Here is a 503,316-nt window from a genome sequence, read left to right on the forward strand (position 1 = left end):
CATGAAATTTTACTGGGTACGTGACTATTCAATAGTCTCCACGGGCAGGGCCAGCAGCCAGTGCATTCAGCCTGTCACTCTGCCCTACTGCCTCTGTATTAGAGGCAGCAACATTGGGTGGCGGATGGAGCTGGTATGTGAGGGGAGCCAGTTTAAAAACCAGCTCCTCTCGCAGACCAGCTGCCTGCCGCCCTACGCTGCTGCCTCTGATACAGAGACAGCATCGTGGAGTGGCAGCAGCCCCTGTTTGTCGAGAGTTCTGAGCTCCCCAGACCGAGGCTGCTCCATGGCAGCAGCCCCTGTCCATGAGCAGTCTGAGCTCCCTGCAGACAGAGGCTGTTGCTCAGACCCTCCACAGACAGGGGCTGCTGCCATAAAGCATCTTCCCCTGCTCCTCCATGCTGGGGCAGGGAGGGTGGCACATGGCAGCATGAGACTGGTGCTGGGGGAACCAGATTTGAAGCCGGCTCCTGCCTGTTCCCCCTCTCCTCCCCCCCCCCCCACACAAGGGGAGCCTGCTTGAAAGCCTGCTCCCAGTGCCTATTAGTTCCAACCTAACCCCCTCACCCTCCATGCTGCTGCTTCTCTATCCTAGGCAGCAGCATGGAGGAGGGGTGAGCAAGCAGATCCAGTACTCATGGGGAGCCAGCTTTTAAGCCAGCTTCTCTGGGGCACCACCTCCTGCCTCTCTCCTTGTTGCCTCCTATACAGAGGCAGTTGAGGGGTGGGGGGAATGCTTATAGTCAACAAGATTAACCAAAAAGCCTAGGATTATTGGTTAAATGTGTAGTTGTCTACACAATTACATCCCTAATCACTACTGCTTGCAGGGGCACTCTAATGACCTCATAGCAACAGCAGATGCACACTGTGAACCAAGACAAGATTCTCTGGTCTGACACTGGACAGACCTTCATCCTGTCCATGACAGCAACAAACAATTGTCTTGATTATGGAATGGCTGTGTTCTACCAGTGCAGAAAGCTAACATCTATCTGAGGTCCAGATTATGCAATTTGTGCAACTCAACTGATGTGTGAGGTTTTAGAGAGAGGACTAGTAAGTAAATGTCCTGGGAAATGTACAACTGGGAAACAACCTTGGGCACAAAAGCTGGGTGCAATTGGACTTTGTCCTTGTAGAAGACCATATAAGGCAGCTCTGATATGAATGCTCTGAACTTGGACACCTGCTGGGCTGAAGTTTTGAAGTTATAGCAGCCAAGGTGAAAATCTTCCTGGAGAAAGAAGCAGAAGGGAGCAAGAAGCAAAGGATTTTAAAGGGGGCACGTAAGCCATGGCAACACAAGATTCCAGTCTCACAGGGGGACTAGATCCTGGGCATGCATGAACAGGAACTGTAAATCTTTCAGGAACCACTCCATCATGGAATGAGTAAAGATCGACTTCCCCTGAAGCAGAGGATGAAATGCTGAAATGATTGCTAGAGATACCTTGACCAAAGACAACAAAAAGCCTTCGAACTTAAATTGCAGCAAATAGTCCAAGATGTCATATAGTAAGCGCTCCTCAGAATGAATGTGCTCGTCTGAAGCCCAACATGCGAAGCACTTCCACTTTGCCACATAAATAACTTTAGTGGAGGGCTTCCTGCTGCCAGCAGAACCTGCTGGATTGCCGCAAATCTCCCCTACTCATCCATACGTAGCCACAGAGCATTATGCTGTCAGGTTCAGTGATGCCAGGTTCAGGTGCAGCAGATCTGGTTAGAGGGGTAATGGCAGCGGGTCAGCCAATGTCAGGCAAAGCAGCATGCCAAACCACTACTGGCAAAGTCACTCCAAAGCCATGAGAATGGACAATGCTTAGTCTTGCTTCATTTTTAACAGGACCCTGTGGATCAATGGCACTGGCAGAAAGGGTACATCGGTGCGTCTGACCATTGAATCAGGAAGGTGTCCGTAAGGGATACCTTCTCTCTGCTGTATAGATAACAGAACACACAGCACTTCTTGTTCTGTCGGGTTGCAAAAGAGGTCCACCTGGGGAGTCTCCCAATGTTGGAAGATAAGGCTGGCAATCTCCATATGCAGTGACAATTCCTGGCAACAAAAGGAGGACCTGCTGAAGTGATCTGCTAGGATGTTCTTGGCTCCAAATAGGTGGGTGGCCACCTGGTGGATAGCATGCCACATACAAAAGTTCCAGAGCCTAAGTACCTCCTGACACAGAGATGAAGACCTGGCATTCCCCTGCCTGTTGATGTAATATTGACTGGCTGCCTTTAGGTTGTGCTGTGGCCAGTAGTCTTGAGTGCGGAGTTTGTTCCCCTCCCACCCCCACCCCCCAACCCAGATCTGATGCTTCAGAGAGCAGGGTGAGCAACGGTAATGGGGACACACAGAGAATTTCCTGCAGCACTCACTTGAGGTCTAGGTACCAGTTAAAAGGCCAAGAGGATGTGATTGGGGTCCGTGATCACTGAGTCCAAGGAGTGCCTGCTAGAAACATCTGCAGTGGTTACAGGTGAAGCCAGGTATGCCTGACCACATACATGCATGCTTCCATAGGTCCCATAAGCCACAGGCAAGTGTATGCTTTGGTGATTTAATACCATTTTATTTGAGCAACGAGATATGTCATGACCTGACAGTGTATTTCTGGAAGGAAGGCCCAGGCATGCATGGAATTGAGAATTGCTCTGAAACTCTATACACTGGACTGGTGTTAACAAGGACTTTCCTAGGTTTGACAACAGGCCAGGTTGTTCTAGATGGAGTGCTCCAGGTTCAGGCTTTTCTGCACCTGTTCCACAGACTTGTCCTTGATGAGCCTATCATCAAGTTTTGGAAAGATGTAGATACTCCCCTCCCCAATGCTTGAAAGAAACTGCTATTGGTACTATCCATTTCATAAATACCTTGGGAGCTAAGGGCAATCCAAAGGGTAGCACCATGAACTGGAAGTGATGCCTGGCCAATATGAAACACAGGAAACATCTGTACCCTACAAACATGGAGACAAGGAAGGAAGTGTCCTTTAAATTGGGAATGGGCATACAGTCCCCCAGATTTAGGGAATGGATAATGGAGAGCATATGGAACTTCAGTATTTTGAGATACTTACTAATCCAGGTTTTAACAATTATCAGGAATAGAATCCTTTTCCTTTCATTTCCCAAGGTGACTCTTGAAGGAGGAGTTACTCATGAGAGGGATCCCTGAAGAGGGATGGGAGAAACAGGGGAAGAAAGAGGGGTTACCCACAAATTGCAGCATCTAGCCTCAAGCTACTATGTCCAGGACCCAATGGTCTGACATGGCCCACAACCAGGTCAACCTATGGGGGAGAGGTGGTTGAGGAATGTATGGGCAGGACCTGGTTGGATGACTGGGGCATTATTCTCAAGCATACCCTTAAAATGATTGTTTCCCACCTCCCCAGGTGCTTAGCAGGTCTGGGCTGAGCTGGTGAGAGGAGGAAGGACTCTGAGCTAGAATGTGTGAATGTACAAAGCTAGTCCTGTCTTTTGTTTAATTTGGCCATTTACATTGAATTTTTTCTCTTTCACTTTGCATCCCAGGGTGAGTCTCGATGGAAACTAGATATACAAAGTTTTCTGTGACAAAAACTAACACATAATGATGTCATCTTTGGTGTGTTTTCTATGCGATATTTGCATTTGTATATTTACATAAGAACAATGAAATTTGCATAAGAACAATGACAAGGGGTTTCTTGCAAGAAGTTAGTTATGCTTTTTGCAGTGTGAAAGATGCAGCACCAGATACTTATGATTTAATAATAGTTTAATACTATATATATAGTTAATATATATATATACACACTATAATTATATATAATATAATTTGAGGCAAAAACTGCATTCTCACCCCTTTTCAGACTTTGATCTCCTTTATCTTATCCTCATAACATTTCTTGTAAACATGAACCATATAAAATCAACAGAATAATTGTACTTTCTAAAAAATGTTATCATCCTTATTCTGTCCTATCTTGCCTTTCTGAATACTATCCTATGTTCAGCAAGTGCTTCTGCTCACCTAAATTGATTTTCTGTTACAACTATAGAAAACCAAAAAGCACACTAATCCTAATCTCTTTATAACCTTCCTTTTAATTTGATAAATCACACCTAGGAAAACTTGCTGAATTTATGGAAACTGGGGGCGAAAAATTACATGCTTAACTGTAACTGGTGTTCTTCAAGATGTGTTGTTCACATCCATGCCAATCGGGTGTGCGCACACTGCGTGCAGGAGCAACAGAAATTTTCCTCTAGCTGCTCCTGTTGGGTCAACCATTGAGCCTCCTCGAGAGGCACTGCTATCGCAGCCTTTTTATACCAATGCTGACCCAACCTCCCCTTCAGTTCCTTCTTGCCAGCTACTCTGACAGAGAAGAAAGGTGGGTATTGGAATGGATGTGAACAGCACATCTCAAAGAACACCAGTTACAGGAAAGCAGGTAACTGTCTTTTCTTCTTTGAGTGCATGTTTGCATCAATTCCATTCAGGTGACTCCCTTGTGATGGCTGAGGCCTCTCAAGTCCAATATGCACCTCAGACGTCCCTTGACCTTGGGGATTAGGAAATATCAGGAATAAAATGCTCTGGCTCTTACATGGTGAGGGACCTCTTGAACTGAACCTAGCATGAGGAGCGATTGCACCTCCTGAATTAAGAAGTTGCTCATGAGAGAGGTCCCAGAAGAGGGATGGGAAAGGGAGTTGGGAGGGAAGGGACGAGAAGAGAATATCCCACGCCAACTGTGCACAGAACCCATTGGTCCAATGTGATATGGGACCACGCATGGTAGAAGTGGGAAAGTCTGTTCAAAAAGAGAGAGTGAATCCTGAGACCGAAGTGATATGCCGTCCTAGATTGCATATTCAAAACCCCTGCTTAGGGTCTGCTGCGGACTTGGGAGGTGCTTTTGCCTTGGCCAGAGGAATGATTATAGGCCTATGCCTATAATTTCTGTTTTGGCAATGGAACTGCTCCTGTCTGGACTTGGGTGTGTATCTCTGCTGAGATGGCTGAGACTTAAGTGGCTACCTCTGAGGTGCTGGAGTTTGCCTACAGAGAGATTTCATGGTAGCTCTCGAGTCCTTCAATGAGTGTGGCATATAATCAGTTTGCTCTGAAAAGAGGCCTCTCCCTTCAAATGGGAGCTCCTAGAGGTTTTGCTGGATCTTTGGTAGCAGTCCAGATGCCAGTAGCCAAGAGGAACAGTGCATGGCTATCCCCATTGGGCGGGATTCTAGCTACCGACTCAGCCAAGTCCAGTGAGGCCTGTAGGGACATTCTGGTCCACTTCTACTCTCCTCAGTGAGAGCAGAATACTCCTGCCTAAAGTCCATAGGAAGGAGCTCCTTGAATTTTTCCATAGCAACCCAAGAGTTATATGCATATCTGTGTGGAGGATAGCCATTAATAGGCTATTCTCCATAAAAAGCCATCAGCTGCATATAATTTTCCTCCCAAAGAAGTCTATTCTGTAGGCCTTTTTGGCCTTCAATGCCGGTGCTTGTTGGTCCTGTCTCTCCATTTCATTCACTGCAGATACAGTGAGTGATGTGGGACGGGGATGGGAAAAAAGAAATTCATAACCCTTGGAAGAGGCGAAGTATCTCATTTCCATCCCCTTCACCATAGGAGGAAGTAAGGCTGGTGTTTGCCACAGCATATTGTTACTGGTCTGGATGGTCTTTATTAGAGAAAAAGTACCCTGAAGGGACTCTTTGGCACTAAAATATCCACCATAGAGTCCTCAGATTCCTGGCTCATATTATGGGCTACTTGCTGGAGGAGTTTTGGTATACCTTATAGTTGACTGATAGGAACCCTGCTGAGGAGGTGCCTGCCACTGCCCTCATCCAGAGATGAAAATGAGGATGCCTGCAGTGGTAGGAGGTCAGACTGAACTTTACTGTGCTCCTGCACTTCATCCATGTCTTTAGCCGGGGAAGGTACCTAGGCCTGCATGGGATCAGGTTCTGGAGGCACTCCGGTGTCCATAACCTCTTGCATGGATTTGGAGCAGTGTTCCCTCTAAGCTGTGCAGCAGCACAGCTTCATAGGTGATTGATCAGTCCCACCCAGTCAGAGGCTCAGGGCTCTGTGCATGGAGCTGACTGACTTTGGGGGGGGGGGAGGTGGTGCTGATTAATCACTCATCTGTGAAGATGTGCTGCCACACTACTTAGAGGAAACACTGGTCTGGAAACCACTGCTGATGAGGTTTTGGAGGCATGCATATCCCTTTGTAATCTAGAATGGTGGTGTATGGAGGCCACTGACCAAGATCACCTGGAAGCACCCTGGGCTTGGTGGTAGGCCCAGGGTGTCCAGAATGTCTATTGCCTGGAGGGGGCCACTCTGGCTGCCAGGGCACAGACGAGTCTCACCTGTGCCTGCTCATGCAGCTTCTGCTCAAATACATAGAAGCAACCTCTGATTTGAACTCTGAAGATGATGACCAAAGTGGAGCTGGGAGGCCTGTGCCAAGATGACGCTGGTGCTTGAGAGTGCTGCTGGCAAGACCTTAATGATGACTGGTGCTGACTACTGTGGGATCAAGACCAGTGACAGACATTCTGTGCCTTCTGATGCCGTAGACACGTCCCCATTCTCTGGTGCCAGGGAGAGACTTCAAGCCCTTGATGCCAGAGGGCAAGCATCTCAGAGATGAGGAGACCAATCTATTGTGGTGCAGGTCCATTGTTCGGGGACACATTAGCATGGCAGGCTTGCCCCTAGATTGAGGCATCCTGGGCAGTGCCAGTGGCTTCTCCCACACTGCGGGAGCTGTGGATTTGGAGGCTTCATAGGTGTCTGGGATAGAAGTGGAGTTTATTACCTCCAGGGGACTTTGGTTCCCCGGGAAAATGCTCTGTGCCAGACTCAATAGTGTCTCCACAGGTGCCGGAGTCAAAGACTTGTCTTGGTGAGCCTTATGCATCGACTATGTCATGCGTAGGCTGGTGCCTGCTGGAGCCAAGCTTTATGAGGCAAACATCCTCTACTTGCGTTATGGCAGTTATGCAGCACCAGGGAGTCAAGCAGTGCCTAGACAACGGCAATGCCTGAGGGCTGCAGTTCCAGGGGTCTTTAGCAGCCGTGTCTTTCTTCAGTGCCGTTTTGCGCACACTGCGGATCGAATGCATGCCCAGAGCTGGCTGGTAGGAAGGCATCAGTCTAACAGCAGCTTCCATTAGGAGCTGTTGCAGCCTATACTCACACTCTTTCCCAGTATGGGGCTTAAATCCCTGGCAAATCTTGCACTTTTCTGCACAGTGTTCTTCAAGGTACCTCAGGCAGCAGTCGCGTGGCTCACTGTTAGGCATATGCTTCTTGCAAACAGCACAGGATTTAAACCCCTGGGCTTTTGGCATGCCCTGGTGCCCAGGAACGGCGAAAGGTGGCAGCAAGCCCACCCACTGCTTCACACTGAAAATTAAAAGTCTATTGAAAGTAAAATGAAGTACTGAATAGGTAAGGACTGGAGGCTTGCTGATGCAAGACAGCACCAACACCATCATCGATGGTAAGAAGGAACTGAGGGGACAGTCAAATTGGCAATGGTATATAAGGGCTCCTAGAGCAATGCCACTCCAGGAAATCTCCACTGTTGACCTGACAAAAGCTGCTATGGGAAAAAGTTTCTTACGCTCGTGCACACAGCACGTGTCAACCTGATTGGAACAGATGTGAACAAGCACTCAAAGAACAAGTTAAGCCAACTCAATAGAAGGCAGGTAGATTAAAGATGGCATGCATATAGAAATAAGAACCACCGCAGGATGTACAGCAGACATTTGAGATGGTAATAAGGTATCATCTCTTCAAATTCCATTATCCTCTTGAAACGCAACTGGATCAGATGAAAAGGAAACAATACAAGACGACCCAATAAAAACTAGTGCCAAAGACAGTGTTTGTGAATATTACACTTATTACTGACAATGAAGTAATGTCATTAGAAGCTGATACACAACTGAGAACAGAAAATTGATAGCATCCAGGAAATACAGTGATCAGGGCTGGAACTGCCCCGCCCCCTCCTCCCGTTAATCGATTAAACATCACTTTGAGCCGGTTAACCAATTCAACTGTATTTTACATCCCAATTTAGGAGCTGCTCCAGGCATCACATTTGTGATGCTAAGCATCAATTACAACTGTGATAAGTATGATATAAATACTGCATGACAATCTTTACTCATATTAAAACATTTTCAAGTGTCTGCTTCACTTGGAACTCTAGCTGAGGGCACACAAAAATTAACATAAGAATGGCCAGTAGTCTGTCAGATGACAGATGGCCTATATAAAAGATCCGTAGTACTACACAGTTCTGAGGCTGCATGATTCCCTATAAAATATGAGTACTGTGGCAGAACTCCTATATTACATTTCAGTGTCTCCATCGTGCGCTCCCATGAAAGAATCCTTGTGGAGAAATCCCAGCTATCACAAGGGTTAAATTGGTTCCTTATTCCCAGTTCATAATTCAAAGACCACATATTTTAAAACAATTCCTCAATGTAAGATTAAGTATTTTATATCTGTCACCAAAATAAATAAATTAAAAAACAATGAATAATCTAGCACCCTAAAGACTAACAAAACATGTAGATGGTATCATGAGCTTTTGAGGGCAAAATCCACTTCCTCAGATGACATGATTGAATTTTAGATGAAATGACTGAATTTTAGAACGTGTTAGTAATTGATTAATTAAAAATAATTCAAATGAACTGAGTTTCGGCTGGCTGTAAGTAACAAACCACATCTAAAGTAATCACAATTAGCAGATCCAAATTACTGTTAGCCTGTTCTGAAATAGCAGAGACATTGTACTCTGGCCCCAAGTTTTTTTCTTTATGAATAATGGTAACTCGCCTCATCGATCCTTCCCCATTTTAAAGAGTGCAATCTTGTGCACACTTGAGAGCAGGGAAAGAGGAGAAAAACAGTTTTAGAGTATAGAGATGTGGATCCTGTGCTTGAGGGAACATGGTGAGTAACATATTTGGGCTGTCTGATTGTTCTCTATGAATGTCATGTGCTAGGCCATGGGCCCTTGATCATCGCAGATGAAACAGGATTGTTTGGGTCTCAATGTGCAATACCTATGCTGCATCTATGAGCAAGCTTCCCAGACCTAGCAAACACTCATGCTACTGGAGTAAGAGCAAACATGGGAAAAACAGCTGCATCAACATTGTTGTACTGAAACTCAAGGCTATCCACCTGAGCTCAGATCTGCTTTGCCCCCTGCCTTTATATAAAGTTAAAGCATACAATAAGAGGACTGGAAGCGACCCCAAGAGATCATCGTCAAATCCGCTGTACTCATGGCAGGACTAAGTATTTTCTTCTAGACCATTCCTGATATGTGTTTATCTAAAAAAAAAATTCCAATGATGGAGATTCCACAACCTCCCTAGACAATTTAGCCCCAACAGGAAGTTTTTTCTAATGATCTAAACCTCCCTTTTTGCAATTTGACCCCATTACTTCTTATCCTATCCTCAAAGGTTAAGAACAACATTTTTTTCTCCCTCCTCCTTGTAACAGCTTCTTAGGTACCTGAAAATGTTATATCAATTATCTTACCCTCATTTTCAGGTATCTAAAAGGGCGGCACAAGGAGGAGGGAGAAAAACTGTTCTCCTTAGCCTCTGAGGACAGGAAGCAATGGGCTTAAACTGCAGCAAGGGAAGTTTAGGTTGGACATTAGGAAAATCTTTCTAAGTCAGGGTGGTTAAACATTGGAATAAGTTGCCTAGGGAGGTTGTGGAATCTCCTCCTCTGGAGATATTTAAGAGCAGGTTAGATAGACATCTATCAGGGATGGTCTTGGTACTGGATCCTGCCATGAGAGCAGGGGACTGGACTCTGTGACCTCTCAAGGTCCCTTCCAGTTCTAGTGTTCTATGATTCTTCTCTTTTCTAGACTAAAACTCATTTTTGTGTCTTGATCATGTTTTCTAGACCTTTAATAATTTTTTTTGTTCTTCTCTGGACTTCTTCTAATTTGTCCACATCTTTCCTGAAATGTGGTGCCCAAAACCAGACACCAGTTGAGGCCTAATGAACACTGAGCAGAATTACTTTTGTGTCTTGCTTATGCTAATATATCCTAGAGTGAATTTCTTCCCCCATCAGCATTACACTGTTGATACATATTTAGCTTGTGATCCACTAGGACTTCCATATCCCTTTCTGCAGTACTCCTTCCTAGGCAGTCATTTCTCATTTTGTGTGTATGCAATTAATTGGTTCCTTCCAACATAGAGAATTTTAATCCTATCCTCCAAAACTCTTACAGCCCCTCACAGCTTGGTCTTGTCCACACACTTTTCAAGTGTACTCTCTATGCCCCATATGAAGATATTGAAAGGAAACAGACCTGGAACAGACTCCACTCATTATGCCCTTACAGTGAGACTGACTCATTGATAACTACTCTCTAGGGATGGTTTTCCAACTAATTTTGCACCCATCTCATAGTAACTCCATCTAGGCAGCATTCCCTAGTTTGTTCATTAGAAAGTCATGAGACCATATCAAAAGCTTTACTAAGTCAAGATATACATCTACCACTTCCCTCCTATCCAAAAGGCTTTGTTCTTTACAAGTCCATGCTGGCTATTAATTATCACCTTATTGTCTTCCTAAGGTTTTCAAATTGATTGTTTAGTTATTTGTTCCATTAATCTTTCTGGGTACAGCAATTAAGTTGACTGGTCTGCAATTCTCAGGTTGTCCTCCTTTCTCTTTTTATAGATTGACATTTTATTTGCTCTTTTCCAATCACCTGTAATCTCCCGTCTTTCATGACTTTTCAAAGATAATCCCTAATGACTCTCATCTCCTCAGTCAGCTTCTTGAGTATTCTAGAATGCATTTCACCAGCCCCTGGTGACTTAGACATCTAAGTTAAGTAATTTTTAACTTTTTCTTTTCCTATTTTAGTCTCTAACCCTATCTCATTTTTCATTGGCATTTGCTATGTTAGAATCACCACCAACATTTTGGTGAAAACAAACAAAAAAAAGTCATTAAGCATTTCTGTTATTCCCTTTCCCCACATTGAGAAACAGTCCTACCCTGTGCTAGGTCTTCCACTTGCTTCTAATGTAACTGTAGAACCCTTTGGCTACGTCTACACTGGCATGATTTTCCGGAAATGCTTTTTGTGGAAAAGTTTTCAGTTAAAAGCATTTTCGGAAAATCGCGTCTAGATTGGCAGGACACTTTTCCACAAAAGCACTTTTTGCAAAAAAGCGTCCGTGGCCAATCTAGACGCGCGTTTCCGCAAAAAAAGCCCCGATGGCTATTTTCACAATCGGGGCTTTTTTGCAGAAAAGAAATCTCTGTTGTCTACACTGGCCCTTTTGCACAAAAGTCTTTTGGAAAAAGACTTTTGCCCAAACGGGAGCAGCATAGTATTTCTGCAAAAGCACTGACAATCTTACATGAGATCATCAGTGCTTTTGTGGAAATTCAAGCGGCCAGTGTAGACAGCTGGCAAGTTTTTCCGCAAAAGCAAATGATTTTGCGGAAAAACTTGCCAGTCTAGACACAGCCTTTGTGTCTAGCTAGTTAGAGCTTGTTTAGTGCCTTGCCTTTTCTAATTTTGTCCTTTTGTTGTTTATATTAATTCTGTGTCATTGACCTAGTTTCCACTTTTTATGTGATTCTTTGAGCTTTTAGATCACTGAAGATCTGCTGGTTAAGCCCATTTGGTCACTTGCCATACTGCCTATCCTTCCTCATTAGTGGGATAGTTTGTTCTTGTGCTTATAATAATGTATCTTTGAAAATTTGCCAACTCTCTTGAACTGTTTTTTCCCCTCAGACTTGCTGCCCATGGGATCTTACCTACTAACAACTCCCTGAGTTTACTCAAGTCTGCCTTTTTAAAATCCATCGGTTTTATTTTGCTTCCCCTACCCCCAATTCCTTAGAGTCATACATTTAGGAACAAAGTGACGGCTGTACTTAGAGCCTGGGAGACTGTATCCTGGGAAGCAGTGACTCTGAAAAAAAAAATTAGGTAGCGTGGGGATCATAGTGGGTAATCCATGAACACAAGGTTCCAGTGTGACATTGTAGCCAATGAGCTAATGTGATCCTTATATACATAATTTGGAATGTCTAGTAGAAGGGATTTTCCTTCATTATTCGGCATTAGTGCAACAGCTTCTTGAATACTGTGCCCAGTTCTGATGTCCACAATTCAAGAAAGCTATTGGTAAACTGGAGAGGGTTCACAGAAGAGCCACAAGAATGACTGAAGAATTGAAAGACATGTCTAGAATGTCAATCTTTGTTTAACCAAGAGAAGGTTAAAGAGTGACTTGATTATACATTAAAAGTAACTATATGGGGAACAAAAATTTTGACAAAGGGATCTTCACTTTAACAGAGAAAGGTTTAACACTATTAAATGACTGAAAGCTTAAGTTATACAAATGCAGACTGGAGAGAAGACAAACTTTTAATAAGTGATTAATGGTAATTAACCATTAGAACAATTTACTGGGGCATGATGGACTCTCCATTCCTGACCATTTTTAAATCAACATTGGATGTTTTCTGCAAGATCTGCTCTAAAAATGATTTTGGGAAAGTTCTCTGGCCTGTGTTATGCAGGAGACCAGACTAAATCATCACAATGGTCCCTTCCTGTCTTGGAATCTATTAAGTCAGCCTGACATCAATCCTGGGCAAAACAGAAAAACAGATATGAAAGTCAGTCAATATGTGATTATAATGCATGCAAGTCAACACGGTTATCAAAAAGAAATCGTCATACAAACTCAGTTTTATTTTTGATGAGATTATGTATTTAGTTGATAAAGCTAAACTACATACATGTATATATTTGTATCACAAGCAAACTGATATTTACCCGTTTTTCCTGTTCTTAATCTGTCTAAAGACAAACTAGGGGTCCTACAGTCTGCGTAAGTTATAATTATCCATACATTTCTGTGAAAACATTACAAGTGGCTTTATAACAAATTGATGGAATGCTGAATATTACTTACATAGTGTACTTTTTTCTAAATTACAAAAATAGAAACAGGAGTATGATATTTGGAAACATTTAAACCAGAAATGAAACTTTGGCTCTTAGAGTGGCATATTCTCTAGCTTCATAACAGTTGCTGGTACATGTTCCTTGAGGAGACCACAAAGTAGTTGTGTCTCACGTAGCCAAGTCAAAACCAATTCTTTACTAAATGGAACTGGGGTTGTGGTTGTCAGTTTATTGCAGAGGAATTATGCTTTGTTTTGAAGAATGACATCTACGTAAGAACAGTCATCATTACAAGAACATGTCACTTGTGGGGGAGTCTATGTATTTTGTTACTTGCAGCCAAATATTTTTTTCGGAGTATTTATTATTCAAATTTATTTGAAAAGATAATGCATTAATTGCTATAAAATTCACTCAGTGAAATGTCTAACAAATTAATTTGATTAATTTAAAAATGTGGTCATTGACTAAGAAACTAAGACCCACAAATAAGAAATTGAGACTCAGACATCAACTGCATCCTCAGAGATCAACTGTTGTTCACATGGATCTGTATTTTACTATGTTTTTGAATCTGGAAAGTTCTATGTCAGCAGAGCCAAGAGCCACTGTGGGCCCAGGGGCAAGCTAGGGAGCACTTCAGGCAGAAGGGACAGGGCTGGGAGCAGCCAATCCTCAGAGGGGACCAGAGCGCAGTGCTGCCCCCCACCCCAGCACTGAAAACCACACTGTGTGCCCTGCATGGCACTATGGCTCTAACTGAGAAGGGCACAGATACTGGCCACCACCACGACTGCTGCAGTAGCAGCGTCAGCGTCGAGGAGTTCAGGCCCCTTTGTAACACCAGATCCTAGTGCAACTGCTCCCTTTGCCCCCTTCACTTGCCCCTCCCGTTGGCAGACCTGGTCTATGTGCACATTCAGACAAATGGTACCCCCTAGACACTGGAGAATAGGAATAGCTGCTGGTATCTCCAAGAGACCAGATCATCCTGTGTAGCAGTTTCCTACTTCCTTTCAGAGCAATTTGCTAAGCAAGACCATGGCCCTGGATGTTCTAACAATTGCCTTCAGCTAAAGAAGCTCTTAGACAGCTCCTGTGAAGGGAAGAGTATGCAGAGAAGGCAGACAGCTCGGAGATGAGGCACTCACTATGATCCACCTACCTGGAATACAACAGGCAAAGCAGAAAGGTGATGCTGTTGCCACCATCATCTCCCAGACCATGACCCTGGGACTCCTCATGGCAACATACAGGATGACCCACATCCTTTTGTAAAAATGGGCCAGAGGACTGTAGATGTTGAACACGGGGGGCCGGAAGAGAGGACAGAGGAGAAAAGAAAATGAGACAGTCACCCAGTCTAAAGGCAATGTGGGAGAGCAGCAGCTACCTGGCCTGAGGGGACGAAAGGGATGTGTGGAAGCAGTCACGTAGTGTGATTAGATCAGGGAAGACATGGGGAAGGCAGTGACAGGATGGAGCCAAAGGCAGCAGGATGAACTTTGTGGTCACAAGCACTGCCCCTAGCCTCGCTTGTCATGATGCCTCTCTGCAGCTATATAGCCAGTAACAGCTCTACCCTGCAAGCCACTGCTCTGTGCAGTTGTGGCCTTGCATCCATTTAGGCCCATTGCAGGGGTTGACCCTCCCTCTCCTGCCAGGGGGAGGCAACTCATCCTGTCTTTCCGCATCTCCTCAGCTGCAAGGTAAGGAGTCACTGCTCAGACTGTATCTGGGTTATGACTGGTCTCTCTGCTCCCCCCTCAGCTGGGATCTTGGCCAGCTGGCACACCCAGCCCAAACCTGACCTAGGCAGCACGGCATTCTGGTGTCCTGATCATGAGCTCAGCTGGTGCCATGAGGCACTGCCCCCATGCACACCCCTCCCCCCACATGAACTGGCACTCTGAGACATACTGCATGTGGTTGGTTCATCATGAAGGTCGAGGTAGCTGAGACTGGCAGGAAGGGATAGGGACCAGTGGTACAGTAAATGAATTTTATTTTAAAAAGTGAACATATTAACAGGCCTGCAGGTAGGACTACAGTACAGCTGGGCACAAGGTAGATACATTTTCCCGTGGACCCGGACAATGAAATCATCGTTTCAATGCTGACATTTAGTTAATTCTAGATACAGTTCTACCAAGATGAATTTTTTGAAAATATTTCTGGACAAAGCCAATATTGAAAATTAATTTTCCTTCAGTTTTGGGAAATGAGAAATGTCCCGAGCTACCACCAGTACTTACTATTGCCTGGAGCTGTCCGTAGAGGGGGAGATGAGCAGCATCTCCATATCAGGGCAAAATACATGCCCTGTTTGATTTCTTACTTTGTGGAATCTATGTGAAGTGAGGAGTCAGTTTCTATTCGCTTTCCTTTGGCTGATTTTGTGCTATTTTAGACTGATTTCTAGAAATCATTTCTTGATTTTTATTGAAAGGAAGACTAAATGGAACGTGCCTTTCCTTGTAAATCCAGTAACAGTTGTGATATTTCAAAAATACTAAAAATATCTACTTTCATGAAATATTAACTGTTTCACTACAAACCTAGTTTTTCACTAAATACACAATTCTCCTACTCCTGGAGCCTCCTGGGAAAAGCAGTGGGTTCTCCCTGTATATCTGTATTCTACAGTGTATAGAGAAATGTCTACAAGAAGGGGAGTGTGAATAACAGCTTTATCCCTTTTCTTTGTCCTGTATCACACTAGGGAGGATTAATGTATCTGTGTTTCTGGTTGGACTCCTGTTGATCATACTCATTCAGTAGCTTATCTATGTAGGCCTGCAGCAGGATACACCACCTCTAGCACATTCCTTATTTCTTGAAGACTAACTAGGCATGAGGAAAAAATGTCCACACTCTTATACCACTTCTAATCATAATATGGAGGAACACCACATGGTTTCCAGGCAATTCCAATTTGCAAAAGGCCACAGGAAAGGGTAACGGCACCTTTCATTAGAATAAGGAATTCTGCATGTAGCAGTGCAATCTTCCATCAGACCTTCAATATTGAGGCAGTGTAGAAAACAGTGGCTGAAGAATGTATGTAATACTGACCACACCAGCTCTTAGTGAGAGGCCTCTGCTCCTGCAGAGGCAGTCATGTGCAGTCCCTGTATGTACTGTGAGAAAAGGCTTACTTCACAGGGGAGGTTAGAATTAGCATCTCCTAAGACCTAGCCAATTTGGATTCATGAGCCTTCAGTGTGCCAACAGCATCTTTTACTGCATGGTAGATAATGTTCTTCACCTGTAAGTAACAGAAAAAAAAATCAATACAAAATTTTAAACCTGGCATAATGAGTAGCATCTCCATCCTAACAAGAAGTTTAAGACCAGGAGGGATCACTAATTCATCCAGTCTGACCTGTATATTACAGACCACCAATCTAATATAGTGTCCACACCCTACTGACTCCTACTGCTCAATAAACAGCTATTTATTAGACTTTGGGGCTCAATATATAATAGATGTAAAATGCTTACATGAAGATTATCATAAGTCACACCAAAATGGCCAACTTATTAAATAATACTATCACTGCTTCTTGAATTTCAAACAGTATGGTTAGATAAATGTCAAAATGAGACTCCATTAAAAGTGCAATATTAACTGCACTACGTTATTTATCCATTTTACAGCAACCATAATTATTGACTTATCTTTTTAGATTTAAGCTCCTCCTAGCAAGGCCAATAGAGATCAGGCAAAACATTAAGTCTTTCATATTAAACTCTTGCCAAAATGGGTTGTATGTGATGAACAAATTATTTATAGACTAAGATCAGAATGGACTATTAAATCATCTAGTCTGACCTGTATATCACAGACCTATCTAGCCCAGTATCTTGTCTTCAGACACTGGCCAATGCCAGGTGCCCCAGAAGGAATGAACAGAACAAGTAATCATTAAGTGATCGAACTCCTGTTGCCCATTCCCCGCCATGACAGAGACTAGAAGCATCAGCCCTGCCCATCAATGTTTCCTCTAATTTTGTTATGTGCACCAAGCCATGTGTGGATGTGCACCACAAGCAGAAACACATGCTGCCGGCTGTTGATGCTCTGCTAATCAGCTGGGTGGCACCAGAATATCTCCTGGGTGGCCACCCAAGTTCTCATCTTACAGGGAACCTGCTGCCTGTCCTGGCTAATAGCCATTGATGGACCGATCCTCTGAGAATGTGTCAATTTTTTTTTGTGAACCCTGTTAAAGTCTTAGCCTTCACAACATCCAGTCTTCATTCAAACACATGAACAGATGTAGATTCCCCTGCTGTCCTTGGTAGTTTATTCCAGTGGTTAAATCACCTTCACTTTTAAATTCAAATTAGAAATTAGACTCAGATTTTTGTCTGAGTTCAGCTTCTAGTCACTGTTCCTTGTTATGCATTTTTCCAATAGATTAAAGAGATTTTAGCACTCTGTTTCCCTCCTGTATATTTGATCAAGTCACCTCTCAGTCTTCTTTTTGATAAACAGATAGAGTGCATTCAGTCTCTCATATAAGTCATTTTCTCTAGCCCTCAAATAATGTTTGTGGTTCTATTGTGCACCCTAATTTTTCAATATCTTTTAAAAAATGCAGGTCAAAGAATAGGATGCAGTATTCCACTATGGTTCTGAGCAATGCTATATTCAGAGCAAAAAATCACCCCTTAGTCCTACTCAACAAATTCTTATAAATCCAAGGATTTCATTAGCCTTCTTTGCCACAGCATCACTTTAGGAGCTCACACGATAATATATTTGTTCTACCATCATGCCTAGATGTTCTAGTTGAGTTGCTTGTCCACCATGACTCCTAGCTCCTTTTCAGAGTCACTGCTTTATAGGATATAGTCTGCTGCCCACCAATTCAGTATGTGGTGCCTTCACTTGTTATTACTTGGTGCTTGGATGTATTAAAATACATTCTAACAGAATGGGCCCTCTTTACCAAGCGATAAAAATGTAAGACTAGCCATACTGGGAAGGACTAAAGGTCCATCTCACCCGGAATCCTGTCTCTTGACAGTGGCCAATGCCAAGTGCTTCAGAGGGAATCAACAGCAAAGGGAAACAAGTGATCCAATCATTCTGCATGACTACCCTGGTCACCATAATTTACTATCCTTCTAATCTACCTATCCTCCACAAGTGTTTTCCATCAGCAGGGATTTTGGGTTTAGTTCCAGATTGATGAGAAAGTGTTGAATAGCTTGGGACCTAGCTCATGGCACCCCAATAGAACACCTCCATTTGATGATAGACTTCCCACTGACAACTACTTTTTGAGATTTGTCAGATAGTTTCAAGGTTTTAATCCATTTAAGATGTGCTTTATTGATATTGTGTAGTGCTAGTTTTAGTAATTAGGACATGCAGTATTAAGTCTCACACAAAAGTAAGTCACAAAAGTAAGTATTTTACATCTACAGTTTCCTCCTTCATCCACCAAGCTTGTAATAATCAAAAAATGAAACTGGGTTTGTTTGATAAAACCTATTCCCATAAAACCATGTTGACTAGCATAATACTCTCATCCTTTAATTCTTTCTTAATTGATCATATTAGTTTCTCCATCATTTGTCAGGGACTAACATGACTCATCATCACTCTTCCGGTCTACCGAAATTTTTCTTGTATGCCAGAATTTATTAAAATTATCACTGGTATGCAACTAATCGATCTGAGCCAACTCATGGATGACTTTTCTGTGCAAGTCATTTAGGCCTACTAATGGTTTGAAAAGTATATCATCCTTGTATGACAAGATTTAATCATCCTACTTCTTTTCAAAAATTGAACAAATTTTTATTGAATATGTCTGACTTGTCTGTGTCATTAACAATTTACCATCTCCATCTAATACTCTTTCTATATAATTTCTAGAGTTTCTTGTGTTCCTAATATACTTAGACTCATTTCCTTACCAATTTTCTATCCTAATTTATACTGATTATTTCCTCTTCCTCCTCCTCCCCCCAATTTCTAATATATTGATTTTTATTTCTAATTCCAGGATTCACTTTACCAGTAAAATAGGTATATTATGCAACTCAATTTAAATCAATTTTAATACACATTTAAAAAATGCAAAGTAAATAAATATCAGTATAAGGATAGAAGAGCAACAAGGAACTACAATTTCATGCAGTGATTTCTTTATACAACTCTATACACTTTATCAGTACTTTTCAACCTGGGGGATGAGGGGGTTGTGATTTATTTTATAATTATAAATTACTTGTGATGAAACAAAGCTAAAAAACCCTTTTTGCAGCAATGCTTAGGAGATTTAAATAGATGGCGTGCCTTCTACCATTTCCCTTCATCAGAGTTTAATAATTTATGAGCCAAGCAATATGATCCATCGTGTAAAAAAGTGAGAGAGTTGTCCCTGGAAAGTAACTCAAGCTTAGTGCTAGTCCTTCACTTAGGAAGCTAAATCTCAGGGTGTAGGTTTTTGCCAAAAATATGGACTGTGTCTATAAAATTAAAAGCTCCAAGCTTGTGAAGTATTCATTTTCCTTAATTCATTGGCTATATACAAGTTCACAAGTGCTTCAAAACTTCCAAGGCATAGGATTTACCCAGAGATGGTTTCCCTAAAATGGACTCATAGTTACCTGCAGTTTATCCTCATGGTTTGTGTGAGTGTTAGATAGGTGCCTGAATTCCTGGGTCAGGCGGAAGCAGTGCTTTACATGTTCTGGAGATACAAAATCTTCTGCCACTTTAATACAACTGTACAGATTATGAACCTGAAAAAAGTAGTAGTATTAGATATTACACATACCACAGAGACTTAATGACCCAAGACAGAATAAATGCAAATGAATTCCATGTACGAGTTCTTGTACAAATATCTACCAGAAAGAGACTAAAACACTCCCATTTCCTGCATGATGATTCACAAAATTGTACCTTAAGTTAGAGTCTCAAAAACTCTATTGGATTTCCCATCTCTCCACAGTACAGTCTACCAGTTCACATACTACCTTCCTAAAAACATCAAGCTTATATAATGCAGTTTGGGAAACCCTGGTGTAGCATGTTAGCTATCACAGATTTAGATGTTCAAAATGATGGCGCTTCCATTAGTTCCTTTGGAGTCTCTTCAGTGGCCTCAGGAGACCTCCTGAGTGGCCTGGGACAGAGGAGTGGCAGGGCGTCCGCGGGCCAGATCAGCCCACTTGGTGGGCCAGATCTGGCCCATGGACGCCCTTTTGTCCACCTCTGTTCTTATCAATAATCTAGGAAAATACAACCTAGATGGGGCTAATGGAAGGTGAGTGCATAACTGGCTGGATAACAGTTCTCAGAGAGTAGTTATTAATGATTCACAGTCATGCTGGAAGGGCATGACAAATGAGGTTCCACAGGGGTCTGTTTTGGGACCAGTTCTGTTCAATATCTTCATCAACAATTATATATTGGCATAGACAGTGTGCTTATTAAGTTTGCAGATGATAGCAAGTTGGAAGGGGTTGCAAGTGCTTTAGAGGATAGGGTCATAATTCAAAAAGATATGGACAAACTGGAGAAATGGTCTGCGGTAAATCAGATGAAGTTTAATAAGGACAAATGCAAAGTACTCCACTTAAGAAGGAACAATCAGTTTCATGCTTACAGAATGGTAGGCAATTGTCTAGGAAGGAGCACTGCTGAAAGGGATCTAGGGGTCATAGTGGACCACAAGCTAAATATGAGTCCAACAGTGTGACACTGCAGCAAAAAAAGCTAACATGATTCTGGGATGCATCAACAGGAGTGTTGTGAGCAAGACACAAGAACTAATACTTCTGCTCTACTCTGCATTGATTAGGCCTCAGTTGGAGTAGTGTGTCCAGTTCTGGGCACCATGTTTCAAGAAAGATATGGAGAAATTGGAGAAGGTCCAGAGAAGAGCAATAAAAATGATTAAGTTCTACAAAAATTGACCTATGAGGGAAGACTGCAAAATTGGGTTTGTTTAGTTTAGAAAAGAGACGACAGAGGGGACATGATAGCAGTTTTCAAGTATCTTAAAGGGTGGTATAAAAGGAGGAGGAAGAAAAATTGTTCTCCTTGGTCTCTGATGATAGGACAAGCAGCAATGGGCTTAAACTGCAGCAAGGGAGGTTTAGGGTGGACATTAGGAAAAACTTCCTGTCAGAGTGGCTAAACACTGGAATAAATTGCCTAAGGAGGTTGTGGAATCTCCATCACTGGAGATATTTCAGAGCAGGTTGGATAGACACCTACCAGGGATGATCTCTATGGTGTCTGGTGTTGCCATGAGGGCAGGGAACTAGAGCTGATGACCTCTCGCAATGCCTTCCAGTTCTATTATTCTATGATTCTATGCTTTAGCACTCTTTAATAAGTCCTGTAGAACTGTACTATTACAACTGCAGAGTTCTTCTGGGAGCCAAATTATAAGTCCAAAGAACTAGTTTTATAGTGTTCCAAATTCACTTGCTGTAATCGTGATGGCCTGTAAAGCAGACATTTACCTGGTGAGGGGCACCTGCAGGAATAAACACAGCATCTCCAAGGAACTGCACTATTGCCCAGCCTTGTACTCCATACTCCTCATAAAGACGCTTACGTAGGGTCTGGTCCAGGTACCAACTTTGGTCATGAATTGGATCATGATCTGGTGGATTTTCTTGGCCTTGTTCTTCTCCAACCTAATACAAAGATACAAAAACATTTGTACAAAGATTTTGCAATTTGGTGGCAATACTTCTCAAAGTACTCTGCAACAACATACTGAGAACATACAGGTTCTTAAGCTACTTCAATATGAGACACTACCAGCTCAGACCATAAACACTTTTAAGGTCAAGGTATCTGTATTAGTAATAGAATAGAATATATGGATATATATACCTATCTCATAGAACTGGAAGGGACCTTGAGAGGTCAGTGAGTCCAGTCCTCTGCCCTCATGGCAGGACCAAGTACCATCCCTGACAGATTTGCCCCAGATCCCTAAATGGCTCCCTCAAGGATTGCACTCAAAACCCGGGGTTTAGCAAGCCAATGCTCAAACCACTGAGCTATCCTTCCCACCTCCCCCATCCATATCCACTCCTGAGGTGTTAGCCTATGGTGAACGTTTACGCTTCCTCTATGCTTGGGCATAAACTCATTCCCAGTTTTCTCAAATTGTGACATGGTGCCCATACAGATTTATAAACCATATCCAGGCAGCAGGACAGTAGTTTGTCAGTGAATATAGTACATGTCATTCTCAAACCACATTCACTGAAGAGAGAAACATCTGGGATTTCTGTAGGCGCATTTATATTTCTGCTCATGAGCATCAACTACAGCAGACTCAACTTAAATCTCAACACCTACACTGTGAAACTTTCCTGGACCCTATTAGCCCATATGCTCCTCCAACTGCTCTCTTACCTTTCGGAGAAGTTCCCGGATCTTCTCAGCATCCTTGGCAGCATAGATGTGCCACAGTGCTCCAGGCTTCTCTTTCCCTTCATGAATTCGCTGCTTTGTCACATCATCAGCATCTCCCTCATCAATTGTTTTCAGTACTTCTAAAAGGAGGGTCCACACAAAAGCTGAACAAGGTTGCATGAATTTACAGCTCCTAAATTTAACATGCAGAAGTTGGCATAACAAACTTTGATCATATGCCAGTCAATAGCTAACTGGAAGGAAGACAGATAACTTAGTCATAAGAAATCTCTAGTTTGAGACTAAAATATCCTTTGTGTCCTACCCCGCCCCCTCCGCACAAGATTTATATCACCACCATTATTTTCATAGTAATATCCTTGAAAAAGCATTAATGACTAGTGACTTCTGTCTCTGCCTCTGAATGTCTACTGAGACACAGCTCAAATAATCGAGGCAGTTGTTATAGCTGACAAAGCCTTTTGAATAATCCATGAAAGGCTTCCTTCCAAACCCCAAACGTCCAAAGACTATTATCTAAAACATTACCATCATCATGGGCTCCTTCCCCAATAGGGATGCCAACATACACCATGACATTAACAGCATCAGACACATCTAAGTGGAGATTTGTTGTACCAACTCGTCTGTCTTCTGCAGTTATTAACCCTATGAAGAAAAGAAGGGAGTAAAAAGACAAATATTGTAAAACAACCAAGATCCAATTCTTACAAAAACATTTTTGATTTGGAAGGGTAAGAATGCTTCCCACATGAAAAAAAAATCAAATTTATTAAAGCTAGTTAAAAGTTTAGTTCAAAAACATCATATTAGAAATTTAGTCTGTCCCTGTTTATAAGAGGGATAATTAACTCTTTAAAGATAAAAGTTTGAATTTGTGCCACGGAACTTTGCATATGTACAAGTCATTTGTCCCCACCTGTAGCTAGGAGATTTGCTTTCACAGTGCTCATAGCAAAAATTCTCTCCCACGCTGCTTTATTGGTACTTGCATTTCCATTCCCCTTTTCATCTCTTCTTTCCTTCTTTGTGCCCTAATCTTCCTCTTTGTAGTTTCCCCTTCTTTTTTCTTTATCCTCATTCAGGAAATCCCCCCCCCCCCCCCAAATATCCAAAAATATAAAAAAGAAAATTAAATTGAGCCAATGCAGATCATCATGGTGTTACTCTGCTTGTTTATCTTCTCCACACTACTGTGTCTTCTGTCTATTTAAACTGTAAACTCTTGAGAAAGGATTTTCTTAGGGCATCTTCAAGAACTGCTCAGCTGCACTACTGTAGCGCTTTGGTGAAGATGCTATTACGTCTATAGGACAGCTTTTCCTGGGGTAATTAATCCATGTCCATGACAGACAGTAGCTATGACAGCAGGAGAAGCTCTCCAGTTGACATAGTACTGTCTATACGGTGATTAGGCTGGTATAACCAGGCCCTATCAGAGAATGACAGAAGCCCAGACCACTTTGGCTTCATCTAGACTGGAAAAACTTGCCAGCTGTCTACACTGGCCGCTTGAATTTCCGCAAGAACACTGACGATCTCATGTAAGATTGTCAGTGTTCTTGCAGAAATGCTATGCTGCTCCCATTCGGGCAAAAGCCCTCTTGCGCAAATGCTTTTGCGCAAGAGGGCCAGTGTAGACAATGCGGTATTGTTTTGTGCAAAAAAGCCCCGATCGCGAAAATGGCGATCGGGACTTTCTTGTGCAAAACCGCGTCTAGATTGGCACGGACGCTTTACCGCAAAAAGTGCTTTTGTGGAAAAGCGTCAGTGCCAATCTAGACACTCTTTTCCGCAAATGCTTTTAATGGAAAAACTTTTCCGTTAGAAGCATTTGCGGAAAATCATGCCAGTCTAGACGTAGCCTTTGAGTTTAGAGTCCCCAGTCCAGCCCCAGATGTATCTAACTTCTCATCTATAGGGTCATATTAAAACCAAAAGAATATATGAAAATGAACACTTGAAACATTTATTTATTAACAATTAAGTCATTATACCAATAGCATGTATGTTAAAATGCAGTTTTAATTTTGAGTTTTATGGCTTTGTTGTGTTTATAATTGAAGAAACATTTAATTTACATGCAACATCACTGTTAATGTTAGGCACTGTGAGCCATTCAAATGCTCGTCCCATTGTAGAATGATGATAGTTCTTTACTTGTTTTAACACGTTGAATGCGCATTCACCCGAAGCCACAGATACAGGGAGACTGACAAAAATATGTAGTGTAATTGTGATATTAGGAAATACAGTTGACAGGCCAAGATCGAATATTTCTTGAAATAGTTCTTTTGGCTTGCAGTCTGATTTAAAGTTGGTGGAATATATACATTTCAGGAAGACAATCTAGTCACAGAGATCTCTTGAAATTTCATTGTTGTACCTTAGTTCAAACTGTTCAGCTGCTGAATATAGATCTTCATCACTTAGTTCTCTGAACTCCCAAGGGAAACCAAAAAAGGGTACAAATTTGTTGCAGTAACTCAAATAGACATGTAAGACCAGATTTGATGGAGTTAATAAACAAACAAAAAACATTGACTCAATAGTGCCTTTCTGCATCAGATTGAGATATTAAGCTGCAATTGGTGGAAAACTCAAGATGAAATGTCAATACCCTGTACTACTGATTTGGATTCAGAAAGGGATTGCATCCCACTGATCACAAATCCTTTGAATATCTTTAACAAATCATTCAGTGTTATCCCTCTCAACATCTAAAGTGGCACTGCATGCTTCAGTTATATGACTTAGTTTCGTGGTCATTTTTAGCAGTTTCATCCACATGGATGACATTAAAATGCATGCAAATTTGCATGTATACTTCTAAATTGACTTAAGCTCAGTGCAAGCCTGTACTGTGAGTATAAGAGAGTCAAGCTTATTTAAAGCCTCTCTCACAGAGTCCAAATGCTGTGCAACTGCTGTTTAATGCCATCAATTCATGGTAACCATGTCATTGTTGACATGCCATAAAGGGAAACAAGCAGATGATATGATGGCTTCCATGCATGATTCAGCACAATCAACGCTGACAAGATTTAGTGTGTGGTTGCCACTACTGGAGAAAATATAGTTTGGATTTTCCTCAAGGAGGACTGCTTGTACTCCATTGTACTTACCTGCCATATTGAATCCATTGTCATAGGTTTGGCCAATGCAGACTTGAAAAGTTTATCACAAAAAAGCCTTTAAAAGTGACATCTAAAACTGAATGAAGAGGTAGTATAGTAAGATGAAGGTCTAAAACATAAGCCAATGCAGCACAGGCCTGGTCTGAGGCCTAGCTAACAATGGACAAAAGATTGCTAATATAAAGCAAAGCTAAGCTGCGAACAAGAGGCAGGCCCCAGCTCACAGAACTTGGACAAACATGGCTGAGAGTGCAAAACCATAATTGGTAATAGACCCAGGTGCAGAACAATAATTGCTACTGGTCCTAAGTAGAAAGCACACGATATCACTAGCTCATTAAAAAAGACCTTGGTACCCACTCCTCACAGATACAGACTCGGGTTCAGGACAGCATGATGGAGAGAGATGATCTAATCAAACCATGAGGTACAGGGTGATGAGTGGTATCTAAGTAGCGTCAGAGGGAGGCAGTCTGACAACATCAGCAGTGAGGTGTGACTTCTTGTACCTGTATATAAGGTGGTGTCTTGGGGGGGGGGGAGTGGGGGGAGAACCGGGGAGGAGACAGCCTTTGAATAACCTAGGGGACAGTGGGACCTCCCACTGATTGAGTCATTCCATTGTGGCAAGTACATACGCATAGTGGTTCAGTAGAGTCTACTGACAACTCTTACTGTACTTTGCTCTACAACGGGCCTGGCACCTTCAATGCTTATCTGGCTTGTGGTCCTTGAGGGCTCTCTTGGGATCTGCTGTGGAGACTAAGTGCACAAGTCGACATGACACATCACTGAGCACGCACACAAGCAGCCTTCTGGTTATCATCATCAATGGAGCCAGAGACCTGTGAGGACACCTCAGCAGTAAATCCTGACTCCCTTCCCTGAAAAACTACAGGTAGCTTACAGCTGAGCCTGATATAGTTACTGTATACGAAGAAACATAAGAAAAAACAGGACTATGAAAATTTCCTATGCAGAGATAAATATCTAATTTAAAGACTAAACTCACCCTCAGACCGTACAAAATCACTTTACAGTAACAAAATTAATTAGGACTTTTCTAAACTATGCAAACAGCACTTCATAATATAGAATCACTAATCACAGAAACTACTCCAGTCACGCAGATGAAAACTCGGATGTATCAAAAAAATTGTCGAAGGCCTGAGGTCCCACGATGATTTAAATCAGTTTTTTGCAGGCGTATATATAGCTTCTTTTGTTGTCTCTGTTATAACTGCAAGGTATATAATAAATGGAAATGACTTGGTAGAAAAATGTCAAAATTTGAGGCCCCTTTGTTTCCTGAGGCCCGGGCCAAATGGCCGCCCTGTCCCCCTTCCTTTTCTTCCCCCCAGATAGGGCCTGGGTATAACTATGTTGCTCAGATTTATGGATTCTTCATACTCCCTAGCCATATAGTTATAACCAGGGCTCAACAAATATGCTTATCTACTCGCCCGTGGCGAGTAGATTTCAGCCGGGCGCCCTGTTCACCGGCTGTCTGCGCATGCGCAGTGCAGGTCTCCCGCATGCATGGTGCGGGGCTGGTGAATGGTTTTTACCGTGATCATCGAGCCCTGGTTATAACAATAGTATAGATCTTGCCTTACTCTGTACAGCAGCTAGTCTAGTGAGACATTAATGCTAGCTAAAGACAGGAGGCTAACAGACTAGGGTTGCCAGATGGTTTTAACAAAAATACCCGACACACTTGACATTACATCACAATCTACATTACATCTTATTTAGAAAATATCAGACATTTCTATTTTCTCAATTTGTTTCCCAAACAGAAAGCTCAAATACTAGTCTGTCCGGTTCAAAATTGAACACCTGGCAATCCTATAACAGACATCTTTTCTCAGTGGATTTTAAAACTGGAAGGGGCACATGAGCTTCTCCAGAAAATATTTCTAGTTATAATTAGACAAGTGCATTTAACTACAAAGACTCAATGAGCTGCAGCAATTTAAAGCAAATATAATGCTGCCTATGAAACAAGGCTTCGGAAAATATAACAAGATACATTCTTCTATCATACTATGTAAATTGTAATATGGAACTAGAATTCATAGTACTCAGAACTTGCCAAAGCCGAACTGTAGTCCTCCAGCAAAGAAGAAAATTTTCAGGCTTCCAGCCTCACCTACTGGTGCACCAGGCAATAGAACATTTCCCTGGGCTGACTTCTACAATCATCTAATATTGTGATTTTTAGAATCAGAAGAAAGAAACCATATTGTACATCAAATGTGACCAACACAATCAATTTTGAAAATAAATCTATAATAGGGAACATATTTTAAAGGCTGAACTATTTTATATTGAGCAGAAGTAAATCTGGAAGATCTAAATTAATTATTTTCTAATTAGGAAGACCAAGGCCAACATTTTCAAAACTGAGTGTCTGTAGTTAGGCACTAAATATTGATTTCAAAGCCTAAATAGAAGTGACTGATTTTCAAGGAATGCTGTGCATGCATCAATACCACTGATGTGAACAGGAACTACAATTGCTCAGCACCTTTTAAATTCAGGGCATTTTATTCAGCTGTCTTTTTACAGTTGAATTATTGTCAGGATATTCAAATCTGTGTGTCTAAAATCTTTAGATATGAAGGCCATGCCAACTCAGGACCAGAAAAAGAGGATTTTCTTTCCAGAAATAGGATTTATTTTTATGTTATGCATTAAAATTCAACGGTGATAGCCATGTATTTATAGAATTGAAATACATCTCAAGTTTTTTTCCTGCTTTAAACTGTAAAGAAAGCATATGTATGTTGTGGTACTGGAGCCATTTTGGTACCTGGATAGTAGAGAGTCAAGGAGGGTGAGGTACTATCTTTTATTGGATCAAGTTCTATTGGCAAAAGACACAAGCTTCTGAGCTAACACAGAACAACTGTCAAGTATATGTCTGAACATAAAGAATTTTAATAAGCATTTTCTGAATTCATGCTACCTTCATAGTGAGTTCATGGTGAATAATTAGTCGTTTGTTATTTTGCTGGGACCCACAATTAGGCTGAGGAAACAGGAAGTACTCATTTATTCATAGAATCATAGAATAATAGGACTGGAAGGGACCTCGAGAGGTCATTGAGTCCAGCCCCCCGCCCTCAAGGCAGGACCAAGCTCCGTCTACACCATCCCTGACAGATGTCTATCTTAAATATCTCCAGAGAGGGAGATTCCACCACCTCCCTTGGCAATTTATTCCAATATTTGACCACCCTGACAGTTAGGAATTTTTTCCTAATGTCCAATCTAAACCTCCCCTGCTGCACTTTAAGCCCATTACTCCTTGTCCTGTCCTCAGTAACCAAGAGGAACAAATTTTCTCCTTCCTCCTTGTGACACCCTTTTAGATATTTGAAAACCGCTATCATGTCCCCCCTTATTCTTGTTTTTTCCAAACTAAACAAGCCCAGTTCATGAAGCCTGGCTTCATAGGTCATGTTCTCTAAATCTTTAATCATTCTTGTCGCTCTTCTCTGTACCCTTTCCAATTTCTCCACATTTTTCTTGAAATGTGGCGCCCAGAACTGGACACAGTACTCCAGCTGAGGCCTAACTAGTGCAGAGTAGAGCGGCAGAATGACTTCACGAGTTTTGCTTACAACACACCTGTTGATACAACCTAGAATCATATTTGCTTTTTTTGCAACAGCATCACACTGTTGACTCATATTCAACTTATTGGGAAACTTCATTTGGATGTTTTTTCACTTTTTCATTTTTAAAAAATAAGACACTAAAAAAGTGTAATATGCTCTCTACTAACACCTTGGTATCCATATAGCGCAGAGCTGCAGCGGGGTTAGGTCCTAGATCCAGTGCGAGCCAGGACTGAGCAGGCTGCTGGCCAGTCTGTTAAAAAACGTACTGGCAGGATGGGGTGAGGTGGGGAAAGGAGAAAAATGCATATAGTCTAAAGCATTAACCTGTACGCTTTTGTTCATCAACTACTCTATTATCCCCACTACCAATCGTGTTAATTCCACTGTTTGAGTAACACCAAGCACCATAAACAATGATTGGAAATAACAGTGTATATGTTTCAGAAAACATCCAATCCTGATTAAAAGCCTTCAAATTATTGAGAAACTACTGTATCCCTAGGCCTAGTGTTCCTTTTGATGGTTAGTAACCCTGACTTAGGGATGTTAAAATGCGTTTATTCAAGTAAACATGTAACGGCTGAAAATTTCAGCAGTTATACTTGGTGGGGGCACTCCCACTAGTCTCCCTCCCCCTGTGCAGCAGTGGAGGATGGGGACAAAGATAGGATAGGCTCATTGGTTAATCATGTATATTGTTACATGGTCACATCCCTACTCTGACTATGAAAGAACCCAACACCTTCTTTATCTTACAAAGTTAAGCTTTTAGCAAAACCTTTGCAGTTTACTTTTGGAGTTATGCCTGTATTTTCCTTCTACATGTCTACTTTGTGAGGGTGGGGATATATGCTAGGTTTGAAGAACCAGCTTTAGTTTTGCAGGCAGATAAAATAATGCTTTTTTAAAAAGTGACTTTTTTATAAAAAAGTTCAAAATCTGATTGTATTTACAGGTTTCTAGTTATTTCCTCTCACTTTATAATACTAAATTGCTAAAGTGAAGGTTTTGTATTTGTTAGCAAGATTTCATATAGCAAAGTGTTGTTTTTTTTTACTCATCAGAAGTTTCACATGTATGCTAAAACAAACCCAGAGCCTCATTAGCATTCATACTGTGGTAACAGTAACATTCGTCCTGTGTAATAAGTCACCAGTCCCACATGGTATTCACTTGAGTTCTGAAGGATATACTTCTGATATACTGAACTTGCATAAGCAAAAAGAAAAGTTATTTCATTAAACTATATTTCTCCATCACTGTTTGTAGGTTGAAGTGGGACTTAGGCTTCTAAATCACATAGATGGCTTTAAAAAGTCCATCTTTTTCTGTCTAAATATAAGGAGTCTAATTTCATGCTAATTTTAAACACTTTGGATACTAACAAAGTTTTAAACAATTTATTTAATGTATTGAAGGCCTAAATAACTGTTCATTATTAACAGTGAAGATGTTGTTTTGGGGAGATGATTTTATACCATTAAGAAAAAAAGTTTGATAAATACACAGTTCTAGACTTTGATATTGGAAACACTTAATAAGCTTAATTTTAAGCATATCTGTATTTCTATTTAAATCAATGAGACTATTCCCTGTAAGTAGGGAGTTGCCCAATACTGAAGTTATCAGATCCTCCCAGTGCATTAAGCAGTCTTTGAATATAAAGCTATGTATTATTTTTGTGAATATTAATAGTAATTACTTTTGTAATGCTACATTTACGCACATTTTTAAAGAGCAAAAAATATATATGGCATCTTATGGAGAAAGAAAATAAATTAAAAGGCACAAGTGTCTTATTTGACCAACACTATGATATAAGCTAATGCATAGCAGGATACTTCAATGCAGGAGGAAGCTTCTGTCTGTTCCAGTTGTTCACTGGCAACAGATCAAAAGATAAAGACAATATGGTAAAGAATAGTCAAAAAGGGCCATCTCCAGACCTTTTCACACATACCATATGCGTTGTACATTTTGGGACCCAGATCAGGCCGTACAAAGTAACTTGGCAGTCTGGAGGCCAAATTCAGTCTACCATCCCTCTTGGTATACTCCGGGAGAGGGAGGTTCTCCATCAAATCCTCAAACCTAAAGGGGAACATCAGAGAGTATAGGTATAGGGCAAAAACACCAAAAGAACTATGTTTCTGAATAAGCAAGTTTATCACAGGATCCTACAGGCACTGCTGTTCAGATCATTTACCTCGTAGGCATCATGTCTCTGAAATCCTCCCCTGGTGGCCAGTCCTTTAGTTTCAGTACCATTGGTTGCCCATCATCTGACCTCAGACGCTCTGCAAGAGACAAATTTTACTCAGCATGTTACTTTTCTACTACCCTTGGTCTTATTTATTTAGGATTGTAAACTTTCAGGCAGAGGCTTGTATATTGCCCAGCATACATTGGACTTTGACCTCAGTTTAGGTTCTTAGGCACTACTAAAATACACAAACAAAAACAAAAAATAGGTTTTGACTAATCAAAAGGAGGGGGAGAAACACATACCCCCAAGCAGAGGCTGAGGGACCCCTCTAATCTGCTAACTCTCATCCTGCAGGGCTTTTCTGGGCCTGAAAGGTGGTGTTTTCTTAATCATTCAGCCTTATTCTCACTTCTGCTGAGTTCAAAGAGTTTTACTATTGACTTCAACAGTAGTAGATTTAAATCCACGTTAAGTGACTTTGAAAATCCCACCCTATATCACTTTTGCCAACTTGGACTGCTTTCATGCTGTCCAATGCAAAAAATAATGTGCTTCTTAGACAACCATATATCTGGCTGACACTCTTATTCAAAGATCGCAACCAATATGCTTAACACCAGTGGAATGCAAACCTCGCATATTCATAGAACAGGCCATTTTAGAATTCCCCAAGGATACTGAGTGAGATCTGTGATGTGAATGCATGACCATTGGCAGGCGAAAGATGTCTGAGAGCACATTTCTTCTGCCAACACTATTCCTTCTCTATAGTTTGCTGCCAACATATCGTAGTTCACCTAAAAATCATCTCTGGACCCAGATTATACTGAAAATTCCTTCCTGTTGCCAAACTTCCCACATCTGAAGGAGGTATTCTAGCAGAGATACACTGCCAACACTTGTCCTCCACCAATATGCCTTGACCACTACCTACAGAGCTCTGAAGTACCAGTCTTAAGAATGAAATGTGGAAGACCCAAAATTTTAGGAACTTATTACAAGGGAAAGCAAAAATGGAGCCAATGAGATTCTTCATCAGTGTGAAGGGTAAAACTAACTTCAACATATTTTTCCACAGAAGCAATTATAACTACACAGAAGAAAGTGATAAAGACAAATGCTTTGTGAGAGAAATTGAAAGATATCCCCCCGATCTCTAAGCAGGAAAAGTAGTGTACTGACGACCTGTGATACTGAACCACTTTGTTAGGTGCATCAGTACTGTGGGGAAAATCCAATAACTCCAATTGTGTCTAAAGGGGGGACTGTGCAAAAATCAAAACTCTCTAAAGAAAACTGCTGTAAGGGTTAAAAAGTTTTCCAGGCCTCTCTTCCTGTAACAGAGAGAATCAAATTAACTCTAATCAAAGACCCTTACAAATGACTCTCTCAAATTCATGGATACTCCTAGTCTGTCACAAATTATCATGTAAACTCTTATCTTTGTCACAGTTTGCCTTGTAGACTTCTCCACTCAAGTTCTCATGTGGCTTTGTGTACTGTAAAAACTTACTTCTAGCACTCCTGGGGTGAACAGAAGTCTCAGAGTACTTCTGCTGAGACTTTGATATGTTAAAGAAGAACAATCCACAACTGAACTGTCTAAGCATACTGTATAAAGATTCCCTGAATCTGTGTGTCAGGGCTGCTTCACTCTTGGAAGTGACAGCCTGCATGCATGCATCATAAAGTTTTCTCTTCTAGGTTTCTTTCCTGCCTCACTGATTTGACCTCCAGCCTCGGACCCTTCTGGGGGCTCTGTACCCCAGGGGAGCGAGATTTCCCCCTCAATTTGGTGTCAGAAGTGGGATGGCTTGGAACTCCAGTTGGAAAGGCTGATGACGGGGAATGGGAACGGACTACAGCGCGCATCTGGAGGGTAAGGGATGCATTTAAAATCCCCCAGTCCGCCTCCCTGTTCTCGTCACCAGCTGGACCGGCTGGCGGTAAGAGTCATCTTTTACTTAAAATTTTTTGTCAAGAGGCTTGAGGGAAACTTAAAACGAAAACACTGGGTATAGCCAAATAGGGGTTGGATTTTGTTGTTGTTGTTGTTGTTGCTGACTGACTGGTGGCGAGTCCAAGCACATGGTTTTGAGTGAGTGAAGTCCGGAGTGGGACCGCAGCCGCACCAGTGCTGTCAGTGTCACTGCACAGCTGCTGAAAGCAAGGGCGGTTTCCCCCGGCACATAAGGAGTGTGAGTGAAGCTGACAGTTTGTGTGGACTCCCACACTATCCTTGGAGAGGGTAGTGTTGCTGGACGCCTGTGCTATCCTTGGAGAGGGTAGTACTGTTGGGCTCCTGTGCTGTCCTTGGACAAGACAGTGCTAACATGGATAAGATTGCTCCCTCAAGTCTGTCTCCTACTGAGAGAAAAGGTTTCTCACAGCCTGGGACTCCTTTGTCTCAGATGATCAGTCAGCTAGGTATTGCCTGCAGGTTTAAAACAAAGGAGACTTAAGGAATTATTGAGTATTTGGAATGGCTATACTCAGGGGAATTCCCAGAATAAATGGCAACTAGAGCTTTGACTTACAAAAGCTTGCTTATCTTAGAGTTTTCCTCGAGGAAAAACATCCTAACCAGATGGAATATTGGTGCCTCTGGGAGGATGTGGCAGTAAAAAAAAAAAAAAAAAAATCAGAGCATTATGGCTAGCAAAAAAAAGATTCTATTGAAAAGCTGCAGCAAGAATTGGCTACTCTAAAGAAACAGCTTGATTCCCCAGATGTGCCATCTGCACCCCCACCCGCTTTGGACCCTTGTCAGCTGAACATTCTTTCCTGTTATCTCCCTTTTCTCTTGTAAACCTTATGGGACCTGACTTGTTGTGTAAATTGGGTGCAAACCTTCTCTGTAGAGAGGAAGGGATATTTGTTGACCTTCCCCCCTATCAGGCTCCAAATTTGATGGCATTACTACTCTCAGAGGAATCTGATGAGACCTCAGGACATACACCCCTCCTGGACCTCTCAGATGTCCCAGAGACATTGTGGGCAGCCCATGTGAATGAAGTGGGGTTGCTAGCCTCTGCAACACCAGTGCAAATAACATACAGACACAACAAGCCTTTCCCAAGGGTAGCCCTGTATCTATTGGGTAGGGAGGCACAAGAGGGCATTAAGCCTGTAATCTCTTCCCTCCTTAAACAAGGGATACTTGTTTATACAACTTCACCATGTAATACACCTATACTACCTGTGAAAAAGCAAATCTATAGATTTGTAGAAGACCTAAGAGTCATTAATAAGTTTGTAATCCCTAGATTTCCAGTAGTACCTAACCTGGTTTTCTGTAATAGATTTATGTTCTGCCTTCTTTTCTATTCCAGTGCATAAGAATTCCCAATTTCTCTTTGCCTTTTCCTTTCAGGGTCATCAATTAACCTGGACATGTTTTTGTAAAGTTATTGTAAAAGCCCTACTTTGTTTTCTCAGTTTTTAAAAAACTGACCTTAATTCTCTCTCTCTTCCCTGCAGTTCTGTGTTAGTTCAGTATGTTGATGATGTGCTAATTGCTAGTAAAACTAAGGAAAGATGTAAAACTGATACCTCATATGTGTTAAAGTGTCTTGCTAATAAGGGTCACAAGGCTTCCAAAGCCAAATTGCAGTTTGTAAAACAAAGAGTTCAGTACTTAAGGACATTTACTTTCAGGAGATGGCCGCCAGTTAACACCTGAGCGAATCTCACATGGTTTTTCCATTCCTCACCCTTTCACCAAAGTCAGGTACACAAATTTCTGGGTACTGCAAGATATTGCAGACAATGGATTCCTAACTTTTCTGAACTCACCAAACCCCTTACTATTCTATTCTTAATCTTAGCTCCTGACCCAGTGACCTGGTCCCCAGAATGTGAATCTGCTTTCCTTTCCCTTAAAACTCTTCTCTCACAGCCACCTGTTCTAGGCTTACCTAAATATAGCAAGCCTTTTACTCTGTTTTGTCATAAACAGGATGGAATTGCAGCTGGAGTTCTCTGTCAGCCCCTTGGGCCCACACCTCGTCCAGTAGCTTATTTTTCTGCAACACTGGACTCAGTAGCCCGTGGGTTCCCACTTTGTCTGAGGGCAGTTGCAGCTGCTGCTGAATTACTTTAAAAAGGCCCAACCTGTCACATTAGGCCACAGCATTATCTTACAGGTCCCTAATGCTGTCTCTGCTCTCTTACAGCGACACTGCACCCAGCACCTATCTGTTCAGAGACAAACCCTGTATGAGAATGTTATCCTCTCTTTCCCAAATGTGGTAATTCAAAGATGTAATGTACTTAGCCCAGCTACTTTTTCTCCTTTACCCTCTAATGGTAAAGCACATACCCATAACTGTGAAGAATTGCTTGAGCACTGTGTAAAACCTCCCCAAAAATTTGTCTGATCAACCGCTGGAAAATGCAAATCTTGTATTGTATACTGATGGCTCATGTAAAAGAAATTCAGTTGGTAAACTAAAGGCTGGATATGCAGTGGTCTCAGATAATAATGTTTTAGAGGTTCTTTTCTCTTCCAGGAATCAAAATCAGCTCAGGCTGCTGAGCTCATCGCTTTAATTCGTGCTTGCCTTTTAGCTTCCGGACAGTCTGCTGCCATTTATACTGACTCAAAGTATGCTTTCTCTGTCTGTCATGCCACAGGACAAATTTGGAAACAACAAGGTTTCCTTACCTCTTCTGGCTCTGCTCTCTCTCATGGTCCCCTTATCTCCCAACTCCTTGATGCTATTCAGCTACCCACATCCCTCTCTATTACCCATTGCCCGGCCCACACAGGTGCCACTGATCCTGTTTCTCTGGGTAATGGGAGTGCTGATGCAGCAGCCAGACATGCGGCAGCACATGGACCTCTGGCTCCCTTTCAGATTCTGGTCTCTCTTTCCCTCCCTGTTTCTTTGCAGGACCTGATAGAACTACAGGAAGCTGCTCAACCTGAAGAGAGAAACCTTTGGGAGAAAGCAGGCTGCTCCTTATCCCCAGCTGGGATAATGGGTGCACCTGATGGCTGCCCAGTCGCCCCAAAAATCTCTCACATGGCAGCTTGCTCAGGTGTCTCATCAAATGACACACATGAGCAAAAGGGGGGTGGCCTCACAAATCCCAAAACAATGGTACGCCCCAGGCGTGCACCTAGAAGCTCTCAAGAATATCTAATTCATGTTTGATTTGTAAGCAGTTTAATGTTGCAGGAGGCCCACAGGCTAGCAGCCACACAGAAAGAAGAAACCTAGACATAAAATGCAGTTAGGAGAGCTTGCACCTGCAGGTAAAGGAAGCCCTCCCAGTACCTACTGATGTACCGTGCCACAACATCCAACCAGGCGACTACGTGTTCGTGAAGGAACATCGCAGAAAGAATTCCCTGACAGCCCGGTGGGAAGGACCGTTCCAATTGCTGCTCATCACCCACACAGCAGTAAAGGTGAAGGAGTGCCGCTCGTGGATCCACGCAAGTCATGTACGCCGAACTGCAGATCCCACAGAGCTGATTGACCCCGTCACCCAGGACCCCTCCCCGGAGGAATCACCTGAGGACGAGGTTCAGCGGACCGAGGCGGCAAACTCTCAAACCAGACTGTTACCAAACCGGCCTCCACCAGGAGCTTCGAGGTACAACCTGAGAGGTAGGACTGTACCAGCAAAGACCTACAGGTGAGCCTGGCACCCTGTAGCTCTCACAAAGGGGAATCCATTCCAGTATTGAGTGAACTAAGAGACTACGAAATCTCGAAGAGTGCCTGCAGAGGCAAGCCAAACAATACTAACTGATTAAGTTTAGTTAAAAGACTGCTTTGCTAGTTGCTAGATAATTACTATATTATTATTATTATTATTATCCTTTCTACTTTAGAAATTTAAGATACTATACTAGGATGAGGATTGTTTTCCTTCTTTTAGTAGTCAGAATAGCCTTAGTATATAACTTTCCCCACCCTTTTTGGGAAGCCCTGCAAAAGGTTGTGTCCCTCACCAATACAAGTGACTGTTGGATATGTGAACAGCTTATAATAGGCTCTGAAGGCCTTTTACCATTACAGTTTATCCCAACTCCTGCCTCCCTGTGGACCAGACCCCTAAAATTCAGATTTACTGGTAGTCAGTACTCTACAGGAGAGCGGGAGTGGGTAAATGCCCAGAATGATAACACTGTGCCAAAAGTACATAGTCATGGGGGGGAACAGGCAGATTTGGCATAAAAATCTAATTGCCTCAGAGATTCCCCTTACTCAAGCATTACATCCATCAGGGAATGCTTCCCTTATGTTTCCCTTATGTTTTAAAAGCAATATTGGCACTGGTAAAGATCTGGGGGTGAATGGGCAGTGGATCATTTACCCAACTGATAAAGAAAACCTCCCTCTAAGATAAGAATTCATCCCAGCAAAAGAAAAATACCTAAGAATGTCTAGAATAACTTTGAGTAATACTCCAATAGGAGTATTAAAGGGGGGAATTGTGGGGAAAATCCAATAACTCCAATTGTGTCTAAAGGGGGGACTGTGCAAAAATCAAAACTCTCTAAAGAAAACTGCTGTAAGGGTTAAAAAGTTTTCCAGGCCTCTCTTCCTGTAACAGAGAGAATCAAATTAACTCTAATCAAAGACCCTTACAAATGACTCTCTCAAATTCATGGATACTCCTAGTCTGTCACAAATTATCATGTAAACTCTTATCTTTGTCACAGTTTGCCTTGTAGACTTCTCCACTCAAGTTCTCATGTGGCTTTGTGTACTGTAAAAACTTACTTCTAGCACTCCTGGGGTGAACAGAAGTCTCAGAGTACTTCTGCTGAGACTTTGATATGTTAAAGAAGAACAATCCACAACTGAACTGTCTAAGCATACTGTATAAAGATTCCCTGAATCTGTGTGTCAGGGCTGCTTCACTCTTGGAAGTGACAGCCTGCATGCATGCATCATAAAGTTTTCTCTTCTAGGTTTCTTTCCTGCCTCACTGATTTGACCTCCAGCCTCGGACCCTTCTGGGGGCTCTGTACCCCAGGGGAGCGAGATTTCCCCCTCAGTACGTGCTGTGGTAAGCCTGAATTCTGTGTCTGATAGCCCATCTGTTAGACATCTACTGGGCAGGGGAATGTGAGGGAGATGTAAGATAATGAAAATGTGGTACTCTGGCAAACCTGCACTTACTGGAAATGATTTCAAAGCCATCCCAGAAGTCACGCACTTTCACATCTGAAATTATGGCACAATTCCTGCAGTTCACCAGATCAACATCTTGGTCTCCAAATTCCAGGCTGAAGGCCTCTGGCTTCCAGAGCTCCGACTTCAACTTCCTATGAACTCCAGAAACCAGCACAGGCTGAGGAAAGAAAGGCACGTGCTCATTCCACAATTTGCCGAATTTATTACATATCCAGCCAAATCTCTCATTCTCAAGTACTAGGAAATTCTTGGCCACACCACAAAGGCAGGCAGACATGGGAAATCAGCTCTTGTTTACATATAAATCTAATTCTTCCTCTCAAGCAAAAAAGCTATTAAGAGTCTAAGCCAGCAAATCACATTTCAGTTTCAGACAATGTGCAGCTGTTGTTGGAGGTTAGTACAGTTCCACATCCTCCCCATCCCAAATGCATCTGAGAAAGCAATGTATATTCAATTAGTTAAGTCTATGCTTCTAACCTAATGGCATCTGCTGCTGCAATTAGGAACATTCCTCTCAGATAATCATATGGAATGTCATGAAATTTAGCTCTATTTTGTACCCTTCCTCATACTTTACACAAAATTGCACACAGCCACTGACTTGCAAGAACAGGAACAGAAGAGCTTAAAGCAGCTTACAGACTATAAGTCCAATACTACTTTCGAAATACCTGCACTAGGGTCTGAAATGAGTAAACCTGACTATTTATTTTCTCTTACCTGGCCTTGTTTCCAACACTCCCTGAAGATCTTCCAGTTGTTTTTGTTGCTGGGGTCATGAAGACACAAGAGCCTTCCATCACAGAGCCAGGAATGGGAGGTATGTGGATCCAACACATTTAATCCCATTACCATTTCCTTCACCTCTCTCTGTGTATCAGCTAAGTTACTTGGTCGTTTTGCAGCATCAGATGTCTTCTTATTCTCCACCACAGAAGCAATTATATGATCTAGGAAGTTGGGCAGGCTGGTTTTGCTCTTGGCCCCCTAGAAAACACAAATCCACAGGACAAGTTTATTCTTAGATAACTTATGTAAGAATAACATCTCTTTGGTGTAACAGCCTCTTGTCTTTCAGCCAAAGAAATTCTGTTAGCAGAAAAATCTGTGAACAAGTCAGCATAGCAGGAGTGCTATACACTGTCCCATATAGGTAAGGGTTGGAAAATTTGCTGACCCTAAGTTGTAAGCCTACCAATTAAGATGAGTAACACCTGTACTTCAAGTCAAACCTCAGCCCCATTTTATTATTTAAAGTTATGAAACATTCATTTTCTCCTGAACTTATTCACTAACAATTTTCATTTTTAAAACACACAAAGTATAAAACTTAGATTTCTTGCTTTTGTTGTTTCTTCTTCTCTGCACAGCTCAGCTAAGAAATCGAATGTGATACTAATATGCGCTATCCGGGAAAAAACAAGTAGGGGTAGGAAGTCAGCATTATTTCTGAATATAGCATTAGAGCAGTGTTTCTTAAACTTTTTAAGACTGAGGAACACCAAATAATTTTTTTTTAAATGAGGAACACCAAGGATATTTTTGGTTGAGGAAAAAAAAGTGTGTGTGGAAGGGGAGAGTTATTGAGAAAAAAAAGTTGCCTGCCCCTTTAAGGGCAGCCATTTTGAACTCTGTTCTCCACAGCACACCAGTGCGCCATGGAACACAGTTTAACAAACACTGCATTAGAGAGACCATTACTTGAATACTATTATCTAGTTCTGTTGTCCAACTTCAAAGAGGACTTTGAAAATTTGGATAAAGTTTCAAAATAGCACTCAGAAAATTATGTGAGGTCTGGAAAATTTAACATCCCTCCTGGAATGTGTTTACATTAGTGTCCTGTGCCTTGTATTTCTTAGGAATGATTGTGGATTTGCAATACCAACCCTATTCTTGCCAGACTCTGTGAACTTGTAAGCAATTGTGTTATGTAACCAGGCCTGATTTCTGCTAACTTTCCTTTATATCATCACGGACTGCTTAGTACATTAGTTCAGGCTTCATACCATGCCTCATAGCTCAGGCTACTACAATAAGCATAACTTCAGTACTAGGCAAACTGGGTAAAATATAGCAAATCAAGAATTATCAGTCATATAGCTAATATAGTACACAGAGTTCTTGTAAACAGAAATCATGCCTCACCAATCTAGTCTTATAGTGTATGTCAACTTTCAGAAAGTCTTTGATAAGGTTCCTAACCAAAGATTCTTAAGCCAAGTGAGCAGACATGGATAAGAGGAAAGGTCCTCTCAGAGACCAATAACTGGGTAAAAGACAGGAAACAAAGGGCAGGAATAAATGTTCAATTTTCATAACTGACAGAGGCAAATAGCAGGGTTTAAAAAGATCTATAATGGGACCTATACTGTTAAACATATTCACAAATGATGTGGAAAAGGAGGTGAACAGTGAGGTGGCAAAGATAGCAGATAATACTAAACTATCTAAGATAGTGAGGTCCAAAGTAGGGATGTAAAGGAGTAGTTGACGACTTGCATTCCCTGCCCCTTTGCTGCCTCTGTCAGAGGCAGCAAGAGGGAGGGGAGAAGAGGAGGAGCTGGTGCTGGGGGAAGCCAGCTTAAAAGACGGTTCCCCCCGGCACCATCTTTGTGGTACCACCTGTCCCCCCCCGCCACTGCTGCCTCTATCAGCGGGAGAGGGCAGGAGTTGCTGCCACAAAGCAGCCCCTGTGTGCAGTGACCCAGCTGCAAGCAGGGGCTGTTTTTGTGGCAGCAGTCCCTGTACGTGGGGGTCCCAAATTGGAGAGACGCAACAAGACTTGGTCCTGCACCCAGCGCGAGCTGGAACTGAGCCAGTCTGCCTAATGACTAATTGAGTAGTCGATAAAAATTCTATCAACTACTCGATTAGTTAAATACCTGCATTTTAACATCCCTAGTCTAAGGCTAATTACAAACAGTAACAAAGGGGTTTCATTAACCTGGGTGACTAGGCAAGAAAATGGCAGATGAAATCCAGTGTTCGTAGGTGTGAAGCAATGCATATTGGAATACAATCACAACCATGCATACAAAGTGGTGGGGTCTCACTCAAAAAGAAAATTTTTGATTCATTATGGATCTCTCTGAAAATTGATAGCGGCAGTCAAAAAAGCTAAAGTTAGGAACCACTGGGAAAGAGATAGATGATAAAACAGAAAATATTATAATCCTATTATATCAATCCATGGTTCATCAACATCCTGAATACTATATGCAGTTCTGGTCAAGTCATTTCAGAATATATTTGAATTGGAAAGGTCAAAAGGAGGACAACAAAAATGATATGGGGGTATGGAACAACTAATCTATGAGAAAAGATCATGAGAAATGGGAATGTTCATCTTAGAAAAGAGATGACTAACTGGTGATATTGACAGAGGCTCATAAAATCATGAGTAGTGTACAGTAGTCAATTAGGGAACTATTATTACCCTTTCACACAAAGAACCAAGTTCATTCAATGAAATTAATAGACATCAGGAATTAGGCAAATTAATTGATGAGAACCCATGCCCAAGTGTCCCTAAGCCTCTGACTACCAGAAGTTGGGAGTGGAGGATAGAGGATGGATCATTTGATAATTGCTGTGTTCTATTCATTCCTTTTGAAGCATCTGAGAACTAAATGCTGTCAGATGACAGAATATTGAGTTAGATGGACCACTGGTTTGACCCATTATGGCTATTCTTAAATTCTTATTTACTGTTGCAAAAAAAGTGGTAATTCTAGGATATACGATCAGGAGAGTTGCAAGCGAGACACAAGAAGCAATTCTTCCGTTCTACCCTGCACTGAGCCTCCACCAGATCGCTGTATCCAGCTCTGGATGACCAAACTTCAAGAAGGTATAGACAAACTGGAGAAAGTACAGGTGAGCAACAAAAACTACAAGGCTACATCTAACTGCCCAGTCACAAAAAAAGCACTGGTAAGGAGTAACAGCCAGCATGAATTTGTCAAAAAATAAAACATGTCAAGCAAAACTTATTTCCTTCTTTGACAGGTTTATTGTATGCAAGTACATATGTATTTTTCCCCAACTATTATATGTCCAGTTTTAATGGGAACAAGCCATAGAGGAGGACCATCTTTTAACAGTGCACTGAGATGACATGCTTAGGGAGGTGACTAGAGGGTGGGGAGAAAAATGGGTGTTTTGAAGCTTTGTAACAATCAGGCCTTCCAGAAGGGCTGGATTAGCAATGATGGGTATATTTGTATTAAAAGTGCTCAACCTGCAACAAACTGTAACCTTGTTAACTAGAATCCTGCTGACTGCACTCCAAGCCACTTGGACTCACTATCAATTCAATGGGAAAATTTTGAGGAAAGGCAGGTGCAAGTGCAACTGAAAGAGGCTGTAAAGTTCTAAATTTTAATAAAGGAAAGTCTAGTACAACCCTCTTCAATATCTTACATAAAGAAATGGGTATTTGATATTGGCCACTCTTATGCCATGCTGAACGTCATTTACTTTCACATAGCCAAAATGTTTCAAGTGTTTGAGTTCACAGAAGCAACAATAGATTTTTCTGGACATATTTGGCTCTGCTCTTGTGAATATTTCATGGACCAGCACTGGCTTGCTTTGAATGCTTGTCTTCAGGAGCAGATTGTTATGCCACTTATTGCTAAGTGACAGAGGGAATCTAGTTCAATTCTTGTATGGAAAAGGTGAAACTATTGTCCTATTCATATGGATATTGCATGTCACCACCACCACCAGGCACTTAACCGTAACTGTGCCCTATCTGTGCACCTGAATAGCAGCAGTGAAAATTGCCAATTCTCTGAAGTATATGAAGGAACAATAATGCACCTAGTCTCCTGGCAGAGTTACAAGGGAGAGTAGTTAAGGAAAAGGGGGCGAGTATGGGACATTGCTTCCTGAGCCTTGAAGCAATCATCTTTGCTTTGAAGCATCTGAGGATTATCTGCATAATCTTAGTCTGCATGTGTTCTTTAGTGTCATATTTTCAAAGACTTTTAAAAATCTATTCACAAATATTGGCCTTGTTTTTTATGGTAATGAACGTCTCTCTCTTTTAGCACATTTCATTCTTCTCTCCATCAAACAGTCTAAGTTATTGTGTTAAGATTCCATTTTTCATAACTGATGCAAAGCTATAAATATTAAACCAGCCTCTTTGTTTCTCATTAACTTTTGCTGTCAGCCACCACCTGAATTAGCAGTATTTGAGGACCTTCTACATAAAATGAATAGCAATAGCTAATTCTCTAGTAGATTTCACTTTTTCTCTTTGAGGGGTAAAAAGTCCAGTTAGGGTAGTGGTTTTGATTGTTTGCATTTTCTTCATTAACATGGTTGGTTGTGGGGGTTTTTGTAGGGGGGGGGTGAGTGAGTGAGAGAGAGAGAGAGAGAGAGATGTGTGTCATCCTTAGGACAGAAAGGTTTTTTAAAAGAGGAAAGTTGTGCATTGTTTCTTACGACAGTCAGACTCTAGATTTACCTTATTACCTCTCAAAGTTTGTCCCATAGCTTGATCCCCCTCAACAAACTCCAGATATAAAATGCACTTAAAGCAGGACCTCTGAAAAAAGTTTCTAAATCAGGTTTTTATGGGATCCTCCCTGATAGAATTTCCTCATGACTGCACCAGATGAAGCCCTATAAAACTAACTGTTTTAAATCTTACAGCTCTTTTGAAAAAATGCTTTTATTTCTACCAAGTGTCCTAGAAGAATTCTGTTGGAATGAAGATAAAACTGAAAGACCCTAAGGAATTCCCCTTATAACAATACCCTTTGCAGGAATAAAGGCAAGAAATACATTACTCACCGCAGTAGCTGCAGAAAAGACTGGAGGAAAAGGGATTCCCGCATCTAGTGGGACCTGGGGCAGTTTTCCTGGCCCAGAGTGTAGTAAATCTCTGAGACTGGAACCTTCAGTTTTGTTACTAGATGCAGCTGGGCCCAACAAGAGACTATTAAACAGTTTGGGAGTTAATGGAGAAATCTTTGTACTGGAGTTGAAGGAATCCAATCCAAAGGGCGAATGGGATTCTTTACTGAGCACTGATCTCAGGGATCCAGCTTCTGTAAGGAAGATAAATCACAACTGGTTAAGACAAACATCATTAAAGAGCCTCAAAAGGGAAAATTATATGAAGATAACTGTCCAAATATTATCCTCCAATATAACATGGCTATAATCCTGAGGCAAAGCACCATATACTTACCTGGATGTTAAGGCTCAAGAATGATATTGTATAATACTGGATGAGGCACTGAGACCTCTTTTGTAAACTTAAGCATTCTGTGTCATCTGTGCCTCACCAAAAGCCTTAATATATCATGGTGAGTTAAGAATGTGATGGTTCCAGTAGATTATTTGGATCTGAAGTATTTTATATACAAAGAGCTGTACTCTTGACTGAAATCAAACACTCACCAACTGACTCTTTTTCACAATGTTAAATACAGTAGAGAAAATATGGTCACTCACCTGCTCCTAACTGTAGTTCAAGATGTGCTTGTCATGTCCATTCCAAGTAAGTGTATGCATGTGTACATGCATGGTAACTGGAAGATTTTTCCCATAGCAGCTAGCTATAGGGTCAGTATGGGCTTCCCCTGAGTAACGCATTCATGGCGCCCAATAAAGAACCTAGCTGATCTGCCCCCTCCTCAGTTCCTTCTTGCCGCCTAATCCCACAAAGAGGAAGGAGGCTGGGTATTGGAATGGACTTGACCAACACATCTCTAAGAACAATTACATGAAAGTGAGTAACCGTTTTTTCATCTTCAAGTGTTTGTTCTTGTGCATTCCAATCAGGTGACTCAAGTCCAAGTTCAGTTGGTGGGGTTGGAATCTTACACAGATTGGTGCACTACCCATCCAAATGCTACATCATCCCTAGCCTGATGTATGGTTGCACAGTGTGGAGCAAAGGTGTGGACAGAAGAGCACCAGATCACTAGCAGGGTGGTGAAGTACTGGAATGGGTTTCTTAGGGAGGTGGTGGAATCTCCATCCCTAAAGGTTTTTAAGTCTTGGCTTGACAGAGCTCTGGCTGGGATGATTTAGTTGGAATTGGTCCTGCTCTGCACAAGAGCTCTTCCACAAGAAGGCAGTATAGACAGGCAACATGAATTTCTTGCGCAAAACAGTTCTTGCACAAAAAGCCTGCAGTGTAGACGTAGCCTATGATTCTCCTGAGTAGGTAGCTGAACCAGGAAAGCTATGGATAAGGCTTGCACGCTGGTGTAATGTGCTAGTGAGCATATAATATTCCCAGTATCGTGTGAGCTTGCCACATTCCCGGATACAGACAACTATGCTGAGTCAACACTGGTTGATCTTTCATTCTATCTGTCACTGCTAAGAATAACTGTTGACTTCCTCAACGCTTTTGTTCTCTCAATATAAAAAAGCCAGTGGCATGCAGGTGAACAATGGGAGTGAGGCATGTTGCGCTGATCAAACTGAAAATCTCTTCCACTTGCCAAGACAGGTGGCTCTCATGGAGGGTTTCCTGCTGCCAAGGAGGACTTGGCTAACCTGGCTGGAGCATGAAACATCCAATGGGTTCAACTATGGAGCAGCGACTTGAGGTTCAGGTGCTGTAGGCAACCATAGTCTCATGTGGGAAGGGTGGAGGTGGGATCGAAGTGGGAGTAGGTGGGGCCATGCTGGTACTATTAGAATGACCTGAGTTTGATCCTTCCAAATCTTGAGGCGTACCTTGTATACGAGAGGAATGGGTGCCAAGGCAGACAGGAGAGAACCTCCTCAGTGAAGGAGGAATGAGTCTGTGCTGGAGCCTGGACTTTGGTTTTGGAAGGAGCAGAACTGCTGGCACTTCTTACTGGATCACGTGGCGAATAGGTCCATCCATGGAAGACCTCACCTTTGGAAGACTGATTATGTGACATCCAGGCAAAGAGACCACTCATGCATATGAAAAGACTGGCAGAGGCATTTCACTAGCTTGTTCTGTAATCTTGAGAGGTACAAGGCTTGCAAGTATATCAAATGTTCTGCATAGAAGTCTTAGAATCTGAGGGCTTCCTGGCAGCATAGGGGAGAGAAGCATGTACTCCCACCCCAGTTCATTGATATAGAACATTGTCATCGTATTGTCCATCAACACTGATATACAACCTGTTATGTGGGTTGGAAAGTCTGGCATGCCAGGCATACTATCCTCAGCTTCCCTGACATATGTGGAGGACCAGATTAGCTAGGGACCAGAGACCTGGAGTTCTGAAGTTTCCTTGATGAATCCCCACCAATATTCCCTCTAATCTTCTCCATCCATGTGTGGAATACATTTGTGCGCACCCACAACATGTAGAAACAAAAATCTAGCTGTGGGGACTTTGCTAATCAACTGGTGGCATTTTAAAGTCTCCTGAACAGCTGCGCAAGCACCCAGCTTACAGAGAACACTGCTCTCCATCCTAAATCTGATGCATCCATCACTAAAATTTGAGGTGGTTGCAGTGCCACAAAGGGGACTCCTGAGCAAACTTCCTGCTGATTCGGCCACTACAGGAGAGAATCGGGGATTGTAGGAGGTAGCATTATAGGCCTGTCGAGTTTATCCCAGGCTGGGCAATATAACTAATGCCAACCATTACTGAAGGGGCCTGAGTCTAGCATACTGTACTATGTATGTACATGTCACCATGTGTCCCAGGAAGATCCATGCTGTGGTAAGGGAGAACTGTCTGAGATCCTGAATAATAATGGCTTGAGCATGAAAGCTCACTTCTGGGAGGTCTGCCTTCACTTGACTCAATTCCACTACATCCCCAATAAATTCTATTCTCTGGACAGGGAACCGAGGGAACTTTGCCTCGTTGAGGAGGAGCTCTGGGTTGTCGAAGGTAGCTCTGATAAATTTTATGTGAGATTCCATCTGAGCCCTGGATCAGTCCTTTAATGAGCCAGTTATTGAGGTACAGAAACACCTGTGTCTGCACAGGAACATGGCAATGACTGCCACATACTTTGTGAACACCCAAGGTGCTGTACAAAGGCTGAACCCTGCAAACTGAGAGTAGGTGTTGTTCACCACAAATCTGAGGAATTTCCTATGGAGCTACTACATCACAATATGGACGTACACGTCCTTCATGTCAAGAGCGGAATACCAGTCTTCTGGATTCAGGGAGGGAATTATGGAACCTAGGGAGACCATATGGAACTTGAGGTGCTTTACAAACTTGTTAAAAGTTCCCGCAGGTCCAGAATGGGCTGGAGGTCTCCTTTGGCTTTTGTTATTAGGAGATATCAGGAGTAGAAACCCTGACCCCTGTGCTCCTGAGGAACTTCCTCCACCGGCCCTATAGCAAGGAGCAACTGCACCTCCTGAATGAGGAGCTGTTTGTGAGAAGGGTGTCTGAAGAAGGAGGAGGAAGGAGGGGAGAAGGACGACGGCTGGAGGGTACAGAACTTGATGGAGTATGTCCTCCACTGTGCAAAATACTCATCAGGCAGAAGTAATCAATGACTGTGCACAGTCGAAAGAAGAGTCAGAACGAGAAGATATGGTGGGGTGGATCCAAAGGGGTGACCGAGACACAGGCCTTGACTGTGCTCTCAAATGGCCTGCTTATGGGGTTGGGCTGGCCAGGTAAGTGTGGGCATTTTCTGACACTTCTATTTCTGCTCCATGGTCCTTCCTGGAAATCCTGAGGATGATACGAGTCTGGTGGCAGACTGTGTGTAAAATATCTGTGCTGCACAGGGTATGGAGGCCCAATGATTTAAAGGTGCCTCTGGAGTCTTTCGGGCTGTGCAGCCTTTTATTGGTCTTTCCAAGAAGAGAGCTGTGTCCTCAGACAGGAGGTCCTGAACAATTTGCTGAACCTCATTTGGTAGGCCTGAGATCTAAAGCCAAGTGCCCCTGCAGCATGGCGATGCCAGTGGCCATGACACGTATGGCCGCTATCAGCAGTGTCCAATGCCACTTTCAATGATACCCAGGAGATGAGCCTCCTCTCCTCCACCAGTGCAAAAATTCATGGCAGAAGTTGTGCAGCAACAGCTCTGTGAAATTTACCAGCACACTGCATGTGTTTTATGAAGAACAGGCAGGGGAGAAAAGGAGGAGGAGTTGCACTATACGTAAGAGAGCACTATGATTGCTCAGAACTCCAGTACATAGAGGGAGAAAAACCTGTTGAGAGTCTATGGGTTAAGTTTAGAGGTGCAAACAACAGCAGCGATGTTGTAGTTGGTGTCTACTACAGGCCACCGAATCAGGTGGATGAGGTAGATGAGGCTTTCTTCGGACAACCGAGATAAGCTTCCAGATTGCAGACCCTGGTTCTCGTGAGGGACTTTAATCATCCAGGATTGTTGGGGATAACTTCTTGGTACAAGTGCTGAAGGATCCAACCAGGGGCCGTGCGCAGCTTGACCTGCTCACAAACAGGGAGGAACTAATAGGGGAAGTAGAGGTGGGTGACAACCTCGGAAGCAGTGATCATGAGATGGTAGATTTCAGATTCCTGACCAAAGGAAGAAAAGAGAGTAGTAAAATATACACCTTGGACTTCAGAAAAGTAGATTTTTGACTCCCTCAGAGACCTGATGAGCAGAATCCCCGTGGATGCTAACATGAAGGGGAAAGGAGTCCAGGACAACTGGCAGTATTTTAAAGAAGCCTTATTGAAGGCACAGAAAGAAACCATCCCAATGCGTAGCAAGAGAGGCAAACATGATAGGAGATGGGATTGCCTTACAGGGGAAATCCTTGGTGAACTTAAGCACAAAAAGGAAGCTTATAAAAAGTGGAAACTTGGACAAATGACCAGGGAGGGATTTAAATGTATAGCTCGAGAATGCCGGAGGGTTATCAGGAAGGCGAAAGCGCAAATGGAATTGCGACTGGTTAAGGATGTGAAGGATAACAAGAAAGGTTTCTACAGGCATGCTAACAAGAAGAAAGTGATCAGAGAGGGTGTGGGGCCCTACTGGATGAAGGAGGTAACCTAGTGACAGATGATGTGGGGAAAGCTGAAGTACTCAATGCTTTCTTTGCCTCTGTATTCACGGACAAGGTGGGCTCCCGGACTAATGCGCTAAGTGACACAAGATGGGATGAAGATGGACAGCCCTTGGTGGGTAATAACAGGTTAGGAACTATTTAGAAAAGCTAAACGTACACAAATCCATGGGTCCGGACTTAATGTACTGAGGGAGTTGGCAAATGTTATTGAGGAGCCTTTGGCCATTATCTCTGAAAAGTCGTGGAGATCAGGAGAGATCCCGGATGATTGGAAAAAGGCAAATGTAGTACCCATCTTCAAAAAAAGGGAAGAAGGATGATCTAGGGAACTATAGGCCGGTCAGTCTTACCTCGGTTCCTGGAAAGATCATGGAAGGGATCCTTAAGGAATCCATTTTGAGGCACTTGGACAAGAGGAAAGTGATCAAGAATAGTCAGCATGGATTCACAAAGGGCAAGTCGTGCCCGACCAATCTGATTAGCTTCTATGATGAGGGACTGGCTCTGTGGAAATGGGAAAGTCAGTGGATGTGACAGTCCTTGACTTTAGCAAGGCTTTTGATATGGTCTTCCACAATATTCTTGCCAGCAAGTTAAGGGAATGTGGATTGGATAAATGGACGGTAGGATGGATAGAAATCTGGCTAGAAGGCCGGGCCCAGCGGGTAGTGATCAACGGCTCGATGTCAGGATGGCGGTCGGTTTCTAGCAGAGTGCCCCAAGGTTCGGTTCTAGGACCGGTTTTGTTCAGTATCTTTATTAAATGACCTGGATGAGGGGATGGATTGCACCCTCAGACAGTTTGCAGATGACACTAAGCTAGGGTGAGAGGTAGATCCGCTGAAGGGCAGGGACAGGGTCTAGAGTGACCTAGACAAATTGGAGGATTGGGCCACAAGAAATCTGATGAGGTTCAACAAGGACAAGTGCAGAGTCCTGCACTTGGGACGGAAGAATCCCAAGCATTGTTACAGGCTGGGGACCAACCAGCTAAGTAGTAATTCTGCAGAAAAGCACCTGGGGGTTACAGTGGATGAGAAGTTGGATATGAGTCAACAGTGTGCCCTTGTAGCCAAGAAGGCTAATGGCATATTAGGGTGCATTAGGAGGAGCATTGCCAGCAGATCCAGAGATGTGATTATTCCCCTTTATTTGGCTTTGGTGAGGCCACATCTGGAGTAGTGTGTCCAGTTCTGGGCCCCCACTACAAAAAGGATGTGGACACATTGGAGAGGGTACAGCGGAGGGCCACCAAAATGATTAGGGGGCTGAAGCATATGACATATGAGGAAAGGCTGAGGGAGTTGGGTCTGTTTAGTCTGCAGAAGGGAAGATTTGATAGCAGCCTTCAACTTCCTGAAGGGAGGTTCCAAAGAGGACAGAGAAAGGCTGTTCTCAGTAGTGACAGATGGCAGAACAAGGAGCAATGGTCTCAAGTTGTGGTGGGAAAGGTACAGGTTGGATATTAGGAAAAACTATTTCACTAGGAGAGTGGTGAGGCACTGGAATGGGTGACCTAGGGAAGTAGTGGAGTCTCCATTCCTAGAGATTTTTAAGTCTCGGCTTGACAAAGCCCTGGCTGGGTTGATTTAGTTGGGATTGGTCCTGCCTAGAGCAGGGGGCTGGACTTGATGACGTTCTGAGGTCTCTTCCAGTTCTATGATTTTAGCAATATCTGCTGCTATTGGTCTGATAAGCAGATTTGTAACCTGGCAATGGAACAGACCTTCCTGACAGACATCTAAATGCTTTGCCTCACGATTTTTCACTACCTTCTATTACCAAGGGCTCAAGTGGTGATGCAGTGTTGTGGGTACATGGAGCTGGGCTCTTCTGCACCAGGATAACTGGCAGCATGGGAAATGTTGGTGCCAAAAAAAGCTCTAGGCACCAAATCAATGACATGCTAAGGCGGTTAGCAATATCAGAGCAGCCATCAGTGCCCAAGTCATTGCCGGCGATGGCACCATGGTCAGTGCAGGGTGAAAGTAGGGTTGTTGCCAACAGCACCACTGCTGAAGGTTGTGGCAGACTGGCATTGATCACGGATAATACCCTGGAACATGGACTTTGGCTGCAACCATGACTTGGTGAAAAGCTGAGAGAGTTCAAAACGGTGACTGTGTGGGGAGGACAAGGGAGCGGCCACTGAGCTGGCCACAATGCTGGATAACAATGAAAGTTCCAGATAGATGCAGCCCTTTTCCTCCTGCTGTGGCAACTCCAGTAGCAGTCAAGACTTAGACGGTAAGATCCGTGAAGGAAGACAATGGAGCAGCTGTATTTCGGAGTACAGAGTATTAATGCCTGGAACTCAGGAACAGTGTTTCCTCTATGCTGTCCAGTCAATCAGATCCATGCATGTAGTCCTGAGCCTCTGACTGGGCGGGCCAATTAATTATGTAGGATGCTGTGCTGCCCCATAGCTTGGAGCAAACACTGCTCAGGAATCTGCAGGCTCATCTGCCTGGTCCAGTGCAAGGGAGTTGTGCATTGGGGTGGGGAAACCAGCAGCCATAGCTGGTTTTCCCTGGAAGGAGCCAGTGTCCGGAGCTTTCCCCATCTGAGAGGGAAGAATGGCACCATGCTATGAAAAAGTTCTTGAGCTATGTCAAAAGCCTCCACTGTCAAGAGTAGAAGAGGCTCACATGTAGGTTCTGGTGAGCAGAGAGCAACAATGGACTTAATTGCCCTTCACCAAGGTTTCCTCTAAGGTGCACAGAGGCACAACTCCCTAATAAACCCCGCACAGAACTGCCATCTGGGGCCAATGGAGCATGTCTCTCCCGCAGCCATGTGCTCCTCCAGCCCCAGCAGTAGGGAGCTGCCAGAGCTGGGGGACAGGTGTGCTCCTCCGGACCCAACAGCAGGGCCAGTTCAGTAAACTGGCTTTAAAGGCTGCAGCAAGAGACTCGGAAACCCAAGAAATAAAGAACATAAGAACAGCCATACTGGGTCAGACCTCCGGTCCATCTAGCCTAGTATCCTGGACAATGGCCAATACAAGATGTCCCAGAGGAAGGGAACACAACAGGTAATCCTCACATAATCCCTCCTCTGTCACCAATTTCCAGACAAACAGAGGCTAGGGACACCATTCCTACCCATCCTGGCTAATAGCCAGGACTCCACAAATTATGGAAAACCCTACTCGCCAGACAAAAAAAGGGACTCGCCACCCTTCCCCCAAAAGTGTTTTTAAATAGCATAAATTCCTAATAAGAATAAGAACAGAAAATTACTAATAAGTTAATAAGTATCTTATAAACCTCTACCTTTTCCCTCTGCTGCCATGTCTCCTCCCCTTGCTCCATCAGCTCCCCTGGTGCCTGCTGCCCCCCAACCCCTCACCCTCCTCTGCTGTCCTGACTCCTGCCCTTCTCACTGCCCTCAGCCTTCCTGAGACCTGCCCCCCTCCACCAGCCCTTCTCTTCCCCCAAGCCCACTCCTCCAGTAGCCCCACTCTGATCATGTGAGCTACTCCTCCTAATCGCCTCTCCTAACACCTCCCTCTACACACCTGTCCTGCCTCTCTCCTCTGGTGCTGGTCCCTCCCCTGCAGGTGTCTGGCCTTCTTCTTCACCACAAGAATCCCCTGGCACCTGCACCCTCCTGGTGCCTCTCCCTTCCCTCATTGCCCCTGCCCCCTTTTTCCCTGATACTGTGGGAGAAAAATCAAATAACTCCAATTGCGTCTAAGGGGGGACTGTGGAGGAAATCAAAACTCTCTAAAAGAAAACTGCTGTAAGGGTTAAAACTTTTCCAGGCCTCTCTCCCTGTAACAGAGAGAAATCATCTTAAATCTAATCAAGACCCTTACAATGCCTCATATCTCAAGTTCATGGAGACTCCTAGTCTCTCACAAATTGTCATGTAAACTCTTATCTTTGTCAGTTTGCCTTGTAGACTCCTCACTCAAGTTCTCATGTGCCTTTGTACTGTAAAACTTACTTCTAGCACAGCTGGTGTGAACAGAAACCTCTCAGGGTATGTCTACACTGCCACCCTAGTTTGAACTACGGTGGCTAATGTAGGCATTCGAAGTTGCAAATGAAGCCCGGGATTTAAATATCCCGGGCTTCATTTGCATCTTGCCGGGAGCCGCCATTTTTAAATCCCCCTTAGTGCGGACTCCGTGCCTGCGGCTACACGCGGCATGGAGTAGGTAGTTCGAATTAGGCTCTCTAATTCGAACTACCGTTACTCTTCAACAACTAAACTGTCTGAACATACTGTATAAAGGATCCCTGAAACTGTCTCTCAGGGCTGCTGCTGCTCTCACTCTAGTAGCTGTCAGCCTGCATGCATGCATACATAAAATTTTCCTTGTAGATTTCTCTCCTGCCTCACTGCTTTGACCTTCAGCCTCGGACCCTTCTGGGGACTCTGTACCCCAGGGAAGCGAGATTTCCCCAACAATACTCACCCCCTCACCACCCTCTGCCCCCATTCCCCTCAGGCCCCTGTGCCCTCACACATGCCTTGCTCCATCCGCACCTTCCTCATGCTCATCCCTCCTTTCAAGCCTTCTCCCAGCACCTCCCCCTCCCTCCTCTAGTCCCCAGTGCCCTTATCCTCTCCTCTTCCAGCATCACCCTGTTTCCCCCCCTCCCACTGACACCTTCCCACCTGCACTTTTCCTCATTGTCTGCACTTGACCCCCTTGGATTTGTCTTTCCTGCACCCCTGTCCCTTGGTACCTTCCCCTTTCTTCTTCTCCTGACCTCCTCCCCTCCCCTCAGCACAGGCCCCTTCCCCATATTTTTCCTCTCCCCTCCCCTCCCCACAGCACAGCCCAGCCGCCCAGCTCCTTCCCCTCCCCCAGGGCCAGCTCTAGGTTTTTTGCTGCCCCAAGCAAAACATTTTTTTGGCCGCCCCCCCCTCCCCTTTTTTTGTTGTCTTTTACACGTTTGCATTTTGCAATGGGTTTTTTTTTGTTTCTTTTCATTTTTGTCCCGGCATTTTAGCCCTATAAATAGCAAATAGCATTTTCATTCATTTTTTTTCCATAAAGGCAAAGACGCTTCAAGTGAACTCCCCCTTTCACTCTGCTGGGTCACAGCAGCCTTTTCCCTGACCTGTCCAGCTCCTCCCTATGGACAAGCACCCCTCACTCCCAACCCACAGGGGGAGCACAGAGCCAGAGGGGTGCAGGGAAGAGGGAGAGCAGGGGGCTTGGGGTGCAAGGGCGGTGTAGGGAATGGGTAGCACGGAGACAAAGGAGCACGGGGTAGGCGCAATGAGCTGGGCGGCTGGCAGGGAGCGGTCTCTCGCCAGCGAGGGAGCTAGGGCTGGGGCCGGGGCCATGGCAGAACTGGAGCCGGTGGGGTGGGGCAGGGCCTGGCTATGCTACTCACCGCAGCCAGCTGAACTGCCATGGCCCTTTAAAATCGGCGGGGCCACGTCATGCCAGCATCCTGGTGTCTTACCCTCTGGCTCGTGCCCCGACTCCTCGTGTCGGAGCTGCACGCAGGCAGCCCGGTGGCAAGAATTGCCGCGCTTCCCCCTTCCCGGCGGCGCTCTGCTCCTCCACTGGCCGGTGGATTGAATAAGGCCACGCCACCTGTAGTGCTGGCTTCTGCCAGCCCGTCACAATGGCCCACCGGGCCAGTCCGTCCCTGCACTCGCCAGCTCGTAAAATCTACTCACCGTGGGCGAGTGTATTTGTCGAGCCTTGCTAATAGCCATTGATGGACACAACCTCAATTAATCTAACTAGCTCTTTTTTGAACCCTGTTAAAGACCTAGCCTCACCACATCCTCTGGCAAGGAGTTCCACAGGTTGATTGTGAGCTGAGTGAAGAAAAATTTCCTTTTGTGTTTGTTTTAAAACTGCTCCCTATTAATTTCATTTGGTGACCCCTAGTTCTTATATTGTGAGAATAAGTAAATAACTTTTCCTTTTTCACTTTTTCCATACCGGTAATGATTTTATAGACCTCTATTTTATTCCACCTTAGTCTCCTCTTTTCTAAACTGAAAAGTCCAAGTCTTTTTAATCTCTCTTCATATGGGACCAGTTCCAAAAGCCTAATTATTCTGTTGCCCTTTTCTGAACCTTTTCCAATGCCAATATATCTTTTTTGAGATAAGGTGACCACATCTATACACAGTATTCAAGATGTAGGCGTACCATGGTTTTATAGAGACACAATAAAATATTCTCTGTCTTATTCTGTACCCCTTTTTTAATGATCCTAACATTGTTTGCCCCCCCCCCTTTTTTTTTCTGCCGCTGCACACTGAGTGGATGTTTTCAGAAAACTATCCACAATGATTGCAAGATCTCTCTCTTGAGTAGCTGTAGCCAAATTAGTCCCCATCATATTGGATGTATAGTTGGGATTATTTTTACATTTATCAACATTGACTTTCATCTGCTATTTTGTTGCTTGGTCATGCAGTTTTGTGTGATGCTTTTGAAGCTCTTCACAATTTGCTCTTAACTTTCTTGAGCAGTTTGTTATCATCTGTAAATTTTGCCACCTCACTGTTTACTCCTTTCTCTATATCATTTCTAAATAAGTTGAATAGGATTGGTCCCAGGACAGACCCTTTGGGAGACCCCAATAGTTACCTCTCTCCACTGTGAAAACTTACCATTTATTCCTACCTTTTGTTTCCTGTTTTTAAACCAGTTATCAATCCATGAAAGGACCTTCCCTCTTATCCCATGACAACTTACTTTACTTAAGAGCCTTTTGTGAGGGACCCTGTCAAAGGCTTTCTGGAAATCTAAGTATACTATATAACCACTGGATCCCCCTTGTCCACTTTTATTGGCCCCCTCAAAGAACTCTAGTAGATTAGTATGGCATGATTTCCCTTTACAGAAACATAGTTGACTTTCCCCAAACAAATTATGTTCATCCATGTAGCTGACAATTTTGTTCTTTACTATAGTTTCAATTAATTTGCCTGGTCCTGGCATTAGATTTACCAATCTGTAATTGCCAGGATCACCTCTAGAGCCCTTTTTAAATATTGGCATCACATTAGCTATCTTCTGGTCATTAGGTACCGAAGCTGATTTAAAGGAGAGGTTACAAACCACAGTTAATAGTTCTGCAGTTTCACATTTGAGTTCTTTCAGGACTCTTGGGTGACTGCCATCTGGTCCCAGTAACTTGTTACTGTTAAGTTTATCCTGGACTCTGGATGCTGCCTGCATTCTGAGCTAGCCCTTCCTGGCAGGAGGGAGGAAAGATGACTCCATGTGCTGCCATTCCTTCCCCCAGGCTGGAGCCACATCACCATGAGCACTGAGAAGCTCGGTCCTTACAGCTCCCATTAGCCATGAATCGCAGCCAACTGGAGCTGAGGGCACTGTGTCTGCAGCTGAGTGCCAACCATGTAGAGCCACCTGCTCCCCACCACCAAATACAAGTTGCCTCAGATAAGCACACCATATCCCAATCCCTCCACCACCCTATGTCCCTCCTAGATGCCGAACTCAAACCCTGGGCCCCCTCCTACATCCTAACTCCTTCCCAGACTCCTCACCCACATGCCAAACTTCTGCACACCAAACTCCTTGTCCCCAGCTTAAAGCCCCCTCCTGTAACCCAAACATCTCTCTCATCGGCAACCCCACCCCCGAGCTGCAACTCCAGCAAGTGCCCTCATCCCTGACCTTGAGCCTTTCCCATACTTTGAACCCCTCAGCTCCACTCCGCCACAGATCATCCATGTGCAGAATGAATTTTATTAAGTGCACCAATGTGGAGGTGATGCATTACACATCTGCATATTGGTACACATAACAAAATTCATTCTGCAACATAGGCATAAAAAATTAGAGGGAACAGGCATAAGTGGACTCAATTGACATTGATGGAACTGAGCTACGGTGGTAGAACTCAGGTCTCACAGCTGCCTGGTCATTAGGTCTGGCTTCAGGGGATCTTCCCCTGTCTGGTCTCTTTCTACTGTGGCACCAGTGCCTACGAGCACTGTGCAAACGCACAAAGCCTGTGAAATGACAGGAATCATTACTTGGTGCCGGTGCATGCAAGGATGATGCCAGCACAGTACACATGAAGGAAGAAGCAGTTGAAGCCGGATTGGACCAAGACTGGAGTGTTGCCTCCATTCACAAGGCCTTGAGGTGTGATTTTTTTCAATCTTCAGGTTCAAAAGGTCTTGCAAATTGCACAGCTTTCTTTTTAATGATCCTCTCGTAAACACTTCAAACACGAATTGTGCGGCTCGCTTCTGGGAATACACTTACCACAGGTTTTACAGGCTCTGAAGCATTAAGACTTAGGCATGCATTAGTGCCAAAGGCATGTGGGAGAGAAAAAAACCCAAATGGAAACTTATTCTAACACTAGATAACTAACAACTACAAAAATAGAGAACCAAATAAAGTCGATCGACTGCTGCAGCACTTGCCAACAAGTGCTCAAGGGAGCACCAGCTAACCATCAATGGCAGTAAGAAGGAATGGAGGAGGGGGCAGGTCAGCTGGATTTTCTATTGGGCACCATAAAGGTGTCACTCCAGGAAGCACCCGGACCAATACAACAGCCAGCTGCTGGGGGAAAAAAAATCTCCTGGCTACTGTGATCATGCGCATGCACACACCTGATTGAAATGCACATGAACACACACACACACACACACACACAAAGAACAGCACCACTGTTCATTGGCCTATAGACCTAGGAAAACAATAACATTAAACTGAAAAATGAAAACAAGAGATTGCAATTATCAATAATCATGAACAAAATATAAAATTGTTATAATTCTCATATTTCTACCTTGGTGCAATATATATCAGGTAGTACAACGTGACTTACTGTAATGCTGCCTTTGTGAACAGGCCATACTATGGATAGTTATATGCTGTACAATATTACACCTCTTCCATTAACATACTTTTAGCCTCTAGATGCTTAAGAAATGCGCTCTTTATATTGCAAGCCAAATACCAAAATTAATTTTAGCACCAGTTTCCATAAAGTAACTAATTCCTATTTGAAATTAATGTTAATCAGACTTTACATCAGGAGATCATTTTTTATAGTCTCTCAAAAAAGATGCAGCATTTATAGCAGAAAGGGTACCAGATAAATACGCCTACCCCGCCAGTCCTCCCTCCCCATTCCCATATCCCCGTCAGCTCCTACACGTATGCTATTTTACAATCTCTTTCAGGAGGTTTATACATTGTTAATGCCTATTTAAAGAAAAAAGATCCAAAGAGGCAAATGCAGAGGAATGATCCTGGTCTTCCCTAACAACTAGGAACTCCCTCCAAGAATGGTAACCAAGCACCACTCCTTTGTTCTCAGACATTAAGGGGACATCTTTTGCTCACCTTTTGTTTCTTCTTTTGCTTTTTGTGTTGCTAAATCTGCAAGCCAATGCAAAGCTGATGAAGGGGATGTTTCTGGACATAGTGGCCTGCTAGATTTTGTTTCAATGGGGCTGGTGGTTGTCAATGTCTCTGTTTTTGCAGACTCCTCAGTTCTTCCATCTGTGGCCTCAGGTTTAGAATTAGTGTCCATTTCTAGCTGCCCCAACCCTGCTGTTCCTGCCTCAGCCCCACTGGAGAAGGTGCCCTCACTTCCAGAGGCTGATGCACTGGGATTTATACTGGGAAGCTAAAAAAACAAAAACAAACCAACAAATGCTTCAGTGAAATGCTGACTTTGGGGATCGAGTTACATTTTTGATGGACCAAGGAAAAATAACCAGACAATAATACAACCTGGTAATAATCTATCACTACGGGGGGCTGGGAGGTTGGAGAAAACTTAACATGTTCGGTCTTAAAAATATGTGGAGATTATGGATATTCTAGCTCCAGAGCCATGAAGATCCTTGAAATGGCTTGAGGAACTATAGGACTTGAATGTTAATGACCAATTAGACATTTACTTTTGTGAACGGATTTCTAAAAAAGAGTGAATTTTTAGAAGTACATATAATATAATGTACACATTTTTATTGCGCCCACTGCTCCAGCTCTCAGTATGCTATTTTATACTGAAACAAAATAGAGGACTATAACATTTTAAAGACTAAAAGATGGTTTATTAGATGAGCTTTCGCGGGCCAGACCCACTTCCTCAGATCAAAACCTTTTGATCTGAGGAAGTGGGTCTGGCCCGCGAAAGCTCATCATCTAATAAACCATCTTGTTAGTCTTTAAAGTGCTACATAGTCCTGTATTTTGTTTCAGCTAGACCAGACTAACACAGCTACATTTCTATCACTATTTTATACTGTTAGTCCGGGGCAGAGACTGTATGTATTCATCTCTATCATCTAACACAGCGGTGCTAGGCGAGAAAAACTGGAAGCCCCAATCCCAATAAATACTGAGGATGTTTTCAATGTTACGAAGATGGAGAAAAATGGTTGTTAACCTCTGAGGATAAGACAAGAAGCAAAGGACTCAAATTGCAGCAAGGAAGGTTTAGGACCATGGTCACCAACCAGTAGATCGCGATCTACCAGTAGATCTCAGGGGCTCTAAGAGTAGCTCTTGAGCCCTCTCTGAACTGTGCACCTACTCAGTACATTTACATTAGATTTCCTCATGTAATGTAGGCGGGGCTTCAAGGAACGGGCAGGGCAGTAGATCTTCACCTGTTCTGAGACTTAAAAAGTGATCTTGGGTGTAAAAAGGTTGGAGACCACTGGTTTAGGACATTAGGAAAAACTTCTTGTCCAGCTGCTTAAATTGCCTAGGGAGGTTGTGGATTCTCTATAACTAGAGATTTTTAATAACAGGTTTGAAAAAACATCTATCAGGAATGGTCTAAATAATACTCATTCCTGCCATGAGTGCTAGGAATTGGACTAGATGACCTCTCAAGGCCCCTTGCAGGTCCAGGATTCCAACCTTGCACAACTCATGGTTTTTTTTCTTATACACTGATCAGGACTTGTTGTGTGTTCAGATGGAGCTCTTTACAGCAAGACCTATTTATCATATGCCAGCAGGGCTCTAGTACCCAACTGGAGTTAAGTACTACACACGAACACATGAAGATATAATTTATGAGCACTCTTTTTTCATGCCTTTGTGTTTTTATTGTATGGAATAAGCATCTCAGGATAGGTGCCCATAGGCACATTTTATGAATCTGAATACATTATTTCATACTAACAATAAAATATAGATGCACATGAAATTCCAAACTAAGCAGACCCACACTTCATCTAATCCAGCACCCACTGATTTACACTATGGGATTATACTTTTACACTGTTCTCCATCCCATTAACATTCCTGCAGTTGAATACTGAGCTGAGGTATTCATTTCTTATATAGCATTTTTTATCAGCAGATCTCACGGCACTTTAAACGGCATTATCCCCATTTTACAGATTGGGAAACTGAACTTCATTTGTAATCACACTGCCAAATCACCTTGCTTGGGTTACATCTCCCTCAACTTCCTAACAATCTTCTCTGGCTTGACTTACCTAAAAAAACAAGCACATTTTGCTCTGTCTCCATTCAATCCCCTATCCAGATCATTAATAAAATGTATTAAACAGTGGATTTAGTACAGAGTCTTCTGATAACCTGATGTTAATCCTTTTATTTAATGAAAACTGAGAATTTAATTCTGCCCTTATTTATGACAATACTGTAGTTTATTACTCATTAATGATTATTTTACTTGTATCAAAAATCTTTTGAAAGTCTAAACAGTTACATCAGTCACTTCTCCTTTAATCCATGCCTGGTATTGACAGAGTTAGAGAATTCTAGTAGGCTAGATAAAGAGCTTTTCTTTACAGAAATAGTGCTGGTTAGTCTATTACATGAGACCTATAAAATACTATGCTATTCTATTTTTAACCATTGTTTCAAACAATAAATTTGCCAGGTATAGATATAATACTTAATGGTCTGCAAATCCCCTGGCAGTCCTGACATTTTCTTCAATATACATACAAAATATTTTCTACTCTCCAATCCTCTAAGACTGTAGCTGTTTTTAATGAGAGATTACACATTTTTGCTAGGTGGCCTGGTAACTTATTTTAATCTTCAGTTTGTTCCAGCATCTCTTCTTCTGACAGCTCAGTCTCTAAAAGTACCTCACTTTTATTGCCAGAAAGAGCAGGTTTGAAGCAAATAATCTCCAATATGCACTGCAGAGAAGACAGATGCAAAGGAATTGTTTCACTTCTCAGCAATATGATCATGACTTTTGGTACTTCTAATAACACTATCACATTTCCCAGGTGTAATTTATTCTCATGTTTACTGACCCTGGTGAAGTCAAATTTTGAAGGAAAAATTTAGCTCAAATAGACTCTCTAATGTGCCATTTAGCCATAATGGTTTATCACTTGGCTTAGTTTTATTTTTGTGCATCAGTACACATGCCTTTTGATACATATTGTTTTGTAAGAAACATCTATGACACTTCCGTGTTTTACTTCCTTTACTTAAGTTTTTTTAATTAACGTTCTCATTTTATTGAAATCTCAATTTTTTTAAATTTAGTGTCACTTTTTGATACCCTTCCTCCCTCAAAAATGTTGAGCCTACCTAACTATAGTGCGATCACTGTAGCTTAGCAGCTCAAGCTACTGTTCCTTTTTAAATTAGCTCATCTGTGTTTTTTAGGGTTAAGTAGAGAATATCATCATCTTGTGTGTTCTAGAGCTATCTATTCCAAGAAGTTGTCAATCGTTTAAAGTGTTAAGAAATTGTTGCTCAAAACTTTGAACCACTGTGTTATTTTTACTATTTGTGTGTGGAGGTTTGAAGTCCTTCATCATCGTAATTTTGCTAATGTTATCAAAGGAATGGCAAAATCCATGCAGAAGTCGTAAATCAGCATTGTATTTCAAAAAGCCATGAGAAATAAAGTAAATGCATTGCTAGCAAATTCCCCATTGTACTTTTCCTAAAAGGTTTTAGCAAAGATACCATAAGTATTCTACTATAGCTTTTACAGAAAAAAAAACTACACAGCACAGAAATCCTGCTAGCAAAGACTGGATACAATTTGCTTCTCATCTCAACAAGTTTCTATGTGCCAGGAACAGGGCTGATCTGATAATCCTGACTGACACAAGACATCTAGCAGAAACCACTGAGATTCTAAAGCCCATGCAATACAGGGGTCAGAATAAATCATTGAATGGCCTCTTTTGGCCTGAAAAATCTATGAATGTAATACTTGTGGTCCACCAAGGCCCAGCATAGGAATTCTATACAGGGATTCCCAGCTCACATACCTGTGACATCCCATTTGTGACAGCAGGTCTCAATACAGATTTGTTCTGCCGGTTAATACATGGACAGTTGGCTTTAATTCCCCATTTGCCTCGAGCAGCATGTACCATGTCTCCTATATTATAAAGAGCTAGAAAGAAAGTTTCAAGTTTTAGTGCCATACACCCACAAAAACTAGAAAGTGATGCCCTGACTGAATTCAGGACTAGTTTTTATTTCCTTAACCATAACAAGAATCCTAATTTTTAAGGCTTCATGATCAAGATACATGTGTTAATTGGAGAGTATTACAGAACCATGCTCACACAGCACTGGCTTTCAAAATCCAGTTAAATGCCATAATAACACTGAATACTTAGATTTTACAACAGAGGACAAGGGCACTAGCACCTTCCTCACAAGTTAAACTGCATTTGGTTAGTATCATTTGAAAAGAACTCTGAAAATTCAAACAGGAGTTATGTTCTTTGTATCTGCAAATCTAAGCAGCAGCATATTGAAAATGTTTTGTCACCTGTTTTTCTCCCTCCCTTCCTCCAAGAAAATGCTGTTTCCCCCCTCCCTGAATATTACCTCCTCCCTGATTTTTTAGAAATAGGGAGACAGCTAAAGAACACAACTATCACAAAGCCTTATTTCCTGCTTCCCAAAACAGGGAAGAGGGTATGTATCTAGATATCAGAAAGAAGCAGTTCAATATTACCTGTTCCAGGGATTATTTGTGTTGGCATAAGATTCTCCGGTTCATGGGACTGCCCCTTCGCACATTTCAACCATGAGAAAACCTCCTCGTCGCCAATCTCCTCTGTCTCTGAAATGGACAGAACCAGATCATTTACTCCTCGCAAAAGTCACTGAATCTTTGCAGTACAGCAGTATGTTTCTGTACGAATTTCTTCATTGCAACGACAAATGGTCTGGTAGCACTTTATAGACTAACAAAACATGGTATCATGAGCTTTTGTGGGCACAGCCCACTTCTTCAGATGACCGGAGTTCTGAGTTTAGGATGTGCACATCCTAAACTCAGAACTCCGGTCACATGAAGAAGTGGGCTGTGCCCACGAAAGCTCACACCACCATCTACATCAGTGTTTATTAAACTGTTGAAGACTAAGGAACACCAAACAATTTTTTTTAATGGGGAACACCAAGGATTTTTTGTTGAGGGAAAAAAAAAAGTTGGGGGGGAGGCGAAGAAAAAGGGTCGGGGGGAAGTTATTGAGGGGAAAAAAAGGGTCAGGGGAAAGTTATTTAAGGGCATCCATTTTGAATTCTGTGTGCCGCAGCACACAGTTTAAGAAACACTGACGTACATGTTCTGTTAGTCTATAACTTGCTACCAGACCATTTGTTGTTTTTTAAGTTTATCCTGTACAGACTAACTCAGCTACGCCCTGAAGTTTCATTGCAACAGTTAGCGTAGCTCAAGTTAGGCTGATTTACACTTAAAATGTAGACAGTCATAACTACATTATTCAGGGGGTACATTTTTCACATGCTGAGTGGCACAGTTGTGCTAACCTAATCCCTGGTGAAGTTGTGCTTACCATGACAAAATAATCATCCATCAACCTAGCTACCACAGTAATAGAAAAACCCTTCCATAACCAAAGGAAGTGTTTACATCACAGTGCTGTAAGCTTTGCTGCTGGCACTGAAAACATCAGTTACTCCACTTGAGCTAGCTTACCTTGCATATTTTGATTAAGCAACCACATTACAAAAAAGACAGTTACCTCTTTTGTAACTAGTGTTCTTTGAGATGTGTTGCGCATGTCCATTCAATACAGATGTATGCACCTGCCATATGCACTGGTTCCAGAAGTTTTTCCCTGAGCAGTACCCATAAGGATCAGGGTCCCCAATGCCCCCCAAAGCGACGCATGCATGTCACACTATACAGAACACTCTCCAGCCCCTCCTTCCTCAGCTCCTTCTTGGTGGAACTCCAACAGAGGGGAAGAAGGTGGGAGGTTGAATGAATATGAGCAAAATATCTTGACCAGTTACAGAACAGGTAACTATCTTTTCTTCGAGTGCTTACTCATGTCCATTCAACATAGGAGACTGTAAGCAGCGTCTGTAGAGGTGGATAGGAATTATGAAAATGCAGACTGCAGTACAGCCCTACCAAACGATTCCTGGCCTACTACAGAATGGCAAAATGAGAAGTGAAGGTATGCACCGAGGACCATGTTGCTGCTCGGCAAATGTTCTGGGTCGGGACAGGTGCAAGGTAAGTGCGTGAAGAAGCCTGAGCCATGGCAGAGTGGGCCCCTGCCAATTCGCAGCACATACAGATACAGGAAATGATCCGCTTTGAAAGTCTCTGGAAGGAATCAGGAAACCCCTCCCTCACTCCGCGTAGGCCACAAAGAACTGCGTGGACTTACGAAGAGCCTTGTCATTTCCAGGTAGAAGACCAGCACCTTCTGAACATCCAATTCGTAGAGGCACCTTTCCTCATTGGTCACATGAGGCTCGAGATAGAAGACTGGCAGAAAAATGCCCTGGCCCTCGTGGAAGGTAGAGACCACTTTAGGAAGGAAGGCTGAAGCTGAACCTTATTCTTGAAGGACCAGATATATGGTGAGGGCCCTTAGACCTGCATGGAGGGCACATCCCTTTTCGGGTGGCCCAAGAGTGGAACTGTTTCCATTTGTCCAAACAGGTTGCCCTAGTGGACGGCCTCCTACTCCCCGAAAATACTTCCTGCACCCATGCTATGCACAGCAGCTCCCCCGCAGTTAACCATGGAGCCTCCACGCCATCAAGTAACCGACCGCAGGTTGGGGTGGTGAAATCTGCCAAAGTCCTGCGTGATCAGGTCAGGGACTAGCGGGAGCACCATCAACTTGTTGCACCAGAGCCACAGAAGGGTGGAGAACCAGTGCATGCTGGCACGATAAGGATCAGCGACAACCTGAGCTCCTGCACCTGGAGGAGTACTTGGTGAATCAGCAGGAACAGGGGCAACGCATACAGCAGACCCCCAGGCCATGGTGTTAGGAAAGCATCACCTCAGGAACCCCTGCTCAGGCCCATGAGGGAGCAGTACTCTGGATACTTTCTGTTCTGACGCGTCACAAACAGCTCCAGATAGGGAAACCCCCACATGCGGAAGATATCTAGGGCCACATCCCCCCGAGGGCCCACTCGTGAGTGAAGAATGACCTGCTCAGGTGATTGGCCAGGATGTTCTGGGAACCAGGGAGGTAGGAGGCAACTGGGTGAATATCTACTCCAATGCAGAGATTCCCACATGTGAAGGGCTTCCTGATGCAGGTGTGAGGAGTGGGCCCCGCCCTGCCTGTTGACGTATGGCAACTGCCAATGTGTTGTCGGAGAGGATAAGGACCGAATTCCCCCTGAGCCGAGGGAGGAAGGCCAGACACGCGAGGAGAACTGCTCGCAGCTCCCTGACATTAATGTGCAGGGAAAGATCACCCCGAGTCCACACACCTTGTGTCAGCAGATCCCCGAGGTGGGCACCCCAACCGGTGTCTGGCGTGTTCGTCATCAACCGCAGGGTTGGTAGTGGCCTGGAGAACGGTACTCCGGAACAGACCCTCTCTTCCTGGGTCCACCAGTCCAGGGAGCGGAGGATGTCGGGGAGAACTTTCAACACTCTGTCCCATGCATGAAAGGAGGGGTTGTGGACCTGAGCCAACCACATCTGCAGTGGATGCATGCGGAGTCTGGCATGCTGTACCACGTAAGTGCATGCAGCCATTAGGCCCAAGAGGTGCATGCAAGTCTTGGCTGTTATCAGCAGGAACCTCTGCATGTCCCGAACCGCCGAGTCGATCACTATGAAGAGTGATCTGGGGAGGGAGGCCCTGGCCGTTGTTGAGTCCAGACTGGCACCCACGAACTCTATGATTGTGGAAGGTACCAGAGTCGACTTGGGCACATTCAGCAGCAGGCCCAGTTCCCGAAAGAGGTCTTGGGCCAGGGTGATGTGGGCCCACACCTGGTCAGTAGAGTGGCCCCACAGGAGCCAATCGTCTAGGTATGGGAACACCTGGAAGACCCATTTTCTGACCGCTATGACCGCCATGCACTTTGTGAAGACCCCAGGTGCCACAGACAGCCCAAAGGGGAGAGCCATAAACTGAAAGTGGTCCCTGCCCACTGTGAATCGGAGAAACCTTTGGTGGTGGAGCACGATGGAGATGTGAAAATATGCGTCTTTCAAATCAAGGGCAGCGTACCAGTCTCTGGGGGCTAACGATGGGATTATGGATCCCAGTCACCATATTGAATTTTTTCTTGACAATGAAGATGCTGAGACCCCGCAGATCCAGATTGGGGCAGAACCCAACCTTGGCCTTGGTGACCAGGAAATAACAGGAATAGAATCCCCTGCCCGCTACCGCCACCAAACAGTAACAGGAAACTTGGAAATGGCAGAGATGCTTAATGACTTCGTTTCGGTCTTCACCGAGAAGTCCAAAGGAATGCCTAACGTAGTGAATGCTAGTGGGAAGGGGGTAGGTTTAGAAGATAAAATAAAAACAGAACAAGTTAAAAATCACCTAGAAAAATTAGATGCCTGCAATTCACCAGGGCCTGATGAAATGCATCCTAGAATACCCAAGGAGCTGATAAAGGAGGTATCTGAGCCTCTAGCTATCATCTCTGGAAAATCATGGGAGACAGGAGAGATTCCAGAAGACTGGAAAAGGGCAAATATAGTGCCCATCTATAAAAAGGGAAACAAGAACAACCCAGGAAACTACAGACCAGTTAGTCTAACTTCTGTGCCAGGGAAGATAATGGAGCAAGTAATTAAGGAAATCATCTGCAAACACTTGGAAGGTAAGGTGATAGGGAACAGCCAGCATGGATTTGTAAAGAACAAATCATGTCAAACCAATCCGATTGCTTTCTTTGATAGGATAACGAATCTTGTGGATAAGGGAGAAGCAGTGGATGTGGTATACCTAGACTTTAGTAAGGTTTTTGATACGGTCTCGCATGATATTCTCATCAATAAACTAGGCAAATACAACTTAGATGGGGCTACTATAAGGTGAGTGTATAACTGGCTGGATAACAGTACTCAGAGAATAGTTATTAATGGTTCTCAATCCTGCTGGAAAGGTATAACAAGTGGGGTTCCGCAGGGGTCTGTTTTGGGACTGGCTCTGTTCAATATCTTCATCGACGATTTAAATATTGGCATAGAAAGTACGCTTATTAAGTTTGCAGACAATACCAAGCTGGGAGGGGTTGCGACTGCTTTGGAGGATAGGGTCATAATTCAAATGATCTGGACAAATTGAAGAAATGGTCTGAAGTAAACAGGATGAAGTTTAATCAAGACAAATGCAAAGTGCTCCACTTAAGAAGGAACAATCCGTTTCACACATACAGAATGGGAAGCGACTGTCTAGGAAAGAGTACGGCAGAAAGGGATCTAGGAGTTATAGTGGACCACAAGCTAAATATGAGTTAATGGTGGGATGCTGTTGCAAAAAAAGCAAACATGATTCTGGGATGCATTAACAGGTGTGTTGTGAGCAAGACACGAGAAGTCATTCTTCCACTCTACTGTGCGCAGGTTAGGCCTCAGTTGGAGTATTGTATCCAGTTCTGGGCACCGCATCTCAAGAAACTTGTGGAGAAATTGGAGAGGGTCCAGAGAAGAGCAACAAGAATGATTAAATGTCTAGAGAACATGACCTATGAAGGAAGGCTGAAATAATTGCATTGTTTAGTTTAGAAAAGAGAAGACTGAGGGGGGACATGATATCCATTTTCAGGTATCTAAAGGAGTGTCATGAGGAGGAGGGAGAAAGCTTGTTCATCTTGACCTCTGCAGATAGAACAAGAAGCAATGGGCTTAAACTGCAGCAAGGGAGGTTTAGGTTGGACGTTAGGAAAAAGTTCCTGTCAGGGTGATCAAACACTGGAATAAATTTCCCAGGGAGGTTGTCGAATCCCCATCTCTGGAGATATTTAAGAGTAGGTTAGATAAACGTCTATCAGGGATGGTCTAGTCAGTACTTGGTCCTGCAATGGGGGCAGGGGACTGGACTCGATGACTTCTTGAGGTCCCTTCTAGTCCTAGTATTCTATGGCTCTACCTCCAGGGGAACTGACTCTGCAGCCCCTAAGGAGAAGAGCTAGAGCACTTCTTCCTGCAAGAGAAGTTCGGGAGAGGGGTCCCTGAAGAGGGACAGGGTAGTGGGATTGGAGGAAGGGGAAGAGCAGAAGGGGATAGAATATCCTCTGCCCACCATTTCCAGGACTCTGCGGTCCAAGATGATGGATACCCAGGCCCGATGGAAGGGAAATAATTGGTTCTGAAAGGGAAGGGGTGAGACTGATACACTGACCTTAGGTGTACCTTCAAAACCCTTGACGGGGTCCTGCGGGTTTACTGGGGGGGCCCTGGTCCTGGTTAGGCCTGGGACAGCACCTTACATTTCTCCCATTGCCTTTTCTATTCTGGCATTGGAAGTCAGGCCTTACGCCCTGCTGAGGGTTTCTAGAGGCATTCCTCCCCAAAAAGGAGCACCTCTGGGTGGCTAGGGTATGGATTTCCAAGGACTTTAGGGTGGCCTGGCTGGCCTTGAGACTAAGCAGATGCTGGTCGGTCTGCTCAGAGAACAGGGAAGGACCCTCAAAGGGGAGGTCCTGCAAGGTATTCTGCATCTCATGTGGCACACCTGATCCTTGCAACCAAGAGCTATGGTGCATGACCACCCTGGTAGCCATGGCCCATGCTGCTACATTGGCCACATCAAGGGCAGTCTGGAGGGTGGCTCTAGATATTGCCCTGCCTTTTTCTGAGAGGGATCTGAACTCGGGTTGGGAGTCCCTGGAGAGCATCTCCGTAAATTTGTCAAGGGACGCCCAGGTGTTGTATGCATAACGAGCAAACACCGCCTACTGCTTTGCTATGCGGAACTGCTTCGCATCCCTCCTCTTAGGGGTGGTACCTGACTGCCCCTGCCTCTCCCTCTGATTTACAGCCTGGACGACCAAGGCCACCTCTCAGCTCTCTTCTCCATCAGCAGAGCCGAGGCCAGAGTCTGCCAGAGTGCGTTCAATGTCTTGGCCACTGTCTTATTGATGGGAAGAGCCACTCTGATTGGGGCATCCAACTGTTAGATGTCTACAGTCATGTCGGAGTCCTCTGATACCCTTTTGGCCTGGATCCCCAGACTCTGGGCCAGGTGCCTAAGGTGTGCCCTTGAATCCATGAAGGGCATGGAAGGCAGCGTGTCACCCAGAGCCTCATCAGGGGAAGACCCCTTTGGCCCCATGTCGGCAGGGCCCCCAACCTGTGAGGGGCCCTGGGAGGCCACCGAAGGTGTCCCTGTGACTGGTCTGCCCTCCTAACCATCGGACTCCGAGGATCTAGGGGACATCTGGCCCAGAGAAAGTGACTGCCCCAATGAAGGAGATCGGGTCAAGGGGGTTGCTGAGAGGGGTCCCCTGGACTGAGAAAAGACAGACTCCCTAGTGGGAGGCTACACCCTGAATTTGGTGGTAAGACCACAGGGTCCAGAAGGGCCATTGAGGGGCCCCCGGAACCTAAGGAGTCCAGGCCTGCTGCATCATTGGCACTGGGGCCAGTCATGTCCATTGCCACTGATGAGCAGAGGCACTACAGTGCCCCAACCTGGATCCCCTCAAGGACCAGATTGACTCCGCCTCTGAGTCAGTGGAGTGCTCCAACACCGACCAGGGCAGAGCAGAGGCAGACGCCGTCGGGGACCTTGCTGCTGCTGGAGCGTGCGGACCCATCGACTCCAGCTTCCCCTGGTGCTGGCGGGGAGGAGGAGGAGGAGGCAGCAGCAGCAGCATGGCCAGGCCCGCACCTGGGGCCTGGGACGTTCCAGCGGGCTCGGTAGTCAGTGATGCAGTCGCTGCCGACTGAACCCCGAAGGCGGTGCTGTGGCAGCATGTGAGAAACAATGCCTCTTGAGGTCTGGTGCTGGGGCGGCCAGTGCCCTATGCACAGATCGGTGCTGATCAGGCCCCCGATCCCATAGAGGCCATTGCCAGCAAAGAGGAAGGGGACTACTCAAGAAGATCCCTGGCCACCTCAAACACCTCTGGAGTCGAGGGCTCCGGGAAATCGCCCACCAGACTCAACGCCTGGTGGTGCCACGTGTCCCACAGGAGGGCGCACAGAGGGCACGCACCATGGGGGCAACCTGCCCCTGCTGGGTCTCCGCCTCTTCTGAGGCACTGGAGATTGAGAGTGGTGTGCGGTGTCAGGGAGGCGCGCGTGCGGGTTGAAGCCTTCCGCACTGAGGCTGGTGCGCTTTGCATCACCAGTGCCAATCGGAAAGCCTCCTCCATTAAAATTATCTTGAGGCGTGACTCACACTCCTGCGTTGTTTGCTGTTTAAATGCCTTGAAGATCTTGCAGGCCTCTGATAGGTGAACCTCTCCCAGGCACTTCAGGCAACTCCAGTGCAGGTCCCCACAAGGCATAGGCCGCTGACACCATTCTGAGGGTCTGAAGCCCTGGGGCCGGGCATGCCCTGCTGCTCACGGCCCCCACGCAGAGCAAGGGCCCTTAACAGGAACAACTGTACTTAACACTAAGAAAACAGCACTTAGCAACTAATCAGGAACTGATAAATCAAATTGATCAACTGGAATAGGAACAAAGAAACTTGAGGAGGAGTTAACTGCTGAAGAGTGCTTGCCAATTAAGAGCAAGAGCACGTTCCAATGACCATCACGGGCGGTAAGAAGGAACCGAGGGGGTGGAAAGCCAGCAGGGGTATATCTTGGCCAGTATACCGGTGCCACTCCAGGGGGCTCCCCTGCTGACCCAACAGGTGCTGCTAAAGGGAAAAATTTCAGACGATGCATGCATGCTGCACGCATGCTCCTACATGGAATGGACAAGAGCAAGCACTTGAAGAAGAAACACGGAAACAGCCGCCAGGTGGACTCTGTTGGTGGCTAAAGCAAGCCCATGCTGCTTGAAGTGGAGAAGATAGTCCAAGATTTCCTGAAGGGAAGCCATGGACAGGTTGACCTGTCATTGCTGCGTCCATGCTAAGAATCGAATTCATTTGGCAGCACAGGTAGACCACGCTGAAGGCTTTCAACTCTCAAGGAGAACACTCTGTCGCCCAAACACACCTGCTACTGGGGGTTCAACTATGAATGAATCACACCATCAAGTGGAGCAAGGTGAGGTTCAGGTGCAGCAGAGGCCCTGTGTCCAGGGACAGCAAGTCTGGTCTCAGTGGTAACCGCTTGGGTACGCTGGATACCAAGTTCATGAGTGCCCTGAATCAATGCTAGTGAGGCCAGGCCAGTGCGATGAGGATCACTGTTGCCATGTCCCTCTTGACTTTCTGCAGGACCTTGTGGATATGCGGAAATGGAGGAAAGGTGTAGAGAAGACCCTTCAACCACCAGAAAAGGAATGCATCCAGAAGGGAGCCCCGCTCGAGACCAGGAGTAAAACGGGCTGCATTTAGTTTTTTTCTCTGATCACTAAGAAGTCAACTTGGGGAGAACCCCAATCATGGAAGAAGGTAAACACCTCGGGAAGTGGGCCCCCCTTGCCTGTTTATGTAGTACATTGTGGTGGTGTTGTCAGTGAGAATGCAGAGCACTCTGCTTGTGAAGTGAGGGAGAAACATCCCACACATGTTTCTGATCACCCTGGGCTCTTTTATATTTATGTGGATCGATTTTGCCTGTATGGACCAGCTGAAGAGTGCTTGCCAATTTCTTCTTTATCAAAAGGCCAAGCCAATGGCATGTGTCCAGGAGAAGACTTGTCTCGTACAGGACCTTGAGCATTAATGGGCCTTTCACTAGCCAGTTGTCCAGTATATATCTGTACTCCCTGACTCTTCAGGTATGCTGCAACCAACATGCACTTGGTGAAAACTCTGGGGACTATAGACAGGCCAAAGGGCAGGACAACATATTGGTAGTAGTTCTTTCCCACTATGAACCTCACTAAACATTTGTGACCTTCGAAGATACAATATGGAAGTATGCATCCTTGAGGTTGAGGGCAGCATACAAGTCCCCAGGATCCAAATAAGGAATGATGGAGGCCAGGGAAACTATGCAGAACTTGAAGCAGACCAAAAATTTGTTGAGGTCCCGCAAGTCCAATATAGGCCATAGGCCCCCTTTCGGGCCCCCTTTCGCTTTGGGAATCAGAAAACTAGAGGGAGTGAAAGCACTTGTTCTCAAACTCTGGCAGTAGCCGCTCCACTGCTCATGCCTGAAGCAACTGGCATGAGCCCTGCTCCAGGAGGTGTTAATGAGAAGGGTTCCTGAAGGACAGGGTGGAGAGTGGAAGGGAAGAGTAGAGGAAAGCTGGAGGATGTAGCCATGTTGGACAGTGGGTAGGAACCAATAGTCCAATGCAATGGCTTTCCATGCCTGGAGGAAAGGGAGTCTGTAGGAGAACAGATGAGCAGGATCTTGGGAGTACAGTATGCCATGCTCAGGCACACCCTCAAAAGGAATGCTTGCCCTGAGGTTTCATCTGGCTAGTGGATTGTTGGCCAGATTGAGGATGGCGGCCTGGTCTTCACCTGGGGGGCTTTGGGCATGAATGTGCACCTTTCTGGCAAGGGTACTGGCTCCTTGGTTGGGAGGACTGGGGTTTGAACCTCATCCTCTCAGTCCCACGGAAATAGAGGCCTAGGGTTTTCAAGGACAAATGGGAGTCCTTAAGCCCATGCAACTTAGTTTCCGTCTGTTCTGTGAACAGGGCACTGGTGTAGAAGGGGAGGTCCTGGATGGAGTTCTGTGCCTTCAGAGGCAGACACAACAAGAGAAGCCAGGCAGCACACTTCATGGAGAAGGCGGAAGCCATAGAGCAAGCAGCTGATTCTGCAGCATCAGACACTGTCTGCAATGCTGCCAAAGTCACTGAAGACCCCTCTTCCACAAGGGCATTGAACAATTTGCGCAGCTCTTCAGACAGGGAGGCCTCAAACTTCATTGATGCCTGACAGGCATTGACCTCATAGCAGGCGAGCAAGGCCTGGTGTTTCGCCACCCACAATTGGAAGCTGGATGAAGAATAAAGTTTCCTGTCAAACAAGTCCAGGTGTTTTGAGTCTTTATTCTTGGGGGTAGAAGCCATCCACCCCTGGTGCTTCCTGTGATTGACCAACTCCACTACAAGGAAGTGTGTGTATTCAGGAAACTGTGGTCCCCCACAAAGTACTTCCGCTCAGCCCTCTTGGCTATGGGCAGGATGGAGGAGGGGATCTGCCAGTCTTAGTGATTTTTTCAACTGCCTCATGCAGGGGTAAGGCTACCCTGTCGGGTCCCACTTGCCTAAGGATCCCAATACTGAGTCCGAGGTCGCCTGCACCTCAGCCAGAAAGCCCTACCTGTTAGCCACCCACCTAAGAAGGTCCTGGTGGGCTCTCAAAGTCCTTTGGGGGCACCACCAGGGCAAAAGCCACTATTGTCTCATCTGGAAATGAAAAGGATGAAGCCAGATCTGGTTTGTCTTCTCAAGGACCAGGGGTTGGTCACTTGCCCCAACCACCTGCACACAGGGGCTGATGCCCCTGTGTCCCCTGGAGACACCGATGGGCTTGGAATGCTCCAACAACCAAGTGGACAAGCTGGGGCTGGACTAGGAAAAGCCTCAGGGAGCTCATGAGCACCACTGCACTTGCCACTGAGACAAGGGCCATGGCATGCCTTTGGAAGGCAGCAGCGAGGCCGAAGTTGACAGTGCCGAAGGTTGTGCCGAAGGAATGGAAGCTAAGTCTGAGGACACACTGCAGGAGCCAACGCTTCCCAACACCTAAGAACTGCAACCACTTTGGTACTGGCACTGCCACCGATGGCGACCTCAGTGACCGGGAGCACCCAGAGAGCCTATGAACTCTACAGAGCTCAGAAGATCTGCTCCTTGAGTCTGGGGATTGGTGCCAGAGAGAGGAGCCACAGAGCTAAGACAGGGACCAGGATGAGCCTCTGAGTCTGGAGTGACTCAGTACTAGCGAGTATCTATGGTTCAGCGAATGATGCCAGTGCCATGGGGAGGAGTTCCTTCACCAACATGGTGAGTAAGGAGACTCGCTGTCCCATCACTGCTGTTGGTGCCGGAGTGTGTATGCCTCCTCGGGTCTGCGCACTGACTCCGGCAATGAGGAAGACCGCACATCATTCCCCAGTCTCTCATGGACATACCTATGGGGACTTCGAAGCGTTCTCATCTCGGACGCCAGAGGACATCATGACTGGACCATGCCGGGTGATTGGGGGCCAAATAGCAGCTCTCTCCTAAGCTGAGGCCCTGTTGGTTTTGGGGCAGTGGTACCGGCCTGGTACGTATATCCTGTTCAGCCTGGAAGGCCTCTAGCATGGAGGAGAGAGAGACCTCCAGGACTGGGGAAGGCAATCTGGATGGAGGGATTAGAGCCTTCTGGACCTTCTCTGGTCTGTCAACCAACTGGTCACTCTTCTTCCCCTTGTCTTTATGAGAGGACTTATCTGTGCCTGGCTTCCTAGTACTTTTCACTGGGGCTGAATCATAGAATACTAGGACTGGAAGGGACCTCGAGAGGTCATCGAGTCCAGTCCCCTGCCCCCATGGCAGGACCAAATACTGTCTAGACCATCCCTGATAGACATTTATCTAACCTACTCTTAAATATCCCCAGAGATGGGGATTCCACAACCTCCCTGGGCAATTTATTCCAGTGTTTAACTACCCTGACGGTTAGGAACTTTTTCCTAATGTCAAACCTGTCCAGTTTAAGCCCACTGCTTCTTATTCTATCCTCAGAGGCCAAGAGGAACAAGTTTTCTCCCTCCTCCTTATGACACCCTTTTAGATTCCTGAAAATGGCTATCATGTCCCCCCTCAGTCTTCTCTTTTCTAAACTAAACAAACCCAATTATTTCAGCCTTCCTTCACAGGCCATGTTCTCTAGATCTTCAATCATTCTTGTTGCTCTTCTCTGGACCCTCTCTAATTTCTCCATTGAAGACAACAAACAGTGCCAATCTGTTAATACTGGCAGTGCACTGCGCACCAAAACTCTTTGGTCTTGCTGAGCAGATTCTACTAAGAGCGCTCGGAAATGAATGTGCCTTTCTTTAATGGTTCTGGGACATGGAATGACCTGCAAATTCGACACTTGTCCAAGATATGTCTTTCCCCTTGGCAAGGAAGGCAGTCAGCATGTGGATCGCAAGTGGCATGGGCCTGTGGCATGTGGCGTATGCTTTGAAGCCATGGCAGCAGGGCATGCCCCAAGCCCCAGGCAAAAGTCTTTAGGACACTAAGTCCAACAATTCAATTTTTAAGTTTTTCTATTACAGACTAACATGGCTACCCCCTGAAACTTTTCAACAATTCACAGGTACTTAGCTCATTTAATTACAACCATCCGAAAAACAATGGGAATGATAGCTACAGCTAAGACTGGGGCTCACAGTTCCAACTACCATCTCTGGTGGTAAGAAGCAACTGAGGAGGTAGGGGACCGGGAGCATCCTATGTAGCCGGCATGCATGCGCCGCTCCTGGGAGTGCTGGGGATCCCAGCCCCTATGGATACTGCTTAGGGAAAAACTTCCGGCACCGGTGTATGTGGCAGGCACACACACCTATGGTGAATGGACATGAGCAAGCACTCAAAGAACACAGGTTACAGAGAGTGGTTTGATGAGCAGTTGATGAATTGTTAATTCAAACTGTTCAATCCTCACAGCATTACCAGTTGTAGTGTGCTTCCTCTGCACTACAGGAACCAGCTAGCTCGAGTTTAGAACTAACCAGATTACATAGAGCTTTACATGTACAAAGCAGTCTGGTTGAGACCAAGATAAATTATGCCTTGAGCTAACAATGCAGCAAAGACTAGTTCTATGTCACTAATTCAGTTTAATCTCAGAACTGCAAAGAACAATGAATTAACCACCTCCTAATTTTGGTGAGTGGTAAGTTGGGTGAACTGGTAACTCAAGGATCTGCAGTGGAAGTCAATCAGTATAGAACTCACATCAACTTCCTGGCTCCCACACTGGCCACTTCAATCCATACAAAACCAAAACTGCTATATCATGTTGCTCATCTGTTGTTCTGACCACAGCACATCCCTTTAGACAGGCTCTAGCTTCTTATTCTAGTCTTTAAAGATTTCCATATTATATCCCTCCTTGTTGCTTATTGTTTGTCACTTCCCCATTCTTCAACTCAGGAGTGGGCAAGAGGGTGCCTCGGGCTGCATCCAGCCCACCAAGCCGACAGATCCGACCTGCGGCCACCTCGCCAGAACCCTTAAGCTGAGAACATCTCACACTTTAAAAAGCCAGCTGTTCTCCATTCTGGACAGCTGGGGAGGAAGAAGGGAGACTTCTCATGCTGTACGTGTACACACACACACCCACCCACCCACCCCCCGCCGCCACTGCCCAGCAAAATCTCTTCACTCCCAATGGCTAGTCTCTCAGTTTCTAGCCAATAGGAGCTGAGAATTTTTGCTGGGAGCAGGGCCAGTGTAGGAAGTCTTCTCCCTTCCTCCTTGTGCCCCACTCGCTCCCCACCATGCCCAGAGTGGAGCCACATTAAGCAGCCTGTAGAGACAGTCTGCCTCAGGTTTCTGCTGGTAAGCACCTCCCAGCCAAAGCCTGCCTCTGGGACCCCAGCTTCTCCCTTCCCCAACCCCCTGCCCCCTCCACATACTCAAGCCCTCTGCCCCCTCCTACACCCATACCTCCTCCCATATCTGGCACCCCATTCTCCTGCCCCAGATCACAATCCCCTCCTACCCTAGGTCACATCCCAAAATCCTGCATCCCAGTCCTCTGCCCTAGGTCACAACTGCCTCCTTCACCCAAACTCTCTCCCAGACCCCACACTGCTTCCTGCCCCCCAATCCCTTACACCAAGCTCCCTTCTGCACTCAACCTCCATTCCAGACCCCCCCCTCCACCTCTGTATTAATATAATGGAAGAGTGTGGACCTCAACCACTGTCCAAAGTCTTGGCATGGTCCCCCATCAAAAATTATTGCCTACTCCTGCTTTAAATCCATGATTGCCAGGCTTGCCCATCCACTTGTCTACTTTGCCCCTGCTATGCCTTACACACAGAATCTCTTCTCTGAACCGATATGCAAAGCAGCTACCCCTTCCATCTGCAAATCTCAAAACCTTTTTCTGCCGTGATACCTACCAAACGCCAGTGAGCTAACGATGACTGGGCTAAGAGGCAGACAGAGACAAGAAGTATATTTTAAAAGCCTCATTTTGAATCATTAAGTTGAACCCACCATGTTAGCCTATTTCACTGCATGGTTACCCCACTCCTCTATCTCCCATTTCACACTCCACTTATGGCATCTCATCTTCAATATAATTTTAAGACCTGATCCAACTGAAGCCTTTAGATACTATTCCAATATAATGATTTATAAACATACTAAAAGATCTAACTGATGTTGCTTAGGTCCTTAAATCAATTTTTGTTTTTCTTCATTTAAATCATTTCTCTGGGGTTTAAATCAGGCTTCCCCAGGGAGAGAAGACTACTCCAGCCCTCTGGCAGGTCCAGGCCCACCCCGACAGACCCTTTCACCTGCCTGGTGATTGTCTCTTTTTTGTACGGTTTTATGCATCTCTGTACAAATTTGAGGGGAGGAGAGCTAAATGATGATAAGAGGAAGCTGCATACCAAAATTGGTGATCCTAACTCTTACCAGTTAGAAGTTCTTTTTGTGTGTCCCCAAATGAGCATGGGTGGCTGGGTGTGTGCGCACGCGCTTCAGTGACTTTTGTGCTCTAGCCAAGTGTGCTGTCACAATTACTGGCAAAGGCACTTTTGCCAGCTCATAGCAATAGCAGATGCAGATCATGATCCAGGACCACTAGTTCTGAGCATACACTGGGTGATCTTTCATCCAATATGCCCCTGTAATAAACAGCATTGTTGACTTGCAAAATGGCTTTGGCCTCATTAGAGAGCCAGCACACTCTTGATGTTCAGGATGTGCAACCTACATTCCTCTTCAGATTAATAGGCTTCAGGAAAGACACAATAAGTGTGTGTCTTAGCAGAGATGCAACACAAACTACCTTGGACAGGAACACTAGGTGTGGCTGCAGCTGGAACATAGCCTTGAAGAATAACGTATAGGCGGTTCTGCTACCCAACAAGACCTGCTGAACACAGGCTAAGCATTCCCATTCCTTCACATTCAGCAGCTATGCTGTTAAGTGCAAGGCTGCCAGGTTTGGGTGCAAAAGACTGCTGTGGTTCTGGGACAGCAGGTCCAGCCACAGAAGTAGCTGTAGTGGAGCAGCCACCAGAAGATCCAGCAACATGCCAAAATCACTGCTGTCAAGGCTATGCACGGGCTATTCTTCCCCCTACCCTGTCTGATCTTCACGGGGACTCTGTGTAACAGAACACATGGCATTTCCTAATATGGCAGAATGCAAACAATCTCAGGAAGATCACACTGCCCCCCACTGGCATGGAACAACTATTGTGGTTCGATGGGACGGTCCTGCTGAGGTGATCTGCTAACACGTTCCTGTTTCCAGGCAGATGCACAGCTACTAGATGAATAGCATGCTGTACAAAGGAATCCCAAAGGAAGAGAGCTTTTTGGCAAAGGGCCAAAGACATGGCTCTGTCCTGCCTGTTGACGTAATACATCACGACAGCACTGTCTGTCAGGACCTTTGTGGGTGATGAATCTGAGGAACTGTCCCAGATTGAAGTGTCATTAGAGGAGGTTTTGGAACAAATAGAAAAACTTAATGTTAACAAATCTCCGGGACCGGATGGCATTCATCCAAGGGTTCTAAAAGAATTCAAATGGGAAATTGCTGAGCTATTATCTGTGGTTTGTAACCTATCCTTTAAATCGGCTTCCGTAACTAATGACTGGAAGGTAGCCAACGTGACACCAATATTTAAAAAGGGCTGTAGAGGCGATCCTGACAATTACAGACCGGTAAGTCTTAACTTCAGTACTGGGCAAATTAATCGAAACAATAGTAAAGAATAAAATTGTGAAGCATGTAGAAGAACATAATTTGTTGGACAAAAGTCAACATGGTTTCTGTAAAGGGAAATCCTGTCTTACTAAACTGTTAGAGTTCTTTGAAGGGGTTAACAAACATGCGGACAAGGGGGATCCAGTGGATATAGTATACTTGGATTTTCAGAAAGCCTTTGACAAGGTCCCTCACCAAAGGCTCTTGTGTAAATTACATGGCCATGGGATAAAAGGGAAGGTCCTTTCTTGGATTGAGAACTGGTTAAAAGACAGGAAACTAAGGGTAGGAATAAATGGTAAATTTTCAGATTGGAGAGGGGTAACTAGTGGTGTACCTCAAGGGTCAGTCCTGGGACCAATCCTGTTCAACTTATTCATAAATGATCTGGAGAAAGGGGTAAGCAGTGAGGTAGTAAAGTTTGCAGATGATACAAAACTGTTTAGGATAGTCAAGACAGAAGCAGACTGTGAGGGACTCCAAGATCATCTCACCAAACTGAGTTATTGGGCAACAAAATGGCAAATGAAATTTAATGTGGATAAGTGTAAAGTAATGCACATCGGGAAAAATAACCCCAACTATACGTACAGTATGATGGGGTATAATTTGGCTATGACAAATCAGGAAAGAGATCTTGGCGTTATCGTGGACAGTTCTCTGAAAACTTCCACACAGTGTGCAGCGGTGGTCAAAAAGGCAAATAGGATGCTAGGAATTATTAGGAAAGGGATAGAAAATAAGACCCAGAATATCTTACTGCCCCTGTATAAAACTATGGTACGCCCACATCTTGAATACTGTGTACAGATGTGGTCTCCTCACCTCAAAAAATATATTTTTGGCCTTGGACAGGGTTCAGAAAAGGGCAACTAAAATGATTAGGGGTTTGGAATGGGTCCCATATGAGGAGAGGTTAAAGAGACTGGGACTTGTCAGTTTAGAAAAGAGGAGACTGAGGGGGGATATGATAGAGGTCTATAAAATCATGAGTGGTGTGGAGAGGGCTGATAAAGAAAAGTTATGTATTAGTTCCCCAAATAGAAGAACTAGAGGACACCAAATGAAATTAATGGGGAGCAGGTTTAAAACTAATAAAAGAAAGTTCTTCTTCACACAGCGTGTAGTCAACCTGTGGAACTCCTTGCCAGAGGAGGCTGTGAAGGCTAGGACTAGAATAGAGTTTAAAGAGAAGCTAGATAATTTCAGGAGGTTAGGTCCATAAAAGGCTATTAGTCAGGGGATAAAATGGTGTCCTTGGCCTCTGTCTGTCAGAGGCTGGAGAGGGATGGCAGGAGACAAATCGCTTGATCATTGTCTTCGGTCCACCCTCTCTGGAGCACCTGGTGCTGGCCACTGTCGGTAGACAGGATACTGGGCTAGATGGACCTTTGGTCTTACCCAGTACGACCGTTCTTATGTTCTTATGACCTGCAACACCTTGCCCTTCAGGTGGGACAAGTCAGCCTGGCAGACCAGGCAAACCATTTTGACCTCCTTAACATTGATATGGAGAGAAAAACTGTCCCACAGCCAATGGCTTGTAGCACTGAGGTTGCCCAGCCCACGTCCAAAGGATTGGGGACCAGGATCAGAGCCACAAAGACAGCTCTCGCCAACATCAATCTGGGCACCAGCCACCATTTGGTGTTAACTGGCTCCTTGACCATCTGTTCATGCCTTTTGGGGATGTAGATAGATGCTAGCCACACTTGCAACGGCTCGAGATGGAGTCGGGCATGAGTGACTGCATATGTAACACGCAGCCATGTGGCCTACCAACTTCTGATAGGTGTGGGCAGTGGTGAACCGGTGGTTCTTAACTTGGAAGTTCAGGCCCAACATAGCCTGAAAAAGCACTTCCGGAAGGAAGGCTCTGGGCTCACATAGAATTGAGAATCACCCCAATGAATTCTATTTGTTGGGCTTGCCGTAAGGTAGATTTTTTCTCGTTTAATCAACAAGTCCAGGCTGTGGTAGATAGAATACACCTGATTAAGGCTCCTGTGCACTTGTTCCCAAGACCTGCACTTGCTGAGACAATCATCAAGATATGGGAAGACCTGGACCCCTCGATGCATCAGGTAAGCTGCTATTGGTACCACACATTCCTTAATGCCCCTGAGCCCCCTGAGAGACCAAAGGGCATGGCCTTTGGAAATGGTGGCCACCCACTATGAAATGGGGATTAAGAAGTAATGGAAGTCCAACCCTTTCTCCTTTCATGTCCCAAGGGACCTCCTCTACTGCTCCCAGGTGCAGGAGATTCAACTTCTTGAACAAGGAATTGCTCATGAGAAGGGTCCCTGAAGAGGGACAGGGAATAAAGGGGAGGGAGAAAGAGGCAGCTATGAATTCCAGGTTATAGCCCCAAGATACTACCTCTAGCATCCAGCCATTAGAGCAGACCCACAAACAGGCTGAACAGTAGGAAAGAACAATCATCTGGAGAGTTGGATGGGGCACACCTTCAAAATGAGGGCTTCAGGTCCCAGGGATACTTTGCCAGACCGTGCTGTGTGGGTGAGCAGGAGGAAGGACGGCAATGATTAAAGCTTGTGTGTCTATACCTTCTCCTTGCAGACCCTTGTTGAGGCTGCCACAGCATTGGCAGCAGTGGCCACAACTACTTCATCACCACAGACCTCCCAAGCAAAGGGTAGCCTGACTGTCCTTTAGGCCATGCAGCCTCTCATTAGTCTGCTTTGCAAAGACACTATTCCCATCTAATGGGAACCTTGAATTGAGGCCTGCAATTCCTGGGATAGACCAGGGGCGTGAACCCTCATGACGACCACCATCAATGCAGCCACCCTCGCTGCTAAGTCGGTAATCTCCCAGGCCATTTGGAGGGAGCACCTCGCTGCTGCTGTACTCTCATTCACCAGGGTGCCAAACTGCCAGCCCCAGTCCTGAGGCTAAGAACTGAACTTATGAAGGGAGTCCCATAAGATGAAGTTGTACCTACCCAAAAGAGCCAGGGGTACACGACCTGGAACTAAAATCTAGCCATGGAATAAATCTTCCTCCTGAAAATGTCCGGCCTCTTGGCCTCTATATTTGAGTGTCAATCTAGTGTGCCCATTTGGCCTTCTCGTTGGCTGCAGGAACAACCAGCAAGCCTGGAAATGGGTGGGCATATTAGCACTCAAAGCCCTTGGCCAGGGCAAAGTATTTTTTCCTCAGCCCTCTTGGAAGTGAGAGGGATGGACAACGGGGTTTGCCAAAGGGCCTTGGCTACTTCTAAGACCCCATTACGCTCTGACAATGCAACACTGGCAGGTGTAGCATATTGAACAGCGTTTAGCCACCTCCTCCTCCTCCATGGCCTCAGGTGCCCAATCACACTGGTGATGTTTTAGTGAGAGACTGACTTCTCTCTTCATGCTGGAAGAATCCCCTTGGGGAGGACCATGGCAGGACTGTTCATGCCTATGTCTGGCAGCTAACTGCTGTGCTGGTGTTTTGAATAGGAGGACTGGTGCGTAGGGTGGGGTGTGCAAGGGAAGAAGGAACCAATACCACACTGGAGACCATTCCCATTGAGAAGTGCTCAGGGATCTGCACCAAGGAAACAGTAGGTGGGGGAATGAACATTGCTGGTGATACAGTGACTGGCATGTGCCTCGACAATCTGCATCAAGAGGGCAGAAACCACGACAGGGTGCGTGTGTGACCTAAGACGACCTGCGTTGTGAAGCTGGAGATCTGTGGCACAGAGACTGAACACTGTCTCAACTCTGGGGATCAGAGGAGCTCACTTGCCCTTGTAGGAATCCTTTGCAGCATCCTGCAACACCACAGGCACTGTAGAGGTCTCTGCTCTCTGGGAAGGCATCAGTTCTTAGGTTCCCTGCTGTTCCCAGGAATCAGTAGTGGATCCCTTGTGGAACAGGGGAGACATGTCCAGGTGGTTCTGGTGTGGGTGGGCGGCCTGAACCGTATCCTTTACCTGATGTCCCACGGGCTTGCTTGTTCAGTGTTGGGCAGCCATCTTTCTTTCTGGGGCACTGGCAATGGAGAGAAGCACTACACACTGAGGCCTAAGTTCCAGGGATAGAATCTGGCTAGGAAAGCTCAGAAGCTAGGAAGAGAGCAGTCTTCATGAGACGGGCCCTTTCTGGATCCCAAGTTGCAAATTTTTAAAGATGTTGCACTTGTCCTTTACTTGTGATTTCAGGCACCTACTATCGGGGTCACTAACAGGTTGCAGTCAGAGCAGGGCTTAAAACCCAGAGACTGGGGCAAAGTATCCCTTGGGACTAACTTCAAACTATATTACCTAACAAGTACTTAAACACGGACTACCATAAACAATTTACAAGGCCCTAAGGCTCGAAGTCAGAGATGAAGCCACTACTCCTTGGATAGGCAAGAGAAGGGCACTCCAACTAGCCACCATAGGCAACAAGAAAGATCAGACAGGGTGCAGGGCCAGCAGCACTTAATATATGGAGGCTTAAGCATGGCACTCAAGAGGGCACCAGCTAACCTATGAATACCATCAAGGGAAAAATGAATAGCCATGCATGTGGATATGTGCACACCTAGAACAGAATGGATGTGACAAGTTCTCAAATTAAAACTAAGGATTAAGACAGCTTTGACTTCTAGGTAAGCCACAGAAATTAGCTATTTAAGTCTTAAGTATTCTGTCAGGTGCATCCATTCGAACCTTCCTAAAGTAGGACCCTTATTGTCCAGAGGAATTGAATATTAATCAAGTGCCCCTGAAAACATAGGAATGGCCAAAAAGACCTATGGTCCAACTAGTCCAGGATAGTGTCTCCTTGCAGTGGCCAGTACCCTAAGTACCAGATGCTTCAGGGGGAATGAACAGAACAGTGCAGTTAATTATACAGCAATCCAGCCTGTCATCCAGTCCCAGCTTTGCAGTCAGAAGGGTCTCTCATGCCCAACCCCTCTCTAATAACTGAAGCCAGTTCTCATACCTCTCTAAACTCCTCCAAAATGCTGCTCTCCCTTCCAAAGCCCTTGAAGTCACATGAACCCAGCTGAGACTCCTCTTATTTCTGGCTTCATAAGAAGGTCAAGAACAGACAGGAAGACACAACCTGTACCATCCAGGCACTCAGAAGAACAGGGAAGGACAAAGCAAAACAGAAAAGTTCTCCAATCTGCACCACCTCCCCTTTGTCAAATCCCTCCAGCCTCTCACACCAGTACTCCCTAACTCACCATTAAAACTCCAGACAGTTTGGGGGGGGAGGGAGGGAAGGGGGGAGGAGGAATGGAGGAAATCTGGAACTCACCACTACGTGGACGGTTCTTCCTCAGTCGATAACAGTCCAGACAGACTCCAAAACCACATTTGCGACAAACCCAATGGATATTGAAAAGGGTTGTCTCACATACATCACACATCTCCCTCACACCACGGACAGCTCGTTTCCAGGCTACTTTCTCTACAAAGAAAAAGGAGGAACAGTTCAAGAATGAACTCTTAGCTAATGTATTGTACAGCTCAGGGCATATCCCCACATGATATCTTCAAACATAGGACAGTCTTCACTAGCATATGTCTCTGCAAAAGCTATTTGGGAATACTAAAGACCATCTGTGGGCAACAAAAATGCCAAACGCAGTGCTTTAATTCCATTTCTGCCATGGCGATTTGAAAATATTTTAGAAGCGCCACAGATAAAAACATTCAGATCTCAACAAGATTTCCTGAGAGGGGAATGTGGGAGAGAAAAGTTTGACATCAGACATAACTGAAGAACAGATCTTGTGACACTTATTTGTACCACTGGAACAAAAAGGGAGGGAGAAGGGAAACAAGCTTTCAAGAGTTGTAAGCAGCATAGGGATATTTTGTGCAACACACAGAGTTTCAGTAAAAGGTATATGCAAACTTACAGAAATTACTGAAAAGCTAGAAAAGTTTATATAAATTATCTGTAAATAAAGTTTTAAAGCCTTCTATAATTGACAAACATGTGGTTTTATTAATTAATCATAGACATACCAGATTTCTGAGATTTTAGACTCACGTAAGTCTGTAGGGAAACAAATGGTTTCTTCTCGCTCTTCCCCTATAGCCATCCTTTGCACATAACCATGTGATGGTTTAAACCCACTATATCAACAGGAAACCTTACCATAGGAATGGAACTCCTTCTTGTGCTAGATCTAACATAGCTCAGTATGTCAGCCAAGCCAGGCCCTACTGAATGGGGGAAAGTAGCATACCCCTTCCCCCGACAATCCGGGTGCTCTTGTATGATGGAAGGGCTGGGTTTCACACAAAGGGACCACCCCACTAAAGACAGCAGTATAGGAGGATACAAGTCTTCTTACGAGAGAAGAGGCATGTAAAAGGATTGGGCAGCATACCAAAGGCAATGCTTGGGGCAGAGTTGGAAAGGTGGGAGAGGGGAGGAGAGTCATCAAGCATTTGTTTTAGGTTTGGGTTACTGTATTTCTTTTTTGGAGACTGGACACCAAGGGGAGAGGGTGTTCCAGTGGCTTTACCCACTGGTACTAACTCTTAGACAGCATACTTAATTACAAACATACTGTTTCCCTTTTCACAGAACGTATTGAAATTTCTTCTTTAACAGAAAGTCTTTCTGTTCATGGTTTCTGTCAAAAGATAAACCTAATATTGTAAGTCTGAATAAAATTTTGAACCATTTGAGTTAAGAAAAAAAGTATAACTTTCCTTATCACAAAGGAAAATGTGTTAATTCTGACAGGGTTGAATCAAAGTATCTTAACATTTGGAAGCTAAACCCCTGAACAGAACTTAATTAGGAAGCGTGCAATTTTGCTACACTTGAAATTAATTGGTTTTGATGAAGGCTTGACAAATGCGTTCTGAGCACATGCAGTTGAAAGTTTACAACTAGAGCTGTGTACTTTGGCAGACACACACTGACATGTCAGACCACCAAGCCCAGAGCCATTAGCTTCCCAAAAAACTGTAAAGCTCAGCTTTTTGGGGGGACATTTGAGGCAACAAGATAGGATGGGATGAGAGCTGGACTGTTTAGCGTGGTATAAAGGAGTGGATTTTGGTTGTACAGGCAATGGATTCAATATAAGTTCAATGTAATTAAGTCTCTCTTTACTAGTTCTTAAGCTAAGTTTTTCACTGCAGCAATTGAGAAAGTCACAATAAATAACATGTGTTCATGATTTGACTCCATCCCAAAGTAGAGTTTCCAATGTAATTAGTAGATTACATTCACCTCCATTTGATCGGGGTCTCAGTCAGTCAGTCAGTTACTGAAGAAAGATCATTTTTACATTTCCTTTTAATATCCAATTAACAGTTTCTGGCAATGTATTTGTTTTTTCACAGGATAAAAACCGCTCTGACTGAAGAGGGGGCCCCAGTCTTTAACACATGTTACAGGAAGAAACACAACCTCCTCTTTGGAAGAAGGAAAGAAGAAGTGTTACAATGGGGTTCTAAATGCATCTTTTAAGTCCCATTCCACTGCACTGCAAAGACACTACATAAAGGAGTAAAACCGACAGCTTACGGTGCGGCTCCACCATCATCATTGCCTCCTTCTCAGACATAACAAGTTGGCAGAACTGGTCCCCAACATTGGCCAGGATATATTTAGAGGTCTCCAGGTCAATACCCTCTGCAGGGGAAGACGACGGAATCCACAGGCTCATGGCATCAGGGTCACTCTGCTGGGGGTTTAAGAATCCCTCCACTCGCAGAATACCTTTTCGAGTAAATATAAGTCTGAAACAAAACAGGATAGGCTAATCAACAAGGAGCACAATGGTTCCTATCTTCCTTCTGCAGTCATCCACATTAGAACATGCACCCAGGTTAATTCCCACTAGAAGGTCCCAGGGCATCTGGTGCCAGGAAGGAGCACCAAGATCCATGTTCCTTCCTGCTCACGAACATCGAGGCCAGAGGAACCAGGAGTAAAAGCCAGCCCCTGGCTGCTGCAACAGCCTCAGGAATCAAAGGAACCATCAAGACTGCTGATGCCAGGGTTGCTTTCAGGTGTCACTGGAGGATCCCACACCAAACTCAATGTTTTGGACCAAAATGACAGTGCTGCCATGAAATTGGGGTGGGGAAGTGGCCTGAGGCTCTGCTGCTTTCCCATGCTTGTCCTTTCTTTGCACTGGCAAGTGGCCTCAGACTGAGTGCTGCTTTTTGTGTTTCTTTGGCACCAAATGAACAGTGCTGCAGGAGCACCTCACATCAAGGCTAAGTATTGAATCACGGTGGCCTGGCTGTGAGGTTGGTCTGGAAGTGAATTCCATGAGGATAGCCATCCATCTGACCTCTCATTTTTTTTTGTGTGAGAGGTCCAAAGTCCCAACAAATCTGGCACTTGTCCTTCTGAGTTTCTCCCAAGCACTTCAAGTACCTGGAGTGTGAGTCACTCACAGGCATAGATTTCCTATAAGAGGCATGTGGACTGCAGCCCTGAGACCAGGGCATGCCTGATCCCTGGAGCAAAAAGAGTCCTTTAAAAATAGGTATTATCCATTTACACTAGTACTAACTACAATATCTGCATACACTAAAGCTATATTCAAAACAAACTATGAATCAGAGTTCAAAAAACCACTGAAAAGAGGTCTTGCTGAAGAAAGAGGGTTATTCCAGCAACTATCACAGGAAGTAAGGAGGAACAGAAAGGGAGCACAGCTGGCAGCATGCCTTACACCAGCATGCCTGGCACCGCAGGGCATGAGAGCTAGCCTGACAGAAATTACAGAGGAAAAATCTCCGAGACTGGTACACGTGAGACATACATGAGCAAATATTCAAACAATGATTTACTGAGCAAATTCAGTCTCCTTGGACCTGGCAGGAAGCCATTAAGTTAGCTTTTGAGCTTTTGAATTAGCTGAAGCGGATAACAGCAAAGGCAGCTGTTCTTGCAGAACAACAGTAGCCAGGGAGTGGTCAAAAACTTCTTTAGGATACCCAAGCAAATTAAAAAAGTGCAAGAACTAAACACTTTAAACATTTCATATGAAACAAGGAAAGATGCAGCACCTCCGAAAATGGAAGAAGCGACAGGCCACAGTTGAGTCATCCTGTTCCTGCTCCTTAAATTTGCGGTATCTCTCCAGACGACACTCCCGGCACTTGTGCAGATGAGGGGCTACATTGATGCAAGATCCATCCTGGAGGAAAGGCTCTCCGGACTGCTTCAGCTTTCTCACCTTACTCATGTCTTTCAGCACAGATTGGCCAACTGTATAGAAGGGGGAGGAGGGGAATGAGAACCCATCAGTCAAACTACAACATAAAACAGATAACTCCAAGAAGCATATTTTCCAAAAATCCTCTCTGAAAAGTGCATTCCTTCCAGAGTATTTAACCCAGGGTTACCTCCTGCACATCGGACTGCTCCCTCTAGTTTTGATAGAAACTTTGCCTACCTTAGGTTTCAACAAACATGCACACCACCTTCAGTGAGGGGTGATTTTAGTAAGAAATATTGCAGAAGGTGAAAAACAATTTGGCTAAATAATTTTGTATAGGGATGTTGGAAATCATATATTTTAATAATCACGTAACCACAACAATTTTTAGCAGTTACACAATTATTTGATACCCCTGCGGCAGAGCCAGCAGCCAGCACTTCGGGCCCCCGACAGGGGCAACAGGTCACGCACGGGCTGGCTCCCGCCCGACACCTCTGAATTAGCAGCAGATGGCAGGCGGCTCCCCCTGCACACTCTCCATTTAAAACCTGGACCAGCTTCTGGGTCTGAGCCAGCCTGCCATTGAGTTTTAAATGCAGAGTATGTGGGGGAGGAGAGGATGTTACGGTTAACCAGGACAGTTAACTGATAAGCAAGTGCTTATTGGTTAAATGGTTATCCGGCTAGTCACTAACATCCCTAATGTTGTACATGCTCAAAATGCTTAAAAACTAGCAAAATGCTTCTACAGATATTCCAGCCCTTTGTCCTGCTCACACCCAATACCGCACAAAATCCACCAAATTGCTAAGACCTAGTCCTCTGCCTCAGACCACTGTATAGTCCCATATGCTGCAAATAAAAGTGTAAAACTGCTTTAATAGACAACTAAGAAAGGATATAACAGAGGTCTATAAAATCATGACGGGTGTGGAAAAAGTGAATAAGGAAAAGTTATTGTGGGAATAAGTAAATAAGAGAACTAGGGGGTCACCAAGTGAAATTAATAGGCAGCAGGCTTAAAACAAACAAAAAGAAGTTTTACTTCACTCAGCGCACAGTCAACCTGTGGAACTCCTTGATAGAGAATGTGGTGAAGACTAGTACTTAACAGATTTAAAAAAAGAGCTAGACGAGATTCAGGGAGGTTAGGTCCATCAATGGCTATTAGCCAGGATGGGTAGGAATGGTATCATTAGCCTCTGTTTCTCTGGAGATGGGTGATAGGGGAGGAATCACGTCAGGATTACCTGTTGTGATCCCTCCCCTTTGGGCATCTGGTATTGGCCACTGTCAGCAAACAGGATACCGGGCTAGATGGACCTTTGGTCTGACACAGTATGGCTGTTCTTATGTTAACTGTGCAATAACATAGCCATGAGCAAGTCTGTTAATGGTTACCTCTAATGCTAAAGCATACCCCGGTTAACTGTGCTCTAAGCTTTATAAGCTTGTCTATCTTTCCCTCATTGAAGAACCCACAGATTTCTTACATCAAAGATCACATCTCTAAAAATTTCAAGCTTTTTTCCCCCTAATATTTTGTGCCCATGGAAGTAATGCAAGGTTATATCAGGGTGAAAAAATCACAAGGTCTGCTGTATGGAAAATAGTGCAAAAAAAGAGTATCCCATCCGTTGGAGTGGTCATGTAATTCATCCCTGCCCTGAAAGCCTCACCTTTCAGGGGAGCTGTGCGAGGCCGGCCCTTTGGGGCTTGCTTCCCCTTCCCTTTTCCCAGCAGCAGTTCAGCATTCCTCTCTGCACTGGGGCCAAGCTTGCCGATCAGATGCTCTGGAATTCCCTTCAGACAAGCCTTGGCCTGCAGCTGCTCCTCAGAATCACTCAAGTCTGACAGGTCACTGTTGGTACTAGAATCCGAGTCCTGCCTGGATGTCATGCTCCGCTCGTCTAGAGAGAACCTTTTCACAGCTTCAAAGGGGGCTTTGTTCTCCTGTGAAAACTCCACCTGGGAAGAGAAAAAGCCAGGCGGATGCCTGCCAAACACAGTAGAAAAAGTTTTCAGTAGAGGATTGTCTTGCTGTCCAGGCACAACAGATGGCTTTTCTTCTGTTGGGCTGGAGGAGAGTGTGGGCATCTCAATAGGCTGTGTCAGGCTGACAGTGGGTGAGCTGGAACGGCCATTCCCCACAGTGGATGGACTCTGAACACCAGCAACAGCAGCAGAACTAGAAGCATTAGAAATCATCTTGGAGGAATCCGTGGTTATAAACAAGGTTTTCTTCTTAGCTAGAGAAGAGTCTGTTGAGGTGTGTGATTCTGGCCAACTAGAAGCTGCCTTGAGGCCCACAGCTGAAGGGGGTATAGATACGGTTTGAGATGAAGATGCAAAGCTGCTGAAAGGACTGAGTTCTGCTTTCTCAGCAAATGCCAGGAAAGGATTGGAGGGCTCCTCTCGGGAGAGTTTTGGGGGCTGCAAAAATAAGTTTTCGTGATTATCTGTGGGTCGAGTATTCAACAGGCTTCGTGAAAAGGCTGGAGTGAGGGTGGGCATAGATTCCAGTGGCAGCTTCCGGTCCACAGAGCTGCCAGATGGGGGTGCAGATTTAGCGTCTGCTGCAAGAAGAGATTTACTTTTACAGAGCACAGAGCCCAGGCTGTCCCCACACTGCTTGAATGAGTCCTCACTAGAGGGCTCTTCAGCCAAACTCTCTGAGATTACTGTAAAATAGTTGCTGGAGGGCAGATTCTGGGACATGCACTGAAAAAACAAGTTCTTTGACAGATCAGAGTCTTTCTGAGTCTCTTGCCCAGTGTTACAACCAAACGAAAACCCAACCGGCTTGTTTGCTGGAGACAATACTCCATTTGATTGGCTTCTTCCACTCCCAAATCCCAAAGGCTGGGATGCAGCTGGGAGAGATGCTCCAAATCCAGAAGAGGTCAGAAGTGAATTTTGGGAACTCTGAAACAAAATTGAAGAGAGTTAGTTAATGTAATGATTTTCTCTAAAAAGATGCTTGAGTAGCCAAATTAGCAGAACTTTGCCCATCACTGCTACTTACACAATCAAATCCTTCACTTGCTTCTCACCTACTTGCCATAGGAAGTTACAGCAGAAATCACTTGACCAATGCAACTCTCTCCAAACTTAAAACTTAGGAATGCCTACCAAAGTAATACAGACCAGGACTTCTCCCACCCCCAAAACAAGCATCTGTCACCAGCGAGTTCATGGCAACTACAAATTAAGTGTGGGCAGACCAATCATGTTTCATTATTGCCTTGTCACACTATGGAACACATAATTGATCTATGAATAGCCTACCTAACCTGGAATCTTTTCTCCAAGAACAGTCAATGCTACAAATTTCAGAGGAAAGCCTGAAATCACCATAATGTACATAGATGAAAAATATCTTTGTGATACAATATTGCACCTAGCCCTCAGATTGTCAGCCATTTATATACTTTAAAATTAAAAAAATGTAGTCTCCATAATTCTATCCTAGCTAATGTAAGCACATAATCTAGGATTGTCAAGAATCAATTTTTATCTTATATATTGCAATAGTAATTGTCTTAGATTACATATATGGAACAGGTATTTGTCATCCATTTACACTTATATTTAATCTTCAATATATTTGTATGTAGCATGGGAAAGCAAGTATTCAATTAGCCTTTGCTATGCTTTTCTTAGGTTTCTTTTTTCAGAGTTAACTATTCTTTTAATTAACTGTCTTCAGTTGCCTGGGAAACAGCATTTTCCTGGCAAGAACCACACTCAAAAACAGCAGAGTTACCCCTCCACCTATTAAATAATTCAGTTCATCTCCAACCAATGGAAGATTATTCCTTACAATAACACTGCCTAGTTTATTTTTTTTATTTTTTTTTTTATAAGTCCCAAGCACTGTTTCCACCATTTTCCTAGGGGAGGTTACGCTACAGTCTGATTCCTCCCTTTATTAGAAAGCTTTCTTGATCATTCAGCCTAGAGCAGTGGTCTGCAACCTTTTCAGCCACAAGATCACTTTCTGAATTCAAGTGCAATGTAACATCTACCTCAAACCCAAATACTCTTGCCCCGTCTCCTTTGTGCCTCTTCTCTGAGGCCCTGCCCCTGCTCACTCCATCCTCCCTCACTTTCACCAGGCAGGGGCAGAAAGTTGGGGCGCAGCCTCTGGTCTTGGGCTAAAGGATTTGGAGTGAGAGAGGGGATCTGACCTGAGCCTGGGGCAGGGAGTTGGGGTTCAGGGGGCTCAGGCTGGAGAAGCGGTACAGGAGGGAGTTCATGACTGGGGCAAGGGTTCAGAGCTCCAGCTGGACACTGCCTACCTCAGACGGCTCCTGGGTGGTGGCGCAGTGGGGCTAAGGCACCCCACTGCCCTGGCCCTGTACCACTCCCAAAGGCAGCCAGCAAACTCCCTCCATCCCAATCCCTGTTGTGCCCCCCCACCTTTGTTCCGTTGAGACAGAATACAGGGTGGGAGAAGGGGCACCACGACATTGGCGCCCCTCCTCTCCCTTCCCACTCTGTACCACAAGCAGGAGGCTCCGACGGGGGGGGGGGGGGGGGTGGTGCAGCTCCAAGGCAAAGGGCCAGAGGTACACAGCAGTATGGGGAGGGGCAGCTGTGCTGTGCTTGATAATAGATAATAACCAGTCAGGATCACCTGTCAGAGGCTCCAAGATCTACCAATAGATCCTGGTCTACTGGTTGGTGACCACTGGCCTAGAGTCTCTCCTTTTCACTTAATTATTCCTATTTATATATCCCCAAGTTAAATTCTTTACCTTTCACAGAACACAGGAGTTAGGGGTCACCCAATGAAATTAACAGGCAACAAATTTACAATAAACATAAGGAAGTACTTCTTTACACAATGCACACCTAACCTGTGGAACTCATTGCCTAGAGATGTTGTGCAAACCAAAAGTATCACTCAGTTTAAAAAAATAATCAATAAGCTCATGGAGGATAAGTCCATCAATGACAATAAGTCAAAGGGTGCAACTCCAGCACTGGCTCCTCCTTTCCTTTGCTGCCCCTCTCTGACACAGGCAACAAGGTGGGGCAGTGACTAGCTGAGTCACTAGTAGATTATCCAATAAGCATATGCTAGTCACTTACTTATTAATTTCAACAAGTCAACTAATTACAATATGAACTTAACACAAAGTAATGATGTTTCATTAATGGACTTTTCTATCAGCCTGTTCCAAAAGTCAAAAATTGTATTAATCAATTCTTTATCCTTCTTTGTAAGAATTTTAATAGGGTACAGAGGAACATCTTGACCTTAGAGAGCATGGGCTCACTTGTGTCTTGCATTTACAGCTTATATGAAGGCTTGGTAGAACTCAGTTTTTTATTTAATAATTTTGATGGAAAATATCAACTTTTATTTCAGTTGTTCCATTTTTAGCCACTTAAATTTTCATAGTTGAGCAAAATTAAGGGGGGGGGGGGTTCGATAATACCAGAGTCAGACAATAATTATTCAGTTACAGTATATGTTAAAATTCAACAAGTTAAAGCTTTATAGCGGTTTAAAACACAAATTGTCCACATCGTAAGTTAAAATACACAAAGTAAATATTCTTAACTCAAACTCTAATAAGTTCTCAAATTTTTTTCATACTTTGCTTATCTGTAATTTTCTATTACCACCAATGGGAATTTTTGTTTGTGTATATATAATGAAATCAATGCTTACTGGTATTTAACAATAAAATCCAGGCCCACTTATATAGATGTTTGGATCAATTAACACCTCAGTTATTATTTCAGGCTGACTGCAGATTAAGGATATTATTCCATCATTTAGCTCATATTTAGAAAGGTTTCTTCCTCACTATTTTAAATGATGTTTAGCTTCTAGAGCACAGTTCTGAGGCCAGTGTGCCTGGAGACAAAGATACAAAAAGACTTTGTGGTGGGACAGAAAAACTGTCCATGGAAGCATCTCTACCAGAAAGTGGCAGAGAGAGAAAGTAAGAGGCACTGAAACTCTACCTCCATGGGGACTGAATATACCACATCACGGAGGAGGAGGAGCTGGAGGAAGAGGAGAGACTGAGATGACCCAAAACTGTAAAGCTTTTAGTGTTCCTGTAAACACAGACTCAAGGGTGGGAATTTATTACAGTAACTACAGAAATTAAGTATTCCAAAGTACAATGATATAGTTCTACTTTAAATCCTCTAGGCTGCAGAAAACTCACCTCTCCCTGAGTTTGTGACCAGCCTGTTTTCTGTTTGTCTTGTCCAGTAACTGCCGACATGCCAGTGTCAGAGATCCTCACAGTTGTTGGTGTCAACGAAATTGTAGTAACAGCTGCTGGAGAAACCCCCATGCCTTGACCAACTGGATCCAGTGATTTTCCTGCCTCTTTACAACCAGTTCCAACCAGCAGTGCTTGACTAGCAGCTGAAGAAAAAGGAGTGAAGGGTACAGGTGTGTCACCACACACTGGCTCATCCTGGACCACCAGAGTTCGGCCATTCTCTTTGGTGTAAGTGGCAAAGCGAATATTGCGATTAATCTGAGGAACAAAAGGAGGCAGCTGCTTGGCCCTTGTATCCAGCCCTGTTTCACTCCCAGTGCCTCCTTTCCAAGAAGGCCTGCTTGCCTCACCTCCATCACTCCCATTACTATCCGCTTCACTCTTTTCTTTTAGCTTTTTTGTTGCAGGATCACAACCAGGGTCTGAAGCATTTTTCCTCCTCCGTCCATCCTTTCCGTCCATACATTCTCTCTTCTTTTTCCCTTTCGAAGATTTAGCTGCCTTTAGGCTTCCTCCCTAGAATAATTAAAATTACGTAATCACAACAGACAAAGGGTCATCCAGCTTGTTAGAAAAGAACCAGAAGGTCCATTATTTTCCCATCTCTTAAAAGGAAAACATTTGTTAGAACAACGGATTTGTTTCACTATGTTAAACTCAGAAAAAATTTTACACAGATCCCGCAATGCAAGTTTTTAATACATAATACTGCATGCATGCACACCTGCCTCTGTTTTTTTGCATTAGAACAAGGTCATCCATAGCAGTATCATTCACTTAATAACTGAGCTAGGTTGCCATATGGTGGTACTCTGGCACAGTGGACATTGGGAGACAGGCTAACAATCAGAGAAATAAAGGGGAAATTCCTGCTACTAGTTACTTGTCTTGAAGCAAAACTGAATTTTGAAACAATTATACACAGATTTATATCACTGGAACTTATCACTACCATTTTCCTTGTTTAAGGGCAAACTGCTAGTCCAACACAGTTGGTTATGCTAACAGTATCCTCCAAGAAGCATTTTACAAATCAATCAAACCAAAAAAATGGCCCCAAATTTCAGAAAAGACTGTAGTTAGGAGGGAAGGTAGCGGACAAAATTTTAGAGAGTCTGTTGTACAAGAACAAACCAGGACTCCGATCTAAGTAAGGAACTAGAGGAATCATTTTTGGAAACCAGAGGTAGTTATCACATGACAGCCTCCTTCACAATGCAGCCCCTTAAAATTAAGCAAGACTAACAAAGTTGCCATTATAAACTTTTTTCTCCAATAAGGGTAATTCCAAACTAATTCTAGATGGTGCTTTGTCCTGCCGTGAGGGCAGTGGACTGGACTTGACGACCTCCCAAGGTCCCTTCCAGTTCTAGGATTCCATCAATTTCTATGAATTACGCTCACAGCAAGCCTTGCTGACAGAAAATGGATTCTTAAGGGAAGCCAGGTGGATAATTTGACTATTTTATTATCCACAACAGGCTTATAGAAACTCCTCTTCCCCCGCTGTCTTCTCAAATGCTCTCAATAAACAGAACTTTCTTCAAGCTGTATCCTCCCAAGTAAAGGTAAATTAAGAAGTCAGACACTGGGAAAAATCACAAGGAGGAATGAGCAACAAAGGAGGACCCCTGATTCGGTTGGAGAAGACAGAGTGATCAACTGGTTATCTAAGGTGTTTGTACACAAATTGAAGAAGCCTGGGAAACAAACAGGAAGAATTAGAAGCCCTGGCCCAGTTGAAGAACTATGATCTGAATGGAGTAACGGAGACTTGGTGGGATGACTCACATGACTGGAGCACTGTCATGGAAGGGTATAAACTGTTCAGGAAGTACAGGCAGGGGAGAAAAGGAGGAAGAGTTGTATTGTATGTAAGAGAGCAGTATGATTGCTCAGAGCTCCAGTATTTAGAGGGAGAAACGACTGTTGAGAGTGTATAGGTTAAGTATAGAGGTGGAAGCAACAGGGGTGATGTTATGGTTGGTATCTGCTATAGACCACGGCATCAGATGGATGAAGCAGACGAGGCTTTCTTCGGACAACTGAGAGAAGCTTCCAGATCTCAGGCCCTGGTTCTCATGGGGGACTTTAATCACCCTGACATCTGTTGGGAAACCAATACAGCAATACACAGATAATCCAGGAAGTTTCTGGAGAATATTGGGGATAACGTCTTGGTACAAATGCTGAAGGAACCAACCAGGGGCCATGTGCAGCTTGACCTGCTGCTCACAAACAGTGAGGAACTAGTAGAGGTGGGTGACAACCTGGGAAGCAGTGATCATGAGATGGTAGATTTCAGGATTCTGACCAAAGGAAGAAAGGAGAGTAGCAATACACACACCCTGGACTTCAGAAAAAGCAGACTTTGACTCCCTCAGAGAACTGATGGGCAGGATTCCCTGGGATGCTTACATGAAGAGGAAAGTATCAGAGGGGTAGCCGTGTTAGTCTGAATCTGCAAAGGCGGCGAGGAGTCCTGTGGCACTAACTGAAGTGTTGGAGCATAAGCTTTCGTGGGCAAAGACCCACTTCGTCAGATGCATGTAGTGGAAATTTCCAGAGGCAGGTATAAATATGCAGGCCGGAATCAGGCTGGAGATGAGGAGGTGGATCCAATCAGGGAGGATGAGGCCCACTTCTAGTAGCTGATCTGGAGGTGTGAATTCCAGAAGCTGCTTTTGTAGTTAGCGAGCCATTCACAGTCTTTGTTTAATCCTGAGTTGATTGTGTCAGACTTGAAGATGAACTGTAGCTCAGCAGTTTCTCTTTGAAGTCTGGTCCTGAAGTTTTTTTGCTGCAGGATGGCTACCTTTAGATCTGCAATTGTGTGCCCAGGGAGATTGAAGTGTTCCCCTACAGGTTTTTGTATGTTGCCATTCCTAATACAGTAAACTTCCGATAATCCAGCACCTTTGGGACCCAGGGGGTGCTGGATTATCAGATTTGCCGGACTATCAGAAGGGGGGGCTATGAGGGGCCTACGGTGGGGGGGGGGGGGGGGGGGGGAGAATGCCGCCCCAGACACCTCATAGCCCCCCTTTCCAATAGTCCGGCTGTGCCTCAGGCGTCCCTGATTCAGCCGCTGCTGGTCAGTTTCAGCAGTGGCTGAATCGGGGACGCCTGCAGCAGAGCAGCTGGAGTGCTGCGGGGTTGGTCTGGTAGCGCCGACCCTTGGCGCAGCAAGACCAACCTGGCAGCACCCCAGCTGCTCTTGGGGACACCTGGGGCAGAGCAGCTGGGGGGCTTCTGGGTTGGTCCCGCAGCGCCGCTTCTCGGCGCTGTGGGACCAACCCGGCAGCCCCCCAGCTGCTCTGCCCCAGGTGTCCCCATGTCAGCCGCTGCTGATACTAATCAGCAGCTGACTCCAGGAAGCCCGAGGCAGAGCTGCTCTGCCCCGGGCTTCCTGGAGTCAGCCGCTGGTCAGTTTCAGCAGCGGCTCAATCAGGGCGCCTGGGGCAGAGCAGCTGGGGGGCTGCCGGGTTGGTCCCACAGAGCCGAGAAGTGGCGCTGTGGGACCAACCTGGCAGCTCCCCAGCTGCTCTGCCCCAGGCGTCCCCAAGTCAGCCGCTGCTGATACTGATCAGCGGCTGACTCCAGGAAGCCCAGGGCAGAGCTGCTCTGCCCCGGGCTTCCTGGACTCAGCCGCAGGTCAGTTTCAACAGCGGCTGAATCCAGATGCCTGGGGCAGAGCAGCTGGGGCGCTGCCGGGTTGGTCTGGTAGCACCAACCCTTGGCGCTGCAAAACCAACCCGGCAGCACCCCAGCTGCTCTGTCCTAGGTGTCCCCAAGTCAGCCGCTGCTGAAACTGATCAGGGGCTGATTCCAGGAAGCCCGGAGCAGAGCAGCTCTGCCTCGGGCTTCCTGGAGTCAGCCGCTGGTCAGTTTCAGCAGCGGCTGAATGAGGGACAGCTGGGGCGCTGCCGGGTTAGGCCCCGCAGACCCGAAGGGCAGCGCTATGGGACCAACCCGGCAGCACCCCAACTGCTCTGCCCTAGGCTTCCTGATTCAGCCGCTGGTCAGTTTTAGCAGTGGCTGAATCGGGGAACCTGAGGGCAGAGCAGCTCCAATGGTCCGGCTGCCCAGAGCACTTCCGGGTTCCTGATGGTGCCGGTCCATCAGGAGTACCGGACCATCAGATGCCGGACCATTGGAGTTTTACTGTATCTGATTTGAGTCCACTGATTCTTTTACGTAGGGAATCAATGGACACAAATCAGATATTAGGAATAGCAACATACAAAAACCTGTAGGGGAACACTTCAATCTCCCTGGGCACACAATTGCAGATCTAAAGGTAGCCATCCTGCAGCAAAAAAACTTCAGGACCAGACTTCAAAGAGAAACTGCTGAGCTACAGTTCATCTTCAAGTTTGACACAATCAACTCAGGATTAAATAAAGACTGTGAGTGGCTCGCTAACTACAAAAGCAGCTTCTGCTCTCTTGGAATTCACACCTCCAGGTCAGCTGCTAGAAGTGGGCCTCATCCTCCCTGATTGGATCCACCTCCTCATCTCCAGCCTGATTCGGGCCTGCATATTTATACCTGCCTCTGGAAATTTCCACTACATGCATCTGACGAAGTGGGTCTTTGCCCACGAAAGCTTATGCTCCAACACTTCAGTTAGTCTATAAGGTGCCACAGGACTCCTCGCCGCTTATGAACGGGAAAGGAGTCCAAGGACAGCTGACAGTATTTTAAAGAATCCTCATTAAAGGCACAGGAAGAAACCATCCCGATGCGCAGCAAGAAAAGCAAATACAGTAGGCAACCAGACTGGCATACCGAGGACATCCTTGGTGAGCTTAAAAACAAACAGGAAGCTTACAAGAAGTGGAAACTTGGACAGATGACTAGGGAGGAGTATAAATATATTGCTCGAGCATACATGGGAGTTATCAGAAAGGCGAAAGCGCAATTTGAATTGCAGCTAGCAAGGGATGTGAAGGATAATAAGAAAGATTTCTACAGGCATGTTAGCAATAAGAGGGTGATCAGAGCAGATGTGGGGCCCTTACTGGATGAGGAAGGTAACCTAGTGAGAGAAGATGTGAGAAAAGCTGAAGTACTCAATGCTTTTTTTGCCTCTGTCTTCACAGACAAGGTCAGCTCCCAGACAAATGCACTAGGCAACACAGTATGGGAAGGAGGTGGACAGCCCTTGTTACGGAAAGAACAAGTTAGGAACTATTTAGAAAAGCTAAACATACACAAATCCATGTGCCCAGATTTAATGCATCTGAGGGTACTGAAAGAGTTGGCAAATGTCATTGCGGAGCCTTTGGCCATTATCTCTGAAAACTCGTGGAGTTCAGGAGAGATCCCGGATGACTGGAAAAAGGTAAATGGAGTGACTATCTTTAAAAAAGGGAAGAAGGACAATCCAGGGAACTCCAGACCAGTCAGTCTTACTTCAGTCCCCAGAAAAATCATGGAGGGGATCCTTGAGGAATCCATTCTGAAGCACTTGGAAGAGGGGAAAGAGATCAGGAATACCCTTCGTGAATCCATGTTGACAAGTTGTGCCTGACCAATCTGATTAGCTTCTATGATGAGGTAACTGGCTCTGTGGATATGGGAAAGTCAGTGGATGTGATATACCTTGACTTTAACAAAGCTTTTGATACTGTCTCCCACAATATTCTTGCCAGCAAGTTAAGGGAATAAGAATTGGATAAATGGACTGTAAGGTGGACAGAAATCTGGCGAGACTGTTGGGCCCAACGGATAGTGATCAACGGATTGATGTCAGGTTGGCGGTCGGTTTCTAGTGGAGTGCCCCAAGGATCTGTTCTAGCACTGGTTTTGTTCAACATCTTTATTAATGACTTGGATGAGAGGATGGATTGCATCCTCAGCAAGTACGCAGATGACACTGAGGTAGGAGGAGAGGTAGATACGCTGGAGAGCAGGGATAGGGTCCAGAGTGACCTAGACAGATTAGAGGATTGGGCCAAAAGAAATCTGATGAGGTTCAACAAGGACAAGTGTAGAATCCTGCACTTGGGACAGAAGAATCCCAAGAATTGTTACAGGCTGGGGAATGAATGGCTAAGTAGCAGTTCTGCAGAAAATGACTTGGGGGTTACAGTGGATGAGAAGCTGGATATGAGTCAACAGTGTGTCCTTGTAGCCAAGAAAGCTAATGGCATATTAGGGTGCATTAGGAGGAGCATTGCCAGCAGATCCAGAGTAGTGATTACTCCCCTTTATTCGGCTCTGGTGAGGCCACATCTGGAGTAGTGTGACCAGTTCTGGATCCCCCTCTATAGAAAGAATGTGGACGCATTGGAGATGGTCCAGTGGAGGGCAACGAATGACCTATGAGGAGAGGCAGGGGGATTTGGGTTTGTTTAGTCTGCAGAAGAGAAGAGTGGGGGGATTTGAGAGCAGCCTGCAACTTCCTGAAGGAAGGTTCTAAAGAGGATGGAGAGAGGCTGTTCTCAGTAGTGATGGATGGCAGAGCAAGGAGCAATGGGCTCAAGTTACAGCGGGGGAGGTCTAGGTTGGATATTAGGAAAAACTATCTCCCTAGATGGGGGGGCGGAAGCAGTGGGATGGGTTCTCTAAGCAGGTGGTGGAATCTCCATCCCTAGAGGTTTTTAAGTCTTGGCTTGACAAAGCCCTGGCTGGGTTGATTTAGTTGGGATTGGTCCTGCCTTGGGCAGGGGGCTGGACTTGATGACCTCTTGAGGTCTCTTCCAACCCTATGATTCTAAGTCATCACAGGACACTTTCTAAGGCTCCTGATTACACACACAAAGACATGGCACAATACAGTACCTCATTTGGTTGAGCAGTGTTGTCCATCACTACATGAACCAGTCGGGGATCCACTGATTTTATCTCACCAGTCTGATTTTTATGAGATGGGCAGCAAAAAACAAAAAAGAAGAAAACACATTCAATTACCAGCTAAGAGACAGCAATGAACTTAAGGTAGTATGCAGCCTTTCTCTTTCCTCACTTGTCAACGTCTCTACTTTCACTATATCCTTTGAACTTTTTCACTACCCACTCAACTTCTCTAACCCTTAGACTTGATTCCTACTCTGGTCCCACGTTTCTGTCTCCAGTCATTTATCTGTCCTGTTGAGCACCTGCTGAGACACTTTGGGAAGGAAATAAATGCAAAGTGGCAGTTCTGTCTTTTCTCTCTTTCACTCTAATTTGTCAAGGACATGTGCAAGTTTCTGCCACCATTCTCTATGAGCTCCACCCTTCCCCATAAAAAAAGGAAGATTGGAAACTAATCAATAATTAGCAAAATCATCAATGTGATTAGATCAAATGTTTCTTGAGCCAAATTATCAGTTCCTTACTTAACAGTCACCTTGCTCTCCTACATAGAAACAATGAAGACTCTCTTAAGAAGGGACTCTCTGTCTCTTCAATAGAATTAATCCATCAGGAGATGTAATTAATTGGCTTCAAAAGGAGTGGTCAGAAGCTCCCGCAGCAAGCCCTACTCACTAAAATTCAAGCAAAAATTTTCTCTTCCTGTCCAGAACTAGCTCTGCCTACAAACAATCCATAAAGTCCAACCTGAATACAAGTCACATTGTGGAAGATTTTAAAACTCCTAACAGAGAATAGTCAGTGCTGTAGACAGTTACAATTCACCATGCTACCCCGCCCCCGCTCCACTTGGGTCTGCTGACTGAAAATTTGTGAAAATAAAAAAAAATGCTTCCTGGACTCCTGCTCAGCCAAGATTACGTATCAAAAAGGTTTCACACTGAGATTTTGCCCCTCTAGTATCTAGCCAGCCTCCTTCATGCTTCACTTGTTTTAGGCAATGTATATATACAAGAGTGACATATGAGAAATAACCCAAGAAAGAGAGCATTTGGAGGCCATAGTAAGATAATCATGAAAAAGTAACCTGCATATCTACCAATATCCCCTCTGCCTTCACATCCATCTCCTACAGTATTTTGTCCCTGCCAAGCATCTCTCCCCCTGCCTCCCCTGAATTGTGTGTGTCTATTTTGTAACACACCCTGTGGGATAAGGAAAGTGATCTGTCCGTAAAGTACCATGTGATTAAACAGCTTTAGGAGACATTAACCGACAGACAACAACATTTAAATTTTGTGAAGAATGGCACGTTCACCACGCGATGCAAGGAACTCATGTTTTAGCTGCACAAACAAAGTGCTTCAAGCCTTTACCTCAGTCACAGACACTTCCATAAGACGAGTGATGGGATCCTGATGGGTCACAACACCACAGAGCCAGCTATTTTCATCCTCTGGTTGGTATACCTTAACCCTTTGGCCTTGGACACTGTAGGGACCTGAAAGAGAGCCAGATCAACTGAATATATCTGCAGACAAATTATTTGCACAATGCAGTCAAGGGTGCACAACAGCGTTCTCTCTAATTCTTCCCACCCTAAGCAGAATGAATTTTGTAATGTGCACACATCACCTTGATACTGGTGCACATCAAATTCATGTGGCCAGAGTGGGGCCAAGCAGTCCTGAGTGTGGGAGGGGGCTCAGGCCTGGTGCAGAGGGTTGGGGGTGCAGAGTGTGGGGGCTGCAGCTGGTAGTACTGGCTCTGGGATGATGCTGGGGTTGAGGGGCTCAGGTATCAGAGGGCTGGGGTGCAGACGCAGGAGGGATCTGAGGTAGGGCCAAGGATGAGAGCCTCAGGGCTAGGACAAAGGGTTGAGATGCAGGGGTGTGAGGGCTCCAACTGGGGGTGCTATCTCTGGGGTGGGGCTGGGATGAGGGTTTTCTGGTGAAGGAGGGTGCTCCAGGACTGCTGCATGGAGAGAAGACTTCCCCAGTTCTCTCTCCTCACAGCAGCACCTGGGTTGGGAGGGAGAAGTACCTTCTCCAGCTGTGGCAGCTCCAGGGCAGGAGCTGCAGAATAGGTACCCCAGCCCTGGCTGGTTTCAGACAGGGCTAGGTTGGGGTTGGGGAGAAGGTCATATAGGAGAGGTGCCAGGTTCAGACTGTCCCTCTCCCAGCCACAACAGGCTGTAGGCCAGGCCCAAGCTAGGCCTTAGGTGGGTGCCTTGAGTGCCTGCACAGTGCTAACTAGGTGTCCACACAGCTTACAGGGAATTTAGGTGCACATACAGACAGTAATTCATGCAGAGTTATGTTTGAAAGCATTCCTTGTACGAGGCAACAGATTACCAAGTTTTATTATAGTGTTTGCTTATAGCAAATGCATCATCTAAACATAGGTCAGTTGGACAAATGTGATCAAAATAGAAATGTGAGGCTTCATGTTTGGGTCAATAACCGCTAGATCAAATGTGATCAATTTACAAGTAAAATTATGTTTTAAGAAGCTCTTAAAAACCCAGCCTTACAGACTCAACCTAGAACCAGAAACACGCGAACTCTGACTTCCTCCTAAATACTCATTTTTCCTCTGTCACCTACAAGTGAATTAATTATTAGAAAAAAAAATCCAGACAGACACACATCTTGAATAACTACGTGACTTTACGTTCAACTCCTTGTGGAATCCCACCTTGAGTTTCTGAGAAGAGGCGCCTCGCCCTGCACAGTAACGGGAGTTCTTTGAGATGCATCTCCTGTTGGTGACCCACTTCAGGTTCCCCATGTACCTTGAATTGGAGACTTTTGACAGCAGAGCCAATCTGACGCATCCTTGTGGCTCACACCTAAGCTATATAGTGCTGCTCGGGTGAACTGCCCTAAGTTCCTTCGCTACAAAGGGCCTGTACTGGAACCAATCCTATTCAACATTTTTATAAACAATCTGGAGAGAGGGGTGAACAGTGAGGTGGCAAAATATGCACATGATACCAAACTGCTCAAGGTAGTTAAGACCAAAGCAGACTGTGAAGAGCTTCAACAAGATCTCACAAAACTAAGTGACTGGGCAACAAAATGACAAATGAAATGTAACGTTGATCAATGCAGAGTAATGTACATTGGAAAACGATCAAAAAAGCAAACGGAATGTTAGGAATTATTAAGAAAGGGATAGAGAATGAGACAGAGAATATCTTGTTGCCTCTATTTAATCCATGGTACACCCACGTCATGAATACTGAGTGCAGATGTAGTCACCTCATCTCATAAAAGATATCTTGGAATTGGAAAAAGATCCAAAAAGGGCTACAAAAACAATGAGGGGTTTGGAACAGCAGTCATATGAGGAGAGATTAATAAAACGGGGACTTTTCAGCTTAGAAAAGAGAAGACTAAGGGGGGGGATAGGATAGAGGTCTATGAAGTCATGAGTGGGGTGGAGAAAGTGAATAAGGAAAAGTTATTTACTTGTTCCCATAACATAAGAACTAGGAGTCACCAAATGAAATTAATAGATACAAGTTGAACCTCCCTTAACTGGGACACTCTGGCAGATGTTCCAGCACCAGAGAGTTCTGTGGAGGGCTGGTGGCAATTGGGCTGGAGCCCAGTAGTCAGTAGCAGTGAAACCAGGAGCCCAGCATCAGGGCTGCCTCCTGGTGGTGACACTGCAGGTGGGGGAAGGAGGCCTGAACGCAGTGGGGCTACCCAGGGGCCTGGAGTCCAGCAGCAGTGCTGCTGCTCAGACGGTCACAACTGGAAGGTAGTAGAGTTGCCTAGTGGTGAGGCCGGGAGCCCAGCAGCCCCACTGCCACCCATTGGTGCAGCTGTGCAACAGGACTAGGAAGCAGCATGACTATCCCCATGGTGTTGGGAGCCTGACAGCAGGGCTGCCTGGTGGCAGGGCCATGAATCCAGGAGGGGGCTGCCCGGCAGCACAGCAAACAGCTTCAGCGGCCTCCTGCTGCCTGGCAGCGCAACTGGATCCCAAGAAGGGGGGTTGCTCTCCAACAAGAAGACCTTTTATAAATACATTAAAAGCAAGAGGAAGACCAAGGACAGGGTACGCCCACTGCTCAGTGAGGAGGGAGAAGCAGTAACAGGGAACTTGGAAATGGCGGAGCTGCTCAATGACTTCTTTGTTTCGGTCTTCACCGAGAAGTCTGGAGGTGTGCCTAACGTAGTGAATACAAGCAGAGAGAGGGTAAGTTTAGAAGATAGGATACACAAAGAACAAGTTAAAAATCACTTAGGAAAGTTAGATGTCAGCAAGTCACCAGGTCCTGATGAAATGCATCCCAGGATACTCAAGGAGCTGATAGAGGAGGTATCTGAGCCTTTAGCTATGATCTTTGAAAAATCATGGCAGACAGGGGAGATTCCAGAAGACTGGAAAAGGGCAAATATTGTGCCCATCTATAAAAAGGGGAATAAGAACGACCCAGGAAACTACAGACCGGTCAGTTTAACGTCTGTCCCAGGGAAGATAATGGAGCAGGTAATTAAGGAAATCATATGCAAACACTTGGAAGGTAATAAAGTGATAGGGAATAGCCAGCATGGGTTTGTGAAGAACAAGTCATGCCAAACTAATCTGATAGTTTTCTTTGATAGGATAACAAGTCTTGTGGATAAAGGAGAAGCGATGGACGTGGTATACCTAGACTTTAGTAAGGCATTTGATACGGTCTCGCATGATATTCTTATTGATAAACTAGGCAAATATAACTTAGATAGGGCCACGATAAGGTGGGTGCATAATTGGCTGGATAACCGTAGTCAGAGAGTTGTTGTTAATGGTGCTAAATCCTGCTGGAAAGGGATAACAAGTGGAGTTCCGCAAGGGTCTGTTTTGGGACCCGTACTGTTCAATATCTTCATCAATGATGGAGATATTGGGATAGAGAGTACGCTTATTAAGTTTGCAATGATACCAAACTGGGTGGGGTTGCGACTTCTTTGGAGGATACGGACATAATTCAAAATGACCTTACCAAGTTAGAGAAATGGTCAGAGGTAAACAGGATGAGGTTTAATAAAGAGAAATGCAAAGTGCTCCACTTAGGAAGGAACAATCAGTTCCATACATACAAGATGGGAAGCGACTGTCTAGGAAGGAGCATGGCGGAAAGGGATCTAGAGGTCATAGTGGACCACAAGTTGAATATGAGTCAACAGTGTGATGCTGTTGCAAAAAAAGCAAATATGATTCTAGGTTGTATCAACAGGTGTGTTGTAAGCAAAACTCGTGAAGTCATTCTGCCGCTCTACTCTGCACTAGTTAGGCCTCAGCTGGAGTACTGTGTCCAGTTCTGGGCGCCACATTTCAAGAAAGATGTGGAGAAATTGGAAAGGGTCCAGAGAAGAGCAACAAGAATGATTAAAGGTCTAGAGAACATGACCTATGAAGCCAGACTTCATGAACTGGGCATGTTTAGTTTGGAAAAAAGAAGATTAAGGGGGGACATGAGAGCGGTTTTCAAATATCTAAAAGGGTGTCACAAGGAGGAAGGAGAAAATTTGTTCTTCTTGGTTTCTGAGGACAGGACAAGGAGTAATGGGCTTAAAGTGCAGCAGGGGAGGTTTAGATTGGACATTAGGAAAAAATTCCTAACTGTCAGGGTGGTCAAATATTGGAATAAATTGCCAAGGGAGGTGGTGGAATCTCCCTCTCTGGAGATATTTAAGAACAGGTTAGACAGACATCTGTCAGGGATGGTGTAGACGGAGCTTGGTCCTGCCTTGAGGGCGGGGGGCTGGACTCGATGACCTCTTGAGGTCCCTTCCAGTCCTATTATTCTATGATTCTATGACAATGGGGCAGTGCTGCCATGGTGGGGCCGAGAGCTCTGAGCTAAGGGGCCGGCAGAAACTGGCTGAGAGACTGGCAGTGTAACCATGCCGGGGGGAGGGGGGGTGAGGGTGGAGGGAGAAGAGGTGGACAATGGCAGGGGAGTCCCAGAAATGACCTTCCTTGGTCCAGCAAAATCCCTCATCCAGGACCTGAGGTTCCAAGAGTGCTGGACCAGGGAGGTCCAACCTTTAGCAGGTTTAAAACAAACAAAAGGAAATATTTCTTCACACAATGCACGGTCAACTTCTGAAACTCCTTGCCAGAGAATGTTGTGGAGACCAGCAATTCAACAGGGTTCAACAAAGAACTTGATAAATTCATTGAGGATAGGTCCATCAATGGTTATTACCCAGGATGGGCAGAGACGGTGTCCCTATCCTCTGTTTGCCATAAGTTGGGAAAAGGCAACAGGGGATAGATCACTTGATGATTCCCTATTTTATTCATTCTCTTTGGAACATCTGTATTGGCCACTATCGGAAGACAGGATACTGGGCTAGATGGACCTTTGGTCTGATCCAGTATGGCTGTTCTTATGGCCTTGAGTAGAGAGGAAAGGGGGCATGTAGTGGAGCATCTATAGAGAGAACAGACACATAAATCCCTCAAAGAAGCCTAGTCACTTAAATGATGAGTAACCTCTCCTTCAAGAAGTGTCCCTATATGTGCTCCATTTCAGGTGACTACCCAGCAGCAGCTTCAGCAGGAGGAGAGGGGTTTTAGAGTAGAGTAGAGTTGAGTTCAATGCTGTAGATCAGGGTGGAGAACCTTTTTTGGGTCACAGGCTGCTGGCCACATAAAAATCAGCCGGGGGCCACACAAATGAGAAGCAAAGCAAAACAAAAACACAAAAAACCACACCTTACTGACGTGTTCATTTACTACTTTGAGAAACAGAGAATTAAGAGACGGATGTGAAAACAAAAGCTCATGACTCCTTACGAAAATGTTATGCTGATACAAGAGGGCCACTTGGCTTGCCAGAGACTGGTATATGGTGCAGGAAAGGGCACTGGGTCCTTTGGCCTAGTTCTTAAGTGGGCAGAGGGAACGCTTCATCATGGCAGCCTCAATTTGATTTCCTGTATCTTCCTGGCCCTGGATTTAAGTTTTAGGCAAAAGTTGCACTGCTGTGGGGACGTGTGTTTCCTCAAGGCAACAGACAGGGAATGCCTGTTGCTCAAAAGGACAACCTCCTAGCATGGCAGGCAACATTTGTACCCCACAGAACCAGATATACCCTCCCAGGAGAGAAGGGGGGAAAAAAAAATCTAACCCACTAATAACTAACTAAAATAAGACCAAGGGAAAAATAACACAAATGAGGCAAGCTCAAAGCAAACATTGCTGAAGCCCATCTCAGGCCAAGGTGGGAGAAGAAACAAAGCGTGGTTTGCCTGCGCATGACTACATAGCCATAGTGAAGTGATACATAACATATACAGCACATGCACAGACTAAATAGGCCTGGTTACCAAAAGTCTCTGATCTAAGGGCACTTGACATTGGCCACTGTCAGAAGACAAGCCACTAGGCTAGATGGATTTTTGGTACGACCCTGTATGGCCATTCTTGTATAAAGGTTTGCTGAGCACGTGTGCACCTAAAGGGGAATACCCATAAAGATACTACTCAAAGAAGAACCCTCACTTGTATGCTGTCTGAATGTAGACTGTAAACAAAGAAAACCAAGTTCTTGGAACTAACGTGCCTAGTTACCTGGACATGTATGCACAATTGTTCTACTGATGTAAGGAAATTTTCTACTGCATATGTCCAATGTGCTGTTTTTTCCCCAAATCTTGGAACACAGGAACTGCAAGATCAAATCAAATCACTGAGGTCTAACTATTCAGTATGCTGACACCAATAGTGACCATAGCCAAATGCTTCAGAAGAAAGGGCAAGAAATTCCACACTGACCAATTAATAGAGTAACCCAGCCCATATGAGAATTTTCTTCCTAACAGTCTGTTAAACCACACTAGTCCCCACCAAAAATTATGTCTGTACCAATTTAATGTGATGCCCCAGGAAGATTATCAGAAGCAGAGTTCAAACTCTGCAGCCTCTGCATTGAAAATGATGAGCCTCTACCGCCTAAGCTAAAACACCCAAGGTCTGTTAGCCAACAGCTAGCTGTAGGGACACACAAACCTCTGTATGGTCCAGCCATTGGAGCAGGTCAGAATGGCCTACTGAGTAAGGATAGGTCACATCTAGTTTAAAATCTCAGCCACTTAGTGCAGTCATACTTAAAAAGACCATTAGAATCTGAGACTGCAAATTAGGGTTTGGGGGGGCCTTAGAGATCTCAAAGATGGCTTAAAGGATTATGTTTTATTTTTTAGAAGAATTTACCTTCTGGCAAACTAAGCATTTACATTTTCAGCTCAATGGTTTGATATTTTGGGAAGTTGAAAACACAGGAGGTTGGATTACAAAGGGAGGCTGTTTTGCTACCTTAACTACAGTTATTGTGAATGAGTAACAACTACAGACAATTCCAGTTAAACAGTAATCTACCTTTCCAATTAACTGCAAGAAAGCAATTAAACTATTCTCACAAAGAATTTTGGACACATTAACTATGTAGAGTGGAATTTCCAAAACAAACAGTAATACCCATTATTTGGACTTCTCCCCATAACCCAAGCCTTCCCCCCCCCCCCCCCCCCCTCAGCTGCAAATGAGTTGGTCTTACCTCTGCTAAATATATCCTGAAGTTTCTGGTCACTAATTAATGCATTGACAGAGTCTCTCAGTGCAGAATGCTCCTGCAGAACTTGGCTCTGGCTCTCCGCTCCCATCTGCCAATGGACATGAAAAAGTTCTGAATGCAAGAGAGCCAACAGACAATACAGCAGTTATACCACTGATGGCCACAGCTCTCTGGCTTCTCTCTGGAGGCTCTGAGGGAGAAGAATCTTTCATCTCCACCAAAACTAGGAGTAAACAAGCTTTCTTAATATGTCAGAAACTAATCAAGATCAGTAGGCACTAGGGATGTGAATGTGTATCCGAGTACACGATTAACCAATGAGCCTGAGCTCATAAGTTAACCCTCATGGTTACATACAGCCCTCCCCCACTCACTGCCTCTGTATCAGAGGCAGCCGGGCAGTAGGGGGGCAGGAGCCAATGCCCAAGGGGAGCTGATTTTTAAGCCGACTTCAGAGGCAGCAGCATTAGAAGTAGTGGGTAGCAGGAGCTGGTGCTCATGTAGTGATCACTTAAAAGCCACCTGTCCCCCTGTCCAATACAGAGGCAGCAGTGGGAGGAGACAGAAAAGAGCCGGCTCTCCATGAGCACCAGCTCCCACCCCCCATCCACCCTGTCGCATGTAAAAGTGTAACCGCTGAAAATTTCAGCAGTTATACGTAAACGCAAAAAATGCATTTTAACATCCCTATTAGGCACAAGCAGATTTGGACATGCATAGCAATAATTCCCTCTGAAATCAGGAAAGCACTCAGCAACTAACTCCTAAAACAAAGGATGGGGAAGAACTGGGACCTTAAGACTTTCTGAATGGAGCTGGAGGTCAGGGCCTTTTCTTGTATGTTTTCGTGCGCTCTCTTTCAACTCAATACCCCGTAGGGCTGCCCCCACACATATCTTGAAAAAGAATCGACATGGAAAGCAACATGGTATGAAGTAGAATGTGTATTCTGCCTGAAATTGCCTCTTCAAGTACCTGAAACAGACATAATCCACTGGCATCCGACAGGAACCTCAGGTCTCGGTCCAGAAGAAACTCCACAGGAACCACAGTGCCTAACCCCAGCTTATCTACTAAAGGGGTGAAGGTCTGTGAAGAAGAAAACTTAAATGAAGGGTCTGGAAACAAGTCATGAACACACTCAGACACAAACACTACCCTTCTGAACGGGATTTGTATCTCAAATATAATCCAATTGTGCATAAAATATTTTATTAAAAACATTAACATTGTAAATCAGTAATTTTAAACAAATGCAGCACTAATCCGAAGAAAGTTAGCCCAAGTCAAATAATCCACTCTTTCCAGAGGCTGAATTTTAAGAAGAGGAGTCACTGCCAGCAATTTAATAAAAGCATTAAGCATATTTAATTTCCTCCAAATCATCTGGCAGTTAACTCTCCTTACAAGGAACTGGAATTACACTAGGACGCGGTGCTGAATTTCAATATTCCTAAGAGTCCCTGCAACCCACCTACAGCATCACTAAATGAAAGTGGCATTTTACACTTTAATATCACGTAGTAGGGATGTTCGATACTACATGATATTATTGCTTACACGACTATTCGATAGTCCCCACGGTTGGGGCTGGCAGCCAGTCCACTCCAGCCCTACCCCTGGTAGCCCCCTGCCTCCTGCCTCTCTATCAGAGGCAGCAGTGCAGAGTGGCAGGCGGGAGCTGATCTGCAAGGGGAAACAGTTTAAAAACCAGCTCCTGATACAGCGACAGAAGCAGAGGATGGTAGCAGCCCCTGCCCACAGGGAGCTTGGACACACAGACAGACACACCCATTTGAAAAACTGCATGGTGGATTTATCATTAGGGCTTGTAATTCATTTGTCTATAAGCTGATGCAACTGCCACCAGGAATTCTACCTTCAGTGATGATAGATTAATTGGACAATTTACCAGAGGTTCAAAGGGGGGCAAGAGGGAGTCCGTCAGCAAAGAAAGCACAGAACGTGTCCCACACTGAAGTGAGCTTTCCCACAGGAGGAAATGTGTGGACAAGCCCATTAAGAAATCTATGCACAGACCGGTGAGAGAAAATTGTAAATCCCTCTGCAGGAGAATGGAATGAGATAGCATTGTCAAAAGGACTTTGGATGAAGAAACAGATACTCCGTAGTACTTTAAAGATAATAGTAATCTAATATTGTTGGAATAGCACATTTACATGGAACATAACCTTTAGACTTTGTCCAAGAGAAACTTTTTTCCTTTATCGAGGCAGGGAGTGTACATAGTCCTAGAGAATAATTTTCTACTCTGAAAGAACACTTATCTATTCAGAGCATTCAGATATCACCCAGGCTGCGAAATGCTGTAAGGATTGAGTGTTAATCAAGGCTTGTCTACACTGGCATGTTTTGTGGCCAAAACCTGCCTTTTGTTTACAAAACAGTGAGAGTGTAAACATTTTGTTGGGGGGAGGACACCCGGTTTGGGTGACAAAAAACTTGGATCTCTTTTTGTCTTCCCCCACACACTTTATTACGGACAAAAAGGCAGTGGGGACTCTGTTTTATGGAGAGAACTGACTTCCATCAGTATTCCACAATGCCTGACCTGGTGGCTATGCTCAGTGTTCTGTGATTTTTTGCTGAGTATTTTGTGATCTTTCCTGCCCTCCAGACATACACCCCTCCTCTTTCAAAGCTCTGGGAAGTATCTGACAACTGAGTGAGCTGTTCTGTTTGGGGAACAAACAAAAAAAGCAAATCATTTGAATGCTTCTGTTCTGTTCTGTTCTGCCCTGCTAGAAACATAGCAGCAGGAAGACTGCTGCTGCAGAGGGAAGGCTGGAGAAACTGCTGTGTTTCTTTGACATTCCTCAGCACGGAGAACTAAGAGATATAATGGGGACACCCTGCAAGCTGCCCCAGTATACATCCGTTCCACACTAAAGTTGTTAACGCTTGTAGGAACTGATCCATTGTAAGTCCTCCCATTCCCCGCTCTTAAGTCATGCAAAAAAATAATAATAATTTGTGCAAATGGAAGTCAGCCGTGGGAAAAAAAAAGTCCCTGCGTTAAGTTGTTTCGCTAAAAGTCCAAGTTTTTTGGAACATATCTTTAATTTATAGCGAGGACGGCCTGCACTTATGATATTGCTCCTAGCACCTGAGAATCCCAAGAAGCGCAGCGATCAGCTTTGCCTTCTAACAATATTGCACTATGGGCTGCTTACACACATTGCTTTGCTCTACCTGTTGACAAGACAGCTAGCAATGTGGCCATGAAATGTTGACAATGGGAAGCACAAAAAACAGTTTGACCGATTTTCACTTTTACAAGTTCACAGCATTTTTGTTGCCAAACCTTCCCAGGGAAGATATAACTGCAGACAGTGACTCTGTGATAATATCTTCCTAATCTAGGAGAATGATAAATTGATGATCTGAGACCCAAAACCAGTGAAGCTGTGTAGAAGCCACCCACACAACTTGAGGTTTGGGGAGGTTTTTTGGCCTAATTTTCCATAACATTCTTAAAATTCAAGAAAATGGAAGGAAAAGGTATCAAAAGGTGTGAACAAAAGAATTGTGGGATCAGAAAATTGAAAGGGACCTCAAGAGGTCATTTAGTCCAGTCCTCTGCACTCCTGGTAGGGATAAGCATTATCCATTCTAGACCATCTAACCTGCTCTTAATCTCCAAGATAAGAGATTCCGCAACCTCCCTGGCAATTTATTCTATTGCTCAATCACCAAGACAGGAAGTTGTTTCTAATATCCAACTTAAACCTCTCCTGCTGAAATGTAAGCCCACTGCTTCTTGTTCTGTCTTCAGAGGTGAAATAATATTTTTTATTCCTCCTCTTTGTAACAACATTTGGGTTACATTTTCAAGTATCCCCCCCCCCTTCTCTTTTCCAGATTGAAAAATTGGGTTTGTTTAATCTTCCCTCATAGATTATGTTTCTAGACCTTTAATAATTTGTGTTGCTCTTCTCTGGACTTGTCCCCAATTTGTCCATGTCTTTCCTGAAATGTGGCATCCAAAACTGAACATAATATTTCAGTTGAGGCCTCATCAGCACAGAATAGAACAAAAGAATTACTTCTTGCATCTTGCTTACAATACTCAGAATGCATCCCAGAATTATGTTTGCTTTTTAGCTACACTGTGGGCTCCTATTTAGCTAGTGGTCCACTACGACTCCCAGATTCCTTTTCACATTACTCCTTCCTAGGTTGTCGTTTCCTATTGTGTATATGCACAACTGATTGTTCCTTACTAAGCGGAACACTCATTTGCGCACTTGTCATTTGTCCTTACTGAATTTTATCCTATTTACCTCAGACCATTTCTCCAATTTGTCTAGATCATTTTGAATTTTAATACTATCCTCCAAAGCAGTTGTAATCAATCTCAGCTTAGTATCATCTGCAAACTTTGTAACCGTACTCTCTATGCCATTATCTAAATTGTTGATCAAGACACTGAACAGAACCGGACCAGAACTGATCCCTCCAAAACCCCAATCAATGCCCCTGGTTTTGGGAATATGAAAAAATATTGAGCATTCATCCAGCCAAATAATAAAGATTGAGGGAGAAAGTGTGTCTTTTTTAAAAAAAGAGTGTAGAAACCCAATGACCTGACTGTGCATAGCCAGTCTTAAACAGAGATTCATCTGTCCTAGCACTGATTAGATTCTGATTACTAAAAGGCAAATCAAATAGTGACTTGCACTTCTTTTGTAAGCCGGACACTGAGAACCATGACCAGGGTGAATACAAATTTATGTTTTTTTAAATAAAAAAACCATTGTTAATATAAAATTGCTACTCATTTAAAAGTAACTGTTACAATTAAATCTCATCACAATCATGCTACACCTAGATTTACAATCTCATTAAAAAAAAAAGAGTGAATGGCTTTAATCTCTCCAGTTTAACTACCAGCTCTTGCTTCTTGAAAGTTCTGAGCTTTCACTTTCTTTTTCTCAGCAGACTGAAATCACATGTGCAAAGACAGACATAGGCTGGATAGGACTGCTGTTCTGTGCTTATGTAGTAGTGGAGCTGGGCCAAGCAAGGAAGAGGAGTTAGTTAAGACTAGTTTAGACAGAGAAACAATATATAGGAAAGGACAAGGGCAGCACAGAAAGGAAAAATGGAGTGGGCTAGAAAGAAAAAGCAAAGACATTCAGCGTAGACACAGCTTTCTATATGCCCCCCCAGTTTTACCACAGAAAAACTGTCATGGTTTCTGGGCGTAAGAGAGCCCCTATCTGGGAATATTTTGAAGAACTCCGTTCCCTGGGTAAAAAAGGAAAACATGTCAAGTGTAAGCCGTACATGATGATGCAGGGCCTAGCTGCAAGAATGAAATATCCTAAGAAAAACTGCTTATTAGAAAATAATAATGTGAATGTGTCTGAAGAACAATGTGGATCAACTGGTTAATAACTTAAATAATTCACTTTGCAATGCATCATTCTTCACGACTCTCTCTATGCCTCTTAGTATGTGTGATTTGAAAAATAAATTCCCAAGCTGTTTGCTATATGGCAGCGGTCACCAACCAGTAGATCAGGATCTACTGGTAGACAGGTGATCCTGACTAGTCTGGCTAGCAGGCTATCAAGTACCAGAACTTCAGCTGCCCTTCCGCCCACTGCCCTGCTGCTCCTGCCCAGAGCCTCAAAGCTGCCCCTGGGAGCTTTCTGCTTGTTGTGCAGGGTGGGGGAGACAGAGGCAGAGGGGTGCTGATGTCACTCTGTCCCCCTCCCCTGTACCCCATCTTCCCAGAGTGAGGAGGGCGGGGCTTCGGTGAAGGGGAGGGGGCAGGAGTATTTGGGTTTGAAGTAGATCCTGAACTGACAAATTCAAAAAGTCATCTTGTGCTTAAAAAGATTGGAGACCACTGCTATATTGGACGTTGCTAGACGAACAAGTTTATCTTAGCTAATCTTTATGGCTTGTTTAATAAATTAAGTAGCTTTAGAATCTATCACCCAAGTATACAGTACAGAAAGCTGCAGTAAAAGTAATCTAAAGTTGCCAGCTGACAATGGGTATCATTTTCTTATTTTATATTACATAATAAATGCCCCTTACACAACATAATGGTCACAATGCCATAAGTCTATGCCTTATTTTACTTCAGCATAACTCAGCTTTCCAAGAGGAAACCCATCCTATATTTGTTTTCTCAAAAAACAGAAGTGCCAGTGAGTACAATGGGGCTTAATTTTCAAGTAAGTATATGAGAAGCACAGTCAGTCTTTACTTTTTTGGGAACTTGGAAACTGATCTGCATTCTTTTAAAAAATGTTAATGAGTATCTGTACAACAGAGTGAGAAGAACAACAGTTCAAAATCATTTTTGAATTTTGTTCCTGGATTCCATTTAACCATAAGAGATTTACAGTGTCACAGAGCCATCCATTGATACTTTTAGCAGTAGTGCTACAACTTAAACATAGTTCAGACAACAAAAGTATCAGTAACAAGCAAAATATTACAATCCTCTAGTAATACTACCACCATTGATGGGTTTGTAGTAAGTTCCAGCGAAGTCCAACAAAACAGCTTAAATGAACTGAGCAATCTTTTCATCTATGTCACAAATTCTCCTCTTCACACTGTTACCAATAAACATTTCACTGAAATGTTGGAGTCTTTATAACCAAGCTACATACCACCTGGTAGAGCACACACTGGTGGAAGTTTGTCAGATCCAGTGTATAAGAAGGAACTTGAAAATGTGCAAGAAACAATGCGGGGGAAATTGCCAGTCCACGCCTTGATAGATGGCTAACGTGCAAATAGATCCTGTAATATGTGCCTGTGTGTTAACAAAAGATGGAGTTGCTCATCTTTCAGAAACAATAGATACACCAGGAAAGGCCCACACAACAGAATATTTAAAAAGTGACAGTGAAAGCTGTAATAAAAATGAACAAATTTCAACTATTACATACGCTGTTTTATCACAGACAATGCTGCAAACGTGGTAAAGACAAGAAGATGCTGAAATGAAGAAACAGAAGCATGCTCCATAACAAATGTCTGCAGTGCCCATTTAATCAATCTTTTAGCCAAAGACCTGAGTACATCTTCTCCAAGAATAAAAGAAAATGTTGAAGTTGCAAAATGCTTCTGTAAAACATATTGCTTCAACTTCATTGAAGAAAGCAGGAGGATACAAATTAATTCTGCCTCAAAATGTCTGATGGAATTCTGTGCTTGATTGTTTTGAACAATTTATTAAGAACTGATCTAGACTCATAAAAGTTTGTGAAGAAATCCATGATCAAATAGATGAAATTATCTCATTCAAAGTATCTAACATTGGATTGAAGAGGAACGTAGAGGATATGTTCCGTATACTTAAGCCTATATCCATAGCTTTAAACAAACTGTGGAGGCAGGAAAAGGGAACAAGGGAATTTGTGTGCAGCCATCTTGGTCTTGTTAACAAGAGAGCAAGAGTCAGGATAAGTCTGTGGCCTGACAACGGGAGATCTGTTATTAGACACTGCCTTTGCCTCTTGCCTCTATACGGAGATAAGGATAGAATGCGGACTCTGGCAGAGACCTTGAGATAAGGAGCATCTGGGTGGAACTAAATAACTGTTAGCCACTGGTGTTTGTAATGGGAAGGAGACTAATTGTTATTGTTATTATATCTAATAGACAGTATATAAACTGCTTCAGAATTGCTTGTATTTGAAGATCTGCCTCAGAAGGGGGGCAGCTCTCCTCCCCCTGTCCGAACCAGTTTTTCCCTTGCTGCAGCTCGTAATAAAACTGCCTCTGGTTACTTGTTGCTTAAACACAACGCAGAGTGAAGGCTTGTTTTCTTCCACAATTTGGTGCCGTGACTCGGATGGCAACGCCCGATTGAAGACAGCGACAGCGGCTGCAGACCATCCCCCTTCACTCCCAGGGCGCCAAATGAGAGGTAAGAGACTTTTTGAAATCTCTACTGGGGTGTGGAGGAGGACTGCCTGTAGGGTCGTCTGCTTCCTGTGGGCTCACGCCATCCGAACTTCTTGAATCTGCAACAAGGTCAGATGCAAAGTGGTTCCGGGGAGGTTGTTTTGTTACCCCCGAGTAGGCCTAAGTTTATACAGTGCTGGGAACTGCTGTGGTTTTGGTGGTGCTGCCCCGGGTACGGGAAGAAGGTTGTATTGCGTCCGGACATAAGGCACCTAGGTTTATGCAGTGCTGGGAACTGATGTGGTTCTGGGGGGAAACGTGTTGTTTGCCGCCCCTGGGGGAACAGTGTTGTTTGCCGCCCCTAATATGGACGAGGTCCATAAAAAGAGATGCATCTAAAAGTGGGAAAATTTGTGTGTGAAAAGCATGCTGAGTGTGAATGTAATGAGTGGAGCGTGAATGCCGCTGCCCAGGTCTCTGAGATGTAAGCTGATTCCAGCCGCACCAGGGCTCTCCCACGAGGGAGTTCTGAATGCAAGGGGGGGGTCAGCCGAACCTCGAGACTGAGCGGATATGTGAGGAAGTGACGACTCCCCTTATTTCATGAGCTGCTGATAAGATCTGACACTCTAGACCCAGCAGACCCCTTCTTTGGAGTGTGTAGATTTAGTTTCCTATAAGCCACTGAATGGTCAGGGAGTGGGTGCAGACTGCCTGTCTGTTCTGAAGAAGTGTGAAACCAACTGTCCCTCATAAGTAGCCTGTAACATTGTACATATGATTCTTTTCAGGTAAATAAAAGCTTTTTGCTTGCTGGAATACAGGCAGTCCCCGGGTTACGTACAAGATAGGGACTGTAGGTTTGTTCTTAAGTTGAATATGTATGTAAGTCAGAACTGGCGTCCAGATTCAGCCACTGCTGAAACTGACCGCCAGTTCCGACTTACATACAGAATCAACTTAAGAACCGCAAGCGTCCCCAAGTCAGCAGCTGCTGAAACTGATCAGCAGCTGCTGAAACTGATCAGCAGCTGCTGAAACTGATCAGCAGCTGCTGAAACTGATCAGCAGCTGCTGAAACTGATCAGCAGCTGCTGAAACTGATCAGCAGCTGCTGAAACTGATCAGCAGCTGCTGAAACTGATCAGCAGCTGCTGAAACTGATCAGCAGCTGCTGAAACTGATCAGCAGCTGCTGAAACTGATCAGCAGCTGCTGAAACTGATCAGCAGCTGCTGAAACTGATCAGCAGCTGCTGAAACTGATCAGCAGCTGCTGAAACTGATCAGCAGCTGCTGAAACTGATCAGCAGCTGCTGAAACTGATCAGCAGCTGCTGAAACTGATCAGCAGCTGCTGAAACTGATCAGCAGCTGCTGAAACTGATCAGCAGCTGCTGAAACTGATCAGCAGCTGCTGAAACTGATCAGCAGCTGCTGAAACTGATCAGCAGCTGCTGAAACTGATCAGCAGCTGCTGAAACTGATCAGCAGCTGCTGAAACTGATCAGCAGCTGCTGAAACTGATCAGCAGCTGCTGAAACTGATCAGCAGCTGCTGAAACTGATCAGCAGCTGCTGAAACTGATCAGCAGCTGCTGAAACTGATCAGCAGCTGCTGAAACTGATCAGCAGCTGATTCCAGGAAGCCCGGGGCAGAGCAATTCTGCCTCGGGCTTCCTGTAGTCAGCGCTGGTCAGTTTCAGCACCAGCTGACTTGGGGACGCCTGGGGCAAAGCAGCTGGGATGCTGCTGGGTTGCTCCAGTAGTGCCGCTCCTTGGCGCCCCCTCCTCCCCCCCCTCCCGTCCGAACCAGTTTTTCCCTTGCTGCAGCTCATAATAAAACTGCCTCTGGCTACTTGTTGCTTAAACACAATGCAGAGTGAAGGCTTGTTTTCTTCCACAAAACTTCAGATAAATCGTTGATGCATTGCTAATGCTGTCGAAAAATTGGAGGACACTTGAAGAGACATTGACAAAAGAAATACCTCACCAGAGAATTAAACTATAGGCAATAAAGAAGCAAGTGGATCAAATGCTAACTCCACCTAATTTTCTTCTGAGCATTTTTAACTCCAAAGACAACGGTAGATGTCTAACTTCTGAAAAAGATGCTACTGCCATGGCACAGGCATCTCAAAAACACCCTTCAGTTATGGCAGTCATAATAAATTTCAGGACAGGGGCAAAATTATATAATCAGTGCATATTTATTGATGATGTTTTGAACAAAGTCATTCCTCTGAATTGGTGAGAATCATTAACCAGGCACTTTGAAACAGAGTTCCTTTAGCTGCTAAGCCAACTTTTCACAGTGGTGGCTTCCTCTGCAGGCACAGAAAGAATATTTTATTGTTAGTTATTATTCACTCAAAGCTAAGAAATCTAATAGGAGTTGAAAATGCAGGAACACTCTTATTTCTGTTTCTGTCTATGAATCAAAATGACAGTGAGAATGGGGAAGAGGAAAACTAGTTGTAGAAGTTTTAAGGACACAGCCTCTGTTTCTCTGGAGTGAGTGACAGGGGAGGGATCACATGAGGATTACCTGTTGTGTTCCCTCCCTCTGGGGGCACCTGGCATTGGCCACTGTAGGCAGACAGAATACTGGGCTGGATGGACCGTTGGTCTGACCCAGTATGCTGTTCTTATGATACTATATCTTTAACAGACGAAAGTTCTCAGAATACTAGAAGTAATAACATTTGAAAATTTAAACAAAAAATATCAGGAGACAACTTCAAATGCAAAATGTGAAACATTTATGTACCATTTAAGTTTTTTAATAAAATATAAGTGCTAATGTGTTTGTGCATGTGAATGAGTTCTTATCATTCTTGATCATTCCTAATATACTGCTGATGCATCTAAAACTTGACAGAGATGAGCATTCATCATAATCATCGTCGTCGTCATCAACAACCATGGGCTCAACGCCTATTGGTGTCCGATGCCTCCTTCACTATTTCCTTCCACTGTCTGGTGCGAAGTGGCTTAGTTTCTGTAGACTACCTCCGCACCAATCTATTATATCATCTACCCATTCTCTGTGGGGTCTGCCTCTCCTATTTGGACCATCCATTTTGCCAAATACCAGGGTCTTAACTTTTTGCTCATCATTCATTCTGCAGATATGCCCGAATAGCTGTAACTTCCGTTGTATAATCTTCTGCAGTAGGTTCTCTTTTAGCTATATAATTCCTCGTGGGTGACCTTCTGCATTCATCGTATTCTCAGGATCTTTCTATAACAACTCCTCTCAAACACCAATATCCTTCTCTTCTAATCGTTCGTTATCATCCATGTCTCACATCCGTACAACATGCTGCTAAATACACACATTTTCAGGAAGCACAACTTCATTCCTAACCTAATCGCTTTACTTTTCCTGATCTTATCTACTGCCTTCAAACTGGCTCTTGCTTTCGCTATTCTAGTCACCATTTCCTTCTTACAAGATCATACATCATGTTGCTCCCCAAATATGTGAACTTCTCTACGTTCTCTAATTCGATCCCATTTACACTGATCTTCCTTCCTATTTCCTTATCTCCGCTAATAAATAAGGGAAGATTATTCACCTGTGCAGTAACTGAAGTTCGAGATGGTTGTCCCCATGGGTGCTCCACCTTAGCTGTGCCAGCACCGCTGCACCTCTGATCAGAGAGTTGTGATAGCAGTGCCCATGGCTGGCAGCACGCGTGGAGCCCGAGGGCAAGCGATCTGTGTCGGCTACTCCGCATAAGCAGCCGGCCGTCCTCAGTTCCTTCTCTGACCCAGATGCATGTAAGTCCAAAGTCGAGGGGAAGAAGGGTGGGTGGTGGAGCACCCACAGGGACAACCATCTCGAAGAACGCCAGTTATTGCACAAGTGAGCAACATTCCCTTCTTCTTCGAGGAGTGTCCCTGTGAGTGCTCCACCATTGGTGATTATGAAGCAGTGGTTGTGTTTGGAGGTGGGAGCTTCAGAGTGTGTGATTCTGTGACCAAGAGTATTGTTCGGCCAAATTTCATTTCGGAGTCTGCGAACATCTGGATGGCACAGTGTGGCATGAATATGTGCATAGATGTCCAGGTGGATAGATGTCCTTGCAGATATGTTCCATTGGAACGCCTCATAAAAATGCAGTTGTAGCCGCCATGGCTCTTGTGGAGTTAGCTCTTACGTTGGGAGGTGGCTCCTTTTGCGCTAATGTATATGCCAGGTCTATGCAGCTAGATACCCATTTAGATAGCCTTTGTTTTGATATGGGTAACCCCCGTGATCTCTCTGTAGATGAGATGAATAGTCACGGAGACTTGTGGAATGCCTTTGGGTGTCGTAAGTAAAAGGCAAGTGCCCTGCGGACATCCCAAGGTATGAAGCGCTGCCTCCTTGTGGACCTTGTGCAGTTTTGGGTAGAAGACAGGTAAGTATTTCAGTTCATTGCACTGAAAGGAGGTAAGTACTTTTGGGATGAATTTAGGATGTGTTCTCAAAGTATTCTGTCTTTATGGATTATTACATATGGTGGGTGCGACACGAGCACTCCCAATTCTCCTACTCGTCTGACAAGGAAGGCAACCTTCATCGACAGGTGTAGTAAACAAACAGCATATGGCTAGCAGCTCGAATGGCCTGCCCATGAGCATTCTTAGTACAAGGTTTAGATCCCATGCTGAAGTTGGGTCTTCAAGTGATGGAAACATGTTTTGTAGACATCATAGGAATCTTTTGACAGCTGGGTGAGTAAAGACCAAGTGTTATTGAAGTGGGGGAGGGGGGGCTGAGATGGAGGCGAGATGTCCTCTTATAGAGCTCAGGGAGAGGCCTGCATTGTGCGAGTCTAGTAGATAATGCAGTATCTGTGATATCTGCATTTGGGCTGGCTCACAGTTGTGGGTCGAGCACCAAGTTGTGAAACGCTTCCATTTCTGTGTGTATGTTTTCTTCTTTGTAGGTCTCCTGGGATTTGTGAGGATGTGTTGCACTGGTTCCAGAAGGGTCTGCTCCATGCTGTTTAGCCAGCTAATATACATAATTGGAGGTGCAGTGTGTGTACGTCAGGATGGCAAACCTGACCATTACGTGAGCAGAGCTTGGACTGGTGGGAAGCGATTCGGTGGTCGGATGCTCATCTGCAAGAGATATGGACACCACATTTGTCTGGGCCAGTTGGGTGCTATGAGGATTACTCTGGCCCAGCCCTGTTTGATTTTGAGTATCAGTGGAAACGGGGGCGGGGGGCGGAGGGGCGGGGAGGGAGATGCATTCCATGCATTCCATGTTATGGCAAAGGTATCTCCTAGGGAGTAGGGGCTCATGCCCGCTCTGGAGCAATAGTATAGGCAACGAGCATTGTTGTGTGGGGTGAATAGGCCCAGTGTTGGAAACCCCACTTCTTAAAGAGGCAAGTCAAAATTGATGGGTTTATTTCCCATTCGTGATTTTGTGGAAATTGCCTGATTAGGCTGCCCGCTAGTATATTGTCCTTGCTGGGGAGGTAATTTGCAACCAGGCGTATATTCCCTGGGATGCGCCATTCCCGTAAGTGGACTGCTTCTTGGCAGAGTTTGTATGACCTGGCCCCTCCCTGTTGGTTGATATAGTACATTGTAGTTACTTCATCTGTAAAAATCTGAACCGTTTTGTTCTAAATCATGGGGACAAAGTGTATACATGCATTTCATACTGCCGTGAGTTTGAGTAGGTTGAGCTCGAGTAGGATACGGGGTCCATTGAGCCTGTACCAAGCGATGACCCAGGTGTGCACCTCAGCCCATTAGTGAAATGTCTGTAGTAATCATTACTGATGATGAGGTACTTTGGAAGGGGACCCCTGCACATACTGTCGTGTAGAGTCCACCATGTGAGTCAGGTCTGTATCTTGGTTGGCATGGTAAGTTGTTTGTTTATGTGATGAGTGCATGGTTTATAAACTGTGTGAAGCCATGCCTATAGGGGTCTCATGTAGGTGGGTATGTGGTACCACGAATGTGGCCGCCGCCATGTGGCCTACTATGTGTAGGTAGTGTGAGGTCGTTAATATGAGGTCCTTCACTGCTGCAAACCTGTGCTCTGGTGAAGAGGCTATGGCCGTTGTGCAGTCTAAGTGTACCCCTATAAACTCTAATGTCTGAGTTGGGATCAGTGTGTACTTTGGTATGTTTATCTGGAGTCTGAGGTTGTCAAATAGATTTCTGATGCTTATGACAGCCTGTGCTGTCTCTTGATCTGTGGTGCCCGTTACTAGACAATCGTCAAGGCAAGGGAATACAGTGATACCCCTTTTCCATAAGTGGGTGGCAGTAACTACTGCCAGAACCATCGAGAACACTCATGGGGCTGTTGAGAGTCTGAAAGGTAGCACTCTGTACCGAAAGTATTTGTCCTTTATCTTGAAATAAAGAAAGCATGCTATGTGAAAATAGGCATCCTGGAGATCAAGGGTGGACAACCATGCTCCCTTTTCCAAGGCCGGAATAATCGCAGCAAGGGTCACCATCTTGAACCGTTGGGAGCGTACGAAGCGATTGAGCCTTTGAAGTTCCAATATAGGCCTCCACCCTCCTGATTTCTTGGTTGTTAGGAAATAATGAGAGTAGACCTCTCCCACTCCTGCGGTACCTCTTCTATGGAACCTAGCTTAGGGAGGTGTTCTGCCTCTTGTACAAGCACATGTTCATGAGAGGGGTCCCTAAAGAGAGACAAGCCAGAGGGGTTGGAGAGGATAACTAAAAACGGGATGCAGTCACCAGTTTTTATGATTTCCAACACCCACCTGTCGCTGGTGATGGTACACCAGGCTGGACAGAACGCAGCTATAGTCTGCTGCCAAATTTTGTGGAGGGTTTGAATTGCTGCTGTGGAAATGTTGGGGTTGTTTGGCCCTCAACCAAGACTTCAAAATGCTTGTCAAGATGTTGATGGCTACTGAGATGTCAACTGTTCAGAGGCTTGCCTGTGCCTGTTTTAGCATGGTCAACATCTACTGTCATAATGACATTGCCATTAATTAAAGGGTGTGGATCTGTACCTCTGTGTGAATTGTCTGCCCTGATTTCTCTTTGTAACTGGTGTGTGGATTCCAAGAATCTTTAATGTGGCTTGTGAGTCCTTTAAGGTGTGTAAGAAGGCATTTGTGGATTCAGCAAAGAGCTTGGTGTCCTCAAAGAGCAAGTCCTCGACCGTTGCTTGGACCTCTCTCAGGAATCTTGAGAGCTGAAGCCAAGATGCTCACCTCATCACTACTGCAGAAGCCAAGGAACTGGCTGCCATGTCAGCAGAATGCAGCGCGGCCTGTAAGGCTATTCTAGAAATTAGTACCCCTTCATTTAAATTTGACTTGAATTGATCCCTTTTGTAATCTGGGAAGGATTCAATGACGATGGCTAATAAAATAACTTTTGTGGTAACCATTGTTTAACTATCTACAGAATGTAATTTAAGATGAGGTAAAGAGGGTGACTACTGAGATGCGACCAAAGCCAGCAATGGTTGAGAAGGAACTGAGGATGGCTGGCTGCGCATGAGGAGTAGCTGCCTCAGATCTCTCACAGCGACACTCCACATGTGCAGCAGACTATGGCTGCTATCACAAATCTCCGATCAGAGGTACAGCAGCACTGGCGCACCTAAGGCGGAGCACCTGCAGGGAACCTCCTTGAAGTACCCTTCGCTCTCTCCCTCCACCCCCCTTGCTGCCTCTATCTGATTGAGGAAGCAAGGGGGGGGGAAGCAACTAATCAACTATCCTGTTGACTATCTGATAAGCATTTGCTTATCGGATAGTCAACTAGTCCTTCACATCCCTATTTACAAGTAGCTTTAAACTCATCTCTACTACTGAGAAGTAAAACTTGTCATTAAACTTCGACCATCTATTACATGGCAGTCATATTTAGTTAACATGACTTGATAATTTCCTATCCTGGCCTGTAAAGATACTAAAGGGTGTAATTACTTTCCAAAAAGATACAGTCTCTTCGATTCTCTATTCTTAGAGGTAGAGCTCCCAAACTGCCTTGATAGCTCATTGGCTGCAGCGACAACTAGCAACAATGGAGCCACAGGAGTATAAACATACTCAAATCGTTTAGATCACACCTGATGGCCACCCACAATCAACATGTTTTCTGGTAGCTGAAATGGAAGCTGGGGTAGTTCAGAAACTCATGACTAGATCCCATAAACTGTAGGAGAACTTGTCCCTGAAATTGGAGAATTGGAGCCACAAGGATCAATATGGATATGGCTGTGGACCACACGGAAAAGACTGGACAGTTTGGAAGGAACTAAGGAGCACAATGAAATGAGCATCCTCAAGTCTGTTACGAGGCTCTTCTCCGGATGCCTTGCTAGACTTATTTTCTTCCCATACAGGGAATCTCCTTTTTGAGGAAGGACGCCTGTCAGAATTTGCATAGGAGTCAAGAGTTTTGGCCTCTAATGTAGAAGAGAGTGGAGGATTTGGTGGGACTCAAATCCTTAACTGTATTGATGTGCTGATTCAAAGATATTTTCACTAGCATTATCCTTCCTTTTTATTCAGGAAGGGATCGGTCTGGCAACGAGACGAGGGAAACCTCCAGGAGTGGTGACAGAGGTTCAAAGCAATATCAAGGTCTGAGGAAGGTAAAATGCAGCATGGCATCCCTAGTCTAGGGACAATAGCATAGTGAATGTGGGCACTGACAACCATGGAACTGCTCAACAAATGCCCTGGATTGAGACATGAGCTGCTGCTTGAAGAGGCCTGCACCGCTGTTGAATGGGCTCTCAGTGAGTGGTGCTGATGGAACACCCCAAAGTGCAGAGGCACAAAGTGATCCAGTTTGAATTTCTCTGGGTGGAGACAAGTAGGCCCCTCATTAGCTCTGCCACAGAGATGAATAGTTGGGTAGATTTTCAGGATGGCTTAGTTTGGTCTACATAAAAGGCCAGGGCCATCCTCACATCTAATGTGTAAAAGGTGTCTTTCCTCATTCAGAGTATAGACAGACTACAAGTTTTTGTCGGAAAAAACAGAAACTTGTAGTCTAGACTGGGCCAAATGTCGGGAAAAACCCCTCTTTCAGAAGCCCCCTTCTTCCTCGTGAAATGAGGAATACAGGGGCTTCCGAAAAAGCGTGTTTGCACTTCCACAAAAAAAAAGTAGAAGAGCAAACATGTTCCCTGGACATGGCAGAGTTTTTTCAGGATACCTCTGCTATCCCACAACCTCCCTCGTCCCCCACAGTCTAGCTATACCCTCAATGTGTAGGGCTGACCCCACCGTGGAGAGTAAGACTTGGTATCAGGAATGTAATAGTGTAGTTTATTAACCAATTAGCAAAAGGAGCTTCAGGGGGTAGCCAAGTTAGTCTGTTACAGAATAAAAAACAAGTGGTCTGGTAGCACTTTATAGACTAACAAAACATGTACATGGTATCATGAGCTTTCGTGGGCACAGCCCACTTCTTCAGATGACCGGAGTTATGAGTAGGGGATATGAAAACTCTAATAAATAGGAGAAGGGAAAGGGGGGGAGGAGAGAATGATGCTCCGTCTCCTACCCCCCTTCCTGTATTTTCTTTAAGTATCTGGAGAATGGGTGCTAAACCTAAGCAGATAAAGATCAAAAGTTTATCAGTTAATGCTAAAGACTACATGCATTCTCTCCCACACCCCCCACCCCCTCCAACCCTTGCCAGTAATTTTTTTTAGCAGGCTGGCCCGCAGCTCAGCACAGTCCTGGCTTGCACTGGGTCTGAGCCAGAGGAAGCAGAAGCAGCAGTGCAGGGCGATAGGCAGCCAGTCTGGGGGAACTGGTTTTTAAACTGGCTCCCCTTGAGGACCAGCTCCCGCTCGGCACCTCACGCTGCTGCCTCTGATACAGAGGCAGCAGCACAGAGTGGCAGAAGGCTCCTCAGGAGTGGATGTGGAGCACACTGGCTGCCAGCCCCAACTAGAGGGACACAAAATAGTCAAATAACTACTAAGAATGAATGAGTTAATCAACTATTCAATTAAGTGATATTTAACTTAACCTAGCAGGTATGGCTGAACCATATGGACAAGATCCAGGAAGGCCATGCATGGCAGTTCTGAGGTCAACGCACAAGGCTCGGAGACCTGTCTGGCCGATGTTCTAACCACGAGGAAGGCTGCTTTCCAGAACAAGTGGGATGAGGAGCATGTGGTCAGAGGCTTCAAGGGCGACCCCATGAGCCTGGGTAGGATCAAGTTCAGATCCCACTGGGAAAACAGAGCTCTGATCTGAGAGAAGAGTAATTCCAGACCATGGAAAAATCTTCCTATCATGTTATAGGAGAAGACAGTGTGACCTTGGACAGGAGGAATGTAAGGTGGAAATAGCCAACAGATTCTCCTTGAGTGAGGAATGTACTAGACCCAGATTCTTTGGGTGGAATCCAGGACTGATTGGAACAGTGCATCAGATGGGAAGATGCCACAAACGACCACACAATTGTTCATTTTGCCAGGTAGGTCTGATGGGTCAGCAGTTGTCTGCTCTTGAGAAGGACCTGGCAGATGGTCTCTGAACAGGTCTGTTCTTCAGGGTTCAGCCATGCAGCATCCACACTGGGAGGTGAAAGAATACAAGGTTGGGGTGCAGGAGGTAAGCCATGGTCTGGGGACAGTAGGTCCAGGCAATCTGGCAATGGCCACAGGAGCGAGCACTACCAGGCTTAACACGATCCCAAGCCCATGTTGCCAGGGCCATGCAGGAGTGATCATAATGAGCCTTGTCCCATTTGATCTTCTGCATGACCTTGTTGATGAGTGGAACTGGGAGACATGTATAGCAGTTCTTCCACCCATGACAAGAGAAAGATGTCAGATAGGGAACGCATGCTCGCAGGCCCTGTCGGAGCAGAAATGGGGACATCAGTGGTTCTGCCTGGCTGCAAACAGATCATTTCTGGAATATCATGTGAGCAACCTCGAAGTGCAGCGTAAAACAGTTACCTACTTTTCATAACTGTTGTTTTTCAAGATGTGTTGCTCATGTCTATTCCATTTAGGTGGGTGCAGGCGGCATACACAAGTGTGGAAAAGTTTTTCCCCTCAGGCTGTCAAGGGAGCCCCCTGAAATACTTCTCCATGGTGGTACATATATATCCTCGTTGGTCCTCTGCCCTCTTAGTTCCTTCTTGCCAGAACACTAAGGGGAAGTGGGCGAGTTTTGGAATGGACATGAGCAACACATTTTAAAGAACAGTTATGAAAGGTAAGTGACAGTTTTTTCTTCAAATGATTGCTCATGCCCATTCCATTTAGATGAATTACAAGACGGATGATGGGAGGCTGGGGCTAGATAAGAGCTAGGAAAATATGGCCTGGGGGCCAGACCCAGCCCACAGACCATCCTGCCAGGACCCTCAGGTGCATAGCTGCCACGGTTTAAAGCTCAGTCCACGTGTCTCTCTGCTCTGCAGGAAGGGGGAAGCCTCCTGTGATCTCCCCACCCTCAGCCCAATCCTCAGCTCCTAGTGGCCAGAAAAAGCTGGCCAGTGGGAACTGACCGCAGCCAATCTCTCAGCTCCTATTGGCTGGAAACAACCAGCCAATAAGATCTGATAAATTGGCCTGGAGGATGGGAGCAGCGCAAGTCTCTTCCCCTCCCAAAGCTAAGAGCCATGTGGAGGGAACAAGCCTGCAGTTTAAAGTAATGTTGGACTACAGCAGGCAGGGAGCCCAGCCTACCTTGGGTGTGCTGCATGACTGCTGGCTTAGATAAGTGCCTCCCAGTCAAAACCTGCCTCTGAAACCCCAGCCCCTCCTACACCCCAACTCCCTCCCCCAGGTCACCGTTCAAACCCTTTGGCACCTCCTTGCCCTCGGTCACAACTCCCTCCCAGACCCTGTACCCCCTCCTAACACACCTCTCCCAGGCCAGAATCCTTTCTTGCATCCAAACACCCTCCTAGACACTGCACCCCATTCCCCTGCTCCAAGTCACCACCTATACCCTCTGTAGTCTGCACCCCTTTTTCCCTTCTTCACAGGTCACAGCTCCCTCCCAGACTTTGCACCCCTCCTAGTGCCCCTCTCCCAGGCCAGAATCCTCTCCTGCACCCATGTCCCCCCGACCCTACACCCTATCCTCTGACCCAGGTCACAGCCTCCTCCTTTGCCCAAACTTCCTCTCAGACTTCACACTGTCTCCTGCACCCCAGTCTCTTACCCCATGTGCCATTCTGTGGCCAACCTCTATCCTATATCGTGCACATCCTCCACAGAAAAGCACAGCCCTTACCCACTTTTCAAAATCTTGAAGTGCCCCCCGCAAACAATGACTGCCCACCTGGTCTAGATGAAAATGGACTGCAACACAGCTCTGCCAAAGGCTGCATCCTCCTACTCTGTTAGGAAACAGCATGATAATTTGTGTATGGATGGATGACCCTGCAAATATCATAGGTACTTATGCTACGAAAGCAGCTGAAAAGGCTTTGGCTCTGGTGGAATGGGCTCTAAGTACTGGGCTGACATCTTTGCGAGATCATAGCAAGCCTTAATACATGACATAATCCACATCGATATATGCTGGGCTGACACAGGCAGGCCCTTCATCCTTTCGGCCATGGAGATGAAGAGCTGGAGGGATCTGTGGAATGGCTTTGTTTGCTCTAAATAAAAGGCTAAAGAATGTCTCATCCAGGGAATGGAGTATAGGTTGTGTCACTGGTGTGCAGTTTAGGAAAGAAAGCTGTGAGGAAGATATCCTTCCTGACATGAAAGTGTGATTCTACCTTAGGTAGGAATGCTGGATGCGGGAGCAGTTTCAACTTGTCCTTAAAGACAACAGTGTAAAGGGGCTGCGAGGTTAGCACTCAGAGCTCCAACATCCATCTAACTGACGTAATGGCCACCAGGAAAGTTGCTTTCCAGGAAAGATGTAAAAGGGAGCAAGTTGCTCCCTCAAACAATGGGCCCATGAGTCGTGTGAGAACTAGGTTCAGGTCCCCGAGTGGGAGAGTATGGTGTACATGTGGGAACAGACTATCCAGGCCTTAAGGAAACAGTGTACAAGAGGGTTGGCAAAGACTGACTTCCCCATGCCCTTTGGTGGAAGGCAGAAACAGCTGCTAGATGAACTCTGACTAAAGATGTGGCCAGACCCTGTATACTCAGAGTTAATAGCTAGTCCAAAATTAGAGGAATCGGAGCCTGTAGTGAGGTCATTCCCTACTGCAGGGACCAAATGGAGAAGCGTTTCCATTTTGCCAAGTAAGTGGCCCTACTAAAGGGTTTTCTACTGCTCAGTAACACTTCTGGCACAGACTTTGAACATAGGCATTCCATGCCTGTCAGCCATTGAGCTTCCAAGCCGTTAGGTGGAGGGGCTCGTCAGATGAGGTCTGATGCCTCCAACACTAGTTCACTGGTGGAAGGATAACTCAGGAATAGGATCCCTTGAATATTAAAAAAGTTGCTCCACATCTGAGGTAACTAAACCAGTAATTATGAATGAGATTCAATTAGTGAGCTACAGAGGCTTTGCTATGTTCTGATTTCTTGTTCATGTAAGAAATCTAGTTATTTAAAAAAAACTTCACACGCACAAAAATTAACCTAGAAAGAGATTGACTAACAAGTCTAAAAGTAACTATCTATACTGAATGTGAATTGGTATGTCTCATAGACTCATAGACTTTAAGGTCAGAAGGGACCATTATGATCATCTAGTCTGACCCCCTGCACAGCGCAGGCCACAGAATCTCGCCCACCCCTCTTAGAATAATCCTCTCACCTATGTCTCAGATACTGAAGCCTTCAAATACTTTGAAGGCCCCAACATGCAGAGAGTCCTTCAGCTGTGATCTGTGCCCAATGTCAAATTATGCTAGTTAATAAGTATTAATAAGATTAAACACTGCACTCCTATCCCCCTCTCTTCCCAAAGTCTAGACATGGCATTATATCATAAAGCACTTCAACATCCAACTACCTCAGAAAGCACTAAAGGCCACAAGTTTGCCCCATTAACAGTTATACAGGATATTAGCGTCTCTTGTCTCAAAAGCTCCCCTGAGGAACATATGTCCCTGTGTAGACAGTGCTAGGTCAACAGAAGAATTCTTCCACCAACCTAGCTACTCTCGGTTGGGAAGGATTATTTACATCAACAGGAGAACCCCTCCATACAGTGTATGTAGTGTCTACTCTGAAGTGCTACAATTATGCAGTTGCAGCTTTGCCTCTGCAGCATTTTACGTGTAGACAAGATCTAAAGATTTTTTTTTTTTAATTAGACCATTGGAGGGCAGGAAAACAATGAAAACCCAGAAATTCTCAACTGGAGAGATCTTGTCCAAATCCCCTCTACTTTCCAGTTCCCACATTTTTTTCGGTCTGAAATTTCTAGTAGCCCTAAGGCAGGTTTCTACAAAGCTAGCCACAACCTCAGCTATGAAACAACTTCCCTACAGTTCTGGCCAAATACTCACCAACGCAGGCCACTGTGCAAGCGATGCCTGTGTTCCCTGCAGTAGACCTGGATCACTCCGAGGAGCCCATACCAGTGACCCTTCCAGCAGCAACACTATGACTTCTTCAGCATGAACTTTCACCCAAGCATGTTGCTTCCAGTTGCAGCCATCAAACTCCACAAAGATCTGCAAGAAATTCCAAAAACAGATTTAACATGGTTCTGACACTGTAGATGGGCAGAAATCCCACAATCCCACATAGACAAAGACTTCAAGTTTAATCAGGAAAATTATACCTCCCGCCCAGACCCTGCATCCCAGCAGCCCCTTCCGGCACAATCAATAGGGGTGTAATAATGTATCTGGTTAAATGATTAACCAATTAGGGATGTGAACAACTAGTTGAGTAGTCAACTATTGGCTAAGCAAATGCTTATCAGATAGTCAACACACAAGTTGACTAGTGGTTCCCACCGCCCACTTGCTGTCTCTATCAGAAAGAAGAGAGGGTGCTCCAAAGTGGTAGTGCTGGGTGGAGCCAGACCCCGGCCTCCATGTGGTGCTGCCACTTTGAAACATCACATGCAGCCTGGGGCCAGCTGGAGAGTCCCCAGGCTGCATATGGCATTTCAAAGTGATAGCACCGCATGGAGCCCAGGGCTGATCTGGACTCCACGGGGCGCTGCCATGTTGAAATGCTTTGCGGAGCCTGACGCCGGGCTCCGCGCAGCGTTTCAAAGCAATAGCACCGCACAGGGCCCGGGGTCAGCGGGGGAGTCCCCAGCTGACCCTGGGCTCCACTGGGCACTGCCACTTTGAAATGCCCACATCTCTGAAAGTTAACTGTTTAAACCAACACACTAACACTTCTCTACTAGGCACTATCTTTTCCAAGACCAAGAAGAGGCTACCATGTGGATGGGTGAGGTGGAAATAAGAGATTTTCAAAATTCTATCCAGACTAAATTCTCTCAATGAAAGGCGAATGAGATTCCAGTGGAATATCTAACTCACTGAAGATAAAAAGAGAACTGGACCCATTTTATATCAGCAGTACCATCAGTAGTGTATTGGGAAGCTGCAGTTAGCCAATGGAATGGGAGATAAGCTTCTCTCAAGGGTCAGAATCTCCCTGCTGAGGGTCAGTCCTAAAAACAGGGCAGACTGCAGGTCCAGAAGATTGCCTCTCCTCTGTAGGATGTTAGAGCCTAAGATGACATTTTCATTGCCCTGTACCTTCAGAGGCAGCAACTGGTAGTTGGTGGGGCTCTCTGGCTGTGGAAGCAAAATCTCTGACTGCGTGTGTATCACCAGTACTGACAGTTCAATCTTTTGGCTCTCTAGTTGCTACAGAGAGTGGTGGCGATGACACTTGGAGCAGTGCTGTAGCAGCCTTCCTCTTTTGGGTCTTTTGATCAGTCGTAAGACTTAGGAGTCCCAAGTCCTGAGTGCAAAGACTCACCCAATGTAGACAGGACGGGAGAGAGATCCCTTCTCTTAGAAGATCTAGGAGGAAGCTTACTTTTATGTTTATGAGTGCCAAGCAGTACCCACTCCTGAGTCAGGCACTGAGATCCTTCAAAGCCAGAGTTCTTGCACCTGATAAGTTTATACAGGAAAATAGGGATGCAAAGTCCCAAATAATCAGTTAACCAGTTAAACTTTAGGACAACTTAATCTTTAACTGGTTAACCTGCTAAGCAGGATCCTGGCCCTAGTACCAGGCAGCTGCCAGCTAGTCAGAGCAGGCCCTACTTGCAGTCTGCCATGTACAGGGGCTGTTTCGGCCGGCTGGCTGGCTGGAGCAGCCCATGCCTGCAGTGAGCCCCTGGGGCTGGAGTAGCTCCCTGCCCACAGTGGGCAGGAAGCTGCTCCAGCCCCTACCAATTAATCATTCATATCCCTAATGGAAAAGCAGAAGCATATATTGCAAGTAGTGGAGATATGAGCTTCTTCAAAGAAAGCAGTCATCCATGACCAAAAAGGAGCAGGGATAGGAGGCACAATTCTTAAGCCCAAGCACCTATGCATAAATCTAAATCCCACTAAGAGACCGAACAATTCTCCAGATCGGTGTTTCCCAAACTATGGGCCACGGCCCACTACTGGGCCGCAGGAAAAAAATACCGGGCCTCAGAGTGGTTACCAGGGTGTTCTGGGCTCCCAGAGTGCCTATGTGGCGCTGGGTCCCCCAAGCCCTCGGCCAGCCTGGGCAGAGTCTATAGCCGGATGTTCCGGCTCCCAGCAGAGGCGTAAGCTAGGGGAGGTCGGGGGGAGAAAGGGGGGAAAGCCGGCCACCGGAAGCAGCACTGGACGGGGGAATCGGGGTGGGCCAGGGAGAATTGGGGGGGGGGGGCAGCCATTGGAAGCAGAGCTGACCGGGGGGCAGGGAGATGGTCGGGGGAAATTGGGAGGAGGCGTAGGGGAGAAGCGGCTGCTGGAAGCAGAGCTTGCCCGGGGCATCGGGACTGGCTGGGAGAGATTGGGGGGCCGGGGGAAGCAGGGCTACCGGGGGGCACGAGGTCAGGGGCAGGGAGCTGGCCGGGGAAGATGGAGGGAAGCAGCTGCCGGAAGCAGGGCTAGCCATGGGCAGCGGGGCTGGCCAAAGGAGATTGGGAGGAGAAGCGAGGGAGAACTGGCTATCCGGGAGGGGGTTGGAGGAAGCGGGGCTGGCCAGAGGCACAGCGCGGTAGAGCCTGGGGGGGGGGGGGGCACTGACCCGGCCATATGGAGATCTCGGGGTGCTCCCCCCCCCCCCCCCGCACAAAAGAACAAGTGAGTCCGGCCCGGGGGTTCTATTGTTCCCCTCCCCCCCATACACACACCCTTGAGTAATTGTGAGCTGTCTGGCTGCTAGACACACTCATGCAGCCTGAGCACATTTAGCAGCCAGGCAGTTCGAAACTACAAACAGATACATCTAGTAATAATAAAACTTACCTAATGAGCAGATACCAGACATGTTATATGTCTGGTATTTTCTCAGTTTGTTTTTTATGTGTTTATATTTTTGGGCTGCAAAAAACAGTACTGAAAAAAAAAGGGTCCAACTAAAGTAAAAAGTTTGGGAAACCCTGGTCTAACCAGCTTTCTGTCTGTCTTACACTCCATTTATCCAATCCATATTCCTTAACTTGCTGGCAAGAATATTGTGGGTGACCATATCAAAAGCTTTGCTAAACCTGACACTGGGGGATTTGGAAGGACCAGAAACAACTTTTTTGAATATTCATCATTTGATTAATGAATATGCAAATATATGTTACTGGTCCTCCAAAAGTTCGTGAATGGATTTACTGGTCCCCATGTCAAAAAGTTTGGGAACCCCTGCTCTAGATCTCAGCCAGGAGTAGAGACAGTTTGACCATTTTTTCAAGGAGGAAGGACATAATAGAGAACAGAAGCATTCCTTAATGAATCCATCAGTAAGGATGGTGGCTGACAGAGTGAAGTACACATCTGCCTTCTCATACTTCTGTCTCCAGCTGCTGCTGTGGAGTATGCGCAGCCTCCTCTAGAAACCCCTCCAATGGGAGATACTGAGGCTAGTGGAGTCCACAAAACTGTAATCTTTATCCGACCCTGAAACTCCTCAGAGCAGTGTTTCCCAATTTTTTTGGCCAAGGAACCCTTTTCAGCTTAAAAGAATTTCAAGGAACCCCTAAGGTTGCCAGGGTAAAATTTGTCAACCAAAAAGAAGAAAAAAACCCCACCAGAACTGGTCAAGCAAAAAAAATAAAAATAAAAATAAAAAACTGCAAAATAGACACTGTCTCTTTAAGAGGGGGCAGGAGAGTGCCATATTCCCGCAGAACACCGACTGGGAAACACTGCTTCAGAGGACATGTACCTGCATTTCCTCAAGAAACACTGGCAGCCAGTATTCATCCCTTTCTGAGGGGAGGAAGGGGGCAGGGCCAGAAGTACTGTGGGTGGTGTTCATTATGCACAAGTTATTTTTACTAAACAGTTATGTTGAGCACAAAACACTAGATCAACATTTTCTAACAGAATTGCAGAAATAAAATTGCCAGTGATTTATATGTTGTCCCTATTTACTATTACTTAAATGTTTTCCTTTCACAGAGAATCTTCTAACTCTTAGGGTTAAAAAAGTGTAAAAGTGTTTCCCCTCTCTCCTGTGGTCACCTTCCTTTTTCAGACCCACACAGAAAACAGTAAAGCGCAGAACCGATGTCTTTCTCTATTAAAATATTTGACACGTAGGCCAAAAAACCCCATACTTATACATGCACACAGATCAAGCACATATGGGCAATCAGGCAGCACCTGCCAGTTCACTGTAATGAAACTACTGTCACTGAGAAAAGAAGAGAATGCTAAAGGCAGAAGTGGCATTGGATATTCTGTCAGAATATTGTGTGTAATATTACTTAATTAACTTTGGTTAACCTTATGGGTATTTTGACAGGGTGGACTAGGCCCTGAGGCACTCTGCTGAAGGCTTTGTGGTCCTGACACACCCTCCCCGGGGAAAGTAGAGAGGTCCTACAAGCTGCCTATAGCAGTGTTTCCCAACCAGTGGTACAAGTATCCTTAGGCATACTCGAGAGAAGTCTGGGGGGTACATCAACACAACTGAAATTTGGAGAAGACTAAATTTTTGGTTTTAAGTTTTACAATGCTTTATTATTTTTGTACAAAAAAATTGTGTGTGTGAAAACTGTAGTAGTGGGGGTACTTTTTTTTTTTTTTTTTTTTTTTTTTAAAGGAGTACTTTATAAAAAAAGGTTGAGAAACATTGGCCTACAACAGCAGTGTCAGACACACCCAGGCAAGACCCAGCAGCCTAGCATAAGAAGAGCTGCACAGCCAGAGGGAATGCATTTCCTTGCTAGAGCAGGAAGAGAGCAGATAGTGCTCCAGGCTAGCTGCTGGGACACCACCCAGGACAAGGCCCAGAGGTAAGGCTGAAAAATGTGCTGGACACATAAGGAAGTGGCCCAGGGAATTTTAGTAGCACCATACTTATTTAAAGGAATATTGCAGGCAGCTGCTGTTTACTGGATCCTGGACTGAGTGGAGAGATGGACCGAAGTTTACCCCCAATATCCCACTAGAGACTGGGGAAAGTGGCCTGGACCATCAGAAACCCCAGAAGAGGGAAATGGAGACCTGGAGCTAGAAAGGCCTTTAGATGGTGAAAACATTGCCTCCCTTCGGGCGCCACTCTAGTCCAGAGCGGGGACAAATAGACACATTACAGAGGGCAATGAGAAGGGATCTGCACAAACAGACTCGGCCAGAGGGATAAGTCACAGAAGAACCACCACAAAGACAGACAGTGCAGGTGCGCGCACTTGACCAGGGGGTACTCATGACAGGTGAGTGCACCCCTATTGTAGCCTGCTCATTTTTGACACTTCATTAATATTTATAAGCAATCATTAATATGTATGATTTGTTATGAATATGTAGTAGCTGTTAGGAATGTTAATATAGAAGTTTCTAGGAATGTTGCACACAGCACGCAAGTAGCTGTACATGTCACACTGTGCTGCTGCATGCAGCACACTGATCCAGGCTGTTACAACTTGTTTATCAAAGCAACCAATCAGGGACCCTTGTTTTCCTGTACAGGGTCCAATGATTTTAAAGATAAAGATCATGAATATTTATGAGAAGGGTGCTTGGAAGGCCTGGCTAGCAGTTGTCTGTGTTCCTTCGCACCACCCTTGTTCCTGCTTGTCTCCTGTCTGTTTATGTTAGTCTATAGTTAGTCAGGGTTAGCTAGATCTCGTCATCGAGTGTGTCCGTTAGGATTAGTGCGTCGGTTCACTGCACCAGCGGCTGGGTTCTTGTCCGTGACGGGAGCGTCGTGTTAGCTAGTCAGGTTTTGTGTCCAGGTATTAGGGATAGGTAGCTGTCTATCATTGGTTCCTGCTGAAGAGCAGAAGCCACCTGAAGATCAGCGCCAGGCAAGTCTCCACCGGTGATTCCTGCGCCGAGGAGCGGAAGGCCCCAGACGAGGATCATCACCACCTGCCTGCACCACACCCGTCCCCAGGGTCTCCGAGGGATCGCCTCTCTGTTCCTCGCTGAGGGCTCGGAAGGAGCCTAAGGCTTGAGGTCCAGAGCACCGCAGAGGGTCACCGCTGCGAGGGATCTCCTCCTTGTCTTTCACCAGAGGCTTTAAATTAGCCAAAGGTTTGAGAGACAGGAGCTTCTCACCAACTGTCAACTACTGGACTGTGTAATTATTGTATTTCGTGTAACCTAGTGTTTGTGGGGAACTTTTCTATCTTCTTTCCTTCTTGGGGTTGGGATAAAAAGTGTTTACCTGCTTTTCCTTGTGCTTTTAAAACTTTTACAATATATGGTTTGGCCCTTTTAAAGTGAGCAATGTTTTTATTTACTGTGGCATTCTTGGGTCAAACAAACACCTATGATAGATGAGGTTTAGTGGTATCTGCAACTTCCACTGAGGCTTAATTAATAATAATCAGATGCAAATTTAGGTACAAGCTTCCCTCAGTGCAACACTTTACAGGATTCATGTTTTTTCAAAGGAAACATTATTTTAAAAAGGGAAAGCTAAGGGGAAATTTGTACTCATCTGCAACTAAAGGTAGTAAGTACCCACGAGTCTCATAAGGTTTTTGTTTGTTCTGAAGGTGGAAATTCAAAGACAAATTATTTTCAATTACTAGGGCAGCTTTAACAGCCATTTCCAAGTTGAAGTCTGTGTGTGGGGAAAAAAACAAACTTATATTCTAAAATCTCTCCTCAAATATATAGGAATAGATACATTTATATTTATAATATTAAGGTGTCACTGTCAAATGTATTCAGTTTAAATACATGCTAAGTTTACAGGTCTACACTTTACTGCACAGAGCTATCTAGGTTATATATTTTTTATTTAAAAATATTCACCTCCTGATGTTCAAAGACCTACATAACCAGAATGACTATACAGTGAAACTGTCTACACACAAAGTACTATGCAAAAAGACAAAGTTAATAAATTGAAAAAGAGAAAAATAACTCTTCATACCCAGCTTCATTTACACCCAAGTTAAGGGAGTTCTCGGGGGAAGGGGGGAGCAATTGTTAAGTTATCAGTTCCCAAACACTGGTGCGTGTGCCACTTAGTCATGGGCCACTGAGCAGTGTTTGGTAGTGGTCGACAGAAGATAATTGATCATACAGTAACCACACTCCTTGTTTCTGCCTACTCAAGTATATTTAAAAAAACAAAATGATTGCAACCCCACTAAACCTAAGCTGTTAGGCATGGGCAGAAACTGATGGACAGAGTCAGATGTTTATCGGATTCTCTTTTTCAGTCAGAGCTGCAAAACACTCCCCACATTCCCATCACACACCAGAGCCTAGGGGGAGCCCAGGCTAGAAGATTTTGTGTGCTCCAGCTTCATCATGGGGCAGGAGCACCAGTGCGGACTACCCAATGTGGAAAGGAGCCCTGAGCCTTGGGGGCCGCATTCAGGCAAGCTGGCGTGCCACATCAACCCCAGGCCTGAGGTCCCCACCCCACCCTAAACACAGGAATCAAACAAAATCTTCTTTGCTCAGTTCCAAAACCTTTTTTCACTCAGCATGTATATCAAAAAGCATCTCAGGACTACATTCCCAGTGTTTGTTCTGAGTGCATCCTTGGCTTTTATTGCTCCCAGCTCTATGCTGGTTTGTGAGCTTTCCATCCCTCTTATATGTACCTCGACTCAAACAGCCGCCAGCAAAAACCTGCTTATCCACATATTTCCCCCATTTTGTGCCTGTTTCCGGGTGGACGTTTCTATTGTTCCAGCTTTCTGATCTCACCTAAAGAAGCTATTAAGCTTCTCTATCTCAGGCCTAATCTACACCTAAAATGTATGTCAGCCTAGCTCAGTGTTTTACAACCTGGGGGGGTCAACAGACTATGTCTAAGAGACATGTAATAGGTGTCATTAGGTAAAACAGTTTTCAACCTGGGGATCTGCAAACTATGTCTAACATTTCTGAAGTGGTCTGCCACTCTGTTTGAATGTTTTTAAGGGCTCTGAAAATTTTAAAAAAAGGTAAAAACCACTAATCTATCTACATCAGCAGTCTCCAACCTTTTTACACCCAAGATCACTTTTTAAAAGTCAGGGCAAGACAAGACCTACCCTATCCCTTCCCCAAGACCCCCACCCCTTCCAGGGTTAGTGGATTCTATGGGGCCCCCCTAGACTCAGAGGTAGGGCCAAAAAATGAGGGATCCAGTGTGCAGGACAGAGCTGCTAGTGAGTGGAATAGGGATGGGATGCAGAATCTGGGTAGGAAGTAGGCTACAGGAGCAAGCTGGGGGTAGGTGTCTGGCCAGGAGGGAGGATCAAGAGCAGGGTACTGGATGGTGTCTGGCTAGGGGACAAGGTGCTGGTGGGGGGGGTCTGGCCAGGGGAAAGGGGAAGAGCAGATCGGACAGTACCTCGGGGGTCTCCAGGGATGAGGATCACTCAGGCAGAATCTGCAGGCAGCACTGGAAGAAGCGTACGTGTGGCTCCTTTAAGAAATCCAGTCACTCCAGATCCTGCACCACCGTCCTCCCCGGAGAAGGAAGAGAAAGGGTGAGAGGTGCAAGCTCTGGGAGGGAATTTGAGTGCAGCAGGAGGAGAAGGGGATGCTGGCTCAGGGACGGAGCTCCAGGCTGGAGAGTGTTGGGATCAGGTGGAGGGTTGTGGTGCTGAGCAAGCAGCAGACTTGTGGATATGTGGGTGCAGGAGTTTGGGTTGGGGTATATGAGGGGCTCAGGGCATGGGGGTTCCCTCCCTCTCCACAACAGTGCACACACTTCCTGAGAAGCCAGATCTGGCATGGAACCTCAGGACTTCCCCCTCCTCCCCTCACCCCACGATGCAGGAAGCTGGAGTTAGCTCCATTTTTGTGAGGAGTGGGAGGCTATAGCGCCAGTGCAGGCTCCTCATTATGGATGGTGGGGAGCAAAGGGGGGCTGAGAACACTGCCTCATGATCAACTGACAATGCCCCCCCCCCGAAATCGACCAGCCAATCACGATCAAGTGATTGGTGACCACTGACCTACATCATTCAGGGCTGTGCAAAATTTTGCACCTTAAGCACCACAATTCAATCATCCCAACATCCAAAGGTAAACTTACCTAGGTTGATGGAAGGATTATTCTGACAATAGCTACTAGGGATGTAAAATCTCGTTTAACGGGTTAATTGATCAAAGGGATGAGGGCAGGGGGTCATTCCAGCCCAGCTAGTTGAAGTAATTCCCTACCCACTGTGGGGCTGGAGCAGCCCCTACTTGTGGTCCTCCCCACCGCGGACAGAAGCTGCTCCAGATACCGGAGCAGCCTCTGCCTGCAGGGTGCCTGGGGCCACTGCAAATAACCAGAGCAGCTCTATCCGCACCGGACCTCCTGCGGGGCTGAAGCAGCCCCCTGCCCGCAAGAGGTGGGGAACTACTCCAGCCCCTCATATCTACACAGGAAGAACGCACTTAGGAGTGAGCAACAATTTTTGATGGGGGCCACTAAGAATCCGGTCAGTGGTCAAGGACCTCAGTCTTTCATGATCTTATCGGAGGAGGTGCAAAGTCTGGATGGAGGTTACATGCAGAAGGGAGTTCGGGATAGGGGAATGAGGTATAGGAAGCAGTGTGAGCTCTGGAAAGGAGTTTGGATGAAGGAGGGAATTGTGACCTGGAGCAGGGGGCTGGGGTGCAGGGTCTGAGAGGGGATATGGGTGAAGAACTGGGGGGTACAGAGGTTTTTGGGTTGTGGGGCAGAATGTTGGTGGGTGGGAGGGACTGGAGTGCCAGAGGCAGGCTCTGGACAGAAGGCATTTACTTCCCTGCCTCCCTTACACCATAATGGCAGGCTGCAGGAGCCAGGTGCTACTTTGAGTGCTGCTGCAAGCAGGGAAACCAGCCAATAAGAGATGCGAGATTGTGCTGGAGGCAGGGTTAGCACACAATGCCTTGCTTCCTGCTGGTTCATGGCAATGCTCAGAGAAGCACATGGCCCCTGCCCTGGTTGCTCTGAGCACCATTCAGGGGCAAGGCGGAGCCTGCCTGAGGTTCCTGACTGGGCTGTGGGCTGCATTTTGCTCACCCTAGATCTGCACTATGCATTACAGAAGCACAGCTATAGCACCATAGATGTGCTGCTGTAATGGCTGCAATGTAAACATACCCTTAAATTAATGGCTCTCAACCCGCAAGCCAATGAACACATAACTGCAGCCCATGTGATGTGGGAAATGGTTATGTTCAATCAATAATATCCATCATGCCAACAGAGCTTAAAATGGTGACAACTCTAAACAATCCATCCCAAACAGAAAGAAATTAATTCAACAAATGATAAATGATATAATCAACTATTCATTGGAATTTTCTGCTTCTTGATTATTTCAGCCACCCCCTTATTACGTCCTTTGCATTCTTTTGTCAATATTGTCATCAATCCATAAGTACTAGCATCTATATCCAATATGAAAGATGTTTTGAAACAAGGGTAGGTTAGGACAGGAGCAATCACAAGAGGTTTTTTGAATTATGAAAAGGCTAAACTACATACCGTTGACAGTGTGGCACAGTGGGCCCTGCCAGGCTGGGGCAGCTCCCCATCCGGAAAAGGTGATGCTTACCATTTAACCGGTTACATCCCTATTGCTGACCACTGAAATTGTTTTCCCTTTTTCACAACCTATGCAACGATTGTGTAATATTGGCAAACAACTACTTCAACAGGAGCAGAGCCTACAAAATGTTGTGCATTTGAATGTGTCTGGAGAGTTGGAGCTAGGGATGTTAAATTTAATCACCTAATTGACTAGTCGATAGATTTTCCATCGACTAGTCGATAGATTTTCCAACCCTGGAAACTAGCCCCACTGCAGCTCTGCCTTTTAAATGTGTTAAGAGCCAGTAGGCTCTTAACACATTTAAAAAGCTGGAGCACAACAGGGGACCTGGCGCAATCTAGGCCAGATGATTCTTATCTCGTGCTAGGTCCCCCCTGCTGCAGACCAGCCTTAAATGTAAAATGGCTAGAATGTAGCGGGGAGACCCGGTGTGAGCCGGGAATCAGCTATCCCAGCTCACGCCAGGTCCCCCACACTGTACCGCTAATTTTTAAGTGTATTACGAGCCAGAAGGCCCTCCATATATTTAAAAAGCAGAGGCAGAGCGTCTGGGACGGGGTACAAGCCAGGAATCAGCTGATTCCCAGCTCGCGCCCTGTCCCCACTACTCCTGCCTTTCCTGCCCCATGTGGAGACAGTGCTGGGGGGAGGGGGGGAACTGACTTTTAAGCTGGCTCCCCTCAGCACCTGCTTCTGCTCATCCCCCTCCCCTTGCTGCCTCTAATAGAGGCAACAAGGGTGAGGGAAGAGCAACTAGTTGAGGGACTAGTTGACCATTGGATAAGCGCCGCTCAACGGGCTGCCGTGTGGGAGCAAGTGGCGCAAGCGACCGTTTGGGCTCCGCAGTCCCCCAAATGAGAGGCAGGAGGGGGAGGAGAAGAGAAAGAGAGCGACAGAGAGAGAGGCAGGAGGCGGAGGAGAGCTGAGAGAAAGAAGGGGGGGAGGCAGTAGGAGGAGAGAGGGAGAGAGAGGGAGAGAGAGACACGGAGCGAGAGACCACAGGCTCAGGAGAGAAGACCATGGAGGAAAGATCTGAAAATCCCACTTATGATGGGCTAATTGGCTAGTTCATTATAATTAACCATAACGAAATCCAAACCCATTCAACCACTATTATACCTGCTAGCAAGACTTCTTATTTGAATTCCAGGGGTCCTTCTTCCCACAGGTGCACATTCCTCACACAGCGTCTCCATTTGAGACCAATTAGGTGATTTGGTTTTGGATCCCCAATTCCCATGTCTTGTTAGCCTGTCTGATCTAGTAACTTCTGTTTGAGCCCATGTCCTCTATTCCCATAGATTTCATAGATCAGTTTACACGGTCAAAGCTCCATTACTGTTTAACCAATCAGCCCTAAGCAAAGATTGTGGGGTTGATCCCTGTATATCTACACTTTGCCCCTTCAAGTTAGTCTCTCTTGTGTCCCAAATTGGGAGAGTGACTTTCACTGGCCAGTCTTATGTTTTCTAACCATTCTTTTTTGTAGCCATTTCTCTCACTCTTACACATTATCTGCCTCCCTAAATCTTTGATCTATCACTAAAGGAATTTTTTTTGTTCGGTTTTGTTTGGTTTTTTACAAGCCAGATTTCATTTTTAAATGGTCAAAAATGATGCAAAGCAGATTAGAATCCCCCTTCCCATCATACGTTTGATAAAGAGCTAAACTTCCAGGCTCATGATGATCCGGTTTCATCTTCACTAGAAGCTACCACCTCTTTCTTCACTACTTCAAGAAAAGAAAAGAATTCTCTGGCAAATTCCACAGCCCCCAAAGTGTCTGATCTTAATCTGCAAATTCAGGTCCAATTCTACATCTGTAAATTCGTACACTGCCAATTTAATCTAGAAATTCTCACGGGTATCTGGATTTGCTAGAAAGACAAACCTCCAAATTCTCTACCAATTCAGGTGGAGTGTCTTAGTTAAGTCCAAAACAGTCTGAAAAGTTACCCCAGTTTTGTGAGATTTCTGTAACTGAGCAACAAAATGGCAGATAAAATTCAAAACTATTACAGTAGGCTTCCGATAATCCGGCACCTTTGGGATCTAGGTGGTGCCAGATTATTGTATATGCCAGAGTATCGGGAGGTACTCTGGCGTGGGGCTGTCATGGGTCTGCCGGACCCGCACTGGGTCCGCCGGACCCGCACTGGGTCCGGGGGCTGGGCAGGGAATGGAGCAGCGAGGGGCGAACCATCCGCCATTTTGCAGGAAGATGGGGGAAGCCCCATGCCGCCGCCAAGAGTTTCCAGGAGGGGAGGGGAGCAGGCTCCCCACCCCCCAAACTGCAGTAGTTATCCCCAAGCAGGGGGATGAGGGGTGGAGCTGCGGGACCAACCAGGCAGCACCCCAGCTGCTCTGCTTTGCAGCTTCCCCAAGTCTGCCGCTCATCAGTTTCAGCAGTGGCAGCGACAGACTTGGGGAAGTGGCGCAGAGCAGAGCAGTTGGGGTGCTACTGGGTTGGTCCCGCAGTGCTGCCCCTCACCACCCTGCTCGGTGCCCGGCAGCATCCCAGCTGCTCTGCTCTGGCTGCTTCCCCAAGTCCACTGCTGCTGCTGCTGCAACTGATGAGTGGCAGACTTGGGGAAGCTGTGGAGCAGAACAGCTGGGGTGCTGCCAGGTGCGGAGCAGGGAGGTGAGGGGTGGAGCTGCGGGACCAACCCGGCAGCACCCGAGCTGCTCTGCTCCGCAGCTTCCCCAAGTCGGCCGCTCGTCAGTTTCAGCAGCGGACTTGGGGAAGAGACACGGAGTAGAGCAGCTGGGGTGCTACCGGGCACCGAGCAGGGGGGTTAGGGGCGGTGCTGCGGGACCAACCCGGCAGCGCCCCAGCTGCTCTACTCTGCGCCGATTCCCCAAGTCTGCTGCTGCCGCTGCTGAAACTGATGAAGAGGGGACTTGGGGAAGCTGCGGAGCAGAGCAGCTGAGGTGCTGCCCAGTTGGTCCCGCAGCACCGCCCCTCACCCACCTGTTGGCGCCCGGCACCACCCCAGCTGCTCTGCTCCACAGCTTCCCCAAGTCCACTGTTGGTCAGTTTCGGCAGCAGCGGACTTGGGGAAGCGGCATGGAGCAGCTCCAATTGTCCAGCTGGCCAGAGCACTTGCAGGTTCCAGTTGGTGCCGGACTGTCGGGAGTGCCAGACCACTGGATGCCGGACAATTGGAGTTTTACTGTACAAAGTAATACACATTGGAAAACATAATCCCCAATTATACAGCCCAGCACTGTCTGTAGTTAGCAGTTATCAGTCAAGAAAGATCATGAAGTCGTCTGCTCCACCTTCAGCAGGAGTCAAAAAAGCTAACAGAATGTAAGCAACCATTAGGAAAAGCACAGATCATAAGACAAAAAAAATAATGACTCTTTATAAACCTATGGCACACCACATCTTGAATATTACATGCAGTTCTAGTCACCCAATGTCAAAAATAATAAAATTGGAAAAGTTACAGAGAAGGACAACAAAAATGATCATCAGCTTCCATATGAGAAGAGGTTAAAATGACTGGGACAGTTCAGCTTGGAAAAGAGATGACTAACGGGATCTATGATAGAGGTCTATAAAATGAAAGTGAAAAAGAAAGTATAGTTAACTCTTCCCATAACACAATTTCACTAGGTGATCCCTAGTTCTGATCAGGCAGCAGGTTTAAAAGAAAAGGAAGTACTACTTCACACAATGCACCCTCAGCAAGTTCGCAGATGACACTAAGCTAGGGAGAGAGGTAGATACACTGGAGAGCAGGGATAGGGTCCAGAGTGACCTGGACAGATTAGAGGATTGGGCCAAAAGAAATCTGATGAGGTTCAAAAAGGACAAATGTAGAATCCTGCACTTGGGACAGAAGAATCCCAAGAATTGTTACAGGCTGGGGACCGAATGGCTAAGTAGTAGTTCTGCAGAAAAGGACCTGGGGGTTACAGTGGATGAGAAACTGGAGAGGAGTCAACAGTGTGCCCTTGTAGCCGAGAAAGCTAATGGCATATTGGGGTGCATTAGGAGGAGCATTGCCAGCAGATCCAGAGAAGTGATTATTCCCCTTTATTCAGCACTGATGAGGCCACATCTGGAGTACTGTGACCAGTTCTGGGCCCCTTCCCCCCACCCCACTATATGAAGGATGTGGATGCATTGGAGAGGGTCTAGCGGAGGGTGACCAAAATGATTCAGGGGCTGGAGCGTATGACCTATGAGGAGAGGCTGAGGGAGTTGGGTCTGTTTACTCTGCAGAAGAGAAGAGTGAGGGGGGATTTGATAGCAGCCTTCAACTTCCTGAAGGGAGGTTCCAAAGAGGACGGAGAAAGGCTGTTCTCAGTAGTGACGGATGGCAGAAAGAGGAGCAACGGTCTCAAGTTACAGTAAGGGAGGTCTAGGTTGGATATTAGGAAAAACTATTTCACAAGGAGGGTGGCAAAGCACTGAAATGGGTTCCCTAGAGATGTGGTGGAATCTCCATCCCTAGAGGTTTTTAAGTCTCGGCTTGACAAAGCCCTGGCTGGGTTGATTTAGTTGGGATTGGTCCTGCCTTGGGCAGGGGGCTGGACTTGATGACCTCCTGAGATCTCTTCCAGCCCTATGATTCTATCTGTGGAACTCATTGTTGGGGATGTTGTGAGGGCCTTAACTATAATTGGGTTAAAGAATTACATAAATTCATGAAGGATAGGTCAGCAATGGCTCACAAACTCACTCTCAAATAATATTGCTCTGGGGTGAGCATAACCTTCTCCCTTCATTTAAAATGATTGCAAGAAATAATTAAGTTCCTTTATGCAACCAAAAAGCTGAAATAGCAAATCTGCACCAAAAACATAGGCAGGTGTAACTGCCCAAAACAAAAGCACATGTAGAGTGCATCTGTGGAGGGCTTTTGGTTGCTACTGTTTGAGCAGAGGTATGTCTGACAGGAAAAGTGAGAAAATACTGGACAGACAGAACAGGGGCAGAAAAAACCCAAGGAGACACTCAGAAAAAGCAGTGGTAACATGGCTTTGAGAAAAGTTTAGAGTTTTTATTATATGTGTTGACTGGAAAAGGGGCATGGAACTTTGAGTGAAGACATTCACTTGTTTTGATTTCTGTTTTGTTCAGGGAGACAGGACTTTGATGTAATCCTGCTTATTCACAAAAGAACACTTGACTTGAAAATCACTGCCAAATAATTTCTTTTGCTAAATGGAATAACCTGCAAGTAGTAACATTTTTGGCTAACTCTTTGTATCAAGAGGATTAACACCAGTGTCACAAATGGAATCCACTTTCAAGGAATAGTAATTGTGAGCCGGTCGTAGTCTTGTTCCAGGATGGAGCAATTGATGACACTTACAGAAAAAAGGAATTAAGATAAGACCTAAAATAGTAGCTAGATACAAGAGGAATTAAAGCAACAGCTGGAAGCCTTCCAGAGAGATGACCTGTAATCAGACAAATCTTTGTTCAAGCAGCAGTTCTACCTCTTCAAGCAAGTCAGATTATCTGTTCAAGAATTCCTCCTAAACAGTAAAAGCTAGAACCACCAAATTTAGTATATAACTTCCTCTTATAACTTAAAGCAAGGTCAGGATTTGGTTGTGCGAGGGGAGATGCCGAAGCGCCCCTTACCCCGAATGCATATAGGGATGCATGAAACCATTCAGCAGAGAGACAGAATTACCAAGCAAGTGACGGGGCTGGCCGGCCAGGGGATTGCCCCATCCTGAACTTCCCCAGCCCCAAGCCTCCTACCCCTCCTGGTGCCCTTTAGGGAGGGCATGGGAGCTGCAGCTCTCCCTCCACTCTCAAATTTGTACAGGAACATTGCTGACTGTTCCCTTTTGTGCACTTTCATCTGGATCCCTGACAGTTTGCCCCATTCCTCAATTCTGGTTAGGGAGTACAGACAAACCTGGACCTGCCCCAGTTGTGCACACTGAAGCTGCAGTGGCCATAAAAAGGCACTTTTCGCCTGGTCCCAAGATGCTGGTGTGAGAAGGGGATGGGGTTGTCCTCTCTCCCTGAGGAAACCTACATACTGAACCCCTCATCCCCCTTCCTACCCCAGAGCAATGACTTAAAGAAAATCAAAAATTGAGTTAAGGACCAATCAACTTCTGGTAAATCTTCTAGCATTAAATACTTGTTTAATGCTAATTGTTCAATTTCTGTAGTTGCCACCATGTTGTTTTCATGACCACTATAAATAATTGGTACATGTAATCCAGTCAAGCATTCTTATCAATGAAGATGTGAAGACCTCCAAGAGGTTGTCATTTTGCATTCCCCAACAATGAGTCATGGGTTGTGTCTACCACATTAACAGGGCTCGCCGAACTGCAGCAAGCCCCGCACGCCAGCCGCTGTCCAACAATCTGCGCATGCGAGGATCGCCTGAACCCAGCTCTTCCGGGTTGTAATCTACTCGCCCGTGTCAAGCCCTGCACATTAACATAATGGACTGCCTCTAAAAATCCACTGAAATTCTGCCTCAGCACAAATTCCATGTCCAGTATGAAATCAGTTCTGAAGGCTCCACTGCACTTGCAACAAATCAAACCCAGGTTGATGTTAAGCGCAAATTGAGACAATAGTTATTTTGTCACTTTCTCTGCACACTATGAAGCTGCCACATGTCCTCTAATGTAAATCCCTCACCCAGTAAACTTATTCATAACAGGCAATGTAAGGGCAGACAACATGAGTGCAGATAACCAAGTCGTTAACAGTAGATGTGGCACATCTCACAATTTTGTCACAAGCTTAGCTAAGCTTTCCTCTCAGCAAACATTAGACAGAACAGCATTGCAGATAAAGCAGTAACTATGGTAGAGGACAAGATTCAAAGGGGGTAACAATGTTAGTCTGTATCTGCAAAAACAATGAGGGGTCCCAAGGCATCTTAAAAACTAACATTTATTTGGACATAAGCTTTCATGGGTAAAAACCACTTGATGCATCTGAATGGTTTTTTACCCATAAAAGCTTATCGCAAATAAATATGTTATTCTTTAAGGTGCCACAAGATTACATTTTGCATAGTAGAGGAGTAGATTTAAGTGTTCCTGAAATAATGTGTGGTAGAATGAAGTTGTACACCTATTATATTTGTGGGAGACAAGCGAGTCCCTATTGGAGTACCAGAATATCAGAATGCCAAGGTTGAAGTATGTAACATTTGGGTGTTGATACCATATATCATCTCAGCCACTGATGAGGAAAATGTCCATAAAATGTGAGCCACACTCTGGAAAAGCATGCATTGGATTTTTTTTTTTTAGAGAATACCTGTAATGCTGATAGTCATTATGAATTGTAATGTGAGAGAGCTGGTATTCAATGTTGATTGGCTATTACATTTGAGTTCAACAACCACAACAGAGCCATGCATTGACTTGGGAGAAATTCTGTATGTATTGCTGTTGCTTACAGCCAGACCTTATTACATAATCTTGGCATTAGCCATTTCAATCCCCTGCCTTAAGTCTGTATTTGTTCAATTTCTCTAAATTAAACCTTTTGCTGAAGGGAGTATCAAATTCCTCTCTATGGTCAGTTCAGCAAAAATGCATTTGGAATTTGTAAGTCACACAGTTTGAGATGGAAACCATTAGAAAGTTGTCAGGCTTTGAGAGAAATGAGAAGTGCTCTTAGGCAAATCTCTGAAATACCTTGTCAGATTTCCCTCAAACTTCACAGAAAAAGTCCATCATTGAGAATGACCCTGCAAATAAGTTTTCAGGGAGAATGGTTACACTTTAGCAAGCAGAGGAAAACACTAGCTTTATAAGGGAAAGGGAGTTTAAACTGTAACTATGGGTGAGCCTGCACAGCTACATAATATTTGGTAGTTCTTTTGTCACCACATGCCCCAGGCAAAAGAAACCAAATTCTAAAACAAGGCTTGTTGGAACAGGGCTGTAGACAACCCCACTATTACAGTAACAGTCCCACTGTCCCTACCTGCAACAATTCCTATTGTGCTTTTACCTTGGGCTCTGATATAAATAAGTGGTAATAAGACAACAATCATGTAAGATTTGGCAATAGAGGAACAGGCTGCTACCAAGAGCTAAAATTTCACAAAAGTTCCTACTCCACAGACTGTTAGCAGGCAGAGAAGCACACTCCCCAATAAAATAAAAAACAAACAAGTGTTCCACAATGATACCACCAGGCGCTGCGTCGTGACAGTAATAACCAACCAGGGTGCTTCATGAAAATCTCCATCCATGTAATGAGTCTGAGATTCAGAAAGCTCAGTGGGAAAATCTTGCATCAAGATAATATTAAAACCAGGGGTGCCAGCATTAACTCAATACTATATACAAACCTGTACAAAATTAAGACTGGGATAAGCTGAGAGCAGCATCACTTAGAGGCCACATCTCCCTCACCAGGAAAAAAAAGACCTATAAGAATCTCAGCTTTGCAAAAACATTGAATAACGAGGACAGATACAGTAAGAAAACTACTCTTCCAGAAGTTGGCCAGAGGGAACAGCCATAAAACTCTCCCCCTCTTAAAAAGTATTCCCAGTGAAAACTGTTTTCCTACTTTTGGGAGATGTGCCTATACAACACAATAGGAATCATTCCTTAAAAGCTGGCTTATAATAAAGCAATTTGAAACTGTCAAAGAACCTGTTCGTTAACATATTGACCATAGTACAGGTTGCACCTCTATAAATGGGACTCTTTGGTCTGGCAACATCCGTGGTCCAGCAGGATCATGGATGTTCCAGGGTCAGAGTCCCTAAGCGCTGGGGGGAGGGGGAGGGGAGCCCCGCACGATGCGAGGGAGAGGAGCATGCAGCCCAGTTGGGTTGCGCAGGGGAGGGGATAGGAGCCAGTGCATGTGACCAAGCTGGACTGTCTCAGGAGCCGGGGAGCCCAACAGATGGCTCAGGTGGGCTTCAGGAATGGGGGGCAGGAAGGCCAGTGTACAGCCCAGCTGGGTTGGGGGATGAGGCAGGGAGGGCAGGAAGCCTAGCACGCCATGAACCTGGACTGCTGGCAGGGGGGTGGGCCAGCAGCCTGGTGTGGTGGCAGGGGAGGGGTGGGGACAACAGAGGGCTAGAAATGACCTTCCCAGTCCAGCAAAATCCCGCCTCTCGGATGCTGAACCAGGCAGGCCCAACCTGTACTCACATAGCACAGAACCTCACATACAGTGTCACATCTTCAGCATTTGTTTTATGTTTATTATGAAACGTAAATACTACACTCTTATTCTAGAAGCTCTATGACTATTCAATTGGGAAAAATCAGGTCATTCCACTTTATTTTTTTATCTTCCAAGTGTCCAAACACATGCCAAGAACCGCAAAACAAAATGCAATGCATCTACACCACAGAGCACACAATCGAAAAATTGACATAAGCTGATTGCACCAAAAGAGGGAGGAGGAATCAGTAAAATTGGACATATTACCAAATAAAACAGGATGATAAAGATCCAAGTTTCATTGCTTCTACGGCCTAAAGTGACTACTGTTATCTCTAGTCTGACCTCCTACATAACACATGCCACAGAACCTCTCCAAAATAACTAACAACAAATCTTGATTTAAATATTGTCAAACCATGACCCTTTGTGAATTGTTCCAATGGTTAATTAATCTCACCATTAAAAACGTACATCTTATTTCCAGTCTGAATTTGTGTAGCTTCAATTTCCAGCCATTGGTTCATGTTATACCTCTCTCAGCTAGACTGAAAAGCTTATTAATAAATAGTTCTTTGGTTAAGTACTTACAGACTGTAATTAAGTCACACCTTAATCTTCTCTTTGTTAATCTAATCTAAACAGAGTTCCTTGAGTCTGTCACTTTAAGACATTTTCTAATCTTCTGATCATTTCTGTGACTCTTTTCTAAACCCTCACCAAATGTATCAACATCCTTCTTGTATTGTGGATACCAGATTCTGACAGTGGTTTCACCAATACCAAATACAGAGGAAAAATAACTTATTTTCTCCTATTTAAGATTTCCCTATTTATGCATCCCAGGACCACATTAGCTGAAAATCAATTCCCAGTATAATGGTTTGGAAAAATGGGCTGAATATCCAGGACGATCCAAAATGTTTTTTCAATGACAGCACCCAAGAACAGAGCCTCCAAATGCAAGTATGGCCTACATTCTTTGGTCCTAGATGTATACTCACACTTTCTACAGATGAACATTCCCCAGACTGGGTTTTAAACTTCCAGGATCCATGCTAATAAACAAATCTTAACACTTTTCTGGCAAAAACAGCTATTGGGTTTAATAAGGTTTTATGCATACAGATCTGAATAGTGCAACACACAAAGATATTTAGGCACCTAAGTCCCAGTTTTGGCTCCAATGCAATCCACAAAACTCATATCAAACCTCATAGACACTTACACCAACTCAATGCTTAAAAGCCTTTGGGATTAAATTTTTTCCTTATTGACTAAGTTTCTGTCTCTGAGCAGGCACACTGCTGCCTTGTTTTAGGCATCTGGACAACTTTCTTCCCACCTAAGCCCCAAAGTGAATCATAAACCAAAGCAAGATAGTTTTTCAGCTGCATAACCTGCATGCAGGTCTGATTTATAAGCAACCTAACCAATCTATAAGCATGCCTAACAAATTGGGTCCCATTCAAAAGCTGTCCAGAGGAGATGACAGTAGTGGTAGAAGTTGCCCACCTTATAACTTTCAACTCAGTCATTAGAGCACTTACCCAGAACATGAGAAACATGGGTTCAACTCCCCCTCTCTACTATGCCAGACAGAAAGAAGTGAAACTCCTGTTCAAATCACTTCTTTCAATCTGGCAGAGGAGGGTGAATCGAACATGGGCCTCCTGCATTCCAGATATATATTCGAACCACTGAGGTAAATTAGACGGGCACCACCAGTTCGCTCTTTGTTATTGGAGAAAGACAAGTGCTTAATTCATGCCTGCAAGAAATACATTAAGGCTATGTCTACACTGGCGGCTTATTGCGCAAGATGAAAATGTCCACACGGCCATGTGCGAGCTGTGCTTTTGCGCAAGAGCGCCCATGGCAGTGTGGACGCTCTCTTGCGCAAGAAAGCTCTGATGGCCATTTTAGCCATAGGGCTTTCTTGCACAAGAAATCCCTGCTGAGCGTCCACACTGCCCTCTTGCGCAAGAGGGCTTACACCTGTTAAAAAGAGTATAGCTCTTGCGCAAGAGCAGGCGAGCAGTGTGTACACTCTGCGAATTATTGTGCAAGAACGGCCATACTTGCGCAAGAAGCCACGGGTGTAGACACAGCCTAAGTGACTAACCAACTTGACTCCATGTAGTAGGAATAGTTAGTTTCCTCACTGCTGCCTAGACTTCAGCACCTATCTCAACCAAAAATGTAGTACACACTCTCTCCTTAGCACATCTAAAAGGCTAGGATAGGCAGCTCCCTGCCTAGCATGCTAGTTTTTATGGATCATTTTCTTGGACACCTACTTCTTCCCATAAAGGCTACGTCTACACTGGCCCCTTTTCCGAAAGGGGCATGCTAATTTTCAACTTCAGAATAGGGAAATCCGCGGGGGATTTAAATATCCCCCGTGGGATTTAAATAAAGATGTCCGCCGCTTTTTTCCGGCTTGGGGAAAAGCCGGAAAAAAGCGTCTAGACTGGCCCGATCCTCCGGAATAAAGCCCTATTCCGGAGGATCTCTTATTCCTACTTTCTTCCCTCCTAAGCCCCAAAGTGAATCATAAACCAAAGCAAGATAGTTTTTCAGCTGCATAACCTGCATGCAGGTCTGATTTCAAAGTAGGAATAAGAGATCCTCCGGAATAGGGCTTTATTCCGGAGGATCGGGCCAGTCTAGACGCTTTTTTCCGGCTTTTCCCCAAGCCGGAAAAAAGCGGCGGACATCTTTATTTAAATCCCCCGCGGATTTCCCTATTCTGAAGTTGAAAATTAGCATACCCCTTTCGGAAAAGGGGCCAGTGTAGACGTAGACTCATAGACTCATAGACTTTAAGGTCAGAAGGGACCATTATGATCATCTAGTCTGACCCCCTGCACAGTGCAGGCCACAGAATCTCACCCACCCCTCTTAGAATAATCCTCTCACCTATGTCTCAGATATTGAAGCCTTCCAATACTTTGAAGGCCCCAACATGCAGAGAGTCCTTCAGCTGTGATCTGTGCCCAATGCTACAGAGGAAGGCGAAAAACCTCCAGGGCCTCTGCCAATCTACCCTGGAGGAAAATTCCTTCCTGACCCCAAATATGGCGATCAGCTAAACCCTGAGCATGTGGGCAAGACTCACCAGCCAGACACCCAGAAAGTTCCCTATAGCAACTCCTATCATCCCTCCATTGACCTATTTCCAACTGGAAATGAATGGTCAATTAGTTACCAAGATCATGTTATTTCATCCAACCATCCCCTTATCATAGAATCAGAACTGGAAGAGACCTCAGAAGGTCGTCAAGTCCAGCCCTCTGCTCTAGGCAGGACCAATCCCATCTAAATCAACCCGGCCAGGGCTTTGTCAAGCCGAGACTTAAACACCTCTAGGGATGGAGACTCCACTACTTCCCTAGGTAACCCATTCCAATGCTTCACTACCCTCCTAGTAAAATAGTTTTTCCTAATATCCAATCTGGACCTCTCCCACCACAACTTGAGACCATTGCTCCTTGTTCTGCCATCTGTCACTACTGAGAACAGCCTCTCTCCATCCTCTTTGGAACCTCCCTTCAGGAAGTTGAAGGCTGCTATCAAGTCCCCCCTCACTCTTCGCTTCTGCAGACTAAACAGACCCAAGTCCCTCAGCCTCTCCTCGTAGGTCATATGCTCCAGACCCCTAATCAATTTGGTAGCCAAATTGTGTAGAAAGATAAAGAGCCTAACTCATGTGTGTGGATTATTGTGATGTTCTTGTGATCTTTTTAGGCATCTCATTGCTTAGTACTGCAATGTCTAAGTCCACAGATCCAAACCTAGCAGACAATCTGAAACTGTCCATTTCAGAATTACATCTCACAAATATTGCAATTGAAAATTATTAGCCATGCTCCATGCTTGTTATTAGCCAGCATCCTTTCCCCAGTTGCCACTTTTTTACCCACATCAGATGACTACACCAATGGAATCACTCCCCTATTCAGCCACCCCATCCCATCCACTGTGGTCGGACTCCTCACACCTACAAAGTATACATGTACCGAGTGACTGGAGACCTTCAGGGCAAGTGTCTTATGACAATGTGGTATGCATGCACAATACACTATTTTCAAGTGTGCAGTTTGTATTTCAAAGTCAAGATGCTAAGTGACATTTAAGGCTACATGAGATCTTTGGAAAACATTAGCAGCAATTAAATTCCTCTCACCTCTACAGAGCATCATTGGAGAAACCCTGAAAGTAAGGCTGACTGAGAAACGAAACTTGCTGCTCTAACCCCGACAGAAATAGCCTGGGTTAAACCTGCCCAGGTATGTCTGCCCCAAGTGCTGCCGAACGGAGCTAGCGCCTGGCAACTGCAGCGAAAGTGAAACAAGCTGCAAGCGAACTAGGGAGGCCGAGACTCGCAACACCCCAGGCGGGCGCAAAATGCCCCTGGCGCGCGCGGAGCCCGGGAGGGGGGGCTGAGCCCCCGGCCCACGAGACGCCGCGACTGTTCCCGCCCCGCCCTCACCGCCAGGTCCTGGGGCACCGCTCCGCTCATGGCCCGCACGGTGCCGCTCCGCCAAGCCCGCGAGGGCAGGGCAGGCCCCGGCTCCGGCCCCGCCGCTTCGCCGTCGCTCGCGCTGGCCGCCAGGAGCAGCAGGAGCCGCTTCCCCACCGGGGAAGCCGCCGCGTCCGCCATCCCCGCCGGGCAGGAGCCTCGGGAGCCGCCCCAACGGTCGCCGCCGCCCCGAGACACCGAGCGAGCGGCCGCCCAGCAGTGGGCCTCTCCGTCCGAGCGCCGCCCGCCGCGATCCCGGCATGCACTGCGACGGCCCCCGCGCCCCCTTCCTCCTCCGCTCCCAGCATGCCCCGCACGAGCCCGACCCCTCCCGGCATGCACCTCGCCAGCCCCGGCGTGCCCTGCGCGCCTGCCGAGCGTTGCCCTGGTGCGGCCGGGGGCCTGCGCAGACTCAGCCGCCAGCGGGACCAGAGACACGGGCCGGCCGCGCTGAGGTGCGTCCGCGGGCGGGAGTCGCGCTGCCCGCCCCAGCCGTGTCCCTCCGGGGGCCGGGCGCCAGGCTGCCTCAGGCGGAGGGGAAGCAGCCGGCCGAGCCCAGGCTGTGAGCTCGGCCCCCCCCGGGCCCCCACCCGGCTCCGGGGCATCTGTGGGGGCTGGGGCTGGGCTGTAAGCTCAGCCCCCCCCGGCTCCGGGGCATCTGTGGGGGCTGGGGCTGGGCTGTGAGCTCGGCCCCCCCCGGCTCCGGGGCATCTGTGGGGGCTGGGGCTGGGCTGTGAGCTCAGCCCCCCCCGGCTCCGGGGCATCTGTGGGGGCTGGGGCTGTGAGCTCAGCCCCCCCCCGGGCCCCCACCCGGCTCCGGGGCATCTGTGGGGGCTGGGGCTGGGCTGTAAGCTCAGCCCCCCCCCGGCTCCGGGGCATCTGTGGGGGCTGGGGCTGGGCTGTGAGCTCAGCCCGCCCCGGGCCCCCCCGGCTCCGGGGCATCTGTGGGGGCTGGGGCTGGGCTGTAAGCTCAGCCCCCCCCCGGCTCCGGGGCATCTGTGGGGGCTGGGGCTGGGCTGTGAGCTCAGCCCGCCCCGGGCCCCCCCCGGCTCCGGGGCATCTGTGGGGGCTGGGGCTGGGCTGTGAGCTCAGCCTCCCCCCGGCTCCGGGGCATCTGTGGGGGCTGGAGCTGGGCTGTGAGCTCAGCCCCCCCCGGGCCCCCCCGGCTCCGGGGCATCTGTGGGGGCTGGGGCTGGGCTGTGAGCTCAGCCCCCCCACGGGCCCCCCCCGGCTCCGGGGCATCTGTGGGGGCTGGGGCTGTGAGCTCAGCCCCCCCCCGGAACCCCCCCGGCTCGGGGGCATCTGTGGGGGCTGGGGCTGTGAGCTCAGCCCCCCCGGGCCCCCCCCCCCGGCTCCGGGGCATCTGTGGGGGCTGGGCTCCAGGGCCCCTCCCAGTTCTATCTCCACAGGAGTGTCCGAGTCCAGACACCGTGCAGATGGGAATGTGGGACATCCAAGGCCAGCGGGAGATCAAGGAGACAAGGGGCATGTGGGGTCGGGGAGGATGCTGAAGTGATGGCAGTATGGGAGAAAAGGAGTTGGAGGGACACAGGAATGTCAAAGCTGGTGTGGGAGAGGAGAAGGGTAAAATATGGGAGGGGCTGGAGTCTTGGTAGGGCAAGAAGAGAACAAGGGTTGCCAACCATCAGAAAATTTACAGGCAGTCCATAAAAAATTAGCTGAAATTTTATATCTGTAAAAAAATTTAGGAGTCCATAAATTTCATAAAAGTGCCATACAATTTCAAAAAACAGCAATTATTCAATAGCAATGAAATGTCTTCTGTGCTGCTTCAGCCATTTTACTGCAGAGCAGTGGAAATTGGACATTTTAGTTTCTTTAGCTTAATGGTTGAGGTGACGTAACATGAATCATGTTATCCACTAGATGTTATCATCTACGTTATCCCACCAAGTTAGCGTCCGCACATTGGCAATTTATGTAATTTAATATTGTTTACCATTAAAGTTTACAATGTCAAAATCTATGAGAAGAATGGATTGTGCCAAAGAGAATAACGAGTCCAATGACTCGGGTGAATTATCGCCTGATGAAGAGCCAGTTATTAAGAAATCAAAAGGTAGAGCATGCGTGTTTTCATCCAAATGGCTAGGAAAGGGTGAGTTCAAAGACTGGATTTGCATAGACAGTGAAAGCAAGCACAGCACCAAATGCATTTGGTGTATAAAGCTGTTCAGGATAGCTTCTGGTGGAGTACGAGATGTTCGTAGCCATGCTGCAAGCAGTAGGCACCAAAGCATAATGTCTGCAAGATCTAGCCGTGGATTTACGAGTTTCATTGCTAAAGTTAATCCAACAGCGACTAATCACCAGAAGATGGTCACAGAATGTGAATTAAAAGTAGCAATCTTCTTAGCCAGACAAAACCTACTACTGAGTTTGATGGATGAAATCTCAGATAATGTTGCTGATTGGTTTCTTGATTCCAGAATTATATAGGTTTCACTTGCAGAAGAACTAAAGCATCCATGATGATTAAAAATGTTGTAGCAAAAAAGACCAAAGAGGAATTGTGTACCAACCTGAAATATTGCCAATAAACTCTCCACTCCTATGCTTGAAGGATTAATAACTGTCAGAAATTAAACTGGGACAATTACTTCAGCTATGGTTAACAGTGTCAGTGTTCGGATGTATGAACACGAAATGGAAAACTTCCAGGACCATGACTAACTAAATGAAAGTGAGTTAAATGGCATATTGTTCTTGTGATGTATGAATTATAACAATTACTTTTCACTTTTGGCCATTTACATCGTCTTAATATAGTATAAAAAGTATGTCCGTAAAAAATGTGTCCGTAAATTTTTCCTATTTTGTCCGTAAATGAAATTTCTGTGGGTTGGCAGCCCTGGAAGAGCATCAGCATAGTGTTCTAAGGGTGATGGGTCTGGAGGTGGGGGAGCCCCTTTACCCTCGCCCTGCACGAGCGTACCACACTTTGAAGTGCCGCGCGCTCCTCACAGGACGGAGGGGGAGGGCGGAGGAATCTTTGTGCATTCCTCCCGTCCCCAGGCCAATCAGGGCTTGGGGGAGCGCATGACCTCTCCTCCTGCCCTGAGAGGGGCGCATGGCACTTGAAAGGGCTGCGTGCTCCTGGCAGGGTGGGAGGAAGCTTCATGCGCTCTCCTGCCCCCAGACCATAATTGGCCTGGGGCAGGGGAGCGGCAAGGCCTGCACGGGCTGGATCAACCCAACTGGTGGACTGGATGTGGCCCATGGAGGCCCTTTTGCCCACCCCTGGATTAGAAGTGAATCAGTTGTTCCCCATCCCTTTCCCTGTACAGGTTGAACCTATCTAAAAATCTCAAATGAGAAGGCAAATTAATAACAATATTAAAACAGTCATATAATTTATTGGGGCCTGAATAATGATTTTTGAATATTGGGAGCTGGAAGTACTAGACACTTACTGATTATAAGGTATTGACAGTGTAGCATTGAACTGGGATGATTCTGGGATCTCACAGTAATTTATGTATTCATAAAGGCATTTACTTTGGAATTAAGGCACTGATGTCCTCTCATTATAAGCTTTTGTTTTCATTCAACCCTCTTGTAGAATACTGCAAAGCATAATCCCATCTCCTCTACTTTTCAATATACACGGGAGATTTCTATAGGAGAATGGGAGATGCTCAGACTCCTATGCCAATAGGCACATGGCATGCATCTTTTTTTCCTGTAAATGTCGTTAGCATCATCACACTGGCTAATGTAGTGCCTGGAAGAGATAAACAAAGTAATGAATTATCAGCCACTTCACTCCACAACAGAACAAGGAGCTAAGGATAGCAAGAGGGAAAACACTTTACAGCCTTGGTGTCCAACCAGTTCTGAAGCAGTAGCCACTGTCATGGCTACTGCTATAGCGAACTATCCACACTCAACCTGCCAAAAAGCCACGTGTCTAGTGACTAGCATGTTGGATACCAGTTCCCCACCCACCCCCCATGCATCATACAATTCTCTATTCATTCCACTCACATTCTATTTGATTCCGTAAACAACTCAAGGTCTTTGTGCAAAGGGAAAATACTGGACATTTTATTGCTTCTTTGGGATGTACAATATGGTCAAAAGGTTTATTATTCATTATTATTATTATTATTATTATTAAAACAGGAAAAAATACTTCAGTTTGTTTCTTCTGGATGTTTTGTCTGTCCTGGAAAACTCCAGACAACTGCAAAACTTACACTTACTATATTAGAGCTACCAAGAAAATCAAATATTAATTGCAAAAACTAATGAATATTACATGTGTTTCAAACACTTTTATTGTAACATATTTAACTTATTAAACTCAGCTAAAAATGTGTTCTTTGCTTAAAAATGTAAATCAACATTTACCATGTCAACCACTAAGGCTGAAAAAGTTCTCTCAGTGAATGTGAGAGTCATCCAAGGAATCCTCCAACAAAAAAAAGGGAAAAGGAGAGGAATTTTTTCCCCCATTTGAAACACCATTCATGACATCTTTATATATTATAAAGCTGCAAGAAATCATAAAGGCTACTTTGCAGATTATGTTTAAGGGCATAAATGGTCCACCTATACTGGTAAACACTCTTGGCTGCGTCTAGACTGGCATGATTTTGCAGAAATACTTTTAACGGAAAAGTTTTTCCGTTAAAAGTATTTCCGCAAAAGAGCGTCTAGATTGGCACAGATGCTTTTGTGCAAAAAGTGCTTTTGCGCAAAAGCATCCGTGCCCAGTATAGATGAGCTTTTGCGCAAGAAAGCTCTGATGGCCATTTTAGCCATCGAGCTTTCTTGCGCAAAAAATGAAGGTGCCTGTCTACAATGGCCCTCTTGAGCAAGTATTCTTGCGCAAGAGAGCTTATCCCTGAGCGGGAGCGTCAAATTATTTGTGCAAGAAGCACTGAATTCTTACATTAGAACGCCAGTGCTCTTGCTCAAATTCAAGTGGCCAGCGTAGACAGCTGGCAAGTTTTTGCGCAAAAGCAGCCACTTTTCGCAAAATCTTGCCAGTCTAGACGCACCCTCTTCTGTTCTCAGCACCAAAATAGCTTTATTCAAAGCGAAGCTGGTGGTACCCAAGCTGAAGTTTTTGGGAGAAAATTCACCAAAAGGGATCAGAACTAGCCCACACTTAAGTATTTTCAGAATGTCTCTCCTCAATAAAGCAAGTTGAAAAGAAACTGGGCATAATCCACTATAAAGAGTGGAAAAGAAAACAAAACAGCTGATGGAAGAGGTAGGAGTAGAAAACTGGGAAGCATAAACAGAAGTTACAAAGATGATTTGAGGTCTGGAAAATACTCTTTATTAAGGAAAGACATAAGGAGCTCAAGCAATCTCAAACAGAAGGGTAAGAGGCAACTTGGTCACAGGTGCAGTGAAAGCCCTCTGCAAGAAAGTACAAATTGCAGGATACTGATGAAGAAAACAGGGCTCCAACAGAAATTATGTTTAAAAACAAAGGTTCATCTATCTGGAGATATATGTTCAATACTATAGGCTCTTTAACAGAAAAGGCATAATGAAATCCACTGATTGAAACGTGAAGCTAGAAAATGTCAGCTGTAAAGAATTTGGTTTTTTTCTCTAGTACTGTATGTAAATATATTTTAGAGTACATCTGTTCGTCCTTTTGTTCAAGAACTCCTCCTAAACCGTAAGAGCTAGGACCACCAAATTTGATATGCAGCTTCTTCTTATCCTAACTTAAACTAAGGTCAGGGTTTGGTTGTGCCTGAAAAACAGGAAGTGCCTGGAATGGGACCATTTCCCACAACATGAAAAGGGAGGGGCAGAGAGAAGAAAGGGACATGTTACTGAGAGTGGCCATAGGGGCATCTGCAGCACCAAGAGTGTGGCCAGCAGAGTTGGGGCATTATCAGCTTGCCTGCCAGCACACTGGTAAGGAACCCCCAGACACCAAACCTGGAGCCTACCTCCAGAAAGCCTGCAAGCCACACAGGGCAACTGGAGGGGGGAAGCCCCAGAGCCTGCAAACCACAGGAGGAAGGGGGCTGCTAGAGGTGGGGAAGCCCCTTTAGCCTGCCACCTCCCCCCCCCACCGACAGCCTGCAGACTGAGGGAGAACGTAACTGGGGGCACCCTCTGACAGTGGAGTGCTACTCCGGCCTCCTGGGAGGAGCTGCTGCTAGAATACCACCACCCTTGCTACCACAGTTGGCCCCCTCACCCCCCCCCCCCGCTACTTCCCAGACCCCTGCCCTGAGTCCTGCACCTCCCATGTGCCTTGACTTCAGCACCCGCTGTCCTTGGCCCTCTTTTCTCTCTCCCCATGTCAGGAGGCCCCCCATACCTCCCAACTCTTTGCTCTAAGTCACCTACCCTCTGCCCCTCCTCACCCCAGAACTATCACTCCAATCTTCATTTTTTAAAAAGACAATTGAAATAACGCATGTACATTTTTCATTTATTTTTCCAAACAAAAGATATTCCTTCAGTTATAGACCTGAGCAATGCCAGGTACATCTACTAGTGTTAAATATGGAAGAAAAGCCTCCAGGCAACAGCATCAGATAGTTCATCTGCACAGTTCTTGGAAATAATCGTATGTATCTTAACATTAAAAACTGGTTGCCTGTATTTTGTTCAGGCACCTCATCAGAGATCTGTTTGTCTGTTCAAATGCTCATCTTCATTGAAGATGTAGTCCATGGAAAGTTTGAAAATTTAAAAATTAACCAATCTGACTGGACCATAATAAAGCATTTTTTTAAAATAAGGTAGATGTATTCTTTATTCTATCATACTTCAAAACTATCCTGCACTTTGCACTGTCTTACAGAAGGCTTTCACTGCTAATGAGTTTTTGGTAGCTCTCAATTGCATAAATGCTTTATTCCAGAGCTATTACATGGTACAAAATCCTTTGTGCAAAACTTTGGTCAAAGCCACAGTGCTCAAGTGCTTCTCTAAACTCAAGTTTTATCTGTAGTTTGGACCAAGAAGCATGTCGTCATGCTGGATTTTTTTTTCTGCGGGGGGAGAGGGGGAAGCTTTAACAGGCATAGCACTTCTTTAGCTCAACCTTTTATCAAAGCTAGGCTAAAGTATCCATTTCCATTACAGCAAGGACATTCTTGAACTTGCACAGACATAATTCATTATGGCTACGTCTAGACTGGCATGATTTTCCACAAACGCTTTTAACTGAAAAATTTTCCGTTAAAAACATTTGTAGAAAATAGCGTCTAGATTGGCAGAGACGCTTTTCCACAAAAGCACTTTTTGCGGAAAAGCGTCCATGCCAATCTAGACGCGCTTTTGCGCAAAAAAGCCCCGATCGCCATTTTAGCCATCGGGGCTTTTTTGCACAAAACAGTCCTCCCCTGTCTACACTGGCCCTCTTGCGCAAATGATTTGCGCAAGAGGGCTTTTGCCTGAACGGGAGCAGCATAGTATTTCCGCAAGAAGCACTGATATCAGACAGTAGGAAGTCAGTGGTCTTGCAGAAATTCAAGTGGCCAGTGTGGACAGCTGGCAAGTTTTTCCGCAAAAGCAGCTGATTTTGCGGAAAAACTTGCCAGTCTAGACACAGCCTACCAGTATGTTTTTTGCCCTCCTGCTACTCCATATCCTCATCAGAATGCAGATGTATTTTTGCACATGTTTAACTTTCTGTATTCTACTATTTTACTACGGGGTGTGCGCAATAATGCGTGAGGGAGCCCCCAACCCTGCACTTTCATCCCCAGCCAGTAGAGTAGAAGGTTTTATTGTTTCTCAGAGATACAGCGTAGCTTAGGAGCAATGTTAACACAGGAGCCAGGGCAGAGCCTTATTCCTCTTGGGGGGAAGGGGCTTCACCCCCTTCCTTGGTCCAAAACATCCTCACTTCCCCTAGCCCAGCGGAGACTAATCCAACTCCCTGGCCCTACCCCGCAGCCTGGAGACAGTCCCCGCCTATATTCTTTTCTCTCTGTGGAAACAGGGTTATCTGCTCAGGCTGGGACTTAATGTATGGCCAATACACAAGTGAAGTGAGTCATTGGGAATCACACAATACAGCCGGCAGGAACACTGGGTTACAAAAAGTAGACAGCACCCCCACTAGGTCACAGCCCATTATTAATGGGATTCAGACATATAGTACACTTAAATGCATTCATATTAATGAAAGGTGCCAGTGGAGCATAATCCAGTATTTAATCCCTTGAATTTAGAGACTATTAGCAATGCAAGCTTTTCTACCATGTAACCAAGGTCAGTTTTGAGGTACCACATCTTTAAGTCAGGAAAGTTTTAGGTCTGTTTCTTGGTTTTTCTACTGAGATTACTAGTTATCTATGTGTTGGAGAGCGCTTGTGACTGTTAGTTTATTCAAGAACTTCTAAATGGTAAGAGCTAGAACCATCAAATTTGGAATGCAGCTTCCTCTTTAACTTCAAGCAGTCAGGGTTTGGTTGTGCTAGGACAATGGGATATGCATTGAATGCCACTGTTTCTCATCAAATGCAAAGGGAGGGGTGTGATAGCAGGAAGTTATTCTCATGAATGACCATGGGAGCAGTAGCAAGCCCCTCAACCCGGGGGGGCAGCTGGTGGAGCCCCCCACCCCACACACATACCTTCCTTACCCTAAGCCTATCCTCCTCTAGCCACAACTCCCTGCCCTGAGGACCCAAGTAAGCCTTCGAGTAATACCAATAATGGGGAAAAAAATCAGCTATCCATCTTTCAGAGGATGCTAGGATTTGTTTCCTTTTCAAACTCACACACACTCATGCTGAATGAGATTAGTGGTCCAGCTAAGCCTATAGCCCATCTCTGACAGGCCATGTACCCAGAGCCTTCAAAATTGCAATGAAATCCTACAGCAAATTATGGCATAATCTTCCATTAATGGTGGTTTTATGCCCTGAAACACCAGGTTTATAGATCATACTTAAAAATAAAAATAAATATATATACATATATATATAAAAAAATATTTGCCTCACAAATGTCTTTCTTTCTTAATCATGCAAGGCTCTGGATTTCAGTTATACCTTGTGATAGTGAATTCCACAGGTTGATTTTGCTTTGTGGAAATAACTATTCACTTTTCCCCCTAGTATAATCTTGTTCTTGTACTATACGGAAGGGTAAATCAGATTGCCCGATTTACATAGTTCACCTTTAACCCACCTACAGAGTTAAATGACCCTGTATTCCATTGCCACATCTTCACACACACCCTTTCTTTAATCATGGAGAGTCTGGTACCAGCAACTAGCAGGTCCCTCCTTCCAATTCCAATCCCTCCCTCTCTTTATTTGAAATTCTCTCTTCCACAACATATCAAGGATACAAACCACTTTCCATAATAACTTTAATCTAGGGAATCACAGAGTTTGGGTCATTTGCTTGTGAAATAAGGTAAGAAGTGGGAGTGATGAAGCCACTGATTCATACTGATTTCCCAGCTTCCTCCACCACCAAACTGCAGCCACATAAGTTGGAGAACTTTATTAAAATATATCCAAGAAATAAACATTTCTAACAAGAGGCAAGAAAGAATTGAAGTGAGAAAGACATCCATAAAGGGAACATTGATGTAAAGGTTTGTTTACATGCTTTATTTTAAAATGTTTCACAGTTCAGTCATTCTCTACAAAAATATATTTCTGAAACTTTGAATCCTCTATAAAAAAGCTGGTCAGCAGCAGTGAACCCAACAAGCAAATGTACCTTGGGACAGAGCGAGCACCTCCTATAAGCAGATCAGTGTGACTAGGGCACTCCTGCCTCACCCTGGAATAGAAGGTTTTTGTTCTTTGGGATTAAGCTCCATACTCATTTTGAAGGAAGGCAATATTTAAAAAAAATCCTTCCATTGCTCCAGGCTGCATAAAACCTGGGACAGAGGATGGTGGATCAGTGTAACACAAGAGGATGCTATGAAAAGGAGAATGACATGGAGGGGAACATTACTGCTTTAGTACTGGTATCCATTTTTCTATGAGGAGTCTGATCACAACAGCCCCCTTCTTGATAATGGCTAGCTCCAGGCTAAATAATACTAAGCACAGGTACTCTGGGGTACCACTGGAATAGTTCACCAGCACCTGGAGAGCCCTTCTTTGGGATTAGGAGAGGATTCAGCTTCATTTTAAGAAAAAATAAAATCTTGCTTTTGTATCTTCATTATGGCAACTGTGACCAAATAGGAACTCGCTTTTATTTCCAAACATAGGTCCATGTGGTACTGGATATAATGGAATCAGTATCTTCAGGGCTAAGGCTTAAGTCTATCAGCATCCAGAACTGCAGCTAGCAGTCCTCACATTTCCAAATATGTATTCCTAATATACCAGTCTCCATGGTATCTAGGCACGAAATATAAGAATTAAGAGGCTCAGTATCATTCCAGGTGAAATCATCTTCCCCACTCCTCCCTTGGGGATGTTATATTGGATAGGTCTTCAGAGATAATTGTGAGTAAAATAAAAATGCTGGCTCTTAAGTGTCTTGCACTGCATTCTAAAAAAACCCAAGATTAACGAATCCTGTGTTTGGAAATCCCACCCATGGGAATGCCTTAACCTAAAAATAATGTGTCTTCCTGGATCTTTACATAAAAGGTAGTAGTTTCAGTAGCAAGTTGACAAAATTATAGTTGCTGATTGAGAAACCAGTCTAATACAGTAATTACATTTGCAATCAGCTTTCTGAATCCTTAAAGGAACCTTTCTTCTCACTAGACATGCATGCCTATTAGAAATCTACTCTCCCAAATTACAGCCTTGAGTTTTCAGATTTAAGAGTAGATTAGCAAATCATTGAAGGGAAAGAGAAAAATGCTACTTTCACTTCCAATTAGTATTTGTCTGAGCTACAGGCTTTGCTCAAAGATGACTCCTCGTGACACACGGCTCTTACTAACCCTAACTACTGTGCCCCAGTTCAGTCTTCTAAAATCTTGAGCAATCAAGGTATGTGCATTTTAAAACTGGATCAGCATCATCCAGAACACAGAACCTGACTGCCTGCATCAACCTTAACAGCCAGCCCAAATTCATCTTCAAAACCAGAACCCACTGAACTTCAAAACTGTTAAAGGGAAAGCCCAAAAGGGAAAACTGAAGAGTTCCACTCATTGTAAATACTCCTTCCTCCCTGGCCCATTTACCCTGAATTAAAAAGCTACTCCTTGAGATCAGCACAAGTGTACAAAATGAACCAGTATCTGCCAACAGAACTGGAGACTGATTTAAAACTAGAAAAGAAAGAGAAACCCTAAAAACTTACTTGAGAAGTTCTACAGCTTCAAGTCCCCAAACTAAACAATAATATAATTTGGTGGTTCCCCCTACTCCCCACCCAATTACCAGACTCCTTCCTTCAGAAACAAGGGACTGTTTCTCAGCAGAAAACTGAAAAATCCGACCCTTCCTTCATTAGTTATATGCACAGACTGTTCAGCTTCCACACACCCAGCAAGACTTCTGAAGGGCACCTACTTTGAAGTACCCAGCCAACAGGAATAACACATGAACTGCTGTAATCCAAAAGAGATGTCAGCTTTTAGATTATCTAGAAATATTTAAATGTGTAAACTCCAAGAAGGGAGCAGAATTATTTTGAGCAGGCCCAGGGGGATATAAATAGAAGCAATGGGATGAAATGGAAAAAAAAAAAAAAAAGGAATATTAGGAAAATAATTTTGTCATGGAGTCTAGTAAGCTGAAGAATCATCTCCCTCTGGACAGCAGCTTATGCCCCAAAGTGTGGGACACTTAACACTGGAGTAAGATAGAGACCAATCCTGCCCTGGCCTTGTGGGATAGGCTAATGGGGACCTATGTCTCTTCCTTCTCCAATTTCTAGGACCCTAGTATAACATTTCTCTTGTGGATAAATGCATTAAGCAGCATGTGAGGTACAGACATGTGCAGGAACAGCTTCACAATGCTTTAACGTCTGCAGCCTGCCACTGCAACTGTCATTCTTGCTCTTATGCTCATGCCCTGCATTAACATTACAAGAGCAAAACTTCACACTGTCCATTTGCAACAACCCTAGTGGTGCCTGTGCTCAGCGCCACCTGAGTCAGGATAAGCAAGGCAGTGCACAGCACTGCATGTGATCTTTTTCCTGCAATGCAAATCACCTGCCTAACTTCTCTTCAGCTTACTAGTCTTGCTTGAACACTCCCCATTACCTATGCTTCCTGAGACAGCAAGTCACTCCTGAAAATCTGCATGCAGTCTGGTACTGGAGACACTGGGACCTCTCCCTGTTCAGCCAGCTCCTGTTCTGCTGCATTCAAGCCCATGAGGGTGCCTTCCTGTGAAACATAACAGAGGCAGATTCATGGGACACTACATGTTAAACTAAATTTCAATGGGAAGGCAAGGTCACTGCTTCTGCCACAGATAAGGAAAAAGATCCACCAAGAGGTTAAAAACTAAATGTTATAAAATATCTGTTGAAAGGCAAGAACTAATTTTTGCCAGTAATGAAATGCATTCTCCTGCACTGTGTGAACAGGAAACAGTCTCAATGGGGTGTTAGAAAAGATCCTAGCAGGGAACTTGCTCCCGACTTTTTCTGCTGCCAGAGGAGAAAGGAGAGAGAAGATGCTATTGGTCAGCAGGGATTTCTCTGTCTGGGTCCTGTTTGCTTGCCTCTCCAGGGGAAGGGGTACGTGGTGCAGAGTGAGACACAGAGGGCATCCCGTGAGCTACAATCCCCTCCACAACCGCTGGCTCCGGCAGCCCAGGGGCTGCTACTCCCACTACTCCTGGAGGAAACCTGAAACCAACAGAAAACATGTGGAGATTACATGTCTGTCTAAGGAAGATCACTGCAAAGACAAAGGACAACAAAGCGATGCCCTCACCCACATGTTCTGAATTGGCTATCACAGCTCAGAGGAAATGCAAGTCACGATGCTGCACTGAGCAAAGGTCTCCAAACAAAACTGCTCTGAGCTAGGATCACAGTAAATGCCATCAGGACTGAATGGGCTCAGTTATGCATTGATCCAAAAGGCACCTATTCCCAGACAACTACCAGAGCAAAGATCACTTCAGGGTCACAGTCAACACACAGTACATTGAGATTTTGTCTCCGCTAGAAAGTACAGAATGCCCCACACCAATTCACACCCCTGTGAATTCTTCACATACACAAGATGCTGCAGTTCTCCAAGGGGAATGTACTTCTGGTTATACCTCCCTGGGCTGTGACAGGAAGATATTAGCAATTTCTAAGCAAATTTTTCCTTTCTTCCCATTATCCCTGACTGATTCCCTTATGCTATGAGCATTGTAAATGTTGGTAATATGTGCTTGTCATGTTATTGGATTTTAAAGATCATTGCTATACCCATGGGAGGGGGGGGTGTTTGCCCCAAAAGTCTTTACAAAGGGGGCCATGTGAGGTGTCAAATGAAAGCTTGTGTTCTACTGATTCTGTATATGCTATTCATGTACTTGTATAATATGTGTGTGTGGAGTTATAAATATGTACTCTAGGTTGATGCTGGAAAATTCTCTGAGGCAGAGCAATGTGCCAGGAATGCTCGTTCAATGGCTATGCTAATTAGCAAGGCTCCAGGGACAATAGATCTCTAGGTGCCAAGGACACACCCGAGGAATGAATCTGGATGTCTGCAACCAGCCAGAATAAGGATTGCTGGCTTGGGACACAAGGATAGGTCACTGGGCCATGTGACCTGCTCCAGCTTGGAAGAGACCAGGGATGGATATAAAATGCCATGTGGCAATCTCCATTTTCTCTTCAGTTCAGCTACTGATTACAGATGCAGCCTTGCGAGGAACAGCAAGCTGGAAAGAACCGTGGACCCATCCTGACATAGGATGTACACCAGAGACTTTTAAGAGAGCGGTTGTAACATCTCTGATAAGAGCCTGTATCGAGAACTGGGTGATTCGATGCATGTAATGTATTCTCCTTAACAACCGCACTCTCTTGCTTTTCTTTCCTTTAGTGATAAACCTTTAGGCTGTGTCTACACTGGCACGATCTTGCACAAAAACTTGCTGCCTGTCTACACTGGCCGCATGTTATTGCGCAAGTAAACTGACACTAATGTATGAAATCAGGGCTTCTTGCGCCAGAACTCTGACGCTCCCGCTCAGGAATAAGCCCTCTTGCGCAACTGTTCTTGCACAAGAGGCCAGTGTAGACAGGCAACATGAATTTCTTGCGCAAGAAACCCCTATGGTTAAAATGGCCATCAGAGCTTCCTTGCACAAGAGAGCATCTACATTGGCATGGATGCTCTTGAGCAAAAGCACATGCCAGTGTAGACGCTCTCTTCTGGAAGAGTTTTTGCAGAAGAACTCTTCTATGCACCAATGTAGACATAGCCTTAGATTTTAGATTCTAAAGAACTAAGAACGGCCATACTGGGTCAGACCAAAGCTCCATCTAGCCCAGTATCCTGTCTACCGACAGTGGCCAGCACCAGATGCCCCAGAGAGGGTGGACCGAAGACAATGATCAAGCGATTTGTCTCCTGCCATCCCTCTCCAGCCTCTGACAAACAGAGGCCAAGGACACCATTTTATCCGCTGGCTAACAGCCTTTTATGGACCTAACCTCCATGAAATTATCTAGCTTCTCTTTAAACTCTGTTATAGTCCTAGCCTTCACAGCCTCCTCTGGCAAGGAGTTCCACAGGTTGACTACACGCTGTGTGAAGAAGAAATTTCTTTTATTAGTTTTAAACCTGCTCCCCATTAATTTCATTTGGTGTCCTCTAGTTCTTCTGTTTAGGGAACTAATAAATAACTTTTCTTTATCGGCCCTCTCCACACCACTCATGATTTTATAGACCTCTATCATATCCCCCCTCAGTCTCCTCTTTTCTAAACTGAAAAGTCCCAGTCTCTTTAACCACTCCTCATATGGGACCCGTTCCAAATCCCTAATCATTTTAGTTGCCCTTTTCTGAACCCTTTCCAAGGCCAAAATATCTTTTTTGAGGTGAGGAGACCACATCTGTACACAGTATCTGGCCCAGCGTGATCTTGTGAGTAAGATCCAGAGTGTAAATTGACCTGGGACCTGTGGCTGGTTTCTTGGGACCGGAAGAACCCGTTGGGGGTAGGTGAGATTGGGTTCTATAACCCCTCACCTGTGTGTTAGGCCCGGGGCTGATTGCGGCACAGAGGGAGCTGGAGAGTCAGAGTGGTTTTGCTCGTGAGGCTTGAGGCTGGCCAGATGGGCAGCTGGAGCGCTCAGTGTGACTGGTTTGTGACCTATTTGGGAAGGTCTCCAGTCAGGAGCTGTACGGAGCCCCAAGTTTGAGCAATTCGCTCTGAGCAGACGCCCTCAGCAGTGCCCAGACCCGGCCCAGTCAGTCACAGTGCTCAGTTCCAAGAGGTGAGTCATTACCTCATTTCCCCGAGAAACTATCTGCCCAAGATCACACAAGTTTGGGGCCAAAAAATAAAACCCCAGAAACCTATTCTTAGTCTTCTGCCCAATCCACTGGACTGTGATGCCTCACATTTTCCCTCACCTCATGACTGCTCTGTAAGAATGCTGTATGCAGACAATAATTCCATGCTGAGATGCAGAACTTCTTCATTCCCAGGAGTCAGATCCCTTTTCATGGACTCAACAAGCTATCACATACAAACAGGTCCCTCTGTCACTTAACCTTTCAAAATCCTTGCAGGACTGATGCCCGGAAAGTGAATTACATGAGCCACAATTCCTGAACTCCCAGAGCTGGTACAAACCATCACTTTACTTTCAGAGGGCACCTTATTGCTTGTGGGCCAACTAAAGAACCAAAGCTGACAGATTTCTGAAGAAAACTCACCACCATTCATCTTGTAAGAGATATGCTGCCTGGGAAAAGCAATTTTCAGAGGCCTAAGAAAGGTCTCTACACAGGATGCTGGGGTCTTTATGTATTAGATAACCATGAGTAAATGACCTGCACATTAAACAAGAACTCAGAAGGCCTACTTCTCTCACCTGTAAGCCGCAGCTCCATTGAGTTCTGGATGGACAGCTGCAGGATCAATACTGGACCACTGAGCAGCTAACAGCAAATACTCCTTATTAACACAGTTCCTCAAAGTATCAGGTATGTGACCTGTGGTGACACCAAGGGCAGAGGATAGTAGGAGACAAACAGCAAGTGCAGATGCCCAAGGATTTGCACATGAAAGCAGTAAAGAAGGGACCCTAACAGCGCCTCCTACCTCAGTACCATAGGAGAGAGGTGGGGAGAGATCTAAATCAAGACCCTACACACAACGCACTAAGTCTCAAAGGAACTTATACTCAATGAATCAATCATCCCTCCCCATCCCCGGGACCTCAGTGGCTCCTTGTGTAGCACTGCCTGTCCCCACCTTTCACAGAAGATATTGGACACAAATGCTCCCAGCAGAAAATGGGAGCACAATGCAGTAAAGAATCTCTCTCCAGCATTAGTTATAGGTCCCTCATAAGTCAAAGACAATCCATGACTTGTATTCCAGCTCTAGAAATGAGTCAGCGAGCACCATCCCAGCAGACCTAGCTTTAACAAAACAGTCAGGAGTTACTGCGTCATAGCACTGACTCAGGAAATCAATTAATCACTCCCATCCCAGCAGCAGCTGCAGAGCACCAGGCAGACCTGACCTCTCCGGTTACCTGTGATAGCTCTGCGGATCTCTTTAGCTGCATCTTCCCTGGACTCAATGGAAGCCTGCTCACTGTACCAGGCTGTGTGAGGGGTGCAGATCACATTGGGAGCATCTTTGAGGGGCCCCTGAGCAAAGCTATGACGGAAAAACAAACATGTGGTTTCTGCTGGAAAGTGAAATTCCCTGTCTGTCCCCCCCAAGTGTAACAACCACCCAATTGAAACCAGTGCAGAAGAGCCCCAGGATGGTAGTAGGTATGTGGCTGCAGTGTTACCTGAAGGGTTCAGACTCATGCACATCCAGTGCTGTTCCTCTGATTCTCCCTTCCTTCAAGGCTTGTGCCAAGGCCTTCTCATCTACCAGCCCCCCACGGGCTGTGTTCACCAGAAAGCAGCCATGGCGCATCTGGAGGGGGGAAAAAAGAATGTTTGAGAATTCCTGCCTTCCTGTGCAGCCAGGATGCAGTCTGGAGGAGACTGCTCAAAAAAAAGAGCAGAAGCAAAGAAGCCAGGCTCTCCAAGAGCCAATTGGAGGGAAGAACACTTGTCAGTTGGGTCTGTGGATTTAATTCCTAACAAAGGAAGGAGGAAAAGAAGGTCATAGGTTTCCCACCCTAAAGACCACTACCTCTCTCAGCAAATTCCTTGAACAACTGATCAGTGCAAACAGAAGTCACAATTGCATAAAACTGGACTGTTTTTTTCAGGAGGTGCTCAATTCCCAGAAAGCATTGAAAGGCATCAGCAGAGTGGCAGAAAGAGTGTCTGAGACCAGCTTAGCACAGGGTACCATAGATTGGAATCAAGGGGCATTATGAGCACTGTACAAAGGCACTTACAGCACCTTGGACCAAATCATTCCTGGCTTTGCCAAGCATTATCAGTTACTCATTTTAAATGTAATTTGAAGCTAAATCACCTAAAATGTTCTTCATAAATGAAATTATTCAGAGTCAATCTTGTTCATTTCCTAAGAACAAATTTTGCACAGCACAGAGCCCAGACAGCAGGAACCACACAGAAGAGGTAGCAGAATTCACATATTATCAAGCCTCTGTGGAAGCAGCAGTTTTTATTCATTCACTTCTCAAGTGCTTTTAGGGAAAGACAAGCTTCTGGGTGCACCTGTTTGATAGTGAAGTCATTGATGAGGTGATGATTATGTTCATTCAAACTGCAGTGCAATGTGATACAATCACTGTGCATTAGCAAGTCCTGCAGTGTCCCTATTCGCTGTAACCCCAGGGATCGTTCCACGCCATCTGGCAGATACGGATCATAGAAAATCACGTTGAAGCCAAAGGGCTTGGCTCTCAGGGCCACAGCCTGCCCAACTCGACCTTCAAAACAGAAAACATATTAACGTCAAGCAAAATGCAACCCAAGCATAACATCCAACAGGAGTATGGATAAAAGGATCAGGGCTCGACAAATCCGTGTACGTACTCGCCCGTGGCGAGTAGATTTCAGCCGGTCACCCCGTTCACCGGCGGTACGCGCATGCACAGTGCAGGTCTGGCGCATGCGCGGTGCGGGGCTGGCGAGTGGATTTTGCCACGGTTTGTCGAGCCCTGGTCATTCCTAGGGCTCATGGGTTCTACAAGGAAATGACAGAGCAAATAGTGGTCATTTATATAGTTCTGTATTGCTCCCAGTGTAAGAATCAGCCCCCATCCATGCTACAGCAGCCAACTGTACTCAGCTCATTGGAGAAACAAAGAGCTCCCAATGCCAGGTCTGCCCCTTGATCCAAAGGCCCTACAGACAGACTGGGGAGCAGGGGCTGGTACACATGGTGACGTAGCCCTTCCAGTTGTAGTTGTCTGAAGCTTTCCATTTTTCTAATCAGTGGAATAGCAGAAAAGAAGAGATCTTACTATCATGACTACTGCCCAACTTCTGGGAGCAGCAGCATTGCAGCCTAGGGCACTGGTGATATAAGTTAGAAGTCTGATGTTTACAGAATCTAGCTAGTGTTGCACTTGTTAACAGCCACTGTAACTATCTATTTCTGAGCCAGCAAGTGACACCAACATTCTCAGTAGCTTTCAAGGCTCCCTGTTTAGTTTAACAGTCACCATTTCTTACCAAGGCCAATGATGCCCAAAGTTTCACCACGGATACGCACAGCACCTCCTGCCACCTCTCGAATTTGCTCCATGCTTGAGGCTCGGTTTCCTTCCCGCATAGCCTGATGAAGCCAAGTAACCCGGCGATACAGGTTCAAGATGTGACAGAGGGTAGAGTCAGCCGTCTCCTCCACAGAAGAGGAAGGAATGTTGCAAACTGCAATGCCTAGAAAGAGGAGATACAAATGAGATTCCCAGCCTAGCCTATAGCATTTCTGCTGCCAACTCTCCTCATACAACACGATGGCTAAAAGACAGCAATAGTCCTGGAGCATGAGATTAAGGTTGCACACTCTACCAACCCAAATATCCCTGTTTGAGACTTCACCTTTGTATTGGGGTGGAGAAGTTCCCCTCAGTCTTAAGGACAATCTCCTAAAATGCCTTGCTTCTAATTGTACTACCACCACAGAAATGTGGCAAAATCAGAGCAGAGATGTACAAAAAGCACAAGCAGCAGTGTCTAGAACAGGGGTGGGAAGCTGCTCCAGCCCCAACCAATTAACAGGAACAGGTAAGCTTTTACATCCCTAATTTGTATCCTTTCGCCACCGCCCACAAGCAGTTGGAGTATCAATCGCTACTCTCACTCAAACCCAAATTATCTGACATCCTTACTCCATCTATTCCCTGTCCCAGAACGTAGTTACATATCAATCTATTGGAAAGGCATATAGTGATTATTACTAAATATTTGAAATAAACTTGTCCAATAGCTCAGTTCTTTCCTTGTAAACTTAAAAAACAACAAATGGTCCGGTAGCACTTTATAGACTAACAAACCATATAGCTGGTATCATAAGCTTTTGTGCCCACGAAAAGAAGCTCCATCCTGAACAGTTCTCTCTAAAATTCTTTTATGTATGTTGACCAGCACAGGCCTGGTTTCTCAAGAACAAAGCAGAAAAAGAAGTATGTTGCTCAGGTCCTTAACTTAATTATTATTATTATTATTTTGGAAAATAAAATGAAAACATTCCTGCTTCATTTAAAGCATTGCTCTTGGGATGAAGGGGTTCAGGATGCAGGCTGCGGCTGGGAGAGAGGACTACCCCAGCCATCTTTCATTGAAGTAGCTTGGGATTAGGTGAGAAGCATCTCTCCTTAGCCGCTACAGCTCCAGGGGACACAGCAGAGGGAGAGGTGCATGTCCCCCAGCAGGGGCAAGCCAAAGTTCATCTGTCCCCTATGCTCCCCAGCCAGAGTGAGGAATGCAACAAACTGCACTTTCCCCTCGCTCCCTGATGGGGTGGGGGTGGAGGGAGATTCAGCCTCTCCCACCCTTCCTTGAATACAACTCGGGGGGTGGGAGGCTAGAGGCTGTGGTAGCACTAGACTGGGGGAGGGCATGCCACCAGCCCTTTCACCTACCTGGTGATTGTCTCTTTTCCGTATGGCTTTATGAAAAGCAACCCCATTTCAGGTACATCCCATTTTCCTGGCACAACCAAACCCTTACCATGCTTGAACTAGAGGTAAGAGGAAGCTGTATAACAAATGTGGTAGTTCTAGCACTTACTATTTAGGAGGAATTCTCGAACAGAGGCAGACTGTTGGATGCATGGATGGATGGACCAACTGTCTCAAATATAGATCAGATCTGTGACGGGCAACCCAAGCTAGTAACTGGGAGATGAGTGACCCTTCATCTCACTGGGCCACAACATTGAAACTTGGCATGTGCACTAACCGGATTCCAAGATTAAGATTAAATACATGGCACTTGATTCTTCCTCTTCATCACAAAAGAATCCATTATAAAGAGCAAATTAAATTGTTGACAAAAGTAACAATGAAGCAGAGGGAGTGCTTGGCTCTCATGATGATATGTGCAATCAGCACAAACATCGTATGTGCCCTTGCTTCAAATATGCATCACTTCTCATTTTGTCACAGGCATTCAACGCTCCTCTCTGCTGCAGTCACTGCCGCCACTCTACCCTCTCCCTCAAACCCCCACCCAGCCTCTTCTCTACCTCCTCCCCCAAGCCTGCCCCATCCCTTTTTCTACTCTCCATCACAGCATTTCCAGACCCCTGTGAATCAGCTGATTTGTGCCATGTCCCTGCTCTTCTCCTTCCCCAGAGCTTGAACACAGCAAATCAAATCAGCTGATTCGCAGCATTCAAGCTCTGGGAGCAAGGGGACGGGGTGTGAATCAGCTGATTCACAGAAGAAGAGGACTAGGTAAGTGCAGGGCCCCAGAGTGATAGAGAGATGGGGCAAGCGAGTAGTGTGTGGGAGTGAAGGGGTGCATGGGCCACACACAGAACCCCGATGGGTCGCACAGATGTATACATCGACTTTTCATTCCAAAACAGACATATTGTGGTCATCATACCTAATTCTGCAGCTGACTTGATGTCCACATTGTCGTAGCCACTGCCAATACGCACAATGACTCGGAGGGCTTTGAACTTCTCCAGATCCTGGCGGGATAAGGTGATGGTGTGGTACATCAGAGCTCCCACAGCCTCATTCAGCACCTACAGCCATGAACAGAAAGCATACCCATCTGAGAACCATTCCCTACTCCTGCACATCTAGAGTGGCACAGAGGTGGTCAGATCCATCCCCACAGTGGCTCATTTCATCTTCCTACCTTCTCATGGATTTCCTGAGTTGACTGAGCATCACAGAAAGCCACTGTAGCGACATCCTTCAAGATGGGCATTTCCACAGTACAATCCCTCCCATCCAGGAGTGCAACCAGTGGTCGGGCTGGCATTGGGCCATTCACAATAGGAGGCCGTATACCTAGAGACAAAGACAATAGTGAACAGCTGTGCAGAAGAGAAGTGAATTCTGGAGCTCATAATTAACATGAGCAAGGGAGTTTATACAAGACCATACTGATCCAGCAGGGTACAAGAGGCTACACTTCCACAGTAGAACACTAAAGAAGAAACTGGTCAATGAGAATGTGAAAGCAACAACAAGCTCAGAAGAAACATAGGAAAAAGAAGCCAGAGTAGAAATATCTAGGCCTCTGGTGTGTAGAAGACAGAGCAGAAAGTTTTGAGTGAGGACCCAGAATGAGAAACCTCATCAGAAACAAGGTTCAGAACATTTTTATTAAGTGTGCTGAATGTGAAAAATCACGTATGCACACAAGTGTAACAAGGGTCTCAATATCGTTACAGAATTCTCTTCCTAGAAACTTCCCTCAATTCATTTCATATATCATGTAACAGAAAGGGACTCCTAAAAAATGAGGTCAAGCAACAATGGGTTAACAGCAGGGCTTTTTCTTCACAATTCCTTATATCCCCAGCTGCTCACATTCTGCTTTCCCTTCTAGGCCCTGGATCAAATTTAGCACCTTTTTAGAGGGCTCCTAACAGGAACTTCCTGCCTCATATACTTATTAAGGATGTTAAGATGTGGTTATCTGGCTAATCATATAGTCAATATAATTAATTGATAAGGACTGCTTTGCAAAGAAGCAGTGAGGGTAGCTCCTGGAGCCGTCTCAAGCTGGGACTGAGTAGTCCTGGCTTGTGCCAGCTCTGAGAACCACCCGTGCTGCACCTCTACATTTTAAATGTAGTAAGAACTGCCAGCCGCCAGGCTCTTACTACATTTAAAATGAACAGACACTCCGTCCTGGACCAGCCCACACTGAGGCCAGCAGCCCCTGCTCATGCTGGCCAGGGCTGGCCGTGGGAAGGGGCTGCTGCCCAAGGGATCACCATAAACAGGGCTGCTTGGCGGCAGCAGCACCACCTGTCCTGCAGAGGGGAGGGGGAGAGGTTATTTAGATATTGTTTCATTATAGTCACAACAGCCACTTTCTCAGCTCTCAGTCTCACTGAAAAATCTCTACTGCATCTTCTAAATCCTTTCAAAAATCTCCATTCATGGCAATAAGAACAGAAAAACTGGGTGATGAAAAGTGATGGGGTTTAAAGAGGTGGTCCCAAATTCATTGTAATCCTAATACTCTGGCTCTAGGCTGTAGCCTGAGCAGAAGTGAGAGTGGAGCACCGAGTCATTCCAGCTGCCCCTGCCCGCAGGACCGGAGTTTCAGGTTCCCCCATCTCAAGCCAATGCCCGGGCCTCAGCGAGGGGCTTTTACCTTCGCAAATCCGGTCCAGCCTCTGTCGCTTCACTTTGTGTCTGTCCATGAGCCACGCCACGAGTGGCCCGCGCAGCCCCCGCGCAGGATGCTCGGCTCGGACCCTGAGCAGCGCTGCAAAGAGACGGGCCGTGACATGGCAGCTACCGCCGAGCCGAGCCCCGCCCCGCCCCGCCCCGCGGAACCCGCCGCCCCCAGCCCCTGCCGGCACCGAGCGCCCCGGGCCCCGCCCCCGCCGCAGCCAGGCCCGGGAGCCGGGGCGCCAAGCGGCTCCCTGCGCGGCCCCCCCGGCCGGGCGCGAAGCCCCCAGGCCGCACTCACCGCCGGGCCCAGGTCCTGACTCCCAGCAGGAAGCGGAAGGGCCGGGCCGGGCCCCAGGCTCCCTCGCTCGCTCGCTGGGCAGCGCCCCGTCCGGCCCGGAGCGGAACGCGCCGCGCAGCCATAGAGACGCAGCGCAGAGCGCCGCCACTTCCGCGCGCGAGCCCCGCCCTCCCTGGCAGCCCGCGGGGCGGGGCCTCGGCCGAGCGCGCTCCCGGGGCAGGAAGGGCCGGCGCCGGGCGCGCGCCCCAAGGAAGCAGGTCGGCAGCGGCACTTGCCGCGCCGGGCTCACGGGGACCCAGGCCAAGGCTGCTGCGTGCACCGGGGACTTGCCAGTTTGACATGCTGCGCTAGGGCCTTGGGGTGTTTCTCCAGTGGCACCGCATTTACAGCAAGACTGGAGACCTTCGGGTACTGCAGCTTAACCACACGTTCGGGGCTGAATTCAGTTTCTTGAGAGAAATTATTTGGTCTGTATTGTACAGGAGATATGTGTCATTATTTCCAGCTGGTAAAAAACCCACCAACCCCTCTCCAAGACACCCTGGCTCCCTCTTCTTACCCCACTCCTTCAATCCTACCTGGTTCATCTTGCATCCTCATCATGGCATTGCATGAGGCAATTCCTGCTAACAGGTCACAACACTGACTAGCTGCATGAAAGGCCATGTTGGCACCTAGCAGTTCTGGAGTGGAGGAAGCAGACTTCCAGGGGAAGGCAGGAACCAGACAGGTGGTAAGGAAAAGCATTGTTGCAAAAGTAACAGCTACAAAGTCTTCTCATTCTCCCATAACCTGCTGATTGGGGATTCCTGGGATAGGACCAGACGGAGAAAAGGGGAGCTACTGCCATCACAACCTTGCACATGCTGAAGAGAGATGCACCTGGGCCTTTGGTCAAACCTGAAACTGCAAGCTCCATGGTCTGGGATCAGGTGCTGCTCTTCCAAACTACTTTTTTCACTACTGCCCCAATGCTTGGTAGTCATCCATGCTTTCGAGCCAAGGGGTTTCCAGTACAAGCAATCATCAGCCCCTGAGGATGAGTAGCAGTGCCTTTTGGTGGGGGGCCCAAAAGCCTTCCCCAAGCTAAGCAGGTCTGTGGCCAGTGTTTGGGATGGGAGGCAGCTATCTTGACTGCAAGGAGACAGACTTACATGGGAGTGGTGGCAACTGAAACCTGTGCTGTCCAGAAGGTGAATCCTAGGAGTGGAGATCAGTTCCCACGAGGAAGCCCTCTCTGTAAAAGACACCACAAGAAAGAGATTTAACAGCATGGTCTTTGCCTCAACAGGTGTCTCATAGTCCAGGGTGAGGGACCAATGCCACAACACCCTGTCTAGCAACTTCTGACACCCTCCACAGAACCTTTAATTGGGGAATGTGCACTGCATACCCCTGCTAGAGAAGGGCTTGTCCATTTCCGACCACTGGGCTTTATAGTTTAACTGCCTTGATTCGGTGTGCATGGTGATTCCCACTTCCACATGAGGATGAGCACAGGCAGTCCTGACTGACTCAGTATCTGGTACCCACTGTTGTCATTACTTGAGAGGTTCTAGCTCTTTATTTCCAAACACTGGTTCCAATTTGTCGCCTATAAAGCCTTTTACGCAAGAGTTTTTGCGCAAAACCTCATTGCGCAAGAGCGCATCCAAACCTCAAAGCACATCGCAAAAGCGATGTGCTTTTGCGCAAGAGAGCATCCACGCTGCATGGGCACTCTTGTGCAAGAAAGCTCTGATGGCCATTCATAGAATGGCCATAAGAGCAACTGTACTTTTTCCCAAAGGGGTTTCTTGCACAGAAACCCTCTGAAGCGTCCACACTTGCCTTTTTGTGCAAGAACTCTTGCGCAAAAGGGAGTTATGCCTCGTAAAAGGAGGTATACTTACAGCAGAAAAAGCCCTCTTCTGCCATTTTACTCTTGATTTCCTTGTGCAAAAGTGCATATGAGGTGTGGACGCTCTATGGGTTTTTGTGCAAAAACCTTGCAGTGTAGACATAGCCAGGAAGTCTGGCCATGCTCTCTAGTGAGGGATGTAGATGAGTCACAAGGGTTGTACAGAGGCAACAAAAGGAGAGAGCATGTGGCAAAACCCCTCTTTCTGCAGCCATTTTCTTTCCTGACCAGTTCTCCAGCCATGATTAGCAGAAAGACCCTCCAGAACCAATATGCCTTGGCTCCTTCTGCAACCCATATGCCTGAGGGCAGGAATGAAAGTGTGTGAATCAGTGAATGAATGAAGTGGAAGCGTGAGAGAGAGAGTGTGAGTGTGTGTGTGAGAGAGAGAGAGAGAGAATGAATAATTTTTTGGGTAACGATCAAATGAAATTAATAGATGGTATGTTTAAAAGGACACCTTGCCCAAGAATTCTGTGGAGTCCAAGACTATAACTGGCTTTAAAAAAGCAAAATAAATATATGGAGGACAGGTCTATTAATGGCTATTAGCAAGGATGGGTGGGAATGGTGTCCCTAGCTTCTGTTCCATTCTGTTCATTCCTTTTAGGGCACCTAGAATCATAGACTCATAGAATCCTAGGGCTAGAAGAGATCTCAGGAGTCATCGAGTCTGGCCCCTTGTCCAAAGAAGGACCAACCCTGACTAAATCATCCCAACCAGGCAAGACTTAAAAACCCCTAGGGAAGGAGATTCCACCATGTCCCTAGATAACCCATTCCAGTGCTTCACCACCCTCCTAGGGAAATAGTTTTCCCTAATATCCAACCTAGATCTCCCCCGCTGTAACTTGAGACAATTGCTCCTTGTTCTACCATCCGTCACTACTGAGAACAGCCTCTCTCCATCCTCTTTGGAACCTCCCTTCAGGAAGTTGAAGGCTGCTATCAAATCCCCCCTCACTCTTCGCTTCTGCAGACTAAACAAATGCAGCTCCCTCAGCTTCTCCTCATAAGTCATGTGCTCCAGTCCTCTCATCATTTTGGTTGCCTCCCCTGGACCCTCTCCAATACATCCACATCCTTTCTATAGTGGGGGCCCCAGAACTGGATGCAATACCCCAGATGTGGCCTCACTAGAGCTGAATAAAGGGGGAAAATCACTTTAATAATAGAGGGGATTTAAATGTGGCCCAGGTATCCATAAGGCCATGCAGACGATGGTCAGTCTGCTCTGAAAACAGGGTGAGACCCTCAAAAGGAGGTTTTGGATGGTAGCCTGGGGCTCTGGAGGCACCGCAGACACCTGTAGCCACGAACCGTGGCATAACACAAGGCCCATGGCCATGGCGCAGGCTGCCACGTCTGCGGCATCCAGTGCCACCTGGAAGGCTGCCTGAGAGACTACCCTCCTCAGAGAGGGACTTAAACTTGGGGCAATAAGCTCAATGAACTTACAAAACATGGGCTGCAATGGGTAAGCACAACGACTCAGCAGTACCTGCTATTTCACTATGCGAAGCTGCAGACCCCACACAAGGCATAGGCATTCCTGCCCAGTAGTCCACCTTTTTGGCATCCCTACTTTTAGACATTGGACCCGGCTGCCCCTGCTAATTCCGTTGGTTAACCACCAGGACAACCAGGAACCCCAACGGGGGATGGAAGAAGAGGTGTGCCACAAGAGGGGAATGAGCAAAGTCCCATTGCTAGACCTTCTTGTCAGTCAGCGGGATGGAGACCGGAGTTTGCAAAAAGGTCTTCATGGTCTTTGTCACGGTCTTATTGAGGGGCAGAGCCACCCTAGTAGGGGCGTCAGTCTGCAAAGTGTCAATTGTCGGGTCCGAGTCATCCGACACCTTTTCAGCCTGGACCTCCAAACTCTGGGCCAGGTGACAGAAGAGGTCCTGGTGCAACCTCACATCCATGGAGGACATGTATGGAAGTGCTCTGCCAAAAGCCTCATCTGAGGAAGAGGAGGATAACCCCTTCAGGCCCACTTCCTCTGGGTCACAGTCCTGCAATGGGGCCTAGAAAGCTACCGAGGATGCCAATGTGGAAGGCTGAGTCACGCGTGGCCCTCTCTCCACCAAGGGCCAAGGTGAGGCTAGCCCTTGGGGCAAGGACTGAGCTGATGTAGGGAAACAGGTCATTGGGGTCACCAAAGGAGGAGCCCTTGGCCCAAAGTAAATGGACTCTGGTCTAGAGGGTCCCGTGCCCTGACTCTGATGGTAAGCCCAGGGGATACAGAAAGACCTCTGACCAGGGGCCTGCCACTGGGGTGGCCAGGACTGCTGCACTGGCTGTGCAAGAGTTGGCTGCAGAGGCCAGGGCTGTTGCTGTGTCCGCAATGACACACTCCAGTGCCGGGAACTGTGCCAGGAATAGGACCTGTGCAGTGACCTTGACCTGGAACCCCATGATGACATGGCAGACTCCGCCTCCAAATCAGCAGAGTATTTGGAGGTTGACCAGGGCAGTGCAGTAGCTGTCGCAGCCAGTGTCCTATGTTCAGGTGCATGCCGGACAATGGACTTGGCTTTCCTCAGTGCCAGGGAGGAGGCAGTGGCATAGCAGGCAGCAGTGCCAGACCACCCGACAGCTGAGTTGTAGTTGCAGAGGGACCCAACGCAGGGGCTGGTGCCACTTAAGTGTCTTGTGTCAGTGTTGATGCTGGTACCGGGGTCGAGGTGGGGTCCATCTCCAAGGACGGTGAGGGGCCAGTGCCACGGTCGAAGTCAACTGTACCGGAGTTGTGCAATGACTTCTGGTGTGTTGGGGTGTTGGTGGAGCAGTTGTACCTTTGCAGCAAGGCAGCCACGCCTGCCTTTTTCAGACGGTCAAACTGCACTGGTCCGCACACCATGCTCAACTCGTATGGTTGCCTCCTCATAGCTGCTTGGACATGGTGGCGGGTGAACTTAGGGTTCCTAGTCTTGGCCAATCAGCTGACCACCATACAAGTAGACAGCAGACAGCCAAAGATTCTTTGGCTGGTGAGGAGAACATCCTTCCCCATCCTTGCAGTGGCCAACAGCAGATCATCCTTGGGGAGATGGCAGATGACCTGAGACCCAGACAGGCTTTGGGCAGATGAGACACAACCCCCCAGTCATCTTAGACCTCCTTGCCATTGGTTCCAGGCTGTGCCTTGGTCAAGCATTGTGTAGTCACTGACGTGCAACAGCATCGCCACATAAAACACTCACGCACAGGCTCTCTCTTGGATAACCGCTTCTACTTCCTTCTCTTTTCATGACTAAAGTCATTCAGCAAGTGACAACGGAGGCAGGCTTGTGCGGCTGAAAGCCTCTATTCAAAACCTGGCACAGAGGTGGCAGCTGAAAGATGGTCACTGTGCACTTGGATGAGACAGAAGTGTGCCCCTGTAGCTGTGACTGAGCAGCCCTATTTAGGATCCGCTCTGCTTACCCCAAACGGGGAAGGGACTAGAAAAGATGCCCTAAAAATAGTCTGTGTCAACCCAACCTGCCTGGTAACTGCAGCCAGGGAGAGACATTTCAATTTGCAGGGAGAAGAAGAGAAAAACATTTTATACTTAGATTTAGAATCTGGAATGTCAGGACACTGATGGGCAGCGACAAGTCTGACTGGCCTGCACATGGAACAGCTCTCATTGCCCGAGAGTTGAGGAGGTTGTGACGGCGTGTTGGGGGTTCCCCGTCTCCTGCACCCCGAGATGGCACAAACAGACTGCACCGGCCAGTGGAATAGAGGAAGTTTATTGCCTCTCCAGGATACAGCATAGCACAGATGTAGTCTGGTCACAGAACTGGGCTAGGACGCCTCAGGCCCCCTTGAGTTGGGGGGAGACTGGGCCCCTAAACTCCAGCTCCTCTCCCTAGGCTGTCTCATCCATCCTCACAGACAGCCACCAACCAACTCACTAACTTCCAGCCCTGCCCCCCAGCCAAGGCAGCATTCCACCTTCCTTTGTTCCTCTCCATGGGGGGTGTCTGGCCACTGGTTTACATAGTGACTCATCCTGTTTTGCTGGGTCGTGGTACCCACGGCAGCCAGTGGGGGTTACCCCAGAGCCAGCAGCATAGAAACCAGCCAGGTACCCCCACTACGTCACAGTTCTCCCCCCTCCGAGAGCGAACTGAGCAGGGTCACTCCGCTCGTGACCTAGGGAAGTTCGGGTCCTCTGCGTGGGAACCCGCCCCGGGGACATGGGTGCTCCCCTTGACTCGGGCCGGCCGTGGCGAGGCCCCACATGAATTGGCTTCCCTCTGTCCACTCGCCGCCCCGCTCCAGGGCGACTGGCACAGGCCTGTCCTCGGGGGTCACACCCACCCTTCCACTGGCCTTGATCTCTGGCCAGGGTCTCTCGGGCTGGGGCCACTATGTCGGGCCGGGCCAGCGTCACCTCCGCCCCCGTGTCCCAGAAACCCGTCACCTTCCTGCCATCCACCTCCAGGGGTACGAGGCAGTCCCTCCGTAGGGGCCGCCCCGCCCCCACCCGGTGCACGGATAAATCTGTCTCCCGAGGGTCAGACCTCCCAGGGGAGGTGCACTGAGCATCCTTCCCCTCTCTCTGAGCTGAGGTTTGCCGGCCAGCCCCTGCCACTGGGGCAGCCTGCCCTTCCTCCCGCCCCAGCCAGTTAACCCTGGAACGTCCCAGGTCATGGGACCTGTTCTTGCGCCTGGTGCATTGAGCCCTCTTGTGGCCTCGTTGCCCACAGCGATGGCAAGTTAGGTTCTGTGGGCCCATTCGGGTCGGCTCTGCCCGGGCCCTGGCTGGTTTTCTGGGGTATCGACGACTGGTCCTGGCCCCTGGGGCTCGCCTCGGAGGTGTCTCTCTCCGTTGCTCCGCCGAGAACCGGTCTCTGCGCGATTCTCTTTCTCTCCGGGACTCCCGTTCACCCCCGGACCGGCTCTCCGTGAACTCATCCGCCAGTCTCCCGGCCTCCTGGGGGTTCTCTGGTCTCCGGTCCTTGAGCCACAGCCTCAGTTTGGGTGGGCACGCTTCATAGAGCTGCTCCATCATGACCAGCTTGAGCAGCTCCTCTGCGGTCTGGGCTCCGACTCCAGACACCCACTTGCGGCAGTATTGCGCCAGGCGGGAGGCCAGGTCCACATAGGTCTCCCGTGGCCCTTTCTGTACCCCCCGGAACTTCTTCCTGTACATCTCGGGGGTCAGCCCGAACTTGTGCAGCAGGGCCTCCTTGACTCGGTTGTAATCCCCTGGCTGTAGGTCCTCCAGCTGACTGAGCACTCCGGCCGCCTCCTGGTTCAGTGCGGGGACGAGCTCCTGCAGCCAGTCAGCTGGGGGGACCTGTTGCAGCCCACAGGCCCTCTCAAAGGAGCTGAGGAACCCGTCTATGTCGCCCACGTCCTTCAATTGGGCCACTGTGAGCCTCTCCAAGCGCCTGGCATCCCCGGGACTCTGGGGCCCATCCACTCTTGGCGCAGCCGGGGCCCCGCAGGTTCTCCGCTCTGCCATGGCCAGCTCATGCTGTCGCTGCCTCTCTCGGTCCTGGCGCTCCTTCTCTCGGTCCTGGCGTTCCTTCTCTCTGTCCTGTACTTCCAATTCCTTCATCCGCAGCTGGATCTCCAGCCGCCGCAGCTCCGCTGGGCTGGCCCCTGCCCTAGATGGGCTACGGCTTGCAGGCCTCCCGGGAGACGCTGTCTCATCTCTCCGGTGGGTTCCAGCGCTCCTCCCCCTCTCTGAGCCCGACACACTCTCAGGGGGGGTCTGGCTGCTTCCCCTGGGGACAAGATCCTGGCCCCGTGGCTGGTCATTCTCTTCCAGCTGGGTAATCAGCTGGGCCTTGGTTGCTTTCCGCACAGGCAAGCCCCTCTCTCTGCACAGCCCCACCAGCTCTGCCTTCAAGAGTCGGGCGTAGGCCATCTGCCCGCTGGGCCCCTCGGTGCAGACTCACCAGTCTAGTGCTGCAGCGCCCCACGATTCCCAGGAACCGCTTCGCTCTGTCTCCAGCACGCCTGGCTCCAGGGCTCTTGCTTCTACAGCGCCTTGTCGCTTGCCGCTGGGAGCTTCATCCACGGGGTGCAGTGCATCCCACCCCTGACACCAGTGTGACGGCGTGTTGGGGGTTCCCCGTCTCCTGCACCCCGAGATGGCACAAACAGACTGCACCGGCCAGTGGAATAGAGGAAGTTTATTGCCTCTCCAGGATACAGCATAGCACAGATGTAGTCTGGTCACAGAACTGGGCTAGGACGCCTCAGGCCCCCTTGAGTTGGGGGGAGACTGGGCCCCTAAACTCCAGCTCCTCTCCCTAGGCTGTCTCATCCATCCTCACAGACAGCCACCAACCAACTCACTAACTTCCAGCCCTGCCCCCCAGCCAAGGCAGCATTCCACCTTCCTTTGTTCCTCTCCATGGGGGGTGTCTGGCCACTGGTTTACATAGTGACTCATCCTGTTTTGCTGGGTCGTGGTACCCACGGCAGCCAGTGGGGGTTACCCCAGAGCCAGCAGCATAGAAACCAGCCAGGTACCCCCACTACGTCACAGAGGTTCAACATCGATATCGCTGCTTTGAGTGAGACTCAACTAGCCAATAAGAGTCAGATTAAAGAAATCCGTGGTGGCTATACCTTCATTTGGAGAAGTAAACGCGAAGACGAGCACCGCATGCTTAGTGTCGACTTTGCTATTAAGAATAGCCTAATGTGTAGCCTCAATGAACACCCTACTGGTGTCAGCGAACATCTAATGACGCTGCGCCTTAGGCTGGCTAACAACCAGTTCCCAACAGTAGTCAGCGCTCACACTGCCATCCTACAAGCCATGAAAGATACCAAAGAATTTTTCTATACACACCTCGATAGCATCCTCAGAGGTGTCCCTAGAGAGGACAAGCTGGTACCTCTCAGGGATTTCAATGCCAGAGTAGGTACTGACCTACTTGTGGAATACCTGTAGAATGGTGTCCTTGGGAGGGAAGGTGTAGGAAAAATGAACTCCAATGGTCACCTCCTTCTTACACTCTGTGCTGACCATGGTCTAGTTATAATGAACACTCTGTTCCAGCAGAAGAACTGTTTCAAGTCCTCCTGGCAACACCCACGATCAGGACACTGGCACCTGCTTGATTATGTCATTGTCCAGTCTCAGGACCATGCTGATGTCCACGTTACTCGACCCTGAAACAAGGCTTATCTTCCAACATTGCCTTAGCAACAAGTTACGTAGCCAAAATCCACCATAGGATTGTCTCCATGCATAGTCATTTCTGAAAACTGCTGTCCTGGAAACTTATGGTGAAACCCTTGGATACACCAAGCTAAGGAACCAGGATTGGTTTAAAACTAATGATAAGGAGATCCAGACCTAACTGATGTTAAATGCAGAGCGCTCAAAGCCTGAAATAGCAACTCTCCTCATCTCAGCAGAAGAAACACGATTATAAGCTTGCAAAGGCTGAAGTACAACAAAGAATTAAGAGTCCTTAAAAACAACTGGTGGAGAGACAAAGCAAAGGAAATACAGTCCTATACCAATTCTAACCATAGTCATGAGTTCTTCGATGCTGTTAGGGCAATGTATGGACCATCAAAACTGGGATCAGCAGATGGGACATTGCTTATTAAGACCAAAAACGGCATCAACAGCCTGTGGCTGGAACACTTCAGCCACCTGTTCAACCGTGATGCAACTGTTGACGACAGCATTTTCAACATGCTCACCAGCCTCTGTGTCCATGTCAATCTGGATCATAAACACTCCATCTGTGAGATCCAAGCGGTCACCCAAAAAAAAAAAAAAAAAAAAAACACAAAACACAGCAAGGCCACAGGCACTGATGGAATCCCTGCTTAAATAATCAAGCAGGGAGGACCATCTCTGCTGTTGTGCCTATACTGCCTCATTCTGATCATCTGGAGAGAGGAAACCATACCCAGTGAGCTCAGATACGCCATCATAGTGACCATCTTTAAGAAGAGTGACAAGATGGGCCGTGGAAACTACCGAGAGATCTCCTTGCTCTCAACCACAGATAAAAATCTCACCAAAGTCCTTCTGAACCATCTCCTTCCACTGGCTGAAGAAGTCCTTCCAGAGTCACAATGTGGCTTCCAACCATGACAAGGAACAACTGATAAGATATTTTCTGCCTGCCTAATACAAGAGAAGTGTTGGGAGCAACATCACCCTCTGTATATGGCATTCTTCGATTTGACAAAAGCATTTGACTCCATCAACCGCGAGGCCCTCTGGAAGATCCTGTGACACTTTGGCTGTCAATCAAAATGTGTATTATACATCTCTTACACAACTACATGCAGACTGTGATACACAATAATGGCAATGCAACTGAACCAATTGACATAAGGACTGGCGTCAAACAAGGGTGTGTGATACCAAAAAGATATTAAATGATGTAGGTGCTATGCTCCAGATTATTGGAGATGACCTCCCAGATGGAGTCAAAATAACCTCCAGGACAAATGGTAGCCTCTTCAATCTGGTCCGCTTCAGAGCCAAGACCAAGACCACAACATCATCAGTGGTAGAACTTCAGTACACTGACGATGCCCACGTCAGTGCCACCTCAAAAGATAGGCTCTAAGCAATTGTCATTTTCACCCTGGGCTACCGCAGGTTGGGACTGACTCTCAATCCATGAAAGACCAAGTGGTAGAGATGTAGCCGTGTTAGTCTGGGGTAGCTGAAGCAAAATGCAGGACAATGTAGCACTTTAAAGACTAACAAGATGGTTTATTAGGTGATGAGCTTTCGTGGGCCAGACCCACTTCCTCAGATCAAATAATGGAAGAAAACAGTCACAACCATATATACCAAAGGATACAATTAAAAAAAATGAACACACATGAAAAGGACAAATCACATTACAGAACAGAAGGGGGATGTGCGGGGGGGAAGGAAGGTGAATGCCAGTGAGTTAATGATATTAGAGGTGGGGAAGGGGAAATGTCTGTGAGTTAATAGTATTAGAGGTGATAATTGGGGAAGCTATCTTTGTAATGTGTAAGATAGTTGGGGTCTTTATTAAGTCCGGTGCGGAGGGTGTCGAATTTTAGCATGAATGCCAGTTCAGAGGATTCCCTTTCAAGTGCAGATTTGAATGTCTTCTGAAGTAGGATGCAGGTTAGCAGGTCATGAAAGACCAAGGTTTTCTTTCAGCCAACACTCACCATATCGTTATCCAAACCAACCATCACAGCAGACGACCAAGTGCTGGAGAACATCAACAGTTTCTCTCATCTCAGAAGTGATCTGTCTAGCAATGCTGACATCGACAATGAAATCTACCATCGAATCTCCAGTGCCAGTGCAGCTTATGGACATTTACGGAGGCGAGTCTTCGATGACTGTGACATCAAGATGTAGACCAAGATTGATGTCTACAGTGCTGTAGTCATCCCAATGGTGCTGTATGGAGCTGAATCCTGGACTCTCTATAGATGACATATTAAAGATCTGGAGAAATTCCACCAAAGGTGCCTGAGGAGAATTTGGGCATCAAGTGGCAGGACAGACAGACCAACGTTAATATCCTCGCAGAGGCTGATTCTTGCAGCAATAATCGTAATAATCACCCACAGGCAGCTACGATGGTCTGGTCACGTGGTCAGGATGCCTGACACACACTTGCCTAAACATATTTTCTATGCTCAGCTGAGGACTGGGATGAGGTCTCATGGTGGGCAGAAGCAGCACTAGAGGGATGTTCTTAAGAACACCTTAATAAATTGCGGCATTGACGCTGACACCTGGGAGAGGCCGATGAAGGATTGGGTAACCTGGAGGACCATCATCAAGAATGGTTCCCAACACTCTGAGATCAAACGACGTCTCCATGAAGAAGATTGTGTAAGGCAGTGGTCCCCAACCTTTTGGGGCTGCCAGGCACCCGGGGGCGGGGCCACTCACACGCCGGGCACCCAGGAGTGGGGCCGCACACGCGCCCTGGGGTAGGGCTGCGCCCGGGGGCGGGACCACCCATACGCCATGCGCCCGGGGCCAGCACTGCTCCTGTGCCGTGCGCCATGGGGCAGGACCACCCATACGCCGCGTGCCCAGTGCTGGCGCCACCCATGCACCGCTCTCCCGGGGCTGGTGCTGCTCCTGTGCCACATGCACAGGGGTAGAGCTGCCCATACGCCATGCGCCCGGGGCCAGCACTGCTCCTGTGCCATGCGCCATGGGGCGGGGCCACCCATACGCCACGCGCCCAGGGCCGGCATAGCCCTTGTGCTGTGCACCCGGGGGCGGGGCTGCCCATGCGCCATGCACCATGCACCCGAGGGCGGGGTCAGCCCCCAATCACTTGGTGTGCGCACAGAAATGACCTGGTGGGCACCATGGTGCCCGCGGGCACCGTGTTGGGGACCACTGGTGTAAGGAGTGTGCCCGGGCCCATATTGGTGCCGCTGGAGTTAGAGACCTCACGTGCAGCCACTGCCAGAAAGTGTTCCTTGCCAGAACTGGCCTCATTTCTCATCTATGTACTCATCAGTTATAGGCATCCAAAGGGAAATCTTAATTGATCTGAGGAATTCCCAGAGATGCAACAAACAGGTGCACTGGCAACACCGGGAACAGCCCCAAGATCAGAAAACCTGCTTGCCCACCCCAGGCTTCCTTGGAGTTATGAGAAAGAATACTGGTGCTCTTAGTCTCCTTGCTCATAGTGCACTGTATGAGCAACAAACAAGAATGAAACAATGCCAGACAGCCTGAAATAAGCTACAGATACTTATTTGAGCCACAGAATCACAGCCCTGTCAGGCCCACAGTACACTAGCTCATCACCATTCTATAAGGATCTGTTTCATCACCTTTTGGGGGCTCAGACAACAATGTTTTTTGTTTGCCCTGACTGATCTCTAGCTGCTTCTATCACCCTAACCAATGTCGGGTTCTTTCCTTCAGCCCCCACATCCCAGGTACATTCCATGAGCCCAGCCTCTACAGCTAGTCCTCATCTTCCAAATAATCAAGAGGACCAAGCAAGTTTTGAGTTAGCTTCTGGTTTCTGAACCAACAAAATGAATCATTCTCCCTTGCATGCAGTTCAAGTAGCATCTCCTTTACGCAACCCCGAAGCAGCTTTCATAAACAAACTCCCCATCCCCACTCCACGCTTAGGGGAAAGGGTGGAATCATCAATCTTATGGTGACTCAACAAACATTCTGCCTTTTCAGCAATGAAAATAAGTAATGCACAGGTTCCACAGTGCTATGGTTGTAACTACAGCATAGAGTTCCTGAGGTATGGTACCAGTTTTGTCACAGCTCCCTATATTATTGTGGGTAAGTCACATCATTTCTCTGTGCCTCAGACTACCCAAAAGATGCCTAAGAGAAACAATCTACTAACATTAGTAAAGCACATTTAGCTCCTGTGGTGGGTGGCATTAAAGAACATAAGAACGGCCATACTGGGTCAGACCAACGGTCCATCTAGCCCAGTATCCTGTCTGCCCACAGTGGCCAATACAGATACCCCAGGAGAAGGGAACACAGCAGGTAATCCTCACATGATCCCTCCCATCACCCGTTTCCAGACAAACAGAGGCCAGGGACACCGTTCGTAACAGCCATTGATGGACCTAACCTCCAAGAATCTATCTAGCTCTTTTTTGAACCCTGTTAAAGTCTCTGAAGAGGGTGAAGCATTATTTACACAATTTAATCTCATCATGGTGCAGACTCTACCATCTACATGGGCAAAGCCAGCAATGGACAGCAGTACCCACTTACTGCCAGATCACGTGGCACTCCTTGTAGCTTCACTTAGTGACCACTACCACAGAGCATACTAACTTGGTTATAAGACATCTGTCTGTGAGAACGGTCTCAGAGGAGGAAGTCCACAGCACCTGGCTTCCAGAGAGATTTCTCCCACATAACATGCAGCAGCAAGAAGGAATTGCTCCACTTAACCTAATGCAGGATACAACAGGAAGGACTTACCAACAATTGCCAAAGCAGAAAACAAAACGAAAGAGCCAATCTATGCCTGTGGGTCTTTATGCTGCTCCCTAGTGAAGGGGATCCCTTTACCACCGCATCAGCTGTCCAAAGACCCAGCACCTCTCATTCTCAGCCTATACTCTTTCAAGTCAACTTGCCCCCCAACATCCAGGATGATGCTGCACCAAGTCAAACCAACCCAGGGAAACAATGTGCTCGCCCTCCAGTCACTCTGAACATGCCAAGTGCCAGCTAGCTGATCCCACAGGTCACATGAGCAGGAGGAGGACAAAGGCTACAGATGGGGAGAGGTCTCCTGGCACAGCCTGAGAAAATCAGACACAAACAGTGAAGCAGAGCAAAGTCACCTAATGTCAGCACCCCATCCAGCTCAGCCATTCCCCCACAATGGCAGCACTAGGGCGGCAGAAGGTGCCAGCCTCAGGCCTCCTTCCCCATCGCACTGACCCTCTGAGCCTAGAGCAGCACTAGGGGTCACCAACCCAGTCTTGCCCTGCTTCCCCGGGGCAGACAGACACTTATGTCTGAAAGGGGCAGGAAACTGCTAGCTTGGAGGCGTGGTGGGCACAGAAGGCTGCCAGCTGGGGAAAACAGGGGACAGCCAGACACAGGGGGCTGCCAGTGAGGAGGGAAGAGGGACATAGGGGGCTGCCAATGGAGGAGAAGGGACGTGGGGACAGTGGTGGGGGGCTGCCGGGAGGGGGAGGAGAAGGGACAGGGAGACAAAGGGGGCTGCCAGCGGGGGAGAAGGACGACACAGGGAGCTAGCTGTAAGGTGGGGTCGGAGGCAGGGGGCTGCCAACGGGGGTGGGGAGAAAGGGGGACATGGGAGCTGCAAAGTGGGGGCATAGACAGGGGGATGCCAATGGGGGGGACAAAGGAGGGCACAGGGGGCTGTAAGGTGGGGTCAGAGCTGCCAGCAGGAGGCAGAGGGAGACACAGGGGTCTGCCAGCAGGGGAAAGGGGGGGCTGCGAGGGGGAGAAAGTGAGGGGCTGCCAGTGGGGGGGGGAGGAAAAAGGGGGGGGACTCAGAAGGCTGTGAGGTGGGGGCAGAGGCAGGGAAGGGGGACAGGGAGACAGGGGCTGCCAGCAGGGGGAGGGAGGGGAAGAGGGTTCATGGGCTGTGAGGTGGGGGCAGAGGCATGGGGCTGCCAGCAGGGCAGGAGACAGGGAAACACAGGGGGTTGCGAGGCAGTGTCGGAGGTGGGGGGCTGCCAATGGGGGAGAGGGGAAAGGGGGGCTTGAGGTGAGAGGCTACGAGTGGGGGGGGAGGCAAAAGGTGAAAAACACAGGGGGCTGCGAGGCAGGGGAGGACACAGGGAGATGCAAGGCAGAGCAGAGGACTGCCAATTGGGGGTAAAGGGGGGGACACAGGTGGACTGAGGCAGTGGCGGAGCGCTGACGTGGGGGGGGGGAGAACTGGGGGCTGTGAGGTGGGGCGCTGCCAGCGGGAGGGGCACAGGAGGAGCCAGTTGGGGGCAAGGGGAGGTATGGGGGGCTTGAGATGGGGCGCTGCCAGCGGAGGGGCATAGGGGGACTCAGCGGAGGGCAAGGGGGGGTAGAGGGGCTTGAGGCGGAGCGCTGCTAGCAGGAGGTAAGGGGGGGCACAGGGGGAGCCAGTGTGGAGTACGGGGGGCTTGAGGCGGGGCGCTGCCAGCGGGGGGGCACAGGGGGAACTAGTGGGGGGCAAGGGGGACACAGGGGGAGCCAGTGGGGGGGTAATGGGGGTACGGGGGGCTTGAAGCAGGCACTACCAGCGGGGGGGCATAGGGGGGCCAGTGGGAGGTACGGGGGGCTTGAGGCGCAGCGCTGCCAGCGGAGGGGTACGGGGGGGCCAGTGGGGGGGCAATGGAGGTACAGGGGGGCTTGAGGCATGGTGCTGCTAGTGGGGGGTACGGGGGGGCCAGTGGGGGGGTATGGGGGGCTTGAGACGCAGCGCTGCCAGCGGGGCGGTACGGGGGGGGACAGTGGGGGGGCAATGGAGGTACAGGGGGGCTTGATGCGTGGCGCTGCCAGCGGGGGGGCACGCGGGGGCCAGTGGGAGGTACGGGGGCTTGAGGCGGGGCGTAGCCAGCGGGGAGGCACGGGGGGGCCAGTGGGGGGTACAGGGGGCTTGAGACGCAGCGCTGCCAGCGGGGCGGCACGGGGGGGCCAGTGGGGGGGGGCAATGGAGGTACAGGGGGGCTTGAGGCGTGGCACTGCCAGCGGGGGGACACGGGGGGCCAGTGGGAGGTACGGGAGGTTTGAGGCGGGGCGCTTCCAGCGGGGGGGAGCACAGGGAGAGCCAGTGGGGGGGGCAATGGAAGTACAGGGGGGCTTCAGGCAGGATGCTGCCAGCGAGAGGGCACAGGGGGGCCAGTGGGGGGCACGGGGGGCTTGAGGCGGGGCGCTGCCAGCGGGGGGGCACGGGGGGGCCAGTGGGGGGCACGAGGCGGGGCGCTGCCAGCGGGGGGGCACGGGGGGCCAGTGGGGGGCACGAGGCGGGGCGCTGCCAGCGGGGGGGCATGGGGGGGCCAGTGGGGGGCACGGGGGGCTTGAGGCGGGGCGCTGCCAGCGGGGGGCACGAGGCGGGGCGCTGCCAGCGGGGGGCACGGGGGGGCCAGTGGGGGGCATGAGGCGGGGCGCTGCCAGCAGGGGGGCACGGGGGGGCCAGTGGGGGACACAAGGCGGGGTGCTGCCAGTGGGGGGGCATGGGGGGGCCAGTGGGGGGCACGGGGGGCTTGAGGCGGGGCGCTGCCAGCGGGGGGGCACGGGGGGGGCCAGTGGGGGGCTTGAGGCGGGGCGCTGCCAGCGGGGGAGCACGGGGGGGGCCAGTGGGGGGCTTGAGGCGGGGCGCTGCCAGCGGGGGGGCATGGGGGGGCCAGTGGGGGGCATGAGGCGGGGCGCTGCCAGCGGGGGGACACGGGGGGGCCAGTGGGGGGCACGAGGCGGGGCGCTGCCAGCGGGGGGACACGGGGGGGCCAGTGGGGGGCACGAGGCGGGGCGCTGCCAGCGGGAGGGCATGGGGGGGCCAGTGGGGGGCACGGGGGGCTTGAGGCGGGGCGCTGCCAGCAGGGGGGCACGGGGGGGCCAGTGGGGGGCACGAGGCGGGGCGCTGCCAGCGGGAGGGCATGGGGGGGCCAGTGGGGGGCACGGGGGGCACGAGGCGGGGCGCTGCCAGCAGGGGGGCACGGGGGGGCCAGTGGGGGGCATGAGGCGGGGCGCTGCCAGCGGGGGGGGCCCGGGGGGGCCAGTGGGGGACACAAGGCGGGGTGCTGCCAGCGGGGGGGCACGGGGGGGCATGAGGCGGGGCGCTGCCAGCGGGGGGACACGGGGGGGCCAGTGGGGGGCACGAGGCGGGGCGCTGCCAGCGGGAGGGCATGGGGGGGCCAGTGGGGGGCACGGGGGGCACGAGGCGGGGCGCTGCCAGCAGGGGGGCACGGGGGGGCCAGTGGGGGGCATGAGGCGGGGCGCTGCCAGCGGGGGGGCGCGGGGGGGCCCGCGGGCTGTCGGGGCCGCCCCGCCTGTTGCGCTGCGGGACCCAGGGGCCCGGCTCGGGACCCACCCGCCAGGCTGCTCCGCGCCGCGCCCGCCGCAATCACATCGGAGGTCCCGGTCAGCGCCCCCCCCCCCCCCCCCCCCGGGCTGTCCCGTCCAGCAAAGCATGGCGGGAAATGTAGTCCCGCCCTCGGGCACGCGCCGCGGGGGCCCCTGCCTGACTCACGATGGCTGTCACCGTAGCCATGGCAACGGGCTAGCCATGCATTCCCCATCCCCCGAGGGCTCTCGCGGCACGTGCTGCAGCGCCCCCTGCGGCCTCGTCCGCGCGCTGGCGCCTTTTGGTCCGACTGTAACAAGGACGCAACCCTGGGGCTGCTCCAGAGCAACGCCCGCCGCGTGCGCTGAGCGTGCAGACGCGCGCTTCGCCCAGGGACGCTGCTGCTCCTCCGGGTGCTGGTGTCAGGCTGGAGGGGGCCGGGACTTCGCCTCTTTCTGGTTAAAGATCTGCACCGGCAGCAGCCCTGCGGAGACACGAGCTCTCCCGCCAGGCATCATCTTCCCTTCTCCCCTCCCACAGCGCTGCCCCGACTGAGGGCACCCTTACCTGACTTGGAGTGCCCGCTGCAGGGGAAGGGTCCCTACTCCCCCTTATCTGAGTTCTCATCAATTGCCAAAGCCTCCCTGTGGTGAGCAGAGCCCTAGGGACAGAAAGAGAACCCAACCGGCACCTATTAGAGTCTTTTGGAACATTTTATTGACCCACACTTCCATCTCCCTCCCCCAACTCCCTCTGAACAGATCTCCCAGGGACAGACCAGCCACCTGAACGGAACCTTCAGGATAATCTCACGTCCTCCATAAGTTCAGGAGATCCTTGCAGCTGGGCTTATATGTAGTGGGATGACTGAGCTCTTTCCACTCTCCAAACACTGCCAATTCTGAGGCAGCAAACACTCTGGACTCTCTGGAGTCATAGCCACATCCAGCAGCAGTATGGACAAGCATGTGTGTTTCCTAGGAGGGGCAGCAAGTTGCAGTCAATCTGGGGCAGCCATGGGGAGGAGCAGCCAGCTGACAGGCCAACAAACTGAAAACATGACAAGACAGAAATTAATACAAAACAAACCTGATATGAGAAGCACAAGCCTGAAATCCAAAGCATGACAGTGTTCCACTAAAGATGCCCCCCCCCCCCCACACACACACACTTCACTCCTTCCCTAGGACAATGGCCAATAATACCTTCCTGCATCAGTGTCCAGAGGAAGGCACAAAACTTCCAGACTGTATGGCACACACAATACCCCTCCTGCCAAGCTAGTGAGATAATGCCAAATACTCTTGTGCTCCCAATGAACCAATACATACCATCCTCTACTGCTGCCCTAAGTCCCTCTCACCAGCAAAAAATAGGAGAAAGCAAGCCCACATACCTGTGTGCCCAGGGATTCTCTTGGCAGGTTTTCAAGAGACTTCAGAAGACTAGCCTGGTACTCCGAGAAGTCACTCACAGAATTTGCCTCCATCATTCCTGAGAGTCTCACCAGCCCCTGCCTTGCAGACAAACTGCAATTTAATTCACATGGACCCAGTCAGTGGAAAGGAGCAGGAAAGATAATTGGGTGCACTGGACATCACATGAACCAGCACTGTCATTCCACACCATGCTTCAAACCTAGGAGAGATCATCAGGCCCTGCATGCCCAGACTGGGAAGGGCAGGCAGGACTCCTCTCCAGTGAGCACTGGAAGAAGAGACAGGAGACACTGGACTTAGTCCTTGCTCTCTCCTCCAAGTCAGCAATTGGTGTCCCAGTCCCCTGATCTTTTCTCCCCAATGCCTACCATGCAGCTGGGGGAGATGGCAAAGCAGATACCCATACATCACAGGAAGCATTTTCAGAGCACTGGGGAAGTGATACTATGCTCACCACTGGGACATTTTGAGTATCAATCCCCCTTTTGTATGGCATAAGGCTCCTGACACCTAACTCTTAAGTGTCATACAGTACAAGACTTCACAGAACCCCCCAGGCATGGCTACATACCATTCACTCTACTTCTGCCTAAGGCAGCTCAGTGTAATGGTCACTGTATCCACAGGGATACTAGGAAGCTCCTGGAAGGACAACACATTTGTTTGGGTGGATCCACCACATTGTTAAGCTTCTGCCTCTTCCTCCCCCAGAAGAGGTTCTCCCCCGCAAGACTCTAGAGCCATGGGCAACTGGGAGACACTTTCCTTGGAAATCCTTCTCTGCATGGGAGAGGGTGCTGGGTGGGTGGGTCCCAGGCATGCAAGGCCCGTCTCCACAGCTTGACTTGCATGTCCCAGGAGCGGCGGCTGTACTTCTTGTACTTATTTGGAGTTCGGGGGTGAATCCCTGGCTGCCGAGCAGCCCTAGGAATGAAGCAAACATTAGCAGTGACAGGTGCTTCCATTAAACATTCCTCACCCCAGCAAAAAGACCACCCTAATCCAGCAGGAGCATGGCACGAATAGCCAGATGGCTCCATCACAAACAGCATGTAGGAAGCACACCTTAAAGGCTCCTGAATAGGCCACATTTCTGGGACTTTTGAAATGGGCAGGGAAAGGAAGTTGCCCCCAAGCAGGATTAAGAGGACGGACATCACTGTATATCAGTTTCAGATATCTCTTCCCTTGGTGGGGAAACCATGGCCACAGGCAGAATCATCAAGCTCATACAGGAAGGGGAGGTGAAAGCCAGGGACACCTCACTTGGGGACTACTTGTAGGAAGTTCTGGTAGCCAAGAGTGTTCTTCCCATAATCTATCTGCTTCTGTCTCCTCTGCAAGATGCTCTCATCTGTTTCAGTGTCACATCTGGTGAAGAGAATGAGTTAGCACTAGAGACACAGAAGGCAGCCTTGGACAAGCCACGTGGGCCAGTGTGTCCAACACACCTCAATCCTGAGCTGGCTCCTCTTGCAAGGCCTGGCCTTGTGCCAACTCCTACGCTGACCATATTAACTCCAGAGCAGGATTTTGACGACAAGGACCTGTCCCTAGGAAAAGAACATTTTTTGCACAATAAACTGGCTTGTTTCATAGCCAGGTGTGAGACACAGCATCCCACAGACTAGCCAACTGTCTGCTTGGTTCTGGGAAGCAGAACTAAAGCTGCATTGCCCAGTTATCATAAAGATCCAGATCACCTTTTGGGACAATTTATTCCTTTGGCACTCAGAAATGAAGCACTGAGATCTGTTAGGGAAACAGGTCTGAGAGGGAGACAAGTCTGCTCTGGGATTCATGATCAAGGCAGGCACTCATCCTCAAATTATGTGTGTTGTGGCGGCACTTGCAGTCCCCCACTCGGAATCAGAGCCCCATTGTGCTGCATGTTATTTGGGGACAGAGACATTGCCCCCGAGTTTACAAGGGGGAAGGAAGGGGGGAGTCAGACAGGAATGTGTACCTACAAAAAACAAACGAGCAGATGTATGCCTCTAAGAGAGAGTCAAATATCCCCAACTGTCAAAGAAGTTAGATCTTCATTTACTGTCAGATTTCTGCAGCGTAGCAAATATCAGTGGCTAATCTATGCACTCTTCCTATCAGGCCAAGAACATCCAAACAAATCAAGGAGTCCAATCCCATCCCCAAACACCCTTTGCCATCAGCAAAGATCCTGTCAGCCTCACCTGTAAACCAGAAAATGGTGCCTTAGGAAAATGCTTGAATTAAACACCTTTTTCCCTTCTTATTTTCTGTTTATCTTTTAGACTAAGCTCTTTAACGTAGGGAACTGTGTACGTTATTCATGGTCAAGAAGTGTCAATGCTCAGTAAGTAAGAGGAGATCTCAACTCCCAGTAAAAATATGACTGCTAAGCAAGGTAATCAAACCACATCTATGGCCCCATCTCTTACATAGGTCTATATTAGCCCTTAGGACTTCTGTGTGTCTAAGAAGGCCACTGGGAAATTAAAGCCAAGAGTTTATCACTCTGCAACAGCAGCAATCCTACTGAGATATTTTAGCCTGCTAAGATATACTTTTTCCTACCCTTTATTTATTTTTAATAATATGCTAGTAATACAAGGGGCCTACTGAGTTAAATTTTCTGTATGATTTAGCTTTAGCAGAAATATGGTAGTTGACAATAAGTTAAGATTTATTTCTTGTTATTTTCCCAAGATGTATGTTGTGTAAGGCTTTGTGGTTAGCTGGACAAGCATCTCGGGAACCATAACCCTAATCTTGATCAGAACAAGAAAGCAGAATCTGCCAACTCCCATCAACTGACTTTTCACCCTTCCACAAAAATAAAAGTACCAGATTTCCTGCACCTAACCTCAATGTTCCTGCTCTTTCTGGTTGTTCCGGGATTTGGTCCAAGAAAACGTCACTCCTCTCTCATGAATATTTATGGGCCACCTCCATATCTCTTCCAATCAGGTATAGGCACCCACAGAAGTCTTAGGGTACCAAGACCAATTTTGGGCAAGGAATTGAACATCCAGGACATTTTGGTGCCAAAAGGGTAATATAAGCCCAGGAATTAGGAAAGTCAAGGCTGCTGCAGCCGTCACTGACAGAGCCCACTCTGGTGTGTAACCTGTTTTCCCTTGAGGTCAGAAATCAAATACTTATCACTATTCTATCTTTTATTTTATTTCAGTCTTGCTTTTAGGTATCGCATACTCCACCTGCTCCAAAGCCTTTCAGGCAACGGGAGGCTGGTCCTTCCACATCCAGCCTTGGGGAAAATAGGATCTTGTGGGTATGAAATGCTGTTAGATAATCATAGGACTGGAAGAGACCTCAGGAGATCATCACGTCCAGCCCCTTGCCCAAAGCAGGACCAATCCCAACTAAATCAACCCAGCCAGGGCTTTGTCAAACCAAGACTTAAAAACCTCTAGGTTATGTCTAGACTACGCAAAAGTTCTGAAAGAGGAGATGCAAATTCCTGGGAATTTGTATATCTTCTTCCAATCTAAATGTTCAAAATAGGCGTGTCCAAAATAGTCAGGACATGTTTTTTTTCGGCAACCCCCCCTCTTTCGAAAAGCCACTCTTCCTCAAATAATGAGGCTTATGCGGCTTTTCAAAAAAAGGGCGGGGTTGCCGAAAAAACTGTGTCCCAATTACTTTCACTTTCAAAAGTTCTGATCTCACTTTCGAAAGCAGAAGATGATGTGCAAATTCCCACTGAATTTGCATATCCTCTTTCGGAACTTCAGCGGAATCTAGACGAGCCCCTACAGAAGGAGATTCCACCATCTCCCTCGGTAACCCATTCCACTACTTCACCACCCTCCTACTGAAATAGTTTTCCCTAATATACAACCTAGACCTCACCTGCTGTAACTTGAGACCATTGTTCCTTGCTCTGCCATCCGTCACCACTGAGAACAGCCTCTCTTCATCCTCTTTGGAACCTCCCTTCAGGAAGTTGAAGGCTGCTATCAAATCCCCCCTCACTCTTCGCTTCTGCAGACTAAATAAGCCCAGATCCTTCAGCCTCTCCTCATATGTCAAGTGCTCCAGCACCCTCATCATTTTGATTGCTCTCCGCTGGACCCACATCCTTTCTATAGTGGGGGGCCCAGAACCTAACAATACTCCAGCTGTAGCTGCACCAGAGCCAAATAAAGGGGAATAATCACTTCTCTGGATCTGCTGGCAATGCTCCTCCTAAAGTAACTTAATATTCCATTCACCTTCTTGGCTACAAGGGCACATTGTTGACTCATATCCAGCTTCTCATCCACTGTAATCCCCAGGTCCTTTTCTGCTGAACTGCTACTTAGCCAGTTGGTCCCCAGCCTGTAACAATGCTTCGGATTTTTCCATCCCAAGTGCAGGACTCTACACTTGTCCTTGTTGAACCTCATTAGATTTCTTTTGGCCCAATGCTCTAATCTATCAATGTCCCTCTCGACACTATCCCTGCCCTCCAACATATCTTCCTCTCCCCCTAGCTGTGTGTCATCCACAAACTTGCTGAAGGTGCAATCCATCCCCTCATCCAGGTCATGAATAAAAGATGCTGAACAAAATCGGCCCTAGAACCAATCCTTGGGGCACTCCACTAGAAACCAAACATCGAGCTGTTGATCACTACCTGTTGGGCCCAACAGTCTAGCCAGCTTTCTATCCATCTTACAGTCCATTTATCCAATCCATACTTCCTTAACTTAATAGCAAGAATATTGTGGGAGACCATGTCAAAAGCTTTGCTAAAGTCAAGGTACATAATATCCAGGGCTCAACAATTAACGTAATCTACTCGCCTGTGGCAAGTAGATTACAAATCAGCACAGCCGCGCAGCACAGTCAGCGCATGGGCAGCGTGCTGAACAGCGCAGCTGGCGAACGGGGCTCACCGTGGCTTGGTGAGCCCTGATCATATCCACTGACTTTCCCATATCCACAGAGCCATTTACTTCGTCATAGAAGCTAATCATGTTAGTCAGGCATGACTTGCTCTTGGTGAATCAATAACGACTATTCCTGATCACTTTCTCCTCTTCCAAGTACTTCAAAATGGATTCCTTGAGGATCCCATCCATGGTTTTTCCGGGGATGGAAGCAAGGCTCACTGGTCCATAGTTCCCTGGATTGTTCTTCTTCCCTTTAAAGATAGGCTCTACATTTGCTTTTTTTTGCAATCATCCAGGATCTCTCCCGATCAACGAGTTTTCAAAGATAACGGCCAAATGCTCTGCAATGACATTTGCCAACATCCCTCAGTAACCTCGGACGCATTAAATCCAGACCCATTGATTTGTTTATGTCCAGCTTTTCTAAATAGTTCTTAGCCTGTTCCTTCTCCACCAAGGGCTGCCCACCTCGTTCCCAAACTGCATTGCCTAGTGCAGTAGTCTGGGAGCTGACCTTGTCTGTGAAGACAGAGGAAAAGACAGCATTGAGTACTTCAGCTTTTCCCACATCATCGGTCACTAGGTTACCTCCCTCATCCAGTAAGGGCACCACACCCTCTCTGATTACCCTCTTACTTCTTGTTACCCTTCACATCCCTGTGAAGTGGGTCTTTGCCCACGAAAGCTTATGCTCCTACACTTCAGTTAGTCTATAAGGTGCCACAGGACTCCTCACCGCTTTTGCAGATTCAGACTAACACAGCTACCCCTCTGATACAGCTAGCAAGGGATGTGAAGTAATTCCAATTGTGCTTTTGCCTTCCTGATAACTAAAGAAATATATTTATACTCCTCCCTACTCATCTGTCCAAGTTTCCACTTCTTGTAAGCTTCCCTTCTTGCGTTTGGCTTACCGGGGAAATCCTTGGTGAGCTTAATCTGGTCGCCTACTATAGTTGCTTTTCTTACTGAGCATCAGGATGGTTTCTTCCTGTGCTAGCTCTCCTGGGCTCCTTTCCCCTTCATGTAAGCATCCCAGGGAATCCTGCCCATCAGTTCCCTGAGGGAGTCAAAGTCTGCTTTTCTGAAGTCCAGGGTGTGTATTTTGCTGCTCTCCTTTCTTCCTTTTGTCAGGATCCTGAAATCTACCATCTCATGATCACTGCTGCCAGGTTGCCACCCACATCTATTTCCTCTACTAGTTCCTCCCTGTTTTGTGAGCAGCAGGTCAAGCTGCACACGGCCCCTGATCAGTTCCCTCAGCACTTGTACCAAGATGTTATCCCCAACATTCTCCAAAAACTTCCTGGATTGTCTGTGTACTGCTGTATTGGTCTCTCAACAGATGTCAGGGTGATTCAAGTCCCCCATAAGAACCAGGGCCTGTGATCTGGAAGCTTCTCTTAGTTGTCTGAAGAAAGCCTCTTCTACCTCATCCACCTGATCCGATTGTCTATAGCAGACACCAACCGCAACATCACCCTGTTGCTTTCGCCTCTAAACTTAACCCATAAACTCTCCACAGGCTTTTCTCCCTCTATACATTAGAGCTCTGAGCAGTCATACTGCTCTCTTACATACAGTGCAACTCCTCCTCTTTTTCTCCCCTGCCTGTTATATGGAAGTATACCTCTCATATAGAACTGGAAGGGACCTTGACATCGAGTCCAGTCCCCTGCCTTCACAGCAGGACCGAGTACCATCAGGAAACACAGTTTATACCCTTCCATGACAGTGCTCTGGTCATGCAAGTCATCCTACCAAGTCTCCGTTATTCCAATCAAATCATAGTTCTTTGACTGGGCCAGGACTTCTAATTCTTCCTGTTTGTTTCCCAGGCTTCTTGCACTTGTGTGTACACTCCTTTATTGGTCCTTCCTCCTTGTGTTTTCTTCCAGTATCCAACTTCGCCACTTAACTCAGGGATGTGATCATTGTCCCCAATGAACCTAGTTTAAAATCCCTCCTCACTAGGTTTGCAAGCCTGCCCGCGAAGATCCTCTTTCCTCTCTTGGTCAGGTGGATCCCATCTCTTCCTAGGAATCCTCATGCCTAGAAGAGAGACCCATCGTCAAAGAAACCAAAGCCCTCTCTCCGACACCACCTGTGCAACCACACATTTACTTCCATGATTCGACCATCCCTACCTGGACCTTTTCCTTCCACAGGGAGGATGGACAAGAACACCACTTGTGCTTCAAATTCCTTGATCCTTCTTCCCAGTGCTACATAATCTGCAGTGACCCTCTCAGGGTCGTTCTTGGCCGTATCGTTTGTTCCTACATGGAGAAGCAGGAAGGGGTAGCAATCGGAAGGTTTGATCAGTTTTGAAAGACACTCAGTCACATCCTGAATTCAAGCTCCTGGAAAGCAGCACACTTTGAGATTCCAGATCTCAGCAGATGGATGACTCAGTCCCTCTTAGGAGGGAGTCCCCAACCACCACCACTTTTCTTCTTTTGGGGAGGGGGGTTGTGGACCCCCCCATCCCTAGGACTACACATCCCATTCCTTCCAGTAGATGGTGTTCCCTTCTGATTTCTTCCCTGAGAGGTCCCTGCCAAAGCATTCTCCACCGTAGTGCCTGTGCAGAGAGCCTGAAAGCAGTTACTTACCTCTACAGGAATGGGAGACACCTGAGTTGGCCTTCTTCTCCAGGAGATTACATGCTGCCAGTTCTCTTCCTTGTCCTGTACTACCCTGACTGGCTCTTCAGCCTGCTGTGCCTGCAGGGTTAAATGCTGCCTTCTATCGAGGAAATCTTCATCCTCTGACAGAACGTAGGGTTGATACTTGAGCCTCAAGTCCTCTAATTTTTTCTTCCAAAACGGCGACCAGCTTGCACTTAGTGCAGATGAAATCATTTCTGTCTTCTGGGAGGAAGACAAACATGGCACATGTGGTGCAGGTAGCAGCAGACCCATCACCATCTCACCGCCTTCTTTCTGAGAGATTTCTCACATGTTTTTAAATGCCCCTTTGAAGGGCAGAAGAGAAAAAAATTCAAGGAAAAGACCAAACACTATGGGTCTCTCCTCAGGGTGAACTCTCAGGCAAACTACCCTGTTGGCCACTCTGGTTGCCTTCTTATAAAGCTGATGGTAGGTCTGTCTCAAAGCCTTGCCTCTAATCCAATCAGACCTGAAGGCACTGGCCACTGTCAGCAGACAGGATACCGGGCTGGATGGACCTTTGGGCTGAGCCAGTACGACTGTTCTTATGTAATATCTGTATACATAGATAAGTTGTAGTTTGATCTGTGGAAGAAATTCAGTTAATCTATGTTCTTACTGCCATATTCTTTGTGGTTTCTGTAATCGTTATTCCTGTGGCAATAAAATTGATTTTCATTGCATTTCCTAATCTGAAGTGTGACTGTCAATCGTCTGCAAACCCTTATGAGGGGGAATCTTTTGGTTCTACCCACTTGTAACCTGGGATAGAGAAGATCGACTTAGAATCTCTGGTCAGATTGGCGAGCCTTACCCAACTAAATTCCACTATATCTCCTCCCCAGGCTACAATATGTACAACCACTTTCCTGAACAATGGGAATTCTGAGCAGGGAAGGAGCCTAGGAGAAGGGAAGTGTCTTATTCTGTGAGCCATGCACTTCATCCATCCTTCATCCCAGGGATTCTCAACATTGTTCTATTTGATGCCCCCCAACATGCTATTAAGAATTCTAGGGTCCAGCAGAGTTAGGGCGACTTCTCAGGGCAGGGACCTTGGGTGTAGGCATAGTTTGACTTCTATTTTGAGGGCATCAGGGCCAGCAGTGGTTGATCCAGCTCTGTACAGTGGGACAGTTGTGCAGGAACATTTTAAAAAGTGAGCGTGGTGAGCCCCTTACCACTGTCCAGCTGGCATGTGGGGCTGGGAGTGCTGTAGCACTCCCTATACCCCAACTTCCCATGCCTATGCAGTGGGGTCCACAGAAAGAAGCCACCTTCACCCCAATTCACCTCAGCAAGTCAGCCTGGCTGGGTTGGGGGGAGCACAAGCAGAAATAATTTAAATGTGGTGGGCACAGTGCAAAAAGTTTGAAAACAGCTTAGAGTGCAGAGAGGGAGCAGCTAGGGACTATGTGCTGACAGGGGGTATCTCAGGATGCAGGGAGGAGTGGTGGCTAGGAGATGTATACAGAGAGGAGCTGGCTTAAGGTGCAGGAAGAGGGTACTATGGGCTGTGTGCTGGAAGGTGTCCCCTGCAGTCCCTGTTCCCAGAAGGGCCTGCCAACCATGGAACTGCATCTCTCCACTTGGGTGGCTCTTACCTGCTGCCTTTGTGGGTGCAAAGGGGGCTGGAAACTAAGGAGCAGATTCAGTCTGGGGCACCAGCAGAAGACGAGGGACAACGGCTGCTTCCTGCTCTGTGGCACTGGCCAGAGCAGCCGCTATCCTGCATTGCCTGGCTCTAGCTTTCTGCATCCAACCTAGCGGGAGGGCAGCAGGGAAACAAGTGGGGAGATGTACTGGAGACAGGTTCTTACACTACTATTTCAGGATACAAGAGGGGACAATGTCCTCCATATCTCCAACTCTGTTCCAGAAATTGGCCAGAGCAGCCGCTATCCTGCATTGCCATTTTGCACAAGGGGCTTTTGCACTGCTCCTTCTTGCGCAAAAACCCCCTCTTGTGCAAGAGCCGTTCTGCCTGAAAATAAGCAGCAGAACAGCTCTTGCACAAGAGGTGGCTTTTGCGCAAGAAGGAGCAGTGTAGACTGCTCCTTCTTGCGCAAAAGCCCCTTGTGCAAAAATAGTGGCTCATTAAGTATGCAAATGAGGCATGCCTCATTTGCATATGTTCTTTCACAAGTCTGGCCAATGTAGACATACCCTTGCTGTTTTCCAGCACAAATTGCTCATTCTTATGCCCTTGATCTCACTATATTAAACATGCTTATGCTGGAAGCCATAGAAATAATCCTAAATCGAGACATCTGGCAGTTCCCTTGCCAATTCTGCCACAGCACATCTAGCCATACAATGAGGCTGCACAGGGAGCTGCCACAGCACAGCAACATCAGGCCCAACATGAGCCAGGGAGACCCCATTTGGAGGGTTGCAAGCAGCTCCCTTGTCTCTTTGCCCCGTTAATTACATGCATTTTATCTCTAAGGATACAGTCAAATGTCTGTTAACTGTAGACAGACAACACATTTCCACCCACCTGTTTTTATCACATACAGATGCTGTTCCAGAGGTAGGCTCTTCACATCCCAGAACAAGAGGTTCGTGAAATAGAGAACTGCATGTCAATTACAGAAGAAAAATCAATTCTCCACCTTAGACAGAGTTTGCAAACCTTCCCTACAAGGCAGTGAGCTCAGTGATCCTACTACTCCTCGGCCGGAAGAACACACTAACTTCTGAAAAGCCAGTGCTTAGGCCAGGGACAGACCTCTCTTCTGCAGGTTGAGCTAGCTAAAAACTGAGCTTCCAAGAACAATTCCAAACCAAGGGCAGCAGTCACTGCCTGTGAAGGCAGCCAAAGGGCTCTGCGTAACAGAGTCTCCAAATGCCTGGAGAGGATGATCAGCCAAGTGAGACACAGGCTAGAAGCGTTATGCACAAGAAGTCATGCTAACAAGGTGCCAAGCACGCCCTGCTCCTGCACTTCTGGTCCTGAATAAGCCCGGAGTGCCGCCAGCGGGCAGCAAGGCCAGCTCCATCACCTAGGCCCAGATGCTTTCCTTCCTCAGGGACACTGCAGCAAGGGCCCCAGCCATGCACCAGCCCCTAACTGGAAAGCCACTGGCCCAGAAGGCGGGAGCCCGGGTGCCCTCTGCTCCTTCCCGTCCCTGTGCACCAGGCGCAGACACACCCAGCGGCGGCTTCGCTCCGTGGCCGTGCCCGAGCCCCGCAAGCGCCCAGCTCCCAGGGACCGCGGGGGCGGGTCCCCCAGCTCGGTCAGGGCAGCGCCGGCCCCACGTGGACCGGGAACCCTCCCAACGGGGCGCTGACTGACAGGGGAACAGCGCGAGCGCGGCCCACGCGCCCCACCTGCAGGCCAGCGGCTCCCAACCGCCCAGCGCGTGAGACTCTGGCAGCATGAGAGGCAAGCGGTGGGGGTGTATGCAGCACTACGTCACAACCAAGCAAAACCTTCCCCATTCGATAGGCCGGCCTCGCCTCACTGATATCTACGGCCGCAACCCCAGCAACCACGTGCTCCCGGGGACGGTGATTGGCCTCACAGAGCCACAGATGGGCGGAACCCCTTCGAGCGTCCAATAGAAAACGTTCCGTCCGCTTCTCCCCGAATAGGTGCGCACCTCGCTCGAGTCACGCGGATTTACCCAATCAGAGAGCGGCGATTTTGTTTGGGAGGGGGGCATCCTTCAGTCGTTCTGATTGGTCACGATCGGCACCAATCTCTGTGATTGGCTGGGCTCAGGCGGCAGGTTTAAGTTCCGAGTATTCTATTTTCATTCAAGTCTGTGGGCTCGGGACCTGGAGCTAGAGGGGGTGAGGCCAAGACCTGAGAGCAGCGGGCGGGAGGCCCCGGGGATGGGCGCGGGACGCTGAGAGCAGCGGGCGGGAGGCCCCGGGGATGGGCCCGGGAGGCTGAGAGCAGCGGGCGGGAGGCCCCGGGGATGGGCCCGGGAGGCTGAGAGCAGCGGGCGGGAGGCCCCGGGGATGGGCACGGGAGGCCGAGAGCAGCGGGCGGGAGGCCCCGGGGATGGGCACGGGAGGCTGAGAGCAGCGGGCGGGAGGCCCCGGGGATGGGCCCGGGAGGCTGAGAGCAGCGGGCGGGAGGCCCCGGGGATGGGCACGGGAGCCCGAGAGCAGCGGGCGGGAGGCCCCGGGGATGGGCACGGGAGCCCGAGAGCAGCGGGCGGGAGGCCCCGGGGATGGGCACGGGAGGCCGAGAGCAGCGGGCGGGAGGCCCCGGGGATGGGCACGGGAGGCCGAGAGCGGCGGGCGGGAGGCCCCGGGGATGGGCCCGGGAGGCTGAGAGCAGCGGGCGGGAGGCCCCGGGGATGGGCCCGGGAGGCCGAGAGCAGCGGGCGGGAGGCCCCGGGATGGGCACGGGAGGCCGAGAGCAGCGGGCGGGAGGCCCCGGGGATGGGCACGGGAGGCTGAGAGCAGCGGGCGGGAGGCCCCGGGGATGGGCCCGGGAGGCCGAGAGCAGCGGGCGGGAGGCCCCGGGATGGGCACGGGAGGCCGAGAGCAGCGGGCGGGAGGCCCCGGGGATGGGCACGGGAGGCTGAGAGCAGCGGGCGGGAGGCCCCGGGGATGGGCCCGGGAGGCCGAGAGCAGCGGGCGGGAGGCCCCGGGATGGGCACGGGAGGCCGAGAGCAGCGGGCGGGAGGCCCCGGGGATGGGCACGGGACGCTGAGAGCAGCGGGCGGGAGGCCCCGGGGATGGGCACGGGAGGCTGCCGCGGGTGACTCGGTTCGCGTTGCTCCTAGGTGGCGGCTCCGCGGGCCGCAGCGCCATGGCCGGGAATATCTCCCCTGCGGGACCCGGCAGCCCCCGTTCCCGTCTGGGTTTCCGAGCCAGATGCAGGATGGTGCTGAACTTGCTGAGGGACACGGAGGTCTCTCTGCCCTTCACCCCGGAGCTGCCCCGCACCCCGGTCACGGACCTCGCTCGAGGCTTTAGGAACCTCAGCACCTTGGCAGGGTAAATCCCATCGTGGCCACCTCCTCCAGGAAGAGGCCCCCCTCGGGTACTGGCAGTAGGTGGGGAAAGTCTGCCTGGTAGTGGGATGAGGAATAGCCCCAGGCACAAGGCTCCGATAGCCACCCTGCCAGCCAACGCTGTAGTAGGAGGAGAGGGGCTGGGCCATTCACAAGCTTGGCTTGTTCTGGGCTGATTTCTTTGCACCCAGGCTGCCCAGCAGGCAGAGACCTAATAGTGCGTCTGTTCTCCCTTTAGCATAGCAGCCCTGGTGGTGCAGGTAGCATGGAAGATGAAGCTGGGATGAAAGTCAGTCTCCTTGCTCAGCGTGAACCAGGGTGCACGTCAACTGGTGCTGCTACAAGGGCTGGGGCAGCAGCTTGCTCTTGAGGGGTGGGGTGATTGAGACATTGAGGTCTGAATTTAGGACAGTGGTCTCTGCCCTTTTGAAGCACAAGATCACTTTTTGAAGTGCAGGGTTTAACTCAAACCCAAATATCCCCGCCCTGCCCCTTCTCCAAGGCCCTGCCCTTGACCCACCCCTTTGCCAAGGCCCTGCCCTCCTCACTCTGAGGATGGGGTACAGGGGAGGGGGACAGAGTGACATCAGCACCCCCTGCCTCTGACTCCCCCACCCTGCACAACAAGCAGGAGGCTCCCAGGGGGCAGCTCTGAGGGTCTGGGCAGGGAGAGGCAAGGCAGTGTGGGGAGGGGCAGCCAAACCAGTCAGGATCACCTGTCAGAGGCTCCTGTCTATAAGACTCTGTCCCTGCTTTTGCAAGGAATTCTGAGCGGGCTTTTCATTAAAAAAAAAAAAAATCAAAAGTCTTTTGGTGTAAATAGCATGGCCACTAGAGATGTTAAATGTCGGTTACCTGAATAGCCAATTAACCTCATGAATTCTTATCAGTTACTTGACTATTCTATAGTCCCTGGGGGTGAGGCAGGGGCTGGCAGCCAGCGTGCTCTGGCCCTGCTCCTCAGAGGCCCCTGCCACCACTGTATCAGAGGCAGGAGCGCGGGGTGCCAGGCAGGAGCTAGTCTGCAAAGGGAGCCAGTTCAAAAACCAGTTCCCCTCACAGACCTGCTGCCTGTCACCCCACACTGCTGCCTCTGATACAGAGGCAGCAGCACTGCGTGGCAGCAGCCCCTATCCAGGGGCTGAGCTCCCAGACCTGGCACAAGCCAGGACTGAGCTGGGCTGCCAGCCTGCTTGGCTCCTAATACATTTGAAATGCAGAGCCGCAGTGGGGTAGGTCCCAGACCTGACGCAAGCCAAGACTGAGCTGGGCTGCTGGCTGGCCTGCTAAAAGTACTGGCAAGGGGGGAATGCGTGTAGTCTATAGCATTAATTTATAAGCTTTTGCTTATTGGTTAATCGACTACACTATTACATCCCTAATGGCCGCTAAACTTCTCGGGGGGGCCTGAGGAGCCATCTCTGACTGAAAGGAGCCATCTTTTTATAAAAGTGCCCTTAAGAGCTCCCAAAGTGGCTGACAGAGCTAATGTTTTGATGGGGGTGGATAATCTTATGGTTCTGGTGGCTCTAAGCGGGGGCATGATGCAGAAGAGAGTTCTGACAGAGATCCTCCTTTTGAGTCCAGTCTTCCATCAATCAGCATGTGAACATCCTGGTAATTGTCACCAATATTTCCATCCTGATGCTTTGGGTTTTGATGTGTTGTTGCAGGAATACGCCAAAGTGCTGTCTAGATCTGTCTGATCTCAGTAGTGGTGAGGAGATGCCTGCCTTCAATTTCACCCATTCCCCAGACATGGCTGGTAAGAGCAGACTTGCTGGGACACAGTTCTGAGCCATAGCCCTAGTTTTATTGGCTGCTGTTATGCTGGTGGCAAGATCCTAAAGAGAATCTTTGGTTACAACTAGTACTGTCAGCCAGCTCAACTCCTTCCCATTCATAGTTATTATTTGTTTTGCATAGCAAGAATGCCTACCCAATTAAGGATCAGTGCCTCCTTTTGCTGTGTGCTGTTAAATAATAGAATTCTTAAGAACTCTCTCACTCTGGGATTATGAAAAGATGCAACAGGTGAATGAAACAGATAGATGGGCTGTGGGTAGACAAATATGAGTAAAACAAGCACTTTGTGCATAGTATAACTCGCTGCAAGTGCTTTGTGCATAGTATAACTTGCCTGACTAGCCATTTCCAGCAGTCAGTGCTTGTAATTGTTAATAATAGTGCCCAAGGCTCTCTGAATCCTCCACTCCAGCTGTACAGCTCTTCAGTGTGAAATTGTCTGAAACCAACTCAGCTTCCACAAGGACTAGGCTCATCCCCCTTGTCTGGTGGAAAGGAGTGTGCCATTCCTCTAGAGAAAAAGCTGAGTGTTGCAATTATTCTCTAAGGGTACATCTGTACAGTGTTGTGTAGCTCGAAATAAGCTACACAATTTGAGCCATGCAAATTGTATATCTTACTTCGAAATAGATGGTGCCAAATTTCAAAATAGACCCCTGTTCTGATAAATCCCTCAATCCTTGTGGAACAAGGTTTACTGGGACATCGGAATAGTGCACCTGTTTTGAATATATTTCAAAATAACGAGCTTGTTGCTAAGTGCCACTGTCTATATGTACCCTTAGAATGCTCCTGTGAACTGGTCCCTAAGAGTGTGCTTTCCAAAGTATGGAAAGCTGTGGCACATGGGATAATTTGTTTTTATAGTTTACAGAAATCTGGGGATGCTGTTGCAACACTCCAGCAATATTAATGAAACACACCCTGTTTCACTGCCTCAAAAGGGAAGGCTACAAATCTGGTTGCCTTTGGACAACTTAAATCAGCAGGAAATGCTTCTTCACTGGTTCTGTGACTCCCAGAATCTTCAAATCTAGAGCGGGAAAGATCGATTTTTCACCCATCCCTTGGGACTGTGCTGTATTGAGCCCTGCTGTATAAGTTCTAGGACTTTTTCCACTGTAGTTTGAAATGTCTCCAGTTACTTCCTGGAGACCATTCCACAGCCTGGGTCTCCTCACTAGGAGGCTCCCATTATCCGTTTCTGTCTAATCTCCTGTCTTGGGCAGGCACAGCATGTTGGCCTTTTCTTCATTTCTCCTGACTGCTCCTAGTTTATGCTCCATGCTCATGCCCACTGTGTGTTTTGCTGACTTACCTCTCTTGGATTGCAGGTCGGGTGGACTCCTCAGGATCTAAGGATGGGCTGTAAGTTCTGTACATCAGGGCTCTTCTGTGAATGCCCATCACCACAGTAGCTGCAGTTCCTGTTAACGAGCCAGATCAGATGCAGAATGATATACTCTGAAATGGCAGTACACATCTGGGTTGGACTGAGGAAGAGATCCCCACTCCTCTCGAGCGGGAATCTTTCCTGCCCTGCCCAGATAGTCTTATCTTTGTAAAATGTGAGTGGCTGATGGTTGGAAGATACTGTGCAGATAAGCAAGAAGTGTTAGTGCTTAGGTTCTAGATGGACTATGGCACGCCATGAAAACCTTTTCTTTCCTGCTGCGAAGTCTTTGCACTCCTTTGAATCCTATTTAATAATAACCACTGTTCATTTAAGGAGCGGCTCAGTGGACTCCTTCACCTCCTGTCAGCTCTTCAGATCTGGCTACAGTTGGTGGTAACCAAAACTAGTTTCTGTTTCATGGCTCTGGTTCTCATGTGAAATGAGCATCGTAGGTTTTGGAGGTTTTCACATCCCCAAAAAACACTGCTTTGTCAGTAGCCTCAGTAGAGAGACAAAGGACTAAATGAGCCACAGTAATTGAATTCCCATTTGATGTGAGCCTTCCAAAATGTGGTTGAGCATGCGAGGGGGTCAAGTGAAGTTCTGTGCTGCAGCTGTCCACCCAGTGCCTGTTCTGTGGCAAGGCAGCTTCAGTCTCCAGCGGGGTCAGGAGGATAACATTTATGGTTGTTTTGATTATGGATGTATCTATTTCTGCTGCATGTATGAAAAGAGCAGCAAGATAAAATCAAAAAGATTTCTGAGTAAATCTGAAGGCTTGTTGTAATTCGTAGGCATACAAACTTACTCTTAATTGTGAGCCCAGCTGTAATACATTATGAACATGTATATAATCACAATCTACAAAAACAAATGCTTGGGGGGGGGGAAGGAAGACAGAAGAACTGAGTTAGTCTAAAAAAAAAGGAACTGTGATATAACTCAAGGACTACACTAAAAGCATGTTTGGTAAACAAATAGATGATGTGGAAACAGAAATTTAATTAACCAAAATTCCTGTATTAGAAATTAGCCCTAATTAGTGGGCTAAATAATAACATTTATTACTGAAAACAATTTGACCTGCTTTCAAGAACATCTGTTATGACAGGTAATGTCTTAGAACTTTCATATCCTTTTTGCAGTTAGGGTCAAGTTGTAGGACCCGTTAGCTGCTATTTATGGATCCTTAAAGAGATTTGGGGAAGGAAATAGAAAAGGATAGAGGGAAGAAGAAACAAAAGCAAGCTGCCATCCCCACCATTTTCTGGGTCCCTGGGCCTCTGTTACCCTAACCATGAGCAATGCCATGACTAGACTGAGCCAGAGAGAGAGACAACATTACCACCCATAGCCAAGCCAAATGAATCCTCACCAACAAAGATGAAACAAGGTTGGATTTAAATTGGAGTTGCTGCTGCTGTCATTAACCTCAACTAATTTCTTTTCCCCAAGAGACAGCTCAGGACTTTAACACAAGTGGCAAAAACAGCAGCTCCAACTCAGAAACTTTTTTCTTTTACCCAAAAGGACAGTAATTATTAGGGATGTGAAAGGTTATCTGGCTACTCTAAATGGATAATGCTTACCAGTTCTGGTTAATTGGTTACTGGTGGGAGCTGAAGCAGCTTCCTGCCTGCCAAGGACAGAGGGCTGCTCCAGCTCTGCAGGGGGCCCACGACAGCCAGCCAGAGTAGCCTCCATCTGCAGGGAGCCACTGGCAGCCCAAGCCCCAGCCCGAGAGCTGACAGCCTGTCCCAGCATGGGGCTGGGAGCTGTTCCAGCTGGGCTAGAACAGTCCCCTGTCCGGGTCCCACTTCGATGGTTAACTGGTTAAACGTTAGATAAGGGCTGGGCAAGATGTGGCCCAGGGGCTGGACCCAGCCCGCCTAATAATTTGATCCAGCCTGTGGGCTGCATCTGGCTGCTTTCTATATATATATATATATCCTGCTGCCTGAATACCGATTTTCCAGGGGTGGCTCAGGCAGCAGGGCCCTGTTTAATGGTTCATAGCTCACAGTTGTGACACTACCTGGCAGGGGCCAGAACCACAAATCTTTTACATAGCTGCAGCAACCGCAGGAGGCTGCCAGGCAATGCGGTAGTGGTGGGGCTGGGAGTCACGAGCCCCTTAGTGTGTTTTTAAACTCAGTCTTCAGCCCCAAACAACTTTGGGGTCCCACCAAAGAACGTTCAGGCTGGAGCAGAGCAGCCCCAGGACACCCTAACAAGCTGTTTTTCTCCCTGCAGCAAGGCACAGAGGCAGCACATAAAATCTTTCCTGGTAAGTGATGACTCTTCATTGGGACCCAGCTTAGTTTGCTACTGAGAACGGCTGGGGCATCTGAGCAGACTGTGGCCTGGTGTTAAGGGGGTTGGGTACAGTAGGTCTCAGAGCTCCTGTTTACCATTGTCCTCCTCTGTGCATTGAAGCCCCAGGTATTGTGCAGCACGCCAAGTTCCCCAGGCGCCACGTGCCGAGAGGGCAATGAGATGGACAGCCCCTTGGAGAAGGAAAACGTGAGTACCTGCTGGACTTGGGGGAAGGGGTGCTGCACAGGCATTTGCTGGAAATGGTGGCAGATGGGCGCACATGTCAGTCCTGCAGCTCTGTAGCACAGAATCCTCCCCAAAACATTGACTATGCAAGGGGACAACATCCTCCAGGATCTCCAAATTGCGTTGCCCCCCGCTTCCTCCCAAAACCCCCCCAAAATCTACTCCTAACCAAGATCTAGTGCCTGTTTAATGCCAGGAGGAGGTTTGAAATTGTCTTTGGCTCTTGACCTTGGAGCTAGTAGAGGGGGCCAGCTCTCAGCTAGAGGCTCCTTCTCCTCATTTCGTTTCAGGAAGGCAGCTGGTTTAAGCACCCAGGTTGGCAAATGCCTAAGCCCCTGCTGTTTCGCAAGAGAGCAACAGGCTTTCTATTGACTTGCCTCCCGGCTCAGCTGGTAAGTTAATGCTTCAGGCTTCTCCGGATCCGACTGCATGATGGTGAGTGTGAGGTGGACAATGCCTAAGTGCCAGGGCTGGATGGAGATGAGTCCTCACTAAGATTTGGAGGAGGGGAACAAGTGAGTCGGAGCTCCCTTTTCCAGGGAAGGGAGCACTGTCTGTAGCCCTGCTCCTTGTGGAAAGCAGGAATCTGAGGTCCCAGGATTTGTGTATAGTTGGTTTGACAATACAGGCAGTCAGGAAGTTTGCTCTCTCTGGGGTTAGCTAACAGACTAGCCATAGTGGAACCTGGTTCTCCACCAGCAGGAGTTAGTGTCAGTGAGTGGCACTGGAGAATACAGCAGAGCAGGTCTGGGGCCTTCAGTGCAGCTTGTGTGGGTGAAGGCAAGGCACTGCTGCAGGACTCCATCTCTTCCCTGGCAGGATGTGGGGGGCATGCAGGAGTGTGATGTGAAAGATTTGGGCAGTCCAATTGTTTCCGTGGCAACGCATCCTCGCAGAATGGCAGAGAACTTGGGTGGCTTTGAAGAGCTCTTCCCCGATGAAGAAGAAGAGATGGAGGTGAGAGGAGCCACGCATGGTCCTCGTCTGTCTGCATGTACTGGCGGTCCCCGACTTACGAATGGGTTACATTCCAAACACCTGGTCGTAACTCGATTTAGTCATAAGTCGGAAATACCCTTAAACACGCTGCCCGTGCTGTTTGAAAAACTTGATGTACATGGTTCTCAACTCAAAAATATTATAATGGGGTTAATGGGAGGTTGGTCGTAAGAACGGATGGTTGTAAGTCGGGGAGTGGCTGTACTCCACTGTGTGCTTCACGGAGCCATTCTCAGCCTGGGGAAACAGGCACCGCAGACTCTGTCCTGCACTGGACTGCATGCTGCCAAGAGGCAGCCGGTGCATGGCAGAGTTCTGGCTGCGTCTAGGAACTTGGGCAGCTTTGATAGGCTGCATAAAGATCCTTGTGGGAGACGCTGCAGAGCTCACATCTCCCCTTGCACATCTGGAGGAGTGGAGTGATCTGGCATGTAGTGAGCAGCCCTTCTGGACACAAGCAGATCCCTTGCTTATGGCACATTGAGGCAACTGCTCTCTGGGGGCCCCAGAGGCCAGTGTGATTGGCCAGCATGGTTGGTCTCGGAACAGATGGATTTGTCACTTCTGCCCAGGCCCCACATCCTCCTGGGAACATTGCTGTCAAGTTGTGTGTCCTTTCTCCATCACCAGGCACAGCAGCATGTAGGCTGCAGGTTACTCTTGGTTCCTGGGTGCCTGACAGTGATTTGAGATGAGTTGTGCTGGTGGTTAATGCTCTTTCTCTGCCCCCCAGAATCCAGTGGCTGGGAACCTTTCCTCCAGCATGGCTGTCCTGCTTTCTGGACCCCTCCTCACACAGGACATCAACGTCAGTGAAGTGAGTGAGCTTACCTACTAATACGTCATTCATTCAGATCCAGCCAGGTGTCTGGGCAAAGCATGTATCTTGCAAGGCAAAAAGTGTTCTTGGACTGGGGGGGCCTGATGGGGCTGGCATTGCTACTATCCACTTATTGCCAGGCTAGTAGGAGCTGCTTTGCTTTCAGCTCCAATGGAGGTTTACAAAGATGAGTCTCTGTAATCCAGGCTTCTGAGCAGGGAGCATAAGTCTGAAGGAGTTGAGGTGATGCCTCCTGTGACTTGCCTTTCCTTCCCCTCTTGTCTGTCTCCAAGCAGGTCTCCATTAACAGAAGCCGCCTCTACCGCTCACCGTCCATGCCAGAGAAGTTGGACAGACCAGTGCTGAAGCGACTAGAGAGATGCCAGGATAATGAAACCCCAGTCAAGGTGAAACGGAGACACAGCCCTGCCTATGAGGAACTGGAGCGGGTATGGGAGCCAGACCAGGACTCCAGCTCAGCCTATTTGTCTCCTGATACCCCAGTCCTTCCCCAAATCTTATTGGCCAATTGTTTGTCACTTAGCAGCAGCTAAAATAAGGTTGATGTGTGTAGTGTCTGAATGCAGAAGAAGAAACCAGCTAAGGCAGCTTCTTCAGAATTTAATGCCAGAATTATCAGACTCACAGATGCACATGTTAGGAAAGAGTCAACATGGCTTTTGCAAAAAGAAATCATGCCTCACCAACCTACTAGAATTTGAGGAGTCAAAAGCATGTGGACAAAGATGATCCAGTGGATACAATATACTTAGATTTTCAAAAGTCTTTCATAAAGTCCTTCACCAAAGAGTAATGTAAAATAAGCTGTCATAGGAAGGCCCTCTCATGGATCAGTAAGTGGTTGAAAGATAAGAAACAAAGGGTAGGAATAAATGGTCAGTTTGGAGAGAGGAAACTTGAGGTGTCCCACAGATGTCCATACCGGGAACAATCCTATTCAACATATTCATAAATGATTTTGGAGAAAGGGGTAATCCATGAGGTGGCAAAATTTGAAGATGATATAAATTGTTCAAAATAGATAAGTCCAAAGCAGAATGCATAGAATTACAAAGGACTCTCTCAAAACTGGATAACAAAATGGCAAATGAAATTCACTGTTGATAAATGCATATTGGAAAACATAACCCCAAATATATATATATATATAATATAAAAAATGATGGAGTCTAAATGAGCTATTACAGTTCAAGACAGATCTTGGAGCCATTATGGCAAGTTTTCTGAAAACATCCACTCAGTGTTTGTGTCAAAAAAGTGAACAGAATTTTGGGAAAAGGGATAGAGAATATGACAAAAAATATCATTGCCTTAAATAAATCCATAGTACCACACGCATCTTAAATACTGTGTGCAGGTGTGGGAACTCCATATGAAGATATATTGGAATTAGAAAAGGTTTAGAAAATGGCAGCAAAATTAATTAAGGGTTTGGAACAGCTGCCATATGAGGAGATATTAATAAAACTGGGACTTTTCAGCTTAGAAAAGAGACAACTAAGGGGGGATATGATAGAGGTCTATAAAATCATGACCGGTATGGAGACAGAAAATAAGGAAATGCTGTTTACTCATAGTACAGTAACTAGGGGTCACCAAATGAAATGAATAGGCAGCAGGTTTAAAACAAAAGTGAATAGTTCGTCACTCAACACACAACTTGTGGAACTCCTTGCCAGAGGATGTTGTGAAGTCCAAGACTATAATGGGGTTCAAAGAAAGTCCTACATGAATTCATGGAAGACAGGCCCATCAATAGCTATTAGCCAGGATGGGCAGGAATTGTGTCCCTATCTTCTGTCTACCAGACGCTGGGATTGGGCAACGGGGCTGATCACTTGATTTTCTGTTCTGTTCATTCCTTCTGGGGCACCGGGCACTGGCCACTATGGGAAGATAGGGTACTGGGCCATTCTCAGGTTCTTTTGCCAGGGGCTTTGGAGGGATAGCTCAGCCTTTGCTTTGGAGAAACTGAGACACAGATGTTGCCCAGCCTACCTGGCACACATGGACAGAACCATGCAGTGATATAGCTGGTTAGAGACTGGTTGGCTTGCATATCGTTGATGGCTCTCTGGTTGGCTGCAGGGCACAGCTCTGAAGAAGACGGCTTCACTCTCAGACATGGAGATTGTCAAAGTTCTAGATCAGGACTGTGGCTTCCGACAGCTCATTGGGGACTTCTCTAAGGTCTGTGTCTGTTCCCGCCTCCTCTGCCTTGAGCAGTCTCCTGGCTCTCTGACGCGGTAGGCCTTGATGTGGGAGAAGGAGTCACCGAATGTTGATGTGCAGAGCTGGTTCTCTTCCTTGCTGCACAGCAATGAGATGAGAATCCTCAGCTGTGATTCCCCCTCCCCCCTGCCCCCGAGACACTCCTAGAGGGGAGGGGTTTGGCTTCTGGGTTAAACAATCTTTGATTCAAAATGAAATCTGATACCCGCAGGGAGATGGCAGGTATGTCGAGGATCAGAGAGGAATACCTCTCCGCAAACACGGGAACCCTATACTCAAAGGAACAGTTACAGATTTAATCAGAGGATGGAAAATGGGTGGAGGGAGCAGATGGGAGGCTGAAGGATACAGGGACAGTCACCATAAAGTGTGTGTGTGGGGGGGGGAGAATTATTCCGTGTTTGAGTATCTGGAAGTGCAGGGGCCTTGTAGCTATTATGATTCTGAGCTGGACTGGGAATGTCTCTTCAGGTGTACGCTCTGCCAACAGTGACAGGAAGGCAACAGGATCTGAGATACATCACCCCGGAGATTGTGAGCAATGCCTCCCCCCATCCACTGTGTTTGTAACTGTGTCCTTCCACACCGCAAGTGTGCCTATGCCCCAAGCTCGGTCTCCCCTGCCCTTCCAACATCCTTGTGTGGAATGTTAAGTAACAAGGAGTTACTTCTGCTTTACAACAGGTTGGTGAGGGCTCTTTGACCTGGCTGATGAAGCTGCTTCTAGTTTGCTATTTCTAAGATGTAGCTGGACACACCCCTTTCCAGCTACCAGCATTGCCTGACTGTTCCTGTGTATTTGGCACTGTGCAGCGTGCAGTATGCAGCACACAGTCTTTGCCTCTTGCTGTTTTGGCAACAACAGCAGTTCTGTCTCAAAGGGGATGCTGGGTAGCAGGGAACTGCCCATCCTTGTTGAATCCTTTAAACATACCTTGCATCTTTCACAGGTGGCTGCTCTGCTCTTTGGGCAATTCCAAAGCTTGATTGAGACATTCTACATCGTCGACTGTCGCTACCCCTATGAGTATCTGGGGGGGCACATCAAGGTGAGGGAACAGGGCAGGGTCTGAAGGAGGGGATGGAACTGGGCAGGGGCCCCAGGGGTCTGTAATGAGCCACCCCTGGCTGTTGACTTTCTCTCCCCCCTCCTTTCTGCACCGCAGGGGGCTCTGAACTTTCACAGGCAGGAAGATGTCTTTCAGTTCTTCCTGAAGAAGCCTCTCCTCCCAGCCGTGCCACAGAAACGCATCATCCTCGTTTTCCACTGTGAATTCTCCTCCGAAAGGGGCCCCAAGATGTGAGTGCAGGTGCTGTCTGGTGAGAGCTGGGGACAGGCAGCTGGATCAGGGGACAGGCACTCCAGCTGCTGCCTGGCTCACTGAGCTCCACGTGTTGCTGTTTGAAGGTGCCGCTATCTGAGGGAGGAAGATCGAGCCATGAATGAGTACCCTGCTCTGCACTATCCCGAGCTCTATGTCCTGAAGGGAGGCTACAAGGAGTTCTTCCCTGAGTACATGGTAATGGCAGGGTATCCAGTAGATGGGGGTGTAAGAAGCCTCAGACCTCCTGAGATGGGCTGACTTGCCTCAAGGCCACAAGTGTCAGCAGTAGGATTAGAAATGAGTGCCCGTTGCTGTGCTTGAGCCACTAGACTCTGCCCCACTGCCCACTAGTTGTTGTTGTTGGTTACCAGTGAGGTGAAACCAAAGAAACCATCCCATCCCACCAAAACCACAGCAGCCCCAGCTCCCGCCACAGGAATTGTTTACATGCGCTGACTCGTGTTCCCATGTGCTAGCTGGATAACATGTCTTCCCTTATCAGGAGCTGTGCGAACCCCAGGATTACTGCCCAATGCACCACCAGGATTACAAGGCAGAGTTGCTGAAATTCCGCACCAAGAGCAAGTTGTGGGCTGGAGACCGGAGGAGACGTGACCAAATTGCTCGCCTCATGAAGTTGTGACGGCAGAGACAGCAGCCTTGAGAGAGCACTGCTTAGAAGGGCTCTACCTTGCACAGTCAAAGTATCTTTTTGTTTGTAAGTGGGTCACTTGGTGTGGGTACGTGCAGCCACTTTCAGCCATTTCAGATGCTAACAATGCTACAGGGAAGCTAGTTTAAAAAGTCTTGATTCTTGAAGCTGCATCTCAGACCATGGCTGAGCATGAACTGGATGGACTCAGTTGTCTGTAAGGAAATGAGGGGTCTCCTTCACGTGGAAGGCACAGAGAGAGCCAGGTTTATGGCTGCCTCCGTGTTATATCCAGCCATTGCCAAGTGGGAGATATCACAGCCCAAGCTCTAACTCCTTTCTCCATCTCCTGCTTCCAGCAGCAGCCTCCATGTTTCTCTTCAGTTTGACTCTCGGTTTGCATTCAGTTCTCTCTCTAGTGACAGAATAAACTGTTTTAAATCCCAGCGTGCTTGATTTGAACAGCTCTCCCTGTCTCTCCAGCCTGGGGCCTCTCACCCATTTGTGCCACGGGGCTGTTAAGAAATGGCAGAAGCCTCCCAGTGACTAAACAGATGCTGAATCCTGGCCTCTGATTGGTTAACATTGTTCCAAACTTTAGTGTTGACCTTTTAGAGGCATAAGATAGAGACTTAAACATCACAGGACTTCGTAGCCAATCAGAAGACATTGCTGCTGCATCCTTATTAGCATCTCACAGTCCATTCAGGAATTGCAAAGCAGCAGCAAATCTTTTTGCCTCCTGATTGGCTCGCTAGGACTTTTATTAATTCCATTCTGTCCATTTAGAATGTGGGGAAAAGACAAGTTTGAAATTTCCCCCCCAAAGAGGGCACGTTATCCATACAAATGGGTAAGGAAAAACAGCCCCAGAGGAAGAATATGAATCTTGCTTCAAGGCACAAGGCCAACTGCCAAAGTTAGGAAGAAACTTCCTTGGGGCAGGTTGTTCTGAAATAGTCCATTCAGAGGCAGGTGTAAAACCTCTATAAGACTATGGGCCAGAGGAAGCTTGAGCATCCTTATGTCTGTTACACTGCATTGACGTTGAGAAAGTATATAGTAAAAGAGGCTGTCTTGTCCTTGTGGCAAACAATAACCCAAGCAAATAAATGCTGATACTAACTGAAACACAGTTATTCTCCATACAGTAGAGGAGTGTGTACTGTTTTACAACCTAGTAAAGGACAGTCCTGGCTCCAAAGAGCCTGCTGTGTAGCTTAGAAAAGGCATGATACAGAGAAGATGGCATTGGCCTGAGCGTACGGACAGGAGGGGGAGGGGAAGGTGTGGTGTTTTAGACACAGCTTGTGCTATTTTTTGTTAGAATTTTTAATTTACCAAATTGTAAGAAAATGTTACGATCTGTTTGCTATTTACATTATCAGTAGCTTCTACCTTGTTCCTGCTCCTCGGGCCCACAAATAGCAGGAAAGGTTGGGCGACTTCACATTTACTTCTATCTATCCCACCCGATCTGGGAGCAACAGGAAATCCATAGATTATCCCCAGGACAGAAGGAAAGCAAACTGCCTTTCTGTAATGAAAACCAAGGATCGGAATAAGCTCTGTAGTGTCCTGAGCACAGGTACACGTTTCTGTGTTTGGAAAAAAGAGATGTTTGCTCTAGGCTGTTTTACAAAGCTAGTTTCTTCAGATGTGGGTAAATTTGCTGCTAGGTGAAGCAATTCCACCAGAGGGCAGTACTGCAGCACAGTTAAGGTGAAGAGATAAAGATGTCCCTGCTGTTGGTGTATAGGTCTTCTGTGGCTGGACTCTAGGCATACCTGATAGCTGGGACGGGGGTATCAACACCAGCATAAATGTTCCATGCATAGTACAGAAGGGGGAATGCTGCGGATAGAGGCATTCCTACAGTTCTAGTGAGTTCTCTAGGAGCTGATCTTACACTTTTCCCTGGGGGCTGGATGCAAGGGACTCTTCCCTCCATGGTGTAATCAACTGGCCAGCCCAACAGCTTTATACTGTAGCTTTCATGCTCCCCAAGAAGAGCCAGTAGCAACTTCCAGTGATGTCTCACCCTCCTCCCCTTCCTGTGACTGTGTCCCTGGTTGATAGGCACTTGGGCCTGAGCTAGGGTTTGGCTTTTTTATTTTCCAAGTTTCAGCTCCCCTTCAGTAGTAAGCTGGCTCTGTGGGCTGAGGGCACAGTGTATAGGGCCGAGTGATAAGAGCCTTTGCAGCCCCTGCACACTGCTGCTTCTGCAGGAGCTCATAGCGAACATGTCTTGAAAGCGGACTCAGCATATTGCATCCAACTGAACCTTTTTTTAGTCCCCCTGCTGGCCCTCCAAGGTGTCCCTAGGCGAAGGTGTTTTTCCCTAGGCGAAGCATTCATCTGTGGATCCAGGCGCTGCAGGTGTCTCTTACAAGGAATGAGTTATCTGGAATGAGCTTCCATAAATCCCTTCACTAGCTTCCCCTCTCAGGGTCCCAGAGAATTGGGTCCAGTCTGAGTGTGAGCATCTACACGGTGATTTTTTGGGTGTCTTGAGTCCAAGTTTGCTGACTCAGCCCAGACATGCTTTTTTTTTTTCTTCCCAGATAGACATAACTTAAACATGCTGAGGGAACTCAGTACATGAAGTTAAACTAATGAGTGACAGGTTGGTTGAAATGTACTCTTCTGGGTGAAATGGGGGGATAAAGCAAAGGGATGAGAATTTCCAAAACCCCTGCTGCCAAGGACTGAACTTGGAGGATGCTGTCATTGTGTACAGAGCAGCTGTTGTGGTTTAAAGTCCTGTGTGGGAGAGGCCTGTATCTGTCACTCTTAGTAGAATTGCTGTAGCACCTGGTCCTGGAGATAAGGAGCAAAGCAAACAGAGCCCCAGTGCTGCTGCCTTACCACCTGCCTTAATTAGGAGAGCTCTGTATAGATACAAAATTTTAGTTTGCATCCGATCTGCAAAAATGATCTGTGGATACAAAGCAGATAGCCCTGAAAATCTTCAGCTTTAGATACAAAATTTGGATCTGTATCCATCCCCAATCTGCAAGAACGGCCAGAGGATATCCACAGATTTGCAGGGCTATATTTATTACAAACAAAAAGGGGAAATGTATAAGTCTGGCTGAACTAAAAATGCTGCTGTAGCCAGCAGGAAGCTGCATCCTGAGTCCTCTGCAGAGAGGAGAATGGATTAACCTGCAGCATCTGTTCCTGAGGTTTGTCAATGGCTCATGGCTGCAGATGAAAGATTCAGAGATTTCTAGGCCAGAAGGTCTCTTGTGATTATCTAATTGAATGTTCTGTATAGAACCGGCCACAGAATAGCCCCAAAATAATCACTAGAGCAGATTTTAGAAAATCGTGTGACCTTGATTTAAAAACACTCAGTGATGGAGAATCCACATTGACCCTTGGTATGTTGTTCCCATGGCTAACTACTCTTCCCTTTAAAAATGCATGCATTACTTCTAGTCTGTTTGCCTAGCTTCAACTTCCAGCCATGTTAGCTCTTTCTCTGCTGCATTGAAGAGCCTATTCTTAAATCAGTATTCTCCATGTAGATACTCTATGCACTAAGCGACCTTTTCCATGTAGCCCAGCATGAGAAGACATGCTTTGTGACTCTCTAATCATTCTTTTGTGGCTCTTCCCTGAACTCTCCAATTTATCAACATCTTTCTAGATTTGGGAAAACCAGCACTGGACACACTATTCCAGCAGAGGTTGCACCAGTGCCTAATACCAGAAATGAAATAACCTCTCTCCCAGATTCCTGCTTGCGCATCCCAGAATCACTGCAGCTCTTTTGGTCACAGGGGGAACCACATGTTCACTGCCAGAATTACTGCCAAATCAAGGGGGTGTGGAATAATTTAAAATGTTTTGTCATTTAATTTCTCTTAAATCAGCATCCCCCCTGTAGGAGCAGTAAGAGCTTGTTTTCTTCTGCCTATTATGTGCAATGGAGCACACCAGGCATCTGAACAGCTGCTGGCCCTGAGGCAGTGGAGCATCTGCTTGGGTCTCTTGTCATGAATATAGTCTCAGCACTGCACATTCATCTGAGTTTTACCACTGGCCCAGGAAGGGACAGGAGCTACGCTGTCATAGCACCACAGGGAAACCAGTGGCCCTGACGGTGAAGGACTTGTCAAACTCTAACCTGACAATGCAGGAACGTAGAGCTGTCAGCTCTTGGTGAATGACTGGGAGCTCCCCAAACAGGCTGCCCCAGAAGCCTGTAGTCACCCAGGCACTTACTTGCTAGAGACAGTAATCTGACTGAGGAGCAGTTTCCCTCCTTGCTTAGGCTGGACTCAAGTCTGGCAGGTGTGACAGACCCAGCCTTTGGGCCGCATGGGGCAGGGGTCAACATCCTGTTATTGACACTCCTGCCTTCAAATCAAACAGGCCAACTGGTGAGAGCCACTCTGTGTGCGCAGAGCAGGGGAATGAGCAGAAGGGAAAAATCTGCCAGTTGTGCAGACGAGAAAGGGAAATGGGCTTGTGGGCTGCTGATTTGGAGGGGAGGTCCCTGGCCCTTCTGTTGGAGGAGCAGACATGGCTTGTTAGGGTCAGTACCAATGTGAGGAAATGGTGGCATTGGCAGTTGGGTTCTTTGAAAATTGACACTAACTGATGCTGGGCTGTTTCCTTTAGGTTAATAATGTCCATGTTGTCCAGGTGCGTGTGTGTGGTTAGTGCATTGAGTCTGCCCTGTCTCTGTCAAGAGAGAGCTGCGGTGCAGTAAATATTAGCCTTGGCAGGAAAGTGTTTGCACAGCCTTCCTCAGGGCAAGGCTACGCTGCAGTGCTTCATTGGCACAGCTGGGCTGCTGCCGCACAGCTAGTGAAGGTGGCCCTGTGACAAGGTGTGTGTGCCCCCAGCAATACCGCTGCTCTACCTCAGCAACTTAGCTCCAATGTGACAGCACAAAACTTGTGTTGCTTGGGGGGCTTTTTCACACCCCTGAGTGACCCAAGTCAAGCAGCAGTATAGACTGGCCAGTTAGTTATCATTAATGTACCAGGTGCAGCTATGAGACCCTGTGCTTGCTGAAGGCCCCAGGCAATGCTGCACAGCGTGGCAAGTGCTGGGCTCCACTGCAGACAGGACTGCACATGATCAGAGCCTCTGAACGACAGCAGCTCCCCACTGGCCCGTGCTCCTCCAACACTGAGGACGTTACATAAAATCAGCTGCCATAAATTCAGCTGCAGGCTGTGCTGCAAAACAAGTGATCTGAAAATGAGGCTCCTTTGTTGTCAGCTCCAGCCCCACCTTTCTCTCTTCAGGGCCTGATTTACGGTGTGTGGGCCACAGCCTAATTTTAAAATACTTTTGTTTAAATAAATGGGAAATAGCTTTAAAAGCATTATCCATGGACAGGGCCACAGAAGGCCCTCAGGGAAGGCTCCTGGAAGTAGTAAACCCTAGCTGTTGAATTTCACAAGGTGTAATGAAAATAAGAAATAATTGTGCCTGAGCCAAATACTTCCCCCAAACAATGGACAAATCAAGCGTTTGATACATGTTGATGGGAGAATTCAAAGGCTGAAGTGAAAACCCAGCTAGGCAGGATAGATGTGACTGGGCATTAGGCTTCTTGAGTTTTATTCCCAATGCTATAATCAGAGCTTAACTTTTGAACCAGGGCCCAGTCATTTCTCTGTGCTCCAGTTTAACCGTTTGCTAAAAAGAAAATACTATTGACCTCACAGCAGTTTTCCGGGGCTATATATCTTACTCTGTCCACCTGTGAGTCCATTGATTCGAGAACTCCTCCTAAACAGTAAGAGCTAGGGCCACCTAATTTGTAGGCAGCTTCCTCTTATCATAACTTAAAGCAAGATATGGGTTTGGTCCTGCCAGGACAACACGGTGGAATTTGATTGTTTCTCCTAGAATGGAAAGGGAAGGGTCTGATAGGAAGGACAGTTATACTCTAGAATGACCACAGGGGGCAGCAAGTGGCCAGAGATGATACCTGGACAGCAATAATACCATTGGGCCAGCAGAGGGCAGGAGTGAAGAAAGGGTCAGCAATCTACTGTGTGTGTGTGTGTGTGTATATATATATATATATATATATATATATATAATCTCAGAGAGTTTGTGAGTCTGTCTGTTCTCAGGTCAGGGGACTTTCATCCCTCCCCCAGCTGTGCCTGCTGCAGCCATAGCTACCATGGACAGGTGCTTCTGACTTGGCCCCAAGGTGCTGGGGTGAGAGAAGGATAGGGTTGTCCTCTCACCAGGGGTAGCCTGCATAGTGAACCCCTCATCCCCAGCTCCACCCCAGAACAATGATTTAAATGAAGAAAAACAAAACTTGTTTGAGTTAAGGACCCGAGTAATGCCAGATAAATCTTCATGTTTAAAGCCTTACACACTGTTGCTTGGGTCTGTCAGGGCAGGGGCTGGGATCGGAGGTGCAGGAGGCTGAGCAGGGGATTGGGGAGGTGGGGGGCTTAGGAAAGGACATTGGGAATGTGGGGGGTGTCGGAGTCTGGGTTGGGGGTGCAGAGGGTCTAGGGGTGAAGTGGTTGCAGGAGTCAGGCTTGGGATGAGGAGAGACTCAGGATGGGATGGTGCAAAAATCGAGGCAGGGGGTGTGAGGGAACTCAAGGAAAAGGACAAGGGAGCTCAGAGGGTAGGCATGCCTACTAGCTTCTTCCCAAGGCAAGTCCAAGGTGGTAGGGCCTACACTGCCTGCCAGCTGTTCCCCAGGGCAGGCCAGGGTGGTGAGGGCTGTGCTGCTGGTCAGCAGCTGCTTCCTGGAGTTGCGGTGCTTTCTGCCCTCCCTGTGGTCATCCCAGGGTATAACTGTCCTCTGTCCTTGTTGCCCCCTGTGGTCATTGTGAGTATAACCATCCCTGCTATTACACTCTTCCCTTTTCATTTGATGAGAACTAACTGTATTCCACACACATTCCATTGTCATGGCACAACCAAACCCTGACCTTGGCTGTAAGTTATGATAGGAGGAAGCTACAGACCAAATTTGGTGATCCTAGCTCTTACCATTTAGGAGGAGTTCTTAAACAAACAGACTCACAGATGGATGCACAAACACTCTCAGATATAGGTAAGCTATTTTGAGGTTCTCTTGCCATGTGGTGTTAGGGGTGGTTCTATACAAAGGGACTGACCGAGTCTAACCTCCACCTGACCCCTTGCTAGCAGCTGGCTAAACGCCTTTGGGAAAGGATGGTGGATGTGCTGTTTATTGAGGGTGATGTAAAGAGCAAGACACCATTTTAGCAGAAGTCAGCACCTTTGGAAAGTACTATACAGGACTTTAGCAGATAGTATTTCCCATAAGGGATTTTTGCCTTCTGATTTGGGCTGCCAAAGGATGTGAATATCCAATCACAATTTTAAAAATGATCGAGACAACCTGACATAAGAAGGCCAGAGTGGGTCAGACCAAAGGTCCATCCAGCTCAGTATCCTGTCTGCCCACAGTGGCCAATACCAGCTGCCCCAGAGATGACCAAAGAGAGCAAGTAAGCGTCAGCAGGTGGTGGGTGGCTTAGCAGTGGTTGTGCAGCCGCCTGTGTGCAGGGGTCTCGGATGTAGTTCCCACCATTGATAAACACTTTGTTTTCTTTGGCTGGTGCATCTCATTAGCAAGAACCCAAACTGTACTACTCCTTAAGGGGCAGCTACAAAATACAAGCCTGAGGCCATGGTGAGATGCACACTGTGGCCCTGGCTCTTAGTTCAGACAGATTGAGAGGATGTGGCTGGGAGGAGTTAGAAGCAGGGGGGTTGGCTTTATTAGTCAAGGAAGTGGGAGTCCTACTCACATGGAACAGGATTTAGCAGAGGAGGCGAGCTGTTTGTGACTGTTCTGTGGGGGCAGGAGCAGGCATTTATATTAACCCTGACATTGCTTTGCAGCAGTTTTCCCTAGCTGTGTAGTGAGGGGGCCCATCACACAAGTGAGATTATGCAGAAGAGATACTCCCAGAGAGGGTATGTCTACACTACCCCGCTAGTTCGAACTAGCGGGGGTAATGTAGTCATCCACAGTTGCAAATGAAGCCTGGGATTTGAATTTCCCGGGCTTCATTTGCATGAAGCCGGCCGGCGCCATTTTTAAATGCCGGCTAGCTCGAACCCTGTGCCACGCGGCTACACGCGGCACGGAGTAGCTAGCTCGGATTAGGCTTCTAATCCTCCTCAACGAGTTTGGATTAGAAGCCTAATCCGAGCTAGCTAGTCCGTGCCGCGTGTAGCTGCGCGGCACGGGGTTCGAACTAGCCGGCATTTAAAAATGGCGCCGGCCGGCTTCATGCAAATGAAGCCCGGGAAATTCAAATCCCGGGCTTCATTTGCAACTGCGGATGACTACATTACCCCCGCTAGTTCGAATTAGCAGGGTAGTGTAGACATACCCAGAGGGAGTTACTGGAAAGTAGCCTCTGAGCTATTTTTGGACAGACAGCGATGGGTTTGTGGTTACAGTTTGTGCAGCTAGACGCTGGAACTGTGGGTTCAATTTCTGGCGCTCCGGCAGACTGTCTGTGTGACTTGAATGTCTTTTTCTACAATGGGGACAACAGCACTGCCTCAGAGGCGGTGGGGAGGTTACATGCCATAATAATTATAAGCAGTGGTGAAAGCCGGGGTGGTGCTCCTGCACAAAGCTGGCTGTCTGGGGCACTTAGCTGCAGAGGGAGGGCAGAGCACTCCCAGCCTGGCTCCTGGGGCTTCCTTCTGGCTGCCGCACTCAGCAGCTGGCAGTGAGGCAGGTTAAAGGGGCTGGCTGGGGGCACACCTAGCCTGGAGCCCCCTCACCTCCGCTGCCATTTCAGGGGTAAGGAGAGTTTCAGCCACACATTCTGGGCAGTCAGGAGCCTAAAGAATGCAGCAGGCTCTGCACTTTCCCTTGCTTCCTGAGAGTCAGAGGAAGCAGGAAGGAGAAGAAAAGCAACAAACAAGGACTGGTATGTGCTGCTGCAGCACCCCCTGAAATGACACCCTTACCCCCTTACCCTCTCCAGCCCCCTGCCCTGCATTAAAGATGTTAAGGACTAGTCAACTATCCGATAAGCAAACGCTTATCGAATAGTCAAGTCGACTAGTTGATTTCCCCCTCCCCCCCACTTGCTGCCTCTATGATATAGAGGCAGCAAGTGTGGGGGAGAAGGTACTTCAAAGCAGCAGCACTGCACGGAGCCCATACCTGGGCTCTGTGTGGTGCTGCTGCTTTGAAACGCTGTGCCAGCGTTTCAATGGGTCAGTGCTACATGGGCTGTTCCTGGGCTCCATGTGGTGCTGCCCATTTGAAATGCCACAGCACCATTTCAAAGGGGCAGCACAACACAGAGCCTGGGATCAACTGTGCGATGCTGCCCCTTTGAAACACCACCGCAGTGTTACAAAGCAGCAGCGTCGCATGGAGCCTGGGGTTAGCTGGGGCTCACTTCTGGCTCCCTGCGGCATTTCTGCAGAACCTGGAGTCAGCTGGGGAGTCCAGTTGACCCTGGGTTCTGGGGAATGCCATGCGGAGCCAGGGTCAGCTAGAGGGGCTCCCAGCTGACCCTGGGCTCCTCATGGCAATTCAAAGCAGCAGCGCAGCATGGATCCCGGGTTAACAGGGGACTGTGAGTCCCCTGCTGACCCTAGGCTACATGAGGGTTCTTCAGCTTTAAAATGCACAAGAGCCCCCACTGGTGACTCTTGTACATTTCAATGCTGGCACGCCGTGTGCAGCCCGGGGCCAGTGGGAAGTCCCACTGACTCCAGGCTCCATGTGGGTGCTTCTGCTTTGAAATGTACAAGAGCCCCCAGAGGCTCTTGTGCATTTCAAAGGATAAGCACCCACATGCAGCCCGGAGTCAGCGGGACTTCCCACTGGCCCCGGGCTTCACATGGAGTTCCACATTCCTCCTTTGAAATGTACAAGAACCCCAGTGGGGGCTCTTGTACATTTCAAAGGAGGAATGTGGAAGTGCCTGTCGACTAGTCAAGTAGTTGATGGAAATTCCGTTGACTTGTTTGACTAGTAAATTAGTCATTAGTTAACATCCTTACCCTGAATCCTGCACCCCACACTTCCAGCCCCCTACCCTGAGCCCCTCTTCATACCCACCACAACCTTGACTCCTGCTACCCCACACATCCCAAACCTTTTGCCATGATTCCCCACTCTCACCCCACATTTACATTTCTGACAGGTATCTCACCTTCCCTATCTGCCTGTCCTAAGGCCCCCCTGCTCCCCAGGGAGGGTGCACCATGACAGCATCTGTAAGAAACTTAAGTTACTTTCACTCCTGATCATAAGGCATTCAGAACCTACAATGATAAGGGCTGAACCCTGTCATGTAGGGTGCTGATAGGACAGTACGGAGATGTAATTCACCAATGCGGTTGGGAAAGGGTCGACTTAGAAAACAGAAATGTTTGTGTTTTTGAAATGTTGGTTCTATGAGATCCCAGAGCTATGCTGAATGCTACAAGCAGCTTGATTGCTTAAGCTTCAAATAAAATAAAAAAATCCTTGAAGGCTATTCACTCTCCTGACAGGTCCTGAACATGGGCAGTGGGTGAAGCTGTTGCTTAGGGAGTCAAGCTCCCCAGTCTGTTCCCCAACCCCATATCCCACTGCTCTGCCTACATCCCACCCCTTCCCCGCTGTCTCCCTCCCTTCGCTGCTCACCTATTCTAGCCAAATCCCTGAGCCCAAATGTAGCAAGTGACATCTGCAACATTTCTTTCTAAATAAAATGGAATGTTTTGTATTGCATGACCAATTGTGAAGGCTGGACATGCAGAAGGTACCTAATTAAAAGCATCAAATTTGGGAATAAAAAATGTCAGTCACAGATTGTTAGTCTTTAAAGTGCCACCAGACTCCTTATTGGTTTTTATATGCCCTGAAATTTGTCTGAGATTTATTTGCAAAAACTTTGTAGCAAGGGAAAGTCAGTTGTCCTAGGGAATACACATGAAATATTATGGAAAACATGATGTAGCTCTTTTCTGTTTTACATTTTAAATCAGTATTTCTAAGCTGACTTTATATTTTCAATATACTCTTAAAACTTCATAAACTAATCACTCCAGATTACTGTATATTTAAATTAACTGAAACAAAGACATTGATTTTAATTAATCAGTGAGTGTGGTTTTGTATGTTCATAACAAAGTTCATTGCTTTTAGAAAAAGGAAACACTAATTTATTTTGTGTGATTTTCATAACAAGTCATGTTTATGAAATGTCACTCTATGTTTATGTTAAAAATACATTTACAAAGATTTTAGGCATATAAAAGGATTTTATATCTTAGTAAGGTACTGATTTGGGGGGGAGTCCTCTTAAAACTAGTTCATCAAATAGTCAGAAGTAAAAGGGAAACTCCAAAGGAATATTGTCCTTTGAAGGGCTCTCTTTTACACGGAGGTAAAAGGAAAGTGGGGATGGATAGAAAGGACAGGAAGACTTTAGAAGCAAGCTTTTGTACTACAGTAATTAAAATTAAAATGTATTTTAGATAAGTGGTCTTTTGAAGAATTTATTTTAAAAACTGTCTGGTTGAAGAGCAAAACATTTAAGGCTAAAGCTGACTACTCAGATTGTGCATCTAAATATCTATTTAAGGATTTTTTAGAGATGTGATTTCATAATCTTCAGCAACAAACTAATGAAATATTTAAAGCAAAATTTAAACTAAGATCCTGTAGACATAGTAATGCACAACTGTTTTTGGCAGTAAATTCAGGGTTAGCACATGCCTGTTAAATGGTTTCATTACCACTTAATGGCTCTTTCACAGGTTCAATGCTATGCTAATAGATCTGGCAAGCTGGAAGGCTTTTCATTCTTAAGTTAACAGATCCACTTCTGAAGAGCTACAGCAGCTTGCTATGGGCTCCTTCAGAAACGTTCAGAATAGGGACAGGATGAGGGGAGAGGTTGAGTGCTAAGTCCCTGGGAAGGCATTGCCTCCCTTTGCCTGCTATACCTGCTGTTATGGCTCTGGAGTCACACAGCTGCTTCGCCTGCGGGAGCTGCTGACATTACAGTTATTTAGGAGGGGGCTGGGATTTACTGCCAAGGTGTCCTCACAGGTCTCTGGCTCCGTTGATGATGATAACCAGAAGGCTGCTTGTGTGCGTGCTCAGTGATGTGTCATGTCGACTTGTGCACTTAGTCTCCACAGCAGATCCCAAGAGAGCCCTCAAGGACCACAAGCCAGATAAGGATCGAAGGTGCCAGGCCAGGTTTATTGTTAAGTGAACCCCTACACATATGTATCCTGTAACAATGGAATGACTCAATCTGTGGGAAATGTCCATTGCCCCCTAAGCACCACTTTATATACAGGTACAAACAATTTACATGTCACTGCTGATGTATGAGGCTGTCACCCTCTGACATCAGGTTACTACCCTCTTCCGCTTCTTAGATACCATCCACCTCCCTGTTCTTCATGGTTTGATTAGATCATCTCTATCCATCATGCTGTCATTTTAGACCTTTTCCTCAATCTGGGTTGGTATCTGTGCGGAGTGGGTACTATCTTTTTTTAATGAGTTGGTGGTACCGTGCGCTTTCAACTTATGACCAGTACATATTACTGTTCTACACCTGGGCCTATTGCCAATTAGTGTTTTGCACTCTCAGTCCTGTTCATGCCAAGTTCTGTGAGCTGGGGCCTGCCTCTTGCTCATGGCTTAGCTTTGCTTTATGTTAGCCATGTTTTGTCTGTTGTTAGCTTGGCCCCAGACCAGGCCTGTGCTACATGGGCTTATGTTTTAGGCCTTTGTCTTACTACACTAGCCTGTGTGAAGCAGGAGCTCTGATCCTTCTGGATGTAAATTCTATTACTCTGATTACTACGTCACAGAAGGTGCTGTACTAATTTATTTGACAAATGGAGTAGAGTTATCGTTTATAAAAAATACTCCCCCATTGTAATATGAGACTTTGCATTTCTCTGCTTTTAAATCTTTGCTGAGAAGAAGAGAAAAGTGCAGTATTTGTCTAAACTGCTGGCTTTGACCTGAATTAGTGACATTCTATTGTTTTTAGGTTTTTACTATTACTTTTGATTTGTATTGCTGTAGTTGCCTATGGAACCTAGTCATGAACCAGGGCCCTGTTGTGCTAGGCTACATCTACACTGCAGGCTTCTTGCACAAGAAGCTTTATGCAGAAGAGATCTTCTGCAAAAACTTCTTGCACAAGAGCGTGTCCACACTGCAAAAGCGCATCGGAAAAGCGATGTGCTTTTGCACAAGAGAGCATCCAGACTGCACGGACACTCTCTCGCAAGAAAGCTCTGATTGCCATGAACAGAATGGCCACCAGAGCACTTGTGCTTCTTTCAATAGGCTGTTTTTGTGCAATAATTCTTGCGCAAAAAGAAGTTATTTTTCGTAGAAAGAGGAATACCTACACTGCAAAAACCCCTCTGTTCTGTCAATTCATTGTAAATTTTCTTGCACAAAAATGCATTTGAGGTGTGGACAAAACAGCTGGTTTTGTGCAGAATCTCTGCAGCGTAGACGTAGCCTCAGAACAAAAGGACGGTCCCTCCCCTAGAAGTTTATAATCTAAATATAATACAAGAAGCAACAGCTGGATATAGACAGATGGGGGAGTACAAATAAATAATGAGACAATATTGATGATAGATACTGGTCACAGCACACCAGTAGCCTACCTTTAGAATTTCAAGGCATTGTATAATTATTAAGCTAACGAATTAACCCCTCCAGCCTTGCCGTGAAGTAAGTATATTTTCTCCTACTTTATAGAAGAGGAGCCTAAGGCAAGGGGTTGAAGTAACCTGCCAATGTCCACATACCAACCCAGGAGTAGAACCAGGAGTAAAGCTCAGGGGTTCCTGGCTCCTAGCCCCTTACTCGGACAGTGAAACAGTTCTGATACAGAATCAAGACAGGCTGGAAGCTCTGAGGTACTGTAGTCACTGTGGATCCTAGAGTGGTGAGCTCATGCATGCCAGACTGGATTATTTTCACTAGCAGTGCTTGTGGGAGCCGTGCATTTGTCCTGAGCCTCCTTGTGCTCCTATACAAAGCCAGAAAGAGCAAGGCAGCCATGGCCCTCCCTCCGCCCCCACACAGCTCAAAGCCCATGCAGTTCCGGAGTCTGAAAGCAGGGATGGAAGATGGGTTGAAAGAGCCACACTGACAACATCTCACAGAACCATAGTTACTGTACAGGGCATCCCCACTATAAGTCACCCCAGTATACATCTGGTCCACATTAAAGTCATTGATGCTTGTAGGAACTGATATGTTATAAGTCTTCCCGTTCCCCACTCTTAAGTCATGAAAAAAAAATGTGTACAAATGAAAGTCAGCCATGGGGGGAAAAATCCCCACTTTAAGTTGTTTCACTGTTAAGTCCAAGTTTTTTTAGAACGTATCTTGGACTTATAGTGAGGATAGCCTGTAGTAAGTAGCTGTTTTCTTCTTGGAGTATGTGCCACTGTGCATCCTACTGGGTGACCAGCAAGCAGCCACCTCTTCCAGAGGGTGAGTCTGAGGAGGATCTGCCCTACTGTTCAGATAAAGAATGAAGCACTACGCCTCCAAACGTGGTGCCTGCCTCTGCAGCCAAGTCAAGTGTGTAACATTTAACAGATGGCAGTAGCTTACTCCTAAGGGTTTTTTTTAAGTACATCAGAAGCAGGAAGCCTGCTAAACAACCTGTGGGCCCCTTGGACAATCGAGTTGCTAAAGGAGCACTCAAAGACGATAAAGTCATAGCAGAGAAGCTAAATTAATTTTTTGCTTCAGTCTTCATGGCTGAGGACATGAGGGAGATTCCCAAACCTGAGCCATTCTTTTTAGGTGACAAATTGGGAAATGTCCCAGATTGAGGTGTCATTAGAGGAGGCTTTGGAACAAATTAATAAACTTAACAGTAACAAGTCACCAGGACCAGATGGCATTCATCCAAGAGTTCTGAAAGAACTCAAATGTAAAATTACGGAACTATTAACTGTGGTTTGCAACCTATCCTTTAAATCAATTTCTGTACCTAATGATTGGAAGATAACTAATGTGACGCCAATATTAAAAAGAGCTCTACAGGTGATCCTGGTATTACAGACCAGTAAGACTAATGTCAGTACCAGGCAAATTAGTTGAAACTATAGTAAAGAATAAAATTGTCAGACACATGGATGAACATAATTTGTTGGGGGAAAAGTCAACATGGTCTCTGTAAAGGGAAATCATGCCTTACTAATCTGCTAGAGTTGTTTGAAGGGGTCAACAAACGTGGACAAGAGGAATCCAGTGGATGTAGTATACTTGAAAGTAGGAATAAGGGATCTTCCGGAAAAGGGCTTATTTTCCGGAGAATCGCGTCTACACTGGCGCTTTTCTCCGGCAAAAACCCCGAGCCGGAAAAAAGCGGCAGCCATGTAAATGCAAATGCCGCGGGGGATATTTAAATCCCCCGCGGATTTGCAATTCCGAAGTGTTTCATTGGCATCCCTTTCCGGAAAAGGGATGCTAATGTAGACACAGCCCCTATGTATAAATGATCTGGAGAAAGGGGTAAATAGTGAGGTGGTAAAATTTGCAGATGATACTAAACTGTTCAAGTTAGTTAAGAACAAAGCAGACTGTGAAGAGAGTCAAAAAGATCTCACTAAACTAAGTGATTGGGCAACAAAATGGCAAATGAAATTTAATGTTGATAGATGTAAAGTAATGCATATTGGAAAAAAAATAATCCCAACTATACATGCAATATTATGGGGACTAATTTAGCTATAACTATTCAAGAAAGAGATCTTGAAGTCACTGTGAATAGTTCTCTGAAAACATCCACTCAGTGCGCAGCGCAGTCAATAAAGCAAACAATGTTAGGAGTCATTAAAAAAGGGATAGAGAATAAGAAAGAGAATATCTTATTGCCTCTATATAAAATCATGGTACATCCGCATCTTGAATACTGCCTACAGATGTGGTCGCCTCATCTCAACAAAGTCATATTGGCGTTGGAAAAGGTTCAGAGAAGGGCAACAAAAATGATTAGGGACTTTGAACGGATCCTATATGAAGCAAGATTAAAAAGACTTGGACTTTTCAGCTTAGAAAAGAGGAGACTAAGGGGGGATATGAGAGAGGTCTATAAAATTATGACTGGTGTGCAAAAAGTGAATAAGGAAAAGTTATTTACTTGTTCTCATAATATAAGATATAGGAGTTACCAAGTGAAATTAATAGGTAGCAGGTTTAAAACAAACAAAAGGAAGTTTTTCTTCGCTCAGCGCACAGTCAATCTGTGGAACTCCTTGCCAGAGGATGTGGTGAAGGCTAGAACTTTAACAAGGTTCAAAAAAGAGCTAGATAGATTCATGGCGGTTAGGTCCATCAATAGCTATTAGCCTGGATGGATAGGAATGGTGTCCTTGGCCTCTGTTTGTCTGGAAACAGATGACAGGAGATGGATCACATGATGTTTACCTGTTGTGTTCACTCCCTCTGGGGCATCTGGCATTGGCCACTGTCAGCAGACAGGATAGTGGACTGGATGGACCTTTGGTCTGACCCAGTATGGCCATTCTTATGTTAGAGCCACAGAGCTAGCTTACAAATCTCCATGGTTGGCACCTTTCTGAAGCATGCTGGCCACATCAGCTGTGCTCCAGTGGAGTGTACTCTCACATCCAGAGGGACAGCTGGGAACAGGTGGAGATTAACTGAAGAGTCTCTATGAGCAGACCATCTGCCGTATTGATACACCTGGTAGGTCTACAAAGAGAAAGGAGAGATACAGAAGGGGTGTAGTCCCGTCTAGGAAGTAAGGAAGAGCTCTGGAAACATTTCACATGTGAATGTTCTTTTCTTCTATAAAAGAGTGAGGTTTCTGAGGGAAACGTGCTGAGGTGATTGACTAATTCCTGGGGAATTCTGAGTATACTTTGATAATGCATGTGGAGTGGTCTCATCATCGTTTCATCCCTGTGAAATTATGTGTATGACACTTGCTGACTCTCTGGGCTGAGATAAGAAGACCATCTTGTTGGTAAGGTGATATGAAGAGCATTTGGACAGAGGTTTGAAAGAAGCCTCTGAGAGACAAAAGGATCACATGAAAGTCCCAGGTGGACAGGTGGTGACAAAGTGGCACACTGTATCCAGGCAAGAGAGAAGGCAAATGGGATGCTGCCTGCACACCGAGAGTAGGACTAACAGTCAAAATTGCTTTGACCAATATGGAGCTCTCATGAGAACAATAGCTTTCTCTCATCTGCTCTTGGATACATCTTAAGGAGATGAGGGATTGAAGAAAAGGCACAGAAGTGGAGACCTTCAGATCATTGAAGGAGAAAAACATCCAGTGAGATCCTGGGATCATTCCCCACATGCTGAGCAGAAGATTTCAGTGTTCTCTTCAATGAAGAAATCAGAATATCGGGTCTCAGTGGATTTCTGCAGTGACCACTTATGGGTGTTACTACACTTCTGCTTACAAAATCTGTTAAGGACATTGTTGACCTCTGAAAAATACAGGGCCAATGGATTCAGAGGGGTAGCTGAGTTAGTCTGTACAGGATAAACTTAAAAAACAACACATAGTATGGTAGCACTTGAAAGCCTAACAAAACAAGTAGATGGTATCATGAGCTTTCGTGGGCACAGCCCACTTCTTCAGATGACCAGCTAGCTGTAGAAGTGGGCTGCTCCCATGAAAGCTCATGATACCATCTACTTGTTTTGTTAGTCTTTAAAGTGCTACCAGACCATTTGTTGTTTTTTAAGGGACAATGGAGTCACTGCATGTTGGTGACACAATTCCCAGAACTCAGGGTATGTCTACACTACAGCACTAATTCGAACTAATTTAATTCAAATTAGTTAATTCGAACTAAGCTAATTCGAACTAGTGCATCTAGACCTAAAAACTAGTTTGAATTAGCATTTTGCTAATTCGAACTAGCATGTCCACATTGAGTGGACCCTGAACCGAGGTTAAGGCTGGCCGGAAGCAGTGCCGGCAGGGCATCAGATTAGGACTTAAAGCGTGGAGCTGCTGTCTCAGGCTAGCCGAGGGCTGTGCTTAAAGGGACCCGACTCCCACCCCAACCTCCACCCCGGACAGACAGTTCTCAGGGGTTCCCCGCTCGCTTGTCTAACTCGATGAGGGACAGCAAAGCAGTCCTGGCTTGGAGTGCCCTGAATGCCCACACTCGGCACATCACAGCACTCGGCCATCAGCCCGGCTGCACTTGCCGCAGGCTGCCATCCGGGGGGGGGTGTCAATCGGGGGGCTGCAGGAGAGCTTCCACCCCGAGGAGCCCACAGAGCCACCCCAGTCCTCCCCATCAGGGGCTTGTACCCCATTCCTCCCTCACCTCCTTCCACTTACTCCTCCCTAGCCCCCCTTCCTGATGTACAAAATAAAGGACACGTGTGTTCAAAAATAGAAACTCTCTTTATTGAACAAAACTCAGGGAGACTGGGAAAAAGAGGTGGGAGAGGGGAAGACAGAGAGTGGGAGAGAGGAGGAGGAAACCTGGGAGGAGGGAGCTGGAAGGGGGAAGCCAGGGGAAGAAGGAGGAGGGGAAGTATCAAACTATGGTACGCCATATCTTCAGTACTGTGTACAGATGTGGTCTCCTCACCCCAGAAAAGATATTTTGGCCTTGGAAAAGGTTCAGAAAAGGGCAACTAAAATCATCAGGGGTTTGGAACAGGTCCCATATGAAGAGAGGCTAAAGAGACTGGGACTTTTCAACTTAGAAAAGAGGAAACTGGGGGGGGGGGATATGATAGAGATCTATAAAAGCATGAGTGGTGTAGAGAGGGTGCATAAAGAAAAGTTCTTCATTAGTTCCCATAATAGAAGGACTAGAGGACACCAAGTGAAATTAATGGGTAGCAGGCTTCAAACTAATAAGCAAAAGTTCTTCTTCAGAAAGCAAATAGTCAACCTGTGGAACTCCTTGCTGCAGGAGGCTGTGAAGGCTAGAACTAGAACAGAGTTTAAAGAGAAGTTAGATAAAGTCATGGAGGTTGGGTCCATAGAGTGGTATTAGCCAGGGGGTAGAAATGGTGTCCCTGGCCTCTGTTTGTGGAAGGCTGGAGATGGATGGCACGAGACAAATGGCTTGGTCATTGTCTTCGGTCCATCCCCTCCGGGGTACCTAGTGTTGGCCGCTGTCGGCAGACAGGCTACTGGGCTAGATGGACCTTTGGTCTGACCCAGTATGGCCATTCTTACGTTTTTTATGTTCAGGGCTCAGGGTTGGGGTCTCACTCAACCACCTTGATTTTCATGCAAACCTGCTCCTGGGTGGCCAGGCTGGCAGCTATCCTGCCCTAGACGGCCACTTTCCTGTGCCTAGTGCGGAGGTCGTGGACGTTGGAGGCTTCCCCCCAAACCTCGATGAGGTCCACGATGTCTGCACTAGACCAGGCGGGCGCCCGCCTCTTGCGGCCCCGGGCAGGCTCCTGGGAGCCGCCAGCCTGGTCCCAGGAAGAGGCGGACGGCTGGGTGGCAGCAGGTGGCTGGCTCGTGCCGTGCCAAGTGCAGGGTCTGCTGGCTGGGTGTTGGCAGGCTTGCACCTGGCATGGGCACTGTAGTCAGACCGTGCCCCTTTAAGGGCTCCGGGGCCGGGAGGGGGCAGACGAGTTTCCCTGGTAGTGCCCAGAGTGGCCACCAGGGCAAGCTGGGCAGGGCTAGCCTCCCACTAGTTTGAATTAAGTGGCTACACAGCCCTTAATTCGAACTACTTAATTTGAACTAGGCGTTAGTCCTCGTAGAATGAGGTTTACCTAGTTCGAATTAAGCACTCCGCTAGTTCGAATTAATTTCGAACTAGCGGTTTGCCTGTGTAGCACCTATCAAAATTAATTCGAACTAACGGCTGTTAGTTCAAATTAACTTTGTAGTGTAGACATACCCTCAGTGGCTTCCAGACAGAGTGGAATTAGCAAGCTATAGCTGAAACAGGGAGAATATTAAATCTAGAACTCTTGGTCTCATTCTGGCTTTACCCTTTTCACCCAGTTGTCCAGGTGAAGTCCCATTTTTCTTATCTGTCCTACTGCCAAGCACTTGGTGAATACTGTCAATGCTGCGGGGAATCCAAAGAGCAGAAGAGCCCTATATTGGTAATAACTGGATGAAACGTGAATCTGATATGCTTCCTGTAGGTTGGATGGATGACTATATGGAAATAGGCATCCTGAAATTCAAGAGCCAAGAAAAGGAAGTTACTCACCCGATGCAATAATGACTATTCTTCGAGGTACATGTCCCTGTAGGTGCTTCACTATAGGTGACGGGTCATCTCTGGAGCCGCAGGATTGGAGATTTTTCATAGCAGTTAGCAGTCAGGCTGCACTCGTGCTGCTGGCAGTTTGACAGTTGAGCATGGCCCAACCCTCTCCCCTCAGTTCCTCATCTACTGCAGAGCAATTGGACTCCAAGTAGCAGGGAGGAAGGAAGGGTTGTAGAGCACCTACAGGGACACACACCTCGAAGAACAATGGTTACTACACCAGGGGAGTAACTTCCTCTTCTTCTTCGGGTGATGTCCGTATAGGTGGTCCACTGTAGGTGACCACAAAGCAATGCTTGCTATGGCTGGTGGGACTCAGAGTCACTGCTTCGTAGTGGCAGATAGACCAGCTGGAGCCACTGATGTGTCTGCCACTAGCTGAGGCATGATGGGGTAATGTTTTGAGAACATGTGGTCCAATAACCAGGTGGCTGCCTGATAAATGTCTTTGAGAGGCACACCATTAAGGAATGCCGTGGATGTTGCTGTAGTACGGGTGGAGTGTGCTCTTGGTGCCGTCTTTAGCAGTTTGTTGCCAAGGGCATGGCACTGGAGGATGCAACCCGCTATCAGTTTGGAAATGCGTTGTGTGCAAATTGGGCTGCCCCTGGAGTAGTTCACAATAGCGATGAACAGATGTGGGGACTTGCGAAATGTCTGAGTCCTGTTGATGTAAAAGGCCAAAGCCCTTCTGACATCCAGGGTGTGAAGCATGGTGTGTGCAGGAGATGCATGCGGCTTTGGAAAAAATGCAGGTAAGACTAAGGGCTCATTGATATGGAAGCAGGTGCTGACTTTAGGTAGAAAGGCGGGATGTGGTCTCAGCATCACTTTGTCTTTATCGAAGACTGTGCAGTGTGGGCCCACCGTTAGGGCTTCTCACTCTCAGGCTCTTCTTGCGGAAGTGATGGCCACTAGAAAAAGCACCTTCATTGTGAAGAGTAGCAGTGGGCATGTGGCCAAAGGTTCAAAGGGGGGGTCTCATAAGGGCCTCGAGAATCAAGTTCAGGTCCCATGAGGGTGTTGGTGGTCTGCAAGGTGAGTAGAGATTCTGAAAGCCTTTAAGTCACAGGATGTGCGAACACTGATGACCCTTCAGTGTGGTCGTGAAAGGTCGTAATGGCTGCCAAGTGCACTTTAATGGAAAACACTGATAGGCTGTCACTCTTCAAGCCATGTAAGTAGTCGAGGGTCATATGGAGGAGGAGATTGCATTGGTGAGGGAGTGGGTGGGTGGCTTGATGCACATGTACTGGAGGTATGGGAACCAGGTCTGTCTGGACTAGGATGAGGCCACTAGAAAGACTTGAGCTGTGTCTGAGCAGATCTTGTGAAGGATTCTGGGGATTAGTCGTACTGGAGGGAAGGCACAGTAAATCAGTTAGTCCCATGGGATCAGGAACGCATCTCCCCTGGATCCCTTTCCCCGTCCCACCCAGGAGCAAAAGCGAGGGCATTTGGTGTTGCTTGTGGTTGCAAAGAGATTGTGGTTGCTTGTCGTTGGATAACCCTACCTGCGAAAAATGGAATCTGACACCTGTGGATGGAGTTCCCACTCGTGATCCGTGGCAAAGTTGCATTTCAGAGTATCTGCCATGGTATTGTTGGCCCCTGGTAAGTATGCTACTTTTAGTGTGACACACCAGTTCCAAAGGCAGATCGCCTCCACATATTGGGATCGGGAATGAGCTCCACCCTGTCTGTTTATGTAAAACATAGTAGTAATGTTGTCCGTAAGAATACAGATGGTTCTGATGGTGATGGATAAGGTAAAGTGCCTGCGTGCATTCCTGATAGCTCTTAGCTCAAGAACATAAGAACGGCCGTACTGGTTTAGACCAAAGGTCCATCTAGCCCAGTATCCTGTCTGCCGACAGTGACCAGCACCAGATGCCCCAGAGAGGGCAGACCAAAGACAATGATCAAGCGATTTGTCTCCTGCCATCCCTCTCCAGCCTCTGACAAACAGAGGCCAGGGACACCAATTCTATCCCCTGGCTAATAGCCTTTTATGGACCTAACCTCCATGAAATTATCTAGCTTCTCTTTAAACTCTGTTATAGTCCTAGCCTTCACAGCCTCCTCTGGCAAGGAGTTCCACAGGTTGACTACACGCTGTGTGAAGAAGAACTTTCTTTTATTAGTTTTAAACCTGCTACCCATTAAGAAGATTGATGTGAAGTAGTGCTTTGTGTGGTAACCATTTGCCATGTGCTGTGTGGTGCTGTAGGTGTGCCCCATCTTACCAGTGAAGCATCGGTTGTGATCTGGACTTATGGCCCAGGTTGAAAGAAGGGCACCCCCGTGAGTAAATTGTAGGGGGATGTCCACCATTTGAGGAATTCTAGCACGTGCCTGAGCTCAACTACTGTTTTGTGCAGTGGGTGCCATGATGACATATAGACAGATGCCAGCCAATGCTGCAGGGCTTGGAAGTATAGTCACGCGTATTGGACCACATAGGTGGTGGCCGCCATATGGCCCATGAGTTGAAGGCCAGTGTACACTGTCATAGTGGGGCTGGTGAGAGGTGTAGTGACTATGTCGCGTCGCATATCAAATCTTTGCTGTGGCAGATATGCCCTGGCTGAGATGCAGTCAAGTCAGACCCCTATGAATTCCAAGTCTTGAACTGGATAGAGGGTTGACTTCTGCTTGTTTATTAGGAGACCTAAGAGGTTGACAAGCTGTTTGGTCTTTAGTATCATATCTGCGGTTTCCATTCTGGAGTGGCCCTTTATTAGATAGTTGTCTAGGTATGGGAAGATCACAACCCCTTGACACCGAATATAGGCTGTGAGCGCTCAGATAGCGACTATGGGCAGGATGTATTGCAATGTGAAAATGTGTCTTATAGGTCGAGGGCTGCAAACCAGTCCTCTCTGTCCAGTGCTGGGATGATTGAAGCCAGTGTGACCTTCTTGAATCGCTGCTTTCACAGGAACATGTTTAGTTTGCAGAGGTCTAGGATTGGTCTCCAGCTCCCTATGTGTTTCTCGTTTAGGAAATAAGTTGAGTAGAACTCCCTTCCCCAGTATGGTTCGGGGACTGCCTCTATAGCCCCTAGATGGAGAAGTCAATCAATTTCTTGCTTGAGGGTTATCTCATGAGAGGGGTCCCTGAAGAGAGACAGGGTAGGGGAGAGGGAGGTGAACAGAATTGAGTATCCCATACGGATGTTTTCTATGACCCACTGCTCTGATGTTATTGAGACCCAGTGATGAAGAAATGGGCATAGCTGTTGTTGAATAGATGTTTTTGGCTTTGTTGCACTAAATGATCGGGGAGGTCGGGCAGGCCCTTGACCAATGTTTCAAATTTTCTGCTTAGGAGCCTTACCATCAGAGAAGCATGGCTGTTGTTTGCGGTTCTTCTGGGTGCGCTGTCTGGAGCAATTGTACTCGTATGGTCTATATTGAGGACGGTTGAAATATGAGTCCCATATTTCTGTTGTAGGGGGTGTAACACCTCCGCTTGCATGGTGGTGTGTACATTCCCAGTGTACGCAATGTGGTGTGCAAATTCTTGCTGCTGTGTAGAATCTCATCGCTGTTGGTCACAAAAACTCTTGTGCTTGTCTAAGGGGAAATCCTCCATCTTAGTTTGGAGTTCCTTTGGGACCCCTGCAGCCATGATGTTCTCCTCATGACCACAACTGTAGAAGTTGCTCTTGCTGCAGTATCAGCAGCATCAGTTGCTGAGAGCAATGCAGTGTGGGCGATGGTGAGACCTTCATGGATGAATGTCCTGAGGATAGGCTTCTTGGGGTCTGGCAGGTGTTCCATAAGCTCAGCTAATTTGGAGTAGTTGTCAAAATCGTGACTGGATAGAAGGGCCGAGTAGTTTGCTTTTCTGAGCTGTAAGGTGGCAGAGGAGTACATTTTCTTGTCAAATTGGTCTAGCCTTTTGTGTTCTTTGTCCCCGTTATTTGATTTAAGGTGAGATGCTTTTGCCCATTGGCTTGCCACATCAACCACCAGTGAGTTCAGCCAGGAGTCAGAGAACAGGAAGTCCAACTGTTTAGGAGGAACAAAATATTTCCTTTGCACCTTCTTGCACATTGGCTGGGCTGATGCCAGTGTTTGCCAGATGTCCTCCTCAGATACCTCCATAATAGCCTCATCTATGGGAAACGCTATTCTGCCTTGGGATGACGGGCAAATATTCTTTAGAACATGGTGTTGTTTCTCCTTGACCTTGTAGCAGGGTCGGGCTTAGTCCATCACCCTCTTCTCCCCCCCCCCCCTGCCTTCTGTCTACTCCCAATTGTCCTTCCCCTCATGCCCCTCTTACGGTCCTGGCTGGGACATTTGTGTTATCGTCTCCTGGTCCTGGTCAGACGGCGTCAGTTGCCCTGGCCCTGCTTGGTCTCCTGGTCCTCCAGACGATTGGCTCCCTTGTGCTCCTCCCAGGGTCGGTCCTCCACTGGGGGCCCCGGCCGGTCAGCCGCACGCAGTGTCCGGTGCTCCCTTGCTCCCCGGGTCCGGCTGGCCACCTGCGGGGGTTGAAAGCACAGCCAGCTTCTGCCCTCCCCCCTCAGCTCCTCCCTTCCTCCTCCCCTTTGTACTTGCCGGCTGGCGTCACGTCCCTGCTCAGCGTCCGAGCCGGCCGGCTCCCTCTGGGTCCCAGGGTCTGTCCCCTGCGCACCCGGCCCTCCACTTGCCACGAATGTGAAGGCAGGTAGTACCAGTTTGGATGCCACTGAGGGTGTGCTGGATAGTGATGCCCTTGCTGGGACGTGGTGGGAGTTGGATGCTGCGAGGGGAACGTGCTCGTCTGTTTATAGTCGATCACCCTTATGCGCCCTGCCCATAGTGTGGCGATGAGTATGATGGCTACGGTGCTGCTCCCTTGATGGGAGGGAGGGGGTGTCTCTGTTCACTCACACGATTCCTGAAGTCCTTGCTCTTTGACAGCACTGGGCTGGCTGCGAGCTAATCGTAGCCTGCACAGGGGGAGGCACTGGAGAAGTCGTTGCACTGGGCGGTGGTGGTGGGGATTTCCAGGGCCGTTTTGTAGTTGGCTCAGCTTCGTTCGCCAGTGCTGCACGCATAGGTGCTTGCTTTGGCGCTGGGGCCTGCCTGTGCGGTTCCCCAGGTGTGGAGGAGGAGCGCACGGGTGCCGTATCCAGGCTGGGTGTCACAGTGGCGGCGTTTGAGGCAGACCTTGGCACCACAGAGAGGGAGATGCCTGCTACGTGTCTCCTGGTCATTCTAGGGGACGGGTTGTGTGGTAGCACTCTGGCTGGTGAGACCCTGGTATTTTGATGCATCTGAGGTGTCAGAGAGGCAGATCTGTGCTTCGGAAGGTCTGCCGTTTGATTTAGTGAAGGTTCCCCTGCAGGCTGTAACGCCTTCTGCAGAAGGGTCATGTGGAGCCTAAGCTCCCGAATCTCTCACCCTGGCTGACAAACTTCGGCAGTGCTCATATTTCTGTCAGGTGTGTGACTCCCCGACATCTAATACAGCAGCTGTGGCCATCAAAGGCCAGTATGGATTCGTTACTGTTGCGGCATGTCTTAATCCCTGCAAGACAGGCCTAGTGGAAGCTGTTGGTGCTGAGGGCTGAGGGCTGAGAGCTGGAGGGAGTGGAGGGAGTTTTTTTTTTTTGATTGAGGAGTGGAGCTGGCTGAGGGAGAGTGGAGCTGCTGCCGCTGAAGTGGTCAGTGCTGGGGAAACAGCTTTTTCCCTATGTTTGTTTGTTTTTTTCTTTGAAGTGGGAAGAATGTAACAAGATGATTTCTCACTGAACCAGGTCAAAAAGTGATCAGCAGAGTGAACATTTTCCTGAGAGGAGAGAAGTGCCTGAAGTGGCAGGAGAGCGGGCGATCGAAGAGGAACTGAGGGGAGCAGGTCTGCTCCATCCGTGACCGAGGGCAGTAGAAGAGGAACTGAGGGGAGCAGGTCTGCTCCATCCGTGACCGAGGGCGGTAGAAGAGGAACTGAGGGGAGCAGGTCTGCTCCATCCGTGACCGAGGGTGGTAGAAGAGGAACTGAGGGGAGCAGGTCTGCTCCATCCGTGACCGAGGGCGGTAGAAGAGGAACTGAGGGGAGTGGGTCAGCTCCATCCGTGACCGAGGGCGGTAGAAGAAGAACTGAGGGGAGCGGGTCTGCTCTATCCGTGACCGAGGGCGGTAGAAGAGGAACTGAGGGGAGCGGGTCAGCTCCGTCCGCGACCGAGGGCGGTAGAAGAGGAACTGAGGGGAGCAGGTCAGCTCCATCTGCGACCGAGGGCGGTAGAAGAAGAACTGAGGGGAGCGGGTCAGCTCCGTCCGCGACCGAGGGCGATAGAAGAGGAACTGAGGGGAGCGGGTCAGCTCCGTCCGCGACCGAGGGCGATAGAAGAGGTACTGAGGGGAGCGGGTCAGCTCCATCCGTGACCGAGGGCTGTAGAAGAGGAACTGGGGGGAGCAAGTCAGCTCCATCCGTGTCCGAGGGTGACAGAAGAGGAACTGAGGGGAGCGGGTCAGCTCCATCCGCGACCGAGGGTGGTAGAAGAGGAACTGAGGGGAGCGGGTCAGCTCCATCCGCGACTGAGGGTGGTAGAAGGGGAACTGAGGGGAGCGGGTCAGCTCCATCCGCGACCGAGGGTGGTAGAAGAGGAACTGAGGGGAGCGGGTCAGCTCCATCCGTGACCGAGGGCGGTAGAAGAAGAACTGAGGGGAGCGGGTCTGCTCTATCCGTGACCGAGGGCGGTAGAAGAGGAACTGAGGGGAGCGGGTCAGCTCCGTCCGCGACCGAGGGCGGTAGAAGAGGAACTGAGGGGAGCAGGTCAGCTCCATCTGCGACCGAGGGCGGTAGAAGAAGAACTGAGGGGAGCGGGTCAGCTCCGTCCGCGACCGAGGGCGAAAGAAGAGGAACTGAGGGGAGCGGGTCAGCTCCGTCCGCGACCGAGGGCGATAGAAGAGGTACTGAGGGGAGCGGGTCAGCTCCATCCGTGACCGAGGGCTGTAGAAGAGGAACTGGGGGGAGCAAGTCAGCTCCATCCGTGTCCGAGGGTGACAGAAGAGGAACTGAGGGGAGCGGGTCAGCTCCATCCGCGACCGAGGGTGGTAGAAGAGGAACTGAGGGGAGCGGGTCAGCTCCATCCGCGACTGAGGGTGGTAGAAGGGGAACTGAGGGGAGCGGGTCAGCTCCATCCGCGACCGAGGGTGGTAGAAGAGGAACTGAGGGGAGCGAGTCAGCTCCATCCGTGACCGAGGCCGATAGAAGAGGAACTGGGGGGAGCGAGTCAGCTCCATCCGTGACTGAGGGTTGTAGAAGACAAACTGATGGGGGTGGGTCAGCTCCATCGGCGACCGAGGGCGGTAGAAGAGGAACTGAGGGGAGCGGGTCAGGCTGCGCTCAACTGTCAAACTGTCAGCAGCACAAGATACCTGCTAACTGCTATGAAAAAGTCTCAGATTCTGCAGTTCTGGAGATGACCCCTCACCTACAGTGGAGCAACCACAGGGACATCACCTGAAGAAGAACCTTGAGCTTGAGCTTGAAGCAAAGGACAAATGGAAGCAAGCATTGCCATCCTGAATTGGAGGTTCTACATGTCTTTGCTGAGCCTCCTCAAGTGCAGAATAGGATAAAAACATTTTCTGTGTTCAGGAGCTTCAGGGGATAGCTGAGTTAGTCTGTTACAGAAAAAAACAACGAATGGTCTGGTAGCACTGTTAGTCTATAAAGTGCTACCAGACCATTTGTTGTTTTTGTGTGTGTTCAGAATGAGAAAACACCAGAATTAAAAGTGTATTAATTTAGATGGCATAAAGGATCCAAACACCCAAAGGTGTTAACATGACACTGAAACTATCCAACATATAACAGTTTTTAAAAATGTCCTGGGTTTGCAATATAGAAACTTCAAGTGCTAAGTACTATGGCAAATACAGCATTACAAATCTTAGTAACCTGGTATTAAAGGTACAAAGAAAAGGGAATACATTTAAAGCACTGGAAATGTGATGAACAGCTGGTCACCGAGTTACAAATGGTCGAGTTATGACTGTTCGCACTTACGACCAAAGCTCCCATGGAGCAGTCGTAAAGACGGTTCTCGAGTTACGAACGCGACCCGCGCTTACGAACAGTACGGTTACTATGTAACTCAATGGGGTCCAAGTTATGAACAGATCGAGTTACGGCCAAGTGTTTGGTCCGTAACTCGTTCATAACTTGGGGAGAGGCTGTATTAAATAAGTATTTTATTTTAACAACATCTCTTTTTCCTTAGCTTGAGAGACTTTTTTAGAAGGAAAAAAGCTTGTTTGACCATCATTAAGGGTGCATCTACACAGCACCCTAAACTCAAACTAAGATATGCAATTTGCACTACACAAATTGTATATCTTATTTTGATTGTATTTCAAAATAGCGTTTTTCAAAATTTGGCGTACCTACCCAGCACCAAATTTCAAAATAATGTGCTATTTCAAGGCATCCCTTAACTCCACAAGGGTTACAGGGATGCTGAAATAACACACCTGTTATTTCAAAAAATATTTTGAAATAACGGGTGCATTTAAAAGATGTGGGGTGGCTATTTCGGGATACCTCTGGTATCCCAAAATAGCCCCACTATCTAGACATACTCTACAATGGTTGAAACAAAATACAGGACTATGTAGCACTTTAAAGACTAACAAGATGGTTTATTAGATGATGAGCTTTCGTGGGCCAGATCCACTTCCTCAGATCAAATAGTGGAAGAAAATAGTCACAACCATATATACCAAAGGATAACTTAGAGAGTCTCATCTCAGGACAAACATCCACTCCGACTGACACCTTGCAAGACTTTTGTTCCACCAGACAAGAATCACTATTCTACAATGGTTAATTGTTATTTGTGGGAGAAAAGAAGTTAATTGAGAGAGGCTGGAGATACTATTCTTGCTATTGCTGATTTTGATCACATTTCCTACAAGTCAAACACACACACACACACAAGGGAAGATAAAATAATTGCAAAGACAGAAAATGCACCTTTTGTCTTTGATGCTGACTCACACTTGCAACTTCACTGCTGGAAAAAACACAGACCTAACGCATGGTCTTATCAGCCACTCCTGAGACCTGGCAAACTCCTGCGAGCCTCTGGCTGTTTAGGGCATTGCTTTTATCTGCCTCTTTCGGGTCACAGGCTTACAACATGTTTCAAAATGTATAGTCTTGGCTGACAAAGCCAGGCTTTTAATAAACAGAAGGCAAAAGGAGAGAATTAGAAAAGAGAAGAAATAAAGTGAGGAACGAAAAGGACACACTGGGTGGATACATGAATGTGTGTGAGACAAAAGTCACACATCCTAGGTAGTGTTTGGCAGGGTGGAGGGTGAGGTCATGTGGCTCCTACTTTCTCTGACCCAGTCTGCTGAGGACAGTTCTCAGGAATAGGATGAAGACTGTTCGGGGTTTCAGGGATCAGTAAGGTAGAAGCCATGCTGATAAAGCTTGCACCTTCCCCTTCTCCTGTCCTTTAGCTCCCCAGCATCGCAGGAGCCAGCCTTTCCCCAAAATGTCTATTTTTGAGAATCCAAAAAGGGAATTGATGGGTGGAGCAGCCTCATATTTTGTCCCTGAGTTGGGCCTATTTCCAACACACACACACTTTTAGTTTATTAATTTCCAGTTCCACTCTTCTTGTTTACCGGGCATAATCTTAACACGCTCCCTGAATTACATCAGTAGTTTAGCTATGATAATTGTCAGCAATGAGTAATTTTTGAAATGTAAACAAAGCATCAATATTTTTCCGTACCATCAGACTTAAAGTGCTCTTGGAAAGATATCAGTGTGTAGGGGAAACTGAGGCAGTCCATGGTATTTTGTTAAGACCTCCTATTCAATCTATCTATCCTAAATAGTGATAGAAATGTAGCCATGTTAGTCTGGTGTAGCTGAAACAAAATACAGGACTATGTAGCACTTTAAAGACTAACAAGATGGTACACCATCTTGTTAGTCTTTAAAGTGCTACATAGTCCTGTATTTTGTTTTATGTATCCTAAATTTGAAAGAGGCTTCGGAGCAACACAGCACAGGCCGTAGCATGACCCTGTCAACCACATTCCAAGGGGCCATAGTCAGATAAGGCACTGGCTGGTATCACAATAAACTTGTTTAAGTTAACGGAGTGTAAGTTGCACTTACTGTCTCCCTATGATAGGTGCTGACAAAAGTCACTGCAGCTTTCCTTTCAGATGGGTTGCACTTCTAGTGCACTTTGGACCTAGGCAATTTCCTGTCAGAGTGAGTGGAGAGCAACAATCCACTAGTAAATTACCCTAATCTATCCTTCTTCGAATAATTTCTACCAATAGGCCGGGAGCCTCATGTTTGGATGAGAAGTGAGCTCCCTGAGGGGGGATATGATAGAGGACAATACAATCATGACTGGAGTGGAGAAAATAAATTAAGAAAAATATTTACTTGTTCCCAAAACACAAGAACTGGGAGTCACCAAACGAAATTAATAGGTAGCAGGTTTAAAACAAACAAAAGGAAACTTTTCTTCAGGCAGCGCACAGTCAACCTGTGGAACTCCTTGCCAGAGGATGTTGTGAACACTAGGACTTTAACAGGGTTCAAAAAAGAACTAGATACATTCATGGAGGTTAGAGCCATCAAAGGCTATTAGTTAGGATGGGTAGGAATGGTGACCCTAGCCTCTGTACATCAGGGCTGGGAATGGGCAAAAAGGGATGGATCACTTGATGATTCCCTTTCTTTTCATTTTCAGTCCCTTGGGGCACCCAGCACTGGCTGGTGTCTAAAGACAGGCCCATTTGGTCAGTGTCCTGGGCTATGTTGGTCATAAGAACATAAGAATGGCCATACTGGGCCAGATCAAAGATCCATCTAGCCCAGTGTCCTGTCTGCCCACAGTGGCCAATACCAGATGCCCCAGAGGGAGGGATCACAACAGGTAATCCTCACATAATCCCTCCCTTGTCATCCACCTCCAGGAAAAAAAGAGGCTAGGGATGCCATTCCTACCCATCCTGGCTAACAGCCATTGATAGACCTAACCTCCATGAATATAGCTAGCTCTTTTTTTAACCTGGTTAAAGTTCTAGCCTTCACCACATCCTTTGGCAAGGAGTTCCATAGGTTGATTGTGCACTGAGTGAAGAAAAACTTCCTTTTGTTTGTCTTAAACCTACTACCTATTAATTTCATTTGGTGACCCCTAGTTCTTATATTGTGGGACTAAGTAAATAACTTTTCCTTCTTCTTCGAGTGGCCCCGTGGGTGCTCCACTCTAGGTGTCGGGTCCCGTCCCGGCGCTGCGGCTCGGAGACTTTTCATAGCCGTGCTCCACCGGCTCGCGCATGCGTGGTTCCCCAGGATAGCGTTCGCGCCTTTGATCAGCCGCGCGCGAGCCAGCAACCGTCAGTTCCTCTCAACCGCCTCAGGTCGCGGTCGGAGCTCCCTGATCTCTTTTTACCACCACTGGTCTACGATCACCACAGACAGATGGGTGCTAGAGGTAGTTCAATCCGGCCTCTCCATCCCCTTTCTCTCTATTCCCTCCACCACTCCTCCCTCCCCGTCCCTCTTCAGGGACCCTTCTCACGAGAAACTGTTGGAACAAGAAGTTCAACGTTTGCTCACCATCGGGGCGATAGAGAGAGTTCCCAAGCAGTTTTGGGGAAAAGGTTTTTACTCCCGATATTTCCTCATACCAGAGAAGTCGGGAGGATGGAGACCCATCCTGGACCTTCGAAAGCTAAACCAGCATCTTCGGAGGCAGCGTTTCAAGATGGTAACCTTATCAACCATTCTTCCATCATTGAACAAGAAGGATTGGTTTGCAGTCCTCGACTTGCAAGATGCTTATTTCCACGTAGAAATTCACGTGGCACACAGACGTTTCCTTCGTTTCCAATTGGGGAGCGAGCATTACCAGTACAGGGTCCTACCATTCAGCCTGGCATGTGCTCCCAGGGTTTTCACCAAGATGTTAGCAGTAGTCGCGGCCCACCTACGCAGACTAGGGATGACAATATTCCCCTACTTAGACGATTGCCTTCTCAGGGGTACGACCTATATGGAAACATGTCATATGGTTCGGACAGTATCCGACGAATTTGCTACTCTGGGTCTTCTCATAAACTTGAAGAAGTCAACACTAGTTCCATCCCAAAATCTCATGTTCATAGGTGCGCGCCTCGATTCAGCTATGGTGCGCGCATATTTACCAATGGAACGTTTTATAATAATCAAAGAATTGATACACACAGTGGTCCTCGCTCCGAAAATTCCCACACGCGTCTGTCTACAGCTGTTGGGGCATATGGCTGCTGCCACCGTCGTAGTGTGCAACGCAAGGTTACGTTTTCGTTGCCTCCAGCACTGGTTAGCCACGGTTTACATCCCGTCAAGGCACAGTGTCCACAGACCGGTAGTGGTACCACTGTATGTCCGGGAATCCCTGCAGTGGTGGACCAATCTTCTCACGGGTGTCCCATTTCATCGCCCTCAACCTACTACACAAATAACTACAAATGCCTCCCTCGTAGGCTGGGGAGCTCACATGGGCAATTCCACGGTCCAGGGATGTTGGTCACCACGAGAAATGCTACTGCACATCAATCTGCTCGAGTTGAGAGCGGTGCGGCATGCCTGCAAGCATTTTCGGTCACACATTCAAAATACAACTACCAGGATTTTAACGGACAACATGGCAACTATGTTTTATATAAACAAGCAAGGAGGTGCCCGATCCCGCTCTCTTTGCGCAGAGAGCATCCGTTTATGGAATTGGTGTATTGCCAACAACACTGTTCTAACAGCTTCCTACTTGCCGGGTGTTGACAATTTAGTAGCGGACTCTCTCAGCAGGCGTTTTCCACACGACCACGAGTGGGAGATTCGCACGGACGTACTCAATCGTATTTTCGCTCGATTGGGATTTCTAACGATAGATCTGTTTGTGACAGAACTCAATTTGAAATGTCCCAATTATTGTTCGAGGGCCGGGATAGGACAACACTCGCTGGGGGACGCCTTCCTTCTCCACTGGGGAACGGCACTACTGTACGCTTTCCCACCAACAGTATTAATTCCCAGGGTTCTCGAAAAGATCAATGTAGACAAAGCTCGGGTAATCCTTCTAGCGCCAGCATGGGCTCGTCAGCCTTGGTTTTCAATGCTCTACCAGATGTCAGTGAAAACGCCATATCCTCTACCTTCTCTTCCGAATCTGTTGACCCAGGACAACAGATCCATCAGTCATCCACGACCAGAGGTTCTACACCTCACTGTGTGGATGCTGGCTGGTTTACCAACTCTGAGCAATCCTGCTCTCAGCGAGTCAAGCAAGTGTTGATGCACAGTCGAAAACAATCTACACAAACTGCTTATACAGCTAAGTGGGCAAAGTTCCAAGCATGGTGTGCGGACAATAACATGGACTCGCGGTTTGCATCCTTACCTTGTATATTGGATTATCTTTTACAACTACAAGACAATGGCTTGGCAATTGCATCGCTACGGGTACACTTGGCAGCAATCAATGCATTCCACCATAGGGATGACGATATTTCCTTGTTCGCTCACCCTACTACAAAAAGGTTCCTGAAGGGACTTTCAAATCTCCACCCTCCCCGGAGGCCTCCTCCTCCCTCATGGAACTTGGATCTGGTCCTACAAACTTTGACTCGTCCCCCTTTTGAGCCTTTAGCGACGGTAACATTGCACTTACTTACGGTCAAGCTGGTATTTCTCCTAGCCCTCACTTCAGCTCGCAGAGTGAGTGAGATAGCAGCTTTTATGGCTTCACCGCCCTATACAGTTTTTTCAAAAGAATCGGTAATGTTGAGGACCTATCCAGCGTTTATTCCGAAGGTGTCTTCTGAATTCCACATAAACGAACCGGTAGTTTTACCATGCTTCTTCCCAAAACCCCATACCTCAATGCAAGCAGCACACTTACATACCTTGGATGTGAGAAGAGCGTCGGCGTTTTACATCGACAGAACACGGGGTTTTAGGAAAACAGACCGTTTGCTAGTGTCAGTGGCGAGTCACTCAAAAGGACAGCCTTTAACTTCTCAGCGTATTTCCAAGCTCATAGTGTTGTGTATATCTATGTGCCACTCGCTGCGAGGGAAGCCTCTCCCCTCTCGTCCCAGAGCTCATTCAACTAGGGCAGTTGCTGCTACTACGGCCTGTCTCAGTGGGGTGTCCTTTCGTGACGTTTGCAGAGCAGCAACATGGTCCTCGCACGCGACTTTTGTGAAGCACTACGCCATAGTCGATCAGTTTACTTCAGATTATTCTGTGGCTACAGCAGTACTGAATCGTGCTGGTAGTCTTGATTCCGGAGTGCTTTAATTCTGTTCTGTGTACTGCTCCGGAGTCACCTAGAGTGGAGCACCCACGGGGCCACTCGAAGAAGAAAAAGAAGTTACTCAGCCTGTGAAGTAACGATTGTTCTTCGAGATGTGCCCCATGGGTGCTCCACGACTCGCCCTTCCTCCCCGTTCCGGAAATTTCTTCTTAATGTTTCTTACAGATGAGCGGATGAGAGGAACTGACGGTTGCCGGCTCACGCGCGGCTGATCAAAGGCGCAAACGCTATCCTGGGGAACCACGCATGCGTGAGCCGGCAGAGCACGGCTATGAAAAGTCTCCGAGCCGCGGCGCCGGGACGGGACCCGACACCTAGAGTGGAGCACCCACGGGGCACATCTCGCAGAACAATCATTACTTCACAGGGTGAGTAACTTCTTTTTACTCTCTCTTTCCATAACAATCATGATTTTATAAACCTCTATCATATCCCCCCTTAGGGCTCATCTAAACTTTTCTGATGTTTTGAAAGAGGATATGCAAATTCCGTGGGAATTTTCATATCTTCTTCCGATCTCACTTTCAAAAATGGAGCTTTTGAAAGTGAAAGTAGTCGGGATGCATTTTTTTTTCTGACACCCCTCCCCCTTTTTTGAAAAGCTGCTTTTCCTCAAAAAATGATGTCTACACGGCTTTTTGAAAAGGGAGGGATTTGCCAAAAAACCCTCATTCCAACTACTTTCACTTTTGAAAGGTGAGATAGGAAGAAGATAAGCAAATTCCTGGGGAATTTGCATATCCTCTTTCAAAACTTCAGCGTAGTCTAGATGAGCCCTTAGTCTCCTCTTTCCTAAGATGAAAAGTCCAAGTCTCTATAATCTCGCTTTATATGGGACCCATTCCCAGGGCCAGCCTTAGGCCAATTCAACCGATTCCCCAGCGTGGGGCCCCACGCCTGAGGGGGCCTGCGCACAGGGAAACGACGCATGCGCAGTGTGCTGGGAGCATGATGCTTGCGCAGGGCCCCCGGGCACACGATGCATGCGCCGTGCCGCCTGGGACCCCACGCATGTGCGGCCCCCACGCTCTGTAGAGTGGGCCCTACCCGTTCAAAACCCCTCATCATTTTTGTTGCCCTTTTCTGAACCTTTTCCAATGCCGATATATCTTTTTTGACATGAGGGGACCACATCTGTAGGTAGTATTCAAGATGTGGGAGTACCATGTTTTAGATAGAAGCAATAAGATATTTTTCTGTCTTATTGTCTATCCCTTTTTTAAAGACTCCTAACATTTTGTTTGCTTTTTTGACTGCGCTGCGCACTGAGTGGATGTTTTCAGAAAACTATCCACAGTGACTCCAAGATCTCTCTCTTGAGTAGTTGTAGCGAAATTAGTCCCCATCATATTGCATGTATAGTTGGGATTATTTTTTCCAATGTGCATTACTTTACATTTACCAACATTAAATTTCATTTGCCATTATGTTGCCCAATCACTTAGTTTAGGGAGAACTTTTTGAAGCTCTTCACAGTCTGCTTTGGTCTTACCTATCTTGAGCAGTTTAGTATCATCTGCAAATTTTGCCATCTCACTGTTTACCCCTTTTTCTAGAGGAATCAGCAGGGTGTGGACCCATCGCCCACCACCTAGTTCCTCGCAAGTTACGTGAGTGGCGGGGCTGTTTTCTGTAGCCGCACTTTGCCGACCACGCCACAGGTTGGGCACACGTTCTGCAGACACGGGTAGAAAATCACGCGGAGCCCGAGCGCAGAACAAGGGCTGCGCACACGTGCGGTCACCCCCCGGCAGCTCCCAACCCGTGCCAGTGCGTGGGGAGGGGGCAGAGTCCGCCGGGGCTGGGGGAGGAGGCTGCCGCCAGCTGGGAAGCAGAAGGCCCGGAGCCGGCGGAGCGCAGCGGGAGGCTGCCCAGTCCGCGCTCAACATCGGGACAGCGCGGAGCCCGCAGCGGTGCCCAGCAGCAGCCGCCCCCAAGGGGAGCGTGAGGAGCGCTCGCAGGGACATGGGGACCCACGCGGAGCCGCGGGACCTTGGGCGCCTGGCCGGCTCCTGCACCGGGATCCCGCTGCTGCTCGGGCTGCTCCTCTGCAGAGCGGGTAAGTGCGAGGAGCTCTGGGCTGCCGGCGGGGAGCTCGGGGGCTCGGTGTCGCGCTCTGGACTGCCAGGGGCTGGGAGCCAAACCGCGGGCCTGTGCGGGGCGCTCCCAGCTCCGCTCGGCTCCCCGGAGACGAGTCCCCCCGGGCTCACGGTCCTGATTTGAACCCGGCGCGGGGCTGCTGATGGAGGCTGCCTGCTCCTGGAGCCCTGCTCATACGCGGCTGGTATCGATTACCCCCAGGAGCAGCCGGCTCCGCCGTGGCTGCGGGCGATCGGGAGCAGTATGATCCGGAGGGGCCCAAAGAGCCGTGAGGGCTGGACTCGGATTGTCCCAGCCGGCTCTCGGGGCAACGCCGATTTTCAGCAGGGAACCGCGGCCGCTCCTTTGTGTGGCCAAGGCGCAGCGCTCCCCAAGCTGCGGCGGCGCTTAGAGATCTGAGCTGAAGTTTGTTCCCGGGATGGTTCCCGGCATTGCTCTGTGCTGGAGCCGGGGCAGGAGGCTGGTTAGCTGGCGCCCGGGGAGGAGCTAGCATCTCTCAGGAAGGCCAGGGGACGGGACAGCAAAGCCCCAGCAAGCTACTGTATCAGGAGAGTGCTTCCCTTAGCCCTCAGCCCCGCTGTTGCTAAGGCGCCTTGTCCTGGTGGGGGCACCTAGCTAGCTGCACAATGTTTTATATAGAAGCGGCCAGACCACTGGTCAGATCAAAGGTCCATCTAGCCCAGCATCCTCCCCAGGGCCAGGTGCCCCAGAGCATGTTCCAGGTTTTGCCCCAGTTTAATGAGCTGCTGCAGCGACAGACTCACTTGGAGGCTGAGCAGCTGATAAATTTCCCCAAAGCAGAAGGCGTCAAGAGCTGCAAACAGCCCCGAAGTACATAAGAATATAAGAACGGCCGTACTGGGTCAGACCAAAGGTCCATCTAGCCCAGTATCCTGTCTGCCCACAGTGGCCAGGTGCCCCGGGGGGGTGGACCGAAGACAATGATCAGCGATTTGTCTACTGCCCTCCTTCTCCAGCCTCTGACGAACAGAGGCCAGGCTCAGAAGAGACTCATTCTTTGGAGCCCAGACAAATTCATTGGATTTCCTCAGGTCCAGTTATTACCTTAAGCGCCGGTTTTATGGAAGTTTGTGTTCCTGGAATCCAAACAACTCCCCAATTTGGGAGTTACCCAAAGTAGGAAGACCCCCCTTCCCCAGTTGAGCCCCATGTGCCAGGGCTGAGGGAAAGGGATCCCATAGCCAAAGCGAGAGGAAGAGGCAGCTCAGCAGAGACAACAGAAGGTGGCTGCAGCCTCTTTTCAGGAGTCCATGGGAGAGCACTGCTAGTGCCACATGCTCTCACACAATGGATTTAGCTGGTAGCCAACCCAGTGGCCAACTTGTGTTTTTCTCCCAGGTTTCTTGCACTGCTTGGGACTGTGAGTGTCCCCAGGAATCTGTCACTAAAGAACAATCACAATCAAAGGGCCTCACCTCAGGGTGGCAGGTGTGCACAGAGGCTGTTCACTGCTGCTCTCTTGCCTACTGTTGCAATTAATAGGCTTGCTAATGTCCCACGCCATCATGGCAAAGCCAGGATAATCCACTTTCTTCGGCCTTTGCATTGCTGAGATGGTTGAAAATATAGGAATTACAAAACCCATTTCATTCTACTGCTTTCACCCCCCCCCCCCCCAAAGTCCTGTCTGCAGTGGTAGCTCTAGGGATGATTTTGAAATGTCCTTTATTAGACCAACTTCAGCTGGTGAGAGAGCTGAGTAAGCTCAAAAGCTTGTCTCTCTGACCCATAGAAGTTGGTAAAATAAAAGATCTCAGCCACCTTGTCTCTTACATGCTGGGACCAAAACAGCAACTATAATTTGGAATTAAAGATGAATTGTTGTATTTTTGATGCTTACAATGCAGTTCCTTTGATTTCTGTCCCTCTTTGGCCCAACTCTCAGCTGTGTTTGTATTTCTTAACGGAGGAAAGCTTCAGGGGATAGCTGAGTTAGTCTGTACAGGATAAACTTAAAAAACAACAAATGGTCTGGTAGCACTTTATAGACTAACAAAATGCCTGTGTCTAGACTGGCCAGTTTTTCTGGAAAATTAGCCACTTTTCTGGAAAAACTTGCCAGCTGTCTACACTGGCCACTTGAATTTCCGCAAAAGCACTGACTTCCTACTGTAAGAAATCAGTGCTTTTTGCGGAAATACTGTGCTGCTCCCATTCGGGCAAAAGGGCTAGTGTAGACAGCTGAGATTTGTTTTGCGCAAAAAAGCCCCGATTGCGAAAATGGCGATCGGGGCTTTTTTGCGCAAAAGCGCGTCTAGATTGGCCACAGATGCTTTTCCCCAAAAAGTGCTTTTGCGGAAAAGCGTCCGTGCCAATCTACACGCTCTTTTCCGAAAATGCTTTTAACGGAAAACTTTTCCATTAAAAGCATTTCCGGAAAATCATGCCAGTCTAAACATAGCCAATATGTAGATGGTATCATCTACATGTTTTATTAGTCTATAAAGTGCTACGAGACCATTTGTTGTTTTTTAAGTTTATTAAAGAAGGGGTTTGCCTACCAAACAGTTGTTTTCTTTAACATAATCTTTGCGTAAAGACTGAATGGCGGCATTTGTGGCATCACAATACCAGTCTGTAATTTCAAAAACACATAGCAGGAGGGGGAATGAGGCCCTGAGAAGGAGAACAAAATGTTTGTCCTTTTGTCCTAACATTTGATTAATCATTGTTTTTGCCTCAGTTATATAAAAATCAAGGACTCCCAAAAGTGAAGGTCACTCACATCACTTCACCGGACATTTATACAAACCACAAGAATGCCCAGAGTTTAAAAATATATTAAAAAGAGAAGAAATATAAAAGCTCATACTGCAGAATTTAAACCAGTGTCTCGCTATTTGGCGATAGGAGACATAATACCCCATACCTCCCTAGTGTGAGGTTTCTTGTACCTTCCAGGAGTCATTACAGATAATGGAACCATTTGGTTGTTGGGAATGTGCGTTGTTTACAACAGTATCTGGATCTGATATTATGGTAATACCTAGAGAACCCAGAGTCAAAGCCCATTGTGTTAGGCATGGTACCTAGATATAGTGAGAGACAGTCATTGCACCAAAGAGCTTATAACATCACATTTCCTCTACATTACTGCCAGGCTAATGGCAAAGCACAATCATTTGTCACTATTGCCAAGAAACTACTAACACTGCATACCAGAATGATAGAGACTCCTGGGCAGCATTACTGGAAAAATTAGACGGCATGGGCAGAAGTCCAACACAGCGTCACATGTCATGCTGCACACAGACTCTGCTGCCTACAGCAAATAAACTTTTGAAGCCAGCAACAGTGGAAACTGGTGACAGAACAAATTAAGCAGCAGTGACAGGCTAAAGCACAATTGGAGTTGCAGCTGGCAAGGGATCTGAAGGGTAAGAAGGGTTTCTGCAGGTATGTTAGCAATAAGAGGAAGGTCAGGAAAAGTGTGAGACCCTTACTAAATGGGAAAGGCAACCTAATGATAGATGATGTGGGAAAAGCTGAACTACTCAATATTTTTTTTGCCTCTGTCTTCACTGACAAGATCAGCTCCCAGACTGCTTGGGCAGCACAGGCTGGGGAACAGGTGAGCAGCCTTCAGTGGAGGAAGAACAAGTTAAGAACTACATAGAAAAGCTGGGCATGCACAAGTCCATGGGACTAGACCTGATGCATCTGAGGTTACTGAGGCAGTTGGCTGATGTGATTGCAGAGCCATTGGCCATTATCTTTGAAAACTTGTGGGGGTTGGGAGTGGTCCCAGATGACTGGAAAAGGGCCATTGTAGTGCCCATCTTTAAAGAAGGAAAATCCAGGGAACTATAAGACCAGTCAGCCTCACCTCAATCCCCAGAAAAATCATGAATCAGGTCCTCAAGAAATCCATTCTGAAACACTTGGGCTATGTCTACACTCGCGGCTTCTTGCGCGAGTAATATGCAAATGAGGCTAAGTGTGGAATATCGCCAAGCCTCATTTGCATACTTAATGAGCCACCATTTTTTTCAGAAGAGGCTCTTGCGCAAGAAGGAGTGTCTACACTGCCCCTTCTTGCACAAGAAAAACCCTCTTGTGCAATGTCGTTCTTCCTGAAAAGTAATAGGTGTAATGGCATTGCACAAGAGGGTTTTTCTTGAGCAAGAAGGGGCAGTGTAGACGCTCCTTCTTGCGCAAGAGCCTCTTCTGAAATAAATGGTGGCTCATTAGGTATGCAAATGAGGCTCGGCAATATTCCACACTTAGCCTCATTTGCATATTACTCGCACAAGAAGCCGTGAGTGTAGACATAGCCTTGGAGTAGACGAAAATGAACAGGAACAGTCTTGTGGATACACTAAGGGCAAGTCCTGAATAGACTATAAAGTGAATAGAAAGCTGCCTAGAGTGTCAGGCTCAGCAGTAGCTTAAAGTCTAGGTGGCAGCTGGGATCGAGTGGAGTGCTCCAAAGGTCCATCCTGGGGCTGGTTTTGTTCAACATCTTCATTAATGATCTGGATGATGGGATGGATTGCCTCTTCAGCAAATTTACGGATGACACTTAGCCGGGGAGAGAGGTAGATACACTGAAGGGTAAGAATTAGGGATGTAAAATCCTGTTGAATTGTTTAACTGGTTAACCAATTAAAGGGGGGACAGGCAGGGGAGTGGGTCCTCCGCACAGGTATGGGCTGCATCGGCCAGGCTGAAGCAGCTCCTGCCTGTGGCAGGCAAGAGTGCCCAGCAAGCAGGGGCTGCTTCTGCCTAGCCAGAGTAGTTCCTATCCATAGGAGGCCTCCCACAGGGCTAGAGCAGCTCCTGTCCCCTGGCAGGTGAGGACTTGCTCCAGCTCTCACTGGTTAACCTTAACCATCAGCCTCACCAGTTAACCAGTTAAACGTTCACATCTCTAAAAGGGACGGGGTCCAGGGTGCCCTACACAAACTGGAGGGTTGGGCCAAAAGAAACCTGATGAGGTACAACAAGGACAAGTGCAGAGCCATGAAAGAATCCAAAACACTGCTACAGGCTGGGAACTGACTGGGATTACAGTGGACAAGAAGCTGGAGATGAATCAGTGTGCTTTTTCGAAAGATAGCGGCCACACTGAATGGACACTATCTCGCATTTAAGCTGTGATTACTATGGATGGAGTGGTCACCAGGGCACCTGTGCTTTTTCCTCTTTCCTCTCCTTTCGAAAGAACTCTCTCTTCTTTGTCCACACGTCTTTTTTTAAAAGAGCTCTTTCAGAAAAAGGCTTCTTCCTCACAGAAAGCAGTTTACCAATGTCAGAAAACCCCTTCTGTTCTTTCTATTGTTTTTCGAAAGACCATGATTGCAGTGTGGATGTAAGTGAAGTTTTTTCGGAGAAATGGCCGTTTTTCCGAAAAAACTCTGCAGTGTAGACATACCTTGGGCTGCATTAGTAGGAGAATTGCCAGCAGATTGAGGGAAGTGATCATTCCCCTCTATTCAGCACTGGTGAGGCCACAACTGGAGTATTGTGTCCAGTTTTGGGACCCCACTACAAAAAAGTTGTAGACAAATTAGAGAGAGTCCAATGGAGAGCAAAAAAAATGATTAGGGGGCTGGGGTACATGACTTATGAGGAGAGGTTGAGGGAACTGGATTTATGTGGTCTGCAGAAGAGAAGAGTGAGAAGGGATTTGATAGCAGCCTTCAATTACCTGAAGGGGGTGTTTCCAAAGATGATGGAGAGAAACTGTACTCAGTGGCCTTGACAGAACAAGGAGCAATAGTCTCAAGCTGCAATCTGGGAGGTCTAGGTTGGCGATCAGGAAAAACTATTTCCCCACAAGAATGGCGAAGCACTTGAATTGGTCATGTGGGGAGGTGATGACATCTCCATCCTTAGAGGTTTTTAAGGCCCAGCTTAAATCCCTGGCTGTGATAATTTAGTTGGAGTTGGTCCCATTTTGAACAGAGGATTGGATTCCTTCTGAGCACTCTCCCAATCCTAATCTAGGATTCTACAACAGCAAATAATATGAGAGGTGCCAAATACCTTCTTGAGTTCCAGACTGTACACCCAGAACACCTACAGATGGAGACAAGATGTAAGGCAAGCACAGGTATCCAAAGAGAAGCAACAAGCTTAAACATGGTGGAAATACAAGGACAACTCTCCTGCCACAACCATTGTATTCTAAGAGCAACCAAGAAACAATTGTCCTCAAGAGATGGCCCACATAGATCACATACAGGAACTGAATATATAGAAACTGACAATGATAGAGTAATGAGTTCACCCACTAGTAACCATGAGAAAGTGGCAAATACAATGCCAGTTAATCAACCTGCACACAAATCTCTGAAGAAAAACACTAACAGGTAGAGGGACTTCAAATAATAACCCTCCCAGTGGAAGATCCCTAAAGTTGACAAGTTTCAAAGACTCCTACATTGTTAATTCAATAATTTCAATTAACATCCATTATTAGGAAGAGAAATACGTTACAAGTGCTCTATACTAAAATGTATATACACCAATATATCTCTCTTTAATATTAAGGGTCCCATTGATTACTGTAAGAATATGTAGCATTGTTCATAAGTGTCACAGGTTCAATCTGTACTGCAAACAGATTTTTAAATGCAGCACTTAATATCTAGTTCCAGGCTGAATCAGTGGGGACAGCACAGACTCAGAGGGGGTGAGGACCCTTTACACACCAATCCCAGACACAAAGCACTCCTAAATACCACGCTGGGGCACTGACTCAGAGAGGAGAACTCATCACACTGAGTAATCTGTATAATCTGTATAACACCTTGCAAACCCCAAACCCAACTAAATCATCCCAGCCAAGACTTCAAGACGGGTCTTAAAAACCTTTAGGGGTGGAGATTCCCTTACCTCCCAAGGGAACTCATTCTACTGCTTTATCATTCTTGTGGCAAAATAGCTTTTCCTAATATCCAACCTAAATCTCCCTCACTGAAACTTGAGAGCTTTGCTCCTTGTTCTGCCATCCGTCACCACTGAGAACAGCCTGGCTCCCTCCTGGCTGTTTTCCTTGGGGATCTATGTAAGTACCAAACAGCCTTGATCCCGATCAGGTTTGGAAGACTGAAAGCCACCCATAGGAGGGTTTAAAAAAAAAAAAGATGGCAGATGACTTTTTAGATAGCCACTTGCTATCCCTTTGCACCAGTGTGGGTCCCTGTTTATGGCTACCCTTTCCTTTCTAAAGGGAGGGAGCGCTTGTTCTCCACTTGTCCTATAGCAATAGCAGAAGATTCCATCTCACGCAGATCAAATACTCATTCCCATGTCTGCCTTCAATGGATGGTTTTGCTGAGATATGACAGAAAACCTGCAGTAATGGTACTAAAACAATTGTTGTGTGGGTCTCTACATGAATGAAGCCCTACTATTGTTTTCCTACTTGAACAGGAGGCCTTCTTGCTCTGCCAAAGGACTGCATAGCAGCTGAGGAGGTTTGCCTGTCAGACCCTGTTTGCAGTGCCACCTATCAGGCCCTGGAAAACTGCTCCCTTGATAAGACATCTTTCCTCCCTCTGAAGCCTCACACCAGAGCAAGGTGCCTGGATGCAGAGCTAGACCTCAGAAGTAGCTCTTTACTGCACTGCAAGTGTCGCCGACGCATGAGGAGACAGAAGCACTGCCTGCACATCTACTGGACTGTTCACTCTGGCTTCACACAGGGTGAGATGGAATCGTTATGTTCTCTAGTAATTACACAACTCTTCTTACAGTTACCCACACCCCAGCAAGGCAGGAGAGGAGGTCAATGGGAAATACTAGCTCTGATCACACTAGCCCTAGATGTGGTTGCTGGAGAATCACATTAAACTTTCGTTGTAAAGCATCAGACACAACTCATCCCACTTCCTGGGAAAGAGACATCACTGGTGCTTTACAATGAATGTTTAAGAAATGAATGTAACAAATAAAGCTTGGACACAGATTTCATTTTTGGTTTAAAAATATGACATGAGGTGAGTTTATTTCCATTAACCAGTTCTGGAGCTGGAGACTTAGGTATAGAGATCCTGGCTAACCAAGAGGACCTCAGAGAGTCAGAGAAGGAGGAGAAGGGAGGTTAGGCTGCAACCTAAAGAACTAAAGAAAGCTGCTTCTGCCCCTGCCGTGAACACAGAATTAATTAAAAAGGGGAAAAACAGTGTTATCCTGAAAGCTGCTGTCTCTCTGCTTCACTGTCAAAAGTTTTGCCTAACCTCCTCTCTCCCCAGCTCCCTGCTATATTTTAAAGAAACTGTGTACATCTTCTCACGCATGCTGAGATGGGAAAAGAAACAAATGAAACCTAGATCTAATCCTGGCCACAGTGAAGCCAATGAATGACTCTCACGTCAAAGCTGCTTAGTAACACACTAGTATCTCTGATAAGTCTGGAGCCATGGCTGGCTCCTGCTGGCTCACCCTGGTTCTTGTGTAAAGTGCTGTGTTTCTGGATGAACTCCAGCTCTGTGGGTGCAGCCAGATACGTTTTGTGTGTGCATGAAAGTCTCTCTAAAAAGGGAAGCTGGTTCCAGTGTCTTTCCCCACCATCCCTGAATGTGTCCCTCCCCTTGCCTAGGTTATTTCAATTTGGAGTCTTCTCCTTATGAGGATCCAGCAAAAGAAGAACCCTGGAAGATTGACTACAACAAGCTGGAAGCTTTGGTTTCAGGTAGGGATCATGACAGGTGCACATTTCCCCCTTTTACTTCCTTTCTCAGGGGCTACCTACTGGATTGACGATTGTTGAGTGGAAAAATGTTTTGAGGCAACATCTTTAAAAGTGGTCAGTGGAACATTGGCTCCACAGAGCCTTTGATGGACAAAGGGGGCTTATGGTGTCAGCATGTCAGAAAGCATGGGGGGGGGGGTCTGTAGCTTCCCTTATAGACAGTGGGATCTATCTAAAAGGTAACAGGTTAGGAGAGATCAGAGGGACAGTCAGAGGAGTGGAATGCATCAAGAAAAACCTAGTCAGGAAAGAAGTCTAACAATTTCCATTATGTAAATAACCCAGATTTTATTAAACTATTAAGGTACAATAAATATTGGCTTTTTCTCCATTACTTTCATTTCCCTTTTGCCTGTTTAGTAAATCAAAGGTTGGACAATATCCACTTATTCCAAAAAACATTATTAGACCCCAAAAAAATCTTCCATATCTTTTGATATTTTTGCACATCAATTTCTCTATAAGACATCCCAACTATGAAAAAAGGAAATTATTTTAAAAAGCCCCTGCCACTGATTTATTGCCTCCTATGACCTGCCAGCACCCTGAAGGGTAGACCCATTGATGGCTGTTAGCCAGGATAGACAGAGATGGTGTCCCTAGCCTACGTTTGCCAGAAGTGGGAATGGGCAATGGGATGGATCACTTGATGATTCCCTGTTCTGTTAATTCCCTCTGGGGCACCTGGCATTGGCCACTGTTGGAAGACAGGGCATTGGGCTAGGTCGACCTTTGGCCTGACCCAGTATCACCGTTCTCATGTTCTTATGCATAGGGTTCCCTGAGTTGCCCTCTCATTTGCAATCTTAAACAAAAACCATTAGGAATATTTATGACCAGAGAGATAATTGTACAATGTAAGTTACTTATGAGGGTTCATAATTTTTTCTAGTCAATAGCCAGAAAGTGAGTGGTAGAAACCAGCATGTGCGCCATTCAGTTTAATTTTTTACATCAAACATCTCTTTCATTGCTCTCCTTAAAAGGAATGTATGTGTGCATGCACGCAAGAATATGGGATTATTTCATTGAGCTATTTTTTATTTGTTTAAATAATGGAATTAAATCAGTCTCATCACAGATACATCAATAACTTCTGGTCCAGGAGCTCAGACCCCCTCCAGACAGGGGCTCCAGTATCCCACAAAAACCCTGTAGTCTAGATGTAGCCTGAGAGGGGAGCTGTTTTTTAAATTGCATCTCTGACTCAGAGGCAACAGCGTGGAGTGGCAGGGGTGCCTGCCGGCCCTGCACCCAGGGGCTATAGAATAATTCAGTAACCGATAAGGATTCTCAAGGTTAATTGACTATTTAATTAATCAATATTTAACATCCCTAGTTGGGACAAGGCCCTAATCACACCAACACTGGGCAGAGTCAGCTGGCCACATGCCCCTCCATTTTCCCAAGAATCCCTGGTGAGTGATCACTGAATCACAGAGTAACAGAATGGAAGCTTCCCTTTGCCCAGCTCCCAGGGGCTGCCGGAGCCTGCAGCTCCTCTTGCTCCCACTTGAAATCTCTGAGATTTACTGTCCCTGGGTTTCTGTTGGCTTTTCAGGTTCTCATTTAGCAAGGAGCAGTGAAAATCCCTGCCTGAAAGCAACTCACGTCTGCAGTCTGAATAGCAAATGTGCCCGTCTGCGCACAGACTATGCCTCCAACTGCACGAAGGGGGCAGAGTCTGGAGGCACCTGTGACCAACGTAAATGCCGCCAAACACTACGACATTTCTTTAAGAAGGTCCCTGAGAGTTTCACCAAGAGGCTCCTGTTCTGTCCATGTCAAGATGAGTTCTGTGGAGAGCGCCGCCGGAAAACCATTGTCCCTGAGTGCTCCTTCCAGAACAGCATCAAACCCAACTGCCTCCTCCTCTTGGACTCCTGTCACAAAGACCCTATCTGCAGGTAGGTCTGGCACAAGGGGCATTAGCCCAGTGAAAAGAGCAATCTTGACTCTGATGCTCTTCTTCTTCCTACAGATCCCAACTGGCTGATTTCCAACAGAACTGTCAGCCTGCAGCCATGTCCCCAGATGGCTGTGCTCAGCACAACCATGCTGCATGCCTGCAAGCTTACATGGGGATGATTGGTAAGTGGGGACCAGAGGGAGACACAAGAAGGCTTGATAAAGAGCATGTTCTTGGACATGCATAGCGCTGGGGGGAGAGAGAAGAAAGCATGCCTGAAGGTGTACGGAGCTGAGAACCAGCAAGGATAGAGCCCTGCTCTTATCTGAGCTTGAGATCACGGTGTTGAAAACACGTGAGCCTGACCTATGTTGGTATTTGCCCTGACCCGGTACAGGCAGAAACTAAAGAGGAACTCAGCATTCACAACATATATGCCATCCACAAGGCTACAGACTACATATTCTCCAGTTCTCCCTCCAGTGACAAGACAGCAGCATCGCCCTCATGTCTCTAGACACCAAATCTATTTTGCTTCTTACAAAGGCGCCCTCTCTGCAGTGCGTGAGCCGCAGAGGCCTGCTCACCTGCATGATAGAACCACTCCCGTCACTCCAGCTAATGGGTATTTTACAGACTTTTATCCTTTTCCTATCCACATGAACCTCCATTCTCAGGGTCCTTGGTTACTGGCATCTTAAGCCCTGTATTCTCTCATGGTTTGGTTGTCTGAGCCCTGCTAAGCCACTATTAGTGACGTGTTCAGCAAAAGCCTTCTTGAGGGTACTGCTGAATTCAAGGGATTTCAGCTGTCCCCCATCACATATCCCCAGCGTGGCTTCCTGGGAAGCTGCAGTAGACATGAATCTGCAGTGAAGCTGTACAGGCCACGAGCGAGTGGGCTCCTGAGTTGCATTTCCACACTATCCCCATGTCCTTGTAAAGTCTCCACTGTGAGAACAAGGCAGCTGAACTGTATCTCACGGTCAGGCTGCAGCTGCATAGTGCGTGCCTGGGAACAGGCCATAGGCAGTCAGTTTGTTGGCAGAGGAAACTGGAAGTAATGGTGGAAGAGCCAATTACTGACACATGCCACTCTGCACTCGCTACCCACCTTTCCACTTCTGGCTTTCTTCCTTTAGGCAGTAATCAGTGTGCTTCAATGTTAGGGCCACTTGGGTGGGGTACACTGGCTCCCTGGCCCCTCTCCCACTCTTTGGCAATGTCCCTTCCCTCTCTGGGCAGAGTGACCCCAGGGCAGCAGGTTCCCTGCCTCTCCTGCACCCGAGTCCTCGAACACCTCACGTGCCCCAGACAGAATGCACCTCAGAGCAGAGTGCTCTCTGCCCCCAGCTCTGCAGGTGCCTCAGTGCCCTTAGGGCTAATAACAATCTGTGATACAATGGCAGTAAGACATGCAAATACCATTTAGTTCCAGTACACAGAAACGGCCCAAAGGATGGGCCTCCCTAGCCTTCAGCTTGTCTAGAGGACTCTAGAAACCCAGAGCAGAGATGAAGCATAAGTGTGAAGGCCATGGTGTGGTGCCCTGATTGGAGGCATAAACAAATCCTGATTCTCTTTTCTTGGGAACAGGTACAGCCATGACACCAAACTATGTTGGGAACTCCAGCACGGAGGTTTCGCTGTGGTGCACCTGTGAGAACAGTGGCAACCAGCGGGAGGAGTGTGACCAGATACACAGCATGTTCATCAGCAATCAATGTCTCAGTAAGTGCCACACAAGCAACATGGGTCACAGCATAATTCAGTTCAAACCTCTTCTTGCTTTCCAGGCCTGACACCACACAGTCCCTGCCTACAGCTCCAGCCCTGCTCTGCTTTGGCATTTCTCTACCCTCTCTACTCCACCACTAGTATCTAAAAGTGTGTCACAGGGAGGAGGGGAGGAAATTGTTCTCCCTGGCCTCTGAGGACAGGACAAGAAGCAATGGGCTTAAACTGCAGCAAGGGAGGTTTAGGTTGGACATTAGGAAAAACGTCCTACCTGTCAGGGTGGTCAAACACTGGAATAAATTGCCCAGGGACGTTGTGGAATCTCCTCCTCTGGAGATATTTAAGAGCAGGTTAGACAGACACCTGTCAGGGATGATATAGACTGTGCTTGGTCCTGCTGTGAGGGCAGGGGACTGGACTTGATGATCTGTCAAGGTCCCTTCCAGTTCTAGTGTTCTGTGATTCTAGTGCCAGACTAGAGACTCCCTTTCTCTGCTCCTACAGGCATCTCTGACCTTTCTTCCACATTACACCATTTGCCGAGATCTGACCAGAAAGTCATTGTTCTGGCCCCATTCAACCCCACTCAGAAACTCACTTTTGCAGTCCCACTCAGAAGAAGTGTGGAGGTAGGAGAGAAGAAACCAGTATCACACTGGTATCCGCAGCTTACTGAATAACTACACAATCATTCTCACCACCATCATCTTTCCTTCCTCATCTCCCCTTGCCTCAGATCCTCATTTGCTGGGTAGAGCCTGGAATTCCTGGTGTCTCTGTGAGACAATACAGTTCTGGGTGCGCAGAAAATAAACATTTTTTTGACCCACCACAGCCTGGATAGACCATGTCACGGGCCAGCAGCTCAGCAATAGCTCTCAAATCCTGTTGCCCGAGCCTGGGTAAATCCAGCTGTGTCCAGAGCCCCTATTCCCTTCGTCCACCTCTGCAATGGGTTTTGTTAAGATCATATATTTTGGGACTACGAAAGCTTTCAAAGGGCATCAACTAAAGAAATGAACATCCCTACAGGATGGTTTAATGTTTATGTCTTTTCTATTTACATAATAGTGTAGAGCAAAAATCTCACCCCCCAGCCCACAGACAGTGCCTACCTCAGATGCATGCTAACTCAGACACTCACTCTTCAGGTGACACAATGTAGAAGTGGAAATCCCCCATTTAGGCCAATCCACTGTATCCCGGTGGGGATGGTACAGCTAGACTGGTGGGGGGTTGCGGGATACCAGAGGTATCCCGAAAAAACTTCGCTACATCCAGGGAACGCGTTTGCTCTTCCGCTTTTTTTTTGCGGAAGAGGAAGTGCGCTCTTTCGGAAGCCCCTGTATTCCTTATTCTACAAAGAAGAAGGGGGCTTCTAAAAGAGGGTTTTTTCCTGACTTTTGGCCCAGTCTAGACAGGCCAAATGTCAGAAAAGCCTCTTCCAACAAAAGAATCGGAAAAAGGTATGCAAAATGCAGAGTGCATTTTATGTACCTTTTTCTGAACAAAAATTTGTAGTCTAGCTATGCCCTGAGATTGGTCCCTGTAGTCTGTTCTGTGGTGTTTTATCCAGCCGCACATTCGCTGTCCCCCTGTGATATGCCACTGCATACGTCATTTACACTACCCAAAGCAAAATCACCCTGACAGGCCCCAACACAGCCTATATTCCAAGCAAAGGAGGAAAGCACCTTAGACCAGTACTGGGTTGTGGACTGTCAGGCACTGGGTCTCTTTGCTGCAGGATGGTCAGGTGACCAGAGGGGAGGAGGGGAAGGGGGACTAAGACTTGTCCTGGCACCACAGACTGTGCTGTGCCCTAGAAGTGGCTGGAAGCAGGTCTAGCTCCTAGAGGGGCGGGGGAGTGCACAGGTCTCCATGCACTGCTCCTGCCCCAAGCACTAGCACAGCACTCCCATTGGCTGGGAACCCACTGCTGGCTGCTTCTCGGGTACAGCCTGGACAGGAGGACAGGAAACCTGCTATAGCCTCCCCACTGCATGGCTGTCTTGGAGCTGCTCAAGATAAGTTCCTCCTGCCCTAGCCCTGATCCCCCCAAAGCTGGAGCCCCCTCCTACATTCCAATGCTCCCATCCTCAGCCCCACCCCAGACCCTACACTCTAGTCAAATTATGTTGGGACACAGGCATCAACCATTTTTTTCAACTGGATCATGAGAAAAAAAGTTTGAAAACCACTGCCCGAGACATTTGTTTGACTTCTACCTGCAGAAAACTCAGTTCAGTCTCAGATGAATCTAAGCCAAGCAGTTCCGGAGGGGCAGGAAGAAATATCTTATACGCCCTCCCTGAGCTTCCAGGGGAACAGCACCAACATGTCTCCTGCTTCAAAAATGTTCCAGGTATGAATCTCTTTTCTACTTTTGTAAAGCTGCTAGTAAAGTGGCCTAGAGAAAGTGACTGACATCAGAGAAACTCAGGATCTTGAAACATAGAATCATAGACTCACAGAATACTAGAACTGGAAGGGACCTCGAGAGGTCAAGTTCAGTCCTCTGCACTTAACAGCAGGACCAAGCACCATCTAGATCAGGCATGTCCAAAGTCCGGCCCGCGGGCCAATTGCGGCCCGTGTTCCGGTTTAATACGGCCCCCCAGGTAATTTGGCAATATCTATCTTTTATGGCCCCCAACGAATCCATATGTATTGAGATGAATACATTGTAAAATCTCAGTTAATGTCAGTTGGTCTAAATCAGTTATAAATATATTTGGACACAACATGTATACTTGGTGTTATGTTCCTGTTCATATTTTTTGAACTTAAAAGTTGACAGACACCCTTTATTACCAATAATATGTAATGTACTTTACAATGTTCCTGACATATATTTCAGCTTCCTGGATTTTTTTTTTCATCTGGCCTTCAGATATGAAAGGCAGAGTGATTTAACACCTGTTTAGATTTGTCACCCATGTGATGAAATGAAAAGTATGCCGTTTGCAATAAACTTTGCATAAAATAGTTAATTTGCATTTAATTTTAATGGTTCAAAGAATGTCAGGCAAAATGGTCGGCCCTCACGCATGTTCACTTCATCAAATCTGGCCCTCTTTGAAAAAAGTTTGGACACCCCTGATCTAGATCATCCCCAATAGATGTTTATCTAACCTGCTCTTCAATCCACAACCTACCTAGACAATTTATTCCCAGGCTCTGGGAATCTTCAGGAGGGAGTTGGTACATATCAAAGCCTAGGAAACATACCCCCTTCTCACATCTGTTCCATCCATTTGCAGAGGGGTCAGAGTGTAGGGGTAAGAGACACTACAGCCAGGGGCTGAGTGAACATGGTCCTAGCTGAATTAATTTCTTCCTTTCCCTTCCCAGATCGTGGAGACAAAGATATGGCCAGACACCTCAGAACACAACAGCATGCCCATGACCTCCTCTGTGTATTCTGGAGCTGGGGTTTCCTGGCCCCCAATGGCCCTGCTGCTGCTGCTACTCCTGCTCAGCCCACCTTAACTTGACACAACTGGCATTTGTCTCCCGCATAATTCTCCTTACTCTGCACCCAGACGCTGTTCTACTATCTCACCCTTGGGACCTGCAGAGAAGAGGAACCAAACAGTCTCCCCCAGAACAGGAAGGCCTGCGTTCTTCTCCTAGGAGAGAGTCATTTCATTAGCACTGCAGGGGCTAACACTAGCCCCTCCCCGCATGCCTCCCACCGCAAGAGGAAAAGCAGCCAGCTGGGAGACTTGAGGGCACTAATGTGTTTGTGTTTGTGTGTGTGTGTGTGTGTGTATTTGTTTTTAAAACAAAGATAGTTACAATTCTGTGCAAACAGCACTTAACTTTTGAATGAAGGAGGAGAGGTGCCCACAGGTACCTGCAGCATAGCTCCAGCTGGCCGATTGGTGCTCTTCCTCTAGAGCAGGAAGAAGCAAACTGGTGCTCCAGCAGTAGACACCTAATTCTATGGTGTCCTAAGAGCAGAGCAGGGCAAATCCACGTGCAAACGCCTCTGTAAATACAGGCTTGGGATTCTGTTCAGGACCCTTTTAATCATTTTCAAATCCATTAATTTAAGCCTATAAAGAAAACCATCCTGAGCCTAAGCAAGGACGCTGGCCTCTGCTCTTGTTTCTTGTCTCTTTCAGCCAGCCATATGGTCCACTCTCCATGCTAGCAAGAGATTTAGTCTTGGAGTTCAGCGCCATTTCTTCACTCAGCCTCATTAAACCTTGTCCAGCATATTGGGACACAGCCTGGCGAGACCATGCTTTTCTAGGACTTCAAGGAGAATGCATGCAGGCCATTCAGTTGTAGCCACTCCAGCTCTCTAGGGATAACGTGTGCTGATCTGCAGAGCAGACCTCAGGTGGTCTACAGTGACCTTGCATCCCTTCACATACCCCTTTACTCCTTTCAGTCTCCCTCCTCTTTGTCAGGTTCAGTTTTATGACCTCTTGATCCTGGGTGTAAACAGTGTTGTGTAACTGCTATTCTGTTGTGCTGTGATTGCCTGTAAACAGGTGGTGTTAAAAGTGAATATTGACTTCTGAGTGCAGGTTAATAGTCCACAATCAATTGTAGGAAAGAGCTGCCTTATCAGGGAAGCTTATGTTTTCAGGAGAGCAGGCAGGCAGCTGGGAGCAGCTCCTCTGCACACAGGTGGTGTGTGGCTTTGGAAGATACAATGTAGCTGGGCAAATGTAGCTCCTGGAATGTCTGTGCAGTAGTCAGCTCTTTCTGCTGATCCCTGTGTTCCATTCCTTCCTGTCCCTCGGGAAGGATTCCTGAATACCACAGTATCCCTCATCTCTGTGGATGCACAAATTGCGTCTCACCCCTGCACCTCTGAGCTGCCTTCACGTTGAATCCTAATCTTCTCTATGCACTACTCACTGAGGCATCACTTTCTCCCTGCTGCTGCAAGAAGCAGGGACACCACCTTGCCCAGCAGAGGGGCTGCACCTAATTTCCACAGGTCACAGTCACTGCCACCATTAGCAGAGAGGGCTGATCTACAGATGACAAGATGTCCCCTTGCACTGGCATCTGGCTGCTTGGATTACGAGGGAGCATGGCCATTATGTGCTTCCTGCACCTCCATAATCAAGCTGAGGAAGACCATATTATAGGCCTTCCTGGGCTCCCTTTGCTGTGCACTAGTCAGACACTGATATGCAGGGGCTGGCAGTTCCCCAAACATCCTTATTACAATATAGCAGGAATTGCCATTTCCAGAGATAGGTGGTGGGAGGAGAAGAGGTTGCCTTCCCAGTGTCCCACAGGTGCATGGAGTCCAGAGGAAGGATGGGATGGCAAGCCCCTGTGCAATGTTCCCAGAGTACTCCTATCATTTTTCCAGCCACAACATGATGTGCTCCCTATGGTAGTCAGCCCCCTCTCTCCTCAGTATTGTGGGCAGGACCCTCAGCGATATGTAAGTACCTAAATCAGTGGGAGTTAGGTAATAAATCACCCTGCAGATCTAGCCAACTAATTCTCAGACTGTGGGCTAGGACCCCACAGATCCTGTTTTCATGGGTTTGTCAGGGCTGGTGTTAGTCTTGCATTGGTCTAGGCTTCAGCCCTAGGAGGTGGGGCTCATGTTACAGGTCTCTGCCTTTGGTTAAGCCCCGGGCTTTGGCTTTGCCTCCTGCCCACCAGGGCCGTGGGGCTCTGGTTTCAGCCTGTGGCGGTAGGGCTCAAGTTTCAGTACCACTCCTCGCATTGTGCAGTAATATTTGTTTGTTGTGAGAAGGGGGTCACAGTGCACTGAAGCCTGAAAAGACCGGATCTAGACCTACATGCTTTCCCCATTCAACCTCCCTCCTCTGCCCACAGACATTGTGCTCTCAAAGGCAGGTGATTTGTTTGATCTGGGGCACCTTAGAGCCAACCTAAGGTTGTGGAATCTCCATCACTGGAGATATTTAAGAGCAGATTAAATAGGCATCTATTAGGGATGGTCTAGATGGTGCTTGGTCCTGCCATGAGGGCAGGAGACTGACCTTGATAACCTCTTGAAGTCCCTTCCAGTTCTAGTGTTCTATAAACACAGTTGTAATTTTATTACATCCAATTTGTCACTGAGACTCCAGCCTTCCATCTCCAGTGTCTGACTCGCTGACTGAGACTGCAACTTCATGTCCTGAACATCGAAGGCCAATGCTGAGCTCACACTGAGACAGGTCCTTTGAAGTTAAATAAATCCTGCTTCAATCAGAAATATAGAGAAATCCCAACTGGAGTTTTTTGCTTCAATCTTCCCTCTCCTTGTATTTACTTTCATACACACCCCTGCCTCTCACACACTCTTCACCTGCTTGTAAGCACACAACCCTACTTCTCTACACACCTGTAGACTCACATCCACTCGTATACAGAGCTATTTGCATAACTGCTCCTGCCTACAATCCCATTCTTGCTTCCACAACTACATGCCTCTCCTCATAAGACACACACCTGTGCAGTGACACACAGGCAGCTGTTGCGTACTGCCACACACAGTGATGGAAACCATCCAAGTTTGGATCCCGAATAATTTTAAACTGTTATTTGAAGGAAGACTCCAAAGTAAGAAGAAAAGGGACTTATGTATTATTTGTATTCCAGTAACATCTGAGGACCCTATTGTGCTAGGGCTCAAAAGATTATCTGCTTTAGGTTTCCTAACATTGCGAACAATAGTGATGCTGAACTGCTCTGTTAACACCCATGAGAAATTTTTGCAGAATTTCCATCATGCAGACAAATTTTGAATGGAGCCTTAAAGACTGTCTTCCTCCTGCAAAGGAGACACATGCAATGCAGCTCCCTTTGTGATGCGAGGAATTGAGATTTATTTTCAGGGCTGTCGAGTAAATGTTTCTTACATAATGCATTTCATCAGCTACTCCGATTCACCCACTGCTTCACCACTTCAGAGAGACAGAATGTCCCAGGAGCTTCTTATTTCAGTAGAAGCTGCAGTGAGACACATGAGATTGACTCCTGATAGTTCTGATGTCAATGGCATAAACCCAGACCTCCTGATTACATACGGTCTTATTACAACTCAGGCTACGTCTACACTGCAGAGTTTTTGCACAAAAATGGTTGTTTTTTGTGCAAAAACTTGCAGAGAGTCCACACCTCAAGCGCGGTTTTGCACAAGAAAATGTACAGTGAATCAACAGAACAGAGGGTTTTTGCCATGTAGGTATTCCTCTTTCTACAAGAAATAACTCCTTTTTGCACAAGAGTTATTGTGCAAAAAGGTGTGTGTGGACGGGCAGCAGGGTTTTTGGTGTGTGGAAAAACACCCTATCGAAAGAAGCACAGGTGCCCTGGTAGCCGCAAAAAACTTCTTGTGTAAGAAGCCTGCAGTGTAGATGGAGCCTCAGTGACTCCTACTTAAATGAAAAAGTTGGTGCAACAGAGATCACTAACGATACTATAGTGTCTTAAATATAATTCCAAGAATAACAAATAATTTAATAGAAACTCTCCATTATGACAGTCTTAGCACAGGGTTCCATCAAAAGCAGAGAAAAGAGGAAGCTTTATGTTGTAATATAAATTCTATTACTTTTTTAAAATGTAAGATAAACCCAAAATATCTATAGTAAAGAATAAATGTTACCTTCCGACTCTGAAAGACTGTTGCTTTCTGTTGCATTCATTTCCTATGTCCTGCTCTGCTCAGGTGCCACGGGGATGATGGTGATAAAGGAACCTAAAAAACAGAACAGCATCAAGCAGGAGCTCCTTCCAGGGAGTCTCAGGGCAATGGCAACTCTCACTGAGCGCCACCACAGCATCAGTCATGGAGATGAAAGATTACCAGAGATTTCTAAAAGCTGTTTAAAAATTCCCTTAATGTAGATTAATTGAAAATGTATTTAAAGAGTTTACATGTCTCCTCAGATCCAGTATGCCACACAATCCCTCTGGGGGTTAGGTAAGTCATTGTTCCAATTTTAAAAGGTGAGGAAACAGAGACATTAACCATACAATGGGTTGGTGCCAGAGATGGTCTGCAATTTGGAAGTCCTAGACTATTAACCCTGTACTCAATCCACTTGATCACACAGGAGTAACAAAGCAAGCTATATGTGACTGAAATTTCTCTTTACACAACTGCCAGGATCAATATCATGCAGATAGGAAAAAGCAACTGATGCTAAACTTCAGTTCAGACAAAAAATCCTGATTTTTATGTTCCCCACACTTGAAACATGCTGACAGCAGCTATGTCTAGACTGCAGGTTTTTTCCAGAAGAGATCTTCTGAAAAAACTTCTGAAAGAGCATGTTCACGCTACCAATGCGCATAGAAAAAGTGATCTGCTTTTTCGAAAGATAGCATCCACACTGAATGGATGCTCTCTCGTACTTAAACTGTGATTACTATGGACGGAGTGGCCACCAGGGCAGGGCACCTGTGCTTTTTCCTCTTCTTCCGAAAGAACTCCCTCTTCCCCATCCACACACACCTTATTCCGAAAGAGGATTACCAATGAGGGAAAACCCCCTCTGTTCTTTCAATTTTCTTTCGAAAGACCACAATTCCAGTGTGGATGTAATTGAAGTTTTTTTGGAAAAACAGCTATTTTTCCAAAAAAAACCCTCTGTAGTGTAGACATACCCAGTGTCAGAATTTGAGACCGGTGGGATAACGCTACAGCTTTAAGATTCTGGGGAGAGATGAAGAGCCTCCCTCACAAGCACAACCTAAAAATAACAAGCATTACAAAGCTGCTGGACAGGACGGGATCTTTCAGAGTAATTGCTGCAGAGTCTGAGTATTCTGAGAATAGCCCTTTGAAGATGACTGCTCAAGGAACAGAGGCCAGGTTCCTCAAAGGTATTTAGGTGCCAAATTTCCAATGAAATCCCTGAAAATTAGGAACCTAAATACATTTGAAGCTCTGGGCCAAAGTGGTCACCCCATAGTTAGACTCTGAAGGGATCAGTCAACATTTCTGCAGAAGAATGAAGAGCTGCTATCCTGCTCTTACTTTCCATGCGGAAGCAGAGAGTGGTAAATATAATCAGTAGCTAATTATTTCTGCCTCTGGGACTCAGTGGTGGAACTTTTGTTCAATTGATAGACTCTGTTGAGTCTGAGCTTAGTTTTGTCTCTAATGGAATCTCTTCTTATAGGTTATTAGTTCTACTACTCCAGGAAGTGAGTTGCTGTTTGGGTTTTTTGCAAACCCCAGGGTTAGCAGAGGTCGCATTGTACAGTGCTTTGTCCCCAATGCTTGCAAGAAAATAGCCCCACATCCTTTCCATTTGCAGCTGATCACCTCCATTACCCATAGACTAGGAGGAGATGATCAGTAATTGTTAAGTGCTTGAATCAGACTAATAGCTTGCTGCTAATTCCCCCTGTAATGTGAGTCTGAATTCCTGGTAAACAAACTGACTGCTTTTCACACACAGGGATGGATGCCAAAAGACTAATATTAGAGCTCTGGAGCTAAGGCTTTTAGAGCAATTCTGTCCACTCAAAGATGTTTAATGACATTAAATTGTGTACTAAATAATTACAGGACAAAGGCCCTCTTGGAATCAATGAGTTATTGTCGGATTCAGATGAAAAAGAGGTCTCTTATCCTACTTTTAAACAGTTACACTAAAATTGTGTATCTCATAAATGCCAACTATAAGTAGGTCTCTACCTATGGACAGAAGAAACAGCACAAGAACAAGTCATTCATAAAGTCAGTGCAACAGATAATTCCTTTTGTGATTTTTTTGCCTAATCTTGTTTCCAATTGGTTTTAAAAACACCTTGTTTCTTGCAGGACACAAAACTCTTTGGCTCTTTCCTCCCAGCCAGATCACAAATGTTAAACAAACAGAGCTTACATAGTTAAATCCATTGAGAGGCTACTCCTCCAGGTCTGTCCAATGTTTCACCACATGCCCCAGGACCAAAGACTTTGTATTCCCAGTCACTGGAAGAGCTAAGAGATGTAGACACCAGGTTAGTCACAATGTTAAGTAGTTAACCAACATGGAACAGCTTCAACAGGAGAGATGCAGGGGGCCCATATTAGACTATCCACAAGCTTCTGGAAAGCATTTTGTAGCAGGGTTTGCTACTAAGCATGGGAGGAAGGCAACAAGATCCCAGTTACCTCCATCTAGAATAAAACAGAAATGTGAGATGCACAGAAAACATGATTTTTGGTTTGGAACAGCCTAAAATGAATCTGAAAGCAGGATAGTCAATGAGTTACTGGGTGAATACTGTGCATAGATGAAGAACTGGGAGATGTTCTATTGATTACTACTAATTAACTTTAATTCAATCAGTTAATTTAGCCTTCAAGTGAATATTACAATAGCTACAGCTCACCAGTATAAACACACAAGCCCCTGAAAGCACAAAGCACACACTTAGAGCAGAGGGGATTATTAAGTTTCTGTATGGCCCCTCACTCATTATATAACTTATGTACTTCCCACCTTCGTTTTTGTTCGGTTTTTATGTTCATTGCCCTTCTTGGGGACAAAAGAAATGGTAACTCGTACTGTAAAATCAGTATCAGTACAAGTGACACATTGGGTAATCTCTCTGCTGAGAGACCCAGCTGGGATGCTATACTGTAAAATGAATGAGCTAAATCACATCTACTTCCAGAAGTAAACCAGAAAGATTTCAGGGATACTCCAGTCCTCCACTCCCGCCACAGCTAAGAAAAATGGAAGCAGGTTTTCCATAAGGTCACTTTTCGATTGCTAAGCTGTTAGTTTCAGAGGGGGTAGCCGAGTTAGTCTGTACAGGATAAGCTTAAAAAACAACAAAAAGTCTGGTAGCACATTAAAAATTAACAAAACATGTAGAAAATATGCAAATGAGGTGAAGCGGTAAATATTGCTGCACCTCATTTGCATACTTAATTAGCTACCATTTTGCACAAGGGGCTTTTGCGCAAAAAGGAGCCGTCTAAAGAACGACTCTTGCGTAAGAGGGGTTTTTGTGCAAAAAGGAGCTGTGTAGACGGCTCCTTTTTGCGCAAAAGCCCCTCGCGCAAAAATGGCAGCTCATTAAGTACGCACATGAGGCACAGCGATATTCACCACTTTGCCTTGTTTGCATATTTTCTTGTGCAAGAGAGCGCAGTATAGACGTAGCCTAAAGGCTTAACTTAAAAAACAACCAATAGTCTGGTAGCACTTTAAAGACTAACAAAACATGTAGATGGTATCATGAGCTTTCGTGGGCACAGCCCACTTCTTCAGATGACATGGTTCTGCACATCCAACACTCGGGGCATTGCCTTACTTGCAAAAGAACAGTGGTCCAGATTCACAAAGATATTTAGGCACCTAAGTCCTAGTTTTAGGCACCCTTGCAATCCACAAACCCCTGCGTAGCTGGTAACTAATCTTGCTGGTGACTGAACTCCCTCCACACCCACATTCCTATTGTAAAAGTTCCTTAAATGCCTATGTTTCTGCTTCCAGGCTGATCCACCACTGCCTCACTCGAGCTGTCCAGACACCTAATCGCTCACCTAACTCCAGGGTGAACCATATCTCATACCTGGAGTTTGATTTGATACTGGTGCTCAGAGGCCACCCACCTATGGTAACCCCTTCAAATGTGAATGGAGAAGGACATAGTGCCTTTACCCATCTTATAACTTTTAGCCCAGGAGATCACTCACTGGGGAGGTCAGAGACCCAGGTTCACTTCCCTCTCCACCTGATGGGGGGAGAGGCTCTGAACATGGCTCTCTCACGTCTTTCAGCAGTGTGCTCTATTGAGCTAGAGGATATTCTGCCCTTTGTGCATCTGTTAGTCCTGGGAGTCCTTTTCATGTGCTTATTTAGTCACATTATAACTCCCTCAAGAAGTAGTTTAGTCCAGGGGAACTAGAGAGCAGGTCATTTTGTTTGCCACCCTCTTGGTCTTATGGGACTCACCCACCATCTGACTTTTCTCCCCAGCTACAGGGTCTAAATTCAACACTAAATATCTTCATTTTTTATTTGATGTTACTCTCGTTAGCTATGACCATTTCAGGCCACAGAAATTTATTTTGGGGTAAGAATTCTCTTAGCCATTTATTCAACATGACTGCGAACCAAGTTTGTTTTGCAGCCACCCAGACCAGCAGCCAGCAACCATCCCAGAACATGAGATTTTTAACAGAATCATTTGATTAACTGAAGTCAATTCTGATAAGTGCTAGCAGCTCTCAGGCTGATTGGGTCAGGGATCCCCAGGGCTCCATTATGTTTTCAGGGCAATAAAGCAGGAATTGCTCTGTTTCTTTGCACAAATGTGAGGTTAACAACTGATTTTTCCAGCCTAAATGTTCTTTGGCTTTAGATCTGAGCATCTTTGGAAAGGGTTTATTCCCAGTCAGAGGCTATTTGTCTGCTGTGCAAAGGCTTTATCACAGACAGCTGGACAGATCTCTCATGGGTCCCAAGCTTTTCTGCCTTTATTCTCAAACCAGTCTTGAGAAAAATCTACAGTTCTGTAATATACAATGTCTGGGTTACCTTGTATGTAGCATAGGCTCCTCCGTCTCTTTTCAGGCTCTACTTTCAACCTTAAGCTGTTCACACATTACACCCAGGGACATATTTTCAGTGTACAACAGACAGCTGCTGCTAAACACTGCGCTTCCCATTTTACAGAAAAGATACTGTGAAGGGGCAGGGCTACCCCGCACTGAACCACAGGGAGTTCCCCTAACCCAGTGGTCCCCACCCAGTAGATCGGGCTCTACCGGTAGATCTTGGAGCCTCCAACAGGTGATCCTGACTGGTTTGGCCAAGAGGCTCTCAAGTGCCAGCACTTCAGCTGCCCCTCCCCCTACTGCTGCGCATCTCCTGCCTTGGAGCTCTCCCTGCCTCCTGGGACCCTCCTGCTTGCTGGGCAGGGCAGGGGAGGGGACGGAAGGGGGCGCTGATGTCAAGGTGCCTCCTCCCCCTCTTATCCTATTGCCACAGAGCAGGGCGGGGGGGGGGGGCAACAGGACTTGGGATGGAGGTGGTTTTCTGGCTGCTTTTGGGAGTGGTGCAGGGGCAGGGCAGGGCTGAGCCTGCCTTAGCCCCACTGTACCACCAACAGGAGCCACCGAAGATAAGCAATGTCCAGCTGGAGCCCACATCCTGAATCCCTAGCCCCGTCATGAACCCCCTCCTGCACTGCGAGTTCCTGCCCTAGCTCCAAGGACTCCTGCGTCCAAACACCCTTCCAGAGCCTATACCCAGAACCCCCTCAGGATCCCCAACTGCCTGCCCCAAGCTCAGCTCAGAGCCCCTCTCGCACTCCAAAACCCTTAATCCAAGACCAGAACCTGCACCGCAACCCTCTGCCCCTGTCTGGTGAAAGTGAGGAAGGATCAGGGAGGATGGGGTGAGCAGGGGCGGGGCATCCGAGAAGAGGCACAAAGGAGGTGGGGTAAAGGTATTTGGGTTTGAGGTAGATCTTGGATTGCACTTAAATTCAAAAAGTGATCTCGTGCTTAAAAAGGTTGGAGACCACTGCCCTAGCCCAATTGGCTGAGCAGGACCTACCCCCACGGCCCTGCTGGGCATGCTCGAAAGCATAGGCATGCACAGCACATTTCATTAGGGTGTGCATCCAAAGAATTTTTTTAACATGTACTCTGACCCTCATTAGCCACACCCCTGACCCGTTAACCATGCCCCTGATCCCCATTAGCCGCACCCCTACCTCCCATTAGCCACGCCTCTGGAGATAACACTCTTGGGACAAGATGGACACATGACCAAAAGTAAAAGGTGTCATGTGACTCCCCTCTAAGGACTTTTCCCACCATCCTCCTACCAATAGGGATTAGTTTGGCCCTCACCAAATCCCCCTCATGCAACTATCCTGGAGTTGCATTAACCCAATGTGTGTGACATTAACTTGGGGGCAGAGAGACTGGGAGAAGCGTTCCCTCTAAGAGTTTCCTCCCATGAGCAAAATGAATTTTGTGTTGTGCACCAGTACTGAGTTCATGTGGCTTGTTTGGATGTGCCACTGTGGCACTGTGACGTAGTGGGGGTACTTGCTGGGCTGTGGTGACCCCTGCTGTCTGGAGCAAGACCCAGCAGGGAAAGCCTCACTAGGCCAAGGTAATGCCAAACTTGTTGAACCAGTGGCCGGACACCCCCCATGGAGAGGAACAAAGGAAGGTGGATGCTGCCCTGGCTGGGGGGCAGGGCTGCGAGAGGGTTAGTTAGTTCCTGGCTGGAAGGCAGGGAATAAGGAGCTGGGGAGGGGGCTGGGACTCCCCTATCTCAAGGGGGGCACTGAGGCCTCTTAGCCCCAGTTCCTGTGACCAGATTACATCTGTGCTGCGCTGTGCTGGAGGAGCAATAAACCACCCTCAATTCCACTGGCTGGTGGAGTCTGTTTGTGCCATTTCGGGGTGCAGGAGACGGGGAACCCCCAACGCGCCGTCACAGGCACCCAAGTTATTAATAAATATCGTATAACCCTCTACCTTTTCCCTCTGCTGCCCTGTCTCCTCCCCTTGCTCCATCAGCTCCCCTGGTGCCTGCTGCCCCCCAACCCCTCACCCTCCTCCGCTGTCCTGACTCCTGCCCTTCTCACTTGCCTCAGCCCTCCTGAGACCTGCCCCCCTCCACCAGCCCTTCTCTCCCCCCTGTGCCCACTCCTCCAGTAGCCCCACTCTGATCATGTGAGCTACCCCTCCTCATCCCCTCTCCTAACACCTCCCTCTACACACCTGCCCTCCCTCTCTCCTCTGGTGCTGGTCCCTTCCCTGGATGTGTCTGCCCTTTTGCTTCACCCCCAGAATTCCCTGGCACCTGCATCTTCCCTTACCCCTGCACCCTCCTAGTGCCTCCTCCTTCCCTCACTGCCCCTGCTACCTTTGCCCTCTTTTTCCCTGATGCCCACCCCCTCACCACCTTCTACCCCGTTCCCCTCATGCCCCTGTGCCCTCACACATGCCTTGCTCCATCCCCACCTTCCTCATGCCCACCCCTTCTTTCAAGCCTTCTCCCAGCACCTCCCTCTCCCCCCTCTAGCTCCGCATGCCCTTACCCTCTCCTCTCCCAGCATCACCCTGCCCCCCCGCCCCCTGACACCTCTCCTCCTGCCCTTTTCCTCATTGTCTGCACTTGGCAGGCACCTGGGAGCCCTGGGCATGCTCCCTGGAAGGGCCAGTGGGCTCCTGAGGGGCTAGAGGCTGGGCCACGGGGGCCAAGGAGTGTGTCCGTGTGAGCTGCGCGGTGAGGTGCAGCTCCCAGTGCTGGCTTCCTGCCGCAAGCCTTGTCCTGGGTGCCTGTGGCTTTAAGAGCTGCCAGGAGACAGGAACTATAGAGTTGTGATGAGTGTGGATGGAGTGGCCAGCAGGGCACTTGTGTTATTTCCTGGAGGCCTCTCTTTTTGACACAACTCCCTCTTCCGCGTCCACCCACGCCTTTTTACGAAAAAGCTTTTTTGGAAAAGGCGTTATTCCTCGAAGAAAGAGGTTTACCGCCATCAGAAAAAATCCTACAAAAGAACGCAATTGCAGTGTGGACACAAATAGGCTGTGTCTAGACTGGCAAGTTTTTCTGGAAAATCATCTGATTTTCCGGGAAAACTTGCCAGCTGTCTACACTGGCCGCTTGAATTTCCGGAAAAGCAATGACGATCTAATGTAAAATCATCAGTGCTTTTCCGGAAAAACTATGCTAGTCCAGTTCGGGCAAAAGTCTTTTGCGGAAAAGCATCCTGCCAATCTAGATGCGCTTTTCCGAAAATGCTTTTAACAGAAAACTTTTCCGTTAAAAGCATTTTTGGAAATTCATGCCAGTGTAGACGTAGTCATATTGTTTTTCCAGAATAACAGGCATTATTCCGGAAAAACGCTGCAGTGTAAACGTACCCTATATATATCCCTGTGACGTAGTGGGGGTACCTGGCTGGTTTCTATGCTGCTGGCTCTGGCGTAACCCCCACTGGCTGCCGTACCAGGACCCAGCAAAACAGGATGAGTCACTATGCAAACCAGTATGGCCAGACACCCCCCATGGAGAGGAACAAAGGAAGGTGGATGCTGCCCTGGCTGGGGGGCAGGGCTGGAAGAGAGTTGGTAAGTTGCTGTCTGAGAGCATGGAGAAGACAGCCTAGGGAAAGGGGCTGGAGTTTAGGGGCCCAGTCTCCCCCATCTCAAGGGGGCCTGAGGCATCCTAGCCCAGCTCTGTGACCAGACTACATCTGTGCTGTGCTGTATCCTGGAGAGGCAATAAACTTCCTCTATTCCACCGGCTGGTGCAGTCTGTTTGTGCCATTTCGGGGTGCAGGAGACGGGGGACCCCCAACCCGCCGTCACAATCCCCAAATCAGAAAAGAGAATAAAAGGACCAAATGACTGTTCCATGACTAAACAATAGAGTGATGGAGGCCATTAGAGGCAAAAAAGCATCTTTTAAAAAGTGGAAGTCAGATCCCAGTGAGGATTATAAGAGAGTATTTGCAAATTCTAGCAGGTTAAGTATGATAGGGCAGGCCAAAAAAGAATCTGAGAAGCAATTTGCTAAAGACACAGAAACTAACAGTAAGAATTTTTTAAAATACATCAGAAGCAGGAAGCTTGCCAAACTGGCAGTGGGACCATAAGATGACCGAAGTAGAAGGAGCACTCAGGGAAGATAAGGCCATTTCAGAGAAGCTAACTAAATTCTTTCCATCAATCTTCACTGCAGAGGATGTAGGGAAGAAACCTATATCAGAGCTATTTTGGGGGGGTAAGAATTCTGAAATAATGTCCCATACTGCTGTTCCTGTAGAGGATGTTTTAGAACAAACAATTACACAGTTACAAATCACCAGGACCACCAGGGGAATACCAAATCATCAGGTGGTCCAGCTGGTACCACCAGGACCAGATGGTATTTACAATCAGTGGTTACTGCAGTCTCCCAGACAAAAAATATTTAGAATACAAGTACAGAGTCTTTGTATTTTACAAAGGTCACACACACAGTAGACCAGGGGTTTTCAGACTCTGGGTCACAGCTTATAAGGGCAAGCTGCTAGTTGTCCAGGAGATGCTTTGTTTACCTGCGTCTCCAGAGGTACAGGCAATTGCAGCTCCCATTGGCTGTGGATTGCCTTTCCTGGCCAATGGAAGCTGTGGGAAGCGGTGTCCCAGCCCACACATTGGTATTCTAGCCAAGCCTTTAGAAAGGTACATGACGATATAAAGCCATGACCATAATTCCCACTAAGGTGCATGCCTACATGGCTGCACACAAAAAATTCTTCCCCCGCCCACCTCCTCTGGAGAGCCCCACAACAGCACTCACGTGGCAGGCAGTTGCTCTGGTGGGTGGGGCTGGCTGAGACAGTGTGGTGAGGGAGCAGCTGGGATAGGAGGACAGGACTTGCTACAGCCGTGTGGAGGGAGGGCTGGGGCCTGTTCTGGCAGCTGGGACTGGGACCTTCCGCGTGGCGGGGGAGGTGGGGTCTGTGCCGGCATCTGGGAACGGGACATGCTGCATGGCTGGGGGGGGGGGTCTGCTCCGGCAGCTGGGAACGCGTGTGTGTTAATAAATTGGGTGCCACAGTGGCACACATCCAAACCAGCACACATGACCTCAATATTGGTGCACAAGCCAAAACTCACTCCGCTTATGGTTGGAAAATCTTAGCAGGAACACTGGCCATGACACCAACTCTCAAACAGCAGATAGTCTCCCAGGAATAGTCGCCAGCTATCGGAGGCTGGAACATACCCTAGACTGCTCTAGCCTATTCCAAGACACACTTCCGTGAGTTAATCAAAGACTATCCTACCTCTCATTATATAGGGTTAATCTCTTTTGGGAGACTTTTAATTGTATAAATATTAACTAATCCTCACACATTCTTGTAGTACAGGGGTGGGCAATAATTTTTGGTGGAGGAGCACTCCAAAAATTTGGTGAGTGGTTGAGGGCACCATTCTTCCATTATAAAAATGGATGAGGTGCGGGGGTCTGGGATGGAAGTTGGGTGCAGAAAGGAGCTTGGGGTAAGGGACTAGAGTGTGAGATCTGGAAGGGAGCTTGGGTGAAGGAGAGGATTGTGACCTGGGGCAGTGGACTGGGATACGGGGGAAGGGGGGTACAGGGTCTGGGAGGGCAATGTGACTTAGGGTAGGGGTGCAGGGGTTTGGGTTGTGACCTGGGACAGGCGGTTGGGGAGCAAGGTCTGGGAGGCGTATGGGTGCAGGAGAGGATTCTGGCCTGGGGGAGGGATGGAGGAGGAGGGAGTGCAGGGTCTGGGAGGGGGTTGTAACCTGGGTCAAGAGTACAGGAGAGGGCACAGAGATTTGGGCTGTGACCAGGTATAGCAGATTGGGATGCAAAGTCCGGGAGGGGGTTGCAACCTGAGGAGAGGTGTAGGAGGGGGTGCAGTGTCTGGGAAGGTGTTGGGGGGCCGGAGCAGGGATGCAGAAGGTTTGGGTTACATGGGTTAGGGATGCAGGAGGGGGGCAGAGGTTTGGGTGAGGGAGGAGCTGGGTGCCAGAAGCCGGCTCTGGCTGGGAGATTTTATCTGGGTGGCTTCCAGCCAGCAGCCCAGCAAGTTCCTTAGCTAGGGTCCCTGCCTTCCACACCCCTGTATGTGCTCAGAGCAGCTTCAGGGGCCATGTTTGCTGCTGTGAACTGAAGGCTGTGAGCCCAGGGGTTGAGGGGAGGGGGCACTTCACTTGCTGCCTGTCCTGCAAACACGCAGCTGTTATTGGCCAGACACTGGCCAGTTGGACTACTGGGGGCTAGGACAGTGCGAGAAGCCTCTCACTCTCTCTCCTGCGCTGTCAGCATTCAGGGATGTACACATGGCTCCTAGTTGGCTTTTCTGAGTGCTGAGAGGGGGCAGGGCAGGCAGAGAGTCAGCTGAGGCTCTCCTAGGCCAGATCTGGTGGCTTTGTGGGCTGGATCTGACCCACTGATCATATTTGCCCACCCCTTCTGTAGTATCACATATCCTCCAAATAATGTTCCCATTTTATAGCTAGAGGACACTGAAACAGAAAAGTTAAGAGACTTGCTAAAGGCCACAGCATGAGTCTGTCTCAGAGTTGAGATAAGAGATAAGAAATTCCTGCTTCTTAGGACTATGCCTTCACCACTAGACCCTACCTGTCTAAGAAAGGGAGAGGACTTGGATAGGGTGACACAAGTGGATTAACTATGGGTATGTCTAGACTACATGCCTCTGCCGACAGAGGCATGTAAAATAGGCTACCCGACATAGTCAATGAAGCTGGGGATTTAAATATCCCCGGCTTCATTAAAATAAAAATGGCTGCTACACTGTGCCGGCTCAGCTGATTGTCCACACAGCACAGCAGTCAAGCGTGGATCAGTTGACAGGGGAAGCTTTTGTCGACCGCTCCCTTATGCCTCTGTTGTAAAGCAGGCTTTTTCTGTCCACAGCCTTCGCGTATAGCCCATCCTGCCACACAAGGCCCCTCAGAGAAAACCCAGACTGTGAGATACTCAGAGGAGTATGGGAAGCACAATGCAGTTGTTTGTAAATGGAATTTGACCTTACAGGCATCCTGAGACTCACAGGCCCCATAAAATAGGGAGATGAGCATGACTAGATAACGCCTAGCTGCATTTACAGATAAGCCTCATTTGACCGTAGCTTGACCGGTCTTAGGGGCAAGGGAAAAAGCAAACATAGGGTAATAAAACACAACTGTCTCACACTAACCATGCCCCGTCTGGTCCTGTCCACGAGGGGATCACGCATACATCACGAAAATTCCTATAGGGCAGTATTGTCATACTACCTCATCACTAGCCTATCAGGCCCTGCCAAATGCAGACCCTAGTATGGCATCAGACACCGAATTTTTGTATAAAAGACCCTCTCCCCCTTTGTTCGACGGAGGATCCATGTATTGAGGGCACGTGTCTTTTTTTTGCCCGGCTAAAGGATTGATCACCCTGAGGCTGCCTCCCCCCCCTTCGAGTCAAATCTAGGGGTGCACGAGTCCTGAGCATGCTCCGAGTTCTAGCGTGTCTCTGTGTTGTTATCGTTTCTGGATTTGTAAGTATTGCTTAAATGTATTGGTTATTGGTTTAATTAATAGTTAAATTGTGTTAATTTCACTGTGTAATTCTGTAAAGTGTATCTAAGTTCTGTTAGCCACACTGTATAAATTGTATAATTTTGGTTGTGTAGTAGTGTTGTATTTAGGCTAAGTATAAGTGTTAGAAATAGAAGCCCCGGAGTTGTTAAGTTGTAAAAGTAGATTTATGACTAACTCCACCAGCTGCCCTAAAATAACCATAGAGGGGCTGGCTTTGGACAAAGTTTTTATTATCATTATATTGGCTTTGTTTTTGTATTTTTCGTTAAGCAAATTAGGGATAGTGATTTGATATAAATGAATTGTAATCAGTTGGGTATAATTGTGCCCAAGCTTTTCTACCCTGTAAAAGCATTGGGCAATTGCTAGTTTAAAAAAAACATTTGCTAATAGTTAATTTTAATGAAAAATCATTCCACTTAATAAAAATAATTTGTTTCACCATCATCCAGTAGTTTTCACTGGGTAGTCGGCTTTCACCCTTGAGGCTCCCATCACATCACCGAACCAAAGTGTAACAGCCTCATGAAACGAGGTTTACAGGAGCAGTCGACAAAGGCTTCCCCTGTCAACCGATCCGCGTCTTGACTGCCACACTGTGCGGACAATCAGCTGAGCCAGCACAGCACGGTGGCCATTTTTATTTTAATGAAGCTGGGGATATTTAAATCCCCGCTTCATTGACTATGTCAGGTAGCCTATTTTACATGCCTCTGTAAATTCTGTAAGTGCATTAAAGGATCTGCCAAAGGAACTGGCAAAGTTCCATCACCTGGTATATTTTACATGTGACTGGACAATGCCCAGAGAGTATATTGCTGTAACAGTTCTGCCTGAGAAAAGATTGGCCTTGTCTATCTTCAACTTCTCCAACCCAGCCGCTCAAAAGATTGCAGAATAAACAAAGGCAAAAGACAAGAGGGTTTGAAAGTAAAATAATTAATGTGAGGAGGAGAAATAGGGAAGGAAGATGGGGAAAACTATGAAGGGCATATAATTGGGTATTTTTGTGTGTTTTACCTGTGAAAACCAGAGAAGCGAGTTTAGAATATGTAAAGCAAGAATTCAGCAGGGGTGGGTGGGAGTGAGGGATTTTAGCCAACTGGGACCATAACTCCTTAAAATGCATACTGTTAATTAACAACCTACTACAGCTGGGAACAGAACCCAGGAATCCTGACTTCCAGTCCTTGTCATTCATAACTGCGTAATATTTTCTCCCAATAAAAGCAGATATGAATTGACACACTAGCAGTAATGAGCAGACAGAATATCTCAGTACTGCAAATTCCTGATAACTGGGAAATAAAAGTCTTGTACTGCATTGGAAAATCTGCTTTTAACTGTAGCTAATAGTTTTGCCCAATTTTCAATTCTTAAAAATAAAAGATAAAACTAAAATCTGAGAACTGGAGGCTCAGGGCTCAGGAATGAACAGAGACTTTCGCCTCTAAATTACGCACTTATAGTTAGACCAAAATTGGTGGTGGCTAAAAATTGTTCCCATGCCTGCCTGGCTGCCTGTGATATGTGAAAGGAATCTCAACCTGATTCCTAATTGTGACGGCGCGTTGGGGGTTCCCCGTCTCCTGCACCCCGAAATGGCACAAACAGACTGCACCAGCCAGTGGAATTGAGGGTGGTTTATTGCTCCTCCAGCACAGCGCAGCACAGATGTAATCTGGTTACAGGAACTGGGGCTAAGAGGCCTCAGTGCCCCCCCTTGAGATAGGGGAGTCCCAGCCCCCTCCCTGGCTCCTTATTCCCTGCCTTCCAGACAGGAACTAACTAACCCCCTTCCAGCCCTGCCCCCCAGCCAGGGCAGCATCCACCTTCCTTTGTTCCTCTCCATGGGGGGTGTCTGGCCACTGGTTCAACAAGTTTGGCATTACCTTGGCCTAGTGAGGCTTTCCCTGCTGGGTCTTGCTCCAGACAGCAGGGGTCACCACATCCCAGCAAGTACCCCCACTACGTCACACTAATGGACAGATGTTCATATCATAAAAGACATTTCCCTACCAGCACTGATTGATCCTCTTGTTGGCAGTCTCAGCAATCAAATGACTCATGGAGAATGATCATAAAGAGGTGCAATCAGGTCAGGTCTGAAGCACGAGGCAGACTACCCAAGAACATGAGCTCCCATTCTGTAACTGTTACATGAAGAGAGGATGTAACCGGCAGGGAGACAAACTCACTAAAAATAAATAAAGAAAAGAAAAGCGAATTTCTAAGAAGACCCTCCAGGCAGGGAGCAAGCTGTTTTGGACAAAACTTCAACAGAAATGTAGGAGACATTTCACAACACTGAAAATGAGTGAAACAAGTGGCGAGAGCCTCTAGCAAGGGCCTCTTTTTCATCCTAATGCAGATGTCAGTTAATTAGAGGAAAAGGTTATATCATTAGTGGCCAAATCAATATAAAAAAGATTAAGAACCTTGGACAGCAAGCTCCCATGCTTCCCAGCCCAGCACCCGGGGCTGTATTTAGCTAAAACTCAATACACATTACGGGCTATCGCTGTAGACTTAAATTGGGACATCTTCTTGACATACTTTAACTGGACTCTCTCTAGCATTATCAGTGCTAAACAAGATGTCAGATTTAGACAGAATCTCTCTCAAAGGGGACTGATAGCCCAAAATCTGGAAAAAACACTTTAACTTCAGTTACAAACCTTGCTTCCTTTGTGATGCATATGAATAGTCTCATTCTCACAATATCACAAGGCTGAGTGATTGAGCAGTGTGCTTGGGTAGAGACGTCATATGCCCTCTCTGACTTGTTTCCCCCTCTTCCTCAATTCCCAGTTGTACCCCTGCTCCTCAGGCCTAATAGGCAATGCCCCATACAAACTCCAGTCCTGAGCTTTGTCCAAACCCAAAACCTGCATGTCTAGCTAAACTGCAAACCTTTTACCCTAGAAAGTCTCAGGGGGTAGCAGGTGTTAGTCTGTAACTTTAAAAACTATTTGCAGTCTTGTGGTAACTTAGGGCATGTCTACACTTGGAAATTATTTTGCAATAACTAAATTCAAATAATAACTCCTGAAATAACTATTTCAAAATAAGCTTATTCCATGGAAAGCAGGAATACAGATTACAAAATAATGGGCTTGGTAGTGTGGATGCTCCGCTTATTATTTCAAAATAAGGGGGGTGTAGTGAGCGAGGGCGACAGGTCACTGACCCCAAGGGGGAAGAATCCCTCTCTGAGCCCAGGTGGGCCAAGCTGGGTCCTGCCCCTTTAACTCCATGGAGGCCAACGGGTGGGGCAGGCAGGATAAAAGCCCAGCACAGGAGCTTAGTAAGGCCCTAGCTGCTGGAGGAAGCAGAGTTCTGCTCTGAACTCCCAAGCTAGGAGGCAGAGGCCCAGCCCAGCCCAGCCCGCTAGCCCTTGCTCTGAAGAGGAGACCTTCTACACCCTACCCAGGGGTTCAGACTACCATGACACTAGGTGGATGTGGAGGGGGAGTGAGGAAATGGCCCAGGGGAAGCCGATGTCTGGCAGACTGATCTCATAATATTCTATAGTGTGTCAGTGTATTGTGGGCTGGATCCCTACTGACCCCAGTGGCAGCCAGGGCTGCATGCTTGGGCCAGGATGCAGTGGAGTAGAGCGGGGCCGTGTCCCCCCTGCCACCCCATATACCAGGTGGCAGTCTCCCCCTCCCCAGAAGGGGCAGTGTAGACAGCTCCTTTTGGAGCAAGAGCTTCTTCTGCAAAAATGGCGGCTCAAAGTAATGCAAATGAGGCTCAACGATATTCCATGCTTAGCCTCATTTGCATATTTCTCGCGCAAAAAGCTGCGAGTGTAGACATAGCCCAAGTGTGCAGGAGGTGGTGGGAGAGTGAGCAAGGAGTTGAAGAAGGGGGGGCAGGAGTTTATTGGCCCATGGACCCCCTGGGGTACTGTAGGATACCCACACCCTCTATAGGTCTGCAGACCCCAGATTGAGAAACACTGGTTTAGTTTATTTATGAGAGCAACCTTAAATAACATTACATGAAGTTTGTTGATTTGACCTCTATATTTTTAAAAAGAAAATATTTCATGTTATTTAACTAATAAAGCACTTACACTTTTGTCCTTGGTGTAATTGCACTGCTATTGTTGTCTTTAGGAGATTCCACATTTTATCAGCCAGTGTCAATATATTAAAAATAATTCAACTATAGTAAAACACAACCGTTTTAATGGAACTTCTAATTGCCATATATATATATATTTTAACTGGGTAACAGACTGAGTAGGGACCTGTATATAGTTTCCCACATTTTTAATAAAAGGTACAACTGTCATAGCTGCCAATCTGAGAAAGGACTGCAAAATTGTTTCTTTTCAAAGGCTGTTTTTTAGTTTTCCTCAAAAGAGCTGTGAACACACAAAACAATGTTATATACCACAGTACAAGTCCCAAGGAGCACAGGAGCTAATTAACACAGCCTGCTTTTATTACAGCTCCTTCTATGACATTTCTTTGTCATAATGTTATCAAAACTTAGCAGCCATTACCAAGACAACCAGCAACAGTAACTCTCCCCAGGTATTCAAATGAACTGGATGGAATGAGTGATGGGTGGCTTACTATATCTGATGGCACAGTATTACTGCCAGGCAGAGCATGAGCTCTGCAAGGAAAACCATCAGGCTTTTCCTGTGTTCCAGTTTACCCAAATTTCCTAAAATACCAACATACAAATTTACACTGAAGATCATTACACACTCGTAGCAATTAGTGAGTAGAATTTGGTTCAACTTCAACCAAGTCATTTTTATTAAAAAGGTTTCCAAAAAGGGTGAGACGTGAGACATGAACTTTGTAAAATAGAAAATTCGGATTCAATTCTAGTGATGGTTTCACTGCTATGAGGATGGGCCTAAGGAAATAAAAGGAAGGATTTAGAGAAAATGTGGAAAATTAAACCCAAGAGATCGCCTACTAGTAAAATGCAGGCAGAAGAGATGGAAAGAAAGGAAAGTTCATAATAAGATCAGAGAAGGTAGAAATGAAGATTATGAAGGGCCATCTTTGGGATCTGGGAAAATATATTTTTCAAAAAGATCTCTAGAAATCAGAATATTCAGTTTCCATTTGAAAATAATTAGCTCAATTTAGAGAACAAGTCTCTCTAAATAAGCAGAAGATTCTCAACACAAGTATTAACACAAAAAAAATAATTAAACTGCAAAAGAAATTACAGCCTGGCTCAGGAATAAACTGACATTTACTCAGAACATAGAAGCTTTTTATTACTGTGTACACTGGAAGTTATTGCCCAATTAACCCCTAAATGCTCCCTTCTTTAAAGATGATGCGCCTGGAAAATGCAAGGCAAAGATCAGCTTCTCCACATACAATTCCTCTCGAATGCCAAGTGCACAGTAATCCTGCAGTCCAAACACACAAAAGCACAAGCCTCTACCCACTCTCCCTCTGGAGGAAAAAAACTTTAAAAAAAACAACAAAGGACCCAGCATCATCTAACAAAAAATGTAGATAGTATCATGAGCTTTCGCAGGCACAACCCAGTTTTCATCTGAAGAAGTGGGATGTACCCACAAAAGCTCATGATATTATCTACATTTTTTGTTTGTCTCTAAGGTGCTGCAGGACCATTCAATGTTTTTTCAGTAAAAGCATGTCTACATGTCAATTACATAGCTGAAGTTGAAATAGCTTAACTCGGCTTTTGGCATTGTCTACACAGCAGGAAGTCGAAGGAAGAGCGCTCTTTCTTTGACTTCCCTTACTCCTCGGCTGTGTCTAGACTGGCAAGTTTTTCCGGAAAATCATCTGCTTTTGCGGAAAAACTTGCCAGCTGTCTACACTGGCCACTTGAATTTCCGGAAAAGCACTGATGATCTCATGTAAAATCATCAGTGCTTTTCTGGAAAAACTATGCTGCTCCCGTTTGGGCAAAAGTCTCTTTCCGAAAGACTTTTGCGCAAAAGGGCCAGTGTGGACAGCATAGTACTGTTTTCCGCAAAAAAGCCCCGATCGTGAAAAAGGCGATCGGGGCTTTTTTGTGGAAACCGCTTCTAGATTGGCCACGGACGCTTTTCCGCAAAAAGTGCTTTTGCGGAAAAGCATCCTGCCAATCTAGACGCGCTTTTCCGAAAATGCTTTTAACAGAAAACTTTTCCGTTAAACGCATTTTCGGAAATTCATGCCAGTGTAGACGTAGCCCTCGTGAAATGAGGGTTACAGGAGACGGAGTAAGAAGTCCTCCAGCTCGACATTATTTCAAAATAAAGGCTTATAGCGTTGGCATGCACTCTGTTATTTCAGAATAACATCAGTTATTCTGAAATATAGCAGCTGTGTAGACTAACACAGCTACCCCTCTGAGATTTCTGGGGAAAGTATGTGACAAACTAAGCTGTGGAACCCTACTTACAATTTGACAGGTAGGGATAACCTTATTACATCTGCCCAGTGGCGTTACCAGCTATGATATCATGATAGTGCTCTGCTTCCCAGTGCTGGTGCTGTCATATACAGGGTTGTGGCATGCAGTAAGGGAAGGAACTAGTCCCTACACTTGGCTCTGCTGTTGTGAAACACCAAATGCATTCATGAAAACAAATTGACCGATAAATAAATAAAAATACATAAACAAACCTATAGATTCCATACGGCTCACCCAAAACTTTCTGCTTTTGCTACTCACACCATATTGGAACATAAGCCACCTAAATTAACATAAAATTAACTCAGAAATCTATTTTTCCAATACAACCAGAGTTTAGTCTGCTTTAACCAATGTTATAGATAGCCCTTTAATGCTGTATACTTGAGAAACATGAAGCAATTGTTTTTCCCTGCAGTAACTCTTACAAATCCATATAGTGCTTTTTGAAATAAGAGTTAAACACTGTATTTTGCATTACATTCTAGTTAATTAAATGTTTCTTGGATAAACCTTGTGTTTACATTCTTGTGACATGCTGACTGCTCCATTTATAAACTGGCTGGATTCAGTCCAATCATCTCTAGTTAATATATCTGCCACTCACAGAGAGCTCAGACTCTTGGGAGCTTTGCTAGTTGGGTCCTTATATTTGCTACAGTTATTAATCAGATGTCTAGATAATTGAATTATTTAGATTAAGTAAGTATCGGCACAGTCCTTTTGGCTCTTAGAACAGCCAACATGTTGATGGGGGTTAGAACACCAAAGTCAGTGAGAATGACTTCTTAACACTTGGATTCAGAGTCGTTACATACGTTACTAGGAGATACCCAAAGGCAAGAGTCACTATTGTATCCAAGGCTATGTCTAGACTGGCAGGTTAGATGCACTGCGCTGACAGAGCGCTGCAGGAAAACCACTGTTGACTGTCCACAGTGTGCTCCTTGTGCTAGTGGAGCGCATCCTTATTTGCAGCTCTTGCAACACCACAGAGCATTGCAGTAGCTATTCCACTGTGCAGCTGGCCTCAGGATGCTTTGGGAAGGGTTTGCAATGCTGCACAGGGCAGGCACACTTGGTGCAGGTTTCCCAGTCCCATTGCTCCCTGGTCATCCTACTACATTGACAGCTGCTTTTCAACTGAAATGGGGAGGAGAAGGGAGAGTGTGATGGGGGGGGGGGGGGAGACAAGCGGGAAACAACCTGACATGAGACAGGGGAGCGGGAAATCTGGACATCAATCTCCCCCCCCCCCCTTCCCGCCTCCTTCCTTGGATCTTTGCACAGTAATCTCTCACTCACAAATATAGATATCTTGCCTCTGTATTTAACAACATGAGCATTCCACCTGAATGGTTTGCTCTGTCCCCCAGAGCAGGTTGGCATGCAGGCTGTCCAAAACAGAGCTTTGAAAGGGCATATGTGCACGCCTGAAGGGCAGCCAGCTGAGTTCAAAACTATAAGCAGAGTGGCCATTGGACGGATTATGGGACATTTCCAAAAGCCAGTTATAATGCAACAAACAATTGAAGTGTCCACAATGGCACTGCAGTGCAATAGCCACTGCACAGAAAACTCAATGCTTCTCATCAAGAGGGCTTACCTAGGGCACAGCAACTATGGAAGTAGTGCTATTAAGGATACATCTACACAGCAGTGTTATTTTGAAATAACTGCCCGTGTGTAGACGCAGACTATGTTATTTCAACATAATGTTAAAATAATGTCGAGCTGGAGGACTTCTTACTCCAACTCCTGTAACCCTCATTGTACAAGAATTAAGGGAAGTCAGTGGAAGAGTGCTCTATTTCGAAATAAGTGCTGTGTAGACATGCCCAAATTTGAAATAAGCCATTTTGACAAGTTGCATAGCTTATTTCAAGTTTAGCACTGCTGTGTAGACATACCCCAGGAGCCTTGCCAGTGTGGACACCTCAGGAGTTACAGTGCTGGGAGCTGATTTACTGCGCTGTATCCTTCCAGCATAGACAAGGTTTAAGAAGAAGTGCATAAAAGCATCAAGTATATCACAAGCTGTTTTTCAGGGCAGTGACAATTTATAATGAACTATGAGGAAGTATTATCAGTAAGCCATGTTCCCATGGGGGCTATTCTGTATATTTTGTGATATTATTACACTTCCAGACTGTTGTTACCAGGGATTTCTATATTTTTGATGTGCCTTTCCTCCCACTCAGCACTTGTTTAGTTATTCTGGCTCATAGTGATTGTGAGAGAGTAAAATTATTTGTATTTCTCCCAAAAGTAGGACACAGCCCATTTTGGGATGTTTGAAGTCTCATGCATAATGCTGCATTACTGGAATGTTCTACATTGTCTCTTTCTTTTTAAGAGAAGAAGAAAAACATTGGCATATTTATTTGCATACTTGATTCAGCAAAGCCTCTAGCCTTTGGGACATCTAGCAAGATGAAAGGGAATCACTCAGGATCAAACAATCTAAATGAGTGCATTAATCATGTAAATAATTTCAGCTACAAACAGTTCACAGTGGATGCACTGGAGCTTTAAGGGATATAAGCCTCATGCTTCAGGACCTAACCCAGCTGCTAACTGTTGAGGATTGGTAGGAAACTTCCCTGGGGCAGTGTCACAGGGTAGCTGTCCCTTGACAGAGTCTAAATTCAGCACCCCTAGATCACAGCAGGTGAGCCCTATCCAGCCAATTACACAGGGCTGGGCTATACCTGGGTGAACTCAGGGACAGGAACTAAGAGAGCTGATGTCCTGGGGTGGGAAAGCCACTCTGAATTGGAACAATCTCCAGTGGTGGGCCCCTAGCACAGGACTGGAGCTCCAAAAAGGGAGCAAAGCAGAGCTGGCTGAAATTGGGAAGCAGTTAGGAGCAGAAATGACAGAGACCCCTGGAAGTGGTAGCCTTGAAGTTTGAGGCTAAAGAAGGAGTTAAAAGACTGTTTTTCTGTTTGTTTCCTTACCTCTCTAAGACAATCTATATTCTTGCAAAAGACTTGCCATGGCGGTGCATGCTTTGGAGCTAGAGAGAAGCATGGCCCAGTGATGGGCAGGTTAACCCATAACTGCTACTGTTGGGTTTCTTACACTTTCTTCCTAAGCATGGAGAAGACCATTGTGACACTGTATAAAAAGAAAGATGGTCATGTTTACCCTAAAATACAACCACTGATGCATCACTTGTTGCACAACTGTGAAAAATCTTATACAAAGCACATCTTGCAAGGTACCATTGGAAAAGTTATGATCTGTTGTATTTTATGATTGTGTATGAAGTTAGAAATATCAGATACATGTTTGTATCTTAGGGTATGTCTACACTACAGCGCTAATTCGAACTAACACGTCTAGAACTAAAAACTAGTTCGAATTAGCGTTTTGCTAATTCGAACTAGCATGTCCACATTAAGTGGACCCTGAACAGGGCTTAAGGATGGCCGGAAGCAGTGCCGGCAGGGCATCAGAGAAGGACTTAGAGCGTGGAGATGCTGTCTCAGGCTAGCCGAGGGCTGTGCTTAAAGGGTCCCGAACCCCACCATGGACAGACAGTTCTCAGGGGTGCCCCGCTTGAAAATCAGTCCTGGCTTGAAGTGCCCACACTGGGCACATCACACCACTCAGCCATCAGCCCGGCTGCACTTGCCGCAGGCTGCCATCTGGGGAGAGGGGGCAATTGGGGGGCTGCAGGAGAGCTTCTACCCCCAGAAGCCCACAGAGCCAGCCCAGTCCTCCCCATCGGGGGCTCGTGCCCCATTCCTCCCTCATCTTCTTCCACTTACCCTTCCCTAGCCCCTTTTCTTGATGTACAAAATAAAGGACAATTGTGTTCAAAAATGGAATCTGTCTTTATTGAACAAAACTGGGGGAGACTGGGAAAAGGAGGTGGGAGAGGGGAAGAGAGAGGCTGGGAGAGGGAAGGGCAACTACAATGATCAGGGGTTGGGAACAGGTCCCATATGAAGAGAGGCTAAAGAGACTGGGACTTTTCAGCTTAGAAAAGAGGAGACGGAGGGGGGACAGGATAGAGGTCTCTAAAAGCAGGAGTTGGGTGGAGAGGGTGCATATAGAAAAGTTCTTCATTAGTTCCCATAAAGAAGGACTAGAGGACACCAAAGGAAAGGAATGGGTAGCAGGCTTCAAACTAGTAACAGAAAGTTGTTCTTCACAAAGCAAAGAGTCAACCTGTGGAACTCCTTGCTGCAGGAGGCTGTGAAGGCTACAACTAGAACACAGTTTAAAGGGAAGTGAGATCAAGTCATGGAGGCTGGGTCCATGGAGTGGTATTAGCCAGGGGGTAGGAGTGGTGTCCCTGCCCAAGGTTTGTGGAAGGCTGGAGAGGGATGGCACGAGACAAATGGCTTGGTCACTGTCTCCAGTCCATCCCCTCCAGGGTCCCTAGGGTTGGCCACTGTCGGCAGACAGGCTACTGGGCTAGATGGACCTTTGGTCTGACCCAGGACCGCCATTGTAAGCTCAGGGCTCAGGGTCGGGGGTCTCAGTGGACCACCTTGATTTTCATGCACTCCTGCTCCTGGGTGGCCAGGCTGGCAGCTCTCCTGTCCTAGACGGCCACCTTCCTGTGCCTAGTGCGGAGATCGTGGACGAGGTCCACGATGTCCGCACTAGCCCAGGCGGGTGCCTGCCTCTTGCGGTCCCGGGCAAGCTCCCGAGAGCCGCCAGCCTGGTCCCGGGAAGAGGGGGAGGGCTGGGGGACATTGGGTGGCTGGCTCGATCCGTGCCAGATGCAGGGTCTGCTGGCTGGGTGCTGGCAGGCTTGCACCTGGCACGGGCACCGTAGCCAGCCCGTGCCCCTTTAAGGGGGCCGGGGCCGGGAGGGGGGCATACGAGTTTCCCTGGTGTTGGCCAGAGTGGCCACCAGGGAAACCTGGGAAGCCTTAGCCTCCCACTAGCTCGAATTAAGGGTCTACACAGCCCTTAATTCGAACTAGCTAGTTCGAACTAGGCTTAATCCTCGTAAAATGAGGTTTACCTAGTTCGAACTAAGCGCTCCGCTAGTTCGAATTAAATTCGAACTAGCGGAGCGCTAGTGTAGCGCCTATTAAAGTTAGTTCGAACTAACGTCCGTTAGTTCGAACTAACTCTGTAGTGTAGACATACCCTTAGACATGCTGTGTTCCTGGGTAATGCCCACAAGACAGATTTACATCAAGACCAACCAGCCAAGTTGATAGGGCATGGAGGACAACCAATTCTTCCAGTGGACCCTTTTCAAGAATGCCTCCAAGAGCATATGGACAACGGAGTCCTAGTGACTGAGCAGGACACAAAGAACATGTGATTCATTATTCCATGTTTGAGACAGTAACTTTCCATGCCCATGACCTGAGAGTATAGTTTGGAGGCTGACAACACCTTCTTGCCTCTCTCCTATTCTACACCTCTGGACTATGATTTCCAATAAAAGGAGAGAGATTTGAACAATAGACTGGGAGACGGATGAGCTAAAGAGCCTTCTTACAAACTGGTAGATTTGACATCTTTGCCACTATTCTGATCTACAAACTCTGAAATCAACTGTAATGTATACGATTCACTTTAACCGTTTATTAAATCTCTTCCTTTATTTATTTTAATAAATCTTTATTTTTTCCCTCTGCTAAAGAACTGGCTACCAGTTTGGTCTTGGGGTAAAATCTGAAGTGCATTTTGATTTTGGGTGACAGTCTGGTTCACTCCAACTGGAAGAACCTAATATACGTGATTTCTGATTTTAATGATAATTTATCACAGAGGTCTACTTTGTTTGGGTTAAGCAGGGGTGGCCAAAATATGGCCTGCGGGATGGATCCAGTCCACTAAGCTGCCGAATCTGGCCTGTGGGAGCCTCAGCCAGGCTCCACTGCCTGTCCCACTCCCCACATGCTGTTCAGAGCAGCTCTCTGAATGCTGCAAGCCTGAGAGAGGAAAAGGTTTTCAGTGCTGTCCCCGCCCAATCTCCTGCACCCCTCCTCTAGCTCAGACTCCTCTCCTGTACCCGTACTGCCTCCTGGACCTTGCATCCTCTCCTGCACCTTCCAATCTCTTGTCCCAAGTCATAACTCCCTTCTTCACTCAAACTTTCTCCCAGATCCCACACTCTCTTCTGCACCCCAATCTCTTACCCCAAGTTCCCTTCTGCACCCAAACTTCATCACAGACCCCTCATCTCCTCCATTAATATTATGGAAGAATGTGACCCTTAACCACTTACCAAATGGAAACATGCATTTGTTACTGGTTTAGTGAAGCCTCACAGTAGAATATGCCACCAGTCTGGGGTTTATGCCCTTACGGCAGGACCAAGCACTGTTTGTCCAACCTGCCTGAAATAGCTCCAGAGATGGAGATTCCACAACCTTCCTAGGCAATTTATTCCAGAGTTTAACCACCTGACAGTTAGGAAGTTTTTCCTAATGTCCAACCTAAACCTCCCTTGCTGCAGGTTAAGCCCATTGCTTCTTGTCCTATCATCAGAGGCCAAGAGAACAATTTTTCTCCTTCCTCCTTGTAACAACTTTTTAGATACCTGAAAAATGATTTTGTAACATTTATAACTTCATCTTTCTCAGACTGTTGAATACATTATCCTATTGTATGCAGAGTTTTTGCATCCATTTTGGTCCCAGAATATTAAGAGAGAAAAGGTAGGTGGGCACCAACTTCTTTCGGTGAGTGAGACAAGTTTTTGAGTTTATAGAGTTCTTCAGGTCTGGGACACTATCTCAGAGTGCCACTGTTAAATACAAGGTGGAAAAGATGAGTAACTCTGTCTAAGGTTGAAAGCTTGCTTATCTCACCAACAGAAGTTGGTCCAATAAAAGATATTACCTCAACTGCCTTGTGTCTCCTATACTCATTCTGCACAGTTCTATCCAGGAAATAAGCTTTACATTTGCTGCAACTGTACTGACAGCAAAAACCTTGTTTATTGATTAATTGCTACGTGATGGAATACATGTACATCATTTTATTTCTTATCTGAGTCAAAGTGGCCAGTAAAGCAGGACAGCCAATTTATCATCATCATGGCAAATCCCAAAGGGTTGTAACTTCCTTGCAGCTAGATCATCACTTAGAGCAATCTCTTGATAGGTCCTTAAGATGGCAGGCTAGATGGTCAGTCTATATTTGTCATTGGTGATCTTATCACACTATCAATACTTTCTTTGGTAAATATGCTTTGTAATTTGTTGGTCTTCCCTCCTTATAATATACTCTCAGTTAACAAGTGCTGATAGAAATAGTTGGCAGGTTTGACTACAAATATACTCAGTGCTGAACTTGCCCTGACATTTCATACAAGGCAGTTGATGAAGATGATACGATCAAAAACATTAATCCAGTGCTCTTCATCCTTCCTCCATGCCTGCATTGCACTGCCATACAAGAGCTGGTATAACCATGCTTCAGTAGATCCACAGCTTTGTTGTAAACTTATGTCCAGATGTCTCCACAGAGGCCGCTGAAGGGCTGAAAAGAATGAGTATTCAAACCCTCTGGTACTGTCTATGTGGTGTTTCCCATATATTTGTCATGTGCTCGATAGCCCATTTGAACAGGTTAACATTGACCCGGTTGTTATCTAAAGTGGGAGGGTGCTTGAAAAGATTGCTAGGGACATAATTTTGTCTGGATTAATAACCAGTTAACTAAAGCAGAAGAATGTAAATCCAGAGTCACTACGGATATGTCTACACTTGTAAATTATTTCAAAATAACTCCCAAAATAACTATTTTGAAATAGTGTCCACGCTACAGGGAAGCCTCAAAATTAGTCTGAGGCAGGCTCCCTAAATGTGGATGCACTACCTCGACTTACAGCACCAGGAAGCACTGGGGAATAATGAATTTGAATGACTCTGGGGAGCAATTATTTCAAAATAGCAGCACTTGAGCATCCACACTACCACTATTTTGAAATAAATAAGCATTATTCCTTGTGGAAAGGAGGAATTATTATTTTAAAATAACCAGACCATTATTTCTTCACAGGAATCATTTTGCCCAGTGAAATGATAGATTTCCAGAGAGTACTCATGGCAAATGTTTAAGGAAAGTCAAATACCAATGTTGCCAGTACACGTCCTCTGAAATAGATTACAAACTAGCTTCCCTTTTCAGACTATAACCAGTTGTAATCTAGATTGTCCTCAAAACAAAATGTACTGTATTGGGCAATAAACCTCAGAAGAGGTGAATGTAACTATGTATGGCTCATTACACTAATGGCCAATCAGCCATTATACAGAAGAAGAAGAGAACACTGACTTCAGCATCATGGAAACCATGGAATCTCTTAATAGTCTTGTACCATGATCTTGTTTCTGTTTTCTAATATAAATAGTCCCATTTTACGTTCTTCCTCAAACCTCTGCAGGGAACCAGTGCCATAGAGAGGCCCAACACAACAGGTTCTCTTGCTCAAGAGGGAAACTCACAGAAGGTTTCTATTTTCTTTCTCTTTCAGTTCTAATGAATGGCATTAATTTGACGTGTTTATTTTATTCCTGCTGAATTGCACAGAGAATATACACCAACATAGTTGAAGATCAGAAGAATACTAGAGATATACTGCTTTTGATTTTGGCAAGTTGTCTTCATTTGCCATTAAAAAGATCCCTTTGGAAATTCTTGTTACAAAACTTCATTTCTATTTTCCAAATAATGGTCTGATTTTCAGAGGTGCTGAGTACCCCAGCTCCCATTGTAGTTGACATGACTTGCAGGTGCTCGTTTCCTTAGAAAATCAAACCACAAAATTAGTGTTCATTCTGATACACAAGTCTGCCATAAAACCCACTAATAGCCTGCCAGTCACCATAAGATATGCTCCAGCTGCCTGAGATAATCATTTAAATTTTAAATGACTAGGGGAGAAGGATAGAGAAGAGAAATATAATTGCACGGGGTCTGGACACTCCAAATACTAATAATGACTACAAAGGAATTTAATAAAATTCTAGCTACTTTAGAAATCTGTATGGACTTGTCCAAGAACCAGCCACTGAAGCATAGTCACAGTGTTAGCAGTTGGGTGCTACTTGATCTCCATGTTTTACTGTGTAAGCAGGAGCTGAAAGAATGCTAGCTGGAAGTGGGGAGAGACTCTGAGTGTGTCCATGTAAATACAGTTTGTTTCTGCTTTGCTTAGATTTGTTAGATAGTCAGCAGACGTAGTGCTATTTTGCTCATTGAAATCAATTTAATTTGTGACCCAACGCCAGCTGTGTTTGTATTAAATGTAGGGATAGCAAAAATATGGTTACCAATGTTTGTAAGTTTGTGGAAATACAGGAAAGTAGGAGTGTGCTAAATTGTTCCATATGAGTTCACAGCAGAAAGAACTTTGCTAATGCAGAGGAAGGGGTGAGGGAAGCTTATTCTGGTCTGGAGTTTATAAAGAAGTGGTGAACCTAAGGCCCGGGGCTGGATGAAGTCCCCAGCTTGCCTGGATCTGGACCCCCGAGACTCGGTGCTGCCTTCCAGCATTGGGGAACTTGCGGTGGCTCTCCAGCCCCTGCCCTCCCCCCCCCACACTCCCTCAAGGAGCTGGAGCATACGATCTACTAGCCTGGGCCCTCACAGGCAGGCCCTCTCAAAGAAAGACAGAGGCCCGGGCCACTTTGAGTTTAGAGGCCCTAGCCCAGCTCCAGACTCTGGACATATCTAATGTCTCATCCACAGGATCATACTAAAACCAAAAGAATATGGGTATGTCTACACTACAGCGTTATTTCAAAATATCTTATTTTGAAATAGTTAATGTGAAATAAGTTATTTTGAAATAATGCATCTACACATAAAATGCATTTTGAAATAGCGTTTTGCTATTTCGAAATAGCACATCCACACTGATTGGACACTGAATCGCATTTAAGGCCAGCTGAAAACAGTTCCAGCAGGGCATCAGGTCAGTAGTTGCTTTGTGTGGCTGCTGTCTGAGGCTTGTGCTTAAAGGGACTCCCCTGGACAGCTGGTTCTCAGGTTTTCCTGCTTGCTTGCCTACCTCGCTGAGGGACAGCAAAGCATTTTTTTTCTCTGATTGCTTTGGTTGCCCCGACTCAGGACACCACAGCACTCAGGACCATGGAGCCAGAGCTGCCTCTGGGCACTCTGGTGCTCATTTTGGATGTCTTGCTGCAAGGCTGGCAGCAAGTGCTGGAGACTGCCTGGCAGCTTCTGCGGTAGCCCAACCCCTGGGGACCATGGAGGAGCAGAGGCCAGACACCGCCGCATCTGGCGCCTGGACACCAGCAGCAGTTGGTGGGACCACATCGTCCTGGAGCGCTGGGGAGACCAACAGTGGAACCAAACTTCAGGATGAAGAAGGACACCTTGCTTGAGCTCTGTGAGTGGCTCGCCCCTGCTCTGCAGTGACAGGACATGCACGAGGCCCACCATTCCCCTCCAGAAGCGTGTGGCCATCGCCCTCTGGAAGCTCTCCACGCCAGATAGCTACTGATCTGTGGGGAACCAGTTCAGAGTGGGGAAATCCACTGTCAGAGCAGTGCTCATGCAGGTATGGAGGTCTCTAGCCACTGTAGCTGGGGGGCAGTGCGAGGAGGGGATGGGCTGTCCTAGGGAAAAGAGGGAGAGGGTGTGCAAGTCCCCTCCATGGGAGGGTTTGCTCTGTCCCAGCCACACTACAGACTGCCTGCAGTGGACAGGATTGCAGGGGGTGTTGCTCCTGAGGAGGAGGCACGGGGCAATGGCAGGGAAGGAGCACTCTCGGCTACCCTGGCACCCCAGTGACTATTGGTGGTTTTGTGTGTCCCTCTGCAGGTGGTCAAGGCCATCAATAGAGTGCTGCTCAGCAGTCATCTGCCTCACTGATGTGGATGCGGTCATCGAGGGGTTTGATGCCCTGGGCTTCTCCAACTGCAGGGGGGCAATCGACGGGACACACATCCCCACCCGTGTCCCGGAACATCAGGCCTCCCTCTACATTAACTGGAAGGGATACTTCTTGGTCATCCCCTCCCTAACCTCCATGTCTGACCACTGGGGCCACTTCCTGGACAACAACATGGGCTGGGCTGGCAAAGCACACGACGCACGGGTGTACAACAACTCCTCCATGTGCCAGAGGCTGCACGTTGGGACCTTCTTCCCCAACTGCCACATTAGGGTCGGGGACATGGACATGCCTGTCTGCCTGGTAGGGGATGTGGCCTACCCACTCCAACCCTGGCTCATGAAGCCCTACATGGGACACCTCAACCCTTCCCACCAGGCCTTTAATGCCAGGCTCAGCAGGGCCCGGATTGTGGTGGAGGGGGCCTTTGGCCAGCTGAAGGCCCAATTTTGATGCCTCCTCACTCACCTCGACCTCTCCGAGAGAAATATTCCACACGTGGTGGCGGTGTGCTGTGTGCTGCACAATTTGTGTGAGCGGAAGGCTGGATGGCAGAGGCCGACCACTTGGCTGGCTTGTACGCGCAGCCCCACATGGCTGCCAGCCAGGAAGCCCATCGGGGGCTACCAGTATCCGGGAGGCCCTGCGGGAGAGCTTCCAGATGGAGGAGTGAAGTCTCCTTGGCATGCCCCACTGGGGCCTTGTGCCTTATTCCACCCTCACGTCCTTCCCCTTTCCCCTCCCTAACCCCTTTCCTGATGTCAAATAAAAACACGTGTTGCCAAAAAAAACCTCTCTTTATTGACCATAACTGGGGGAAGAGAGGGATGAGGGTGGGAGAGGGGAGGGGGAAACCTGGGAGTAGGGAGCTGGAAAGGGGAGGCAAGGGGAGGAAGGGGGAGGAGAAGCTCAGGGTTGGGGGTCTTGCCGGCTCACCTGTCTCCCAGCACTGCAGGTGCGGGGGCCTTGGTATCCCTGGGGGCGACAGGTATGGGGGGAGGCAGGGGAAGAGGAAGAAGCGGGAGGGGGAGCAGGAGTGGGAGGACGAGCGATAGCTGGAGCGGCAGCAGGGGCTGGAGCGGCAGCAAGCAGCAATCTCTGCACCATGGTCTGCAGGTGGTCGTGGTCATGCAGCTCCTGCAAGTTCTTGCGCTGTAGCTGGAGGTCTTCCTGCACCCTGTGCTCCTGGCTGTGGACCTACCTTTGTAGTAACCCCAGGTGCTGCCACTGCTATCCCTCCTGGTTCCAAGTGCGCCTGCTGGCCCGGGTGCGGGAGGATGTCCTGGGTGGGGTGGGGTGTCCTGCACTCACAGCTGGTGCAGCTGTGGAGAAACCAGACAGATGTTCCTTTATTCCTGGGGACACAGTGGGTGAAGCCCAGCCCCGCTCTGCAAGATGAGGACAGCAGGTCTCCACACCATCATGTCCTGCTATCCCCAGGAGTGTGAGCTAGCCCGGGATTGTACCCATGCCCCTGTGCTGTATATAGTGTGGGTGTGTGTGGAGGGGGGGGGGGGAGGATGTGCCCTGCCTCTGCGTAGAGGGGGTTTATGGAGGGAGGGCATTGTGCAGTGTCCCTCCTCGGGGTACGGAGCATGTCATGTGTGTGACGGGGTATGGTCACAGACGACACCTCGGGGTGCCCTCCAGGGTACTGCCACGGCCACTGCCACTCGCCTTCCTGTTCTCTGGGGCTCCTCACCGCCCAGTCCTGCTGGGCCAGCTCCGCTGGTCTCCCCCAGCCAAGGCCCCGAGCTGAGGTCCCTGCCCCCACTGAGAAGCCTCACAGACACTGAACCACTTCAGGTCCAAGGAGAGTGCAGTTTAGGGCCCAGCCTCCTGAGAGAGTACTCCCCAGATGGGATCAAACCCAAAAGACTTAGGTAAGCCCTCTTTATCAATGAAAGGGGGAATGTGCACACTGGTTGCCCCCCCCCCCCCCGGTAACAATCGCTTACACTGGGTTTGATAGAATATAAAAATGGTTTTATTAAGTGGAAGCAGTAGGATTTAAGTAGTAATAAGTCAAAGGAGGCAGTGCTAATATAGGTTACAAGTGAAAAGAAACAAAACAGCTTGTCTAATTCTACACTTAAATCTCAGTACAAACTTAATCAAACTCACCCTAAAACCTCTTTTCCAGCTGCCACTCTAAACCAGGGCTCTTCCTTACCCTGGGGTCTCAAGCTCCTTCTTTCACGTGCAGCCCAGCCAAAAGACCTAGACCTCTCCTTTCCTATTCCTTTTGTTAAGGAGTTGAGGCCCCTCCCTATCAACCACTGCTCAGACTTAAGGACAAAAGATTGTTTTACAGTGGTTCATCTAGAAGTTGCAGGTAACACCCTCCATGTCTCCCATTCATATATTTGAAACTCACCAAGTATTCCCCACTCCATGTGTCTAATTTTCCACACACAAATGATACATACAACAGAGTAAGAGAAACAGAACCAGCAGATCATTACATGAAGATCGATGGGTTACATGAAATAATTTGCTCAAACCACCTTTGAGTTATGTATATTCATGTCCATGAGTCCATTTCATAAAGCATGGGGGTGAGGGGTCCATCACAATGTGCCTTCATACATACATGTGTGTGGGTAATGGGCCAGGGCCACATGCCCCGGCTGGCACGGCACATACACAGGTTGCTGCGTGATCCATGCTCAGCAAGGCCCACATGCGCGATTCCTGGGCTCCCTCCCCCCCGCACCTCATAAGGGAACAGTGATGGCACTCACATGTCGAGGCCTCCCTGGCCTTGGAAGACAGCGGTGATAGTGCTGCTGGTATGCCTTGGGGGTCCAGGGTGAGTGCCACGCTCCTTCCAGGATCCTGTGACGCCTGGCCATCGTCCTCCTTCTCCTCCGTGCCCTGGTCAGGGCCCTCTGCCCCAGGGTCGATGATCACCTGGGGGGCACAGACTGTCCAGCCCCCCAGGATGCGGTCCAGGGCCTCAAAGTAGGGGAAGGGATCTGGGTCTGCCCCTGGTTGGGAGATGCCCCCTCTGACCCTGGCATAGGCCTGTCTCAGCTCCTTTATCTTCATGCGCACCTGCTCCTGGGTGTGCATGTGGCCTTTGGTGGCCAGGCTGTCAGCCATCCATCTGTAGACAGCTGCGTTCCTGTGTCTACTGCGGAGATCATGGACGTTGGAGGATTCCCCCCAAACCTCAATGAGCTCCATGAGCTCCTCACTGGACCAGGAAGGCGCCTGCCTTTTCTGGCACCTGACAGGCTCCTGGGAGCTGCCACACTGCTCCTGGGGAGCAGTGGAGGGCTGGCTGGCACTGGCTGGCTCGCTCATGCTGGCAACTGGGTATGGGGCAGCGCCTGCGGGCTCTGGGCTGGCAGACCTGGAGCTGGCACAGGCCCTGTGGCCAAACAGACTCTACCCCTTTAAGGGCTCTGGGGTTGGGGGGGGGGAAGGAGCAGACGAGTTTTCCTGGTTTGGCCCAGAGTGGCCACCAGGGCACCCTTGGAAGGGTTGGAGGCCCCCTATTTTGAAATAAGCGTCTACACAGCACTTATTTCGATTTAGCTATTTCAAATGTGGCGTTATTCCTTGTAGAATGAGGTTTACCAAATTCGAAATAAGTGTTCCGCTATTTCGAAATAGTGGTTTGCCTGTGTAGATGCTATTAAAGTTAATTTGAAATAAGGCTGTTATTTCGAATTAACTTTGATGTGTAGACATACCCCAAATGAAAATGAACACTTGAGACATTTATTTATGAACAATTAAGTCGTTGTACCAATAGCATGTATATTAAAAATGTAACTTTAATTGTGAGTTTCCACTGTAAGCAAAACTCTTCATTTTAGGAATGCTTTTATAGCTTTGTTGTGTGCAAACTCATTTATAATTGAAGAAAAAATTAATTTACATGCAGCATCACTGTTAATGTTAAATATTGTGAGCCCGTTCAAACACTCTTGTCCCATTGTAGAATGATAGTTCTTTACGGCTGTGTCTACACTGGCAAGGTTTTTCCGGAAAATCATCTGATTTTCCGGGAAAACTTGCCAGCTGTCTAAACTGGCCGCTTGAATTTCCAGAAAAGCACTGACGATCTAATGTAAAATCATCAGTGCTTTTCCGGAAAAACTATGCTGGTCCCGTTCGGGCTAAAGTCTTTTTCCGAAAGACTTTTGCCCGAAAGGGCCAGTATAGACAGCACAGTAGTGTTTTCCGCAAAAAAGCCCCAATCGCAAAAATGGTGATCAGGGCTTTTTTGCGGAAAAGCGCGTCTAGATTGGCCATGGACGCTTTTCTGCAAAAAGTGCTTTTGTGGAAAAGCGTCTTGCCAATCTAGACGCGCTTTTCCAAAAATGCGTTTAACGGAAAACTTTTCCGTTAAAAGCATTTTCGGAAATTCATGCCAGTGTAGACATAGCCTACTTTTTTTTAAATGCTGAATGTGCATTCACCTGAAGCCACTGATGCAGGGAGACTGACAGAAATATGTAATGCAATTGTGTTATTAGGAAATACAGTCAACACTTTGAGATTGAATATTTTTGAAGCAGTTCTTTTGGCTTGTAGTCCGATTTAAAGCTGGTGGAATGTATACGTTTCAGGAAGACGATCTGATCACAGAGATCTCTTGAAATATCTTTGTTGTATCTCTTTGTTCAAACTGTTCAGCCGCTGAATGTAGCTCTTCATCACTTGGTTCTCTGAACTCCCAAAGGAATCCAAAATGGGTATAAATTTGTCATGGTGAGTCAAATTGACACGTAAGATGAGCTTTGATGGAGGCAATAATAACAAAAAATCATTGACTGACTAGTGCATTTCTGCATCAGATTGAGATGTTAGGTTGCGATGTTAGTAATGGGAGATTCGATCATTAGAAATGTAGATAGCTGGGCTTACAAAGACCGGGAGACCCGTATGGTGACTTGCCTGCCTGGTGCGAAGATTGCAGATCTCTCGAGGCATTTAGATAGACTTATGTGTAGTGCTGGGGAGAAGCTGCTAGTTGTGGTGCATGTAGGTACCAATGATATAGGGAATGGTAGCAGAGACGTCCTGGAGGCCAAATTTAGGCTGCTAGGAAAGAGACTGAAATCCAGGACCTCTATGGTGGCATTCTCAGAAATGCTTCCAGTTCCACGTGCAGAGCCAGGTAGGCAGGCAGATCTTCAGAGTCTCAGGGTATGTCTAGACTACATGCCTCTGCCAACAGAGGCATGTAAACTAGGCTACCCGACATAGCCAAAGAAGCCGGGATTTAAATATCCCCGGCTTCATTAAAATAAACATGGCTGCTGCACTGAGCCGGCTCAGCTGATCGTCGGCACAGTGTGGCAGTCAAGACATGGATCGGTCGACAGGGGAAGCCTTTGTCGACCGCTCCCTTATGCCTCGTGAAACGAGGTTTACAGGAGCAGTCAACAAAGGCTTCCCTGTCAACCGATCCGTGTCTTGACTGCCACGTTGTGCCGACAATCAGCTGAGTCAGAACAGCACGGAGGCCATGTTTATTTTAATGGAGCCAGGGATATTTAAATCCCAGCTTCTTTGACTATGTCGGATAGCCTAGTTTACATGCCTCTATTGGCAGAGGCATGTAGTCTAGACATACTCTCAAGGCGTGGATGAGACGATGATGTAGCTTTATAAGGAACTGCATAGGGGGAGCCTATACAGGAAGGATGGGCTCCACCTAAACCAAAGTGGATGCAGGCTGCTGGAACTTAACATTAAAAAGGTCACAGAACAGTTTTTAAACTAAGAGACAGGGGAAAGCCGATTGGTGCAGAGGAGCATGTGGATCGGACAAAGACGTCTCTTAGAGGAGAGATTCTCTAGGTTTTAGTCAGGAGAAGAGGATGGAAGAGGATAAAGTATGGACCAGATCAGACGAAAAACATTCACATAAAAAAGAATGTGACACATCAGAAAAGGGCAGACAAATAAACAGTGACAAGTTTTTAAAGTGCTTGTACGCAAATGCTAGAAGTCTAAAAAATTGGATGGGTGAACTAGAGTGCCTCGTGTTAAAGGAGAATACTGATATAATAGGCATCATAGAAACCTGGTGGAGTGAGGACAATCAATGGGACACAATGGTACAAAATATATTGGAAGGACAGATCAGGTCGTGCGAGTGGGGTAGTGGCACTATATGTGAAAGAAAATATAGAATCAAATGAAGTAAAAATCTTAAATGAACATGTTGCATAGAATCGCTATGGATAGTAATTCCCTGCTCTAATAAGAATATAACAATAGGGATCTATTATCAACCACCTGACCAGGACAGTAACAGTGACTATGAAATGCTAAGGGAGATTAGAGAGGCTATCAAAATAAAGAACTCAGTAATAGTGTGGGATTTCAACTATCCCCAGATTGACTGGGTACATGTCACCTCAGGACGAGATGCAGAGACAAAATTTCTTGATACCTTAAATGACTGCTTCTTGGAGCAGCTGGTACAGGAACCCACAAGGGGAGAGGCAATTCTCGATTTAGTCCTGAGTGGTGCGCAGAATCTGGTCCAAGAGGTAACTATAACAGGACAGCTTGGAAATAGTGACCATAATATAATAACAAATAACATTCCTGTGGTGGGAAAAACACTTCAGTAGCCCAACACTTTGGCATTTAATTAGAACATAATTTGTTGGGCAAAAGTCAACATGGTTTCTGTAAAGGGAGATCATGTCTTACTAATCTATTAGAGTTCTTTGAAGGGGTCAACAAACATGTGGACAAGGGCAGAGGCAGCCCATCCAAGGGCGCCAAGTTAAATGGGGCGCCAAACGGTGGAGCAATATCATTGAGGGGTTTGGAGGTGGGGGCGCCAACTGCATTGTTCGCCTAGGGCGCCAGTTGCTGGCACCTAGTCTAGGGCTGCCCTTGGACAAGGGGATCCAGTAGATATAGTGTACTTAGATTTCCAGAAAGCCTTTGACAAGGTCCCTCACCAAAGGCTCTTACGTAAATTAAGTTGTCATGGGATAAGAGGGAAAATCCTTTCATGGACTGAGAACTGGTAAAAAGACAGGAAACAAAGGGTAGGTATAAATGGTAAATTTCAGAATGGAGAGGGGTAACTAGTGGTGTTCCCCAAGGGTCAGTCCTAGAACCAATCCTATTCAACTTATTCATAAATGATCTGGAGAAAGGGGTAAGCAGTGACGTGGCAAAGTTTGCAGATGATACTAAACTGCTCAAGGTAGTTAAGACCAAAGCAGACTGTGAAGAACTTAAAAAAGATCTCACCAAACTAAGTGATTGGGCAACAAAATGGCAAATGAAATTTAATGTGGATAAATGTAAAGTAACGCACATTGGAAAAAAAATCCCCAACTATACATATAATATGATGGGGGGGGGGGGGTAATTTAGCTACAACTTATCAGGAAAGAGATCATGGATAGTTCTCTGAAGATATCCACGCAGTGTGCAGCGGCAGTCAAAAAAGCAAACAGGATGTTACGAATCATAAAAAGGGAAAGAGAATAAGATGGAGAACATCTTATTGCCCTTATATAAATCCATGGTACGCCCACATCTTGAATACTGCGTACAGATGTGGTCTCCTCATCTCAAAAAAGATATATTGGCATTAGAAAAGGTTCAGAGAAGGTTCATAGGGGTTTGGAACAGGTCCCATATGAAGAGAGATTAAAGAGACTGGGACTTTTCATCTTGGAAAAGAGGAGACTAAGGGAGGATATGATAGAGGTATATAAAAATCATGAGTGGTATAGAGAAAGTGAATAAGGAAAAGTTATTTACTTGTTCCCATAATATAAGAACTAGGGGCCACCAAATGAAACTAATGGGCAGCAGGTTAAAGAAAGTTCTTCTTCACACAGTGTATAGTCAATCTGTGGAACTCCTTGCCTGAGGAGGTTGTGAAGACTAGGACTATAACAGGGTTTAAAAGAGAACTAGATAAATTCATGGAGGTTAAGTCCATAAATGGCTATTAGCCAGTATGGGTAAAGAACAGTGTCCCTAGCCTCTGTTTCTCAGAGGATGGAGATGGATGGCAGGAGAGAGATCACTTGATCATTACCTGTTCGATTCACTCCCTCTGGGACACCTGGCATTGGCCACTGTTGGCAGACAGGGTACTGGGCTGGATGGATCTTTAGTCTGACCCAGTATGGCCATTTTTATGTTCTTATGATTGGTGGAAAACGCAGATGAAATATCAATACCCTGTGCTACTGATTTGGACTCAGAAAGGATTGCATCCGATTAATCACAAATCTTTTGAATATCTTTAAGAAGTTGTTCAGTGTTATCCCTCTATACATCTTGGCTGTGTCTACACTGTACCCCTTTTCCGGAAAAGAACGAAAGAAGGAATAAGAAATCCTCCGGAAAAGGGCTTATTTTCCGGAGAATCGCGTCTAGACTGGTGCTTTTCTCCGGCTTATCCCCAAGTCGGAAAAAAGCGGCAGCCATGTAAATGCAAATGCCGCGGGGGATATTTAAATCCCCCGCGGATTTGCAATTCCAAAGTGTCTAATCTGCATCCCTTTTCCAGAAAAGGGGTGCAGTGTAGACACAGCCCTAATGTAGCACTGCATGCCTGAACTACACGATTAGTTTTGTGGATCATTTTTAGCAGGTTCATCCACGTGGATGATATTAAAATGCATGCAAATTTGGATGTATACTTCTGAATTGACCTAAGCTCAGTGCGAGCCAGTGCTGTAGGAATAAGAGATTCAAGCTCACGTAAAGACTTTTCACAGAGTCCAAATGATGTGTAACTGGTTTAACGCCATCAATTCATGCTGACCATCTCGTTGTCAACATGCTGTGAAGGGAAATAGGCAAATGCTGTTTCAGAATTACTCACTTTCAAGGACTGCTACTGAAGAGGTCGTAAAATTGCTGGATTGTTCAAAAGTATGTTGTTGCTTCCTTGCATGATTCAGCGCAATCAACACTGACAAGATTTAGTGTGTGTTTGCCACAACTGGAGAAAATACTGTTTGGATTTGCTCAAGAAGGACAGCTTGTACTTACCTGCCATATTGAATCCATTTTCATGGGTTTGGCCAATGCAGATTTGAAAATTTAATTTGAAGCCTTCCAGAATTTCTAATACATGAGCAGCGATTTCTTTTCCAGGTTTTTTTGTGAAATTATTGAACAAAATGAATTGTTCTTCAATTGAAACCTTTGAACTTCCTGCAATTTTAACATAAAATAACAAAGGTTGTCTGTTCCTTAGGGGAACAGTCTAGAGTATCAATAATAATTGAAAAGTACTTTGCATGTTGTATCTCTTCAAGAATTGTTGTTTTTACAAATGTCCCACACAGCTCAAACTCATTTTATATTCTGGTAGACAGATAGTGGTCTTGCATGTGTTTTCTGCTCTCTTGTGATTCACGAACACGCTTAATATGTCCTGATAAAAGTGGGCCATACTTGCTAAGAAGCTCATATATACCAAGAAAGTTTCCATTTGTAGGGTTACCGATACGTTGACTGGAACCAAACAAAGCCAATCTCCGTTCACAAAGAAAAAGAATGATATTCAATATGCGCTCAAGAAGTTTTTTCCGGTTATCAGTTTCTGTTTATTTCACTCAGGAGTAAGTTTTCAATTGGACTGTCAGTTGTGCTGCTCTACTAGCTGATTTCCATGTAACATAGTTATCTTTATGCAATACTGAAGTTTCATGTGCAAGTATTTGGTCTAAGGATAAGGACTACTCAACTAGTCCTCTATCCAATAAGCAATTGCTTATTGGGTAGTCAGTTGACTAGTCAATTCTCCACCCCCCCTTGCTGCCTCTATTAGATAGAGGCAGCAAAAGGGGGCAAGAGGGAGTACTTCAGACAGACAGCGCCGCACAGCGGATCCCTGGTTCAGCTGTGCAGTGCTGCTCCTTTGAAACACCATGCCTTGGTGTTTCAAAGTGGCAGCGCCGTGCAGAACCTGGGGTCAGCTGGGGACCCAGCTGATCCTGGGCTCCGCACGGCATTTCTGAGGAACCCGGGATCAGCTGGGGAGTCCCCACCTGATCCTGGGTTCTGGGGAAATGCTGTGCAGAATCCGTGGTAAGCTGGGGAATCCCTACTGATCCTTGGTTCCGTGTGGCATTTCAAATTAGCAGCGCAGCATGGAGTCTGGGGTCAGCGGGGACTCTGAGTCCCCACAGCAGACCCTGGGCTCCATGAGGGTACTTCCGCTTTGAAATGCACAAGAGCACCCACTGGGGACTCTTGTACATTTCAAAGGAGGATTGTGGAAGTGCCTGTTGACTAGTCAAGTAGTCAATGGAAATTCCATCGACTACTCAATTAGTAAATTAATCGCTAGATAACAACCTTAATTTGGTCTTTCACCTTCCTCCAATTTCTACTGATGCTCTAAACTGTATGAATCAGACAGTACTGAGGCATCTGAAGTATTACTGTTAAGAATGAAAAGGGTACACAGTACAGAGCCTACTTTTCCATGCTCCAGAAGACCCAGTCTCTTGTGTAGATCTCTCCATTTGGAAGAGTTTTTGTCAGCAGACGAGTGGGAAAAGCATGATTTTCAGCATCTTTCAGTATATTACTTGGAATCTGAAAACAACTAACTTTGAGAAACGACAGCATTTGAGCAACATTGTTCTTATCAAGAAGTCCAATACCAGGTTCTGATGCCACTGTTGTTACACTGTGTCCTGTTCTAGTCATAAGCTCTTGCTCTTACTGCACAGCATCTCCAAGGTCCTCATTTTCTGCCTGCATAGCCTCTACATTGAGCGCAGATTCTGCATCTGTTGCTACTGTTGGCATTTCTGTCTTGATTAATGACCTCCTCATTTTGAGGCAGTAGCATTGAAATGTCATTTGTGGATACAAAGTTTTTATTATCAGAACTGAAACTGTCACCATCAGTATTGTTACCATCTAATGGCTTAGGCATCTTTTCTATGAGAAATGATGTTATTGACTTTAAACTCTTAACTGCTGCTTCACTCTGTTGCTTATACTGTCTCTTATTTGCACCACTTTGAAATCTTTGTTTCATTTTTATAAAGGGGTTCTTATAAAACTTAAGTATCAGAGGGGTAGCCTTGTTAGTCTGAATCTGCAAAAGTGGCGAGGAGTCCTGTGGTCTATAAGGTGCCACAGGACTCCTCGCCGCTTTTATAAAACTTAGTAACACACAATAAATTATCAGAGGGGTAGCCGTGTTAGTCTGAATCTGCATGCATCTGACGAAGTGGGTCTTTGCCCACGAAAGCTTATGCTCCTACACTTCAGTTAGTCTATACGGACACACAATAAATTAATTCACTAAAGGCTATTGGTTATATACAATTTTAATTCTATATACTTAGCAATGAATATAATAATGATTTGGGGGTGTTATTTATTATGGCCCTTATAGCCTTATTTCAAATCTTGAAATTTTGTCTGCTAATAGGTTCCTGTTATTAAATTAAATTCCCCTAATAACTGGTATGTTGTTATGAATATGAACACAAAGCAAATGCCAGATTAGATATAAAGTTTATTGAACAACTAGAATTAAAAGTTTATCATCACAAAAAAGCCTTTAAAGGTGAATCTAAAACTGGAGGAAGAAGTAACTTACAGCTGAACCTGATATGGTTATTGTATATGAAGACACATAAGAAAAAACAAGAATATGAAAATCTCCTATGCAGAGATAAACATTTAATTTAAAGGTTAAACTCACCCTCAGACCAAGCAAAATCACTTCACAGTAATAGAATTAATTATGACTTTCAAAACCTCTAAACGATGCAAAAACTGTAAACGGTGTTTCATAACGTAGAATCACTAATCATAGAAGCTACTCCAGTCACGCAGATGAAATCTTGGATATGACTGAAAAATTGGCGAAGGCCCAAGATCCCACAATGATTTAAATCAATTTTTGCAGGTCTATAGAGCTTATTTTGTTGTCGCTGTTATAACTGCAAGGTGTATAATGAATGGAAATGACTTTGGGGCCCCTTTGTCTCCTGAGGCCCAGGCCAAATGGTTCTCCTGGTTCCCCCTCTGATAAGGCCTGCTCATAGGCTCCATTGTGCAAGGGGAATGTGAGGAGTGTCTTTCTCATGTCTGTGAGTGTGTGGTTTTTTTTTTTTTTTTGCTTCTCACTTGTGTGTGGCCCCTGACGGATTTTTTTCTGTGGATCATCAGACTCCACCCAAAAAGCATTCCCCATCCTTGCTATATGGCTTCCCCTGCCTGGACTGCTTTGACCTGTTCTTTCCTCTTCCCCTACTTCAAATGGCAGAACTAGCTGCTTCTGTTCTCATGCTAATTTGTGTTGGAGTTGTATTTATTCTACTCTGCTTGAAACCCTGGAGCTGCAATCACTGGGAGCTGAAATCATTTGAAACTGATGGGCAGAAGTCAGAGCCAAGAAGAAGCTGGCAGCAGATGGTAACTGAGCAGGTAGAAAAATGTGATGAGTGGCCAACAGGGTGGCAGTGGAGAGATGAAGCAAGTGGCCAGCAGAGTGGCAGCAAAAGAGATAAATAATGGCCAGCAGGGCAGCGGTGGAGAGGTGAGCTGAAAGGCCAGCAGGGGAGAGCAGTGAGCAGACAGATGGCGAGTAACCAGCAGAGTGAGTAAGACTCCTCTTTATCTCCCCCACTCAGGATGGGAGATGAACTCTGTGGCTACAACTCAATTGTGGGTCTATTCCTACAAGGGCAGCAACTGTGAGTGGGGTGCAGAGAAGGGTTGGGCATGTGAAGGAGACATTTAGATTGCTGGACTTAAGGAACCTGAGAGGAAAAGGACTCTGTTCAACATACTTGGGACTTTTACTTGTGGCTTGTTTATGAACCCTGTTTGTGGTTTTTTCCCAAATAAATGCCAAGTTACTTGCCTCGCATTTATTAAAAGTTTCTTTCCTACACTCAGGATCTGTGCTTGCAAGTGGGAATCACTGCCTCTCAGGGGTTCCCAGATGTGGCATGTGAATTTCCCAGGTTACTGGGTGGGGCTTGAATCAGCTTTGGGTTGGATGGATGGAGAGAAACCCCTAGATATTGAACCCAGCCCTGGCTGCTGCTGGCTCCACCTGGCAAAAGGGTTACCCTTGTCACATTGCATCAGCAGCTTCTACTGCAAGTAAGGCATATAAGTATGGAGAGTGTTGTATCATTACACCAACTGTCAAACCCCATGATAGCGATCTACAGTGGTCAGGTAAACACTCCATATATTGGCTTCAGCCTCATTTCCTCCACCAGCTTTTAGAAGAATAAGGGGATGATCCAACAGAGCTTTTGCCTCTCTAATGTCTATTACCCAGTTCAGCCTTCGCTTCTGATGAAAGTTAGTTTAATTCCTTTGGACAAAGACCAAGATTGTCCAGCTGCACAGACATTTTAAGCAACCCTGGACATAGAGGGTCAAGCAAAGGGCATGACAGTACCACTAAGACCTAACAATGTGAGACCACTATATTGGACTGTTTTAACCGTGAGGTTTAGACTTGAGAAAAGAAACTGAGGGTGGACCTGATGGGTGTGATACAAAGAAGATGGTCTCCATATTCTCCAGAAGGTACGCCAAAAAGAAATGGGGGTAAGCTGCAGCAAAGGATATTTAGGTTAGATATTAGGAAAAACTTTCTAATTATAAAGGTAGTTAAGCTTTGTAATAAGTTTACCAGGCAAGTGGTGGAATCCCCCCATCATCTGCCGTTTTTAAGAACAGGTTGGAAAAATGCCTGTCAGGGATTGTCTAGGTCAGGCCTGCACAACCTGGAAAGCGGCGAGGGCCATATTACTCCAAAGAAAACAGCTGTGGGCCGCAAGTAGGACTGCCAGATGCTCTCCCAAAAAATACTGAACACACGGGCTTAAAAAAAACAAACAAAAAAACCCTCCACACATGTCAGGCATAAAAAAAAAACCCGCACCGCCCAGCTTGAGCACACAACCACAGGAGGTGCCACCAGCCTTCCATCCAGTGACCCGCCGGGAAGAGAGCGCACATACAAAAAGTACAAAACCGGACACCTGGCAACCCTAGCCGCAAGGGTAGGTTGGGGGGGGAGAGGGGGAGTGATGCTTTATTACGAATTTTTCAATTAAATCAGGCCTGCACAACATACGGCTCCCAATGCCCTTACCCTCTCCTCTCCCAGAATCACTCTGTCCCCCCCCTCCCACTGACACCTCTCCTCCTGTCCTTTTCCTCATTGTCTACACTTGGCCCCCTGACATTTGTCTCTCCTGCACCCTGTCCCTCCATGCCTTCCCCTTTCTTCTGACCTGCCCCCCGCCCCTCAGCACAAGCCCCTTCCCCTCCCCTACCTGGCTTCTGCCTTCCAGTTTGCGGGGCTGCCGGAGCCTTTTTTAATCCGGCGGTCACCAGCTGTGACATCACGACGCCACATCATGCCAGCGTCCTGGCGTCTGCCGGCGTCCCTCCTCCTCACGCTGAAGCTGCATACAGGCAGCCAGGCGGTGAGAATCGCTGCACTTCCCCCTCCCCGGCAGCGCTCCGCTCCTCTGCTCAGCTGGTGGATCGGATGGGGCCGCGCTGCCCATAGTCATCACGAGCCGCAGTGAGCCCCTGCGGGCCGCATGTTGTGCAGGCCTGGTCTAGCTTTACTTGGTCTTGTTTTAGCACAAGGTACTGGACTAGATGGCCTCTTAATGTCCCTTCTAGACCAACATTTGTATAATTCAATGGTTTTTGGTGGGCTAGATGCTGAGCAAATGGTTCCCACAGAATCTGTCCTCAGAAAACTAGTCTGTCTGTTTTTTAGACTGAGCACTCACTATAAATGGTGATGGTGATAACAAAGGCTATCTCTACACAGCAGCATTATTTCAGAATAAGCTATTCCAGAAGAGATTTTTCCGGAATAGTATATTTAGAAATAGTGCATCTACACACAAAATGCGTTTTGAAATGGCACTTAGTTATTTCGAAGTAGTGTGTCCACACTGATTGGATGCTGAATTACATTTAAGGCCACCTGGAACCAGTTCATGCAGGGCATCAGGTCAGTAGGGGTATGTCTACACTACCACCCTAGTTCGAACTAGGGTGGTAATGTAGGCAACCGGAGTTGCAAATGAAGCCCGGGATTTGAATTTCCCGGGCGGCATTTGCATAAAGCCGGGCACCGCCATTTTTAAATGTCCGCTAGTGCGGACTCCGTGCCGCGCGACTACATGCAGCACGGACTAGGTAGTTCGAACTAGGCTTCCTAGTCCGAACTACCGTTACTCCTCGTGAGGAGTTCAGACTAGGAAGCCTAGTTCGAACTACCTAGTCCGTGCTGCGTGTAGCCGCATGGCACAGAGTCCGCACTAGCGAACATTTAAAAATAGCGGCGCCCGGCTTTATGCAAATGAAGCCTGGGAAATTCAAATCCCGGGCTTCATTTGCAACTCCGGTTGCCTACATTACCACCCTAGTTCGAACTAGGCTGGTAGTGTAGACATACCCTAGTTGCTTTGTGTGGATTGTGCTTGAGGCTATCTGAGAGTTGTGCTTAAAGGGACCCCCCCCGGACAGCCGTTTCTCATGTTTCCCTACTTGCTTGCCTTCCTCTCTGAGGGACAGCAAAGCATTTTTTCTTCTTCCTCTGGTTGCCCCACTTCAGGACACCACAGCACTCTCTGCTATGGAGCAGGAGCTGCCCCCAGGCAGTCTTCAGCTCTTGCAGCAGTTTCTGCAGGCTGCTTCTCAGGCTCTGCAGGAACCTAACCCCCAGCCCTTGTGACAGACCTCCTCACGTATGTGGGGGAGTGGCTCCAGCAGCTGGAGGTCACCCGCTGTGGCCTGGATGCCGTGCCCCACCGCATCTGGTGTCTGGATACCAGTGCAGACTGGTGGGACCACATCATTCTGGAGCACTGGGAAGACCAACAATGGCTCCAGAACTTTAGAATGAAGGACACCTTCCTCGAGCTCTGAGTGGCTCGCCCCTGCCCTGAGGTGACAGGATACACACATGAGGCCTGCCATTCCCATTCAAAGGGTGTGTCGCCATTGCCCTCTGGAAGCTCTCCATACTGGATAGCTACCGATCCATGGAGAAGCAGTTCAGTGTGGGGAGATCAACCGTCGGGGTCCTGGTCATGCAGGTATGGCATTCTTGGGCTATTGTCCCAGGAGGAGGGGTGGAAGGATGGAATGGGCTTCTCTATGGAAAGGGGAGGTGGGAGTGGGGGTGGTGCAAGCTTCCTCCCTGGGAGGATTTGTTCCGTCCCACCCTCACAAAGCCCTGCCAGGGGTGAGTGTGATTGCAGGGGGTTGCTCCTGCTGAGTGGCGGGGAGGGAGACTTCAAGGGGAAGGGGAGGACTCGCAGGCGCCCTAGCACCCCTGTGATTCTCAGTTTGTCTCGTTCTGCAGGTGGTTAGAGCCATCAACAGCATCCTCCTGTGCAGAGTCATCTGCCTGGCAGATGTTGATACCTATCCCCTGCAGCCGTGGCTCATGACACCATACACCAGCCACCTCAACCCCTCACAACAGGCATTTAATGCCAGGCTGAGAAGGGCCCACATGATTGTTGAGGGTGCCTTTGGCAGCTTGAAGGCACATTTTAGATGCCTCCTCACCCGCCTGGACCTCGGGGAGCACAACATCCCACATGTGGTGGCTGCATGCTGTGTTCTGCACAATGTGTGTGAAAGGAAAGGGGAGGCCTTCCTGCCAGGCTGGTGGGGCGGAAGCTGACTGCTTAAGCAGGGCCTATGAGCAGCCATGCACAGTTGCTGGCAGGCCCATCAGGGGGCCGTGTGCATCTGGCAGGTCCTGAGGGAGAGCTTCTCCCCGGGGGACCAGTGACACTCTCTGCTGGTCTGTCCCACTGGGGGCTTCTGCTTCACCTCTCTCTGAAGTCCCTCCACTTACCCCTCCCTTCCCCCCTTTCCTGATGAAAAAAATAAAGACACTTTTTTTGTTAAAACTAAACGCTCTGTGTTTTACATAACTGTGGGGTCAAAGAAACTAGGGAGAGGCTGGAGAAAGAATCTGGGAGAGGGGAGGAAAGAGGGTGGAAGAAGGGGGGTGTTCAAAATCTTGGCGGAGAGAGTTGGAAGGGAGAAAAAGGGGGAGAAGAGGCTTAGGGCTGGAAGTGATGCTGGGCTCTGTGGATCCCACTGCCATGAGTGCGGGGGCCTTGGCGTCCACTGGAGGGGGAGGAGGAGGTGAAGGGAGAAACGGGAGGGGGAGAGGAAGTGGGGGAGCAGGAAAGACAACAGGAGATGGAGCAGAGGCTGGAGCAGGAGGAGGTAGCATGCTCTGCACAAGGGAGTGCACATCATCACATAGGGAGTGGCCCTGCACAAGCAGCTCCCACCAGCTCTCCTGCCATAGCTGCAGGTCCTCCTTCACCCAGCTGTGGATGGTTTGGTGCAGGGCCCAGAGTGCTGCCAGGTGCTGCCTCTGATAGTCATCCATGGGACAGGTGCGCCTGCAGAAGCCTTGGGTCTGGAAGGCCTCCAGTCACAGCTGGTCCAGCTGTGGAGAACAAAAAGAGATGGTCAGTCATCCCAGGGATACAGTGCCTGATGCCCAGCCCCTGTCTGCGAGCTGAGAGCGACAGTTCTCAGCTCTGTCACAGGAATGTACTTGGAGCCAAGCCACGTGTGCTCTGGCCAGTGGCTCCAGATGTCTCTGAAGTGGGGCTGACACAAGACTGTGGGCATACCTGTGTGCCGTGTGCGGGACTGCTGAGTGTATGGGTGTGTCGATGTCCCCTGCCTCCTTCTTAAGGCGGCTTATGGAGGAAGGGTGTCCCACTCTTGGGTCAGGACCTGGCAGGGCTCTCCAAACACCCTGTGCCTAATAGCCTCCTGGGGCCGCGTGCCCAGGAGTGGCACGGCACATGCTCCCACGTGCACAGACTGCTGTATGATCCACAACCAGCAAGAACCAAGCTTTGAGTGTCCAGCTCCACCCCACCCGGCCATCCCCTCCATCCCCTGTATGAAGGGAAAGTGATGGCACTCACATGATGTACCTTTCCTGGCTTCAGACGATGCCTGGGACATGTCTACAGGGAGACTTCGGGGCTCCTGGGTCAGCTGTGTGCTGAGGCTGGCCTTGTCCGGGTCCTGGTCCTCCTCGTCGCTGTCGTCTCTCCTCCCCTCCCCCCCCCCACAAGGACGATGACAGGCATTTCTAGCCCGGAGTCTATAACTGGGGGAGGAAGGGATTAACCTGCCCCCCAGGATGTGGTCCAGGTCCTTGAAATAAGGACATCTTTGGGGCTCTGCCCTCCTTGGCCCTGGCATAAGCCTGGCGGAACTCTTTAACCTTCATCTGCACCTGTTCTGGGCTGCGGATGTGGCCTTTAGATGCCAAGCTTTAGATGCCAAGCTGTCTGCCATCCAGCCATAGACGACCGTGTTCCTGCATCTGGTGCGGACATCCTAGAGGGTGGTCTCATCTCCCCAAACTTCAATAAGGTCCAGGAGCTCCACACCAGACTGGAAAGGTGCTCATCTTTTGCGGCCCCTGGCAGGCTCCTGGGAGCTGTCTGAATGCTCCCTGGGAGCAGTGGAGAGCTGGATGGCATCATTAGACCGCAGGGTGGCTCAGGGCTGTCAGGCCCTCTGTGAGCCACAAACCCTGTCTGCAACTTAAAGGGCTCCAGTGGGGGGAGGGGGAGGAAGGAATAGAGTTTTCCTGTGTGTGGACAGAGTAGCCAGCAGAGCACCCTGGGAAGGGCTCGAGGCTTCGTATTTCAAAATTGCCCCTATTCCCAAATATTTATTTTGGAATAGTAGCTATTCCTCATAAAATGTGGTCACAGAACTCGAAATAAGCTGTCCGCTATTTCAAAATTATTTCAAAATAGCAGTTTTGTTGTGTAGACGCTCGCAAGTTTATTTCAGAATAGTGGCCGTTATTCCAAAATAACTTTGCTGTATAGACACACCCTTAAGACTCCTTCCTGACTAAAAAAACTTAAAAAACAACAATGGTCCTGTAGCATCTTAGAGATCAACCAAAATATATAGATAATATCACGGGCTTTTGTGGGCATTACCCACTTCATCTGAAGAAGCATGAGGCTCTTCATCGCAGAAAGTGCGGCTTGCGAAGCGTACCCCGGGGCTCACAAAACCTCCTCTGCGCCCCTACAAAGGGCCTCCGTGCTCATCTGGTGCAGGGGAGCTGTCCGGAGCAGCGAAGCAAAATGGCTCTGGCAAGATGGCACTGGCTGACAGAAGCCTGATGTGGCCAAAAAGCCAAACCGGAGTTTTCATTTTTTTTTTTTGCTTGATCAAATGCGGCAGCTGAGGCTTTTTTTTTCCCCCTTTGGGCTCGACAACTTTTTTTGTCCTCCACTATTTTGGCTCTTCGCCTGTAATGGGCTGGCCACCACTGTTACAGACTATTTGTTTTTCCTGTTACATTCCAGCTCGGCTTTGCCCTTGATATTTTTTTACCCACTACCTCTTCTTGTTCCCCCCTCCCGTTTTTTTTCCTTCTCTCCCCCCTTCTTTGTTTTAGTTCTGGACATGCAACACCCTGGTCATTTGAAGAAGTGGCCTGTGCCCACAAAAGCTCATGATACCATTTACATGTTTTGTTAGTCTTTAAAGTGCTTCCTGACTATTTGTTGTTTTTTAAATTTATCCTGTACAGAGTAACTTGGCTACCCCCTGAAGCTTGTATATTTTTGATTAGTCTCTAAGGTACTACAGAACCATTGTTATTTTTCAAATTTTTTTGACTACAGACTAACATGGCTACCCCTCTGAGTCCTTCCTGACTAGTTCATTCAATTCAGATATTTAAATAGAATAGTTTAGACATGGTAAGTGCCCCTGTAATGCATGACTCATAGATCCCCCAGAGGAAGCTCCTTTAGCACTATTGTCTCAGTACATTAACTGGAGTTCTCACCTCACCAGGGAGCAGTTTGTAATCAAACAAAAAAGATTTTTAATATTCATGACACACAAAAAGCGTTCCATGAAGTCATAATGTTGTAGTGCTGAAGTCATAAGCAGGCCACTGGCTGCCTGGAATTAAGTACTGAAAGTGGAATAATAGAAACTATTAAGATACAACATAGATACAGAGGAAGAGCCATCTAAGATGCCGTGAATCAGAAACAAAAAACAGGAGTATGTAGCACTTTAAAGTGCTACATAGTCCTGTTTTTTGTTTCAGCTAGACCAGACTAATATGGCTACATTTCTATTACTATTCTGCAGTGAATCAGGACTATGATGAATTCATGAGCCCTTGATGAAGTTGTCTTTGTTTCTGTTTGAAGTAAAATAAATGTTTTAATCAGGGTCTTCTTAAGCAGGATTTAGCCTTCACATGTTCTCCTTCCCTCTTCTGTATACATTCTGTGAATGAATAAACTTTCTAAAACAACTGTTCTGCCTTCCCTCCTATCTCCCTGTGTGCTTTCTGGTTATCTAAACAAGGAGCGTGTGTTCTAGAACAATGATGAGATGACAGAATCTTATGCATTGTCTTATCTGAGTCCAGAGTCCAAAAAACTTCAGTCCATGAAAAGAAAACACATTACTGTCTAGCTACAAACTTAAAAATAAATGATAAATAGAAGTAGTAAGACAGCTGAAGACAACTGTGGCTGAATTTAATACTTGAGCTGTGTCATTGATACATCCTAAGTTTTCAGTCTGAAAAAATATCAGCCTTTGCAGTTTTAAAAGCTTTGTGTTAGAAGGAAGTGAGCACAATTTACTGTCCAGGTTTGCACACCTTTATAAATGGAAAATGCAGGAGGACAAGGAATTAAGAATGGGGGGAAAAGAACTTTTCATTTCTAAGCTTCAGGGGGTAGCTGAGTTAGTCTGTTACAAAACAACAACAAATGGTCTGGTAGCACTTTATAGACTAACAAAACATGTAGATGGTATCATGAGCTTTCGTGGGCACTGCCCACTTCTTCAGATGACCGGAGTTATGAGTAGGGGATAAGAAAACTGGAAATAAATAGGAGAGGGGAAGAGAAAAGAAAGAGGAAGGGGGATGGGGGTGCAGGGAACAGGGCATCATTAAGTATCTGGAGAATGGGTACTTAAACTTAAGCAGATAAAGATCAAAGTCAATAGATAGATTGCTGAGACAGGAAGGATACCGCTCAGAAAGCTGTTAGCACCTTCAGTGGTAGAGTCCCCACCAGCCTATATCTCCATTGAGTCCATTAGCATGTGAATTGAATTTTTGTATGTACTGTAAATCCAAGTTTTCCCTGTAGATTTGGCTTGAAGAGCAGGCTTGTGTCAAGACCGCCACCTGCACGTGTCCTCAGAGCATGGTTACGCAAGCAGAAATGTTCTTCAATTGGTTTTTGTGTGTTCCTTTTACATATATCCAATTTGTGTCCATTGATTCTTTCCCACAGAGACCGTCCAGTTTGTCCAATATATATAGCAGAGGGGCACTGTTGTCATTTGATGGCATAGATCAAATTACTAGATGTACAGTCAAAAGACCCTTTGATTTTGTGGCTTATGTTGTTTGCTCCAGTGATGAATTCATCAGTGTAGATATTTGGGAGGAGCTGGCATCTTTTCTGGTTGCAGGGCTGAGTTCCTGGAGGCTTGTGATGTGGTTGTGTGGCATGGTTATCAGAAAGAATGTGTTTCAGGTTAGGGGGTTGTCTGTAAGCAAGAATAGGTTTTTCTCCTAAGGCCTCTGAGAGTGAGAGGCCACAAGTCAAATACATAGGGAAGGATTAGAATCTCACTTCATCCACAAATTCAATTCACATGCTAATGGACTCAATCGTGATATGGGCTGGCTAGGACACTACTTACTTTTCATAACCACTAAAGGTGCTAACAGCTCTGTGAGTGGTAACCTTCCTGTCTTAGCATCTATCTATTTATTTTGATCTACTTAGGTTTAAGTACCCATTCTCCAGACACTTAATGATGCTCTGTCTCACACCCCCCCTTCCTTTATTTCCTCCTCCCTCTCCTATTTATTTCGAGTTTTCATATCCCCTACTCATAACTCCGGTCATCTGAAGAAGTGGGCTGTGCCCACGAAAGCTCATGATACCGTCTACATGTTTTGTTAGTCTTTATAGTGCTACCAGACCATTTGTTGTTTTTTTCTATAACAGATTAACTCGGTGTGATGGGTTTTACGGGTGCAAACACCCCCTCTCAGCCAAGCAGGGGGGCTCACCGAACCCACCGTTGGCTTGGGGTTAGGGTTATGGGGTCCTTGCCCCTTGGGGTTAGCCCTCAGAAGGGCGGCGTTTTAATCTCCTTAGGTTCCAGTGTCAGCCGGCACCTGCGTTCCCAGCCGTACAAATGCAGAGGAGGTGGGGGGGGGGGGGAGGAGGACCTGGGCCCGCCCTCTCCACTGGGTCCCAACCCGGGTCCCTAAGTGCAGGGTTTAACACTCTCCCTGCACAACAGACGGGGTCTGATCCTGAAATGCGTCTGCCCATGGGCGCCAGAATCGCCCTGCCACGGCTGCTTCCTATCCCCCTCCCTGGCTTCCTGCCTAGCCGGTGAATACCGGGGGCTTACCCGTCTGCCACCATCCTTCCGCTCAGTTGGGCTCTGCAGTGTCCTGGTGCTCTCCTTCCAGCTCCACCAGCGTGGAGGGAGGTCCTCCCGCCTGGAGCGCGGCCGGTGGCTCCTTCCCTGTGAGTGTCCCCCCCTCTGACCTGGCCCCTTTTCAAAGGGCCCGGGAACGGTACAGCGCCCTGCCCCCGGGGCGTCCTCACACCCCGGGACACCAAGCCGGAGCCTTGGAGCCCCGCCCTGCAGGCTCTCCAGGGCCCATGGCTTACTCGGCAGCCGGCCAGCGCGCACCTGCGTCATTCCGCCTTGTCTCCTTCCTGGCAGGGCACGCGGTGTCTTGCCGTTTTCGATCTCGGCCGCTGTGGGCTGGGAGCGGCGAGCACCGTTGGCCCTCGCTGCGCCGCCCCAACCTTCTGCCGGGGGCGTGGGTGAGGCATAGAATCATAGAACCATAGGCAGCGCGGGTCCCGATGGGCCCGTCACACTCGGCTATCCCCTGAAGTTTAAAACATGGCAGACACACGTTGCTGAGTTAGGAAGCTTGTTTTGCTGCTACTCATAATGCAGTTCTTCTGTTGGAGGACTTGGTCTCCAGAACTATCAGCCCAGCACCTTTTACCTTGTATAAAAAAGATAACAAAACTAAACCAACTGTTGCAATGAATGGTTTGTGCCTGCTATTTCTGTAATAAGGAATGCTCTGTTTTCAATCAGGGCTGTTCTATGCTTTCCCTTAAGTGTATTCTATCATTGAGTGTCCCCTAAGGGCTGGAGACCAGATAGCATTGCATCAAATGATTGGAAAATCAAGCTTTGTGCTCTATTACTCATATTAACAGTCTCTCTAGATAGTAGATATTTTAGATGGAAAACCACTGCCACTCTTGACTGTGCCCTTTAATCACATGGGACATCTGCCGGGCAACAGCCAAGAGCAAGTGAAAGAACCTCTATTTTGTTATGCAGAACCCATGATTTACAAGATAACAATTAACAAGTGTGAATGTGCATGGTAGGGGCACAGGCAGGGGGCAGATGGAGAACGGAAAATGAATCACAGAAATTGGATATGAAAATGCCATACTAAATTATATGCTCCATTCAGCCTGAGCTAAGTGTACTCTTCCCTACAGTCTCTTTTCCAATCCAGTTTAAAGTGTCCCTCATGGCAGCATTTCCATTATTCCCAGTGAGATCACTGCACTTCACCAGTAAGACTTTTTTTATATTTTCTTTAATTTTAAACTTTCATTCAATTTCATGCTACTACTCACTCTACATTCTTCTCCTTGTTTGGAGTTTACATTCTTCACCATTATGTCCCCACTGCTTCCAGTCGCAGATAAACTTTGCCACAGAACCCTAATTACATTTGAGCAGATGGATTCTCATTATTACTTCACTATTTGGCAGTTCCAGCACTATTTGGCAGACCAGACATTCAGATTCTCAACTTTCAGTGCGTAGTGAGGACCAGACCACAACCAGTAAAAGAGACAAATTACAGGTGAAAAAATAAAGTGTGCCAATATGACACACTCTACTCTGCGCTGGTTAGGCCTCAGTTGGAGTATTGTGTACTGTTCTGGGCACTGCATTTCAAGAAAGATGAGGAGAAATTGGAGAGGGTCCAAAGAAGAGCAACAAGAATTATTAACATGACCTATGAAGGAAGGCTGAAAGAACTGGGTTTGTTTAGTTTGGAAAAGAAAAGATTGAGAGGGGACATGATAGCGGTTTTCAGATATCTAAAAGGGTGTCATAAGGAGGAGGGAGAAAACTTGTCCATCTTGGCCTCTTAGGATAGAACAAGAAGCAGTGGGCTTAAACTGCAACAAGAGAGGTTTAGGTTGGACATTAGGAAAAGTTCCTAACCGTCAGGGTGGTTAAACACTGGAATAAATTGCCCAGGGAGGTTGTGGAATCTCCATCTCTGGAGATATTTAAGAGTAGGTTAGATAAATATCTATCAGGGATGGTCTAGACAGCATTTGGTCCTGCTGTGAGGGCAGGGGACTGGACTCGATGACCTCTCGAGGTCCCTTCCAGTCCTAGTATTCTATGATTCTATGACATAAGGGACTTTCTGGAACACAAGAATTACCATACTGGTCAGTGTTCCATCTAATCCAGTATAAGGATGTTAACTAGTGGTTAATTTACTAGATGAGTAATCGATAGGCACTAATGCATTTCTCCTTTGAAATGTACAAGAGCCCTCATTTCAGAGGAGGAATGAGGAACTCGCTTTGAAATGTACAAGAGTCCCCAGCAGGGGCTCTTATGCATTTCAAAGCCCATGCTGGGCTCCATGCTGTGCTGACAATTTGAAATGCCACGTGGAGCCCAGGGTCACTCCCCAGCTGATACCGGGCTCCACACAGCATTTCAGCAGAACCTGGGATCAGCTGGGGACTCCCTAGCTGACCATGGATTCCGCACGGAATTTCCCCAGAACCCAGAGTTACTTGGGGACTCCCCAGCTGACCCCAGGCTCTGTGCAGCACTGCCGCTTTGAAACATTGAGGTGGAGTTTCAAAGGAGCAGCACTATTCAGCTGAGCTGGGGATCAGCTGTGCAGCGCTGCCGCTTTGAAGTACTCCCTCTTTCCCCCCATTTGCTGCCTCTATCTGATAGAGGCAGCAAGGGTGGAGGGATCGACTAGTTATCTAGTCGACTGACTATCCTATAAGCATTTGCTTATCGGATAGTCAACTAGTCCTTAACATCCTTAATCTAGTATCCTGCCTCTGGAAAGAGGATCAGCTGCCACAAGGAAGGTGAAAGAAAACCTGTAATAGGCAGTTTTGTGAAAAGATATTTCTGTTTACCAGTTTTAAATTTTCTTCCCTTTAATTTACTTGAGCATTCCCTTGTTCTAGTATTGTAAGAAAGGATGATTAGCAGTGCCCAATCCACCTTCTATATGCCACTCATAATTTTGTATACCTTAAACATGCATCCTCTTATTTGTCTCTCAAGGCAAATAATCCTAATATTTTAATTTTCTTTACAATATGAAATAACCTCTCCTCCCATTCACATGTTAACATCAAACCCACATTGGGATTTATTCATAGATTCACAGACTTTAAGTCCAGAAGAGACCAGTAGGTCATCTAGTCTAACCTCCTGTATATATAGGTGATTAAATTCCAGTCAAGTATCCCTGTATTGAGATTAATAACGTGCTTGCTTGGCTAAAAAATTATGTATGCTTGGCTGAAGCACATCTTTCAGAAAAGCATGCAGTGTTTATGTGAAGAAATCAAGAGATGGAGACTCCATCACTTTCCTTGGTGATTTATAAATATAAAATCACTGAGGATAAAATTTTGGACAACACGAAGACTGACAGAATGGTGAATAATGATGAGGATAGAGCACTAATAGTGATTCAAACTGTATTTTAATGAAGTTAAATGCAAAGCTATACATCTAGAAACAAGTACACAATGTATCGTAGAAAGTAATACTTCTGAAAAGGCTTTGGGTTCATAATGGTCTAACAACTGAATATAATCTCCCAGTGCAATGAGTGGGGAAAAAAGGTTAATGTGATCTTGGGATGAATTAACATGGGGGTAATGAGTAGGAGTAACAATGTGATTATATTTCTGCATATGATTTTGGTGAGACAGATACTGGAATACTGCATGTGATTCTGGTGTCCGTATTTTAAAAAAGAAGGGTGTAAAAAAGACACATGATTATTTCAGGTCCTTACAGTGAGATTCTTAAAGAGCTCAAACTGTTTAGCTCATTGACAAAAATTAATATGTGACTTGATTACCGTGTATAAGTACCTTTATGGGGAGAATATGCTGGCTATGAAATATGAAACTAGACAAATTCAGGTTAGAAATAAGGCATACATTTTTGACAATGAGGATGATTAATCACTGCAACAAATTACCAAGGAAAAGTGATGGATTCTTCATCTCTTGATTTCTTCACATAAAGAAGATATCAAGAGATAAAACAATGGAATCATATCAGAGTTAATGCCAATCCCTGTGGGATCCCATTAAAAACACCTCAATTTAGGGATGATCCCTAACAGCAGAACCTCGGAGAACTTAAAAAACGACAAGTAGTCTAGCAGCACCTTAAAGACTAACAAAACATGTAGGTGGTATCATGAGCTGTCATGGGTACAACCCACTTCTTCAGTTGAACGGAATAATAGAAAATATTCCATTTCCAAAATAAATAAGGAATGGAGGGCAGAGAAGGAAGGGAAAAATAGTGAATTAGAGTGTTCATGTTACATGAAACTGATAGAGAAGATGCAAATTGTTCTTAAGTACAGGCAGTCCCCAGGTTATGTACAAGATAGGGACTGTACGTTTGTTCTTAAGTTGAATTTGTATGTAAGTCGGAACTGGCATCCAGATTCAGCCGCTGTTGAAACTGACCAGCAGCGGCTGAATCGGACACGCCTAGGGCAGAGCAGCTGGGGTGCTGCTGGGTTGGTCCCGCAGCGCCGCACCTTGGCGCTACTGGACCAACCCAGCAGCACCCCAGCTGCTCTGCCCCGGGTGTTTCCAAGTCAGCCGCTGCTGAAACTGACCAGCGGCTGACTACAGGAAGCCTGAGGCAGAGCTGCTCTGCCCCGGGCTTCCTGGAATTAGCCGCTGATCAGTTTCAACAGCGGCTGAATCTGGACGCCTGGGACAGAGCAGCTGGAGCGCTGCCGGGTAGGTCCAGTAGCGCCACACCTCGGCGCTGTGGGACCAACCCGGCAGTCCCCCAGCTGCTCTACCCCAGGCGTTGGCGAGAAAAGCACTAGTTGCGCCCCCCCCAGCAGACCAGGGAGACGCGGAGCAGCTTTTCTCGCCGCGGAGGATGCGGGCGGCGGGACCGCCAAGACGCGGTCCCGCAGCCTGCATCCTCCACGGCGAGAAAAGCCGCTCCGCGTCTCCCTGGTCTGCTGGGGGGAAGCACTCCCCGTGCTGCCAGAGGCGGCGACAGTGGGGGAGGCACCCCACACTAGCGGACACCCCCCCGGTTTGTAACTAGGGGTCCGACGTAAGTCGGACTGACGTAACCCGGGGACTGCCTGTACCCATTGTTTGGTTTTTTAAGTCATTAGGATGTGGAAGTTAGGGTGCTAACCAGGTAACGTCTTCATTCATACCTTTGTGATGGGTCCCAAACCTGTAAATGAAGTTAAGTTCCAATGCTTCCCTGTGTATTTGGCTTGTGGAATTGGATCTGGGAGTTACAGTGTATCACAAACTAAATGAGAGTCAACAAGCAAATAGAATGTTAGGAATAATTTAAAAAGGGATAGAGACTAAGACAGAGAATATCTTATTCCCTCTATATAAAACCATGGTATACCCACATCTTGGTTACTGAGTACAGATATGGTCGCCTCATTGGCATTGGAAAAGATATATTGGCATTGGAAAAGGTTCAGAAAAGAGCAACAAAAATGATTAGGGGTTCAGAGCAGGTCCTATATGAAGAGAGATTAAAAAGAATTGGACTTTTCAGCTTACAAAAGAGGCGACTAAGGGTATATCTAAACTGCAACCATATTCAGAAAAAAATACTTGCGTCCACACTGCAGTAGCATTATTTTGACAAAAAAACTGAAATAATGGAGGGCTTTTTCCAATTGTGGTAAACCTCATTCTACGGAGAATAACGCTTTTTCCTTAAAAACTTTTTTTGGAAAAAGGCATGTGTGGACACGGAAGAGGGAGTTCTGTCAGAAAAAGAGGCCTCCAGGAAATAACACAGGTGTCCTGCTGTCCACTCCATCCACATCCATCACAACTCCATAGTTCCTGTCTACTGGCAGTTTTTAAAGCCGCAGACATCCGGGACAGGGCTTGTGGCAGGAAGCCGGCCCTGGGAGCTGCAACTCACTGCGCGGCTGCCACTTTTCCAGAGTTGTGGGCACCCATGTCCCAGTCACAAGCCGCCCAAGAGCCCACTGGCCCTGTAGCGTGCGCCATCTTGGTCTGGGGCAGAGAGCCTGGCCCTCCTGGAGGTATGGGGAGAGGAGACCACCCTCCAGGATCTCAGCTCCAGAAAGCGTAATGCAGACATCTACAGCCGGATGGCTGAGAGCGTGGCTACGAGGGCCCGCACCCGGAGCCTGAAGCAAGTGAGGAGCAAGGTCAAAGAGCTCTGGCAAGGTTATGGGAGGGCCAGGGAGCAGAGCTATTATAACGAATTGCACTGTATCACGGGGAGTGGTGCAGCCCCTTCCCCACCCCTGGTGGTGGACTCGGGGCTGGAGGTGCCTGTTGTTGCCCGGCCAAGGGTCACAGCCCAGGAGCAGGAGGCGAGGAGGAGCTGGAGGAGGAAACAGCGAGCATCATCACCATGCTCACCTTGGAGCTGCTACCCAAGGGCCTGGATGTCTCCTAGGCATCCTCTAAGGCCGGGGAGGTGAGTGCTCTTAGTTTTTCACACACATCGAGTGGGAGAGCTTAGGGGCTGTGGTATGATTGTCACTCGGCCTTCTTGGCCTGGCCCTCGCACTGCAGTCTGTACATGTGGATGCATGTGCAGTGCTAGTCTGCACCACACAGCCCCAGGAAGCATCCCCGGGCTCTTGCTCACAGGCTCTGAGGATGCCAGACACAATTCTGACCTCCAGGGGAAAGAGGGGACGTCCTCCCACCACCAGCCACATGTGGAAGGAGGCTGAGGACAAGGGTACACGCACACAGACTCAGGAGTGCCACACACGGCACACAGGCATACCTGCCCACTCGAGGCACTACCCACTCCTGGGGACAGCACTGCCAGGCGCAGGTGTGCACGCGGCCCCAATGGAAGGCCAGACTGTTCGAGGACCCTCTCCCGGCCATGGGATCTCAGTGTGGCTGGACACTTCCCTTGCCTGCTTGTCCCTTGCCTGATGAGCCATAACATGCTCTGGCCTTGAACAATGAGTGGTGCAAAAAACATCAATGTGATAAGGATAATATGGGAGTGAACACAATATTTTATATTGGTTAAAACATTTTGTAGTTGTAAAAAACAACTTTTAGATTGCTTAAATTAAAAACCAGTATATTTCATGCATCCCAAAGAATGATTCGAGGACATCATATGAAAAATCAGGATTGCTCTGGAAAAGCAGCACATTTGGACTCCATAGCTAATATCTCTAAACTTGGGGAAGGGCTAATACAAATGTACTAAGTATCTTACACCCTCCTCTGGGAAAAAAAAAAAAAAACATGTCCACTACATGGGGGCAGATTAGAGAAGTGGCAGTGGGGAAGGAAAGACTTGTCCCCATGAATTCAAAAACCTGAAAAATCTCACTCCTTTAAAAACAACCCTTCACAAAATAACAATTTTCAAAGTGCTGACATAGATTCTCAAATGACATGTCTCAGCTGTGACTCACAAGATACAGTAGATTATGGCTACTGTCCCTGATCTATGAGGGTTTGTTCCTCAGTCAGGGTGTAAATCAAATAGAAATGGTTTCCCTTACATTTTAAGGTCATGTGGTTTCCAAGATCTAATCTGAATCGTGTCCTGGCAGACACTGTATTATAAGTGAAGTCACATGACTGCACCAAACAGGGAATGAAAACACTATCAGGCAAGAAATTGTTACGTGTAATTTCACACTGAGAAATCTGGTATAGTGGAGCAAAAAATTGCAATCACTGTAGTTTTTCTGTACGTGTTAGAAAGTTCCTTTACAATGAAAGCCACTGAACTAACAAAACAAGCCCAACGTAGATAAATGTGAATTATTAGAAGCTATAAAAGGACACAATTTTCCAATACTCTTAGAAGGCTAGGAAGCGTGTTTATAACTGTATGATATTCCCCATGTCTGCAAAATGCTCTTTACCACTTATAAAGCTCACTCAGTTAAATTTCTTTTAGCTAATGCTGTGGGTTTGAAGACTTTAACCTTAAAAATGAACTCTTGTAACATGACAATTATGGTGTCTTAGCATATATTTGTCTAATAGACTCATTAGCCTTCATTTTTCCATTGATTTTTGGTAGATTTTTGTTACCAGATTTTCCTCAGGGATACTAGAGATTATTAGTCTAAATCATGCAATTGTGCAATGATATGATGAACGAAATTACTGCTTTTCTAATAGCCCCTCAGTTAGTGTCAGCTAAGTTAATCTGCAGCTCTCTGAGATGTTACCATCTTCATGCAGAGTATTTAATTAGCCTCCTGCTTTAAAAGCCAGCCCTGGGTGTCACTTAAAAGATGCATCTCTTACACAATGGAGTGACAGAATGAATTACGATTTCTCATTATGAAGCCAGTCTTGAGAAATTGAATTACTGAACTCTTAGCAATTGGTAACCTTTCACCCTCTTACTGCAGCTCCAAGGAAAAGCCCAAAGCGCCACCTTCTGCTCAATAACTGGAACCAAACATGATGTAGGCAATGGACTCTGACTGATAGCTGTTAACATAATTTCCTTTAAAATTCCGACCTTGCTGTCATTTGAAAAAAATGTTCCTATTAAACTCATCTATACATGCCATATCACTCAAAATTCATGCTCCTTCATATCAGCCATTTGTAAACCAACTAGAACAATGAAATTAGCAATCTTGAGAGTTAAACTTGTGGGCATAGGAGCTGCCCCAACAAGTGGTCCATGCCTATGGAATGCACTGCCAAGAGTAAGCAGAATGACAACAAAATGAATGAACTCTAGAACAAGGTATATATCACCAAATTCTTAAATCTCAGATTCCCACATAAATATATTAGTTAAAAAAACCCTCTTTGGGGAGACTGAGATGGATCCTTGGGTACTCATACTACCAGAGTTATATGTGTCAGTCCATGAACACTTAAGATTCCATTTACCTTTCCAATGTATAGGCTGAAAGAGCCTGGAAAGCAACAAAAACATTTACATTACAAGTTCTGTTAAATCTTTAATAGCAAACAGACATGGGACTAATATGAAATAGGCACAAAAATATAGTACAGGCAGTCCCTGGGTTACGTACAAGATAGGGACTGTACGTTTGTTCTTAAGTTGAATCTGTATGTAAGTCGGAACTGGCATCCAGATTCAGCCGCTGCTGAAACTGATCAGTTTCAACAGCGGCTGAATCTGGACACCAGTTCCGACTTACATACAGATTCAACTTAAGAACCCCAGGCGTCCCCAAGTCAGCTGCTGCTGAAACTGATCAGCAGCTGATTCCAGGAAGCCCGGGGCAGAGCAACTCTGCCTCGGGCTTCCAGTAGTCAGCCGCTGGTCAGTTTCAGCAGCGGCTGACTTGGGGACGCCTGGGGCAGAGCAGCTCGGGTGCTGCTGGGTTAGTTCAGTAGCGCGGCCGCTCCTCGGCGCTACTGGACCAACCCAGCAGCACCCCAGCTGCTCTGCCCCAGGCGTCCTGATTCAGCCGCTGCTGAAACTGATCAGCAGCGGCTGAATCAGGACTCCTAGGGCAGAGCAGCTGGGGTGCTGCCGGGTTGGTCCAGTAGCGCCAAGGAGCGGTGCTGCGGGACCAACCGGCAGCGCCCCACCTGCTCTACCACAGGCCCTGGGCTTTGCTCCGCGTCTCCCTGGTCTGCTGGGGGGGGGGGCACTAGCTGCGTCCCCCCCCAGCAGACCAGGGAGACGCGGAGCAAAGCGGCGGAGGACCCGGGCCGAACCACGGCGCTTCCAGATCAGCGCCGTGGTCCGGCCCGGGTCCTCCGCCACTTTGCTCAGCGTCTCCCTGGTCTGCAGATCAGCTGGAAGCGCCGCGGGTCCGGTCCGGGTCCTCCGCCGCTTTGCTCCCCGTCTCCCTGGTCTGCTGGCTCCCCCAGCAGACCAGGGAGACGGGGAGCAGCTTTTCTCGCCCCGGAGGAGGCGGGCGGCGGGACCAGGCATCCCGCCGCTCCAGTCCTCCGGGGCGAGAAAATCCCTGTTCGTAACTGCGGATCTGACACAAGTCAGATCCACATAACTCGGGGACTGCCTGTACTGAAACAGACCCCATTATCCAACAGACTGATTTGTTTGGCTGTTTGAAAGAACAAGAGAGACTAAAAATGCTTTATAATGTTTCATTTTAAAGACAAATTAACTATCCATTTCTGTCAATCTGTAAAAGACAAGACAATCCTCATTCAGTAGACAGCTCCAGGCGACATGAGTCTGAATCACTATACAATTACAACTAAGATACTTCTGTATAGTTCTCATCAACAGACAAATTGGTAATCAGTGGTACTAGGCATAGAAGTTAATTTGAATTCACAGCAATAGCAGCTTTACAAAGGATCACTGAAAAAGTACACCATTATGATAATTACGAATAAAGTATGGTGACATCATGCTAATCAATTATTCTCCTTTTATCACCAATTCATGTTCTGTGACCTCTGACTCAAGTCACTTTTGTTATGATAGAAAGGACACATGAGCAGAGTCCAGGAGCCAAAACTTCCCCTACTACAGATAACATGAAGCCTTTGTGGTCATGGAAGGAGATGGCAGCAAACCCAAACATATTAGGATATGACACTGCATCCAAACAGAAAACAGTATTTTCATAATACTCTTTTTTCATTTCTCTTTAGAAAAGTGGTTTCCAGCCTTTTTTATATTGCAGACCGGCAAACCCATTCACAAACTTTCAGCACACTAATAACATTTTATTTGAGTATTTGCATATTCTTTATGCCCTGGGGGCCGGGGCTTTTTATACCACAGACCGGCAAACCCATTCCAAAACCAGGAGTCCACCAAAAGTTTTGGAATGGGTTTGCCAGTCAGTGGTATAAAAAGCCCCGGCCCCCAGAGCCCTCCAGTACAGGCCCTAATCTCTAGAGCCTCTCACCCTCCATTCCCCCAGCGCCAGCCAATGACCCCAGAATCCCTGTACTCAACCCTCCCCCCCCGTGCCAACCTCCTGCCCTCAGAGTTCCCCAATGCCAGCCCCACAGCCCAAACACCTCAGTGCCAGCTCCCCACCCACTAGAGCCCCCCACAACCAGACCCCCCCGTGCCAGCCTCCTATTTACAGAGCCCCCCAGGACTTCCCCAATGCCAGCCCCCCATCTCCAATATTAGCCCCAGTGCAAGCCTTGCCCCTGTAGCCCCCTCACTAGTAGCCCTGGCCCAGTGCCCTCCAGTGCCAGCTCTCCACCCTTGATGCCCAAGTGCTCCCAGTGTCAGCCCCCCGCCTCTTAGAGTCCCCCAGTATTAGCTTTGACCCCAGAGCCAGTCCCCTTAGCTGCAAACTGTGAACTGGAGCCACTAGGAGTCGCGAGGCTCAGTGGCCGGGGTGCCGGTACATAAACTGGTGCAACCATTTAACAGGTTTCTCAAAGTGGTTTTGTGAACCACTTTGGGAAATACTGGTGTAGAGGGAACTGCCAACCATTTTGAATAGCTTGCAGCTCCATCTACGCGCTGTGTGCCTCTGGCAGCAGAGGGGGAGGAGACATCTTATGCTACCCCACCCCAAGCCAATCAGGGTCTGGGGATGGGAGAGCGCACAAAGTTTCTCCCTCCTGTCCCCTCTCCCCTCCCCAAGGTGGGCTGCAGGCCAGATCAAATGGCTTTGTGGACCAAATCCAACCCATGGGCCAGATTGTGCCCACCCCTGCCCTAGGCTGTGAACCAACTTAATCTGAGAGTAAATGCCTTTGATAATAGAAAATGCTATAGAGATATGGTCTTCAAAGCAGTTGCTCTTTCTTAACAACATAACCTCTGTTGTGCCCAATTTCATCATTAGTGACTTGCTAATATTAACTCGGCGTTGAGAACATTGGGGGGATATAATGCTATTTGGCTGCGTCTAGACTGGCAAGTTTTTCCGCAAAAGCAGCTGTTTTTGCGGAAAAACTTGCCAGCTGTCTACACTGGCAGCTTGAATTTCCGCAAGAACACTGACAACCTCATGTAAGATTGTCAGTGTTCTTGCGGAAATACTATGCTGCTCCCGTTCAGGCAAAAGCCCTCTTGCGCAAATGCTTTTGCGCAAGAGGGCCAGTGTAGACAACGTGGTATTGTTTTGCACAAAAAAGCCCCGATCGCAAAAATGGCGATCGGGGCTTTTTTGTGCAAAACCGCATCTAGATTGGCACGGACGCTTTTCTGCAAAAAGTGCTTTTGTGGAAAAGCGTCCATGCCAATCTAGACGCTCTTTTCCGAAAATGCTTTTAACGGAAAAACTTTTCTGCTAAAAGCATTTGCGGAAAATCATACCAGTCTAGACTTAGCCTTTGTGTTTTCTGCATAGGAAATGTAGACTTGGGCATTGTTTGCATAGTCATAATGCAGACCTTTTTTTTTTTTTACCAGCTCTCTCAATGGCTTTAAATGTATATTTTTTGAATAATATGGAGGAAGTAACAGTATGCACAAGATGTTTACACAAGAAAGCTCCATCAGTTGGAGTAATTTCAAACTACTAAAGTTAAACTGCTGCAAATCCCCACATGGACACTTATCTCAGTTTAAGCAGACTTATTTTGGGTTAACTTAATTTGATTGAGCATAGATTTAAAATATATTTAAATAAGTCACCCTTAAACCCAAAGAAAAGTGTACAAGCAAGTGGTTTCTACATTTTAACTAAATTGGTTTAAAAACTGAAATAATTTGAATGGGTTCTATTTTCCTGAGTAGACGAGACTAGAGTTGCAGGGGTTGGCATTGGACTTCCATAATGATTATAAGTTTCCAAGGATACCATGGGCTGAACAAATGAGAAAAGCAGGCATTACCATACCAAAGCAAAACACTGGTCTACTCAGTCTAATATCCTGTCTCCAGGAGAAATCAGTGATTGGGGGGAACAGGGTGGCAAGTGGGTGAACAGAGTGACCAAGCTGGCCGAGCAGGAGAAAAGTGATTTGGCAGGTAGTGTGAGAGAAAAGGGGAGAAACAGAGATGATGGGGGTAGGAGAGATGGCAAAGACAAAAGTGCAAGAACCCTGGCGCAGACAATTTTGGAATAACCTACCCAAAGGGAAAGTTTCTTTGTAACTGCAGCATGTTAATAACTGTTCATGCACTGAAAATGAGAGTGTATATTTCTTACCTTTAGTCTAATGTAACTGTCTTGAGGACTACTACTATCCTCGCCACAGTGATCTCTTGTGGGTGTGAGTCCCGGCACTTAAGTGTTGTGTAAAAAAGTGCTTGTGAGTTTTCAGCATGTTGGTGTCCAGACCCGTTACAACAGCGACAAGTGAAACACGAGAACCGCGCACTAACGCTTACCCTGAAACGATCATCTAGGTGCTAAAGTGGGTAAGATGCGGAGCGAAGCACAAGCTGCATCGTGACATGAGCAAAGGCCAACGTCACAGCAGCAGGGGAGCGAGCGAGCGGCGGGGCGCGCGGAATGACTTGGCAGGTGGCACGAGAGGCCGGGCAGGCAGAGATGAGCACACAGCCCTCCAGCCCGCCCCACAGGATGCAGGGGCTCTGGTGACCCTGTGGGGGAAGACGCTGGCGGCTGCAGCATCACCCCATGGAAGGGACGCCGAGGGCGCTCTGAGGAGAAATGGCGGGCTGGGACACGCTCCGACCGCCCTGCCCTGTGGAGGCGGCAATTTCTTACCCGCTTCAGCTATCTCGCGCAACCCACTCTATGTATCAGCCAATCATCAGGCAGAGATCAGTGTCTCCCGCTTTGATTGGATAGGATGTGGGAGCTGCTGCCCAATAGGAGTATCCTTGTGTGCGCTGTCCGGCGCGCGGCGGAGGCCGGGTTGTGATTGGCCAGGCGGCATGGGCAAGATGGCGGCTGCAGCGGTTGTGCTCGGTTTGGGAAGCTGCGATTTTTCTGACCTGCGAGAGATCAAGAAGCAGCTTCTGAGCGTAGCGGAGCGGAGCCGCGAGCGGGGCCTGCAGCATAGCGGGAAATGGTGGGGGCGGGGCGCCAGGAAGGGCGGGAAATGCTGGGGCCTCGGGGCTGTCCGCGCTGGGGGTCGCTGCTGCTCGCGGGGCGGGGAGGGCTCTGCTGGCTGGCTGGGTTGCGGGCTGTGGGCGCTGGTGCCAGGCCTGGCGTGAGAGGTGAGGGCTGCGGGATGCTAATTTCTTCGAGGTCTCTTGGTTTCAGGGCCTCCGAATTGGCATTTGCCCTGGATCCTCTGCCTCTGAGCGAGCTGCCTGCAGTTCCTGCGCTCACAGAGGTATGGATGGCAAAGCTGATGACACTGGCCAACGAGGAGCCATCTCTCTCGAGTGTCCTCTCCTCAATCCAAACTATTTTTCCTTTAATATGTTAATAGTGTTGTGTGAGGAAACCTCAAGGTCTGGTAGTGCGTCCTTCAATGCTCCAGTCAAAAGATTCAGGCGGTAGCCAAGCTCATGATACCATCTACATGTTTTGTTAGTCTTTAAAGTGCTACCAGACTATTTGGTTTTTTTAAAGTTTATCCAGTCAAAAGTGGTAACCCCATCTTGACTACCTGTGCATTAGGACTGCTAGGGAGTGGCCTCTGCTGTAATACAACCAAGATAGGGGACCTTCTTATCATGCTGATATTCCTTGACCTGATTGCAACACCATCCAAGCGTATAGCGAACATAGTAACTCAAATGTATTTCAAACTTGTGTCCAGAGTTTTATTCTCATTCAGAAAGTGTTGGTCTAGGGCAGTGGTCCCCAACCTTTTGAGGTTGCCGGGCGCGCCCCCCCCCATAGCCGCGCGCCCGGGGGCGGCCCCCTCCCCCCCATAGCCGCGCGCCCGGGGGCGGCCCCCTCCCCCCCATAGCCGCGCGCCCGGGGGCGGGGCCCCCCCATAGCCACGGGGCTAGTGCCCCCCCCCGCCAGCGCCGCGCGCCCGGGGCCGACGCTCCCCGCCAGTTCCCCGCCAGCGCTTCCCTGAGGTCCACAGAGCCTCATCCACCCACTTCTGTAATAGACTCATAACCTCTGATTGGGTTGTTGAAAGTTTTCAGATCACCTGGGTCAATCGGTCTTCAGCTAGCGTTAAGATTGCACCAATCACAACACATCCACCATTCTTCTTGCACTCTTGCCTTTCTTCTCCACGTTCGTCCAAAATGTTTAACAGTGTCATCTTCCCCATCTTCTTGGAGGCCGACTGGGTGGTCTTTTCTGTTCTCGTGGGTACCAGTCAGCAATAATTGCGGTCCACCTATTGTCCGTGAGCCGTGCTGTATGGCCTGCCCATCGCATTGCTATGTCTGTTTTCCACGATATTATCTTTCACACCGCTGCGTTCTCTGATCATTTCATTTGGAATACAATCCAGAAGGGAAATTCCCAACATAGCTCGCTCCATTGCCCTTTCGGCTACCAATAGTCACTGTTCTTCTCTCTTCGTCAGTGCCCACGTTTTGCTGCCATACAACATGGCTGGCAGCACTGTTGAATTGAAGATATTTGTATGTGTGGTCTTATCGATTTTTCCTTTGAGGATGTCCTTGATGGGATTGAATGCACACCATCCTGCCCGAATCCTTCGCGAGAGTTCTCTGTTCAGGTCTTGGCACATATTAACTTCTTGGCCCAAATATATGTACTGTTCCACTTCTTCGATTTCTTCTCCTGTTATCATTATTTGGGCTTTTCGTAAGATGTCTGATCGCATGTATTTCATTTTGCAGCGGTTCATTTTCAGACCGACCTGACTGCTTTTCTTGTCAAGTCTTCATAACCTGCTCTGCAATTGGTTGGTGCTTTCGGCAATTAATACTATGTAGTCCGTGAATCTGAGATGAGATAATCATTCTCCATTTATGTTGACACCACTCCTCCAATTGATCTTGTTCATAACCATTTTGAGGCAAGCAGTGAATAGTTTCGGTGAAATCTTATCTTCTTGCTTCACGCCTTTCTCGATTGGGATACGGAAGGGAGTTTCGAGGAGAGTAATATCTGTTGTACATCCAGTATTCGCTTCCTTCAACGAATTGATGTATTACGTGTTAATACCCTGCTCTGCAAGTGCCTTTAATATTGCGTTGAACTCGACGCTATCGAAGGCCTTTTCATAGTCGAAAATCAACTTCGCTCTAAGCAAGTGATGGTCACTGCCGATGTTGAAAGGCTGCACCACAGAGACGTCTTGAATGATGTGCCTTTTATTGACTAAAATATAGTCGATTTCATTCTTGTTCTTCGCGTTTGGTGCGATCTATGTCCACTTTTTTGTGATCTTCTTTTTATACAAGGCGTTTGCTACGTATCATTCTTTCATTTCTGCCATTGCTACTAACCTTTCTCCTCTTTAATTCCTTTCGCCTCTGCCATATCTCCCTATGAACTTTTCATCAGCTTTCCCTTGTCCGACCTTGGTATTAAAATCTCCCATCGTGACAGTGTAAGTGGACTTTTGTGCGAGGGCTCTTTTGAGCTCTCGGTAGAATTCTTCCACATCTTCATCCTCACTTGCACTTGTAGGGGTATAGGCCTGGATGACCTTGAGTGTAGCCTTTGACTCTATCTGAAGATGAAGCACACCAATACGTGATGCTATTAGCTGGCATGATATAACTTTAAAGACCAGTCCTTACAATAAATTCAACTCCCCCTACGTTTCTAACACCGTCTTCCTTTCCAAGTTTCACAGTGCTTCTATCCTTCCAGTTGACTTCCAACTCCTTTCGTTGGATTTCACAGACACCGAGGATGTCGCATCTTATCCTTTCCTTTTCCTCCATCAGATGGTTTAACGATTCCTCCCTCGCCAGCAACCTACAATTGTAAGTACACACAGCGAGCATTGTCCTTTTCCATGTTGGCCTAGCACCTGACATTTCTGTTGGTCTCTCATTGCTCAATTTCCACTCCGCCACTGTAGAATGGTTCGTTGACACTCAGGAGACTAAAACCCATTTACTCGTGTTGTTTTAGCCATTGACTTCAAGCCATCCCACTGGCTAGGTGGGCAGGTGTGCGTTCTTCCTCAAATTTAGCTAGCCTTCAAGCTCTAAGGATAGGGAAAAACTGAAAGAGCAATCCCCTCCCTGGATTGGATAGTCCAACACCTTTGTAGCATGGTTAGACTTATCAGGGCATATGCCCTGCTACCATAGCTGACAGACAGCCAGGGTCACCGCTGCACTACAATGAGGCGTTGAGGTAGGATTTTGTGGCGGGTTTTCAAATCATGATTTAAAAACTTCAAGTTACAGAGAATCTGCCATTTACTCTAGTTCCCAGTTTCGACTGGAATTATCTCCCCTGATGCATCCTGAGATTGTATTAGCCTTCTTCATGGCTCTATTATATTGACTCATAGTCATTCTGTGATCAACCACAGCAGAGGTGGGCAAAATATAGCCCGTAGTGTGGATACGGCCTACTCAGCTGATTAGGAGAACTTGTGGGCAGTGTGTGTTTAGCTGCCCATCCCTCCCACCTTGCTCCATCCTGCAACTAAGCTTCTCCCAGGACACTCCTATTTGCTGTGTGGAAGGCAGGAAGGAAGGGAGAGGGAGTGCAGAAGTCAGGGTGTTCCCCTGCCCTTATATCTGGTCGGGGAGAGGGACATATACAACAGAGCTGCTCCAGTCAAGTATGGTGAGTGACTGAGATCAGTGCTGGTCTTAAGAGGCAGTGCACTGTTTCTCACATTTGTCCAGCAGCCAGCTCGCTCTCTCACTACACACTTTTCCATCCCACTATACTCATCTCTACAGAGTGATGGAGGGGGGAGACAACAGAGCAGGACCGTTTTCTCTGTGTCAGAGACAGTGCATAGCATTTTCAGAAACTTACCCAGCAGCAACCAGCACATCCACCTATCCAGTCTGTGCCCCCACACACTCATACAATCTGTGTGTCAAACTCTTTCTCACACAATCTCTCTCTCTCTAGCCCCCACCCCTTCTGCCCGAGGCCCTAGAGCCCAGAGCTGGCTCCTGATGATTTACTGAAATTCATGTAGTAAAACCCCTACAAAAATTATTGCCCACTCCTGCAAGATAGTCAAGTGTTTCTGTTCCTCTGTTGCTTCCAAATAATACATTCAGGCTACATCTACACTACACGGTTTGCCAAAAGAGGCAATGCAAATGAACTGCTGATTAGCCTTTTCTAGTCCTTCATTTGCATAATCTTTTCTCATCTGTTTTCACGCTAAAACATGCAGCGTGGATGTGTCCGTTTTGCGCAAAAACCCTGTTTTGCACAATATCATTCATGCCTCTGCGGAAGGGGTTTTTGCGCAAAACAGACACATCTGCACTGCATGTTTTTGGGCAAAAACCTCTTGCGCGAAAACGGATTCGAAGAGATTATGCAAATGAAGTGTGAGGAAATGTTGATCAGTACTTCATTTGCATTGCCTCTTCTGGCAAAACGTGTAGCGTAGATGTAGCCTCACAGTTTAGAGCAAAAATTCTTGCTAATCTCTAAGTGCATGACTTTGCACTATTACATTTCATCCCATTATCTAGTACCCTGGTATTCAAGCAACAAATAGTAGTGTGGCACCTTATACACTAGCAAATATATAGGATCATGAGCTTTCGTGGGTAAAACCCACTTCATCAATGAGTTGGTGTGGTAATAATATAACCCAAGGTATATAAAACAACAAAAGCAGTTACCTGTGAATTGTAAGACCCATGTTAATGAAACTAATCGAGTAAGATGGGCGTGTCTCATTTATAACTTTTGATGTGAAAATGTGAATGTCAAAGACAGGGGAAAGTGTCTTTGTAGTGCTTTAACCAATGTTTTAACCTGGTTTTCAAGGTTGTCCAAACACCAAAAAAGTTTAACACAGCATTTAGGCAGGAAATCATAAAAACATTACTGTAATAATTGTAACCTATGATTGGTGCATCTAGTACAGTATTCTGTTTTCCACACTGATCAATACCAGATGCTTCACAGGTAATTCTAATCTCTGTAATGGACAGCTATGGAATACCTGACTACAAGGGAAGTTTCTTCCTAATCTACTATCCTTGTCATATCTCTTCTCTAAACAATTGTAATCTGAACATCTGACAACTTTCATGACCTGTTTCTAGACTCCTTCCGTTTCTTTTGCATCTTCTTTTATATGGGGTGATCAAAACTGAGCACCATTTTCCAAGTGGGGGCATACTGTTGATTGAGATAATGCCGTAGTAAATGATATTATGCAGACTGAACTTGGAGGTCATAGTTATTAATATTATTATTAACTTTTACCGCTCTTTTAGAAGCCAAAATCAGTGTAGTCTAAGATGAAAGAATTCCTAATATGGAACATGTAGACTAATGTTAACCAGCATTTTCAGTAAGTGAGGACCATTCTACAAGAAACAAATTGTGTGCAGGCCTCCTACACCATTTTGTAAGGAAAGGGGGAAAATCATTGGGTAATGATTGAAGATAGGCTTCTGCACAAGGTAATCTGGTTTGCATTATAGAATATGAATAAATATAAGTCCTATGATGAGTGTCTATGGAGGCAGTATAATGAAGGGTTTAAGTTTAAATCTGTAGTCTTAAATTTTCAGTTCAATTAACTTGTGTTCCCCTGCCTTTGCCTTCCCCCACCTAAATTTGTACTCTGTTTTCAGTCCTACTTGGCACACAGCTAATTCATCTGTTCTAGTGGTCGATCATTTAATATTTTATTTTCTGGAATTTCACTGATTTGGTGCATTGTTTCAAACTAAAAATTAAACCTTCTTTGCATAAAAAGAACAGGTAGGTGGGATGAAATGGGAGTGTTGGGAGAATGTTACACCAACTAAAAAATTAAAATTTTCAGACAATAAGAATTAAATCTGAGATTCTAGAGCAGTGCTTTTCTTTTTTCCTTCCTAACCATTGGACACCATGAGAAGACCTACAAGGAACTAAAAACTGTTGAGTTCATAAATTTTCTCCTCTTTAGGAGGATGCTCGTGATTTGGATGCCTACACATTAGCTAAATCTTACTTCGATCTGAAGGAGTATGACAGGGCTGCATACTTTCTGCGGGGATGCAAGAGTCAGAAGGCCTACTTCTTGTATATGTATTCCAGATACCTGGTAAGATAATGAAAGCCATCCGCCTTCTGCCTTCCCATGGAGCCTTGCAGGTTACAGTCTTCCACTTATTGTCTTCCCAGCAACATTTTAGAAAGGCAGATTAATCCCTTGGTTCCTTGCTAAACCTTACAGAATTTTTGGTGGCATTGCTGGGAGCTAGTTCCAGATGCTGTTAGCAGAATTATACTGCAACCTGTGGAATAATGTATTGTAAAACTCTTTTTCCACTCCCCTTCTTTTTACAGTCAGGAGAAAAGAAGAAAGATGATGAAACCGTTGATAGTCTGGGTAAGGATCTGCTTCTCTCACCTGAAATAGAGAACCCAAGCTAATGAAAATAGACATGCCAGAATCATCTCTTATGCTAACCATGTTTGCATTGTGGCCTGAGACACAATATGATTGGGCAGTATAGCTGTGCCTGCTGGGCCTGTGCATGGTTTTATAATCCTAAAGGCATTGGCCACGGATTCTCAAGGCTGACCCATTCCTAAATAGTGTAGTTCACATTTAAAGAATGGGTTGATGAGGTGTCTTTCTAAAGGATATGATCTAGGAATTATTTTGGGGAAGTTCTACGGCCTGTGCTGTGCAGGAAACCTTAGAGACTATTGGTCCCAAACACCTGTGACTCTGAAAAAGATTAAAGATCATAATGGATAAGCAACTGCAATACTGTAGCAAAAAGAGCTAATGTGAGCCTTGGATTTTAATGGGAGTAGAGAGATGACTTTTGCCTCCTTTATACAATTTTAGTCAGATCAGTACTGGAAGACTATGTTCAGTTTTGGTGTCACCACTTTTAAATCCGTTAAGTTCATCAAAAACCTAGAGTGGGGACTTTAGTATATAAATAGTTATTTTTAATAATGAAGGTGATTAACCAAAGGGACAAACTACCAAAGGATATGATAGTTTCTCTATTACTTGAATGTCTTTAAATCAAGACTGGATATCTTTCTAAAAATACTTCTGCTTCCACCTAAAGTTATGGGCTTGATACAGGAATTATTGAGTTAACTTCTGTGGCCTGTTATGCATGAGATTACACTAGATGATTGCAATGGTCCTCTTCTGGTGTTTAAAATCTGGATCTCTAAACTGGTGAAGCCTTAAACCAATGAAGACATAGAAAGCACTGTGGCAGATGCTGAAAGTCACCTGTATACTTCTTTTTGCAGGCCCCTTGGAGAAAGGACAGGTGAAGAATGAAGCACTAAGAGAGTTAAGGGTGGAGCTTAGCAAGAAACACAAAGCACAGGAGCTGGATGGTTTTGGCCTTTATCTGTAAGTGTCTGGGAGTTTTCCTTTGAATTCTTCCCGGAGGATGGGGGATGCAGGACTCTCTGAAGCACTCTGTGTTTTTCTGAAGAGACATAAGGAGGAAGTAGTCTCTTTGGGTACGTCTAAACTACATGGCTCCGTTGACGGAGCCATGTAGTTTTGTTTGTTCGGCAAAGGGAAATGAAGCCGCGATTTAAATAATCGCAGCTTCATTTAAATTTAAATGGCTGCCGCGCTGAGCCAACAAACAACTGATCAGCTGTTTGTCAGCTCAGCGCTCTAGTCTGGATGCTCCCCTGTCGACATGAAAGCCCTTTATCGACCTCCCCGGTAAACCTCATCCTACGAGGCATAACGGGGAGGTCAATAAAGGGCTTTCATGTCAGCGCGGGAGCGTCCAGACTAGCGCGCTGAGCCGACAAACAGCTGATCAGCTGTTTGTTGGCTCAGCGTGGCAGCTATTTAAATTTAAATGAAGCCGTGATTATTTAAATCGTGGCTTCATTTCCCTTTGCCGATCAGCCTAATCTACATGGCTCCATCGATGGAGCCATGTATTTTAGACACACCCTTTCTGGAAAATTAGCAAACAGCCTGTTTGATGGCTGGTAATACGGCAGCAAAACACACACTATTCAAATAAAACATTAAAGGGAAAGGTATCCATGTTCATAATTGTGTAAGATTTTTCATTGGAGTATAAATTTGAAGTTGGGGTTCATAATGCTTTTTGATATCTGGAAATGAAGGGAAATATCTTCTTGTGTGGAGTGGTATTATTGATAATGTTGTCCTTTCCATCTCAATATTAACAAGTCTTATTTCCACTGTCTTAAGATTTGGGGTCAATGGTGTGTCCTGTTGCAATAGTAACTGCCACTAAATTTAGTTTTTTATCTGCTAATTTCCTAACTCTGTGTGTGTGTGTAGTGTTTTGTGTTTTCCACCATTTCATTGTACCTCTGTGCATAGCTGTCTAGATTCAAGGAGAAAGGAAGTTGCACCTGCTGGGGAGTATTGGAAAAACAACGCTACTTTGAACATGTTATCCCTGTTTAAAAATTGCTGTAACAAGATGATTTGGTTTAAATCACCAAATAGAAAGCCTTTAAACCATTGAATTAAATCAGCTCTTCCATTTGTTTGTCCTGTGTTCCCTATCTTTTAATCAATTACCCGTTCATGAGAGGACCTTCTCTCTTATCCCATAACAGCTTACTTTGCTTAAGAGTTGAAGGCTTTCTGAAAATCTAGATACATTATATCCACTGTATTGCCTTCTCCACTTGCATGTTGACCCCCTTCAAAGAATTCTAGTAGATTGGTGAGGCATGATTTCCCTTTACAAAAAACATGGTGACTCTTCCCCAACAAATTATGATAATCTATGTGTGATATAATTTTGTTCTTTACTATAGTTTTCAACCAGTTTGCTTGATGCTAAAGTCAGGCTTACCATCTTGTAATTGCTAGGGTTACTTCTAGAGCCCTTTTTAAAAGTTGGTGTCACATTAGCTTTCCAGTCATGTGATACAGAAGTTGATTTATATCATAGGTTACAAACTACAGTTAATAGTTCTGCAATTTCACATTTGAGTTCCTTCAGAACTCTTTAAAAAATACGGTCTGATCCTGCAAAAGCGGCGAGGAGTCCTGTGGCACCTTATAGACTAACTGAAGTGTTGGAGCATAAGCTTTCGTGGGCAAAGACCCACTTCGTCAGATGCATGTAGTGGAAATTTCCAGAGGCAGGTATAAATATACAGGCCAGAATCAGTCTGGAGATGACGAGATGGATCCAATCAGGGAGGATGAGGCCCACTTCTAGTGGCTAATCTGGAGGTGTGAATTCCAAGAGAGGAGAAGCTGCTTTTGTTGTTAGCGAGCCATTCACAGTCCTGGTGCCACAGGACTCCTCACCGCTGTTGCAGATTCAGACTAACATGGCTACCCCTCTGATACTTGTCTGATCCTGGTGACTTTTTACTGTTTATGAGTTTGTTCCAAAACCTTCTCTGACACTTCAATCTGGGACAGTTCCTCAGATGTGTTACCTCAGAAGAATAGCTCAGATTTGGGAATCTCTATCATATCCTCATCCATGAAGATGGATGCAAAGAAATAATTTAGTTTTTCCACAGTGGCCTTACCATCCGTGAATGCTTTTTAGTATCTTGATCATCCAGAGGCCCCATTGATTGTTTAGTTGGCTTTTTTGCTTGTGATGGGGAAAAACATTTTTGCTAATTCTTTTTGAATCTTTGACTAGCTGTTCTTCCAAGCCCTATGTGGCCTTTCTAATTATATTTTTACACTTTATTTGCAAGAGTTAATGCTCCTTTCTGTTCAAAATAATTACCACTATCTTTTGAACACAGTCTGTAAATTATGGTGTGATTCACCATCACACATATTTTGCATTAGTCATTTGTCATGCATTTTGCTTGTGTAGTCCATTGGTCAGTGGTTCTGTTGTTTTTTCCCCTTTGTGTCCATTCCACAGAAGACTTGAATCTGTCACAATTCAGCTTGAAAACCTGGCTCTTTAGCTCAAGCTGTGAAAAGGCTCGTGTTCTTAACTTGGGAGGCTCTCACTTCAATTCCTTGTGTTGGCCAAGATGACAGCCACCATACGTGCAGGTGTGCTATCCACACTGACAATTCTGAAGGTTAAAGACATGCTTCATACTGAGATCAAAGGCCTACGGAAAGGATGTGTAGTGAGCCTATCTATTAGTGGGGATACTCTATGTCCTAGTAAAGAAGAGATGATTGAGTTAATTAAGCACAGGTAGAAAATAAAGAGAAACACACTCAAATGTAATTGAATGGGATTCATTTTGATCACATGAAGGCAGATAACTAAAAATGACAAATTCTATAAGTGCTCGTATAGAAATTGCATTAATGCCTGCAATTAACTCGGTCCAGGATTAATGCGTTAAATTTTTTATCACATTAATTGCAGGTGTTAATGTTGCGCTGCCCCTTTGAAGTGCCACTCTACATGTTTCAAAGGAGCAGTGGAGCCCAGGATCAGCTGGAGAGTCCCCAGCTGATCCTAGGCTCTGCGTAGCATTTCCCCAGAAAGTTCCAGGGCTGCCCTTTTTCAAATGTGTGTGGAGGCAGGGTTTGAAAGGGGTAGCCTTGGAGCCCGTGGTCAGCTGGGGATTCCCCAGCTGATCCCGGGCTCTGCGTGTCATTTCCCCAGAACATGGGGTCAACTAGGGAGTCCCCAGCTGATGCTGGATTCCGCTATCATGCGAAGTCCAGGATAAGCTGGGAGCCCACAGTTGACCCCGGGTTCTGTTGCTGTGCAGAGCCCAGGATAAGCTGTGCAGTCCCCAGAGGCGGCATTTTAAAGGGACAGCCGTGAAGCCCAGGGTCAGCTGGGGACTCCCAGCTAGCTAATTTTGGGCTCCTAATGTGCTGCCCCTTTGAGGCACTGGGGTAGCGTTTCCAAGGGGCAGTGCAAAGCGGAGCCTAGGATCAGCTGGGCACTCCAGCTGATCCTGGGCTCTGAGTTGCACTGCCCCTTTAATGCGTCACTGCGGTGCTTGAAAGAGGCACCGCAGCACGGAGCCAGGGGTCAGCTGAGAATTCCAGCTGACCCCGGGCTCTGCCTTCCGCTGCCCCTTGGAAACGTTGCCCCGGCACTTCAAAGGGGCAGTGCTGCATGGAGCCTGGGGTCAGCTGGGGATTCTAGCTGATCCTGGGCTCCACGCAGCACGGTCCCGTTGAAACCCTGCTGCGGCGTTTCAAAGGGAGGCGCATGCGATTAATCGTGATTAAATTTTTTAATCACTTGACAGCCCTAGTACAAATGCCAGAAAATACTGAGATCTGTGAACTTGAGTGCCTGTTACCAAATGAGGATAATGAGATCATAAACTTAGTGAAATAATGACAGCCAATGAGGGTCAGTAATTTGGGAGTACAAAAGAATGATGGAGTTGGTTGTGCTGGCAGGAGAAGGGTATTGTCTGTGAAAGAAAGCATAGAATCAAATATAATTTTAACTTAATCAAACTGTACCATAGACTCCCTATGTATAGAAACTCCATGCTTGAGTAATAGGAGTATAACAGGAGGAATATACTACTGACCAGGATGGCCATGGTGACTGTGACATGCTTGTGTTGATTATTGAGGCTGCAAAAACAAAACCAGTAATAATGGGGGATTGTAGCTATCCCTGTATTGACTGGTACGTGTCATCTCACGATGGGATACAGAGATTAAGTTTCTAATGACTGCTTTTGGAGCAGCTAGTCCTGGAACCCACAACAGTAGAGGCAATGTTTTATTTAGTCTTCTAACTGGGGCACAGGATCTGGTCCAACTAAATATAGCTAAACTGCTCAGTAATAGTGACCATAACATAACTGAATTTAAGATCCTTGTGGTGAGGAACATATCAGGAAAGCCCAATAACAGTAATATTTAACTTCACAAAGGGAAGCTACATAAAAGTGAAAGCGCTAATTCATGAAAATTAAATTGAATAGTCACAGCTGTGAAATGCTTGCAATCTGCATGGAAACATTTAAAAACACTATAGTAGAGACTTATTTAAGTGTAAACTCCAATTTAAAAAAAAAAATCAGTAAGGACACCAAAAAAAAAAATTCCTGCTATGGCTAACAGAATAAACGGTGAAACTTAAAAAACAGCAAACAGACTAGTAGCAACTTAAAGACCAATAAAACATATAGATGGTATCATGAGCTTTCGTGGGCACAGCCCATTTCTTCGGATTACAGGTGTGTTAGAAGTCCAGATCCAAGAATAAATAAGGGAAGGGGAGAGGGGGCGAGGGGAGAGGGGGAAAAAAGGAGAGGAAGAAAAAAAGAAAGATAGTGAGTAAATAAAAGGTGGGTAGAGGCAAAAAAAAGTAATAATTGGAAGTCAAATCCTACTGAGGAAAACAGAAGAGAGCAGAAACTCAGGCAAGTCAAGTGACCAAAAAAAATTTCAAGAGCAACTAGCAAAAGACTCAAATAGCAGAAAAGAAAATTGAGTGCCTCAGAAGCAGAAAACTTGCCTGAGATGAAGTGTCAGTAGAGGTGGTTTTGGAACAAATTGATGAATTAAACAAATTGATGGCAGGACCAGATGGCATTCATCCAAGAGTTCTAAAGAAACTCAGATTTAAAACTGCTTACAGGCAGTCCCTGGGTTACGTACAAGATAGGGACTGTAGGTTTGTTCTTAAGTTGAATCTGTATGTAAGTCGGAACTGGCGTCCAGATTCAGCCACTGCTGAAACTGATCAGTTTCAACAGCGGCTGAATCTGGACACCAGTTCCAACTTACATACAGTTTCAACTTAAGAACCCCAGGCATCCCCAAGTCAGCTGCTGCTGAAACTGATCAGCAGCTGATTCCAGGAAGCCCAGGGCAGGGCGCTCCTCGGCGCTACTGGACCAACCCGGCAGCACCCCAGCTGCTCTGCCCCAGGTGTCCTGATTCAGCCGCTGCTGAAACTGATCACCAGCGGCTGAATCAGGACTCCTGGGGCAGAGCAGCTGGGGTACTGCCGGGTTGGTCCAGTAGCGCCAAGGAGCGGTGCTGCAGGAGCAACCAGCAGCGCCCCACCTGCTCTACCACAGGCCTGGGGCTTTGCTCCAGTCTCCCTCGTCTGCTGGGGGGGGGGGGCACACTAGCTGCGTTCCCCCCCCCCCCAGCAGACCAGGGAGACGCTGAGCAAAGCCGCGGAGGACCCAGGCGGGATCTCGGCGCTGATCTGGCTCCTCTCCCCTCCCCCCCCAGCAGACCAGGGAGAGGCAGAGCAGCTTTTCTCGCCCCGGAGGACAGGGGCGGCGGGACTGGGCGTCCGCCGCTCCCGTTGTCCGGGGCGAGAAAATCCCGGATCCGCGTAACTCGGGGACTGCCTGTAACTACTACCTGTTGTATGTGACTTATCATTTAAATCAGCTTCTGTACCAGATGACTGAAGATAGCTAATGGGATGCCAATTTTTATGGAAGATAGGTCCATCGATGGCTATTAGCCAGGATGGGCAGGGTGATGTCCCTAGCCTCAGCCAGAAGCTGAGAACGGATGACAGGGATGGATAACTTGATGGTTATCCATTTCCTCTAGGGCACCTGGCATTGGCCACTGTCAGAAGACAGGATACTGGGCTAGATGGACCTTTGATCTGCCCCAGTATGGCTGTTCTTATGTTCTCACTGTTTGAATTAGATGCAATCATACTATTGGCCCTGTCTCCATGGATCTGCAGTGGGATTTGAACCCTCCCCTCCCAATCTTTAGATCCGTTGCTTAGACTCTTATTGCTTGCTTAAGTGCAGGCCCCTTTTAAAACATTCATTGGAGGAGGGCTTGATGCACCTTTCCCTGGGAATTATGTATGTAGTTATTCATCATTTATAGAACACTGATGTTCAGGTCCTAGATTGTATCCCTGGCTTTGGTATAGGAGTGTGGTTTACAGTGATTAAAAATAGGAGAAGCAAAATTGGTTAAGTTATTCTGAGAGGCTCTGTGTGGTAGTGGATGAAATTGGGGTTAGTTCTGTTAGAGACTTGGGTTGTGGGTCTGTAGTGATCTTGCAGCAAGCAGGTTGGCGGGGGAGGCTGCTCCAGCCCCCCACCATTTAACTGGTAAGCCTCACCTATTAAGGGTTAGGCTTCCTAGTTAACCATTCACATACCTAGATTCACATTACCTTGCGTATAACTGATATTAAAGGAATCAATACAGGAGAAGCAACCATGTGGCCAAAAGACAGGTCTCAGCATGAATTAGGTATTTTGCAAAATGGGTGACACAGAAAAGTGAGACACTGATGAAAAGTTTCCAGAAGGATGATTTTTTAATGGTTCTCTCTGTAATATTTTTCAAACCACTATGAAAAATACAAATTGGGCTCAAAGTTTATATTCTGTGGCTTGTTTTTTGTTCGTCCAATTTTTTTATAGAATGATGTAAGGCTCCTGTTAAACTGAACTCTAGTTCTGTTGCATTGTAACAGGGAATTTGTCACTGGGGAAATTTGATATTTTTTTCTTTTTGTCTGTTGCTTTGTGTGGTTATGACTAGGTGTGTGATACAAAGAGCTATACTGGTATATTTCTCTGCTCAGGTATGGTGTTGTGCTGCGGAAGCTGGACCTGGTAAAAGAGGCCATTGATGTGTTTGTTGAAGCTGTCCATGTTTTGCCTTTGCACTGGGGAGCCTGGCTGGAACTCTGTAATCTGATCACAGACAAAGAGATGGTAAAATTTATCTTTAATTTGTGATATAAGCCAGTGGTTGATGGAATAATGTCCTTTTGGTCATTTTCTTGTAACTGCTGCTGTGCAGCAAGTATTTACCACCATGTAGTCTGGAATACATTTCTGCAGATAGGGTCTGGCAATGGAATGTTCTTCTCTCTAACTTTTCCACCTGAGAATGAGTCCAACAACCCCTTATGAAAGCGAGGGCAGCAGTTAGAAACAAAAGATTATAACACATGGCAAGTTAGACAGTGTGATTGCCCATCGGGGAGCCCCTGACCCTGCACCCCCATCTACAGCTAGATGTGACTCTGACAGCCAGTGGAATAGAAGGTTTTATTGCTTCTCAGAGATACAGCACAGCATGGGGTCGATGTTAACATAGGAGCCAGGGCAGAGCCTTAGTCCTCTTGGTGGAAAGGGGTTCACAGGCCCCTACCTCCCACCCCCTCGTACTGGACATAGTCTGCCCCCAGCCAAGACTGCTTTGACCCCCAGCATCTGGACTCTTAGCCCCCAGGCGGCCACGCCCCTTGCTTTTTCAGATAGCCTTCACCTAGCCTAGGTGTCAGGTGTCTGAGCCATTGCCTACGTGCCTCCCCTCAGAGGCCATCCCCCACTGGGCACTGTACACAGACCCACGCAGAGTCTCTGCAGACCAGCATACAGCACAACACAGCAACCAGTGAATGCAGAACCAGCGTGGATCCAGGGCCACAAGAGTGGATGGCACCCCCACTATGTCACAGATGGCAGTCAATATAAAGGAGAAGTTACTGAAGAGTAGAAAATTGATAAGGGAAACTAATAACTTTGGGGCAAAATCTCTGGGGTGGCTAAGGACATTAAGAAATTTTTTAAGTCTATCAGGAATGAAAGAAATCCTAATGTTGTCGAGCCCTATTACTAGATGTCAGTGGTAAAATAGCTAATGATGCTAAAAGGGCAGAAGAGCTCAATAAGTTTTCTGTTGCTGGAAAGAAGCAGACTTATTTCATTGTGTGTGAGGATGAACTACTTTCCAGTCCATTAGTGACTAAGGATGATACTAAACAGCAACTGCTGGGCTGAATATTTTTACATCGGTAGGCGTGGATAACTTACACTCAGGAATCCTACAAAAATTGTCTGAGGCGCTCTCTGGGCTGTTAATGTTAATTTTTGATAAATTCTGTGAAAATTCATGAAGACTAGAAGAGCGTCTAATGTGCCAGTATTCAAAAACTTTCTGTTGACTTAGGTAGTAAGAGGCCAATTGGTCTGACAGAAGAATGGAACAGCTGATTAACTAAACCCAATCAATATAGAAAATGCCTTATCAAGCAAATCTGATTTTCATTTTCTGACAAGATAATACATTTGCTGGATGAAGGTAACTGTGTAGATGTAACGTATTGTTCACTGTTTGTATTTCTGCAATGCCTCAGAACCACTGCTTCATTTGTAATGAAACGGATTCTGGGTGCCAGCACACAGAGAGCCCTACTGTGCTACATGCTCTACACAAACAGAACAAAAAGGAAGCCATGCTTAGAATTCTATAGGGTATCTGATATTCGTGTCCATTCTGATTGGTTTTTTTTGAAGAGCACAGTACAATATCAATAAAGCCCATCTGAATTGGATTAAGAACTGGCTAACTGACAGATCTCAACATGTAGCTGTCAACAGTCTTCATCAAGGAGAGGTGTTTCTGTGGGGGGGTCTCTGGGATTAGTATAGGCCTGATGCTATTCAACATTTTCATCAGTAATCTGGAAATAACTTTAAAATCTGCACATGATACACAAATTGATGGAATGGCAAATAAGGAAAGGGCAATCATGTTTGTAAAACAATCTGGATTTCTTGGTAAACTGGACCCATTCAAACAAAATGTATTTTAATAAAGTCAAATATAGGGTCATATAATTAGGAACAAGAAATGCAGGTCATTCCTACCAATTGGGGGATGTATTTGGTATTCCTCTGATTCTGAAAAGGTTTCAGGTGTCCTAGTGACACTTGACCATCAGCTCCCAGGACAATGGGGTAGCAAAAAGGGCTTGATGTGATACTTGGAAGTGTGAACAATAGTTGTGAGATGACTTTATCTCTGTATATGGCATTGCTAAGACTGATACAGGAATATTATATGTGATCATTTTTGTGACCATGTTTTAAAAAAAATTGAGGAACCACAAAAATGACATGGGGGGAGGGGTAAAGAAAATGCCTAAGAAACTTAAGCCCAATCTGGTTTTATGTATCAAAAAGATCAAAAAGTGACTTGATTATGAGGAGAGAATGTTGGGTGCCAAAGGGCCTTTTAATCTACCAGATATGGTCATAACAAGAAACAATTAGTGGAAGTTAAAGCCAGACAAATTCAAATGAGAAATATGCCATACATTTTAGTAGTGAGGATGATTTAACAATAGGAGTAACCTGCTAAGAAAGCTGTGGATTATCCATCTCTTGTCGTCTTCAGATCAATGGTGAATGTCTTTCTAGAAGTCTCAGAGGGGTAGCCATGTTAGTCTGTAACTTAAAGAACAAGTCATCCTGTGACACCTTAGAGACCATCAAAAATATATATAGTACCGTGAGCATTCGTGGGCACAACCCACTACTTTCTGGAAGGTATGTTTTAGCCAAGTAAGTTATTGAGCTTAGTGCAGGAGTAACTGGATGAAATTTTATGTCCTGTGTTGTACAGAAGTCAGACTAGATGATTGATCAAAGTGAACTTTCTGGCCTTAAACATACCTATTAATCTGTAGTCAGGATTGGATCTCTTCTATGGAAGTATCTGATATTAAGTTGACAGAATCCTTTAGTTCACGCTTTTGTGTCTTGATCTTTGCATCACTGGGTAGAATTACTATCTAAGGAGAAGGCTTTGTTGCCTTTGTCATCTAAAGATCTGACTACTGGATGAAGAGAGAGCTGATGTTTTCTCTCTTCTGCAGGAGGCATTGAGGTGTTGTGGATTATCCTCTTAGTGTGTCCCTTTTTTGTTTCGTTGTTGCCAGCTGAAGGGTCTGTCCTTGCCAGACACGTGGATGAAGGAGTTTTTCCTGGCACACATTTACACAGAGTTGCAGCTGATAGAAGAAGCTCTGCAGAAATACCAGAGTCTCATTGATGCGGGTTTTTCCAAGAGCACATACATAATTTCCCAGATTGCAGTTGCCTACCATAATATCAGAGGTCAGTGAAATCAGCTGATGGCAGAGGGTGGTGGGGAGTGGGATCTCCTGCTACAATCTCTGCATTAATCAGCAGCACTTCCTCTGTCTGCAGACATAGACAAAGCTCTCTCTATCTTCAATGAACTAAGGAAACAAGACCCATACAGGATAGAAAACATGGACACCTTCTCCAACCTGCTGTATGTTCGGGTGAGTCATCCACATTCCTCTGCAGTAAAGTATTTTACAGCCTCTGAGCAGAGTACCTGAGCTAAGTTAGTCCAGTCATATGAATGTGAACGTGTCTCTTGGGACATACATACAGGTGTGCATTTCTAATCTCCCCACCCTTCTTCCCTCTGAAGTGGTGTCACACTTCCCCCCCCTGCAGTCTCCTTCCTCTTTTCTAACAGAGCATGAAGCCTGAGCTGAGTTACCTGGCTCACAATCTGTGTGAGATTGACAAGTATCGTGTGGAGACGTGCTGTGTGATAGGTGAGAGGCAGCTCTTCCAGTTTGTCCCTGAGGCTGCAAGGGGTGGGAAGCAGTGTTCCCTGTAAGCTGAGCACGTGGGTGGCCACCCAGGAGAGATTCAAGTGCCACACAGCCAATTAGCAAAGTGTCGACAGCTGGCAGCATGTGTTTCTATTGGTGGTGTACATCTGCACATGCTTTGGGTCACATAACATTCGTCACATGGATGGAAAAAATTAGAGGAAATACTGATGGAAAGGTGGCTTGCTGATCTCTTTCCACATGAATTATTATCAGGTCTGTTGAGGCGAGGCTGGCTGAAGCAGCTCTCGCTCAAGGTATAACAGCAGATGAAACGGTATTGCATTAGAAGTCAGTGCAGTGTTGACACAGAGGCGATGGTTGGGCGTATGCATGGTGGGCTTTCTATGCAGCTCTGAGATCCTGTAATACTGTTGTTTGGTTCTGGACACATAATGCCAGAACAGAGGTCAGACTAAGGCTTGGAGTTATGAAATTAATTGGATCTGCCTTAATAGATTTCTCCCTTCTCTAATTTAAATGAAAAAAATAGATGCCACAGCTTGTATCTGGCTTCCTAATCCCCTTCTTCTTTTTCCTGTTCACTTTACTTCTCTAGGGAATTACTATAGTCTGCGCTCTCAGCATGAAAAAGCAGCACTCTATTTCCAGAGAGCCTTGAAATTGAACCCTCGGTATCTTGGAGCCTGGACCCTCATGGGACATGAGTACATGGAAATGAAGAACACATCTGCAGCTATCCAAGCTTATAGGTATGTGTGCAGGGGCCATGCGAGGCAGAGAATGGCCTCGAGTGTGCATGAGGTAGTGACAGATTTGGATGGAAGTGGAGGAGTGTCTTGTGTGGACTTGTTAGGAGGCCTCTTACTGGTCCATATTCCTTTCCCCATGCACTGAGTTGCTTTGAAACCTCCAGTTTCCAAACGCTTACACCACTTTCTCTTTTCTCTGGCAGACATGCAATAGAGGTGAACAAGAGGGACTACAGAGCCTGGTATGGACTTGGGCAAACTTATGAGATCCTCAAGATGCCATTTTACTGTCTGTATTATTACCGACGGGCCCACCAGCTCAGGTAAGGCTGTGCTGGATTTCATCGGTTAGTTAGCTTGAGACAGTACATGTTCTGAGGTGGCATGACTGGCTGTTGTCTCTCACAGGCCCAACGATTCCCGTATGCTGGTTGCTCTGGGAGAGTGTTATGAGAAACTCAATCAGCTGGTAGAAGCTAAAAAGGTAAGTGCTGCAGGGCAGGCTGGGTATCCAGGTAGCTGCCAGGAAGCAGCTAGAGGCACAGGGCACGTTAGTTCTCTAGGTTTTCCACACGGTCTTAACTGCACACTTAGAAAGTCATGGATGGGAGATAGTGGTCAGAATGGCTATTCGGTTACCTTCAGCCACAGGCAGCATGTGCACCACCCCAGGTGGGGGCGAGCGGGGGGCAGCATCAGCGGCAGGAGGCCTGAGTGCAGCCCTCCCTTCCTCCACTCACCAACAGCAGCATTGGGGAAGGCACAGGCCAGGTGGCTCCAGCCCATGCAGCGCTGCTCCGGGGAGTGCTGGTGAGAGGTGAGCGTGGAGAGCTGGGACAAGAATGAGGTGGGAGCGGAGAAAGGGGAAGGGAGAGGCGAAGTCGGTGCCCCCCTCCACCCCTACCACTTGTCACCTATGCCTTCAGTCCTGACCTGGATCCCAGGGTGTGTGGGGGAGCTGTGTGCAAGTTCCTGTTAGAATTGTGGTTTCGGGGGAAGTTGTGCCCTCACCATCTGCCCAGAGCTGGGGCTGGTGTCTGCTGTGGCCTTCCAGAAAATGAGCTCTCCTCATGCATCTCTGCTTGAGGGCTTTGCAGTGACTGGGTCTGTATGTGACCAGGGTGCACTCACTGCATGCCAGAGAAGACCCTGTGCTGAGCGGCTTGTGTGACTCTCTCCTTCCTTGGCAGTGTTATTGGAGAGCTTATGCGGTGGGGGATGTGGAGAAAATGGCACTGGTGAAACTAGCCAAGTGAGTATGACTCGGCGTGTTTCTCAGTGTGAAAAGCACTGAGATCTGAAGGGCTGGGTATTCTTTCAATGTGCTGGGTGAGTGGTTTCCCTCTGGCAGGGGTAGGCATCCTATCGCCCATGGGTGGGATCTTGCCTGCTGCTTAATTTCATCCAGCCCATGGGCTGTAGGAACTACCTCTGCCCTCGTGAGATGCTGAAGGGGGCACAGTGGCCCTTATCCCCAAGGCAGGAGGGGAGCTGCAGGGACATTGGGGCAAGAGCTCCAGCCACACTTGGGGCAAGAGCTCCAGCCACACTTGGTGGCTAAACAGGTCCCAGACTCCGTCCCAGAGGAAGGGAGGCATCCTGGGCTTTTGGAGGTGGAGCAGCAGTGGGGGCTGCACCTTCTCAGTGGTAGCCTCGGTTATGGCAACATTGGGCACATCTGGGCTTCTTGTCCAGCAGCCGCCGCCACAGCTGCCTGAGCACCCAGCCCAACACTCAGTTGGTGCAGCCTTTCTTCCTGCCTGGCCCCAGAGGCGGGGCAGCTCTGAGCCCCAGCAGCAGCCAAGAACATGTCCAACCTGGGGGCACAGAGGAACAGACTGTCAGGTTGCAACAGGTGAGGAGGGAACTGGAGAGCTCCCAGGACTGAGCATGGGCCCCACTGAGCTCTGGGTCTGATCCACTGCTGGCTGCAGAGACAGCAGTGGAAAGGTGGAAGGAGGCCAGTGGTGGAAGGGACTGGGGACCAAGAGCTGGGCTTTGTGAGGAGACGGGGGGATAAGTGGACGGAGTAAGCCTGGTTTGGGAGGCTGCTTTGGGGAGAAGGGGGAGGGGGTTCAGAGAGTAGAGGAGTTGGGAGCAGGGGCTGTTGTAGGGAGGCAACTTAAGGTGGGAGGAGGGGGAGGTCTGGTGTGGGGTGGGGAGCAAGCTAGTGCAGTGTGTGGGGTGGAGGCGAGAGCAGAGTTGGGGGTGTTGGGATGGGGGATGAAAGGAAAGAACCTAGGAGAGCGCCCCTGGGAGAGCCTCTTTGTGTTCTAAGCCCTGCAAGCAGCATGCCCAGCTGGAGGGGTGGATGGGATTGAGCTCCCTCCCTGTGTATTTGAGGTTGGACCTGGGGCTTGAAGGCTCAGGCCTTAGACAAAAGTAGTTTCTCTCCTCTCTCTCAGCCCCTCCTGCCCAGTTTGGGGCAGATTGCTGAGGGGTCTTTGCACACGGCTTGTTTGAAGCATTGCAGTGGTATTGAATGTCAAATAGGATTGTTGACTCTAATGCAACAAGCCCTGCATCTTGGTGCCCCTACCCCCATGGAGCTGGTGACGTGAGTGGCTCACCCCACCTCATTCAGGAATCTCCACCCCTGGTCAATGGAAACCCCAACTTCTAGCCTTATGTCTTGCCCCAGTTCTGTAAAAGAGCCCCTGTTTGCATGTGTTGTCCACTGAGGAACCTAGAAACCCATAACTAACTGGCAAGCAATGTTAGTAACTAATTGCTGTCCTGATGGATGGTCTGGTACCCTCTTTCTGAGGCAATGGGTATTGTCTGTCTGCTTCTAAGGAACTGGGCCTGGCTGCAGCAAGTACATTTTAAGGGTTTGGAACGGGTCCCATATGAAGAGAGATTAGAAAAGAGGAGACTAAGGGGGGATCTGATAGAGGTCTATACAATCATGACTGGTGTGGAGAAAGTGAATAAGGAAAAGTTATTGACTTGTTCCCATAATGTAAGAACTAGGGGTCACCAAATGGAATGAATAGGTAGCAGGTTTAAAACAACAAAAGGAAATATTTCTGCACGCAATGCACAGTCCATCTATAGAACTCTTTTCCAGAAAATATTGTGAAGGCCAGGACTTTAACAGGGTTCAAAAAAGAACTAGATAGATTCATGGAGGTTAGGTCTGTCAATGGCTGTTAGCCAGGATGGTAGGAATGGTGTCCCTAGCCTCTGTCTTTCAGAGGCTGGGAATGAGTGGCAGGGGAAGAGGGATCCCTTGATGCTTACCTATTCTGTTAATTCCCTCTGGGGCACCAGGCATTGGCCTCTGTTGGAAGACCGGACACTGGGCTAGATGGACCTTTGGTCTGACCCAGTATGGCCATTCTTATGCAGCACAGTCCGGAACTTGTTTGTACTTGGCAGAGACCCTTTCTAAAGGCCTGTCCAGGACAGATAGAAGTTCTTGCTTTTGGATCTCTTCCATCTCATGTTTTTTTGACCCAATTTGTTTCCTTTCCTAGGCTGCATGAACAGCTGAATGAATCAGAACAGGCTGCTCAGTGCTACATCAAATATATCCAGGATATCTATTCCTGTGGGGTAAGTTGATAGTAAAGTGACAGGTGGAAGAAGTAAGGGAGAATGATGTAGAACTGAAACCAGCTTTTGCTGTTTTTTGCACTGTGCTTTAGGAGATAGTGGAGCACCTGGAGGTGAGCACTGCCTTCCGCTACCTAGCCCAATATTACTTCAAGTGTAAGCTCTGGGATGAAGCCTCGGCCTGTGCTCAGAAATGCTGTGCATTCAATGATGTGAGTAGCCAATCTCCAATGTCCCTTTGTTAGGCGGAGTCTTATCTTGAGCTCTGTCTGTTTCTTCTGGAAGCTGGCGCAGTCCTTCTGTTGGAGGAGCATGGGCTTCATCCCATCTATGGCCCCATCTATGTGAGAAGACCCTCTGTGCTGCTGCTCACCTATTTCCAACTGTTGCCTCTTAGTGAAGTTCTGGGGCTAAGAGCTGCACTGGTTTGGCATTCAGTAGTTCAGAAGTAACTTAGGACTTGGAGTGGTCCTCGGCTCTCCAGCATGATACCCTGCCATCTTTCTGTGGGAACTAATGGACTCCTGGAGTCCTTCGTGTCGCTTGTTATCTGTGATTTTACACATAGACAATACAAAAGATGCAGAATCTGAGATTCTCTCAGGCCGTAGTTGGACGCTCTGGATTCCACGACAATCCAGGTCTAGATGTTGTGGATGTCACCAGCATAAAACCCTCTCCCAAGCAAAGAACTTGGAGAAGAGAAGGCCCGGTGACTGAGTCTCTTAAAATCTGCTATTGCAGTTCTGTTTTGTGGAAGGTGCCTAGATTTTTATAGTGAGGGGGCAGGACAGACACTTAAGATAATCAGGTGTGCAAAACAAGTAATCTATAAGCCATGGGGCTGCGAAGAGGATATTAAAGGGGATCTATTTTATCTTCAACTGGGCTGCTGTTAGCTGGAAAACCAGCATCCTTTAGTATGTAGTATTGTGTCTTGCAGCCCCAGTGAGAGCCAAACTGTTGTTGTGTTCAACTTATTTATAAGTGATCTAGACCAGGCATGTCCAAAGTCCGGCCCGCGGGCCAATTGCGGCCCGTGTTCCGGTTTAATACGGCCCCACAGGTAATTTGGCAATATCTATCTTTTATGGCCCCCAACAAATCCATATGTATTGAGATGAATACATTGTAAAATCTCAGTTAATGTCAGTTGGTCTAAATCAGTTATAAATATATTTGGACACAACATGTATACTTGGTGTTATGTTCCTGTTCATATTTTTTGAACTTAAAAGTTGACAGACAACCTTTATTACCAATAATATGTAATGTACTTTACAATGTTCCTGACATATATTTCAGCTTCCTGGATTTTTTTTCATCTGGCCTTCAGATATGAAAGGCAGAGTGATTTAACACCTGTTTAGATTTGTCATCCATGTGACGAAATGAAAAGTATGCTGTTTGCAATAAACTTTGCATAAAATAGTTAATTTGCATTTAATTTTAATGGTTCAAAGAATGTCAGGCAAAATGGTCGGCCCTCACGCTTGTTCACTTCATCAAATCTGGCCCTCTTTGAAAAAAGTTTGGGCACCCCTGATCTAGACAAAGGGGTAGACAGTGAGGTGACAAAATTTGCAGATGATTCCAAATTGCTCAAGATAGTTAAGACCAAAGCTGACTGTGCAGAGCTTCACAAAGATCTCACCAGACTAAGTGATTGGGCAACAAAATGGCAAATGAAATCTAATGTTGGTAAATGTAAAGTAATGCACATTGGAAAAAATAATCCCAATTATACGTACAGTATGATGGGGACTAATTTGGCTACAACTACTCGAGAGAGATCATGGAGTCATTGTGGATAGTTCTCTGAAAACATCCACTCAGTGTTCAGCGGCGGTCTAAAAAGCAAATAGAATGTTAGGAGCCATTAAAAAAGGAATAGACAATGAGACAGAAAATATCTTACTGTCTCTATATAAAACCATGGTATGTCCACATCTTGAATACTGTGTATAGATGTGGTCGCCTCATCTCAAAAAAGATATATTGGCATTGGAAAAGGTTCAGAAAAGGGCAATAAAAATGATGAGGGGTTTGGAATGGGTCCCATATGAAGAGAGATTAAAAAGACCTGGACTTTTCAGCTTAGAAAAGAGGAGAGTAAAGGGGGATATGATAGAAGTCTATAAAATCATGACTGGTGTGGAAAAAGTTGGTATGGAAAAGTTATTTACTTATTCCCACAATAAAAGAACTAGGGGTAACCAAGTGAAATTAATAGGCAGCAGGTTTAAAACAAACAAAAGGAAGTTTTTTCTTCACTCGGCGTACAGTCAACCTGTGGAACTCCTTTCCTGTGGAAGGCTAGAACTTTAACAGGGTTCAAAAAAGAGCTAGATAGATTCATGGAGGTTAGGTTCATCAATGGCTATTAGCCAGGATGGGTAGGAATGTTATCCCTAGCCTCTGCTTCTCTGAAGGTGGGTGATAGGGGAGAGATCACGTGAGGATTAACTGTTGTGATCCTTCCCTCTGGGGAATCTGGCATTGGCCATTGTCAGCAGGATATTGGGCTAGGTGGACCTTTGGTCTGACCCAGTATGGCTGTTCTGATGTTCTTATGTGTATTGTTCACATTGCTGCTGAATTTGACCCTGAAGTCTCTACTCCAGCCTACATTATGTAATTGACCTACTAATGCAGTATTTTGACTCTTGGCAGACAAGAGAAGAAGGGAAGGCCTTGCTGCGACAGATTTTACAGCTACGCAACCAAGGAGAAACCTCCTCCACAGAGATTGCTGCTCCCTTCTTCCTCCCTGCATCGCTGTCATCCAACAACACGCCCACACGGAGAGTGTCCCCACTCAACCTGTCTTCAGTTACTCCATGAATGGTGCTGATACTTTCCTGGGCCAGTCTAGGGAAACTGGGGACTTGAACCCACCCTCCAGGAACAACCACCTCACACCTGCCAAGCTTCCTTCTGGTACTGCCTCCTCTTGGAGGCAGAAATGCTGAGAACCCAGAGCCGACGATAGCTGTTGTATCAGTGCAGGCTAAGAGCCCTGAGGAACCAATGTGAAGTGCCTGTGCCGAAATATCAGAAACCACTGTGCTTCTCACTGCCACGCTCCGAGCATGTGAGAAGCCGCTGCTCCCTTCCTGAGGTCTGCCTGAGCGGACATGTCTCTACTGTTACCTCTGAACTCCTTTCAGGGGCCTCACAGTGGGACTGCTGCTGCCTACTGCAGGAACTGTCCTCTGCTGGCTTCTCTATGGACTCTTTTCTGCAGCTGCACCCAAACTGTTCAGCCAGTACAGTAAGAGCAGCATTTTGGCCTCACTGCTGTCGTGAAAGGGAAACGCGTGTGGGGATTGAGAGGTGTCAGTGTTAAGTGGCCTCCCCTCTCCCCTGGGTGCTGTTAGGGCTGCGGCTCAGCTAGCGGTCTACTCTAGTGGGAGTGACACCATTAAATGTTGGTAGGCATGTTGCTGTCCCTGGAGATTGTCACGGGGCAGATTTCCTTCCTCTTATAACAAACACAATTGAACTCGCTATAGAAATGTTTCAGTTTTCCATAAATTCGTTAAGGAGGGGGGACTGGTAGCCAGTAGCTGCCTAGCTCAGAGTTGATTAACCCTGGTCAGAGTCCTGTGTGGTAGTCCAAGTCCTTCAGTCAGGTGCAGCATTTTGCCTAGGACAGACGTGGTAGTTAGATTGGATGGGAACAGTGTCAGTTTGACCATTGACTTGCAGTCTGACTTCAGCAGTGGATTGACTTGGCTGTTCAGTTTCATTCTCCAAACTGAGTCTGTGGCGCTACTGTTGCAGGTGCTTGGTTTGTCTCTCTAGTTGAAGTTTCTATGCCCTTTCTAGAAAAGCAGTTAGAGGAAGGTGAGGTGCCATCCTAGTATGGCATTCTGTTGGACAGAGCCTGGAGAAGACTGGTAGAACACAAACAGATCTAGTTTTGTGGGAGCCGCTTGCTCCTAGGCTGGAGCTGTAAAGAACAGTTGCCCTTCAGTAACTAGTTCTTCTGGAAACTGTCCAGGAAGATCCCACTCTTGGTGCACATGTGCCACACGCAAAGAAGAACAATTCTTATTCTACAGCAACTGGTTCAAAATGTGTTGTCCAAATGGCTTCTAGAGCCTGCCCCCTTTGCCCCTTTTTCAAAGTCCTACTCAGTTTTTTAGTAATGTCCAATGGAACTGCTCTCCGGGGTAGCTTATGCTCCTTCAGCTTGAAGGCGTTATGGATGGAACTGCTCCGTCTGTTATATTATGGAAACAAACGAGAGTAGGACTTTGAAAAAGGGGCAAAGGGGGCAGGCTCTAGAAGCCATTTGGACAACACATTTTGAACCAGTTGCTGTAGAACAGGAATTGTTCTTCTTTGCGTGATTTTTTTTTCCAGACTTCACAGTTGCTGACTAACAAGAAGGTGTCTGTTCCTAGGGGTGTCTGAGGAGTCCTGCTTGAATAGAGAGGGCAGAACAGCCCTTCCAAAACGAGCATGTAGGCAGGAACAGTCAGTGGTAAATGTGTGGCTCGTCTTTGCACTGCTGCACTGTATATGTTAGGTATGGAGGGATTTCAAGGCAGGCAGCAAAGGGTGCCTGAGCCCTAGTGGAATGTGTTCTATAATGGCTGGGGCAGTGTGTGGCTAACACAAGACATGTTCTTCTGCACCCAAACGCTTACTTGGATAACCTGTGACCACACAGAATGATGGTCTAGGCTGCCTGGGCGTGTTCCCAAATGCTCTTCTGACTACACCGAATGCTTTTGCTGTGACGAGTGTGAAACTTCTCTTCCCCTGGGACAGAATGTGGGTTAGGGGAACAAAGAGGAGGCGAATGGGCCATTTTTGGGGGGAACTCGGCGAGAACCTTCAACAGGAACTTAGGACAGGACCACTCTTAGACTGCCCTTTGAAACTTTATATCTGGTGTAAGGGCCTAAATCTCTGCTACCGCCTACTGTTATAATGACAACACATGACTGGGGGGCTAAACCTGGGGCTGAGGCACCTAACTCCTTTTATGCCTCCAGGCCTCAGAGTTTGCACTAACACAGAGTGAAGGGAGCAGGCTCCTAATGCTCCGGGTACTAAGATCCCAGAAAGGACCAGGGGGCCTCTCAAACTGGGGAAAAACATGAGAGTTGGTCAGGAATTTTGTTACTTGTAGGAAGGGGAAAATGCAGCGTGGCCCTGGGTATGAGGGTGACTTGCTGATGTTGCTGGTAGGTGGGCTCGTTAAAGGTGGTGGAAAGTCCCAGTTGCTTCAGAGCTGCCAACTAGTACAGTAGTGAGGAATGTGTAGCTATTGGGAGAAAACTGACGCTAAAGTGCCCAGATTGCAAACATGTTTTGTGTAGCACTGGTTGAAGGCTTCCTGCTCTGGAGTAGAATGTTCTGAACATCAGTTTAAAAGCATCATTTGTAGAACACCATTTAGACCAGGAATGGGGGGTGGGTTGCATGAGAGCCCCTTCTTCACCTCTGGGCCACAGCAGCCCATGGCTCCCTGGGGTTCCACCTGCAGTCTCATAGCCCATCCCCTTCCTCCCCCCCGCCTGCTCCCCTCCTCCACACACACCAAGGTGCCAGAGCCTTGCACTTACCTGCGCCTATGCCCACCTCAGCACTTTCGGAGCCTACAAGTCACCTGATTCGTGCTCCCTCCTGGAATGCTTCAAACAGCTGATTCCCGATGTTCCAGCTCTGGGAGGGAAGGGTAGGAGTGGGACAGAGCTGCTCCTCTGAAAGTGTTGGGAGGGAGGAGCAGGAAGTGCTCTAGTGCCCTGGTACATGAGGCACATTGGGGAGGGGGATAGCCAGGGGCTCCACAGGTTGCCCACCACTGATCTAGACAGTCTGAATGCTGTCACATGTAAAGATTCTGGGTCCGAATGCAGTTTGAGAACTGAATTGGGAAACAGTTGGGAAAAAGAGAGGTGATTTATGGTAGTTTATCTGGTAAACCTATAACAAACTCCCTGGACATGCTGGAACTGTCAAGACAATGTAACCTGCTTCTTACCTTGGGTCCCTCACAACCTTCACTTTCACATGGATTGCTGGAAATGGGTATATAAATCCTGTTGTCCAAGGAAGGAGGAAGTCCTCTGTCAGGGAGCGTGGGTTTGTGCTGTGTATACCCTAGTCTGAGGCTACTTGTGGCTTTCACTAAAGTCCTTGCTGACATAATCTGCTCAGGTGTTCAGAAGCCCAAGAAGGTGCCAAACTACTGCTGTGATATGGTGCGAATGCTGGAACACTCCCACAAATGGGGCTTCTTTACACCCCTAAGAACAGGCAAGAAAAACCATGCATGCCAGGCATTGCACTAAAACGTTTGTGCAAGCAAGCTTGCTAAGGGGACTATAAGCCAGTTGAGACTCCTCCATCTCTGAATGGAGGTATGTTACCAGTCTTTGTAGGTAGTGGTGTGGAAAGGGAAATTGCTATGAACAGCCGAAGGGGTTCTGTCTGCCACTGTAAGGAGTGTACGTCTTGTGGGACTGACCGTAGCCATGCAGTGCCTGCTGGATAGACAGACCTATCTCAACACCTCCTCTGATTCATGCATGGAAGTCTGGCATACGGTGTGACAACAGGCATGAGTTCATGTGTCCTAGAAGTCAAATGGCACTCTTGGATGTGTTTGTTGTCTGGAATCTCTGCTGTGGAAGGTAGAGTTTGACAGTGCAACTATGAACTCTGTGTTGTGATTTGGGAATTGTGAATTTCTTGGCTTTGAAATGTAACAAGGGAAAGTATTAGGATGCTGTACGCTTCACTGGTCACGTGTCGAGCTACTCTTTGGATTAGCAGGTCAGCAAGAGAGAACTAAGGCATATCTTTTTCTCCTTAAAGGAGCTGCTTCTTGCTGATAGACACTGATGAAAACCCTTGGGGCTCTAGCAAGGGCAAAGGCTCAAACTCTGCTGGCAGTGGGTAACAAGTATTTGTTGTGGCTGCTTCCTGTTAGGAGTTGAGACAGAATTGCCTTAGAATTCTTGGAGGATATTAACAGTTGGGAGCACAGAATTGCTCTGAGTCATTGTCCCACTGTTGCAGAGGCTATCTCTTGAATACAAGGGGGGGGGCCGGTTTTGGGTTGGGGGCCACTGACCCACAGAAAAATCAGTGAGAAGCAAAAACAAAAAAACCACTTCCCTGATGTGGCTATCTAAGTGAGAAAGCAGCCACTGCACTCAACCAACTAGGACATCTTGTGCTCTAGTCCTCTGGGAGTGGAGATTGGGCTGAGGCTCAGGGCTTCCCACCAGGGCTGGATTAGCTCTTCTGGGGGCCCAGGGCTAGATGATCCTGTGACCCCCTAGGCTCTGGGGTAGGACAAAAAATGAAGGGTTCGGTGTCTGGTGGGAATGGGCTGGGAAATCTGGGTGGGAGGGGGCAGGGGATTGGGGTGTTTATCTGGTGTAGCTCCTGGGGGGCACAGGTGGCTCCACACAGCAGTTTAAAAACCCACAGGCCTCTGTGCTGCCATTCCCCCTGCCTGGGCTTCAGCACCCATTCTCATGCAGAGGAGGTTGGGGCAACGGGAGAGAAGGACCTGACTCTTGTGGGCTGGATCAAGGGAAGCTGCTGGCCCTCTCTGCTCTAATGGGTTCTCCTTAATTGCGCCTCATTTGGCGGGACAGAGGACTGAAGCCTTAGTGCTTCTGCCCATTTCAGTAGCCCTGGTATGCCCTGCTGTCATGTGTTGATAGCTTAGCAAGCATCTCTGCCAGCTGCAGTTTCAGTTCCTCAGGTAACTGATCAACAAAATTAGAGAATGTGGCTACGTCTACATTGGCAAGATTTTGTGCAAAAGCAGCTGCTTTTGTACAAAATCTTGCCACCTGTCTACATTGGCCCCGAGTACTTGTGAAAGAACACTGGCGTTCTAATGTGTGAAATCAGGGCTTCTTGCGCAAATACTCGTGACGCTCCCGCTCAGGGATAAGCCCTCTTGTGCAACTGTTCTTGCACAAGAGGCCAGTGTAGACAGGCAACATCAATTTCTTGCCCAAGAAAGCCCGATGTTTAAAATGGCCATCAGAGCTTTCTTGCACAAGAGAGCATCTACACTGGCATGGATGCTCTTGTGCAAAAGCACATGCCAGTGTAGACACTCTCTTACTCAAATACTAACACAAAAACTCAAGTTAAAGAGTATTTGTGCAAAATCTTGCCAATACAGCCGTAGCCTGTGTCTCAATATGCAGAGTGGCCTTCATTGCTTTCAGCTGAAGGCTTACAGAGAAGACCTGGTTCCCGGGAATATTTTCTTTGGGGGTGCCTTTAAAGGACTTTGCTCTTTTGTTCTCTTCTGTGCTCCTTGGATAAGAAGCCAGCTGCCAGAAGAGATTAATTGTTCAAATCCTCTTACAGAGACTTTCACCTCTGTTTGCTGTACTAAAGGTAGGTGAGCAAGGAGCAGGTCTGCGACAGAGGAATTTGGTGGGTTCTGGCAGACCATTGTTTGTTGGAATAGCTAATCTACCTCGTGTTAGTGAGTGCAATAGGCTTGAGCTTGTGAAGTTTTTCTTCAGTAGCATGTCTTAAGATTTCCACCACATACTTCAAGTCCTGGAAAACAGCTGCAGTGACAAACAGGTGAATTTGCTGTCTCAGCAAGCAAAGATGAGGATATTGCAGATGAGCACTGGATATTCTTGGCTCTGGAATATTCCTTACGGGTGCATCTACACTGCATCGTTATTTCGAAATAATGTGAGCATCTACACAGCTATTCCATTATTTCAAAATAACGGACGGCTTATTCCGAAAACTGTAAACTTTCATTCTATGACGAATAACACCTATTCCGAAATAGCTGTTTTGAAATAAAGCAAGTGTAGACACTCCACTGCTGCTATTTTTAAATAGCCCCTAGCCAGGGCCCTTCTAAGTTCTTCCTCCCCAGTGCCTCTAAAGATAGCACGTCTACATTAGGGAAGCATGCCTCAGACTAATTTTGAGGCTTCCCTGCGCTGTAGATGTACTATTTCAAAATAGCCATGCTGCATACATGTACCCTACTTATTCATGTCTGAAAAATGCTCTGGAAATTGTGGAGAAGATTCTATGGCCTGTGTAATGCTGGAGGTCAGAGTAGTTGATCTCAGTGGTCCTATGTGCTATTTGAATTTTTTTTCCTCTCTGGGAGTTGAACAGTTGCACTGAGATTGAATCCTCTTGTAGGGGAGGGATAAGAGGATAAGGTCTTTTGTGGATTGAGAACTGGTTAAGACAGGAAACAAAGGGTAGGAATAAATCCTAAGTTTTCCAAGTGGAGAGAGGTAACTAGCGGGGTCCACTGTAGGGTCCCATTCTATTGAATTTATTTATAAATAATCTAGAGAAAGGTGTAAACAGTGAGTAGCAAAATTTGCAGATGATACCAAACTGCTCAAGATAGTTAAGACTAAAGCAGACTGAAGAACTTCAAAAAGATCTCCCCCACCTAAGTGACTGGGCAAATGACATTTAATGTTGATAAATGTAAAGTAAGCACACTGGAAAAATAATTCCAGCTATAGGTACAATAGAATGGGAACTAATTTAGCTACAACTACTTGAGAGAGATCTTGGAGTCATTGTGGATAGTTCTCTGAAAACATCTCAGTGCGCAGCGGCAGTCAAAAAAGCAAATAGAATGTTAGGAGTCATTAAAAAAGGGATAGAGAATAAGATGGAGATATCTTATTGCCTCTCTGTAAAACCATAGGACGCCCACATCTTGAATACTATGTACAGCTGTGGTCGCCTCATGTCCAAAAAGATATATTGACACAGGAAAAGGTACAGAAAAGGGCACCAAAAATGATTAGGGGGCTGGAACATGTCCCCTGCTACATTTCTATCTAAAGACTTGGACTTTTCATCTTAAAGAGGAAACTAAGGGGGGATATGATAAGAGGTCTATAAAATCATGACTGATATGGAAAGAATGAATAAGGAAAAGTTCAAAAAGGAGCTAGCTGGATTCATGGAAGCTAGATTGGATTTTCCCTGTCCAACAATGGCTATTTGCCAGGATAGGTAGGAATGGTGTCCCTAATCTGTTTCTCTGGAGGTGGGTGACAGAGATGATGTGAGGATTAACTGGGCTAGATGGACCTTTGGTCTGACCCAGCATGGCCATTCTTACATCCTAACAGTGGTTATAGAAGATGGAGCTGGATTCCTTCACTTAAGCAGTATACTCCCCTGGGGGCAATGATTAGAAGGGTGTGTGTGAAGTAGGATGACCTCTCTAGGCACAGCCCAAGGGTCCACCTGGCCTTGTGCCAGCAGCAGCTCAGCTCTGCTTTATGCTGACAGGGTGGTAGAAAGACTTAACGTAGGTGATGTTCCTGCTGGATCCTAGGGCTGGTACTAAATCCGAGACACTTGTTGCAGGCAGGTTTTTGCGCAAGTAGAATGCTAGCCCTACGTTTTTCCATTTATTGTCATGCATATACAGTAATAGAATACATCCCAGTTGAGAGGCAAGGCAATGTTGCAGGTTGGACCTGAGGCCCCGTTCCATATAGACAAATAGCTGGTCTGAACCAGAGCCAGCTCCCTGAAACCATCTTTGAGAGTCGCACACTAGGTTTATACACAGTCAAGGACAATAACTGCTCCCTGGTAGGTCCTCACCCAGAAGCCCCTCTTACTTTTTACTAGAGGTCCAAGCCTTGAAGCCTGGTGACTGCCGGGCCAAGAGGAGGCGGTTGTAGGGGCTACTCTCTGCTGTACGAAGCCGGGGAGGTGAGCGGGATAGAAAGCCGCGTAGGAAGGGTTTCTTGCCTGGAGGCTGACTTGGCTGCAGATTTTCCCTGTTAGCACAGAAGCGTTTCTTTAAAGTAGATGAAGGGGCCTGGAGCTTCTGCACAGTGTGGTACTGTTCAGCAATGCACGCTGCCTTCTTCCGCAGATCCAGTTTCACTAACGTCATGGTGTTTTGCAGCTCTGCCAGGGTTTGGTCCTGAGAGAGGGAACCAGCACTATCGTTACCCTTACGAAAGTGGCCTCCTCCCTGTTAGGCACCCAGAAGTTAAAGGTACCCAAAAAGCCACTTAAAGGAGCATGTAGTGCCAAGCAGCTGCTGCTGGCCCTGCTGAGGCAGGTAATCCCTGGGATGGACTAGGTGAGTAGTGCAGCCAAGGAAGCTGAATCCGCCCCCCTGCAAATGTTCTGTTGTGGAAATGGCGCTCTGATGTCCCGTGTTTGCCCTCAGATTGACCTCTGCCATAGCCAGCTATTGCATGGAGCACTAGGAACAGTTGCTATTACTGTGCTGAGGCCACACAGAGGTGCAAGGTGGAAATTGTGTGGGTTAGGGCAACCTGTTAGTACAGTCCCTTATTAAATGGTGGCTTTCGTTAGCCTGATCTGTCCTTCAGCAACTGAGGCAGGCAAAATGGACTTGGCTGCTTTCTATTTTCCCTGCTGACTCCCAACTTATTTTTCTGTAGATTAAAAGCCAAGTTTTTGGTGACATTCAAGTATCTAGGCTGAATCCCATACAGTCCCCACAAGCATAACTGTGACATTACCTGTCTAGCCAGGGTCTCTTCACAGGTGCAAAGAGCTTCTCGAAGTTTTCCTGCACTTGTGGTGTGACAACATGATCTCTCTGCAGACTGGAGAGACTCCCCAAGTTTTTGCAGCTCTGACCGCAGCAGCTTCACGTTCTGCAGAAGAGTGGGAAAGTCAGTCCTTGCAAGAGACTCTGCAAAGCAGGACAGCAGCCAGCGCTAGAAGCAAAGCTATACCACAGCAGCCTTACCTGCAAGGCTCAGAGAAACCCTCAGCCCCTCAAAGATCCTACTGGAGTAGGATCATCAATAGCAGCTCCCTCAACTGTGGAGGCAGTGCCTCCCACACCCCAAAGGAAAAGACCACTGGCATCCATGAGAATGTGGTTGAAGCCACGCAAGTGATAGTGAAATACACAGTAGTGATTGTGAACTGGGAGGAGCCCTCCAGAGTTCCCATATCCCTCAGAGCACACTTACCTTTTGTCCATCCTCCAGCTTCCTGTCCACATCCACAGTGACGGGTCTGGCAGAAGGGGGGGGCTCCAGTAACTTCTGGCACCTGTGCAACTCTGAAAACAACCAGGAGCAGAGAAGCAAAAAATATATGCACATAGCCCAGCAGAGGTAGGTGCTAAATGATCCAGGGCCCTGTGAAACACTGCTTTAGAAGTGCACAAGTCAGGCAGTTCAGCTCTAGAACTGCTCCACTGGAGCCTCCTCATTCTTGGCTTCTCAATGAATTTGGGGTAATAGAAGTTTCTACCCTTAACTCTGCCCCCAACTCCGATTTGTCATGGCATGACTATAGGCCCCCCCAGCATACATCCACAGAGAGTCTGCCCCAAACCCCATCTTTTTACTGACGGAGGGGAGCTGGAGAAATGAAGTGGCTGGTCACAGGACAGCTCTGGGAGTAGCACTGGGCTCAGGACTCCCCCATCCCAGTGACCCAATATGCTCAGGGCAGAGCTGTGAGGCCCAGGCCCAATTCAGAGCCACTAAGGCCCTAGTGCCGCACCTGCACTAGTGGTGTTCAGCTCTGCTTGACACTGCTCCAGCTTGGCTTTCACTTCCAGCAGTTCCTGCTGCAGAGTGGATGCAGCTGCCACTCGCTTTGATCTGCGCAGGGGCTGCTCCAGCTCCTGCTGCTTCTCCAGGGCCTCTGATGGCAACTTTGCTTCCTGCAGAGCCGCCTCCAGCTCTCCAATCTTCTCATCACGTTCCTGAGGCAGACGGGCAGATTTGCTCAGACCCAGAAACTCACAGCCACTTCCCTACTCCGTGAGCAACGCTTCCCAGGAAAGGGGGCGCAACTTTCCCCTGAGGAAACCTCGCTGCAGGGGACCCGCCAAGTGGCATGTAGGTTGCAGGCTTACGCCGTTCACCGGGGCACTGCACTAAATCAGTCTGCAGCAGAGCCCCAGAACCCTGCCTGCTTGACAGACTGAAGCCAAACTGTTCTGTAACTGCCCCCCCCCAGTCTTTGGCATTAGCCTGGCAGTGATACGATTTTCTCCAGCACTTGCGCAATGGAGGGTGTGTTTACAACATGCTCAGCCCCCGGGAAGCAAAGATGCTGAGTTTCACTAGACTAGCTGCCTTCTATCCCTTGCCCAGCAGTGGCTGTGTTAGAACCCTGCAACCAAACATGACCTGACAAGTGCTGAGTCTGGGTTAGTGGATGGAGTGGGTATCAGTGACAGCTCTGCTCTGTTCCTGCCAGCTGCCACCAGCTTGCTGCACTGTGCGCCAAAGAGTCTGCACAGCAGTTCCCAAGCAGGCTGACCCTGGGGCACGAGGGGATGGTGACTGCAACTCAAGGGTCATGTGCAGTGGTAACTCCATCTGCTTAGGCTTGGGTCCAGAAATTAGGCCCAGGCAGACCTTGATGCTGTGGTACGTGGAACAGCAGCCAAGATGTTGGAATGGGACTGCAGAGGGCTCTGAGCCAGAGCTCAAGGCCTGTAGGGGGGGAGCAGAAGGTACAATTGGTGCTGTCACATAGAAGGCCTTGCTAGGGGGAGAGTCAGATTTCCTGGGCCACACAAGCTCTTCTCACCACCCTGGCTCTGCTCCCATGCCACCTGCCTACAGGGGCTCCATTTCCTGCCATGTGCACACACCCACCTGAATCATCTCCTGGTAATAGTCCAGGAGTGACTCCTTCAAATTGCTCAGCTTATCCTCATACAGCTCCACCAGTAGCTCTTTCTGGGTCTCCAAGTGTTGGCTGCAGAGAGAGCATAGGGCAGAGATGCCATGTGTACCAGATCAGCAGAGAATGTGGGAGGCTAAGAGCTGAGGCTGGGATGAGTTCCCTGGTCCCTTGCAGGGTGACAGTACCTGCACCACTGCTCTTTTTCTTGCAGCTGCTCTAGCATCTCATTGCAGAGCTCCTCTCTGAGGCGCATTTCCAGGTGCAGCTTGTCCTGCCGCTCCTGCACCAGCAGATCCCACAAGACCTCCACAGCTCGGGGAAGGTCCTGAAAGGAGCGCACAAGAGAACGTCAGCCTTGTGCCTGTGAATCAGGGCGTGCTCGCATACGAAAGGCCAGGGAGGTCCCACGTTCCCTGAACTGAGGCAGGTTTGCTCCCCGTTCCATGTACTAAAGCTTGGTCCAGCGTAGTCACATCCCAACAGCTAAATCTAACCCAGCCTCTCAACATTTCATCAGTTCCTGATCATTCTTCTAGTTCTCACGCCACGCCGGCCCAGCATCCTGGCCTGTACAGCTTCACCGAGCCTCCGTGTGGCACTAACTCTCGGCCGAGAGGGAACTCCGTACCCTGTTCCCAAGGGTCAGATTGTTAAATGAGGCAGACTCCTGCTACCTTGTCCCCTTTAGCAGCTGCTCCACTTGTGGGACAGTGCCATATCCATGCCCATTTGAGCCACGGATGCAGTGTCCTTTGTGCATGGGGAAAGCCTGTGAGGCTCATTACTAATGGTTCTTTGACCCTCCCACTGTTCACTAGTTCCACAGTTGTGCCAGTGATCATCTTTGCTGTTCCCAATAATGTACAGAGCCTGTCCCAAAGGCTGGGGCTGGGATAGAGTCATAGAATACTAGGACTGGAAGGGACCTCGAGAGTCATCGAGTCCAGTCCCCTGCCCCCATGGCAGGACCAAATACTGTCTAGACCATCCCTGATAGACATTTATCTAACCTGCTCTTCAATATCTCCAGAGGTGGGGATTCCACAACCTCCCTGGGCAATTTAGTCCAGTGTTTAACCACCCTGACAGGTAGGAACTTTTTCCTAATGTCCAACCTAAACCTCCCTTGCTGCCGTTTAAGCCCGTTGCTTCTTGTTCTATCCACTGAGGCTAAGATGTACACGTTTGGACTCACCTCTCCACCCCACATGCCATGGTGGCTTCACAGGGCATGAAAGGAACTATCACTCACCTCCCTATCATACATGGTCACTTCTGCCTCGTCCTCGCTCTCCACATCAGGCTCCACTTCCTGCTTTGAGCCTAGCCCTGAATTCCTCCTGTGTTCCTTGATTAAGGATTGGATAGATGGGAGGCCCAGCTTTGTGGGAGGAGCTTGAACAAGCTGAAGAGAAAACGAGGCCATGGTTATAGAGCCCACAAGGCCAGTGGACCAAGGTGGTCCCTAGGCAAATGTTTTCCTCAGCCATAGTCTTGGTCTTCAAGCTAACTGTCTGGGTATGCAGTGGAGGCACTCAGCTTCACCAGAGGGACTCATAATACCTTCCCTCCCCAAATGCGAAAGGAAGAAACTGTTCCCATAGAAGCCAGAGGGAGTCCCGAGATCCAGACTAGGGATACAGGCTCTTGGAAGATCCAGAACAACGTCTCCACTATTGGGCACCTGGCACTGGCCCACTGACCTGGCTAGCTATGGCTGAGAACTTGGCCACATGCAGGGTCTCATCATATGTGGATGCACACTGGTTAATGTTGACAATCATGCAGGAACGCCCACGCCCTGTGAAGAAGCCCTGAAACACACGGGTCAGCTTGCTGTCCCGGAACGGAACCACGTTCTGCTTCGGCCTGCCAGGAGAGAGGAGAACAGACAAGCTAAGCTCAGACAAGTGTGTGGGGAACCTGCCCCCTGCCACTGTTCTCTTGTGCGCACTCACTTGGCCTGCTGGTTCTGACGGAGGGCAGCAATGCAGCGGCCCAGAGTATGCAGGGAGGTGTTGATGTTGTTTGCCTCCTTCATGCGGTCCCCGCTTTTCTGGTCCTTGCAACGTTCTGAGCCAGCGAGGTCACACAGGGACAGCCTAAGGGGCGCCAAAGGAGATCCGTGTGATCTGGTCCCATTGACCCTGCCCCGATCCCACTCTGCACATCCTGTGACACCCTTACTCTGTGTTCACCCTCCCCTTAAAAGCCCATCTTCCAAATTCCTTGAGTAGTGCAGAAGCTGCTTGGGCCCCAGGACAGCTGAGGGAGTTAGCTCTGTTATTGCAGTCTTAGAGGCTCTTAAACTACACCAGTCAACACTGCCACCAAAATCAGGATGAGGGGGATGGGTCAAGACAGCCAGAAATCCCAGCTGCTTTTCCAGGACAGAGCCAGCGCACACCTCTGGCTTACTACTTTGTTGAATACTGTGTGCAGTTGCGGTCGCCTCATCTCAAAAAAGATATCCCTGTGTTAGAATAAACACGGAAAGGGCTAAAAAGTGATCCCAGGTCTGGAACGGCTACCGTACAAGAAGAGATTGATTAATAGGTAGCAGGTTGAAAAACACAAGGAAGCATTTCTTCACACAAACGCACAACTAACTTGTGGAACTTCTTGCCAGAGGATGTTGTGAAAGCGAAGTCTTTCACAAGGTTCAAAAAAGAACTCTGTAATTCCGTGGAGGACAGGTCTATCGCTGGCTGTTAGCCAGGATGGGCAGGCATGGTGTCCCTAGCCTCTTTCTGCCAGAAGCTGGGAATGAGCTACAGGCGATGGATTACTTGATGATCCCCTGTTCTGTTCATCCCCTCTGGGGCACCTGCCATAGGCCACTGTCAAAAGGCAGGACACTGGGCTGGATGGACCTTTGGCCTGACCCAGTCTGGCCGTTCTTATGTTCCCCGATATCTTTAACAGCAGCAAAGATGGAGAGCTCAGGTACAGGAGCCCCCAGCCTCCTTGCCCCATCCAAAGACGTGCAGGACTCACTCGCTGATTCTGGGGAACGCCTCACTGCTGCTTCCCTTTAAGTGCAGAATCCGAATGGAGAAGATGCTGTGACTGCAGGGAGCAAGGACAAAGAGTTTGAAGGAACATCCCAGAAAACACCCCAACCCCCAGCTCCCAGCCACAGAGTAAGGCCACAGTCTCCACACCAGACCGTGCCCTCTCCCTAACTCAGACCTGCGGCTGGAGTTTTGGTTCAAGTGGGTGCAGGCAAAGCTCTGGTTTCGCCGACCCAGTTTCAGGAGCCTCCAGGCCTCCTCAGCATCTCGGACATTGATCCAGTTCAGATCTGAAAGAGCAGACAAAGATCAGGCAGCCGAGTGGGAGGGCAACAGATCAGGGTTGCCATCCCAGGTACCCGCTACCTGCCTTGTCCCAGACTCTGTTACCACGAGCCACCCTGAACTCCCTCGAATTATCCATGGGGGGGGGGGGGGGAACCAAACCGTAAACCAGCAGCCCAACCGAGAGGAGCAGCTGCCTGGGTGTAAGATCCCAGAGCACGCTCCCTTCCCCATCCGTGCCCTCACTCCACACCACACTAGTGCGTTGTCACCCCGCTCCCCCTCCGGCTGTCACTCCCGTCAGTCCAAACAGAGCTGGCAGAGCCCTCCCCAGAGCTCCCCCCACAACAAGGCTGGCTAGATCTACCTTTCACATAGGGGTTGCCAGTACGGTCTTCGCACAGCCGCAGCGTCTGCCTTTTGCGGTTCTGACCGGACAGAGGCACTTCCAGCAAGTCATAGATCAGCTCATTGTAAATCTCAAAGAAGGAAACCCAGATGGAGAACTGCACATCCCCCGGGGTGTGGAGCGAGACGCGGTCTGGGTCAGCCCAGCGAGGGTCCAGTTCTGCTAAGGCGGGTCAGAGGATGGTAGTGATTACAGCAGCCTCCAACATGGTCCAGCTGAATGGTGTGGGGCTAGGAGATTGCTGCCCCGCCCCGCCCCACAGAAACTCTCTATCCCAGCCCCAGTACATCCCATATGCCCTGCCTAGGACTTCCCACCAGGACATGCTCAATATCTCCTTAGCACTTATTTCCCATGTCAAGAACTTCCTTCGTGCCCTGCCTGATTTGGGGCAATGAGGGAACATAACCTTTAGACTGTATATCTCTGTGGCTTTGGTCCCGGTTACCCAAGATGCCTTGTCTCCGGGTGTTCAAGTCTGTCAGATGAGACTAGGGGACAAACACTTTCATTGGTGCCTGTACACTTATTCCTTGGTAGTCTGACAGAGCCCAAGCCATCAACTGGTGGGATGTGGTGCAACGCTCAGCTGCTCACATAGGGAGCCCCGTGAAAGGGGGAGGGACATGTCAATGCGTTGCCCCCAGCTGACAGGCAATGCACAGAGCAGAGAGAGAGTCACAGCCAAATTCCCCACAGAATCCCACCCCCCCAAAGAAACAGTGAGCCCCAGACTGCAGCGGCCTTACTGCCCGTCCCACAGCACATCTACCCGACAACAAGGGTGCAAAATCCACTCCTCCCAATCCAAAAATGGCTGGCATAGGAGGGCAGTGCCCTGGAGGTACCTTCCAGTAGGCTGCTTGACTGGCTGGTAGAAGAGAGTCCTCCAACCCCACTATCAGAACTGGCACTTGTGGTAGCCTGGACCTGGGACTCAGTACTGTGGCTCCCCTGCCGTGGAGTCAGCATTTCCTCCTGGAAAACCATGGCCAGCATGAGTGACACGACCGATGTGCTCATACCCCTGCCCTGACATACCCAGAAGGGGCACTCACCTCCCGCAGCCCCCCGCACAGCAAGGTCAGCTTCTTGGTCTCCTCCTGATGCACCTGTTTGCTATCCAGCCAGGTCACTTCACTGGAAAGCGAGGGCTTCAGATCCATAGCCTGGTACAGCTGCTCCCCCACACTGTTAAAGAGGACAGCTAGGGAGCGAGGCAGGATCCCTCCATCTTTGCTGCTCCCTGGACAAGAGAACAGCATCAGGCTGAGCACTGAGAGGCAGACCTCACCAACCCGTCACAATAGGCGCTTCTTACCCTGGATGGTGTGCGTCTTCCCAGAGTTGGTGATGCCGTAGGTGTAAACCAGCCAGTTCTGCCCATGAAGTACATCCTTCAGAACTTCCCCCATCGTTTCATCAAAGAATGCCTTCTGCCCCACTGTCGCTCCAAAGATCTGCAACCACACACGCCACAGGGGAGCACGGACGACACGAAAGAGGCCTCTTGCCCTTGGCTGCAGCACCCACTGCTATTTCAGTGCTGCCCTTCCCCTGCCAGCCATCTCAGTCACAGGCTGCCAGTTACGCTGTTCCAGTACACTTAGCTACATGTTTCTTTAAACCTCTCCAGTGGTCCAGGCCTGAGCACCTACCTTGGTGAAGGTGAATTTATGTACTGCCTGGCCTATGCCCCGGGCAGTGCTCCGCATGGTGAAAGAGTCCTGAGGCGCTCTCAGAAGCAGCGTCTCCGAATTCTCAATACAAACACAGCCCTAAGGTACAAACAAAGCTCCCTCACCACAACGGCTCAAAAGACAAAGCTCCCTCCCACCCATGACTACCACAAACCCAGCAGGTTGTGGAATCCTCCACGTGCAGCACAAGCCCCCGTTCCCAGTAGGACGGGGAAACGGATTCTTCTGTTGCCCACGTGCAGCTCCTGCTTGGCCCAAGGTTCTCACCTGATCCTCCTGCTTCTCCAGCTCAGATGGCTTCAGGGGCCGGACTCTCAGATACACCTTCACTTTCCCATTGTCCTCAGGGGCAGTCTGCAGAAGCCCAACAGGTGAGCGGTATCAGTCAGTGGAAGTACCAGACAATTCTGTCAAGCTCAGTGCACCAATGGGAACCATCGCAGGGCACAGGCAGCTCATGAAACATGCCTCAGAAGCCTCTGGACACTTCAGTGGCACTTGCTCCAGAAGTTTCAAAACAGGAGCTTGCTCAGGCACTTCCAGCTGGTTCTTGGGCCACCAGGAGGCAGCTTCTCCAGCAGTACCGGAAGTGAGAGACTAGCTGAACTCTCATCCCTCCCCTTTTCCCCAGAGGCATCCTGCCTGGCTACAATGACAGGCCCCATCAATTGGCCTGACCATACTATTTAAACCAGAAGGAGGCACAGGAAGTTGACTAAGCAACTTCATGACTGACTGGCGGGCGTATTGGGCCTGATTCATGTTTGATCTCTCGACTCTGGCTCTGGTTTAGATGAAGAAATAAGGAGAAGTTAGGTTCTGGGTATAAGTGTATAGGAGCAAGAAAAAGCAGTTGCTTACCTTTCACATAACATCTTACAGAACAACAGTTGTGTTGCTCATGCCCCTCCCAAGTAAGTGTGTGAGCATGCCATGTGCAGAGTCGTAGGAAGATTTTTTCCTCTGGCAGTACCCATCAGCCAGCTGTGGAGCCCCCTGGAGTGGGGCCTTTATGGTGCTGAGCCTTCACCTGCTGTGTTCCTTCTTGCCGGAAAAGCCTGACAGAGGGGACGCAGGCAGGTCTTGGAATGGGCACGAGCACCACACCTCAAAGAGTAACAGTTACCAAAGGCAGACAGACATTTCTTCTTCAAGGGATTGCTCATGTCGATTCCAAGCAGGTGACCTCCCAAGCAGTTCTCTGGCGGAGGGGTCAGAGATCACAGAGTTGCAGATTGAAGCACTGCTCTCCTGAAAGCAGTATCATTTCTGGCATGTTGATAAATGGCGTAGTGAGATATAAACCCTAAAAAATCCTGGATCGGCACATAGGCCCAGATGGTGGTGAAGCCTGCACCTGTGAAGACTGTACAGTCAGCAGTGGAGCTAGGATTCTGGAGAGACTGTAGCAGGCGCTAATACAAGTTGTGATCTCAGAAGAAATCCTCTGGGAGGTGATAGTGAGACCCTTTATTCTGTCAGCAATGAAAACAAGGAGTCGGATACATTTCCTGAATGGTTTAGCACGTTCCAGATCGCAGGCAAGGGCATGCCTGACATCCAAGGAGTGACATGCGCACTCTGACCCATCTGGCTTTGGATAAAAAAATCCAGCAAAAAATGTCCTGGTTAGCATGAAAATCTGAAACCTCCGGAGCAAAAATGCTGGTGTGGCCTAAACTGAACCTTATCCTTATAAAAATTGCATAAGGCAGTTGGAACGTCAAAGCCTTAAGGTCAGAAACTGTTCTGGCTGACAAAAGCCACTAGAAAGGCCACTTTCCAAGAGAGAGAGAGGAGGCAGCACCTCGCTGGAGGCTAGAAGGGCAAGCCCATCAATTTGGACAGCACAAGACTGAGGTCCCATTGGCTGTCTCACATGGGGATAAAGTCTGTCCTGGCCCTTCAGGAAATGGCTCACCACTTGATCAATAAACACGCAGCAGTCAAGTGCACTCTCTCTGTAGCCACTGCCAGGCCTGGTGCTTTAGTGGAAGAAGGTAGTCCAGAACAACAGGGATAGAGGTTTCCCCAGGTTGAATGCCCTTTTAAAGCAACCACAAAAAAAACTCTCTTCCAACTTGGCAAAGTAGAGTGTGTGTGGACGGCTTCCTGCTGCCTAGAAGAACCTCTTTCACTGCCACCGAACATGGCAGCTCCCGCACATTTAACCATGGAGCATCCAGGCTGTGAAATGGAGGGACTCCGGGCTGGGATGCTGAAGATGACTGTGATCCTGAGTGAGCAGATTCTGGATCGGGGCACAGGAAGAGGCATGTCCACCAACAGCTCTAGAAACATGAACCAGTGCCATCTGGGCCACACCGGAACTACCAGGATCACCCACGCCTTGTCCTGACAGATCGTGAGCAGGACCTTGGGGATGAGGGAAGTGGTGAAAACTGCCACCTTTCCATGGAACGAGGAAGGCATCTGCCAGAGCACCCAGGCGGTGACCGAGGAAAGAACAAAAGCTCTGGCACTTCCTGTTCTGGCACATTGCAAAGAGTTCTTTCCGGGGAGACCCCTGCCTCTGGAAGTGACCACTGGTGCAGCAAAAGGATCTGCTGAGCTGACAGGCCAACTCGTTCTGAGTACCAGGCAGATACAAGGCCTTCGGGTGTATTTTGTGAGCACTTGAGGACTTTGTGACACAAGGGAGGGGTGAGCACCACCCTGTTTGATATAAAACAAACAGCACTGGTGTTTTCTGCTAGAACCGAAATGCATTTGTCCTGCAGGCAAGGCTGACTGCCGCAGTTCTGTGACCTGCATTGGAATCACCCACTCGAGCCCATTTCCAGCCTTTGCACCACAACCGACTCTTGTCCTAGTCACAGAGAAGGGGTCTCCTGCAGACAGTCTGCAGGCTGAGCCACCCCTGGAAGGGGGGCAAAGACCTGAGAATGACTCCAATGTCCAGCTGCTCTTGCTCGTTTTGGGGAGTCCACGGACACCAGACTCAACAGCATGGGCTGTTCCCTAAGCACCGCAGAGTTTCCAGGCTCAGGATGCACTCTCCTGGCCGTATCAGCCTTAGTTGTAGGTGACCTTCCCCCCCCTCCAGCCGATGCTGCCTCTTAGACGGCATTGGGGAGCAGTGAACAATGCTGAGATGTTGCTCCACCCCTTTAGGATCCAGGGAATGCCGGTGCCAGGGAGTCTTCAAAGCAGAATCCTTCAGCAATGCTGTCCCACACTGAGGATGTCTGTTTTGGCACTGGGCCAGGCTGCACTGGCTGGTGGTGGAATCAGGAGTCTGAATCTAAAGGATGGTAACCCCTTTGTCCATGTGATGTGCCTCCCCTAAGCACTTGAGACAAGAGTTGTGAGAGTCTCCCATGGGCATAGACTTCTGGCAAGTAGCGTGTGGTTTAAAACCCTGGGAGCAAGGCATGCCTCAGTCCCTGGGGGAGGGGAGGATGGGACTACTCCCCACTAAAAAGAAAAAGCTATTTACATGATATAATTAGCACTTAACTAATGATGGAATAACTACAAGACATTAGAGCTAGGGAAAGGCTTGCCCAAGGCAAGAGAAAGGAAGCTTCAACCTCACTGGCTGTAAGAAGGAAATGAGTGAGGAGAGGATGGGCAGTGGCTTATATACAGCACCATAGGGGCAGTGGCTTATATACAGCACTGTAGTGGCACCACTCCAGGGGACTCCACAGCTGACCAACGAGTATTGCTGGCGAAGAGCTTTCTGACGACTGTGCACGTGATGCGTGCACACCTACTTGCAAACGGCATGAGCAATCACTCGAAGAACAGAAGTTGCCATGTGAGAAAGCTAGAGATAAATTGGAGACTAAGTTTCATGAGAAAATAAAAGTTAGCAAGTGCTTGACCCAGAATGATGTTTTGATTAGAATGTTTTCGAGAATCATGAATGTATTAAAATACTGTCTAAGTTGATAGTGTGGGAAGGACATTGGCACAAATGTTGATTTAAATAGTGTGCAATAAAAAAAGGTAACAAGGTGGTGGTGGAAATAGAATTATGATAAAGAACTCTTTAATTATATTACAGCATCCAAGAAGAAGCCTTCCTAAACTGCAGGGAGCCCCAGTGATCAACAAGGTACTGTGAGTTTCCAGGGTTATGAGGCTGTACTTCACTGTTAGTGGACTGATCACCCTTCAATTCACTATTTTATCTTTGAGTGAGAGGATAACAGTATCATTAGTAAAAGAGTAGCATTTGGGTAAGTGTAAGCGCATGTCTGTTTATTAAAAAGAAAAGGTAATGAAGCAAATTTTGGCTGCATAATTTGGCTGTTACTTTCGTGGTCCTCTGCTAAATACGTTTTCGCAAACCAACTGAGAGATTTGAACCCGAAACCTGAGTTGGGTTTGATACACCCTTATCTTAGTTACTTAATATTAATTGTGAACACTTGCATCATATAAGTTACAAATGTCTGGCTTAGTTCCTGGACTCCGACTCCAGCTGACTTCTGGCTTGGTTCCCTCTCTGTAGGGCTGGTATCTTTGCCCATTAGTACAGAGAACAAGCCAAAGCTCAAAGTGTAGTACCCTCCCATCAGCCACAGTGGTTCTCAACTCATTTCAGTCCACAGACCACTAGGCCAATCAAAACATTTTCATGGACTTTGGACAACGTTCCTGTGGACCACCAGTTGAGAGCCACAGGGCTAGATAAAGAGTGCCTGGAGTAGTAGGCCTGGTGCAGTATTAAAGCAAATGCTTACAGGATTACTGCCTAGTGCATACATTTGTCTAAGTTGCTACTAGCATTGCTAAAACAGGCATTTTTAAAAATTATTAGGCACTAAATATTTACATTAAAGCATTTCAAAATGGTAGTATGCAAACATCTCAATCTACTACTAAAAAGATGATTTGACAAAATAAGATCTTATCTGAGGTATCAGGAACATGGGGAGGTAATAATATCATAAAGCATACATGGTGGTATGTAAGTTGCTTGTCCCAGTCTATTAACGTTTGAGTATCTGTGTACAGCCAAAAGAAAAACAAAAATTCCTTCTGGTGACTTGCCATGGGGCATTTGTGCTAATGCATTAGAACTACGCCTTGAGGCCAGGCAATAAACCTGGCAAAGTGGCTGTATCACTGACCCATACCTGTAGTCTTTGTCTGCATCAGTGGTTCCTAAACTTTTCCAGATGGGGACCCATCTTGACAATTCAGGAAGATTTGGTGGCCCAAGACAATTCAAAAATGGGGGGAGAAGGTGAGGCACCTGGGTAGACACCTGGCAACTCTTTTGAAATGCATTGGCCACCCATATTTGGGTCCCAACCCATAGGTTGGGAAACCCTGGTCTACATACAAGAAGCATGGTGGTCTAGCCAGGAGCCCTGGCTGGTAGGGGTGATAACACCAAAGCTTCAAAAGCATTAAGCAGCTGTAACAGCTTTACCACTGCACCATACTGCAACCCTCACCTGCTCGGAGCCCCTCAGGTTTGGGGAAATAGCAGAGAAATCGGACAGCAGGTCTTTGCGCAAGCCAGCCCCCAGCTCTGCTGCCGTGGACTCGAGCAGGGGCGAGGTTGTGACCTCCTCCCCACACAGCAGCCCCAGAGGGGAGAGGAGTTCTTGGGCCATGGTCCCCACAGGTGGCTTCTGCAGGAAAGGGGCACAAATAAGATCAGCTCGACTGCATGCCCAGCCCCATGGCACGCTCCTCCCCCCCCAACGCACCCCCCACTCTGACCCGCCCCACAACCATGTTACGCCTCCTCCCCCAACACCCTTCGAGTCCAGCCGTGCTCCCCCCCCCGCCAGCATAGCCCCCCCTCCGGCATAGCCCCCCCACGCCGCTCGCCCCCCCTCCGGTCACCCCCCCGCCGGCATAGCCCCCCCACGCCGCTCGCCCCCCCTCCGGCATAGCCCCCCCCGCCAGCATAGCCCCCCCCTCCGGCACAGCCCCCCCCCGCCGGCATAGCCCCCCCACGCCGCTCGCCCCCCTCCCCCTCCGCTCACTTCGGATCCGTGGTGATTCCGTCTTGTCTTTGTTCAAACCTCGCGGTCCGCCGACTCAGCCAATCAGAGCGCGCGCAGCGCTTCCGCCAATCACAGGGGGGCCTCAAAGCGAGGTTGGGGCGGGGCAAGGTGAGCTCACGGAACAGGGCGTGTTTCCCGGCGAGCTTTGCGCTTCTGCCCTCGCCCCCGGCCGGGGTCTAGCGAGGAAAATGGCGGCCGGGCCTGGGAGTGAGCGAGGGGCGCGAGCCTGTTCGGGTTTCTGCGCGCGGGCAGGCGGGAGTATTGGGGGGCGGGGCTCCGCGGGGTGAGGGGCGGGGCTCCGCGCGTGCGGGGTGTGGGGCGGGGCTCCGCGGTGTGAGGGGCGGGGCTCCGCGCGTGCGGGGTGTGGGGCGGGGCTCTGTGGGGTGTGGGGCGGGGCTCCACGCGTGCGGGGTGTGGGGCGGGGCTCCGCGGGGTGAGGGGCGGGGCTCCGCGCGTGCGGGGTGTGGGGCGGGGCTCCACGCGTGCGGGGTGTGGGGCGGGGCTCCGCGGGGTGAGGGGCGGGGCTCCGCGGGGTGAGGGGCGGGGCTCCGCGCGTGCGGGGTGTGGGGAGGGGCTCCGCGGGGTGAGGGGCGGGGCTCCGCGCGTGCGGGGTGTGGGGCGGGGCTCCGTGGGGTGTGGGGCGGGGCTCCGCGCGTGCGGGGTGTGGGGCGGGGCTCTGTGGGGTGTGGGGCGGGGCTCCGCGGGGTGAGGGGCGGGGCTCCGCGCGTGCGGGGTGTGGGGCGGGGCTCCACGCGTGCGGGGGTGTGGGGCGGGGCTCCGCGGGGTGAGGGGCGGGGCTCCGCGCGTGCGGGGTGTGGGGAGGGGCTCCGCGGGGTGAGGGGCGGGGCTCCGCGCGTGCGGGGTGTGGGGCGGGGCTCCGTGGGGTGTGGGGCGGGGCTCCGCGCGTGCGGGGTGTGGGGCGGGGCTCTGTGGGGTGTGGGGCGGGGCTCCACGCGTGCGGGGTATGGGGCGGGGCTCCGCGGTGTGAGGGGCGGGGCTCCACGCGGGCGGGGTGTGGGGAGGGGCTCCGCGGGGTGAGGGGCGGGGCTCCGTGGGGTGTGGGGTGTGCTGCAGCCTTTGAGCCTCTTGGTTCTGCCGCCAGAGCACAAGCTGCTGGGCGCCGGCCCCACCGAGCCCTGGTCCGTGCGGGAGAAGCTCTGCCTCGCCTCCTCTGTCATGCGCAGCGGGGACCAGAACTGGTGAGTGAGGCCCCTAACGGTAGCGCGCCGGCTGCGAGCCCTTGTCCCCTGGCAAGGCAGCCGCTGTGCGCAGGGGGCAGGGTGCCCTGCGCTTTGCATTGCTAACAGGCCGGGGAGCGCACGATGTGCCCTGGGTCTGTCCAAACCAGTAACGCTGCTGCAGCACTTACCCCCGGAAGCAACTGGGAAAGTTCTGCACATTACCTGTGTGATGGGTCCGTCACTGCGCAAGCATCCTCCCCCCTGTGGGTTGGTGTGGAGAGGAAGGCAGGTTTCTAGTCATTTACCTGCTCTTTCTTGCAGGGTATCTGTCAGCAGAGCTATCAAGCCCTTTGCTGAACCTGGCCGCCCACCTGACTGGTTTTCTCAGAAGGTAAGATGCTTTGGAAGAGGAATCCAGCTCTTGCCAAGACTGCCGTCTGGGGGTATGGCTGCTGAAAGATCAGTAACTTGAGATATCAGGGGAGGAAGCTGTTCATCTGAGGGAGACATGGAGTCACTTTTTTAATATTGCCATTCTCCTAGTACCAGTTATCCCTATGCAGAACTGGTCTTGGCATAGTTCTCGCCAACCCACTACTCTGAGAATATCCTGCAGTTTCTGCTTGTAACTGTAATATTTACCTTTTTTGGATGAATATGTTATTAAGCGAGGCTTTTCTTTTCTTTGACAGGTCAGAGTGGAGGGTAGAGTAAGCCCTGGTACATTAAGCTCACTTGCAGTCATAGATTTGACTTCAGTGAGTGCAATTGTGTCCCCATCCATATCTCAGAACACACCCTGTGGGCATTAGATCTTTGAAGAGGAGATCCCAGTCCTACATGAGCTTTCTCTGATACCATTGTCTGTGATTACTGTTCTCTGTGTGCTCTAACTCCCTCTGCATTTTTTTAGCACTGTGCATCTCAATATTCGGAGCTTCTGGAGACCACAGAGACCCCCAAGTGAGTGCAAAGAATGAGGCATGTGATCTCTGAAGCAGCTGTTGGAGGGCTCAGCAGTTTATCTGGTTGTGCATTTGCCAATACTGTCAAAGACAGGCACGTGGAAATCTGAGTGTGGTATCTGAATAAGAAGGGTGACTGTTTCCAAGGGAAGAGCAGCTGAGGAATACACACTTGGAATGCTCTTTCTGTTCACCCATTCTCCTACTTTAGAGGTCTAAATGCTTTCAATTCTAAAAATTTCTGTAGCTGATATTTGTAATGTTCAGGGCTCGACAAACTATGTAATCTACTCGCCCATGGCGAATAGATTACAACCTGGAAGAGCTGGGTCCGGGCGATCTGCGCATGCGCAGATCGCCAGACAGCATGGCAGGCGAGCGGGGCTTGCCGCGGCTCTGCGAGCCCTGGTAATGTTTATTCCTGAAATGGTGTCATTCATTCATATACCTCACTCCCTGCAACCTTTAAGGTGTAGGAGTTCTCAAAGTGCACTGCACAGTAGGGATGTAATAGTGTAGTCAATTAACTGTTAAGCGAAAGCTTATAGGTTAATGCTATAGACTACATGCATTTTTCCCCCTCCCCCCACACCAGTAAATTTGTTAGCAGGCTGGTCAGCAGTCCAGGACCTACCGGCACTGAAACTTTGCATTTAAAGTGTTTTAGGAGGTAGGCAGGCAGGCAGCTTGGCTCAGTTCCAGCTCACGCTGGGTCCAGGAGCTCAGACACCCTCTCTATCCCCGGACAGGGACTGCTGCCACCCCTGTATCAGAGGCAGCATCACTGGCCGCAGCAAGGGGAGCTGGTTTTTAAACTGGCTCCTCTATCAGAGCAGCTCCCGCCTGATACTGCTGAGGAGCCCCCTGCCACTCCATGCTGCTTCCTCTGATTCGGAGGCAGCAGCATGGAGTGGCAGGGGGCTCCTCAGGAGTGGGGCCGGATGACTGCCAGCCCTGCCACCGAGACTATAGAATAGTCAAGTAACCGATACAAATTCATGAGGTTATTCAGCTATTCAATTAATTGATATTTAACATCCATACTGCAGTGTCCTTCTTCTGACAACAAAAATTACTACATTACCCTAGGAGGGGCGACTGAAGCCTGAGTTCCCCCCATAGCCCACTGCTCCAGACTGGGGGCCAAACCTGAAGCCCAAGCCCTACCCTCCTGGTGGGGTGGGGCCAAGCTGAAGCCCATTGGCTTCAGACCCAAGGAGGGGCCCTGTAATCTGAGCTCTGTCACCCAGGGTTTTTGGGCTTCGTTCCCAGAAGGTGGGGCTCTGGCTTTGACTTTAGCCCATGGCCCCAGGAAGTCTAAGCCTGCCCTGAAATAGATCATGAGCAACTTTGGGGTCCTGACCCACAATTTGAGAGCCCAAATATAGTGCATTGTAGGGCTTCTTAGTTACCTGGGCTACAATTCCCAGCAGAGCTCCCCAAAGTAGTATTTTAGGGTAGTTGCAATCCAGTTAGAAAGATAACGTAACTTAGTTTCATCCTGATAGTATATTAATATTAAACAAGTTGGTGTTTTATAAAATATATGCCATTAGTATTGCACCAGAATAGCTTTGCAACAAAGCCTTAAAAACATGAGAGGCCATATTGGGTCAGACCAAAGGTTCATCTATCCCAGTATCCTGTCTGCCGACAGTGGCCAATACAGATGCCCCAGAGAGAGGAAACAAAACAGATCATCCTCATGTGATCCCTCTCCTGTCACCCATATCCAGACAAACAGAGGCTAGGAATACCATTCCTACCCCTCCTGGCTAATAACTATTGATGGACCTAACCTCCCTAAATCTATCTAGGTCTTTTTTTAATCCTGTTTAAGTCCTAGTCTTCACCACATTCTCTGGCAAGAAGTTCCACAGGTTGACTCTGCACTGCATGAAGAAAAACGTCCTTTTGTTTCTTTTAAACCTGCTGCCTATTAATTTCACTTGGTGACCCCTAGTTCTTATATTGTGGGAATAAGTAAATAACTTTTCCTTATTCATTTTTTTCCAGCAGTCATTATTTTATAGATCTCTATCATATCTCCTCCCCCCCTCAGTCTTTTCTAAGATAAAATGTCCAAGTCTTTTTAATCTCTTCATATAGGACCCATTCCAAACCCCTCATCATTTTAGTTGCCCTTCTCTGAATCTTTTCCAATGCCCAGAGCTCAACAATCAATGTAATCTACTCGCCTGTGGCGAGTAGATTCCATCCCGGAAGAGCCGGGTTCGGGTGATCTGTGCATGTGCAGAACGTCTGACAGAGTGCCTGGCGAGCAGGGCTCGCCGTGGCTCAGCAAGCCCTGCCAATTCCAATATATCTTTTTTGAGATGAGGTGACCACATCTGTATGCAGTATTCAAGATGTAGGCATACCATGGTTTTATAGAGAGGTAGTAAGATATTCTCTGTCTTATTCTCTATCCCTTTTAAAATTATTCCTAACATTCTATTTGCTTTTTTGACTGCCGCTGCACACTGAGGAGATGTTTTGAGAACTATCCACAATGACTCCCAAGATCTCTCTCTTGAGTAGTTGTAGCTAAATTTGTCCCCATCATATTGTATGTATAGTTGGGATTATTTTTTCCAGTGTGCATTACTTTACATTTATCAACATTACATATCATTTGCCATTTTGTTGCCCAGTCACTTAGTTTTGTGAGATCTTTTTGAAGCTCTTCACAGTCTGCTTTGGTCTTAACTATCTTGGGCAGTTTGGTATCATCTGCGTATTTTGCCACCTCACTGTCTACCCCTTTCTCTAGTTTTCCACTCTGAAAACTTACCGTTTATTCCTACCCTTTGTTTCCTGCCTTTTAAACCAGTTACTAATCCATGAAAGGACCTTCCCTCTTATTCCATTACAAGTTACTTTACTTAAGAGCCTTTGGTGAGGGACCTTGTAGAAGGCTTTCTGGATATTTAAGTATACTATATTCACTGGATCCCCCTTGTCCACATGTTTGACCTCCTCAAAGAACTAGTAGATTAGTAAGGCATGATTTCCCTTTACAGAAACCATTGAGATCCCATGCATTACACCTTGTAAAACAAAAGCTGTATGCATAAAACTACAGCCCAAAATAAGAAAGTAATTTAAGTGTATAAAAAATCAGTGCATGTTATCCAGTGAGTGCAGTTTTTTCCCCTTCTCTCTACAAGCTGCTCTTTATGTAGGGAGGAGCAACTGAACCTCCTATTCTTTCCTCTGTATTAACACTGCAACCGTTTAGGCTGAAATGTTTCAATCTGTGCTATTCATAGACCCAAGTTCTGAACTAGGACGCTTATGCTGGCCCTTGATGGTGTTTATAGGAGGACTGGGGTTCCTACAGTTGGTGCTATTATCATTATCCTGTCCTTGTTCTGTAGGAGAAAACGTGGTGAGAAAGGGGAGGTTGTGGAAACTGTGGAAGATGTCATCGTGCGGAAACTGACAGCAGAGCGAGTTGAGGAGCTGAAGAAAATGATCAAAGAAACACAGGAGAAGTATAGGTACTTATTAGAGAGGCAGGCCTACCAGTGGTGGGGAGGAAGGAGGTACTTGCCCCCAGGATCCAGCCATGCAAAAGGGCCTGGTGTGGCAGCAGTGGCCAGATTCCCATATCCTTTAAATCACCGCTGGAATGCAGCACATTCTGTGTAGCTCGGAGGGCTGGAGTGGGTGCACTGCGCTCTGGGCGGTACACAGGGCTGGCTGCACTTGTCCCATCCCTTCTGTATGAGACCCCAACCATCTGTGAGCATGGAGCAAAACCCCATCTCCCCACACACATGCACACCTTGCCCGGGGTGCGTGAAAGCTGTCAGCTCTGCTGTAGAGGGGTTACACTCAGGGACTGCCCTGAGACAGAGTGTGCAGCAGGGGAGAGTGGATGGAATGGAGAGTATACATTGCAGATTTGATGTGTTACTAAATGATAAAGTAGCTGAGGTGGAGCTGTGTCTGTTTCCAGACAGCTGAAGAAGGATTCAGAGCTGATCCAGGCTGGGCACATGGATAGCAGACTGGAGGAGCTGTGCAATGACATTGTGGTGTGGGTTATCTTATTATTTCTCTATTCCAACTCCCCCCGAGATTGTACTTCTCAGATTCCTTGGGCTTGGGGGTATTCCCTACTCCCTCTCAGTCATTGCACTCCCAGGCTTTGGGGGAAGAGCTAAGCTGGATGGATGCGCTGACTGGTTAAATTTGGCTTGGGGTGCCAGCCAACAAGGATTGTCTCTTGGAGTTCTCCAGTATAAGGAGCCTGGTGAAAGCTTGCAGCGTCTTGTTCACATCGTCTCCTTGGATGTAGAGCTGAGAGTGAGGCTTTCTGGAATGTGTCTCATACACTGACTGGAGCCTGACTGCCCCTTTGCTCAGGGAAATTGGGCTTCAGCTAACAGGGGTGCCTTATTGAAATGGAGACAGTGGGTCAAGTGACTTGCTGGTCCTTGAAGTCACCAGATCTGTTTTGAGGCCCAGGGGCATTGTGTGACCAAGTACTTTGTTTATTTTGTTTAGGAAGAAAAAAATGGAAGAGGAGGAGGCAGAGGTGAAGAGGAAGGCTACAGATGCTGCTTATCAGGGTAAGATGGGACTGTTTGCTTGCTCCCTTCCCCTTATCTCCCTCCCACCTCCCCCAGAGGAGCTCTGGGGAGAATTTAAGACTGAGTAGTATCTAGCCCTGAGAAAGGGAGGAACCTGCAGAGATCTGGGTTGGAAAGGTCTGGGTACTCTGCTCTCCTGGGTTCAGGGTTAGGAGAGAGAGGGCTGCACACAATTTTCATGTTGTTAAAGGTAACCTGAAAATTCAGCAAGGAACCCATAGAGTAAAAATGGACAGTTAGGCAAGGGGGCATTGCTTTGCAGAAAAAGCACCTGAGACGAAGCAGGGGAATGGCCTCATAAGGGACATTAGAAGTAGCCCAGGAATAAGAGACTTGCTGGTTGTGGGGGATAAAATGTGCATTCATACCTGGAAGTGCAGCAGCAGGAATGTGAGTTAAATATTGGCCATCAATTCTTGGCTCTTGGAACAATTCAGCCATGGAACTGGTGCTAGAGGAGGTTGTGGAGACCTTGCTAGTAGGCAGGTTCAGAGCGGAGATCATCAGCCATTCATTCGGGTTATGGTGTAGGATGGTTAGCCTTGATGTGGTGCAGGAGTTGCATTCAGTGACCTGTGCTGGTGACTGTAAATGAGGTGCTTGATTGGGTGGGAACGGCTAGGTCAGAAGCAGAACTGCTTCCAAGGGAGTTTCCAAGAACTGGAGCTTTGAGCTCTCACTTCCTTTCCATTCTCTTCCAGCTCGCCAGGCAGTTAAGAACCCCCCGCGAAGGCTGACCAGTGTGATGGTTCGCTCTCCTGCAGGTTCAACCTCTCCCGGAAGGGACTATGTTCTGGGGGACTTGTCTCAGCAAGCTGTGGAGGAGACCAGTCCAGGGGTAATGATGCTTCCCATGGTGAGAGAAAGCAGCGGGGAATGGGGGGCTCTGTGCAGCTCGGGAGGGCCCCTTACCTTGCTGGTCTTTCCCCTACCTTAGTGCTGTAATGTGGCCTGTGTGCAGCATCAGCCAAGATACAATTTCCCTTCAGTGTCTGTGATGAGGTAATGGAGCAGGGTCTGGGACGAAGAACCTGCATAACAGGAGTGAAAGGGCTGAAGGCACGTGCCTACAGCAGGTGCAGTGAATGAATGAAGGAGGTCCCTGGGCTGTGCTGGGTCAGTGGCCTTGGGGGAAGGAATACATGGGTCTAGTCAGAATGGCGAAGGTGTGGCTTTGAACAGTATGGTTTTTCTCTTTCTCAGGTAACTCCAGGGACATTGCCCAGCACCCCAGTTGCCTCCTTCATTGGGATCCCTGATACCCCTCCAGGCTCTGCTCCCCTGGATGCCCCCATAACCCCAGTCACTGATGATTCACCCCAGAAAAAGATGCTAGGACAGAAAGCAACTCCGCCTCCTTCTCCTCTGCTCTCGGAGTTACTGAAGAAGGGCAGCCTTCTCCCCACAAGCCCCAGGCTGGTATGGAGCTCTCTGCTCGCATTTATAAACATATTCATGAATTTATGCTCCCGACTCTCTCACTGAATAGGAGAGCTGCAAAGGGATTCCTGCACAGTGAAAATTTTAAAACTATAATTAAACCCCATGAGCTACAAAGGTGGTACTCTTTCCTTGTGGTATTGTGAATTCATGTGTGAACATGTCAAATAACTCTGAAAGCTAACTGACCCTTTGGGACCTGAGGAGTTGGAGTAGCTGACTGTACAGTTGATTGACACTGCACTCAGAAGGAAGGTCAGAACAAAATCCCTAGTCTACGTGGAGATTTGATTTTGTATCTGCTTCTCTTTGGGCTGACACTGCTTATCTGCAGCTGAGCCCAAGTCAAATTTTAATTTTCAGCTAAGGCAGGCTAACTTGTAAATAGGGAGGTCAAATAAATGACCTTTATGTATTAAAAAATTGTGACCACAGTACAGACAGGTTTGTTCGATCTTGGACTTAGCCCTAAATGGCTCATGTCCCTTAAAATCACCATTGTTGCGATTGCCAGTTCAACCCTACTGGTATTAGTGATGTTGGGAGCCTTATTGGTAGAGAGGCAGTCAGTAGCTGCACTCTTCAGTAACTTGTTTCTTAGATCAGTTCCGAAAATGGGGTCAGCAATGGAAACTGATGGCTCAGCCTGTCTACTCTAGGATTCCTAAAATGTTTATCCTAGTGAAGCTGAAAAGATGTTAATATGGGAAACATCTAAAAACTGTCTCTCATATAGATGGTGCTGGTGAGGCTTAGGATTTCGGATGGGTGGGGAGGCGTTTGGCTCACACCAAAGTGAAAGGCTTTGAGTTGTCTTACTCCTTTCTCTATTAGAGGCAGGTGTTGCTGCTGTTTCACTGCCATCCCTCATCACTTGCAGAAATGCAGTTGGCTTGAATGGCTATTCCACACAGTTCTCTGGAGATATGGACCAACAGTATGCCACCTTCAGATCTGGGGAAAACAGATTAGACGTGGCAGTTTGAGGCATATTCCAGGGGGTGCTTGCATTAACAGTGCCATTTGCTATCTATTCTCAGTCGCTCGTTGACTCGCATTAACTTGATCAAGTTTCTTTCCCTTTATCTGCAAAATGAGCCTATTTCCCTTCCACTTTCGGGGTTGTGAGACTAACTGCACTGACACTTGTAAAGCAACTTGGGATCCTTGGCTGGAGGCTCCAGAGCAAAGTCCCACTCAGTCTAACTTCTAAGCAACACGGCATCTGCTTCAAATGAATGTCAACTACTTTGAAACAGCCATGTTGGGGTGCAAGCATGATTCACCTCAGTCGGGCTGGACAGGACTGCAGTGTGTAAAAGAGGCTCTGTTCCTCAGATTAGTGAATATATTCATGCGGTTGCATTTCTAGAGGAGAATCAGTGATGTAAATATATCTCCAGTCCAGGAGCTTCATCTCTTTCTTCCTTTGGCAGGTTGGTGAAAGTGAGATGGCAGTGGCTTCTGGTCACATGAATAGCTCAGGAGTCCTCCTAGAGGTAGGAGGGGTTCTTCCAGTGCTGCATGGTGGGGAAATGCAGTTGGCATCTGGTGCTATCCCTGCATCCCCTGCCGCTTCAGGTAACAAAAACAAACTGTCTGGTCATGGTTCTCTCTTTTGGGGGACTTAAGGTAGTTTAAGACTGTTCTATAATAAGCTTTTTTCAGAATAGGATTGAAGACATCTAGTCTGTCTGCTCCTCGCATTCCATTAAGAGATTAATTGGAATTTATCCTGGCAGAGAGAGGAGCTGCAAAAACATGGGATGATAGGAGTTCCCAGGGTGGTCTATGTATTCTGATCTCTTGTCTCTAACAATGCCAAACACTGGAAGCTTCAGGTTAGGAAGGGCAGTTGAGTGGCTAGGAAGCCGGGATCGAGTACCTGACTCAGCTATGGGCTTCTTGTAAACTTAGGCAAGTCATTTAATCTGCCCTTTGCATCAATTCAGAGTTGTTATGGATAGTTGTGAGGTACTTGGCTATTGTGGTGCTGGGGGCCAGGTGAATAAGTATACAGAAAGACGCAGAAATGTCTGTAGTGAACAGTTTTAGAGCAACATGTCCATGGAAAGATTTCTTCCTGCCCTCTGCCAATTAATATGTTGCTCCTGCTTTCTGTAGCCGAAGGGTCTGTGCCTTTTATACATGCTTTGTCCTATCTAATATGCACGTTCCCATTCTGCTTTCTGAATGTCTGATCTTCTGAATCCTGCCATTAGAGCCGAAGAGGTTCAGTAAATTCATGCTGGAAGTAGGGCTTAAGCTGCATAGCAGCCCTTGAACCAGAAGGCTGCCGTCAGGGAAAACCCAAGAGAATCTCCCTCTTTTATTCTTCCTGCTGTGTTCACTAGGAACTGCATTCTTCCTAGTTTTTGCGATGTGGTTATTTGCAGCGAGTTTTTAAAAAACAGCTCTTAACATCTTTTGAGTGTGTGGGGTAGCCTCGACAGTCCTTGCACTAAACACAGGATGTCACCATAGTTTCTGCGTGAACCTGGCTAAGACTGCGTACCTAAGGGAGGTCTATACAACCTGGAAAAGTCAATCCAAGTTACACAATTTGAGTTATGTTAGTAGCTAACTCAAGTCGACATAGCTTAGATCTACTTATCATGAGGTCCACACCAAGCTGGGTCAACTGGAGAATCACTCTGACAAGCTGCCCCTAACTTGACATCTGAGCGGTAGGCAGTCAATTTAGTCAGTCTTCACTTGACCCACTAAATCGATTCTGGGTGGATCATTTGCTGCAGGATGGATAAGCTGTAGTGGAGATAAGCTCTTAGAGGGTCATGCATTTATGACTCAGAATACCAGGGTGGCTCTTTTTGCCTTCTAGGTAATTTACAGTATCTTGGCCCCAGGAGGGAGCAGTCAGCCAGTAAAGAGTCTGGTGATTGCATTGGAGTGCTCAGTGGCTATTGTGTCTTGCTTATGTGCTTTCTCCCTCTTGTACTCTTAGGTGCTCCTACTCTTTCTCGGCTTCTAGAAGCTGGTCCTGCACAGTTCACCACTCCTCTTGCTTCCTTTTCTGCTGTTGCCAGCGAAACTCCAGCTAAACTCCTGCCACCCCCTGTAGAGTCTGTGTCCCAGGCAACCATTGTCATGATGCCCACACTGTCTGCACCATCCGTTGTGCCACCAAGTGCAACTCCAGAAAGCGTAGTGACAGGTGCGTTCCTGAACTGCGCACTTGTGGGTGATTTAGTACCCGAATGCTGAGCGTTCCTGGGGCTCTACAGATAGGAGGAGGTGAGCCAGGGCTTCTGCTTCACCTCAGAAGCTGGACTGTTCCCAGAAGGGGACGAGGGAGCGTGGGCATACAAGCTGACTCCTAGATGGGTGGTGAAGATGGGATTTCTGAGGAGAGGCGCTGGATGGGTGACAGATATGGTTTATAAGGGAATATGATGGGTGGGCTGGCTGTTGGCACAGTGTGCTAACTACATCATGATGCAAGAACTAGGTTCCTGCTTTGCATCTGTTGTTGGATAACAAGTAAATTTCCCTGTATGTCTCTTTATTCTTTTGATCAAACTGCTGTGGGTGGGCTTGGGCTATGGGAGAGAGGCTACTGATCTTTTCCATTTTAGTGGTCACAGATTCTGGCAGGCTTTCACCTGATTGGTCTCTGAGTTGTCACTCTTATCCTTATCCAGGGAGCCAGTCAGACACTTGTGTTTCCATGGAGGCAGTGTCTGATCCACACACAGTGACGGTCTCTATGGACAGCAGTGAAATCTCCATGATTATTGATTCCATCAAGAAGGAGTGTCTGGGAGGTGGCATTGGCAGTACTGCTGGGCCTTCCAAAGATCACACCATGGATGGGAAAGAAGACCTGGATCTAGCTGAGAAGATGGGCATTGCAGTCTCCTATACTGGCGAAGAGCTGGACTTTGAAACTGTTGGCGATATTATAGCCATCATTGAGGACAAGGTAAACGTCAGAGCAGGAGATGGAGCCAGCTGCATTTTTCTCCTGGGCCTGGATGTATTTATCTCAGCTGTTACTTCCTAATCCTACTTCGGTGTATTTCTTTCTCATTCAACAATTTGCACCTGTGTATTTCCCCTTTCTCAGTCCAGTTTATTAGGTTCTAGTCCCCTGGCAAACCCCCTTTGTGTTGCCATGTAGTGTGGTGGTCCATGCGTAGGAAATAAGGATGTTAAAGACTAGTCAACTATCTGATGAGCAAATGTTTAAGCCCCGCTGGGGGCTCTTGTACATTTCAAAGGGGGAATGCAGAAGTGCCTGTTGACTAGTTGATAGAAATTCCATCGACTACTTGATTAGAAAATTAATCTTGGCTTCAGAGAGATAGCCGAGTTAGTCTGTAACAGAAAAACTTTAAAAACAACAAATAATCTGGTAGCACTTTAAAGACTAACAAAATATGTAGATGATATCATGAGCTTTTGTGGGCACAGACCACTTCTTCAGATGACCGGATTATTGGATGTCCAAAACACAAATAAACGAGCCTCCCTCATTTATTTTGGTTCTGGACATCCAACACTCAGGTTATCTGTGCCCACGAAAGCTCATGATACCGTCTACATCAGTGGTCACCAACCAGTAGATCGGGATCTACTGGTAGATCTTGGAGCCTCTGACAGTTGATCCTGATGGGTTTGGCCAAGAGGCTAAGTGCCTACACTTCAGCTGCCCCTCTTCCCTCTCTCTCCCCCCTCCCCCCCCCCCACTGCTGTGCATCTCCTGCCCTTTACTTGGAGCTGCCCCCCCCCCGGGAGTCTTCTCATTTCTGTGCAGGGCAGGGGAGGGAAAAGAGGGGTGCTGATGTCAGGGTGCCCCCTCTCCCATTCTGTATCCTTTCTCCGCAGAGCGGGGGGGGGCACAACAGGACTAGGGATGGAGTTTGCTGGCTGCTTTAGGGAGTGTTTCAGGGCACGGGTGAGCCTGCCTTAGCCCCACTGCACTACCATCCAGGAGCCACCAGCAGTGCCCAAATGGAGCCCACATCCCAAACTCCTACCCCAGTCATGAACCCCCCTCCTGTATCCCAAGCCCTTATCATAGCTCTGAGCACCCCTGCATCCAAACACACTCCCAAAGCCTGCACCTAGAACCCCCTCCTACATCCATCTGCCTGCCCGAAGAGCAGCTCAGAGCCCTTCTCACACTCCAGATCCCTTAATTCAAGACCAGAGCCTGCGCCCCAACCCTCTGTCCCTGGCTGATGAAAGTGAGTGAGGATGGGCAAAAGAGGGCGTATGGAGGGAGCAGTGGCAGGGCCTTGGAGAAGGGGTAGGAAGGAGGGGCAAGGGTATTTATATATGAGGTAGATCTTGGATTGCACTTAAATTCAAATAGTGATCTCGTGCTTAAAAAGGTTGGAGACCTCTGGTCTACATGTTTTGTTAGTCTTTAAAGTATTACCAGACTCTTTTTTTTGTAAGTAAATTAATCGGTAGTTAACATCCCTAGTAGGAAACCCCTTGGGTTTCAGCTGGCATCCAAGTAGGCAAACAGGTAAGTGTTGCTAGCACTGTATAGTCCAGAATCCCATGTTTCTGAGCGTGAAGGCTCCAAGCTCTGCCAAGGAGTCTCCAAGGCCATAAATACAGGCAGGCGAGTCCTATATCTCCATATCATGCAGTACTTGACCCAAGAATCAGATGCTAGCAATCTATGATGCACTTGGGCCAAAGTGGGAATGACCAGTCTGAAGACAGTATATACATAGCCCCTCCTCGAGTGTAAGGAAATGTTTAATGCCACCTTAGTTGTAGCTCTTCCCAACTTCCAAAGACTCTTGTTTTAACAGCCAGTTCCTGTGGCTTTGGAAAGCCATGTTTGTTGCTGTTCAGAAATTACACTGGTGCAGCCAATGCAGGTTTCTCAGTGCTCATACATTGTGGCCTTGGCCCGTGGGGAAGAGATGTTTTTGGGGTGGGAATGTTTCTGTATCTGAACCAATACAGGGGTTCTGCTTCCCTCCTTGCTGACCTTAGCTGGTGCTGCTGTATCTTTGTCTTGGTAAAGGGGGATGACCATCCGGAAGTCCTGGACGTAGCAGCAGTTGAAGCCGCTTTGTCTTTCTGTGAAGAGACTGATGACCCTCAGGCCTTAACTGGGCCATGGGAGCATCCAGTTCAGCAGGACCATGAGAAGCAGGCCCAGATCCCCCAAGTGGCAGTGACTGTGAAGCAGGAAAGACAAGACTCTGAGGAGCCAGAGGCAAAGGAAATTCAAGACCTAATAAGCATTGGAGATCTGGGATCAGAGATAAAGACAGAATCTGAAGAGTTGGAGCAGAATGAATTGGACTTTGAGGAAGCCGCAGTAGCCGCTGTGCAAATAGCAGAGACTCCTGAGCTCAGGAGTCAAGAGACAGAGGAGCTGCAGAAAGCAGCAGCTATTATGGGAGAGAACTCAAAAGCAGAGACAGAGTCAGCCAAGGGAGGAGAAGCAGCAGCAGCAGCACACAGTACGGTGAAGATAGAGGTATGTTGGTAGTCTGTCTGAAACTAGTGTGATTGAAAACAAGCAATAGTTGGAAGACAAGGAAAAGCAATTCAGAGAAGGACTAGACCCCCTGGGTTTGGAGATGTCTTTTAAGTGAGTATGCTTGGAGCAGAGCAGTGTCTGTCGTTGAGTTATGACTATTGTGATAGCTCTTTGAAGCTCTCAAAATAGAATAGATAGTTCTTTGCTTTGTCTGCTGCCAGTCCAGGTATAGGATTACTGCTGTCATGGCATTCTATGAAACTATCTGGGTTTGGGGTCATGAGACACTCATTTCTACACCATACTCTGAAGGAAGCTGAGAAATGCTTAAATTTGTGCATTTCTCTTCACTCCAGATGCTTCCTGATGATGATTCATCCCCTACACATGTACCAAGTGCAAGTGACGACTCCTCACAGGCTGATGTTCAGCACAAATTTGAGCTGTCAGGTAATTTTAAGTGGGCTAGGATATCTTTTACCTGTATCTTCTTAGCTGAATGGGCTTCAGTGGTCTGGTTCAGCATGGGAGTGAAGAAAGTCTGTGCAGCAACAGGGAATAATTTGGAAAGGGAAGTTCTGAAAACTTTGCCCGGGAATGTAGATTTTGCTCTTTGTCTTTTCTTCCCAGAGTCGCTGAAGGAAGAGACCCGAGCTGCCTTTGGGAAGGTAATTGGCCTTGAACTTCTTGTATGCAGTGCTTAATATGGGTTTGATGCCATTAGGGTTGATGCCATCTGCTGCTGCCTCTTAGCTCCCACACAGTGGATTGGAAGCCTGTGGCCCACCCCTGTGCTGAGTAGGAGAGGGAGCCAGTAAGTATCTGCACCTGATATATAGCCTAGGGTTGGGGTGGGCAAGATACCTCTTCCTCCCAGTATTCTCAGGCCTGCAGCATCAGCAGGGCTGCTCCATGTGACTCTCTACTCGGGAGGGCCCCCGGAGGCTTCAAGTGATCTCCCCACCACCAGCCCAATCCTCAGCTCCTATTGGCCCAAAACAGCCAGCGGGATCTGAGAAATTGGCCTGGGATATGGGGTGGTGCAAGCCTCTCCTCGCTTCCGGAGTTGAGAGCCACATGGAGGGAGCAGGCTGCATTTTCAATTCTCTGGAGCTGAAGCAGGCAGGGAGCCTGGCCTGCATTGGGGATGCTTAGGTAAGCACCTCCCAGCCAGAGCCTGCCTCTGGCACCCCTGCCTCTCCCACACCCCAACTCCATCCCCAAAGTCACTTTCCAAACCCTGTGTACCCCCCACCCCAGGTCACAACTCCCTCCCAGAACCTGCACCCCTCCCCCCCAGGCCAGAATCCTCTCCTGCAGCCCCATCTCCTGACCCAGGTCACAACCCCCTCCACTCAAACTCCCTCTCAGACTTCACACCGTCCCCTACACCCTGTCTTTACCTTTTGCACCCTTCTTCACCCGACCTCCATCCTGGACCCCGCACTTTCTCCACAGAAAAGTGCAGCCCTTGACCACTTTCCAAAATTTTGGTGTGGCCCCCCCACCAAAAGTGATTGCCCACCCCTGGCTTAGAGGACTCACTCGTGCCCTTGAAATGCTGTGGCAGGGATTTCAAAGTTTGTGCAAATGCCGCTAGGACTGGCTGGCAGCTGTGATGAGGGCCTCCACTCATCTTTGGAGGCTAAGATGCAGGCATTGTTACTGAAAGCTGCATGTTGATTGGGCAGATTGATGGAATTTGACCCTGTCTCTCAGGATGCTCAGGGTGAAGATGACGATGAGGATGGTGCCAGTGAGGCTGCCAGCCTAGAGGAGCCCAAGGAAGAAGACCAGGGTGAGGGATACCTATCGGAAATGGATAATGAGCCCCCTGTGAGTGAGAGTGACGATGGCTTCAGTATCCATAATGCTCCTTTGCAGTCTCACACGCTAGCTGATTCCATCCCCAGCAGCCCTGCCTCCTCGCAGTTGTGAGTATCACTGAACCCGTCAGCCACCCACAGTGCAAATCCCAGCCCATGCTGTAGAAAGGGTATGAGGTTTGCTCATTTGTGTGTAGTGTTGGCTGAGTGGGCCTGTTGGGGAGATAAGGCTTTTGATCTGCCTGGCTCCTGTGGTCTCTACTTCTAAGAGCACTATACACAAAAAACTCGGTCGAGCCAGTTCCCAGGAGATGGGTGCAGCTTCTTTTGGCTTGCACGGAGCAATGTGGGTAGGTCCAGGACTCCATGAACTTAGGTTTGCTGTTCCAAGACAGCTTTGGAGGTTGTTGAAGAAAGTCTTGCACTGGGCGCTGACCTTGTGCATTTGACTATGGGCTTCAGTGCATTGTGCTCTGATGGGAATCCTTCTCTCTTCAGCTCTGTTTGCAGTGAGGACCAGGAGGCAATTCAAGCCCAGAAGATCTGGAAAAAAGCCATTATGCTAGTTTGGAGAGCAGCAGCCAATCACAGGTAAATGAGCTTGATCATGTGTGGACTGGCAGGAAGAGGTGGCTAAAGCCCAACAAACTGAGGAGGTGAATTATCTGCTCTCCTGTGCCCCCAGACTGATCTGCACTAGTGCTTGGGTGAAGGACTCTACTTCCCACGTCTGTCTGGCAGCGTTCGGCCAGAAGTGCATCTGTTTGTGGCACAAGTGCTTAGTCGTTCTGTCTGTGCAGAGCATGCTCCAGCCTCTGACCAGCGAGGCGACAGGCTGCTCACAGTTGTCTCCCTCCCTTGCAGATATGCCAATGTCTTCCTACAGCCTGTGACCGATGATATAGCACCAGGCTACCATAGTATCGTGCAGAGGTAAGTGACCCAGCTGTCATCTGCCATCAGCTTCTCTCTGGCACATATCTGGGTTAGTCTCTGGCAGGGAAGTCCTAAGCCTCAGCAGACAATCAGATTGCAAGGTGGGAGAAAAGACTCAGTCCCATTCTCAGTCAGAAAAAGGCTTTCCCAGGACAGGTGTTCCTTTACAGAAGTGTCTGTGTTCTGCTCTCTGATTGAAGGGGGTACACAGCCGTCCTGATCAGAATGCTGAGTGTCAGGGTAGTGGAAATGTCTGTTGCCCTCCTATCCCAATTTAGTCCCTTTTGGCCTTAAAGTCTGTGAATCTATCTGCATTGTCTAGTCTGACCTACACATCAGAAGCCACAGACCATCATCTACCTACTCCTGTAATGGGCCCATAAATTCTGGCTGAGCTATTGGAGTCCTCAAGGCTTGATGTAAATACTCCAAGTTACAGAAAATCCACCATTTAGTCTAGTTCTAAACCTGCAAGTGACCCACGCCCCACGCTGCAGGAGAGGGTGACAACTCAGGTCTATCTGACCTAGGAAAAAATTCCTTCCTACCTCAGACATGGTGATCAGTTGTTAGACCAGTGATGGGCAACTGAAACTAGTGAGTGGGCTGCATGAATGGCCCTCCTTTGTCTCAGTGGGCCACGTGATTGAAATCCAGTGGTGGGCAGCCTGGAACCCCCCTCGGCACCCCTTCTCCGTGTGCTTGTGCACTGGAGCCCTGCACTTTGTGGCATTCAAGCTCTGGGAGGGAGGGAGGGAGAGAAGTGGGGACGGAGCACCACTCAGCAGATTCATGGCACTCTGGAAGTGCTGGGATGGGGGAAGCAGGAAGTCCAAGGCTGCAATATGGAAGAAGCACGTGGGGGAGAGGGGCAGAGAGTTCTGCATGGGCCACAGGTGGAACCTCAGTGGACTGCAGGCTGTCCACTGCCACTGAGTTAGTCCCTGAACATGTGGCAAGACCCACCAGCCAGGTGCCAAGGAAAGAAGTCTTCCTAGTAATTGAGTTCTTCCCCTCTAGTGTTCTATCCAGCCGCTGTAGATACTTGCTGTTAGTAATTGTAGGTGAGCCATATGCCATTGTACTAGCCTCTCCCTAAACTTAGGAAGTTCAGGTTTTTTGCCCCACAGCTCTCGAAAGCTATTCCAGAATTTTCCCGTGGTGAGTACATTACAACCCGGAAGACCTGGCGCAGAGCAATCTGCACAGAATGCAGAACCGTGCAGCTGGCGAGTGGGGCTCACTGCCGCTTGGTGAGCCTTGCTAATCATAATAGTTGTGACCAGGGCTCGCCGAGCCCTGCTCACCAGCCGCGCTGTCCCGCATTCGCACGTACAGATCGCCCGAACCCGACTCTTCCGGGATGTAATCTACTCGCCACGGGCGAGTAGATTACATAGATTGTCGAGCCCTGGTCATGACTATTTTCCAATGAAAAACAAAAATAATTATTTAAACCTTTGACACAGCATAATCTATGGGACAAGAAGCAAGGGGCTTAAACTGCGGCAAGGGAGGTTTAGGTTGGACATTAGGAAAATCTTCCTACTTGTCAGGGTAGCTAAGCACTGGAATAAGTTGCCTATGGGGGGTTGTGGAATCTCCATCATTGGAGATATTTAAGAGCAGGTTGGACAGACACCTGTCAGGGATGGTCCAGAATGGTGCTTGACCAAAGTGCTCCATCAGCACTCTCCAAATGAGGTACCATATGCCCCATCCATTAAAATCAGTAGAGAGGCACTGGAGAATGTCTTTCATCCAAGACAGATATTGATGTAGAAATCCAACATCATCTGAGCTGTGCCAGTGCAGCTGTTGCTCGTTTACTGCTCAGGGTTTTTGAAGATCGTGACATTCAAACAGATACCAACCTTCTTGTCTATCAAACATTCATTCTCCCAACACTGCTGTATGGGTGTGAAACCTGGACAACCCAGAGACATCACTTGAAAGTCTTTGAGAGGTATCACCAATGCTGACTCTGCAAAATCTTGAAGATCAAATGGGAAGACAGACACACTAACACCAGTGTTCTGGAAGAGGTAGAAACCACCAGTAGTGAGACAATGATCCTCCATCAGCAACTTCGCTGGACTGATCACTTTGTTCGGATGCCAGATCGCCACCTCCCAAAACAGGTCCTGTTTTCTCAGCTGAAAGCAGGATACTGTAACATGGGAGGACAACAGAAGCATTATAAGGACTTGCTAAAGGATAACCTTGATATTGACTCTTGGGAGACATTCGCCTAGGATCACTCAAACTGGAGAGATGTTCTGCGCAATGGCTCCCTGCACTTTGAACTTGCCCACTGACATGCCGAGGAGGAAAAGAGGCACAGAAGGAAGAGAAGACTGGATCGGCCTAATCAGCCACTTAAGAGCCCACAGTTCCCATGGAAAATGATCATACTCGGCAGTGAGTGCTTGCCCATGTGATGTAGTATCAGTACCTTGCTGGTTGCTATGCTTGGGTTGTGGGCTGTGGGTGACCCCTACTGGCCAGTATCTGGAGCACTGCCCAGCAGGTGGGCTGCCTAGGTCACGTAGACGAAGACCCAACCCATCTGACCGGTTGAGGGCAGCGAGGGAACTAAAGAAGTGAGTGTTTGGTGAAGGGACAGTCTTGGGCTGGAACCATGAAGGAAACAGACTAAGGAGGGGGCTGGAATCTAGGGGGCCAGGCTCCCCATCTCAAGGGGGCTGAGGCATCCTGGCCTTGACTCCTGTAGCCACATCACGTCTATTCTGTGCTGTATCCTGGAGCAGCAATAAACCCCCCTGTTCTACTGGCTGGTGGAGTCTGATCTTGCTGCGACAGGGCTGCAGGATTGGAGGAACCCTGACTCACCGTCAGAGCCCATCATCAGATGGTGCTTGGTCTTGCCGTGAGGGCAGGGGATTAGATTCAGTGACCTCTCGAGGTCCCTTCCAGTTGTAGTATTCTGTGCTTTTTATGAACTTTTTACCCTCATGTCCAGCACCCTATCCCAGCCTGGGATCTAAATCTTGTGCTGTCAGGACTCATGGGGCCTCCCTTTGAATTTCTGGCTTCCTGCTCTCATCTCCTTGAAGGTTTTGTTCCTGTTGATGGTTGCATCTGCCCACAGGGCTATGTCTAGACTATGGGGGTTTTCCAGGTCCTGGAAAAACCCTGCCGTGTCCAGGAAATGCGTCTGCTCTTTTTTTCCCCCCAGAAGAGCAGACGTACTTTCAGAAGCCATGTCTTCCTCATTCCGTGAGGAAGGGCTTTTCCAAAAGAGGGGCTTTTTCCAAAATTTGGCCCAGTGTAGACAGGCCAAATTTTGGAAAAGCCTCTTCTGACAAAACTATAGGAAAAAGGTACACAAATTGCGGAGCACAGTTTGCATACCTTTTCCTGATGATAAAGCCCCCCATAGTCTAGCCATAGCCAGGTGTCTGAGATCAGGGAGCTTATGTCAGAACTGCCCTATATGGTGTTCTAAAAAGATACAGTCCAGTTGTGGCAGCAACCAGCATTCCTGCACAAGGCAGTTTCCCAGTTTCATGCTGGTTAGGGCATTTTGTTACTGAACTTATTTCTGAAGCCCCATAAATCCAAGGAGGAGAGCAGGTTGCATCTGTTGGATGTCAGGAGGACGCTGGCCTTTGATATCGATAGGTGAAGGCAGTTTTGCAAGTCAGTGCAGCTGTTGGTTGCAGTGGCAGACATCATGAAAGGTTGTGCAGTATCTGCTTAGAGAATTTTGCCCTGGATCACAGCCTGCCTCAGACACTGCTATGAGCTGGAAAAAGTGCCTCCATGGGTGATAGCCAAAGTGCACTTGACAAGAACACAAGCATCATCAGTGGCTTTCTTGGCTCCGGTACTGATCCAAACTGTACATAGAGCCGCTACCTGGCCGTCTGTCCACACATTTACTTCCCATGATGCGCTTAGCCAGCAGAGGCAGTGCTGGAAGCTTGTCAGCAGTGAACCGGCCTCCATAGACACTGCTTGAGAGTCACCTAGCATGGAGTCAACATGAGCAAGCATTTGAAGAGTTACTTGCCTTTTGTAGTGGTCTTCAAGATCTGTTGCATATGTCCATTCCATTACTGCCTGTCTGCCTTTTAGTCAAGAGTTGCTGGCAAGAAGGAACTGATGGGGTGTAGCATCGGCAGAGCCTAATATACTGGCGTGTGAGTGCGGCACTCAGAGGCACCACAGCCAACCCAACGGATACCACTAAGGCCAAAATCTCCCAACAGCTGTGCACACAGGTGCGTGCACACCTAGAATGGAATGGGCATGAGCAACGCATCTCAAAGAGGAGTTACAGAAGGTAGGTAACAGCGTTTGTTTCTTTCCTGCTGCTTCTAACTACGTTTCATTCACAGGCCGATGGATTTATCTACCATTAAGAAAAATATTGAGAATGGGCTAATCCGAACCACAGCTGAGTTCCAGCGTGATATCATGCTGATGTTCCAGAATGCTGTCATGTACAACAGCTCTGACCATGATGTATACCACATGGCTGTGGAGATGCAGCGAGATGTCTTGGAACAAATCCAGGTAAAGGCATGAGTTAGACCCTGTGCTGGACAGAACACATGCACTGGTTGGTATGGGAGGTACTGTGCAGACCTGTAGGAAGGGGCTACTTGGATCTGAGAAACTGAGCTTGCTTCTCTCGATACTGTAATAACTGAGTGTGTGGTTTCATGCAGCAATTTCTGGCCACACAGCTGATCATGCAGACATCAGAGTCCGGGATCAGCGCAAAGAGCCTGCGTGGGCGAGATTCCACTCGGAAACAAGATGCGTCAGAGAAGGTGAGGGGAAAAGGAGGCTGGTACTCATACTTCTGTGTGAAAGATTCCTTCAGGAGAATCCTAAAAAAGCTGCAGAAGAGGATCACCTAATCATAGACTGTGGGAGTATGAATGCGCCTTGGGTTAGAATAGCTTTGAGATCCTTATGTGAACATCCCCCTCTGAAAATGTGACTTTCAGACAATTCAGAAGTGGCAGCTATAGGTTATCACAGAGACAAGTGTGGTGAGTCACCCCAGCAATTGTGATAGTTCTGTCCTTTGTGTGTGTAAAAGAAATAAAACCTTAAGGGAACGTGGGGGATCATCTACTCTGAACTTTTGTGTAACACAGGTCAGAGGACCTCACCAGTGATTCTTGCGTCAAGCTTAACTTGTGGCTGAAGTGATGTCTCTTACCTAGGCATCCAGGCTCGATTAAATCATTTCAGATGGTAGCAGCCAGTATTCCCTATAAGTTGTGCACCTGAGTTGCTGCTCTGGAGAGATTCAAATGCTGCTCAACTCATTAGAGCATCCACAACTAGGATTTTAGTTTCTACTTGTGGTGCACATTTGCATATGCCTGGGTGCACATAAACATTTATTATTCACATGGATGGAGACAGTCTGCACGTGGATGGACAAGATTAGAGGTAACATTGGTAGCAACTTGTGTATCCTGTTACCTGGGAGCTACGTAGCTGCTGTGGGAAATAGAAGCTGAGTGCGTGGAGCACCAAAATGGTGTTGAGATTCAGCAGACCTTGATTAGAGACAACATGGTGATGTTCCTGTCTTAACGTTCTTGTCGTCACAGAATCTTCACTTGCTGGTCTTTCCTTTACCCCTAGTTATCTGTTTCTGTGTAATATTTTGTGGGAGGGGAATTTGGAGGTGCCTGCTTCTTTGCCTTTATGAGCATGCAGGTATTGTTCATGTCTGTGCAATCTGATCAGTGAATCTCTTTGGCCTTTTGACAGGACAGCGTCCCCATGGGCTCTCCTGCCTTCCTTCTCTCTCTCTTTGTAAGTATTGAATGACTGAGTAGGTAATTGTGCATTGGCAGGTTCTGCTGGCTCCTTGTCTGGGAGATTGTGGCAATGTGTTGGATTCATGGATGTACATCTAGGTCATCCAAGACTTCTCAATCCCATTGTCCCCAGTGTGTGGAGAGGCTTTTGCCTTTCCTTCCAGTATGCAGGGTTGCAGCATTGCCCTCTGCCTCCCCTTTCTTCCATGAGTTTTGTCCTACTTTCTCTCTGTATAAATGGAAAGACAATGTGTGGTAATGATTTGTATGGAATATATGGGCCTGGAGAGTCAAAGATGTTAGTGACCCTTTCATGGTACAACATTAAGCAGTTAAGGCTTGGGGTATAACAGAGGCCATGGCCAGCTTAGCTCATTAATAATCTTTTAAATGTTTTATTAAAAGTATAAGGAAAAACATGTAAAGTATTAAGTAGGGCTGTCAGTTTAACAATATCCCTTATTCTCTTTCCGTTTAGCAGTAGAGAGTTTAAAGAATTGTAATAACTGTCCTTTTTGGGGATGGGGAAGAGAGACAATTATTCAAGATGGGCTGGAGTTATTAAAGTCCAATCCTGTTTACTGTAGAACAAAACAAGACAAACACGCACACAAAGGAAGAGAAAAGAACAGTGAATTCAGACTAAGATCCCCTACTTTGAAATGGTGGGGTCCATGGATACACTAGTTAGAATAGCTCCAGGATCCTCTGACTTGCAGCCTTGCTGCTAAAGAAATACAGGCCCTGCACCATGGGCTAATCAGCCATTCCAAACCTGGCAAACTTGTACCTCTGTTGTGCTGGTTAGGGTACTGCTTTTAGATACCTTTGATCACTCGGTTACAGCAGCATTGCAAAACATGCAGTCTTGGCCAGCAACACCAGTCTGTTAAAGAGCAGACACAAGGAGAAGGTTAGGAAAGAGAAGAAATAAGATGGGGAAGGAGAAAGTCACCTGAGGAGTGACAAAAGAAACCCAAGTCTCACATGGCTGTTGAGCTGGAGCTGGTGGAGGCTGGTGTCATCTGGTTCCCCCTCTCTGGCCAGGTCTGGTCAGGACATCTCATGGAATCTAGATGGCACAGGCATAACACTGGATCCCCAGGGTACCAAGAGACAATAGTATGGCAGCCAAGATGGTGAAGCTCCATCCAGTCTACTGGTCTCCCAGCCAACCAACTTGATTCTCCCCATTGTCGGTCCTTTTTTAAGGACTCAGGGAGGGAGTGATGGGCGGAATAGCAGATCCTCTGTGTTCTTGTATACCTCATGGGCCTAATTTCCTACACGCTGGATTTGGTTCATTAATTTCCAGTCACAAACTCATGGTGTTAATACAGTAGGCCTTTTTGTTTAGACTAGTTCATTCTTTGTCCCAGTTTTGTATCTTTTCCTGTAGACACTTTATGGGTGATTGGAACACTTCTTCAACTTCATGCACTTTTCCACAGTTGAGTTCCCAGTTGGGGTTGGCCTGCTAGACCCCAATTATTGCAATGGGTTAAATGCAGCACTGCAAATTCTTATACACTTGACACCTGATCGTGCACATATAGGATCCCTCATCCTCCCATCCAGGGCATTGTGAGCAGGCTAAAGGACTAGGGAGATGGGATCTGCTGAGTTGTTTCTGTTGTGTTTCATGGATTAGGAAGCAACCACAGTGCTCTGTAGGCACCTCAGCTGTGCCGCTCTCGTCATCTGCGAGAGCCTGGAAAAACACTTCCTTGCCTGGGAGCCCAAACCCTTAAGCTGGGAACAAAAGTTTTGAGCTTTTGTTTTCTCACACATCTGTTAGATAGAGAAGCATTTCCACAGAGGCAGCATGTCAGCCAGAGGGAGAGGGATCCGATGAGAAGAAGCTCTTCAGTTGCCCTGCACTCATGGACAATAGCTGTGTGAAGAAGCTAGGGAGCTAGTGCCAGGGTCTCTCCGCTGGAGGAGCAATTCCTGTAGGGATGAGCAGCTGGTCAGGTATGTTAGCCCACAGCCCCCTCTTCCCTCTTGAACAGTTGGTCTGGAATGTTTCATGTAGAAGAAGGCAGCACTATGTATTGGCCCCAAAACACCTCTTTCCAGGTGAGAAGCAGCCAAAATGTTGTTTCATCTTGCTTTCAGTGGACTATAGAGGCTCTGGGGTTCTGAGGCCTCAGTGGGACTTTGTATTCTTAGACCCACATTGACTGTTGTAGAAAGGTCTTCAGCAAAATCTCCCCTGCCTATCTTACAGCAGACTGGAGCCCCTGCCTTCCCACTTCCAATAAGCAGAGAGAACTGTGTTTTCCATCTGTGCAGTTCCCTACTGCCTTGAGTAGGGAAAAGTTTTTCCGTCTATGCTAATTCTGGACCATTTTCCTTTTGTTTGCATCTTGAGTAGGATGGGGGAACCAGAGGGCGTCGCTGCGCCATTGAGGCTGACATGAAGATGAAGAAATGAGGCTGTAGGCAGGAGGCAAGGAGAGAGCACCATGCCTGCCCAACTCACAGAACAGGGGAAGAGCTGAATGTAAGCAGGATTCTTGCTGAGGCCTGTTCCATCATCCTGGCTCCTCTACATGGAAGACCACATTCTCTCTGATAAGTGTAAGCTGAATAAACGTCTCTGGAAAGGAAGAGCAGCCACACTGCCTGTTCTAGGGCAGCTGTATTCGGCCACATCTGCGTTCTGGTGTTAGCTAGCAGCTGGTGGTTAGTACATACTGTAATGTGAAGTGTACAGGTTTTTATAGTGAAATGTAAATGTGTATATAATAAAATATGGGTGAGAATCCAGGGTTTGTGTGTGTGTAATGTATTTGTATTGACACATGTCTATGTGTATCGCTGACCTCTATTGAAGGAAATCTCATTTTGAATGATGAGCATAGCACTTCTCAGATTCATGGATCCTGAAGTATGTTCCAGTTATTTGTCTACAAACAGCTGAAATGTGGCCACCTCCTGAACCGGAGAACATCTAATGCCCAGAGTGTTGCACCATAGTGAGGAAGGGAAGAGGAAATGTGGCTAAGTGCATCAGAATATGACCTGGCTTTCATGAAGAACAGAGGCTCTTTAATCTGCAAGAAACTGTTAAAACCTTGGCATTTAAAGTCTTATTTGTGCATTGTAAATGTGTAGTCCGTGTGACCCCATAGGCCATAATTGTGCAGGTTTTGTTTGGAAATATACCTGCTGCTGCTTGAGCTGGCATTAGGCAGAGGAATGGGGTACTTCACACACTCCCCACCCTGGAGTATGCAATGTATTTAGTCCTTTCACCCATGGATGCAGAAGCCAGATAGTCAGAGTTCAAAGCCAGAAGAGACCAAAATCTTCTAGTCTGGTCACCTGTGTTTCTCTGGCCACAAAATTTCACCTGATTACGCCTCCATTGAGTCAAATAATTTGTTTTACTAAAGCATAACTTCAAGAAAGGCATCCAATCTTTATTTGAAGACCTGAAGAGAGGGCAAATTATGTTGGTGATTCTAATAATTAATCTGTTAAAATTCATCTAATCTGAATTTGACTTCAGTTTCCAACTGCTGGTTTTTTTTAATAACCATCTGTTAAATTTAAGAATCTTTGAGTATCATGTACACCCTTTTGAATGTACTTTATATACTGCAATCTTCACCTCTCAAGCTGATCAATTTAACTGATTTACAGTGAAAGGCAAAGAGCTCAGGCATGTTTTCCAGCCCTGGAATAACTTTTGTGGCTCTTATGCATCCTCTGCATTCTTTTCAACATCCTTTTTGCAAAGATGGGAACCAGAATTGGACACACTATTCCAGTATCAGTCTTACCAAAGCCATACACAGAAGTAAGAGCTTGCAACTTCCTCTCCCCCATGTTACATCAGAGATCACATAACCCTTTCTGCCTTAGCATTGCTCATGTTCAATTGCTTGTCCACGATCCTTTCCAGGGTGACTGTCCTCCCTCTTAGTCTCCAATTTTATAGGTATGGCCTTGTAATCAGTGTTATACAGTACTACGGATTTGTCTACATGGGAAATTGGCATAAATGTAGTGAAATAATTGTAGTAGTGTACCTCCTGTGGATGCTCTATTCCAGAATAAGTGTCATTCTTTTTTGGAATAATTATCCTGCCTTTTACAAAATTCTAGTGAAAAGTCTTTAAACTAGGTTTGATGGGGCAGCTGACCAAAGCCCACAGGTAAGTCAAAAACATGAACACCTGAGAGAAGGGTTAGAATTTGGGAACAGCATGGGGCTGTAATAGCAGGGATAAAGGAGAGACAAGATAAAACTAGGGTGGGAGAAATCAAATTAGTATCTTAGTATATAGGCATCTAATGTGAAAAGTATGGAGAATAAGCAGGAAGAATTAATAATGCTAGTAAATAAACACAATTATGATGGTTCAGCTTGCTCAGGAAGACCAGGCAGCGAAAAAGGTGTTGCCTTGTATATTAAAACATACATTTGGATGGACATTGAGGTAGGAATAGGAAACAGGCTTATTGAAAGTATCTAGGCATGGATAAAAGTGGTAAAAAAAGGATAATGTCATATTAGGGGATCTACCACAGACCAGGAAGAAGAGGTGTAAAAGGCTTTTTTTAAACAACTAAAAATCATCCAAAGCACAGGACTTGGTGATACGGGACTTCAACTATCCAGGCATCTGTTGGTAAAATAACACAGCCAGGCACAGATTATCCAACAAAATCAGAAAGTGGAGAAAGCTTCTAGGGCGAGGGTCTAGATTTTATTGTGACAGGGAGGAACCATTGAGTAGGTCTATTACGCAATGAAGAGGAAAAAGCAGAAAATGTGGATGGCAGAGGTGCTTAATAACTTCTCTGTTTTGTTTTTTATTAAGACATTTGGTGGTGATTGGGTGCCTAATAGTGAATACCAGTGAAAATAGAGTAGGATCAGAAGCTAAAATAGGGAAAAAAGCAAGTTTAAAATTACTTAGCCAATTTAGATGTCTTCTAGTTACCAGGGCCTGATGAAATGCATCCTAGAATATTCAAGGAGATGATTGAGGAGATATCTGAGCCATTAGCAATTAACTTTGATGAGTCATGGAACATAGGAGAGATTCCAGAAGACTGGAAAAGTGCAAATATTGCCCATCTATAGAAAGGGAAATAAGGACAATCCAGGGAATTACAGACCAGTCAGCTTAACTTCTATACCAGGAAAGCTAGTGGAGCAAATAATTAAGGAATCAATTTGCAAACATTTAGAAAATACTAAGGTGATAAATAGCATGGGTTTGTTAAGAATGGGAGAAATGGTATGAGGTAAATAGGATTCTCTTTTTAAATAGTGGTACAACAGCAGCTGTCTTCCATGTTCTGGAATTTTCCCTTTGCCAATATTTTTTTTAAACGAATAGTAGGGGGACAGAGACCTCAGGCAACTCCTCATGGTGCAAATCACCTTGTTTATTTCTTTTAGATAATTGTTTAACATACTCCTTGGCTACGTCTAGACTGGCCCCTTCTCCGGAAGAGGCATGCAAAGCAGGCAAGTCAGAATAGGGAAATCCGCGGGGGATTTAAATATCCACCGCGGGATTTAAATAAACATGGCCGACGCTTTTTTTCCGGCTTGCAAGTAGGAATAAGAGATCCTCCGGAAAAGGGCTTTATTCCGGAGGATCACGCCAGTCTAGACGCTCTTTTCTGGCTTTTCCCCAAGCCGGAAAAAAAGCGGTGGCCATGTTTATTTAAATCCCGCGGGGGATATTTAATCTCCCGCGGATTTCCCTATTCTGACTTGCCTGCTTTGCATGCCTTTTCCAGAGAAGGGGCCATTCTAGACGTAGCCCTTAAGTATAGCTTTCTGATTCTTTCCAGATACAGAACAGAAATATTTATTAAACACTTCTATCTTTTCTGCATGTAGCTTGTTCTTTGTATGAAAATGAAGAAGTACATTATTTTACTACCCATGTTTTTCCCAAGTAGTTACATATAAGATATGGGTAAATGCGATACATAAAATCCAAATGCATCCACTTGTTAATCTAACCAAACAGTATCAAGCCGTAGCCAAAGAGAGTTTTTAGGGTTATGAACATAGTCCCAAGATTCAGAGAAAACAGCAACATACTAAATCATTCAGTAGTGCAAATCAGTGTGCATGCCTTGACCCATCTGATGCCAATTGGCAAACAATACCCCCACAGATGTAAGCAAATATTTCAGTCTCCTGTACTTTTAAGGTATATAACCCATATGGATCCATGGTCAGATATAATGATAAATCTGGGGCACACCCTTTTCCATGTCAATTAAATCCTTAATAAATCATTTGCAACAGTACAACTATTTCTATAGTTACTAGTTGCAAAAGTACCCTCAAATTTCCTATTTAAAATTTATTTAGGCAACTATATGGTGTACTCTTTCTGCAGCTAACATGTTCGTGACACTATGAGAGTGCACAACTACAGCCAGTCCCCGAGTTGCGAACAGTCGACTTATGACCGTTCACAGTTACGACCAAAGCTGTCATAAATGGCGGACCCCGAGTTATGAACACAATCTGCACTTATGAACAGCACGGTCACGTGTAACTCAGTGGGGTCTGACGTACGAACGAACCGAGTTACGACCAATTGCTTAGTCTGTAACTGGTTTGTAAGTCGGAGAGAGGCTATATATGATCTTAGGATCAAATCATCAGACTTACTTTGGCTAACTGAAAATGAAGCCTGCTGTACTAGGTCTCACATTAAATAAATGTTACTTTTGTACTAAAGAAAAGCCTAGTACTTTTAGTGTTTTAGTTCTTCCATTTACCTTCAGCATATTTCTCTCTAATAAGCATTCTAAACCAGTTATCATTCTTCCATTTAAATGCATTATAGTATTTATTAGCCAAATACAATGTAATTTAAATAAAAAATAAGATCATAGGTTAACATACATCATTATTAACAATTTTATCATTGCCATCTTGCAAATTCCTTACAAACTTTTTAAAACCTCCTTTTTATTCTTAGTTCTGCAAATAATGGATTTTTTCCTAATATCTTGAGCTTCCCTTATCAGTTTTCTGCAGCTTATAGTTTCTAGTTTATTAGCTATGTATTTCCCCTTTTTGTACCATGTATACATTGTTTTTGAATTGTAATTTCTGCCTTAATTTTATCAGTGATCCTTTTAGCCAACTCTTGATTGTGCAAACATGGACTTTTTGCCATTTAATAAACTTTTCTAAAGACTTCCAATTTTCATTCACATCTTACTGACCAAACTTTTTTTGTCCTATCGGTTTTGCTCATAATTGTCCTTAGCTTTGGGAAACAAGCCCTTTTGTAGCACCAGAGAGAGTTGGAACTATCCCTCTATTTGCTGGTACTGAATGTCATCAGCTTATGATCACAGGTCGATTGATAACCATCAACTTCCGGTCCAGTAATTAATTATCTTTATTCATCATAATGAGGTCCCCAAAAAATCTCATTGTGTGCAAGACTTTTTGTGCTAGAAAATTATCTTCAATTTTTAGAAACTCTAATGATGTTTTATTACTGGCTGCATGAGACTTCTAGCATGTATCTTCCAAACTGAAGGCCCCCATAACTTCATATTTCTTTCTACACATCACAGACAGTGCTTAAGAGAAGCCTCAGGACTGTCATTCATGCTTAAATTTGACACTTTACATATGGGTCTTAACAAAGATGCTAATTATCTCCCATTACAAAGATAGCTTCCCCAATTATCACCCCCTAATGTCATTATCTCACAGACACTAACCTTCCCCCCTCACCCCTCTTTTGTTCTTCAATCTGATTCATCAGTTTTATAGCTGTTCACTTTTTTTGATTGTATCACTTTGGTATATATGGTCATGCCAATTTTCTTTCACATTGATCTGAGGAAGTGGTTCTGGCCCACAAAAGCTCATCACCTAATAAACCATCTTGTTAGTCTTTAAAGTGCTGCATAGTCCTGTCTTTTGTAGTGCTTAAGAAGTAATTCATCGTCTTTTCTAGTTTTAATTTGATAGTCTGTAACACTTCTGCCTGTATCTCCTCCTGGGCTTTCTTAATTAGCACATTGGTCCATATGCATACAAGATCCTGTGCCTGAGTGATCAATGACTCTAAACAGGTAAGGCCTTTAATGTAGCAGGTCGCTCCCCCTCCTTTTCCTCCCCCCTCCCCTCCCATACACACCATTTTTATCTGTTATCCCTGAGCAGGTTAATCAGGGATTTTAACATTCTCGCCATGAATTGTCCCACCAGGTTTCAGTAATGCCAATTATATCAAATTTCCTATCAGGAGAGTTTTTGGTTCCACTTGCTTGTTTAGACTTACTGCTTTGAGTACAGAAACAACTTACATATTTCTTCATTCATCACATTGTTTCAGTGTGTTGTGACACTTGTGACTTCTTAGCGCCTTCCCCTTTAATGTCACCTAACTGCTCTAGCGCATCTTCAGCCAAGCATGTTTATGAAAAAGTAGACCCTGGGATGACAACTGAGTATCTTTTTTTAGTGAGATTTCAAGTGTGATGAAGGCAATAGTGTTGATGGAATATGCTGAGACTGCCATGAGTTTTACTTGATATCATACACAATTTTGATTAAAAAACTAGAGCAATTTAAAATCGACATTCCACGGAGTTGCATGGATTAAAAGTGTGGCTGATTGCCAGCTCTCAAAATGTAAAGGTGTTTCCAGTGGGGTCCTGCAGAGACTGGTTTGAAGCCCTATGGTATGTGTGATTTTTATCAATGACTTGATGTCATAAATCCACAGGATTGGTGCTCTGGCCCCAGCTTTGAAATTGTCTTTAGGAGGCCCACGCTTTGTGTGACAGACCCTGTGGGGCCTCACTCTTCTTCTGGAGTAAAACATGTGACTTCACTGCCTCCTTAGACTGGACCTTTGAACCTTCAGCCCCCTGATTCACAATGGGATCTCAGTCTGGAGAGTTGTACACTGCTCAGGAATTCATGCACCTCCCCCATGAGACTCTGGCATCATTGCCAAAGTGGGGGTTTATTCGTGAACGGGAGCACAGCACAGGAAGTCTATAGGGTAGCACAGAGGAAGGGAGGGGTTAAGTACCATCCATTCTGGTCAGTTCATAGCCCATCTGAACAGCATTGGTTCAAGCTGTGTGTCTTTCAGTTTGATGAGCTTTGTCAGACTTCAAGGAGAACCGTATCTTCTTCCGGACCCCACTTCTGATCCCCCAACTCACACCTTTACAGTCCTTTGCTCTCCAGAAGGGGAGTATTGATCACCCCCTGCTGAGAAGTGGAGCACATTGGCCTATTATCTTTGTGTCCCTTCCTGAAATCTCTTTGTGCTCTGATTATGGGGTGAATTACTATAGCTTCCCGTCTAAGGAGGGTTGAAGAACTTCTCTTAGCTGCTTGCTTCATACCACAAGGGTGCCCCTGATGTATGTCCCTTATGGTTTTCTCTTCCTTTCCTCAAGACACAGGTTCCTCAGCTGTTAATTCATAGAGTTATCTAAGAACTAGGATACGTATAGCCATGTTGAGTGCTTCCTTTTTCTCTTTCCTGTTTTGGTCATAAATTGACAGTTTGCTTCATCAGTTTCTACTCTCTTCATTATTCACCCTGGCTATACTCTATTCTTCCTTCCTTCTCCTAGAGTTTTTTGAGGGGGGTCAACAAATATGTGGACAAGGGGGCTCCAGTGGATATAAAGTACTTAGATTTCCAGAAAGCCTGTGACAAGGTCCCTCACCAAAGGCTCTTAAGTAAAGTAAGTTGTCATGGGATAAGAGGGAAGGTCCTCTCATGGATTGATAATTGGTTAAAAGACAGGAAACAAAGGGTAGGAATAAATGGTAAGTTTTCCGAGTGGAGAGAGGTAACTAGTGGAGTCCCCCAAGGGTCTGTCCTGAGACCCATTCTATTCAGTTTATTTATAAATGATCTAGAGAAAGGTCTAGACAGTGAGGTGGGAAAATTTGCAGATACCAGACTGCTCAAGATAGTTAAGACCAAAGCAGACTGTGAAGAACTTCAAAAAGATCTCCCCCAACTAAGTGATTGGGCAACAAAATGAACTTTAATGATGAATGCAAAGTAATGCACATTGGAAAACATAATCCCAACTATATATACACTATGATGGGGACTAATTTGGCTACAACTACTTGAGAGATCTTGGAGTCACTGTGGATAGTTATCTGAAAACATCCCCTCGGTGTGCAGCGGCAGTCAAAAAAGCAAACAATGTTAGGAATCATTAAAAAAGTAATAGAGAATAAGACAGAGAATATCTTCTTGCCTCCGTACAAAACCATGGTACATCCACATCTTGAATACTGCATTCAGATGTGGTCGCCTCATCTCAAAAAAGACATACTGGCATTGGAAAAGGTTCAGAAAAGGGCAACAGACATGCTGAGGGGTTTGGAACAGGTCCCCTATGAAGAGAGATTAAAAAGACTGGGACTTTTCAGCTTAGAAAAGAGGAGACTAAGGGGGCATATGAGAGAGGTCTATAAAATCATGACTGGTATGGAAAGAGTGAATAACGAAAAGTTATTCACTTATTCCCATAACATAAGTACTAGGGGTCACCACATGAAATTAATAGGCAGAAGGTTTAAAACAAACAAAAGGAAGTTTTTCTTCACTCAGAGCACAGTCAACTTGTGGAATTCCTTGCCAGAGGATGCAATGAAGGTTAGAACTTTAACAGAGTTCAAAAAAGATCTAGATAGATTCATGGAGGTTAGATCCATCAATGGCTGTTAGCCAGGCTGGGTAGGAATGATGTCCCTGGCCTCTGTTTGGAGATGGGTGACGGGAGGGATCACATGAGGATTACCTGTTGTGATCCCTTCCTCTGAGGCATCTGGTATTAGCCACTGTCAGCAGACAGGACACTGGGCTAGATGGACCTTTGGTCTGATCCAGTATGGCCATTCTGATGATCTTTTCTTCTACGTTAGCCAAAATCCTTGAACTACCTGCAAGGAAGCTGGAAGTGGGAGAGTTTGATTCTGACTGTCTTGGAGCTATTTTCCCACTGTTGGACAATGGGACAAAGAAACGCACAACATTAAATGCTGCTCTCTGAATCTAAGGATGAAAGAGTCAACTAGCAGAATGATGAAAGTATATCTCAAATAGCAAACAGGAATGTGCCACTGCAAGTACATTAGAGCACAGGAAACTGCACTGATACGTGCCTAGTCTAACCAAACGTAGGGAAAATAGAACTTATCTGACACCAGCTGTCTCTCCTTCTAATGGGAGTTGTTCATTGTGTGACCTGGATGTTAAGCTGAGTGTTTTAAAGTGTCCCACAAAAGAAACAATGGCACCAGTCACTAAATGAAATTCTTCTAATGCTATCACTGTGGGTGTTCCACTTCTGGCAGCAGTGCATCCTGGCACCAGCAGTCTGGGATTTTCACTAGCAATAGCTGGGCAGGTATTCATGTGCAGTACTGGTCTCATGGCATCTCTGGGCATGTCTTCTAACATACACATCCCAACCTGTTCAGTTCCTCCTTTATCATTCTTGGCTTCTGTGTCTGTTAGTGGTGTCATTATTGACATTAAAATAGTTACCAGCTTATTTTAACACCTACTCACAGTTTAGTGAATTCCTAGTGAGTTAGTGTCAGTTAAGTTTAGAGTTTAAAAAAACGAGGGTTTTTTTGTCCTGAAGTTCTCAGTGGGGACGCCTTATATGTTCCTGAATCCCTAGGTTAGAAGGGGTGCATCTTGCAAAGATGCTATGCCAGTACCTGATGGACACTCCCTTTGTGTCACGAACTATTAAAAAAGAAATGTATTGAATGCTTGGGCGAGTTGTACATATCTCAGAAGTGTGCTTACGGAAGCAATCTGCAGGCTAGGGCAAGAAGAGATATGGCTCTCCAACTCATTTTAATGCAGAAATCCCTAACTTCTGTATCAGACCCTGGACAGACGATGACAAGAGATTCTCCAGATACAGCCTCTGGACAGATTAAGTGCTTCCTCCTCTAAAAAATCAAGGAAAAGACCCTTGTCCTCACTGGGTCACGAACCGTTAAAGAGGTAGCCTCCAGTGAGAGCACTGCCCTTGGTCCCACCTCATCCAGAGCAAACATCTTTGATGCACCAGGAACCTCCAGCAATGTCCGTACCTGTGCTGACAAGACAAAATGGTCTCCGCCTCCATGGCACCAACTACCCCTAAGGGCACGGTACTGCAACTTTTACCACAAGTGAAGGCTCCCCCTCCTGTACCAAGTTCATTGGCGCCAGCCGTGGAGCTGTAATGGAGGACGATTGCACCTAGGAAGACCATGCACAAACAATTGGCACTAACTGCACGGCTACTGGATGAAGTGGCTTTGCCTACAGTGACACCAAACCCTCCCATACAACCTTTGGACAGACAAGCAGCATCCACATCGGGGCCTCCCCTGCTCAGCACCAATGTTTTGCCCGTGCCAATAGCATGAGACCAGCCTGACTTTCCCATTATTCCACCTTTCTTGAATGATGAAGTAACACTGCAAAGGAAACTGTCATCTTCTACAGACACACCTCTCCAACAGGCACTGCCCACCATCACAAATACAAACAGACCAGCAAAGGTTTACCACCATGCTCACTATCCCATGGTTCTCCGTCGAGTGCTGTCCCTGTGGGTGCTCCTCAGGCCTCTGATCAGAAATTTTTGCCTAGCAGTGCCCCTCACGCCATGCCTAAGCACTCTTGTGCTGTTGCTGTCTGCTGGGTGCGCGCAGCGCAAACCTCCCTCGGTTCCTTTTCTGCTGTCCTCAGCTGAAGACAGAGTCACAGCTGAGCTCTCCTTTTCTGACAGGAAGCAAACAAATAGTATATTTAATTTAGAAAGAGTTCATAAATTTAGTCAGTTCATAACTGTTTTCAACGATTCTTTCAGTTTAAAAAAAACAAAAACAAAAAACCGCTGTGGCTTTATTTTTCCTCAGCATGCCGGGCTCTCCCGCCTTTAAGAAATGCAACTCATGCCAGGATTCAATACCAGTTTCTGACAGACATGCGTCCTGCATGAAATGTCTGGGAGAAACTCACGCGGCACACAAGTGCCCACATTGTCTAAATATGACAATGAGAGCCAGAAAAGACCGTGAAATGTGGCCACCTTGGGACTTAAACTTTGTTCTTGACACACTCACCAGGCCACCCTTCAAACCACTAGCCACCGCATTTACCATAATACTTGTCCCTGAAAGTGGCCTTCATAGTGGCAATAACATCTGCAAGAGGTGAGCAAAATTGCAGCCTTCATGGCTGAACCATTTTTCACCACTTGTACTAAACATAAGGTTGTACTCAGGCCTCATCCCAAATGTCTCCCCAAGGTCATATCGGACTTCTACCTAAATGAACCTGTATACTTACCCTCATATTGTCCTAAGCCTTGTACCTCCTCAAGAGAATCCATCTTGCACATACTGGATGCAAGATGAGCCATTGCGTTCTACTTAGATAGAACCAAAGAGACCAGGAAGTCAGACAGACTCTTCATATCTTGGTCCAGGCCATACGAGGGAACAGCCATCTTGGTGCAACATATCTCCAAATGGATTGCGAACTGCATATACACCGCTTACGAACTTTGTGGAAAACAGTCGTCATCAGATCATCAGGGCTCACTCCACACATGCGATGGCCCTAACAATGGCTTTCCTGCATAACGTAACATTGGTGGACATTTGTAGAGCTGCGACGTGGTCCTCCGATCACACTTTCACACAGCATTATGCTCTACAGAGAGGACCACCATTCTGGCAGACGCGGTCCTTCCTCCTCTACATAAATGACTCCAATGCACACCACCATCTGGCGGGTACTGCTACTAAGTCACCTGAGTGGAGCACCCACAGGGACACAACTCAACGGAGAAGACATTGTTACTCACCCTGTGCAGTAACAATGGTTCTTCGAGATGTGTGTCCCTGTGAGTGCTCCACGCCCCTCCCTTTCTCCCCTCTGTTTGGAGTCCTGTAATGGATTTCAGATAGAAAAAGAACTGAGGGGGGTTTGTACCACACACACAACAGACAGCAACAACGCAAAACCCAGAGTGCTTAGGCATGGCACCAGGGGCACTGCAAGGCAAAAATCTCTGATCAGCGGCATGAGCATGCACCAAGACCATTCCCTCAGGGGCCACAATGGCTGCCTACAGGGCTCAATTCCAGAGACCTCCCTCTGTTCACCAAAAGTCAATTTCCTTAGCACGGACATAAGTACTTGAACCCTCTGAGGTAACAGAGGAGAGGGAAGATGAGAGTGAGGACACCACAGTCCACTGAACACAAAAAAGTTATACCCATACCATGTGCTACTACAGACAATTTTAAGCATGTTCAGGGCTATTTAGATGGGTGACACAATCAAAACATCCCTCTCAAAGATGCCCAATAAAGAGAGATTAATATGACTGTGATTTTCAGCTTGGACATGAGATGACTAAAGGGGGATATGATAGAGGTCTATAAAATTATGACTGGTGTGAAGAAAGCAGATAAGTGTTATTTACTCAGTCCCATAACGTGATCTAGAGGTTGCCAAATGAAACTAATAGGCAGCAGGTTTAAAACAAACAAAAGGAAGTATTTCTTCATGCAGCACACAGTCAACCTGTGGCACTCCCTGCCAGAGGATGTTGTGGAGACCAAGACTAGAACAGAATTCAAAAAAGAACTAGGTAAATTCATAGAGGATAGGTCCATCAATAGCTGTTCGCCAGCATGGGCAGTGGTGGAGTCCCTAGCCTCTGTCAGGGATGGAAATGAGTGATAGGAGATGGATTACTTGATTCTGTTTATTCTATTTGGGTCACCTGGCATTCATCAGTCCTTTTTCCTAGGCATGTATTATGTATGTACATGAACTTTAATATGAAATTAATTCAGGTGCAGATTTGTGCAACACTGTTTTTTAAATGCACACTCGGATGATCCCAAAGCGAAGGCTTTTGCAGTAGCAGTAGCCTAGCCACATTGCAGAGGCGCAGAACTAACCCAGCCTTCCTGTACATTTCAGAATCCAGACTGCTAATGGGAGATAAGGAAGGTTTTTTTGTTGTGCCTTTCCACTTAGCACCAGTCTGAGACATCATGTTGTCTCATGGTCATTTCAGGAGTCAAATTCCATCTGTTTCCGCCAAAAGGTGAAGGAGGGTCCCAATAGCAACCTCCTGCTCCCATTTCCACAAAGTAAACAACTTGCTTTCCTGATGCCACGGCCACATGGAGAACAAATGCGTGGTTCTGTTTCCTCGGTTCGATCTCCTCTAGGGCTGCACACATGACCCAGCTTCTCCATCTGATCTCAGCTTTCACATAAAACACGTGTTTCTAGAGCACTTGTTCTCAGGAGACTCCAAAATACCAAGTGTTCTCCTGGGAGCAGAGCATTTCTCAAAACCAGGGATTATTCACAGCAGCGAAATAATGTTCCGGTTCCCAAGGCACCACTCCTCTGTGGAGCTCTTGCTGCCATCGGCTGCGTTCTCACGTCCCTGCACCCCTTCTGTACACCACAGACCTGCATCCTGCCCAGGCCCCAGGAAATGCATGAAAACACCTCGTCTTAAGGCTGGAACTCTGTAGACCTAGGTCCCTTCAGACAGCCTGTGTGTGATCTCGGGCAGGTCACTGACTCTCTCTGGGTCTCACTTCACCATCTGTAAAATGGGGACGATTTGTCTTGTGTATTGTGCCCAGGCAAGAGTCAGGCCAGGCCATCTCAGCTTCCCAATGCTGGGCGTTACTGCGGTAAAAGTAGGACAGTGCCCTTGCTATCTAGCACAGTAGATGAGGGCCCTCGAGGGCTGGGTTGGGTGCTGAAGTGCCAGAGGATTCTAATATTCAGTCATGCGGAAATGGCAGCATCTGTGGTTCAGCTGGGGTCTTTGATTGCACCAGCAGAGAATGGGCTGTGGCGTCTGGGCTCAGGAGCAGGCTCTGCTCTCCACATGACTTTTCCATGGTTTGGCGTCCTGGGCTGGAGTCTGTGCAGTTGGGGATTTGTTTGGAAACAGACGGCTTATCCTGCCCCTATGTGTGCTTGCAGATGGGTCGTGCGTGGCTGTGGTTGGAGTCCAAGAGAGTCTCACCCAGCGAGTCTGTGAAGAGCAGCTGCCTGTCTCCCAGCAGCTCCTGGGACTCCAGCCTGGAGCAGGAGGTGGGGAGCTGGAGGACGAACAAAGAGGCTGCTGTGGAGGAACAAGAGGAAGAGGATTGCAGGCTGGAGTCCAGGGAACCTCTGGTTTGGGAGGATGGCAGTGAAGAGCTCCAGGAAGAGGCAGGGCAGTGTGAACAAGATAGTCTTCTGCAGTTCCTCTTGGAGGTAGTGCTGCTGCAGTGCAGTGGGTAGCAGGGGAAGAGTCTTAGAACCATTGGTGCTCTGAGCTTCTCTGCCCTATGTAACTTATGGTGTGTCTAAACTACATGGCTCCATCGATGGAGCCATGTAGATTAGGCTGATCGGCAAAGGGAAATGAAGCTGCGATTTAAATAATCGCGGCTTCATTTAAATTTAAATGGCTGCGGCTCAGCGCGCTAGTCTGGACGCTCCCGCGCCGACCTGAAAGCCCTTTATCGACCTCCCCCTTATGCCTTGTAGGATGAGGTTTACCAGGGAGGTCGGTAAAGGGCTTTCATGTCGGCAGGGGAGCGTCCAGACTGCCCCGATCTGCCGACAAACAGCTGATCGGCAGAGCAGGGCAACCATTTAAATTTAAATGAAGCCGCAATTCTTTAAATCACGGCTTCATTTCCCTTTGCCGAACAAACAAATCTACATGGCTCCGGCGATGGACGTAGTCTAGACGTACCCTAAGTCTCAGCTTCATTTCCCTTTGCCGAACAAACAAATCTACACGGCTCCGGCGACGGACGTAATCTAGACGTACCCTAAGTCTCGGCTTCATTTCCCTTTGCCAAACAAACAAATCTACACGGCTCCGGCGACAGAGCCATGTAGTCTAGACGTACCCTTGTTGTGGAGCAGCAGAGCCCCCTAGAGCCTCTGTCATGGATGATTGTCTTCTCACAGGAAAGTCCAGGTCTCTACCGTATTTAGAAGGCTCAGGGGCTGGCTGGTTGTCTTGCCCATGGGTTTCCTGAGCCCTGACCCTGATGGAGAGCCAAGCGTTTAAAAGGTGATGGGCTGACGCTTCTTTAAGAATACTCTTGGCTTAGACGCTGCTCTCTAGTAGAAGTCCCTAAAGGTGAAAAGAAGCTGTAATGGAGGAGCCCCATGGAGTTTGTGCTGCTAACCCCTTCCCCTACTTACTGGTGCTTTCATAGGTTGCCGTTGGTAATAAATTGCTCTGTTACAGGTGACCCACCTCATGGAACCTCTCTGCATTAGTGGCACAGGTTCCACACACGATCACTGGGCTTTCTCTGCCTTTGGGCAGCAAGAGGAAAGGGAGATCCTGAGCTTCAAAGAAGAAATGACAGGGCCTCCAGTTCCAAGTGGGGAAGAAAGGCAGCTGCCAGTCCTGATGGAAGAGGCTGGGGACCTGCAAGTCCCAGGAAGAGAGGTCGAGAAGGCAAGGGTACCACAGGTCTCAGGAGAGCCACAGGTCCTGGGCTGGGAGGCTGGAGAACCTGATGAACAGCAGATTCTAGAAGCGGAAACAGGAGAGCTCCAGGTCCCAGGAGGGGAGGAAAGCAATTCAGGAGCGCAGAGAGGGCTAAATTTTCCAGTGGAGGATGAGGAAGAAATGGAGGAGGAAGAGATCAGAAAACTGCTGATGGATGAGACTTATTCAGATATGAGTGCATTGGAGGAGGCATTCCCAGACAGTGTGAAGGTAAATGCATGAAAACACCTCATCATCTTAAGGCCATGCACTAGGACTCCAGAAACCTGGGTCCGTTCAGACAGCCTGCATACACTGGGACTCCAGAGACCTAGTCTGTGCAGACAAGCCTGTGTGATCTCTGGCAAGTCACTCAACTCTCTCTAGGTCTCAGTTGACCCTCTGTAAAATGGGGACAATGATCCTTGCTTTGACTTGTGTATTAGACTCTGTCTCCTGTGCCTGCTCAGGCCAGGCCATCTCAGCTTCTCACTGCTAGGTGTTACTGTACTAAAGGCAATGATGATGCTGGGTCCGACAGTGTCTTTTCTGTATCTGTGGCCAAGCTCTTTGCTTTACCATGTCAGATATGAAAGATGAACAGTGCCTTTGCAGATTCACCTGCTTCTCCTGTACAACCAGGCCCAGGGTGTCCTGGACATGTATCTATAGGACTCACTCAGGCTATGTCTACACTACAGAGTTTTTTTGGGAAAATGGCCATTTTCACCTCAAGCGCATTTTTGTGCAAAAAAATCGAAAGAACAGAGGGTTTTTTCCAGCAGAGGTATTCCTCATTCTGCGAGGAAGAACGCCTTTTTGTAAAAGAGCTCTTTTGCAAAAAGGTGTGTGTGGACAGGGAAGGGGGGTTTTGTGCAAAAAGAGGAAAAAGCACAGGTGCCCTAGTGGCCATTCTGTGCATAGCAATCAGCTTGCTTTAGGAGTATCCATGCTGTCTGAACACTTTTGCAAAAGCGCATGGCTTTTGCAGTGTGGATGTGCTCTTGCACAAGAAGGCTGTGTCTAGACTGGCAAGTTTTTCCGCAAAAGCAGCTGCTTTTGCGGAAAAACTTCCCAGCTGTCTACACTGGCCGCTTGAATTTCTGCAAGAACACTGACTTCCTACTGTAAGAAATCAGTGCTTCTTGCAGAAATACTATGCTGCTCCCGTTCGGGCAAAAGTCCTTTTGTGCAAAAGGGCCAGTGTAGACAGCTCAGATTTGTTTTGCGCAAAAGTGCATCTAGATTGGCACTTGAGGAAAATCATGCCAGTCTAGACGTAGCCGAAGTGTTTGCGGAAGATCTCTTCCGATAAAAGCTTCTTCCACATCCACAAGAATCCTGCAGTCTAGACATTGCCTCAGTTTCCAAAGTCCCATATAATGGAGCATTTCTCCAGTTTCTTGGTCCACTGCCTCAAATTTCACCATCTGGCGCATTCCAAGATGCCCTGTTCTGAGTCAAACCACTACTTCTACTTGCGCTCCCATGTAGTGCCCTAAGTAGCACTTCTCTCTGAACTGCAGGGACAGTGAACAGATGGGCCATGGGTTTGATCCACTATGGTGATTCCTGTTTTCTGAGGCGAGCTTGTAGGTGGCTAGATCTGCCTTTGGTTAGCTTCTCAGGAACCGAAGGGTTGCTATGGATACTGATCCTGGTAGTTGGCTAGAACTGATGTATCTGGAATGAAACTTTTCAGTGTTGGCTGGTCCAGTGCATGTTTCGAAGGGGAGTGAAGATTCCTTCCCTGAATGAGGTATTGGCCCTTTTGGAAAGTAGCACCCCAGGACTCTTCCAACTGCCAGGACAGCTTTGGCTCCAGTTCACACATCTTGAGTGGAGAATCTTTTACAGTGTCCAGAGCTTCCTGAGGCAGGACTGCCCTGCTCCTTGGCGTGCACCTGGCTCTATAGCGGAGAGGGCCCCTGCTTTTTTGAGAAGCCTTCTCCACTGTGCATGATCAGTTCAGCAAGGCGGGCAAAGACTTTTCAGAATGTGGGGCAGGGCTCCACTGTGGGCTGCAAGTCAGTGACCTCACTCTGTTCTGACCAGGCAGGGTCACAGCTCTGCTTCCTGGTGGGTTGTTTTAGTAGCTTCCTGACCCTTGGCCTGCTGCCCCTCCTTGCCGAGATATCAGTACCTGGTTCCTCACTGACCTTAGCTACCACATCTTCCCGCCTCCCTTTTCCTCGACTAGTCCATCGTCTCTCCCTGACATGTCTGACCCCTTCCCCCTGCTTTTTTGCTTCCCTTGATAAACTGGTAGCAGCTAGTCATTCTCCTTCCTCTTTTGTCCCTGAGCCTCCTCCACCAATCACTCCTCGTTTCTGGATGGACCTGCAGAGGGGAGTGTCCATCTGGGCTCTCGTGGAGAGAGTGTGATCGCTGTCTGAGCTTCCGCAGCACGAGGAAGGGATGGTGAGGGGCTGGCCACCAGTCTTACTGGACTGGAAGGTCTAAAGCGAGTGCCGGGTGCACAGGAGACTCGCTGCTCAGCACAGCTCCTGCGCCCCTTCCGTCCAGCGGCTAGAATGGCTTCCAAGAGACTACGGAGGCCCCCCCTTGAAGCTTGGCTGTAAAGGGCACATGCAGCAAGTCTGAGCCCTGGCTGGGGGATTCCAGTGGATCTGCTGCTTTGCCAGGCAGCCCTGTCACTGAGGTGCCCAGCCCAGCAGGCGTTACTCTTCCTTTCTGTCTGTTTTCAGGGGGACGTTCTGGAGCAATCCGAGAGCCACTTGCTTGAGGAGGACGAGCTCTCTGCACATGGTGACAGCAAGAGCTGCAGTGTGAGAGCATCCCTGGCGGACTCCAGTCTCATGAGCCCAGCCTCCTCGCCATTGTGAGTAGCGCAGTCCTAGGTCAGTCTAGGTCTGGTAGGCGCTGCTGATGCTGTGGCCTCTTGGCTCCACCTTTGTGGCATAGAGTGGACCTGTCTCCATGGGCCCAAGCCAGAGCGCATGTACGTGGAGGGGGTCACCTCAGGGCAGGTGAGCAAAGGGGAGGGCCCTGGATGGTGATGGGGCTTCCAGCCTTTGGCTGATAGTCCTAATTCAGATGAGGTGAAATAGGAGGTGGAACCAGATGTACAGGAAACCCGAGTTTGTGTTGGGGTGATTTGGCTAGGCCTGCCAGGCACAAAAGTCCAGTCCCACTCCCAGATGGTCTGCAGAGGCAGCCACGGCAGACCTGGCCTGGGAGCAGGGTGGAAGTGCGTGTAACAGGCAGGCTGTGTTATACGCCAGAGTAGCTGGTCTGGCTCTCCAAAAAAAGGATGCAGCAGAGCATGAAAAATCTGTCCCGTCAGGACAGGAACCAAAACCCATCACAATAAGGCCCTTTGCCTTCCTGGCTTCTCCTCAGAGCTGCCCTGAACCAATTCAGCCCATCTCTGATCGCTGCCTATAACCCTGTGTCTTCTTGTGCCTGCTCCTCAATGTGCTGTCGCTGCATGCCTCCTCCTGCGGGCGTATTCACGGGGATTGGGACATCTCATTTTGCAGAGAGACGGACAAACGACTGGACTCCTTGTCCTGCTTCATTCATGTCACAGCTGTTCGCAGCTTGTGGCGTGAGGACCCAGGCACCCTTAGAGTGACAGGCCACAGAGCCTTGCGAGTTCTGTGCACTTGAGCCGCAGCTTGGCACGGCGCTGGGAGTGAGGGAGGGCCCTGGGATGGAACATGGGACCTGGGGCGGAGCGACAAGGACTAGGTCTACACCTAGGTGTGAAGAATATCACTGGAAGCTGCAATGCCTGGCTTAGGTGCCAGGGGCCTAGAACAGCCCCTCAGCACACTATGCAGCACCTGCATTGATATGTCATTTGCTAATAGCAAGTGGAATGACTTCCCCAAGAGAGACCCCTGCCTCGGGTGCTCCACTAGCCCGGGAGAGGGGGTCCTCACCAGAAGGTAAATCCCTTTGCTTCACCCCGTAGGAAGGGGCACCAGCCCTCTCAGGTGCGTGCCTTAGCTACTGAGCTGAAGGTCATAATCAGACTCCTGCCCTCTTCACCTGGCCTGCTGTGCAGGGCAACCATGCTTGGAGCGTGCCTCTGAGCTGGGACCCTGCAGGCAAGCTATGCAGCCCCTTTGAGGAGCTGGTTGAGGCACAGGCACGAGAGGGGCATCCAGACACTGCCAGAGGCAGACCCTAAGGTGCAGGGGAACTTTCCCCGCCTGGTGAGTTTTGGTGCCGAGAGTGTTCGGTAGCAGGTGGGGGGATCCCAGCTCTGCCTAACGTCCCTTTGAGGATCTGAGCCAAAGAGCTCCGCTCCCACCCGAGCAGGAGACACACCTGGTCCAGCAGGAGCTCAATCACAGCTCCCCGGCTTGGCTGCCTGTCACTGAGACCTTGGTGCCTCAGCCATCCCTGAGCCATTGCTAAAGATCTGTGCTGGCCTGAGAGTCGGGTACAATGGAGCTGAACCCCAAAGTGAGAGTATGGAGAGACCCAAACAAAAGCAATAGCTTAGGAAATGCTGCACCACACGTTCCTGATGGGGAGACTTGCTCAGCAGCTACCTGGAGGGGGTTCTGTTCGGAGCACAAGCTGAAGAGCAGAGACCTGTCTCACCCTGGAGGGCAGCAGTGGAGTAAAACTCCTGCTCCTTATCTGGCATGACGAGTGTGGCCAGATGTTGATAGATGTTGGGCTACATGTGTGTTCCCTCTGTGTGCTGCCCCCTCCCTGCACAGGCAGCTGGCATGGCAGCCCTTGAGCAAAGTACCCAATAACTACCGAATCCGTTAAAGGATGAAGGCACCAGCTAGGCTGATTTTCAACAAAGCATGGTACCAGTACGCCACAAATTCTACCGCACCACTAATACATGCATGTTTGTAATAATGGACCAGCTATGTAAACGGCAGGACTTACCGTTCCTCCCTAGGCTAAACAGTGGTACCCCCCCAAAATACATCCTTATCTCTCCCCCCCATGCAAACAAGTTAGTACTGACCCTTTGGCATGGCTAGTCATCATCCATCGCCTGGTACACGTTGGGTTAATTAAAACATTTCTATTACATATTGTTACCCTAACCTTATTTTTAGGTGGGGTCCGTGTGGTTCCTGCTATTTTGAAGGAATGTTTTCATGCCATGTTTAATATTGGAATGTTTTGGTACCACTCGATATTGGGAGGTGTTGGCATGAGCGCTCTGTCCTTAGCTCTTCTTAGCACTCTGCTCCATCTACAGTGAGCTGATAACCGCTCTCTGCGCAGGGTGCCGCTCAGCTGGGATCGCCCACTGCGACATTTGCTTTTCAAAAAGACACTGCTGTCCATCTGGAAGATGATAGCCAGCCACAGGTGTGTGTCTGGGGCACGGCTCATGGCTGGAATCACCGGGGGAAGTTCTCTGGCCTGTACTATACGAGGGGTCAGACTGGAAGGTCACAGTGCTCCCTTCTGGCCTGGGATTCTTTCAGTCTGAGCTGAGGGACTCTCCAGAGCTGAGGGGTGGGGAGGAGGCATGATGGGTCTGTGGGCTGGGAAGGGTGAGTGAGAAGCCTAGGACTAGAATAGCAGATTGGGACTGAGGGGCAGCGGCAGACCTGGGAATGAAATGTGCCTGGTCCCTGCCTACACTGTCCCCAGCTCAGCCCCGGGCTGCTCCATGAGGGCAGATAGAATGGCTCATTTCTCGCTGGGTTCACCCACCCCTCTGTGTTGCCCCAAAGCCTCCTGCTGCAGGGAGGGGCTAATGCGAGGTGCTGGCCCCACATATTCCATCCGTTTTACCGTGGCAGCCACTGGCTCAGGCCGGAAACTGAGTTCAGATTCCTGACGTAGCGAACACCAAGAGTGGATCCAAGGGTTCCTGCCACCCTCCCCGTCCTTCCCTGGGGATTGCTACTCACTGACCCCCACCAGCCTTCATGGGTGCTGCCTTCTCGCCAAGACTCAGCTGAACAGGGAGGGACAAACCTGATTCTCTCCTGTCTCTTTGAGCTTGTCCCTCCAGGTACAGTGGCCCCTTCCTGAAGCCAGTCTCAGACAAGCAGGCTCCTGGATACAAGGATGTGGTGAGAAGGTAGGAAGGCTGCTCGAGAGCATTTTCATCTGCTTCCTCCACCTCCCAAGGGCCCCAGCATGTAGAGAGGAAAAAGCTATGGGGCACCATTCTGTTGTCTGCCTCATGCTTGTCACAGTAGTAGCTGCTTCCCATCAGGGGCAGGTTCCCTATGGTGTCTTCTCCAAGGCTCAGTTCAAAGCAGTGGGGGGAGGGAGGCTTCTATCCTGCCCCACCCCATCCATTCCTGAGCACATCTCACTCTTCCAAAGCGTTTTCATGTATACAGCTTCGCTTTCGCCTTTCTGAAATGTTGCACCTTTGGCCCACTGAAGTACTCCCACTTCCTCTTCTTCCATCCTTCAAAGACGTGGACGCTGTTTACTTGTTCTTAGCCCCTTCCCCTGTTCCAGTGCCTCCAGAGGCTAGCCAGACGGGGTGGCAGAGGGGAGAGCGGATTTCACTTGTTTTCATAAAAACTCCTAAGTGATTTGGGGCCATTGATGTGTGTGGTGACCCAGCACATGCACCATGTATTACGTCCCTGCCCCCTTGTTTGCCATCAATGCCGCTTTGCTCGTGAGCTGGTACGGGCAGAACAATGTGTTTGTACAGCACAGTGCAACAGACACCCATCCTGACAGGGCCCCTACACACTACAGGAGTGAGCCAACCTGTGCAGACTAACTTAGTCCTGCCTCACAAACCGGGCTCTTCAGGCCCCCTTCATATCGCTGTATTATCACTTGGGGGGGCTTTACAAACGGGCGGGAGGGGGGAGAGTCCTGTGGGGCTGAGGTGTGGGCTAGAGTGCCAGGGATGCCGGTCCTGATACTACCAGCAGTAGAAACGTAGGTGACTACACAGACAGAGAGCAGCAGAGCAGTGGTTCCTCAAGTGCGTGTCTGTCAGTTCCAGTCAGGTGTGCGTGTGCCACATGCATGAAGCTGGAAGATTTTTCTCCTAGCAGTATCTGTAGGGTTGGCCTAGGTAACCCCTGGAGTCACGACCCCTGCTTCAGTTCCTCCTTACTGCCTGTGATGGCTAGCTGGAACTCCCCATTGCTCTTTGCTCGGCAAGCACGTGCTTTGCAGTATCATTTTGTTACACATACATTTTAGTTGTTGAGTGATTATAGTTAGTAAATAATCATAGAATACTTGAACTGGAAGGAACCTCGAGAAGTCAAGTCCAGTTCCCTGCCCCCACGGCAGGTCCAAGAACCATCCAGATCATGCCTGAGAGGTGTTCATCTAACCTGCTCTTAAGTATCTCCAGTGATGGAGAGTCCACAGCATCCCTAGGCAATTTATTTCAGTGTTTCACCACCCTGACAGAAAGTTTTTCCTAATGTCCAACCTAAACCTCCCTTCTCACAGTTTAAGCCCCTTGCTTCTTGTCCTGTCATCAGAGATTAAGAAGAATAATTTTTCTCTGTCCTCCTTGTAGCACCTTTTTTGATACTTGAAAACTTAGGTCCTCTCTGTCTTCTCTTTTCCAAACTAAACAAACACCATTATTTAATTTTCCTTTATAGGTCATCTTTTCTAGACCTTGAATCATTTTAAAAGTTTCAATGGGGTAGTCTGTAATAAGGATGTTAAGGACTAGTCGATTCCCTCCCCCTCCACCCCACTTTGCTGCCTTTATCAGATAGAGACAGCAAAGGGTAAGGAGGGGGTACTTCAAAGCGACAGCTCTGCACAGCTAAGCCCGGGATCAGCTGTGTGGCGCTGCCCCTTTGAACCACCAAGACGACATTTCAAAGCGGCAATGCCACGGGGAGCCCGGAGTCAGCTAATGGACTCCGCGCAGCATTTCTGTGGAACCCGGGATTAGCTGAGGAGTCCCCAGCTGACCCCGGGTTCTGGGGAAATGCCGCGCGGAACCTGCGCTCAGCTGGTGAGTCCCCAGCTAATCCCGAGTTCCGCATGGCATTTCAAAACAGCAGCGCAACATAGAGCGTGGGGTCAATGGGGGACTCTGCATCCCCCGCTGGCCCCAGGCTCCCTGAGGGTGCTTCCACTTTGAAATCCATTTCAAAGCTGGCACACTGCATGCAGCCTGGAGTCAGCGGGACTGCCCTGTGGCCCCAGCCTGCACGTGGAGTTCTGCATCCTTCTTTGAAATGTGCACGAGCCCCAGGTGGGCCCTTGCACATTTCAAAGGAGGAATGCAGAAGTGCCTGTCGACTAGTCAAGTAGTCGATGGAAATTCCCTTGACTAGTAAATTAACCGCTATTTAACATCCTTAGTCTGTAACTAGAAAAACTTAAAAAACAACCAATAATCTTGCAATACATTAGAGACCAACAAAATCTGTAGATGGCATCATGAGCTTTCGTGGGCACAATCCACTTTTTCAGATGAACAGAGTTTACCCTAACCCTAAGTGTATTCCATTCATCTGAAGAAGTGGGCTGTGCCCACGAAAGCTCGTGGTACCATCGACATTTTGTATTAGTCTCTAAGGTGCTGCGAGACTATTTGTTGATTTTTAAGTTTATTCGTTCTAGTTGCTCTTCTCTGGACTTTTTCCAGTTTGTCGACATATTTCCTGCAGTGTGGTGCCCCGAATTGGACACAGTACTCCAGTTGAGACCTAATCAACTGGATTATTGTGCATAAGAACAGCCACTCTGTCAGACCAAAAGTCCATCCAGCCCAGTATCCTGTCTGCCAACATTGGCCAATGCCAGATGCCCTGGAGGGAGTGAACAGACAATTATCGAGTGATCCCTCTCCTGTCATCCATTTCCAGCCCCTGCATAGCTTATTAGAAGTTTTGTTTGGAGAGGGGGTTTCTCCCTTCAACATATGGCACTTGGATGTGCCGTGGTCCATGGGCAGTCATCCGGTCCCTAGGACTGTTCAGGGTAGTCACTGGCCATCCCAGGCCCCAAGCTTTCGGGGGCCCCACCGCAGCCACCTCAACCATCCTGCAGACAAGGCCCCAGGCAACCTGGCAGATTACCTGGGAGGTCTGGCACAGGGAGTTGGTCCCCTCCATCTCACTCAGCGTGGTGGCAGGGGCCAGAGCAACCCACAGCCTACTCTGCTCCACTGCCATTTCCCAGTCCACTGCACTCCACTTCACCGCTGCGCTGGCAAGCAGAGCCTCTGGCCCCAGCCCGCCCCACCCCTCCAAGCGATGCCGGGCTCGGGGGAGTGCAAGGCACCCTAACTGCTGACAGCCCGCGCCAGGGCTTCCAGGCAATTCCTGGGGTGTGTAGCGAGAGAGAGGGGACTTCAGGGAAGGGGTGCAATGGAGGTGGGAAGAAGCAGGATGGGGGCAGGATCTGGGGCAGGGCCTGGGGTGGGTGGGTTGCCCTGGGCCCTACGCTTCCCTAGGGAAGGCCCTTTCCCTAGGCTTTAAGCTGTGCTCAGTCTGAGGCAGATTTATGCCAAGGAGTGACCTGCGCTTGTCCTGTTTTACGTGTCTCAGCAAGGGTCATCTCAATGATGCTGTAAGTCTGTAAAGTGATTTGCCCAGGACCCTCCTGGGCCATCCTGTATCGTGCTGCTGCTGATGAAAATGATCAGCGATGCCCCCAGAGATGCCTCATCCTTGGTGCCACTGGCTGCCTAAAGATACAGGAGGAGATATTTAGTTCCCTCACATTTTCCCCCACCCAAGAGCCTGAACCCTGGCGTGTCCCCTTCCCCAGGGCCAGAGGGCAAGGGCACCCTGAGTTGCATGAGTGGAGTGAGTGTCTCTCCCTTGGGTTTTTCTGCTTATCAGTTGGGGGCCACATTCGTGAGGGTTTTGTTCTTTTTTTCTGTTTGAGTTTTCTGTGCCAGTGACTGCTGACCCCAGAAAGGTTCCTCACCCTGGGGCTATACCTACAGGTCCAACAGCCTGTTCCAGCTTGGGCCCTCAGTCTGGTCCTTTCCAGACTCATAGGGCCACCCTTTGAACCCTTGGCAACTTGCTTTCTGCTCCGTCTGTCTCTGGTGGCAATAGCCTTGGATGGGAGCTGCCTGAGCCAGGGCCGTGACGTCAGAGCCCCAGTGCACTGTGGTCAATAAGGACATGGTGCAGTGCAGGCCTCTCCCAAAGGTTGTCCGCCAGTTTCACATCTTCCTGCCAGAGTCCTAGCCTAAGCCGCGCTCACACAGCAGGGAGCAGAGGATACGTTCACTGCACAGTGCTAGCCTTTTTCAGCAAGAGAACAAAGCCGTTCCAGACAGAATTAAAGGTCTTTCTGTCTCAGTGGGTTTCTTCACAGATCACGTCTTGCATCCCAGGAGTGCTACAGCCTGGCAAAGGTGCTTGCCCCTCTGTTCACAGCACACTGCACCGGGGCACAGGCTTATTCTGTGTGTTCCTGGATCCAGTTCCTACCCCGTAACTATGCAGAGCAGAGACATGGTCCTCCATACACAATTTCACCACACTATGCAATTACCCAGTAGGCTAGAGACGACATGGCCTTTGGTAGATCAGTACAGCTTCAAGTGAACAACTCTGACCCCACCTCCTGAACTTGGGCTTGTGAGCCACCCAGTTGGAATTGACATGAACAAGCACTCAGAGCTTCAAAACCAGTGACTTGCTGTCTTGTAACTGGTGTTCTTCGAGATGTGGTGTTCATGTCCATCCAACACCCTCCCTCCTACCTTTCTGTGGGAGTGGCCAGCAAGAAGGGCCTGATGATGGCCCGAAAGAGTTCTCCATCCCACACATGGTTGCTCTTCTCTGTGCTCCCGCCAGGTTGTCTGTGTAGTTAATGTTTGCCGAGCACTGACAGCAGTACTCCAAGGGCAGGCCCCAGGCCCCTGGGGAACATGCTGCCTAGAATTGCATTGATGTGCTTTTATCTATCATTTGTTGTACACTTGTCTCATTTGTAGTCTCCTCTCCTAAATCGCCCACTCACGCCTGTATTGAAGGTTCCCCTTGCCAGCATGGAGCCGAGTGTCAGATCATTTTCCCCCAGATGGATTAAGTACATTTTTTCAAGATAAAGTTCATGCTATTTCTGGCCTGTGTTTCTAATCACATTCATTCTTGTCCACCTCCCCCCTCCAGCCACCAGTTCTGTAACGATTTCACAGGCATGTAAATAAGATTTGGTGCTTACAACACGCCTCCTCACCACTGTTTTTCCTATGGTACCAGTAGAGTCTTGTTCCTTATAGATATTTTTTAATCACAAGGGAATTGGAGTTAATTTGACAGGTGCTAATTACCAAGGTCACGCCTCTTTCCTTTTCTGCTCAATGTCACATTTGGTTTTCAGAAGTAATTGCTAGTGCCTTGGCAAGTTAATTAGCCGTGTGACACACGGCACCTAAACCTGCCAGTTTCTTTGCAGCTTTCCTATTCTCATGCCATTTTCCTCTGAGAATCAGGCCTAAGATGTCTAGTGTTTGGAGTTGCAGAGAGACAAAAATGAGGCCTCTGTGATCTCAGGAAGATGGTGCCCCCTCCTCCTGGCAAGGTTAGGGGTGTCTTCAGCTGTGTGCAATTAAGTTTCATGCCTTCTTCTAGACCCATGGATTTAACCAACATAAAGAGGCGCCTGTCCAAGGGGCAGATCCGGACCACAGCCCAGTTCCAGCGTGACCTCATGCTGATGTTCCAGAATGCATTGATGTACAACAGCTCTGACCATCACGTGCACCGCATGGCTGTCGAAATGCAGCGAGAGGTCCTGGAACAGCTTCAGCTGTTGGGCGAGGCCCTCCTCTGCTCAGAGGAGAGGCTGGGCTTTGGGAGGAGGTAGGGAGCCTGTGGTCAGAGCAGGGGCCCAGTTTGGAGGTGGGTAGTGCTTTCCTTCCTGCTCCGTCCCAGACCCTCTTCCCTTGCCCTAGCAACCGTTCCTTGCAGCCTTGGGAATGGCAGCTATTGCTCCTTGGTGCCAAGAGGCTGAAGTAAAACTACCCATAATTTATTGATTCCTGAGGCTTCCTCTGCACTGAAAAGAACACCCCCTTCTTTGGCTGGGGTGGGGGAACGCACTCTCTCAGCTGGATGCCCCCTTTCTTGGCTGAGGCAGTAATTTTCCCCAGTTGGAGATCTTCCCCAGTCCAATGAAGAAGGCTGCTGGCCTCAAATAAAGGCTCCATATAGCCCTCGGTCCCCATACAGTTCCTGTACTTTGTCCCTAATTAATTTAGCACGGTGGAGAATGACAGAGCATGTATTGAACACAATGTCAGTCTGTGTAGTTGAAAGGACACTACAGATATTGGCAGAGGAAGAGCCCTACAGACTGTTTGTGAGATGCAGGCTCTGAGTAAAGTAATTTAAGCCTTTGAAAAGTGGCTGCCACAGCTCTTTGTTTCTACGCTGGCATGAGGCCTGTCCATGAGACCTTTAAGGAAAATCTGTTTTCATGTTGCTGTCGCCACTGAGCAGAGTTAAGGCTGTTGAGTGGTTTGTTTCCAGCGGGTAGCACGTTTGTACGGAGGTGCAATCCAAGCGGTACTGTCCTGTTTGCAGTGTTCGGGTTGGGATCGTTACAGCAGCTCGAGTGTTTTACGCTTGTAACCCGGGACAGCCGGCCTGGCTCTGGCTGCAATAAAGCTTGGCGATCGCTGACAGCTGCCCGCCTCGAGACCTGCCTCGCGCGCAGCCCCCGAAGGCTGCAACATGCGCGTGGGGGCCCCGCCCTGCTCCAGCCAGCGGCTCCCGGGGGCGACAGGCGCGTGCCCGGAGCGGGGGAGGATGCTCCAGGCGCGCGCGTGATTGTGACCCGGGCGGGGCGGGACAAACCAGCGGAGGGTTGTCATTGGCTACGGCAGAGGACGTCATCAGTCACCCTTCCCAGGGTGCTCTGCGCGCATGCGGAAGTGGAGCTAAGTGTGGGCCACGTGGTTGTCGAGCATGTCTCGGGAGAAGGTGCAAGAGCTGGAGGCGGCGCCGGAGCCCGAAGCGACTCCGGAGCGATCGTACCGGGAGCTGCTGGACAATGTGAACCCGATCGCGCAGCCGCTGGCCTCGCGCAAACTCACCCGCAAGCTCTACAAATGCATCCGGAAAGGTGGGGGGGGAGGAGGGGACACGGGCTGGGGGATCGGGGGGGGAGGAGAGAGGAGGGGACACGGGCTGGGGGATCGGGGGGGGGGAGGAGAGAGGAGGGGACACGGGCTGGGGGATCGGGGGGGGAGGAGAGAGGAGGGGACACGGGCTGGGGGATCGGGGGGGGGAGGAGAGGAGGGGACACGGGCTGGGGGATCGGGGGGGGAGGAGAGGAGGGGACACGGGCTGGGGGATCGGGGGGGGAGGAGAGAGGAGGGGACACGGGCTGGGGGATCGGGGGGGGGAGGAGAGAGGAGGGGACACGGGCTGGGGGATCGGGGGGGGAGGAGAGAGGAGGGGACACGGGCTGGGGGATCGGGGGGGAGGAGAGAGGAGGGGACACGGGCTGGGGGATCGGGGGGGGAGGAGAGAGGAGGGGACACGGGCTGGGGGATCGGGGGGGGGAGGAGAGAGGAGGGGACACGGGCTGGGGGATCGGGGGGGGGGAGGAGAGAGGAGGGGACACGGGCTGGGGGATCGGGGGGGAGGAGAGAGGAGGGGACACGGGCTGGGGGATCGGGGGGGAGGAGAGAGGAGGGGACACGGGCTGGGGGATCGGGGGGGGGGAGGAGAGAGGAGGGGACACGGGCTGGGGGATCGGGGGGGGGGAGGAGAGAGGAGGGGACACGGGCTGGGGGATCGGGGGGGAGGAGAGAGGAGGGGACACGGGCTGGGGGATCGGGGGGGAGGAGAGAGGAGGGGACACGGGCTGGGGGATCGGGGGGGGAGGAGAGAGGAGGGGACACGGGCTGGGGGATCGGGGGGGAGGAGAGAGGAGGGGACACGGGCTGGGGGATCGGGGGGGGAGGAGAGAGGAGGGGACACGGGCTGGGGGATCGGGGGGGGAGGAGAGAGGAGGGGACACGGGCTGGGGGATCGGGGGGGAGGAGAGAGGAGGGGACACGGGCTGGGGGATCGGGGGGGAGGAGAGAGGAGGGGACACGGGCTGGGGGATCGGGGGGGGGAGGAGAGAGGAGGGGACACGGGCTGGGGGATCGGGGGGGGAGGAGAGAGGAGGGGACACGGGCTGGGGGATCGGGGGGGGGAGGAGAGAGGAGGGGACACGGGCTGGGGGATCGGGGGGGGGGGAGGAGAGAGGAGGGGACACGGGCTGGGGGATCGGGGGGGGGGAGGAGAGAGGAGGGGACACGGGCTGGGGGATCGGGGGGGGAGGAGAGAGGAGGGGACACGGGCTGGGGGATCGGGGGGGGGGAGGAGAGAGGAGGGGACACGGGCTGGGGGATCGGGGGGGGGGGAGGAGAGAGGAGGGGACACGGGCTGGGGGATCGGGGGGGGGGGAGGAGAGAGGAGGGGACACGGGCTGGGGGATCGGGGGGGGGGGAGGAGAGAGGAGGGGACACGGGCTGGGGGATCGGGGGGGGGAGGAGAGAGGAGGGGACACGGGCTGGGGGATCGGGGGGGGGAGGAGAGAGGAGGGGACACGGGCTGGGGGATCGGGGGGGGAGGAGAGAGGAGGGGACACGGGCTGGGGGATCGGGGGGGGGGGGAGGAGAGGAGGGGACACGGGCTGGGGGATCGGGGGGGGGAGGAGAGAGGAGGGGACACGGGCTGGGGGATCCGGGGGGGGGGGGAGGAGAGAGGAGGGGACACGGGCTGGGGGATCCGGGGGGGGGGGGAGGAGAGAGGAGGGGACACGGGCTGGGGGATCCGGGGGGGGGGAGGAGAGAGGAGGGGACACGGGCTGGGGGATCCGGGGGGGGGGGAGGAGAGAGGGGGGGACACGGGCTGGGAGGACTGGGGGGGGGGCAGGGACTGTGAGTGGGGAGGAGAAGGATACGGCCAGGGTGGGTTGCAGGGGCTTGAAGCCCCATTTAATGCTCATGGCCTCCCCTTTCTCTTCCAGCGGTAAAACAGAAGCAGATCCGGCGGGGGGTGAAGGAAGTTCAGAAATTCATCAACAAGGGCGAGAAGGGGTAAAAGCCCTGGGCTGCTGCCGGCCCATGCTCCTCTGTCCCCAGGATTAGAACCGGGGCTTTTCAGCTCTGACAGCTTGGCCTGTAGCACTTCGTCTTGGGCAGGTGTTCGAAGGCCAGATGGTCTCTGCTGAGAGCCGGCAGTGTCCTTCCCACTTGTGTCTCCCCCTTTGTGGCCAATCACCCGCCCTTCAGGCCTCTCCTCAGCCTGTGCCTCTCTCCCTCCACATCTACTGACATGCTTTCTTGCTCTGCTGTTCTAGGATCATCGTCCTTGCTGGAGACACGCTGCCCATTGAAGTTTATTGCCACATCCCCGTCATGTGTGAAGACAGGAGCCTTCCCTATGCTTACATCCCCTCCAAATCGGTAAGGCTGCTGGGGAGGGAAAATGGCCCTTTGTGAGCACCAAGAGCGCTTGAAACTTCCTAGTAGGATAGTAGCTTAGTTTTGCAAGCAGTAATGTAGCTGGGCAAATACTTAAGCTGCCTGGGGTCCTGCTGTGCAGCGTGCTCTAGTGTATGGTCAGAGGGCGCTTTCATCTTTGTTCCTAAAGAATCTAGTTAGCCGAGACTGGCGGCATACTCTGTTCTCCTCTAGCAGGTCCTTTACATTATTTGTATAACACAATGTGCAGGGCTGCTCCTGGGTTTTATCTTCTTGAGGGGTGTCTCCAGCTGATGTCACCTGCCTCCTTCCTGACCAAACATTGTACCTGCTGTGACCTCTCGCCTTCCTTGGAAAGTGTGGCTGGGCCCCATCCGGCCAGGCACTTCGGATATTCCTGGATCAGAAAGGCCCAGCTAGGGCATGAGTTGGGGAAGATAAGCTGTTCGCAAATGGGGTCAGGCTCTGAGCAGATGGGGGCCTGGTAACCCCTATTAAGCAACAGCTGGCATCTGTGGTGTGAAGTCAGGATGCATTTTGCTTTAAAAAATATTTTGGGAGGGAATGAGTTGGGGGCTGCCTCTGGCACTGAGCCCGCAGGGGGCATGCGCCTGGGAGTGCCTGCGACTACTTTTGACACATCCCTAGGCATACAAAGCATTGGGCACCATCTGCCCCAAATGTAGTGGTGCCCTATGCAGCTGGCCCTGTGATACCTCTTCCTCCTCTTCCTCAGGATCTAGGAACAGCTGGAGGCTCAAAGCGCCCGACCTGTGTGATAATGATCAAGCCACATGAGGAGTACCAGGAGGCATATGATGAGTGTTGGGAGGAGGTGGTATCCCTTCCTGTCCCCCTGTGAAGGACCATGGAAGGCCTGCTGGAGCTTCTGGCTGGTTGGGCATATATACTGGCCTCTGAGGACTTTACAAAACGATACATGAAATGAGCTGCTCCTTCAGCTGCCTGCTGGGTCTCCGTGCAGGGAGCATGCTGCATGAACCCATGGCTTCTCCCCAAACAACCTTGTTCTGAACAACAGTAGTGGTTTCTGGGAGGGGAGGGAGATGGTGACAACGCTCTCTCCTTGTGGGGAAGGGGAGAGCAAGCTTCCTGGCCCAGGCAGCATTCTTGTGAGGGAAGAGCCCGAGGAACGAGCAGCAAAACAGACCTGCTGTGTGGTGCATGGAATAAATGGATTTGTACAGTCCTTAGCTTGTTGCAGCCTTTAGTAAAGCAGCCAGGCTTGGTAAGTGCAGGGATGGGCCTAAAGGCTGCTAGTAGGAATCGGGGGAGGACGCTGGGAAAATGACATAGTCCAGGAGCCCACTTTCTTTGGGGCCCAGTGGGATTCATTCTGGAATAAACGGGCCATTGCTCTTGGTGCCGAAGCTGGAGAAGGTGGTGTCCTGTTCAATCCAGCCTAGAAAGAGAGTCTGATAAGACTGGGATTGTTCAACTTAGAAAAGAGGAGACTATGGGGGGGGTATGACAGAGGTCTATACAATCATGACCAATGTAGCGAAAATACATAAGGAAAAGTACCTTGCTGCCATAACAAGAACTAGGGGTCACCAAATGAAATTAACAGGTAGCAGGTTTAAAACAAAAAAGTGTTTCTTCAGACAGCTCAGTCAACCTGTGGAACTCCCTGCCGACAGGATATGGGGATAGAGCGTGGATGTTCTTCTGTTTAGCCCAGCCACAGCTTGTGGGACCCATGGGCCTGTGTGAGGAGGCGAAGTGGAGCCTGGGCTAACTGAGGGCAAGGCAAGACCCTGCCTAGCTCCTGCACCATGCACATGGCCTCTCTCTGCATCAGAAATATCCGCCTCCTGCAGGCTTCCTTGTAGGATTGCTGTAGGGGGAGAGGAATCTGGACTTTCCTCCAGCCCCAGAGTAGCTGCTCCCCACACCCATTGGGGAGGCATTGAAGCCTTGTGTTTCTTCTCCCTCTTCTGGTGAGGAGCTGGGGTGGTGGCCCCAGGCTGGGCTCTGACCTGCAGTCAGGCATGATGGGCTGCAACATTGCCAGGCCCATCAGTTCCATCCTAAGCAGGGGAAAACCCCTTTCCTGTCCCCACTGCTGTGCTGGCTGGCTCTGGGGAGAGCTGGGAAGGACCATTTGAGCCACCCCAGCATCTCATTCAGCGCAAGAGGCCGGACAGCACCTGGCAGACTGTGCCTTGGGCAAGCAGGGAGCAGCTCCATGTGCTGAAGCAGATCAGACAGCGCTCCCAGCTGGCTCTGAAAGCCAGTGAGGCAAATAAACAAGGATGAGCAACCACTTGCTCTACTCTCAGCAGGCCCTGTCAGCACGGCCGCCCATGGGTGCTGGGAGATGGGGCTGAGGAGCTCCACATACACATGCTGGTGCCAGGCCAGCTTTCCCCAAGACCAGCGCTGTCCTTGCCTTGTGCCTGGCCACACTGCAGTCTCCTGTGGAGCCCCAGCCAGGGCACAGGCAGCGGCAGCATGTCTCTCATGCTGGGTGCAGCTCTCAGGTGAGTTCACCCACCGGCTGGATGCAGCTCTTCTAATTCCTGCTGCTCAGGGATGTAAGTGATGCAACAGAGCCCCCCGTGCCAGGGCTGAGCTGTGGCACCACAGTGCCCAGCCCTTCCCTTGATCCTGAGCTGCTCAGCAGCAGGCCAGGAAAAGGTACCAGCATGGAAGCCACCATGTGCTGGAAGACCCAGGAGGTAGCAGCAGTAGCGGTCAGAAGCTGTGGAAATGCAGACAGCATGTGGAGCTAACTCTGAAAGCCCCAGGTGCAAATGCTCTGGGGGCAGACCCGGAAGGTCTAGCTGTGCACACTGCATCCCATGCAGATGGGGGATACGTAATGACCATGTCTGAGGAGCAGCTTGTCCCTAGGAAACATGGCACTTGAGAGAGCTGGTCAGGCCGAGAGCCCAGCGCAGAGAACATAAGAACGGCCGTACTGGGTCAGACCAAAGGTCCATCTAGCCCAGTATCCTGTCTACCGACAGTGGCCAGCACCAGGTACCCCAGAGAGGGTGGACCGAAGATAATGATCAAGCAATTTGTCTCCTGCCATCCCTCTCCAGCCTCTGACAGACAGAGGCCAAGAACACCATTTTATCCCCTGGCTACTAGCCTTTTATGGACCTAACCTCCATGAAATTATCTAGCTTCTCTTTAAACTCTATTATAGTCCTAGCCTTCACAGCCTCCTCTGGCGAGGAGTTCCACAGGTTGACTACACGCTGTGTGAAGAAGAACTTTCTTTTATTAGTTTTAAACCTGCTCCCCATTCATTTCATTTGGTGTCCTCTAGTTCTTCTATTATAGGAACTAATAAATAACTTTTCTTTATCGGCCCTCTCCACACCACTCATGATTTTATAGACCTCTATCATATCCCCCCTCAGTCTCCTCTTTTCTAAGCTGACAGGACACTGGGCTAGATGAACCTTTGGGCTGACCCGGTACGGCCGTTCTTATGATGGGATTTCACTACTTTCTCCAGTGCTGTCATTTTCTACTTTGAAGTTACCACAAACCACTGATTGCCATAGAGAGACTACTGGGACGAGGGGCTGTTATGAACAAGACAGGGATCAACTGTTCTCTATGTCCACTGATGGCGGGACCATGAGGAAAGGCTTCATCTGCAGCAAGGGAGATTTGGGGTTTCAGACCCGGGTGGACAGACACTGCCAGGGAAAGCTCAGATTGCCTTGGTCCTGTCTCGGGGCTGAAGCTGGACTCTGTAGCCTCCAAGTCCCTTCCAGCCTCTCATTGCTCTGATGCTACAGAACACTCAGTCACACCTGATGCCACAAAGGGTGACCAAGGAGTCAGAAGCCAGGCCTGTGCCCCCAGTGAGCACAAAGACTGACAGGAGATTGGCAAGATGGGCACGGGCCAGAGCCCCAGGAGGAGTCAGACTCTGTGAGCACAGGCAAAGGAAAATCTCCCCCGGGGACTGTAAGCATCTGTGGTGAAGCCCAGCCCAGAGAAGTGAAGTGAAGGCAGACATCATGGAAACAAGCCATGAGCAGGGCTCACCCAGCGAGAGGGGGAGATGAAATGCCCTGAGGGACAGACTGAGCCATATTAAAGCAGCCAGAATGTGGTGAAATAAGTTAGGCTGTCTACACTGGCAGCTTTTTGAAGAAGAGTTCTTGTGCAAACATTCTTCCACAAGACAGTAGCTACACGGCCATGTGCTTTTGCGCAAGTGCATCCATGGCAGTGTAGACGCTCTCTTGCGCAAGAAAGCTCTGATGGCCATTTTAACCATAGGGGCTTCTTGTGCAAGAAATTCCTGTTGCCGGTCTACACTGCCCTTTTTGGAAGAGCTCTTGCACAAGAGGGCTTATTCCACATGGGGAGAGGAATAACTTCTGGAAGAAGCCCTGTTTTACAATGCTATACTGTAAATTTACTTGTGCAAGAATGCTCATGCAGTGTAGACAGTAGGCAAATTTTTGCACAAGAACAACTGTTATTGCTCAAGAAGCTGCCAGTGTAGATGTAGCCTGATTGTACTGGTGATGGTTTGGCCCAAGTTAGCAGTGTTTTACTTCAGTAACATTATCTAAGAGCAGGGCCACCTGCTATAGAATAAATTCTCGGGACAGGTAGCCATGGTATGCTTTGGCCAGCCTCTTGGTTTCTGTGTGATCCCTCTGGCTGGGGAAGAACCAAAGCAGGCCAGTAACAGTCTCCATGCTGGTCTGCTTGCCATAAAGCTACTCCCCTGCCCAGGCTTAGTGTCCTGAGTCTCCATGGGCCCCCTTTCCCACACCTCGCCCCTCCATTCTCACCCCTCCTTGGGCCGTATTTCATGGGCTGATGCAAGACCTGGTCTTCCACACCTGCCCTTACAGTCCTTTTGCTTCCAGGGGTTTTCTTGTATCCTCTCTGGGTGGGGAGGCCATCTGTAAAGCCAGATAAAGACACTTTTTATTTCCCTCCTCTTGTATAGACTTTCCCTGGGGCAGGAAGCCCTTGTTCCATTCTCCCACACCACTCGAGGAAAGTGCAAAATTCAAGATAGATTCCGGCACCAGCTGCCAGGGTCAGTCAAATATCTACGAGTCAGAAGCAGTGTAGCCTGTCTCAAGGACCCACAATTCTCCCACACTCAGTGTTTCTTGCTAATGGGCTATTAGGTCTGTCAGGGTGGCTCACTACAAAAACTTCCAGGGGGAGCTGAGTTATAGACTAACTGGAAAAACTTAAAACAACGAATAGTCTAGCAGCACCTTAAAGACTAACAACATGTCAAGCTTTCATGGACACAGCCCACTCCTCCATTGGAAAGCTCAGGATGCCATCAACATATTAGATCTTTAAGGTGCTGCTAGATGATTCATTTGGTTTTTTAAAGTTTTCACTACAAAAAGTAATTTACCCTCTTTTGGTATTTTCACCTCCCTACCAACTGTTGGGAATGGGCCACACCCTCCCTGAGGGAATGTAACTCCTTAGCACAGGTCGCGTGCCATCCCCATCTCGGCATGTTGCCTCTGACAAGTGGGCCAGACCAGCACAGCTTACACCTCAAGTACGTCTATAGGACGCCACAGGACTCACCTCAGCTGGCACCCGCAATTGCCAACCCTCCCCCCAGCCTCAGCCAGCACCCCCAGCCTCAGCCAGCCCCCCCATCTGCAACCCTCCCCCCCAGCCTCAGCCAGCACCCCCAGCCAGCCCCCCCGTCTGCAACCCTCCCCCCAGCCTCAGCCAGCCCCCCCTGTCTGCAACCCTCCCCCCCAGCCTCAGCCAGCACCCCCAGCCTCAGCCAGCCCCCCCGTCTGCAACCCTCCCCCCCCAGCCTCAGCCAGCCCCCCGTCTGCAACCCTCCCCCCCAGCCTCAGCCAGCCCCCCCCGTCTGCAACCCTCCCCCCCAGCCTCAGCCAGCACCCCCGTCTGCAACCCTCCCCCCCAGCCTCAGCCAGCACCCCCAGCCTCAGCCAGCCCCCCCGTCTGCAACCCTTCCCCCCAGCCTCAGCCAGCCCCCCCCGTCTGCAACCCTTCCCCCCAGCCTCAGCCAGCCCCCCCGTCTGCAACCCTCCCCCCCAGCCTCAGCCAGCACCCCCAGCCAGCCCCCCCGTCTGCAACCCTCCCCCCAGCCTCAGCCAGGCCCCCGTCTGCAACCCGCACCCCCAGCCTCAGCCAGCCCCCCGTCTGCAACCCTCCCCCCCAGCCTCAGCCAGCCCCCCCCGTCTGCAACCCTCCCCCCCAGCCTCAGCCAGCACCCCCAGCCTCAGCTAGCCCCCCCGTCTGCAACCCTCCCCCCCAGCCTCAGCCAGCCCCCCCGTCTGCAACCCGCACCCCCAGCCTCAGCCAGCACCCCCAGCCTCAGCTAGCCCCCCCGTCTGCAACCCGCACCCCCAGCCTCAGCCAGCCCCCCCGTCTGCAACCCGCACCCCCAGCCTCAGCCAGCACCCCCAGCCTCAGCTAGCCCCCCCGTCTGCAACCCTCCCCCCCAGCCTCAGCCAGCCCCCCCCGTCTGCAACCCTCCCCCCCCAGCCTCAGCCAGCCCCCCCCGTCTGCAACCCTCCCCCCCAGCCTCAGCCAGCCCCCCGTCTGCAACCCTCCCCCCCAGCCTCAGCCAGCACCCCCCAGCCTCAGCCAGCCCCCCCCGTCTGCAACCCTCCCCCCCAGCCTCAGCCAGCCCCCCCGTCTGCAACCCTCCCCCCCAGCCTCAGCCAGCCCCCCCGTCTGCAACCCTCCCCCCCAGCCTCAGCCAGCCCCCCGTCTGCAACCCTCCCCCCCAGCCTCAGCCAGCCCCCCCGTCTGCAACCCTCCCCCCCCAGCCTCAGCCAGCCCCCCCGTCTGCAACCCTCCCCCCCAGCCTCAGCCAGCCCCCCCGTCTGCAACCCTCCCCCCCAGCCTCAGCCAGCACCCCCAGCCTCAGCCAGCCCCCCCGTCTGCAACCCTCCCCCCCAGCCTCAGCCAGCCCCCCCGTCTGCAACCCTCCCCCCCAGCCTCAGCCAGCCCCCCCCGTCTGCAACCCTCCCCCCCAGCCTCAGCCAGCCCCCCCAGTCTGCAACCCTCCCCCCCAGCCTGCCGCCCTCCCCCCATCTGCAATCCCGGCCTAAGGGGGGGGGGGGGGGCTGGGTCCGGCTGCAGGGAAAGGGCGGTGCACAACCTGTGGCAGTGGGGTCACGTGGTCCGTGGGGGGGGGTCACGTGCCCCTCACGGCCCGAGGGGGCGGGGCGATGTCAACGGGTTGCGGCGGGAGCCGAGCGACGCGCAGGAGACACGGTCAAACTACAGCTCCCGGCATGCCACGGTGCGACGGGCCTAACCCCACTGCATGCCGGGAGTCACAGTCTGAGCCCCCTCCGCTGCCATGGCCACGGGAATGACGTGTCGCTCTCGCGGTCGCTGCGCTGCTTGGGGGCGGAGTCTCCCCCGGAAGCTCCGTCGGGCCGAGGTGCAGTCGGAGGTCTCGCGCGGCGCGTGCCCTGCGGCCGGAAGCCGGAAGCGGCGGCGAGCGGGATGGCGGCGGCTCCGGGCGGAGGCGGCTGCGCGCGCCGCGGGCGGTGGGGCCGGGGCTGCCCGGCGCGCGGCCTCGTGTCCGGGGCGCTGCTGCTCCTGGCGTCCGGGCTGCGGCGCGGGGCGGCCGAGCTGACCGACGGGCACAGCGAGCACCTGAAGCGCGAGCACTCGCTGACCCAGCCCTACCAGGGTGAGCGCCGGGCCGGGCCGTGCCGTGCCGGGCTCACCGCCCCTCCCCCCCCGGCCCTACCGGGGTGAGCGCCGCCCCTCCCCCCCCGGCCCTACCGGGGTGAGCGCCGCCCCCCCCCCCAGCCCTACCAGGGTGAGCGCCGCCCCTCCCCCCCCCGGCCCTACCGGGGTGAGCGCCGCCCCTCCCCCCCCCAGCCCTACCAGGGTGAGCGCCGCCCCTCCCCCCCCCGGCCCTACCGGGGTGAGCGCCGCCCCTCCCCCCCCCCCCAGCCCTACCGGGGTGAGCGCCGCCCCTCCCCCCCAGCCCTACCGGGGTGAGCGCCGGGCCCACCGCCCCTCCCCCCCCCCCGGCCCTACCGGGGTGAGCGCCGCCCCCCCCCCCCGGCCCTACCGGGGTGAGCGCCGGGCCGGGCCGTGCCGGGCTCACCGCCCCTCCTCCCCCCCCCCCAGCCCTACCGGGGTGAGCGCCGCCCCTCCCCCCCCAGCCCTACCGGGGTGAGCGCCGCCCCTCCCCCCCAGCCCTACCGGGGTGAGCGCCGGGCCCACCGCCCCTCCCCCCCCCCGGCCCTACCGGGGTGAGCGCCGCCCCTCCCCCCCCGGCCCTACCGGGGTGAGCGCCGCCCCTCCCCCCCCCCCGGCCCTACCGGGGTGAGCGCCGCCCCTCCCCCCCCCCCAGCCCTACCGGGGTGAGCGCCGCCCCTCCCCCCCCCCAGCCCTACCGGGGTGAGCGCCGCCCCTCCCCCCCCCCGGCCCTACCGGGGTGAGCGCCGCCCCTCCCCCCCCCCCGGCCCTACCGGGGTGAGCGCCGGGCCGCGCTGGGCCGGGCTCACCGCCCCTCCCCCCCCAGCCCTACCAGGGTGAGCGCCGGGCTGGGCTGGGCTGGGCCGCACTCACCGCCTCTCCCCCCCCAGGGCTCGGCTCCAGCTCCATGCCCCTGTGGGACTTCCAGGGCAGCACCATGCTCACCAGCCAGTACGTGCGCCTGACACCGGATGAGCGCAGCAAGGAGGGCTCCATCTGGAACCGCGTGGTGAGCGGGGCTGCCGCGGCCGGAGAGCACGGGGGGCAGCGGGCGGTGGGGGCTGAGCGCGACTCCCTCTCTTGCAGCCCTGTTTCCTCAAGGACTGGGAGCTCCACGTCCACTTCAGGATCCACGGCGCAGGCAAGAAGAACCTGCATGGGGATGGCTTCGCCCTGTGGTATACCCGGGAGCGCCTCACGCCAGGTACGCTGCAGGCGGTGGTGCATGCGCTTCCTCCCGCTGCAGGAGGACGAGGGGGCAAAGTTCCTGTCGTCTTGGCTTCATCTTTTCAGTAACTTCTTGCAGCAGCTCCGGAGGGAGAAATGTAACTAGTATGTCAGGTAACACTGAGCTGCCCCTTCGAGCATGTTTCTAGGCAGCAGGAGTGGGGGTTGCTGCTCCTCTCTGCCAAGTATCTATGCTCAAAGTCAGAGAGGCAAGGTGGGTGAGGCAATATCTTGTTTTGGACCCACTTCTGTTGGCCAGACACAAACTTTTGAGCTAAATGTAATCCTTTTTCAGGGCTGGGAAATTAACTCCTAACGTGTGTTGAGCTACATTTCCATTTTTAGACTATGGAGGGCTAGAGTGCTGAGTCCTGAGTCTGCATCACTTCAGGACTTGCCCTGACTGAAGCTGGGTTGGTTTGCCCCATCATAGAGCACATGACGCTTGCAGCTGTTCTTGGTATCAAAAGTCTCACTGTTCTTTAGCACCTAAGATCTCCATTAGTGCTATCCTCTATAGAAGCTACTTGTAACAATGAATTAAAGAGTATTTATTCACATTGCTTGGGCAGAGGCTGCATGAAAGGCATGTGATTTGCTGGGGAGGTGCATTTCATGAACTCCCACTGGCTGATTCAATAGTTGCTGTAGTCTGTTCATTAAAAGCATAGCTAATTGTTTGCTCTTAATGTTCACTAGTCCAAATAATAAACTTAATCAAGTCTATTGACTAAAGACAAAGCCTTAAAGTACAGAAATGAAATATTACTCTTCTTCTGGGAAGCCATTCTTGGTTTGCAGCATGTTTACCTTACATAGAATGTGTGTTTCAAAGATTCACCCCCAAAACCACTTGTGTATAGAATGGTTGCTGTCTATTACAAAGCATTTTATCACAACTTGGATTCAACCCACTCATTTGTACTAGTTCCTGAACTTGTTGTTCTGTACCCTTATTTTATCTTTGTTCTGGATATTAGCATTCCAGGCATTGATCCATGAAAGTAGCTGCCCGACCTGTACCCTGGAAGAATATTAATGGATTTTGCCTTTGACAGTGTTCCTAGCCCTTATGTAAATGCTGAGTTGCCCTGTTCAAAGGTATCATGGGGTAGACCAGTGAAAAGCATTGTGGGTAAAACCAGTACAAGCCAGTTGGCACAGATATCCAACAGTTTCCATGTCATTCACTTCATACATAATGAGGGTGGTGTCAGTAGTATGTGTAACACATTTGTTGGCTAACAATGGGATGTGACCTTCACCAGAGACTGGTCACTACAATGCAGAGTGGTTGGTCCTTGGTGCCCTTCTCCATCTCGTGTTTACTGAAAAAGTGAAGAATCTACCTTATGTACAGTGGGGGTGGCTTGTAGTTCTGCATAGCCCCTTTTTGAGATGCCTCTGTGTCCTCTATTAACTCTGTGCCTTGTTTTAGGTCCTGTCTTTGGCAGCAAAGATAACTTCCATGGCTTGGCCATTTTCCTGGATACATACCCCAATGATGAAGCAACAGAGGTAAGAGGTAACAGCCTGAGGAGGCCCAAGACTCCTGGCAGCATGGACAGAGTTCATTGTGCCTCATATCAAGGAGCTATCTTTTCCTGCTGTGTGGCTTTGGCACATCACTTATGTGGGCAAGGGGCTGTGGGGTTGGCCTGAGTGTACAGGGGGGTAGTGGAAGGGTGAGGAAGAGCTGTATGTAGTGGGGGAAGGCTTAGGACATGTTCAGTCAGTAGCCCAGGCCCATTTTCCTGACTAGAAAGAACCTGTTTTCAGGGTGTCTGATTCCTGCTGCCATAGGGAGGGGAAGCAAGGAACAAACATGACCCTTGTGAGTTGCGCCACTCACTAGCTATACATAGGAAAAACTTAAAACGACAGGTCAGAGAAATCCTTTCCTGAGAGTTTCCTCGCTTCATCCAGCCCTTACGACAATGATTTAGTAAACGTCTGTTACTAGATCATAGGTAAATCCTGCCAGATTAAGGCTGCCCTTGATTACCAACAGGCTCCATGGAAATGGAGCAGAGTAGTACAAGGAAGGAACTCCTGTCTAATCATTCCTATACTAATTCTTAAGCCTGCATCTAGCCTGGCAGGAATCCATCCAAAATCTGTGTTCCCGGCGGAGTGTCTTTGATTCGCATCCATTCTCCTATGTGCGTGCAAGTCTTATGACATATTCTGGCTGTCATAGTAACAGGGTAGCTAATGCCTTGAGTTCCATCTTCTCCATCTCCTCAAACATAAACTGCTTTAGTTCACTTTCAGGGCCCTTTTAGTGACCTCTCCTCCACCCCGCACTGCTACCTCTGTATTAGCAGCAGCATCACGGGGCAGCAGCTGGCTCCCTGGAAGCTAGTGTGTGCTGGAAGCTGGCTTAAAAGCCAGCTCCCAGTGTGCAGCGACTGCTTCCCCACTCTGCAGGTGCTGGTAACTGTGTAACTGTTGAGATTTTCATCGGTTACAAGTTTTCCCAATTACCCATGTTTTAACATCCCTATGCCTAGTTGCATGCCCACCCAATAGTAAGAAGCGTTTGCCACAGGTGGCATAAGAACTGGACAGAAGGATCTCTCTGCATCTGTTTCCTTCAACAAAACACATCCTAAAGTCAACTTATCCTAGAAAAGAACATTTCTTATCTGCTGCTCTTCTTCATTGGACCCCGGTGGGCAAAAGCCATAAATTCAGTACCCCAGGGAACAGAAGGTCTGTTTCATGGCAGAGTGCCTCGTCCTCTAGGGGATGCCACAGGCCCTGCCGGGGGGGCTTAGTGCTCGGGCCTGTGGGAAGCTGGGAATGAGCAACAGGGGCGGGTCACTTTATGGTTCCCTCTGGGCCTAAATGGACCACTGGTCTGAGCCAGTGTGACCGTTCTCCTGTGTGGGGCATGCCTGTCCTTAAAGGGAGTGCAATCCACTCCCAGCCTGCAGGCGGCTTGCAGTACTGTTCTCCTCTGCCCCCGCAGCGTGTGTTTCCATACATCTCTGCCATGGTGAATAACGGCTCCCTGGCCTACGACCACAGTAAGGATGGGCGCTGGACGGAGCTAGCAGGCTGCACAGCTGATCTTCGAAATCGGAACCATGACACTTTCCTGGCAGTTCGCTACTCCAGGGGCCGACTAACGGTGAGATGGCTTGGGAGATGGTGCTGAGCTCCATGTCTGTTGCTGGCTCTCTGGGCCATGCACTGGGGTTTGTGCTGAGGAAGGCAGCATGCCAAGGCCAATGGTAAAAGGACTGTTCTCCTAGCACCTGGACCAGCCAATCTGCCTCTTGCCACTGGCTCCAGAGAGGCTGATGGTGAACCAGGCAGCACTCTGCACCAGTGGGGGCCAGGGCCTTCCCACTTTTTCAAAGCCAGTGCCTGGCCTGGCCACTTTTCAATGGGGTGGACCCACCCTCTTCCCCCCTGAGGCCCCAGCCCTGAGACAGCCCATTTTGGAGCCTGGCTAGGGAAGGGAGCCTGGGCAGTGTGGAAGCCACACACGTGGACCCTCACCTGCCTGCATGCCTCCCCAGGGGAGGTGGAGAGTCTGCAATTCCACACCAGCTGCCCACACAGCTTTCCCCGACTCTGGCCAGGAGGGGGTCCTCCAAGCCAGAGCCTGGTTATGGTAAGAGCCATGCAGGCATCTGTGGGGGGGCTGCAACGTGGCCCTTACACCTGCTAGGGATGAGGGGTGAGGACACAAGCCGGAGGTGGCTTACAGGAGCCTGCCCGCACTGCATGGAAGGTCCACAGCTGCCTGTGAGGCTCTGATCCTGGTTGGGCTACAGCTCCAAGGCCCCACCCTTGGATGGAGCCGCACAGACAGCTATGGGGAGCCAGCTCAGCCCCTCCATTTCAATCTGTCCTGGTCTGGGAGCCCTGGGGCTTGGATATGGGCAGGGAGCCCCACTCTGACGGCCAGCTGGGGCTCCCTAGCCACACTCTAGTTCTAGCTTTGCTGAGGGCGGGGCCTCATGGGGTGCCCCCTTGGGAAGACTCTGAAGCCCTTGCTGCTTCTTCCTCTGGTGAAGTTTCCCTTTCTGGGCAGGTGATGACGGATGTGGAGGACAAGAATGAGTGGAAGAACTGCATCGACATTGCAGGGGTCCGACTGCCCACTGGCTACTTCTTTGGGGCTTCTGCTGGCACGGGGGACCTGTCTGGTGAGCGCTCCTTTCAAACTGCAGTCTGCTCTGGGGGTGGGTGGCCTGGGCACTCGGCACAGGAGAGGAGACCAGCAGTCTGGGAAAGAGCAGGCTCCTTGGCTAGGCGTGGGGAAAGCCTCTCCCAAGAAAAGCCCGCCAGAGACAGAGAGGAATCTTTCCCGTGCCTTTGTGGCCATGCAGCTCGGAGAGCACTGTGACCCCGTGACATCATACCGGTGCTTGTTTCCTAGACAATCATGACATCATCTCAATGAAGCTATTTCAGCTGATGGTAGAGCATCCACCGGAGGAAGAGAACATTGACTGGACAAAGATCGAGCCCAGCGTCAGCCTCCTTAAGTCCCCAAAAGGTGAGCCCTGTGGGCCCTAAGATGGAGGGTTCCTGTGTCATCCCTCGAGACCTCAGAAAGGTGGTGGCCTGGCAAAGACCTAGACTGACCGATGCTGAGCCCTCAGCCACAAGCAATGGAAGATCCACGTAGCATCACTGGTGGGAGGGCATGTCTTCCACACAGCCCGGAGGTGGAATGGAGATTCTGCCACCCCAGCCTGAGCAATGGAATTTCCTTGCCTGTTCTTAACGCAGGAACACCAGACATGGATATTGACCTGCCCAAAAGCCATTCTTTTGGGAGGGATTTGGCACATCAGCCGTAGCCCATTCAGCCATCTGAGAGATGGGAGACCAAGCCCGAGGTGGGAAGTGGGAGACTTGTGGGGCAGAGCATTCTGCTGTAAGCCTTGCTCTTTCCTGCCTACAGACAACGTGGATGACCCTACAGGGAACTTCCGAAGTGGGCCCCTGACTGGTTGGAAGGTGTTCCTGCTGCTGCTCTGCGCCTTGCTGGGCATCATTGTGTGTGCTGTGGTGGGGGCTGTGGTGTTCCAGAGACGGCAGGAGAGGAACAAGCGTTTTTACTAGAAGAGCTGGCCTGGCCCTGGCCCTGGCCCCGGCCCAACTGTGATCTTTTCTACACGAGAGTGTACAAAACTCTGCTTTCTAAAAAGCTGTTTTTGGAGAAATAAGAGGAGTGTTTTGGTATCTTGTTCCTGCCTCCTGGAAGGGGTGTGTGTCAAACAAGCAGGAAGTGAGAGAGCAAGCGCTGCCTGCTGTGGGCCAGTGCCCACGCTCCCTCGGTGGATCTAGCACTGGCTCCCAGGGTAAGAGTGAGGCGGAGCTGTTTGTTCGATGGACTGGATGGGGGAATGTAGCCACGGGAAGGGTCTCACCCTGGATGGATGTGTAATGTAACAGGTTCTGTGGGCACTGTTGAGAGGATCAAATCAGGGCAAATTGCTTTAACACATGCCTGCTTGCAGTCCAGGACTGGTGTGGTGCTTCATAGGGAAGGACCCCACTCAGAGTACACCCCACTGGCTAGCAGGCAACCAAGCAATCCCTTCAAGCCCTGCAGCATTTCCTTTATCACCAGCAGTTCACTCATTGCACTGCTGACAGGTTCACAAATCCAAAGAGGTTATTCTAACTGTAAAGGACCAAGCCACGTTCCCAGGTCACTTTATACCTCCGATCTCACCCAACAGAGCATGCTGTGCCCACCCTTAAAGATTTATTCATAAAAGAAAGGTTGAGTAAAATTTGCTGAAGGAAACAAATTGCACACACTAACCACAAAGTTCCTGGTGCAGGCCTGTAGTTGAGATGGAATAAATAAGTCTCTGGAATACATCCTTTGGTAGGATGGGCCATCAGTCCTGGCCTCAGTTCATAGTAAAGCTGCTCCTGCACTGATGAACTGGCATGCAGACCAAATGCAGGGAATTCCATTCTTCTCACTGCGTAGTGTGTTCAAGATGCAGTTTGCCACATGTCCATGCCTGACTCATTGCTTAGCAGCTGTTGCTTACCTGCTTGTCTGCAAGTTGGCAGAAAAATTCCTTAGACGTGGATTGCACCAATCATGGTCTGTTGTGAGTCAAGGGCTCTGAAAATTTGCAGATGATACCAAACTGCTCAATATAGTTAAGAGCAAAGCAGACTGTGAAGAGCTTCAAAAAGATCTCACCCAACTAACTGATTGGGCAACAAAATGGCAAATAAAATTTAATGTTGATAAATATAAACTAATGCACCTTGGGAAAACTAATCCGGACTATATATACAATATGATAGGGACTAATTTGGCTACAACTACTCAAGAAAGATCTTGGAGTCATTGTGGATAGTTCTCCGAAAACATCCATTCCGTGCGCAGCGCAGTCAAAAAAGCAAATAGAATGTTAGGCGTCATTAAAAAAGGGATAGAGAATAAGGAAAGGTTCAGAAAAGGGCAACAAAAATTTTTAGGGGTTTACAATGGGTCCCCTGTGAAGAGAGATTAATAAGATTTGGACTTTTCATCTTAGAAAAGAGGAGACTAAGGGGGAATAGGATAGAGGCTTATAAAATTGACTAATGTGGAAAAAGTAAATAAGGAAATGTTATTTACTTATTCCCACAGTATTAGAACTAGGGCTCACAAAATGAAATTAAGAGGCAGTAGGTTTAAAAAAAAACAAAGGAAGTTTATCACACAGCGCACCATCAACCTGTGGAACTCCTTGCCAGAGGATGTGGTGAAGGCTACAAATTGAACAGGGTTCAAAAAAGAGCTAGATAGCCATTGATGGACCTAACCTCCATGAATCGATTAGCCAGGATGGGTAGGAATGGTGGCCCTAGCCTTTGTTTCTCTGCAGGTGGCTGACAGGAGGGATCCCATCAGGATTACCTGTTGTGTTCCCTCCCTCTGGGGCATCTCCTGGGCACTGTTGGCAGATGATGCTGGGCTAGATGGATCATTGGTCTGGCTGAGGTTTCTCACTGAAGCAAATACGTGAAATATCAGTAGAGCCAGGTCTTGTAATGTGGGCTGTTAAATCTAGTTTAACTAATTGATTAGTCATTGAGCTGGGCAGGTGCAGCTGGGCTGGGCTGACTTTGAAAGGCGCTAGGAGCCCCCTGGCGCTCAATGCACTGGGAAGGGGTGGCAGCCTGAGCCCTTGGGCCGGGCACCCCGCTGTGCTCTGAGCGTGGGTAACTCAGGAGCCGGCAGGGGCGCGGATTCTAGAGGGGCATGAGCGATTCCCCTCCAGCGGGGGGGACCGGCCGTTAATCCGGCTCAGGCTCCGGCCCCCCCTTGCTGCCTCGGCTACAGCTGGCGAGCGGGGGCGCGACCGGCCTTTGCCTGCTCGCTCACGTCCCGGTGCACGTGGGCCGCGGAAACCGGCTCAGCAAAGCACCAGCCTCCCGTGCACCCCTCACCCGGCCACTTGGTACAGCCTGCGGGGCAAACACGCACCATGGGCGCGCCCCTCAGAACCCCAGGCACGTTATGGGCGGGCAGCCCAGGGGGCGGGGCAACGGTAAGGGCTCGCGCGGGGACTGCCGGGAGTTGTAGTCCCGTCCCGAGAGGCCGCACGTGACGTGACGGGCAAGATGGCGGCTCGCGGTGGCCTCGGTCTGGCCCTGCCGCTGCTGCTGCTGCTGCTGGCGGGCGCCGTGGGCCGGAGCCGCGGCCTCTACTTCCACCTGGGCGAGACGGAGCGACGCTGCTTCCTGGAGGAGATCCCGGACGAGACCATGGTGATAGGTAGGGGGGCACGGGCCGGGGGGGGCGGGATACGGGCACGGGCCGGGGGGGGCGGAGGGGAGCCGGGGGGGGCGGGATACGGGCACGGGCCGGGGGGGGCGGAGGGGAGCCGGGGGGGGCGGGATACGGGCACGGGCCGGGGGGGGCGGAGGGGAGCCGGGGGGGGCGGGATACGGGCACGGGCCGGGGGGGGCAGAGGGGAGCCGGGGGGGGCGGGATACGGGCACGGGCCGGGGGAGCGGAGGGGATTCGGGGGGGGGGGCGGGATACGGGCACGGGCCGGGGGGGGCGGAGGGGAGTCGGGGGGGGGCGGGATACGGGCACGGGCCGGGGGGGCGGAGGGGAGCCGGGGGGGGCGGGATACGGGCACGGGCCGGGGGGGGCGGAGGGGAGTCGGGGGGGGCGGGATACGGGCACGGGCCGGGGGGGCGGAGGGGAGCCGGGGGGGGCGGGGGGGGGGGCGGGATACGGGCACGGGCCGGGGGGGCGGAGGGGAGCCGGGGGGGGCGGGATACGGGCACGGGCCGGGGGGGGCGGAGGGGAGCCGGGGGGGGCGGGATACGGGCACGGGCCGGGGGGGGGGCACGGGCCGGGGGGGGCAGAGGGGAGTCGGGGGGGGCGGGATACGGGCACGGGCCGGGGGGGGCGGGATACGGGCACGGGCCGGGGGGGGCGGAGGGGAGCCGGGGGGGGGCGGGATACGGGCACGGGCCGGGGGGGGCGGAGGGGAGCCGGGGGGGGCGGGATAAGGGCACGGGCCAGGGGGGGCGGAGGGGAGCCGGGGGGGCGGGATACGGGCACGGGCCGGGGGGGGCGGAGGGGAGCCGGGGGGGCGGGATACGGGCACGGGCCGGGGGGGGCGGAGGGGAGCCGGGGGGGGCGGGATACGGGCACGGGCCGGGGGGGGCGGAGGGGAGCCGGGGGGGGCAGAGGGGAGTCGGGGGGGGGCGGGATACGGGCACGGGCCGGGGGGGCGGAGGGGAGTCGGGGGGGGCGGGATACGGGCCGGGGGGGGCGGAGGGGAGTCGGGGGGGGCGGGATACGGGCACGGGCCGGGGGGGGGCGGAGGGGAGTCGGGGGGGGCGGGATACGGGCACGGGCCAGGGGGGGCGAAGGGGAGTCGGGGGGGGGCGGGATACGGGCACGGGCCGGGGGGGGCGGAGGGGAGTCGGGGGGGCGGGATACGGGCACGGGGCGGAGGGGAGTCGGGGGGGCGGGATACGGGCACGGGGCGGAGGGGAGTCGGGGGGGCGGGATACGGGCACGGGGCGGAGGGGAGTCGGGGGGCGAGATACGGGCACGGGCCGGGGGGGGCGGAGGGGAGTCGGGGGGGGTGGGATACGGGCACGGGCCGGGGGAGAGTCGGGGGGCGGGATACGGGCTCAGGCCGGAGGGGAGTCGGGGGGCGGGATACGGGCACGGGCCGGGGGGGCAGGGAGTCGGGGACGGGATACGGGCATAGGTCTGGGGAGCGGAGGGGACTTGGGAGTGGAGGGATATGGGCACGGGTCGGGGGAGCTGGGGGGATGGGTTGGGAGGGGTGAGTGTGGGACTGAGGCCAGGAGGGGAGTGAGCAGCAGTCAGGGAACACAGGCAGAGGCCAAGGGGGGCAGCAGATGGAGGCTGCAGATTCCCTGGGGTAGGTAATTGAAGCATTGTCTGGGGCTGGGGTAAGGATTTGACATTGTGATTAATCGGCGAGTCGATTAGTGGCTAGGGGGCGCTCGCTATCCGGCTGCGCCTCTCCCTTTGAAGTGTGCAGGAGCGGCCTGGGGCTCTTGTACCTCTCCAGGAGAGGGGCGCAGCAGTCAGCACTCCATGCAAACAGGGACTGCTTGTCCATGCTGCCATTTCCTGCCCTGTGCCTCTGCCTGCCTCCCCACACAGACAGTGTAGTGAGGAGCTAGCTTTTAACCTAGCTCCTCCTCCTCCTCACCCTGCCCTTGGTGCTTCTGATTCAGTGGGGGGGGGGGGGGGGCATGAGGAGCAGGGTGGGGCTTATGGTGCTGCCTCCTGCAGGGAATTACCGCACCCAGCTCTATGATAAGCAGAGGGAGGATTACATGCCTGCCACACCCGGGCTCGGCATGCTGGTGGAAGTGAAGGATCCTGATGATAAGGTACCTGGTTTTGGGGAGAAGATACGGGTGCCTCTTTCAGCCTTGGTTAGGTGCGCTAGCTCTGCCCTCATATCCATCCCGTGGGGGCCCCAAACCTGCAGCAGTGAGACTGAACAACCCAGACCCAGGGCCCATAGTGAGGGCTGCTCTGTTTGCTGCTGACTCTGGTGCCCCACAGACCATTAAGGCTTTGTCCACGTAGCATCTTAAATGAGACAACTCTTCCTGGTATGAAGTCACCACAGATACTGGTGAGTCTGCCATGGGCAAACTCTGGGTTTAAGTGGGTCTGCCTCATTTTTCTCTTGCTGCCTGGTTCTGGGAAGTTCTTGGCAACATGATGTTGACTATAGTTCTGTCAGTTCCAGTTTGAATTAAGAAATTAGAAAACTAAGCTCCTTTTAACTGCTTCCCTGTAAAGGGAGCTGCTCTAATTAGGGCAGTGACTGTTGATCCCCATGGTACATGGTGGCCAGTCACTTCTAGTCTGGTTCAATCCGAGATGTATTGATGCTCGGGTCCTGGACGTGTGCAATGAGGCCTAGACAGAGCTCTTCCTCTCTCTTCCCAGTCTCTCCTCCCCGTGCATTTATTTGGAGTCCAGCTTGTTTAGAAATTGCTAATGAACAGGCTCTAAAGTTCAGTAGAATGACTCTCTGGAGAGCGACTAACTGAAATGCTGATTTGGCCCACACACTTGGCCTTCTGCGATGCTCTGACTGACATCTGAGCAGCTAGCACAGGGGATTTGTAGGGGCCTGTGAATCTTCCTTGCCACCTAGATCTCACCACAGAGCAGTTTTTGGCCATACGGACTCTCTAGCTGTCGGAACAAGTGTTCCGCCAGAGAGCTCCATGCCCCTGCTGTCGCTCCACGGAGGTACTGCATGCAAATCCTGGCTTAGCTGGGCACTGCAGCCCTGTCCTTCTCTTCCAGGTTGTCTTGTCGAGGCAGTACGGCTCTGAGGGCAGATTCACCTTCACCTCACACACTCCCGGAGAGCATCAGATCTGCCTGCATTCCAACTCCACCAGATTCTCTCTCTTTGCAGGGGGTGTGCTGGTAAGGGGGGCCCATGCAGGACCGGGGGGAGGGGGTCATATGGAACTGCGGTAGAACCTCTGATGGTGGTGTCTTGTCTTGCTGCAGAGGGTCCACCTAGATATCCAGGTCGGGGAACATGCCAATGACTATGCTGAGATTGCTGCCAAAGACAAGCTGAGTGAGCTGCAGCTCCGAGTGCGGCAGCTTATCGAGCAGGTGGAGCAAATACAGAAGGAGCAGAACTACCAGCGGGTGAGCCACCTAGAGCAGTGTGGCCGCCCCTGTGCTCTCACTGGAGATGCGGCATGGCTGTGTTTGTGGTAGGGATGTAAAATCCCGGTTAGTCAGTTAACTAGTTATGTTTAACCAGTTAACTGATTCAACAGGATCCTATTGGAAACTGTCCCAGCCTGGCCTGCCCCCACCCCCAGCTGCTGCTGCCATGCCCTCCCACACATTGTGGTGAGGCTGCTGTCTTCTGCCACAGGACCGCACAGCACACATGAGGCTGTAGGCTCCTTCTCGCTCCCTCCTTCCCACATGTGAGAGTCTGCTGGCTCCTGCTGCCAACGGGGGAGGCCCCTCTGTGCGTTAGGTTGCCAGCTGCTACTGCTGCCACCATCATCTCCCTGCTTCCATGGCAAGGCTGCCGGCTACCATCCCCCTTGCCTTGCATGGGGCTGGAGCAGCCTTCGGCATGTGGCAGGCCACAAGCGGGGAGCTGCTCCCAGGTACTGGTCAACCATTACCCGGCAAGCATCACCCATTAAGGGTAATCAGCCAGCTGGTTACCTGTTCACATCCCTCGCTTGTGGGTTGGGGAGGTCACCCAGCTGGAAGATGATTACTAGATTTCTGAGACACGAGGACCATGGGAAACCCCTGATCTCTGGGGCCCAGGAAGCTCAGTCGGTATTCCTTGTCTGATCTGGTCTTGTTTTCCTTGCTGCAGTGGCGAGAGGAGCGGTTCCGGCAGACCAGTGAGAGCACCAACCAGCGGGTTCTCTGGTGGTCCATTGTCCAGACCCTCATCCTTGTTGCCATTGGCGTATGGCAGATGAGGCACCTCAAGAGTTTCTTTGAAGCCAAGAAACTGGTATAAAGAGAGCACCCAGCACGAGCTAACAGCCCTCTCTTCACAGAGGCAGCTCTCTGAGATTCAGCAGCCTGGGCCAATCATGTCCTCCTTCCCCCAGCTCTGCAGCTGGTTGGACTGTCACGCCTCCACCATTCTCTCCCGCCAGTGTGGTGGGATGTCCTCCTATTGGTTTATGCGGTTTCACTCACACTCAGTCTGTGGTGCGTACATGCTCCATTACTGTAGTATCCGAGTGCCTCTCACTGTGCAACACATTTATCTCAGCTCTGCTGGGAGGTAGATAGGGATATTCTTGTCCTGAGGTCCAGAGACTACTTGCCTCAGGGTCTGCACCGAGTCTCTAGTAGAGCAGGAATTTAAATCCAGTCTCAGGCTAGTACCCTAATCATTGGACTGTCTTCCCTGGAAATAAAGGGTAGAGTATTAACCCTGCATGGATTCCTTCAGAGTGCCCTGACAGTCCACAGGAAGTCTGGACCTGCCTTCCTCCAAATGGCATTTGAACTCTTGACAGGAGGGGTGAAGTCTGTCTGTCTCTTCCTGTGGATTTCCTCCTATCCCAAGACTTGCCCCCTACAATGAGCTGTGGTCCCCTTTCCAAGGAGGCTGGAATCCTCATCTCTTTAACCAGAACCAGTATTTTCTTCATGCCAAGACACTGTTATAAAGAGAGGAGGAAGCTTTTGCAAACAGCTCTATTGTACACAGAACCTTCAGTCAGGTGCTGAAACCTGCCATGACTAAGTCCTGAACTGGCTGCTCTGTGCTGCAGTTGGATGGCTCCAGAGAGGACAGCGGGGATTGTGGTGGCAAAGGAGACTGCACTACCATGGCTTTCTGAGGTTCCTGGCCTGTCCCTACACTGACTGTGTATTAATACATAATGTGAAGGGACTGCAGAGTGATTACAACTAGCTGCCTTGGGGCTGAGGCAGTAGGATTGTGTCTGCTGTGGATGTTTTGAAGGTGCTAAATTACCTTGCTGTGCTATAGCGGTACCGTGGGATTAGAACCACACAAGGTGCTATGCAGGGATGGCTGCATATTTCAGTTTAGCATTGCTCATCCTTTGTTTTCCTATTCCGTTAGGTTGGCGGTAGGGATATGGGTGCAAGGCAAAGCTGTTCTATCTTCCCAATTCATCATTTGTTCTCTGAGAGCCTGCTGCGTGTGGGGCACTTCCTTTTCAAGGTGGTGTAGTGGTGGGTCAGTTAGCATCAGTCCGTATGAGTAATAGGGGGAGAAGTCATGCTCAGCTTCCTGTTCCACAATGCTGCAGCCACCTCTCCCCTTCTACTGGGCTTCAGCATGACCCTGGCTGCAAGGTGGGGCACCTGCAGCAAGCAGTGAAACAGATTGGTTGATGCAAACAAGGGGCTGTGGCAGAGCAAAGGGGGTCCTGGTTACTGAGTTTTGGACACTTTGTCCTAAATTGTGAATTTCTAATAAAGAGCTCTCTAGGGAAGAGCTTGTGTGCACCCCTAGACTCCTGCTCTCTGTGCCTTCTGCTTGCTCGGTGGAAAACAGGTGGCTGACTACAGCTGGGATGAAAACCCTCTTCGGGGAAGAGTTTCCCCTCTGGGCGAAGTGAGCTGTGCCCATGTCAGGAGGGGCTCCTGGGCCACCGGGCAGGGCGGGGTAGCTGCGGTGCTGGGGTCCTTGTAATGGGTCCCTCGCGGAGGGGAGAGGGGGCTGATGCTGGGGGGGATGCTCCACTGCCAGTGGGTGGCTTTCGGGGAGGGGGAGCGACGAAGGCGCCGCTATAACACCCGGAGGCGGGGCCTGCCCCTGTTGGGCTGGGACGTGTGGCCGGCAGGCGCCGCTGGAGCCACGCGCCGGCCGGAACCACGTGTCGGCGGAACTGCCGGGCCGGGCCGCGTTTCCGGGGGACCGCGCTCGGCGCCGGACCTGGTGACGTCACCGTGTCCGGTCCGCCCCGGCGCCGCCTGGGAGCATGTTCCCGCCCCGGAGGAGGGCGGCGGTGTAAGTGCGGGGGGAGGGGGGCTGAGTGGGGTGATGGGGAGCGGGGCGGGGGGGCTGAGTGGGGTGATGGGGAGCGGGGCGGGGGGGCTCAGTGGGGTGATGGGGAGCGGGGTGGGGGGGCTGAGTGGGGTGATGGGGGAGCGGGACGGGGGGGCTGAGTGGGGTGATGGGGAGCGGGGCAGGGGGGCTGGGGGGACTCAGTGGGGTGATGGGGAGCGGGGCGGGGGGGCTCAGTGGGGTGATGGGGAGCGGGGTGGGAGGGCTGAGTGGGGTGATGGGGGAGCGGGACGGGGGGGCTGAGTGGGGTGATGGGGAGGGGGGGCTGGGGGGACTCAGTGGGGTGATGGGGAGTGGGGCGGGGGGGCTGGGTGGGGTGATGGGGGAGCGGGGTGGGGGGGCTGGGGGCTCAGTGGGGTGATGGGGGAGCGGGACGGGGGGGCTGGGGGGACTCAGTGGGGTGATGGGGAGTGGGGCGGGGGGGCTGGGTGGGGTGATGGGGGAGCGGGGTGGGGGGGCTGGGGGCTCAGTGGGGTGATGGGGAGCGGGGCGGGGTGACTGGGGGGCTCAGTGGGGTGATGGGGGAGCAGGACGGGGGGGCTGGGGGGCTCAGTGGGGTAATGAGGGAACGGGAGGGGCTGGGGAAAGCGAGCGGGAGCTCAGTGGGGTAATGGGGGGGGCGTGGGGTAGTCTCTGGAGCTCCGGGAAGGGATGGTGTAGTGAGTAGAGCAGGGGTCTGAGAGCAGCAAGGGGCAGCGTAGTCTGACCCTGAACCCTGACTCTCCCTTGCCCTAGGTCCCACCTGTCACGGAATTGCTCCGTCTTTCAGCTCTTCTTCCTCGCACTGCTCCTAGGCTTCGCCTCACTGCTGTGGCTGCAGCTGAGCTGCTCTGGTGAGGGGGCCCGTCAGGGCCGTGGGGTAGCAGCCCCTGATCCGTTGAAGCCTTGCCCCTGGGAGTCCCGAGCCTCATGGGCTGAGGACCCATCGTGGGGCCCACACCGCCTGGCACTGCTGATCCCATTCCGGGAGCGCTTCGAGGAGCTGCTGGCCTTCGTACCCCACATGCATCGCTTCCTAAGCAGGAAGAGGATCCGCCACCACATCTTTGTGCTCAACCAGGTGGATCATTACAGGTATGGTCCTGTGCCAGCCACACAGCTGTGCCCTGCCCCACGTCCCTGTGCCAGGCTTGGAGCAGCCACACCCCAGGGCATTCTTTGTGCCACCACGGAGCCAGGACTCCTGGGGTCTAGACTTCCTCTGAGACCCCAGCAAGTCACTAAGCACCCATCTCCCAAATTGCCTAACTATAAAATGGGGATCACATGCTTCTCTCCTGATGGGAGAGAGTGACCTTCAGGGCTTAGCAAGCTCTGTATCTGTGGGCGTGGATGGAGAGAGGCACAGCTCAGTTTTGCCATGTGAACCCAAATGATGTGTCTGTGCAGGGCTCTAGGCATCTGTTTAGCCTCCACTCCACTTTCCCAAAGGGCTTGCCTTAGAACAGTCTCATTGCTTTAGCCCTGTGCTGGCTACAGTAGCCAGGCACCCTGCCCCTCATGGCTAGGCTGCGTGTATTCTGTGTCCTCTGTGTGGGTCTGGTTCAGTGCTGAGTTGCTGAACCTGGGATCCCAGCTGTGAAGCCCAGAGACGCTCAATGCAGAGGGTAACAGTCACAGCCTGTCTGAGAGGCAAGTGAGCCACCCACTGCGTCTAAGGGAGGCCTGATGTTCCTGGGGCTGGGGTAAGATTTTCCTGGGTTTTGAGCAGGTTTAACAGAGCATCTCTGATTAACGTTGGCTTCCTGGAGAGTGGCAATGACACCGATTACATCGCCATGCACGACGTCGACCTGCTGCCACGCAACGAGGAGCTGGACTACGGCTTCCCGGAGGCAGGGCCCTTCCACGTGGCGTCCCCAGAGCTGCACCCGCTGTACCACTACAAAACCTATGTGGGTGGCATCCTCCTGCTCACCAAGCAGCACTACGAGATGGTACGTCCCTGGCAGCCTGAGCGAGGATCCGTGTTCTCCTCCCCGAAAGGCGAGACATGTTGGGAAGGGAGCTATTGCGGGGAGGGATTGTGTCAGGAATGGGGCTTGTGAGCTGAGCTGCTTGGGATCTTGTGCTCTGCCTTTGGCCCCAGGCTCTTCCCCTGTGCATCAGATGCTGAGGCAGGGGGACAGTATTCCTGCTCGTTTTTTATGTCCATAGGCTACGAGCGCCAGTATGGAGATGATGTGCTGCACGTGGATGGACTATGGCGGGGCTGGGACCGAGGGGTGCAGGCTCGGTGATGGGAATGAGGGGTTTGGGCTGCGGGGGTGAAGGCTGTGGCTGGGGATGTGGGATAGGGTTGGGGGTGACAGGATTGGGTACAGGCTCCCCTAGGAGAGAGGGCTCCCCCCCATTCCAATCTTACTGCAGCAGCTCCAGGACAGGTGAGAAGCACTTCTCTGCCAGATGTGGCAGCTCCCTTGAGGCTGGATTGGGCTGGGGGAAGGCTGCCTCCCTCCTGGCTACAGCAGGGCCGTGCTGCTGGGGACAGTGGGGGAAGACCTCAGAGAAGGTGCCTCTCCCCCAGCCATGGCAGCTCCTTGCTGTCCCAGACACGCTGCTCCGGCCCCAGCCGGGGGAGAACGCTCTCTTCCCTGGCGGTGGCAGCCCTGAGCTCCTGTGTGGGGCTAGTCATCTGCATGGCTGCCCAGCTTAGAGGGAACCTTAGGGGGACAAGCACGTCTACCCCCGTGACACCCTCTCCTTCCAGTGCAATGGCATGTCCAACCGCTTCTGGGGCTGGGGGCGAGAGGATGATGAGTTCTATCGACGCATCAAAGGGGCTGGACTACAGGTAGGGATGCTCTCCTGTCGCCCTTTCCCTGGGCCCAGCCACCCGGATCTCAGCAAGCACCTGGGAGAGGAGGCTCCCTGCTGGTCCCTGTGTCCCGCTTCCCAAAGGGGAGGGGGTGATGGGGTGCAGGAAGCCCTCGGACCTGGGCATTTGGTGTAGGCAGACTCTCTGCTGCCTGATGCAGGCTCCACTTTCTCCCCAGCTTTTCCGCCCTTCTGGAATAAAGACCGGCTACAAGACCTTCCAGCACCTTCACGACCCCGCCTGGAGGAAACGTGACCAGAAGCGCATTGCTACCCAGAAACAGGTCTGAGCTGCTCTCGAGGGCAGGGTGGGGCAGGGGCCTGCTCCCCTTGGCCCTGGAGGGGCAGCAGAGAAGCAGAGTCTCTCTCTGAGCTGGCTGGGTCTGTTTCTCTGCCGCTGTGCCAGCTGGCTGCCCACGGTGGGAGCTCACTGCCACCTTCTCTCCTGCAGGAGCAGTTCAAGGTGGATCGGGACGGCGGCCTGAGCAATGTGCGGTATCAAGTCGAGTCCCGCACATCGCTGACTGTGGCTGGAGCTCCCTGCACGGTCCTCAATGTCCTGCTGGACTGTGATACCAGCGAGACCCCCTGGTGCACATTCAGCTGAGCAGCCTGCCCTGGCCACACTCAACGCCTGCCGTGCCAAGGTGCCATGAGGCTGCAGCACGAGGGCTGGGCCGTGGGCAGGACAGGTGGAAGGAGGCTGAGAGGCAGGCCAGCTCCTCGCTCGGTGCAGCTTGGAGGGCAGAACTCACTGGCCCCCGCACAGATGCTGGCATCACCGCAGGACGGCCGCTGCCTCCTTGCATAGAGCCGCCGCCGGGCTCCAAGAGGACAATAAAGCACCGTCAGGCCCATGCGAGGCCAGTGCCCTGGTCTCCATGCAGTGCCCGTCCGCAGCCGAGGGCAGGCATCACCCCCCTCTGCTCTGTGTCAGAGGGGAAGCAGGGCTGGGAGATCCCCCGCTCCCTGGCAGGGCCACTGGGACTGCGGTGCTCAGGGCAGGGGGCCAGGCATGGAGGCTCATGAGAGGAGTGGGGCCCTGGGGCTGGCTGGCATTTCAGCAGGGAGTGGGGCTTAGTGGCTACACCGCTCCCTGAACCTGTAGCTGCCAGGTCTCCTGCCCACTTCCTTTCTGTGGAGTAAGGTCTGGTTTCACAGTCTGCATTCTCCGAGGGCACCAGTAGCGTCATGCCCAGCCGTCTCCATGGGGTGCCCCCCACTGCCCTGCTCTCTCCCCACTCTGCGCAGGAAACCCCATACAGTCTGCCCCTGGAGAGGAATGGCTGCTAATCACCTGGCTGCAGGAATCCAGCCCAGGGCTCCTCTGCAGACACAGGGCTTCCTGTACCTCCAGCTGAGCCTGCCGGCCGCAGGGAGCAGCAGGTCTAGCCGTGGTTCTGGTGAAAGAGGGCCAGGACCTGGCCCCTGCCTGTTCTGGGGGTGCAGTGTAATTCAGCTTCCGCTGGTCGGGGGATTCTCCACCACTGGTAAATCCCGAGGAGACACTTTTCTAACTGCTCCGCTCCAGGAAGGGGCAGGCCTGTGGTCCCTGTATGGCTGGAGGTGGGACACATGAGCATGGTGGCCCTGCTGGGTTTGGGATCTGAGAACTGGCCCTTCTGCCTGCAGCGAGGCTTGCCAGGCCCTGCAGCTGTGGCATCCCCGGGGTCTGCTGTCTGCAGTGCTCAGCTAGTGACCAGCTGCCAGGGGCTCTGTGCTGCCAAAGGTCTACCCTCCCCCCAGCCTGTTTCCCTTGTGGTGGGAGGGGGAGAGGAAGCAAAGGCAGCTCTGTGAGCCCTCACAAGGGTGTGTCTGCCTCCCGTAGCCCTCAGGCTGGGCCTGGCAGTGGTGAATGCAGCAGCAGCCTTGCCTGCCTGTGGGGCTGGCTCTGCTTTGGTGGAAAGGGCCATGGGCTCGTAGGGGGGCTGGGACTACAAGGCTCCCCCAAGCAAGGCTGGCCCTGGTTCCTCCCTGGAGCAGGGAGCGGAGCAGCCCCCCAAACTGGAGGGGGTGGGGTGGGATGATGGGGCTGGCCTGGCTGCCTTGGACAGAGGAAGGTCTCTGGCGTTGGGAGGGAGTGAAGGGCTCAGGCTCAGCTCTAGCACTTGCTGGGTAAAAGGTCTCCAAGCTCCTCGGCGGTGCCAGGGGCTGGAGCGACTGGCTGGGGGCTAACCCGTGCGCCGTGGAATCACCAGCCATGCCAGTGGCTCCTGCTCCACACTGTGAATTTGTAAAGCACCCGGGAGGGGAGCTGCAGCGCCCGGGTCAGGGCTTGCGCCTCAAGCTGGCACCTCTGGGTGCAGCTGTGCCCAGAGCTCGCCACAGCACCACCCAGCTGCTGAGTGCTGGTTGGGTGGGGAAGGCGCATCCTGAAGGGAGGTAGGGCATGTGCCTCTTGTGGGCAGCTGCCACCCTTCTGTGACCCACGGCGGGGCGGGCAAGAGGCCTGAGGCAGCCAGGGACTCGGTGTTCCCCTTCTGGGGCTGGGATTTCTTGGGGGACTGCAGGACGGCCCAGGGCCCAGACTGGCTGGGAGAGAGAGCTGGGTGTTGGGCTGCGGCAGACAGCGCTTCGTAGCCGATCTGGGAGAGGAAGGCCCGTAGCTGCAGCTCTTGGCAGGGCAGAGCGCCGTGCCTGCTGGAGGGGAGAGAGCAGCGTTACGCGGGACGTGGCTGGGAGGAGGGGATGGAGAGGTGCTGTGTTTTGGAGTTGCACCAGGAATGCAGCACTCCTTTTCCTGTGGTGGTGTTCTGTGCCCATCCCTGCGGAATCTGGGCACCATGTTCCCTGAGCCCCCCGTGAGTGGAGGCAGCGGTACCTGTGAGTTGGGGGCACTGCAGAGCGATTCACAGGGCTGGGTGTCCATCGTTGCATGGCAAGGGGGGGATGCAGGATAAATCTGAGCTCCTGGGGGAAGAGGGACTAGCTGGATGCCTGCAGCTGTGGCAAGGAACGAGGGGTGGTGCCGAGCAAGGGAAGCTGTCCAGCAATCCAGGAGTGTAGCCATGGAGGGGTGACTCAGGGTAGGAACCTGCCTGGTGCTGCTACATGTGGGGAGGGGAGACCCTCTGGGGCCTCCCCTTGCCAATGGGGGTCTCATTCATGTAGGCATCAGGCTCTCGACATGGCTAAACCCCCATCTCGGGGCTTACTGAGCCGGCTGGGGGTGAAAGCCCCTTTCCCTTCCCGCCCCAGGAACTAGGCTCAGCCCTTGTCCCCTCCTTGCCAGTGGAGCTACTCACGCCCAGTGTGGCCCCCGGCCATGAGTGCTGGCGGATCCCGTTCAACAGGCATGGTGGCAGAGGAAGAGTCCTGGTCGTTGCTCTGGCCAGAGCGAATGCACATGGGCAGCAGAGTGAGATGCTGCGAGCTCTGCCTCCCTAGGCCTGTCAATGTTCTAAACTGTGGCCCCATGCCACTAGCCAGGGGCTGTGTGCAGTCCTGGCTAGCTGGGCCCTAGCCCCTCTCATCTCCTGACTCCATGAGGTCAGTGCTACAGTCCAGCTGGATTGTGCCCACTTCCAAGTGTGCTGCTGAACCTCTTTCTCTGAGATGCTCATGGGGCAGCCAGGTCACCCCTGGGAGCCCAGCAGCCTCCTGGCTGCACCCAGAGCTGAGTGGGGCACATGGATGCCTGTTCTGCTCAGCTGCTTGCAAAACTCCACTGGACACCGTCTCCAGGGTAAATGGCTATTGCTCTGCTGCCAGGCTGCTGGCCAGGGATGCCCCGTACCATGCACAAGGAACGGGATCGGGACTCGTGATAAACCTTGTTTCTTCTGCCTGGGATGCTGCTGCGGAGCTTAGTGAGGAGGGACCGTGGCCCTTGGGTGCTGAGTGCTGACTCGCTGCCCGGAGACAGGATCTGCATGAACTGGAGCTCGAGCTGCAGCTGCCCGCGCACCTTGTCCGGTCTGCCACGCTTGGACTGCAGCCGGAACCACCTGTGCCAGACAAGTCCGTGAGCCGTGGAGGAAGCTGCTCCAGCCACTTGGGCTCAGCCCAGCCAGGCCTGGGGGGAATGGGAGCTACCTGCTGTGCTGAGTCCTGCTTTCAGAAAGCCACCCGGCCACACAGGCTCCCCACCCGTGTGCCAAGGCCTTGGCTGGCCAGGCCAGAGGCAATTACGCCTCCCAAGCCCCTGCCTGGAAAGCTGCTTCCTTCTGGGCCAGCAGCAGATTCTCAGTTTCTGAACAGGGCAGGAGAGTTTCCCGCATGGTACAGTGGCTCTACCCTCCCCCAGCCCCACTCAGCTCCCTGCACCTCTCTCCTGCCTCACCTTTCCCACCTGCCCTTCTCCCTTACCCTGCTCCCAGGCTCTCCATGCCGGAGCCTGAGGGGGCCAGCTGGGGCCTTTTCCCAGCCACTCGGGCAGGCCCACACCCACCACGCGCCTGGCCAGGGGCACTGAATGGGTCTTCGCCTTCCCCTGGATCAGTCCTTGGCCCCTGCCAGAGGGGATTTCAGACCCCCACTCCAATGTATGCTGGCAGCAGAGAGCCCAACCCCCACAAGGCTGCCCTGTGCTCTGGGACCCCAGGAGGAAGGGCCCTGGGGGCGTGTGCCAGACCTCCACTGCTGACGGGCTGACCCCCGTAGGAAGGAGGCAGGTGCTTCCCCATGCGCGGCAGGGGCTTGTGGGAGACACTCACTCGTGCCTTGTCGCGGAACAGCGGGGCCGGCCCAGAAACCGGTCGAAGTGCCAGGGAGAGCGGTGCATGGCCGTGAGGGCGAGGCTGTGCTCCTCCCTCATCCAGCCTGCTGGGCACCTGGAGCGTGCACTCCCGCCTCTCGGGCCAGCTTGTGGGCACCACTGCCGTCACGTATTTCTGCTTCTGCAGCTGGATGACCACGTAGGGGCTGCTGGAGCTGGCGCCCCCCTTGGCCCGCAGCAAGCGGGCACGCAGGACGGCCACACGGAGGTGAGTTGGCTGCCACTCCTCCGACTGTCAGCCTGCAGGACAGAGCCCGGCCCTGCGCCTACTATGGGCTGAGATCCCCAGGAGCCAGCAGGGACTAGACCCACCAGGGCCTGGCTGACTCCCATGGCACCTGCCCATGTTCCTAGTGCAGCCAGACTGGAGCCCTGTGTCTGGAGGGGGCCCAAGACCTTGGTGGGGGACAGGGAGAGAGGAGCTAGTCAGTGAGGGGGTGGGGCGTGTTGCCCTGGGGGGGGCAGTTGGTGAGGGGGGTGGGGCGTGTTGCCCTAAGGGGGGGGCAGTCGGTGAGGGGGTGGGGCGTGTTGCCCTGGGGGGGCAGTCGGTGAGGGGGTGGGGCACGTTGCCCGGGGGAGGAGTCGGGGGGGGGCACGTTGCCCTAAGGGGGGCAGTCGGTGAGGGGGTGGGGCACGTTGCCCTAAGGGGGGGCAGTCGGTGAGGGGGTGGGGCGTGTTGCCCTGGGGGGGCAGTCGGTGAGGGGGTGGGGCACGTTGCCCGGGGGAGGAGTCCGGGGGGGGGCACGTTGCCCTCGGGGAGGGGCAGTCGGGGTGGGGCACGTTTCCCGGTGGGGAGAGGGGGGGCACGTTGCCCGGGGGGGGAGTCGGGGGGGGCACGTTGCCCTCGGGGAGGGGCAGTCGGTGGGGGGGGCACGTTTCCCGGGGGGGGAGTCGGGGAGGGGTGGGGCACGTTGCCCTCGGGGAGGGGCAGTCGGTGGGGGGGGGCACGTTTCCCGGGGGGGAGAGGGGGGGCACGTTTCCCGGGGGGGAGTCGGGGGGGGCACGTTGCCCTCGGGGAGGGGCAGTCGGGGGGGGGCACGTTGCCCGGGGGGGAGTCGGGGGGGGCACGTTGCCCGGGGGGGGGCCTTTACCCCGGACGGGGGCTCTGGAACCCGGGAGCTCTGCTCAACTTCGCCTCCATGGGGCTCCCCTGCGCCCGCCCACGTGGCACCGACACGCCTCCGTGCTAACGTCACAGAGCGGCGTAGGCGGGGTCTGAGAGCCGGGCAGGGGGCGGGGCCCGGGAGCCGCGGGGGCGGGGCTCTTGGGCCCCGGCGTGGTTAGCACGTGTCGCGGGGCCGGGGGCCCAGGCAGCGCCCCATTGCCAGGACGTGGCTCTGCCTCCCCCGCCCGTCCCAGCGCAGGAGGGCGGGGCCAGGGCCGCGTTGCCTAGTGGCTAGTGCACTCGCGCAGGGTTCCCCCGAGGTGCCAGTGCGATTCCTGAGCCCGGAAAGGCCTGGCAGCCGATGGGCTAAGTGCAGAGCTCTGCCTCTGCCTCTGGCTGTCCTGCCGCTGTCTGCAGGGAGCCCTCCCCCCCCCCCCCCCCCCCGAGGTGGGCAAGGCTGGGAAGGGGAAACTGGATGAGCAACTGCCACTCAAACCAGTTCCCTGCCTCTAGCCTAGATGGTGACAAGCGCCACTGGCTGGAGCCAGGCCACTGCCAGCGAGAAGGGACCTGAGGGGTTTGCAGCAGCAGGGTCCAAGGACGAGCTCTGCCGGGTCCGCACAGCCTGACGAGGCTGAGGCAGTGAAGTTGGTGGGGTGACCATGCGCTGCAGTATGCACCTCTCTGTGCTGCCTGGTAAGCTGGGGATACGAAGTGGGAGTATGTGCACACGTGGGTCACTAGACTGTGCTGCAAGGGGACTTTACCCTACTGGGAGATGCCTATTGCTCCTGCAACACACTAGGGCTACGTCTACACTGGCATGGTTTTCTGCAAATGCTTTTAATGGAAAAGTTTTTCCGTTAAAAGCATTTTCGGAAAAGAGCGTCTAGATTGGCACGGACGCTTTAACACAAAAGCGCTTTTTGCAGAAGAGCGTCCGTGCCAATCTAGACGCGGTTTTGCACAAGAAAGCCCCAATCGCCATTTTTGCAATCGGGGCTTTTTTGCGCAAAACAATACCGCATTGTCTACACTGGCCCTCTTGCACAAAAGCATTTGCACAAGAGGGCTTTTGCCCGAACGGGAGCAGCATAGCATTTCCGCAAGAACACTGACAATCTTACATGAGATCGGCATTGTTCTTGCGGAAATTCAAGCGGCCAGTGTAGACAGCTGGCAAGTTTTTCTGCAAAATTGCCTGCTTTTGCGGAAAAACTTGCCAGTCTACACAGAGCCTAGGGCTATATCTACACTCATGACTTCTTGCGTGAGAAATATGCAAATGAGGCTGTGTGGAATATCGCCGAGCCTCATTTGCATAGTTAATGAGCCGCCATTTCTGCAGAAGAGGCTGTTGCGCCAGAAGATCCTGTCTACACTGCCCCTTCTTGCGCAAGAAAACCCCTCTTGTGCAATGCCCTTATTCCTGAAAATAATCGGCATAGCGGCATTGCACAAGAGGTTTTTTCTTGTGCAAGAGGGGCAGTGTAGACAGGATCTTCTGGCGCAACAGCCTCTTCTGCAAAAATGGTGGCTCATTAGCTATGCAAATGAGGCTTGGCGATATTCCACGCTTAGCCTCATTTGCATATTTCTCATGCAAGAAGCTGCAAGTGTAGATGCCACCTAGCTGGGCGGACATTACAAGGCAGATCCGTGCCCCAAGACAGCCCACCGACAGAGACAGCTTTTGGCCCACAAGATGCATTGGACAGACTGCCCTGCTTCCCAGACAAACTGCAGGACTACGCTGGTGGCTGCACAAGATGCAATCCGCACCCAAGTGTGGGTGTTTCTGAACAGTCCCTAGTGCAGCTTTCCATTGTGTAAAGGCCCTTGTGCAAACTGGGTCTTTCCACATGTTATGGCACTAACCGCAGAGCGTTGGAGGCTCACGGACAGAAGGAAGCACATTTCATTGAGGGGACTTCTGAAAAGACGGAGATGGCTGAGGCCAAGTTGTGTGCACATGGGTACGAGTGAGCATGTGTGAAGAGGCTTACAGGCCATTTCCGGGCTGCAGACTCACCAGGATGTAAGAACACTTGGGCCAGGTCTCCATCCTCCCCCGATCCATCCTGCCCTTCTCTGGCTCTTCCAGCCCCAGATGCTATGGGACTGGGGTGTTCCTCAGGGAAGCTCAGGCCAGGCCTACGTTTTCCCCTGGCTGCAGGGCAATGCTGACTTGCCCCTGCCTGTGGCTTAACTGAGAACATTAGCAACGGCAGTCAGGCCCCAGTAAACAAGGCTATTGGCTTCCAAGGGGTGAGCTTCTGGCCCTGGTAGCTCTGGTGTGTGCCTGCCCTGTGCTGGGTCGTGTGTGGCGTTACTGAGTGAGAAGGTGCTGGGGCTTTGCTTGGCTCCCTGTTTCGGAATGAGCGGTAGCATTTGCATCCTTGTCTCTGGAGCAACCATCCACATGCTCCAGACTCCTGACTCAGAGCCAGTAGCAGCTGGGGAGGGGAGGCGAAGTAACGAAGCCAGGCCCCAGGTGGGCGTGAGCAGGTCTGATTGTGCCCATCTCCTGACTAAAGCCGGCAGGTGTCGCCAGGAGCAGGAGCTCAGTGCTGTGCAGAGTCCTGTGCAACTGGCAATGGGAGCAGCAGCGGCACCCTGAGATTCCCAGTGAGACCCTTCAGCTGCCACCCCAGTGAGCTGGCGACACCCAGCCCTTGGAGCCACCCCTCCCCGTGCGCTGAAGCACGTTTGCAAAAAGCCCTTGTGCGGCCCTGCCCCCCTCCTCACACAGCACAATCAGGGCTCTGCACGCAGCCTCCTCACAGGAAGGCCAGATTCTAAAATTACTGCTGCTGAAAGGGCTGTCAGGGATCTCGCCCACGAGCACTCAGCAATCAAGGCTTCCAGGGAGAAGTGAGAGAGGTGCCACTGCGTCTGGTGTTGACAACGTGCTCTTTATAAATGGAGCCCTGTCACTGCAGCTTGGGGGTGGGGCGTCCTAGGCATGCGTCCAGGCCCTGGCCTGTGTGTGGCTGGGAATTCTGGCTGCTCCCTGGCCAGTGCTGTTTCCTGTCATCAACTTCAGAGGTTTCACAATGTGAATCCTGATGATACATGACCAGGTGCTGAGCCCTGAGGCTGCAGTGAACAAGTCCTGGCAGCGCTGAACTGCACACGTACACCTGTGGCGAGCCAAGCCTTGTCACCCAGCTCCACCAGGCCTAAGCACACATGCAGGAAGGTGAGCCAGGTGCTCCCACGGGGCTGGGTGCTCTCTGGACAGGGCTGATTACAAGTTCCTGCTTCCCCTGCGAGGGGGCAGGGAGGTCTAGCACCATTTGGCCTTGGAATGGACTGTGTGGCTCACAGCCTCCCATCAGCTCTGGCTCCAGATGTGCAAGGACACAGGTGGAAGTGGTGATGCTGCTCCTGTAAACAGCTGGAGGCAGGGCTGGAGGCAGCCTGCCGTGCACATGTCCCTGCCTATCTCTGCCTGTGCCTTCTGCAGGGACAGGGCTTGTTCACTCAGCTCTGTTTAATAGCTGCAGCCTTCTACCCATCTCTAGCACCTGCCAGCCAGGGCTCCCAGTGAATTGGGAACATCTCTGGGTCAAGCCACATAATCCCCCCTGCTCCTCAGGAGGGAAGGATTCTCTCCTTTATGCAAAGGGGGGAAACTGAGGCACGGAGTCACCAAGCGGCAGCATGGAGGGATGGATCTGCTGTTCCTGGTGAGCTGCTCTGGGACTTGTCCCAGGACTCCCAGGCTAGGCCCAGCAGGAACCCTGCTCTAAAGGGCGCTGATCCCCGCGGGCGCCTCCCACGCGCCGGCCCCTTTGTCGCCGGGGCCCCGCCCCGGGCCGCGATCCAGGCCGGGCTTTGCCGCGCCGCGTTCCCAGGGCAGCCGCGGGCGGGGGCCGCTTCCAGGCCGGGTTTTGCCGCCGCCCCGGCTGAGCTGCAGGAGCCGCGCGGAGCCCGCGCCGGGAGCATGGTGAGTCCCGGGCCCCGTGGGCACGTGTCCCGCGAGCCCGGCCCGCGCCGAGCACCTGGGTCGGACCCGGGGAGCGTGCGAGGGGCGGGGCCGGAGCCGGAGTGGGGGGGTCACCCGGAGCGGGGAGCGTGCGGGGTCGGGGCCGGAGTGGGGGGGTTACCCGGAGCCGGGAGCGTGCGGGGTCGGGGCCGGAGTGCGGGGGTTACCCGGAGCCGGGAGCGTGCGGGGTCGGGGTCGGAGTGGGGGGGTTACCCGGAGCCGGGAGCGTGCGGGGTCGGGGTCGGAGTGGGGGGGTTACCCGGAGCCGGGAGCGTGCGGGGTCGGGGTCGGAGTGGGGGGGTTACCCGGAGCGGGGAGCGTGCGGGGTCGGGGCCGGAGTGGGGGGGTTACCCGGAGCGGGGAGCGTGCGGGGTCGGGGCCGGAGTGGGGGGGTTGCCGGGAGCGTGCGGGGTCGGGGTCGGAGTGGGGGGGTTACCCGGAGCCGGGAGCGTGCGGGGTCGGGGCCGGAGTGGGGGGGTTACCCGGAGCCGGGAGCGTGCGGGGTCGGGGTCGGAGTGGGGGGGTTACCCGGAGCGGGGAGCGTGCGGGGTCGGGGCCGGGGCCGGAGTGGGGGGGTTACCCGGAGCGGGGAGCGTGCGGGGTCGGGGTCGGGGCCGGAGTGGGGGGGTTGCCCGGAGCCGGGAGCGTGCGGGGTCGGGGCCGGAGTGGGGGGGTTACCCGGAGCGGGGAGCGTGCGGGGTCGGGGCCGGAGTGGGGGGGTTGCCCGGGGCCGGGAGCGTGCGGGGTCGGGGCCGGAGTGGGGGGGGTTACCCGGAGCGGGGAGCGTGCGGGGTCGGGGCCGGAGTGCGGGGGTTACCCGGAGCCGGGAGCGTGCGGGGTCGGGGCCGGAGTGGGGGGGTTACCCGGAGCCGGGAGCGTGCGGGGTCGGGGTCGGAGTGGGGGGGTTACCCGGAGCGGGGAGCGTGCGAGGGGCGGGGCCGGAGCCGGAGTGGGGGGGTTACCCGGAGCGGGGAGCGTGCGGGGTCGGGGTCGGGGCCGGAGTGGGGGGGTTGCCCGGAGCCGGGAGCGTGCGGGGGCGGGGCCGGAGTGGGGGGGGTTACCCGGAGCGGGGAGCGTGCGGGGTCGGGGCCGGAGTGGGGGGGTTGCCCGGAGCGGGGAGTGTGCGGGGTCGGGGCCGGAGTGGGGGGGGGAGGCCCGGGGGGCCGGAGCGGGGAGTGTGCAAGAGTTGGGGGGTCTGGGCCGGAGTGGGAGGGGCAGGTCCGGGGGGCCGGAGCGGGGCGTGTGCTGGGGTCATGGTGCTAGCCGGAAGGGGGGGAGCGTGCGGGGGACCAGGCTGGCAGGCTGTGAGCCGGGGCGCTGGGTCGCTGACTGCAATGAGCCCCCGTGGCAGAGCGCTCGAAGGCGGGCTGGGGTCTCCCTTGCTTGCCGGCAGTCCGGCTCAGTGGTTAGATCCCGTGGCCTCGTGCTCCGGCTGCGAGCGAGCCCCACGGATGGGGGCGAAGAGGGGCCCAGGGGAGCCGGGTGAACTGACTGTACGAGGTGCTTCAGGCACCCAGAGAACATGGCCTCGGGGTCCCCTCTCCTGCTCTGAGCCGGGCCTGCAGCCCCAGGAGGGCCGCTCTGGAGGAAAGGGGACCCCTTGCGCAGGAGGGGGGCTGGGTTTCAGCTGCTGCAGCCCTACCTGCCTGTTCTCTGGGGGGGGCCGGGATTATCAGTCCTTTCGCCCCGCTCTGACCTCAGCCCCTTTGCATGGGGCCCTGGCACGGGATGGGCAGCAAGGGGGTGCGTGGCTCATGCAGTACGTTGGCATCTACCCGGATTCCCCACCCCCAGCAGGTGTGTCCCGCCTTTGGAGCGCTGCGCTCACGGTAGAGCTCAGGTGATCTGCACTCCCGTCCGCCTGTTCAGGCATCAGCCTCCGGAGCTTGGGATTGTGGGTTTGAGTCCCACCCCCGCCCGGGAGCAGCACGGAGCTGGGGTTACGGAGCCTGCTAGTGGGTTTCTGCACATGGCGAGGTGAGGGGGAGCATGGGACAGGTGGGAGTCGGGCTAGGGACACCGAGGGTCTTGGTGCCACTGCTGGGCTGTGGGTCTCTGTGGGATCGCAGCTGGGATGCTGACAGGCCAGGCGGTTAGCAGAGGTGCTCCGGTGGGGTTCCCAAGCTGGGCTGTTTGCTGCCCTGGGGGTGGCATAACCCACAAGATCTGTCTGTCTTAGAAGCAGGAGGGGCCATTGGCATGGTCTGGCGCTCCTGTCTGGTGGCTGCCCGGGGATGTGCCCATCTTGCCCTGAGGGGTAGGGGTGTCCGAGGGCCCCTGGCTATTCCCATTGGAGTAAGAAGGGCTGCACGGCCATTGCCTAGTGTTGCCAGCCAGTGCTGAGATTCTGGCCAGGTTTTGGAAAATAAGCGTGGCCTCCCTGGTGGGACGGGCTCCTGGCTGAGCCGTTCTTTCTGTCCCCTGCCGCTCAAGGGCATGGAGAGGAAGCCTGGCAGAGCCAACGAAGCCCAGCTCCTGGGGCTGAGCCGTTCCCTTCCAGGTAGCTGGCAGCAATGCTGCCCACGCTGCAGGCCTGGTGGCTGAGTGAAGAGCTGGGGAGGAGGGATCCAAGCAGACTCTGATGATCAAAAACTCCGTCTTGCCCCCCTGCTTGACTCGGCTCCGTGCTGCACACTCTGCTGTGCCGCTGTGAATCCCGGACTGCACGGCACTGGCTGCAGCGTCTTCCCAGCTCCAGCCGTCCCTGTGCAGGTGCCGGGGGGCTGACTGCGTGGCCTTGGGGGAGCTGCTTCCTCGTTCGGCCTCAGTGCCTGGCTCAGCACAGCTTGTGGTGTCGTGCGACTGGCTCGGTTTGTCCCTCCCCCACAGTGCAGCCCTGCGCGGTGGATGGGCACCTTCCCTTGGGATGCAGCCCCTCTTGAGTAGCATGCTGTGGCCAGGGCGCTGGAGCCGGCTTGGGTTTCTTTCCACCCAGGGTCTCCCACAGCCCTGTCTGTGCGGGCCTGTGCAGAGCCCCCGGGAGAGGCTGCTGCAGAAGGGGGCTGAAGGGCCGAGAGGCCTGGAAATGCATGGTGCCTCCCCCTGCAGCCAAGAGACCCCTTCTCAGGAAGGGCAGAGGAGGGTGCAGCGGGCCACAGGTGTTGGGGAGCAAGCTGAGCTGCTCCGGGGATCATCTTTGGCCGACACCGGCAGGGGCTGGCTGTGGGGTCTGGTCCCAGCAGCTTCCTCAGGGCGTGGGGCAGGGAGGACTGAGGAGCCAGAGCCCTGCTGCAGGGCTCCTCCTCGCCAGCGTGGAAGGTGGAGCAGATGCTGGGCTCCAGGCGGGAGCTGTCAGACAGGTCTGTGTGTGGCAGTTGTTTGTGTGCATGGCTGAGTGCAGAGAGCTGGGGTGTGACCCCAGGGCTGGGAGCTTCCTTGGGTCGGGGCAGCTCCTGATCCAGGGCCCCCAGCAGGTATCGGTCTGGCCCTGGCAGCGCTGGGCTGGATCTGGGTCCTTCCTTCTCTCTTCCCATCTCCGTGCTGCAGTGGTGCTGTGGCTTTGAACACGCTCCCAGCTGAGCCTGGACAAGCCCCCCCGGACATTGAGGTCTGCCCCAGATGCCCAGGTGCAAGGACCTGAGGGCGAGAGCCTTGGCGCTGCCTGTGCTTTCCCAGCACGTGCAGTATGGCCTCGCGGGCAGCTCCCATAGGAGCCTTTGCCTGCTGGTTCTTGGCTGGGACGTGCTCTGAGCAGTGAGCATTGCACGGGCTGCCTGGCCTGGCAAGAGCGGAGGGGGCTCTGCTCGGGCTGCAGTCCTCGCTCCAGCGCCCCGAAGGGCACTGCCCACTCACTGCAGGCTTCGGCCGTGGCACCGCGGAGACCACTTTCCACGGGCAGAGGCAGTCTCCAGGGCTTGCAGCAAGTGGGCAGTGCCCTTCGGGGTGCTGGAGCGAGGGCTGCCCCCCAGCCGAGTACTCCTCGTGCCACAGGCCCTCTGGCTGCGAGTGGGGCACTGGGGGGAGGAGGCAGGGCTGCAGCCCTGTGCACTGTGTGTGCAGGCTGGGGCACAGGGGCTGTTCCCGCACGGGGGGCAAGGGGCTACAGTTGCTAAGCAGCATCCTCAGTTTCCTCCTTCCTGGGTTTCCTCCCAGCAGGGCCTGGTGTGAGCAACCGGGAAACTCACCTCCTGTCTCCCGTCCTTCCTGTTCCTGCTCCCCTCCCCATCTGGCTGAGACTGCCGCCTGGGGGCAGCACCGGGAGGCTGGCTTCAGCCTCCCCTGCTGCCTGCTTTGCCTCAGTGTCCATCTGTGAGGGCGGGCGGGGGAGCCCGTGCTGGCTTGGGCTGCGGTGGACTGGTCAGGCCCGGGAGGCAGAGGCGGGGCAGGATCCCTGTCCTGAGCCCATGGGACTTGGCCAGTGAGGTCAGCGGGGCAGGGGCAGTCCCACGCAGAGAGAGTTCCTGACTCCTGCGAGGAGCCACTTCCCATTCCAGCTGCAGCAATGGCCCAGCCTCCAGCCGGGAGGCCCTGTGGCACCTGGCTGCAGCACCAGGCTGAAAGCTGCCGGGCTTCTCTCCTGCCAGCCCCAGCCCCAGCTCCTCCGAAGAGAGGGGGGCTGCAGTATGTGCTACTGGCTCCCAGCGCCGCCCCATGCTCCTTGGGAGGAGCCTCTAGCCCAGCCCGGCCTTGACCCCTCTGCTGCAGCTGCCAACGGGGAGCTAAGACGGATGCGGGATCTTGTGCCCCCGTTTGCCAGGCGCTGGCCTCAGGCCGGCCACGGAGCCGTGTCTCTGGGCTGGATCCCTGCATCCCCTTTGGCTGCTCTGCCCGAGCTGCAGCCTGCTCCTGGAAGGCTCATTGGCCTTGGTGGGGCGGGAGATGCAGCTGCTGGCCCGGAGCCCGGCCTGAACGGATTGTCAGGAAGCAGCCGGGGAGGGGACACGGGCTCGGCTCGGAGCCGGCTTGCCCGGCTGGGTGGCATGCGCTTGTTTGCGTCTCCTTCCCAGGCGGGCGGAGGAGCAGGGTGTGGGAGCCAGCTGTTCCGTGGCTGGGGGCTAGGGTGGACTGACCTTCCCAGCAGGCTGCCCGGGGGCAGGTCCGGACCCTGCTTGCTCCCTGGCTGCTCCTGCAGGGTCCCCGGGCAGAGGCTGAACGGCGGGTCCTGCGTCCTCCCGGCGGCACCGGCTGACTCTTCGGGGCCCGGCTGGTGAGGGGGTGGCAGCTGGAGCGGGTGCTGGGGCCTCTGCCTCCCCTCGGCTGGCTGGGAGGCCAGGGCTGCGGGGAGGGAGCCCGCCGGCCCCTTTGCTGACTGTGGTTCCTCCTTTGGCAGCACTGGCACCACGCGCCCGTCTAATTCTCCATGGCAACAGCACAGGCCCCTCCTGTGACCTGTGGCCCTGGCAACTGCCTCCTTGACCCCTCCCTCGCCTCGGGGTGCTACGGCTGCGGCATGGGCAGCGTGGGCAGCCTGGTGGAGAAGCAGGACCTGTCGCCGGTGGAGCTGAGGGCGGCGCTGGGGGCCTCGCGGGGCTTCCGGCAGCCGGACGGGCTGCTCCGCAAGGGCCCGAGCCAGCGGGAGCTCTTCAGCTACCTGCCGGGGGCCAGGAGGGAGCCCCGGGCGGAGAGGAAGCACCCGGTGCTGGGGGACTACGAGAGCGACCGTGAGAACTGGTCCCCCGACCGCTACTCCCGCGGGTGTCACCGGGGAGCCGACTTCTCCAAGAGCTCGCTGCCTGAGCGCGGCCGCTTTGACAAGGTGAGGCCCTGGGCCGCAGGCTAGGTGCAGGGCTGTTTCCATGAAATGCGGCTGCCCGATGGGCGTAGGCTGGTGCAGAACGTGTACTGGGGGCTCTTCTGGAGAGTCCCCTAGTCCCAGCTGGGAGGCCTGATACCATGGCGATGGGCCTGTGCATGGCATGCAGCAGAGGCTTGAAGGTCCTTGTACCTAAATGTCACGTCTGTGTCCAGGGCAAAGGGGTGGGGCAGCCCTGAGCCATCCTGCAGCGGGGAAGACAGACTGGGGCGCAGCTCCTGGGGGTGGCTCTGGAGACCAGCCTGACCCCGGTTCTGTGTCTTTCAGTGTCGGATCAGGCCGTCTGCCTTCAAGGCCGTGGCTGGGAAAGGCCTGGTCTCCATGCAGGGCCTGGCCTCCTCGAAAGGGCAGAAGCTGTCAAAGAGCAACGGGAGCCTGCACACCCTCCTGTCCCAGAGCAGCACCTGCACGGGGGCCTCCTCCCAGCACGGCCCCCTGCGCACCCACCTGCTGCACACCATCAGCTTGGAGGAGGCCTCCAACTCCAGCCACAACTCCGTCCAGAGCTTCCCCTCCTACCCGCCCTGCTTTAGACCTGCCCCGGGTCAGCTCAGCGCCTCCATGGGCCACATCAACCACATTGGGGGCTCCCTTGACCGGGGCTCCCGGGGCCCCAAAGACCCTCTGGCAGTGGAGAAAGCGCCTCTGTCCTGCAAGAGCATGGCCACGCTGAGCCGCCTGCAGAGCTCCGGGGAGTCCCCACCCCCCTCCGATTTCACCTCCCTGGAGGATGTGCTGAAGCACCTGGAGGACCGGCTGCAGGAGAAGAGCGGGGAGCTGTGGCAGCTGAAGAGGAGCCTCAGCGAGACTGACGACCCCTTCGCACAGGTGAGTGCAGTGGGGCTGGCCTGAGGCGTGCTTCCCACCCCCATCCCAGGGCCCCTCCTTGCCTGGCCTGGGACTCCCTGGAGCACTGCGCCAGCTGGGCAGCTTGGAGCCTGGGCTTTGCTGCTCCCATTCCAGAGCATTGGGCTTGCTCCGGAGACACTGGCCTAGGAAACCTTTTCCCCTTGCGCCCAGGGGAGGGAGCCGGGGTGGCCCGTGGAGCAGCTGGCCAGCCTGGAACCTCGTAGTAGTGCGAGCCCGGCTGTGCGGTGGAGCCCTGCCTTGTGCCCGCAGGTGTTTGAGGACAGGCAACGCCTGTGGCTGGATGCGCTGGACGAGCTGAAGCAGATGTACGTGGCCAAAGTGCAGCAGGTGACCCAGCAGGCCCAGCGCAGCCAGCGGGCGCTGCAGCTGCAGCTCTACAAAGCGCAGCAGGAGAAGAGGCGGCTGCAGGAGGAGCTGAGCCTGCACCAGGGCCAGTGCGAGGAGCTGCGGCGGCAGCAGCAGTGCGACCCTGTCAGCCCCAAGCTGGAAGAGACCAGGTGGGAGGTGAGTAACAAGCCCCTCCCCCTTCTGCCCCCACAGCTGGGCCAGCGCCCCCAGGCCGGGCCTGCCCCACACAGGCTGCAGCTGCAGAAGCTGGGGTGCTGTGTGGAGGATCTCGGGCGCAGGGCGGGGCAGAGTGCCTGAGCCTCCACAGGCTGCAAAGCCTCTTTCTGCGCCACTGCGGGCAGGGCCCCCGCTCCACCCTGCTGGGCAGCGCTGGAATTGAGGGGGGGGCTCCTATCGCGAGGCACCGCCCGCCCTCCCCGTGCGTCCCGGGCTAGCTCTGCCCTTCCCCGCATCTCCTGCAGGTTTGTCAGAAGGCAGCTGAGATCTCCCTGCTCAAGCAGCAGCTTCGGGAGTCCCAGGAAGAGATGGCCCAGAAGCTCAGTGAGATCTTCAGCCTGAAGACCCAGCTGCGGGAGGCCCAGGCTGAGGTGCAAGCCAAGGACTCTCAGCTGGCCCAGCTAGGGGACTCACCTCTGGGGGATGCTCCTATGCCAGGCTGCCAGGACTTCTCTGGCTGTGAAACTGACGACTCCAAGTGCTGGGGGCTTCACGGCGAGAGTGCGGAGCCCCCGGAGAGGCAGGTGGCGTGGCTGTGGGCAGAGCTGCTGCGGGCACGGCGCCAGGGCCAGCTGCAGGCTGTGAACTTTGAGCTGGAGCGCAAAACCTGGCAGGAGGAGAAGGAGAAAGTGCTGCGCTACCAGCGGGAGATCCAGGCTGGCTACATGGAGATGTACCACCGCAGCCAGGCGCTGGAGCGGGAGCTGCGGCAGTTACGGGCCGAGCCCCGAGAGGCTGACACCGACTCGCCCTGGATCGAGAGTGGCGAGGCTTCCAAGATCTGAATGGGAAGCCAGCAGCTCGGTTGCGGAAGGGCAAGAGCTCTTGGGCTGGCAGCCAGGCAGCACCTGGGGCTTGTGGGTTCCACTGCAGACTGGCGATGCTGTGAACACTGGGGAGCGAGTGCTGCGGCTCTCTGTGCAGGGTTGCACTGTCATTCTCACCGCCCAGCATTGTGGGGCAGCCTGTGCTTCCTCCCCCCCGCTCTGGCCCTCTCCTTACGCTGTCCGCACTGCATGCCTGCCAGTCTTGCTGCATGCCCTCGGGAGAGCTGCAGGCCCTGGGCGCCATGTAAGTAGCCTGCCCGTGGGGCTTGAGGCCTCTGGGCAGTGTGAAATCTGGATGCTGTGGAGCAGTTCCAGCCTGGGCTAGAGCTGCCCCACACTTGGTCCTCCTGCTGCAGAAACTCCAAAAGGGAGTCACTGCAAGGCTCCTGCCACGGGAGGCAGGTGCAGAGGCTGTGCGCCACCCGGGGCGGTGCCCTCTGCCTGGGGGCTTCGGAGCTGGGGTCTGTATCCTGCCGTAGAGAAGGGGGCTGGGAAGCAGCTGCTGCCAGCGAGATGCACGTGGCTCAGGCCTGCCCCCTGTTCTGACCCAGCCGCCTGGGGGGCAGGAGCACATGCCTACTGGGATCAGATGGATGAAGAAACTTCCCCCAGCAGCCCAACCCTGGCTGGGGGAGGAGCGGGGGGACCTGCCCATGCAGAGCGAGAGCACCTGGTGGGCTCACAGGCAGTGAGGGGGAAGGTCTGGTCAGTTTCCCCTCCACTCAGCTGCAGCACCCAGGGGAGCAAAGCCTTTCACCAGGAGATAGGCTGGGGTTGGCGCTGAGGGTAGGCAGGGACTGTCTAGCACCATGGGGAGTGGAGGGCTGGGTGCCTGTGATTGGCTGGGCTCTGGATATGAAGGTCCAGGCCTGGCAAAGCTGTACTCAGCCTCTCCTGGAATAAATCGCAATTTGGTACTTCTGGCTCCTGTGGCTGCTTCTCTCTCCTGCAGGGGGGTGGCCCCAGCAGCTGCCCATGGTGCTCACGTGGGCAAGTTACAGGCCTCCCGCTGTACAGTCTAGGGCAGCAATAAAGCTGGTATTTTCCCACCACCCAGGCTGGTGCTGCAGCCAGTGCTCTGTTTAGGGAGAGCCTGGGAAGTGGGGCTGTGCTCCCAGAGGGGGGGCTAGGGGCTGGCTCTGGCTGTGCTCCCAGAGGGGGGGCTAGGGGCGGGCTCTGGCTGTGCTCCCAGAGGGGGGGGCTGGGGGCGGGCTCTGGCTGTGCTCCCAGAGGGGGGGCTAGGGGCTGGCTCTGGCTGTGCTCCCAGAGGGGGGGGGCTGGGGGCGGGCTCTGGCTGTGCTCCCAGAGGGGGGGGGCTGGGGGCGGGCTCTGGCTGTGCTCCCAGAGGGGGGGGCTGGGGACGGGCTCTGGCTGTGCTCCCAGAGGGGGGGGCTGGGGACGGGCTCTGGCTGTGCTCCCAGAGGGGGAGGCTGGGGGCGGGCTCTGGCTGTGCTCCCAGAGGGGGAGGCTAGGGGCGGGCTCTGGCTGTGCTCCCAGAGGGGGGGGGTCTAGGGGCGGGCTCTGGCTGTGCTCCCAGAGGGGGGGGCTGGGGGCGGGCTCTGGCTGTGCTCCCAGAGGGGGGGGCTGGGGACGGGCTCTGGCTGTGCTCCCAGAGGGGGGGGCTAGGGGCGGGCTCTGGCTGTGCTCCCAGAGGGGGGGGCTGGGGACGGGCTCTGGCTGTGCTCCCAGAGGGGGGGGCTGGGGGCGGGCTCTGGCTGTGCTCCCAGAGGGGGGGGCTGGGGGCGGGCTCTGGCTGTGCTCCCAGAGGGGGGGCTAGGGGCTGGCTCTGGCTGTGCTCCCAGAGGGGGGGGCTGGGGGCGGGCTCTGGCTGTGCTCCCAGAGGGGGGGGCTGGGGGCTGGCTCTGGCTGTGCTCCCAGAGGGGGGGGCTGGGGGCGGGCTCTGGCTGTGCTCCCAGAGGGGGGGGCTGGGGGCGGGCTCTGGCTGTGCTCCCAGAGGGGAGGCTAGGGGCGGGCTCTGGCTGTGCTCCCAGAGGGGGGGGCTAGGGGCCGGGCTCTGGCTGTGCTCCCAGAGGGGGGGGCTGGGGACGGGCTCTGGCTGTGCTCCCAGAGGGGGGGGCTAGGGGCGGGCTCTGGCTGTGCTCCCAGAGGGGGGGCTAGGGGCGGGCTCTGGCTCCTTTCCGTGGTGCACTGGCTCCAGTCCTGGCTGTAGGCAGCAGGTGGTGTGGAGTGAGTGTTTTGTGGAGTGGCTGCGGCTGCAGCTGTAGCTGCCCTTGACCTTTTCGCTGTGGCTAAGGATCATTCCCTCCCCGCCCCCCTTAGAGACCAGCAGGGTCAGTCTCTTCGGCCTCCTCCTGGCAGGACCTCTCTCAAGATGCCAACCGCTCTAGTACCCTCAGCCACTGGCCAGTGGCGTTAAATCACCCTTGTCATGGGGAGGCCTGGCACCAGCCCCTGCGTCTTGGGCGTGGCTTGGAGGGGCAGGGTCCTGCTCTGTTGTGCTGGACCAGCTGACTGTTGCAGTCTCATTTGCTTGCTGGTGGCCACATCAGGCCAGGGCTCTGATCCTTGCAGGCGGTTGACACCCAGCAATTAGCGCCGTGGGGAGGTGAGGTGGGACCAGGAGAGGGCGGCACCAAAACTTGGCAGGGAAGCCAGAAACCAAGCTCCAGATGCCATGGGGCAGAGTCACGCGTCTCAGGAAGAACCTGGTGTTTAGATTGCTGGCTTGGTGGCAAAACCAGTTTCCTGAATTCCACCCCACTGATTCATGGGAGATGGGAGCTGGCACTGCTGTGCGGGGGGCCCTTCCCCAAAGGCACTGCAGAGCAGCTTGTCCTCACTGGGGACCCTAAGGCTGTCAGGCTCGTGTGGACAAACCTGCACTGCCAGCATCTCTGAGCCCAGCTGCATTGTGCAACCCAGGGCGCCTGTGGAACCTGCCCTGCTGCCTTAGAGCACTAGGCAGAGCTGCATGGATGCTGCTGGTGAGGCCAAGCCAGCGGTGCATGTTCCGTAGGGCTTGGTCCAGCGTTCATGGAAACATGCTGGTGCTGCAGGATGTTTGTTCTTCCTACTCAGCCTCATAGCACTGCTTGCAGTCCCTGGGTCCCAGGCTGGCTATCCTTGCCCTGCAGGTGGGGGCTGGCCAGTGGAGAGGGGAAGTCCCAGTCCTGTCCCTGAGCCAAGCTGCTGCCTTGCCCTCGCTGGCATGCTGCATGTCTTCTCCCCAGAGATTTGCCCAGGCCAGGCTGCTGTGCCCACCCCATGTGCCACTGGCAACTCTGCTCACAGGTGCTTGTGCCCAGAGCAGCCATCTGTGCTTCCTTGGGCTCACCTGGCAGCTCTGAGCAGGGGGTGGGCCCATGGCAGACCCCTGGGCCCGGGGATCCCTGCCCTGGCCCCTTTCCCAGGGCCTGGCATGCGACACAGGCTGGGGCGCAGCTGCAGCCCTGGGCCTGAGCAGCGGAGCAGATGTGCCTTGGCCATGGCACAGGTCAGGGACTCCAGGCCCTGGGGGAGGGGGGAAGAACCAAGGGCAGGAGACCATGAATGGTCCCTGCTTGGTACTGACCCACCAGGCTTTGGCTCCTCCTCCCAGCAGAGCCTGCCTGGGCCTTGGTGCCCTCCTCTCTGCAAGCACTGCCCCCCCCCCACCATCCTGTCCCCCCTCCTCCACACAGCATTGTCCCTCCCCCTCTATGCAATGGTCCCTGCATCCCCCTCCCTCCAGCACTGCCCCCCCAGCACCATCCTGTCCCCCCCTCCTCCACACAGCATTGTCCCTCCCCCTCTATGCAATGGTCCCTGCATCCCCCTCCCTCCAGCACTGCCCCCCCCACCATCCTGTGCCCCCCTCCTTCACACAGCATTGTCCCTCCCCCTCTATGCAATGGTCCCTGCATCCCCCTCCCTCCAGCACTGCCCCCCCCACCATCCTGTGCCCCCCTCCTTCACACAGCATTGTCCCTCCCCCTCTATGCAATGGTCCCTGCATCCCCCTCCCTCCAGCACTGCCCCCCCCACACCATCCTGTGCCCCCCTCCTCCACACAGCATTGTCCCTCCCCCTCTATGCAATGGTCCCTGCATCCCCCTCCCTCCAGCACTGCCCCCCCACCATCCTGTGCCCCCCTCCTCCACACAGCATTGTCCCTCCCCCTCTATGCAATGGTCCCTGCATCCCCCTCCCTCCAGCACTGCCCCCCCCAGCACCATCCTGTCCCCCCTCCTCCACACAGCATTGTCCCTCCCCCTCTATGCAATGGTCCCTGCATCCCCCTCCCTCCAGCACTGCCCCCCCCGCACCATCCTGTGCCCCCCTCCTTCACACAGCATTGTCCCTCCCCCTCTATGCAATGGTCCCTGCATCCCCCTCCCTCCAGCACTGCCCCCCCAGCACCATCCTGTGCCCCCCTCCTCCACACAGCATTGTCCCTCCCCCTCTATGCAATGGTCCCTGCATCCCCCTCCCTCCAGCACTGCCCCCCCCCACCATCCTGTCCCCCCCTCCTTCCACACAGCATTGTCCCTCCCCCTCTATGCAATGGTCCCTGCATCCCCCTCCCTCCAGCACTGCCCCCCCCCACCATCCTGTCCCCCCCTCCTTCCACACAGCATTGTCCCTCCCCCTCTATGCAATGGTCCCTGCATCCCCCTCCCTCCAGCACTGCCCCCCCCACACCATCCTGTCCCCCCTCCTCCACACAGCATTGTCCCTCCCCCTCTATGCAATGGTCCCTGCATCCCCCTCCCTCCAGCACTGCCCCCCCCCACCATCCTGTGCCCCCCTCCTCCACACAGCATTGTCCCTCCCCCTCTATGCAATGGTCCCTGCATCCCCCTCCCTCCAGCACTGCCCCCCCAGCACCATCCTGTGCCCCCCTCCTCCACACAGCATTGTCCCTCCCCCTCTATGCAATGGTCCCTGCATCCCCCTCCCTCCAGCACTGCCCCCCCACACCATCCTGTGCCCCCCTCCTCCACACAGCATTGTCCCTCCCCCTCTATGCAATGGTCCCTGCATCCCCCTCCCTCCAGCACTGCCCCCCCACACCATCCTGTGCCCCCCTCCTTCCACACAGCATTGTCCCTCCCCCTCTATGCAATGGTCCCTGCATCCCCCTCCCTCCAGCACTGCCCCCCCCACACCATCCTGTGCCCCCCTCCTTCCACACAGCATTGTCCCTCCCCCTCTATGCAATGGTCCCTGCATCCCCCTCCCTCCAGCACTGCCCCCCCCCACCATCCTGTGCCCCCCTCCTCCACACAGCATTGTCCCTCCCCCTCTATGCAATGGTCCCTGCATCCCCCTCCCTCCAGCACTGCCCCCCCCACACCATCCTGTGCCCCCCTCCTTCCACACAGCATTGTCCCTCCCCCTCTATGCAATGGTCCCTGCATCCCCCTCCCTCCAGCACTGCCCCCCCCACCATCCTGTGCCCCCCTCCTCCACACAGCATTGTCCCTCCCCCTCTATGCAATGGTCCCTGCATCCCCCTCCCTCCAGCACTGCCCCCCCACACCATCCTGTCCCCCCCCTCCTCCACACAGCATTGTCCCTCCCCCTCTATGCAATGGTCCCTGCATCCCCCTCCCTCCAGCACTGCCCCCCCCACACCATCCTGTGCCCCCCTCCTCCACACAGCATTGTCCCTCCCCCTCTATGCAATGGTCCCTGCATCCCCCTCCCTCCAGCACTGCCCCCCCCCACCATCCTGTCCCCCCTCCTCCACACAGCATTGTCCCTCCCCCTCTATGCAATGGTCCCTGCATCCCCCTCCCTCCAGCACTGCCCCCCCCAGCACCATCCTGTGCCCCCCTCCTTCCACACAGCATTGTCCCTCCCCCTCTATGCAATGGTCCCTGCATCCCCCTCCCTCCAGCACTGCCCCCCCCCACCATCCTGTGCCCCCCTCCTCCACACAGCATTGTCCCTCCCCCTCTATGCAATGGTCCCTGCATCCCCCTCCCTCCAGCACTGCCCCCCCCACACCATCCTGTGCCCCCCTCCTTCCACACAGCATTGTCCCTCCCCCTCTATGCAATGGTCCCTGCATCCCCCTCCCTCCAGCACTGCCCCCCCCCCACCATCCTGTGCCCCCCTCCTCCACACAGCATTGTCCCTCCCCCTCTATGCAATGGTCCCTGCATCCCCCTCCCTCCAGCACTGCCCCCCCCACCATCCTGTGCCCCCCTCCTCCACACAGCATTGTCCCTCCCCCTCTATGCAATGGTCCCTGCATCCCGCTCCCTCCAGCACTGCCCCCCCCACCATCCTGTGCCCCCCTCCTCCACACAGCATTGTCCCTCCCCCTCTATGCAATGGTCCCTGCATCCCCCTCCCTCCAGCACTGCCCCCCCCACCATCCTGTGCCCCCCTCCTCCACACAGCATTGTCCCTCCCCCTCTATGCAATGGTCCCTGCATCCCCCTCCCTCCAGCACTGCCCCCCCACACCATCCTGTGCCCCCCTCCTCCACACAGCATTGTCCCTCCCCCTCTATGCAATGGTCCCTGCATCCCCCTCCCTCCAGCACTGCCCCCCCCCACCATCCTGTGCCCCCCTCCTCCACACAGCATTGTCCCTCCCCCTCTATGCAATGGTCCCTGCATCCCCCTCCCTCCAGCACTGCCCCCCCCACACCATCCTGTCCCCCCCTCCTCCACACAGCATTGTCCCTCCCCCTCTATGCAATGGTCCCTGCATCCCCCTCCCTCCAGCACTGCCCCCCCACACCATCCTGTCCCCCCTCCTCCACACAGCATTGTCCCTCCCCCTCTATGCAATGGTCCCTGCATCCCCCTCCCTCCAGCACTGCCCCCCACACCATCCTGTCCCCCCTCCTCCACACAGCATTGTCCCTCCCCCTCTATGCAATGGTCCCTGCATCCCCCTCCCTCCAGCACTGCCCCCCCACCATCCTGTGCCCCCCTCCTCCACACAGCATTGTCCCTCCCCCTCTATGCAATGGTCCCTGCATCCCCCTCCCTCCAGCACTGCCCCCCCCACCATCCTGTGCCCCCCTCCTTCCACACAGCATTGTCCCTCCCCCTCTATGCAATGGTCCCTGCATCCCCCTCCCTCCAGCACTGCCCCCCCCACCATCCTGTGCCCCCCTCCTTCCACACAGCATTGTCCCTCCCCCTCTATGCAATGGTCCCTGCATCCCCCTCCCTCCAGCACTGCCCCCCCCCCAGCACCATCCTGCCCCCCCCTCCTCCACACAGCATTGTCCCTCCCCCTCTATGCAATGGTCCCTGCATCCCCCTCCCTCCAGCACTGCCCCCCCCCAGCACCATCCTGCCCCCCCCTCCTCCACACAGCATTGTCCCTCCCCCTCTATGCAATGGTCCCTGCATCCCCCTCCCTCCAGCACTGCCCCCCCAGCACCATCCTGTCCCCCCCCTCCTCCACACAGCATTGTCCCTCCCCCTCTATGCAATGGTCCCTGCATCCCCCTCCCTCCAGCACTGCCCCCCCACACCATCCTGTCCCCCCTCCTCCACACAGCATTGTCCCTCCCCCTCTATGCAATGGTCCCTGCATCCCCCTCCCTCCAGCACTGCCCCCCCACACCATCCTGTGCCCCCCTCCTCCACACAGCATTGTCCCTCCCCCTCTATGCAATGGTCCCTGCATCCCGCTCCCTCCAGCACTGCCCCCCCCACCATCCTGTGCCCCTCCTCCTCCACACAGCATTGTCCCTCCCCCTCTATGCAATGGTCCCTGCATCCCCCTCCCTCCAGCACTGCCCCCCCCAGCACCATCCTGTGCCCCCCTCCTCCACACAGCATTGTCCCTCCCCCTCTATGCAATGGTCCCTGCATCCCCCTCCCTCCAGCACTGCCCCCCTCACACCATCCTGTCCCCCCCTCCTCCACACAGCATTGTCCCTCCCCCTCTATGCAATGGTCCCTGCATCCCCCTCCCTCCAGCACTGCCCCCCCACACCATCCTGTGCCCCCCTCCTTCCACACAGCATTGTCCCTCCCCCTCTCTGCAATGGTCCCTGCATCCCCCTCCCTCCAGCACTGCCCCCCCCAGCACCATCCTGTGCCCCCCTCCTCCACACAGCATTGTCCCTCCCCCTCTATGCAATGGTCCCTGCATCCCCCTCCGTCCAGCACTGCCCCCCCCACACCATCCTGTGCCCCCCTCCTTCCACACAGCATTGTCCCTCCCCCTCTATGCAATGGTCCCTGCATCCCCCTCCCTCCAGCACTGCCCCCCCCCACCATCCTGTCCCCCCCTCCTCCACACAGCATTGTCCCTCCCCCTCTATGCAATGGTCCCTGCATCCCCCTCCCTCCAGCACTGCCCCCCCACACCATCCTGTGCCCCCCTTCTTCCACACAGCATTGTCCCTCCCCCTCTATGCAATGGTCCCTGCATCCCCCTCCCTCCAGCACTGCCCCCCCCACCATCCTGTGCCCCCCTCCTCCACACAGCATTGTCCCTCCCCCTCTCTGCAATGGTCCCTGCATCCCCCTCCCTCCAGCACTGCCCCCCCCAGCACCATCCTGTCCCCCCCCCTCCACACAGCATTGTCCCTCCCCCTCTATGCAATGGTCCCTGCATCCCCCTCCCTCCAGCACTGCCCCCCCCCACACCATCCTGTCCCCCCTCCTCCACACAGCATTGTCCCTCCCCCTCTATGCAATGGTCCCTGCATCCCCCTCCCTCCAGCACTGCCCCCCCCACACCATCCTGTCCCCCCCCCTCCTCCACACAGCATTGTCCCTCCCCCTCTATGCAATGGTCCCTGCATCCCCCTCCCTCCAGCACTGCCCCCCCCACCATCCTGTGCCCCCCTCCTCCACACAGCATTGTCCCTCCCCCTCTATGCAATGGTCCCTGCATCCCCCTCCCTCCAGCACTGCCCCCCCCCACCATCCTGTCCCCCCCCTCCTCCACACAGCATTGTCCCTCCCCCTCTATGCAATGGTCCCTACATCCCCCTCCCTCCAGCACTGCCCCCCCACACCATCCTGTGCCCCCCTCCTCCACACAGCATTGTCCCTCCCCCTCTATGCAATGGTCCCTGCATCCCCCTCCCTCCAGCACTGCCCCCCCCCACCATCCTGTCCCCCCTCCTCCACACAGCATTGTCCCTCCCCCTCTATGCAATGGTCCCTACATCCCCCTCCCTCCAGCACTGCCCCCCCACACCATCCTGTGCCCCCCTCCTCCACACAGCATTGTCCCTCCCCCTCTATGCAATGGTCCCTGCATCCCCCTCCCTCCAGCACTGCCCCCCCCCACCATCCTGTGCCCCCCTCCTTCACACAGCATTGTCCCTCCCCCTCTATGCAATGGTCCCTGCATCCCCCTCCCTCCAGCACTGCCCCCCCCCACCATCCTGTGCCCCCCTCCTCCACACAGCATTGTCCCTCCCCCTCTATGCAATGGTCCCTGCATCCCCCTCCCTCCAGCACTGCCCCCCCCCACCATCCTGTGCCCCCCTCCTTCACACAGCATTGTCCCTCCCCCTCTATGCAATGGTCCCTGCATCCCCCTCCCTCCAGCACTGCCCCCCCCACACCATCCTGTGCCCCCCTCCTTCACACAGCATTGTCCCTCCCCCTCTATGCAATGGTCCCTGCATCCCCCTCCCTCCAGCACTGCCCCCCCCCAGCACCATC

At 49.0% G+C, this 503,316-nt stretch overlaps 13 protein-coding genes and 4 long non-coding RNA genes across 46 annotated transcripts; 10 read left to right on the plus strand and 7 right to left on the minus strand.

Moving 5' to 3' along the window:
* Positions 1–12,164: 12,164 nt before the first annotated feature.
* Positions 12,165–157,355, minus strand: KDM3B (lysine demethylase 3B). Its single transcript, XM_075917875.1, has 24 exons — positions 157,185–157,355; positions 132,941–133,108; positions 111,585–111,698; positions 110,592–110,697; positions 103,405–103,529; positions 102,014–102,085; positions 95,162–95,740; positions 90,650–91,895; positions 88,816–89,017; positions 87,317–87,531; positions 85,079–85,231; positions 63,515–63,622; positions 62,814–62,941; positions 58,918–59,203; positions 44,411–44,667; positions 39,323–39,589; positions 38,585–38,756; positions 31,443–31,533; positions 31,197–31,327; positions 22,999–23,118; positions 22,450–22,589; positions 21,540–21,716; positions 19,671–19,805; positions 12,165–16,308 (listed from the first exon to the last, which is right to left on the minus strand). Exons 1-24 carry the CDS (start codon positions 157,353–157,355, stop codon positions 16,228–16,230), a joined length of 5,244 nt encoding a protein of 1,747 aa, XP_075773990.1. The 3' UTR covers positions 12,165–16,227.
* LOC142825759 (uncharacterized) lies at positions 118,419–139,265 on the plus strand. 2 transcript variants are annotated; one of them, XR_012900108.1, is made up of 7 exons: positions 118,419–118,530; positions 127,036–127,118; positions 128,517–128,698; positions 128,794–128,968; positions 137,655–137,847; positions 137,933–138,267; positions 138,524–139,265. It is a non-coding gene; the product is annotated as an uncharacterized LOC142825759 (long non-coding RNA). The 2 variants fall into 2 exon arrangements; XR_012900107.1 differs by having other exon boundaries at positions 128,520–128,698.
* A 62-nt stretch (positions 157,356–157,417) lies between the features above and the next one.
* LOC142825762 (uncharacterized) lies at positions 157,418–168,893 on the plus strand. Its single transcript, XR_012900111.1, has 2 exons — positions 157,418–157,669; positions 159,665–168,893. It is a non-coding gene; the product is annotated as an uncharacterized LOC142825762 (long non-coding RNA).
* On the minus strand, positions 160,564–194,496 carry LOC102462263 (C-terminal-binding protein 2). Of its 4 annotated transcripts, XR_012900106.1 has the most exons (13): positions 194,049–194,493; positions 181,521–181,603; positions 181,267–181,399; positions 180,046–180,159; positions 178,570–178,724; positions 178,309–178,453; positions 175,927–176,133; positions 174,964–175,178; positions 174,114–174,244; positions 173,847–173,974; positions 173,178–173,298; positions 169,381–169,973; positions 160,823–160,959 (listed from the first exon to the last, which is right to left on the minus strand). XR_012900106.1 is itself a non-coding variant. In XM_075917898.1 (12 exons), exons 3-12 carry the CDS (start codon positions 181,283–181,285, stop codon positions 160,833–160,835), a joined length of 1,362 nt encoding a protein of 453 aa, XP_075774013.1. In that variant the 5' UTR covers positions 181,286–181,399; positions 181,521–181,603; positions 194,049–194,496; the 3' UTR covers positions 160,564–160,832. The 4 variants fall into 4 exon arrangements, 3 of the variants coding, with proteins under 3 accessions (XP_075774013.1, XP_075774014.1, XP_025039707.2); XM_075917898.1 differs by lacking the exon at positions 169,381–169,973 and having other exon boundaries at positions 160,564–160,959; positions 194,049–194,496; XM_025183922.2 differs by lacking the exon at positions 160,823–160,959 and having other exon boundaries at positions 166,775–169,973.
* LOC142825758 (uncharacterized) lies at positions 192,895–198,660 on the minus strand. The gene is made up of 4 exons (XM_075917874.1): positions 198,522–198,660; positions 198,304–198,397; positions 196,843–198,220; positions 192,895–192,917 (listed from the first exon to the last, which is right to left on the minus strand). The coding sequence occupies exons 2-4, from the start codon at positions 198,361–198,363 to the stop codon at positions 192,895–192,897; spliced, it is 1,461 nt and encodes a 486-aa protein (XP_075773989.1). The 5' UTR covers positions 198,364–198,397; positions 198,522–198,660.
* LOC102457870 (oocyte-specific histone RNA stem-loop-binding protein 2) lies at positions 198,406–345,923 on the minus strand. Its single transcript, XM_075917906.1, has 9 exons — positions 345,591–345,923; positions 280,196–280,288; positions 214,828–214,936; positions 209,228–209,305; positions 200,627–200,728; positions 200,442–200,546; positions 199,941–200,099; positions 199,133–199,265; positions 198,406–198,786 (listed from the first exon to the last, which is right to left on the minus strand). Exons 2-9 carry the CDS (start codon positions 280,233–280,235, stop codon positions 198,670–198,672), a joined length of 843 nt encoding a protein of 280 aa, XP_075774021.1. The 5' UTR covers positions 280,236–280,288; positions 345,591–345,923; the 3' UTR covers positions 198,406–198,669.
* Positions 210,383–223,962, plus strand: CDC25C (cell division cycle 25C). Of its 5 annotated transcripts, none has more exons than XM_014572825.3 (16): positions 210,384–210,525; positions 211,473–211,686; positions 213,377–213,468; positions 214,844–214,877; positions 217,159–217,192; positions 217,342–217,428; positions 217,758–217,859; positions 218,287–218,424; positions 219,200–219,283; positions 219,580–219,735; positions 221,396–221,497; positions 222,011–222,073; positions 222,490–222,588; positions 222,706–222,839; positions 222,948–223,059; positions 223,367–223,962. In XM_014572825.3, exons 2-16 carry the CDS (start codon positions 211,499–211,501, stop codon positions 223,505–223,507), a joined length of 1,566 nt encoding a protein of 521 aa, XP_014428311.2. In that variant the 5' UTR covers positions 210,384–210,525; positions 211,473–211,498; the 3' UTR covers positions 223,508–223,962. The 5 variants fall into 5 exon arrangements, with proteins under 5 accessions (XP_014428314.2, XP_014428311.2, XP_006121696.2 ...); XM_006121634.4 differs by having other exon boundaries at positions 219,580–219,693; XM_006121633.4 differs by having other exon boundaries at positions 219,583–219,735.
* Positions 259,501–280,210, plus strand: GFRA3 (GDNF family receptor alpha 3). Of its 2 annotated transcripts, XM_075917900.1 has the most exons (8): positions 259,509–260,183; positions 267,626–267,898; positions 268,794–268,886; positions 270,508–270,853; positions 270,928–271,037; positions 272,452–272,586; positions 274,827–274,957; positions 275,947–280,210. In XM_075917900.1, the coding sequence occupies exons 1-8, from the start codon at positions 260,090–260,092 to the stop codon at positions 276,082–276,084; spliced, it is 1,320 nt and encodes a 439-aa protein (XP_075774015.1). In that variant the 5' UTR covers positions 259,509–260,089; the 3' UTR covers positions 276,085–280,210. The 2 variants fall into 2 exon arrangements, with proteins under 2 accessions (XP_075774016.1, XP_075774015.1); XM_075917901.1 differs by lacking the exon at positions 274,827–274,957 and having other exon boundaries at positions 259,501–260,183.
* A 154-nt stretch (positions 345,924–346,077) lies between the features above and the next one.
* Positions 346,078–374,928, plus strand: CDC23 (cell division cycle 23). The gene is made up of 16 exons (XM_006121631.4): positions 346,078–346,240; positions 346,435–346,507; positions 352,187–352,324; positions 352,570–352,612; positions 353,506–353,611; positions 360,720–360,852; positions 363,870–364,047; positions 364,141–364,238; positions 364,442–364,523; positions 365,143–365,296; positions 365,500–365,619; positions 365,705–365,780; positions 366,487–366,548; positions 368,776–368,854; positions 368,947–369,066; positions 371,528–374,928. The coding sequence occupies exons 1-16, from the start codon at positions 346,104–346,106 to the stop codon at positions 371,696–371,698; spliced, it is 1,770 nt and encodes a 589-aa protein (XP_006121693.1). The 5' UTR covers positions 346,078–346,103; the 3' UTR covers positions 371,699–374,928.
* Positions 374,929–379,250: 4,322 nt separating this feature from the next.
* KIF20A (kinesin family member 20A) lies at positions 379,251–394,036 on the minus strand. Of its 2 annotated transcripts, none has more exons than XM_075917889.1 (19): positions 393,897–394,036; positions 393,357–393,536; positions 388,189–388,275; positions 387,880–387,999; positions 387,543–387,681; positions 387,280–387,467; positions 387,070–387,199; positions 386,180–386,380; positions 385,706–385,817; positions 385,511–385,582; positions 384,472–384,615; positions 384,217–384,382; positions 383,766–383,918; positions 382,699–382,838; positions 382,483–382,585; positions 381,374–381,578; positions 380,833–380,924; positions 380,371–380,508; positions 379,251–379,799 (listed from the first exon to the last, which is right to left on the minus strand). In XM_075917889.1, the coding sequence occupies exons 2-19, from the start codon at positions 393,516–393,518 to the stop codon at positions 379,485–379,487; spliced, it is 2,667 nt and encodes an 888-aa protein (XP_075774004.1). In that variant the 5' UTR covers positions 393,519–393,536; positions 393,897–394,036; the 3' UTR covers positions 379,251–379,484. The 2 variants fall into 2 exon arrangements, with proteins under 2 accessions (XP_075774004.1, XP_075774002.1); XM_075917887.1 differs by having other exon boundaries at positions 386,180–386,383.
* LOC102461791 (bromodomain-containing protein 8) lies at positions 394,030–451,299 on the plus strand. Of its 12 annotated transcripts, XR_012900104.1 has the most exons (31): positions 394,030–394,124; positions 395,020–395,116; positions 395,420–395,489; positions 396,012–396,061; positions 399,444–399,566; positions 400,028–400,108; positions 400,579–400,643; positions 401,366–401,520; positions 401,868–402,083; positions 403,541–403,685; positions 405,070–405,279; positions 405,767–406,047; positions 408,115–408,576; positions 408,936–409,029; positions 409,210–409,247; positions 410,299–410,513; positions 410,904–410,996; positions 411,270–411,338; positions 415,706–415,883; positions 416,039–416,143; positions 417,105–417,149; positions 433,204–433,479; positions 434,474–434,953; positions 437,431–437,564; positions 439,952–440,038; positions 440,694–440,762; positions 446,236–446,466; positions 447,518–447,730; positions 449,633–449,702; positions 449,966–450,071; positions 450,826–451,299. XR_012900104.1 is itself a non-coding variant. In XM_075917876.1 (30 exons), the coding sequence occupies exons 1-30, from the start codon at positions 394,106–394,108 to the stop codon at positions 450,949–450,951; spliced, it is 4,533 nt and encodes a 1,510-aa protein (XP_075773991.1). In that variant the 5' UTR covers positions 394,030–394,105; the 3' UTR covers positions 450,952–451,299. The 12 variants fall into 12 exon arrangements, 11 of the variants coding, with proteins under 11 accessions (XP_075773991.1, XP_075773992.1, XP_075773994.1 ...); XM_075917876.1 differs by lacking the exon at positions 449,633–449,702; XM_075917877.1 differs by lacking the exon at positions 449,633–449,702 and having other exon boundaries at positions 401,366–401,502.
* Positions 451,300–451,378: 79 nt separating this feature from the next.
* LOC142825760 (uncharacterized) lies at positions 451,379–457,354 on the minus strand. Its single transcript, XR_012900109.1, has 3 exons — positions 457,219–457,354; positions 454,886–454,999; positions 451,379–451,512 (listed from the first exon to the last, which is right to left on the minus strand). It is a non-coding gene; the product is annotated as an uncharacterized LOC142825760 (long non-coding RNA).
* Positions 457,355–457,500: 146 nt separating this feature from the next.
* On the plus strand, positions 457,501–464,221 carry LMAN2 (lectin, mannose binding 2). 2 transcript variants are annotated; one of them, XM_075917902.1, is made up of 8 exons: positions 457,501–457,761; positions 458,672–458,790; positions 458,868–458,985; positions 460,447–460,526; positions 461,983–462,144; positions 463,057–463,171; positions 463,405–463,524; positions 463,936–464,221. In XM_075917902.1, exons 1-8 carry the CDS (start codon positions 457,572–457,574, stop codon positions 464,094–464,096), a joined length of 1,065 nt encoding a protein of 354 aa, XP_075774017.1. In that variant the 5' UTR covers positions 457,501–457,571; the 3' UTR covers positions 464,097–464,221. The 2 variants fall into 2 exon arrangements, with proteins under 2 accessions (XP_075774017.1, XP_075774018.1); XM_075917903.1 differs by lacking the exon at positions 457,501–457,761 and adding an exon at positions 458,608–458,617.
* Positions 464,222–464,367: 146 nt separating this feature from the next.
* Positions 464,368–472,509, plus strand: TMED9 (transmembrane p24 trafficking protein 9). The gene is made up of 5 exons (XM_075917907.1): positions 464,368–466,767; positions 468,787–468,887; positions 469,825–469,950; positions 470,038–470,184; positions 470,885–472,509. The coding sequence occupies exons 1-5, from the start codon at positions 466,614–466,616 to the stop codon at positions 471,032–471,034; spliced, it is 678 nt and encodes a 225-aa protein (XP_075774022.1). The 5' UTR covers positions 464,368–466,613; the 3' UTR covers positions 471,035–472,509.
* A 226-nt stretch (positions 472,510–472,735) lies between these two features.
* Positions 472,736–476,762, plus strand: B4GALT7 (beta-1,4-galactosyltransferase 7). Of its 2 annotated transcripts, XM_075917904.1 has the most exons (6): positions 472,753–473,014; positions 473,807–474,145; positions 474,783–475,008; positions 475,782–475,865; positions 476,068–476,172; positions 476,340–476,762. In XM_075917904.1, exons 1-6 carry the CDS (start codon positions 472,986–472,988, stop codon positions 476,493–476,495), a joined length of 939 nt encoding a protein of 312 aa, XP_075774019.1. In that variant the 5' UTR covers positions 472,753–472,985; the 3' UTR covers positions 476,496–476,762. The 2 variants fall into 2 exon arrangements, with proteins under 2 accessions (XP_075774020.1, XP_075774019.1); XM_075917905.1 differs by lacking the exon at positions 475,782–475,865 and having other exon boundaries at positions 472,736–473,014.
* A 1,620-nt stretch (positions 476,763–478,382) lies between these two features.
* On the minus strand, positions 478,383–480,797 carry LOC142825761 (uncharacterized). The gene is made up of 3 exons (XR_012900110.1): positions 480,544–480,797; positions 479,661–479,835; positions 478,383–478,528 (listed from the first exon to the last, which is right to left on the minus strand). It is a non-coding gene; the product is annotated as an uncharacterized LOC142825761 (long non-coding RNA).
* A 1,459-nt stretch (positions 480,798–482,256) lies between these two features.
* N4BP3 (NEDD4 binding protein 3) lies at positions 482,257–494,631 on the plus strand. 7 transcript variants are annotated; one of them, XM_075917891.1, is made up of 6 exons: positions 485,486–485,662; positions 487,496–487,678; positions 490,971–491,396; positions 491,721–492,281; positions 492,573–492,827; positions 493,133–494,631. In XM_075917891.1, exons 3-6 carry the CDS (start codon positions 491,001–491,003, stop codon positions 493,670–493,672), a joined length of 1,752 nt encoding a protein of 583 aa, XP_075774006.1. In that variant the 5' UTR covers positions 485,486–485,662; positions 487,496–487,678; positions 490,971–491,000; the 3' UTR covers positions 493,673–494,631. The 7 variants fall into 7 exon arrangements, with proteins under 7 accessions (XP_075774011.1, XP_075774009.1, XP_075774008.1 ...); XM_075917892.1 differs by having other exon boundaries at positions 487,499–487,678; XM_075917896.1 differs by lacking the exons at positions 485,486–485,662; positions 487,496–487,678 and adding an exon at positions 482,257–482,406.
* Positions 494,632–503,316: the final 8,685 nt, after the last annotated feature.

This window comes from Pelodiscus sinensis, unplaced genomic scaffold, assembly GCF_049634645.1.
Source record: "Pelodiscus sinensis isolate JC-2024 unplaced genomic scaffold, ASM4963464v1 ctg55, whole genome shotgun sequence".
In the NCBI taxonomy this organism is placed as follows: domain Eukaryota; kingdom Metazoa; phylum Chordata; order Testudines; family Trionychidae; genus Pelodiscus; species Pelodiscus sinensis.

Coding starts and splice junctions, on each gene's coding strand:
- KDM3B (XM_075917875.1), bottom strand. CDS start 157,355: ATGGCGGACGCGGCGGCTTCCCCGGTGGGGAAGCGGCTCCTGCTGCTC. Junction 102,086..103,404: donor TGGAAGTGTCTGTGACTGAG/GTAAAGGCTTGA, acceptor CATAAAAATCAG/ACTGGTGAGATAAAATCAGT. Junction 21,717..22,449: donor TCCGGGAACTTCTCCGAAAG/GTAAGAGAGCAG, acceptor TCTTTGTATTAG/GTTGGAGAAGAACAAGGCCA.
- LOC102462263 (XM_025183922.2), bottom strand. Junction 178,725..180,045: donor GCTGGACCGGATTTGCGAAG/GTAAAAGCCCCT, acceptor CTTTGTCTCTAG/GTATACGGCCTCCTATTGTG. Junction 173,299..173,846: donor GATCCGCAGAGCTATCACAG/GTAACCGGAGAG, acceptor GTGTCACCACAG/GTCACATACCTGATACTTTG.
- LOC142825758 (XM_075917874.1), bottom strand. CDS start 198,363: ATGAGAACTCAGATAAGGGGGAGTAGGGACCCTTCCCCTGCAGCGGGC. Junction 198,221..198,303: donor CAGCGGGCACTCCAAGTCAG/GTAAGGGTGCCC, acceptor GTGTCTCCGCAG/GGCTGCTGCCGGTGCAGATC. Junction 192,918..196,842: donor CGTGCCCCCCTGCTGGCAGC/GCCCCGCCTCAT, acceptor TTGCTCATACAG/TGCACTATGAGCAAGGAGAC.
- CDC25C (XM_014572825.3), top strand. CDS start 211,499: ATGGCCGGGAATATCTCCCCTGCGGGACCCGGCAGCCCCCGTTCCCGT. Junction 211,687..213,376: donor AACCTCAGCACCTTGGCAGG/GTAAATCCCATC, acceptor GTGTTGTTGCAG/GAATACGCCAAAGTGCTGTC. Junction 217,860..218,286: donor CTTGCCTCCCGGCTCAGCTG/GTAAGTTAATGC, acceptor CTTCCCTGGCAG/GATGTGGGGGGCATGCAGGA.
- GFRA3 (XM_075917900.1), top strand. CDS start 260,090: ATGGGGACCCACGCGGAGCCGCGGGACCTTGGGCGCCTGGCCGGCTCC. Junction 272,587..274,826: donor CATCAGCAATCAATGTCTCA/GTAAGTGCCACA, acceptor TTCTACCTGCAG/AAAACTCAGTTCAGTCTCAG. Junction 274,958..275,946: donor CTGCTTCAAAAATGTTCCAG/GTATGAATCTCT, acceptor TTCCCTTCCCAG/ATCGTGGAGACAAAGATATG.
- LOC102457870 (XM_075917906.1), bottom strand. CDS start 280,235: ATGAATGCAACAGAAAGCAACAGTCTTTCAGAGTCGGAAG. Junction 209,306..214,827: donor CGACCTGCAATCCAAGAGAG/GTAAGTCAGCAA, acceptor ATTGACATGCAG/TTCTCTATTTCACGAACCTC. Junction 198,787..199,132: donor GAGAATCCCTGGGCACACAG/GTATGTGGGCTT, acceptor TCATGTTTTCAG/TTTGTTGGCCTGTCAGCTGG.
- CDC23 (XM_006121631.4), top strand. CDS start 346,104: ATGGGCAAGATGGCGGCTGCAGCGGTTGTGCTCGGTTTGGGAAGCTGC. Junction 360,853..363,869: donor TGATCACAGACAAAGAGATG/GTAAAATTTATC, acceptor CGTTGTTGCCAG/CTGAAGGGTCTGTCCTTGCC. Junction 369,067..371,527: donor AATGCTGTGCATTCAATGAT/GTGAGTAGCCAA, acceptor GACTCTTGGCAG/ACAAGAGAAGAAGGGAAGGC.
- KIF20A (XM_075917887.1), bottom strand. CDS start 393,518: ATGGCCCAAGAACTCCTCTCCCCTCTGGGGCTGCTGTGTGGGGAGGAG. Junction 387,468..387,542: donor GAAGACGCACACCATCCAGG/GTAAGAAGCGCC, acceptor TCTCTTGTCCAG/GGAGCAGCAAAGATGGAGGG. Junction 387,200..387,279: donor TGTGCGGGGGGCTGCGGGAG/GTGAGTGCCCCT, acceptor ATGGTTTTCCAG/GAGGAAATGCTGACTCCACG.
- LOC102461791 (XM_075917876.1), top strand. Junction 411,339..415,705: donor TACCATAGTATCGTGCAGAG/GTAAGTGACCCA, acceptor TTTCATTCACAG/GCCGATGGATTTATCTACCA. Junction 416,144..417,104: donor AACAAGATGCGTCAGAGAAG/GTGAGGGGAAAA, acceptor GCCTTTTGACAG/GACAGCGTCCCCATGGGCTC.
- LMAN2 (XM_075917902.1), top strand. CDS start 457,572: ATGGCGGCGGCTCCGGGCGGAGGCGGCTGCGCGCGCCGCGGGCGGTGG. Junction 458,791..458,867: donor GCTCCATCTGGAACCGCGTG/GTGAGCGGGGCT, acceptor CCTCTCTTGCAG/CCCTGTTTCCTCAAGGACTG. Junction 460,527..461,982: donor CCAATGATGAAGCAACAGAG/GTAAGAGGTAAC, acceptor CTGCCCCCGCAG/CGTGTGTTTCCATACATCTC.
- TMED9 (XM_075917907.1), top strand. CDS start 466,614: ATGGCGGCTCGCGGTGGCCTCGGTCTGGCCCTGCCGCTGCTGCTGCTG. Junction 469,951..470,037: donor TCTTTGCAGGGGGTGTGCTG/GTAAGGGGGGCC, acceptor GTCTTGCTGCAG/AGGGTCCACCTAGATATCCA. Junction 470,185..470,884: donor AGGAGCAGAACTACCAGCGG/GTGAGCCACCTA, acceptor TCCTTGCTGCAG/TGGCGAGAGGAGCGGTTCCG.
- B4GALT7 (XM_075917904.1), top strand. CDS start 472,986: ATGTTCCCGCCCCGGAGGAGGGCGGCGGT. Junction 473,015..473,806: donor CCCCGGAGGAGGGCGGCGGT/GTAAGTGCGGGG, acceptor CCCTTGCCCTAG/GTCCCACCTGTCACGGAATT. Junction 476,173..476,339: donor GCATTGCTACCCAGAAACAG/GTCTGAGCTGCT, acceptor TCTCTCCTGCAG/GAGCAGTTCAAGGTGGATCG.
- N4BP3 (XM_075917896.1), top strand. CDS start 491,001: ATGGCAACAGCACAGGCCCCTCCTGTGACCTGTGGCCCTGGCAACTGC. Junction 491,397..491,720: donor AGCGCGGCCGCTTTGACAAG/GTGAGGCCCTGG, acceptor TGTGTCTTTCAG/TGTCGGATCAGGCCGTCTGC. Junction 492,282..492,572: donor CTGACGACCCCTTCGCACAG/GTGAGTGCAGTG, acceptor TTGTGCCCGCAG/GTGTTTGAGGACAGGCAACG.